The sequence below is a fragment of the Chlamydotis macqueenii genome, chromosome 1 (genome assembly GCF_036417535.1).
Source record: "Chlamydotis macqueenii isolate bChlMac1 chromosome 1, bChlMac1.mat, whole genome shotgun sequence".
Taxonomy (NCBI): Eukaryota; Metazoa; Chordata; class Aves; order Otidiformes; family Otididae; genus Chlamydotis; species Chlamydotis macqueenii.
The window spans coordinates 84,771,845-85,289,781 of NC_141556.1; the positions used below are offsets into that span (position 1 = coordinate 84,771,845).

Consider the following 517,937-nt stretch of genomic DNA (forward strand, 5'->3'; position numbering starts at 1 on the left):
CCACTAGCACAGTTGCAGTCTCCCATGTGTGTCTCTCGGCAGTTACTTTCATTTCACTGTCCCTCTACTTCCTGTCCATAGGGAGAACAGTGTTTCCATTATCCACTTAGCTTGAGGCTTGTGCACTTGTCCCTAACACAGACAGTTTTCCAAGTCTCTATATACTGCCATAATAATAATAATTAATTTTTTACACCATCAAGTCTCCTTTCAGAGGATGTCCTCGAAGTTGAATACTCAAACAGTAAAACCCAGTGCTGTTAGAGTTGCCTCAAAAAGCTTAATTTGGTATGCATATATGTGAGCTTGTTACTAAAAGCACTTACAGAGTCTTGGAAAGGTTCTTTGAGTGGCTATCTATGGGCTTCTGTGAAAACTTTTAATTTTTTTCATATAAAACAAAAACAACAGAAGCAAAGAAATAAGACAACCATCAATACACTTTTTATGTGTGCCTAGCTAGCTGTAGAATCAGAGCAAATCTTGCCTTGCTCAAACATCAAGCCCAGATGTAGTCCTCAGAAGGTAAAGAATCTCCCCATTGGCTGTCCTTGCCTTTGATCTCCTCTCCTTTGAGGACAGGTTTTACTTTTAGAGGCCTCCAACAGATGCTGTGGAAAACTTTCCCATCAGCACTTGCTAGGTGTACTGCAATGTTTCCTATGCTGTTTATTTGTAAATGACTTGCTTTGTATCTTAAATGAACTGAGATTGGTCAAATTCTTCATCAGTCAGCAGTATAACTTGCTGAAGTTAACTATAATCACTTTAACCATGTATATTTGTCAGTATACACAGTCTAAGCCATGTATATTTATGCCTGTAGCATGTTTCTGGTTGCTGCAATGTGGTGCTCTGCAAGCATCTTGACTGGCGTATTGTAGCAGGGCTACAACCTATTGTAGCAGGGCTACTCAGTTGCTCATATTCAATTTTGGGTGGAGTCAGGCACTCTAAAGGGTGTTGCAGCCTACCTATGGCCTCTTGTTCAGGCAGACTTTTATTTAGAAATATAGCCATTCAAGCTTCAGTCCTCACTGGCTAAATCTTTAAAGACATGTTTGTGTTGTGTATGATTCTTCAGAAACGCTGCCTCAATCCTGCTTAGTGAATCAGCAGCTTTTCCACATTGTGTTTTCTCCTTGTTGGTAGGTGCAAGACACTGGGCTCATCCCTTGTATAATAGTCAGACCTAAGCTCTGAAAACAGTGTTTCACATCTCTCATGTTTTCTGTATTACCTAATAATTTTGCCCTGGTCTTAAACCTGAGGACTGTCAAATCTTTGACTATGATGGTCCTTATCCAACTTTATCCTGTTCTTTATTCTCTCAAACAGCCTCAAGTTGCAGGAGGGGAGGTTTAGATTGGACAGTAGGAAACATTTCTTCCCTGAAAGCGTTATGAAGCATTGGAACAGGCTGCCCAGGGAAGTGTTGATGGTTGAGTTACCATCCCTGGAGGTGTTTAAAAGACATGTAGATGTGGCACTTAAGGACATAGTTTAGCAGTGGACTTGGCAGTGTTAGGTTTATGGTTTGACTCAATGATCTTAAAGGTCTTTTCCAACCTAAATGATTCTATGCTTCTATGTCTTCTGAACCCTGTCTCCATTTGGCTCTTTAAGTCACCTTCTTCTGTCAAGTTCTTCCTTCCTATTGATACAGGGAATTTAACAGTCTGCTAAATACTGCTTGATTTAGGAGACTAACTGTCTGCATATTGCTTGATTTAGGAGACTAACTGTCTGCTAGAGAATGCCTAACAATCCTGTTTGCCTTGAAACTCACTTAAGCTTATCAGGGACTGGTATGTGTCAAGAAACTGGTATTTGTCAAGGACTAGTTGGGGATGTCCCTGCTCCTTGCAGGGGGGTTGGACTAGATGACCTTTGAAGGTCCCTTCCAACCCTAACCATTCTATGATTCTATTACTACTATGTCTAGCAAAGGATGGAATGTTAGTTCCACCGCAAATTCGGTCAGAAGTCGGGAAACTGCTGAAATCACCAAGTGAAAGGAGAGCATGGGTGAATGACTAAAGTTCATCTAGAGGAAGATAAGAGCCCTGAAGAAGTAAACGACCACCAGAGACAGATCTGAAATGCTAATGCAAGTGGTTTTTTAATAACCCCGCCTCACTTATGCATATGTATGTCTGTATTGTGCAATCCTATGAATATGTATACCTGTACTGTATACATTTTTTGAAAAATGTGCTGTCGGTGTGTGTGCTTTTGGAGGAGTGATCCCCCACGCACGTGGCGCTGAATAAACATGCCTGCTTTATAACTCTTTCCGAGTTGTAGAGTGTGATCTGCACGTCACTATCATTCACTCCCTGAAGCCCAGTAGAAGTCCCTAGGACACAAGAGAGCTCATGTTCCCATGCTCAGCTGCTAGCAGTTGTGAAGAGCAAGTTCAGAAAGAAATCTCCATATGCTCCAGCAAGTCAGTGTGTGGACCACACCATACTGAACAAATATCTTCTCAGGTTTTAGTTTCCAACTATGTCTCTGCTAAGGATGTGAAATACATATTTTTTTTTTTTTTTAAAGAATGTTTGTAATAGCTGAAACATTCAGCTCATAAAAAGGGATACATCAAAGACAAGAAGGGCACCCTAACAAACTCCCTCCATAGCAGGGAGAGGCCCTAGGTCTTTTCAATGAAAGGTTTGCTATAAAATGTTTTCTTTTTTTTTTTTTTAACCTGAGCAAAATAATATTGTGCTGTTATTTGTAGAAGCAATTGGACTGTTTGAACCGAATTCCCTGTGTTCTCTGCCCCTTCCCTCCCTAACAGAACAAGGATAACTCTATCTGAGACTTATATGCAGTATGGATATTTTCTGCTCAAACAATTCAGGATTTTATGATGGAATCACCAGCACAGTAATACTACTAGTATAGAAGCAGCTTTGTGTACACAATGCACATAGAGTGATAGGAAGACAGAGATGTGCTATGACCCCAAGGATTTGATGGGTAACAATGATGGTTTAACAATGTAGTTTTATTTTAAATCATAAATACTGGGTTGCTTTGGTTTCTTAGCCTTTAGGCTGCGTTCATACATCATATCACCCAGCTGTCCTTTGCATTCTGGATTGCTAGGCCTTGGCATGATTTGAATGACAACTGAGGTCATCTCATTATCTCCTGACTCTAGCAGTCAAGATTTTAATAAAAACAGCAAACAAATCAAAACTATTCAGCTATAGGAAATGACAAACTAACTTTTATCATTGTAGTATGCCAGTCCCAAGGGTATGCATAGCAGAGTGCAGATTGTGGAGCACTAATTAGCTACAGGGTGGAGCTCCTGAGATCAGACCATTCTGTGGCATTGATATAATTATTTGCATATTTGGAAAAGCATATTGAATCTGAAAGAATCTTCAGTGATCCCACAAGGTGCAAGTGATGTACTTTATGGTGTCAGTTCTGCTGCATTCCTGACCTTTCTCCCTCTCCTGTCATTGGATTGGATATATCAAACACAATTGTCCAAAATTTTAAGGCTACATTGTGATTTAAGTTCATAAAGGAATGACAAGGATCCCAAGTGGCCTCTGAAGCAGAAAAAGAGAGTGATTAAGATGTGTAGAAAATTATAGAAGGGGCTGAGAGGGAGTGGCTGAAGGTATACAAAGAGCAAGTGTACATGCACCAAAATTATCCAGTGGCTGGGTAGGGGTTTGGAGGATGGGGATCATCCTGGTCTGCATGTAAGGACTTGGGGTTGTGGAGGGAAATGTTGATATACGTGTTCTCCTGGGAGACTATTTCCAACAGAAACTCTGCGAACATGAAAGCCCTATTCAGAGGCCTGGCAGGACAATTGACAGCCTGACACCATGTTTTTTTCCAGCATCCTAGTTCTAACCTGTAACATGTCCCCTGTCAAGAGAGGGAGAAGTAAAGAAGACAGACACTGCATATGGAGCAAAGATGAAAGAGTGTGGTCCTGGGTAACCTGAGAAAGAGAGAGAACTGAGAGTCTCTAAATGGAGAGACACCAGTAGCATAGATTACATATAGGCACTTCCAGCCTATAAGAAGTAGCCCTAAGAAGATGATGGAGTTCTTGGCAACCAATATTCTTATTAAAGTTTCATGTACTGTTGACTTGACAATGCCCAAAGCAATTCCTCCTCTAGTTACCTTGCTATGTGTAACAATAGCTAAGCAGACAAAACTAACTGCTCCAAACAAAAGCTTTTATAAAGCAAAACTTAAAGTGGAAAATGTGTGTTGATAATCCAGGACAGACTATAATGCAAGAGTCATATAACTACCCCTACCCTGTCATATAACTACACACTACTTGTGTGTTTCAGGGCTTAACAATATAAATGCATTATCCAGAATAGAAATTGCAGTTGGAATTTCATACTGTTCCATGATCAAAAATAACTTTGTGCATAGAAAAAAAATTAATCTCAGAATCCAGAATTAAAAAAAATACAAGTAATCTAAACATGTTAGTCCATGAGAAAAGCATAGAGTTGAGATGGGATGTTCTGGCCTGTTGTGTGATGATAGTATCCAAAACTTTGCCTTTATTAAAATTTACACAAAAATACATAAAATGAGGCAGAAAACAGTACACAAAGAAAAGATACCATATTGGCAGTGAAAAAAAAAAGTATTATATAGAAAATGGCAGCAATATTAAGAGATTCCTCTGATGTCCAGTGAAGATGAGGGGGTTTTTGTCCTGTTGGAAAACTGGTGTATCCATTTTTCAAACAGTCCTTTTTCTAACGAGCCAGGCTCTCGTTTGTAACCACAGGTAAGTGTAACAAAACTTGCCTTCTACAAGTTACATTACCAAATAAACAAAGGCGCTATTGGCAGCCACCTCCTAGCCATCCATGAGAACGTGATAGAGACCAACAGCAGGGAACATAAGCTATCTATGTCTGACTGTAGTTTAATAATCGTTTGTGCTGACTGCTTTGCTTGACTTTCTTAAATAATGTCATTAAATGTTTGTTTTTCTATAGGGTACATCAAAAACAAAGGAAGCAAACATAGAGGATAAATAATTCTGATATATCTTCTATGCAGACAGTTTACCAGTGTCCCATAGATTCTGAGGTATGAAGTAGAATGTGTTTTGCATAATCTTTTGCCTGTATTGGTAAACTGTTTATCAGAGTATTTATCATCTTTATTTTTCCAAGAAAAGTTGTAACTGAAACTCAAGGACAAATGTGTCATTTGAACTGCATCAGTAATTCAAATTCATGGCCTTTATGTTCTAAAACTCTGTTTATATCAAAGCAAGAAACCAATCTGAGATGACTAGTGAAGCAGGACACTTTATTCTTAATCTAAGGCAGCTAATACTTGGTTATACCCTGAATATCTTTTTATCCAGTTGTCGCTCACCTCTGCTGGAAAAAGGGGAGGGAGGAGTGAAGCTATTTCTGTTCAGGGGCAAGCTCACATTTTTCAAGCCTGTTATTTTGCTCTCTGAATCCATAATGTGTTTTAAAGAGGAAGGCAGCTATTTTACTAAAAAAGAAATTTCCACCTTTGTTTAGAGCTAGACTGTCCTCTGGTAGAAATGAAGGCCTGACACTCTCACAAAAAGGTTGCTGGGTTGTAAAACAGGGTCTCTTTCTTCCACGTGGGGAAGGGCTTGAGTTCTTCCTCCACTAGACAACTTGGAAAAGCAGAAAGGTGGCCATTATCTTTACTTGCCTTGTGTCAAAGGGTATCCAGTCCTTTTCAGCTGACAAAATGGAGTAGGAGGAACCCCACTCAACTGGTGAAGAGGAATTACCTTCCACTTTGCATCTGTCACACTTCTTGCCAGGCATAGAGCAGAATTTTCAGAGGAGTGGAGCACCCGCAGCACTTGCTGGCTCCCTGTAAATTTGTGTGTCCCAGATCCTTTGAAAATTGTATCTTAAGTCAGTATTTTCTGTTGCTGGCTAGAAGGTGTTAAACAGCCTGCTCTGTTATCAGAACTCAAGGACAGTCTTGGGATGCTCCTGCATATTACTCAGAGAAGACTTGGGAGAGAACTACCCAAACAGTGTGAAGAACTATGCCTCCCTGCTCTTGAGCTACAATACGTTCATGAGAAGACAAGTATAGCTCTGCTCTTACTGAAGGAGGATGGACAGAGACATCCACCATCTTACAAGATTACACCTCTACACTAGAAACTAAATACTGAACCTGCAAAGGGAGAGGTGATACCTGCCTCTGGCCTCTTTACTCCCTCTGTATAGATCTCCTCTGTTCTGAGCCTACTTCGTTGCTCTGCCTTCAAACATACAACTCTTCAATTCTTTGTCCATTTACAACGCCCTATGCTACACAGACCTCCTGTTTCCTGTGAATTGCCAACTTGACACTGCCCTAACACCCCTATTCCAAATGCCTGAAGTAAGATCTTTATTCACAAAGCCATGTTCCCCATTCTTCCTTAAAAAATACCTATTTTTCCCTCCTGCTATTACTGTCATGTGGCAGCCAAACCTTTTACCTGGTTACAACCATAGATCTCTTTTGAGAGACACTCTTTTTCACAACACTGTCAAACTGCTTCTTTGCTCTCACTTGCTGAGCAAGTGTTGATATGTCCCATCTTATTCCCAAGCCAGACTAAAGCTTCAGGTGAGCATTGCAGATCAGCAGTAAAGATGGAGGTATGTGGTAGAGCTACTGCAGGGAAGAGGAAATGGGAATTTTTTTGGTTCAGGACAGTTGTAAAGTCCTGCACCTCTACTTGCTCACAAGCAGGAAAAGGGAGTAGATGGTCCTGTACAATTTCCAGAGAACCTCTAATTTCAAAATGCACAGTTACTCACTGAAAAGGGTTGTAAAGGGAGACACTGGCAAAGAACATGGCTTTTTCCTTAGGAAATGCTACTGCTGTTTTAGTGTTGCCCAAGAGCTGTGCTGTTTTAAAGCAGAGGCATAACAGGAGCATGTCTTTTCTGGGGGAAGTTACCAACAATCTTTATTCTTGGACAATGCTGCTGTGTTACCTGTTCTGTCTGTGCCAAGAGCTGGGGGGGGGGACTTTCTTTCCCATGATGCAATTACCTATATGTTTCCACCTGTCTGTGTCCTCTCTATACAGTGCCCTAAACTTCCTAAAATTTGGTGTGTGCTCTACTTCTATACAGGGTGCTTTTGCTGCACCTTGTTGCAGTTCCCTGTTGTCTTCTGGTCTGTGTCTGGTGTAGTCTCCTAGTATTTTTTTCACGAGCTCCTGACAGAAGGTGACTGTTCATCCTCAAACTAAGTCTCAATGCTGTCTCCTGATAATGGGCATGAGAACTGGGACAAGACCAGGCCAAGCAGTCCAGTGCAGGTTCAACTGGGTTGAGTTGAACAGAGTAATTGCAGCCTGATTCTTGCTGTTTGGAGGCTGTATCTGTCCAAAGGGAAAGACAGTTCAGAGTGCTCTATTCTCGGACAGATGTAGTTCTCTGTCTTTCTTTGAGTCAGCTAATTCATGCAGAACAGAGGCTGACAGGGATATTCGTGTACAGCTCTGAGCACTGAATGTATGCTTTTGCATAATGGAGAGGATGATGGGCTTGTGCTTAAGAAAATCTCTACTACACATCCAACCTGACTGCAGAAGAATTTCTGTCCTGATCAATCAAGCCACTGCTTTGCCCATGTACCTCAAGTTCAATAATTGGCTCACCATGGTCCAAAATAATGCCTTGGTTTTGTTTCTCACACAATGTTTTCCTTCTGCCTGGCAGCTCCATCATCTTGCTGTTCTAGCCTTTGGTTCATTACAAACATTTTTGAAACTTACTCCTTCTAGCCTGCAGCCCTGCTTCCACTGTTCCCACCACGACCTTGCTGCATATGCCTCTAGCACTTGCTCAAAAGTATAAAGTGCTTAAGTTCCAGCTGTCTTACTTGTCTGTCACTTCACTTCTGAGCAATGGCACCTTTGAACAGTCCAGTTGCTCAAATATAGAATACCTCAGCAATTACCTCCAGCAACAAACTCTGCCAATTTAATCCAACATCCTCCAAACAGCAGCTTCACTGAGCAATTAGAAGCACATCCTCCAAATAGCTGCTTTGCTGAGTGATTAGAAGCACAGCCCTTCCCTTCACTGCCTCATGCCATGCTTATCTGCCTTCCAGCACCTGATCACATTTAGTCTTGCAGATCTTCTGTAGGCTAGGATATTAAGACCAAGTGTCCTTTTCCCTTTGTGACAACAGAGATGTGTAACTTCTTACTGCTAAAGATGCATATATCTGACTTCCACACTTGAACAACTTCTCTTAATAGTCTTCTTACTGCAACAACTAATTCCCATAAAGAGTGACATGTGAATACCAGCAGGGAAAGAACAGAAGGAGAAACCAAGACTTACAGTTTTCAGCAAGCTGGCTGCAGTCACTCAGACACTGGTGTGATGGCTCTATAGCTTTTTGTACAACTTTACAATGGTGAATGCAATAGGATGGAATTAAGGAAAGGAACCAGGCAGAATATCAGGCAAACAGATGGAGAGAAATAAAGTAGTCTTCCTGAGGGTTGTGATAAAATCCTCACCAAATAGGGCTTTGAGTAAGGTTGGGCAAAACACTGGGAAATCTGCTGTGGGAGCAGTAGCTAGAACTCCTTAACAGGATTTTTTTTTTGTGGTTGTTCCCCCCACCTTTTTTGATATAACTGCCCCCCAATTGTTGGTTTTGTTTAGTGAGGGGGGGTAAGAAGCTGTAAGAAGCTGCTAGAAGTTTCTACTTTGTCTACTGGGCTTGGCCAGGCCTAGGGCAGACCCACTGCTGGCCAGGGCCGAGCTAATTGGTAGCGGAATGTTCCATGATAATGCCTCTGCGAAAACATATTTAAGAATGGGAAAAACAGAAGAAAAAATAAGAGAAGAAGTGAAGAAGCTGAGAGGGGACAGAGAGGGGGAGGCGCGAGCCTTGTGGGCCTTGCAGGCCTCACCCTCTAACCTCGGGCAGCTGTCTGGGCCCGACTCAGCCCAGCCCGACTGCAAGAAGTGAAGAGAGGAGATATAAGAGAACTTGAGAGGCGTCTGTCTGAGCCGATTGTGAAGAATTTCTGATGAGAGGAACTGCTGCAGATGCCAAGGTCAGTGAAGAAGGAGGGAGAGGAGTAATGCGGCTCCCGGCAGAGATTCCCCTCCAGCCTGTGGTGCAGCTCATGGTGGAGCAGGTTGTCCCCCTGCAGCCCATGGAGGTCCATGGAGGAGCAGAGATCCACCTGCAGCCCATGGAGGTCCACGGAGGAGCAGAGATCCACCTGCAGCCCATGGGGTCAGGCAGACGCTTGAAGGAGGCTGTGGCCCGTGGAGGGTCCGCGCTGGGGCAGCTGATCCAGAGGGACTGCACCCTGTGGAAAAATGACCCACGTCGGAGCAGTTCACGAAAGACTGTAGACTGTGGGAGCACCCCACGCTGGAAGAGGGGAGGAATGTGAGGAGTTTCTCCCTTGAGGAGGAAGGAACAGTGTAAAGCAACATGTGATGAACTGACCATAACCCCCATTCCCTATTCCCCCCTGTGCTGCTCACCAGGGGGAAGGAGGTAGAGACAATGTTAAGCCTGGGAAGAGGAAGGGGTGGGGGGAAGTTGTTTGGTCTCTTCCACATTATCCTGCTTTGGTTTTTATGATAAATAAATACTTTTCCCCAAGTCAAGCCTGTTTTGCCTGTACCAGTAACTTCAGTGATCTCTCCCTGTCCTTATTTCAAATCTTGAGCCTTTTTTTCTTATATTATCTCTCCCTGTTCCCTCAGAGGGTGGGCAGAGTGGGAGAGAGACTGTGTAGATTGGTCCCAAGTGGGGCTAAACTAAGACAGGGGCTACCACTGAAATACCTAGCAGGAAGGGCAACTAGTCTTTGGCACTGCTATATTCAACATATGATGTGGGTGGCCATCAAAGCACCTCAGCTGACAGGGACAGCAAGGCGTCAGCCACCTGGAATTTACACCATCCCATCATCCCAAGGACAATAGCATTTCATAGTTTGCTGAAGACATTTTCCTTAACTGGCTCTTGGATGGCAGTTGTGTGCACACATCCTTAGGAGCAAGAAGTGATGTGAAAGTGAGATAGGATGTCTTGAGAAACCCAAGTAGAGTGTTGACAGCTGTGTAGCATGTACTAGCAGAACATGTGCTACGAACCACAAAGTGGGCCTCTTCTGCAGCCTCATGACCACAATCTTGCCTTCTGTCTGCATCTCTTCTTCCCTCTAGACCTAGATCTAGGTTTATGGCTTTCCCCTCAGCTCTCCTCCCTGACAGATGTGGTGTGTAGCTTTGATCAGTTTTCACAGCGGTCTGTTACAATTTCTTGATCGGGGAATGATGATTTCAATCCAGGCTGGAGGACATGAGCTCCTTACTAGAGGACATTTACAGAGCAGAAAGAATCAAGATTTGTCCTCACATGCAGCATTGGCAAATCAATCCTAAAGAAAATACACTCAAGAGGCTACTGGCACCCAACAGTTCTTAGTCCTAAAGGTTTCTTAAGTCCTTTCTTATTTCCTGTTTAGAGGCAAGAAAACCCTGAGATTAAATCAGAAGTGATGGAACATCAACTTCTAATCACTCAGCCTCAAGCTGAGCAGTCATTTGTGCTAGGCAGAAATGCAGATAAGGGAGTCCAGTATTCCTCCAGAAAAACTGAAATAATAATCATCAACACAAAGTGCTTGAAACATCTTCTGAGGGCAAATAACCTCTAACAAGCACATGAGAGAACTGCAATTCTTAAAACCAGACACCTAAATCTGATTTTGTGTTTATAGGCAGAAATACAGATTTTTGAATGATACTTGTTTTTCATTTAGAAAATACAGAATCATAGAATCATAGAATGGTTAGGGTTGGAAGGGACCTTCAAAGGTCATCTAGTCCAACCCCCCTGCAAGGAGCAGGGACATCTTCAACTAGATCAGGTTGCTCAGAGCCTCATCCAACCTGGCCTTGAACGTTTCCAGGGATGGGGCTTCCACCACCTTTCTGGGCAACCTGTTCCAGTGTTCTATAACTTGCATCGTAAAAAAATTTTTCCTAATTTCCAATCTAAATCAACCCCCTACTATTTTAAAACCATTACTCCTTGTCCTATTGCAACAGGCCCTGCTAAACAGCCTCTCCCCATCTTTCTTATAGGCCCCCTTGAGGTACTGGAAGACCACTATCAGGTCTCCTCAGAGCCTTCTCTTCTCCAGGCTGAACAGCCCTAATTGTCTCAGCCTGTCCTCATAAGAGAGGTGCTCCAGCCCTTTTATCATCTTTGTGCCCCTCCTCTGGACCTTCTCCAACTGGTCCATGTCCTTCTTATGTTGGGGGCTCCAGAACTGGACACAGTACTCCAGATGTGGTCTCACCAGGGCCGAGTAGAGTGGGAGAATCACCTCCCTTGACCTGCTGGCCACACTTCTCTTGATGCAGCCCAGGATGCGGTTGGCCTTCTGGGCCGCAAGGGCGCATTGCCTGCTCATGTTGAGCTTCTCGTCCACCAGCACTCCCAAGTCCTTCTCCTCAGGGCTGCTCTCAATCCATTCCCCGCCCAGCCTGTATTTGTGCCTGGGATTGCCATGACCCAGGTGCAGGACCTTGCACTTGGCCTGGTTGAACTTCATGAGGTTGGCACAGGCCCACCTCTCCAGCCTGTCAAGGCCCCTCTGGATGGCATCCCTCCCTTCCAGCGTGTCGATGGCACCACACAGCTTGGTGTCATCAGCGAACTTGCTGAGGGTGCACTCTATCCCACTGTCCATGTCGCCGACAAAGATATTGAACGGGGCCGGGCCCAACACGGACCCCTGAGGGACGCCACTCATGACTGGTCTCCACTTGGACATCAAGCCGTTAACCACCACTCTCTGAGTGCGGCCATCCTGCCAACTCCTTATCCACCGAGTGGTCCGTCCATCAAACCCATGTCTCTCTAGTTTAGAGAGAAGGATGTCATGCGGGACAGTGTCAAAAGCTTTGCACAAGTCCAGGTAGATGATGTCTGCTGCTCGTCCCTTGTCCACCGATGCCGTCACCCCGTCATAGAAGGCCACCAAATTGGTCAAGCACGATCTGCCCTTGGTGAAGCCATGTTGGCTGTCACCAACCACCTCCTTGCTCTCCATGTGCCTTAGCATGGTTTCCAGGAGAATCTGCTCCATGACCTTGCCAGGCACAGAGGTGAGGCTGACCGGCCTGTAGTTACCTGGGTCTTCCTTATTCCCCTTTTTAAAAACTGGGGTTATGTTCCCTCTCTTCCAGTCATCGGGGACCTCACCAGACCACCACGACTTCTCAAATATAATAGCCGGTGGCTTGGCAATTTCATCCACCAGTTCCCTCAGGACCCACAGATGGATCTCATCAGGTCCCATGGACTTGTGCACCTTTAAGTTCCTCAGATGATCCCGAACCTGCTCTTCAAGTACAGTGGGCGGTTCTTCATCCTCGAAGTCCCTGCTTGCACCTTGTACAGCTTGGGTGGTGGGACAAGAACTCTTGTCAGTGAAGACTGAGGCAAAAAAGTCATTGAGTACCTCAGCCTTCTCCATGTCCTGGGTAACCAGGACACCAGTTCCCTTCCGGAGTGGGCCTACATTTTCCCTGGACTTTCTTTTGTCCCCTACGTACCTATAAAAGCTCTTCTTGTTGCATTTTATATCCCTGGCCAGATTCAGTTCTGCCAGGGCTTTGGCCTTCCTTACCTTATCCCTGGCCACTTGCACAGACTCTTTGTAGACCTCCCAGGCTACCTGTCCCCACTTCCACTCTCTATAGGCCTCCTTTTTTACTTTCAGTTGGTCCAGGAGCTCCTTGCTCATCCACGCAGGCCTCCTGGCCTTTTTGCCCGACTTCGTCGGGATGCACCTCTGCTGAGCTTGGAGGAGGTGCTCCTTGAATATGGACCAACTTTCCTGGGCCCCTCTTCTCTCCAGGGCCGCTTCCCATGGCACTTGGCCCATCAGGTCCCTGAAGAGGCCAAAGTCTGCCCTCTTGAAATCTAGGGCAGAGAGCTTGCCATGTAGTTTCCTTGCTGCCCCGTGGATCTTGAACTCCACCATGTCATGGTCGCTGCAGCCAAGGCTGTCCTTTAGTTTCACATCCCCCACCAGCCCCTCCCTGTTGGTGAGCACAAGGTCGAGCATGGCACCCCTCCTTGTCGGCTCCTCTATCGCCTGCAGGAGGAAGTTGTCGTCCACGCATTCCAGGAACCTCCTGGACTGCCTGTGCCCTGCTGTGTTGTCTCTCCAACAGATGTCAGGGTGGTTGAAGTCCCCCATGAGGACCAGGGCCTGTGACTGTGAGGCTGCTCCTATCTGCCTATAGAGCGCTTCGTCTGCTCTGTCTTCCTGGCCAGGCAGCCTGTAACAGACCCCCACCGTAACGTCCCCTGTCCGTCCCCATCCTCTAATCTTGACCCATAAGCTCTCTGTCAGCTCCTCCTTGTCGTAGTTCAGCCCCAACGGGGACCAGACTACGCAGTCTCTCTCTCACTCCCCCCACTCTCCGAGAGAATAGGAGGAGGTTTGACAAACAAAAAAAAAACCAAACACGCGGGTTGAGATTAAACAAAAAGTAAATTTAACAGTAATGACAAGAAAACAATAGAGTGATGGAACACAAATACAGTATAATAGCTCACAACAGATCTCTACATCCAGTCTCTTCCAACTAGGAGAGCCTCCCTTCAGCACCCTCCTCACTTATATACTGAGCATGATGTCAGATGGGATGGAATAGCCCTTTGGCTAATTTGGGTAAATTAACCCCAGCTGTTAGCTAATTAGTTAACTATCCCAGCCATAGGGGCTACCAGCTTCAGTTCTCCACCCAGCTCAGGTAAATATTAACTCTATCCTGGCCAGAACCAGGACACTCCTCCATGCCCAGGCGGAGCTCCACACACTCCAGCCGGTTGCTGATGTAGAGAGCAACACCCCCTCCTCGTCCCCCCATCCTGTCCTTTTTAAAAAGCCTATACCCCTCCATGTTGACGCTCCAGTCGTATGTGTCATCCCACCACGTCTCCGTGATGCCAATGAGGTCGTAGCCCTGCTCGTGTGCACGCATCTCCAGCTCTTCCTGTTTATTCCCCATGCTGCGTGCATTGGTATAGAGACACTCCAGCTGGGCCCCCGACAAAGCCGACTTGCTGGTTGCAGCGACAAGGGTACTATTGGACCGCAGTTTAGGTTCATTTGCACTTATCTATGATCCTTCCTCAGCTTCTGGACCCTCGGTGCTGGCACTGGCACCATGCTGACAGCAGTGGGCTGAACTGTGCTCCCCCTCCCCCAGCAACACTAGTTTAAAGCCCTCCGGACGAGCCTGGCAAGTCTTTGTCCAAACACACTCTTCCCCTTCTCGGTTAGGTGCACGCCATCCGCCCCTAGCAGCCCGGGCTTCTCAAAGCACGCACCATGGTCGAGATACCCAAAGCCCTGGCTGTAGCACCACTCCCTGAGCCAAGAGTTAACCTGCCAGATACGTCTGGCCCTTTCAGGTCCCTGCCCTTTGACTGGGAGGATTGACGAGAATACCACCTGCGCCCCAGAGCCTTTGACTGTTGAACCTGGAGCCCTGAAATCCCTTTTGATGTTTCTCAGGATGCTGCTGGCTGTGTTCCTGGCCCCCACATGAAACACCAGTAGTGGATAATAGTCTGTGGGCCGTATGAGGCTAGGTAGTCTCTCGGTGACATCCCTGATACGAGCCCCCGGGAGACAGCATACCTCCTGAGAGAGCACATGGGGATGGCAGATGGGTGCCTCTGTAGCTGTCAGGAGGGAGTCACCCACTACTACCACTCGTCTCTTTTTCTTGGTAGCGGTAGCTATTACATGAGCCGGGCGTGCTACCTCGCACGGCTCCCGTGCCTCCCCCCAGGTGCTGGGTCTTACTTCTTCAGTCTGCAGAGCAGCAAAGCGGTTCTGCAGGGGCACCTCGGGGTTCTGAGGAAGCTGCTTCTTCTTCCTCCTGCGCCTTGCCCTTGCAGCTTTCCATTCAGTGGCATCTTCTGCCTGCTTGCTTATGTCGTGTGTCAGTGCGGGGTTGGGGTGGGGGGGGGGTTGATTGGTTCACTGGGTGCTGTGGTTCCGGTGCAGACTGTGCCTGGAACCAAGCGTCCAGCTCCCTCTCAGCCTCCCTGATGTCCCGCAGCCTCCTGACCGCCTCCTGCAGCTCAGCCGCCTGCCGCAGGAGCTCCTCCACCTGGGCACACCTTCAAAAAGAAGAAACTAGCAAGAAACTAGCCTGCTGGTGGTATTCTGATGTTTTAGACTACATTAGTATGTTTCTGACTTGTAAAGTCAGGATTTACCCATGAACAGCAAGAGAAAGTACATGAAGCAAGGGCTTGAGCAACCAATATGATATGGTATGGCTAGCATGGCCTGAGAAATACTGAAAACGTCCTAATGATCACTTACTTAGTGATGACAGAAAATACGCAGATTAGACAAGCAAAAATCAATTGTTCATGCTATCGCTCAGCCTGAGCACACTGTTAAGAATGCAACCAGTAAAGACAATACTCAGCTGTGTTCCCACAGAAGCTTTATTGAGTATCTAGATAAATAAACCATAATTTGTCTGTAAGCAGAAGGATCAGGTATTTTCCACGGCAATTTCTTCTTTTGATAAGAGTTCTAGAGAATTGGGATGAGTTGTCCTATTGCACTAAGAGAACCATACCTTGTGTTTCCAGAGGTCACTTCTCAGTGGAAATATCAGCATTCCCTTTATAGGTTCTTTTTCACATTTTCAACTGATGATTGGAATGAGGGCAGCTTTAACTATTCAACAGAAGTTAATCTTTCTGCAGCAGTGACTCTACATAGTTGTCTAGGTACAAAATAATAGGACTCTGGAACCAGAAGAGCTATACATCTTGATCCAAGCTCTTCTCTATTCCAGCCTGGGAAAAGGAAGCCAAACAAAGATTTTATGCTGCAAACCAGATAACAACATGTTTCAGTTTGACTGAAACAAATCACATATAGGTGATTTTTCAAATCTTTGCCCCAGCAACCTTCAGAACAGTCTAGACCAATGTGTTTCTGAAGTCAAAGAAGGGGAAAAAAAATTAAAAAAATAAGTATTTTGGGCTCTCATCTACGGTAGAACACAGGAGATGTGGAATATATGGACACACTCTAAGTCAAACTCTTTACCAGCCCAAATATTCTCATAGCCCTAAGAGAATAAAATTATTATTATAATTAAGGGCTAATTTAAGGAATGTACAGTATTTACAGCCAGTAAAACTACACAGAAGATACTAATAGGAGAACAAAGTAAAGGCAAGGAAGGACAGAGCTAGGAGGAGGTTCCGAGGCTCTTTCCTATTATACATAACTGAGGAGTGCAACTATTTCCTCTGACACTTTAAGTAGCAAATGCCATTCAGGGCCTACCTAGATGTTGTCTTGATAACCTCTCCCAGGGACTCTCATCTTCTAGCACAAGGTTAGAGAGGTTCTATCTTGTTCCACATAAATAGTCTATTGCAGCTTATAAAGGGAGCTCATAGCAGCCAATGGGCCTGTTTCCCAGCTTAGCAGGAGTCAATAATGCCCTCTGTTCCCATGGATGTGGGAATTAGTAAAAAGCAGACAGTCATCTTAGACTATGTGAACAGGTCTCAGAAGAGTGCTTTCTGTAACATCAGAACAAGCTAAATTCAGCCCTCAGGCCAGCTTATTTCAGTTCAGGTATGAGCTGAGACCAACTAATGTCTGTTCCCAAGTTTTCATCCTCAAGACCAGGAAAGCTGATGTCTAGAAGGATTTTGCTCAGGCTGTCATTCATGGTGTCCAGGATCAGGCCCTCCATGAGTGACCGGTTTTCAGTAAAACCAGAGGCTGGGAGTTCAACAGATGATTGCTTAGCAGACTCATGAATAAAAGCTGGAGAGCTTGTGAAGGGGCCATGCACCATGTCACTGGATTCTGTATTAAGCAGTTCCCGAGGGGAATCAAAGAGGGGATTTTTAAGGGGTGTGCTGTTAAAACCCAGCAAGTCCTGGTTCTCCTGAAGGGGTGTGAATGGCAGCTGAAGGGTTCTCACTGGACTGAAGTCCAGCTCGTGGCTTCCCTTGGCTAAGGATGCAGACTTCCAGGGGTCAAGACCCCCAAGTGGGGGGGTAGCAGTTGCTGAGACTTTGCTGGGAGTGGAAGAAACTGGCAATGTGCTGAACATCTCTTTAACTGGTGTTTTAAAGGGCCCCTCTTCCCTCTGCGAGCAGCTGAGCTGTGATACATTATCAAGAGGCTGGCTTTCCTGAAGAAAGGGAGGGTCTATACCTAACCGGAAAGGGTCAAAGCTATTGCTTTCTGGCAAAACAAGTACAGGCTCTTCTGAGCAAGGCAGTGCTAGGCGTTGTTTCCGTCTGGATCTGCCCATTTCCTGCCTTTCCCGCCTCTTTATAACTAACGTGTCAGAAACACCCTTAGATGGTGACTTCAGTATGGTGAATTGTTTCTTCGCCTTTGTGGATGAGACTGGGAGGAACAAGCCTGGCTTTTCCTTTACCGTTAGGGTTGAGGCAAATGGGGACAGCCAGTCATCCAGTTGAGAACCGCCTTCCTCCTTTATACAGACGCTCTCAGGGAAAGCAACTGATTCCTCACCAGGCTGGGAGCTGCTCTTCTTTAGGGTTGGGGAAAATAAACCTTCATCACATTGACTCTCCTCCTTGAAAGCAGCCACAGGTAAAGAGGATGACTCCTCTGTAGAGAGTGACATCTACAAAGAAACACAAGTGATGTGCAGTCAGTAAGCAAGGATCTAACCCACTCAAATTCCAGATTATAGTACAAGGAAGAAAAGAAAGACTGGCACTTAAGGACGGCAGAACAGGTAAGAGAAGGATCTTAAGAAAGCAGTAACTGTAACAACAGACAGAGATTGATCTCTTTGTGAAGTTAATACAAAGGAGCCTACAGATCACATGGAAATGATTTTAGATAAGTGACTGGAAGTAATGCCCTTCAGAGCACTTCTGCTATGAGGAACCTCTAGGAGTACAGGCAGAAAGAGAGCTGAATGTTTCTGGAAAAGTGTAATTAACCCCTTTGATTCCTTTTTACACTATCTAAATGTAAAATAACAAAATGAATAAGGACAGCTTTCCCAGAAACCAAGGAAAAAGAAAGAAAAAGAACCTGAGGTTATCAAAATAAAAAGAGCACAGGGGAAAGACAAATCATAGGCAGGAGAGAACATAAAGCAGCAGGCACACAAAGGAAAATAGGGTTAGAGTTAGATAGGATGGAAGAAGTTAAAGCTTTACAATATCTAAGCATCCAAGAGCAGTCACTGATTTGCCAAAAGAAAGACCTGTTTAATAGCTGTTTCGCTTGAGCCCAGAATAACTGGGAATCTACAGCATTAGCAAACAGCAGGCACTGAAAACCTCTGGGAAGGGCCTAAATGCAAATAAATGCTCTTTCAGAGCATTTCAGAAAAAGTTCCCTATGTTATATGTCTCTTCAGAGCTATCAAAAACCGGAATGTTTTAGAGGCAGAACAAAGGTATTTCTCTCATTCTTATTTCTTCACATTCAAGCAGTAGAGACAAATTTTTTGACCAATCCATAGAGCCCTGTTCTGTAGTGAATTATAGTAACATCCTTGTAGCAAGTCAACTAGCAGGTAATAGTCACTCTAGAGACAGAAAAGGACAGCAAGGATTATCACTGGCTAGTTCCTTAATAAGAGCTTAGAGCTTCAGAGCACCTAGTAAAGATGCACAAAGGAACCATATGAAGAACAAGGTCCATAGAAGGCAAGAGCTACAGAAAAGAAAAAAACAACCAACCAAAAAAAACCCAAACTCCCCCTGCCAAAAGCACCAAACAAAAAAAACCCCAAACAAACAAAAAAAAACCCAAAACTCAGAAAACAAGAAACCAACCTTTGGAGCAATGCGCACACGCTTATTGCCCTGGAAAGTCTCTGAGCTGTTGAGGGATGCTCCTGGTGCCATGGGCAGAGGAACCTTCATAGAAGGCTGCAAGACAAGAGGCTGACTCAAAGGAAACTGGATGGGAACGAGGTAAGAGTTGATGCGAGGGAGTAAAGGCTTCATCTTTCGGCCTGGAAGGGAAAAGAGTGGACTCACTAGCCTCTTGCCCTTCCTCTACTACCTCTTGAAACTCAGGCATCTAACAGGAAGTCCTTCTAAATACCCCAAAATAAACATCCAATCAGAGATAGGCCTACCTGCCTCTGTTAATTTTGAGGATACACATTCCAAGCCAGAAGGCCTGATGAACAAGAAAACAGGCCTTCATACGGATCCTCAGGTTGAAGCAAGCTCTGCTCTCGCTCCATCTGAGTACCCAATCCCCTCCATCTCCTCATCACAACCTCTCTCAGACACAGCAATACTGCCTTCAAGTTCCTTGAAGCTCCTTTGGAGTTTCAAGTTCCAGACCTGACAGTGGGAAGCCTAAAAGCTGGCAAACCTGGATAACAATTTCCACTTTTACTCCGAAGGGAATCTGGGAGAGTGCCCCAGATTTATGGGACTAATTCGCTTTGGCTTAGGCCAATATAGATACTCACGTGCATTCTGGGGTTCAGTTTTGCTGCTGCTGTTGCTTCCCATGTTCTTCCGGGGACCAGGAAGATGTTGTTTTTGCTGCTGCAGTCATTGTGAAATAAGAAAGAGGAGAAGAAGAAAAGAAAGATTTAAAGGGAAGAACCCATCTTTATTCTGCTGCCTCATTCAGAACTGCAAATCCAGAAGTCTGTGCTGCGCTAACACAGAGAGCGGCTGTTAGCACCTAGCACTTATGCCAGCTCTATCTCTATGCCACTTGTTGCTTTGCAGCCATGCCATCTCAAAGCCAACTGCCAAATCAAAAGCTATGTAGAAAAAGAGATGGCATGACAGAGCTGCTCCAGCTGCGGAATCTACTGCAGAAGTGACCTGGTTTTGCTGTCCTCAGTGCCTGAGGAAAGCTGAATAGGATAGCTTTATTGTATATTGGATGTCTATACAAAGTATAGACCAGATAGATGTTCAAGTGGAATAGCAGATGCAACACAGGAATTGGAAGTCTATGCAGATGGAAAGAAGGCCAGGGCTGTAGCCGTGACAAAAAAAAAATAAAATTCTTTGATGGGCTACTTGCAAATCTGTCCTTGCTAAAACCACTGAATGCAAGAGAGACAGCAAACAGGTTAGTCTTTCTGAGAGTTATGATGCAGCTGGATTCCAAAATGAACAAGGAGCACAGAGAGAACCTATTCTTTCTGGATCTGAGCCCCAGAACAGATTTGGACTGCTGCCATGGAGATGAGGATTTTACAAGAAATCTGTCTGGGCCTGTTCTCTGAAGCCTGTTGGAGCTCATTGCAGCCTACTTCAGCAGTAGACTTCCAGTTGCTCAAAGCAACCACACCCTAAAACAATTAAAAAATTAGTGAGCTCCTTGCACCTGGAGAGCTGCCAGGTTCAATTACAGATGAGTAATCTCTACCAACTGTAGAGATTGCATATGATTTCAAGGCAATTAACCTTTGGCTTTACTCCTTTCCCAAAAAAGGGAGTGCATGGAGCTATATGACTAGGTGCAGAAGTGACCTAGTCTGTCTACTCAAGCCTCTTGTCCTTTCCTTCAGTCACTGGCAAGAGGAGAACAGAAGCCCAAGCCCTGACCCAGAGGGTAATTCTTACTGATTCAGAGTGCTCAGGCGATGTTGGTGACCCCAAGTCCAGCGGCTGGTGGCAGCAAGGCATTGAAGGAGAAAAATGAGATGAAGTTATCAACCAAAAGAGGAACAAATTGGGTATTTTAATCTTGTATAATCTGAGCAAACAAGAATCAATCTGCCTGCCCCACTGCAGAAAGCACAGAAGAGTCTAAACGCACCTGTTCCAGACTCCCAAGCACTGTTTCTCCCACAAAATGGTACTTCCTAAAATACCTAGCTAGGATAGGGCAATTCCATCCTATGACTGTAATCAAACAGCATAGGAGCTCCTGGTCAACTTCAGTGGAAAGCTTCTCACTAGGAATTTGAATCAAGCCTATGCAAAGAGGTCGAACAAGCTCACTATTACATTTGGCACACCACCCAAAGAATAAATGCATCCCACAGAAGCTCCAGTGTGTATGCACAGCCACAGCACCTTTTCTTTCAAATACAGAGCTTGTCTATTTGTCAAGAGAAGTGATTGAATCCAGCTTCTGTAAAAAGGCTAATATCAAAGCAGCTTAACTTTCCTGTTAAAATAAAGTATATCTGGCTAGGGTGGCATTTAGGAACTGGATAGCCTGTCCCATTTTATATTAATGAGGCACTCACCTTAAATACCTGGTCCAATGTTAGGCAACGGTTTGCATCAGGGTGAATAGTCCAGAATGAGATTTTACCATTAGCAGACATCTCACGGACAAACATATCATGAAGGGATAAATTGTGCCGAATGGAGTTCTAGGAAGAAAGGAGCAAGGGGGAGTTTGAAAAGCAGTAGTTTTGTTATCAGCACAGCAGGGCCTACCTGAGACATGACTGCCCTGGCAGAGGGATTACATTCCAAAGTGTAGACAACATGGACTTTCATATTTACTGCATACCCAGCCAACCCTGTCAACAGTCTCTTATTCTACTTACTCTTGAGATCCCTATTCTTACTCCAGTGATCAAACACCCCATAATCTTGCCTAAGTAGAATCAGAAAAGGGATACAAGAAGTGGAACAGGGAACATCTGGAGTGAAAGGGTATTTGAGGGGGGGTGTTTAAATTAATTTCCATCTTGCTCTGCAGGCTGGGGAACAACTTTTCGTTTTCATCCAGAAGACTTATGATAATATAACCCTGTGGCCCACAGCAACTTGAGGGCCTGCTTGTTACCTTCCAACCAGGCTTAGCCACATGTTTAAAATAAGGGAAGTGATCCTCAATCCAGGTATAGATGTCCTTCAGAGTCATACGCTTCTTCTCAGTGCTGTTGATGGCAAACTGGATCATGGCCATATAGGAGTAAGGAGGTCGTTCTGATACTGAATCCTGCCATGAGGAGGAGGCAGCAGTGGCAGGAATAGCAAGAGCAACAGAGTCTTCTTCAGTCTGAGAGACAGAAGGAATGATACATGAGTGCTGACAAAGTTGACAAGGGCCACGGAACATCCCTAGATCCTCCAGGTTCTGCTATTCAAATCAGTAAATTGCCAAACTCAGGTTACTTAGAGATTGTGATGCTTAGTTCTTGCAAGTCTGATCCGCATGGATTACTTTCCTATCAAAAGTTTGAGCACATGCTCTGTTGTCTTCTACTTACCTTGATTCTTTCCTGCAAAGGAATTTGGTTCTCTTTCTCCATGTCTTGCTTCACAGAACAGGGACTTAGCTCACCAGATCTCATCTTCCCCAGCCACTGGATGTTAGTGAGACTATTGTCCAACACGGAGCTCATTGTCTCGCCACTGCCTGTTGAGATAGCAACCCCATAGCTCTGCTTATTCACAAGTAACCGTCTTCCCCCTTCATCTCAAGTGACAAAAGGAAAGCACTAGTCACACTTCTAAAAGAAGTCTCAAGATAGGGACAAGATGGTATTGCAATACTAACATTTCTTATGGAAGGAATTCAACCTTGAATTCCTGATTTCATGTGAATCTGCCCAATTTCTGAAAAAAAAAAGCTGCAGCTTTAAAAACAAACGTACAAACCAGACTATTGCTCTCAACCAAAACAGGGCAATGTTGATCCAGTACTTCAAGAATTCAAGTATTTTTAGATAAAGAATAAATCTAATAAGCAAAGGCCAAGGAAAGTGGTGACAAACTGCAGCTGAAAGACCTAGTACAAGACCCAAGTCAGAAGCACAGATGTCTCCAGTTTTTGAACTGCAGCAATGAAAACTAACAGTTTTGTTATTTCTGGTGAGGTTGATTGCAGCAATACAGCTGTTGCAGCTGTGTATGGGTTCCGGTCAGATAGTGATACACTGTGGGATAAGATTTACTACAGCCTAAAAGCTACATAGCTATTTTAAGTTGCAAATACAAACTGGATCTAAGCAGTGTTTCCAAGTAAAATCCATCCCACTTCTAACATATATTTAGCAGCTTCATGAGACAGCCAAGAAGGAAACAGACTTAGTTATTAAAGGATGAGAATCATGTATTTTTCAAAGCTCTAGGCCCATGTATTTTGTCCCTTACTAGGGTACTCTTTGCTAGTCTTGAATTCAGCCATAACCCTTTTATTAAATGAAACTTAGTCTTTTGTTTTTCTAGACTTGATTTCCTCAAGCCAGCCCTTCTTTTTTCCCCAGCACTAAAATTTTGCTTTGCTATACACCTTTACATGCCATCAGGTGGTAGTAGCGGGTGACTCTCTTCTGAAAGGTATGGAGGGACCTATTTGCGGACCTGATGCGCTCTCTAGAGAGGTGTGCTATCTGCCAGGGGCTCGTATCAGGAATGTTAGTAAGAGAGTACCAAACCTTGTATGGCCCATGGACTATTATCCACTGCTAGTGTTTCACATGGGCACCAGTGACGCAGCCAGGAGTAGCCTGAGGAGCATCAAGAAGGATTACAGGGCCCTGGGAGAAATGGTTAAGGACTCTGGGGTGCAAGTAGTCTTTTCATCAACCCTCCCGGCCAAAGGGAAGGGGCCTGAAAGGGCCAGTTGAATATGGCAAATCAACAAATGGCTACAGGAATGGTGCCACAGCCAGGGCTTTGGCTACTTAGACCATGGGACTTGCTTTGAGAAGCCTAGTTTACTATGGGCTGATAGGGTACACCTAACTGAGAAGGGGAAGAGCATCTTCAGCCAAAGGCTTGCCAGGCTCGTCAAGAGGGCTTTAAACTAACGTTGCCTGGGGAGAGGGAGCTCAATCCAGCCCACCACTGTCAGTATGGCGTCAGTGCCAGCAACAAGCACCTAGAAGCCAGGGAAGGATTGCAGGTAAGTACGAGAGAACCTAAAATGCAGCCCAAAGGAATTCCTATTGCTGCAGTCAGCAAGTCGGCTTCACCGGGGCCCAGCTTAAGTGCCTCTATGCCAACGCATGTAGCATGGGGAACAAACAAGAAGAGTTAGAAATGTGTGCATGCCTGCAGGGCTATGATCTTGTTGGCATCACGGAGATGTGGTGGGATGACTCCTATGACTGGAGCCTCGGGGTGGAGGGATAGTAGGAAGTACAGGCAGGGGAGAGGAGGAGGGGGTGTCACCCTCTATATCAGCAGCCGGCTGGAGTGCATGGAGCTCTGCCTGGGGATGGATGAGGAGCTGACAGAGAGCTTATGGGTCAAGATTAGAGGACGGGGACAGACAGGGGACATTACAGTGGGGGTTTGTTACAGGCCATCTGGCCAGGAGGACCGAGTGGACTAGGCCCTCTGTAGGCAGTTAGGAGATGCCTTGCTGTCACAAGCCCTGGTCCTCTTGGGGGGCTTCAGCCACCTTAACATATGTTGGAAGGACAATGCAGCAGGGCACAAGGAATCCAGGGGGTTCCTGGAATGTGTAGATGATAACTTCCTCCTGCAAGAGGGGCCAACAAGGAGGGGTGCTATGCTGGACCTTGTTCTCACCAGCAAGGAGGGGCTGGTAGGGGACGTGGAACTCAAGGGCAGCCTTGGCTGCAGTAACCATAAAATGGTGGAGGGGCAGTGAGGAGGCTGCGCGGCAAGCTCTCTGCCCTGGACTTCAGGAGGGCAGACTTTGGCCTCTTCAGGGATCTGATAGTTAAGATGCCATGGGATACAGCCCTGGAGGCAAGAGGGACCCAGGAAAGTTGTTTGATATTCAAGGAGCACCTCGTACAAGCTCAGGAGCAATGCATCCCAGTGAAGAGCGAGTCCAGCAAAAACGCCAGGAGGCCTGCATGTGTTGGATACCTGGAGTACCAGGGGCACTTAGTGAACAATCCAGACCGAATGGAATTGTTATGTTTGTGAGCAGCAGGCCTCAAGGACATCACTGAAGCCGCTTGTGAGAAAGTACTGAAGCTGCCTGTAAGAAAGTACTGAAGCCGCCTGTGAGAAAATAATGAAGTTTCCTGTGAGAAAGTAAACGAAGCAACCTTGAGAAGAAGGAAACCAGCTGGCATACGTGACTGGGGGCTGAACGTGATACAGGGTGCAGGTGGAGAGAGCCGTGCACGTGAACAAAGAGACTTAACGAATCATATTTTAGCTAGGAGCGCGTGCATGATATAGTTAGCCAATTAGTAGAGAGCCTGCGCATGATACGGAATTAGAAGGGCTATATTAACTGGGATGTATCAACAATAAATTGGCATTTGCTTGATCATATTGGTCGTCAGCAGTGTCCGTGACTTCCGCGTCAACATGCATGGATGAACAAGAAGCTCCTGGGCCAACTGAAAATCAAGAAGGAAGCCTACAGAGGATGGAAGCAAGGACAGGTAGCCTGGGAGGAATACAGAGAAATGATCTGAACACACAGGGATCAGGTTATGAAGGCTAAAGTTCTGAGAGAATTAAATCTGGCCAAGGGCAACAAGAAAAGCTATAGGCATGTCAGGGATAAAAGGAAGACCAGGGAGAATATGGGTCCTCTCAGGAAGGAAACAGGAGATCTAGTTATCTGGGACATGGAGAAGGCTGAGGTACTCAATGACTTTTTTTGCCTCAGTCTTCACCGGCGAGGGCTCTAGCCCCATTTCCCAAGTCGCAGAATGCAAAAGCAGGGACTGTGATTATGAAGAGCAGCCCGCTGTAGCAGATCACATTCAAGACCACCTAAAGAACCTGAAGGAACACGAGTCCATAGAACCTGATGAGATGTATCTGCAGATCCTGAGGGAACTGGTGGATGAAGTTGCCAAGCCACCATCCATTGTATTTGAGAAGTCGTGGCAGTCTGGCGAGGTTCACAATGACTGGAAGAGGGGGTAACATAACCTCCACTTTTAAAAAGAAAAACAAGGAAGACCCGGGGAGCTAAAGCTCTATCAGCCTTATCAGATTCTCCTAGAAACCATGCTAAGGCACATGGAATGCACTGGTGACAGCCAACATAGCTTCACTAAGGGTAGATCGTGCCTGACTAATTTAGTGGCCTTCTATGATGGGGTTACAGCATCAGTGGATAAGGAACAAGCAACTGACATCATCTATCTGGACTTCTGCAAGGCATTTGACACTGTCCTGCACGACATCCTTTTCTCTAAACTGGAGAGACATGGGTTTGATGGACGGACCACTCGGTGGATAAGGAGTTGGCTGGATGGCCACACTCAGAGAGTCGTGGTCAACAGCTCAATGTCCAGGTGGAGACTGGTCACGAGTGGCGTCCCTCAGGGGTCTGTGCTGGGCCCGGCCCTGTTCAACATCTTTGTGGGTGACATGGACAGTGGGATAGAGTACACCCTCAGCAAGTTCACCAGTGACACTGACTTGGGGTTGTAGTGGATTAACATGAGCCTACAATGCACACCTGCAGCCCAGAAAGCCAACTGCATCCTGGGCTGCATCAAAAGATGTGTGGCCAGCAGGTAGAGGGAGGGGATTCTGCCCCTCTACTCCGCTCTCGTGAGACCACACGTGGAGTACTGCGTCCAGCTCTGGAGCCCCCAACATAAGAAGGATGTTGACCTGTTGGAGAGAGTCCAGAGGAGGGCCATGAAGATGAACAGAGGGCTGGAGCACCTCTCCTACGAGGGCAGGCTGAAAGCATTGGGGCTGTTCAGCCTGGAGCAGAGAAGGCTCCGAGGAGACCTTATAGTGGTCTTCCAGTACCTCAAGGGGGCCTACCTGAACGACGCGGAAAAACACTTCAGTAGGGCCTGTTGTAATAAGACGAGGAGTAATGGTTTTAAAATAGAGGGAGGTAGATTTAGATTAGATATTAGGAAGAATTTTTTTAACAATCAGGGTGGTAGAACACCGGAACAGGTTGAGAGGTGGTAGATGCCCCATCCCTGGAAACATTCAAGGCCAGGTTGGATGAGGCTCTGAGCAACCTGATCTAGTGGAAGATGTCCCTGCTTCTTGCAGGGGGGGTTGGACTAGATGACCTTTAAAGGTCTCTTCCAAATCTAGCTATTCTACGATCTCTTCCACCAAAAAAGTACCCACTAAGATCCTTCAGATTTTACTATGTATACATCACTATGTAGTGGTTATTAGAATCAAATCCATAGCTATTTTGTAATTAATAAAATACTTTTCATTAATGCATACTGAGATCCAAGCACTACAGTCATTGGCCCACTTCACATATCTTTGTCTATCTGTCAGGATGAAAAAAGGTTAAAGATTACATACTGTTGCTCTCCTGTTCCTGTCCAACCATAGAATTAATTCCTGAATGCCAGGGCATTGTCCCTCCAGCAAGACCAGGTATCTGTGTAACATTCTTGTCTCTTTCTTGAGCATGTGCAGCCTTGGCTGCTGCACTGGGTTTCTTCTCTGATGGGAGATGCTGCAATGGTGTTGGACCTGCTGAATGGGACGTCCCCCCGCTGCTAATGAGAATGAACTTGTTGGGCCCGTTGTTGCCACATTCTTTTCCTTTTGCTGTCAGTGCCTCTATGATGCTCTGGATGTCAGCATTTGTAGGGATGGCCACTACTTGTGTGTTGGGCATGGTAGGATGGTCAATTATCTTTATTCCTGCTGGGAATTTCTGCAGAACACAGTCCTTTTTGTCTTTGGATTGGCTGTTGTGTTGGTCCTCCTGCCTGTGCTCTTGCTTAGGATTCTTTGCATCCTGACCACGACTCTCATCTCTTGCTGAAGCATCCTTCTGTGGGAGGGTCAGTTTCCGTCTTTTGAGAATTAAAGGCCTGCGAGGGCTAGTCCTCATTATTGGTCTATACGGTCAGTCTCCATTGAAAGGGAGAAGAACAAATCCTGCAAAACAAAAGACAACATAAGAGTGCAGTGAGCAGGAACAGCTAGGAAAAGTGCAGCAAATCACCATAGGCCTCCCACAGAGTACACATTCTCAGCAATTGCTACAAAGCCAGAAACAAGGGAGGAAAATAAAAAATTAAAGCATTTAATAAAGTTGACTGGGCTACTAGAAAATAGTACTGTACCCCCTTTATCCACACCTTGTGTAAGCAGGACAAGAGAGATACTTGCAGAGTAGGCAATTTGCATCACAAGTTGGGAGCCACAGAGTAATGAGGCAAGTATGTACATATGCTTTACAGAAAGGGAGACTAAGACTTAGCTGTAAAGGGACTTGACCAACATCAGCCAGCAAGATGGAGGGGAAAGAAGCTAGAATATAGAAATAGCAGTCCTGATTCTTATAGCTCATTGCTGTAACCAACAGAGCATGTGACCTGAGAGAAAAAGGAATTTAATAGACGGTTTAAGATCTGGGAAGCAGAGATTGTCCTGAACACTACAAAGGCACACAATAAATGCAGCAGAAGTTAGGTGTTTTAAAATAATTGTAAAGTCAATGCTTTAGTCATTCCTTCTGTAGATTTGTCAAGAATCAGACAAATTCATCATTGGGCAGCATACAATTTATATGTCAAACTTTTGGACATGGGACAATTTAGATTATAAAACAGATAAGATAAAATTCAGAGATACTGCTTTCAGGGTAAGACACAGTGTGCCCCTTCAGAGAACACCAGTTCTAAAATATCGTGCCATTCAAGAATTAGATGGAAGCTGTCTCTCGCAGCAAATTATACCAGAACTTGTATATTAATCCAATTTGTACTTATTGTTTATCATTAGGGATGGCAGGCAGAATAGAAACAAATAACAAAAAAGAGGCCTTTTGCACTGGTAGATTTGACTGGGTCAGCTGGTAAACAAGAAAATTCTCAGTACAAATCACTTGCATTTACACAAACCAGCAGCAGTCCAGCAGATGAAAAACTGAGTTGATGCATGGAGCAGACAACCTTGTGATCAGGTGCTGCCCAGGAGTTGGAGGCTGCTAACAGAAATGCTCAGCATTAAACTGGGGTTGTAGCACCCAGGCATATATACACGGCCCTTTGCAATCTGCTCCGCTCCCATAAAGAGAGCACCATAAGACAATGGCAAAAGAATAATCTTTAGCCAGCCTCCAAAAGAGTGCATTCCCTACAGGAGCGAATTGCTTCCTAAGAAGGCCTCGAGCTGCTACCACCAATGAAGGCTCAGGAGCAACCCTGGATACGCAGGCCCCGCGGGTGGTAAGGGTGGGAGCGCTAAAGGGCCCCTAAGCTGTTTCTTCACCCAGTCCAACCTCAGCCCTACCGCGCTTGCTGGTGAGTCCGTCTGCTCTCTCAGGACCTCTCCGCCCCAGCCCGGGCCTAGGCGTTTCCTCCTCCCGGCAGCCTCACGCTCTGAGCGCGGCTCTAGCAGGGCTGCGGGCCCCTGCCTCGGGCCCCCGCGAGAAGACACTAGGAAGCAGGAGGCTGCGGGTAAGGGGGAGGGGGAGGAGGAGGAGGAGGAGGGTGCCGGGCACAAGTTGCGACTCACCACCTCCCCGGCTGGGCAGGGGGTACAGCAGGAGGCGGCAGCACCAGCGCTTCCGGGCTCCGCCGCCATTCGCGGCAAAGATCGTTTCCCGGTTTGAATTTGGCGCCCGGCGACTCTTTGACATCACGTGCCGCCACGGACCAATGAGATGCGGCAGAAGGCGGGGCGGATGGGGCCAATCGGCTGCGGCGGCGGGGGATACGGATGTGATGATAGACTCACAGAATCACATGGTTGGATGGGACCTATAAGATCATCTAGTCCAACCGTCTTCCCACTACCATTGCCGCCACAGCTACTAAACCGTATCCTGTAGCTTCTCATCAAGCTGCCTCTTGAACGCTGCCAGGGACGGCGACTCCACCACCTCCCTTGGGCAGGCCGTTCCAGTGCCTGACCACTCTTCGGGAGAAAAAGTTTTTGCTCGCGTCCAATCTAAACCTCATAGCCCGCGAAGGGCTGGGGTTGCTTACGCGCTGGTGAGATTTGTCTTCTTTTCTGTCCCAGGGCGCTTGCGTCATTGGCCCAGGCGAGCCGTCCCCGTCAGGCAGGGGTAGCCCCAGGAGCTTCGCCCAGCTACGCCGCCTCGAGTTAGGAGCCCTGCCCGGGCACCGGCCGTTCGCTGGCCTCGGCTGGTTGCCGTCTAAGGGGCGTTACGGCTGCGGCGGGCTGCGGGAACTCGCGGGGCTCCCTGAGGGGGCTGTGCCTTCGGTAAGCAGTCGGGCTGCTGCGGCCTTAGGCAGCCGGTGAAGAGAATGCATTTCTCAGAAAGTGTTTTCTTCAAAATTCCTCGTCTGTGCTAATCTGTTCATGGTAAGTATTGTAAGTATGTTAAGTATAGTTAGCAACTAGAAATTGAAAGAATTCTTGTTATCTTAGCCCTACAATATATCTCAGCATTACAAACCAGTTCTATGGGTTAAACTGAAAAAAGTAAAGAAGTTTTTCTGTCTTTAAATTCCTAAACCATTCTTTATGACTAGACTAGGTTTTGAACTAATGTGAAGAATTTTTTTTTTTGATTTTTTGATAGTTGACTTGACATAACTGATTCATTAAGTCAGCTACTTCCATTCCAATTTTTTTCTTCTCTTTCACTGGTTTGAATTTCCTTAAAATTTCAGTGACCAAGCCTATTCTAAATATAGTATGTTCTGTATTTCAGTATTTTAGTCAGGCCTTATCATAGATGGATGTCTCTCAAATTTCTTCGAAAATATTTTTATTAAGAAAAATGCTTGTGTGAGTTTGCCTGTCTTGTGTATTTAAAATATGTATTTTCATAAGAAACTAATTTTTCCAGTAATGTTGATTCTTGCCCAAAGGCTAGAACTCCTTTTGCAGCTGGGATGCTCCTGTTTGCATCTCTGTCTCCCTAAATGTATTTGGCTCCTAGCTTTCATGAAGCTTTGGAGCTTTTTTCTATTCTGTGCATTTCTAAATCTACCTGAAACTCGACAGAAGTTTCAAAAACTACTGGTAGAAAAAAAGTCTGCATAAAGATGTGTATGCAGTGTTGTTGCATAAGTTGTTTTACTTTTGTTAAAAACTAGATCTGAGGTTTCCAAACAAGTTTGTTTTCAAGTCCATTTATTTGCCTCCTACAGATTTGAGAGCACTTTAGCATCTCCTTGGGGTGCTTTTCTCTTTCTCCAGCTGTTCCTACCAAGGATCATGAGGTTTCTAAGCTGTTTCACCATATCTTTTGATGCCTCCAAAGAAGAAATGTATCCACAAGACCAGGAAGGCAGAGCTGGTATTCCTTGAGAGGCCACGAGAAGGACCCATCCATTGCTATGAAACTCCACTACCTTCAGCTGAGAATGCAAGATGTATTCCTACAAAATCTGTAGACCAGAACACCTCTGCTGCCTGGGTTGGTATAGATCCTTCTTCCCCCTGCATCTCACAGCAGCAGTTTTCAAGTTTCTTCTGTATGTCTCAACAGAAAGCTATCTGTCCTGGATGCTGAAAATTAGTGGCACAGGCCTGAATTCATTGTAGCTAAGTCCTGTTGAGTTGCTTTACATTCTAACTACAACCACTCAGGTCTTAGTTATTTGAAGGCATAAAGCTGTGTGCAGTGTGTACGGGCTGTCTTCTGAAAAACAAATTCTCATCAGGAAAATGCTGTTTCCTACAGCAACTGAAAACCCTGCACATAATAAACATTAGGGGGATTTTTTTTTCATTGACTTCCTGCTTGAAATAACATGTTACATGTTAAAGTACTAGGTGTTTTGTTTAAATCTGACACAGCTAAATTTAGAGAACATAAGCTTTCACTTCAGGGTTATTTGTTCTAACCTGCTCTCTTCTCCATTCTGTGTGTTTTGAATAGTTTCTCTCCGTATCATTCTGCTGATGGGCTCCTTTTCTGGTCTGCAAAAATATTCCAAGGACTGTTTGCAGTCTCCCAAGATAGTCCTTATATCATGTAATTTAAAGATTTTTATTTTTTTTTTCTTAAGCAAACAGGTGCTGCAAAGACAGACTGCTCCTATGCAAAAACAGTCATCACCTAGGGGAGCTCTCTTTAAGCATTATTGCTGCTTGACTCTCTGCTCTTCACAAAGCTGGCTCATGAAGTGTGGTTTCAAACCTACATGAAACATTCCTTTGTTCTTGGTGACCTGGGGTTATTTTTGTAATGCCTTAACCTTGAAGTAGAACATGTTCAATTTTGTTTCCTCTTTAATTTTTTTCATATGCTTGAGTCAATTAGCTCTATGGCTTCTGAAACACTAAGTAAAATAACTGCTGTGAATAAGCATTCTTTTTGTTTGGAAGGGGTGGAAACATCCACGTTGGTTACTTAGCTCTTTGACTCCAAACCTACAATGATTCTAAAATTTGTTTGAAGCTATCAGCACTGAAACTATTAGATATTTTTCTGTTCAAAAATCCTGGTAGGTTTGTAACTTCTTGATGCATCCTCTGCAGAGTTGCTGTCAACTTGTTCAGGGTCAACTGATTTTCTGCTCCTCTCTTCTTGATGTTATCTCAGTTTTTCATATCCTCTTGACTGCTAGGCTCCTGCACTGGTAAGCCTACCCTACATGTTCTCTGAAGCCAGGAAGCCATATCCTCAGTGGTTCACCTATCTTCTTTTAAGTAGATGCCAGGATACAATTATCAGGGAATCATTTCTCTCTTTTCCTGTACACAGCCTTTGCATTCAAACAGTTCAGCTGTACAGCAGACAATCACTATCCTTAATTAAATTGCACTTAGTTTTTTGAGGGACTATGTAGTAAGTTAGGAATGCTGAAAGTGATCTGTAGTTACCATGGCTAGAACACAATTTGGTGTGCTCTAGGGAAAAGCAAATTGCAAGACCCTGACTCTTCTTGTTGATACTCAGGAAGATAAAGAATACCGTAACAGAAGGATTTCCAGGTTTTGAGTAAGAGACCAGAATCGTTCGAAGAAATATATTGTTGAGCTATCTTCTATAGAAAGACGATTTTAAAAGTGGCTTTTGGGTGATCTGTTACTCCAGAATACAGAAATCAACTGTGTTTTGAAGTCAAGATCTTTTGGGGGAATATTAACATAACTTAAGGTGATGGAGCTAAGTGGGCATCCTTTAAATAATTTTGTATTGCTCTCAGTTCAACCCATTCAGGGAGACAGAGGATGTAGTTCATTGAATCTATTCAGAGTTATGCTAAGACACATAAAAACACCCAGCTCTGAACTGTTTTGAATTTACAGAGGTTACAGGACCAAACACCAGTTAGACTTTTCTTTAAAACCCAAATCTTGAGAGCTTTTTAAGTTGCCAGGGAATAGCTCACCCCAGTAACTTATCAGGTAAGAGCGGCAGAACATGATGTTGAAGTTCAGAGATATCTCCTGCTTAGCAGCTTGGCTAGTGACTGATTTGCTTTGCTGCAGACCAGATTACCCACTTAATGAACACTGAAAAAAGATGGGATAAGAGGGGAGTAGAATCAGGTTGGCATTCCTTTGTCTGGAGAAAGTTGCTGTTTTCCTCTTATTACTATGTCTTTCCCTTCAGGTTTGCCCACAATTTGAAAGAACTAAGTCAATGGTGTTGAAACTGTGCCAGAAGCATTGTGGTCCTCACAAATCCCAGAATCAGGATGCCAACCACAGTTCGCTTCATGCTGGAGGACCTTGTCGAAGAGCTATCGCCTGCAAATTTCCTCCTTTAACTTTTGAGAATCCAGAAGGATATGCAGTCCACTCCTCAGATCATCTGAATCGCTTAAGGAAGAACAGAGAGTGCTCTCGCAGCCAGCACAAGAAAAGGACAGCAGCAAAAGCCAACATCCAGGTGAACAGTTTGGAGAACTGTAGAGAAAAACCTTTGTTACCTGCTCCCCAGGCTGTGGAGCCAGACATCTTTAGTCCACCAAATATAGAGACTCCACTGATGCTTTCCTTAAGGAACTGGAGCTGCAGTAGCTCTCTGCCAGAAACAAGTAGCCATGCCTGGCATCCACAAAAAGAGCTGGCGTTCAGTATTGATCCCTGTGAGAGAGGGGAGTCAGCAGCAGTACTGGTTACAGATACTCCTGAACATGAGTATGGAGTAAAGGTTACTTGGAGACAGAGGCCTCAGCTGATGAAATACCTGCGGCAGAGAGGGCAGCTGAGTGCTGCTGACATACTGGTGAAGACAAACCCTGAGCCCTCGAGGAGACAGGCCAACGTTTGACTTGGTGGGAGCAGTAATTTTGTGATGTGCAAAGACACGTCCAAATAAACGATGTTACTTTCACGGAACAGCCAGCTGTGCTACTCCTGCCTGATACTCCCGAGAAACGCTGCAAAGGCGCGGGAGGTGTTTCCCTGGAGATGGGGGTACGTTGGGCCGGGCTTCCTCGGGGAACGGAGTGGCTCTGAAAAGAGCTTTTTACTCCGTCTAGCTTCTCGCAAGGGCTGTTACTCCCTCCTCGGGGGAGGCGGGGGGGAGGCGGGGGGTAGGGAGCAGCGGGTCGCGGCCCCAGCCGCCCCCGGGAGGCCCAGCGGCGCGAGCGGGAACGGGGCGGTGCTCGCTTCCGGCCTAGAGCACTCGAACCTCGTCCAGCGCATGTGCGGGGCTCGTCCCTCCCCGCGAGTGGTGCCGTGGCCAATGGGCGGGCTGCGTCCTGCCACTTCGGCCAATGGCACTGCACTTCAGTACCGAGTTCTGTTGCTACGGGTAGCAACGGGGCCGGGGCTGGGCGCGACGGCTGGGGCCCCATAGCAACGGCGGGGCTGGGGATGGAGAGCGCCAGGGAACCGGGTGGGCCCGCCGGCGGCAGGTGAGAGGGTCTCAGCGCGGCCCAGCCCGGCGGGCGGCGGGACCGCGGGAGTGCCGCGGAACGCCCGGGGCCGGGTTGAGCGTCTGCAGTGGGGCCTGGGCGGGCGGAGTGGTGGGCGTCTGTGTGCCGTTACTGCGGCTGCTAACGGCTACGCGGGCGTGGGGCGAGTACCTGCGTGGTAGTGTCGCGCTCCTGGACGGGGCTGGGTGTGGTGGAGACGCTGCCCTGATAACAACCCCTTCCAGCAGGCGCGCAACAACTGTGTAAAACCCAAGTGTATTGTGTGTGCTTAACTCTTCAGCGTTATATGTTCTGCATAATCTAAATACTTGTAGATTAAACTGGTTTTGTGGGTCTGGGTCCACCCTGTTTGTTTCTAGGTGCTGCTGTGAAACATTTTTGCAGTGTTACTCTGCTCTTCTGTTGCAAATAGAGCTCTTGAGGTATATGGTAACATTCTCTGTATGCCGTTGCAAGGGAAAGAGAAAAGAACTTGGCTGATGTAATAGGAAAATCAACTGTTAACTTTGGAGAAGGGGTTTTGTAATGATGTTATACCTGTGACACTTGAATAGCTCAAAACCAAAATTAGTTGAAATTAAATGTGAGGATACGAGCAGGCAGTGAAAATGGGTTTGTCAGAATTAGTGTAATGGTAAAAACAGGGAAAAAAAAATCTTTTGTGCCTCTGATGTTTGGATGGGGAAAGGAAGAGCACGTAAAGAGAGAAACCCAAGCTTCTAGTAGGTGAATTATAATGAACAGGGTGTAGAAGAGAAACAGTATTTATTTATGACATACTCTTGGTAATTTTATTTGAGGGTGAAAAGAGGCAAGAGAGTTAGAAGGGATCCTGTAATCTCTTGCATACACCAAATATACTGTGAAACATTAGAAGATTACTTCTTTATGCAGACTTTATAGGCTGATGTTTCTATACCAATTCTAGAAACAATTTTTTTGAAAACTGGGGAGCAGATGCCCATAAATTTCCTTGCATAGACATTAGACATTTACATTTGACAGTGTTGAAGCTGCAGGAATTGATACTGCTTTTCTGATAACAATTGTACTAGTGACGTGCGGAAAACACTCCACAATCTGTAAGATTGTAAAGTAGGTATGTTTATTCGGCGCCAGGCAGCACGGGGGGTAGTCCCGCCAAAACTGTGTGCACCTGACGCGGCAACTCACTTTGAATTTATACAACCAAGTGTTACATATACATGAAATTTCAAAAAACCACGCCTATACATATGCATGAGCTATCCCCACTTTGTATTAAAATTAGTTCCAAGGAGTCATTGGCTATTAAAATTAGTTCCAAGGAGTCATTTGGTTGGTTTTAGCTGATTCTTGAAGGAGGCCCCTTAGTTCTTATCAGGAACTGTTCGTGTGAGGAGGTGCAGGACTTCTCGCTTCAGATAAAGAGTTCAAAGCACAAAGCAAGGCCCCTCAGTTTTTATCAGGAACTGTCCTTGTGAGGAATGCGAGACTTCCCCCCCCCTTGGATAGTTTTTACAATAGCTAGTTAGTAAAGCATAAAGCATCATATGTATTAGCATGCACCGCAATAATCAATAAATGCCATATCTATTGAAGTTTCTTTAACCCCTTCTCTCACTGGTATTATTTCTTTCTGTTAAGAAACTTGTTTTGCATACTTTTATGGGTGCTTCACAGGAATAGCCTAACAATAATGACAGTTCATGTGATAGCTTCTTCCCTCCCACCCCCGGTTTATTAAACAAACAACTAGTTTTCTTAACTTTCTTAGGCTCCACGGTTAAAGTAAGAAAACCAGAGTACAGGAAGCTAAATAAAAGTAGGTAGTTTTAAAATAGATCCTTAAGGCCTATTATTTTTGGGGGTCTGATTCTGAACTTAAAACATTCAGCAGCACTATAATAAACTGCAGGAAGACAAAAGACTGTATTCTTAAGTAGGATCTTCTTTTTTTTCTGAGAAGAGAATAGTAAAATTATCCATAAATCACTAATTTAATCATTCGAACTCTCATTTGGTAAAATAATTGTCAGTTGTCCAAACAGTAGTTTGTGTAGAAAAAGCAATGTGATATTTAATAACTGGCAGTTCATAGCAATGAAGATACTACCTGTAAAGCTTAAAGCTGTACCTGAGAACCAGTTGGCACCTTTCTTTTTTTTTTTTTTCCTTTTTTTTCCCCCTGAGGTGGAATACCTTTACTACAGAGCAATATGTAAAATACACGTTAAGATATAAGAAGTATTTTATTTCTGGTGGGCAGAGGTGAAGGGAACAAGTCAAAAATAAATGTGTATAGTTTTGTAAATGTACTGTGGGATACTTAATGATGGATAGACAGCTGAGATCTTGGCCTTAGGCTATATCTGAAACAGACTGTCCCTTGAAACTATGACATTGTGTTAACCTATTTTCAGTTTGAGGTAGCTGCAACTGAAATTGCTCAACTTCATTTTAAAGTTTGACTTTCAGGTAGACATGGGATGAATTATCTTTTAAGTGATTTGCTGATATGCCTAGAGCTCTTGCCTTAGACTACTGCAAGAACATTTCCCCTTACTCCTAGTGTTGTTTAAAAACATACATTCTGTGGGATGTTAGAACTCTACCTTTGTTATTGTTATAAAGTCTATGGTCACTTCTGCACTCCTTTCCCATTTGCCATTCTTATGTGAAATCTGAGGCAAAAAAAAAGAACAAGAATCTAAATCTAGTAGCGATATTTTTGTGAGTTGCTTAGTTTGGGATGGAAATTAAATTTGACTGTTTCTATCTCTTTAATGGCTTCCCATGTCAATCTTAAAAATAAAAATACTAGACTAGGACTAAAAGTCCACAGTCAGTTCTAGAGTGTCAGTTGAGAAAATTTCATTTATGTTCTTTCCCCCATTCTTAGTTTGTAAGACTGTAAAACAAGTGCAATTTGTGGCACAAAGTGCGATATGCTTATTTTCAGGGAACTTTGAGTTTTGTTATCTAGTCTGGGTTAAGTATACCGTGTGCTATTTAACTGCTGACTTTGTTGCTAGGAGAGAATAGCACCTGCTTTACTTTTCACTGGTTTCATGTTGTAATGGGGTATGATGTCAACAAAAGTGATGGGCAAGGTTTAATAATTCACAAACAGAAGATCATAGGAGTCAGAATTCGAAGTCCCTGTGGATCTTGCTTTGCTCTTTCCTGGGGTAGAACAATTTCTAGAAGTGAAATGACTGAGAATTTGGAGTATGTAGCCGAGAGAATATTAAATAGAAAGCTGGTGTTCTGCTTATGGAATAAATGTCTCTTTCTTTTCCTTAGCAGAAACCTCAGTTTCATTAAGTTCACCTGAATAAACATGATTTTGGAAACATAGCATTCTGCAGTTGTATTGGTGGTTAAGAGCTGAAAAATCCTTAGTCAAGGATCACTGGGGGTCACCAGCTGTTAACTCTCAAAGGTATGCGCCTGGCAGGAGATTCTTTGTCTCCCTTCTCTTACAAATATTGTAATAAAAATCCAGTTTAAACCCCCCTGTTTGGCTACACACTTGAAGATAAGTTTATGTGCATATTCTTATTCTTATGGTTGTCTTTTTCTGTGCCACCCTCCCAGCATCTATGATGGCTTTAATGGTTGATGGCCTGTGTGGATTTCTGGCTTTACTTGGCCTTCCTTCCAGGAAAAGAATACTTTTGGATTAGGTATGCTGTAACGAATAACTTGAGACATTTCTGGCTAGGGAAAACAAGTGTCTACTTTCTGTTCTCCCAGTATAGTAGAGAATGACATAGGCTTTTGTTTGGACTCTTCTTTATAGTCCAGATAGAAGGTCTACTAGCTTCTGTCCAGAAAGTGCTGCTTTATTTTCATTGCTCTGTTCCCTTGTTCCAAGTAGGAGGAGTTAATCTTTGGTACTTGGTGAGTCAGTTTTTGAATGGCATATGAAACACTAAGCAGTACAGTAGCCAAAATAGTTCTCAGTGGAGAATTTAACCTTTTCATGATCCTTGTGTTCCTGTTGCATTTTCTTGTAACAGACAGTATTCTTTATTGTCATAGAATCATAGACTAGTTTGGGTTGGAAGGGACCTTTAAAGGTCATCTAGTCCAACTCCCCTGCAAGAAGCAGGGACATCTCCCACTAGATCAGGTTGCTCAGAGCCTCATCCAACTTGGCCTCGAATGTTTCCAGGGATGGGGCGTCCACCACCTCTCTGGGCAACCTGTTCCAATGTTCTACCACCCTCTGCATAAATTTTTTTTCCCTAATATCTAATTTAAATCTACCTCCCTCTATTTTGAAACCATTACCCCTAGTCCTGTCACAACAGGCCCTACTGAACAGCCTCTCCCCATCTTTCTTGTAGGCCCCCTTGAGGTACTGGAAGACCGCTATCAGGTCTGCCTGGAGCCTCCTTTTCTCCAGGCTGAAAAGCCCCAGCTCTCTCAACCTGTCTTCAAAGGAGAGGTGCTCCAGCCCTCTTATCTTCATGGCCCTCCTCTGGACCCTCTCCAACTGGTCCATGTCCTTCTTGTGTTGGGGGCTTTTGTTCTCTTAGGCTTGGGCTCTAAACTATCTCCATTTATCTTGTGATCTCCAGAACTAAACCAGACAGAATCATGGAGGTTGGAAGTGGCTTCTTGAGATCCTCTGGTCCAACCCCACTGTTCAAGCAGGGTCAGCTGGAGCAGGTTGCACAGGACAACGTCCAGTCAAGTTTTGGATATCTCCAAGGTGGACACTCCACAGCCTTCCTGGGCAACCTGTTCCAGGGTTTGGCCATTCTCTCAATAAAAGTGTTTTCTTGCATTTGGATAGAATTTAATGTGTTTTAGTTTGTCCCCATTGCTTCTTGCCCTGTTAGTAGACGCTACTGGCTTCATCTCCTTTACATCCTCCCATCAGATATTTATAGACATGGATAAGATTCCTCCTGAACCTTCTCTTCTCCAGGCTGAACAATCCCAGATCTCTTGGCCTCACCTCATGTGAAAGATTACTCCAGTCCCTTAATCATCTTTATGGCCCTTTGATGGACTTGCTCCGGTATGTCCATATCTTTCTTGCACCAAGGAGCCCAGAACTGGACATAGCACTTCATGTGTGCCTTCACCAGTGGCAAAGAGGTAGGATCACGTCCCTCAACCTGCTGGCAGTGCTTTTCCAAATGCAGTCCAGGATCCTGTTGGCCACCTTTGCCTTGAGGGTGTATTGCTGGCTTGTGGTCAACTTGTTGTCCACTAAGACAGTATCAATCCATTCCTGAAAAAGGAATCTCATCAGACAGCATATGCTTTATTATTTGTTTCACTGTAATTCAACTTTTCTCCCATACACATTCAGTTCTGAGTGTTCTCTTACTTTACTAGCAGGTTCCTGTTTAGTTCACCATAGAATCTCCTGCCAGGTTAGTTCTTCCTATTTCAAGGTATGTTTTTGTAAGCGTGTAATAGTGCAGAGCATATCCCATTGCATTTGTGAGATGATAATTTTATGCTAGGGTTTTGTGCTTCCACGGATACTATTTTGAAACTGAAGTTAGGCATGATTTTTCTGAGTGGTCATTTCACCTTGCCTACACCATTTCATTTTACCTTACAAAAATCACTGGAATGAGTACTGTAAAGAGAACAGAAGTTTATCTCCTGCACTGATAAATACTCTTCTGTCTTAACTTAGCTGTAGTCAGTATGTACTAGACTGCATCATTATTTACCTAGTCACATTTGGCATGTGAACAGTCACCCCAAAACAGATACAGTTTCAAAGGAACTCCTTTAGGCCAAATGCAGCGTGTTCTTGCTGAGCTGTTTTAACCTGAGCAGCCTACTACTTTCAAGTATACTTCACTTACTATTAGGGCATTGTGTATTTAATGGCATTATTGCATTATGCAAGTATGGAGAACATGGTGCTTGCAAGGATAGGTTTGCTTTCTTGGTTTTACCCCCCAAAAATAATTATTAACAAAAGATTTTTCTGTAGCACATCTATTTCAGATTGGTTTTACCTTTGATTCCTTTCTTCAGCACTATATTCCTATTTCTCTAAGTTGTTGGGGCAGCTGTTTTGCCACAATAAATGCAAAACCTATCTATATATATATTCTTCAGAGCACCAGCCCTTTTGGTTTTTTTTCGGGGAAGTGTTTTGGTTTGGATGTTTTTCTCATGTCCATGTGGCTTTAGAGATAAGTACCTGATAATTCCACAGTGAAGTTCCATTTTTAAACTTGGAGGTAGGTAGAAGCAGAAATTATAAAGGACTAACTTGCCTTTGTTTTTCTTTAGAATCTTCTTTAGTAAGTTGTAAATCACTCAGATAGTTACTGCAAATTATTGCCAGGAACATGCAGTGCCTAGAGGATTCAAGTGGAGATCTAGATGCTTGTCTTTCTGCTTCCCCAGCCCACCCTGGTCTAGCAGTTGACTATTGTTCTCATTAGCGAATTTTATACTTCTTTTCAAATGTTCTTAGATAAGACTTATTCAATCTGTATCATAGTTTGTGTATTAAAGCATATCTAAGACAGTCTTTATTCACAATAATATATTATTTCATTCAGAACTGCTTCCAAAATTAAATGTTCACTGTTGCCATGTCATTTTTCCTATAATATGTTCAGTAGGTGAAAAAATTACCAAACAAATTTTGTGAAACCTTTCTCAAAACAGTATGCTATTGCCATTAGAAATCTGTGCATGTTCCTTCATGGGATGGTAATCAAAGATAAAACTGATTTCACTGGGGAAAGGATTCTTTTTGTAAAAAAGCTGGACAGAGGCTAAAACTTGCCCTTGTTGAAATATCAACTGCTTGAAAATAACTTAGAACTGCAATGTTGATGAAAATGGCTAAGTAATGATAATTACTTAGTAATGTAATGGGTAACTAGCAGCAGATCAAGTTTACCTTGGAAGACTTACTGGAAGTTAATTTAATTATGAAGGAAAGAATATCCCATGTTTACCAAAAACCCTCACTCTTCTGCCTTGGGTAAGGCAGAAAAACTTGATAATCCTCACTCCTATAGATGCGTTTTCCTAGAAATGAGCCTTTACAATTGTGTCAGTTGCAAGGAAAGCAGATGGAACTCCTCCCTGTTGTGGATTAGAAGCTGCATTACAGGAGAATTTTGTTGCTCAACCAGTTTCCAGAGACAGTATTGCAATTTTTGTTTGGAATATATCTTGTAAAAGATAGGAATCCTTCTTCAAATGATCTCTTCTACAGCTTCTGTTTTCCTTCATTAACTGTAGTTCAGATGAAGAGAACAATTCCCAGCAATGTTTTTTGGAGAGTTAAGAGTGAAAACCCTTTCATACCAGCTGACTCCACATTTCTTACTGGAGTTGCTTTTACTTGCACTTCTACAGCTAAAAATAAAATCTAGTGGAGAAAGAGATGTGCTGCAAGCCACATTCTTCTCATTCTCTGATTCTTAAGTTCTGGGAGTATTGCTCAGAGACATAACCGCTGCTACCACATTAATAAACTGTCCTGTGAAGGAAAAATGAGTGTCATAGTTTAGCCTCAGTCAGGGCCAGACTACGCAGTCTCTCTTTCACTCCCCCCACCCTCCAGGAGAATAGGGAGAGATAATATAAGAAAAAAAAAAAAAAAAGAGGTTTGAGATAAGGACAGGGAGAAAATCCTTAATGTTACCCTTAGGCAAAACAGACTTGACTTGGGGAAAACTATTCATTTATTGCTAAAAACAAAGCAGGATAATGAGACAGAGAACAACATAACCTCCCCTCACCCTTCCCTCTTCCTGGGCTTAACATTATCTCTACTCCCTTCTACCCATGCTCCAGGTGGCATGGGGGGGAAGGAGGAGTGGGGGGTATGGTCAGTTCATCACGCGTTGTTTTATGCCGCTGCTTCGTTGTCAGGGGAAGAACCCCTCGCATTCCTCCCCTGCTCCTTTGTGGGGTCCCTCCCACGGGCTGCAGTCCTTTGTGAAATTGTTCTGTCGTGGGTCATTTCTTCCATGGGGTGCAGTCCCTCAAAAACAGCTGCCCCAGCACAGGCCCTCCATGGGCCACATCCTCCTTCAGGCATCCACCTGCCCCGGTGTGGGGTCCTCCACCGGCTGCAGGTGGATCTCTGCTCCTCCATGCACCTCCATGGACTGCAGGGGGACAACCTGCTCCACCATGGTCATCACCACAGGCTGCAGGGGAATCTTGGCCAGGAGTGGCATTACTCCTCCCCCTCCTTCTGAACTGACCTTGGCGTCTGCAGACGTTCCTCTCACCAGAAGTTCTTCACAACAGGCAGGCAGACGCCTCTCAGGTTCTCTTCGCATCTCATCTCCTCTCCGCTTCTTGCAGCCAGGCTGGGCTGAGTCGGCCGCAGTTGGCTGCCCAGCAGGAGGCCAGAGGGTGAGGCCTGCAAGGCCCACAAGGCTCGCACCTCCCCCTCTCTGCCCCAGCTCAGCTGCTTCACATCATCTCTTCTCTTTATTTTTTCTCTGTTTTCCCCTTCTTAAATACGTTATCGCAGAGGTGTTATCAGGGAACATTCTGCTACCAATTGACTTGGCCTTGGCCAGCATCAGGTCCGCCCTAGGCCCGTCCGAGTCCACTGAACAAAGGCGAGCAACTTCTAGCAGTTTCTTACAGAAGTTGCCACCGTAGGCCCCCCTCATTAAATAACACCAGAACAATGAGTTATGTGAGCTTTGATAGACTCCTGATGGAAGCAGTCCTCTGTAGAGTGAAAAATGAGACATAAGATATTGGGAATTTTGGGTCATGTGTGGAGTAAAGTGGTGTTAGTTTATTGTGCCTTGGAATTCCTTTAAAGGAAATAGAGCAATGGAAACAGTTAATTTCAAGATCTTGATTGTCAATACTGAAATATTGTGTTTGTTAAAAGAAGGATTTATGTATCAGACTGATATAAAATATCAAGCTTGTTTGTGACAAGGTGAAGTAAACTCAAAATCTAGTCCACTTTAAAATGAGCTAAAAGTTTCTGCTGGACACTTTCCCTGAATCTCTCTGCCAAACTACAGAGTATCTGAATTTCTAGTATCTTCCCTAGAGCTGTGCACAAACAGGTGACACTTCCTGAATTTCTCTCAGGAACAGTTCGTGCCTATACAGTATTAATGTATGTTCTAAAGAAGCTTAGAACAGTTAAAAAGCAAAACAAGCTATCTTTTCTTCTCTTGGGTCAGATTTTCTTTTCAGGTTGGAGTGGTTTCTGTTTCTATAGAATCATAGAATGGTTAGAGTTGGAAGGGACCTTTCAAAGGTCATCTAGTCCAACCCCCCTACAAGGAGCAGGGACATCCCTGACTAGATCAGGTTGCTCAGAGCCCCATCCAACCTAGCCTATGAGCTAGTCTGAGCTTCTGCTTAAAAGAGGCCAGAGAACCTTACTCATTATTTATCGAACCTGTAACTTCTTGTACTGCAGAATGACTTTAGCTATCTGGGAAACTTTTACGTCTGCAAGGTCTTGCTACATTGCTTGCTTGGGAGGAAAAATAGAGTAGAGTACTTCTTTAGTGGACATATGAGGAATGTACATATTTTGTTGAATGCAGGAAAAACTATTATGAGGTTTTATCCTTTGATTAACGTATTTCAAATCTATCTTTCCAGTGAATTATGGAACATGAAGAACATTTTGTCTCCACAGGCTGCTCTTCCTGTGGCTTTTCTTGCTGCTTCTGCTTGTTGCATCTCGCTCACAGCTGCAACCAGTCAGTTCCTTGCAAAACTAGTCTGTGATAAAGTCAACCTTTTATTTGCCTCTTTACAGCATCAACAGTCAGTATATAAAGGAGACTTAACTGGTCCCTTAATATAGCTTTAAAGAAGAATGCTTAGCTCTCCCTTCTGGGATAACCACACCTGAAATCTTAGGTAGACCGTAACCTTACTCCATTAGAGCAGTTTTTAGCATAATAATATTCAACCTTGATTATAACCTGTTGTTTTCTGTTGAAAATCCACAGTTTCATGATGTATCCCAATGGTTAATTAGTCATAGTGTTAAATAAAAATTGTATTTGCAATCTGAATTTTTTTTAGCTTCCGTTTCAGAATCATAGAGTAGTTTGGGTTGGAAGGGACCTTTAAAGGTCATCTATTACAACCCCCCTGCAAGAAGCAGGGATATCTTCCACTAGATCAGGTTGCTCAGAGCCTCATTCAACCTGGCCTTGAACGTTTCGAAGGATGGAAAAAATTTTTTCCTAATGTCTAGTCTGAATCTACCTCCCTCTATTTTAAAACCATTACCTCTCGTCCTATCGCAACAGGCCTTACTAAAGAGGTTCTCCCCGTCTTTCCTGTAGGCCCCCTTGAGGTACTGGAAGACCGCTATCAGGTCTCCCCGGAGCCTTCTCTTTTCCAGGCTGAAAAGCCCCAACTCTCTCAGCCTGTCCTCATAGGAGAGGTGCTCCAGCCCTCTGATCATCTTCATGGCCCTCCTCTGGGCCTTCTCCAACTGGTCCATGTTCTTCTTGTGTTGGGGGCTCCAGAGCTGGATGCAGTATTCCAGGTGGGGGTCTCACAAGAGTGTAGTAGAGGAGGAGAATCATCTCCCTTGACCTGCTGGCCACATGTCTTTTGATGCAGCCCAGAATGCGTTTAGCTTTCTGGGCTGCAGGTGTGCATAGGTGGTTCATGTTGAGCTTCTCATCCACTAGCACCCCCAAGTCCTTCTCCTCATGGCTGTTCTCAATCCATTCCCCGCCCAGCCTGTATTTGTGCCTGGGATTGCCCTGACCCATGTGCAGGACCTTGCACTTGGCCTGGTTGAACTTCACGCGAGCCGTTGACCACAACTCTTTGAGGGCAGCCATCAAGCCAATTCCTTATCCACCGAGTGGTCTGTCCGTCAAATCTATGTCTCTCCAGTTTAGAGACAATGATGTTGTGCAGGACATGACGATTATGTATAACTGGATTTTGTTATCTTTTTCTTTCTCATCAGTAGTCATTTGTGGTCTCAAATCCATAATGGAGTATATTGACTATATGGAATATATTGATTAATTTTCTCTTGAATATACTGTAGGATGCATTCAAATCTTGTTAAGAGGTACATTTTCCAGTCCTTGGTTGATTTGTTCAGCTTTATGCTGAACTCTCTTCAGCTCTTCAGAATCCTTTCTCTTTTGCGGACCTTAGATGGAATGGGAAGACCATTTTCAGACTAGTGAATTGCTTTCTTGCCCTGTTTCCTATGATCTCCTGCTTTAATATCAGAGTATTTTGTTGTTCTCAGAGTTGCATTATACTGTGAGTTTGTATTTGGCTGATTCAACAGTAACTATTGCCAAATGCTTAGAATGTAACTATTTTGGGTTTTTTAAGTATAATATATTCAGGAACACAGAGAACTTGCAATGAAAACAAGAGTGTTATCTCCCATCTATCCACATGTATACTTCACAACATAGTTTGTAATTCCAAAATTGCAATGTGTTACTGAAAAATAGTACATCCATTCTGAAAGAACTGTCCGTAGATGTAGTGTGCCTTTTTTTGCAGAAATGAAAATAAACTGCCTGAAAATGAAGCCTTAAGTGCATATATGAACATCTGTTAAATAAATTGAGTTGTCTCTTCATTGTAGTTAGTTTGATAATCTGAAAATGATTATGAAAGACCAAATAAATATATCTGTTTAGTGTTTGTTTAGTGAGGGGGGGCCTAAGGTGGTCGCTTCTGTGGGAAACTGCTAGAAGTCTCTCCCCTTTGTTCAGTGGACTTGGCCGGGCCTAGGGCGGACCTGCTGCTGGCCAAGGCCGAGCCAATTGGTAGCAGAATGTTCCGTGATAACGCCTCTGCGATAACGTATTTAAGAAGAGGAAAACAGAAAAAAAAGAGAGAAGAGAAGATGTGAAGAAGCTGAGCGGGGGCAGAGGCGCAGAGGGGGAGGCGCGAGCCTCATGGGCCTTGCAGGCCTCACCCTCTGGCCTCTTGCCAGGCAGCCGACTGGGCCCGACTTGGTTCGGCCTGGCTGTAAGAAGTGGAGAGGAGATGAGAAGTGAGTAAGATGTAAAAAAGATCCTGAGAGACATCTGCCAGCCTGTTGTGAGGAACGGCTGCAGACATCAAGGTCAGTTCAGAAGTGAGGGGGAGGAGTAATGCAGCTCCTGGCCAAGATTCCCCTGCAGCCTGTGGTGACGACCATGGTGGAGCAGGTTGTCCCCCTGCAGCCCATGGAGGTCCACAGAGGAGCAGAAATCCACTTGGAGCCTGTGAAGGACCACACGCTCGGGGAGGTGGATGCCTGAAGGCGGCTGTGGCCCGTGGAGGGCCCGCTGGGACAGCTGTTCTGAAGGGACTGCACTCCGTGGAAGAGATGACCCATGCCGGAGCAGTTTCAGGAAGGACTGTGGCGTAGGGGTGGGACCCCACAACGGAGCAGGGGAGGAATGTGAGGACTTCTTCCCCCAACCATGAAGCAGTGGCATGAAACAACATGCGATGAACTGACTGCGACCCCCATTCCCTCTTCCCCCCTGTGCCGCTCGGGAGGGGAAGGTAGTAGAGATAATGTTAAGCTTGGGAAGAGGGAGGGGTGGAGGGAGGTTATCTTGTTCTCTGTCTCATTATCCTGCTGTTTGTAGTAATAAATGAATAGTTTTCCCCAAGTTGAGTCTGTTTTGCCCGTGATGGTAACTTTAAGGATTTCTCCCTGTCCTTATCTCAAACCTTGAGCCGTTTTTCCTTATATTTTCTCTCCCTGTTCTCTCGGAAGGTGGGGGGAGTGAGAGAGAGACTGCGTAGTCTGGTCCTGATCAGGGCTGAACTATGACAATGTAGTGTGCCCTTTTTTGCAGAAATGAAAATAAACTGCCTGAAAATGAAGCCTTAAGTGCATATATGAACATCTGTTAAATAAATTGTGAGTTGTCTCTTCCTTGTAGTTAGTTTGAATATCTGAAAATGGTTATGAAAGACCAAATAAATATATCTGTAATAAATTTATCATTCATATTCCTATTGCAACACTTTAATTTCTGCTTATGATATGAAAACAACCCTAATTCTGATTTCAGTAGGAATTTGAAGTGCTATAAGTTAAAAATAAACATTTTGCTTCGTGTTGTATTATGTTGAATCTGGAAATGGATCTGTGAGGAGAAATGGATCTATGAACACCTTTATGTCTCGCTGTATTCTCTGACGTTCAGACATGCTGTTGGATCTTCTAAACTGAGAGTTTTTGTTAAATAGTTGCTTTCCCACTCTCATTTTTACTCTGTATCCTGGATAATCATTAGTCTTCACTTCTGTGTTACATTCTGGGTCATTTTTCATTTTTCTATGGTGTCCATCCATTACCTGTCATGCAGCTTTAGTAGGAGAGCTAGCGAAGTCTGGTAAATATAGTAGAGGAGTGGTGGGCAGGGTCGCATGTAGTATTCTCTTCTGCAGCAGTTGTGAAGAGGAAGATAGTGACAGCCTACTTGAGTATTTTCAGTTCTTACATATCAAAGGTAAATGGGTGACTGGTTTGATGGTTGGTGGTTTGGGTGTTTTTTTTTCTATTTTGAACTGAGGTGCTGTAGCTATGGAAATGCTGCTTATTTTTTTCCTGTCCCTGCTGGATACTTAATTCCTCTTATTGCACGTAAACCCTTCAAATAGAAAAGCATAGCAAAGAGCATAGTGGTTTTGCATGAGCATATCCGAAGAACACTTGGTTATACTGATCTGTGTAGTCTGTCCATCTGAAGGATGATTCATGTTTGAAACCTGCAGCTATACTACTTGCATTCCTTAGTAATGAGCTGTGGGAGTGACTCTGGCACAGCCTTTTTCTCTAAGGTCTGTAACAACACCAATCCTGCTGAAGTGGGTAAAAAGTAATTTGAAGTGTGTGTATGTGTGGAAAGCTCTTTTTTGTCTAGTTACTATGTTACACTTACATGATGACCAAGTTCTAGAGGAGGGTTCTAGGAGAAGTAAATAAAAATAGTGTAGTTTGAAGGTGGAGCTAAGCAGTTGGAGGTGAGGCATTATTTAGTCTGCATTATGGTCCTGTTCCAACAGTCTTCAGGCCTGTCTTTGATGTTATGTAACTTTGTTCCAGTGTGTGTAGAAAATAATTTAAAAATATAACGTAAATAATTTTTGTTGAGCATTTCCGCAAGGTGCATATGTGAGTCCTACTATTTCAGCATTTTACCGTCTTCCAGATAAAAAGGAAAACCTGGAAACTATTTTTCAAAAGTAGTAGTGCTTTTATTTCTTTTTATTTTCTGAAGAAGAGACTCAAATTGTTGGGGATGCATTTTCTATTAGGAAAAGCAACAAACCACAGACAGTAGCTTGTATCTACACAGGACACCTTTGTAGTTTTGTTTTTTTTTTTTTTTTTTTTTAAATTATGTAAGAATGTATCCATAAATCTAGTATTGATCAGAGCTATATAGATTGCTTTGTAACAAACTCTTGACTTCAGTTAACAAACGTAATCTATTTCTATAGGCAGTAGACATATGAAAAGGACACCCTTCTTTTTTTTTTTTTTTGGTCATGAATATTTTAACTGGAGCTTTCAAGCATTTTTTGGACTTTACCAAAGAGAGCCTTTTCCATCACCTATGTTTTACATAAAAAAACATGTCACATTTTAACTTTATGTTGAAATCTCATGTGGCAACTAATGTATACCTTGCTGAACTCAGTAGATAGATCTCTGCATGCTTCTTTCTAAATTGTGGATGTTTTGCGGTGGAGATGAATGTATTACTGTAATTGTTGCTGTGGGGACACGCTCTTCGTCCCCCTTCAAGAAAGGCATTAATTTTTCTGGGCCCTCTGTTCCCTTTGAATCCAAGGTGCTATGTATTACTAATCCATGTGAGGACTAACATCAGTTTTTAGAAGCAAAGTGTTTCCAAGGTCCCAGACCTGTTATGTGATGATACTTGAAATATATTTTTAAAAAATTATAGAAATAAGGAAAATTGTTAAGTAAAAAATGGCAGTGGTAACTTACTTTAAAATACCATTAGTTGGGCAGTAAGTATCAATTTTTGAATATATAAACTGTTATATATGATGTGCATATACAAAGCTTACTTTCTGCACATTTCAGCTTTCCAGAACAGGGCCTGTGTTGGCTTGGGTAGTCTTTCTCTACAGACTCTGATCTGTCGTCTGCTTGCCTGGAAGTTGAGTCAAATGTGTATTTACTAGAGGTTAAGGGGACTCTGAGCCCTTTCTCTTCTTGTTAGCTCTATGTGCTGCAATCCAATTTCCATGGCACGTGTTTTGCAGAAACCCCACCCCACCTTTCTCCCTGTCTCTTTCCATCTCTCCAGTTTTCCTTGTTAGGGGTGTATCCAGCACTGTCTGCCAGCTTGTAACTTCATGTCATTGGCCATTTCTGCATACCTAGACCAGACAGAGAATTTCCTATTTAAATTGAAATTTTGGCTAGCCCTGTTTTTCTGCATGCCATCAATAAAATATATAATGTTTATCTGTTTCTTGTATTAAGTGTCGTCTTCCTGGTGCTTTGTCACTTCCAGAGGTCTTTGTCAAAGCTGTGTAGGAGGAAAGTGCACAACTGTAGTAGACGGAATATGTGCTTACTTGTCAATTAACCTTTCCCCTTAACTGCTCTAAATTGCGCTTAATTATCATAAGGAAATGGGAAGTCTGTATGCAAAACAACTTAGAATGAAAAACTAGACTTCTTCTGAAAGTCTATAAAACACATAGTGAAATAATTATTTTTTCATCTCTAGGAATTAATAGCAGATGTTTCAAATACAGATTCTCTCAGGTATTAACAGTAGTTCTGGGAAGTCTGTCAGGAGAAGGAAATTATGTAGGTTTGACTCCAAAACAAGACCTAAAATTCTGAGTTAATTTGGAATTGGATATTTTATGAAGGAGCAAGGACTTTACTGAATTGGTTTGAATTGTGTTAAGCCTTGAGATATAAATTGTCTCATAGCCCATCTCAATAGTGGCTCATAATCTGTCCATCAGTAGTGAAGACTTTTTTGCTTACAAAATGTTTTCAGAACAGTTTTCTAAGGTGATTAAACTACAGTTTGGTCCTGTTTATGATAGAATATGAAGCATGTTTTATTTTTTAATGCCTTGTAACTTGGTCTTCTCATAGGATAGAACTTACGTCTTACAGTTGTTTTAAAGTCTTGACGGTGAAGTTGTAGTGTGTGATTATCCTGTGCTCTTATAATGCAAACTATTTACTAACAAGAATTAATTTGTTTCTTTCTCTTTTCCAGCATCTTTGAGGATGAAAGCATGAAACTACGACAGCTGAAACTAGATAATCAGGTAAATGACAGTGCCGAAGCTGGCAAAAATAAGTATAGGAAAACAAACAGCCATCTAGAGACTTGAGAAATGGGAGGGAAGTGCTAAAAATGCTTGGTCTAAAGAATACAAATAAGAACTCATTGCTAACATTTTTCTTTAGATATTTTCATGGCTTTTGTTAGTTTAAGCTAACCTTGCTATGGCTTGTAGGTTTAATTTCTTTGATACATTTATTTTTCATATGTCCTCTCATTTCATTTGGATTGAGTCACCACAATGCAGGAATGAATCAAAAGAGAGGAAGACTGCAGGGAATTATCCATTTAAATTATCAAAGGAAAAGACAGAGTTTCCACAATCTATAGAAAGATCTCCTTAACACTGCTATTGAAAAAGTATCTTTTGACTTTTTTTTTTGTTTCCTACAAAGAAAACATATGCAGCCAAGCATTTGTCAAATATTAGGTTGTAGTTCTCAGTTTTTAAGGTGCTGTTTGCTGGATGCTTATATAACCATAGTCTTCAAAGCATTCATCCTCCATTCAAAGTATTCATCCTTAATATTCTTCCTCTGTGAAATTTAAAAAGCTTATAAATAGATTAGAAGATGTGAAATTATTGTGATTCTCTAGCTGGCCATTTCACATGGACCACAAATCACTGTCTTGCATTAAATTAATCTGTGTTCAAATTAAAGTGTGTTTTTTAGAAAAGCACTCTCTCAGCTGAGGATCTTTAAATCCAGACATTACAGTCTTCAGGGAACTGTCACAGTGGATAATAACCCTCTTTACCAGAACTTGTTCATTATTTCTAGTCTGAGTTTGTTTAGCTTTGACTTTGAACAGTGGATTTATTACTAAATTTATCTGTGTGTATATAGGTGCTTATCTAAAACACTTCAGAGACAAGGAGTAAAATTTATCTTTGGTCATTTTTGTGGAAGCTAGGGATAACCCTTTTACTTGTAGACTATCCAGTAACACTTGTTAAAAAAAAAAAAAACCACTCAGTATGAACTTCCAAAACTAAGGATGATCTGACTGCCTGGTGGTGTACCTCAGTGTCTGTTTTAGGACTCTTGTCTTGGGCATTAACTGGTAGTAATCACTGGCTCCTAGTACTAGGCACTGTGGTCAGTGTAGGCCTGGTTTCAGACCTTGCCGTGGGGATGCATTGCTGTTTGACCAAAACAAAGTTGCTGGGCTGGGTGTAATTCCCTCAGAACTGCTGTTGAATCATGAAGAGGTGAGTTTAAAGAATTCATACCCTTTGGCAATTTTGTTTCAGGCTTTCTTGCATTTAGACAAGATTGCAATCATCTGCAAAATCAACAGCTGGAAAATTCCACTGAAATATTTTAACACCACCCCCCTCCTGCAAATGAGATTTGTTGAGAAATGCTAGCAGTCTCTAATTTAGGATTTTATATTTAGGTTTGAATATTAATTTTTAAAGTCTACTTTTAACTTTCACATTAATAGTACCATGCCTTCTGAAGAAATAGAATTCAATAGGAGATCACTGTCAGACATTACAAACTCATTGTTGGTTGTAGCTGATGCCTTGCTTGATTAATTTGTTCTAAAATTTAAACGAAATGGGATAAAAAATGCAAAATGCTTTAATCCAGCAGAATCATGTTTAGAACCTTTGGCCATACAGAGAATCTGGAATAAGCATTTACCACAGCAAAGACGTATGCCTGTCATCCATCTTTATTATGGGTTTGGAAACTCTGTAATTGCAGTAAAATATTATTTATAATAATGCATGACATCCAGTTCCATCTGTGGGCCAGCTCTGCCTGCCAAGGTGCTTTTATCTAGACTACTGTCTTTTCCTTGAGGAGAGAGTGTGCAGTGCTTACTTCTCCAGCAGTGGAAGGTGTTTCTGTGTCTTCTGCAGCCCTGTGGGTGGAGAGCATGAAGCTGAAGGCATATTTCTGAATATACTTACTCTTTACACAAAATTTCACTAATGCCATCATCACTAGCATTGTCACTGCTGCTTCAGCATGAACTAAGGAGGAACTGGAAGAATGGAGAGGATGTTTCAGAGCTAGGATCCATCCTGCATGGCCTACTAAGTTAGGACCATGCCAGATAATTAGTGTGGTATTGCACCTTCGAGGGTGGAGTGGCTGGAACCTTCCTGTATACTGTCTTCCTGTTCATCACAGTTATAGAAAGACTACTAAACTAGATGTCTTCTTAGTCTGCTATGATATATTCATCTGACACCATCTGACTTCTTAGCTTGTTGGAAACTCTTTAGAACCGAAGTTGGTTTCTGATCCTTTGTGATCCTTTGATCATGCTGTATTCTGATGTTATGCTTTTCTGTGATGCAAAGAAAATGTTTCTGAAAGTATTTTAATACATGGAGTTCACAAAATCCTGAATAAATCATGATAATCTGTATCTGTTATTTAATGGGTTATGTGTTCTGGTGTCCTGTGCATGAACTATCTACATTTTTTTTGTTGTAATATTATACGAATTTTTACTGTAACACAGAGCTGGAGAAAAAGGCTAGTTAGTAGACAAAATGAGACAAAATGCAGTTTCCTTTTTTTACTTTTAGTGGAGTAAGTCTGAGAATACCTAGTACTGAAGGTAAGGCTGCTCTGCCACCTTATGTAAAGAAAATGAACTGCTACTATCTGCCCTGTCAGTAGACTCTTTTCCATCTCAGTAAGCAAAGTAGCAGAGAGAAGCCTTTTTAAAATAAATTAAAATATTGTCAAGTTTTGTCACTTTGATTATCCTGAAGTTCTTGGAAGAAGACAGTTGTTAACATATACCAGCAGTAAAGTATAAACCAATATGATCCATTTGGATTGGTGAGTCCTAGAAGCTCTTTGATGAAACAGAATGTACTCTAATAAGAAAAAATTTCTAGACCAGTGAGCAGTGAAATGTTTTTAAAAAGCTTATCTAATAGAGTAATCAGTTAAATAGCTCTGAAAGTTATTATATCCTATATTGATCCAAAATTCAATTTCCCATTTTAACAGTAGCTGTATACTTTCTTACTGCCTTTAGGATGTGTCTGTTTTATTTTTTTCCTTTCTGTTTATTTGTCAGGTAGAGAAGCCTTGGCAACAATTTTTCTCAAATCCTTATTTTCAGTATAATGTTTTTATTCTTGTTTTCCCTCTTTCCTTTTATTTAAATTATTAGAGATTTATAAACTATCACAAATGTTTTTACTTTTCCTCAGCATTAATTTAAAAATCAAACAACTGCCGTAAACCAATGTAAACTCTTCTGGAGGATCTGACTACCTTTCTAGAAAACAAATTTTATCTATAATTAGCATTTTCTAAGAATTTGACTTCTATTGCTTATTTTCTCTTCTTTAGACCAATGTGATAATCTCTTTGGAATTCTATGTAATTTTTGCCTTGCAGTACAATCCTTGCAAATAATTCTGCAGTAACAAACATTACCTGTATTGCAGTCCAGTCTTCAAAGTGTAATTATGAGTTTAAACAGAAAAGGTTGTTTTGGTTTGGGTTTTTGTTGTTTTTTTTTCTGGTGGTGGTGAGTTTTTCTTTTTTTGTTGGAATTCCTCAGGGAGAAGTTGCCTGAGAAACTAACCTCACTTGAGATAAAAAGTCTAATAGGAGAGGAAAGAACCAGCAAGAGAGAGAAAAAGCATAACAGGAGAGGAAAGGGTTCCAAAGACATCTATGTCTCAAGTGGATTGAATTGTTGGTACTGTTTATCTGATGGATCCTTGGAGACTGAAAATAATTTGAATGGACAAAGGGTCTCTGTCATGAAGAACAACTTTCAGGGGGTATTCAGGTACCTAAGAAACAGGCATGGGTAAACTGCATCTACAGCAAGGGGTTTGCACATCATTTGCCTAGTGGTGCATTACAGAATATTAGAATATGATTTTTTTTAGTTCTTCATCCATCACCTTAACTTTTAAGGATTAAGCGTGGCTGTCTTTAAAATAGTGCAGTGTCCCCATTTGCCTTGATCTAAGTCTAGAAGTTGTTTCTCTTCTCATTTAGTAGGAAATCATAAGCATCAAATGTGTATGTGTCTTGGAAAAGTAATGTTTTATTTTTTAACATTTGGATTTACCATTCTTTCCTTTCAATCCTGAATTACATGGAAAAATTTTGCAAGGTAGATCAGTTTTTCTTTTACTGGATCAGTCCTATTTCAATGACTGTAATTTTGATTTTTTTTTTTTTCCCCTCTCTAAGTCTTATCTCTCAACGTTGGTTTCTGGGAACTATTTGTTTTGAGTTCTCCCTAAAAGATGACAGCTTTTAAGACAAAAACCTTTTCCTTGGCAAGTCCTGACTTGCTTTTGCTGCATTGTGACAGCATTTATAACTGCAGTGGCAGAGTGAGCCCTGACTAAGGATTTTTTTAGAAATGTTATGCTAATACAGTAAAAGACTTAATTGCCATATAATGCATAGGGCAAAGGCTCTCATTTTTATTCTGGCAGATAGTCAGATATTCTTGGACATAGCTAACTTTGCATTGAGAGAACTTAATTGTACAAAACAGGGAGGAAAAATTATACATTCCCTGTATGCACAGGAAGTTGTTGTCCTGAATGATGGAATGTTTAGTCCAATCATAACTGCAGTGGAACGAGTGGAGGGTCCTTGTGAGCTGTTTTGTCTACTCTACCAGCTTAAGTAAGTAGGATGCATGGAGTAATAATATTGCATGAACATGCTGTATATTATAACATTTACTTTGTGAAATGTTTCATATTGGACTATAAATGACTGCTGAATTTGTCTATATTAAGGATTGCTGCAGTTTAGACTGGATGAAATAAGTTTAAATTATCTGCTGATGGTCTCTGGATAGATCAGAAAATAAGCAAATGTCCACATCACCCATCAATCACCAATGGAGAATCAAAGGCAATGTCTCACTCCAAAGACACAGTGATATCTGTGTCTAGGATTTTTATAAGAGATTACAAGAGTATTTCACATTTATTGGAGATCTTGATCAGTGACATGTCATTGCTAATGGCTGAAGCATGGTTTCTGCCCCTCTGGATGTGGTTACTCATCCTTATTTCTTGTTTTTTCTTTATTTCACAGAGAGCTCTTCTGGAGAAGAAGCAGAGGAAGAAACGTCTTGATCCCTTGATGGTACAGCCAAATCCTGAGGCAAAGCTGCATAGGTCAAAGCCCAAAGGATGCGAGGAGCAGACTCCTTTAGTAGAAACTCCTACCCTTTTCCACAATAATGTTATGTTACATGGTGAGTAACCTGGTGGTAACAATGTTTCCCAAAATGCCAGTGCCTGCATTTTAGATGAGCACCTACATTGCTGTGACAGTGGTCAAGTGATAAACAAGATTGATTACATACCTTTCTATGTACAAAAGTAGAATTGTAGTACAGTATGGTTGAGCAATACTGAACTGTAAAAACCTTACCTTGAATTTTGTGACAGCTGAGAATCTTCGTGTGCCTTTGTGTAATCTCTTCCTTATGTTAGGCTAAGAAGAACTGCAGAAATGGGTTAGGAACTTCTGTTAAGGTAGGGAGATACAAATCCAAAGTAAGACAGCCTTCTGAAGCTCTAGGATAAAGAAAAGGAAATAATCCAGTAGTGACTGCCGGTACTTTTCTTCATGGAGTATACTCCATCTCAAGATTGCATATGACTCAATGATAAAGTAGACAAGAACAAAACAAAAGTCTTCCGAATACTGAATTAGGTTCTTGCTGGTTTTTACTTCATCTGTTGTTTTCTGTGGGCTTCAGAGAGACAACTGAAACGTGACAAAACAAGTATAGTGGTTGAGAAAGTCACAGGCACAAAGTTATAGCAGAACCAAAGGCAATAACTCAGTGGTCTCAAAACATTACAGTAAAATAGTGACCATTCTGTTAGGAGTGAAAAAAAAATATAGTAGTGAGAGCCTTAAGTCACAGTGAGGAAAAAGAGCAGCAATGAAACCCCTACATTCCAGTGGAAGTGTCATGAAGTAGTTTTTTGAGACCCAGGATCCCATCAGCCTACCAAGAAAGTAACAGAAGACATCCTAAGGCTCTGAGATGCATGCTGTTGCAGGATGTTGTAATACCACCATTATATTAGTAGGGAATTAATGTGTAGAGTAGAATTTTAAAAACCCAAACAAATCAGTGTTACCTGGTTTGAAGATCACATTTGGAACTCCATTATCTCCTGTCCTTCTGGTTCTCCAGATGTCTTTCTGGATCATAGGATAGAGAGGAGAGTGATGTAGATCGTAGCATTTACATGTTTAAAATCATAAACATGTAAATGAGGTATGAGAAAGCTTCTGTTAAATTACTTCTAAGTCAAAAAGAGAGTGAGAGAAAAGATTGCTATAACTTCTAAGTTAGGAATCTTCAGTAGTACTGAAACTACAAGAAAGAAAAATGAAAAATAACTGCTTCCTCACTAGCTTCCATAGTTCTGAAGCTTCCTCAGTACAAAAAAAATACTGTTAAGAAGTGATAACAGCAGTAAACATGTCAGAAATCTGATGACTAGGTAAAGCAGTAAAGTTTTAAGAAGGAAAACAGTGGAAAAGCAAGAAATCCAAATCTACACACACATGTACTAAGTATTATGCCAGACCCTGACATCAAGATGTCTCCACCAATTATGAAATGCAGTGTACAGCTGTGTTGCATGTTTAAACATGGAAATTTCATTTCTATCAAAAAGACAGAGGGCATCCATTTACATATTTTTCTTCCTGTGGCTGTAGATATTTTTATCAAATTGATTTTTGTGATGCTCACTGTAAAACACCCACTTATTGCCACAGGAGCAAACAAGGAACCTGAAGGAAAAGAAAATAGAGTAGTTGCTCATAAATAAATAAATTGAAGGATATCAATGTGCATGACAAATACAACTTGTCTTAATTGCTTAAGCCCTTGTAAAAAAGTAGATACAAGCACTGTATTTATAAATGGAGAAACTGATACCTGATATGTTTAAAGTAATAGGTGGTCTATACCAGAGTCAGGCCTGACTCCTCCCAGGTCTTCAAACAAAAGTTGAACCAGTATACATCAGTACTTTAAAAGGATGCTTGAGCAAGGGAAGACGAAAAGAAGCACCATCCTGGGATACAACTTTAGCCGTAAAAAATAGACTTTAGCATTCTGTTTCATTTTGGCCTGCAGGCATTGATGGACCAGCTGCTTTCATGAAATCAGGAGTGCAAGATTTGGGGACCAAGCTCCAAACTCTCTCTGCTGGATCGTCCAAAACAGAAGACAATGCAGATCAGGAAAATGATGGAGAGGCTTTAACAGACATAGCAGGCAAGCCAGATCTGCAAGAAATCTTAGAGAAGCAAGGTAAGAGTTGATAATGGGCAAAGGTCTTTTTCAGGGATCTTCTACTTATAATTTTTTTTTCAGTAGCATTAAAAAAACCTATAAAGTATGATGAATTATGAAACAAGTGTCTGTAGTGTATTTTAAATGCAGAGCTAGTAGATTCTACAGCATGTAGAAATGCAAAACTGCAGTTCCTTCTTCTGATGTTAATTGGAACATAGCAGTTATGTTTTTAAAGGTTTGTCATTGTGTTGTATAATTTCTGGGCTTTCCAAGGAAGTTGGTGATAAAATGCTGTCCTTACATTTTGCTAAACTTCAGAATATTTTTATTCCAGATCTGAATACGGTGGTTGAATATTTCACAACAGCAGAATCCTCTATAGCCAGTAAATGCCATAATTTAACTGTTTAGGAGACTAACATGAAAAGTGTTCTTCCTGAGTCAGAGGCTGTCACAATCAACAATTTTAGAGTTTTATATTCAATAGTTATATCCTATTGAGTAGTTCCCCAGTGGAGTGTCCATCTCTGCAAATTATCTTATGTTGCTGCCAATACCAGAGGAAACCTTTATTGTTGCATGCCTAGAGCACTTTGCAGCAAAATAATGGCTAGTGTTTAATATGGTACACAGCTTGTTTTTATTTTGCAGAGCCTGTCTCTCAGAATATTTCTAGTATGCTTTATGTGTTAAGGTACTACCATATGTAGAAGTACTTCCATTGATTTGTCAGATGCAACAGCTGCTTACCTATGGATAATAACATTACACAAGAGTTAGGGAAGGAAGCAGGAGAATATCCAGAAATTTCAGGGGAAATTAGTGGAGGTAGAATATAAACTGTGATTTTTTTTTTATTTTTTTTTTTTTAAATTGGCTGGAGTACTAGGATTAACAACTTTCCTCTTTCCAGATGTGCTTTGGGAAGTTTACTGACAGGTTGTTAAGACTACATTTTTCTGTTTCATCTGAGACAAAGAACTTCCAGGAGTGCCCCTTCTATGCAGTGCCATGTTGGACCACTGTTACAATATTGACTCTCAGAAACTAATTCAGCTTAGCAGGCTTCATTTTCTGTAGTGCTTTATGTGCTTTTCCATTCTACAGACAAATTAAAGAATGGAATCACAGAACAAAATGATGCCGTTCCAAGTGGATGGAAACACCAAACAGTGTGATGTGTATGGGAGCTCTTTGTCCTGAGTTACTTTAGTTATGTACCTACAGTGATCTCTACATAACTGCACATAGGTTAAGATTAAATAAGTAAGTCCCAGAACTACTCAGTCTGTGCTTACGTTTTACAAAATGAAATCATTACTAGTTATGAGACCCGAGTTATGGCTAAGAATAGGAGGGGCTTTTATTGGAAACTTACCATACTCTATTTCAGTGTGTATAAGACTAAGGCAAAATGGTAAAGGATGTAAACTGTACAGAGTCCAACTTACAGGACAGGTGTCAGCGTATCAATCTGTATTTCCTTTTTTTGTTCTCCAGACATGGAGGGCTTTTTTTTTCATGAAAATAGGCAGAATTAATTTAAAGACAGCATATACTAAGCAATATGTTACATCATGTAATATCATGAAAAGTACGTATTAATAAAAGCCTGACAGATGCTTAATCATCTGCACAGTGACAGCTGCAAAATCTCAGTAGGAGTTTGAATTATAAGGCTCGGGAAGCAATATAGCTCATGAAGAAAATCAGCAGTTGAAACAACAGAAATTAATTAAAGGAGCAAGAGTCATATATGAATTAGTGATGTTATGAACTCATGACATCTTCTTTCAGAGGTTACCTGTTTGATCCTCTGTTCTGACAGGAATTTCAGGCAGTTTGAACTTTGAGGAGGAGGATGCAGTAGAAGAAGCTAGCAAGAAACCAGCACCTCATTCACCATATCCTGAATCCGAGAGGCCTAGTTCTGCAAGCACTGAGAAATCTTTTGCAGTAAGTGTCTTGAAATCCATTTCTGATAAGGGCTTGGCACGTGCTTGATTTTAGTACTAACCTTTTGAGAGTGGGTTAAAATATGGTAGTTGCAACTACAGTAGCTAGAATGTTAATCCCTGAAGGCAGAGGAAGGTCATGATTGTTGCGTTATCTAACTGAAGGGCCATTGAGTTAAACACAAAGACCTAGTAATGATCAAAGGAACAATGCTGGGTGGAGGAATCCAAGTAGCCTAATCAGTGAAGATGGGGAACACAATGAATCAGCTACTCCTGTGACCCTTAAAGGAGATAGATTAGGCCATTGTCTCTGGTGTAAAATCCACCAACATGACTCAGAGAAACTCTGAAATGCCATGCAAACTTAAGAGGGATTACTGCCTGAAGGTTTATAGCATTTATTGTGGGATGCAAGGGGGAACAGAATCTTGGGATGGAACACAGCATTCTGGGATTGGACAAAACTTTTAATGGTGTGTTTAGGGGAAGGAAGTCAAGAGGGAAAAGAAAGGTCAAGGTGGATCAGGGAGTAAGAAGCACAGGAAAACAGGGAGTAAAAGGGGTAGAAGGAACTAGATGCATGTAAACAGCTGCAAGACAGTATGTGAGTCTGGCCAAGCCTTGTGCTTGATTTCTTCAGCATGTCCTACTATCTTCTAAAACTGTTTCTAACTATTTTCAGCCTGAATGTGTTCTCATGTGTGTGTTTTTTTGTATATGAGAGATACATACATACATACATACATACATACACACACACACACACACACACACACACACACACACACACACACACACACACACACACACACACTGACAAACTATATGCAGAGACTTGGAAGAAACCAGCATCAGGAAGACCCAGGGTCTGAGCTAGTGACCAGATAGAGAGCGTAGGGTTTGGGCATAGATGCTGGACAGCCTTAAAAGTCTATGCTACTTTTCAAAAAACCTGTATGAGTGTATTTGTGCGGTGAATGTGTGTATGTTGTATTGCACTAGTGAGTCAGTAGTACAGGAGGTCTGGATGTTAGCTACTTGGGAGACTGGGCTATGAGTGCTAACTGCAGGAGATATGTGGTGGATGCTGGAGGGGAGGAGAGGTGAAAGCCACTAGTGAATTTTGAGTCTGTGTGTGTGTCTCTGTGTGTATTCACTGAAACTTCCTACTGGCTGTACCTTGGAATGAGGATAAACCAGCAATCTCATCTCCAAGGCCCAGTAAGGGAGGAATCTCCTGGGTTCTACAATCCACAGGATTCAGCTACCTCTAAGAAAAAAAATTACTTTAATGACCTATACCAGATGTCCATTACAATTTCAGTTCCTTTGGTGACCATAACTTGCATCCTGACTGTACACATTGTTCAAAATTTCTTCCAGCATTCAGTTGAGATGATTCCACCATCACCTTACTCCATCTCTGCTACTGTTCTGAACCAATGTAATCTCAGTGTTCATTTCAGTCACAAAAATCCAAGCCTGTCTTACTGCAGCATCCATCAGTCCAGCTTATCATGCTGACTTATTTCCCACAGAGTATTTGAAGTTCTAAAAGCAGAGAGGCTCTTCACTTAGAATATTGACAGTGTCTCATCCTATTTTTCCCCTTCCTAGCAATTCACTCGTCTCTGGTTAAGGAGTACTTTTTCTCTCCTCCCCTTGGAGGGCTGGTGTTTCCTCAGAGTAAAAGTCTTCAGACACTTTCTGCAGAGAAACACAGATGGTCTCTTGTTTAACTTCCCTTTCCCAAATATCTTGTTGAGACATGAGATATGTTTCAACAGACTTTTCTTTTCTTGGGGAATAACAGAGCCTCTGATCTGATACTAATTTGCTAATATGATGGTTCTTCCTACAGGAAACAGGTGCTTCCTGTAGTCCATCCCTTCAGGCAGATACACAGCTGGGAGAAGTAGAGAACTTGAAGGATTTTGCATTATGCCCTGCACCCCGTGGTATTACAGTCAAGTGTCGAATCACTAGAGATAAAAAGGGAATGGACCGGGGCCTCTTCCCTACCTACTACATGCATCTGGAAAGGGATGACAACAGAAAGGTATTGGAAGCAGCACACAGTATCTTTGGTGTTGTACTCCTACCACAAAATATTTTCGGTGTAAGGGAGAGCTTCTGGTAAGAAGCCAGAAGCTGAGGAGAGCCAGCATGCAGATGAGGACAGCTTATACTTGGCCAAGGGACTAAGGAGGGAATTGGCAAGTTTAAAAGCCATAATACAATGAAAGATGAAATTCTAAAAGTATAAAAATGTCAAGGATGAAGAAGAGCAGGGAGACTGAGCTGCTCCAGAAGAAAAGGAGGGAGGACTAGAAAGGACAGTTGCATTAAATCTAGACTGCTAAGTGAGCTGATTGGAGGAATAGGATTTCAGAGTGTGCCCTTGTGGAAGAGGTCAAAATTACAGAGACAGTAATAAGATCACAGAACAAAAAGAGGAGTAGATGTGGGAAACTGAGAGATAACAGTTTGGATAGCAATGCCTAGCAATGCCTCTGTATTCTTACAAAGCTCCAGTCTTGATCAAAGTTTTGTATTTCCAGACTTTCCTTCTTGCAGGGAGAAAACGAAAAAAGAGCAAAGCATCCAATTACCTCATATCAGTTGACCCAACTGATTTATCCCGGGAAGGGGAAAGTTTCATTGGAAAACTCAGGTGAGAACCACAGATGAAAAGCCCAGACAGGAGAGGCTGGGTTTTCATTTTAGTTGAGTTGGGTTTTTGAATAGCAATCTGGTATAAATTCAGAGAGAATGAACTCACATTGTCCTGCTTAATGTAATCTGTATTCACCTGGGTTGGCAACCTTTCTTCAGTATTACCATTCACCATGGCAATTAAGAGGAGGAATTCTGGCCTGATGCTTTTCCAGGATAGGTTACAGGCACAGTTCACCACATGCAGTTCATGGAAGCTCCTTACTGAGCTGGCAATAGGAAGATTCAGATGGCAAGACATGTGTTTTCACTATGCTGCACAAATAACCTTCAGAAGATGACAAAACATTCCACTGATGCCTCTCTCTTTCTCTGTCTTTCCATAAACTGACATTAGGTCAAACCTCATGGGAACTAAATTTACAGTCTATGACCATGGAGTTAGCCCAGTCAGGGCACAAAGTCTAGCAGAAAAGGCTCATACGAGACAGGAGCTTGCAGCTATTTGTTATGTAAGTAGTGCCTCTCCGCCTCTTCCCCTTTTCCTTTTTCTTGCCTGGTTGCCGAGGAAACAAGGCTTACAAAATCATGCTGCCTGGCAGCCTCCCCCGCTTAACTTTGTAACCAACTGACCAATTTCAACTAGATACAATAGAGGGCAGATGCCTCACAGGTAAGTTATTACTAATTTAATGAAAAAAAAAAAATCAATGCCAGGGGAGTGAGAGAGACTGAAAATAACACCCTGATGTGATGACCTTCTTACCTGGCCTATCCTTCAGCATGTGGTCAATCAGTATATCCTTCACGTGGAGTCAGCCACAGCATGAACCATGGCCATATTGCCCAGCTGGTATATGGTGGACACTAAGAAGGAGCTGGGAGTACCCTGTGAAGTAGTTATTTGTTGCAGAGCCAAGGGCATTTTGGTGAAATAATACCAGCTCCTCCAGGAAGGAGCTGATATTATTTCAGTAACAGCTTGTTGTTGGTAAGGATATGGTTCCAAGGGAAATCATGATTCGCTAGCTCTGTCATAGAGATGTTTTCTTCTTCTGGTCTTGTGGATCACCTCAGTCTAGGCTTCAGGGTGAGGAGGCACTTGTGGACACTCTAGAATTATGTGAGGGTTCTCACATCACACTGTTTCATATTCCAGTCCTAAAGTTTGAGTAAAATTTGAAGTTTTTTACAAAATGATGGCCAGTCAAGTGGAAGGATTTTTACTTTTATCACAGGTACAACAGCAGAAATTTAAAGGCGCATTAGCCTACTGGAGCATGATCTTCATTTTTTTGCTATTGATCTTAATGGCACTTGGGAAAAAATATTGATGTGGTAATTCCAGTACTAGCCTGTTTACAGAAGTATCACTGGATATTTTCTTTGTATACAGTATTCTTCAGTTCCCCAACTAATTGTACACAGCAAGGTGTTAAAAAGAGTACAGCAGATAATATAAAGTCAGCTTTTCAGATTTCTGAACTTTTATCTACAAGAAGTTCATAAAGTTTATGTATTAATAAAATCAGTACCCTCATTCTCATATGTGCCCCTAGATTTTCTAAAGTGAAATAATAGAGGTTGCAACTCCAAAGACCTTTGTTCTGTGTCTGCAAAATGCACTAGCATGTTAGGAGAAGCTGTATTACTTCTATCAATCAATTCAGTACTTCTAAAAGATTCTGGCTTTTTAACTGGTCTTTAGGAATTTTAAAGGTTATCCCTGACATTGTTACAGAACACTTGAAATGGACCCTTGGATTTTGGTTGACATTATTAAATGGATGGTTTCAGGATGCCAAGACTTTTTTTCCTTTGCTTTTTATACTCAATCCACCTGGAGCAGTCTCCTGCAGTACTCTGGAAAAATCTGCTTGGACAGATGTTGAATACTTTGCCTTCTGGGTCTGTTCTTAATCATTTATAAAAGAGCATGATTTGAGACAAAATTGTAGGTATGCTCTTAGCACCTAAATAGTGGTAAATAGATAACATAGACTAAGGTCAAAGGTATTTGCCTTTTATCATACTTAAAGCTTGTTCAGTAGCAAGATTTTAGCATGTTTTACCCTCAGATGCCAAACTTATGCCTGGAAATTGCACTTGTCGGATTTTCTTATAAATGTTTCATTAAGGTAACAGATGCACTCTAAATTTTGTAATACTATATATGTCTTTTAATGCAGTTCTCAAAATGGGAGAGAAAGCTATTCTCAGTGATTAAACACAGTTGCAGTTAGATAACTGGTACTACACTTGTAGCTAGCAAATCTTTAAAAACCAATATAAATGTGAACTCAAGTTCAGTTTTACTGTCTTTCCTTCTTTGAGATGGGAGTATCTCATTTACTGAAAATAATGTATTTCCTTTTCTTTCAGGAAACCAATGTATTAGGATTCAAGGGTCCCAGAAAAATGTCTGTGATCATTCCAGGAATGAATATGAATCATAAGCGAATTCCAATCCATCCACGAAATGTGAGTTAGGGAGTTTGGTCATGTTTCAGATTGGAGGAAGAGGTTAAAACTTTCTCATAAGAGGTCTGAGTGTTACTGACAATCACCATTTTTAGAGCAAGGTTATTAATACTCAGGGCTTTTAGCAAATCTCATGGAGAGTAAATGCAGTGTAGCCTAAAGGTGTTGATTAATTTGTTCTTGCCTTCTATGTAATTTTTAACCTTCTGAGTAGTGTTTGTTTCCTTACTAGTCCTTCTATCAGCCTAAATGTTATTTACTTAGCTATTGCAATGGCTAGTGTATGTTGTTGCTGTTGCACCTACAACCCCTCCTCATGGGTGGTACCCTTTTATGCTGAGAGTTGGATGAAAGCAGAACAAACTTGCTTCTCTCAGGAGCTTACGTTCTTAGCCAGTAGATGAATTACAACAAATAGATAATAAATAGATAAGGTGGCATTCTGGTGTAGTAGCAAGAGAATAAACACATTTTGGATCAGAATGTTGTCAGTCTCTTTGTAGTAATCACAGAAAAGGGGGATTCTTTAAGGACAAAGTGGAATGAGGAGAAGGATGGAGTTTTGTGGTGACTATTTGGTAAGGATTTCTCATACATATGAGGGATGTTATAGTTAAAGCTTACAGAACTGTATCTGAAGATATATCTAAGGAGTATGATGAAAATTGTTCTGTTCCCTTAATGTGCGTTTTATGTTTGCTGTGATAGAAGACCAAAAGGCAGAAAACACAGGTGCCAACTGAAAGACATGGTCAGTGTTTTAAGCTAGAGAATGGTGTTTGCAGACATGTTGTGAATAGATATGAGTAAGACAAGAGTGTATTTGTTGAGGTTAGAGAAAAAAATATTCGAGTGGAAATTCAGAGTCGTGAGAGCCTCGAAAGGGAGTTTAATTTTGTGAATAGGAAGGAAAATTGTATCTGGATGAAGTAATTTATTCATCATCTTTTAATTGGTATTGCCATCTCCCCGGTCAGTACAGTAATAATTCCATGGGCCTGGTCTTATTTTTCTCCCTTATTTTCCCAACTGTTTTGACAGCAGGCAAGCAAACTGACAGTGGACAAGACTGAAACACAAAGCTGTTCTGAAAAGTTGTCAAAGCTTTCAGTGTAGAGATTTGACTGTTTTTGTCTTCCTTCTCTGTGCTTCAATACCTCAAATCAAGCAATACTGCCCCCACTTCAAAGGAGGAAAAATTGCATCTAAATGCACTTTCATGCCAATTCTCAAAGTTCTTTTTGCATCTTTAAAAAAAATAAATATAAAAATAATGATACAAAGTAACTATTTTAAACTGAACAGTAAGTTTATTTAGGGTATCCTCAAAAATCATTGTATACTGTATATCTGTATACAATACTAAACCAGTTACTATAGCCTTATCAGTCAGACATCTACAACAAGTTCGTTTATGATCATCTTTTACCATTAAATAACTTCAATTTGGATTATTTTTCTTGGGAGTTTTAGCACATACTATTTCAGTTTGGATTTTATTTGTTGCAGAACTTCTAAAATCAAATCATCTAATTTGTTTCCCTCACTACTGTTTGCAGCTCCTTGTAATTAATTTTATTTTCAAATTTAATGTGCTGTTTTACATTCTTTTTGTATCTTTTGTTTGTTTGTTTTATTTATCTCTTTTTCATATTGTGTATCACTTATTAGACCCAATAGGATGACATTTAACCTACTTAAGGCGTATTTACAGCCCGCTGCGGCCTTTGGGCTTTCTATGGAAGCACCCCAGGGCCTAGCACTATGCAGTTAAATGTAGATTATTTTCTTTTGTTTCAAAGTTTAGAATATTAGAAATTGAAGCTGGATCCAACAGGATCAGAGAAAGCTTATGAGGCTCAGAAAGGATTCCTGCCCGCAGGATGGCAGTCATCTGTGGCCTGTGAATTACTCCCTTTCCTGTACGCACACTTCCTTCTCTCTCACTCCTTTTTTCTTTTTTTTGGATGGAAATATGGTAATAGCTTTTTGAGTGGAAAGGAATGCTTGGATTGGAAATCCATGAAAGTTTCTTCGTGGTACTTGCAGGAAATTTTCAGTAGGACTCCGTTTAACTGCTGTTGTTTTGTTTCATTAAACAGCAAATAACCTTCAAGTGGCAGAGTGCACACACATGAGACAGCCAGTACTCAAAAGCAGAGCAATTGCAAATTTGACAAATATATTGCTTTCTTCTGAACAGGAACATGAGAGTCTGCTGTCAAAATGGCAGAACAAAAATTTAGAGAACCTCATTGAGTTGCATAACAAGGCTCCAGTCTGGAACGATGATACTCAGTCCTATGTTTTGAACTTCCATGGGAGAGTTACTCAGGCTTCAGTGAAGAACTTCCAGATTGTCCATGGCAATGACCGTAAGAGTCTACTGGAGAGTGTGGGGGGCATAATCAAACAGGGAGAACCCAATTTACTTAATGAGGTTTTGGAGGAATAGGACAGTTCCTGAAGAAGGGAAACTGGGTGGAGGAATTCAGCTCAGAATTAGTGAGGACTTCTCAGCTGTCAAAAACACTATATAAGGCCTCAATTTTTTTCTGGGGGGTGGGTGCAGAGCTGCTGTCCATAGCTGCAGCAAATGCAAGCTTCCTGAAGGCAAAGAAAAGTATTAGTTTTTATGAAGGTGAATAGCACCTTCAGCCCAGCAGTGGTTTGAGCTTTGGTTCTGAGAAGAACGTTAATCTCTAGAATAACACAGTCACTCTAGAGAACAGATTTTTAAGGCCACTCTGGTGAGAAAGGATGGATATACCAATCACATATATTTGGGACTGCCAGAAGTGTGGGTTTTTGTTTGTGGTTGTTTTTTTTTTCTTTTTTTCCTTTGCTTCACTGTGCAGTTGTTCATCTCTGAATCTTTTATTTTCTCCCCAGCTGACTACATTGTGATGCAGTTTGGTCGCGTAGCAGAAGATGTGTTCACTCTGGACTATAATTATCCTCTCTGTGCTCTTCAAGCCTTTGCTATTGGACTCTCCAGCTTTGATCGTAAATTGGCCTGTGAATGACAGACAACAGACTTGAAACGTGGAACTCACTCCCATCCCTGCATCTTGTAAGAGTTCCAGGTGAAGTAATGAAAAGCACATCGGAGATGGAAGGGAACTGGAGCACAGACTTCTGCAGGCTTATTAGAAAGCAAATACAAAGCCTCAGAGCATTATGGCAGTTGACAGTATACCATCTTAGGAGACTGTCCCAAGACTGAGCAGTCTCTGTATGCACTGTGGAAGAACAAGAAATATGGGTGATGTTTTTGTCATCAGTGTTGATTCTGCTTTCAGAATCCTTGTAACAGATGCTGCATGAGACTGGGCTAAGGAATTTAGCTGACTAACTGGAACTCCTTGCAGCTAGGATCAGAAGAATAATGGTTTAGTGGTCATATACCCTGGAGCTTCCACAGTGACCCTGGAGATGATGCTACTGATCTGAATTAATTCAGATAAATTCAGAAAAAAGGAGGACAGTTATTGACATGTGTGCTCTTCTGCCCTGTGTAGCTTTTTATTGTGTTCTACAACAGTCAGACATGGAATGATTCAGGTTATGGCTCCATGTAACCATAGGTGATGTTCAACAAATATAGAGCTAGAATGAGACACTGTCTCTAACAAAACACCCTTCTCTTACTCTGGGATGATTCTCTTTTAAGGCTGATACTCCAGTTCCCTTTCATTTTTCTAATTGCTCCATATCCCTTGACACTCTCTTTACCAAATAAAGAACAATAAGTTCTCAAATGCTCCCTTCTTATCTGGTGATGTTATATCCATTGCTGTTTCTGTTATTCTTAACCATGTAAAAAATTTGACTGAATATATGATAGAATCTGACTGAATTCAGCAGAAGGTAGTATTGTAACAATATACAGTACTATTTCTGAAAAGCGGCATTCTGATTGATTAAGTCTAGACTGTAAGCTGATCAGAAATACTTTTAAATTTATCCATTGTTTGTAAAATTTGCTACATTTTTAGGAATAAGTTAGTGAGTGATTTAATTTTTTTTAACAAGAGATTATCTCAAGTCATGACATACTAAAGTAGATTTTATATAAATAATTTTAACCTGAATATAATAAGGAGTTACCTCAAAAGGAGATTACAGGTGTTTTCAAAGGCATCAGTAAGTTTAAAAAAATTAATAAATGTATCACGGGGCTTTGCAATGTGTCCTTCCACACACACGTGTTCCATTTTTAATGCTGGATGTACAATGGGGAGACTGTAGGTCACAGCATGGAACACTCCTTGATTCATCAGAGTGAAGTGCTGCACACTGTGACATGTAAGCCTTGTAGTGTGCACGTCTGCTGTGTACTAAAGCAGAGAGCAGTTACTGTCTCACCTGTTTCATGACCATTATGCATATTTATTATGATCCTGGAGAACTCTGTCCCTCTGTAGAGACAATAATAGATGTTCTTTAGCTTTGGATATTGTAATTGTCAGCAGACTAATTTTTCTTTCAAGCTCCAAAGAGCCAGACTTTTTGCTTTTGGTCTCTGGAGTCTTTGCAGTGGTAGACATCACTTACTCTTTGAAAATAATGAAACTTTGTGAAGATATTTTCTGATATTGCCAGGAGAAAAAAAAATTATGGCAATCGTGTAAACTCTGTATTTAACTGTAAATTATTAATTGATGCTGAGAACTCCAGCTCGCGTATGTCTCGGATGCCCATTCTGGATTAGCTGGTGAGCCATTGTCTTGAGATGATCTCATCAGCAAAGCAGACAGTGAAGAGAACTTGAATCATGGATTTCTTTTGTGCCTTCATGTACTTCCTGCTCATCAGGCTGGGGACAAGACCTGGCAGTGTTTTCCAGTTGTGCTCTCCCGAGTTCTTGGCTGATGGCTTTGCATTCCCTCTACCCATCTAAGTTAGTTTGTTACCTGTCTGATTATTTTTCTGACTAGGACTGTGTGAAAGAAACTGCCTTATGTTAGTTTGGAGTGATCTGAAGGTAGAATGCGAATTTCCAATTCAAGATTATTTTCTCTGTGCTTAGAAGGCCACACTTGCATCCCTTTAACCCTTTCAGTTAGGCTTGTCAGAAGTGGCTCTTCAGGCTATTTGTTGATGTCAAATGATCCTAGCAGGGTCAGGGCCTCTAGGTCTCAGTCATATTATGCAGACAGATGAAATGATTCAGTGCTCTTTTATCAGATACTGTTTTACATGAATTGTATTTATAACTTTTATATCTAAATGAAAATAAACTAATTTATATATTGAAAAAATCCTTGATTCTAAATGAGGGGGTTTTTTTGGTAGGATTTTGCTGTCACTTGTGGATGTTCTTTGTTCCTCCTGTATTAGATACTACCTTGGTTTCTTCCTGTCTTCTTGTATCTCATCTCACTGCTTACTCCTCCTTTTCCCTTGTAATTCTCAGTTCTCTTGCTTTGTGGTGGTTTGTTTCATACATCAAAAAGTTTGGGAATAAATATAAGGACAGTCTCTCTAATACTTTTTTTTTTTTTTCCCATCAGCAGGTCTTCTCTGTATAGTTCTTGGTTTCCATTTGATTCTCTCTTTAAGCTAGTTGCACTTCTCTGCCCTGTGTTTTTAATGTTTCTCCCAGCATCCAGTTAGGGCTTTTGAGATAGTTCTTTATGCATTTTCCTACCCTTCATCTGAACCTGTTCTACTGTTGAAAGTACATATATTTTTGAATCAAGAACTGAAGTAATACAAGGCTAGGAGGAATACCAAGTTGAAGTGATTACTTTTTCCTATTTCCACTGGGAGATGTATGAACCTAAGTAAGAGGAGATACAGTGGTTCTGATCATCAGAAACTGACAGAGCTCATAATGTGTAGGCCCTAGTCTTCATGCACTTCCCCCACCTGCCCCCAATATTTCCACCTGAGCCAAATTAGTTTAGTTGGGAGAGAAAACAGCAGGAAAACCTACTGGACATTTGTTCTTGGTACAGTACTATTAGTTGCATACATGCAAATGTAACATTCCTGAAATCCCAAAGAGATATTAAAACAAAGGAAGCATATTAAACTGTTGAATATGAATCCTAAAGGCAGGCCTAGCAGACTAAAAAGCTCCTAGTGCTATAAGCTCCTTGGCTCACAATCGTAAAAGACTGAATAATTTGCTCTTTTAGGAGTCAGTCCTACTTTCATTGAAGTTTTGCTGCTGAATTTGGTAGCAGTAGGAAAGTGAAAGTAATACTATTTTACTGTGAAAAATTATTTCTGTTAAAAAGCTGCATATCAAAATAATTCAGAACGAGTATAGATAGATTTGGGGAAATAAGTCTGATCAGCTTGCCCAACTCCCTGTGCTTTCTGTTCTAAGCAGAATAGTTTGCTTCCACATTACCACCAGTAAAGGAAAAAAAAATCCGAAAACCACCACCAAAAAACCTCTGTGGGTTTCCATCTGCAGTTGTCTGTAATCCTGCAAACAATTTATGTGATGATACACAGGAAGGAATATGTTTCAATTCCTTCTCTTCGAGTTATGTTGATTCTGCAGGGAAATGGGAGCTAAACAATATGTTAGTCACATAATCATGAGACCTGGCGTAGAATTTGCAGTGAACAGATGTGATAAGAGGTGAGCTACCTTTAATATATCTTTGTTTTTTATTAAATTACATGTTTTAAAATATGGTTTAGTAGACCATAATGAGATCATTACATGGCTTTATATAACAAACAAAAAAACCACAATGTCATTGAATTTTGTAACTTCATCTTACTTATATTGTATATACTCTCAATTCCTACAGTTGTATAAGAAAACCTTTTTTAAGTATCCATAAAATATAATTATTGCCGCATTGCCTTCCAAATAAAAGTCATTGTAAGTGTGTTAAAAAGGATTACTGATACCAGTTATCTTCAGCACCAAATTAAAAAAAAAAAAAAAAAAAAAGTGGAGTTGGCCTTCCAAATCCCAAGACTGCTTATGAAGTTGACGGGTTTTGCTGTCTGGTTTCTGAGGCCTTAGAACACATTTAGGACCCATTTTCAGTCTTTTCTCTGGAACTTCAAAAAGTTGTGAACTTTTAAAGCTTTGGATTCTTACCAAAAGCTGAGATTTTTCTTAATCCATTTCTTCAATATATTGAAGTTTTAAACACACTCAACTGTGTCATAACTTCACCATAGGTAGCTATGTGCACACCAGGCATCTGTGACAAAGTCACCTGCTGGAGACATGAAGAAGTTTATTTTGCTGATGTAGCTACACTGCCCAGAGCTGCTAATAGGATTTAATAAACTTAGTGGTTTACTACTGCTTTTGTTTTGGGGATGAGGCTTTCCAACCCCAGTGCAGCTCTCAGTCTTTTATCAGCATGTTGGCATTCCTGTACAAACAGAGAGGAAAAGAGCAGCTTCGTCTTGAGATGCAGAAAAGCCACACAAGACATCCCTCTGCTGTTAGGCGAGCAGTTTACTTTCTGGGGTGCTCTTGGGACAGTTAAAACTGTTACGACCACTTCTGCGGTGTTGGGGTGGTTTGTTGTGCAGCGGCTCAGCTATGCTAGGTGGAAATCATCCCATCACATCTCTAAGAGGCTTTGAAGAGGTTAGGTCCGCCAGCCGCCCCTGGCTCGAAGCGGCTGCCCAGGGGAGCCGTGCCCCTGCGCCGAATTCCCACAGCGCCGGAGTCCCACCCCGCAGAAAGCACCTGGTCAGCGCCGGCGTTCCCAGCACTCTTCCCCCGGTCGAGGCCGTCCCGGCCCACCCACCGCGCCCGCCTTCGCTGATTCCAGGAGGCGGCGGCGCCCCGGCCGCTCCCGCCGCTGCCCTTTTCCCCCGCTCCCCCTTTCCCAGCTGCCCGGAGTTTCCTTCCTCCGCTCCCCGCTACGCTAGGCGGCCACCCCCACCGGCGCCAGGCCCGTCTTCCGGCCACGGCCCGCACTCCCTCCGCCTTGGTCACCCACGACCCCGGCCGGCGAGTGCCCGGCCCCGCCGGGTGTTGTTCCCAACTCCGCCTCGGCCTCCTCTCCCGCCACCCCCCTGCCAATCCCTATCCCAGCCCCAGCGGTAGCCGGCAGTCCCCTCCCTCGGCCGCGTTCATTTCATACCAACTCTCATTCCTCGCATTCCTCACTTCCTCCTTTCGAGCTCCAGGGGAAATAAAAACCTTCCTTTTTCCTCCCAAACTCCTGTCCGGCCGCCGCCCCCTCCCCGCTCCCCTCTGGGCTCGGCGTCCCCCCGGCCGCTGGCTCCGCGCTCCTCAGGTGAGTGCGCCCTTTGTGCCTCCGCTCCCGCCGGCTGCGGCTGCCCCTCCGATCCGATACGGTCCCCTCCCCGGCCCGGCATTGTTCGCACCGTTCCTGCTGCTGCGGCACCTGGGAAGGGGGAGCCCCGAGGGTCCACTCGTTTCCCCGGCAACTTTTTTTTTCTTTCTCTCCGACTTGGTGTGGCGGCGCCGAGCGAGACGAAGACCCGGCCGCTCCCCCTGCCCAAGGCCCCCCCTCCCACCTCCGCGGGCTCGGGGGTGGGGATCGGGCGGGAGCGAGAGGCGGGCGCGCAGCCACAGCCTTGGGGCGCTTTTTTTGGCAGAACGTCCTGGAGCAGAAGGAGGACTGGAAGTCGGTCCCCGCCGCCCCGGCAGAACGGCAGCAGCTCTTGCCCCGCTCAGGTCAGGACGCGCTGTTCCACCATCGCTTTTAGCGCGGGGCGAAGGGCTGCGGGTCCCGGCAGGAGAGGGAGGAGGTGGAAGAGAGGGTTTGGAGTCGGGCGTGTGCGGTAGCGGAGGCAGGAACCTACAAAGGAAGCGGGGGGGGCCATCCCCAGTTGGAGGCTCCGGCGGGAAGGGGGTGCCGGCGCCGGGTCGTCGGGGTACTCGGTGGCTTGTCGCATCGACTGGCACTTTCAATAGGGGAAGAAAAAAAAAAAAGGTTTCTGTACTCTTCGTAGAGATGTTCATGGGGAGGTTGGAGAGGAGGATCAGTACTTTCTGTAATGAGTTTTAGTGTAAATTAAGGAAGACGTTTTGGGGAAAAAAAAAAACAAAACAAAAAAGTCGCGAGTAAACCTATACGTGAGAAGGCATGTCGCTTGTTACAGGGCATTTACCAAAAGACGAGGGAATACTCTTTTCCCGGGTCAGTTATTCTGAAGTTAGATTAGTTTTGGTGGTATGCCTCTGGAAAGGATTTAAATGAAAAAAAAACAACCCCAAACTCAAAACAAACAAACAAACAAAAACAACAAAAACCAAACCAAACACCAAAACCAAACAAAAAGCTTCCCTAAGTAATCTTTTATCTTAATGTAGATAATTCCGTTTAAACAATTCCTTGCAGGAAATGCTAAAGATGGGGCGCTTTTTTTTTTTTGTGGAAGGACTGTAACTCAACGTACTTTAAGGACTTCTGAAAAGTACTTTATGGTGAATGGTCATGTATAAGTAAAAAGTTAAAAAAAAAAATCGAAAAACCCACCAACCAATCACAAGTAATTACCCTTTTTTTGTTTGTTTTATATAACCTAAAGTTACACTCATGTTACTTTCCAACCCTAAGAGTTGAGCTCTGCGAATCCTCTACAAATAAACAACGCTAAATAATTTTCAAATGCAGGGGGCTGGGTGCGAGGGAAGGAGAGTTGTTGGGTTTTTGTGGTTTTTTTTTTGTTTTTTTTTGTTTTGTTTTGTTTTGTTTTCTTGTTTCGTATTACTCAGAACAGATCGGCTTCCCCTAGACTTGATGTCTGTGTGCAAAGTGAGGGGAGCATTCGTTCCATCTGTCTTTTCAGATGTAGAAGGTTTTATTGTTCTTTTCCTACAGAAGCAAGTGGGCAGTATGACAGGGCAGAGAGTGAGGGGAGGAGTTAGAGGAGCAGAACAAGGGGGAAAGCAGTATGTACGGGGTATATAACAAGTGCTAGGGCTGGCTTGAAGCTGCTGTGCTATCACCGGTGCGGTTAAAGCCTTTTGGTCTTGATAGCTTTTTCTCACGGCAGAGAAGAGATTGGATCATGCTGTAATGAGTACAGAGGGACATCTTTACTAGGAGTGTTGGATGCTGAGGGACTCTGTGGTTTCCTTTGGAACTTGAGTTATCAGAGCGAAGGGCAGCCAGACAGTGGGTGCAGCCACTGTATGGGGTTTTCCTAAATCCAGGTCTGGATAGCTCCCTCAAACTCGAGCATGTGACAAAGACTATATATAATCTGTTAACTTCGACTATCAGCTCATTGTTCACCTCCTTTCGGAGGTCAGCTTGGGAGCAGTTAGTGTGTGTGAGGAATTTCTCCACTGTCTTCCTTCCTGCTACATCTTTTGGATTTTTAATTTAATTTTACTGATGGCTTTGAAGTGTTTTAGGTTATTAGTGTGTTAAGTGTTTTAATGTCAGTGTACTACAGAACATCTATGGGAAAATGATATGAAAATAGCACTGCCAAGCTCTGAAGAGAAAAAGGGCTCCATGACACTGGATCTTGCTGTGGTTTAAAATAAAATCAGTTGCTGTTGGTTTTCTTACTCAGATATTTGTTTCACAAGAACTTGAATGCAGTAAGTAGAGTTTTGAGAAGGTTGCTGAATAGTACCGTTTCCAATTGATGCCGCTTGCATCTCTGCTTGGAGTGACAGTATGCTCATTCGCAGCTTTCCTTCCTTAGTATTATGTGTCTTGTTCTGATTGTATCTTTCGACTCTTGGTTCCATCACAACATAACCCAAGGGGTGGATCCACATAGACTTTAGGCTGGTTCTGCTGTAGACAGAACCTGCTCACACAGTGTCAAACTGTCTATTTCTGTACTTGCCACACCTCTTTCCTTTGTCAGTGGTGTGGATATTGGCACTGCTGTTTACAGACCCGGGCCAGGGGACTGATCCAGATGAAAAGTAATGCTCTCTTTTAGAAAGTTAGTTTTCAGCTATATCTGTGCTCCAGTCCAGTTAATCATATGCTTACATAAATGCTGGTGTGTCTGAAGAAAGGGGTGCAATGACTAGGGGATTGGCAGTGAGGAAGAATGAAGATATTTTCTTACAACATTGCTGTCTTTTCCCACCTTAAGTAATTCCTTCGACCATGTCTACAGTTGCTCCTTTGATAGTGAAATGACTTTCTGTTTTGTCTGGCCACGACTGTATCTTAAGAAAGCAAAAGTTAAGTGAAGTGTTACATTTTTTTAAAGAAGTATTATTCTTTCCCTATAGCTCAGATTTATCCTTTAGTCTTCCCCCTCTCCATAAATGCTATGCAATGGATCTTCCACTAATTTTCTTTGGTAATTTTTCTATCACCTAATGTACTTTAACATCAAAAAAGTTTTCTTACTCTACTGCAACAGTTTTTGCCTTGGTGTGTGTTTCTGTGAAATGATTGCTTATTCTCTTTCTCTCTCTGCATTTGCACCTTCTAAGTTCTTACAAGCTGCTAAGGAGACTATATTTTTAATATTTTTCAATGTCTGTTATCCTAGGCCTAGTGATTGTTTTTTATACTCTGCTCTTCACTTTCTTAAATTTATGTGTCTTCTGCAGAATGAAATCTGATATTCCATGTGTTGAAGGTGATTCATCTGTCTATTGCCTGAAGTTATATCTGAGCACAGGAAGACCAAAGTTACATTGGTCATTTTGTAGAACCATTTGTTTTGCAGACAGCTCTCATTTGTTCAGCATTCTCACTTTTGTATGTCTTTAGCTCCTGCTTCTGGCAGGAATTTTTCCTTTATTTATCTCTGGTTTTTTAATTGTTATTTCTTCAGTTTATTTGCATTACTTTTTCCACACAATCGTACTTGTCACCATGGGCATGCCCAGCATGTTCCTTTTTAGAGCCTTGTAAGAAGTCAGGAATTTGCATGCATGGAGCTCATTGCAGGATCCGAGACTAGATGATTAGAAAGAGTTTTTCAGAGTTTGGGGGTGATGGCTTAGGTTCTTAGGGCAGGGTGGGGGATTATTTGGGGTGGTTTTTGGTGTTTTTTTTTGTTGTTGTTGTTGCTGCCCTCTCTTTTTTCTGGAGATGATGCAGTCACTCCCCTTTGTTTTCAGCACCGTATTAATTAGACGTTTTCCTGCTAGGGAGGGGCAGGTTTTCCAGTTCCCGGTGCCACTGGCTGAGTCACTGGCTCTGTTTTTATGTTCCGTTGTAGGTTTATAATTACCTTCTTCTTACCTTCCTTAGAGGATGATTGCCAAAGGCTAGGTGTTTTACTTTACTGTACTTTTGAGACACGAATACCCGTGGCTTTCAGAGCCTGTATACAAGCCTTTGAAGCATCTGCTTTGGCATTGCCAGAGAAAAAATAAATTTACATAGTCCTCAAAGTGCCTCCCTTCAAACAGTATGGTAACCATTAATGATGGATGTCCAGACGAAGTCTAATCTCTAGTAACCAGAACTGCTTTAACTGAAGGAGGAAGTCAAAAGAGCACTGAGCATATGCATACTAAAATGGAAAGGGAGGATTTGCTGATGGGTCTTAAGTTCATCTTACCTGATCATACTTCTTCATAGTAGGTCCTTGAAATAAAGGCCTCTGATACCAGACTAGCAGGATTTAGAGAGGTTCTCTAGGTTTGAAAATCCTGTCAGTTTAGGGGGGAAAAAAAGAGAGAAGTGTAAAAGAGAGGTTTGCATCAGAAGATTGTCTCCAAGTACATTCATTGCTTTTTGATTTATCTTTCTAAAAATAAATAAATACAATCCAATTTATTTCCCTGCCCCCATTTGTTTGTGGAGGATCTATGCAAACAGAGGAAAATAACTGTGCAGAGGAAGCAATGTAAATTGCTATTTCTATCCACCCAGTAAGATAACTGAGAAATAGAGAAGCAGCATCTCTTTCCACTGGTTTTGGTCACAGGTTTTATTTGTAAGAACATGTCTTAAAAACTGGAGTCAAGTCTGTGGTTGGCTGTGTCCCTTTAAGAATCTAGTTTTGCTTGGCTAGCTGCCCTTGTTCTCCTGTAGATTAATCCAGCAGAAGGTATATAACTTCTTGACCTTCCTGGCAAGAAGGGTCTGGAAGGGCAAAGAGATAAATCAGAAGGTTCGTGCTTCCCTGTAATATCTAGGGGCGAGTTTAACCTGTGTTTTTCAGTTTTTGGCATTTCTTTTTCCTCTTTTTTTTTTTTTTTTCTTAGTAATGCCTGTTTGAAAATTTGGGTTGTATTTACAGGTTCTCATGATTGTCACTTGCTTTCTGTGAAATCCCTGTACGTTCAGCAGTTTGGAATCTGGCTAAAATGGCTGCTGTCTGTCTGCTGTGAAATTTCAAACTCTTTTACAGAAAAACAAATCTAGTGGACTTTCCTCAGTGTCAGCCCTCAAGAAGTGATCGTCTTAGCTATAAGCAGTGAATGTTCACCTGCTGCACGTTCCAGGTAGACCATGTACTCCAAAACTGAGCTGGGGTGGTTTCTGAATATCCCAAGAGAGTGCAGTTTGGTTGGTAGCCATGAGTAGGGTTCCTTCAGATGATGCAGATGTTTCGTGGTTGTTCTTTACTTTGCTTAGGCATTGGTTTATCAAAAGTATCAATCACCTTTAAGATCCCGTCTAACTACTACTAAAATTAAGGCACATGTGTAACTGGTTGACTGAATTGAGGTCTGATTTTATATACTTATTCTGCCTGTTTGTGGTTTGCTTTTGTCTTTAGGCTTTAGTAAATGGCTTAGCCCTGGCCGGATAGGTTGTGCCCACGACACAGACTGCCTGCAAGCACTGCAGATGTAGAAATCTGTCTGCATTTGTGGGTTGTGTGGTCAGTGCTTCTGTCTACTCTGTTTTAAGTCTCAGCCCAGGTTCAGCTATTTCTTTTCTTGGAGACTGGCTATGGTTTTGGAGCTAAACATTTTCACTGCTTTGGATGAGATTTGCAAACATCTGTCTCCTGTCTGAGTTAATGTGAAGTTCTGCCATTGGTGTCATGGGAAGCTAAGTTTTGTGGGGTTTGGTTTTTTTGTTTTTTTTGTTTTTTTTTTTTGTGATATCTACTCTTGAGTCCTAGACAAGAAATTGAGAGATGCCATGAACAGGAGGCAGGATTAGGAAATAAGAATTCAATTTGGGTATCATAAAATGGGCTTTATGAGTCTCTCAAATTTTGTGTTACTTGTCAGGAAAGATTCGGGTGATGTCAGATTTCCAGATAGTGTTAGACATGAGCCCCGCTGAAGTTACACCACTTGCAATCGCAAATAACTTTTAAAGTTCACCTTTTCTTGTCTTGAGATTCTTGTCTGGATTTTGCCCCCAGTCTGGTTTTTGGTTTTTTGGTTTTTTTTTTTTTGGTTGTTTTTTTTTTTTTTTTTTTTTTTCCATTAGGTGGTTCACTTAAGTCTTTGTGCTGTTGTTTTTTCCTTAGGTAAAACAGGGGCTTTTGAGTCTAATGGTGAGATTTTCAGGACAACTGACTTTCAGTGGGTTTAGGAGCAAAGCTTTTTTAGGTTGCTATTAAAAGTTCCCTATCCTTTAATAATTAAGTGAATAATACTCTGGGAAAATGCTAAGCATAATTTATTTCTGTGCTAGCTTGATTTGGTTAGATCCAAGTAATTTTAATCAGTCAATACTTGTCTATACTTGAAGGGACAGTTGTGATTTAAATGTGTTAGCTAACACTGCTGCTGATTCTGTGATTGAAAAGGGACATAATTATTTGACCTGGTTCATTGCTTTCTAACTAACTCCATGCTTATTGGGAGAATGACTTATGGTGACCACTGCTGCTAGCACAAGGGTGGCTAACTGTTTTCACCCTGCCACAGTCTTAATCTGTTTGGGAAGCTGTGAAAAAGATGCCGTATGTCTTGGAAAGTCGGCGAGAACAGGAGCTCTGGGAACAGTTCTTGCATGGGAGATAACGGTGACTCCCCAGGAATTACACTGTTCCTTTGAGGGCTGGGCCCAGACCAGTGTGGGGCTTAATCCCAGAGCAACCTGGCAGTGTCAATCTCTACTGCTCTTGCTGGCTCATTTTTCTCTACCAGCTGAGACTAATTTAACACAGTAGTCATTTTATCAATCCAAGGCTGGTGGCCTTCTGTTGTAGTCCGTACATGGGAGCTGTGCATGAGTTTCCTGTGGCTCAGGATCGATCCCCAAGCTGGCCACACCTAGACTAGTGGGAGCAGAACTAGCCTTTGGGTTTTGTTGTTGTTGGGTTGTGTATTTTTTTTTTTTCCCTCCTCTCCTTAGGACAGCAAGGCTTCATGTTCTCTTTCATTTATCACAAATGTAACTACTTGGATGATGTGCAAGGCCACACACAGCCTTATCTCATCACATCCTGTTTGACTCCATTATCCAGGGCTGCACTGATAGAAGTTCTGCTTTCTCTTTGTTTTGATTTATATCGCTGTGCTGGACACTACATCCTCTCTCTGTTTCAGCCAGATCTCAGCTACTGCGATAATTAGAGAGTGTTGTTTTGCTTTGCTCAGGAAGTCAGGTGCCTTTTGAACAGCAGCTGCTACAGGTAGTTTCAGTGTACTAAGCAAACCAAGCTTGATTTTGTGCTAGGCAGTAGGATAAGCATTCAGCTGGGGCCCAAGCTTATGTTGCACATGATGTGAGGCTAGTAGTGCTTGTTTCTTTGTAGAACAGTCTTATTCAGTGGTGAGACAGAGACAAAAATCTCACAATGCAGCCTGTAGATGTAATTATTATATTACCTTACCCAATACACCGAGGAAAATCTCTGTTTTCCATTCTTCCTTGCCTGGTGCTGCTGCCTGTTAAGAGCTTTTGCTTCACCTACAGCGAGTAACGCTCATCTTAACTGGTTTTGTTCATAGAATTAGGCAGCATGACTCTGGTGTCCTGGGTGGATAGGGATATTCACGGGGAATAGCCAGCATTGCTCAGGGATTGCAGGAGGCCTACGGCAAAAGGTGAGATTGTGGCTTGTCTCTCACCACATGGCTAAGTTGTTATGGAATGCTTCAATGGACCCTCCTCAAAAGCCTCAGTGAACTGCACCCACCCATCTCCACTGTTGCTGCATCTTCTGCTGTAACTGAGTGGCTCTGGCTCCAGGCTGATTTAATGACTGCAGTGCAGCTCCTCAGGAGTCTGTGAGCAACTGGTTGCTGGATGGTGCTGCAAAGTGCTGTTACCTTCATAGATATAGTTCAGTGCTAGTTGGTCTTGCTACAGTTGCATCTTTATTTTGCTCTGTAGAAACTGTGCAGACGTGTTCATAATTTGTCTTATTTTGCCTGCAAGCTTTAACCGACCTTAGTTATTGTTGAATAGCTCCTTTCCCACATTTTTCCTTTCCAGTGCTTTTTTTTTTTTTTCTCTGCAGTCTTTGAGTTGCACCCCCTTGGAACTACTCATCTACTGATTGCACTCATTCTTCTCTTTCAGAGGAACTGAGCTATTGTTTTAGTGTCCTGTAGAATTTCCCAACCTTCTAACTCTGGTAAGTTTGAATGCTATCTTCCATAGTACCGTACACAGTAGATTTTGTAGCATTCCAAACTGTTGCTTTCCTGAACTCAAATCTCCTTGTAAGATTGCATTGTGTAAGCTCATTTGTTAGCACATTCTGTATGTAAGTAACTGACTGGTTGTTGCTATTTCCAGGTTTTATCATTGCTATAAATTGCTCTACAGTTATAGTATGAGCAGTAGGACATCTCCTCTTCTGGCTGGACTCATTCTCTTCTGAAATTCTCTGTCTGACTGCTGATCAGATATGAAAATGTTGTGGTTCAGATCCTCTACAGTAGCAATATTTGGCTCATATTACCAAAGTAGTGAATACTGGAATTGTTTGTTTTTATTTGCATTACGGTAACATGAAGGAATACCTGTAATGGAAAGCAGTCCCTGCCCCCACAGCTTGCTGTCCCATTAAATGAGGCCAAGGATGGAGGGATATCCTTGGTAAAATGAAGTGGCTTGCTCAGAGTGCAGCCAGCTCAGAAGCAGGAGTGGAACTGCACTGTCGAACTCCACACGGCTGCGCTGGCAAGTGTTCCTGCCTGGGAGAGGTGAGGGAATACAGATGTCTCCTGTTAATGTGTCATGCTTGTTACTGAGTCCAGCAGGCAAAAGAGGTGGCCATGAAGTGGGGGAAGTCTTTTGAACAGAGCAGTTCTAAGAAGACTGAACAACTGGAGACAGCTGGCTGCAATTTTTCAGATCCACAGGAAAATATGATTTTGTGTTGAGCAGCTGCCACAAACACTTAAGAGGGAGCTGTTACCAACAGTAATGACTGAGGGATTGGTATTAGAAAGCAGATGAGTCAGACTACGGAGTCTGTTAAAGATGTGCTCCCTGTCAATGAGACGTCGCTGAAGGGTTCTTGGCTGCTGTCTAGCCCTGCAGGATCTCTGAACCTCAATGAGATGCCATGTGTGAAAGGAAAGAGAGTTAGTGTTGAAATTACGAGCATCAGAACAATTCAACCAAAGCTGCTGGAACTGAAAGATTTTTGTGCTTTCTCCATGGCTTTGCTTTCCTCTGACCCAAAAGCTTGCGTTTGTGCGTGACTCATTAAGAGACGGGCCATGGCAGAAAGAATAACAGGGACCAAGAGTGAATAAGAAACAATACTTGGAGAGAGGGAAACATAAGAAGGAAGTAAAGATACTGTGGTGAGGAAGTGGAGGTGCTGTGAGGGCCTTGTGTTTTTTGATCCTGGGAGAGAATCCATGACTGGACCCCACCAAGAAAGATGGGGTCGTCTTTTAGTAAAATAAGAGTGAGATCAGAATAAGAACAACTGTAAGGTACAATACGAGAAATACAAGAGCCAAAACGCAGAGCATAAGTTCAAACTGAGGGAATGTGAAGAGAATGAACACTAAACCTGGAATCTCTGGCTAAACGTCCTGTTATGAGAATAGGACAATGTCCTCTGACTCTGGAAACCATGCTAAGGCACATGGAGAGCAAGGAGGTGGTTGGTGACAGCCAACATGGCTTCACCAAGGGCAGGTCATGCCTGACCAATTTGGTGGCCTTCTATGACGAGGTGACAGCATCGGTGGACAAAGGATGAGCATGGATATCATCTACCTGGACTTATGCAAAGCATTTGACACTGTCCCGCATGACATCCTTCTCCCTAAACTGGAGAGGCATGGGTTTGATGGATGGATCACTTGGTGGATAAGGAGTTGGCTGGACGGCCACACTCAGAGAGTAGTTGTCAACGGCTCGATGTCCAAGTGGAGACCAATCACGAGTGGTGTGCCTCAGGGGTCTGTGTTGGGCCCGGCCCTGTTCAGCATCTTTGTCGGCGACATGGACAGTGGGGTAGAGTGCACCCTCAGCAAGTTCGCAGACGACACCAAGCTGTGTGGTGCCGTTGACATGCTGGAGAGGAGGGATGCGATCCAGAGGGACCTTGACAGGCTGGAGAGGTGGGCCCATGCCAACCTCATGAAGTTCAACCAGGCCAAGTGCAAGGTCCTGCATCTGGGTCGTGGCAATCCCAGGCACAAATACAGGCTGGGCAGAGAATGGATTGAGAGCAGCCCTGAGGAGAAGGACTTGGGAGTGCTGGTGGATGAGAAGCTCAACATGAGCCGGCAATGCGCCCTTGCAGCCCAGAAGGCCAACCGCATCCTGGGCCACATCAAAAGGAGTGTGGCCAGCAGGTCGAGGGAGGTGATTCTCCCCCTCTACTCTGCTCTGCTGAGACCCCCACCTGGAGTACTGTGTCCAGTTCCGGAGCCCCCAACACAAGAAGGACATGGACCAGTTGGAGAAGTTCCAGAGGAGGGCCGCGAAGATGATCAGAGGGCTGGAGCACCTCTTATGAGGACAGGCTGAGAGAGTTGGGGCTGTTCAGCCTGGAGAAGAGGAGGCTCTGGGGAGACCTTATAGTGGTCTTCCAGTACCTCAAGGGGGCCTACAGGAAAGGGGGGGAGAGACGGTTCAGCAGGGCCTGTTGTGATAGGACAAGGGGTAATGGTTTCAAAAAAGATTCAATAGATTTCAATATAGATTAGATATTAGGAAATTTTTTTTTACACTGAGGGTAGTAGAACACTGGAACAGGTTTCCCAGAGAGGTGGTGGAGGCCCCATCCCTGGAAACATTCAAGGCCAGGTTGGATGAGGCTCTGAGCAACCTGATGTAGTGGAGGCTGTCCCTGCTACTTGCAGGGGTGTTGGACTAGATGGCCTTTGAAGGTCCCTTCCAACCCTAACCATTCTATGATTCTATGATCCAAAGAACTGTGCCTGGCAAGGGTATTCAGATAGGGAAAGAATTGTCTGACCATGCCTGGGAACTCTGATGTCTGTTTAGTGATTTCAGAATTGAATTTTCTCATATCAGAAGAAAGCTTTGTGATTACAAGCTCTTCCATAGGCAGAACTTTTTTAAAAAATAAACAAAATAATTTACAAGTACTAAAATATTTTGTGATGTTAGAACACTTAGTACTACAAATCACCATTAAGGTTACTAAGCAGTATGTGTATAGTTACTGTTGATTGAAAGGGAAAACAGAAGCATATTGAAAGCTAGCTGCTAACTGAAACATCTCTATTTTGTTAAAGTAGTTACTAATGAATGTTATTCAAACTTTTCTTATAATTAACACATTCAACATCAGCATGTTTCTGAAAAATGCTGGTTTTGACCAGATTGCTTTTTCAATGGGAAATTATTCCACTGATGGTTTTTCAACTTGCCATACTAATAAGGCTGTTCAGCATAGAGTTTAGCTTCCAGCTTCTCTACAGTTTGCTTTGCTTTGTTTAATAAATGTCCACTTTGGCTACCCACTGCCGAGTCAGTTCTGAGTTCAGATCAACAGTGCAGGAAACAGAAGGCCTGCAGTATTCAGCCAAAGAAGAGACCCACAAACCAGGTAGCACCTGTCCAGGACTCTCTGTATTGTTACTGTTTATTGCCTGTGAACACAGAGTATCCCCTGGGATTGCACATGGAGCTTACTATTTAAGCAACATTATTTAAGAAAACTTACAAGCCTTTTAAGCCCATGGCATCTTACTGAACTAGAGACATAGAGTTATAAGGATTTTCATTGTAATTTCAGTCTGTGGAATTTATTCGGAAGTTACCAAAAAGAAAGTCAATTTGTGTTAGTGTCTGGGTGATTACTGAGGTTTCAGCTGGAGATGGCCCAACATCCTTGATTTTATAGTCTGTACAATTCCACTTTTCTCATCATCAATCAGGAATAGCTTTAGTGCCAAGAAGGGAAAGCTGAATCAGGCCCCAAGGTGTAGAAAAGTTGGGATTGGCCATGATTGATAGCATATTTCAGTGCCTGCTGACCTTGCTGTAGCTTGGGATAGGACTAACATTACTGGTCAAGGCACCAAAAGTAAGAAGCGTTAAAAAAAAAAAAAGTATTTAGTCACATCAAGATTTATATAATTTATTCTCTCATTGCTCTTATGTTCCACTTCTCCCTTGATTTAGACCAATGTGAAATAAGGCTCACATATTCTTTCTCTTGCTTTGTGGACTTCCCTGAATATACAAGTGACATCTACTCAAGTTTGCGCAACTTTTCTTTTGTGTTTGGAGAAGAGAGTCTTGAGAGTTGACACTGAACTGAATACAACATGTTTTCTCCTCCACTTATTCTGGAGCTTGGATTAGAAAGGACCCAGAGTTTCCTTTGTCATCAAAGGCATTTGGTGCAGATGTGAAGCCTTGTAAAATGTGAAATGATCAAGCAACAACTTCTAGGGTCTAGATGCAGAGGGGCAGTAAAAAAAAAGTTATGCTTCAGATACATTTGCTTAGTTTCCAACATAAGAGTATGCCATGCTGAAATCATCTGCTAGGTATTCATCTGTGTCTGCATGGACATTAAGGAGTTGAAAATAACTGGATTTAAAGTAGGTGCTTTTTATGGTTGTGATGGCCATATGTTCCTTACGAGATTGCTTTGTCTACTTATATGCATTGCTTGGGGTTTTGGCTTGATAGCAGAGGTTGTAGCTTCAAGTGACCGTGGCTATAGGAGTCATACAGTTGAGCAGTTAAGAGTATGTATTCAGTTGGTGTGGAGCCTGCTGGCTGTTACAAGACTTGCACCTCCAAATGCAGGTAGTACTATGAATACTCTCACACCTTGGGCTCTTTCTGAACCCTTCAATTTCTCAGTCTCTCAGGCTAAGTTAAAACTAGTCTGTGCCTTGTGTTTGTGGACATTTTATTGTGCATTAAATATGATGGGTCTTGACAGCCTCCAGGGATGAGGGGTGCTTGGGGAAATATCAAAAGAAGAACAGCTGGAACAGGCAGCTTCTGTTTCTCTGTCAGAGTCCCCCTGTGGAAAACTTACTCCTCTACGCAGATACAATTCTTAAACACGTCATCTTTTTATTTAAAGAAAAAATCTAGTCATTTTGGTCTTGGAGAAGATTTTGTAAACATTAAATCCAAAGAGGTAAGAAACCAAAGGGAGACTTAAAAAGGAGTGTGTCATGTGATGTTTTTTTAAGTTGATGTCAGAAAAGTTTCTGAAGCCATGAGCCCTGAATTTCTGAACTTCTGAATTTGAGTGGATGGATCTGCTTTTCCTATTCACCAACTAGGGCATGGCATAACTGCACAAAATTTGTTCTAGCTAGTTTTTTACATAACCACGTCCAAATTTCTCCTCTGCCCTGCCTTATATTGTTACTGTGATACTTCTGAGCTCGTCTGACTTGGCATGTTAGAGCTCTCTCCTTACTCTATTGTTCAGTACAGGTGTGATGATTCTTTTTCTCTTGGGGAAAAAAAAAAAGCTTTATTCTGATTTTCTTGCTTTGGGATTAAGGCAGGGGAGTGATCTGTGTCTTTAGAAGCCATTTGTCTTCTGTATGTTGACTGGAAGTGTCTATATGGTTGGAATACTTTCTGAATTAGTATTCTGGCAGCTTCAGTCAATAACTTCAGCCTCTACTGTAGGTGTTTATAAGCAGACTGTAATTTATTGTCGTTTTCAAGAGCTAGCAGCTGCCTGCTTAGGTTCAATGAGAAATAAATTTCTGCTCCTGTCCAGTGTCAAATCTAATAGCCTGAGACTGGTAAAGGATGAGGGGGCAGAGAGGCACAGAGAACTGAAGGAATTTGCCCAGGGTCATTCTGAAGATGGGCAGTAGAAACTGTCTAAGCGCATAGGATTCTTGACCTGCAACCTAGTGCCTTTATCCTTTTACTCATGGTGCCATCTGCTCCTGCCAGGATATAGTGCTGAGATTGGGGAGACATTGCATTAAACTATCTGGCTCCTGGAACTGCTTTTTAGAAGTGCAGCTGATCTTTGAGAAGAAGAAATGTCATTGTTAAAAATGATACCAACTAATAACTCTGATCCAAAGAAACTGTATCTAAGAAAACTTAAACCCCAGTGCTCAGTAATTCATCACTGCTTTATTTTGTATAGTTTTTCACACAGACTGAATCCCTGTATGCGTGCTTCAGAAAGTTAAATAACAGTTACATAGATAATAACAGCAGAGGGAGAAAGAAATTAGGAGACAAAGACACAGGCAAAAAGACATAGCTTCTGAGTAGAATTGGGAAGTGATAGAGAGTTAATGAGCCAAAGAGAGATGGGAGCAGGCTGTTTTATCAGAAGGATTTGTAGAGAAGGTTGTAATCTTAACAGTAACAGAAATCAAGCATGTGTTTCAGGTACCATTTAATGTAAACGTGTGGTAAAAACCCTCCTCACTGAGCTTTTTTTAACTTTTTTTTTTTTTTTTTCCTTTTGTATCTCCTCATTTTCCTAGAGAGGAAGATTTCTTCTAACTGACAGATGGGATGTGTTTGTTATCATAGGTTCTGAGTCCGCTTCTCTGCGTGGCACCTTGGAGTTTCTAGCTGGCACCATTACCTCCAACGAGTGGAGTTCTCCCACCTCCCCTGAGGGGAGCAACGACTCAGGGGGCAGCGAGGCCTTGGACAAACCCATTGACAATGACGCTGAAGGTGTGTGGAGTCCGGATATTGAGCAGAGCTTCCAGGAAGCGCTAGCCATTTACCCACCATGTGGACGGCGGAAGATTATCTTGTCAGACGAAGGCAAGATGTATGGTAAGGAGAAAAAAAAAAAAAGGCACATCACAACACTCCAGGCAGCCTGCCCTGTGCAGGCTACTCGCCTTTTACCAAATGATCACAGAAGCATAGAATAGTTAGGGTTGGAAGGGACCTTTAAAGGTCATCTAGTCCAACCTCCCTGCAAGGAGCAAGGACATCTTCCACTCATCCAACCTGGCCTTGAATGTTTCCAGGGATGGGGTGTTCACCACCTCTCTGGGCAACCTGTTCCAGTGTTCCACCACCCTCAGCGTAAAAATTTTTTTCCTAATATCTAATCTGAATCTACCTCCTTCTGTTTTAAAACCATTACCCTTTGTCCTATCACAACAGGCCCTGCTGAAGAGTTTCTCCCCATCTTTCTTATAAGCTCCTTTTAGGTACAGGAAGAAGGCTATAAGGTCTCCCCGGAGCCTCCTCTTCTCCAGGCTTAACAGCCTCAGCTCTCTCAGCCTGTCCTCATAAGAGAGGTGCTCCAGCCCCCGATCATTTTCATGGCCCTCCTCTGGACTCGCTCCAGCAGGTGCACATCCTTCTTATACTGAGGGCGCCAGAGCTGGACGCAGTACTCCAGGTGGGGTCTCATGGGAGCGGAATGGAGGGGCAGAACCACCTCCCTCTACCTGCTGGCCATGCTTATTTTGATGCAACCCAATGAATTCTTCTCTTTCAGGTGTTTCTAAGTTGATGCAGTTGGTCGCTGCAAGTTGTATTTAGGAAAATCAGTGAAGACTTTAACATTCACAGATCAGAATTATAGATATCTTTTTTTCAGGGGAGTATCAATAAGGTAGATCCGAGAATTGGGCATCCTACTGATTCATTGTTGGGTAGATATCATATAATGGCTTCATGGTGTCACTAAGTCTACCTTTTATGGTATCTCTCACTGCTGTCTCCAACATTCTTGTTATCCTAACAGGTAAAGGTCTGCGTCTCTGGTGCTAAAGGGCAGAAGTTTGGCCCCTAAACGGCTCTGCTGGTGGTGTGCAGACACCTACAGTTTGTTAACTAGCTGCGCTTTTCAGATCTTAAGAAGGGCATAAAACAGACCTCTCTGGCTGCTCCCTTTTATTGTAGTTTGCCTTATAGCCCTGGCGGGAATGTCTTTCACTTGCGGGTTCTTCTCAGCTAGCTAGCTAGATACCCAGCCCTGAATGCAGAGAAGCGCTGGCTTGCAGCTGCAGCAGAAATCAACTTTTTAGGTGGTAGACATGAATTTGAATTGGATTTTTGAGCTATTCCACAGTTAAAATTTCTTTCTTGATTTTGTCCACAAAAAAGCTGGTCTGGGCTGGATTCTCTAGCTCAGTATTTTAAGAAGCCACCTGGTACATTTGTGACTAAAAAGCAAAGCAAAGGCTGGGAGTGCAGAATATTTGGTTAAAAGTCCCAAGGTGTTAAAACAGTTTCTCAATACACTGTCAAGGATCTTATGGAAGGCAGCCCCCTTCCTACCCAGTGAGTGCTTGCTTTTTTTCCTTTGTATTGAAATTTGTGTCTTTGCACCCCATCATGGGAGCACCATGCCCTGAAGCTTCATGTGGAGCACTTCACAAGTCATTCTGCAGTTTTCTGTCCACCCATCGGGCCATTGTTCCCTCAGCTAGGGAATAGATTGCTCTCACTATGGGGGCATGGGTGAGGTCCTGTTTACACAGCCTTATCTACAAAGGATGGTTTTACTGGGTAAGTACATCATTGTCTCTGTACAGAGCAATACGTGTTGAGTAAGGCTGATCACCCTGAGGCTCAGCAAGTGTCAATGTTCTGATGTAGACCTCAATTTCTGTTTTATGCTGACACAAACATTTTTGTGGTTGCGCTGTGGACCCAGTCAGGGATCTGATCCAGCTTAACGTGGCCAGGAAGAGTGAAAATGTGAACTTTGATTTGGGTGTGCCCCCTGATTTGTTTCACTGCCCAGCTGAACAGCTGTTTGTGCTGGTACTTGGAAAAGGATGATGAGATTGGGAATGAGCAGCCATGGTTGAAGTGAGAGTAGGACTGCTTCTTTCAGAAGCAATGTTTGCTTAAAATGTCATTCAAACTAAAGACGTCCCTTCCAACCCAAACTATTTTATGATTCTATGATTCTAAAATATTACTTGAAAATCCACCCCATGGTCAGTAAGCATAGATTAGTGACATGGTCCTTGCTGCTATAAGTTTTTATGACAGGTGACTTTTAAAATTACTGGTGAAAAATTACAGTTTAAAGATTGTCTTCATTTATTAATCATTTTACACAGTCCTTGAAATACTTCAGCTTTGGAGTGAATGTGTCAGAGCAGAGAGTGAAATGGACCAGAAAAGAAATAAGACAGCAAAAGTAAAAGTGATGTAGAATGGACTGCAGAAAGCAATGAGACTTAGCTGGAGCCTGACCTCCCATGGACTGGTGTTTAGTGGAAAGTCTCTAGTTAACTGCACTGGTGAGCTACAGAAGGTCAATAACTCACTTGCAGGGTGAAAAGTTTAGGCTAGGCTCTGGGAGAAGAAATGAACAGCTTTTCTGCAAGCCCTCCCCCACTACTCCAAATGGAACAGTGTCCCTGCTTGCCTTCAGTGCACCTGTTTCCAGTGTGCACGGTTGGTTCAATGTGCTCCTGACAGAACCTGAGGCACAGATTTATGCCCTCCTTTGCTTACTGGTCTGCAGGATCCATGCCAAGGAAGCAGGGCCCTGCCTGGGATCTATAGAAAGGTATGACCGGGCAGGGAGAATAAATATAGTCTCTGATTTCATCTTTACTGCTTACGAGCCAGCTCACGGAACAGGACAAGCTGCATGTGGAGTTGGCCCTGCCTCCGAGAGACAGTTGTTTAGCTGTCCTGTGACTGACTTACACAGAGCTCATTGAACCAAGGGGCGAGGTATTACAAAGAACTGTATATGTCCCTTTCCCTTGACAAAAGTGGAAGCATTTCACTGTTTCCCACTGAAGAGTGGCTTGTGTGGTACTGTTCTTTTGGACATGATGCTCCAGGTCCCATGATCTCTTCTATGTGCAATTTATATACTCACCTGTTGTGAGGCAACTTGGTATCAGTTTAAAGACAGTAGCTTTTACCAGCAAACATGTTAAACAAGCTGAAGTGCACCAAGCCAATGTGAAGAACTTCCACTGTTTTGTTTGAATACATTTACAATTACACATAAAGGTGTGTTTCAGTCTATACACAGGCCTTATGCTCATGTTCCCTAGTCTCTTCAGAACTGGCTTGCTCCTTACAGCTCTTTAGATGACACTCTGCTGATTGCTGAGTGGACATGATTCCTACTTCAGGAAAGTCAGCCAAGCTTTTCTCTGTACATTGACAATCTGTGTTGTGATGCTTTTGTTTCCTCCTTTTCTTTCACTATCTTTTTCCCTCCTGGATGTGTTCCATTATTGGAGGCAGCATCCTGATTGATTAAGCTCATACCACAGCACTGCTCCGGGTACAAGTCTTCACTGTCCTCTCCAGCAGTCTCTGCTTACCACCTGCCTAAGGCATGAAAAGCTGTCTTGTCTGATATGGGAGGCTTTCTTTTCTTCTAATCTTTGTGTGGACATTAGAAGCAACAGGTCCAGGGCACTGTTAACTTACTGATCAGGTGGCTTCTGGTACCACTAAGGTCCTACAGGATAATTTTAAGTGTTACAAAATTACGAATCTGGCTCTTACATTTTCCAACTATATTTTTCCATGGGAGAAATAATCTGTAGCATTTTTATCGGATAAGCAATCACAGAATTTGGTGTTAAGAATCAGTATCACCTGGCATCTTGAGTACTGGCCTAGAGAAAGGAGAGGTAAAAAGCTTAGTACCTTTGCATGATTTGCATGGAGATGCTAAAGAGAGAAGGTCTTCCAATACCACTGATGACAGAGATAAAAAATAGTAACTAGCAAAGTTATGTTTATTTTGACGAAACACTGCTGGGGCCTTAATTTACAAGTGAGGAAGTAAGAGCTTGGAAGAACTGAGCTACTGCCTTAGCTGTCCAGTGTTCCCTTCGCCTGCATAAATATCTGGCTTGGAGCACCTTTTTGTGAGAGGAGCTAGAATTGGTGACTGTTAGATTGCTGTTCTGTAGAAGGCAGTAGTTTAGCGGCTTGTTTACAAACAGCTCAGCCATTTGAGCATGGAGGGGCAGACAGCTGGGAGCAGTCATCTGTCTCCCAGGCTAATGCCATCTGTTTGTGAGTCAAAGCTCTGATACAGCTGGTAGGAAATGTTTAAAATGTACAAAGCTCAGAGGCTGAGCGATAGAAGGAGAGTTAACCGTGTTACTAGTTAAAACCTGGAGCAGGCAGTGAACTGCAAAGACTTGAGCTTCCAACATAAATTAAGTTGGCATAAAAGGTCAGTCTGATGCTGAAAACTACTGTGTCAGGGGTGGCCCCTCTCACACCTGTTCTGAAGTGAGTAGGTGAATTTGCAGGATATTGCCTTCATCTCAAAGGAATACGTGATCAGTTAATGTTTTCCTTGACCTTAAAAAGTCACTAAAAGTAAAACTGAAAAGCAAACAAATAAATGCAAAGAAGCACAAAACATAACACTGCCTGTGCTAGTTCCTAAACAGTACTTCTTAAGAGGCAGGAGGAGCATGGCAGCTATTACAAACATGAAGACCTTCAAGGTGTCAGTCTTCAAGTGCTTTCTTCTGTATCTAGTTCAGCATCTCACCTGATGATGTTTCAGTCAAAGCAATTGGAACATGCTGAGAATGTGCTCAGTTGTCACTGAATTGGCTGGCCCAGGTAATTACAAAATTTGGATTTCAGCTTTGATACACCTCAAAGAGATACTTCTGCAGTTCCTATCCCTTCCATTATTGTGATCTAGCAAACTGCAGAACAGCCCTTTATCCCACAGTTTTGCTAACAAAATTGAATCTCCCATTTTAAACACTAGAAGACAGATGAAACTTAGATTCGTGGCAATCGGTCAGGATGCAGACTTGTCCATTCTCTCCTCTTTTCCTGGTGGTAAGTGTGATGTTTTTGGCATTGCTCAATGACAATATTTTGTCAGCTTTCAACTTTGCTTTTGTGTGGTTCTAGTTCTTTGTTGTTGGCTAGATGAAACCAGATTTCTGGAGACCTTTGCAACAGGTTAAACTTCTGCTGCAGTTTGTCAAGTTTTTCCTTCTGTCTCCTTTGTAAGATGAGTTTAGGGTTCTTCAAGTTAAATTGTATGCCAGTTTAACTGGTGTTTTCTCCATGCTAGCATAAAAGGAAATATTCTTCCATGAGTTCCAAGCATTTCCTGAATACTGAGGAATTGACCACTTTTGAAATGCATGCCAACCTGGAAACTACTTGCTGTTGCAGCAAGTACTGCATGTGACATCTTTCCTTAGCGTCTTTAGTAATGAACAATTTTATTGTGTGTTACATCTTACCAAAATCATTGTGACTACTTTTTGAGGGGCTTTATTCTGATGTTTCAACAAAGGGCGCATACCTTTTCCTGTCCCTTTTGATTTTTAGCAGCTTTGTAGCCCCATTTTTATCTGTCAGGCTTAAACATAATCCTACACAACATGCTTGATTTTATCTCACTGTATGTATCTGCAGCCACAGAGCTTTCATAATCTTTAGGTAACTTCCTTCGTTAGCAACATTGCATTACCCTTTTGGCTCTTTCTCTGACTTTTTCATTACTAAATTTCAAATGTTTTGTGGTTCTCCAAGATACAGTTGATCTGTAGTGGTATATTGTCAGCAAGGCACTTGTTCTGAATTTTTTTGCATTGTAAATAACACAGCCAGTTTAATTGATTTCTAGTTTAGTAAGCCATCTTTATGCTTTGTAGCTGCATCCATTCATCTGCCTTGTACCTGAAAGACTGGTCCAATTTAATTTGTTGGCATTTTGTCTTGTTACAAGTCATTGTTGTGCTTCTGGAGAACTTTTCAGAAAACAACTGGAAATGTCTGAAGTTTAGTAAAAAAGCCTTAGTTGTTTTTTACATTTTTAAAAACACTGCGTTATTTCATAATTTGATCCAAATATTTCCAATTGCTAATCTGCACTTAAATATTAAAAAATGTACATTTATATTTAACATTTCAGATTGAATTAAAAACCTGGGAACAAAATCAGACATGGAAAATGAAAATTGATAATGTCCACTGGCTTTGGTTTCTTTTTTCTTCAGAACAAACACATGTAACGCTCTCTTCTGGACAGGTTTTTGCGAACACATTACCAGAAAGATCTCAAAAACATGGAGTGAGTTCTGAGAAGAGCAACAAACATACCAGACTTAACATTGAGCTCTGGGAGTTGAAGGGACAGATTTAGGAGGAAAGATTAAAGTAGCTAAATATACATAGCTTGGCTAAGAGATGACTGAAAGGTGGAGGGTGGGGGGACACATAATAACAGTCTAAAAATATTTGAAGGGTGTTAACATTTAGAAGGGAGAGGGATTTTTATGTGGAACATGTGAGCATGACAAGGATTAATGGGAGAGAAAGAAGGAATATAGGGTGGATATCAGCAGAAGCTTTGTGACAGCATGGTGCTCAGTGCTGAGGGATCTCCCTTCTGTAAGGAGTTAGAATGGAAATGCTATTGTTGAGGACTTTAAGAATTGTATCAGACAAAACTAGAAGGAATCTATTTGTAAAACTAGTCCCAAGGAATGGTGTGTGTGTGTTTTGTATGAATGAGAGGTGGGTTCTAGATTAGATGTACTATGATTTTACACATGAAAGAGAGAAAAGTGGGCATTAAGTGGTGACTGAATATGTCTTTCTACTGTAAATACCCACCCTTTTTTTTTTTCCCCAAAATTGTTAGTATTATGATTTATATTATTTGTGGTTTTGTGACACGAATAACTTTTAGACTGATGAACGCAGAGGCTCTTTTTCAGGTCTGAAACAGAGAGAGCAAACTTCAAGATAAATATTAGGAGTGCTTTCTCAGAATTTGTCTTCTGTTGATTACTCAGACATTGGGTAGAAAAGGGTGATAGCATTTCTCAAGCAAGGGGGTGCACATACATAAAGGGAGCTGGTAAGTGTCAGTACACAGATTGTGTGGAGACCTGGTATAGGAAAAAAGGAGCTTTATTATTTCTACAGTGCAAGTAAGCAAAACCTATCAAATGAACTCTCTCTTAAAGTCTCTTTCAAAGGCATGCCTTATTGCTGGAGGGCATGTATGAAATATAGCTTAACAAAACTTTATTAAAGTATCCCTGTACATCTGTTAAGCAAAAACAGTGCAAGACAACATAACCTTTCCAGGTTCTAGTGACTTAAGGGGTGCCACAAAGTGAAGGAAAGCTGCTTGAGCAGAAAAAGACAATATTACAGCTAAAAGAAGAGGCAGTATGTAGGATTCAGATAATGAGCACAGGAGAACTACGACTGTCTATTGGTTTAAACAGTTGCTCATTAGCTAATCCATAACAAGCCCTAAATTGTCTGTGTATGGTGAAGATCTGGGCAGCAAAACTGGGAAGGCTGTGTGCAGTTTGTGCCCAGACAGATGGTCTTGTAAGTCTGTTGGTCACTGGCAGAGCTGACTTAAACCTCTGGGGCCTGGGTACACCTGCTGCTGAAGGGTGCATAGCCAGCAGCTGTTCCTCATTGCTGTCACCTTGAACTTATGACCCATCTTCTGGGTACTCCTTCAAATTCTCTGAGGCTCACAGCATGCACATGTACGGGCATGGTCTTGCTCTGTCTCTAGCTTCTTGAATGGGAAATGACACTTTTCATTGAAACTTTTTCATGCAGAATGTCTTTCGAATCACTCTCCTCTCAAGTGTGTTTTGTACAATAGCTGCAAATTCCTTTTTCAGGAGCTTAGATTGGATTCTGTGGACTGGAGTGCCAGGAATATAACCAGTGCTTCATGAGATGATCCAAATTGTTGACTGCAAGTGCTGTAGACATTGGCCTATTTCTAAGCGTGACAGTATTACAGGGAAACACACATGCATGTGTGGTATTTAGCACAACGTTGCCTTCAACCTTGATGGCAGATTATGAGCATTCTTGCATATGAACAAATACATCAGCGTCTTTAGTTGTAGAATCATAGAAAATGGTGCTGGGAGGGACCTTCAAAGGTCATCTCATCTGTTTCTGTGCCTAGAGAGGCAAAGCCAGCTCTACTTAAGCTGTTCATGTCCATGTTCATGAAATGTCCTTCTGTATCCGTATGCATTTTTAGCTATCCCTGCAGCTTAAATAGTTTTGTCATCCTCTTGTTCCTGCCCTCCTGTCACTACCTGAATCATGGTTGCTCAGCTATCTATCAGGCTTATACTGTACTCAGTCAGGGAACAGAATTGCTCCAGCGTTAGTAGCAGAAAGAAAGCAGAGCGGAAATATCACAAGCCACTGTAAGGAAATTCTATGAGCTGTTATTCTATGAGCTATTATCCAAACCAGTTCCTGGGGAGTTCCCCAGTTATGAAGCCTGCATTTCTGCTAGGCTTTTCTGTGCGCATTCTTTTTTCACCCGTAACAGCATATGACATCTTTAACAACTATTTTTGCTAGTGCTGGGATGGTAAAAAACTGTTCTGTGTTGAGATCAAGAGTATATCTCCTTCAGAAACAGTGAGATGACCTAACATAACAGTTCACTGCAGAAGAAAAGAGGGAGTTGCCACTCTCATTTCCTTGCTTCCCTGCTCTGCTCCTGGTTTTGTGCTCACCCTTTAGGCTAACTTCAGTTTCCAGCAGACTCCTTGCTGATCCATTTTAGCTTGCTAAACTGATAGCAAACTACTCTGGCAAAATGAGCCAGGTTTCTGCCAGATTAGAGAGCTAAACTGACCTGTGGAATGATCTAGTGAAAGGGAGTTAAGGGGGGGAAAAGGCACACACTTTTCAGCAGTAGCCAGCCATTTGTTTAAGCTGAAGCTGCAGCCTGACGGTTCAAAGTAATCATGGACAATGACGGCATTCTAAGTTACGATGGCAAAAACTGAAGGTGGGTGAAGTGGCAGCCATTCCACTTAGAAAATCAGGATTGATTTTTTCATATAATGCAAGAACTGACTCTCTGGGTTCTTTTGCTGTCCTTGAAGCTGCTGCATAATTTCCAGTCGGTTGGGACTAGGTCCTGGTGTAGTCTTATTTGAAGACTCAGCTCTTCACAGGACTAAGCCAGACCAGGCCAGATGCCTTGAGAGCTGCATGGTTCTGTGCTGATCATGGATCAAGTGGCTGAATGGATCTCATAGACCCCTTTTATCTAAAATTTCTGTGATAGTTGAAGTACTTGGTCAGCCTGTCATCTGGGCACATGCACAAGCTTAGCACTTGGGGCAGAAATCTGCAAGAAACGGTATATTATCGGTGCCAACAGAAGCAGCTGACTGCAAAATAAGGAGGAGAGGTGTTGAAGGTTTTGCTGTCCTTTGAAGCAATATCACTGAAGCACTGTTGAGAGTTGCTTTCAGATACCCTGCAACTATTGGAAGTTAATGAAGCAAGCAGACAAGACATTTATTGACCTAAGGAAGAATTAGCAAATGTCTGGATCTGTAATGTAGAACTTGGACTCATGGGAGCTGTGGAGGATGCTGTTACAGTTAAGCACTAGTTCCAGCCTCAGTGGTCATGTTTTTCTGAACCTGGGCCTTAGTGAGTAAAGTATCTTTGTCCCAGTATAATAACATTGCCATTCTCAGTGTCGTAAGAGACTGAAAGCTGTTAGTTTGAGGTGCCTTTCCATGTAGAATTGTTATTGGCTGTTTCGGGTGTTACCTGATACACTCACATATTACTATATGCAGCTGCTTTGGTGTGATTGTAGGATTTCCCAGCCAAACTTAATCTAAACAATTTCTATAACATTCTCATCAGTTTTACTCTGGGAAGCACAGTTCCTACTCTGTTCCTGTTGCAACCCTTAATGTGTATATGGAGGAGTAATTATTGGATTATCTTATATTTCTATTGCCTGAGGTGATAATGTGGGAAAACACAGCTGACAGGACATTCAGTTTATGCACCGAAACTGTATTAAAGGCTGAGGGCTGATGAAGAGCTGCATAGCCTGGAGCTTGCAGCATACATTATTGTACCTTAATAAAAGCTCATCTTTATAAGGAATAATTCCACATGTCTTTGGGACACTAATTAGGAAGCACTTTAACTCCGTCTAGCCTTTAGGCAAATTATGCAAACACAGGAAGAGCCTTGCCCATTTTCTTACCAGTCTTTATGTGTTTAAGGGTTAGGTGGAGTACAGTTTCAAGCTACAGTTTCTCTGGTGGCGAAACTGGTTTGAGAAGGTCTACCCTGATTCTTTTTCTGTTCTCTCTGCCGTGCCAACACCATAGTTAATAGTGGCACAAAATGGACTAGTATGTACTGTATCTTCTCTTGCCTTGAAAAAGCTAGGCTGGGAAATTGGAAAGCTAGTAGAATCTTCTCACCACGATTTTGGTAAGAAAAGATGGTTTGTGATAAAGGGAAAGTCTAATAAAGATAGCATTAAAACTAATGTTAAGGATTGTATCAGTAAGAGTTGAGTGTCTGTGCGTGTTGATGTGAAGATGTGATTAGCATAAGAAAGTTTAAAAAAAAAAAAGTGTTTTTTGACACCTGCAGCCCTGTTTCTGGAAAAGATGATGCAGCCCTGTTTCTTCGTGTAGCTGGGAGGAGGAAGCCGTAGAATAAGAGATGGAAACTAAGGCTATGCAGGGAGGTATGGATTGGGACAGACCCCAGTGGGAGGGGTCCCCATATAGTACGTGCACACGTGAACATAACACACACTGCTTTTGCCTTAAGTGTCGTTCTGATAAGACTTGCTTGGCAGTTAGTTTTGCTTCATATGCACAGAGAAACATTGACATTTGGTGGGTAGTTGAGGTGTCCTTAAATTCCTTAAATTCCCTCTTGTGTCTAGATTTATTTGTCATGCTGTCCAATGCACACAGTTCCATGCTACCTGCTCTGGCATGGATCTTCCATGGGCTGCAGTTCCCTCAAAGTGTACTCCTTCTGCCATGGAGCATCTCTTTCCTTGAGTACTTTTCCAGCCATGTTCCCAACAATGTCCCCTACCATTTTGTTTATGTTGATTGTAATCAACGGTTAACTAAATGATTAGCAAGTTCAGGAGACAGCCGTGTCCCAGAGCTATCATTAAGTGTCACAATGAGATTGAAACAATAGTTGGGATGGCTTCCTTGACCTTGCTTTGATTAACGATTCATGGGATACAGCTGAATAGTTGCTTCTGTAGTTCTCTTATGTTTGCTGGACTTCACAGGTAGGTGCATATGTTTGCTTTGGGTACAGAAAATACATCTCTACCAAGAAGCGGATGCTTTCATGCAGTTTTCCACTGGAAGCATTTTACAGAAATAATTGAGTTCTTTGCTGTCACCCTTCACAAAAGAGAGGCTTTTGGTTCTTCTGCTTTCTTGGGCAACAGGTGTGCAAGGAAGCATAAGGCTCAAAGAGATGCTTTATCTACCTCATGTACAAGCAGTAATATACTATTAGTAGCAGAAAGCCAGCATGCAGCTTTGAGGTAGGATTAGGATTGGGAAATGCTTTCTATGGCTTTGGGAATTTCCTTGATTTTTTTCCCCCTTCCTTAGGGGGGGGAAAAATCCTCTTCTTACATTGAAAGGAACACAGGTGTAGAAAGGAGAACCAAAAAGCCCCTTTATTCACTTGCCTTGGCAACACCCTCCTGGATAACTACTGAATGTAAAATTTTGCAAGTTAGCTGAGATAGAGTGGGAGCTAAATTGATGCTCTTTGAAATTTATCTATTAGGAGTGAGACGTAAAGAATATAAGGGTATCTCTTAATTGTTGTTTTTTTTTTTTTCATGCTATACTTTCAAGAGGAAGACTATGGTGGGGGGTAAGAGCTTTTGGGTGCTGCACTGTAGTTGGCATGTTGGCTAGAGCTTCTTGAAACCCAATGCGCAGTTTCGACAGAGGAGGCACAACTGTTTACAGATTCTGGTGACCATGGCAGGCCTCAGCGGGAGTTATTCTAAGAACACAACATATGATAGATCACTGAGGGACATTTTGCATGGCTCTAAAAAATGAACCATCTGACGGTTTATGACAGCTCTGCCTATCCCAGCCAAGTGAGGAGTGTTAGTCTTTGCTGACCCTGCAGCTATGGTTGTGAAATAAAGAAAGCTTTTTCCAGGAGCTGCGAACCTGGAAATTTTGAGGATCCACATTTGAATGCTCTCTCTAGAGAATTTGTCTCTAGAGAATTTCTATACCAGCTTCTAATATGTGTGATTTCTACAATTTCCCCTCCCTCTAGTCTTCTCCAGTGAAGTGTATGGCCTGAGAGCACTTTGCAATTTTTGCTGATACTGTCGAAGACAAACAGTTAAACACACACTTTGGGAAAGTGGGAGATGTTTCCTGTTTTCTAGTATCAGCTTCCCTTGTTTTATTCTCTGTAACACTCAGTCCCTCATAATTCCCTAGAGGTGCTGGGTGGAGCAGGAGTTTGGTGTCACTGTGTGAAGACTTCTTTTTTGCCAGTCCTTGCTTTTTCTTCTTCTTCCCCCCTGCCCCCCCCCCCCCCCCCCCGCCTTGGGTGCTTCTTGCTGCTCCTGTGCTCCTATATATTTTCTCAATAAGCTGCAGTCCTTTCAGGGTTGTACCTGCTCTGGCATGGATCTTCCATGGGCTGCAGTTGCCTCAAAGTGTACTCCTGCCATGGAGCACCTCTTTCCATGAGTACTTTTCCAGCCATGTTCCCAACAATGTCCCCTACCATATGTCTCCCTTTCTCCTTCCTTTTCTCCAAATATGTCTTTTTACATATCTTGCATTTCTCCTTCTGTGCATTCTCATATCTCTTTTTTGTGGTTCCTTTTATGTGTCTCCTCATATGTCTTTTGCTCTTGGTGGCTATTGCCCTTTCCAAAATATGTTTGAGCAAAGGTAGCTTGTGCTTCTCTGACTGGTTGAAGTTTTGATGGTTTGTTGTTTTCATCCATTTTGGATATAGTTGGAATTGACTGTGACCTGCATGGGGCTATTTATGGCATCCTCTCGCACAAATTACCCCTGTAACCCTCTACTGCTGAAGCAGAATATTGCTCTGTCAGACTGCTCGGTCTGTATAATTTCTTGACTTTCATGGAAACACAACAAAGCTAAATTTGCTCCATAACATTTATTGTGTCTGGTTGAGAATCCATTGAAATTAGTTTTGGAAGGATGACCTGTATTTGAGCCAGTGTCTGTAGCATTTCCATGTGTTCATATTGTCAGTATAACCCAATACGCACCCTTTAAAAGTTCACCTGAAATTCTCCATCCACTTCTTCTCAAGGCTAGTTTTTTCTCTCTATTCCATTAGCTCATTCTCCTTGCCCCTCAAAGAGGTCCTTGTGTTTATAGATTTCCCTTCTTGTTTCTTTATAGATAATGAGGTTTGAGGACCTTGTTTTGTTCTGTATATTTCCCACTTATGACATGTGTCAAGCTATCCTTCTGAAATTTTGTAGATGCCAGCATCTGTGCAAGAAGAATCACTTCTGTTGTTTCTTACCTTTCAACTTGGATCCATGTCCAACAGATGGAGGCTTTGAAAAGCCATAAATATTTTCTTGGCACTAGAAAAAGGTGGTGTGGGTATGTGTAACTAGTAATTGATCTTGGCTTTGTAAAAATGGTTACATTGGTTTGAAAAGCAGTCAGGTGGAAGGTAGCATAACAGCATCTGCTCCCATCAAACTCTCCTGGGCATGTCAATGTGCTAATGCTGAAACTGTGGGAACTGAAGAGGTCAGCAGTTATGTGCTAGGCATTTGTGTTTCTCGCACAGAAATAGTTCCTAATTTTTGTATAGAGAAGCTGGAGCTATTTTCTTCTCTCAGCTGCAGACCGGCTTCTTCTCCCAGGCGAATAAGGAGGTCTTCTGTAATGAATATTAGGAAAAGATTAATATCTGTAAATATAAAATGCTTTCTCATCCCTTTGTATGCTTTGGTTATGTTGCATCAACATGGCCTAAAAGCAGTCATGGACATTTACATTCTTCTGTTTCAGAAATAAATGGAATTAGGAGTTTTGCCAGCCCTTCCCTAAGGGGTTGGGTGGTCAGTCTTAAGCACAGAGTCCTTCCTTCCATTTATTTTTTTCAGGGTTGAGTTAAACAAGGGTTTCAGATAAAAATAAGTGACAACTTTTTCATGGAATAGTAAACTGCTGGAATAAATATTACATCTGTTCTCACTGCTTGCTGTTTTGGTGTCTGTGATGTCTTAATGTACAAGTCCTCCATTCAGCCCATGAACTTTCCATAGAAAATACTGGGTTTTAATGATTTTGTTATAAATAAACTTCACAAGAGCTGTGGCTTTGCTTCCCACTTTATTCCTGCTTCATTCCTCAATCTCTTGCAGCCATATAAGATGTCTCACAGCCTTGCACTTCCCACTCCCAACTTTTTGTTGAGGTACTGTATCACTACTAGTGTGGTCACCAAAAATGTATTATTTTGCACAGCCTGCTCTTTCTGTCATGTTTTCTGTGTTCAATTAACCTAGAGTTCAGATGTGTAGCTGCTGCTTTTCCATTTCTGCTCTTTATTCCTCCATCTTCAAGAAGAGAAAAAAATCTCTGTCTGCTTACATCTGATACATGGAAGCCAGTGGATGGAATCTGCATAGTCTGCCTGTGTCTTGGTGTCCACTCTCAAACAGTTCTGTGGTGCTAGCTGTGAATTGGGTCTAAGCTTGCTTCTCCTGTTCGCTGCTGGAGTTGTCTGTGGTCTCTGCTTCTCTTCTTGATTTTTAAATACTGGACCTGAGTCTTCTGCAGTTTCCTGCTCTCATTCCAAACAATTTCAAATTCTGTACCAGTGACCCTGTAGCTTCATGTTTTGTTAGCCATTTCATTCTTGTTGCTGTTAATACTCTTTCCCTCCTCTGTCACCATAACCCTCTTTTCTTGCATCTCTGCACTGGCCTCTCCTCTCACATTGAACATAAAGCTACTTGTCTTCATTTCCTTTGGCCCTGAACGGCATCATCTCACTGTGTCATCTCTTAAAATCAAGTTGTAACTCTTAACTGTCTTCAGTACTTACAGTGTATCCTTATTCTGTAATTGGACAAGGATTCCTTCACCTCTCCCAACCAGTGCCCCACCTTCCTTTTAATGGGAGCTCCACATAACCTTCCACAAAGCTAAGCTTCCTTCTCCATATCTCTTCTGAATAATACTCCTTTTTTTTTTTTTTTTTTTTTTTTTGGCATGCCTTCAGGAGCCTGAAAGCACTTTTAATTCACTGTATCATGTCAGACTGATAAATTCTGTGTAACTGTTTCCATGTTTATTTTCTTGTATTTAGATTCACAGAATGGCAGACCAATTTAGGTTGGAAGGGATCTCTTTGGATTGTCTAGTCTGGCCCTACTGCTCAAGCAGTGTCAGGTACAAAAGATTACCCAGGATTGTGTTCAGTCAGGTTTTGAGTATCCTCCAAGAATGGAAACCTTCTGAGCAGCCTGTGCTGGTGTTTGACCACCCTTAGAGTAAAAGAGTTGGATTTTTTTTAAATTATTTTATTTTATTTTTCTTGTTTCCAGATGTAATTTCATATGTTTTACTTTGTGCCAGTTGTTTCTTGTCCTGTCACTGGGCACTATTGCCTCCCTTTTCTTCATTGCCTCCTGTCAGGGATTTCATATGCAATGATAAAAAGTCCCCCCAAGTCTTTTTGAGGCTGAACAGTCCCAGCTCTCTCAGCCTCTCCTCATATGAAAGATGCTCCAGTGGCTTAATCATTTTTGTTGACCTTTTGCTGGACTCACTCCAGTATGTCCACATCTTTCTTATGTGGAGCAGCTGAGAACTGGACACAGTACTCCAGACGTTGCCTCAGCAGTTCTGAGTAGAGATGAAAGATCACCTTTCTTGCTTGACCTGTTGGCAACAATCCTCCTAATGCAGCTTGGGATGCTGTTGGCTGCCTTTGCTATGAGAGTGCATTGCTGGCTTGATGTCAGCTTGTTGTCAACCAGGACCACATCCATTCAGCCAGTTTTCAATCCACCTTCTTGTCCACTTGTCTAACCCATACTTTGTCAGATTGCCTGTGAGGATGTTACAAGAGACAGAGTCAAAAGCCTTACTAGAGTCACAATATATACAGCTCTGTACTCTTCCACCAAGCTAGTCACTTCACTGTAGAAACAATCAGGTTAGTTACATATGATTTCTCATTTGTAAATCGAAGTGGACTACTTTCAATCACCTTCTTGTCCTTCATGTATCTGGAAATAGTTTCCAGGATTACGTGCTCCATCACTTCCCAGGGATTAAGGTGAGGCTGACTGTCCTATTATTTCCTGGATCTTCCTTCTTGCCTTTCTGAATGTTTTAGGGTGAGAGGCTTTCCTTTTTCTGCTTTATACTGGCAATCTTGATCTATTTTTACAGCTTCTACACACTATAGTAATGTAATTATTAAGCAAAGCATATGATTCTCCTTTTTATTGGTAATTTTAAGCTACACAGATGGAAGCTGGGAAATAGAATTTGCAGCCCAAATTTCTGCTCCTAAACCTCAGACCTTTACCATGTGAACTAATGAGTACCTTTCTAAGACAAAATATAGTGTGATAGAGCATAATCCCACTGCTGATCTCCATAGAAAGATAATTCTGCTGTGCATCTTTTCCCTGGGGTCATAGCTTTCTAAACTTGTATTTGCATTATTTCTCTGTTCAGGCCGAAATGAGCTGATTGCCCGCTATATTAAGCTGAGAACAGGGAAGACACGCACAAGGAAACAGGTAAGTGTAAAGCTTTCCCTATAAACAGTAGCTTCTTTGGACCACTAGACGTGATGAGGTTGTATGAGAACAAATCCCTTGCTGTTAACTTGCTATTAGTTTCTGGCTTTGCTGGAAAGAGGCAATTGTGCTGAGCTGGTTAATAAGAATGGCGGGAAGAGTCAGCTCAGGCATTTTACAGTAGGATTGTAATGCTTGTGTCTCTCAACCATACTGTGACACACACAATTTTTTTACCATCAAATGGTTTGTTATTTTATTTGTTGGTCTACTAATGAACCTTTCAGTGAACGTTAGTGGTCCTCTATATGAAGATTCTTTGTTCAGCCCAGACAGATGGACAGCGATGGTGATTTTCAAAATACCTGGCACACAGGATGGAAAAGGAACCCTTGTGATTTGGGAATGACAGTCCAGGCTATGCTGGTCAAAGCACTGGGCAACCTAGACCTGCTTGGGTAGGGGCTTGGTGGATGACATCCAGAAGTTCCTTCCAGCCTAAATTATTTTATGATGCGTTTCAGCCCACGTTAGATATGGGGAAGTTCTGAGAGTAATTTTATAGCAGCCAGGGATGTGGAACATGGGTTTCCCTTCTCCCAAGAGAAGGCCAAGATGGAGAGCAAAGAAATAAAAACTGTCAGTCCCTAGATTTAAGGATGGGTTCCTTGGTTTTAGAGGAGGTCTCTGGCTTGATAAAGCCATTTGAATTGGAAAAGGCCTTAAATAGCCCATCTTTGCTGGTCCCCCACCTCATTTCATGACACTTAAGTTATGTTCAGAAAAGCATCTCATTGCTACCTCAATCCCCTCTCCCCTCAACTGTTGCACAAGGTGCCTGAAGTATGTTTACTTCTGCAAGCAGCTACCAAGTACTCCTCTGGAATCAAGATGGATTTTGTCTTTCAATGCAGGTATCTAGTCACATCCAGGTCCTGGCAAGGCGGAAAGCTAGAGAGATCCAAGCCAAGCTCAAGGTATGATGGGTATCCTTTAACATATCACGCAAGCCCCCTGAGTCAGCCATTCCCTCATCCATACCCTCTTTGAATAGCTTTAAAAAAGGGCTGAACTGTTGTATGCTGGGGAGGAAGAGGTACTTCCCAGGAAGTGTTGTGCGAACACTTGTATTGTTGTAGCTCTGTGACATCTGGAGCAATTCTATTTAAAGAATAAAGAAACAATGACTTTAAATTTTATGTGTCTGATTTCTGCCTCCGGTTTATGCTGCTGTCATCCAAGTCTGAAAGACCCTTAGACTTCGGAGAGTGTTAACCTGAGAAGAAGCTTATGGTTACAAACACTGACTAGTAATCAGTCCCTGGTGTTGTGGTGGCCTTGGGAAAGGGTAGCCTTACAGTTACTGCAGTGCCAGTTACACCTCTACTAGTGGTAGTGATATGGAGTTGTCAGAGAAAAAAATGTTGTAAGTTGGCATAACCACTGAGAGGAAGCTTTATTGCAATAAAGCCAGCTGGCATCTTCTCCGGTAAAATGGTATCAGCTGAATAGACTTTGCCCCTTCATTAATTCAGAACTGATTTGAAGAGGCCTAGGCTAATGAGAAAGAAAATGGTTGACTACTTGCTTGAGTAAATCTGTGTTTTCCTTTCTATAGGAAGAGCTCTGAGATCACACTAATGAACTGGCATTTCTTGACATTTATTTCCACTCAGATTTGAAGCAGGAAGATGGTTTATATGCTCAGACTGAATTGCCAGAAATGTCAAGAAGGTCAAGTTTATGGATGACAACTGCACAAGAAGGGTGTCCCTTGTTAGAATGTGAGCCATCCAGAAAGGGCTTGCTGCACAGGATGTGAGGTCCAGTCCTTGTTATGTATCACTGAGAGAGCCAGAGAAGCAAGGTGTATGCTAACCTTCCTGATTTGGTATGGCCAAAGTGATCTGGAGGGAAGTGTGTTTGCTTCCCTGTTCTTCTGTGCTTCAGGTGATGAGAATCTTGACAGCCCAGTCCAGGCCTGACTGTTGAGTGGATGGCTGTTAGTATGTGCTTCCTTGTGGCTGTCTGGGCAGCTCCTTGCTGGGCACCAGCAATGGACTGTCTGTGAGTGAATTGTCCGTACTCAGTCTTGACCAGTGCTGGAGAGCGTGCATCTCTACTGCAAGCAGTGATAACCTCTAAGTCATGACTGCACCCTCCACATCCCATCCCCGGCTCCATTTTAGAAAATGGTGTTGTGTTTGTCATTAGCCTGTTGTGTTTCCAGCTGCTCTGATAAAGAGAAGGAGCCACAAATTACAACTGTCTAATTCAGTGCTTCTAGGTAGGGCTGCCTAAGCTGGAAACCTGTGGTGCTGTTAAGTGGTCAATTCAGGTGGAGGCCTGCTTGAGGAGCAAGTTAGAGCAGGTATGAAACAACAACCGCCTGGGGTGTTAAAAGATTTACTGCTGCTTATATCTGTAACCTTAATTTCGTTCCTTGCATGTCACAGCTCTGGGATTTGGCATGATTGAAAAGCCAGTCAGCCAAGCCTGTTTCCACTTAACACACAGGAGCTGGCTGTTTTTGTTCTCAGGGAATGAAGGTGTCTCAAGGAGCTCCATGGAGCCATTGGTTCTTCTCCTTTTACACCATGGCAGGCTATGCTGTGAGCTCTGTCCAGCCGCCTGCAGTGAAACCATTCCTTGGTAACAGACCGTTCCTTTCTGCCTGCAGAGGCAAGTCTGTAGAACTGATTCAACTCATTTACTTCTTTGCTTTCGTTAGTCATTTTCATAGAGCAAGGAAATGAAATCACAAAAACTGCTGTGCTTCTTCCAAGTTCCTGCTGATAGGTATGTGTTCTTCTGTCACTGTTCATTTTCCATAGCAAGTATGTGTTCTCATATTTATATCCTAGAGATCAGAGCAGCTACACGCTGACTTTTCAGAGCAATTGCTATAATATTACTGTCTCCACACAAATTGGGATATCTTCTCTAAGTGTGCACTGTGCCTCTAACAGATGGAGGTAGAAAGTAGGGTAAAGCTTAGAGAAAAATCTGTTCCCAGAAGTCAGTAGTTTTCCATGTCCTAGGTGGCTAATAGATATCGCTTGTACTAAGGAAAAGGAGGGAAATTGTGGTGGTATTATTATTATGCATTTTGAGAATAATAAAAGAAAACACAAACATTGCAAATGTTTGGTAAAAATTTTTGTTGCTTTATTCTATTTTTTTTTTTTGTACTGGAAACATGATACAGATTAGTACAGAACTGTTAGCTGAAAGAGAAAGGAGATATCTTTTACAAAAACATGCTTTTGCCAGCAGTCTGTCAGGCGTTTAAACAAAACAGAAAAACACAACAAGCTTAATAGATAAACTGTTTTTCCTTTTTAATTGTTCATTTTTTTTAAACTTTAATACTTCCCATTAAATACTTCTTGCCCACAAACTAATCTATAAAATCAGATTGACAAATAAGATTTTTCCAGTGAGAAAGTACTGGTCCTTACATATGTCATGAAAAAACTGAAAATAATCCCTACCCTTAAAAAAAACGTTGTAGGTAATCCTTAAAGTATTCCCTAAAGCATAATTTAAACTGGATTCTGAAAAACTTTCCCATAGCCTTGCAGAATCTTGGGAACTTTCTCAGCAATTCAAATATTTCCTTTCCATTCACTTGCATACTTCTAGCAGGTACTAACTACTGTAAAAAAGAAGATATGTAACTTTTGCCCATTCCTGCTGATCGTTTCACTTAAATGTTATCATTCATTCTTGAGCTTTTGTTATGCCTCTTCCATATGTTTTTGTGTTAAACACATTAGAATCCCTGGGCTTTGAACTTTGGAAAACCTTAGAGAAAGTGGAGGAGTTAAGAGAGCATGGAGACCCAACGGTGAGAACTTACTGCAGTTTAATGAATGCAAATAGCAAGTGCAAATTCCTGAAGAAAACAGCAACCTCTTTCAGCAGTTTCTCCAAGCCATAAATTCTTCAATGGCATTGCGATTTCAATTATGTCACAGATAAATGTGGAGTGTTTGAAGGATGAAGATTAATTGTAAGGGATGTAGGAGGAAAGTCAGAATGTGAGGAAGTGCTTCTGTTTGTCTATTATTCCTTGGAAGAAGAAATGAAGAATGTTATTTGTTTTAAACATACATCAGACCTCCCTAGCTTTTGCACTGTCATTGCCCATGTGTGGAATTTCACAGCCATGTTAAAATACAAAAAGGAATATCCTTGCGTATGTGCCCTAGGAGGTTATTAAGATTTCTGGTTTCCCCAGGGATGGTGTCATGGTTTAACCCCAGCTGGCAACTAAGTACCACAAAGCTGCTCGTTTACTCCCACCCTCCAGTGGTATGGGGGAGAGAATCAGAAGGGTAAAAGTAAGAAAACTCATGGGTTGAGATAAAGACACTTTAATAGGTAAAGCAAAAGTTGTGCACACAGGCAAGGCAAAGTAAAAATTTCATTCTCTACTTCCTGTTGGCAGGCAGGTGTTAAGCCATCTTCAGGAAAGCAGGGCTCCATCACATATAATGGTTACTTGGGAAGACAAATGCCATCACTCCGAATGTCCCACCCTTCCTTCTTCTTCTCGCCCCTTTCTATGCTGAGCTTGATGTCATATGGTATGGAATATCCCTCTGGTGAGTTGGGGTCAGCTGTCCTGGCTGTGTCCCCTCCCAGCTTCTTGTGGACTCCCAGCCTACTCACTGGTGGGGTGGTGTGAGAAGCAGAAAAGGCCTTGACTCTCTGTAAACACTGCTCAGCAGTAAGTAAAACATCTCTATACTCTGAACACTGTTTTAAGCACAAATCCAAAACAGCCCCATACTAGCTACTATGAAGAAAATTAATTCTATCGCAGCCAAAAGCAGCACAGATGGGAATAAAATGATCAAGTCTACCTGAGACTAATGCAGTCCCAAATTGAGGTAGTCTTTTTGCAGTGATGATGACAAACTCTTTTTGTGAGCTTGTTTTTAGAGTGTTTTTTGATAAGCAAGGGTCTTTCCCATTGAATGGGGGTAAATTCCCATTCAATTTACTTATGATTAAAACACAAGAGTCAATTAGGATTGTACTTTCCATAACAAACATTTCAGCTGTGCGGCTGAAAGCCTTCAGACAAAGGATAAATGCTTAGCAGTCTCTAAACCAGTGATCCCAGCATTTCAGAAAGAATGATTAATCACATCTGAATCTATAGTAATGGGTGAAAAGACTTGCGTGCTTTGAAGAGTTCTTAGGACAGTTACTGATGAGTCTGCTGTCCGGGTTTTCAGAGATGCTTGCTCCCTACAAAGAAGCTGATGAGAATCCTGGTTATGCAGCATTAGACCAGGCAACTTTTTTATCATTATAATAATTCTGGTTTTTTTTTTCTGTTTCTGCTCTTGCCCACAGGATCAGGCAGCTAAAGATAAAGCCATGCAGAGTATGGCTACAATGTCATCTGCCCAGATTATCTCTGCGACTGCCTTCCATAGTAAAATGACCTTGCCTGGTCTCCCACGACCAGCTTACCCTGCTGTTTCTGGGGTGAGTAAATAAGTGTCTTGGAGGAGCAGGGCTGAAGACAACTGAGTATTTGAAAGGCTGTTGGGACCTGCTCAGGAATGTCCTGAGAACATCAGAAATAATAGGCCAAAAGGGATTGTCTTTGTAGAGTAAATCTGTCATATGGCTTCAATAGTTTGGGTCTGATTCTTTGCTCACACTGATGTAAAACAACAGAGCTTCGCTGTATGCTTTTTTTAAAATGACACAAGTGAGAGAACAATTAGATCCTTTGGATTTTCAGCTACCTGAAATATTTTTAGGTGTCTGTATCACTTTCTTAGTCTGCAATCTTGCTAGATTAAAATAATTTGGACCATGCTGACCCTTTCTCAGGCTTATCATTCCCAAGCTCGTCCTGAGTGCTTAGATCACAAATTGATGGCTGTTACATAAAATCCTTAATAGAGAAGGCCTGTCAGCATCCCCTAACCTTTGAGTTAGGCCTAGTGAGCTTTTGCTGAGCATTGATTTCTGCCAAAATACTCCTGTGGAGCTCTCCTAGGGAAAATGGTCCGTCCAAGAGGATGAGCATCATTAAAGCTTCGGAGATGGAGGCAAAAGGTGTATACATGGTATTTAAAATTAAAAAACACTATTGGGTCAGTTGCTTGCATGTCATTAGTAGTAGTACGTAGAACGAAAACAAAAAGACCAGTCAGCACCTCCACAAGGATAAAACCAGAAAGATAGACAGAAGAGATATAGCTCAGTCACATCTTTAAAAGTCTGTGAGCTTGCAGTTTCTTTCCTCAGAAAGCAGCAAGTCTTGCTTTTCATCTCTGTCCTAAGAGTGATTACTTTTGTCTGTATGTTATTCTCTTGCAGTTTTGGCAAGGAGCTTTGTCAGGCCAAGCTGGATCTTCCCAAGAGTGAGTATTCCTTCATGTGAGCATCCAAAGTAGGTGCTTCTGCTGCTTCCTCTATGCTGCCTGAGGAACACCATTAGCTATTACAAGATTTGTAAAACGCTAAGATAATTTAGTCTTTGCTCTCAGACAGATTCCCTGATCAGGGATATGAGACTTAAGGCCCATGGTTGAAGACAAACTGAGAGTCATGAGACAATCTTAAATAGATAAAACCCTATATCTTCATATGGTACCTTCAACATAGATTGCACCCCTTCAGTGTGTCCCATGACTCAAGCAGTGTAATATGGGCTTTTTTTAGGGAGCTGCTGAATGTAGCAGCCTGATAGAGGCAAGGCTGCTGCAGCTCCTTGCTCTCAGTAGCGAGGCTGAGCATGTGTTCTCAGTAGGCACACAGAAATATGCATATACATTGCACATACGCATATACACACAGCTGGCTGCGCAGACACACAACGCTCAGCACTCACACAAACACAAACAGCACCAACAGCCTTATCCTGTACTCCTCTCTGGCTGATGAGGGTGAAGGTGTGTTGCTGGGAAATACACACCATGCACTGTGGATCCATCCAGTAGCTGCCCTGGGATCCCTTGTCTCCCTGTGTGCTGTGGCACCCAGGCGGGTGAGCCCTCGAGGCCACAGCCCCACTCCAGTTGCTGGTGCCGACCTCTTGCTCACACACACAAACATGCATGCATGTGCACAAACTCACACTGTGAATCTCTCCAGTAATCGGGCTTAGATACGCAGTCCACCTGGATGTTCACCTTCCCCGGTTTGCCTCCACAGGGATAAACACACACACACAGATCTTTCAGTCAACCTCTGGACTCCACAGTCTCTCTGTCATTTGGCCTGAACCTCTTGGTCACTCTGAAAGCCTCCTTATCCCTGGAGACACACACAGCTGGCTCCCAAACCATCTATTTGGTGGCTACTCTGGCTTGATAATCGCTAGTTATCACACCATCACTTGCTACTGACACTCCAGAAACACACACACACACACACAGAACTGAGAGCTCCTCATGCAGGAAAAGAATTAGAAATATAATTTAGTGAGAAGATAGGACAGACTGCACTGACAAAGTGCAGGGCATGGACAGACAACTGTACTGAACTTCTTACATGCAACTGGCACCTTTTACCACCATATTCTCCCTAAACATCATCCTAATCCATCTTGTGCAATCCTCATATACTCTTCCCTTGCATTCCCTAACATATCTGTACCATCTAGGCAGTAACCTCCTCAGTTTGTAAGGTGACTGGATTGTAAGCCTCCCTAGCTGGCTCACTGGGCTGGTTTCATACTTGGACAGTTGAGGCTGATGGCTTTCCTATGACAGCCCTGGCTAACTCTCTGATTGAGTTACTGGGGATCCCCTGCCCCAGTGCAGAGATGAACCTTTGACGGGCTGATTGTTCACCAGTGATGGCCCTAGGTGTAGTTGTGTCAGAATATTATTCAGATTGCTCCACACAGTTCTCTGTGCTCCTTTGTTTGTATGGGGACACACTTTTTATCACAGGAGCTAACAGGAGCAATTTAAGCCAACTTAAGGACAAGCAACTGGAAGGGAGTTATGGTCTTCACACTAGCCATGTGCTCCTGCTCTCTTATGTTCCTATTCCTAGTGTTTGTGGAGCAGATCAGGGAACAGATACTATGAAAATACCTTGTGGGGAAAAAATGGCTAGTAAAACAATAGAAGCCATCCTAGGAGAAATAAAAAAAATACATTTTTTTTTTGCCTTTAGCTTGAAAGTGAACAAGGAAGCATCAATGTGAGAAGTTCTTTTAGAAGATGATGTCTCCAGATCCTGATTTTTTTTTGCAGTGGTGTTAAAATGGAGCTAAGCTGTCTTGAAAGCTAGGTTCAGTTGTGGATGTTGGACATATCTGAATCTGGGCCTAAAAGTCAGAGAGGCATCCAGCCCAGAGGTATGTCCACTTGCATAAATTGAAATCTGTGCGTGGTTGAAGGAGAAGAATAAATTAATGGATACCACCGTATTAACAGGCTGATAAGGATCTCTGAATAACAAGTCTGCAGGGAGAGCCTGCTGAACATCTGCAGGGAAATCTTATTCAGTCCAGTCCTGGCCCCTTATATTTTTTTTTTTTTTTCAGTCTTTCTCCATGACCCTCACTTGCCCACACAAAAAGATAATTTCCCAAGGACACTTCACAAAGACCACTTTCTCCCTCAGGAGAAACACTTGATTTAATCTGCACAAACAGTTGGTCAAGAGTCTTTTTTGTTTTGTTCTGTTTTGTTTTTTGTTAACATCTCTCTTTGTGTGCTTCTGTAGCGTGAAACCTTTTTCTCAACAACCTTATGCTGTACAGCCTCCGCTGCCTTTACCAGGTAGGTAAGGAAATGTAATTCCTTGCTTTGAAATTATTGTCCAACTCCAAAAAGCGCCAGTATTTTAAAAGTTTAAAAATTGTTTTAAAAAAATATTTTTACCTATTGAAATATTTCAGTGAGCTCCAAATTAATTTTTATATAATTTTCCCCTTCTCACCAATTCCCATTTTTTTACTGAGAAAGCGGAAGCTTTTTCAGACTTTGTTTTATTTTAAAAAACATTTTTTCCTGTTTCAGGTTAGTTGTTTTGGGGTTTTTTCTCCTAATTCAGCAGAAAATAAAAGTTCATGTATCTTTACTGTTTTTCTGCCATGCTGTATGTACTAGAACACTGTTTTCCATCATAACATGGTTGCCTTTCCAATAAATATCTCTTTAAGTAGAACAACAAATGCCTTGTCCTTCTCAGTTTCCCCATTTTGAGAGGTTAATGGTCATATTAATGCTGATGCTTCATTCTGATACTAAAGAGTTTATTTCACTGCTCATTTAGGGCTCAATCAAGGTCCTCTTAAAGTTGCTGAACATGTTTTCTCTAGTGTCAAAACCAGGTGGATTGTCTTTTACATCATTACCAACCCTGACAGTGCTGTCTTAGCAGAGGGTGACTGACAAGCCATTTAGAGCACAGCTAGAGTGAGGACCTTGTGAATGATATTTTTGCAAGATGACTGAACTCGTAAGAAAATGTAATTAGTTAGCTTTGGCAACAGGTGCTCTACTGGAAAGCTATTACCAACTTTTCTCTTTCTAAATTTTGTTATACAAATCCTGTGTGCTTAGGGTTTGAGTCTCCTGCTGGCCTCTCGCCTTCCCCGTCAGCATCAGCTTGGCAAGGACGAAGGGTAGCTAGCTCCAAGCTTTGGATGTTAGAATTCTCTGCGTTCTTGGAACAACAACAAGACCAAGACACAGTAAGATACACATCTAACTTCCACCCCTTGTTAATTTTTGGTCTTCGAATAGCTTCTGTTCATGATGGATATGTTATACTACTATATGTGTATTAAAATACTTGCTTCATTGCTCTACTGAGAATAGAAAGCCATCTTTGGGAAACACAAGATATCCTTCTCTTAGAGGACAGAATTGCCTGTAGTGATATAGCCAGCTCTGTGCTATGTGCCTCCCTTTCCAGGGTCAGGGATATTCACATATCAGAGCACAAGCCACTGAGTCATAAGACAGTGGTACAGCCCCTGTTGGGGTATTCTCACTGCCCTGTTCAGCCTTGGAGGATAGACCCAGAATCAGGGAAATACAGGAAGCCATATATTTCTCTGGTGTCCTGGGAACTTAAATCTGGGGGCAAATGGGATGAATTTGCATCAGTGTGTTTCCATGGTGCCACCTATAAAATGGAAGCAGTAAGATTTGCCTGTCTCACTAAACTTTGTTATACTGCATCTTGAGATGTACATTGGTGATGGGCCAGTTACATGTCCTCTGTCTGAGACAGGAAAGTTCAGAAAATATGATAGTATTTGGCTGGTACCTTGCTGTGGGATTTCAGGCAGCTCTTCATAGGACAGGAGTATTGATATTTGACTGAGTGACCTGTGACAGGTAACACTGTATCTCAGGTTATTCAGACTATATAGCAGCAGCATGAGGCAATGGTTTAGCAGTGAGTATAGGGAAAAAACCCAACAATAGCGTTTCAGAAGAAGCAAGAAACATTGATGTATTTATAGGAAAGAAATAATAGCACGAGCTTGTATTAGCAGAGGTTTCTGCTAATACTTCTGCTCTTTTAGAAAGCACTATGAAATCTTCAGTGACTTCCAGTAGTCTTCTGTGAAGAATCATGAATGTTCAGTATGCACTGAACAGTACTGAATGATTTCCTAATTCCATGTTTTTCCTCTTCTTGCAGTATAACAAACACCTGTTTGTGCATATTGGGCAATCAAGCCCCAGCTACAATGACCCTTACCTCGAGGCAGTGGATATCCGGCAGATCTATGACAAGTTCCCTGAGAAAAAAGGGGGCCTGAAGGAGCTCTTTGAAAGGGGGCCAGCTAATGCCTTCTTCCTTGTCAAATTCTGGGTAAGGGAAAGACCCTTTGTAGGGCACCCATTTGCTATGACGTTCTCACTTTAAACGCGGTGGTCTTGCTAGCCGTTAGAAGACTGCCACCTCCTAAAAAATATTGCCTATGCAGGCACCTTAATACAGTCACGACTGTCACTTGAGATCTTTCCTTGACTGCACAAGACCCTCATTCTGACTTGGAGCGAGATGTATCTTTCGCAATATCATCTGTAGAGTTGTTCTTGACTAGTGTCTGGAGATTTTATTTGCTAATAGTGACTTGGGCCCTTTAAAACTTTATGTATAAGAGAAGAATTCAGAGGAAATTATTCTCTGCATACTCTTATATGTTCACTTCTCTCAGTGTTGAGTAACTTCTCAGTCAGAGACAACATTTTCCAATCCCTTCTCTTATCTCATTAGCTGCATTTTGTGTTATCCAAGTACTAATAATTTACAGATGCACATTTACTGCAGGCACAAGGACAGACAAAAGATAAGAGAGACATATAATGAAATAGGATTGTGCTGATAATATATTGCTGAAATGACTTCTGGTAAGTTGGCAGAAATCAGCCTAGCAAAAGCCTACTCACTCAATTTGGATTTTTGTGAGTTAGCTGAAATTTGCAAAAAGTGAGCCATTGTGCTTCAGGGTACAAACAAAATAGTTTTGGTGATTGATATGATAGGTATTACAAGATTAAAAATAATAGCTTGGGGCAGTTGTGTGCTAGATGGCTGAGGGAATGCGTAATGCTATTTGGAGCCTTTCACCTTGAGTTTACCACTTGCAATTCAACCCTAGGTCAGGAGTGAGATGTTGAGAAATGAGCTTTCACATCTCATACACTTCATAAAAACTGGCATTAGAAGGACTCTTAACTGGTGCTTTCAGGAGAAGGAAGAGTCAATTTAAGTGCCTTAAGATGCAAATTCCCAGCTGTCCCAAGACTAGCCTTTGGAGAAATAAGGTGGAGAATATTGGCTAGGAGGCTGCTATTCAAGTGTCTACTGTTTGAAGTGTTAGTTATTGGTGACTCTTGGAGACACATAATTTTACTCCCCACAGACTGTGTGCTACTGGGTTGGGTCCTTCATGAGATTAGCCTCTGTCAGAGTATAACAAAGCCTGCTTGGGAAGGTTGAAACAAAAAGTAAAAGACCAGCCCTGTTCTGGGTGGAAGAGAAATATCTGTGAGAGACAGCAGCACCTTGCTGAGAAGGTTATCCTTTGACAAAATCTGGATAGTGATTGTCTTACTAAGAACTGCCTGGAAAGGAAACAGAAGTCTGATGTGACAAAAGAAAGGAAAAGGAATAAGAGGGGATAACTTCTAAGAGTACTCCTTGGAAAAGTAGGAACTGCAGCAGCTGCTTCCTACTGTGCAGTAGGGATCCCAGGAAAGTCTTCATGTCAAGGTAAACAGCACTGGCTTCTATGTGATACCACTCTGAAGTGCTTTGGAAGTTTCAGGAACCAAAAGGAAGAGCTTAGAGGGAGATGTTATGTAGAGAGAATAAAACACTTTGAATTCCTTGACTTAAAGAGGAGAGAAATCATAATGAAATTGTGATCTAGTGCAACTGTGATTTTATTTATCAAAATGGTTAGCCTGCTTTTGTGTTTGTGGGGTTGAGTTTCAGGATTGTATTTGTTTTTTAATATCAGAAGGATAAATTTGCCTGTGCGTCATGTCAGACAAACCTAAGCTATGCTTTGTAAGGATTTATGTGGTAGGATGCCATTAAGTTGGCTTCTTTCTGGGCCCACGTGACGTGTTTGTTGTTGAGAGGGTATCAACTCACTGAAATTTGGCTTGCATAAAGAGATGTGACATAGGATTTGAAACATCTTTACTCCAGTGTATACATGATGCCCTGGGGCTCTGCAGCTGTACACCTACAATGACAGTGATATTTCTGGGCTTGGTTTAATGTTTTGACTTTCTGATTCTTTTTTTTGGTACCCTGGCATTGTTGAATCCAATCTGGAGTTAACATCAGGTTTTACTGGGGGAAACACTACAGGCTGTCACTTACAAATAAGATAAGTTTACAAGTCAAATAAGTCATTGATTGAATGGAAGCTACTAAGGCTTTTAAAGAAGTAAATCATTTGGTCTTTTAATTGTTTTTCAGTGTAGACAGTGGAGGGAGATGAAAACACCATTCCTGATGCCGTATTCTGGATGAGAAAGGATTGGGGCTCTTTTATGATTTGCACTGTGTTTCACAGGAGTACTTACATTAATCCTATTTCAGCTGGGATCTCTAAGGCAATATAACTAAAGCAGTTAAAGAAACCGTCTGCTTCAGAAAATTTGGACTTTTTTGATAAAAAAACTCCAAATGTTTTTGTTGCAAATCTTTGTATTCAAAATGCCTGAAATATTGTGGTAATGCAGTCTTATACTTAAACAAAGTATGTGAGCCATGCCTGTAATGCACTGTGCTACACATAGAATCATAGAATAGTTTAGGTTGGAAGGGACCTTTAAAGGTCATCTAGTCCAACCTCCCTGCAAGGAGCAAGGACATCATCAGCAGGTTGCTCATACGGGAGCAGGAGTCTTATACAACCTGGCTTTGACTGTTTCCAGGGATGTGGCATCTGCCACCTCTCTGGACAACCTGTTCCAGTGTTCCACCACCCTCAGCATAAGAAATTTTTTCCTGATGTCTAATCTGAATCTACCTTCTTCTATTTTAAAACCATTACCCCTTGTCCTATTGCAGCAGGCCCTACTGAAGAGTTTCTCCCCATCTTTCCTACAAGCTCCCTTTAGGTACAAGAAGGCGGCTATAAGGTCTCCCTGAAGCCTTCTCTTCTCCAGGCTTAACAGCCTCAACTCTCTCAGCTTGTCTTCATAGGAGAGATGCTCCAGCCCTCTGATCATCTTCAAGGTCCTCCTCTGGACTCGCTCCAACAGGTCCACATCCTTCTTACGTGAGGGGGACTTGGGGGACATGTCATGGGACTTCCTGAGTTTGGTGTATTGCAGTAGATGTGTGTAGTGCAACCCTCCTCCACCAATAAACACTTTTTATAGATAAGAAAATGTGATTTAAAAAAACAGTGTTACAGAAGAAAACTAGATTTCCGCCAATATTTTCATATCCCTCTGTATCCCCATTTGTATACCTTTGTAACAGTAAATACTAGAGTGCTTTTTAATTTTGCTGCCTGATTGCTCTGGACAGCTATACAAACATACTGTTGATGTCCAAAGGTATGTTGGATAAAGCAATTACTACACTGTTAAATTTATAACATCATTTTAGAATAAAAGTATTATCCAAAAGCAAATTACCGATAGCCTTTAACTTGGTGAGTAGAGTTAAATACTTGAAGGGGTGTTTTGAGACATGAAGATATGATTGATTTTTCAAAGGTTCTGAATTGAAGTGGTGGTTGCAGGTGTCAACAACTTAAAAAATCAAGGCATTGAATAAGTTGGTTTTTTATATATGTAGTTTCAGGCTTGAAGAACCTGAGGCAGGAACCTGCTGTTACTGCATATGATATACCAGATGGTGTGTTTGTCGTAGTTCAGCCCTGATCAGGACCAGACTACGCAGTCTCTCTCTCACTCCCCCCACCTTCTGAGAGAAAAGGGAGAGAAAATATAAGGAAAAACGGCTCAAGGTTTGAGATAAGGACAGGGAGAAATCCTTAAAGTTACTGTCACAGGCAAAACAGACTCGACAGACAAGTTGTGTGGTGCCGTTGACACGCTGGAGAGGAGGGATGCCATCCAGAGGGACCTTGACAGGCTGGAGAGGTGGGCCCGTGCCAACCTCATGAAGTTCAACCAGGCCAAGTGCAAGGTCCTGCACCTGGGTCATGGCAATCCCAGGCACAAATACAGGCTGGGCGGGGAATGGATTGAGAGCAGCCCTGAGGAGAAGGACTTGGGAGTGCTGGTGGATGAGAAGCTTAACATGAGCAGGCAATGCGCCCTTGCGGCCCAGAAGGCCAACCGCATCCTGGGCTGCATCAAGAGGAGCGTGGCCAGCAGGTCGAGGGAGGTGATTCTGCCCCTCTACTCTGCCCTGGTGAGACCCCACCTGGAGTACTGTGTCCAGTTCTGGAGCCCCCAACACAAGAAGGACATGGACCAGTTGGAGAGGGTCCAGAAGAGGGCCACGAAGATGATAAAAGGGCTGGAGCACCTCTCTTATGAGGACAGGCTGAGAGAGTTGGGGCTGTTCAGCCTGCAGAAGAGGAGGCTCCGGGGAGACCTGATAGCAGTCTTTCAGTACCTCAAGGGGGCCTACAAGAAAGATGGGGAAAGGCTGTTTAGCAGGGCCTGTTGCGATAGGACGAGAGGTAATGGTTTTAAAATAGAGGGGGGTAGATTTAGATTAGAAATTAGGAAAAAAATTTTTACAATGCGAGTTATAGAACACTGGAACAGGTTGCCCAGAAAGGTGGTAGAGGCCCCATCTCTGGAAACGTTCAAGGCCAGGCTGGATGAGGCTCTGAGCAACCTGATCTAGTTGGAGATGTCCCTGCTCCTTGCAGGGGGGTTGGACTAGATGACCTTTGAAGGTCCCTTCCAACCCTAACCATTCTATGATTCTATGATTCTATGACTTGGGGAAAACTATTCATTTATTACTACAAACAGCAGGATAATGAGACAGAGAACAAGATAACCTCCCTCCACCTCCTCTTCCCAAGCTTAACATTATCTCTACTACCTTTCCCCCCCCGAGCGGCACAGGGGGGAAGAGGGAATGGGGGTTGTAGTCAGTTCATCATACGTTGTTTCATGCCGCTGCTTCATGGTTGGGGGAAGAAGTCCTCACATTCCTCCCCTGCTCCTTCATGGGGTCCCTCCCACGGGCCACAGTCCTTCGTGGAACTGCTCCAGCGTGGGTCATCTCTTCTACGGGTGCAGTCCCTCTAGAACAGCTGTCCCAGCGGGCCCGCCCTCCACAGGCCACAGCTGCCTTCAGGCATCCACCTCCCCCGATATGGGGTCCTTCATGGGCTCCAAGTGGATCTCTGCTCCTCCTTGGACCTCCATGGGCTGCATGGGGACAACCTGCTCCACCATGGTCATCACCACAGGCTGCAGGGGAATCTTGGCCGCATTACTCCTCCCCCTCACTTCTGAACTAACCTTGGTGTCTGCAGCTGTCCCTCACAACAGGCTGGTAGATGTCTCTCAGGATCTTTTTTACATCTTATTCACTTCTCATCTCCTTTCCACTTCTTGCAACCAGGCCGGGCCGAGTTGGGCCCAGTCGGCTGCCCGGCGGGAGGCCAGAGGGTGAGGCCTGCAAGGCCCATGAGGCTCGCGCCTCCCCCTCTCTGCCCCCCGCTCAGCTGTTTCACATTTTCTCTTCTCCCTTTTTTTTTCTGTTTTCCTCTTCTTAAATACGTTATCACAGAGGCGTTATCACGGGACATTCTGCTACCAATTGGCTCGGCCTTGGCCAGCAGTGGGTCCGCCCTAGGCCTGGCCAAGTCCCCTGAACAAAGAGGAGCGACTTCTAGCAGTTTCCTACAGAAGCTACCACCTTAGGCCCCCCCTACTAAACAAAACCACGACAGTGTTGTGCACCAGAAGTCTAACTCCAAACATTAGTGTTCGGGTTTCTTGACATGACTGATAGCACTTAGGATCTAGTGTGACTGAGGAAGAGATGTTCATGTTTGTTCAATGGTGCTTTAAATTATTTATACAATAGCTTAAAGTTTATTAGTTTGAAACATAAGTGGTGTTTGTAATTCTTATTTGATTTTGACAGTGGGAGTTTGGTACAATGAGCTAACTCTTGGACTTGGATTGGCAGGTTGTGTGTGACATCTATGTGACATTTATCTGTGCTCCACGTGCATTCTAGCACACGACAATGAATATGAGACATTAGTCTCCCAATACATGGGCAGTGGCGGCTCTGCTCTTTTCCAGTGTAATATTATCTCTACCACCTGTTACTTGGTTTTCCCCATGAACTCCTCCTATATACATCGTTATTAATACTTCGGGGAAGAGGCGTTTTCAGGGCTTTGCACATTAGTAGAATGGTGCACGTGCATCTTAAAAGCTTTCAGAAGTTGTGAGGCTATGGGTGGAAGACAGAAGGAAAATGATAAACCAGGAATTCCAGACAGGCAGTACTTTGTCCAGAGCAGCCACCTGCAGAGGGATGGGTCAGGGGAATTGCTTGGGAGACCTTTCCTGCCAATGATGAATATATATAGTGATTTCTTCTCAGTGACAGGCAAGCTGGACCAGTCAAATCACTGAGTGTTTTCTTTCCAGTAAATGAATTATACTTTTGTGAAAGGGGCTGAAAAGGTGGGCTGGAGACTGCTGTCCTGCACTTTGCTTCTCTCCTATACCAAGTAAATCCAGACAAAACAGTGGCAGTGCAGATTCCCCTCAGCAACCTGCCCTGTCCACTGTATGTCTTCAATCCTGAACTGGCAGAAACTGCCTGGAGAGCAAGGAGATGGTAATTCGGTCTTTGTGTCCATTCAGTCCTTGGCACTTCTTCTGAGGCAGCAAACAAGACAGCAGCTAGCAACAGAATTTTTTATGATCTTTGCACGTTTTTCCTAAGAATGGATGAAAGCTCATTAATTTCACCTGCAGTCACCAGCACCACCTCCTACCAGTTGCTGCCTTATGTAAGGGGACTCTGTCAATGGCACTTCTTTCATCAAAGTTATTCCCCACAGTGTTCAACAGTATAGAGATTGTTTGCAGCAAAAAGCAGATTGAAAGACTGAATTGCTGAGAGAATCTGTGTACTGGGTGTCAAAATATCACAATCCTGAGGGGCTAGCTAAGTCCCAGCTACCCGTACTGTTGGCAAGGCCTTCTGCTGTCTTTAGCTAGCTCAGAAACTCTCCCCTTTCCCCTTTCTTGGAGGCTGAAGCTGGAGTGGCACAGTTTTGGACCTTAAAGAATTATTCAGTATATGCCTTTCCATTCACCATGAGGTTCAATAAGACAAGTGCAAAGTCCTGCCTCTGGGTCGGGGCAGCCCCTAGTATCATTACAGGGTGCGTGATTAAGGGATTGAGAACAGCCTTGCCGAGAAAGACTTGGGGGTACTCGTGGATGAAAAGCTGGACATGAGCTGGCAATGTGTGTTCGCAGCCCAGAAGGCCAATTGTATGCTGGGCTGCATCAAAAGAAGCGTGACCAGCAGGTCGAGGGAGGTGATTCTCCCCCTCTATTCTGTTCTACTGAGACCTCACCCGAGTACTGTGTCCAGCTCTGGAGCCCTTAGTACAGGAAAGATATAGACCAGTTGGAGTGGGTTTAGAGGAGGGCCATGAAGATGATCAGAGGGCTGGAGCATCTTTCCTATGAAGAAGGGCTGAGAGACTTGAGGTTGTTCAGCCTGGAGAAGAGGAGGCTCCAGGGAGGCCTTACTGTGGCCTTTCAGTACTTAAAGGGAGCCTATAAGAAAGATAGGGACAAACTTTTTAGCAGGGCCTGTAGTCATAGGGCAAGGAGTAATGTTTTTAAACTAAAAGAGTGCAGATTTAAACTAGATGTAAGGAAGAAGTTTTTTTTATGATGAGGGTGGTGAAGCACTAGAACAAGTTGCCCAGAGAGGTTGGTGGATGCCCCACCCTTGGAGACGTTCGAGGTCAGGCTGGACAGGGCTCTGAGCCACCTGATCTAGTTGAAGGTGTCCCTGCTCCTTGCAGAATAGTTGGACTTCTCGCAGCCGGGCTGGGCTGAGTTGGGCCCAGTCAGCCACCCAGCGGGAGGCCAGAGGGTGAGGCCTGCAAGGCTCGCGCCTCCCCCTCTCTGCCCCTGTTCAGCTTCTTCACATCTTCTCTATTTTTTTTTCCTGTTTTCCCCTTCTTAAATACATTATCGCAGAGGTGTTATCAGGGAACATTCTGCTACCAATTGGCTTGGCCTTGGCCAGCAGCGGGTCCGCCTTAGGCCCAGTGGACCCGCTGTTGAACAAAGGGGAGCAACTTCTAGCAGCTTCTTACAGAAGCTACCACTGTAGCCCCCCTCACTAAATAAAACCAGAACATCCAGTCATGGCTTTTCAAAGCCTCAGATAAGCTGAAGACTGATTCTCAAAGGTCACATTTCCCTCTGTGGAGACTTTCAGATAAATTTTGATTCACAGCCTCATCCTAGTGGGAATAAGGCCTTTCTCTGTAATCAGTTGTGAAAGTCGCTCCCACCAAAGATCAGATCTGGCTTAGTAGATCTTGGCTTAGTATATGGTTAGGCCAGTGCACAATGCCAGCTTTTCTGTAAATGTTTCTTTCTTTCGGTTGAGTGATACACTCAAGCTCATTAGAGCTGTTTTCAGCTGAGCTCCTAAGAGCTCAAATCAAAACAAAGTAATACTAGCTTACTGAGGGTTACTGTCCCTGAACAAAACTCTTCCATCTAGAAATCTTGTCTTGTAGGTATTTAAAAAATCTGCTTACTGCTCTGGAAAGGAGGAAATCTCAGATGTTTCCCCCAAAACAGGCAGATCAGCTCTCTTGCATGCAATATGTAGATCTCTGAGATGCGGTAGATCACACAGATAGCTCAGTGACTGTCGTTTCAGTAGGTCTGGGGAATCATCAGGCAAGCTATGGACAAGTACATCATCTGTGCTGAACTTGCACAGTAAGTTGAATGCATCCCAGAGACATCAAATGGCTGTTATGCTTGAGTGTGCACAGCTTTTTGCATCTAGAACTTCTTGTACAGAAAGCCAGAACTCTGATTGATTTTGTCAGATAAAGTAGTATGGTCTAGTTGGTAGCTCATGACTTAGATTTAGCTTGTAATATGCCTCATCTATTTGATCATCTACCTTTGCCCATAAGAGATGGAGAAGAGCTGTTTGAGTGCTGGACACCAGCTGAATGCTGCTGCTGCCCCTCCTGCAGTCCCACCCTGTTGCTAGCAGTGGCTGGTAGGAGCCTGGGGTGCAAGGCAACTTAGCCCATTGGCTATGGACTTTCCTAAATACGGACTGTGTCTCCTTTGGCTGCTAGGGTGGAGTAAGGAACGAATTCAAAAGTAATCTCACTTGTTGGGCCTACTAGTGCATTTGCCAGTGAGGAGTTGAGGTGTCGAGGTCCTGGTCTCCAGGTCTGAATCACATTCAATTATATATTCAACAAGTCCATGCATTCCCAGAATATAAAGTGAAGATAAGCCTTCCTATTAGATTAAGTGCTGTGAAGATGAGTTTCCTTTAAGTCATTGTCACTATTATTCCCTTGCATCTTTGAGGGATGAAATGTACTGGACTGAGTGAAGCAGACCTTTCTCTGCTCATCTTGGGTGCTCACCCTAGGATTTGGTGTGCTTTAACACAAGGTTTTCTTTAGAGAAAGAAACTCTGAAAGCAAAGAAAAAGGAAGAGTCCTTTTCCCAAAGTAGCAATATGGTTTCTAGTCCTGATGGCCTAGGTGTTGTGAGGAGCTTATAGGAATCTAGGCATGGAGGCCTTAGCATTTTTAGATGTTCTTTTGGCCATTGGTCAAAATCTCTTTTGGCCATTAGAGACCTCATGATATGCAGTATGATTTTGTCCTGGTGCAATCCTGGGAAGTTTAACTGCATCCATTAGTGATTTACCTCAGTGTCCAATTGACATTTAGAAGTTAATTTGACTATTCCAGTTAACAGTGTTTTTCCTCAATTTTCTGCCTTGTCTCCTTTCAGGAGGTAATAATCTCCATAGCAGAGAAAGCTAACAGATTGGTGTTCCACTCTTGAGTGGTTCTTTGGTCTCATATTCATATACTTCATTGCCATTTTCAGTTTACATGAATAAACCAAGTTGCAAATAATTGAAGAGCAGATATATGTGTGTGCTAAACAATATCTGGTACGGATGCAGTAACTTCCACGAGAGGGTGGAAATCAGCAGCTGTAAGTAAGTAAATAAGCTTTAACTGTAAGGCCAGCAGTATGTGAGGTGCTGCAGCTCCATTCTCCGGCAAATGCAAACTGGAGCCCTCAGCTAGTTGCTACCGTCATTTTCTCGTGCTGCTGAAATTCCATGTATGTATGTTTATGGGCTGCGATTTTCAGAAGTGACAGAATGAGGTGGGAGCATAGATCTTGTTTACTGATCACCCTAAGACATGTCTGACATTCCTAGCCCATAATATGGGATGTGCTTTAGAATAAAAGGTGCAGTGTAAACATCAGGGAATTACAACATGACACCATTGCTTCACTGCAACAGGGCTTCCAGGAACCTGATTGTACATAGTGTTAGTGAATGGCAACGACTGCTTAATTCAAACAGTGTTACCATAATTTTGCCTACTGCCAAATAGTTTAATGTTGATTAATTAGATGTTAACTAGCTGTGCAGTTCTACAGTCTGATCTTTTGGTGGGAGACTTGCCAGATTGTGGAGGCTCCTACAGTGGCTTCTTAGGGGTAGTGAAGGTTTTCTCATGAAGTGGAACTAGCACCTTTTTCCTTTGCCTTATATTGACTGGACTTATTTTTTTGATTTGCCATTAAGAGGTTAGGGGAATGTAACCTTGACTTTACTAGTGAGACCCTGAAAACGTTTGTCTGGTTCTGCAGTGAGGGATGTTTATGTAGCAGTGGTCTGACCAAGCTTCTGTAGCCTTGACTCTGTTCTTTTTACTCTGGGGCAATTTATTTGGAAAAGGAGAACTGGGTCCACACATTCGATGTTTATCACCCCCAGGGGAAATAGCTGAACAGTATTGTGAAGGACTCCTAGTCTAGTTCCAGTTTGGAGAAGGGAAGGAATTAATCTTTATTCAGACAACTGGAGTATGGGTCAAATAAACAATACAGTGAGTTGCATTGATGTGTAAATGAGTATTACAGTAACTCAATAAAAACCTAAACCAGAATAGAGTAGCATTGCTACTCTCTAATACATGCACATTTGTGGTGCAAACAAAACTATAGCGGGGAAAAATTGATAGCAAGGACTTTAGCATGACCCTAATAATTCACTTGGCAACCTGAATTATGATTAAGTCTTTAATGCCTGTGTGTTGTTCATATGTGCTACCAAATTAAAGATAGCCTGAATTTGCCCACATAAGCTACTCCAGTATAGACAAACCATCAGAGCATAAGACTGCATTACAGTCATTTAAGTGGTCATGACAATGTAAATGCTTCCAGTCTTCCTCCAAGTCATGTGCAGAAGTTATCACTACCTCAGTGGTGCAAATGTGAATGATGTAAAATGATTTTTTAAAAGTTTGAAATTCAAATTGTTTTACTGATACATTTTAACAAGAGCGCCAAAATCTGTTTTCAGCTCAGTGAGGAGGCAGAAAATTATGGGGACAAAAACTTGTTAAGAGAAGTCAGGAACCTATTCAGCTGGATAAAATGTTTTGTGAATCTATCTTCGGAGGAGAAGCAAACATGAGAATAAAATAATTGCCAGTTTTGTATGACTATCTCCTGATACATCAGAGGATGCTCTTGAGTATACAGTATGTAGTAGATGACAAATTTAGGAAGACATAAAGGGATGAGTGCACAGATGTGTAAACTGGTATGAATGTATTACGCATGTAGGACCAAGCAAATTCATAAGGGTTGAAGATCTGTCACTACTTCAGAAGGAGAGAGTCTACTTAAAAGGAAGAGTCAAGAGCGAAGACAAGCTCATTCTGACAAATAGACTTTCATCCATAATCTGTAGTGAAAATGGTACAGCTGTTAAGGATTTTTATGGAAACTATGGGAAACAACACAGTCATTTTGAAGAGTAATTTGTAATCATGTATTTAAATACTGTGCTATTATGCTCTCCATTAAGAGCAGAGTGAAAGCTATATGTCCATCTCTAATGCTGCCAGTGTTGATGTGAACATTGGAGCATTCTGTCATCTTGCCTGGACTGAATCTTTCTCCCACTAGAATTATCTGAATGCTACAGCTGCTAGTCTAGGCGATATCACAGGAGATGCATTGCCCACTGTGCTTCATGAAAAACTTATCCTAAATCTGTCTTTCACTTGCTTCTGAGTTTGTGCTTTAAAAAAAATGATGGTAATCAGATTTTATTGGTTTGTTTGCTTGAATCTCCTGTGGCATCACTTATCTAATGCAGATGATTAGTTTTTGTTAAGGTGGAAATATGAGTGTGCAACAGTGCAGTGGCAGCAATGCCCCAGTGTTGTGCTAAGTGGAAAATGGAACTGGATTTTCTGAAATACATGGGGAGATGGTTTATTTTATTTCCTTTACCACCTTCTCCTTCACACACCTGAAGTGTTAACAGCCATAGGAATTGGATTGAATGCAAATACTGCACCTTATTACATTGCTGCTTTTCCTGCTAGTGCTTTTGGCATCACTATTGGCAAAGTGGTGAATTCTTCTGGGACAATAACTGTGTAATGAATGCTGCTTCTAAGTGTTGTGGTAGAGAGACGGGCCAGCCTGACTGTCTAGGAGCAAAACTTTTTATCTGAAAGGAATGACAACACAATGTGGCTTTTAGCAGGTTACTAGTTACTGCTGTAGTTACTCAAACCCAGCATACACTAGAAGAAGCAGTCCTGCCTTCTACTTTCCCTGTTGCTGCCCATCCTCCCAACACACAGAAGTGCTTCTGAATCAGGTCAAGGAACTGATTCCACTGAGAACTAGCTCAGTAATTCCTCAGTGAGTCTTGTAATACAGCTACAGAAACATCTGTGTCAGTACAGGGGGATGGGGGAGCCACAAACTGCTCTTGGACAGTGAGACTGCTGTCTCTTTGTGTCAAACTACAGCTTTGAGATGCAGTTTCACAAGAAGCTAAAGCCAACCTGAGTATATGTTGCTATACAAACAGGCAGTCTTTGTACCCTCAAATTTTGTGTATTCTCACCTCTTTCAGCCCCTTCAGCTTTGTGGGGATCCACGTGAGCTTTCTTGTCTGACTGAAAACTAACTGACCAAAAACACAATAGAATTTGTTTTGGCTGGGATCAGCTCTCTCATCTGGCTACCCACAGACTCATACAATTGCTAATGGTGGCACAAAGGCATCAGCAAGCTTGTGTGGCTACAGATGAGGACAAGACTGGACTGTCGCTTTCTAGACTCACTGAAACCTCTTGTGAGATTGCTACTTAAGCTAGCTGTAATATCTCGTGGCAGAGAAGAGGCAGGTATTTTGTAGGGCAAAGAAAAGGATGATAGCATTGCATGTTCTAAGAGCTGCTCTAGTTCTTGAGTAAAAACCCTTCACTAACATTGGCTAAGAAAACCATGCTAGAATGGCATCTAATGCGGTCCTATTCATCCTATCCACTGTAGCAGGAACACACTTTCTTCAGTTTCCTGTTTCCCTCAGATCAGCAGGAAGAATAGAATAGTCTGAAGTAGGTTATGGGAACTAATCATTGCTTTTCTTCTGATGTAAGCTAGCACCTGGGCTTGTGGAGTATAGAGAAGCTCTACCCTTTTAGTTTTGAAAAGGAGGAAGCTGAAAAGGGCATTCCCGCACAGCCTTTGTGTTACCAGAACTCAAGGGAACTGCCTCTTTTTTTTGTAAGTGTGGTTTGAATGACCCCTGGTGGAAGCTTCAGACAACTGGGATTTTTAAGAGTTGGATCCCGTTTTAGTTGGCACATGTTAGGCACTCACATTTGAAAACTGTAGCGGGTAATGGAGATGAGTTTCTAGTCAGGTGGAACTGGGCTGGATCCATCAGCAACCTACATTCCCTACGTTGCATCCAGGATATTCTACCAGATTTCCCCAATGTATATGCAAAGGAGGCTCCGGGGAGACCTGGTAGCGGTCTTCCAGTACCTCAAGGGGGCCTACAAGAAAGATGGGGAAAGGCTGTTTAGTAGGGCCTGTTGCGATAGGACGAGAGGTAATGGTTTTAAAATAGAGAGGGGTAGATTTAGATTAGAAATTAGGAAAAAATTTTTTACGATGCGAGTTATAGAACACTGGAACAGGTTGCCCAGAAAGGTGGTAGAGGCCCCATCTCTGGAAACGTTCAAGGCCAGGCTGGATGAGGCTCTGAGCAACCTGACCTAGTCAGGGATGTCCCTGCTCCTTGCAGGGGGGTTGGACTAGATGACCTTTGAAGGTCCCTTCCAACCCTAACCATTCTATGATTCTATGGTTTTCTGAAGCGGGAACTGCATTTTAGTGCACTCTTTTCAGATCTCCCCTGCTTGCTTGATGCACATTGGTGTCCTTAAGGAGCTTTGGACACTTCAGTACCTTTCAGTCTTGGCTATACAAGATCCCTTTAGGTAATGGTGAAGAAACACCACAACAATCTGTTGATAACCATGTATTTTTCTTGCCTTTTTTTTTTTTTTTTTTTGGCAGGCTGATTTGAACACCAATGTTGAAGATGAATCCAGAGCTTTCTATGGTGTTTCCAGCCAATATGAGAGCCCAGAAAACATGGTCATTACCTGTTCCACCAAAGTGTGTTCCTTTGGAAAGCAGGTGGTGGAGAAAGTGGAGGTAGGGTGCAGACACCTGGGTGCAAGGTTCTCTCTGGATGCTGTTTTGTTGCTTCAAGTATTTGCATCATGCATATATCTCAAGGCAAAATATATCCCATGCTTGTCAGGGACATGAATGCCATAGATGTGTAAGATTTCTCCAGCCTGCAACATGGCCTTGTCTCAGGACTTCATTGAAGGTCTGGTAGTGTTTGCTATTTTTTCCTTAAGTCTCAGTTTCTGAAGACATGTGAATATGTAAAGCTCTCAGCTCTAGTGATTTCCTGGGTTTTTTGGCGGAGCAAAGAAAAGGTAGGAAACCTAGTCCAGAAAGGTCAAAACAAATAGGCAACACCTCGTTCTCATCAGTGTTTTTAAACAGATCATTTACAGATTATAGCCATTAATTAATAGACTGTAATAATTTACAGACTATAGTCTTACTATTTTATGAGGGTTATCTCAGTGTTTCTACACTTACAGCTTCAGCAACAGTGGAGCTGCATAATTACGCATATATCTGGCATTGAAGGAACTTTCTGATGCCACATTCAGCTGCTAAGAAAGCTGCTCTGACCTGCTTCCTGCTGCTGTCTTTCTCAAGGAGCCTTTACATGCAGGAGGAGTGGCTGTGTGCAGAACACCAGGTGTTCTTGTGTCAGTAGTCAGTTCAAGCTACATCCTTCTCCAAGATCCTTCTCCAGTCATATGACAAACATGCCTGAAGTCTGGTTATGTATTTGCATTATGGGATAGATAGACCAAAGAAAGGTGTCACGGTGCACAGGAAAGGAAACCAAGTTTTTGAGGTGACATGCAATAACGAGCATTTAAGGGTCTACTGTGAAATGACAGAATCCAGCCTCAGATTCTGTTCAAAGGAAGATGAAATATACAGGAGCTAATACATGAATGTGAACAAAAAAACCCTCTGTGTAACATTGCCAGACCCTCTCCTAAGGAGGAGCAGTGATGCTATGTTTTCTCTCACAGGTAACAGAAGGTTTTAGTCCTTTCCAGCTGTGAAGCATCCTGAGCGTACGATTACCATCATTACTTGGAGCTTCCTGGTCTTGCTAAAGCAGTAGTTTTTAACTTTTTCAGTTTATCCACACCTAGTATTTTTCCAGTAGAGATGCAGATCATAATGATATAGCTGACAATTGGTCTGCTCCTCTTAATTACCTTTCACAGCTCCCTGGCAGTTTGCTGGTCTTAAACTGGAACCCACTGTTCTAAAGAAGAAAGAAATCAATCTGAAGAAACTAGAGGGTTCAAGGAGACTGACTTTCGTGCAAAGTCCTGTAGAGGAATGATTAATCACCTCATTACTGTTAGTAAAATTACTTGGAAATGTCTTTGTAATTTTTCTGTTCTGAGTCCCTTTATGTGATAAATGCTACTAATGTGACAACATTAGTCCCATATTCCTCTTTTGTGTTTTACATTGCAGACAGAGTATGCACGCTATGAAAATGGACACTATTCCTATCGCATTCATCGTTCCCCTCTCTGCGAATACATGATAAACTTCATTCATAAACTCAAGCACCTACCTGAGAAGTATATGATGAACAGTGTGCTGGAGAACTTTACTATCCTGCAGGTGGGACTTTCAGCTGTTTTTATTGGAGCTTGGAAACATGTGAGCCCAATGCAGGAGTTCACTGTTGTTAGTCAAAGCAGATTTCCTTTTACAGCTCAGCATCTAATTGAACTTAGTATCTCTCACGTGTATTGCGTCTCAAGACCATTTATGGAGCTCTAGAGATAGTAACTCATGCAGAGAAGCAGCAGAATAATTTTGAGACACTTGAGTAAGAGAGGAAAAAAAAAGAAAGATAAAGGGAGAATTCATGAGGCAGAGAGATAAAGAAGGGAGAAAGATGCAAAAGTCAGTGAAGGAAATGCTCATTCCACTGTTGGATGAACTTTGAGGTCCTTTCTGTGCCCTGGCTCTTTTTGCAAGGTAAAAAACCAACAGCACTGTTAAGTGGCTATATAATTTTGTCATGGGAAGACTTCTTCACTGACCAGGTAGAGAGGGGAAAGAAAAAAGTTGTTTCCTGAGGACCATCCTGAACCTGGAAAGAATATGGAGGCGTGTAAAAGAAGGGGCATATTGGGGAAAGCTCTGTGACACCTTCATGAATCACTGCAACCTCTAGGTAGATCAGTACTACAAGGCTACAGCAACTAGATTTGCATTGGTGTCTATGTTATACCAAGAGCCTTTCCAGGCTTGGATACAGCCTAAATATGAAAAGAGGGCAAAGACAGCTGAAAAGGTAGATTTTCCTAATAGACTGAGGTCTGTGCTCGCCTCTACAAGATATGTCACAGATCTTCGCCAAGACAACCTGAGGCTGGGCAAGTAGAAGAGATGCTAGAGGTTGTATGAAAGAACAGAAATCAAGTGGTCTTCATTCCATCCTCTGGAGATCTTGTGGGACTTCAGGCAACTCATTTTACTGCTCTGTGGCATAGGTACCTCAGCTATAAACCAAGGTTAATAATGTCCTCACGTTAGTAACCTCACACAAGGTTAGTAATAGATCTCACAGGGCTTTAGTAGGCTTTATTCTTTCATGTTCATACTAAGATCTTTAGCATCTGGAAGAAAAGAGGAATATAAATGCTAAAAGTTTTTAAGATGAGCAAAAACATGAAGGGGGCAGGGAGAGAGAGATGGAAGTCCTGTGTGCTGTAATCCATGCTGAGGAACACTGTCACTGCTTTCTGCATGTTTCATTCTTCACTCAGGCCAGTGCTTGCTATAAACTTTATGAACAAAGTTGTCATATAGTTATACTTCCTCTGGGGCTTTATGTTTTGAGTAATCTCATGTTTTTCCCATACCTCCTGTCACAGAGAGGCATGTCTCATGTGGGTGCTGGCAGAGCCTTTTATATATTGCCTTGCAGTCCTGCTCCCTGAGCATTCCTGTGCTTCTCTGTTCTTTGTCTGTTACTGACTTTTTGCTCCATGTTAAATGTGTTGCAATATGTAAGCAGAGAAACAGCAGTTATTATCTCAGCTTTTTCTCCTTTTCTGTCTAGGTTGTGACAAACAGGGACACACAGGAGACGTTGCTGTGCATAGCATATGTTTTTGAGGTGTCAACTAGTGACCACGGTGCCCAGCATCACATCTACCGGCTGGTGAAGGACTAGAGACTCTGTGCCCTGAGTTGTCCATGGGATGCGTGTCTAAGAAAAAAACCCTTGCTTGAACAACCCCTGCCCCCCCATACCAAACTGAAAAATAAACTGCAGATATTGTGTATTTTCAGAAAAGCACCTCTGAGCTGTTTTGTGATTGACAGGGTCAAATAAGTTTGTATCTCCAGGTTTGTGCAAATGGGCAAAAGACTTGGAGCCAAAGAAACAGGCAAATAACTGCTTAACGGTTTCACCACAAACAGCATCGTCTGGAATGTATTTCCCACAGAGCACACACAGAGTGTGATCATACACATAAAAGGAGTCATGTGCACCTAAGCATACAGGTAGGGCAACAGCAGCAGCTTCCACAAGTTTCACCACGTATCAACAGGTTGAAAATGTTCATGTTACATGTGGTCTGAGTATATACATTCATTTATAGGTCAATGCATGCACAGACGTGCTTACCATACATTTATATAGATGTCAGTTAGACGTGTGTGGGCACATGCATGTATCCAGAGATTGCACATATAGCCTACCTATCTGCTTGTCTAGCTCTCCACCTTAACAAGTTTGCAGTCACAGGCTCCCTCAACTTCCCTCCTGTTAGAGGCTAGATACTGTTTCCCTCTGTTTCATGCATGATAGTGAGAGACTAACCTTTATTTTGCCTTTTAAATTAAGTTATACTTAGAAAATTTGTTATGTTAAATCATGTTTTCTTGCCCAGCAGATTTACTCCATGTGTCAGGTCTGCTGACTTGCCAAACTAAAATAATTCCAGCTGCTTTTGCTTCTGTTCTCCCTGTGCAGTTAGCACTACTTAGGGAGCTAGGCTCTGCTCTTCTGTTGCGCACCAGAAGAATAATTGTTTACTGAGATCAGATTGTTCCACCTGTTAGTTGCAGACAGTGAAGCGCACAAGTACTGTGAAGAATGCCATTTGGCCAGCACATAGCAGGAAAAGGAGGAGAGAGAATAGTGAAGAGGTTAGCTTTCCATGTTTCCAAGGTAATCAAATGCAGTCTCTCTGCTTTACTTGTAAATGAAGGTTGTTTACTCAAGAGTCACTGAGAGGCGATAATCTTGGTTCCCACAGTGCTGCTGATGTGGGAGAAGATCCATCCACTCATGTTACTCTAAGGGAAAAGGTGGGTTGCATGATGCTCTCTGGCAGCCACTGAATATGCATTTTATTGAGTGGCCAGGCACAGTCCTGTGGCACAAATTTGGTTATATGATGTTACATCTCCCCTTTCCACAATGCATCACAACACCTTAGGAAACATCTCTCGCACTTACTTCAGACATTTTCATCCTTGCATTTTTGGCATAGAGAAAAGTGCTCACAGATACCTGAAGAATGTGAGATACCGTCAGAAATTAAGTGTTTATTAGAATGCCAGAAGGTAAGGGCTTCAGCCACACATAGATGAAATCTGACTTCTTTCAAGAAGTTGGTACTCCCTTCTACAGCTTTCAGTCTGCTGGTTAAAGGGCTCCATGGATTCCATGAAGATACTATACAACTCTTCCCACAGCTTGAAAAGTTACATACCTCTTTCACCTTCCTAACTATCTTCCTGTCCTCCAAAAGCTTTTGTTTCTGTATTTGAAGTTGTAAGTTGCCTTCATTGACAGGAATCTTCTCACAGACTGATGATTTTGGTTCCTGCACATTTAAATCTCCCTTCAAAGTTTAAATCTTCCACTCCTAGAGAATGTTCTTCCCATGTTTAATGACTTAGATTAATCCTTTTGGTACTTGAAGGTCTAAGTCTTCACTGGGCTTTTTCATAAGTATTGTTGAATATTCCCCATCCTTGTTGGATACCTGGAGTACCAGGGGCACTTAGTGAACAATCCAGACCGAATGGAATTGTTATGTTTGTGAGCAGCAGGCCTCAAGGACATCACTGAAGCCGCTTGTGAGAAAGTACTGAAGCTGCCTGTAAGAAAGTACTGAAGCCACCTGTGAGAAAATAGTGAGGCCGCCTGTGAGAAAGTAATGAAGCTTCCTGTGAGAAAGTAAACAAAGCAACCTTGAGAGGAAGGAAAACAGCTGGCATACGTGACTGGGGGCTGAACGTGAAGCAGGGTGCAGGTGGAGAGAGCCGTGCGCGTGAACATAGAGACTTAACGAATCATATTTTAGCTAAGAGCGTGTGCATGATATAGTTAACCAATTAGTAGAGAGCTTGCGCATGATACGGAATTAGAAGGGCTATATTAACCGGGATGTATCAACAGTAAATCGGCATTTGCTTGATCATATTGGTCGTCAGCAGTGTCCGTGACTTCCGCGTCAGCAGGTGGCACCCGAACAGGGACCCTCAGATCCGGTGTTGGACATTCCGACGAAGCCGAAGAAGGAAAAAGAGAGGGCGGAAGCCGGTCGAAGTCGAGTGCTGCCCTGGCACTCAGGAAGTCACTATAGTGCAAAAAGGTACAAAAAGTATGGAGGGAATCTCGTCTTGGCCAGGCGAGCCGCCGGGGAGGAGATGAGGTCCGCACTGACCAAAGAGGAGTCAGCAGTGGTTAAGCTCCTCCAACATATGCTCTCTGTGAGACGACTGAATTATGACTCGTCCGTCCTAGAAGCTTTGCTGCAGTGAGCAAAGAAAAGGGAATTAATCCTCACAGTTGATGCTGCTTTTGAAGCCCCAATATGGGAAAATATAGGAAAAGAACTGTGGGATGAAATAAGTAAGGGATCAAAGGAGGCGAGCAAACTCTCCACCGTGTGGAGGCTAGTTAATGAAACCTTGAAAAGTATGAAAGCCGAACGTTCAGTCGTCGCGTCTGCTTTCGCGGCTTTAACTCCAGCCGGCGGGTCCACCTCTGCTACTAGCATGCTGTTCTCGGGTTTAACGAGCCCTGCCGCCGCCCCGGCTCATGCTGAGGGTGGGGGGTTCGAGCCCGAGCAAGGACTGCAGGAACTGCAGCCACAGCCCCTATAACTATAGATATGCGGGCACCAGAGGGAAAAACTGCCAAAAGCCTTTCACCACCACCAGATGTACCGCTGCCAGGCACCCCGCCACGCTGTGCCAGCGCAGGCTCAGAGTCATGAGCCTTTTCGCCGGCGCCAACAGCTCCAGTTTATCCCCCGTTACCACCTTCTTCCCTGCCACCACGGCATGAGGAAGAGGGGGATGAACATTCATCCGTCTTGAAGGACGCACAGCTGCAAGAGACGCTAAAAAGGCTGGAAGCCCTAGAGGTTCACCTAGAAGCATCGCTGGGAAACTTGTCAACTCCTTCGCCTGTGCCACATCGAGACCTGCCAGCGTCCAACCTATTCGTTCCGAACGGAGCATCGGGTGAGATCAGTCTTTTTGCACCTTTGCAAGGGACGCCGGCGGGAGGGGCCAGGGATTTGAATCCGATAGTGCAGTGGAAAGAGGTGATTCAAGATGCTTTGATAGAAGGAGAGCCTTTTCCCATGGCATTTCCAGTTGTGACCAATAATACTGGGAGAAGCGTGTGGGAAGCATTAGACTGGAAAATATTGAAGGAAGCTAAAAGTGCAGTTACTCAGTATGGGCTAAAATCATTATATACTCAGTCTGTGTTGCAGCATATTTTTTTGTCACAGTTGTTAACTCCTTATGATATTATAATGATTGTCCAGATGCTTTTGCTATCGTCACAGCAGCTGCAGTTCTTTCAGCACTGGCAGACTGCTTGTGATGGGGCACCTGCATCCCTCAACAACAGGGTGATCCATTATTCGGGGTGCAAACTCAAATGCTGATGGGAGCGGGACCCTACACATGATCTGATTGGCAAGCGCAATTTGCTACTGAAGTGTTACAACTGGGCTAAGATTTGGCTTATAGAGCGCTTGCTAGGGTGCACGATGAAAAGTCCGGACCTGCCTTTGTGTCAGTAAGGCAGGGTCCCACAGAACCATATGGGAAATGTATTGATCGGTTGCACACTGCAATTATGGCTCACCCTGATCTGGATGATGACATGAAAGCAAAGTTCTTAGATATGCTTGCCTTTAATAATGCTAAAAAAACCAAACCAAAACAAACCAAACCAAAACAAAACAAAAAAAATGAGAGACCCCTTAGTGTGCTGCCAAAGGATCTAGTACAGAGCAACTGCTGGAAGCTGCCGAGCGAATGTTAGAACAAGAAAAGGCTACAGTCATGGCTGCTGCTGTAGGTGCAGCAGTTAAACCGTTGATATCAATAAAGCAGTGCGTGATTAACTGACTGTAACCCCCATTCCCTCTTCCCCCCCCCCCGCCCCATCCCTGTCCCGCTCAGGGGGCAGGGGAGGGAGGTGGAGATGGTGTTAAGCCTGGGAAGAGGGAGGGGTGGGGTCTTGTTCCCTTTTTCATTATTCTGCTTTGATTTTAGTGATGGTCTGTTTTGCTTGTAGCGGCGGCTTTAAGAATCCCTCCCTATTCTTGTCTTAAACCTCGGGTTTTAGTTTTCTTTCCTCTTATATGCCCGGGGCCACGACCACCACCAGGCGGCCTCACCCTCCCGCCCCTGACATGGTTAACAGATACTCCTGTCTGAGTCGAGCTTTGTATAAGTGGAAGGACCGTTCCCTCTTATAACATGGGGGAAGGGATACGCTCATGTCTTTACAGGAGCAGTAAACAAGTGGATCCCTGTCTGTATCATCTGCGGGTAAGCCTTTCAGAACATGTTTGGTTGACCTGCCAGATACCGGTAGGACGGCAACTCTGTGTAAAACAGCAGCAGCCACGAGTGCTGAGTGCTAAAACTACAAAAGATGGAACTTTTTGGGATCAGTAAAGATGGACTTCTGTCTATTTTTTTAACTATTCAAGAGCTAATGTTTCTAGAGGGGTAATGATTGTAAATGCTTTAAGATCTATACATTGCAACGACACAGCATGACGTAATCACGCGAGCACATATCAAAATCCAGACAGCATAAAAGACTTAAACGAAGCATACATAGCATTGAATCTGATTGCCAAGATAATACAGAGTTTTGGAAACTAAGTAAAATTATTGCTGCTTCATTCTTTACACCTGGTGTGGCAAGTGCCTAGGCATTAACTATGCTAAATAAATTGGGCTGTTGGCTTGCTAAGCAAATAAATACAACTGCATCGGCACTATCAACGCTGTTAACTGATGTAGATTCTATATACTATGCTACTGTTACAAAACAGAACTGCTGTAGCCTGCAGAGCACATATTTGACAGGCCTTGTTGCATGCGCTGGCCACGCATGCAGCAACACCTGGTCAGTACTCTTTCACTGAATCTGCTGAGGGTATAAACAGAGGTGGCTCAGAGCGGAGGGGAGAGGACAGACCCAGAGCACACTTTATTTACAACAGGGGACGCCCTGAAGGTGCTGCGCCTGCCTCCCTTCTCTGCTCTGACCCGGCTGATAATCACCCTCTTGCTCAGTGGTGTTTTTGGCATAGTTGGGTTAGTAACAGAATAGATCAGCAAGAAATTTTTTTATTATTAGCACAAAATCATGATTGTCAGGATTTTGATGGGCTTTGCTGCATGAATCTGTCTGATCATTCGGAATCTATTCACAAAAGTATTCAAAACTTGCAAAAAGGAGTACAAAACCTGCAACAAAGTGATGGTTTTGATATATTCAGAAATCTTTTTGGTGGATTGATAGAAAAGCTTATTACAAATAGCTGTAGGATGCTTATTCATTCCTTTTATATATGTATTTTGATCTGTATTCTGTGTCTTAAAATGTGTGCAGACTTTAATAGATAAAGCGTTGAAACAAGCCTCTTCTCATAAACAAAGAAGGGGGAGATGTGGTATTTCGCTGAGTCAGTATGGTATCAGTGAAAGCACACCAACCTTGGGGGAGGAATGCAATCATGCTCTCAGGAAGAAAGCCATGGAATGAGAAGGGAAGCTTTAAGATACAAGACATTGTTAGCAGAATTTATGGCTTGTTTCAACAGAGGCCTGCAGAAAACTAGTCATTGCTCTTGTAGATAAGAACGTTACTGGAGTTGTTATATCTATAATAGTAGAAAAATGTTATAGTAGAAAATTACTAGAAGGTAGTGAAACTTAGCTTTGCTTCATAATCATGAATATGTATAACGTGTGATCAGTAATTTTATTAACTAAGCTTGTGTGTGGCATAACTGGGTGGTTGGTGTCCTTGGTTAAAATCAGAATTGTGATTCTAGGCATCATACTAGGCATAATCATTAACATACCATGCTTGCAAAAAACGATTAACAACTCCAGACAGACAATCTGGCTCAAAAAAAAAAAAAAAAAAAGATAGGGAGATTCAGTAGAGGCCTACATGAACCTAGTTGATATTGTAGTAAAATAAGGTCAGGAGTACCAAAAAGGGCCATAGGAGGACCATGTTATTTTGGAAAATTGATAATGTTTGCTCCATCTATGAGAACATTACGGAATCATACTCGAGCAAGAAGATCACTAAAAGTATTGACTCCCCATTGTGACAGCAATTTAACCCTGTTGGGGACAGCTGAGCGGATAGCATTATCTTTATTTGTTCCTTGGGCAGCAACTGCAAAAACTTTAGCTAACTTAAATAAATTAGCTTGTTGGGCACAAAAGCAAATGAATTTAACCTCTAGCATGTTATCAGGATTATTAGAAGACATGGATAGTATGCGTCATGATCTTTTTGCAGAATCTAGCAGCCATTGATTTTTTGTTATTGAAGGTATGTGTTGCATGAATGTTTCTGATCACTCTAAGTCGATACGCTATCAGTTGGCAGAGTTACGATGCAACATGCATGCAATACAGGTGGAAAGCAGGTTAACAGACTGGTTGAAATCCTTGGGGGTCACAGGCTGTCTAAAAGATTTGATAGTATATGGGTTGGTATTATTGATGCGTTTGCTGTTGACACTGATGATTTTGGGGTGTATTTTAAAATGCTTTGTAAAAGCTATGGAACATATGATGAAAGTGGGTCTGGATTGTTCAAAACAAAAAGGGGGATTTGTTGGATACCTGGAGTATCAGGGGCACTTAGTGAACAATCCAGACCGAATGGAATTGTTATGTTTGTGAGCAGCAGGCCTCAAGGACATCACTGAAGCTGCTTGTGAGAAAGTACTGAAGCTGCTTGTGAGAAATTACTGAAGCCACCTGTGAGAAAATAATGAGGCCGCCTGTGAGAAAGTAAACGAAGCAACCTTGAGAAGAAGGAAAACAGCTGGCATATGTGATGGGGGGCTGAACATGAAGCAGGGTGCAGGTGGAGAGAACTGTGTGCATGAACAAAGAGACTTAACTGTGGGGTAACGTTAGCAGGGCTGCATGTATGCAGGAGGGGCGGTCCGTGGCGATTCACGCACTGGGCATGGATAAGTCCATGAGTGCAGGGGTAGGTGCGTGGCGGGCATAGATGGGTTCATGGGCACAGGGGGGCGGGTGCGTTCGCATGCGTAGTGGGTGTACGGGTATTTAACCCTGTATTGCACAGCATTAAATTGAAGGCTTAGCTTGACGGTATTCCTGTGATGCCCTACTTTTGCTGGGGCAGGGCTCCGGTGCGTCCTGGGTTGGTTTGCTGACAAGAGAGCTGGCATTAACAAATCATATTTTAGCTAAGAGCACGTGCATGATATAGTTAGCCAATTAGTAGAGAGCTTGCGCATGATACGGAATTAGAAGGGCTATATTAACCGGGATGTATCAACAATAAATCGGCATTTGCTTGATCATATTGGTCGTCAGCAGTGTCCGTGACTTCCGCGTCAGCACATCCTCTCACTGAAATTCGTGAAAAATACTCAGCTAGCCACCTTCCGGTGTACCATCAGCATCACTTCTGCTTGGTTTATTAGACTGGGGATGGGGAGGGAGAGAGAGGGAGGAAAGGAGGAAAGATTCCCTTGTTGGAACACATTATTTTAAAAACATAATCTGGTATTGTACTCAGTTGTCTCCTCCAAACTCTTCATTATGCTCAGAGAAAGTATCAGTATCTTTCACATCAACTCTCAGCTCTTTCACTTCCCAGGGGTTCTCGGGGTCCTCAACTTTTCCCCACAAGATGCTTTGGGCAATCTGCTGCTTTAGATGCTTGTTTCAACAATCTAATTTTTCCCTAGCTTTTCTTCCTGATGGTGTTCACAGGTTTCCTTGTGCATTTCACTAGCTTTGCTTTCTCTTACCCAGCTTTAAAGAAGTTCTGGTAAACACTGAACTTAGCTAGATAACGGTAGCTTCAACCACTCTGTGCAGTATTTCTGAGGAGGAATCTGCTGATGCCTTGGAATCATCACGGTTTTATTTTGAAGCTGGTATTGAGAGCAATTGTTCTTTGCTAGCTTATAAGTGTAGAGAAACATGCAGTGTTTTCCTCAGTTACTTAAATCTTTAGTATTCCTCCGGCTTGTTACTGGCTGATAGTATGGAGTTTCTCTGAACTGTTTTCCAAAGCCTGTATAAAACAACTTATTCAGGCCTATAATGTTGCCTCTAGGTTTGTAACAGTTTATGACCTTGGGATTCAATACAGTCTTTTCTCACTCTGTGTTGCAATTGAGTGAGTTGATTCCTTACAAGGAATTAATATTCAGGAAACAGTAAAGAATAAGCTATTAATATTTGACTTATTTATAAATCAAGTGAGTTAGACACATTTATTATGGTAAAATTTTGATATGGGACTCCCTAAATTTTGTCTGAAGCATGAGTTCACACTGCTGTGAACTCATGCCAATGTGAGTTGGAGAGAAGAGGAAGAATATCAGAGTGTCTTACAAGTGTAATTTCTGTTGGGGCAGAAATACTAGAAATATTAACCTTAGCCTATAAGAACTTGCTGTAAAATCAAAGGACAAAACAGCAAAAGCTGATTCCTTTGATCACTTTACAGTCACAACACTGAGGCACTAGAAGATAAAGTGACAAACCAGGAATCTAAATATCCGTGCTTTCTTTAGAACAAAGCAGCTCAGAAGCTTCTATTCAACTGTCTCCTTTCTTTTCTAACCTTCAGTTTATCAGCCCTCAATTGTGCAGCTCTGTCTGCTTGTGGAATCATGTAAAATTCAATTACTGAAATTATTCTACTGAAAGATAGTCTTCTGTGATAAGACAGAACAGACCATGGGTCTGAGCAATGCAGAACTAGGTAATACAGGAGCGCTCCCTTCATCTTCACTTCAAAGCCAAAAGGAATACTTCAGGTAAGACAAGTTCATTTGAATTCATTCATTTAACTGTAATCAAGGGGTGGGAACTTATTAAGCTGACATTGCCAACAAAGAAAACATGTAGGTAGGCCTAGAAGCAGAAGTAGGGATTGAATTTAAATCTCTTTTTATTTCAGTATCTAAATCCAAGGATCAGTATGTCCTTGAGTGCTACATACATGCTTTAGCCTTTGGTGCAATTGTTTCCCAGTGACTTTTTCTTCTCCGTTATCCAGTGTGTGGGAACGTAGTCACGGACCCCGACTGCATACTAAGCGAAAGTAATTTATTGTTACAGCTTATGTGCTTATATACCCTCTGATCGCCCAACCACCACCAGATGTCCTTTATCTTGTTTTCCTTCTCTTGGAAAGTTCCTTGTTTCTCATTCCCATGGCTTCTGATACTCATCGTCCCCAACAATTCCCCCTTCTTGTTTTAACAGCACAGCATATGCGCTTTTATCAAAAGTTCTTGTGAGGGCTTCTTGTAGACATTGTAAAATACAAGGGAGACACATGCCATGGTCAACAACAACATAATACATCCTTATTCCTTCTTGTCCAATCAACAGTTATGCCACACACAAGCTTAGCCAATAAAATTACTGATCACACATTATACATATTCATGATGGCTAAGCAAAACTAAGTTTCACTCCTTTCTAGTAATTTTCTACTACAGCATTCTTCTACTATTACAGGCATAACAACTCCAGCAACCTTCTTATCTACAAAGCCAGTGACTAGTTTTTTGTAAGCCTCTGCTGAAACAAGCCATAAATTCTGCTAACAATGTCTTGTATCTTAAAGCTTCCCTTCTCATTCCATGGCTTTTTTCCAACAAGCATGATTGTATCCCTCTCCCAAGGTCGGTGTGCTTTCACTGACACCGTACTGGCTCAGTGAAATACCACATCTCCCCCTTCTTTGTTTATGAGAAGAGGCTTGTTTCAACGCTTTATCTATTAAAGTTGCACACATTTCAACACACACACAGAATACAGATCAAAATACATATATTAAAGAATGAATAAGCATCCTACAGCTATTTGTAATAAGCTTTTCTATCAATCCACCAAAAAGATTTCTGAATATATCAAAACCATCACTTTGTTACAGTTTCTGTACTCCTTTTTGCAAGTTTTGAATACTTTTGTGAATAGATTCCGAATAATCAGATAGATTCATGCAGCAAAGCCCATAAAATCCTGGCAACCATGATTTTGTGCTAATAATAAAAATCTATTCCTGTTCTATTCTGTTACCAACCCGACTACGTCAGAGACACTGCTGAGCAGGAGGATGATTATCAGCCGGGTCAGAGCAGAGAAAGGAAGCAGGCGCAGCACCTTCAGGGCATCCCCTGTTGTTCATAGAGTGTGCTCTGGGTCCCTTCTCTCTGCTCCGAGCCACCTCTGTTTATTCCCTCAGCAGATTCAGTAGAAGAGTACTGACCAGACGTTGCTGCACGCATGGCCAGGGCATGCAACAAGGTCTGTCAAATGCGCTCTGCAGGCTAACAGCAGTTCTGTTTTGTAAAGTAGCGTAGCATATCGTATCTACATCAGTTAGCAGCATTGAAACAGTGCCAATGCAGTTGCGTTTGTTTGCTTAGCAAGCCAACAGCCCAATTTATTTAGCATAGTTAACGCCTGGGCACTTGCCACACCAGGTGCAAAGATTGAAGTGGCAATAATTTCACTTAGGTTCCAAGACTCTGTATTGTCTTGGCAGTCAGATTCAAAGCTATGTCTACTTCATTTAGGTCTTTTATGCTGTAAAATCACTGTATTATTGAGTATAAACATCTCCAAGGTTCCCATGGTGCAGGGGCCCCCTTTTATATGGGAGGGTATCCCTGCCCACATATGGTCTCCTCCTCCTCAGGGAGGCCCACTGGAGTAGTGCTGGATTTTGATGTTAGCGCTCGCATGATTACACCATGCTGTATCATTGCGATGTATAGAATCATAGAATCATAGAATGGTTAGGGTTGGAAGGGACCTTCAAAGATCATGTAGTCCAACCCCCCTGCAAGGAGCAGGGACATCCCTGACTAGGTCAGGTTGCTCAGAGCCTCATCCAGCCTGGCCTTGAACGTTTCCAGAGATGGGGCCTCTACCACCTTTCTGGGCAACCTGTTCCAGTGTTCTATAACTCGCATTGTAAAAATTTTTTTCCTAATTTCTAATCTAAATCTACCCCCCTCTATTTTAAAACCATTACCTCTCGTCCTATCGCAACAGGCCCTAGTAAACAGCCTTTCCCCATCTTTCTTGTAGGCCCCCTTGAGGTACTGAAAGACCACTATCAGGTCTCCCCGAAGCCTCCTCTTCTCCAGGCTGAACAGCCCCAACTCTCTCAGCCTGTCCTCATAAGAGGTGCTCCAGCCCTTTTATCATCTTCGTGGCCCTCCTCTGGACCTTCTCCAACTGGTCCATGTCCTTCTTGTGTTGGGGGCTCCAGAACTGGACACAGTACTCCAGGTGGGGTCTCACCAGGGCAGAGTAGAGGGGGAGAATCACCTCCCTCGACCTGCTGGCCACGCTTCTCTTGATGCAGCCCAGGATGCGGTTGGCCTGGGCCGCAAGGGCGCATTGCCTGCTCATGTTAAGCTTCTCATCCACCAGCACTCCCAAGTCCTTCTCCTCAGGGCTGCTCTCAATCCATTCCCCGCACAGCCTGTATTTGTGCCTGGGATTGCCGTGACCCAGGTGCAGGACCTTGCACTTGGCCTGGTTGAACTTCATGAGGTTGGCACGGGCCCACATCTCCAGCCTGTCAAGGTCCCTCTGGATGGCATCCCTCCCTGCCAGCATGTTGACGGCACCACACAACTTGGTGTCGTCGGCGAACTTGCTGAGGGTGCACTCTATCCCACTGTCCATATCGCCGACAAAGATGTAGAACAGGGCCAGGCCCAACATGGACCCCTGAGGGACGCCACACGTGACTGGTCTCCACATGGACACTGAGCCGTTGACCACCACTCTCTGAGTGCGGCCATCCTGCCAACTCCTTATCCACCGAGTGGTCCGTCCATCAAACCCATGTCTCTCTAGTTTAGAGAGAAGGATGTTGTGCGGGACAGTGTCAAAAGCTTTGCACAAGTCCAGGTAGATGATGTCAGTTGCTCGTCCCTTGTCCACCGATGCCGTCACCCCGTCATACAAGGCCACCAAATTGGTCAAGCACGATCTGCCCTTAGTGAAGCCATGTTGGCTGTCACCAACCACCTCCTTGCTCTCCATGTGCCTTAGCATGGTTTCCAGGAGAATCTGCTCCATGACCTTGCCAGGCACAGAGGTGAGGCTGACCGGCCTGTAGTTACCTGGGTCTTCCTTATTCCCCTTTTTAAAAATGGGGGTTATGTTCCCCCTCTTCCAGTCATCGGGGACCTCACCAGACCGCCACGACTTCTCAAATATGATGGCCAGTGGCTTGGCAACTTCATCTGCCAGTTCCCTCAGGACCCGAGGATGGATCTCATCAGGACCCATGGACTTGTGCACCTTCAGGTTCCTCAGATGATCCCGAACCTGCTCTTCGAGTACAATGGGCAGTTCTTCATTCTTGCAGTCCCTGCTTGCACCTTCTACAGCTTGGGCGGTGGGACAGGAACTCTTGTCGGTGAAGACTGAGGCAAAAAAGTAATTGACAACCTCAGCCTTCTCCATGTCCTGGGTAACCAGGACAGGTCTTAAAGCATTTACAATCATTACTCATCTAGTAACATTAGCTCCTGAATAGTTAAAAAGTAGACAGAAGTCCATCTTTACTGATCCCAAATGTTCTGTCTCTTGTGGTTCAGCACTCAGCGTTTGTGGCTGCTGTTGTTTTACACAGAGTTGCTGCCCTACCATTATCTGGCAGGTCGACCAAGCGTGTTCTGAAAGGGTTATCTGCAGATGATACAGACAGACAAGTGGTATCCTGTCCTGTGGCATTAGCCAGTTACCCACACATTTCTTCTTTCCATGACTGATGTCCGTGGAGCTACCATACAGCTTGTTAACAGTCCGATGAACGCAAGGCAGCTTGGAGCGCTGGTCGTACCCATTGTGCAAGGATCCACTTGTTTACTGCTCCTGTAGAGACACAAGCATATCCTTTTCCCTATGTTGTAAGAGGGAATAGTCCTTCCCAATTACCTGTTTCCAGATTCTTAACCATCACTGGAGCTTGCCCTGGGATGGCCTCATGTACAGTAGATGATCCAAAATGTTTCTGTATTGCTGAAGAATTGTCACTCCAACGATTTAGAAAATTGAGCACATACATACATTGCTTTCGCTAACTTTTCATTTGCAGATTTCCCTTCCATTTCCCCTTCTTGTTTTAACAACATATTTTTAAGTGTACCATGGGCACGTTCAATGATGGCCTGTCCAGTGGGGTTATGTGGGATACTAGTAACATGCTCGATGCCCCAAAGAGCAAGGAAGGTTTGGACTGTGCGAGAAGCATACGCTGACCCCATTATCAGTTTTTATACACGTGGGAACCCCCATGAAAGCAAATGCTGACGTCCAATATCGGCAAACATCTTTAGCACGTTCTCCTGGATGAGCAGAGGCAAACAATAAGCTAGAACGGGTATCAATAGTTACATGTACATATTTGTATCGGCCAAATGATGAGACATGAGATTGCCATAATTCTTGAGAGCACAAACTGCACAGATTAACCCCATATAAAGATAGCATAATTGTGTTTTGGCAACTGCTACAGGAACACACAATTGCCCAAGCTTGTTCCCGTGTCAGCTTAAATTGTTGTTGAAGGGCTATAGTGTTTTGATGACAAAATTCATGGGACAGCTTAGCTTGCATGAGTGTGTTTGGAATGAGGGCTGCATTAGCGAGAACATCTCCTTTCGCATTACCTTCAAACATTATATGCCACATCAGTAATAACCTTTGAGCAGCAGGGTCACCTCGCGTTGCATAGTCCCATAGTTCAACACTTATACTGTACCAGGTGCCCACCGTATATATATTAGAGGTGTTAGCATCTGATATGTGAGCGGACACCTAAACCAGGTGTGTTATTAATAGCACAGTTCCATTCCTCTAACATTTTTGTTAGAATCGTTAAAATTGATTTATGTTCCTTTGAAGCAGTGCTTCTCGTCATTCCTGGACACGTTACCTCCCTTAGTTGAGGTAACGGATACTGTGCAGACTTCCCCAGTTCAGCTAGGTTTCTCTTTGGAGCCATGCTCCCACTCGTTCCCGCCCGCTTACCTCCGTTCCTCGAGGTAACGAATTCGCTGCGCAGGCTTCCTGCCAATTGGCCGGACGTTACCACCGGAATCACAATCTTTTAATCTTCACTACTTCTAACAAGTCCCTGTTTGGGCACCATTTGTGTGGGAACATAGTCACAGACCCCCGCTGCATGCTAAGCTTATGTGCTTATACACCCTCCGATCACCCAGCCACCACCAGATGTCCTTTATCTTGTTTTCCTTCTCTTGGAAAGTCCCTTGTTTCTCATTCCCATGGCTTCTGATACTCGTCATCCCCAACAATCCAGCTCATTTTTCCTTGGTTCTTTGACATCTTAGACCAGGTGAAGGTGTTGAAGAACCTTAGTGAGAGAATAACAACTGATTCAGACAGGTGAGAAAACTTGCTCTAAAGCTCTAGCAGAGGCAGAGAGAACATGTACTGAGCCTCCAAGAAGCTGCCAGGGAGTGATGCTGCTTCATCAATCGTACAAGCACAGTCGACATCACAACGAAGTAGCAAAGCAGCAGACAACTGGCATGCTTGTAATGGAACACCAAGAGCAGGGCTACTCTACAAGGGAAAGCTAGCCAGAAGCTTAGGTCGACCACAGCTCTGTCAGTAACCTCCCAGACTGGGATATAGTCCCATAGCATCTAAGCAAGTGACTAGAGCAAGGGTTGCAAAAGGTTTCACTGACAGTCCTGTTGCTGTCAGACAAAGGCCATGTAATGGTTCAGGGCTGAAGTCAATCCAGGACTAGACACAGACCCACAACATAGTTCAGGCAATGACTGGAGTGCCCAGATCTGAGCTGGATAAAGCTCCTGGGCTAATGAGCAGTGGGTGCACAGATGGAAACCCCAGGTAAAGCTAGTCAGGGCACCTGACGCCTATTAGTGCATTAAAGGCCACAAGAGCAGCTTCCCCTCTCATAATGGTGTATCCCACACCTTGCAAAGGTCTGCTTCTTGGACAATCCTCTTGGATTCCAGATCTATTACACTGCTAGCATTGCTTTGCCTGTTTTTTCAGTAATTTAACATGTTGATTCAGGAGCTAGTCAAGACTCCAGATCTGTGATCCACACCATTTTTGCCCTCTTAAATGAGTGTGGTGGTTTAGCCCTAACTACCACACAGTTTCCTGCTCATACTCCCCCTCCTCAGTGGGATGGGGCAAGAGAATTGGGAAGAAAGGAAAACTCATAGGTTGAGATGAAGACAGTTTATTAGAATAGCAAAGGAAAACTACAATAATAACAGAATATAAAGATATTAAAATATACAAAATGAACAATGCACAATTTCTCACCACCCAATGACTGATACAGCCTATCCTGAGCAGCGATCACGAAAATGAAACCAAGCAGCAAGCAAAGCAGTGAAAGCGAGCTAGCAAGGTAGAGGGAATGATGCCAGCAAGCAAGAGAGAGAGACAAGATGGAAAAATGGAGAAAATAGAGGCTCCCCCCAAGGGAAACCCCCACGGGCAACCCCCACTTATACACTGAGCATGACATTTATGGCATGGAATACTCTCTTTGGCCACTTTGTGTCAATTATTTTGTCTGTCTTTCTCCCAGCTTCCTGCATCTGCACATTAGCAAGACTTGGAAAGCTGGACAGTGTTCTTAATCTCATTAACAACAACTCATATCATCAGAGTGTTTATCAACCTTCTTCACACATGAAATCCAAAACATACTGGCTACTGAGAGGAAAATTAACTCCATCCCTGCCAAAACCAGGACAATGAGCCACAAAGTACTGGTGCTCATTCTGAGGAAAATAAGCAGTGCATCACTAAAGAAAAGCACCCCCTCACCTCCTTCAAATGGGCAATATAGCAATAACGATGGGAGGAACCTGAATATAGCAAACCTAGAGAGTCTAGATGCATGATCTCTTTCTACCAAAAAGAGAAGCACTGACTTTCATTTTCAGCCTCTCCAATTTCCCCACAGGACTCAGTACTGCTAACATGCTATTATTTCACGTGAAATGGGTGGCTGGGACCCAAAGCAGTCTGTCTGTTACAGCAGAGGGGGTATACCCAGTGAACTACACTGGAAAGCTGTGTGTCCATTTCTACATGCCTCAAACACAGGTACTCAAAGCTGTTTGCTGCAGATTCAAGTATACTGCCGATGAGGTGCAACTCTTTCTGTTCCTCATTGTATGGGCAACATCAGGGTGCCCTCATGTTAGACTTGGTCACATGTGGAAGGTAACTGGTTGAAGCTGAAACAAAAGTCTAATGAGGTTACTTTCCTAAGCTCACTAGTATATGGAGAAGAGATCTGCAGCCTAGTGCACTCTCCTTGGTAGAAAGTGCATCTGCAGAGTCAGCCACTGCAGTCCCCAGTTTCAGACTGAACCTCAAGTTCTTCCCTAAGTGATTGTCAAGTTCACACAAAGCTCCCATAAATTTTAACGTTCTTTCCAACCATTTTTTACTTTCTTTCCAAGGTAGACTCCACACGATGACTTGGTTTCATCTATTCATCTTTCCTTTTGACTTGAACTACAGAAATCCCGTATACACGTGTATAATGCTGCTTCTGCTTCTGCCAACAAGTAAAGAACACAACATCATGCTGTCTCTGTTAAAAAAAACCAACCAACCAACAATAACACCACCACCAAAACTGTCAGACTTGTCCTCATTGTCTAGTGGCTTCCTGCACTGCTCACCTTTGAGGAAGTGGTTCTTTATCTCCAAAGCATGAGCCTGAGTTATTTAAAGATTGACAACAATTCTGGAATGAAGATCCTTCAGTCCTCAGGTACAATGGGAGTTAGTGCATTCGAGCTAGAGCATCCAGGAGCTGGACATTTTTTGGAGCCTTGAAACAAAGAACCAAATGAAATTCTCTCCACAGATCTCTTTATCTCTTGCTGCATTGCAAGACAGATTTCCTTCATTGCTTGCTTTATGGTAAACACATAGCAACATTTGTGTACTTTTGTGCATAAATAAATGAAGAACAGAATGCTGCTGCACATGCTTTTCTGCAAGGGGAAAGAGGAACAAACACGCAGCAGGTGACTGTTGTGTTGTTGGCAGCACTATCACCAGGATGCTTAGAGTCTGTTGAACTGAGCAGTTTATAAAAATCCACATAGCACAGAATGGGAGGTATGAGAAAATAATATTTGATGTGAACATGCCCTTGAATTGAGAAGTGCGACAACAACAGCAGCGCGAGAGAAGGAAATGAGAATACACAAGGGACCCAGGAATGTGAAACAGATCTTCCTTCTGCAGAAATATTTACAGAAGAACCTTGAGTTGCTCTTCACACACTGTAAAATACAGATCCCCCCAGCTGGCCCATGTCCATAACTGCACTGGTCTATCTCTGTAACTATCTCTGCCTCAATTCTAGCCCACTTCCCCCTCACACAACACTTGCCTTAGCAGTTGCACCAGAACCTCACTCAGCTGTGTTAAGACTCCATAGAGTCTTAAGAGTCTTAAGTCTCCAGAGTCCAGCTCTGCTGGAGACAGTGTTTGAAGTTGGCTCCATTAACTTTTTGTTGTGCTTCCACTGACACCCAAGGGAAGGCAGGTGGAGCATCTCAGAGGATCTCCCTCGCGGCCTTCTCCCACACAGCATCACAGAAAACGAGCTGTGCAGACTGCAGTCTCCTGCTGCCAGAGCAGAGAACTCTGAGGAGTGCTCAGACAAGCCTACCCTCTGTGCTAGGAGCCACAGTAATACATTGGCAGCCATGGGCTTGGGCCCAACGAACTGCTTAGCCACGGGTTTACCATTTGCAGCAGTGGCCCAGGCGCCAGCGGGTTACGTTTGTCCCGGCCTGTCGCCTCACAGCTTGACGTGGTCACTGCCCCTGCCTTCGTGAAGCCAGAGGAGACGTTCGACTACAGGCCCCGCGGGGCAGAGGAGGCAGCCGAGAGGGGCAGGGGGTAACTGCCCCCAGCCCGGGCGCAGGCCTCTCCAGCACCGGGAAGCTGCAGGCGCTGGATGGCCCCGGGGACTACCCGCGGGTGTTCCGGGGGGCTGCTGTGGCGTGCGTGGGCGGCGCCGGGAGTGGGGCGGGCCCCGGACAAGCAGGCTCCAGGCAGAGCTCTCAGAAAGGGGATCTGGTGCGGTTTAGCGGCGGCTTCCTCCTCCGGGCTCAGCCGGGCCGACTCCTGGCGGCCTGAGGCGCACTGGGGAACTGGGCCGGCAGAGCTCCGGCCCTCCTTTGTGGGGCCAGAGCCTCCCCTGGGCAACACTCTCAGCTCCTTCCCGCTCGGTAGCGCCAGTCCGAGCCCCTCCTCCCGTTTCCGCTGGCAGTAGCTGGAGCCGTGTCCTGTCGTGCCTTCGTAGCTCCCCTACCACTCGGCCCCATCCGGCCCGGCGAACGGACGCGCGGGTGAGACCCGGCCCCACGGGGGCTGGTGGGGGCGGTGGAAACTTGGGGGTGCTTCCTGGCCATGGGAGATGGCGGGGAGGGGGGGAGGGGCCAGGGGGCCGCCAGCCGGCGGCGCTGGGGAACGGCGGCGTCCTGGTGGGCGGGCTGGGGGAGCGGGAGGCTGGGGGGGCTAAGGGCTATGTGGTGATAACAGTAGTGTCCCCCCCCCCGGCCCGTCTGTATAATTTTTGCGGAAACAGGAAAGTTGGTTCGGAGAGGTGTGACGAGCTCGGCGGCATCTGCGTACGCGGTCCTGCTCTCCACCGGAGAGCTGGCGTTGCCCATCCGTCAGGGGAGCAGATGGCTGCGGCCAGGGGTTTCTCCCAGCCGCCTGGGAAAACACGCCTGCAACGGCGCAGCTTGCGGGCGGGGGGCTTCCTTTCTCCTTTCCTTGTACCCTCCCCCGAGGCTGCAGCCGGGCGTGAGGGCACCGAGCCTTGGATGGGTGGGAAGCGGAGAAGCCCCCTCAGCGGGCACAGCACGCGTGGGACTCCGGGAGGGAAGCCCGAGTGGCAAGGCTGCGGGCCAGGAGGCAGTGGAGGAGCCAGCCAATGGGCTGACAGCCGCCCTCAGAGCTGGTGCCGGCGGTTCCTGCCTTTTTGTGTAAAACTTGACTCCAACTTTGCCTTTTCCTGTTCGAGCTTTTGGAAGCTTTTATTGAATCTTGGATATCGGCCTGTCACCGTGCTCCTGACGGGAGGTGGGAGCTCTGTGAGCTCTACCTCTCTCAAAAAGGCTTTCAGCTCTGGAGATTTCAGATGGGCAGCAAGGAGGACCTGTGGTATGGGTATGCAATGTTAGAGGAGAAAGTAGATTACAAGGGTCGATGAAGCTGCATTTCTTTGCTTAGTCCTTTTATCAACTCCTTTTTTTTTTTTTTTTTTTTTTTTTTTTTTCCCTGTGGTTTTACTCTGCATGGTTTTGTGGTTTGAAGGACAGGGCTAAGAATGGGGAAACCTGAATTTCCTTCCTATCTGCACTGAATGTGTTTTAAGACTTTAGGGTAAGTCATCTGGGATATGACTGGGAAAAAGTTGGATATTGTCTGGAACAAGCATGAAAGTCAAATTACACAGCTTGTTTGTGCTATTGCACCTAGGTGGACCTAAACTTTACCTATGGATGCCAAAAGTTAATATACTACTATAGCAAAGTTCTTAGTAACAGATGCCACAGGTAGTTTTAATGGTTTGTTTGTTAAGTTGATAGATGAAGTTCGTTCTAGCCAGGGCATAGCAAAGGATAATAGCCATTGAAGAAATGAATTCATATGAGTTATATCAGCATAGACTATGAGGCCATAGTTAGCACTCAGTAATTTAAAAAATATCAAAAGATAGATTATTAATGTGATGTGCACGAGGTTGATAACACCAAGGAAAAAAACCAGTCCTTGTAGTTCTATGCCGTTGGCTTCCATTTTGCATTTTTTCTGAGCTCCAGGAATGAAAACTGATGGAGCGAATGTAGTGTTTAACTCTGCATCCTTCCTTTTCATATTTTCAGACCTGTGCTGTTCAAATTGCAGATCTTACAGACAAGGTATTTTCTGTAACGGTGCTGTAGAACTCAGGGCAGATCTGGTTTCAGGCACCTACACTTTCTTTAAAACTAATTCTCATGAATAAAGCTGCATGAGAAGATCTTGAGGTTGGGATATAACTAATGCAGCATCATTTACATTATTCCAACAAAGCTCTGAAGTTAGAATGATCCTGTTCATCTCCCTTGAGGAGGGTAGAGGGTTAACTGGGAATGTCAGTGTTATCTTTGTTATTGTGGTTATATTAACAGAGAATAGCCGTCAGAGATACATATCCCACAGTCTTTGCTTTCCTTGCTATTTTAAGTTATTTTCTTTCTAAGCATGCCAAACCTCAGCCTGTCCATGAGGATATTTCCAACACAACTGTGTATTTTTAATGTTTAACCCCTACCTCCTCAATACACAAACTAAAACATTGCAATAAGAAAGTGAAACATGGGAACAGTGCAAAATAAAATAGCAAAACAACACTGGTTGGCAGATTTACTTTCACATTTGTGGCACATATGAAACTAGAATGTTTGCACTAGAGAATCCAAGACTTTGTCTTAGTGTTACCCTGTGAGAGCTGATATGGACCTTGGTCAGAAGGCTTGTTTTAGAAGCAGTATGTTAACATTCCTGTTACCCCTGGGTTTAACAATTGAAAACCCATCTCAGTTTTTCACTTTTGTCGTGTATTGTGTTATTTGCAAGTGACTGATGCCCCGTTAGTCTTCTACATTGCAAGAATGTCACTAAATTTATTGGTGCATAAAAAGAGACGAGAATGTTTTAAAGAAGCTGGGCTTGAGCCAGCAGTGCCCTGGAAGCAAAGGTGGCCAGCAATATGCAGGCCTATATTAATAAGACTGCAGCCAGTATACCAAGGGAAGTGATTATCTCCTGTATTTAGCATTTTTTTTTTTTAGACAGAGTCTAGAATACTGCATCTGGTGTTCTGCCCTCAGAGACAAGAAAGGTGTGGATAAACTGGAGCTAGTCCAGTGGAGGGCCAGTAAGACTATTGGAGGCCAAAGCATGTGTCATGAAACAGCTGGCCCTCGGTAAAGGGTAGGGAGCTGAGTGTGGTAACCCAGCTGGCAAGGCAGATGTCCCACTGGCTAGTGCCCCATCCCGTGGTACTAAGTCAGGCAGGCAGTGCCAAGCAAGGGTCTAGATAGCCAGGCAGGTTTGTGGTGATAAGGAAGGTCCAAGATCAAATTGAGACATGAATCAGATCAGGATCAGACCTAGTGATGGTAATTAATCTCAGACACAACCCAGTTATCACTGAGCAGTTCCATACTGATGTGGCATGTCGGAGATCAAGTGAGGAATCCCATGGGTCAGGGTGTGGATCAACACAGTCATGACCATACACAGACATGACTGGAGACAGGCACACCTACAATATAGCTTGTACAGGGACCAAAGACCAAAGGCAGAGCTAAAGTGGAGCCCCTGGGCCCATGGGCAGAGAGCGGAGGGGGAGGTACCAGGTGAGGCTAATCAAGGCCCTTAAAGGCCTTTCAGTGCACTTGGGACTTTGGTACACTATGAGGATCATAATACTGAGGGAACTGGGCTTTTTCAGCCTGGAGAAGACTTTGATAGGACCTATAGTAACCTTCCAGTACTTAAGAGAAGGCTATCAAGAAGACAGAGCTAGGCTGTTCACCTTGGTACATGGTGATTGGACTGAGAAAACAAATATAAGTTGAAACAAGAAGTTCACACCAGATATGATGAAAACCTTTTCTGCTATGAGGACAGTCAGATATTGGAACAGGGTGCCCATATGTGTTGTGCAATGTCTGTCCTCATAGGTTTTTCAAGACCAAAGTGGATAAAGTCCTGTTGTGATGTCATAGCTGACTCTATATAAAGTAGAGCAGGAGTGGAACTATATCATCTCCTCAGGCCTGCTCCAACACAAATTCTTTGGTCCTAAGATCAAGCAGCCATTTGACTTGAGAAGGAAGGAGGTGTGTAAAACTATGGCAGTACTTATAAGCACCAGAGATGAAGAAATGGAGAAAGATTTTTAGGATGGTGATGTGTTGCTAAGATACTTCGTAAAGGAATTTTTAAAAATGAAATTTAAAATTTTCTTCACTGTGCTAAGGGCTTATGCTGGAAAGATGTATGTAGGAAGGAGGGGGACTGAAGATACTTTGTATCTGAAAACTTGCTGTCATTTAGTGATTCTCAATGTACAAAGTGCCTTTTTAGTGGAACATCCCTTAAAGATGCTTTCTGGAATAGGTCAAGCTGTGTTCTTTCAAAATCCATGTAGGAAGTGTGATGACAATACAACATGGTGCTGAGCTTGGGAAAAGTCAGTGTATGATTGGGGAGGAGTTCTTTCCTTAGGGTCACCTTCTTTGACTCTGTAGAAAATAGAATAAACATGTTAGGATCAGCAGAACAGTTCCTCGTTTGTGGCATGGTTTTTAATGGACCTTCAGGTTGAGTCAATCCTGGTAGGACAAGCTTAGCAATACCCAGAGAATGTGAGTGGATCAAAAATAGGTCTTTGTCTTTTCCTCTGTACATGGTGGTGAAATTGTGGTAAAGTATGGATGTGTTGAGGAACTACCTTCTCTTCACTCAACACAATGCATGTATAATTTAATTTTGAGGAGAAGTGCTTACTGGGAAGATACAAATTTTTGTATATTTTGCTCAGAGACTTTCTGCTGCTTATTGTAGCCTCTCTCAGATGAAACTTGCTTTGCTGAATGTCAGTGCTATGTTTCCTGGGAAAAAAAACCCATGAAATCAGTCTCGTGGATCACTTCCTGTGGTTCAGTGGCATACTTTCTGTGGTGTATTTGTAATGAGGCAGAATGTTGTTCTCCAGTGAAAGATGTTGGATGCCTTCCTCATTGCACAGGTATTTCTGAGGAAGTCATGCATCTCTGTGAGTTGTCTATTGCCACAGTTAGACAGCATTGTGCTTCAGTTGTCTTTCAGCCCAAACCTCACCTTTCTTTCTCAGCCTGCTTTTGAAAGCACTTCCTCTTCAGGCTCTGTTAAACTGTTTCTTCAGGTATTCCAAGCACTTGCATTCATTGCTGTCAAAGATAAATCTTGAGGGCTAGAGTTTATAGAATTAGGCATGATCCTTGGGTAGAGCCCTGCTGCTTTTGCCTTGACTGCAAGCACAGTAAAACAGGAGACATCTGACCTCCGTGCTTCACACAGAAGAAAGAACAGATAGGAAATGTGGGAACCCCAGTAGGTAATGAACTGCACTTTGATGACAGTGAGATGTATTGCGCTGTCAAACTGCCTGTTGAGAAGGGGTGGAAAAAATCCTATTGTTGAAAAGCTTTTAAAATAATGGATATAAAACAGATAGGCATGTTCTGAGGGTAGCTCCAGGGAGATGAGGCAGACTAAATCATAAACACATGCTCCAATAAGCCTTTAAATGGACAAAGATATTAATTAAGCTTAGCATTTCTTTGCAGTGATGTGAATATGATGTTGTGATAATATGATAACACTAAAGTAATAACATCAGTTTAAAAGATTTGAAGTTTGTATTAATCTTTGTTTAAGAAGGCATAACAGGAAATTTTTTCTTATTTAAGTTCTTTTGAAAGCACTTTTTCCTTTTACTGTCAGAGTTCTCCTTTCTAATGCAAGCTCTGTCATGCTGTTCTAATGCCTGGTATTTCTGAAGGTGGAAGTGACTAATAGCTAGGGTGTTTATTTCCATGATCCCTGTTACAAATGCAAAAAAAAGGGAACAAACTGCATTAACTAGTGAGTAGCCGATTGTATTTCTGAGGCTGTCATTGCATATCTCTAGAATCAGCTGAACTGTGTGAACTGAGCTTTAGTTTCTACACTGATATTGTTAAAGTAGAGCTGCCCTTCCTGTGGACTGTTTTCACTGATTTGCAATTACTTGAACTGGGCTGTGTATACCCATAATAAGAATATGATGGAGTATATCAACTTCATGCAGGCATAGGACCACAAGAGCTGTATTATCCTTATGTGACATGTCTAGGGAGGAGGCAGGGCTGGACTGGAGAAGGAGCTCAGGTGGGAGTAAGTGAAAATGCAGGAGTCTTGAGAAGGCAGTAGGCTAAAAGAGAGGAAGTCTGTGCCCCTCCCCTGGGAGGAAGGTCTGAAAAGGAAGGATGAGGTGATACACTGAACAGAAAGCTGAAATGTCACACCTAAGAGATTTTAAGTAGACTGTCGTAGTTTATCCCTGCTCGGGACCAAGCTACAGAGTCTCTCACTCACTCCCCTCACCCTCTGAGGGAGTGGGGAAGAGATAATATAACAGAAGATTCCAGGTTTGAGATAAGGACAGGGAGAGATCATTCAAGTTACTAGTACAGGCAAAACAGACTTGACTTGGGAAAAAGTATTTATTATTAAAACCAAAGCAGGATAATGAGAAAGAGAATAAAAACAACTTGGCCTACCCTTCCCTTTTCCCAGGCTTAATTTAATTTCAATTATCTCTACATCCTTCCCCCTGCCCCGAGCGGCACGGGGGGGAAATAGGGGATGGGGTTATGGTCAGTTCATCACTTGTTGCTTTACGCTGCTCCTTCCTCATCTAGGGAAGAACTCCTCACATTCCTCCCACAGGCTACAGTCCTTTGTGAACTGCTCCGGCATGCATGATTTTTCCACGGGGTGCAGTCCTTCAGGAGTTGGCTGCCCCAGCATGGGCCCTCCACACGCCACAGCCTCCTTTGGGCGTCCCACACCTGTCCTGGTGTGGGGTCCTCCACGGGCTGCAGGTGGATCTCTGCTTCTCCGTGGACCTCCATGAGCTGCAGGGGGACAGCATGCTTCACCATGGGCTGCATCACAGGCTGCAGGGGAATTCTGGGCAGGAGCTGCATTACTCCTCCCCCTCCTTCTTCACTGACCTTGGCGTCTGCAGCTGTTCCTCTCACAAAAAAATTCTTCACAACCAGCTCAGGCAGACATCTCTCAGGTTTTCCTCACATCTCCTCTCTTCACTTCTTCTGGCCAGGCTGGGCCAAGTTGGGCCCAGACAGCAGCCTGGTGGGAGGCTGGAGGGTGAGGGCTGCAAGGCCCACAGGGCTCATGCTTCCCCCTCACTGCCCCTTTAGCTTCATCACTTCTTCTTTCTTGCCCTCCCGTCCTCCTGTTTTTTCCCTTCTAAAATACATTGTCGCAGAGGTGTTATCAGGGAACATTCCATCACCAATTGGCTCGGCCCTGGCCGAGCCCTAGACTTGGCCAAGTTCACTGGACAAAGGGGAAACTTCTACCAGCTTCTTACAGAAGCTGCCACTGTAGCTCCCCCTACTACATAAAACCAACACAGAGACTTAGGTCAATCTTGTGAGTCTGTCCTGGGGAACAGGGATCAGCTGGCATCCTAGAGAGCAGAGGGCTCTCTGAACTCTCCTGTATTTGGTGTCCTTCAAGTTCACTCCTAACTAAAGTAATTTGACCTGAAGCATTGAGGGAGGCCGAGCTTGAAGTTGAAGGAATCCTGGGTTTATGACAGTAATGGGAAGGACTCGTAGGAGAGAAAATGTTGTTGCAAACCCAGAGAAGTAGTACTTTCTGATATGAGTCCGATTTTTTTTTTTTTTTTTTAATCTATGTTCAGAGGTTGCACTGTTCTTTATAACCTCTAAGTAATTGTTACTAATTTCCAAATGAATATTACTATAGAGGGTCAAGGCCTGAGAATACAGCATTGCAATATTCTAGTGTCTGACCAAAGTTCCTGCAATGGTAGTGAATGCTGTCTCCTCAAGTGCTTTATGGTGTTATGTTGACAAACTTTTTATGGTGATTGCAGCCATACTTGAAACTCATGTTGAGCATAGGCAAGGAGAATTTCTGCTTGGATTTGCTCATTTCTAAAGGCTGAATAATACAATAATGCCTTTGAAAGTATATTTTCCTTTTTCTGTGTCTATTGCTGTTTTTTACCCATAACTCTACATACGGTTCAGTGTAATGTGGTTCTACCCAGGATATTCAGCTAGCTTTATTTTGAACAATTCTTTGCTTTCTCAGATATGTACTTATCCCAAAAAGAGGTTTGCATTGCATTTTATGTTAAGACTGTAACCGTATGTGAATGAAGGTTATTACTTTGCCCTGTTTGAAGAAAGTGCAGCTGAAGTTATGAAGGATCGAAAGCAACGTTCTAAGAATGTCTAGCATGTTGTTTCCACTTGACAGTGTGCAGGGTATTGTTTATATGTATTTGTATACATATGGACAAACTACCATCAGGGGAATGGGATAATGGCTCTGACAATAGAAGAGGTGTGTACTAACAAACAGATAGGAGCACATCTCCTTGTAAAATAAAAAACTAAATGGCTGGCTTAAAAGCCTGTAAAGGAAACCTTCCAAATATAAATATTTCAAAGTGATTCTCTTTCATACAGCAGAGCTTTTGGATCTCTCCTCTGCTGCTGTGCTGTCTCACAAAGTTTTGCCAAGTAACAGTGGCTCTGAGTATTAAAAAGGCCCTGGCTGATCTATTTCCCAGCAATGGAGAAAGTGGCAGGACAGGAAAGACTTTTCCATTTCATAGCACCTGGGACACTTACTAATAGCAGCAGAGGTAGCTATGCGGAGCTTATAAATTGTGCAGATACCTGTTGCTGAGCTATTTAGTGCCATGTAAGATGAAGAGCAAGGGGGAAAAACTGCAACTCTAGAAAAATTTCCAACTTATTCCCCTCACAATCACTCAGGATGGAAGAGGAGCTGGATCCTGCACTATGAAGCTTCTCCTGTTTCAAGTGGGTAACAGGGAAGACCCAGGACAGTATTTCAGGTGAATGTGATTGTTGATTAGGATAAGAAAGCCATGGTAAATGTAATTGCTGGGACCAGTGATCCATAGGGGGATATGAAAGAGGGGAAGAGACTTCATTGTGAACAGGAGCTTTTTGGAAGTGTTCTCTATTTTAAATATAGAAGGCAAAGTGAAAAGGACTGTGAAGCAGAGAAGGGATCTTCTAGGGAGAACCAGGAGGACAACATGAGAACAGAAAGAGAGTCTTAAGTTCTCACATTGATGTGAATTCGTTTGTGTTGCTTTTCAGTTTTCCAAGTTCCATGTTGTTCCACCATTTCTTTGTGGGCTGGTTAACACAAAATATCTCGCAAGATTTATACAATTAGCTGTCCTCTTTTCATTCTATTTTTCTGTAAATAATGTCTCAAGACATCTTTTTTCAAAACAATTTTACCTGAAAAATTCACCTTCATTAGGTTCTTTCTCTTTTTAACTCTTAGGGTTTTCTTTTCTTACTCCACCAGTTTCCCTACTTTCCAGGGACCCCCAGCCAATCTCTATTATGTCTTGCTTTCCTTTATGAAAGCAAAAAGTCCTGCTTGTATCTCATCATAGCTTGGTTTCCCCAGCTATGTGTTCTCCATCTTCAGCTCTTCCTTCTCATTCTGTTCTGCATTGTTTCGTCTTTGAAGAGCTGAGGAAGTTCATTCTATGTTAAGAGAACCACACATTCTGTTTTGCTGTCTGTAGTCCATTTCTTTCTCGCTGTTTTTATATTAAACCACAACAGGGGAAACAAAGCTAGTCATTTACATATGCAACTGTTTTTTCTAAACTGCTTTTTAAAGAGATTTAAAGAGAAATGTTGCTTTGTGCAGGAATCTCCACCTTTCTTCCTGCTTTAGCAAATTGTATTTAATTGCTCTTTTTTTTTAAAAAAGAAAACTTAAACTTGAAAGTCACTTCTCAAAATCTTCTTACGGCATTTGTCTTTTTTTTTTGGAGCTGCTAAGGCATCCCTCTCCTTTACTCTTAAGAGGCACTGAGAGTTACGTTCTTTGCTCTATGTTCCTCTCAAGTCAGTAGAAGAAGATAGCTATCAATCTGTTTCTGCTTGGATCACTAGACAGCCCTGTTACTCTTTCAAAGATCTGAAAGATGTTAGAGATGTAGGTTTTAATTTTATTAATAAAATACGCTCATCCCATGCTTCAGGTACGGCAAACTCAAAACCGTCAGTGACAGCCAAAGTAGGTATTTACGTGGTACTGATGACATTAGTCCAAAGCATCCATTTACAAAAGCAAACAGGCTTTGCTTGCTCTTGGGATATGATTTGAGGAGCTGAAAGACAAGTGTGCTTTATTTTAGAGGACCAAGTGTAGTGATGAACCCAACATTTATCGTGAGATAAATGCCTACCAATCACTGAGCTTTCTAGAAGAGAAAAGATCTACTTTTTTTTTCCTAGATTTTGCTAGCCGTCATGTTATTGGACTACTGGTTTGGAAGGCAGCCCTGTTTCCTGACCTACTTCTGCTGTGGGCAGTGGATTGGACAGATTGCCTGGCTGTTGAGTACATATCCCCACTCATACAGACAGCAAGGTGAAGGATACAAGTTTTTGGAGGATTCACAGGATGTCTATTCCTTGCATCATCATTTGTTGCAACAACCTTGTACCTACCTGAGCCCTGCAGTGAATCTTGAGGACCATGACCTGAGCTCTGCAGTTGCATCTGTCTATGAATTTTTGTCTCACCGGTTGTTGTCTGATTCTTCTTTCTTTGAGTTTGTGATCAACATTTACCTTGGTCCTCTTTCCTCTAACAGTTTTCTTGCAAGCCTTTGATTTTCCTTAATTTTACGGTTATAGACCAGGCTTATGTCAAGGGAAGCAGTGTACCTGTGATGATGCTGCTACCTGGCACTGGATTACATGACTATAAGGACTTCTTTCAGACCATTTCTGCCTTTGCCTACAGATCATGCTGTGTTCAAAACAGGCTTAGACCAGTGGTGAATGAAGTCAGTCTTTAAATGTAGTTGACGGCATACTGTGTATGGCATCAGTTTGACTAACTAGCCAACATCTGTGCAGTGGGACTTTGAGAAACTTTTAATAAAATTTAATAATTAATTTTTTTTTTTTTTTTTTTTGCTAAGCCACGTTTTACTTCAATATGGTTAATTCAGTTGCTGAAATAAAGTTGTCTCTTGTGTCTCTGGGAGCTGGGTTGGTTGATTGCCTGCATGTGCTTGACGTAGAGCCTGACATTAATGATGAGCCTAGTGTTCATGTAGTATTAGTTCACTTTATGGAAGATGTCTAGAACTGATGTGTATGATATGTTGAAGTGTCCATGTGGTCCAGCAGGTATAGTAAATAAACTGTGTGAACTCCGAAATCAGCAAGACTTTCTCTTGGCAACAAAGACAGTGGTTAATTTGAGGTAAATTAATTCTTTAAACTGAATGTGAAAAGACTGAAGATGAAGGCAACTAATTAGCTCCGTGTTTACTGTTCTGAAATGGACAGTAGTTTTGAAAACACTGTTCTTGAAATCGAGTTTTTGCATCCACCTTTGAAAATGCTGTAAATGGGAAATCTGAAAACATCTAGAAATTAATTATTATCTCGTAAATATACTTGAGTACTTTTTGTGACTTCCAGAGTCTGGAAACAGTGTTTTAGAATCTTGCGTGATACAGTGAGGCAGGCTAGGGGAAAGCATTAATTTAAAAACCACCACCAACAATGTAATAATGGAAACATTTCTTTTGACCACGTTCAGTGAATAATCACATGTTTTTCATAATCAGCCTGTACTTTTTGTATGCAGCTGCAGTAATTTTTATGGGGTTTTAAACATTGGAGATGATACTGTTCTGTGTCTCTCCTCCATATGGTTGGAGGAAGTCCTGGTCTCTCTTCTTAATTTGCTATTTTTGCAGCACCCTTCCAACACTGGAGTGGTGCTTTTACAGCCCTGAAAGTACCAGTGTTAATTGGAGAGTGATGTGATTTATGTTGTTTGGTTTTGTGTGATTTTCGCTCCAGCAGTGGTTTATTGTTCTAGAAACAAAGATAAGACCAGTCAGAAAGTGGGACTAGTGCACGAGAGTTAAGCAGGAAAGATCTTGCTTAATTACTGTTCTTGCTGCTGTAAATAGATCATCGGGTGTCTTGGTGATGATAGGGGACCTAAATGCAAAGGGGAAGAAGCATTGGATTTTTCTGACTAGTATTTCTGACTTGACACACGAGTTTTACTTTTCCCCTTAATATGTTTTCCCTTCAGCTTCTATGAGTCTGTTTTAATATTTTGCTTATTGTAATTATTTAAATTTGAGTGCATGTGAGATCAATATATTACACTCTAGAGTCTAGTGTTTAGACTTACTACTTTTGTTCAGAAGCAGATGGGTTTTCACATAACTTTCCATGTCTCTGTTTCCCGCCCCATGCCCCCATCTCTCCTTTCTGTCCTCTTGAGGTAATTATGTCTGTGATGGGAGGTGGGTCTAAAAGGCAACAAAGTTCGCTTTGGTCTTCTTGGGCTCTCTAGGTTTGATCTGCTACTTTTCCAGTGGTGTACATCCGATTGCCTCAAGTGAAAAAGATCTCTGTGAAGGATACTTAGATTCTATCGATCTGATCTTTAACACTGTTTGCATTGACATTAAGGGGAGATGAGTTGGACCAACAGTGAGCCCTTATGAAACCTGCTTGTGATCTGTTATTTTCTTGCCACAAATGCAGAGAGAGTCCAGAGTAACATGGTTGTTGTTGGAGTTGTCTCTGAGTGCTGTTGTAAGTACCCAAGAAAATGTAACAGAGGAGGACAGCAATCCTCTTCATTATATCTAAATATTATTCTTCGTCTGTTTTCTTAGCTGTCTCTGACATTTGAAGGGAAGGTAAGCAGGGAAGAACCAAACAGGGTTCCTACTGATAGTACTTTGATTATTCCGTATGAGTTTTGTCCTTTTGTGCAAGTGTAATTTTATAATCAGACTTGGAAGAATAGACTCGTCTTGAAGGGACCCATTGTTACCCTTGCATTTGGTGTCCTAATACAGGCTGTGGGCCTATTGCTTTGTGTTTTTATGGACCCTACGTTCTTCAGGGATCTAGCCTTGACTAAGAAGCAAGTGGGAAATGTGGTACTGCTTACCTTTCATTGTTTTTCTGACGTAGTAGAGAAAGCAACTTTTGGCCCTTCAGGGAAAGGAAAGGTTAGACCCACCTTTCTGCTGAACACCACATGTTCTGGCAAAGGCTGCAAGGAGTGCAGCTTGGTAGGTCCTAGCAGTGCGAGCAGCAGAGATATAATAGTCCACTCGTGCACTTGGCTTGTCAAGGATTGTTGCATTCTTCTGTGCTGCTTGTATAAAACTTTTAAAGACAACTGCAAACAAAGAACATCTACTATTGTACACTTTGGGATGAGTAATGAGAAATTATGGTCTGTGAAGGAAAAAAATCTTCCTGCAATTAGAAAAGGCAAATAACATATTAGGTGAGGCTAAGAAAAAGAAATGCTGAAACTTTCATTTGCTCTTGTGTAAATCATCATTACAAGTGATGCCACACAATCACTCAGTCTTGGGAATATGGCAAAGATAAATTGAACATGGGATACTGTTTATATAAGGGAGAATTGAGAGATATACTGAGAGGGATTTTTCAGTGTCAAGGCAGTACCTCTGTTGTCATACTGCTGTGGAAAATTTCACTTGTAGGACTTGCATGTTTCTGAGAGCAAAAATTAGTAATAATGTATTAATGTATTAAAAGGAGGTGTACAACTAGCTTAAAATTGATACATTTGCATTATACATTTTAAAATCTATACATTGAACATGAACAGCTTCTGCATATTTCTGTTGCAAGAGAAAGAATGAAGAGATAGTTGTGGAATGTTAGACATTGATACAGGTAACATCTGTGTGGTAGGTGAGACAGTGTTACAGTATGTAAGATAAAGAACCTATAAAATTTAATACTGTAGAAAAGCCTCAGCTTAGGCATAAAATGTCTCTCCTGCTGCTGTGTGTTTACATCTTGCAATGATTTTTTTGATTACTTTTTGCATGTGTGTGATGATCTGAATCATACCAAATAGTGCTCTGCTGATTCCTGTATTCTAGGAAAGCTGTGTGCTACTCTTGGGTTATGGAATACACCAGGGAAAGGATAGTTTGGGAAACTTGAAATGGTTGTTATTTGTTCCAGGACTTTTCTTTCTGTTCATCCTTGTGCCACTTGAAATGATTGCTCTTTCGTCTTGTTTCCACCCCTTTAATTTCTGCAGTATTAGATTTTAATGTAACATTAACTATAATGTTTAAACTACCTTATGTTATGAAATTGACAATTCCCACAGCAGCCTTAACTCTGCCCCTAGGAGAGAAAGCATGTCAAGTGAGTATCTTAAGTTACACCATTATGTAGCACTGGGCACTAGTTTGTACTTGTTTGGCAAATATTTACATTTCAGACCTGGTCCAAGTCCATGGCGGTGTTGAAATATCATATGCTAATTATGCTAAATGATCAAATTACGCTGTTAAATGGGCATAGGCTTGATTCCTAGAATGCTCATCTGTGAATCACATCATCAAGGAGTACAAAAGCATCCACATCCCTCAGAGAGAGAAGATAGAGTATTTCAAACATTTTTCTTGCATGCGTGGTAATATGCAATTTTCTCCCCTTTCCATTATGTTACTGAAATTGCTTTCAGAGAAGATTGAAAAATTAGTATTTTGTCTCTAATGGAGGTCTAGAAACTACCTCACTTTCTTTACCTTACTGATCAGTGTTAGCTATGGGATTTTAGATACCCTGTAATTCAAGGATTTTCTTTTCAAAAGTGCCAATTTCTGCTAAGATAGGACTTTGTCGTGCTGAGTAGAATAGGAAGTGTGCTTTTTGATTTCTGTGAAACATACTTATGCATATTAATAAGCTTGCCAGACTTGAATTTCTGGTATCTGAACAATACATTTGTTGTTAAAATAAAATGATTGAATGCCTTGCTAACATGTGGTGTTGAAGTTGAGTGCAATACTCCTACTTATCACTCAAAATTAAATACAGTGTATTGCAAAAGCTCTTGTAGGAAACTACTCAGCAGAGAAGTCAACGCTAGATGATTAGTGGAGATGGTCTTCAGTTATGTCTTAAAACCACCACTTACTGTGGTTTTTGGTTGTTTTTTTTTTTTTTTTTAAATGTCTGTAAAGCCCTAATTGGGGCTGTTGGCATTGGCCTTCAGCCAGGCCAGAGTAATTTTGTTTACAGGGGTCTCTGTTTTAAACTGAATTCTGAGACGTCGAGGCAGAACTGTAAATTATTCGGTCCAGTAAGTTACTAATATGATATAGCTAAGCTTTAATGTGCCATAAACTTAAATCTCCATGTATGAGAGCACCTCGCTGGCAAAAGATAAAGTGGTTACGGGGAAAATAAAATTATTTGTCCCAGGCATATTTTTAAGACTTAATTGCTGGCTCTTCTCAGGTTGCTTGAACCTGCAATATTTGCCCCCATAATTGATTAACTTAAGAGGTTCTCTTTGGTACTGCCACTATCGCCTAGAAAACATGCTTTCTTACTACTTCTGCTCCCTTGGAATATCGGATTTATGACTGTCTCCCACAGGTAGATTTTTATGTAAATTTTTTAATATGGAGAAAAATCTGCACTTGAGTCTTCAGTGACATGTATAACCAAAAATCTCTTTATGAATGATGAGGAGGGACTGTCTCTTAATCACTTGTCATGTGAGAGAAGGCATGGAGGAATGTGATCATTGATGGAGCATCATTTTCTGCTCTTCCTTAGCTTGTTGTCCCTGTTGCTTGTCACCAAGCTCCCGCAGAGCTGCAGTCCCCAGCTGCCTTCTGTACAGCAGTTCGTGAGCATGACTGCTCTGAAAGCAATTAGTGGATGCTTCTCTCCTGTCTGAGCTCGTCCATGGTACATGTTTTGTTGCATGCAGCATATTGTCTGCATCTCTGTGAAATGGAGAGGCCTCATTTTTATTAGTGAGATGTATATGTTCATATGCTAGCCTACTGGACAGCTGTGAACTAAATTCAGTTTCTTAAAGCAGTAGTTTTCAGTCTTTCTATTATCAAACCTGGAGGCTACACTAATACAAACTTACTTTGAACTTTGATTTTTCAGCTACTGTATTTAAATTCATGACCCAGCTGTTCACGTCTGCTCTGCACATCATGCTCGTGCTGCTCAGCTCCAGAGAGGCTATGTATGGTTAGGTGTATTTGTCTTAAGGAACCGAGAAAATGAACTTATAAGAGCACCAAAACTTTCATTATCAATGGATGTCGTAGTTGAGCCTCAGTCCGGGCCAAGACTATGCAGTGTCTCTCTCTCTCTCTCCCCCCACCCTCCGAGGAAATAGGAAGAGATAATATAAGGGAAAAAAAAGGCTTGAGGTTTGAGATAAGGACAGGGAGAAATCCTTGAAGTTACCGTTACAGGCAAAACAGACTCAACCTGGGGGAAACTATTCATTTATTGCTAAAAACCAGCAGGACAGTGAGAAAGAGAACAAGATAACCTCCCCCCACCCCTCCCTTTCCCGGGCTTAACATTATCTGTACTACCTTCTCCCCACTGAGCAGCACAGGGGGAAAGAGGGAGTGGGGGTTGTGGTCAGTTCATCACACGTTGTTCTATGCCGCTGCTTCGTCATCGGGGGAAGAACTCTTTTCATTCCTCCCCTGCTCCATCGTGGGATCCCACCCACGGGCCACAGTCCTTTGTGAAACTGCTCCAGCGTGGGTCATCTGTTCCACAGGGTGCAGTACCTCCAAAACAGCTGCCCCAGTGCAGGCCCTCCACAGGCCACAGCCTCCTTCAGGCATCCACCTGCCCCAGTGTGGGGTCCTCCACGGGCAGCAGGTGGATCTCTGTTCCTCCGTGGGCCTCCATGGGCTGCAGGGGAACAGCCTGCTCCACCATGGTCATCACCACCGGCTGCAGGGGAATTCTGGGCAGGAGCTGCATTACTCCTCCCCCTCCTTCACTGACCTTGGCGTCTGCAGTCGTTCCTCTCACAAGAAAAATTCTTCACAACAGGCAGGCAGACGCCTCTCAGGTTCTCTTCCCATCTCATCTCCTCTCCACTTCTTACAGCCGGGCTGGGCTGAGTCGGCCCCAGTTGGCTGCCCAGCAGGAGGCCAGAGGGTGAGGCCTGCAAGGCTAGCGCTTCCCCCTCTCTGCCCCCGCTCAGCTTCTTCACATCATCTCTCTTTTTTTTTTTTTTTCCTGTTTTCCACTTCTTAAACACATTATTGCAGAGGCGTTATCAGGGATTATTCTGCTACCAATCGGCTTGGCCCTGGCCAGCAGCAGGTCCGCCCTAGGCCTGGCTGAGTCCACTGAGCAAAGGGGAGCAACTTCTAGCAGCTTCTTCCAGAAGCTCCCACTGCAGCCCCCCTTCACTAAACAAAACCAGAACAGTGGATTATTTATTTCTTTTTATTCTTTTGCGTAAAGCTGTTGCCTTTACAATCCCTGAAAAAATTCCTTCAGTGTAGGGGTGACCTATCTGTAGCTCCTTGTAGATGTAGGTGGGAATTGCACTACTTTCCTTGCTAGTAGCCCTGATCTCCTCCATCGTTTTCAAATGGATACCTATGTCACTCAGGAGAAGCATTTGTAGTATCACCGAGGTTAGAGATGGCGATGAGGGGAGAACATTAAACTTTCCAGCTCTGTGTAGAGCCAATATCAAATTGCTTCCTATTAATGTGTTTCCTGGCACTTGGCTTCTGTTGCTGCAGATTTTCAGGCACCTGGGTGCCCCTCAGGCAGCTAAGTTTCCCCCCAAGTGGAAGTATGGAAGTCTTTTCTTGATATACTCCATACTTTTTTAATAGTGTATCATTATGGACTGTAGAAGTCATTGCCAGGCTTTTGCCAAACTCATTTCTTGGACTGATGGTTCAGTGCTGTTGAAAAAAAGTTGACGATATATGTAGTTAATAAGAATAGCCATTAATCCTAGTTCTTTCTCTTCTATAGAGTTAATTAATCACTTTTCCCCTTAGTGTTCCTACCATTGCAGTACTGGGAGGCTGTTAGCTTGTACTCAGCCCTGTGCTATTCTTGACTAAACTATGCTACTCAGCTGTTTTATCTTTTCCATTATGCCAGTTCCTTCACTGCCTGCCTATATATTGCCCTCAGACTGACATGGAGATTAATTGACCTAGTATTGTAGAATTTTTCCTGTTTTGAAGTCCTCACTCCAGGAATGTTTAAGAAGGAAAATAGTGGAATTGGGAAACAAATAGTTAGCTAGGATTTGGTGTACAACATCTGAGGACAGAGAACACAAAGCAGTGCCATTAATGGGAAAAGTATAACATAAATGAACTATTGCTATATAGAGCTCAGGATGGGAGAGATGGAAAGTATTTCCTCTAGTTTACCATCAGTAGTGGATTTCAGAGGCTCATAGAGAGATTCCCCAAAGTAACTCATCAGGAAACTTCTTTTTCTAAGTGGACTGCAAATCCCTGACCCTTATCTGATTCAATTATTTGATTGAATTGACAGTTGATAAACCTATTTGAATTTTGATAAGGTATTCAGTACAAAGCCAGGCAATAAAGTCAATGGAAACTCAAAGACATACCAACGGACAAAAGCTTGTCACATGGGCAAGGAGGAGGATAAGCAGCAAACATTTTGAGCATGCCTATTCGATGCTATGCAAGATTGCTAAAATTTTAACTCAAGGTTGCTAGCATTTAGTTTGCATTTGTATATTTATTTTTACCTTCTGTTCTAGGGACAAGCATTAAGTCAGGCTTGACTGTACATTGCTGGCAGTGGTAAAAATGATGGAAGATGCTGTGGGCATGGAGAGAGTGAAGCGTGCATGGCTGAGAACAGAAACGTAATTTGGTGCCTGTGACTCTGAGCAGGACAGATAACACAGACTTGTGAGAAGCAGTTGCAAAAGCACTAACTCATCCTTACAGAAAAGTTAGTTTGAATTTGAGTAGAATGTAAGCTTAAAGCACAATGAGACTTTGTGGGGTCTCTCACTCTGACATGACCAATCACGCATAGAGTGTTGACACTGTAGTTACTTTGGATTGTTCTCAGCCTAAGCAAGCTGAAGGATGATGGACTTGTCACACAACGCTGCTGAAAATAAGTAGGATGTTAATACTAGTTGTTGGACAAAACTCCTATCGTGGCATGTCCTATGATGTGCTATGTAATGAAGACTTAAACTGGCAAAGAGCTAGTGTCAAGGCATGTACTTTTTAAACGCTTCCTGCTTTTGTATTTTCATGTAAGTGCTTCCTTTGATAGCAGCACAGAACAATACACAGATTAAACTCTGTTTTTTTGTGGGTGGTTTGTTTTTTTTTTTTAAACAATTGTTACTTGTTCAGGAACAGTGGCTTACAGTTGGCTAGTACCAGTCATCTACAACTAGTGAATGAGGGTGCAGTTGAGGGAATCCAGCCAAGCTCAGACAAATACCTTTTTGTTAAAGCATCCATAGCTACCCAATTTGAAATGTATTAAATGAGGTTGATGAACCTTAGATAAATAAGAAAATAGTACCAGTATGTGGAAAGAAATGGAAAGGCATGGAATTTTTTCTTTTTTAAGGGGAGGATGTGTAAAGAGAGAGAAGAAGACTAATCTTCAACATTTTTATAGGTTAAAATACTAAAACTGTTTAGTGACTTAGTCCACTTTTTGTTCTCTTTGCTTAGTTTACAGAAAGCTGGCTATATGTTTGTGTACCTTTGTTTCGAATTAACATCTGCTAATTCACCTTATACACTTTTATTTGCATTATCTAGTTCCATGGATACCCACTCAGAACAAACATATTAAATAAGTTCTTAAAATTGAAAATATATAGTATTATTATACATACTCTCCTATCCTTTAATATAGTAGTTTTCCAAGTTTCTTTGAAAGAAAGCTTTTGCTTGCTTTCTGTCAAAGAAGAGGTTCACTGAAACTCAAAGATGGGAAAAACAATGAAAGAAAATGGTGTTCTTTTCATACAGCATGTCATTATTATAGATTGTAAGTCATCATTAAAGCTGATGGTGGGGCTGTGAGTTTAGTACATTTAAAACAGTTTTGGGGTACATTTAGGTAATGAGTACCTAGATATAATACTCAAGAAATCCTACATGGAGAGGGATATTAAATGTTTGGTTTCAGCTGTTATGTCTATGCTTCACCTATTAAGTTAGGGATTTTCAAGTGGGAACAATTTCTCTCTTCACTGACTGCTGTGAGATTCTTGTCCCTTCCTGTGAGAGTATAGCACTCAGCATTTCAAGACTGCACATGATCTAATATTTTCTTAAGTGAAGCACCAGCAAGCTCTGTATCGTGATGTGTCTGCTCTGATCTGACCACAGTGCCTACAAATTTCCTGTCAAGGGACCAGTGAACTTCTGGTACTATAAGAATATGGCACATTAGTGTGTCACCATGTGACGGGAAGGTTGTTGCATGAGATTAGATGCATGTTTATTATTCAGCAAAAATTGAGGCATTTTCCTCCCACTTCAGTAACTTCTGTCATGCAATGGGAGTGCATTATGGGAGTGTCAGGAAAAAGAGTGAAAGGAAACAGGCTGCAGGCCCCTGGAGAATTAGTCTGCTCACAGCTGTGGGGCAGTCAAAAAAAAATGATGGGAAATGTCCTTTGGGTTAGATGAGTTGTTTTGTAAAAGTGAATGAGTGCCAGACTAGATGCTGCACTAACTCAGAGATTCCCAAAGGATGTTACATGTGCTAGTTGTGGTATCTGAGTATGCCCATGCAGTAGAATTTCATTATTATGCTGAGAATGTGCATAAAGCAGTAGCGCTGCTGTGAAAGTATGTAGCTGAGCAAAATGATTTTGAAACTTCTGTACTTGATGAAGTCTGTCTCCTCTACTTTAGAGACTTTGATGTTCCTATAAACATAGTTCTGTGTTTTAAAACTGTATTTATCTTTTGTCCTCCTAAATATTCAGCTGTGCTTCAGAGATCCAGGGTGCTTACTGTGATGTAATGCCTACTGCTGATACTGGTGTGAACAGCATAGAATTCTTTGACGTATTTCACAAAACTTGAACAAAAGTAGCTGTGTAATGTGGGTGCCTGTTTCTGAATGTGTAACTGAGAGTCATGGGAGCAACTCAAAGCCAAGTATTACTTCAGCCTCTGCATACCAGGCACTGATTTGGTTTGGCCCTGCTGTGTTATTGCTGCTCTTGGAGCTTGTGTCAGCAAGTTACTCAGGATTGACCTGAAGTTTTAATCTAGATTAATGGCATTAAATGTGGGTCCCATCATTGACTATGTGGTCAGATACTTGACACTATTCTACAACTGGCAGCCTTCATGCTGATAATGGTTCTTATGGAGCAGATACAGTAAGGATAATGGCACTGTAGAGTTGATACACAGGCCAAGGGTGACCGTCTGTGTCATGGAAACTTTCCAAGACTTTCTTCTAGCCTAATTAACAGCCTAGTGTCTATATGACCTTATGCATCTTGGTATCCATATCAGTATGTTTGTACTGAAGGAAGCATATGGTGGGAGTGGAGACCCTGATTTAAATTTTCCTGAAACAAATGCTGCTAACTGAGGACGTTAGCTATGGGTGAGGAGCCTAAACATTCCTCAGTGCTACAAACATATGCCAGCACTCCTTGTGAATGCAGAACAGGAAACCGTGGTACAGGTATTAGCTAGATGTTAATGCAATTTCAAATGCTACTTTAAAAGTATTCATAAATGTAGTTGCTTCAGAGTAAATAAATATTGATGTTTGTGATGTTACTATCAGAAAGGGTATTGATTCCATTATACCCTTAACCCTCTTGTGGTTAGAGTTATAAGGTGAGGTCACTTGCAGAATCATTCAATTTGGAAGGAAACTTCAGGGATCATCTAGTCCAGCTCCTTCTTCAAAGCAGGATAAATGCTGACTTCAGACCAGATTGCTCGGACTTTGTCCAGGTAGGTAATGAAAATCCACATGGATATAGATTCCACAACCTCTCAAACACCTGTTCCAGTACTTCGTAGCAGTGATTTTTTTAATGTCCCGTGGTAACTTCAATTTATTGTCTGTTTTTCTCCAGCCATATACCTTGGTAAAGAGCCTGGCTCTGTATTCTTGGTAACCTTCTCTTAGGAATTAAAAGTCTGCTATTCCATTCCTCCAAAGCCTTCACAGGCTAAAGAAGCCCAGTTTCCTCAGTCTTTCCTCACAGGTCCAGTGCTCTAGCTCTCTAAGCATCTTGGTGGCCTTTGGCAGGACTCACTTAACTTTATCAACACCTTTCTTGTACTGGAGGGCCCCAAACTAGATTTAGTACAGTGTTGAATACAGGAGAGTTGTCATTTCCATTATCTACTGTGTATGCTCCTATGGATACAGTCCAGTAAGCTTTTAGCCTTTATTGTTGTCACAGTGTAATTCTGACTCCTGTGTCCACCATGGCCCACAAAACATTTTCAGCAGAAATTCTTTCCTGATGGCCTGTTCCTCTGGCCTGTTTAGGTACTTCAAAAAGGTAGCTCTGCCCTGGAGCGTATTTGACTGAGTCTCCTAGTTTGCTGTCATCTACAAACTTGATGAGAGGGTACTGTGTCACCTTCTGCAGGTCGTTGATAAAGATGTTAAACAAGACAAGCCATAGATAGACCCATACATTACTCTATTGGTACTGGCCTCCAGTGTAGAATATGACACTTCAACCACTATTGTTTGAGCCCAGCCTTCCGACTAGTTTAGGTAGGTATCTATTTGTCCACTCATTCAGAATGTAATGTCATAGCTTGGATAACAAGAGTACTGTGAGAGACTGTTAAAATACTTGCTGAGGTAAATGACGTGTAGTGCTCTCCCATTGTCCACAAATCCGGTTGTTTTATCGTATAAGGCAATCAAGTTGCTCAGGCATGATTTATCCTTGCTAAATCTGTGTTGACTTTTCCCACTCACCAACAGCATCTTCATATGCCCAGAAATGTGTTCCAAGAACACCTGCTTCATGCACCAGTACATACTGGGGGATGACTGGAAAGGTCTGCAGAGAAGGACCTTGAGGTGCTAGTTGATGACAAGCTGACCACAAGCCAGAATGCACCCTGGTGCAAAGGCAACCAACGGCATTCAGGACTGCATTAGGAAGAGCATTTCCAGCAGGTCGAGCAAGGTGCTCCTTCATCTTTACTCAGCCATATCTGGAGTACTGTGTCCAGTTGTGGGCTCCTCAGCAAAGCTATGGACATGTTGGAGCTAGTCCAGCAGAAGTCCACAAAAATGATTAAGAGACTGGAGCATCTTTCATGTGGGGAGAAGCTGTGAGAGCTGGGACTATTCAGCCTGGAGAAGAGAAGGGTCAAGGGGGAAAAATCTTATCAATGTGTATAAATACCTGATGAGGAGCAAAAGAAGAAGAGGGAGCCAGACTTTTCTCATTACTGCTCACTGACAGGAGAAGAGGCAATGGATGCAGATTAAAACATGAGATTCCATCTGAACACAAGGAAAAAAAAAGTTTTTTTTAAACTGTGAGCATGGTCAAACACTGGAAAGGGTTGGCCAGAGAGATTGCAGGGTCTCAATCTTGGGAGATACTCAAAACTCAACTGGATACAATACTGGGCCAACCTGCTGTAGCTGACCCTGCATGAGCAAGGGTTGGACTAGATGGTCTCAAGAGCCCCCTTCCAACCTCTGTAATTCTGTGATTTTCACAGGTGCCAAAATGAGATTGACCAGCCTGTAGTTGCCTGGATTGTCTTTTTGTACTTTTTGAGGACAGGTTAAATGTTTGCCTTCCTCTACTTGCAGGAATAGAATCATAGAATCATAGAATGGTTAGGGTTGGAAGGGACCTTCAAAGATCATCTAGTCCAACCCCCCTGCAAGGAGCAGGGACATCCCCAACTAGATCAGGTTGCTCAGAGCCTCATCCAGCCTGGCCTTGAACGTTTCCAGGGATGGGGCCTCCACCACCTTTCTGGGCAACCTGTTCCAGTGTTCTACAACCCTCATTGTAAAAAATTATTTCCTAATATCTAATCTAAATCTACCCCCCTCTATTTTAAAACCATTACCTCTCGTCCTATCGCAATAGGCCCTACTAAACAGCCTTTCCCCATCTTTCTTGTAGGCCCCCTTGAGGTACTGGAAGACCGCTATCAGGTCTCCCCGAAGCCTCCTCTTCTCCAGGCTGAACAGCCCCAACTCTCTCAGCCTGTCCTCATAAGAGAGGTGCTCCCGCCCTTTTATCATCTTCGTGGCCCTCCTCTGGACCTTCTCCAACTGGTCCATGTCCTTCTTGTGTTGGGGGCTCCAGAACTGGACACAGTACTCCAGGTGTGGTCTCACCAGGGCAGAGTAGAGGGGGAGAATCACCTCCCTTGACCTGCTGGCCACGCTTCTCCTGATGCAGCCCAGGATGCGGTTGGCCTTCTGGGCCGCAAGGGCGCATTGCCTGCTCATGTTGAGCTTCTCATCCACCAGCACTCCCAAGTCCTTCTCCTCAGGGCTGCTCTCAATCCATTCCCCGCCCAGCCTGTATTTGTGCCTGGGATTGCCATGACCCAGGTGCAGGACCTTGCACTTGGCCTGGTTGAACTTCATGAGGTTGGCACGGGCCCACCTCTCCAGCCTGTCAAGGTGCCTCTGGATGGCATCCCTCCCTTCCAGCGTGTCGACGGCACCACACAGCTTGGTGTCATTGGCAAACTTGCTGAGGGTGCACTCTATCCCACTGTCCATGTCACCGACAAAGATGTTGAACAGGGCCGGGCCCAACACGGACCCCTGAGGGACGCCACTCATGACCAGTCTCCATATGGACATTGAGCCGTTGACCACCACTCTCTGAGTGCAGCCATCCAGCCAACTCCTTATCCACCGAGTGGTCCGTCCATCAAACCCATGTCTCTCTAGTTTAGAGAGAAGGATGTCATGCGGGACAGTGTCAAAAGCTTTGCACAAGTCCAGGTAGATGATGTCAGTTGCTCGTCCCTTGTCCACCGATGCCATCACCCTGTCATAGAAGGCCACCAAATTGGTCAGGCACGATCTGTCCTTGGTGAAGCCATGTTGGTGTCACCAACCACCTCCTTGCTCTCCATGTGCCTTAGCATGGTTTCCAGGAGAATCTGCTCCATGACCTTGCCAGGCACAGAGGTGAGGCTGACTGGCCTGTAGTTGCCTGGGTCTTCCTTATTCCCCTTTTTCAAAATTGGGGTTATGTTCCCTCTCTTCCAGTCATCGGGGACCTCACCAGACCGCCACGACTTCTCAAATACGATAGCCAGTGGCTTGGCAACTTCATCCGCCAGTTCCCTCAGGACCCGTGGATGGATCTCATCAGGTCCCATGGACTTGTGCACCTTTAAGTTCCTCAGATGATCCCGAACCTGCTCTTCGAGTACAATGGGCGGTTCTTCATCCTCGCAGTCCCTGCTGCGAAACCTACCATGGTCTCTTCAAGCTTTCAAACATGATAGTGAGCAGTCTCGCTATTATATTAATTGATTCTTTCAGCACCCTGGAATGCATCCTGTCTCGTCTCCGGCGCCTCTGTGAGTTGAGATTTTTTAAGAGATCCTTGACTTGACTCTCTTCTGCTGCTGATAGTTCTTATCCTCCTTGAACCCTGTTGGTAGACATAGGGAACTGAGACCTTTCTCATGAAGGCTGAGGCAAAGACGACATTAAGAACCTCAGCCTTACCTGTATCTGCTGACACTATAATCTGCCTCCCACAGCAGGCCTGTGTTGTCCTCATCTACTCTTTTGTTGCTAATGTAGCTTTTCTTGTTGCCTTTGATGTCCTTTGCCAGGTTCAAATTTAGGTGAGGTTTGGCTTTCCTACCAGCACTCTGCACAGGCAGGGCTTCTGTATTCCTCCTCTGTAACATGCCCTCGTTTCTATCTCTTATGTCCTGTTCTAGCTCTGATGTCCTATTTGCATTGGAGCTCAGTCCTATGTTCCTTGTTCAGCCAAGCCAGTTTCCTGTATGTACACTTATTTTCTTGAGTAGTAGAACAGACTGTTGTGCTCTGAAGAGGTTGTAATCGAAGACCTGCCAATCTCTTCCCTGTTTTAAGAGCTAGAAGGTCACTTGTTCCAAACCAGTCTACTGACTTTCCTGAGACTGCAGGTCTGGACTAGGTGTAACATAGGTTTTAGTGATGTGACAAGCCTGCTAGTAGGCTATTGTAAATAAAATCCCTAATCTTGCAAAGACAGTGGTACACGTCAGACATTGTGTTCAGAAAATCCTCAGCTATTGCTAACTGAAATGATACCTATGGTGTCACGTGGACGTGTTATCCAAGTCCAGAAAGCAGAGTAGATTTGTTATTACAGTGTTACAACTGAGGTAATCACCCTTATCTCTTAGCAGGATTAAGTAGATCAGGAACAGCACTATCCAGGTGCGATTACAGTGTTACTTGTTCTGCAGCAAATTCAGTTAGTACCGGCTGAGTAAAAGTACTGTGTTCCATACAACAAACCCACTCATGAATAATGGATCTGACAATTTCCATTGAACTGTGTGCATTATATCCAGCTTTAGACTGGGCCCTGACTCCTTTGATAGTAGCCTTGGCTGAATTTGATGTGGCAATCCGGATGTGGTGGTGATTTTTTTTTTTCCTAGTCATTAAATCCTTGATCTGTATTTTCCTTTTTTTTTTAGCCCATTAGATAGCTTATCTTGAGAGCTCATCTGTTAGAACATTTTTCTTTCTTCTGTCAGTACCTAATGTTCTTATGAAAGTTTCACTTTTTGGCATATTTACTTTATTTTATTATTGGTGCTCAGGGTTTCATTTAAGTTCCTGGTAAAGGACTTTATGCGTTCAGAGAAGGTTTCTCTCTGAGCTTTCCTTGTTCTGTATGCTCTTTAAACTCAAGTTAGAATTTGTATGTGGGGCCTGGGGAGGAAAAGGAAACTTATTTAGCTGTGTTTGTATATAAAATATCTTATTTTAAATAAAGTGAATTATGAAAGCCAATTCTCCTTTAGTTTTAATGTTTGCTTGTCTTACAGCTTGGGTTATGGAAATAGATGATTGATTTTTTTCCTTTTTAAAAATTCTAATAATTGCCTTCTTTAGCATAAAGCAGAACTTTTCCTCAGGCACTTTTTTCAGTTTTCATAGAAACAGAGAGCTGAAACTGAGTAAAAAAACCTCCTATAATTTTATGTAGCCAGCTGCTGTGGACAGAATCGCACCTTAAAAAGGTGTTTGAAAACCTTCATTTTAAAGAGAAAATTGGCCCACTACTCTTTTAAAAAAATCTGCTTTTTAACCTTTAGCTTTACAGTGGCTAATGACACCATAACTAATTTCTTAGCTCAGGTAGCTTCAGTTTTCCTCTTGGCTAGGCTTTACATTAATTTTAACGCTAGAGGGCGATTGAAACACTTCAGTTCTTTCAGAAAACCAAATTTGGGAGAACAACTTTAATTTTTCGTTACTAGAAGAAAGGAGTGTTTTTAACCACCTATTATATGATGTTTATTTTTAGCAATTAATTAACTTTATTTCTTTCAGGTCTTTTAAACACTAGAAATCTAACTTTTAACTTTCTAGCTTTTGATGTGCTTTTGTAGCTCTATCATGCTACTGATCAGCAGTCAAGGAGGGAGAATAGTTTTACACTTTAGTAGCCACGAAGACATACAGCTTGTACTTTCTGTATGATTAGATAGGTGTTTTGAACCACCTTGTTCCAGAAACAAGGAGAGAGATGCCAGAGATGGGAAGATGGGATTGTATTAAAGGTCTCTGCAGTTAATTTTTACTCAAGAAAGTGAAAGTTTATTTTGTAGCACTTGTGATTCATTTTGTAGTTTTTATTGGTACATAATTTTAAATTAAATTCCAAAATACTTTAGTCAATCTTTGTTTATTCTATGCTTTACTTCAGAGTCATATTTTTTCCTTAGCAGAGCTTCAAAATGGCATCTCCTGTCCTTCCAGAGGTTATTCTACCCTCTCAGGGATCAGAAAACATAATCCAATATGAAGACTTTAGAAAGGAAAGGTCAAAACTGTTAAAACTAATTATTTTCAGAAGTTATGTGAAAACTGCCGCAGGAGTTCTTGGCTTAAACCTAAAATTGGACACATTTCATTTTTATTAAGTAAGTTTGGTGAAATACAGAGTGAAACATGGTACTCTTTGTAAGTTGCTTCAAGGATGTGTTGTCAGAGATTGTAATACTTATCTGTTCTGGCTGTTAAGTAAGAATCTATTCTGTCTTGTCAGTTGGTTGCTTATATATGTCTTTGTTGGTTTTTAATCCATTACAGTTACAGGAAGTGTTGAACAGCAGCTAAGTGATCAAATGTTTATTTGCACTTAAACTTTGAATAGTGTATGGAACAGTAACAAAATAGTATCAGTAGGCCTTTAAGAAATGAACTCTTTGTCCCTTGTGATTAGTGTAACAAATTAATCTGATTTTTTCCTTGACTTGGTGCCAGATGATTTCTTTCCCTCTCTGCAAAGTATGTGATCTGAAAGGTAACCCATGCCTTTCTTAGGGATGTATTGCACCCTAGCAATTTTGTAATGACAGTAAGGACATAGTGTTTTCTCTTTCAAGCTAAGGTTCTGGAATTGTGTAGTTACAAGAAAATCTTGTCTATTTTTTATCAAAAGCTTTTCTTTAGCTTTCAGAGGTGAAGAGAAGAATTAAAATACCTAAGCTTTATGCAAAAGCAATAAGAGATAGTGTATAATTTATTATTTTGAAAAAAAAAAACCACCAACAACAAAAAAAGACTGGTTTCAAACACTGGACTGCATGGTTTGGCTTGTGACACTGACACTGGTGCAAAACTATGAATTGCAGATTTTTCAAGTTTGTGGAGAGAAAGGCCTTGAGCTGGAGTTACTGAGAATAGAATAACCTTATCTCTTTTTGTTGTGATGTGCTGAAAGTGCCACAGTTTTTATGCCTTTGCTTGGTTTCTCCCATCACTTCCTTTTTCTGTTGCAGAGAATACTCATTATCTCTGACACTTCCTTGGCAGTTTTGGACATAACAGTCAAGGGTAAACTTCTGCCTACTCTCTCTGAACTGCATTGCCTTCATAGGACAAAAAGGAGCAATAAACCTTCATTGGCTATTTTTGTCGTTATAGGTAACAGGTGAAACTGCAGCTCTATGTAGGGAATAGGCCCAGTGGAAAGACACTGCTATTCTGATAACATTTCAGAGTAATTGCGTTGAGCTTGACTGCTTGTTGCTTGGCCAATAATTCTTATGCTGAAGCAGTCTGATTGGTAATCAGCTCTACCACGGCTTGTAATCTTATTATTCGATTTAGCATATAGATGGGGGTTCTGTACCCCCAGCTACCATCCTGGGCCCAAGTAGCCATTCGTCATCTTGCCAAGTTTGGGCACCACCAATGCTAAGGGATCTTTTTTTCCCATTTTAAATCTTCAAAGACTGGAACACCCAATTTATCTCCAGCATGAGAAGGTAATAGAAAGAACCCTGGTTGGATAAGCCCTGTTGTACAGGTTCCCCCCCAAGTTGGAGGTAACTTAAAGTAGGCCCCTTTCCCACAAATCCAATGTAGTCCATCTGGTGCTTTCCAATTTCTTGAAATTTTTCTTGGATTTTTCCAAAATTTTGATAGTCTTGATATTCCCTGAAATGGGTTCTTCCCCAAGCAATTAAACAACTCTGCTTCATTGGAGTTGGTAGGGATCCCTGGATTTTTACGAGACCAGTATTCACTGAGTTCTCCAGGCCACCACATCTTTGTAGACTTACTAACTTCTAGAATTCTTTTACAGGGCGTTTCCCCTGCCCATTTGCCAAATTTAGCCCCGTTTCATCTTATGCACTCCTCACCAATGGTTTCTGAAGCTAACACCCATCTGAGAGGTCATTTATCTTCCACTGAAGTAATGGTGTGATTCCATCTAAGAATTTGGAGGGGACTTAGACTGATTCCTTTCCATGGCCATTCTTCACTCGTTAGAAGACCCTCACAAATCCGACAGTTGGTAATATTCAATTCTTCTGCTATCGTTTCAGCAAGATCCACAAACAGGTTCTTCCCTATAGAGGAAAGTCTTAACAGCTTCTGCAGGTCCTTTCTAATTTTCTCATATATTTGGTTTTGGGTCTTTCTCCAAGTTCTCGTTATTGTTGCATTCTTTAGGGCCATGATAACGTTCTGAACTAACATTTCTTTGGCTTGATCCTGGTATCTCCCTCCATCTGACATGCCCCATTGTCCCATTTTACTAAAACAAACCCATGGCTCTTCTTTAGGGCATGTTTGTCTGCCATGACTCCCATAAGTAGTTCCTTTATTTTTAACTTTCCAATAGGTCTGTCCTGACTCACTATACTCTTGAGGCGAGCCATCATAACATTTTGAGTGAATGTGGGTGTGGTATGTAAAGCCATAAGCAGATCCTCTTCCCCAGCGGACTGTTCGGTAACATTCTGTACAGGAGGGCAAGGCTGTTGAGAGGTTCAGACATATGCAGAGGACCCAAATTACGTTAGACCAAGGTCTGGTATAGCATATATTTCCACTTTCCATACCTATTGGGTTGCAGCCAACAGTAGGGTATAGGGTATCTTCTTAGTGGCAAATATAGAGGCTAATCCAGTCTTGCCCTTGATGTGTCCTCTTTTATGTCTGTGGAATTTTCTGCCCTGTGTACAGGAGGTAATGGAAGTCTGTATCTAAATCTTCCACTGTCTTGCACTGCTAACACTCCCAACAATACCAAGAATGTCCTTCCTGTGTGTCTAGTCTCCTGGTTTTCTACAGTCCTTACAACTGGGCACGATGATAGGATTATATTGATCGCATTGACTGCATAAAGACACTGTACCCCAAAATCTTCCTTGTATCTTCAATATCCTTTTCTTGTTTAAATTACCTATTACTGAATTTTGGGTTTTGTACTTTTTTTTTCTGCAGAGGATCCGAACAACCCCTACTTGTTGTTACATTTCACAATAAAATTGGCTCACGGTCGTTCTCCGGGTGAAATGTGCAATTTTGTGGTTTTTACCTTTTAAAAGTTAACTTAAAAGGATCACTTCCCTGCATCACAGACCAGTTGTTGGGATGTGTTTCCACTGGTCCTTTGACTCTGGCTATGTGTGTCCACCCCTTTCTTTGGTTCTGACAGCCGTTTCTGTATTCAGGAGTACCTGAAAAGGACCTTCCCACATTGGGGTCAAGGCATCACCTCTGCAGGACTTCACCAGAACTTAATCTCCTTGGTGTATGGACAAGTTCAGGGGTGCTGTTTGAGACAATAGCCCTTTTTCTTTAGGTCTATAAGAGAAAGAGTTACTGCACACAGATAGTTTTTAAGATACAGATCATTTATCTTAGGGATTGGTAACCCTTCTTCTCTCCCTGAATAAGGTAAGCCAAACAACATTTCATAAGGAGATACTCCCAAGTCTTTTCTGGGGGTGGTTCTAATTCTTAACAGTGCCAGAGGTAAACATTTGGTCCACTCTCATTACCTTTTTGTTTACCTTTTGACAAATTAGACACCACTCAGTTACTTGTTTAGCCATAGTGTGTATACCTACACAGCCATAAGTCCTTAAAAACTGATCCTACGGGGCCTGGGTTCCCTAGTGTGTCTCTTGATGTAACCTGATTAATATTTCTCTAGCAATAGCTGTATTTAGCATTTGTCTCCCATCAGTTAGGAGCCATTTTCCTTCCTGAATCTTTTCACATCTGTCACGGCCCACTCGGGACTCGTGATGGTTCTTTTAATGCGATCTCGAAGTGCAAAATTACGGCGAACACGCCAAAGGGGTTGGTTTCAATCAAACAGCACAAACTTTATTATTTTGCCCGTAAAGCGGCGTGCAATAGGTGAAAGGGAGTGAAAAGGAAAAGTAAAGATAGGGAAGGGAAAAAAGAAGATAATAGCTACCACCGCGGGTCCAAGGCGTCCCTATGGTCCCAGGTCCAGGCAGCGTCCCGCCGGTCCTCACGATCGATGTCGATCCTTGGTGGGGAGAGCTCTTCGGGGGCCTCGTTGTTAGGAGTCGACCTTTTATGCCAAGTGGCAAACCTTGCTCCTCCTTACTTCGGGGATCTCCGCCTGCTCTCGGCCCTTAGGATAGAAGTGTGTTTTTTGTACATTATAATTAGCAAAGTTCCATTAAAGGGCACTTTCTCACCGTTGTTTTTGAGACAGCAGTTGTGATTCATCCTCCTCGATAGCAGCTGCACGGTTATCTCTGCCAGTTTTGACAACAGGGATGAGCCGTGGCACCTCTGCGCCACTCTGTCTGCCTTTTCAAGGATGTTGTACATTTTGTTGTTAGGTAAGAGTCGGCCTTGTCCATAACAGTTCCGTTCTGTTCCCAGGAGGAAAAAAAAAACTGCATCTCAGGCAGGCTGCTCACAGCAACTCATGTCAAGTTGTGAGCCTAACTTTTATGCCAGATCAAGTCCATAGTCCACCTGGAAGTCCTCGATGACAAGGTTGAGACAATACTGGTTTTCTGACCGACCCTTACAACATCCCACCCTTTGTAGGAGTTCTTCCTCTTCTTTGGTAAATACTGGGACCTTTAATGGAGTTTCCTTACTTGCAGGCACTAAGTCAAGCATTTGAGTTCCCCTATCCAAGGCTGCTTTCTTGACTTGTTCATCAGCCAGTCTGTTCCCTCTTGCCTCCAGAGTCCCATCCTTCTGGTGTCCTGCTATATGGACTGTGGCAACCTCTTCTGGTAGGCCCAGGGCCTCTAATACTTCTAATACTAATTGCTCATGTACTAACTCCTTTCCTCGAGAGAAAATAAGTTTCCGTTCTCTCCAAATCTTTCCAAAGGTATGTACCACCCCGAAGTATATTTGGAATCAGTGTAAACAGTCCCTTTTTCTCTTTTGAGCAACTCCAGAGCTCGCTTTAAGTCATATAGTTCACATGTTTGGGCCGACCAGTTACTAGGTAGCCTTCCCCTTTCTACGGTGCTGTTTTGTTCACTGTCCACTACTCCATAACTGCTATAACGTTTTCCATTAATGTATTCCGAGGAAAAAGTCTTTTCCCCTCAAACAGTGGGGTTTCGTGTGCGTCTTCTCGGACTTTGGTCTGATATTCAGTAATATCCAAACAACTATGTTCTGGAGCTCCTTCCTCAGTTTCCCCATTGTCGTAGTTCAACACCAACAGTGAATATACCATGCAATTTACACACAATTCACCACTTATCCCTTCACCACAATCAGAACATAAATTTCCCCTAATCATTTTGCTCTTTTGTCAAGTTCAATCCCTGTTTTGCCCATTACCGCTCCCAATTAAACTCAATCCTTATCTCAAATTCCTCGAGCCCCACATTGGGCGCCAAAATAACTGTCGTAGTTCAGCCCCGATCGGACCAGACTATGCAGTCTCTCTCTCACTCCCCCCACCTTCCAAGAGAACAGGGAGAGAAAATATAAGGAAAAACGGCTCGAGGTTTGAGATAAGGACAGGGAGAAATCCTTAAAGTTACCGTCACGGGCAAAACAGACTCGACTTGGGGAAAACTATTCATTTATTACTACAAACAGCAGGATAATGAGACAGAGAACAAGATAACCTCCATCCACCCCTCCCTCTTCCCAAGCTTAACATTATCTCTACTACCTTCCCCCTCCCCGAGCAGCACAGGGGGAAAGAGGGAATGGGGGTTGTGGTCAGTTCATCACATGTTGTTTCACGCCGCTGCTTCATGGTTGGGGGAAGAACTCCTCACATTCCTCCCCTGCTCCATCGTGGGGTCCCACCCCTACGCCACGGTCCTTCGTGAAACTGCTCCGGCGTAGGTCATCTCTTCCACGGAGTTCAGTCCCTCCAGAACAGCTGTCCCAGCGGGCCCTCCACGGGCCACAGCCGCCTTCAGGCATCCATCTCCCCCGGTGTGGGGTCCTTCACGGGCTCCAAGTGGATCTCTGCTCCTCTGTGGACCTCCATGGGCTGCAGGGGGACAACCTGCTCCACCATGGTCGTCGCTACAGGCTGCAGGGGAATCTTGGCCAGGAGCCGCATTACTCCTCCCCCTCCTTCTGAACTGACCTTGGCGTCTGCAGCCGTTCCTCACAACAGGCTGGTAGATGTCTCTCAGGATCTTTTTCTACATCTTATTCACTTCTCATCTCCTTTCCACTTCTTGCAGCCGGGCTGGACCGAGTCGGGCCCAGTCGGCTGCCTGGCGAGAGGCCAGAGGGTGAGGCTTGCAAGGCCCATGAGGCCTGCGCCTCCCCCTCTGCACCTCTGCCCCTGCTCAGCTTCTTCACATCTTCTCTTCTTCCTTTTTTTTTTTCTGTTTTCCCCTACTTAAATACGTTATCGCAGAGGCGTTATCACGGAACATTCTGCTACCAATCAGCTTGGCCTTGGCCAGCAGTGGGTCTGCCCTAGGCCCAGCCGAGTCCACTGAACAAAGGGGAGCGACTTCTAGCAGTTTCCTACAGAAGCTGCCACCTTAGGCCCCCCCTCACTAACAAAACCACGACACCCATACAGGAACTTGGAGGGGTTCAAACTTTTATCAACTGTTAATACTAAATCATCTTTTTCCATCAGGATTGCTTTGTATTTTAATATCCTGGAATCAGTCAACCACCTCCCTGATTTTTGACTCAAAATAATTCTAACTGCATGTGGGGTAAATACAATCAATGCTCCCCCAAACACCAGTTTTGTGCTTTCCTCCACCAAAAGAGCTGTGGCTGTTACTGCCTGTACGCATGTAGGCCATCCTCGAGAAACTGGATCTAATATTTGAGATGTATGCCACAGGCTGTCTTTGTCCTCCCCATGTTTGAGTCAACACCCCATAGGCCACTCCGTCTTCCACATTTGAGGTGAAAAGGTTTTTTTTCCAAGACGGGAGCGCCAACACTGGTGCCTGTCTTAATAATTTTCTTAGGTTCTTAAACTGTTCCCGCTCCCCCTCAGTCCATTCAGGTTTCTCACTTTCCCCTTGAAGTTTCTTATATAAAAACTTTACATTCTGGCTAAAATTTTCAATCCACAATCAGCAGTACCCAAGGAGGCCTAAAAACTTCCTAATCTCTCCTTTTGTTCTGGGAAGTGATACTGCAATAATTCCAGAAATTCATTCTGGATTTATTTTCCTTTTTCCCCTCACTAATTAAATGTCCCAAATATTTTGTCTCCTTCTCCACAAACTGTAATTTAGTCTGGTGTCGTGGTTTTGTTAGTGAGGGGGGGCCTAAGGTGGTAGCTTCTGTAGGAAACTGCTAGAAGTCGCTCCCCTTTGTTCAGTGGACTCGGCCGGGCCTAGGTCGGACCTGCTGCTGGCCAAGGCCGAGCCGATTGGTAGCAGAATGTCCCATGATAACGCCTCTGCGATAACGTATTTAAGAATGGGAAAACAGAAAAAAAAAAGAGAGAAGAGAAGATGTGAAGAAGCTGAGCAGGGGCAGAGGTGCAGAGGGGGAGGCGCAGGCCTCATGGGCCTTGCAGGCCTCACCCTCTGGCCTCTCGCCAGGCAGCCGACTGGGCCCGACTCGGTCCAGCCCGGCTGCAAGAAGTGGAGAGGAGATGAGAAGTGAATAAGATGTAAAAAAAGATCCTGAGAGACATCTACCAGCCTGTTGTGAGGAACGGCTGCAGACGCCAAGGTCAGTTCAGAAGGAGGGGGAGGAGTAATGCGGCTCCTGGCCAAGATTCCCCTGCAGCCTGTAGCGACGACCATGGTGGAGCAGGTTGTCCCCCTGCAGCCCATGGAGGTCCACAGAGGAGCAGAGATCCACTTGGAGCCCGTGAAGGACCCCACACCGGGGGAGGTGGATGCCTGAAGGCGGCTGTGGCCCGTGGAGGGCCCGCTGGGACAGCTGTTCTGAAGGGCCTGCACCCGTGGAAGAGATGACCCACGCCGGAGCAGTTCCACGAAGGACCGTGGCCCGTGGGAGGGACCCCACGAAGGAGCAGGGGAGAAATGTGAGGAGTTCTTCCCCCAACCATGAAGCAGCGGCGTGAAACAACATGTGATGAACTGACCACAACCCCCATTCCCTCTTTCCCCCTGTGCTGCTCGGGGAGGGGGAAGGTAGTAGAGATAATGTTAAGCTTGGGAAGAGGGAGGGGTGGATGGAGGTTATCTTGTTCTCTGTCTCATTATCCTGCTATTTGTAGTAATAAATGAATAGTTTTCCCCAAGTCGAGTCTGTTTTGCCCGTGACGATAACTTTAAGGATTTCTCCCTGTCCTTATCTCAAACCTCGAGCCGTTTTTCTTATATTTTCTCTCCCTGTTCTCTCGGAGTGTGGGGGGAGTGAGAGAGAGACTGCGTAGTCTGGTCCTGATCGGGGCTGAACTACGACATCTGGGATACTTGCAGTCCTTTTTCTCTTAAAAAGTTTAACAAGACTGACGGATGTCCTTTTCTCTTACCCCTGAGATAAACAAATCATCTATGTACTGGAGTAATTGTGTCTGTGGGGCTAAACCAAATCCTTCTAAACTGATTCAGGGATTCTATAAACCCTTGGGACAGTACTGTCCAAGTGAGCCGAGTTTTATGTCCTGCATCAGGGTTTTCTCATTCAAAGGCAAATAGATTGCGGCTCTCAGGGGCCAAGGTGAGGTAAAAGAATGCATCTTTTAAATCCAGTACTGTGAACCATTCATACATTTCCTTCAGGCTGGTTAATAAGGTGTATGGGTTTGCTACTACCAGCACAATTCTGTTTACTGCCCTTAAGTCTTGTATTATTCTGTATTTCCCATCTGGCTTTTTTACCGGTAAAATTGGGTTATCATATTCTGATTCAAATTCAATCAGTAACCCAAGCTCCACGTTTGTTTGTTTGTTTTTTTAAAATTATTTCTTTTATATCCCTTTGGCCTTCCAATCTTAAAGGTTACTGTTTTATTTTAACTGTACTAGAACCAGGTTTTAATTTCACCTTTACCAGTACAACATTGTTTTTGCTTTACCAGGAATTCCAGACGCCTGGATACACTTGATCTAAGATTTCTTGAGTTTTCGGGGTATCCTCATTTGTTTTTCAATTTGAATCATAGTCCAACTTAAGATTTCGATTAATTGATCATCTTTTACTTTGAATTCTGCTTTACCCTTTTAAAAAATTATTTGTGCTCCAATTGCTCTAATAAATCCCATCCAAGTAAAGGTTTCAGAGATACTGGTAAATAAAGTAATTTGTGAATCCCCATTTGTTTTCCAGTCCTGAAGGCTTACAAAATCATGGGTATTAGTTTTTTATTTACTACAGAATATGAGGCACCTGTATTTATTAAAAATTCTATCTTCTCATTCTGGTTCCCTAGCTTTAATTTAACCAGTGGCTCTGCTAGGGTAGATTCCCCAGGTCCCTGTCATTTGACTTCAGCAATCAATAAGCACACTGGACTGATTGCAGTGTTGCTCGGAAACCCCCTCAAGCTCTCACAAGAGGCCCTCCTCTACCTCTGCCTCCAGAGGGTCTCTGGGGTCCCACACTTTGTCCTAGTGCTGTGATTGTTGCCGTGGCTATTGTTCTACTTAATTTTCTCCTACCATTATTTTCCCTGTTCCTATACACCTTCCAGGCTTTTTCAATTAACTCCTCCAAATCCTGCACTTCAGGCTTTTTTTTTTTTGTCTTTGGAGTTTTCTTCTAATATCTTCTGATGACTGGCCTAAAACCAACATCAGTTGTTGCTGCCCTACATCAAATGAGGGGTCTAAGGTGGTATATTTAAGCATTGCCAATCGCAATCTAGGAATTTTGTGGGGGTTTCAGTTTTCCCTTACTTAGCATAAAGTGCTGACCAATTTACAGCTTTCACGGTTGCATTCTCTAATCCAAATTTTATCCAATCTTGATATCGCTTTAATATGCGATAGTCTGTCTATATCTTTCCAGTCTGGGTCTTGATTTTTAGTTATTAATTCAAATATTTTGGCAATTCCCAGTGGATTCTAATACCGAAACAAGGGGAACACTGAGAGGCCAAATTTATACTACATTTTTTTTGCCATTCAGGATGATTTCTTAAAGTGAAAAACATATCAGCATATGCCACCTCATCTTATTCATAATTTCTTCTAAGAAACAGCATCCATTTGTAATAAAGTATTATAATTCAAAGTTCCATTATTCAGCCATTTTTTCTTTATCATCCAATTTATGTAACAGCCATCACTGATCAAAGTATTTGATTAAAATTTTCTTATTTACATTTCCTCCCAGTGGACTCTCAATATCTTTCCAATGTGCCAGGATATATCCTAACGGGCTCTTTTCAAAATTTCCCCTCTCTGTTGACTACCCATTATATTATGCAACCAGGAGTTACTTTACAACAATACTCCACAAACACAAAAAAATATAAATTTTATATAAAAGGTTATATAAAATAACCTTTCACTCTTATCCTCTTGCTTTATCCTTCTCCAGCTCTTTTCCTCATGGAATAACAGAATCACAGATCCAGACTCTGCACTTGCTTCATGCGTAATTGCACATCTCACTCACTTACACATACATACAGATCTTCAACAGTGTTTCATTATCATGTTATTGAAATTGCGAAATCCAAGAGTACAATTTCCAATGTCAGAACTGAAGAGTGCTCAAATGAACATTGAAATGTTACCAAATGAATACTGAAGAATTCCCAAACCACACACCAAAATGTACCCAAAAGTATACCGATGAGGTGCTAGCAACACGGTATACACAGTTCTACGTAAGATCTCATCTCATGATTCATGAGCAGCTTTCTAACCATTGTCCCCGGGGGCAGGACATTCCCTCCTGCCCCCAATGTCTGAGCACTATCCCCAGAGGACTGTCAGAAGGTATGCTCGGAGAGGATTCCTTGGTCCTCTCCCCCTTTCTCATCCGGACTTATTCCCCGTATTCCCGTGGGGCACCATTCAAACAAAAATTCTTCTGTTTCGTCCCTTCACTGGCCGATCTCCTCCTGGAGGGACAGAAACGCGATTAGAAGGACTCCACGCTCGCTTTGCAGACAATTGTACGTCTCAGTCACACACTCTTAGCCCCGCTTTCCTAGCTGCCCGAGTATTACTCAACAGTCAATTTTCTTACCCGGGTCTCGTGCACAGAAATTGTCGGCTGCCGCACGTTCAGTTCCTGTACTCCCCTTTTTGCTCTGGGAGTCCTCCGACCAGGTATCACCTGCCGTTCCCACAAAACGAGGCAAAAGGCCGGAGACTGCTGAAATCAGCAGGGCGCGCCCCTCCGTTCCCGTTGCCCCGCTCCGCAGAGGCGGAAGCGAAGTTATCCCAGACGAGCCCCCAAATTGTGAGAAACAACTGCTGACTGAGTAATTTGCAGGGGACAAAGTCACCGGAGCAAAGTATTTTTTATTTGTGAGTCAGCTGAGTCGGGTGCATCTTAGAGCAGAAGCACACTTCTTAGTTCAGAGTTAGAATATTTATACCCTTCCCCTGATCACCCAATTTGTCTGTCTCCTTTTTCTTCTTTTCCTTTCTTTGCTGGAGCTCACAACCTATGTGACTGCATCCCTGTTTCCCACACTCCCTCCCACCCGCCCCCCGCTTCCCGCTTTTCTATATGGCCCAAAATAAGATCTAGTTATTTACATGGTGCAAGGTAAGGTCTGGTTCTCAAGATAAGGTTCCAAAAATGGCTTCAGCAAAACCTTATGCCCTTTTCTCACAGTTTTATGTTTAAAGATCCTAGTAGATAAATAAGTTTTGCTTCAGTGTTTTTCCCCTTGCTTCTTTCCTATTTAAAATATGAGCATTGGGAGACCAGGGCAGTCCAGAGGAGTGAAACAAATCAAGCTGGTGAAAAAGTCCTGTGATAGGCCGTAAGTCTTGTTCTTTCCACCTCAAAACTCTTTGTGCAGTGTCAGGAAGACATTGGATATCTTCTTGTACTCCACTGCAGTCTGTCTGAGTGGGATGAGGATAGTGGACCAATAGCCATTTTTCCTCCGTTGTACTGTGTGTCATGGTTGTGTACAAGGAATTAATAGGACTGTAATATATGAACTTTCCTCTATAATCCCACTATCTCTGAAAGATCAGGATTTGAGAAACATTCTCCAAGTGGAAGCAACTAGGTACTGCTTGTTTGCCCCTATGCTTCTTTCAGTATAATATGAATTGGACTGCTCTTTCTAACAGCTCTACTGCTTTGGTCTGACTGGTGATCCGAATAGCTCAAATTCCCCTTATAAGTTAATTAAGTCTGTGAGGAACAAATTTAATGGTCTCTTCCTCCCCAAGGGTGTCAGGCTCCTGAGAACAAACATGGGAGCATTAGCAATAACAAAAGCCTCCTCTGTCTTGCTCCAGTTTCTCTTAGTTTTCTGGTAAAGAAGCATCTGGTATAGCCTTTAGCTGACCTTTTACAGGCAATAAATCCAGATATGTAGCCAAGTGGCATAATATTACATTTCATTTTTATAGAGGATTTTTTGAGGAAAAGGAAGCAGTGCACAGTAAGTTTATCTGTTGCACAATAAGGTAATTCTCTAAGAATGAGGCAAAACTACAAGCATTTTGTTTTCTATTAGCTTTGACTTGTGATTAGTTACAGGTTCCCACAACCAACCCTGTTACAGTGTTGTTTATTCTGCATCATAGACAATGATAGTAAACCATATTAAAAAAAAATCCAAACCAAAAAACCCCCAAAAGAAATCTGTTTGCAAGACGACTTCTTTTTGACACAAGTGGTACAGTACATGAACTTCTCAAAGATAAGAACTTCTCTTATGGTTACTTAGTGTATTTCCCATATGCAACAATGTGGGAAATCAGTAGTAGCAATGCTGGTATATAAACCACTCAGATATTACCTGCTTCTCAGTGAGGTAGGATGATGTGGATCAGCACATCTGTACTATATGACTCAGTTCCTAAAGTAATCCTATAGCTACTTCCTTCCATACAAAGCTAAATCTACTTGTAATTGATCTATTCAACTGCTTAAAATCTGACCTGCATGTCATCTTACTTGTAGGAAATACCTTAGACTTTAAGAAATACCTGGGATGTTTTTTAACTGCAGGTTACAAAGATTAAGGGAAATAGTGGGAAGTGTTTTGAATTAGAAGAAAATAATTCAATTTTTCAATAATGAGAGAATAGTAAGTTGTTTTTTTAATAATGAAAACTGTTTTCAGTGGTTTCGAAATAGATGGTATTAGACGCTTTGAGTGCAGAAGGATTTGAAGATATTTCAAGAGGTACGTTATTGCATTTTGATAATACACTTGAATTACATGTTTTTAGAGGAACAGAACAGGATTGGCAGTGGCACTTCTCTGTTTCAATTGGAGATGTAACATATCTTTTGTGTTGAAAAAGACCATCATGTTCTTATGTATAAACCAACAGATAAGGACGACAGTTATCTCTTATAGCAGTGGATAGTATGTGATTTATGTGCTAATTATTCATTCAGTGATTTAATGAACTTCTGGTGATTGTATTGGTTCAAAATGGATTTGAACATCCTTAACTGGAAGTAACTAAAGGAAAATTGGCAAGTCTTTCCAAAACACTTTTCCAAAAAACTGAGCTAGAAGTGATGATTGTCAGAGAGGAACTAGTAAGTGAAATCCTGTGCTTTCAGTTGCTTCAGTGGTCAGGTGGGATAGTCAGAATATCTGCCTGGGTAAAGGAGTTTTGTTAAAAAGATTTTGTTTGTTCATTTGTTTATTTTAAGTCTGTAAGACCGTATTTTGTGGTGTAGGCCCTTTATTGACAAATGAAATGCAGATAAAATGACTATTTTTAAGTCCCTAATCTCCAACCCATCCTTTTGCTGGAGTTTCGGAAAGGTTGAGAGGAGTGAGAAAGAATGTCCTTGTGTTTCCAAATGAATTTAAACTGTGATGAACTCTCAGTGGACATGAACAAACCGAAGCAAGAACCTGTATTTGAGAACCCCCTTTTGGTAGTTTCTTTTCATTTATCTCAAAGGCCAAGTTGTTACATCAGCAGTGGGCCTTAGTCTCTTGGATAATTCTCTCTCAAGCAGTTTGATTGTAATGATTAAAATCAGAACCTTAAATTTTTAAACTTACAAGGATAGATCCTTGTAACGTGAGCCCCGTGTGCTCAAGGGACACCATGCCACCTCATATATGAGCCTTAGCAGACCTTGCCAGCTCCAGGGCCTAGACGATATCATGCCATGTAGGTCACAGCAGTCTAATTTTGAGGTGATAAGTTCATGCATCACTGTGGCAAGATGTAACTGGGGTCAGCAATGCAGCACAATGAGATGCAAGTGAAAAATAATTCTGTTGGCTATAGCCTTTAGTTGACACCTGTTCCTGGCAGATTCCTTCTTTGGTTTTGCTTAAGTACCCAATATATTGTTTTAATAACACTCTTACAGGACGAGTTGATCTGAAAATTACTCTGTAGCTAACAGTTTATAAGGAGTTCTAGTCAATGATGTGGTAAGGGTCTGAAAAGGAGGATAGTACAACTTTGTGTTGCATAAATTATAACTGAGCAGGGGCTTGGGATTTCAGAAGTTTTGGAAGAAACTTAGCAGACAAAAGTTAAAAAAGAAACATAGAACAGAATAAAATAGAATATTTTCAGTTGGAAAGAACCTACGATGATCATTTAGTCCAACTGCTCGACCACTTTGGGGCTCACTAAAAGTGAGAGCATGTTGTTAAGGGCATTGTCCAATGCCCCAAAGTACTGACAGGCATGGGACATTGACCATCTTTCTAGGAAGCCTGTTCCAGTGTTTGACTGCCATTTTGGTAAAGAAATGCTTCCAAATGTCAAGTCTAAATCTCGCCTCATGCATGTTTGAGCCATTCCCACATATCCTATCACTGGATACTAGGGAGAAGAGATCAGCACCTCCCTCTCTACTTCCTCTCCTCAGGAAGCTGCAGAGAGCAATGAGGTCACCCCTCAGCCTCCTTTTCTCCAAACTAGACAAACCCAGTGTCCTTGGCTGCTCTTCATAGGGACATGCCTTCCAGCCCTTCCACCAGCTTTGCCCTCCTCTGGATGCATTCAAGGACCTTAACATCCTTCGTAAGTTGTGGGGCCCAGAACTGCACACAGTGCTCGAGGTGAGGTCGCACCAATGCTGTATACAGTGAGATGATCACCTCTTTTGATTGCCTGGTTAGGCTATGTTTGATGCACCCCAGGATATGGTTTGCCCTCTTGGCTACTGACTCACACTGAGCCTGCTGTCAACCAGCACCCCCAGATCCCTTTCTGCAGGATCGCTCTCCAGCCGCTCCTCTCCCAGTATATACTTGTATCTTGTGGTACTCCATCTCAGGTGCAGAATCTGGTATTTATTCTTGTAAACTTTAATGCCAGGGATGATTGCCCAATGCTTCAATCAATGCAGATCGCTTTGCAAGGCCTCTTGTCCCTCCAGAGAGTCAACAGCACCTCCCGGTTTGGTATTGTCAGCAAACTTGCTAATGGTGCATTCAGCTCCTGCATCCAGATCATTGATAAAAATATTGAACAGAACTGGCCCTAGACCCAAGCCCTGAGGAATGCTACTGGTGACTGGTTGCCTGCTAGATGTAACCCCATTCACTGCAGCCCTTTGAGCCCTGCCGTTCAGCCACCTTCTTCACCTAGCACACCATGAACCTGCTCGTCTCACAGTTGGTGAGCTTGTCCAGAAGGATTCTGTGAGGGACAGCAGCAAAAGCTTTACTAAAATCCAGAAAAACTTAACATATGAAAGATTAAATTAACACCCTGCAGCATTCCTGTAGAAACTATTGAAACTGAACTGTGCTCAGGTCTAGGCAGAGTCTTTTACAAGCTGTACATGCTTTTTTTTCCTTTCTGTCTTTGCATACGGATTGTAGGTTCTCTGAGCCTCTTGGCAAAGTATCTGGAAAGGAGAAATGGCGTGTGGGGGAATAACAAAGAGAGAACAAAAGAGAAAATGTCCATTAACTTTTAAAAGTACAACAGATGCTGTTTTGTGGGAGTTTTTCCCCTCCCCGCCCCCACCCCCCGCTTCCTGTAGAACTGACTACTGGCTTTAGAATTAAGATGTGGAACATCTAAAATTAATGGGCATTTCAGCAAATCGGTGTAATCTATTGTTAGTCTATATGTCTGAGGATATCAAAAAGAAATCAAAACTGTTTCATTTCCACAATTTTAAAAATTTCTGATTTGTTTATTTATTTTAACTAAGAATTAGACTGAATAATGATTGACCCAGGAGTCACTAGATAGTTCAAAGTAGTTGAAACTATTTTCAGCCAAAATTTAGCTAGGAAAACTCACTGTATTTGTAAAATTTTAAGTCCAGTCCTTTTCTTCTCTTATTTAAATTGTTTAGTCCCATTAATTTGAGCTTGCAGCACCCTGTAATTGGTGTCTTTCTGTAAATGTCCATACATCAGAATTATTCAAGTTGGCTCAAACAACATTCTCATGGGCTGTTTGCCAGGAACCTGAAGGCTTCACCTAAATTACATACTGCTGGGAATAATCTCACTCTCAGCTGTTCTTATCTTTTGTTTGTATTTTGCTTAGTCCTCTATCTGGCTTTTTATTGGGGCAAGATAAGTAGCAGTAAGTGGTGGTATGTATAATTTGTGTAGGTTGCAGCTTTACAGCATATTTGCAGGGAGGTACAGATCAGAGGTACTGAAGGTTGTAGAAGAATTTTCCACCAAGTTCCAACATTTTTGAAAGAGAGTACTGGTTGTCAGAGCATAATAAAGTATCCATGGCTTCAGCTCTAATTCTTTAACAGTCTGGTTTCAGCTCATTAAGAATTCAGTGCAGCTTCTAGCCACAGTAATTCTAATGACCTGGAACATACAGTTTCATCAGTCTGTCCTCTGATCGCAGTATGAGGCTGCATGTATTTGAGATACAGGTTGGAAGGATTGATCAGGAAATAGATTTTGTCTGCACAATAGTTTACGCATGCTTTATGTTACTTTTCAACCTATCTTGTAGAGAATAGATTTTCTCATGTAAAATGTGGCTTTGCTTTAAAGATGGAAAGGTTTTTTAATACTCTGCTACTTATTTTTTTTAAAGTGTAAATCAACTCTCTGTGATGTAGTGGGACAGCTTAAAATTAGCGATTCTTTTTGTTTCCATGGTGAGATCAATGGGGATTATTTTCTATTGGTGTTTGTGCTCACAGAGAGGTCTTCGAAATGATTTCTGGAATCAGAAATAGAAGTACACTTGAAAAAACATATCTGAACCTATGCCGTTGCAAGACAGCATAAGCTGAGCCTTGAGGAGAAATTATGAGATTTCAATGCAGTCATGAGACTGACAATATAGAAATTCCTCAAATCCCAAATAGTTACTTTCTGTTGATTAATAGATTTATTGAAAACAAAACTTCTATCTTAAGAAAAAAAAAGGCATATTCTTGGCAGCATGATGATTTGGACTTTTGATGAGGAAGAAACTCGTTATCTAAATCCTACATGAGATTTTAAAAATTTTTGGATGCCTGGTTAATGAGAATGTAGAGCATGTAGAGGAATAACTGATTCAGTGTAGACACTTTGTCTTTCCAGTGATCTATAAATTATTTACCTGGAGCAGATGTAAACTGAACCCAAAGCATACCTTGCCCTGTCCCTGTTCTTGCCTCTCCCCTGCCTGCTGAGCATCTCTTTCTTTGATTGTGCAGAACTGTGGCACCCTGATTTGTACACATAGAAACCCTCTATCGCCCCAATGTTAGGAGAGAGTCCAGAAGTTTTGTGATTCAAATCAGATAGCTAGGTCATTTAGCAATCTCTTATCCAGCTAGGCAAGCCCTTATGAGCTTGAGAACAACTACAGTTAGGAGGTAGACTTTAAGGGTAGAGGAAAACAGCTTTGTGTAAGTCTTGACTTTCTGCTTATTGTGGATCAAAAGCTAGAGAAAACAGATTAGGGAAAATTCTGTTATTTTTGTTCCTTTATTAGAGATTTAAGATGGATGTATTACCTATTTTAAAATCCTGCATTTAGTGGCTGCTGCTAATATGCTGTTTAGGACCAGCAGTAACGTAGACATTTGCATGAGAAATGTTAAACCTGCAGCCATTGTTTTCTAAGCTTCCCAAGCAGCGAGACAATGCCCACCTTTACTACTTGTATTTGATCAGTGTCTGGAGTCAACCCATTAATTAATTCTCATTTTTTTATTTCCTATCTGTTTATCTATCAGGACCCTTTCTAATTGCAATACTTTCAGGAAGGAGCACCTTGGAGATGGAGGTTTTATCTGCTCACAGTTAGCATAGCATAAGGTGCTAAAACAAGGTCTGTGTACTTTCCTTTAGAATTTATTCCAAAGGTAAATGCAGAATTTCCTAGGAAGTAGCTTTTACTTTGCGTCATAATACAGTATGCAAGAAAAGGGATTTCTTGTCTATAGTTAGGGCTGTAGTAGCTTAGCTTGTCTAAGTAAGACAGGAAGGCTGTGAACGTTTGCAGGCTTTTTCACTTCAAGTGTAACAAAAAAAGTAAGAGAATGCAAAGCGGGTTAACAACCTGCCACTTCTGAGTCTCAGAATACAAACTCAGTTGGATTACAGAGCAGATACAGGGGCCAGAACCAGTTTGTGGGAAGAAGTGACTCAGGACAAGTTAATTAAATAAGCCCTTTATAAAATCAATTAAATTATTTTACTGACTCTGTATGCCCAGTATCTTGAAACTTTCCTTGAAATTTGTTTAAAAAAAATAAAATAAAATCTTAATAATTGCTACAAAATCACCAGCAATATTTAATCAGGCATATTGCACAATCAATCCTTCTAAAAAATATTTAGAATGTTTACATTACATTTACGTAACAGGGGTATCTTCAGTACATTTTTGTAAAAACTCACAATGTGGCTGTGAGGTGAGTTTTTTTTCTTCTAAGTAACTGCATAGAAATACCCCCATAATGAGAATGTTTTCCCCACTTTATATATATTGTATCAAGCCTAGATACTTGAGAATAAGTCTTAGCTTGGGAAGCAAGTTTTTCTTGCTTGATAATGCTTTTCCATTGTGAAGAACACTTATCAGTTTGACCTTATTTATAATTTAAGATGGATTTAGAGTTCTGTCTATCAGAACATAGTTTTGCATTTATATGATTTTTATATGTCTAGATATGATTATGATTTATGTGATTAATTCCAGTTTCAAGTTGCTCTTCTTTTTTTTTTTTCAATTGTGCACATCCATGAGAGTATGCTCTTCTGCTAGTTAATAGCAAGACAGTACTATCAGACTTTCAAAAACTCCATTATTTGACAAGTTTTGAATTTGGATAATTTGCTGCAATAGTTCATAAACAAGAAACTTCTACAGAATATGAGATTGTGGAAGTTGCTACCTCACTTCTGCCTATACAGTATTAATGGCAATTACCTTTAGTAACTTAAACCAAATAGTAACTAAAGTGATCCCTCGAAGAACCAGATGGGTTTGAAGATTGACCAGTGAGCTGCAGCTGGTAGTTCTAAGCTCCATCAGATATCTGAGGAAAGCAGAATGTCCAGGGATGCATTTAACCCTTTTAACAGTGGCATGAAAAGGCCTCACTTTTGGTGGAAAGGTGCATTTTTTACTCACTGGGTCTACTGATTGCCCAGCAGTGGGTTTTTTGTTTGTTTGATTTGTTTTTTGTTTTGTTTGTGGGTTTTTGTTTGTTTGTTTGTTTTTTAATTATTGCCAGTGATTTTATTTAGAGTGGTTCTACACTGACTGGGCACCAACTTTCTTATTAACAAATTGTAAATCATTAAATAAGCTTCTCCCCAATACTGTCATGTCTGAGTTGGGGAAAGAAGTGGCTGAGTGTTAGCAAGATTTTCTGTGAATGACCCAGATCATATAATAGATGCTACGTGTCACTCATAGTACTTTCTTTGGACTTTCTTCACAATTAGATTACAGTCTTGCCATTCTTAATAATTTTGCTTTCTTGAATGTTTACAGTTCACATTTTTAAAGTTCATAAGGTAGATAAAGTAACTCTAAAACAGATAAGTAACACTGAAGGTTATGTGGGTGATAAAAGAAGCTGGAGGTGCTAATTATTCAACTGTATAAGGCAGCCTGAGAGAAAATTCAAAACTGGAACTTCTCAGAAGATATGAGATTGGAAAGAAAGGAATCTCTTTGTAGTAGAAGAACTTGAGGTTTCTGAAGTTAAACAGGAAAAAACAGGAGGTTTGTGCAGACTGGAAAATATGTAATTTTGTGGATGTCTGAAAGTGACTTCAGTGTAACTGTGCCAACCAAGTGAATTATGTTTCAGAAAATGATGTGTAAGAAGTGAGCTTTCAAATTCAGGAACGGTAGCCATTCAGTGTCATGGAAAACAAATTGAAATGCTAAAACTTGGAAGAAAAAAAAAAGCATAATGCTTTAAATGAACTGTAGATATGCAGTAATAGCCATACAGGAGCTCAGTATTGCAGCTTATTTATTAAGTCTTTTTCTTTGTAGATGTGTATCAGTAAGCTTCTTGTTGGAGTTGTGGTTTAAGTGGAAAGACACTCAGTGGGAAGTTGAATTTTGCTGATGGGATGACACAGTATAAATTTCCAATCTCTGTCAGTTTAAGGATGGGATTGAAGGAGACCGCATGTCTATACTGGCAGAACTGAAGTGTAGACAAAGGACCCCAAGCCACCCTATCGGTGGCAGTGCTTGCTAAAGTAGTGCTTTGTGGTCAATGTTGTACTCTGCCCATTCAGTCAGAGTGCTCCTTAAAGCTCTAGCCTTGCTTTCGTCTTCTTGCATTTCCTTGTTTCTGCAAGCATTTTTGCTTGCATTTTTGTGGGCAAAGGCTGTGGCTTGAAGACTGTTGGTACGTGGGAGACTGGATCTGCTCTGCAAAATACAGCTCTAAGTGGAGATCCTTGAGGTAATAATAGAGACTGTAACTGTTCAGACTGTGTGACGTGATGTGGCTTGGTGCAGTCATAGTTGCTTTGATGTGCGTCAGCTACGGTCCACTTCTCAATCCTGTGTGTCAGCTACAGTCCAGCATCTCAATCCTATGTTAAAATGCGCAGAGCTTCAGGAGGTACCCTTGCACAAACAGTGTGAGACTTTCCACATTAGAAAAAAAAAGAAGAATAATTAAATTGTTGACACCAAAGGGACCAAGATGTGCTTTGTAAATGAATTTTCTATTGAACTGAAATCAGAACTGAACTCAGACTCGGTGGGGGGAGCTGCAGAAGTGGAGAAAGTCTGTAGTGAAAATAGTCTCCCACAATCAACTGGAGATACTGTTGAGCTCTTAATTTAAACGGTAGTGTTTCTCTTTGCTATGAAAATTCTTCCCTGTAGCCTCTAGGCTCATTTCCATAATTGCTATGTGGCTGGTTCTCCAACATACAGTGTACATGTACATTGCTGGTTTTATTGGCTCAAAACTTCCAACTGTTTGTCAGCAACAAAGATGCTGCATCTCAGCTATTTGCTTGCTACATTATTGAAAGAAAAAAAAAGAAAAGGCAAGGTAAATGTGGTGGTCAAACAGCTAAGAGAGAAAAAGCACTTAAACCTTTCTTTTTTTTGCCCCCGTTTTCTCTTCTTGTTCCCTTACTCTTCCCTGTAGACTAACTAGGCTTTAATTCCTAGACAGAGGAAGGACAGAAGGTTTGCTGGTGTGTAGAACTGAAGATCCCAAAGTGTGTTATGAAGAAGGGTGTTTGTTGATGCGGAAGTAACCGACACTGCTGACGACAAATATGATCAAGCAAATGCCAATTTATTGTTGATACATCCCGATTAATATAGCCCTTCTAATTCCGTATCATGCGCAAGCTCTCTACTAATTGGTTAACTATATCACGTGCTCCTAGCTAAAATATGATTTGTTAAGTCTCTATGTTCATGCGCATGGCTCTCTCCACCTGCACCCTGCTTCACGTTCAGCCCCACCCCGTCACGTATGCCAGCTGTTTTCCTTCTTCTCAAGGTTGCTTCGTTTACTTTCTCACAGGAAGCTTCATTACTTTCTCACAGGCGGCCTCATTATTTTCTCACAGGTGGCTTCAGTACTTTCTTACAGGCAGCTTCAGTACTTTCTCACAAGCGGCTTCAGTGATGTCCTTGTGGCCTGCTGCTCACAAACATAACGATTCCGTTCGGTCTGGATTGTTCACTAAGTGCCCCTGGTACTCCAGGTATCCAACAGGTGTTTATTACCATTCCCCGTTTGGGTGTGGGATCCCAAAGGATTAGTAACACTAAGTGATCTGACGTAGCTACCAGTGAAGTCCCTGTTGCAGCTGAGGGGAGAAGGTGAAAATCTCCTGCAGCCAGTATACTGTGTTTTCTTCCTTGAACCACATGCCTTCATTTGAAGGTGTAACTTCTGAAGAAATGCTATTCGTCTTGTTTTTAATAATAAAATATGTGCAAGTCATAGGCTACTGCAGCTTCTCTCAAGAATTTTGCTAACACATAAGTGATAAGTAACACCTCCTTGATTTGAAAGATGAGGCAGAAAGGAATTATTGTTTAGGGGTATTTATTTTTAGTGAGCATGTGGCACTACGTTTATTTGTGTGTTGTGGAGTGTCATCCCATATTCCGTAAGTCAGAATCAGTAATCGGAGGGATGTGGTGCAGGCTGGGATGTGTTTTATCTGTTGGCTATGTCTCTGTAAGACTACAGACTATTGCTCTGTCTCCATTTGAGGTAGGAGGGCAGTGGGACCAAGATGAAGTGTTGCAGCAGTCCTCATACTTAATCCAGTTCCAAGAAATGACAAAAAGCAATATGCCATCTGATATGTTTTATGCACAGTGGTCCCAACAACCAAGGGCCTGGCCAATTGCCAATGAGGACCTAAGTAGGGCAGAGTTTCAGAATGTGCTTGTGGTGGTCATGAATGTCAAGGTTTTGATGCCTCCCTGAAATGAGATGTAGTAACAGCTGTGCATTGCTATCCTGCTGCAGAGCAGAAGTGGGATTCATGGTCTGATTTGTATTCATCTACTAGAGGGAGCTGCTGATTGCCTTCCAAATGGTGGTCAACTGACTCTCACTTAAGTTTCTTGAAAGCACCTGTTACATCAGAAAACTATAGGAACTAGGAGTGAAGGAAGAGGGAGAAGAGTGGTCAGCAGTCTTGAAAGAGCATTTTACTAGGAGCCTGGACTGATGAAGAGTGCATTGCCTGTAAAAGGCACCCGTGACCCAGTACAAAAAGATGTAATCAGGGGGAGTGGGGGAATTCTGTTCCTGGTTCTTTAAACCACTTGGTACAGTAGTTCTATCATCCTCTGTTTCAGTATTTACATCTGCTAGGTGGGATACTGCTTGTAAGATGCAGTAAACTTGACAAAATGAAATTTACGCAGCCAGTTACTAGGGATTGTATTTTTCTATTACAACTTTATGTAGCCAGTGTGCAGAAAAAGGATGTCCACATGAAACAAAGGAGTAAGATAGTAACTTCAACATTTTCTGCTTTTGTTTCATGTAATGCATCATCACCACCACTACTTGCTTAACAGCTTTTGAACAGGCTTTTGTATCTACAAACAAGATGCTGACATTCTTGAGAGAATTGCTCTGCATTATTTCCCCTGCCTCTAAAACTTGCAATAACCTGCTGATTCCGAAAGGACTCTGTCTTCCTTTGCCTTGTGTTCTTTCACTGGTTTATTGTTTGCCTTCCTCAGGTCCTCAGCCCAGTCTAATTACTGTCAGTGCAACAGCTGCTACCTCTGCACTGTTGAAATCTGTGTCTGTCCATTTGAGTGAACTCGCCTCTCATCCAGGCTCAGCTGAGATGTACCCTCTGCCTGTGCCTCTTGCTTTTGTCTCTGATTATCTAATGATACAAAGTATTTTGGTGTACAGTTTGCATTAATAATAAGAAAGCAAAAATTGTCCCACAGAAAAACGAAACACCAAACAAAACTGTATTGTGTGAAACAGTGGCTCATTTTGAGCCTTATTTTGACAACCTTAGACTGGAAAAAAAATGCCACTGTACATCTTCATGTCTCACTGAACTCTTTATTCAATGAGTTAAGATCAGCTCCCTTTCCTGCCAGCTCATTGTTTGGTCAGGAACATGCAAGTGTCCAAGATGCAGAGCAACACAAAGGGATGTTGTGTCTGTTCATGTAGCATAAGTATATATATAGGACAGGAACAGTGTAGTCTGAAAATATAATTAAATGTAATTAAAAAAAAAGTGTGGTGATGAAAACCATGCATGCATTACTCTAATCCTTGTCCTTTCAGAACAAAGATCAAATGTGGCTACACATTTGCAGCCTGCTTGTAGTCTGAAAATATAATTAAATGTAATTAAAAAAAAAGAGTGGTGATGAAAACCATGCATGCATTACTCTAATCCTGGTCCTTTCAGAACAAAGATCAAATGTGGCTACTCCAGTTGCAGCCTGCTTTTTTTAGTCTATAAGCATGCATGAGAAGAATCAGTTTGATAGAAAGTAAATGTAAAATCACAAAATAATTACTACTAGTGTGTTTAAGGATGGCCTCTTGTAAGCCTACTTTCTTTGCTGTTTCTTGGTCCACTCTAAAGCTCATGTAAGTATAATGTGAAAATAAAGGATAGAGGAAAAAGCCCAAACTAGTATCTTTTCTGCTTTTGTGCTATGTGAAGAATGCCTTTAAAATAGTTAGCTTATTTTATATATTTTGTTTACTTAAGTTATTTGTCCCTCTACACTAGAAATTCAGAGTAGCAGTATGATGGAAGCAAGATTCGTGTTAGTACAAAGTGAGGGAAACAGAGATGGGAAATAAGGAGGTAGGGGGCATATTAAAGCTTTGTCTCTTCTCTCTGACACTCATCCTTTTTTTTATTTTAAAACTATTTTGCATCTGGTTTATTTGCCATTAAAGTTCATTCTTTCAAGCTTATTTTTCACAGCCCTGGAAACCAAAACCAGAATCTCTTCTCCCTTCACATCCTCCCTACCTTTGCCAGTATAAACTAGAATTTAAATAAATATCTGCAATTTCAGAACATACAGTACAACTGTAAAGTTGCCAATGGAGGGTGACACTGCACACATGTACCAGTGCATGTAAGCAATTATAATCATTCACTGACGCTACCTCGTATTGCACACTTGATCTTATGGAAGTAGCCATGCAATTAACTCTGTCATCTTCTACCCATTCTCACCCTTCCACCAGTAGACTATGATTTTCTCTGTTCCTACTTAAATATGTTGTCAAATTGGCATACTAGAAACACACTGGAATTTGCAGGTGACACGAGCATTTGAATTGCCTCTTTGTCAAGGTAAGAGCTGGGTTTTGGCTTTTGTTTTGCGAAGGCAGAAAAACAAAAACTTGCCATTTGGCTCTGATTTATTGATGACCTTGTCAGAACTTCAGGAAGTGTGTGAACCCATAATGGTCACTGCTTGCTGTGCAGTTCAAGTATTTGGACTTCCTTCTGTATGGAAATCTAGGAAGCCAGGTGGTTATTAGGGGACTGACAGATCTGATGGCGATGCGGCTGATGTAGCTCTGCATGTCCAGGTAGCCTTGGACATACAGTCCATCCAGTAGCAGGCCTTCCAGTTGACCTCCAGACCTACATCTCTCTGGAAGTTGGCAAGGACCACCCTGATCCCTCCAGAAGCCAATTCCACCAGTTGCCTCATTCCTAGAGACACACATGTGCCTGTCTGCAAAGCTGCTTACCTTAACTACTTGCTTAGCCAGCCTCTCTTTCTCTCTCTCTCTCGCTCTCACTCTCGCTCTCACTCTCGCTCTCTCTCCCCCCACCCCCCTCCACCCGCCGATCTGCTGCAGCTGTTAGAATTTCATCATTTTCTCTGAATACCATATTTCCCATTAGCACCAGAGCCCCCTCTGTGCTAATAGGAATACCATTTGTGTGCTTTGCATGTGTATTACTGTTAGGTGATCTGCAGCCAAAGCAGTACTTGGACCTTTCACTGCCAGAAGGCTGAATTGCTTGGTAAGAGGCACATATAAGATGCAGAAAAATCAAAGGTGGAGATTTGCAGACTTGGTGGCAGAAAATGGTTAAGCCTTTTTGTTCCCATGCTCTGCTTTTCAAATACCTTTGCACTGTAGTTAGGCTTATCAGCATTTGATTTAACAGTAGATGCCAGCATATTTATCGCTTTTGGCAATTTTGGTGCCATGTCACTCATTGACTGTTACAGTTGTGTCATATATTAGATGGCTTATCCTAAAAACCAATTTGCAGGTATGAAACCACTGCTCATTTTAATGTTCTTTATCTGTCTATCTAGTGGGATTTTTTTTGGCTGATTTTTAAGTTTGTGTAAATGTGTGTTTTGAATCAACTGCTTTTGTGAAGTTCTTTCTGCCCACTGTCTTGATTTCTGCCTTGTACCCATTTTGTGCTTATCTTGGCTTCCCAACAAAACGCTTGCAGTGCCCTTGCTCTTTCCTTACAGTCTCCTGCAATTACAGAGTCTCTGCTGGACTCCTTCTGCAAGCCTGGCAGTGCATCTTAATTTGGACCCAAGGGTCAACTTGAAGTTATATCTTATTTGTACCTTGGTTCTGTTTTGCTGCCTTGTTCTTCTTATCTACACAATTCTTACTGGATCATTTTTAGGTAAGAGAGACCATGAGCAAGCCATTAGGTTTTTCACACATGCAGTAGGAATTGTAGGTCTCATAAAATAGCCTAAAATAAATGTTAATTATAGTGTTCCTTTGCCACATTTTGATCCACGTGGCTAGTTCCCTCTGGTTCTCTTTAACACAAGTCTTACTTCCTCAGACATGGTGTTTAGATTTTTTGGAACTGTATAATACCTAGGTGGAGAGACTATCTGGAACATAAATTGAAAGTCCTAGGACAATGCCTGTAGATTTAGCTAACTAGACCACTGAGGAGGAGAACCTCATTCTGGGGGACAGAATAGGCCTTTTGGTCATAACTGGTAGGAGAAACATTGGTGCATACCTGCAGGTGTAGTCTACGTGTGTGTATCTATGTGTCAAAAGAAACTGTGTGACCTTGGATATATAAAATGAAGTAATGGGAGATCTGTGATCACTGATACACTCTTTGCACGCCTGAGCATTGAAAGCATCTGTGTTCAGTGTTACATGCCATTGTATATTGGCTCATTTCTACACTGGATGTATATAGGGAGTTCTGTTGTGCAAATATGACTTTACTTTGTGTAATCCAAGGCAGTTTAAAGCAAAACACTTCTGACTGGACTTATCTTCTATTCTTTCCTCTTAAAAAGTGGCAAGAGTATTTGCACAACACTTTGACAATTCCAGGTATTTTTTTCTCTTCTGATACGTTGGCTTCATTAAACCTTTTGCAAGTATATAAAGGATGCAGCTCCTTTTGCTTAATTAATTCTCTGTATAGTACATGGGCTTAAGATGCTTTCCTGAGGGCAGGAGTTGCAAAGCTGAAGGTTTGCCAGAGTGCAGTGTTGGACACTGATATTAGTCTGGGGTTCATCACAGAATCATTAAGGTGGGAAAGGACCTCTGGAGATCCTTTAGTCCAATCCGTTGCTTAAAGCAGAGTCAGCTAGAGCTGGTTGCCCAGGTCTGTATCCAGTCTGGTTTTTAATATCTCTCAGGATGGACATTCTACAAGCTTTTTAGGCAATTTCTGCCAGTGTTTGATCGCCCTTAGAATAAAAAAAAAAGTTTTTTTTCTTGCATTTAATCAGAATCTCTCAGCATCTCCTCATATGGAAGATGTTCCAGTCCCTTAATCATCTTTGTGACTTTTCACTGGAGTCACTTCAGTATGTCCATGTCTGTCTTGTACTGGGGAGCCCAGCACATGATGTAGTACTCCAGATGTGACCTCACCAGTGCTGAGTAGAGAGGAATGGTCATCCTCCTTGTCCTGCTAGTAATGTTGCTCTTAATACAGCCCTGGATGCTGTTGGCATTCTTTGTCTCAAGGGTACATCGCACGTTCAACCTATTGTCCACCAGGACCCTCAAGTTTGTTTCTGCAAAACTACTTTCCAGTTAGTCTGCCCTCAGCATATACTGGTGCATGGCGTTATTCCTCTTCAGGTGCAAGACTTAGCATTTCCCTTTGTCAATTTTCATGAGTTTCCTATCAGCTCATTTCTCCAACTTGTCAAGGTCCCTGTTAATGGTGGCACAACCCTGTGGTATATCAGCCACTCTTCTTGATTTTGTATCATCTGCAAACTTGTCAAGGAGAGAAAGTGGTAGTGGCAAATACAGTTTCGTGAAATTCTTATGTATTTCAGTAGCTCAGCATGAAAGCAGGATCTTGCCAGGTGACCTAGGGAGAAAGGGTGTTTGTTGGATGCAGTATGGCTCCATTATGTAAAGCTTAAGAGAGTATTCCTCCACTTTAGGGCTCTTGGAATTCCCCACTGATGAGGATTGTGTGTGTCCTTTCTGTGTTTTAATTATGAGGGAAGGATGTCCTATACTACAGAGTGTTTGCTGATATGAAGTCTGAAATGAACTTCAAATGACTACTTTTGATGCTTACCTTTCAGTCCTGTAACTCAAAGAGATCCTAGATGGAAATTGTTATGAAACTCTAGGAGGCCCTGAGGGCTGCAGGTGTTGTCTCCCAGTACATGAGTAACGCTCAGCACATTTTGAGTTAAGAGAAATGTGTTTTTTTTGTAAATAAGTATGGCTTTGTGACTATCTTGGATGGACCTTTCTCTTTCTTACTTTTATTAGTCAGGAGGGACCTGCTTTCTTCAGCGGTCTGCAACTTGTTGGCCACTTGATTTTGATATGCTCCATTCAGGATAGAATGCTCATCCCACCTCTACCTGGTGTTGAACACTGTCAGTTGAAAATTGCATGTGGTATGACTAATATTTGCAGTAAACAATCCTGAAGGTGCATTTTTACCTTGTGTTTCTTGACCTAGAGGTTGTGAGGAGATCACTTTAAACAATGCATTTAAACTCTGCGAGCACTGGTCTGAAAACAGGTGTTGAAAACTGATTGCCAACTTGCTTTGGGGATGTGGACTTAACTGGTTTATTCTATTAACAATGTTTTTTATGGACTTATCTCTTACAAGTCTCATCAAGTCCTGTCTGCTTTCTCCTGCCAAATAAATATTCTCTAATAATCCCCAAATCTGTTCCTTCATTTTCATAATTTATTTACTAGTTTAATAAATAAACAATTGTTTGGTTTGTTTTGTTTTTTTTTCTCCAAGTAGTCTAAACTGACTTACACATGAGCTGCTCCTTGGCTGAACCACATAGCAACTTCTGTATAGCATGGTGTATTTGTCAATGTTCTTTGAAGAACCACTGGTACTCTGGACCATCAGTAGTTAATAGTTCCTGAGGGATTTGGAGGTGTCTTGGGAGAATAATATGAAATAGGTCTTGCATGTCTCTGCTGTGCTAAAGCAACAGCGAAGTAGTTATTTCTGGGCTTCCTGCATTGTATTGAACTTCTCATTTCTAAAGCTAACAATTAAACTGTTGGCTATTTGCAGGATATGAACTGAATCTCCTGTAGGACCCTACCGCATGTGCTTTCCTACTTGACAGTAAAACATTAGTAACTAGTAACCAGTTCTTTTAAACTGTTGCCTGAGCATTCTGAATAATTGCTTCATAAACAATCTGAATAATCATTTTGAATAATCTTCTTTTAAAATTCCCAAGGAAAGAAAAGGAAGAAAATCTAGATTTTGTCCATGTTAGTCGCTTATGAATAGGTCCCTGGAGAATAATAAAGAGCTTCAGTGTCATTGGCTTTTTTTTTGTTTTTTTGTTTGTTTGTTTGTTTTTTTTGTTTTTTTTTTTTAGCTAAATAGTCATAGACTTCACATACACAAGATAAGATCCTTCTAGCTGGATACCTTTTTAGGAGAGTTCTTTATTATATTACATTTGTAGCTGCTGGTTCAAATTTCTTAAGTAGGATTTTTCTGATGACAAGCTAAAGTTTGAATTTCTAGCCCCACTGAATCCCCCTCCAAACCTGCTGACTATACCAGGCAGGCCGATATCCTAGTGGATTTATTAATGTTCAAGCTACATTCTTACCATTCTTTTCTCACAGGAAAATATCTGTAAATAACTCTAAAATTTCTTGCTCTGCTGGGTTTCCTGTCACCCTTAGGAAGTTTAGTGCTGTCTTTATTTTGAATGTTAGTATACCTCTAAGAATAACCAGCTGAGGGTATGATGATGGATCAGTGCCATTTGGGTAAAGGAGCATATGTTAAAATATGTGCTTCCTACCTTGTTTTAAAGGTACCTAGTGTCACTTTATTCTTGCATGTGTTAATAGAAATTTTTATTTCTAGGTTTTTATCTTAAAACAGGATATTGTAGCACTAGTTTCTAGTTTCTTTCTTTGTTTCTTGCAAGAGTCATTGGTTCTATTAAGTTTTATTGAAAGCTTTTTTTTTTTTTTTTTTTTTTTTTTACAATTCTAAAGTTTTCATCCATGGAATTTGGTGTCAAAAATTCTGTTAAATTTAGTGTATCAAGTAAAGAAGAGTCCTGTTTAACTAGACAAAATATGCAAAATTGTTACTGATTATGTAAGCTGGTTGTAATCTTAAGATTAAATTGAAAACTTTCTTCCCCGTCAAGATAATTGGACAAATATATTCTCACTTCCATTTTTTTGTCTCATTCCTGAAGTTACTCCTCATAGTTTCTTTTGATTCAAAATAGATTAGATAATGAACTCTGACAATCAAACTATATTTAGGCCAACATTTTCAAACTTTTGCACTTTAAAAATACAGACTTGAATATATTTCAATTTTTTTTTGGATTAAAATATTTTTTAAAAATATTACAGATAATTGACAGTTTTGCAAATTGACCTTAACTATGAATTTCAGAATTTTTAAGCAAACAAATTTCAAAAGTTGGTCAGTATTCTTAGTTTGGACCACTACCAATCCTCATTATGCTTGGGATATGACATTTCTGTGTTTATCTGAAGAGTTTCTGTTCGACCTTTTTGCTGGTTAATTTCTCTCAAAACCCTCAACTCATCTATTTGTTATACAGTTTTAAAAACTTGATAGAACGTCTGAGAAGTGCTAGGTAGCTCATATTCATAATGGATATCATATTGAATCTCTGATGTGTTTTTGTGATTTTTCAATCCTCTTAAGTATTGCTGTATGAGTCACTCGGCAAGTTAGTCAGCACCTTCTATGGCACTGTGCTGGGTCAAGATTGGGTTATGGCTTCCTTTGAGAGAGTTCTGTTGATGCACCAGCTTTTAGCTGCAGTGTAGCAGCATTGTCTCAGGAGTATAGGTGGAGCACGAGTGTAGAAAGTTGTGCATTATTTGTACTCTGAGCATATGAGGATTCTTCTCATTCTTTGTAGATGAGTGCCTGCGTTGGATGAAAGCCTTATCACATGCCTCAGCTGTTGGGAGTGGAATTGTCTTCATTGAAAGTGTGGATAGCTATAGCTGATGGAGGTCTTCAGCATGGGAAGTCATGGTCTTCTTACATCACCTTGGGTATTTCAGGGTTTTTAGGTTTTCTAGTCTCAATACTAAACATTGAGAGTTAGACACCTATGTGTAAAGAGGAATATGTTGTATAATTTCTGGAAGTGAGACTACAACAGGTAGGCAGTTATATGAAAGAAATATGACACAATAATAAGCTAGCTGTTTTAAGGTAAGATCTTTCTGCTCTGGTTCGCTGGTTATTTGGAGTTAATTGGATTTTTTTTTTAAATTATGATAATTTAGATTGAATTTAATTGCATAGTACTGTCTGATAGGAATATAATAAATGTAACAAATCTGCTGGGTAGTTCATAATACAAGGCATTTTCAAGAGCTGTCAGGTTTTGTATAGGCTGAACTATCATGCAAAATATCTGGGAGTGTATGATTTATGCCAAAGGTGCTGTAACATGGCATAAATTCAATACTTTTATGCTGAACTATCACGTTTGTACACTAAAATAAATATAAGGTGCTGACAATGGAGCACCATTTAACAAAATGAATGACTGAATATAACTTAAGTCTATTCTTTAAAGTAAAACTATGCTACTGTATTAAAAAAAAAAGAAAAGAAAAGCCCTGCACAAAAAGATGAAATGCTGTCAAGTCAGAGATCATAACACTGGAATTGAGAGTCACTCTCTGTGGAGAAATCATATTGGTTTTACTTCCTTTTTTTAAAAGCATCTTTGCATGATGGAGTGCTCCATACAGATGTTGAAATTTGGTGAGATCTCTGTTGCTGTTAAATTTTCATATTAACTATCATAGAATCATAGAATTATTTAGGTTGGAAGGGACCTTTAAAGGTCAACTAGCCCAACCCCCTTGCAGGGAGCAGGGATATCTTCCACTAGATCAGGATGCTTAGACCCCCATCCAACCTGGCCTTAAATGTTTCCAGGGATGGGGCATCCACCACCTCTCTGGGCAACCTCTTCCAGTGTTTCACCATCATCAGTGTAAGGACTTTCTTCCTTCTGTCTAATCTATATCTACCTCCTGTGTGGTGCAGTCAACATGCTGGAGGGAAGGGATGCCATCCAGAGGGACAGGCTGTCAGTTGTCAGAAAAGAGAAATGGAAAAAAGTGCGATGGGAGAAAAGAAATAGATAAATAACTGACGTTATTTACTAGCAGCTCTTTCCAGATCAGAATGACACTGGCAAACCAAGTCCCAGTCATCCTAGAAATTTTTTATAAGAGCTCAGACATTTGATATTTGAGGTGACCTTTCTAGTTTAACTTGTGATAGGTGTATCTTAACAATTTTTTTTTCTTCACAAAGCACAAAGACTTCCAGTTTTATTTCTTATAGTTCTAATTCTGAGCATTCTAAGCTTTTTTTTTTTAAATAAACCTAAACTATTTATCTCTCTAGCAGCTGCCGGAACAGAGAGTTGCTGTTATAAACAGGTGTACTCACACTCTGTTATCCCAGCCTTCTAGAAGAATGCTAGTCAGCAATAGCTACAGGGAAAGACATGAATTTACTTGTCTTCAGGAGATTTAAGTGAGGTGTGTGAACTTAAAGGCTTTTGTGCAACTGTGTAGGATTCTTCTAAGATAAATTTTATTCCAATTTTGTTAAAACAAGTGAAAGAACTGTAAAAAACTTGACAATTACGATAGTGACCTATAGTAGAGTGATCTATAAAGAAGGAAAAATGAGCTGCTTTGGTTTTGGGTTTTTTTTTTTTTTCCTCATCTGTACTGCTTAAAGAAAGCTTGGAATATTATTTCTATGTTTTCCCCACCTATAACAATACGAACTCAGATCTGGCTAAACCTCAAAAGACCTTTTCAGTAATTGGAGAGTAGTGGCATCACATCTTTCAAATTACTTTAGTTTGGAAATAATTTATTACTTAAAGATCCCTATCTTTTTTTAAAATATAATTCCAACACTTTCTGAATTCTGTGAGAAATTTAAGGATGGAAGAACCACAGGTGCATAGCTGAATTGTCCATTTTCAGAAAACTTTATCATTCTGCTTTATTAAAGAGTTATGTTAAGCAAATTTTTTTTTTTATAGTGCAGTTTTAAATTGCCAATTTTATGATAATATGAAAAAAATTGAAATGACCTGGTTTAATCTTGTTTTGCATTATTAATTTAGTTGTTATCCTCTGAGGAAAAATAGATTTGGTGTTAACTTTGGTATTAGTTTTGGCTGGGAAGGGGGGGAAATAGAAAAATAGATTTTACTACTACTCATCATGTAATGAATGGTCCATTGATTGAGAATTTTAATTTCCATGTTAAAAACTCAAATTACTTGCTGGTGTAATATTTAATTTAGGATTATACAAAATTGGATGTAGCTTGAAATCTGGAAATGAGTTAAAACTGTTAAAAAATTGTTATATGGTTACATAAGGCTACATTAATTGTGCTGCAGCCTTAAAGAAAACTGTCTTTAAAAACATGTTTGTTTTTCTTTTTTTTTGCTGTTGTTGCTGCTTTTGTTTCCTTGCAACTTCATGTGATGTGGTGATGAAACAGAACTAGTTGATTAGGCTGGAATGAGAACAGTAGCTTCTCAGAAAATATTGCTGCTGTCAAAGGTGGCATTCCCCAGTTCTACTCTACACTTTATTTAACAGCAAACCTGGAATACTTGGACATGTTTATCTGATTAAAAATATTTTAATAGCTTGGCAAATTTTCAATCTTAGAAGTTGTCATAACTTGGAATTTTTAGTAGTTTCATTTTAGATGAAAATACACCTTATACATGCAGGTATATTTGATTTACTTAAAGCATTGAGAGACAATGCAGTCATTGGTCGTAGCCACCACGAGTTCACAAGTGGAAAGTCCTGCTTAACTAACTTAATTTCCTTTTATGACAAGGCACCCATCTAGTTGACCAAGGGAAGCCAACTTTTTTTTTTTCATTTTAGCAAAGCTTTTGATACTGTCTCTCACAGTATCCTTCTGGACAAAATGTCCAGCACACAGCTAGAAAAGTCCAAAATATGTTGGGTTAGCAATTGGCTAATGGATTGGGTTCAAAGGGTTATAGTAAATGGGGTTACATCAGGCTGGGGACCAGTCACCAGTGGGGTTCCTCAGGGCTCAGTTTTAGGGCTAGTGCTCCTTTAATGTTTTTTTTTTAATTATCTGCATGCAGGAATTGAATGTATACTAAGTAATTTTGTTGACGCTACTAAACTAAACTAGGAGGAGCTGTGGACTCCTTGGAGGATAGAGAGGCCTTCCAGATAGATCTGGACAGACTTGAGAGCTGGGCAATCACCAGGCATATGAAATTTAACAAGAGCAAGTGCTAGATTCTCCACCTGGAACAGGGTAATCCTGGTTATAGATACAAACTGGGGGATGAGAGACTGGAGAGCAGTCCTTTGGGAAAAGGTCTGGGGGTCTGAGTTGATGGCAAGTTGAAAATGAGTCAACAGTGTACCTTGGCAGCCAAAAGGGCCAACTGTCTCCTGGGGTGCATTAAGCACAGTATAGCTAGCTGGTTCAGGGAGGTGATTGTCCCACTCTACACTGCAGTGGTGTGGCCCCACCTCTAGGACTGTGTGCAGTTTTCGGTGCCTTAATATAAGAAGGACGTCAAACTATTAGAGTATGTCCAGAGGATGGTGACCACGATGATGAAAGGCCTTGAAAGCAAGACTTAAAAGGAGTGGCTTGAGGTCACTTGGTTTGTTCGACTTGGAGAAGAGAAGGCTGAGGGAGGACTTCACTGCAGTTTACAACTTCCTCAAGGTGGGCAGTGGAGGGGGTGGTACTGGTCTCCTCTCTGGTGACGAGTGGTAGGACATGAGGAAGTGGAATGAAGCTGCATGAGGGGAAGTTCAGATTGGACGTTAGGAAAAGGTTCTTCACTGAGAGAGTGGTCGCTCACTGGCACAGGCTCCTCAGGGAAGTGGTCATGGCACCAAGCCTGTCAGAGTTCAAGGAGCATCTGGATAACACTGTTAGTCATATGGTTTAGTTTTAGGTAGTCCTGTGAAGGGCAGGGACTGGGACTCGATCCTTTCGAGTCCCTTCCAACTCGAGATATTCTATGATTCTGTGATTCATTCTTTTACATTCTGTGTTTAGTATGTGGAAAATGACATGGTTCACATCTAAAATACAGGAACCACCCTCCAGGTTGTTCATAGTATTTTAAAGAATTAATTTTATTTCAGATACTCTGCATACCTTACCTTTTTTAGTTTTTGATTTAAAACCATGGCTGTCTGAAGTCAGTTACGATATTGATGTAGATTTTTGCATTTTAAAGATTAACAAAGATCTGGGATAGTGTTAATTCCTGCAAGGTGTAGTGTAAAAGTGCTGAAATGTATTTTTTAGCTGCTTTGTGAGACTGTTGGAGAGGCTAGTTTCCCATCAGGGTTTTAATTTCAGAATGAAAAAGACACATGTAGCAAGCAGTCTCTGCATTGCCATGTTGCAACAGAATCCCATAAAGTAAGGTATCTGTCTGTAATTCAAAACTTCAAGAGGGATCCAGCTGAAGCAATGAAGGTCCCTCTTTTGGCATTCATACAGCAGCTGCCTGGGCATTGTGCCATTCATCAGAGGCAATGCACATTCCCTCTCAATCCTACTGTGATTCCCTTCCTCCCTCCTGTTTCAAATGCTTTCATAAAGCTGAGCAGCGTGAACTTTCATCAGAGGAGGTGAAAGTGATGTTGCTCATTCTGAACATGCCAGGATTATTTTCCCAAGTTCAATTCCCACTGAAGGTTTGTTCCTTTTTTTCCTCCTTGCAGTTGCTCCCTTGTAGCTTTGAAGTTGGCTTGCACTTTGGTGTAATTACAAGAAAAAAACTAAAAGCCTTTTCCAGGCAAAGAAAATTAATGTGCTTTTATTCTGAGCTGTACTGTATTACTGATAATCCAGTCAGTCCTTGAATGAAGACCATAAAAGACAGGCAGCTTTGATCAATCTCAGTTGCAGTTGCCATGATATCCCATCCTTGGAGTCAATGTGGAGTTTTTTCAGAAACTGTTGCTACAGTTTTTGAATGTGGAACTTAAATGTCATTGTTACATGCTATAAATTATGGTTGAGGAGATTTTTATTTCCTCATTTTGTGAGAAACTGTAGCTAAAAATCATCTATCTGTCTTTTGGAAAAAATGGAAATAAAACCAAAAACTTTGTCATAATGAAATAAACTTTAGGGACCTCTGCACAAGAGCAGCTGTGAGAGGGGATACCTGATGGGTGGTCTCTCCACCAGGGAATCTTTCTCTCTCTCTCTCTCTCTCTCTCTCTCTAATAAAAGCCTTGCTGACGTGAGGAGGCTGGTGAGCATTTAGATGAGGTCTTAAGGGATAAGACAACATTTCAATATAATTTGTGGTAAAATCGTTGTGTTTTAAAGCTTGCTTCAGCTGTTTCTCATGTGATCTTGGTGGCCATGTACTGAAGTGAGAAACTTGTGGTAAAAAAGATGTGCAAGTAATGCTGGTTATGAGTAATCATAAATCCTGATGGTTGAAAGAGAGCCTCTCTGGATCACCCCTACCCAAGATGAGATTCTACACACAGAAACTTGAAGATAGTTCTGTGAATTGCTCTTTAACCCTTCAAGTTGTAGAGCATTGCAGCTTGCCTTTTCTTGCTAGCCATCCTCCTTTTGACCTTCCCCTTAAACCTATCCTTCCATTGTGTTTAAGTGAAAAAATTCCAGGAGGACAGATGATAGGTATGTGATGATCTATAATAGTCTCCCAATATCCGTATCACTGGTTTGCATCCAGCCTGAGTGGTCTGAAAGCTGTTGCCAACTGATAGCTTTCCGATGGGCTGTGAAAAATCAGCTGCCATCCAGGTCTTAGTGAGTACAGGCTTCTGATAGAGAAAAGCAATTTTGCTGCTTAGTCCCTATTTGCAGTGTCAGCAGAGCTGCTGAGGCAGAAAGAGACCCAGGAGACTGAGTTTCTGTGGACTTGCATGGTCAAAAAATAACTGTGTGTGTTTCAGAGCAGACTGTAAGGGAGGGCTAGGCTACAAATAGACAGTACAAACAAAAATATTGTTTTCAAATAACAGCATGTTAAAAGCAAATGTAGTAAAACTAGTAATAGGAATAAACTATACTAGTTTTAAATACTAAGGAGGAAACTGAAAGAACATTACTGAGGCTGCAGAAGTTAAGCACTGACAAGTAGTAAAAAGCAAAGGGAAGTCACGGTGGCTGTTTAACACTAGAGAAAAGGCAGTCTTGACACAGATTGACTGAAGAAGGTACAGACCCTTCAGCCTTGGAGTCTTTTAGGAATGTATTGTGTATTGTGCAAGCTACTTGGAGAGTACTGCCCTGGACAGTGAGTAGATTTTTCTGCAATTTTTGTGAGTTTGGGCAGACATTAAATGTTTCCCACAGACCTGTGAGAAGTATTGTTTTTCTTCCTCTGCTGGTCTCTTGAGGAGCAGTTACAGAACATCTCTACTGTTTCCCAGCTTGAATGTGGCATGCAGCATCTGGCAGAGCTGGAACTGGGACACAGCTTCTTGCTAAGCAGATGTCTATATCTATTGATACTGCTTTTGGAAAGAAGGCTATAATAAATAAATTGCTGAGCTCCACTTGGCTGTGAGTCTGATTCTGTGAAAGTCAGGGGAACAGTGGGGTTAATGTACATGACTTCTGTTGAGTTGCCTTTTGTGGATTCAGTTTGATGTCACTTTTCAGTTCCCTGATTTGCCATCTCATTGGATGTCTTCAAGGAGAATATGTTGCACCATACAGCTAAGGAGTACCTGTTTTGCCTTTTACTCATTGTTCGGTTTTAATTAGTGTGTGCTGTTTAAACTCTGCTCTGAACATAGCCTGCGATGACCTTAGTGTGATGATACTGGAGTGCTTCATAAAATTTTAGAACTCAATTTTTCAGACTACTTTTTTGAGGGAAAGTGGAGGATTGCCTTTTCTCCATTGTAATGCATGGGAGCTGGGACAATGAGGTTCAGAAAGTTATTCTTTTCTGACTGCCCAGTTTTAGACCCTGTATTTTTTCAGGACACTTGGTGTTAAATAACAGCCCATGTTCACAGTGCCGGTCCCACTGTAATTAAATTACAAGTGCTTGGCCATTCTGCCTGCAGAGCAAACTTGGTCTCCAGTAATACAACTAAGAAACAAGGAACGTGATTAGTAGGAACATGACTATGTGAGGAATTTTGCTATGCATTAAAAAAAAACTCTGGTGTAAATGCAAGGATAATGTTGAATTTCAGGGACAGGAGTTGACTTCCTTCACTGTCAGACCATTGTTCCTGTTTGTACAGTCCTGGCCTTCTCCATCATAGGACCTATGTCCTCATGTGATACATGATTAGGTTGTACACAATACTGCTTTTTCTGTAGAGGAAGCTGCTCATGCTCATGGAGTGTGGAAGCCACTTTATTTCCATAGAGAAAATAGAATCATAGAACAGTTAGAAATAGAAATAGAAAATAGAATCATAGAACTAGCCCAAGCCCCCTGCAAAGAGCAGGGACATCTTCCAATAGATCAGGTTGCTCAGAGCCCCATCCAACCTGGCCTTGAATGTCTCCAGGGTTGGGGCATCCACCACCTCTCTGGGCAACCTCTTCCAGTGTTTCACCACCTTCAGCGTAAGGACTTTCTTCCTCCTATCTAATCTATATCTACCTCCTTCTAATTTAAAACAATTACCCCTTGTCCTATCACAGCAGGCCCTGCTAAAGAGTTTCTCCCTGGAGCCTCCTCCTCTCCAGGCTGAACAGCCCCAACTCTCTCAGCCTGTCTCCATAGGAGAGGTGCTCCAGCCCTCTGATCATCTTTGTGGCCCTCCTCTAGACCTGCTCCAACAAGTCCATGTCTTTCTTCTGTTGATGGCTCCAGAACAGGATGCAGTACTGGGGTGGTTTAGCCCTCGTCACCATACAGTTTCTCACTCACCCTCCCCCTACCCAGTGGAATGGGGGAGAGAAACTGGGAAGAAAGGAAAACTCATGGGTTGAGATAAAAACAGTTTACTAAAATAGCAAAGGAAAACTACAAAAATAACTGAATATAAGGATATTAATATATACAAAATATACAAAATGAACAATGTACGATTTCTTACCACCCGATATCCGAATGACCAACACAGCCCATCCTGAGCAGTGATCATGGAAACGACACCAAGCAGCAAGCGAAGGGGGGAGAATGAGCCAGCAAGGTAAAGGGAACAATGACAGCAAGCAAGAGAGATGAGAAGGTGGAATACGGATGCCAAGGATGCCCAAATGGATGCCAGGAATGGAAAGGATGCCCCCTCCCATGGGCAGCACCCACTTATATACTGAGCATGACGTTTATGGCATGGAATACTCTCTTTGGCCAGTTTGGGTCAATTATTCTGTCTGTCTTTTGCCCAGCTTCCTGCATCTGCACGTTAATGAGACTTTAACGAGACTTGGAAAGCCAGGCAGTGTCTGTGGTCTCATTAACAACAACTCATCATCAGAGTGTTTTTATCAACTTTCTTCACATACGAAATCCAAAACACACCGGATACTGAGAGAAGAATTAAATCCATCCCTGCCAAATCTAGGACAAGTACTCCAGGTGGGGTCTCATGAGAGTGGAGTAGAGGGGCAGAATCACCTCCCTCGACCTGCTGGCCATGCTCCTCTTGATGCAGCCCAGGATGCAGTTGGCTTTCTGGGCTACAAACACATGTAGCCAGCTCATGTTGAGCATCTCATCCACCAGTACCCCCAAGCCCTTCTCCGCAGGGCTGCTCTCAATCCATTCCTGCCCAGTCTGTATTTGTGCTTGGGATTGCCCCGACCCATGTACGGGACCTTGCATGCAGTGGCCTTGTGAAACTTCATGAGGTTTGCCCGGGCCCACCTCTCCAGCCTGTCAACTTAAGCCTGTCCCTCTGGATGGCATCACAAGTTAAACTAGAAAGGTCACCTCAAATATCAAATGTCTGAGCTCTTATAAAAAAATTTCTAGAATGACTGGGACTTGGTTTGCCAGTGTCATTCTGATCTGGAAAGAGCTGCTAGTAAATAACATCAGCTATTTATCTATTTCTCTTCCCCCATCGCACTTTTTTCCATTTCTCTTTTCTGACAACTGACAGCCTGTCCCTCTGGGTGGTATCCCGTCCCTCCAGCATGTTGACTGCACCACACAGCTTGGTGTCATCGGTGAACTTGTTGAGGCTGCACTCTATTTCACTGTCTGTGTCACCCACAAGGATGTTGAACAGGGCCTGGCCCAATACGGACCCCTGAGGAACGCCACTCATCACCGGTCTCCACTTGGACATTGAGCCATTGACTGCCACTCTCTGAGTGCAGCCATCCATCCAATTCCTTATCCACAGAGTGGTCCATCTGTCAAATCCACGTCAGTGTTTGCCAAGTGGTTGTCCTCTGTGTTAGTTGCTTTGCCTTTGGGCTGTGCAGTGGGATTTTTAAAAAGGCAACTGAGTCTCACCCTGCACTCTGGTAAGGAGTGAGTTCTTTCTTGGAGGAAGTTCCCCTTCCCTCAAAGACAAATTTGTCTCTACTATCAAGTTTCAGTGGTGACTTGTGTATCTGTGGTTTTATTTTAGTCACTTCCTTCTCTTCTAGCCTTTTCATGTCTGTATGCTTCACAGATCTTTCATATTTGTTATCTTGTTTGTTGCTGATCTATGCCACTCATATTTCTGAGGGCTTTCAGTATAAGTAGCTGGGTTTTCCACACCATTCTGGTGAGCTTTAGAAGTTAGGGTTGGAAGGGACCTTCAAAGGTCATCTAGTCCAACCCCCGCCCCTGCAAGGAGCAGGGACATCCCTGACTAGATTTCCCTCAGACATAACAGTGTTTGTACCCTACACCTTTGCTTTTTCTTCTGTTACATATATTCAAATTTCAGCAAATTGTCAGTGTGAATGCCCATCTATCTTCTCTTACCTGGCCTGTTTATTGCAGCTGTTCTCTCTGTCACTGTGCTTGGCATCTGTTGATGCCTTTGAGACTTGGATGTCAGCTTTTCCTCACTGCCTGCTGATGGTCCTGTCAGCAACTTCCCCATTTTCCATTTCTCTAACACTAGGGTACAAATAGACAACTTGGGTCAAATGTCTCCTCCTCCATAAAGTACTTTTCACTCTGCTCAGTTGTTACTTGATTGACTGAGGAAAACTGTTTGAAAGCATACAGAGGCTAATATAGATCAAGTGCAAATTTTATAATTTGGTTTATTAAACACTAGCTTTCACTGAATGTATCAGTTCAAAGATTTATTTTTCAGTGTGATTAGAAATCATTTGTATAGGGTATAAGGACAGTCAATATTAAAATTTACCACTATGAGAAAACCCAGAGAAGTGAGATTGAGAAACTACAGTCTTGTAACAGAAATGGAGAAATTATTATTACTGTTTCCTGTTGCTCAGTACTTGTGAGGCCACATTGGGAATGCTGTGTCCAGTGCTGGGCCTCCCAGTCCAAGAGGGATGCTGACAAGCCAATCTAGCGAAGGGCCACAAGGAGATTTTTAAGGCTCTGTCTGGAGCACGTGCTGTTCACAAGCCCCAGGTAGCTGGATTCATTTAGCATGAAGAACAGCCTGATTTATATGGTCTTACTCTACCTAGGGGAGGTGGTCAAGAAGATGTAGTCAGGTTCTTCTCGGAGACGCAGAGGAAGGACAAGAGGCATTGGTCCGAGTTGGTGGCTGAGTAAGTCCCAAATGGAGGTGAGGAAAAAATTCCTCCCTGGGAGCGCTGCTGTAGGAAGAGGTTACTCTAAGAAGCTGTGGAATCACCAACATTAGAAATTTTCCAAATTCAGCTGAACAAGGTCTTAAGTAATATGATAATAGCTTTGAAGTTAGTCCTACTTTGAGCATAGGGCTGGACTAGGTGTTCTCAAGAGGTCTTTTCCAACCTGGATTGTTCCATGAGTTCGAACAGTATTACTGAGTGGTTTCTTGCAGCAGAAGGCTGGCTTCTAAAATGTCTGCTAGTATGAAAGAGTGATTAAGGGACTCTGAAAAAGAAGTTGATTTTTTTTTTTCTCTTCCTCACCCTTGAATTTAAATAGTTTGTGTTTAGGAAGCCTTTTTTTTGCGGTGCCGCTATTGAGTGATTGTTGTTTTGTGAGATGGTAGCTAAAATAAAGCGTTGGTGTGGATGAAATGTAGCAACTATAGTGTTGACCTTCAAAAGAAAGGCAAGGTTTTCTTAGCAATTACTGTCCTGAAAGTGTAACTACTGGTAAAATAATGGGCCTGATATTAAAAGAGGATGCAAAACTAAGAGTCTGCAGGGTGACAGAACTGGAAGCAATAACAACATGAATTCATAAAAATAAATCTTGCCAGAAAATGTAATTGCTTTTTTGATAGAATTGCAAATTTAATGATTTTAGGGAATGAAGAGGGAAGTGGGAAGTAGGTTTACTTTTTAACATGAAGATTAATTGAAATTGGTTTGAGTAGAAAGAGTATCAGGTAGATTGAAAGTCAGGTGAAAGGTAGTAAACAAAAGCAGATTATCAACAGTAGTGCAATGGTTATATAGGTTGCGAGTTAGATCGGTGTTGTGTAACATTTCTGTTAATGATGGATGAAAGGACAGAGAAAATACTCTTAATGGACTTTGAAAAGAAACTGGGGACTGTGAGCCTCACAGCAGAAAAATAAGGGGCAGTAGGTTTAGATACATAAAGAGAAAATAAAATGAGCTTTAGCATAGAGAACTGTTAAATCAGGAGCATATATGCTATCTGGAGCATATATCCTAAACACAAGTGGGGAGAGAGGGGTTCAAAAGACACATGCCAATTTGTGGTGCTGAAAACGGCAGCTAGAGTCTTGGAACCCCTTCTGAGCAGAGGACTTGGTCTTGCCCTTGCCACTAGGCAGGGCCACCTTAAACCCCCTGCCCATGCCATTGGTCTTGAACAATAGATTACACTGTTTGCAGAAATCACTTAGGATAAACTTTGTCTTGTCTACATTAGTCAGTAAGAGCAGTTTGGAAGTACTGGGATGACCTGTTGGTAAAATTTGTTGCCTGGAAGCACCTGTTTTGATAGAATGAGATTGGATTGAAAATGACTGATAGAAAATGATTGCATCCAGAGCTGTTCAGAGAATGAACTGAATGAACTTCTCCACGCAATTATGGGAATATGAGACTTAATGTCACAGCTTATGATGGAAGGTGTGTGGGGAGAAGGCTACACAGATGAAAGTGCATTTTGGTGGTACGTTTTCTGAATTCTGCTTCTTAAGTAGTGTTCTTGGCACGTGTCTTTTATATAATACTCTGCATACCATTTTCAGAAAGCACTGTACAACCACAGAGTTGGTTTACTATACGAGAGTGAACCTTGCCGCCCTAACCTAGCCAGGGTTTTTTTTGTTGTTTTTTTTTTGTTTTTTTCCACTTCTCTGCCTACTGAGAGGAGCGTTAGCACAGCTAACATTTAGGCAAGGTAGTTTTTACACTTGGAGGAGGAATTTTGGGGCTAATGTGCTGGTTAAAGTAGGAGTCACAGGGCTTTTGGGGAGCTAAGTTTCAATTAGAACTTAAGCCCATGGAGAGATGCTTATTGAATGAAGACTGGATCCCAGTCTGTGCTACACTCTTGAAGACTTGTTAGCTGGTCTTACATATGCTTAGAGAAATAAGCATACGTGCCTGGATGTTAGTATTTCTGTCTTCAGTTTCATCTTACTATTTATCTTATGTTCTGAATCACTCAGTACTGTTAGAGTGGACTATATTGCTTTGTTTTCTTTCCTGGTTTTGTGTGTGTTGTAGAAAACAACAGTTGTGGTAAAAAAAAAAAAATTACTCTGTTGTGGAAGTCGTCTATTTGAGCATTGCCTGAGAACTGCAAGAGCTGTGTGTGGAGTGACTAAAATATTTGAGTATTTGGGGATCGTTTTTTCAATGATTATATGAAGGTAGTCTTTAAAGTGAGCTTCTGCCTCATCTCCTCGAAGCCATGCTGCTTTGATTATTGCATTCACATTGACTGCTGCTCTGCTGACTTCAGTCAAACTTCCTCTAATGTCTTTAGTGAAACACTGTCTCAGCTTCAGAGTTCTGAAGGCGTGTAATTTATTTTAGCTCCTGCTTGCTGTCATGATTCCAGGGACACCTGTGCCTGGTCAAAAGAACCAGGTTCAGTTGTTTCCAAAAAAAAAAAGTATTTACTTAATCCTGATAGGCATAGAAATAAAAATGATGCTCAGGTTAATATGTGAAGGTTCTGGCATACAGTAGAGTCATGGCCCCTTTATGGTGGGAGTCCATAGATTTCCTTGCAGAATGCCCTGTGCTGGAAGAGAGAGCCTGGACTGTTTTGCATATACGTAAGGTTCATGAGTACAGCTGTCAAACTGCCATGACCTGACTTGTGAATATTAACTTACTGCTCCTGTTGTAATGTGTACTTGAGATTACTCTGCATGCTGTTAGAGGTGAAAGTGTGACCACTCAGCTCCAGTTCTATCTTTTACCACTTAAAATTCTGCCAAAAACAGAATTAATGAGTTCTGATTTTCTTTTGGACTTTCATGTTTGACCTCATTACAGACTTCTCCCTTCCTTCCCCACCTTCCACCCCCTGCCATCCCAGACTCCAAGATTTCCCCTATGTTGCTCTGATAGGGCTGTGCAGGGTAAGAGCATGGCACACAGAGTGGGAGCCTGGAGTCATGTGCGTGCCCATTTCTCACGGAGGCTTTGGGTCAGCTTTGCAGACTGATCCGCCTTGCTGCTATTGATACCGCAAACACGTTTGCTGCTGTGTGCTGCGTTGAGTTTCCAGGACTGTGCCTGCTCCCTTCCCTCAGGTTTGACTGAAGGTGATAGACAGTCTGGTTGCATAAATCTTATTTCTTTAGAAATCCAGAGTGAAAATAAGTCATGTGATTTGGGGAAGGAAGAGTGGCTAGAATCTGTTGCTGTTGTCATGTTACAACTTTGTTTATAGCAAAGAGGTAGATTTTATTTGGTTTTTGTTTAGGAAGTGTGGATTAACCACTGAATGACTTAGGTTTATCGCTGGCTGTATTTCTTTTAGAGCTTAAAAAGGAAGTTCAGGTAATTTTCTGTGTGTTCATTCCCTTCTTGGACTCTTGTAGCTCAGCCCCGATCGGGACCAGACTACGCAGTCTCTCTCTCGCTCCCCCCACCCTCCGAGAGAATAGGAGGAGATGATATAAGAAAAACGGCTCAAGGTTTGAGATAAGGACAGGGAGAAATCCTTAAAGTTACCGTTACAGGCAAAACAGACTCGACTTGAGGAAAAACACTCATTTATTTCTAAAACTAGCAGGAGAATGAGACAGGGAACAATATAACCTACCCCCACCCCTCCCTCTCTTCCCCGGCTTAACATTATCTCTACTACCTCCCCTCCCGAGCAGCACGGGGTGGGGGGAAAAAGGGAATGGGGGTCACGGTCAGTTCATCACACGTTGTTAAATGCCGCTGTGTCATCGTTGGGGGAAGAACTCCTCGCATTCCTCCTCTGCTCCAGCGTGGGGTCCCTCACACGGGCCACAGTCCTTCGTGAAACTGCTCCAGCGTGGGTCATCTATTCCATGGGGTGCAGTCCCTTTAGAACAGCTGTCCCAGCGGGCCCTCCACGGGCCACAGCCTCCTTCAGGCCTCCACCTGCTCTGGCGTGGGGTCCTCCACGGGCTGCAGGTGGATCTCTGCTCCTCCATGGACCTCCATGGACTACAGGGGGACAACCTGCTCCACCATGGTCGTCACCACAGGCTGCAGGGGAATCTTGGCCAGGAGCCGCGTTACTCCTCCCCCTCCTTCTTCACTGAGCTTGGTGTCTCAGCCGTTCCTCACAACAGGCTGGCAGACGCCTCTCAGGATCCTTTTTACATCTTATTCACTTCTCATCTCCTCTCCACTTCTTGCAGCCAGGCCGGGCCAAGTTGGGCCCAGTCGGCTGCCCGGCGGGAGGCCAGAGGGTGAGGCCTGCAAGGCCCACGAGGCTCGCGCCTCCCCCTCTCTGCCCCCACTCAGCTGCTTCACATCGTCTTTCTCTTTTTCTGTTTTCCCCTTCTTAAATACGTTATCGCAGAGGTGTTATCACGGGACATTCTGCTACCAATTGGCTTGGCCTTGGCCAGCAGCGGGTCCGCCCTAGGCCTGGCGGAGTCCCCTGAACAAAGGGGAGCAACTTCTAGCAGTTTCCTACAGAAGCTACCACCTTAGGCCCCCCTTTACTAAACAAAACCAGAACAACTCTTCTGACAGCTTTAACAGTGTACTGCTCTGCAGTGATATGCTGAAACAAGACTTTTAGAACTCTCAGGGAGACCTGACCCTGTTAGGAACAGAAGAATTGCTTACTATTTTTTAAATCTATAGGAAGTATGCCATGGGTTTTTTTTTGTTTGTTTTTTTTTTTATTTTGGACTGTAGCAAGTTGTTTTTCCTCTGAGTTACAGGAGGCAATGCTAGTTTAACATAGAATATGGTCGCTTGCTGTGGGAAGAAACTCTGTTGTCAACATGCATGGCTACCCAGATTAGCCTTGAAAGAGTAAATCATGTCAGGGTATGAAAATCCATTTGATTCTGTAAGAATGAAAGGGATGTACAGCACTTTGAAGGTATGTGCATAGGATTCTTTAACTTGATCATCAAAATCAATTGTATTTTATATGCATATGAGTACTGGAAGTTAGGAAGTTAAAAACATTTAAATTCTTTTAGCCGTTCCCTCAAAATAGCTTTTTAGTATTATAAGCACCCAAGGAACAAACTAATTTTTGTTTGTTTTCTTCATATTTTATGCTCCTCGTAATAGTACAGTAAAGACACAGCAAAACACTGCAGAGGAGGTGTTTCCATATGCTAATACTTGCCATTAGAAGAGCTCATGACAAAGAGGTTGGAGACAATGTAACTAATAATCCTTCAAAATCCCAACATGCCATGTGTGTCTGCTGCAGAATGAAACCTCTAGGTGGGCTTAGCCCAGTGACAAGACTGTCTGTAACTGTTAAAGGCTCTAACAATAATGCAATTATTTGAGGATGTGGCCGGATGTAGCCCCATTTCGCTTGGTAAATTGCCTTTTTCATTTGAAAGACTAGTCCTTCACTCAGTATTTTGATTAAGAGCTTTAGTAATCAGACCAATATACATCATTCGTATACTCAATCTGATATCTCTTTTAGCACTTAAAGGAAAAACAGCTGTTAGAGTCAGTCTCCTGTCCAAAAAGTTTTATTCACTCTTATTACAGTAGCATCTGAGATGCCCGGAACTAAGGTGTTTGAAGGAGCGAAAGGATTTTTCTCCCTTCTTCTTCTTCTCCCACTCCTTTCCTTATTTTCCCTCTCCTTTTCTCCACAGATTGTTTTTGTGCAGAGTTTCACAAACCCTTCTTTCTTCCTCACTGCTGTAAGAAGGTAACAGTATGATAGGAGTGCTATAGGAAAAGACTTGCAACAGAAGATGTATCTGAAGCAACTTTCTAGACTGTTTGTAAAAACTGACATTATTTTATGTTGATAATGCTCAGTTAAGGAGATGAGTGCTTCTAAAACTATATCAGCTTGTCAGATCAAAGTCCTTAAATAGCTTTCCACTGTCATGAAATAGTGGCAACACCAAAAGAAATTTAAGCATCTCTGTGCTCAAGGATTGAGGTTTCTTTTCCCATATAAATAACTTTAATTTGGGATCTTTCAGAAATTTACTCTTCAGGAGATTAAAACAGCTCTTCATCTGTGCAGCCAGTCATGTCTACAGGCAGATGGATTGTCTTTAAATAATTACTAATCCCTGGTTTTGTGAATAATTTACATTCCTTTCCTTTGGGAAGGTCCTGCATTCTGACAAATACACCCTGTATGGGATTCACATTCCAGTACAGGGAGAAAAAAAAAAAAGAAAAAAGCAGAACATGGTGGTGGGAAAGACTGGAATTCATTGTGTCATTTCTTCTGTTAAATGTGTTTTTCAGGAAGAGAGTAGTTAAGAGATTAGAAAGGGTAGCTACCAGATTAATTCACACAGATCAGACAGGCTTTATGATCTGTAGATACTCAGCTGATAGGATGAGGATGTTCCTGATTTGTCAAATCTAGCTACTGATAAGAAACACATCTCCTTTTTTTCCCTCCTTATCAGAGGGATAGCAATTTCAATTTGCCAGTTTTTCAGTGCCTGCAATTGTGCTTATATTGTAAGCAAGTCACTACTACTCTGTCCTTAGAGAGCTCTGAACCATGGAGTTCAGTGTCAGTCTTTCACACTCCAGTGAGGAGTTATGCTGTGATAGGAATCACACAGTTGGGATCACTGACTGACTCAAGTTTTGGATATTAGGACAAGATGTTAGAATCACAGCAAAGTCTAGGTTGGAAGGAGACGCTGGAAACAATGTGGTCCAACCTTCTGTTGAAAGGAGGGCCCCAGTTTAGGTTATCCAGGCCTGTGTCAAGCTGAGTCTTGAGTATTTCCAGTGAGGGAGATTCTACCGTCTCTCTAAGCAATCTATTCCAATGTTTAATTGTTCTTCCACTGAAGGCTTTTCCCCTCCTATATTCAAACCAAATTTTCCTCTGAACAACTTATTTCTTGTCCTGCCAACATGCATCCTTGTGAACAAAGTACCACCATCTTCTGTAACTGCCTTTTAGTTATTGAAAGACATTGATTAGCCTTCTGGAAAGTGAGAGTGGTTTGGGTGCTAGGCAGCATGTCTATCCTGATATTAGTGTCTGCCTAAAGCCGTAATAGTAACATTTTCTAAACTGAAAGTTTTATTTCAAAATAGCATGTAGCATCTCTTGAGGGTCTCTTCATTTGGAATTCTGTCCTTAAGCATGTATCTTTTTATCTTCTGAAATAGGATTCAATGCTTTAAGATTCCCAGTGTTGAGAAATATGCGTCAATAATGTATATCTGGCTTTTGATTTTGAAGGGTCCTTGGTTGCTTTAAAAATGTGGTTTACAGGTTGTGCATAAAAGCTACTTGATACTAGCCTGTGAAATCTGAGAGAGAATCTGGTTAACAGAACTTTGCTGCAATAATGTAGCACAGTGCCATGCCGGGTCTTAAGTGGTCTGCATTTTCTTCTCACTGCTTGAAAATGCAGGACACTGTAGAAAACTGCTTTGAGTTTTTTGGCTTTTAAGTATTTGTTCTTTATATTAAAATAAAAATAACTAGATCTTAAATATGTAGAATGTTTAAAATGTGTGAAGATAGTTCTGTGATAGACATTGAAAGCACTGGTGCCTGGGAACAATTAATAGGGAAGAATTCATTACTCCCCCATCCCCCCTCCCCACCTACAGCTTGGTATTGATGTGATCTTTTGGTCTCACTTAGAGATCATAGATAATTGAGAGAGACTATATAAACATAGCAGATGTGTTAGGTAGGGACATAACTGAGACATCTCTATAACTGTAGTTAAAAGTGCTGCAGAATAGCAATAGGCACTCTTTGGGAAGCAGTGAACTGGAATAAGGTTTCTTTGAAATGATCAAGACACTTTCTTAGTCTTTTTTGCAGCTTAATACATAAACCTGACATTGAATTACAGGACAGGTGTAAAGCATCGTTCTGTTTGAAAAAATATTCTGTGTAGAAAGAGAAACTGTACCTTCCAGTTCATCAGCTCTGTTCCCTTCTTATGTTCAGAGATCCATAACTTGTGATTCTACTGATTGAACTTTTATTGCTTTTTGTTTTCTTTAAACCTACAGAGTTCCAGTGGTACAGGTGTCAGGGAGTGAGAATTTTTTTTCTTCTTTATTTTCTGTCTCAGGCCAAATTACTTATCATACTTAAAATTTCTGAACCTTTGTCTTCAGGGTATGAGGCAGAAAGCATTCAAGTTGATTTAAAACAAAAAATCCTGGGGAACTGAGCTGACTTGATTTAACAGTCTTTGGAATACAAGAAACAGCATTTCAGAGTTCAGTTTATGCAATCAGGTTTTGTTTGGAATCATGTTTAAAGCTGTGTATTAGAGTTTAGTATTTCTTCAAAAAGAGACAAACATACAGAATTTTCTTATGATTGTATCTGCCAATTTATCTTGCTTCAGCTTGCAGTACAAGGGAGTAACCCCATTACTGATAAATATTTAATATAACAGTTTCCATGCTATTATAATAGAAACAGTAAGTACTATACAAGAGTGTCCTGCAATAAAACCCGTGGCACAGAAGGAGGTGGGGGAGGAGAAGACTGAGATATACTGAATTTTAAAAAGCTGGGTTTCAGATATGGGATAGGGTGATGAGTTCATAAAACTCTTCTGAAAAGTGTCTGGATGGCCTGAGAGAATTTTTTGTTTCTTCTGGCTAGATGCTTAGCAGGAAAGGGAGTAGTGCGACATAAGAAATGAGTATATGAGAAAAATAACACAGGAGGAGAACCCATAGGCTGGATAAATTCCAGGGAGCAAAGTATCTTTCATGTTAGGGACATTGATGTCCAAACCTGTATAGAACTGTTTTATAAACACTGAGATTATTGGGTTAAAATAAAAACAAAAGCAAACAAAATATTACCACATAGATTATATTATTGCAGATTTACTGTTAATTTGTTCTTCTGAAGGGAAGAAGTCTGGAAAGCCTTTTCAGTAGATTAGGTTATGTTTGAAGTCAGTCTAGATTTGGACATTTAGGAGAGAAGAGAGAAAGATCATATACATATTGCTATGGGCATCAAATTTTACTCCTACAAGGCATATTTGGACTAAAACTAGTGCTATCTACCCTTATGTGGTATTGTATTTTGCAAGCCTTTAGTTTAGTTCATGTTGTTTAAAAACCTGTCTAGATACACACCATTTATGAAGTATTTACAGCCACATATTAGATAGATTCCTCTGAATCTGTCTGCAGAGCATAGCATGAAGCATTGTGTTGCTTGCTTCTGAAACAAAATGCCAGAATTGTAATTAGTTTGTAAATGGAAAATATCTGCCTGTAATGAATTAACAGAGTGCTGCTTCTAAAGGCCAATTGATATTTCAGACTGAAACTATTGCATATTCGTTACATGCTTAAGTAGATCAGAGCAGATTGAATGACACAAATAGTTTTCCCCTCCAAAACACACTTTTTTGTCTTTCAGGTGCTAATGTGAGGAGTTTTTGCAATGTTATTAGTTTCTGGCTGCTGATCAAGGGTATCTTGCATTTCTCATCTCTGAGAGACACTGATGGTACAAATAAACTTTTTTAAAACTCAAGTGAGTATGGGCTTGGCTTTTGGGAAGGAGTCAAACATGCTTGCATCCATTCACATCCCATATTAGGCTCTGAATGCCTGGTATTGCAGCTAGCACACATCATTCTCACCAAATGTTAAGTAGTCCTCCTCAATAAGAAAAAGGTCATAAAACTATGTTTTGCTGTTATACTTCTGCTTTTACAAAAGCTCATTAATTAATATACTGTAAAAAGTTAAGTAGCTCCTACTGTAAATCAAGTAATTGAACTGCTGCATAGTTTTTTTATGGCTTGACAGACAAGGTCACATCAAACAGTACTCTAATTTTTTTTCTCTTTCCTTTCCTCCTTTGTCATTTAAAATCCTCACACCCTTGTAATAAGAGCTGACACTGATCGCAAAGCTCATGAATAGCAGCACCATTAGATAAACCTGCTGGATTATAGGAAGAGGTTTACCTTGGTTTCATTTTTACACCCTTTCTTGTATCTCATGCAGAATAGATGAGAATCACTTAGCCTTATTCTTGTGAGATGACTAAGGTGGCTAAAGTATCTGCGTCGTCTTGTGATTTAAATCTGACTTTGTTGTTGTCAAAGCAAAAAGCTGTTACGTTACAGGCACATCCTGTTTTTAATGTTGAAGTTCACCATATCCCACACAGTTAGCACACAACATGCAGGAAGCTTTTTTGTGAGGGTAGATAAGCTTTATTGCAAGGGCAGATGCAGATGCTCAGGTAGGATTGTTTTTATAAATCCAAAGAGCTTCAAGATATTGTTGTAGTTTAACCTCAGTCAGGGCCAGACTACGCAGTCTCTCTCGCACTCCCCCCACCCTCTGAAAGAATAGGGAGAGAAAATATAAGGAAAAAGGCTCGAGTTTAAAGATAAGGACAGGGAGAAAATCCTTAATGTTGTTAAGTTACGGGCCAAACAGACTCGACTTGGGGAAAACTATTCATTTATTGCTAAAAACAAAGCAGGATAATGAGACAGAGAACAAGAGAACCGTCCCCCACCCCTCCCTCTTCCCGACCTTAACATTATCTCTACCTCCTTCCGCGCCCCGAGCGGCACAGGGGGGAAGGAGGAATGGGGGTGACGGTCAGTTCATCACACGTTGTTTTACGATGCTGCTGTGTCATCGGGGGAAGAACTCTTTTCATTCCTCCCCTGCTCCTTCGTGGGGTCCCTCCCAAGGGCCACAGTCCTTCGTGAAACTGCTCCGGTGTGGGTCATCTCTTCCATAGGATGCAGTCCCTCCAGAACAGCTGCCCCAGTGCAGGCCCTCCACAGGCCACAGCCTCCTTCAGCCATCCACCTGCCCCGATGTGGGGTTCTCCACGGGCTGCAGGTGGATCTCTGCTCCTCCGTGGACCTCCATGGGCTGCAGGGGCACAACCTGCTCCACCATGGTCATCACCACAACCTGCAGGGGAATCTTGGCCAGGAGCCACATTACTCCTCCCCCTCCTTCTTCACTGACCTTGTTGTCTGCAGCCATTCCTCTCACATTAAAAAGTCTTCACAACAGGCTGGCAGATGCCTCTCAGGATCTCCTTACATCTTGTTCACATCTCATCTCTCCACTTCTTGCAGCTGGGCTGGGCTGAGTTGGGCCCAGTCAGCTGCCCGGCGGGAGGCCAGAGGGTGAGGCCTGCAAGGCCCACAAGGCTCGTGCCTCCCCCTCTCTGCCCCTGCTCAGTGTCTCCAAATCTTCTCTACTTTTTTTTTTTTTTTTTCTGTTTTCCCCTTCTTAAGTACATTATTGCAGAGGCGTTATCAGGGAACATTCTGCTATCAATTGGGTCGGCCCTGGCCAGCAGTGGGTCCGCCCTAGGCCTGGCAGAGTCCACTGAACAAAGGGAAGCAACTTCTAGCAGTTTCCTACAGAAGCTACCACTGCAGCCCCGCTTTACTAAACAAAACCAGAACAGACAGGAAGGAGTTTGTGGACTTTACTTTGGCCTGATGTTGCGGAAGTTTGTTGGAAAGCCACAGAAAATATTCCAGCCCAAACCAGCAGGATGAAATGTGGCTGTTATGCAGTGATTTGATCAGAACTTGAGAACTGCTGTTAGTGGCACTTCAGGTGCCATTAAACTCATGCTTATGTTATCTTGAATTATTCAAAAACTGTTTCTCATTAATTCAGGAATGTCTCCCTTGAAAGACAAAAGGAGGTATATACTGGGAAAATTTTAGGCAATGTGGCTTGTCACCGCAGTTGGTAGACCTCATGGAGAGCTGGGAGTAGGCTGGGGACTGAATGACTGTAGAGACTAGATCCACCCTTCTTTCCAGATATTTCTGCCCTGGGTCACGTTGGGGGCCCAGCAGCAGGGAACCTTGTGACTTGAGCTCAGCCTACTCTGCTGACAACTTTCAGCTGTGAGGCTACTGGTTCTTGGCAGGTACTTAATTCATTTGGCAGTTTGACTGCTTTATGAAAGATGTATCTTTTTGACCTGAAGGTGGAACCTGGGATCAGGTTTATACTTGGAAATGCTGCTGGTAAATAGCTTTTTGATAACTCCCACATCTCTGAGATGATGGCTCTTCAGTGAATCAATCTGTCACTTTCAGTGATGTCTTAAATTGGAGGCTGGGGCTGATGATGAGTTAATGAGGAAGGGAGATAAAATAATGGTGTAAGGTTGCTACCCATTATAGACATCTGGGTTTCTGCCAGCCCTGACACAGTGACTTTAAATGTCCTTGTTTGTGGAATCACATCTGTTTATGCTTAAGTGCCAAAAAAATGAATATTTTAGCAATGAAGGAATTCTTTCAGTTGTGAAAGGAATGTGCCTAGGAATCTTCCTTCGTGGCGTAATTGAGCAGGTTTCAGAGATGTGTGCTGCCTTTTGAAAATGAATGCTCACATCATTCTCATTCTTTCTTCAGGTGGAGCCATAGTTATGTGGCCTTTTTAAAAAATTTGTTCCTTTTCAAGTTTAATAGTTCTGCTAATACACAGACACCAACTGTCAGTTAATTCAGAACAGCAGTCTGACAGTGAAAGAAAGCCTCTTTAAAACAGATATTCTGCTATTTGCTAGCTTTCTTTAATCTGTAGTCAAGTGAGAAGAAATAAAATCTAAACTGTAATTTAAAGTGGGAGTGGAAGTGAAGCACTCGGATCATAGAATCATAGAATAGTTTGGGTAGGAAGGGACCTTTAAAGATCATCTAGTCCAACCCCCCTGCAAGGACCAGGGACATCTTCCATTAGGTCAGGTTGCTCAGAGCCCCATCCAACCTGGCCTTGAATGTTTACAGGGATGGGGCATCCACCACCTCTCTGGGCAACCTGTTCCAGTGTTCCACCACCCTCAGCATAAGGAATTTCTTTGTCCCGTCTAATCTAAATCTACCTCCTTCTTATTTAAAACCATTACCCCTTTGTCATAGTTGAGGCCCAATTGGGACCAGACTACACAGTCTCTCTCACACTCCCCCCACCCTCCAAAAGAATAGGGAGAGATAATATAATTAAAGAGGCTCGAGGTTAAAGATAAGGACAGGGAGAGATCCTTAAAGTTACTGTTACAGGCAAAACAGACTCAACTTGGGGAAAACTATTCATTTATTGCTAAAAGCAAAGCAGGATAATGAGACAGAGAACAAGAGAACCGTCCCCCCACCCCTCCCTCTTCCTGGGCTTAACATTATCTCTACCTCCTTCCCCCTGCCGAGTGGCACAGGGGGGAAGGGAGAATGGAGGTTACGGTCAGTTCATCACACGTTGTTTCACGCCACTGCTTCGTCATTGGGGGAAGAACTCTTTTCATTCCTCCCCTGCTCCTTCGTGGGGTCCCTCCCACAGGCCACAGTCCTTTGTGAAACTGCTCCGGTGTGGGTCATCTCTTCCATAGGATGCAGTCCCTCCAGAACAGCTGCCCCAGTGCAGGGTCTCCACAGGACACAGCCTCCTTCAGGCATCTGCCTAGGCTGCAGGTGGATCTCTGCCCCTCCGTGGACCTCCATGGGCTGCAGGGGCACAACCTGCTCCATCATAGTCATCACCACAGGCTGCAGGGGAATCTTAGCCAGGAGCCACATTACTCCTCCCCCTCCTTCTTCACTGACCTTGTTGTCTGCAGCCATTCCTCTCACATGAAAAAGTCTTCACAACAGGCTGGCAGATGCCTCTCAGGATCTCTTTACATCTTATTCACATCTCATCTCCTCTCCACTTCTTGCAGCTGGGCTGGGCTGAGTTGGGCCCAGTCAGCTGCCCAGCAGGAGGCCAGAGGGTGAGGCCTGCAAGGCCCACAAGGCTCGTGCCTCCCCCTCTCTGCCCCTGCTAGATGTCTTCACATTTTCTCTTCCTTTTTCTTTTTTTTCTGTTTTCCCCTTCTTAAATACATTATTGCAGAGGCGTTATCAGGGAACATGCTGCTACCAATTGGGTCGGCCCTGGCCAGCATCAGGTCCGCCCTAGGCCTGGCAGAGTCCACTGAACAAAGGGGAGCAAGCTCTAGCAGCTTCTTACACAAGCTGCCACCATAGCCCCCTCACTAAATAGAACCAGGACACCCTTGTAACCAGCACTCTCATTGTAAAAAATGTTTTCCTTGTCTTCAATCTGAATCTATCTCCCTGTATTTTAAAACCATTACACCTTGTCCTATCATATGTCGTAGTTCAGCCCCAATGGGGATCAGACTACGCAGTCTCACTCTCCCCACTCTCCGAGAGAATAGGAGGAGATTTGGCAAACAAAAGAAAACCAGAAGAAAAAAAAAACAAACACGTGGGTTGAGATTGAACAAAAAGTAAATTTAACAGTAATGACAGAAGAAAACAAAACAGTCACGGAACACAAATACAGTACAATAGCTCACAACAGATCTTCACACCCAGTCTCTTCCAAGCAGCAGGGAGACTCCCTTCAGCACCCTCCTCACTTATATACTGAGCATGATGTCAGATGGGATGGAATAGCCCTTTGGCTAATTTGGGTAAATTAACCCCAGCTGTTAGCTAATTAGTTAACTATCCCAGCCATAGGGGCTACCAGCTTCAGTTCTCCACCCAGCTCAGGTAAATATTAACTCTATCCCAGCCAGAACCAGGACACATAACAGACCCTGGTAAAGAGTTTTTCCCTATCTTTCCTATAAGCCCCCATTAGGTATTGGAACAACCGTGTACCTTACGTTGGCAAAAAATAAGCGGTAAATAAGAACCCTTCTCACTTCCTCACCCCTGCTTTCTTTTTTTAGTCTTTAATTTTTAGAGTATGGTTTTGGAGATCTAGTTTGTCATGTTTCATCCCATGGGGATATCAGGGATATGATGTTGCTGCCTTCTGTCGTGGTTTTGTTAGTGAGGGGGGGCCTAAGGTGGTAGCTTCTGTAGGAAACTGCTAGAAGTCGCTCCCCTTTGTTCAGTGGACTCGGCCGGGCCTAGGGCGGACCCGCTGCTGGCCAAGGCCGAGCCAATTGGTAGCAGAATGTCTCGTGATAACGCCTCTGCGATAACGTATTTAAGTAGGGGAAAACAGAAAAAAAAGAGAGGAGAGAAGATGTGAAGGAGCTGAGCAGGGGCAGAGGCGCAGAGGGGGAGGCGCAGGCGCAGGCGCAGGCCTCATGGGCCTTGCAGGCCTCACCCTCTGGCCTCTCACCAGGCAACCGATTGGGCCCGACTCAGTCCGGCCCAGCTGCAAGAAGTGGAAAGGAGATGAGAAGTGAATAAGATGTAAAAAAAAGATGCTGAGAGACATCTACCAGCCTGTTGTGAGGAACGGCTGCAGATGCCAAGGTCAGTTCAGAAGGAGGGGGAGGAGTAATGCGGCTCCTGGCCAAGATTCCCCTGCAGCCTGCGGTGACGACCATGGTGGAGCAGGTTGTCCCCCTGCAGCCCATGGAGGTCCACGGAGGAGCAGAGATCCACTTGGAGCCCATGAAGGACCCCATACTGGGGGAGGTGGATGCCTGAAGGCAGCTGTGGCCCGTGGAGGGCCCGCTGGGACAGCTGTTCTGGAGAGACTGCACCCGTGGAAGAGATGACCCACGCCGGAGCAGTTCCACAAAGGACTGTGGCCCGTGGGAGGGACCCCACAATGGAGCAGGGGAGGAATGTGAGGAGTTCTTCCCCCGACCATGAAGCAGCGGCATAAAACAACATATGATGAACTGACTGCAACCCCCATTCCCTCTTCCCCCCTGTGCCGCTCGGGGAGGGAAGGTAGTAGAGATAATGTTAAGCCTGGGAAGAGGGAGGGGTGGATGGAGGTTATCTTGTTCTCTGTCTCATTATCCTGCTGTTTGTAGTAATAAATGAATAGTTTTCCCCAAGTCGAGTCTGTTTTGCCCGTGACGGTAACTTTAAGGATTTTTCCCTGTCCTTATCTCAAACCTTGAGCCGTTTTTCCTTATATTTTCTCCCCCTGTTCTCTCGGAGTGTGGGGGGAGTGAGAGAGAGACTGCGTAGTCTGGTCCGATTGGGGCTGAACTACGACACCTTCCTGCCCGTGGTTGACAGCTTTCTACTCCCCAGTCTTGTTTTCTCTGTCTGCAGTAAAAAGCACTTCTCTGCGTATGCTTTTTTTTGTGTGTACTGTGAAGGGACAGCAGTTGGTACTGCAAGTTTATTTGCATTGTTGATGACCAAGGCTTGATTCAGCTTATGTTAGCTTCTTTACAGGGAATTTCTGACTTGAAGGTGGGTTTATTGGTGATTTTACAAGCACCTGGCATTAAACTAATGCTGTTGTAGTAAGAAAAGCCCAATTCCTCCTACAGATAAGATACAGAATTTAAACTGCAAGGATTTTCTTGTTAGGCTTTGAAATGTTGAGCTTTTCAGAGATCAAATTTTTAATCTGAAAGGCAGAACAGGAATGATGAAAAGAATGAAAAAAGATCTGTTGAATCTGAATTATTTCACTTTCGTAAAGGTAAGATGTTGATAGAAACAATTTATTACATTAATTTTGAATTTGAACATTAACTCTTTTCCTTTAAAAAGATCTTTTCATCAGCAGATTGGAAAAGATTATGGTATGAACATAGCTCAGTTAGAAAGAAGCCTTTAGATTATTAACTGATATGATTAGAGAGTTGGAGAGTTTTCAGTAACAGGAGACACTGAAAAGATAAGTGCTTAGATCACTGAAGGACAAATTACATGGGATGTTATAGAGGATTACAAAATAATGAATTATGGGATGAGTATGAATTCCAGAACAGAGGATGGAGCTGGAGGGCTTAATACTGAAAGTGAATAAGAGGAAGATGATGTATTTTTTAGTATAATGCATACCTATGGAACTCACTGCTGTAAGATATTGAGGCTTAGTTCTCAGCAGAATTTAAGAAGGATTAGCTGTTGATGGAGATGGAGCAATGTATTAATTGCTATAGAAGATAGCATAAATGCCCTGTAATTAAAAGTCTTATGCTAAAAGCCATAAACACTGTTCTAAAGCATCTAGTACTCTCTGCTGCCCATTAGGATAGGTCTTTCTGCTTGGGCCCATGCTATTCTCTTGTCCCTCATATTTTCTATTTTCTTCCACTTACTAGTGGGAGAATTGGTAAGGTAGTTTTGAGACTTTAAAAAAAAGTCCATTGTAGTTATTATATTCAGAGCCTGCCATTAATGTCTTGTTTTCTGCCTGGATTATAGACTGTCTGTTGTATGGATTGACGACTTCTCCATATGTACACTGCCAAGCCCAAGAAGACTCAGACTTCCAGGGCTTCTCAGGAACAAACAATAAATAGACTTTCTAGATTTGAGTTCTTAGTTTTGGGACTGCATATTGCACTTTAATCCTCATCTTGGATGTCTGCTGTGCATTAGCATTTCAAGTCATCATCTGCATCTGATCACAGTGGATTAAGGTCCCTGACATGGTTTACAGCTGATTCTTTTGTACAATTTTGAGACAGAATCTCATTCTATCTCTGAGGTGAAATCCTGAATGAGAAACCTCAGCCACATATGCACTGTTGGCAGTAAATTATTTTTAGTGGAAATCCCAGGGACCAGGTGACATAGAATGTTTGCCATAGTGGAAAGTCTTGTAACGGGGTCTTATTTTCTTGATCATCCATCCAGTGAGGGCCTCATGTCAGGAGGATAAACTGTTCTTATTGGTATATGTAAGTATAAACTAAAAAGTATTGATTTAGGCCATTCAAAGAAATTTTACCTCTTTGCCTTGGGGAGGCAAGGAATGTAGCTGTGTTGCTAATGACGCAACCATGAGCTGTTACGCTGGTGCCCTTGTGTCAGAGGAAACAGGTTTATTCATTTCCTCTTCATAACAGTGTCAAGAAGGATAGTTTCTCTGAGTGAAGTCAGGACTGATCAAGGTGGATGTTGGATTGAGGTGGCCAGATACTCTATTCCTATGTCTGTAAGAACAGATCCTTTCCCCACAGATATCAAACTCAGTGTCTTCTTTGGGGTGCTCAGAGTTCCTGCCTCCTGAAGGAGGGCCTCCTGTCCCACTCCTCTATCTCTGCCAAGCCTCCTTCCAGTCCTGGAATGTGGAGCTCAGCTTCTAACAACCCATCTAAGTGTCTGTGTTTTCCTTCCAACTTATGCTGTATGCACCTTTACCTTTCCTAGGGCCTTTTACCTGGCTTGTGGAGATGACTTTCTTCTGCAGGTGGAACTGAGGGCAGATGATGCCTGTTGGATGTTCTAGGTCCTGCTAGAGGGTGAAGAGAGAAGGGCATTAGCTTGTCTGTTGTCTCTCACAAAAGATTAGAAGAGAATAATTTACTGGTCAGATCACAGGCACCAGCGTGAGTAAGTCTGTTTCTTAATGAATCCAATCTCCCCCTCTGTTGTCTGTCTGTCTGTCAAGCGCCCACAGAAGTGGTGGTTTTCTGAAGATATTAGAAATGACTGCGATTCACGCTAGTAGGGAAATTAAGTATGCATTTCACTCTTCACTAAACACTTGGTAGTGATTCTTTTTAGCATTTATAACAAACAAGCTGTTCATATATATAACATGGGAAGCTGTGATCAGTGATTGGAGATTCCAAAACTGAAGTTACAGTAGTTCTGTCTGTTTCTGATGGAAGACTTTTCCTGTTGGAAAATGAAAGCGTGTCAAAGATAAAATACGGTTTGAGGTATTTGGTTCTGAAAAACGTAGGCAGGTTTCAAACCTTGTCTACCATGCAGAGTTGTCCCTGAAACCTACCTTGTTTGTGTCCAGTGTCACAATGGGCAGAATGCAGCATGCAAGCTGGGAGCTTGGAAGGTACCAGATGTGAGATACAACTGTCAGAGCATCCAGGTTTTTAGTTATAAATATTGAAGCCTTGGGAGCCCTGGGAACTCCAGGTGTTTTGACTTGCTGGAATCTGTAAGCTCTTGAGTATGGAAGTCCTGAGAACTCCATATTTTTGTCTCTCATGTGATACTAATTTCAGTTAAATTTTTTTTGGACATTCTTTTCCCTTTAAGCTTATTCCAAAACAAATTATATGTGGTTTTTTTTTTTTTTTTTTAATCTGAGCTTTCATCTGTATACAACTGTATGCCGGAGTCATTAGCTATTCTTTCCAACTCTTGTTCCATATCTCCTTCTCCTGGCCTTCCAGGATTCGGAGCAGTGACTGGGAACATGACTGGGAAGTCACTGAGTTTGTACTCAGCAATCTCAGTTCTTTACCTGAGGAAGGCTTGTATAATTGAGCTCTTGGTCAGTATAATTAAAAAAAAAAGAAATTATGAACTATATCCCCTGAACACTTGGTACTGTATGCATTTGTGTGTCTCTCAGCAGGGCTTAGTATTGTGCTGAAGTTATGTGGCAGGGTTACTAAAACTCGTGTGTTGTTTGGACCTTATTACTAATACCCTTCCTTTCTGGTTTTCTGCTACACCCATTGTGACATTCATTTTTATTCCTGATATCGGAAAGTGGCCTAAATTCTTACCCTTAATACTTGGCTGAGCCATTTAGATGTGATGGACTGATGTTCGTTGCCATGTCGCAGGCATTTGTAGTAGGACTGAATTATTTTCTTGATGTGGAGACATCTCTCAGCAACAAAATTCTGTGATTCAGTAATCAAAGATTAATGAAGTACAGAGTGAGCTTTTGAATGTTTATTATGCCCTGGTTGCTTAACAGAGGTGAGATCTCTAGTGAAGCAAAATGTGTTTGTTCCTGCGCTGAGATTACACTGTCAAGTGGGACCACTATAAGGTGCTGTTGAATGGCCTTGCAGCAACATCTGCCAGAGAAGTCTCAGTCAGAGGCAGAGTTAAGTGCAATGGCTAGTCAAAACACAGCTGGATGAACTCTTACAGCTTCTGCACTGCTTATTTTTTTAGCAAATAAGCAGTTCTGTGTGATTTATTAGCTGAGCTACATAAATACTGAGTTAGAGCTCCAGCAGGAGGAAGTGGCATCTAATCCATAAAGCTGCTCTGTGGCCGCAAATTCAAGTGATGGAGGGTTACTGAAGCTTGTAAAGTCTTCCTAGTGACAACAACATAACCATAAGAGTGTCATATGTTTTCTTTGTACACAGCAGGAGGGGAGGCCGATTTGGAACTGTGTTTATCCTAGTGCTCATTGCTCAGGCTTGGATTTTGAAGCTGGCTATTAGCTATCCATGTATCTTTGGTTGTTTGTTCTGAAGTATAAACTGTGATATTGACCAATCATGGAAAACTCCTGATGGAAGATACATTGCAGGTAATGGTAAAGAAAACTAATCTTTTGTAGCATTTAAAGGCAAAAGTAGAGAACTGGAAAACTTCAATAAAGACTAATAATGAAAACTTGAAAAAATAAGCTTAGAGGGAGAGTTGCATTGCCTTTTTTTTTTTGTTTTTAAACCACCAATAGAATTGTTTCTGCTGTTTACAAGCTCTGAGTGGATTGTGGAGATTTTTTGTATGTCACAAAGTATTCTTTCAGTTTTTTAACCTTGAGGAGGGCAGATTAGTTATTATTGTAGTGTATTGTAATATAACTTCATGTGGGAATTTATATTGTGTTTGTTTTCACAGTTGCACAGCATTTTTTTTTTTGCTGAAGCTAGTCTACATCAGTGTAAATTTTATGGCAATGAGTGCAACAGAAAAAAATGCTTTAAAAGACTTGTACATTCTCATAATTGTTTGGCTGAGAGCTCCATTTTTTTGTGACAAATGAAAAGCACTGGAAGTATCTAACCGCAGCACAGGATTGCAATGGCACAACTTTACACTGCCAGGAAGTGAATTTTCAAACAGAAGAGTTTTTTCAGACTTCTAAAACCATGCTCAGACATTTGCCTTGTGTTTGAATGCAACTTATCCTGCAGGCTCCAATGTCTGAGGCAGGTACCTGGCTGTGGCCTACAAGTCTCTTCTGTGTGTTTTTTTTTTTTTGAGAAAGCTGGTTCTTGGTGATTGCTCACGTTGAAGTTTGCGTGTGCAGCATAGATGTGTACAGAAATGCCCAACTCTACTTTGGTCACTGCTAATTTATATTTTTTTGCTTGGTTGTGTCCTGGTTTTGGCTAGGATGGAGTTAATTTTTCTCTGAGTAGCTTATATGTTTTGGATTTTGTATGTGAAGAATGCTGATATACACACTGATGTTGTTAGTTGTTGCTAAAGAGAGGAAAGTTATTGTCTGTTTTCCCAGGTTTCACTAATGTGCAGGTGCAGGAAGCTGGGAGGGATATAGCCAGAACTGTTGAGCCAAACTGGCCAAAGAGAGTATTCCATGCCATAAATGCCACGCTCAGTACTTAAGTCAGGGGTAAGCCAGTGAGCTCTCTCTTTTTTTCTCTCTTGCTGTTCGGAATTGTTCCGGGATCATTTACAGGATTTTTTTTGTTCTATGATTGCTGCTCAGGACAGGCTGTATCAGTCATTGGGTCGTCGGGTGGTGAGAAATTGTGCATCATTCATTGGTTTTGCTTGTTTGTTTTGGTTTATTATTATTATTATTATTATTCTAAATTTTTCTATTAGCATTATTATCATTATTTTATATATATATTCTTTTCCATTGCTGTCCTAGTAAACTGCCTTTATCTCAACTCATGAGTTTTCTCTTCTTCCCAATTCTCTCTCACGTCCCCTGGAAGGGGGAGAGTGATTTAGCAGTTATGTGCTGCTTGATTGCTGACTGTATCTAAACCACGACAGGACATTTTGTTTGTAGCCTTTTCTCCTATCATATGCTCTGCTGATTGGTCATCTTGCAGTCGCCTTTCTGATGGACACATTTGATGCAGGTAGTTTTGAACTGACTTTTGAAAAGTGAATAAACACTGTTGATAGAGGCTTGGGCCTGCCTGTTGTTAAAACGTTAGTCTAGAACAGAAGCGGTGAGAGAAAGATATTACACGTACAAATACCGGGTATTTCATGGCATGAAGTACTCTGTGGTGGAGGGATCTTTTATCAGAAAAAGCCTGTCAAGAAATGCACAGCAGTGCTTTAGGGTGTTGATTCTGATGTTGTTACATAAAAAATAAAGAATTTTAAGAGGCTTTTGGGCACAAATGTCTAAGATTGAATAAATGTTATATTACCTTTTATCAAAGATAGCTGATTAAAAAATTAACAGTGCATTATAATGTGCACGTGAAAGGGTTGGTTCAAAATTGTGTATCATTTTTGCTTTTCATGGTAGCTATATTTCTTTCATAATGGCCTTGTAATATGGTTTATTTCTTTACAAGAAGAAAGAATAGCCTACAATTTAAATCTGCTGTTTCACTTTGCACCATCAGTGTGCTGCTTTTGCACTTATGACAAAATTATGGATTTGGAAGCACAGGACATGACCTGAAGTATTTATATTCCTCCCCTCCAGGCACTTACACAGTGTCCTGGTTCTGGCTGGGATAGAGTTAATATTTACCTGAGCTGGGTGGAGAACTGAAGCTGATAGCCCCTATGGCTGGGATAGTTAACTAATTAGCTAACAGCTGGGGTTCATTTACCTAAATTAGCCAAAGGGCTATTCCATCCCATCTGACATCATGCTCAGTATATAAGTGAGGAGGGTGCTGAAGGGAGTCTCCCTGCTGCTTGGAAGAGACTGGGTGTGAAGATCTGTTGTGAGCTATTGTACTGTATTTGTGTTCCGTGACTGTTTTGTTTTCTTCTGTCATTACTGTTAAATTTACTTTTTGTTCAATCTCAATCCATGTGTTTGTTTTTTTTTCTTCTGGTTTTCTTTTGTTTACCCAATCTCCTCCTATTCTCTCGGAGAGTGGGGAGAGTGAGAGAGAGACTGCGTAGTCTGGTCCCCATCGGGGCTGAACTACGACAGCTATTTTGGTGCCCAATGTGGGGCACGAAGGTTGAGATAATAACAGATCTGACTTTTTTTTTTTTGCTTGAAACAAATTTGTTTATACATGCTCGTTGTATTGGTTGTCGGTTATTGGTCATGATGTTGCAGTGGTTGGTTATGTTGTTGTATTGTCTATGCTCCTATATGTACTATGTGTTCCCAGTGGTGGTGTTTATCACCTCAGGGAAAATGATGAGAATTATCCTTCTGTTATACTATGCCATATACATCTATGACATGGTGACATCGCTGGCCTTAGAGATAAATTGGTATTCCTGTGTGTACAACTTCCCGAATTCTTTCACTCCCAGGGTAGTTAAACCCCTTTTTGAGAACTTTGAAGATCAGGGGGATATTCAAGCCACTCTGATGTTGTTGTTATGTATCTTGAATGTGTGCCAAGTCTTGTCTAGGGCTGCAAACCCACTTTTTGGGAATCTCCTCCTGAGATTTACCCTAAGGCAAGATACTAATACGTGGCATGGTACGAGGGAGAACAAACTGACCTGCAGTGTAGGTACTCAAACTCCAGCAACAGGCATTGCAGCTGAATCAGAGGGTGAACCGGTGCTAGTAGCAGTTGCCCCTGTATACAAGAAGACTTGGAGGCAGAAGTCAGCTCGTTTAGTGAGGGATGAAGAAGCCCCTTCTAGAAGGGAGCAGGAGGCAGAAGAGGAAGGTTATTTTCTTCATGCCAAGGAAGAACTTGGCAGGCAGGCTCTTCCTCAGAGGAAGAACTTCTAAAGGAGACAGGGAACACCCGATTTCTATCCCTGAGCGAGCTGCGAGACATGCAAAAAGATTTTAGCCGTTACCCTGGGGAGCACGTTATCAGCTGGCTGCTGCAGTGCTGGGATAATGGGGCCAATAGCTTGGGATTAGAGGGCAGAGAAGCTAGGCAACTGGGATCCATTTCTAGAGAAGCAAGCATTGACAAAGTGGTTGGAAAAGGGACACAAGCCCTCAGCCTCTGGAGGCGACTCCTGTCAGGTGTGAAGGAGAGGTATCCTTTCAAGGAGGATGTAATGTGTCACCCAGGCAAGTGGGCTACCATGGAGAAGGGTATCCAGTACCTGAGGGAATTAGCTGTGCTGGAGATTATTTGTGATGACCTGGACAATGATCAGTTACCTAAGGATCCAGATGAAGTCAGGTGCACACGACAAATGTGGTGGAAGTTTGTTTAAAGTGCACCGTCATCAGATGCCAACTCATTGGCAGTTATGACCTGGAAAGATGGAGAGGAAGAAACAGTGGATGAACTGGCTGGCCGACTCCAGCAGTACGAGGAAAGCCTGTCTTCCTCCCTAGGGGCCTGTGTCTCAGCTGTGGAGAAACTATCCCAGGAGTTCCAGCAATTCCAAGCAGATATGTCCCATTCCCCACCGGTGCGGGCCAATATTTCAGCTATTAGGAGCAAACGTTTCCCTGCTCACGAGAGATGGTTTACGTGGCGAGGTGCCCTGTGGTTTACCTTGCGTGACCAAGGAGAGGACATGAGGGAGTGGGATGGGAAGCCTACCTCTGCCCTAGAGGCACGTGTATGTGAGTTGCATGGAAAAACCATTGCAAATAGAAGTTCTCCCTGGAAAATTGCTGCACCAGTCTCCAATAGGCAGAGTAAAAGGAATAGCTTTAGTTCTGACCCTCTTGAAGGGACCTCTTGTGCATAAAAGAAATGAACAATGAATACTGTGGCCAGGATTAGAGAGGCCCTGCCTCCAGCCAGGTGGAGGAGAGGGATAACAGAGATTATTGGGAACTGTGGAGATTAATTCCCTTTTCTTTGCCCACTGCAGCAAAGCTTCTAGGATGGCCTAGTCATAAATCAGTCCTCTCATAGAGAGCATATGTTGGAGGAGCTTAACCACTGCTGACTCCTCTTTGGTCAGTGTGGACCCCATCTCCTCCCCGGCCGCTCGCCTGGCCAAGACGAGATTCCCTCCGTACCTTTTGTACCTTTTTGCGCTATAGCGACTTCCCGAGTGCCGGGGCAGCACTCGCCTTCAACCGGCTTCCGCCCCCTCTTCTTTTCCTATTTCGGTTCCGTTGGGATGTCCAACGCCGATCTGAGGGTCCCTGTTCGGGCGCCACCTGTTGACGCGGAAGTAACGGACACTGCTGATGACCAATATGATCAAGCAAATGCCAATTTATTGTTGATACATCCCGGTTAATATAGCCCTTCTAATTCCGTATCATGCGCAAGCTCTCTACTAATTGGTTAACTATATCATGCATGCGCTCCTAGCTAAAATATGATTCGTTAAGTCTCTATGTTCATGCGCACGGCTCTCTCCACCTGCACCCTGCTTCACGTTCAGCCCCCAGTCACGTATGCCAGCTGTTTTCCTTCTTCTCAAGGTTGCTTTGTTTACTTTCTCACAGGCGGCCTCATTATTTTCTCACAGGCGGCCTCATTATTTTCTCACAGGCGGCTTCAGTACTTTCTTACAGGCAGCTTCAGTACTTTCTCACAAGCGGCTTCAGTGATGTCCTTGAGGCCTGCTGCTCACAAACATAACAATTCCATTCGGTCTGGATTGTTCACTAAGTGCCCCTGGTACTCCAGGTATCCAACAATTGGGTTGTGTGGATCCGATGGCCTGGCACGTCAGACCCACAAGAGTACAAAGCTCTAGTGGATACTGGTGCACAATGTACCTCGATGCCATCAAGATATAATGGGGCAGAACCCATTTGTATTTCTGGAGTGACAGGAGGATCCCAACAGCTGTCTGTATTGGAGGCTGAAGTGAGCCTGACAGGGAATGAGTGGCAAAAGCACCCCATAGTGACTGGCCTAGATGCTCCATGTATTCTTGTATAGATTACCTCAGAAGGGGATATTTCAAGGACCCAAAAGGGTATCGGTGGGCTTTTGGTGTAGGTGCTTTAGAGATGGAGGAAATTACACAGTTGTCCACCTTGCCTGGTCTGTCAGAGGATCCTTCTGTTGTGGGGTTGCTGAAGGTTGAAGAACAACAGGTGCCAATTGCTACCACAACTGTGCACCGGCGGCAGTATCGCAGCAACCGAGACTCCCTGATCCCCATCCATAAGCTGATTCATCAGCTGGAGAGCCAGGGAGTGATCAGCAAGTCCCGCTCACCTTTTAACAGTCCTATATGGCCAGTGAGAAAATCAAGTGGAGAGTGGAGGTTAACAGTGGACTATCGTGGCCTGAATGAGGTAACACCACCACTGAGTGCTGCTGTGCCAGACTTGTTAGAACTTTAGTATGAACTGGAATCCCAGGCAGCCAAGTGGTATGCCACCATTGATATTGCCAACGCGTTTTTTTCAATCCCATTGGCACCAGAATGCAGGCCAGTTTGCTTTCACTTGGAGGGGGGTCCAGTACACTTGGAATCGACTGCCCCAGGGGTGGAAACACAGCCCCACCATCTGCCATGGGCTGATCCAGACTGCACTGGAAAAGGGTGGCGCTCCAGAGCACCTGCAGTACATTGATGACATCATCATATGGGGCAACACAGCAGCAGAAGCTTTTCAAAAAGGGGAGAAAATAATTAAAATCCTCCTGAAAGCTGGGTTTGCCATAAAACGAAGTAAGGTGAAAGGACCTGCAAGAGAGATACATTTTTTGGGGATAAAATGGCAAGATGGGCGTGGTCAGATTCCAATAGATATAGTCAACAAAATAACAGCTATGGCTGCACCGACTGACAAAAAGGAAACGCAAGCTTTCCTGGGCGTTGTGGGTTTCTGGAGGATGCATATTCCAAATTATAGTATGATTGTAAGCCCTCTGTATAAAGTCACCTGAAAGAAGAATGATTTTAAATGGGGCCCTGAACAACAGCAGGCTTTTGAACAAATTAAACAAGAAATTGTTCATGCGGTGGCTCTTGGGCCAGTCCGGACAGGGCAAGAAGTAAGAAATGTGCTCTACACTGCAGCCGGGGGGAATGGCCCTACCTGGAGTCTCTGGCAGAAAGCAGCAGGGGAAACCCGTGGTCGCCCCCTTGGGTTTTGGAGCTGGGGATATAAAGTATCTGAGGCCTGCTGTACTCCAACCGAAAAAGAAATCCTGTCAGCATACGAAGGAGTTTGAGCTGCTTCAGAAGTGATTGGTACTGAAGCACAGCTCCTCCTGGCACCCCGACTGCCAGTGCTGGGCTGGATGTTCAAAGGAAGGGTCCCCTCTGCGCATCATGCAACGGATGCTACATGGAGCAAGTGGGTTGCACTACTTACACAGCGGGCCCGAATAGGAAACCCCAATCGCCCAGGCATATTACAAGTAATTACAGACTGGCCAGAAGGCAAAGATTTTGGAAAGCCACCAGAGGAAGAGGTAACGCGTGCTGAAGAGGCCTCACCATATAACAACCTCCCAGAAAATGAGAAGCAGTATGCCCTATTTACTGATGGGTCCTGTCATATTGTAGGAAAACATGGGAAGTGGAAAGCTGCTGTGTGGAGTCCTACACGACGAGTTGCAGAAGCTGCTGAAGGCCAAGGTGAATTGAGCCAGTTTGCGGAGGTGAAGGCCATCCAGCTGGTTTTAAACATTGCTGAACGGGAAAAATGGCCTGTGCTCTATCTCTACACCGACTCATGGATGGTGGCAAACACTCTGTGGGGATGGTTAAAGCAATGGAAGCAGAGCAACTGGCAGCGTAGAGGCAAACCTATCTGGGCTGCCACTTTGTGGCAAGATATTGCTGCCCGGTTAGAGCATCTGGTTGTAAAAGTACGTCACGTAGATGCCCACGTACCCAAGAGTCGGGCCACTGAAGAACATCAAAACAACCAGCGAGTGGATCAAGCTGCTAAAATTGAAGTGGCTCAGGTGGATCTGGACTGGCAGCATAAGGTTGAACTATTTTTAGCTCGGTGGGCCCATGATACCTCAGGCCATCAGGGAAGAGATGCAACATACAAATGGGCTCGTGATAGAGGGGTGGATTTAACCATGGACACTATTGCACAGGTTATCCTTGAATGTGAAATATGTGCTGCAATCAAACAAGCCAAGCGGTTAAAGCCTCTGTGGTATGGAGGATGATGGCTGAAGTATAAATATGGAGAGGCCTGGCAAATTGATTACATTACGCTCCCACAAACTCGCCAAGGCATGTGCTGTGTACTCACAACGGTGGAAGCAACCACTGGATGGCTGGAAACATATCCTGTACCCCATGCCACTGCCCGAAACACCATCCTGGGCCTTGAGAAACAAGTCTTATGGGTCATGGCACTCCAGAAAGAATTGAATCAGACAATGGTACCCACTTCCGAAACAACCTCACAGATACCTGGGCCAAAGAGCATGGCATCGAGTGGGTATACCACATCCCCTATCACGCACCAGCCTCTGGAAAAATTGAAAGGTATAATGGGCTGCTGAAAACAACTCTGAAAGCAGTGGGTGGTGGAACCTTCAAAATTGGGATAAACATTTAGCAAAAGCCACTTGGCTAGTCAACACTTGGGGGTTCACCAATCGAGCTGGCCCTGCCCAATCTGAACTTCTACATACTGTAGAAGGGGATAAAGTCCCTGTGGTGCACGTAAGGAATATACTGGGGGAGACAGTCTGGGTCATTTCTCCCTTGAGCAAAGGCAAACCCATGCATGGGATTGCTTTTGCTCAAGGACCTGGGTGTACTTGGTGGGTAATGCAGGAGGACGGGAAAGTCCGATGTGTACCTCAAGGAGATCTAATTTTAGGTGAAAAGAGCCAATAATTTGAAGTGCTTGACGTCGGTTGCTATACAGTACTGTATGTCATGATCTAGCTATTATATGTCCCTCCTTGCTTCTTCCTGCTCCACGCCCTGAGAGACTTATGTTGTATCAAAAGTATTATAGTAGAATCATCTATACCAACAAAGAATGAACTTTAATAAAACAGGAAAAATTGCAGCAGGGATGCAACCAGAACTGGCTCTTGCTACTAGCACCTACCAACAGATCTTCAGCCTGCAGACTATCAACTTGCTAAGTCACTCACACCAGATAGACTACCTGAGGAAACACTGCTTTGTCTGTCCTACGCTGAGAGACTGTTATGACAGATGGAGCCCAAAGTTATGGACTGGATAAACTCAACAGACCTTTTGAAGGGATGGACCATGGACTAAGAGAGTTACATCTGTGTGTCTGCATACAAGTAGATAAAAGGAAGAAAAAGTTGATGATTAATCGGAAAGTGTAGGATCTGGGCATGATGTAGATGGTATGGAATAAGGGGTGGATAATGTCCTGGTTCTGGCTAGGATAGAGTTAATATTCACCTGAGCTGAGTGGAGAACTGAAGCTGGCAGCCCCTATGGCTGGGATAGTTAACTAATTAGCTAACAGCTGGGGTTCATTTACCCAAATTAGCCAAAGGGCTATTCCATCCCATCTGACATCATGCTCAGTATATAAGTGAGGAGGGTGGTGAAGGGAACCTCCTGCTACTTGGGAGAAACTAGGTGTGGAGATCTGTTGTAAGCTATTGTACTGTATTTGTGTTCCATGACTGTTTTGTTTTCTTCTGTCATTACTGTTAAATTTACTTTTTGTTCAATCTCAACCCACGTGTTTGTTTTTTTTTCTTCTGGTTTTCTTTTGTTTACCAAATCTCCTCCTATTCTCTCGGAGAGTGGGGAGAGTGAGAGAGAGACTGCGTAGTCTGGTCCCCATTGGGGCTGAACTACGACACACACATATGCACAGACCCATGAGCTTGATCGTGCCCTCTCTGTTTCAGTCCTACCAGGCGTATCGTGCTACTATGTGGAAAAAAATGTGCCATTTGGATCAGTGTTTCCAGTTCACAGACTACTTGTGATGTAAGATGACTTACTGCCATACACAAGAACAATCTCTGACATAAGAGTTAAATAGAGTGTAAATAGCTGCAGGTTCAGATATCCTTGCATTTCAAGAGTTTTAAGAATTGATTGATGGTCCCATAAGAGACAGCAGCTCTGCTTTTCTGGTTATGGTTAATTATATCACAAGTGATGGCGTCACATTATGTACATGTGTAACTGAGACATGTGCCTATTCAGTGTATGCTGGGTGCTAGTCTATTCCAGTTCCTTGTCCCTTTCTTTAAGCCAGGAAAAAAAAATGTAAGTCACTTAATTTAATGAGCAGGGAGAGGTTAGCACCTGTCTATCCAATCCACACTTTTTCAGTATTTTATTGCATTAAAGGAGTATTGCTGCCTCACAGTTCTAGCTCATAAACATCTAAACAATACTTGACATTTAAAGAGATTTTCTGTTGTGCACTTGTATAGTCAAGAGTAATTCTAATCCTATTAAAGATATTATGTCATGGAGGCGTGCCTTGCTGGAGAAGACTTCTAACTGGCCCAATGGAAAGCAGAGGGGAGGAGCGAGCAGGAGGGTGGATTTATTACTCGATAGTTAGGTCAGAGATTTCTGTGGGAAATGCCCAGTAGTTGCAGTTGCTGATGATTTCACGGCAACAGCAGTGAAACACAGAGCACTCTCCGATAGCTGGTTACTGAATGAGATACTGCAAATGGGTGGAAAGAAAAAAGACAGCATGTGAGAGAGAGTCAAAGAGACAGAGAGAGGGAAGCTGAGAGCAAGGAAAGTGCTCTGGCTCAAGGGGAGTCTCCCAAGTGTACTGCAGAAGCTTTTTGGAAATGGATGCAAGGACCATCTGCTGCTTATAGATTAGAGGGCTGTAAACTATGAGCAGAGAGAAAGAGCTTATGGCTCTTTTGAATAAAAATTGAAGTTCTGCATAACTAATTCATCAAGATAAATCATGAGTATGCTCTTGCGTTGGATATTACTGTATAAATCCATGCTACAGATAGACAGAGTACAGCCTGCATTGCTGTGAAAAATAAAACCAGCAACTATGCAGTGAATAAATTCTGCAGTGATTATCTGATTTATGTACGACGAAAAGGAGAGGCACAACACGGCTCTTATTGCACTGTGGCATTTGCAAGGCACTACATTTAATGCTGAAGAGATGCTATACATTAAATCTGACAAATATGAAAAGAGAGATCATGGAGAAGTCAAGTAGTGAGGATTCTTCAATTCACCGGAGTCCATCTTTGGATAGCAAAGACTCAGATTTTGCTAAACCTTCTACCTCAGAGAGGCAATTTGGTCGAGGTTTTACTGCTGGAGCTTTCTACGGTACAACTGGATCACGCACACAGAGCCATACTGGGGTCGGAACCGGGACCGGCGTTGGGACTGGGACTGGCATAAAAAGTGACAAATACAGTGCACCCAAAGGCAGCAAATATGTGGTCTTTTACCTGGATCTATCCTTTGTTTTCCTTTTAGAATTTAAGAAGTGCAACATGGCAAGAGGCTGCCTGTGTTGTTTGAAATACATGATGTTCCTTTTCAATTTAATATTTTGGGTGAGTACTGCTTTTTCAGTTGCCTTCATTTGTTAGTATATCTTGTACTGCTGCATTATGTGTATAGTGCATCTTTGAAGCAGTATAGTAAGTTCCCCCCCCCCCCCCCCCACCTCTTAAACCTGCTTGGAATATTTTCAGTGTTAAACTTGTGTCTATTGGGAAAATGTACATGCTTTCTGTATCTTTATTACCGCCTGGTTACTGTAGTTTGGCTACTAATCCCTCAAATTTGCTGTTCTTATATGTGTTTTGAACTGGGTTATCTAAGAAAGGGCAGAATTGTTGCCCTTTAAGGAAGAGCAGAATTATTGTAGCATTAAAATCCTGCAGCAGCAGGATTTTTGCATTCTGTTGTAATAGCTTGTGTTGCATTAAGCAGCATGTTAATTTAAATTTGAAGTACATTCTGATTGTCACCATGAACCTCATTTGCTTTTTGTAAACTTCATTTGACAAGCTGCTTTTTCATTTGAAGGAAGTTCTGTCTCATTTCTCCAATTGAAAACAATAAATCATATATGTTCTAACCTCTTAAGGTATCAGCATAAATGTGAAATGACTGGAATGATGAATTAATCTGGATTCAGTTTCAGCTGCAGTTGTCCACATTGGTGTGTGAAGTTGGATACTTGCACTTGCTTCTGAGAGATCAAAATTTATTTTCCTCCATCAGCCAAGAGGCATGAGGGGTTGTAACAATGCCTCAGCAAGCAAATTAAAAGCATAATGGCTATTTTGAACAAAGTATTGTCACTTCATCTGGCAGTTAGGCTTCCTTGAGTGAACAGTGTTGTTGAGGAAATTACAGGCTGGTTGAAATACTGAGTGTACATGAATATGACCCAATGTGAAGTGGTTTGCTTAGTTTGAAATTAAAGATCACTCCCTTCCTGATGGCTGCAAAGCTTGGGCATATGAACAAAATCATTCATGGTTGTGATGCAGAAATTTACAGTATGCCTCATAAGTAAATGAAAACACCATGCCTGGATTTATTTTGGCAAAAGATGCGTTAACAGACTAGTTCAGATAGCTACCTCTGGTGTAGAGATATCATTGTTCAAATTAGGAGTCTTACTGGCAGCTTCTCGGTTTATCTTGACCTACTTACTGAAATAACCTTTAAAAGCAAGAGTTAATGGGAGATTTGGTACAATGTTGAACCACTCATGCATCAATGAGCTTTTATCACTAATAGACTGAAATGCTACAATCACTGAACTTATGGGAATCTTACTTAAATAGAAAGGTGAAACTGGTCACAGAAGAACATCTGATCAAAGTTCACTTCTGATCTTTTATATTTTTCTTTTCTGTACACAAAGCTACCAGAAAGTTGCCTGAACTATTTCTGGAATTAATCACTTTGAACACACCAGATTTTTGTCTAACTGGCTATTTGATCCAATGCTGCATTCCTCTGACACCTCGGAAGTGTTTTTTTTTCATATGCTATATGTTGTGGTTAGTTTCAGAACAGCTTTTTTTTTCTGATATCATTACTCCTGTCCTCTGTGATCAGTCATTAGGTATCTCTTACCCCTCGTTCCCTCAGGTGCAATATCTTTCTTTGTTTTTATCTCCTTCCCAAGCAGCAGTTTTCTTGACTCTGCATCAGACCTTCAGAGTCCATTTTTCCATTCCTTGAACTCACAAAAGTATTTCAGACCTTATCTGTGTGCTCATCTCTGTCTGCCTCAGCTCCTACTAGGCTTTTATACAAAAACATATCACTTCTTAGGTTAAAACCAGTCTACCAACTGAAACAGTTCTCTCATACCCTGTGCTTCTTCAACTCTTACTCTTACCTCTTAATCCCCTTTACACCCTCCCCACAGTGTCTTTTGTTGTGAGGCTTATAACTCTTTTCTTTCTGTTAGTATCACATCTCTGTCTAATATTCTGAAAATGCTTTTTGTATGAACCAGGCCGTGCGGAATGAAAATGATACTCTGGAACGGTGAATCTGAGAGATTACAGAAAAATGCTAAATGCAAGATGTCAGGTACTTTTCAAAGTACTTTACAACAGAAATTTGATCCACCAGCCTGGTTTAAATTGTTCAGATGTACCCCTTTCTTCAGTTCAGCTGGTTTATACTCAGTTTAGCAAGCCAGTCTTGATGTTCCCATGCATCCTTCCAGAGGACTGCAGTCTTGCTAGATTCTTTTTTTTTTTTTTTTAACCAGGCTATTTTATTGTCTTGTGACATTCAAATGAATAAGATTATAATCTCTTTTTACTCATGGAAATGAAATGCAAGCTAGAATGAAGCATACTACAGGCAGGTATTCTGTAGTTTGCTATTTCTGGCTTCATACCTGGCATCTACATAAGTTCTGCTATGGCTCTCTGACAAGGTTTGGCTGTTCAGCTCTATATGTGCTCCTTGCTGACACTGTGCACTTGCAGTGTCTCTGACTCCTGCCCTGAACTCTCCTGCTAGCCCAGCCCTGGGCTCCCCACACAGCTCTGCCAGTGCTCTCTGCTCCTGCTCTGTCCTGAAGCACTCCCTGCCATTTCAGTCCTGTCTTCCTTCTTAATCCTTTTTTTTTTTTTCATTCCTAAGTTTGCCTGTTCTCATTGCTTCCTTCTGAATTTCTGTTAAGAAAGATGAAGTTGAGAGCTGCTCTTGAGCAATGACTATCATCTTTTGTAATGCAAGGTGCTTTATTTTTAAAAAGAGAAGACTCATTTTTAAATTTTCTGAACCTGTAATCAAAGCAGAATGACACTCCTGGTCTTCAGAGGCAAGGAGACCACTTCCACACAAAGACAAGAAACATTGTTTTGTGTTTTTTTTCATACAAGAACTGGTTTAGGCAACTGGAAACTGAGGTGGAAAACGTGTGTTTCAGGGACTATTTAAACAGGTGCCAGCATAGTAGCAGTATAGCTTCAGTGGGCAATCCAGCTGACCAACTTGCTTACCACAAAACTACATTGTCCTGAGCTTGTGGTAGCAGAAATCCTGTTTCATGGGAAGTGTTGTTGTGCCATAGTAAAATGGTGGTTTTGAGATGCTACCTCTAAAAATGGAGACTGGTGGTATCCATTAACATCCCAGAATGCTGGTCATTATTGTCTTGAATGGTTCTCAGTGTTGGCCTAAAGCAGGGTGTTCTGTACAAAAAGGAGAATCTTTTTCCCTTTTTTGCTTCTTGACACAGAGAAAAAGGCGAGACTTAATCTGTCTCTCATGTGCAGTGAGCTGTACAACTCTTTCAGCCTGGCAGCCAGCTCATATATGACTGGAGCCTTGGGATTGAGGGATATAGGCTCTTTAGGAAGTACAGGCAGGGGAGAGGAGGAGGGGGTGTCACCCTCTATAGCAACAAACAGCTAGAACGCATGGAGCTCTGCCTGGAGATGGAGGAGGAGTTGAGAGAGAGCTTATGGGTGAGGATTAGAGGGAGGGCAGGGACAAGGGGGCCACCTGACCAGGAGGACCAATCGGACGAGGCCCTCTACAGGCAGCCTCACTGTCACAAGCCCTGGTCCTCATGGGGGACTTCAGCCACCCTGCTATCTGTTGTAAGGACAACACGGCAGGGCACAGGCAATCCAGGAGGTTCCTGGAATGCGTGGATGAAAACTTCCTTCTGCAAGTGACAGAGTAGCCAGTGAGGAGGGGTGCCATGCTGGACCTTGCTCTCACCAACAAGGAGAGGCTGGTGGGGGATGTGGAGCTCAAGGGCAGCCTTGGCTGCAGTGACCATGAGATGGTGGAGTTCAAGATCCTCAGGGCAGCGAGGAGGCTGTGCAGCAAGCTCTCTTCCTAGGTCTTCAGGAGAGCAGATTTTGGCCTCTTCAGGGATCTGATGGGTAAAGTGCCATGGGATACAGCCCTGGAGGGAAGAGGGGCCCAGGAAAGTTGGTTGATATTCAAGGAGCACCTCCTCCAAGCTCAGGAGCGATGCATCCCAATGAAGAGCAAGCCAGGCAAAAATGCCAGGAGGCCAGTATGGGTGAACAAGGAGGTCCTGGGCCAACTGAAAATCAAGAAGAAAGCCTACAGAGGGTGGAAGCAAGGACAGGTAGCCTGGGAGGATTACAGAGAGGTTATCCAAGCAGCCAGCGATCAGGTTAGGAAGCCTAAAGCCCTGACAGTGTTGAATCTAGCCAGGGACATCAAGAGCAGCAAGAAAAGCTTCTATGGGCATGTCAGGGACAAAAGGAGGTCCAGGGAGAACGTAGGCCGTCTCTGGATGGAAATGGGTGGCCTGATTACCCAGGACATGGAGAAGGCTGAGGTACTCAATGACTTTTTTGCCTCAGTCTTCACCGATAAGGACTCTAGTCATGCCACCCAAGTTGCAGAAGACAAAAGCAGGGACTGTGAGAATGAAGAACCATCCACTGCAGCAGAAGAGCAGGTTTGGGAACATCTAAGGAAGGCGAAGATGCACAAATCCATGGGGCCCGATGAGATGCACCCATGGGTCCTGAGGGAATTGGCGGATGAAGTTGCCAAGCCACTGGCTATCGTATTTGAGAAGTCATGGCAGTCTGGTGAGGTCCCCAATGACCAGAAAAAGGGTAACATAATCCCCATTTTTAAAAAGGGGAAAAAGAAAGACCCAGGTAACTACAGGCTGGTCCGTCTCACCTCTGTGCCTGGCAAGGTCATGGAGCAGATACTCCTGGAAACCATGCTAAGGCACATGGAGAACAAGGAGGTGATTGGTGACAGCCAACATGGCTTCACTAAGGGCAGATCGTGCCTGACTAATTTGGTGGCCTTCTATGATGGGGTGACAGCATTGTTGGACAAGGGATGAGCAACTGACATCATCTACCTGGACTTGTGCAAGGCATTTCACACTGTCCCACACGACTTCCTTTTCTCTAAACTGGAGAGACATGGGTTTGATGGACGGACCACTCGGTGGATAAGGAGTTGGCAGGATGGCCGCACTCAGAGAGTGGTGGTCAATGGCTCAATGTCCAGGTGGAGACCGGTGATGAGGAGTGTCCCCCAGGGGTCCGTGTTGGGCCCGGCCCTGTTCTACATCTTTGTCAGCGACATGGACAGTGGGATAGAGTGCACCCCCAGCAAGTTCGCCAACGACACCAAGCTGTATGGTGCCGTTGACACACTAGAGGGAAAGGATGCCATCCAGAGGGACCTTAACAGGCTGGAGAGGTGGGCCCGTGCCAACCTCATGAAGTTCAACCAGACCAAGTGCAAGGTCCTGCACCTGGGTCATGGCAATCCCAGGCACAAATACAGGCTGGGTGGAGAATGGATTGAGAGCAGCCCTGAGGAGAAGGACTTGAGAGTGCTGGTGGACGAGAAGCTTAACATGAGCCGGCAATGCGCCTTTGCGGCCCAGAAAGCCAGCCACATTCTGGGCTGCCTCAAGAGAAGAGTGGCCAGCAGGTCGAGGGAGGTGATTCTGCCCTCCTGCTCTACTCTGGTGACACCTCACCTGGAGTACTGTGTCCAGTTCTGGAGCCCCCAACATAAGAAGGACATGGACCAGTTGGAAAAGGTCCAGAGGAGGGCCACAAAAATGATCAGAGGGCTGGAGCACCTCTCCTATGAGGACAGGCTGAGAGAGTTGGGGCTGTTCAGCCTGGAGAAGAGGAGGCTCCGGGGAGACCTGATAGTGGTCTTCCAGTACCTCGAGGCGGCCTACAGGAAACACGGGGAAAATCTTCAGTAGGGCCTGTTGTGATAGGACTAGGGGTAGTGGTTTCAAAATAGAGGGAGGTAGATTTAGATTAGATATTAGGAAAATTTTTTTTTACAATGAGGGTGGTAGAACACTGGAACAGATTGCCCAGAGAGGTGGTGGAGGCCCCATCCCTGGAAACATTCAAGGCCAGGTTGGATGAGGCTCTGAGCAACCTGATCTCGTTGGGGATGTCCCTGTTCCTTGCAGGGGGGTTGGACTAGATGACCTTTAAAGGTCCCTGATTCTGTATTTGAAGACCAATTATATATGTGTATTATATATTATACACATATATATATATATACACATACATATGTATACACATGTATATGTTTGAAGGTGATGGAGAAGTGCAGTGGTTAATGGAATCTCTCTGGCATTATGCAGCAAACATACTGTCACTGTGGTAAGTATGAAGAGGTGGTGCATTGTTTCTGCCCAGGAATAATTCAGTGTTTTTGAATTAGATTAATGACAAAAAATATGGTTTTTGAAAATTAATAATATGTGTATTAGTTCAAGTGGAAGGATCCCATGTGAGTTCTGCAAAGCAAATTGATCTAAGTGGGGCCCAGCAGTAAGTTGAAACAGAAGGTGTTTCGCTACCATATCACTAAGAGCTTCAGGAGTTCCTGTGCGGCCCTCTGATTCTTAGCAGTTGTTCTTGGCCATCTGGCATTGCTTTCTGCTAAAGATTAGGCAAGTCTGAGCTGAGGGTTAAGGAAGCTTATAGTATTTAATTGCGTGGCTAGGATGATGATTTACACTGAATTCATCCGAAGTGCATAGTATGTTTTGCAGAGGGACTGGGCAACTACAAATGTTTGTTGATTTAGTTTGCCTTCAAGACTATTTATGTGCAAACATGAGCATTGCAAAGTAGCCAATATAGCTTTGCAGAGGAAATAAAATCTTGAGTTTTGCTTCTACAGATAGCAGCTTAATTGTCGAGAAAGATAATCACCAAATATAAACTTTAGGGTTTATGTCTTTCTAGGGTAGATTTCATTCATTTTTTTATTAGAGAAAAGAATTACAATAATTATTTTCACAAAATGTACCAGAGAATCTTACTGGCTATAAAATGAAAATTCTATAAAACATAAATTTTAGAAGAAATTTCACTAATGAAATGAGAATTTCATAAGGTCCTAAAAGGGAAATTTTGAAGTGACAGGAATAAGTTATTGAAACTTCGCTAGAGAACTTTTCAAGTAGATGATGATCATGTTTAAATTTGGGTTATTTTGTTCATTTAACTAAGGTTAATGAGTCCACATACAGTGAAGCATTAATAATATACATCTTGTTAGATTTTAGCATTGCTTAATTTTAACATAAAATGCATTTTATTGTGGGGAACATATGGCAAGATTGTGAAATCTCTAATCTTCTGGGTTTCAGAAAGATCTAAGGAAAAGCTAAGTATAGTCAAGAAGATCCTTAATGTGGTTTATTTGATAAATTGTTTCTATTTAAACTACTACCAAAGAAATCTGATAGAAATAACACCTATTTGTTAATGGTATAATTATAAGCAGAAGTTACCATTTAACTAAGTTAAATGGAATCATATTTATAAATTGAGATATTTAATATTCCGTTTTGAAGCAAATTTTAAAATACATTGAGAGCATTTTCTTTTGCTAAAACATAAGATTAGAAAAGAAAAAGATGGACTGGAAACTTGCTGGTCTAGAAGTAGCAGAAAAAAAGTCAAATATGGCAAATTTTTCACTGATACTCTGTTATTAAAATAATGGATAGACTACTGCTCTTAAGAGTATTTTTGTGCTTTAAATATTTGTCTAAATTAATCTTATAGTAGGAGTAATTAATAATTTCCTGTAGATTAAAAAAGATATTGTATGTTTATCAGTGAACATAAAGAAAGTAGTACAGCAGCCATGGAGGTCGCTTTTACTAAAGTCTCAGATCAGACTAAAAGAAAGGGAGCTTGTCCGTTCTCTGAGTCTGGCTACTGTCAGAGCTGTTGGTACTATAAAGCAGCTAAGAATTTTAGAATTGTTTACATAAGCTAATCCATACGAAATTGGAACACGTACTACAGTGCGCTGTTTAGTTTGTACAAAGTATATAGCTTTATTGCTTAACTGAACCTGTTGGACAGACAATTAAATCCTGTGAGGAGAATTTGTCCCTATGCATAACTGAAAGTTAATCTCTGAGGTTGAAGAGGGGTGGACAGTGTGTCCCTGAAATGAGAACTAAATTGCTATCTTCAGACATCTTAGAAGACAAAGCACATTCAAATTCTCTCTGTTTTTGTTGTCCGCCCCCTGGCTACATTATCTGATATTCCCCATTTTCTGACACAGAGAGTAATAACAGGGAGAGACAGTGAGTGACCCTGGGATGCTTCTCTCTTGACATAATAGCGATATTTACTTCTGTTGTATTTTGACTCTAATGACGGAAGTCAGCAATGCAGTGACAGTTGTGGTACAATCCCATGAAAGTAAGACTACTCAAAACCAAACAAACAACTAAAAACAAAAACCCAAACCAAACCGAAACAAAAAACCAACCTCGCTCCCAACAAACCAAAAAAAAACCCAAACCAACAAAAAAACCCCAAACAAAACAAGCAAGACAGTGAAATCTAGAAAAAAGCTAATGTTTTCGGTTACAGTAGCAGGAAGAATTCAGTTTTTAGTAAGGAGTTGATAAGCTGTTAAAAGATTACAGCGCTTAGTTTTCGTTTCACCTCCAAATGGTATAGCACTGTTGATATGCCTACAGCAAACGTGCACCTCAGCGGAGGAGAACAATTACATAAGTTTTAGCATGTTAGCATTTTGGCTGGGCAGAGAAGGAAAGGTGATACTTAGTTGAAATGGTGTAGTGTCCTGATGAATATGATTAAAATAAAGTCCATTTAAAAACCTGTACAATTGCATTACTTAGACATTAATTAGAATAATATTAAAACATTAATTGAGATCTGATATTAGTTTTAATTTAAAATAGCGAGGTTTGCTTTAGAGCTGAATTAGACTGGTTAATCCAGGTAGTGAGGGCCCTGCAACTGGTTTTAGGGTCTAAGCTTTTTCAACTTCATAGGGAAGACATCCGATATGGCATTTTTCACAGTGTTCCTCTCACTAACTGCTCTTTGCTAACACCATATTCTATCCAGGTTCTTTTTTTTTTTTTTTTTTTTAAATTATTTTTGTTTTCCTTGAGTGTGGAAGTGATTTTATTCTAACTGTAGGTAGGTGTGAGAGCCATCAAAGATTATATGGTATACTCAGTATCTGCTGTGTGTTTATCCTGTATAATTCATAAAGTTACACAGGCTTTCAGCAGCTCATGGAAACTTTGAATCAAAGGAGGAGTTCTGCTGGATATCTTGCAGAAATAAATAAATCACACCTTCCAAAAGTAAAGGAATCTAATATGGCTGAAGATGTGTTTTTAAACAGTGAATGTTTGCTGAACTTGTTGGGGTGGTCACATAAAACTTAGTGATTTTAGTTTCACTTTACAGAAATCATTGCAGGCACTGAACTCAAAGTAGTTTTACAACTTTCTGAAACAAATTAGCTTTACATCAACTCAAATCTCAATCCAGTTCAGTCTCTTGCTGCCTAGAAGCCACTTAAATTGCTGAATTTATTCAGCAGAGATAATGGAATATCCAAGTATTTGGAAATTTGACTGGGATGATCATCCTTCTTTTCCTCTTGCTTTTCTTGAGCTGGGCCAAAGTTCACATGACTGTCCAAACCTTTGTAATTTAATTACTACATCCAGTGTAGCAGGGATTGCGAATATTCTTGAACTTGCTGCCAGTTTGAATTTTAAAAGTGATATGCAGCTCATCTTCAATAATGTCTCTCAAAACTTGGCACCAGGGCCAATAGCTTTATCGCTGCTCAGGTAATGCAGGTAGGGCTAGGTTTTCCACATTACATCCAGCCAATGTTGTCCTTAATCAAGGCATAGCCAAGTCTCTACAGTCTTAGTAACCAATCTGAACCTATCTTTAAGTGTTTAGTGTCACAGTTAACATGCTAGCTCTCTTTCTCTCTCACCCAGAGCCTCTGTATTGTCTGGAAACACAGAGCTGTTGGTTACCCCTTGCATGCCTGGGAAGGGGATGCAAGCTGAAGTACAGAATGACTAGCTTGCCATTTCTTTTATTTCTCTCTTTGCTCCCTTGTGTTTGTTGTGTTTTTGTTGTTAAATGCAGTAAATGGGAATTAACTTTTCAGAGTCAAAAGAATTGTGTTTGCAAATATTGCTTCTGTTTTATTGGGGAAGGAATTCTGTACCCATGGATTCTAGTTGAATCTACTTGGTCCTCATTGCAAGCTGTATTTGGTATTGCTGTCTTCTTGCTTGTCTTCTGACTCTCCTGAATGAAAATCTCTTGTGCTGTTCCTAGTCAGTGCACTAGGGATACATAGTTTTGAAAACACATTGAGCTAGTGGCTCTGTGTTTTTCTTCCCATATAACACTGGCAAGCCACAAGGCATCAGGGATTGAATTTGTATCTTTTTTTTCTTTTGTGGATTTCCCCATACTCCTGTTCTATGTGCATTCTGGTACAATTTCTATTACTGTAAATACAAATTGTAGCTCTGGAGTAGAAAATGATCACATTAGTGTTGATTTTTAAAAATATATTACATGTATTGAGAGTTGCTGCAAGGAATTAAAACCAGCAGAAACTGGTATGCTAGCACTGTAAGGAGTTGTGACTGATAAGTTTTTTTTTAAAACTAAAATAAGTGGATTTTAATGTGGTTTATTTTTTTAATGGTGAAGAAGACTGAAGCAAAAGAGCTGTGGATGAAGATAAGATTATGAACAGATGACTATAAGCTGTAGGGGCTCATCAGCTTAACGAATTTCTAGTCATTAGCATTAGTTGCTTGTGTGCACATTTCTACTATTCTGCACATGTGACATAAAGCATGTTAACTTAAACCAAGCAGTTTACTCTCCAAATAATGTGTGTAACGGTTAACAGTGGAAGCAGTTAACTTGGAGTAATTCTGTCATATGTAATAATCTCTGTATACCTCAACATACAATCACTGAGTCTGAAATTATGCAAAAATTAAACAGAGGGAAAAGAATTAACACTTTACTATTCAATCAAATTTTCGGACTTAATTTACTATCTTAGAGAACTGAAAATTACTACAAGGGCTACTTCTGAATCAGAGATTTGTTCTTTTAGGCTTCTTGATAGATGTATCAAGCACACTTTTCTTTAAATGATACTGCTGAATACCTACATTTTTTTAGTAGCTGTGTCACTGCTGAGTAGCGTGAGTTCTTCACAAGACTAATTTCTTCCTCTTTGTTGTCTTGTATTGTTTCCAACCAGTTATGATCTTAAGCAAGTAAGAGAGCTATCTGTCAATAGATTGTAATTCAGAAATGCAAACACCTTATTTGGTCTCATTTCATAATAGTTTTAAACTAAATTGGTGGTTAAGAATCTTATTATCCTCTTTTGCGCCCACCTCTCCTCCTTTTTCCACTTCATCTAGCTGTTGCTGTGTCCCAAAGAGTGCTTTTTCTTTTGCGGTGTCCTCTGGATGCAGAGACACAGTTAAATTAGAAAAGAAGCAAACTTTATGTTCTGAGTTGGTCTTCCCTTAGAGCTTTGATTGCTCTGTCATCTCTGTTTTAACTGCTTTAAGGAATTGACATTACATCTGTTGCCATAATCCCAGAGTGCCTTAGGACCACTTAATATATTTATCCTCTTGACACATTCTAAGTATGGGCTGTGCTTTTATCCTCCTAATACAGACGGAAAGCTGAGCCACCAAAACAGAGAGAATATCTGCAGTGGAGCACAGGGTAGAGGGCTGAGAAGCTATTGGAGACCAGAACTGGCAAGTCCACATGCAGTGCAGTTCAGCATGGCTAGGCTTGTGTTGAGTTCTGCTCAGCTGTGTGTGCGTGGCATTACCCATGAGCTCAGAAATTCTGCCGATCCCCTATCTCGAGCTTGGGTGGTCTTCCCTGTACTTTTATTTCCAGATTAGCTCAGACAGAAACAACTTAAGGCTGTCTCTATCCATGGTGTAGATATGTCCTACTAAGAGACTGGTACAAAGTTAAACTGAAATTAAATCGGATCTCTAAAGTCTTGGTAAGTGTCTTAAGCAACAGGCCATCTGTTATGTGCCGTACCTTGTGAGAGACTTGATGCAGGCAACCCACCTCTGAATTCCACATGCTTGTGCAGCATGATCCACAGGCACAATCCCCCTTTCAGATTTGGGACCCATAGACCATCCTTTTATTTGACTGTGTAGTCCAGAGGTCTAGTATGTCACTTCCAGAAGTGCCTAGAAGAGTGGAAGTTTTCTCATGACACATAACATAAATCCTAAACCTCCCCACCACCTGCAAAGTGTAGCTTAGAAAGCCGAAGTTCTCTTCTTGAGATTGTCATCCCTTAGATCACAGTCAAAGTGAAGACTTTGCTATGAGATGTCTCTCTCTATCGTGTCCATTGTAATATTTCTATTTCTTTTATTATTACTCTGAACCAAATAATAAAATAAGTCTATAAATGATAAATAAATAAACCAGCATTGTATTTATACTTACAGAAAGCAGAGGTAAGAAGGTGAAAAAGTTTCCTGTTGCATGTCTGGAAGTAACAATTCTTCCTACTTCCTGTAGCCTCTCAAGTCATATGTTTGTCTTTTGCTATCAGAGCAGCGTTTTCTCTAATGTTTTTTTTCAGCGTGTGGAATGTAAAAAGAACTCTGGTGAGATTTTTTTTCCACTGTCAGCATCTAGGAGGGTGTTAGGTTTATGTCTTTTAGTGCAATACTGGTTTTGTGTCTTATGTGATGTACTTCAAGATGCAGATAGCTAGTGTTATTTTTAATCCTTTTTTGTTACTTTTGTGTTTGTTTAGGCTTTTTAAAAATGTTACATCCTCTGTTCATAGAAGTGACCTGTGGACGTGGCTATGATGTATGACTTTGGTGTGCTAGAGCCATCTCTTACTTTGGCAGGTTGGAATCCCATTTTCTTGGGAATTTTAACTCTTTCTTTCTGCCTTGGGGTAGAAATGAAAGCTGGTACTATTGTTGGATTTTCTCCTTTTTTTTTTTTTTGTTTCTTAGCCTGTTCTTCCATCTACAGCGTGATTTGAATCAATCATTCATGTGCTTTATGTTTTATTAGATGTTAGTGGTAAGCTTTCTGTCATTCTGCTGTAAGCATTTAAATTGATGATCCAAATAAACTATAGTAGGGTTATAAGTTAAGACTATTATGTTTGACTTCTAGTGGTTTGAGTTATCTCCCATTCATTAGGCTCAAATGTAAAACTCTCTCTATTAGATCAGACCAAAAGTTTGCATGTCTTGTCTTTGAAAGCAGATGGTGAAGAATGCTTAATAGATGGTAAAGGAATTGAACAAATTCATGGAATTCCTTTGAGTAATTTATTCCATGGCCTTCCTGAATTCTCTGGCAGTAAGTTCACTTGTCTAATTATGTATTCTGTGAAGGAGCACTCACTTCCTTTTAAGGCTACTGCTTGATAATTTTGATAGATGCTGACAGATATTCTGAAAAACAGTGAATTGTCCTCCTTTCTGCTTGTCGTTATTGTTTTTATTTTATTTTATTTTATTTTATTTTATTTTATTTTATTTTATTTTATTTTATTTTATTTTATTTTATTTTATTTTATTTTATTATTACTGGAATGGGAAGAAAAATAAAATAAATTCTAATTTAAAATGCATTTACTGCAGAAGTGGTATTTAGTGGTGCTTAGCATAGCATATGTTTAGATGATAGACTCATAGAAAAATTCTAGGTTGGTAGGAACCTCTAGAGAACATCTAGATCCAACCTTCTGTTGAAAGCAAGGCCTTAGATTATTTTACCCACAACGTTGTCAAGCTCAGCCTTGAGTACTTATAGCAAGAGAGACTCCACCATTTCTCTTGGTAGTCTATTCCAATGTTTAATTGTTCTCAATTCATTCAATTTGTCCTTAGTTTTCCTTACAGCCACACCAAAATTTTCCCTGGAGCAACTTGTGCCCATTTTTTGCCTTGGTGGCACTCTGCTGGATGGTCTGCAATTTCTTGAGTGGGGACGACCAAACCTGGACATAGTAGTGTGGTCTAACAAGTGCTGAGTAGAGTGGAATAATCGCATCTCTTTATCAGCTGCAGACAGTCTTGCCAGTGCAGCCTGGGGCAGGATTTCAATGCTTGTATTTATGCTGTCCTTCTGTACTGTCGTGTAGCTTTGATGTCAAGTTTAGAGCAACAGCATGCACAGCACTCCATATAGAGTTCAGTGAGATGAAGGAGCTTTATTGTGAGGACATAAATGTTTTCTTCCTCACTTTTGAGCATTTGCACTCATAATGCATTGCTGCAATTAAACACTTTCATCCTTTTATTGTTTTTCCCTCCAAGAGTGGATCTGACTGTCTTCCCTTGTAGCGTCTCCCGAAGTACACTTCAGCTAAAACTTCTGCTTCTTCGAGCCATTCAGCAGTTTTTCTAGCCCATCCTACAGTGGTGTCACTGTGATGACAAGAACAAAAACATTGATCTTATCAGTCTCCCATCCAAGCAGCCACAACGTATGATTGTGTTCTCTAGTACAGTGTATTGATTTTATGCATTGCTATATGTGTTACACTGCTTGACAGTATTTGTCAGAATTGCTGCTTTTTTCTTCCACTGTATTTTATTTCTGGTATTTCCAGGGCTCCTGCAGTCCAGCTAGTGCTTGTTTTCTCTGTTATATTTAGTCTTATTAACAGAGTGTATATCTCAGAATCATCAGATTTTAGGAGCTCATGATTTTTACTAGGGCTAGGAGTGGGGTGGGTTAATGGTTGTGGGTTTTTATTTTGGTTTTAAATAAAAGTCTAATTTTTTGTCTGTGTTCTCATGTGTGGCATTTTTAAAAATGATATTTTATATTTTAGACTTACGTTGGGGGAGGTCAGGGAACAGATAAACCTTGAAAACAATGTGTCTGTATGAAAAATAGTCTGTAGAAATAGAGGTTGTGTTTTTTTAAAACGTTTCGTTGAAGTGCAGACTGCAGGACAAGTCTGTGTGTATTCCAACAGTGTATCTCTTTTGACACGTGTTCTAGTTATAGTCCTTTTTCAAGTTCTTGAATGTGTTTCTTCAGAGGACTATGTTAGAGCCGAATACTATTTCTTTCAGGATACTTTATCTTGCTTGTCTTCACTGAAATAGCTGGAATCAAGCATGTTTCCACAACACAGTTCTGGAATGTCCAAGAATGCAGGTTTCTCGCTTAAAAGCTTCTGCAGCTGTGTGTGATCCATAATAAATGTTTGACACAAGCCTCTGGGAACAATGTTAAATGGGTGAACTGTTCTCTATTTCAGTAGTATTGGGGACTTTTTTCCCCCACTGGTTGGATGCTATGTTACAAGCCTGACCCAATCCTTAGTGACAGCTTGTCGGGCTGATTAGTGTAGACTCCAGAGAATAGCTCTTTGCTGTCTGATTGATTCATTTTGCCAATAGATTCACATTCCTGTAGTGTGAATAATAAACAAGTGATTTAATGAGTTCCCCCCCCAACCTATTCCAAGTGGCACATCCTGATTTGAGCAGGGCATGCTTTTGGAAAGCTTAAATACTTCCTGGATGTTACATGCTGAATTATATACTTCTCCCATAAATCCAAATTAGAAGGTTAAGGATTAATTTTCCTCTGTGTCATACAATTAAACACATTATCAGACATTTCAATGATATTTAAATTGTTACTTCTAATTTTTCTGGTTCTTATCCACTTTTTTCTCCCTGTCCTTCCCACCCTGGAATGTGTTTCTGATGAAACTATTATTTCTTTGCAGAATTCCCTATTTCTTATCTCAGAAGGTAGGATGAGGCTCTGAGCAACCTGATGTAGTCGGGGATGTCCCTGCTCCTTGCAGGGGGGTTGGACTAGATGACCTTTGAAGGTCCCTTCCAACTCTAACCATTCTATGATGCTATGATTCTAAGAGATTTGTTCTTCCGCAAGGCTGTCCTTGTGTCCTGTATCCCTGATGTTGGGTTTTTTTTTGGTGGTGTCTCACTTTCTTTTGTGGTTCTGTGTATAACTGTTCCGTAGGTAATTGGCTGTCTCAATTCCCATCTTGGGAGACTCTCAGGAGTGTGGAAGAACAGGTAGCATTATGGCACAGCAGCGAGATAAGAGAGTAAATCCAGAGCAATGGAAAGGAGAAAGAATTTCTTGTTTGGATCGGGATGGTTTCTAGTTCCTTATTATTCAAGAACTGTTACAACCCCAGTTAGGAGATCCCGATTCTGGATCCACAAAGAGTTCTCCAACAAACATATTCACGCAGAATGTGCATAAAATTAATATAAAAGGAGAAAAACAACACCTGTGATTCTGTATGTTCTCTTACTTATGGGAACATATACATGGAAGTAATTTTGTCTTTTAAAGCTTTACTGTGTTTACATAAAGAACTGTGTGAACATACATAAAGAATACACATAGTTCTTAAAGAACTATGTAAGAAAATGAGGAGGATAAAAGCGTCCTTCATGTCTTCCCCTCTGTGCCCCCTAGTCTCTTCCTGATCCTTTCTTTTGTCAGAAATCTGCAGCACACAATTCATTGCTGCCCCAAGTTTAGCTGTACACCTGCCTGTCTGTTCACCACACTCAGCCTTGCTGGTAATAATGTTGTACCTGCCCTTTTGTCATTCAAAATTTGAGTAACTGAGTGGGGGAAGCAAAGATCCTGATGAGGTTATGATCAGGTTTCTGAGGAATAACAGCTGCTGGCTTATTTGCTTTCTTTCCCAGCCTCCATCAGAGAAAGCTGAGAGGGTTCATTTGCACTTGTGTGAGGCACCACTTTTATAAACCTGATAGCACTGTGCCTGCATGCACAGTTCTCTGACATGACTTCAGGTTTTTGAGTGGATAAGTGGTAATTTTTTTTCTGTTTTCTGTTGAAAGAAGCTCAACACCTTGTAAAGAGCCTTGTTTCTGTCCTCAGCTTATTGGTAAAAGTTTCTAGAAGCTGTATGTACAATACCACTTTAATTACAGTCTCTGACGTAATTTTTTGCTTCATTGCAGCTTGGGGGAGAGAGGGAGGGTTTTTCCCTGGTTGTTCCTGCCCTGTAGTGTTTCCTACTTCTATCTGTTCTTCAAAGACTGCAACATGATGTGACATTCATTTCAGCAGTGGCCTTTTTTGCTGCAGTATCAGTGCAGATTTATATCTGGTCATTGTTGTAATGTGTTTTCTGGGTAGTCAGCTCAAGGTTATCTGTGTTATAGGATGTCTTGTGGGCAGGTTTAGCAAAGAAAACATTTAAACCCAATAGCATGAAGAGGAAAAACAGGCTTATTGAATTATGGCTGCTTAGGATTATATAGACTATATAGACTTAAGATCTGTCTTAGGACTGGAATGAGTACAGCAGTACTGAAACAAAAGGCAGTGTACAGAATCAGGAACATATGCTTGAAAGAAAAAACCTTGGGAATGCAGAGCTTGCCATGGAGACATGGGAGTGTCATCACTGTGCTGGGTGGACCCTGAATTATTTTTCCTCTGAAAGATTAGGTAGTATTTGTGGTGCTTGTTTTGCTTAAGCTAGGTGTCCCATTAATTTAATCTAAAAGTAGTTAAAAAACACAGAGAGCATGGCATTACACATGACTGAGTTTGAGATTATTCTAATGATAAAGAGCAGCTCAACTCTTTGAGACTGAGCAGAGGCATCTTTTTGCCTAGCACTCCAGGAAGAAGACGATGTAAATAGTTTTGGTTCTTCAGGGTGAAGCAGTGGGCATTGGAGAAAGACTGAGTACTGCTGGTCATGAATAGGCCTAACTTAAATTATTTTTGAGTACTTGACAAAAGTTGAGCCCATTGAAGTAGACCTTTTTAATAGACTGTATTGTTTTCAGTAAAGTTGTTACTTTATAACACTTGTGCAAGTACTTGGAAAATCAAGTCTTGTACTCTCGTCCTGTCTGAAATTCATTTTTAGGAAATCATAGAATCATAGAATCATAGAATCACATGGTTGGATGGGACCTATAAGATCATCTAGTCCAACCGTCTTCCCACTACCATTGCTGCCACAGCTACTAAACCATATCCTGTAGCTTCTCATCAAGCCGCCTCTTGAACACTGCCAGGGACGGAGACTCCACCACCTCCCTGGGCAGGCCGTTCCAGTGCCTTACCACTCTTTGAGAGAAAAAGTTTTTCCTCAAGTCCAATCTAAACCTCCTCTGGTACAACTTGTGGCCATTTCCTCAGGTCCTGCTTGTTGCCTGGAAGAAGAGGCCAAACCCCTGTTCATCACAACCTGCCTTCAGGAAGCTATAGAGTGCAATGAGGTCTCCCCTGAGCCTCTTCTTCTTCAGACTAAACAATCCCAACTCTCTCAGCCGCTCCTCATAAGACTTGTGCTCCAGACCCCTCACCAGCTTTGTTGCCCTTCTCTGGACACGTTCCAGGGCTTCAATGTCTTTCTTGTAGTGAGGGGCCCAAAACTGAACACAATACTCAAGGTGCGGCCTCACCAGTGCCGAATACAGGGGGATGATTACCTCCCTGCTCCTGCTGGCCACACTATTTCTAATGCAGGCCAGGATGCCGTTGGCCCTCTTGGCCACCTGGGCACACTGTCGGCTCATGTTCAGCTGAGCATCAACCAACACCCCCAGGTCCCTTTCCTCTTCACAGTCCTCCAGCCACTCAGCTCCGAGCCTATAGCGCTGCATGGGGTTATTGTGGCCAAAGATAGCTAAGCCATCAATTGCAAATAAACCCAATGAAATGAACAACCGAAAAAAAACCCACCAAACCAACAACTTCAAGAGAAGTCCTGAACTCGATCATCCATAATCATAAGCAGGATTTTTTAAAGCTTTCACCACTGACTGAGCTTTGCTGCTGCTGAAGTCAGCACTCTGAAAAAAAGAATGGATTGATGGTCAATTTTCAATCTCCTGAATGCCTGGTACCTTGTTCACTGACTGGTCAGATGCTAGTACCTGAGAATTTGTTAAGCTTGCTGTCAGCAGCTTGTGACAGAGTGACAGAGTTCTTTTATGTCTTGAAAACTCCATTGTCTTTCCAGCTCCGTGGTCAGGAGTCATCTTGCCTTAATTATCTTTATATGATAAGAGATGTCTGCTATGGAGATCTGTACTGTGGACACTGTATCTGAGACATTGCCCAAAAGCTCCCTTAACAGTTGACAGAGAGACTATAGTTAAACTTGTTCTAATGTAGATGCTTAAGATCAGACAGGTAAACATGATTACAAGAGCCTCCAAATTGTAGTTTGTAGATGGCTAAAGAAAAGTGAGATGGATCTTAGCTTGAATATTCAGTTTAGCTGAATCTCTGTGTGTGAATGGTTAGTGACAAGGATATTTCCATTTGCAGACTCCCAGGGCACATGGACTTGCTCTAGCTTTTTTTACTGGTTGTTGTTATTGTTGTTGTTGTTTGTCTTTTCTATGAATAGTGTTGTCTGTCATTTAGTGGGAGATTTAATTTAAAATGTCTTTGGCATTAAGTGAACACTCACCTTGATTTAGTTGCTGTTAAGTCACATGACTCCAAGTTATTTTTAAAGTATTAATTAGGAAGAAAGAGACTTTTAAAAGTCGTTTTCAGAGCCTAGTCATTCAGATGTAGCAATACGGATAGAAAATACATTTTAGCTGACAAATGACATGAGCTTTTATTTAACAGTTCTTATTCAAAAGTACTGAATTGAGAAGACTTGCTTAAATGAATCCATTCTTCTATCTTTAGAATAGTGTGGTTTTGTAAAATAGATTCCTACTCATTCTGAACTATATGAACTCATGTGATCTCATGGCAAAAGCATAGAGCTCCATTTATTCATGACTTCACAGGGACTTTCCACAGTAAGCACAAACCAACAACACAGGAGCACTGCCATAGCTACCACTGAACTGTAGCTTTGAGGCAATTTCTTCACAGAGGTTTCATCTAATAGATTTGCTCACAAAAAGAGGCCTGATGATGATGCCTTCCAAATAGGTTTGGAATACACTGGGAGAGGGAAGCATGAGAGCGTCTTATATTGTGGTTATCTGTGCTGTAGATCATAGAATCATTGAATGGTTAGAGTTGGAAGGGACCTTCAAAGGTCAGCTAGTCCAACACCCCTGCAAGGAGCAGGGACGTCCCCGACTAGATCAGGTTGCTCAGAGCCTCATCCAGCCTGGCCTTGAATGTTTCCAGGGATGGGGCCTCCACCACCTCTCTGGGAAACATGTTCCAGTGTTCTACAACCCGCATTGTAAAAAATTTTTTCCTAATTTCCAACCTAAATCTACCCCCCACTATTTTAAAACCATTACTCCTTGTCCTATCGCAACAGGCCCTACTGAACAGCCTCTCCCCATCTTTCTTGTAGGCCCCCTTGAGGTACTGGAAGACTGCTATCAGGTCTCCCCAGAGCCTCCTCTTCTCCAGGCTGAACAGCCCCAACTCTCTCAGCCTGTCCTCATAAGAGAGGTGCTCCAACCCTTTTATCATCTTTGTGGCCCTCCTCTGGACCTTCTCCAACTGGTCCATGTCCTTCTTGTGCTGGGGGCTCCAGAACTGGACACAGTACTCCAGGTGGGGTCTCACCAGGGCAGAGTAGAGGGGGAGAATCACCTCCCTCGACCTGCTGGCCACGCTTCTCTTGATGCAACCCAGGATGCGGTTGGCCTTCTGGGCCGCAAGGGCGCATTGCCTGCTCATGTTGAGCTTCTCATCCACCAGCACTCCCAAGTCCTCCTCCTCAGGGCTGCTCTCAATCCATTCTCCACCCAGCCTGTATTTGTGCCTGGGATTGCCATGACCCAGGTGCAGGACCTTGCACTTGGCCTGGTTGAACTTCATGAGGTTGGCACGGGCCCACCTCTCCAGCCTGTCCAGGTCCCTCTGGATGGCATCCCTCCCTTCCAGCGTGTCGACGGCACCACACAGCTTGGTGTCATTGGCGAACTTGCTGAGGGTGCACTCTATCCCACTGTCCATATCGCCGACAAAGATGTAGAACAGGGCCGGGCCCAACACGGACCCCTGAGGGACGCCACTCGTGACTGGTCTCCACATGGACATTGAGCCGTTAACCACCACTCTCTGAGTGCGGCCATGCAGCCAACTCCTTACCCACCGAGTGGTCCGTCCATCAATCCCATGTCTCTCTAGTTTTGAGAGAAGATGACCTTGTAGTTTTTTCATTTCCTAAGCAAAAACTGGGCATCAAAAGTGGGAAGAGCACAAGAACCTGGCAGATAACAGGTTTACTTTGTGGTTAAGTGTACTGCTGCCTTCCATAAGCATAAGTCAAGTAAATAAATAAAGTCAAGACTCAGGAGAAGCCTAATACTTTTCCTGTGCTAACTCTCCTGAAAGGAAAACTAATGAAAAATCCAAGCTGAATCCAATCCTTGTCCACAGAGACAAGGAGTGTAAAGACACCTTTCTTCTTCAAATTTCAAAGCCCTTTATTAAGTTTGACAAGGTAGCCACCTGAGATACAGAGGGTTTGACTGTCTTAACGAGGGCCATGCAAGAAGGACATGGCAGACCTGAGACACTGTGTACTTCCCTTCTAGTCAGATCCCCTGTCTGCTGGAGATCATCTCTGCTTTTTTTCCCCTTTTATTTTTTGCTGTAGTTGTAACAACCTCTGGCGTAGCCAGCAGATGAGATGACATTTTATCAGCTGTATTGCTTGTGGTCTGAGAGCTATATAAAAGTGATGCTTAATGGAGCCATTTGTATCTTATTAGTGTCCAGCTCTTCCAACCCTATGAGACTTGAATTAATCCTCTCAGCAGTGGAATGCCACAGGGTACATACCTCACACTTAGGAGAGCTCTAGGGAAGGGGGTTTCTATAAGTAATTTGGGAGTGTGAGGTGACAACAGCTTCTTATAGGTCCCTTTGCTTTGTTGCTGCGTGAGACTAACCTGCTTATGCAGTCAGGTAGGACTGACTCATGAGTGTTATCTGCACTCAAAGCATTTAATCCGTACATGGCTCAAATGCTGTAAGTTGACCACCTGTAATATATGTAGTCATGTCTGTTGACTTTGGTGACTGAGATAGATACCTTGGAGAGCTTTTCACTTCTCCATTTAGTGCTTATCTAGCCCAGGAGCAGATCTGCATGTTTCACAGAAATAGTTACTTTGTTGAGTCAATGAGACCCTGCACCAGCTTCTCAAAGAACAGATGTTGCCTGTGAAAGCATTGCTAATAGTGAAAGTGTGACAGAAGAGGAAAGCTCAGCTTGTCTCTAAAATCCAAGGCTGGTATTTCAGGGTTCAGAGTCAGCAGAAGAAAAACCCCACAAAATTGTATTTGCTAACTGCAAACCAAACATAACTGATGCAAAAAAAATTAGATGTAATGTAACACTAGATCTCCCTACTACTTTTTGACATTGCCTCTTGGAAGAGAACCAATGCAAAACACTGGGGAATATAAGTGGTTTAAATTTTTGATGCTCAGGACAGAAGATCTATTTGCTTGAAATGGAAAATAGAGCTCCCTGTGAGAGGGATTGTGTATCATCACTGCCATATAAAATAATCTTGTCTTGGTAATTAAAATTTTCTGTCTAGGAGTCAGATCTGGCAGTAGAAAATAGCTGCTTTTTACTGACTTGCTTGTGGGTCACAAGTACTCAGTTTCAGAGTGATCTGAGACAGGTTGTTGCAGTTAGGTTTTTGCTAGACTCATGGGAAGTTTGAAGTAAGTGAAAAATTGATAGGTGAGCTGCAAAGAGAAGCCTAAAATTAACTTAAGCTGTGGTACATATTATGTATCTGCCAGCCAAGAAGTTTGTCCTGGGAGGAAGCTTTAACTTCTATTATTCTATCTGTCTATGTGAGTCTACTACTTCTCTTGAGACCCTGCAGGTAACCTAGAGGGGAGCACAGTAGGACTCCGCCTGTGTTGCCATATGTAGAAAGTACCATCTCAGGATACCACTCAGCAGCTGAAGTTCTGCTTGTTGGGATTCTGAATTAAAGGTGCTCCTAGCAGCTGAGAATTTGTGATCTGAAATGGGTAATACTTCTTCATATATACTTAGAGATGGTGAGCTGAAATATAAAGTTAGAGAATAATTTATGAAAGAGCTGAGAATTGAACTCATGTCTCCAGAGGTCTGATTAAAGATCTTGATTGCAATACTGTTCTTCCTCCCTTTACGACTGCTAGATGATGATGGTCTTTCTAGGGTGAGATTTTTTAAGTCAGTAATTCTGCAGACACTTCCAATAGTCCACAATGTCTCCATCCTGAAGTGACACTGAATCCAGTGACACTGAATCCAGAATGGTCTGTAGACTCTGTGGAAGGTAAATGACTCTTGAAAAAGATGATTTATCTCTGTTGTCCCTCTGACTTTTCCAGCTGGAGAGGAGGGGAGGAATCACAGGAAGGGAGAAGTAGTAAATCTGTGCCTTTATAAAGCCAGGGTCCTGCTGATGTCTCTCCAGTTTGTGATTGTTGTGTTCCAAAAATAATTGTTGGTTGTAAATGTGGTGAGAGCTTCTCTTGAAATGAGAAAAGTAATTGAAAAGTGAAGAAAATACGCATTATACTCTGTGAACCCTTCCAGAAGACAGATGAACTTAATATACTGATTACTACAGTCTGTCTTGAACCCCAAGGTTCCCAACCTTGGTGAACGGTCTCTCTGACTGTCCCCTGGCGATCTGCAATCCAGCCCCTCCACACAACGCCAGTGTAGAAATTAACTACATTTTTTGCTTTCCTGGCTACTGTTTACCATGAAATGAAGCACATACTCATGAGAAAAAGTGAGCCAGAGCTGTCATATTCTTGGAGGATGGCTAATGAGAATGGAGTTTTTACTTGCACTGGGTCTTTACCTCATGTAAACTGACATCTGTTAGATGACAGTACTTGTGAAGGAGAGAGAAAGGATATAGTGTGTACGTTTCAGTGACGATGCTGTTTCATCCTGTTGCTCTTAGTGGATGTGTTGTGCTTTTGAAAGTAAGTTTCCATTTGCTTGCTTTTTAATAATGGGGGTTTTCCAAACTGACCACAGTCTTCATTTTGTTTAGCACATGCAGCCTTGCCACCTCAAAAAAAAAAAAATTGTTTGAAGTTCTTACGCCAGGGTGGAGGACTTACCTTGCTGCTTTTACATTCCGTGGGAGCGTATGCCATTGATGTCATTGGAAAGAAATCCTGGGAAGTCACGAGTAGTACTTTTCAAAGAAAGCACACCAAATTTTGTGCAATGATATTCACAGATACTGTAAGATGAGGCTGTCATGCACACATGTGGCCTTCTAAACAGATGAAGATTGCAAAAGTGAAGAGTGAATGCTGAGCAAACATTCTGACTAGAAAGCAACCCAAAAAGGTAGATAGCCATCATTTTAATGAAGTATTTGTTAGCATTATTGTTAGTGCTTTTACGCAGGTGGTCTTCTGGTCAATCCTCCCGGTCGAAGAGCAGGGACCTGAAAGGGCCAGACGTATCTGGCAGGTTAACTCATCATCTGGATCATCTGAGGAACCTGAAGGTGCACAAGTCCATGGGACCTGATGAGATCCATCTGCGGGTCCTCAGGGAACTGGCGGATGAAGTTGCCAAGCCACTGGCTATCGTATTTGAGAAGTCGTGGCGGTCTGGTGAGGTCCCCGATGACTGGAAGAGAGGGAACATAACCCCAATTTTTAAAAAGGGGAATAAGGAAGACCCGGGTAACTACAGGCCGGTCAGCCTCACCTCTGTGCCTGGCAAGGTCATGGAGCAGATTCTCCTGGAAACCATGCTAAGGCACATGGAGAGCAAGCAGGTGGTTGGTGACAGCCAACATAGCTTCACCAAGGGCGGATCGTGCCTGACCAATTTGGTGGCCTTCTATGACGGGGTGACGGCATCGGTGGACAAGGGACGAGCAACTGACATCATCTACCTGGACTTGTGCAAAGCTTTTGACACTGTCCCGCATGACATCCTTCTCTCTAAACTAGAGAGACATGGGTTTGATGGACGGACCACTCGGTGGATAAGGAGTTGGCAGGATGGCCGCACTCAGAGAGTGGTGGTCAACGGCTCAATGTCCATATGGAGACTGGTCACGAATGGCGTCCCTCAGGGGTCCGTGCTGGGCCTGGCCCTGTTCAACATCTTTGTCGGCGATATGGACAGTGGGATAGAGTGCACCCTCAGCAAGTTCGCTGACGACACCAAGTTGTGTGGTGCTGTCGACACTCTGGAAGGGAGGGATGCCATCCAGAGGGACCTTGACAGGCTGGAGAGGTGGGCCTGTGCCAACCTCATGAAGTTCAACCAGGCCAAGTGCAAGGTCCTGCACCTGGGTCATGGCAATCCCAGGCACAAATACAGGCTGGGCGGGGAATGGATTGAGAGCAGCCCTGAGGAGAAGGACTTGGGTGTGCTGGTGGACGAGAAGCTCAACATGAGCAGGCAATGCGCCCTTGAGGCCCAGAAGGCCAACCACATCCTGGGCTGCATCAAGAGAAGCGTGGCCAGCAGGTCGAGGGAGGTGATTCTCCCCCTCTACTCTGCCCTGGTGAGACCCCACCTGGAGTACTGTATCCAGTTCTGGAGCCCCCAACACAAGAAGGACATGGACCAGTTGGAGAGGGTCCAGAGGAGGGCCACAAAGATGATAAAAGGGCTGGAGCACCTTTGCTATGAAGACAGGCTGAGAGAGTTGGGGCTGTTCAGCCTGGAGAAGAGGAGGCTCCGGGGAGACCTTATAGCTGTCTTCCAGTACCTCAAGGGGGCCTACAGGAAAGATGGGGAGAGGCTGTTCAGTAGGGCCTGTTGCGATAGGACAAGGAGTAATGGTTTTAAAATAGTGGGGGGTAGATTTAGGTTGGATATTAGGAAAAAATTTTTTTACAATGCGGGTTGTAGAGCTTTGCAACATGTTTCCCAGAGTGGTGGTGGAAGCCCCATCCCTGGAAACGTTCAAGGCCAGGCTGGATGAGGCTCTGAGCAACCTGATCTAGTTGGTGATGTCCCTGCTCCTTGCAGGGGTGTTGGACTAGCTGACCTTTGAAGGTCCCTTCCAACTCTAAGCATTCTATGATTCTATGAAATACTTCCTAATTCTTATTAGTTGTTCTGTGATTTGAAATTGCAGGGCTGGTTTCACGTGGAGGTTTTGGGGGCAACAGTTCTGCCTCCTTGTGCACTAGAGCAGTGCTTTGCCTATCATGGGTGCCTACTGCACGGCTAACAAACAGTAATGTTGGTAAAGTAGAACTTGTTTTCTCCTTGTCCCCACACAACAAAATTTCTTACAGAAACATAGCCTAGGCTGGCTTTGATTTTTAAACAAGCCATCATCTGTGCTGTGTTACATTTGAAATCTTTTTCACAAAAAGAGCAAATACTGAGTCAGCACCTTCCATGCATCCTAATAGAATACCAGAGAACAGAGATATATCGAATAGAGAATACTAGAGATGTATAGAACAGATAATGTATAAAGATAGATATATAGAGAATAGGTATAGATGTTTAGAGAATAGAGATGTATAGAATAGAGAATACCTGTCATACACATTAGCAGCATCCTGAAATGAAAATCTGTAAACAGAGATTAGATTTGGAATACATTTCTGAATATTTTCATGGGGTTTTATGTTCAGCTATATCATAAGCTGCTTTAACTGCTGTCTCCAATTATACGCCCCTTTGAATATACCTGAATTAACAGGGAGATAAAATTTGTTGCAAGCTACAATTTCTCACTGTATACTTTACTATATAAGATGTGTCTGTTGCAGCTCTCTCTGGAAGACTTTCTATTATTAGGAAAGAACTCAATTACTCAGTATCTAAAGCATATATTTCAGGGATATCTACTTTGTAGCTCTGAAATACTTCAAGATCAGCCACTGCGTGGGATGTAATCGTGCGACCAGACGCAGGCTGCTGGGCAGTCCAGTCTCAAGCTGCAGCAAGGAGAAAACTAGCAGATTTGAGGGGCTGCTGAATCTGACATTTGGAAATTGTGGGGTACATCTACATGCAAAGCCAAGCCAAGTGTAGAGTAGTGGGCTCTGGAAAGCTGCTGTTGTTTCATGCTCTCTTACCTCCTACCTGACTCCCAGTCTCTACCTGTTTCCCCTCCTCCTCTGCCCTCTCAGCCACCCAATTCTATGCTGTGTGTCTGTAGTGCTCTGATAACGTTAGAAGCTGCAATTTTGCCACTTGTAGGGTTGTGAAACTTGGTCACTGGCTATTCTGCAGCGCGGAGTATTTAAAAACTGGTAGTGAAGCAGAGAAGGAATTAACTTTTCCTCGAGTGTTGCAGGAATGGATTCTTACGGAATTTTCTCTCATTCATACTAATTTATGAATGCTGTGACATATCCCCAGAGAAGGGGTTTTTCATCAGATGGGTTTTTAAGAACCATTGTGTAATCCCTCCTGTATACAATATATGCACAGAGAGGAGTCAAAGCCACATATGTGCCAGAATTCTGTTGTGTAATGATCCTTCAGCCAACATTTCACAGGGCTAAAATAATGTTTCCTGGTATTTAAACAACTTTAGAGGAGAATGAGCTTTTAGATAATTTCAGAAAGAGTTGAAATAAGAACTGACTTGAATCAGCCTTTCATCTATCTCAAGTGCTGTGTGCTAGAGTTTGGGAAACATTTGAGTAAGATGGTGTTGCCAGGGGAAGGGGCTGAGATATTTTTTCTGCCTTCTTGTAATGGCAATTCTCTTTTGTTCTTCTGTGTTGAAGCCTTCAGTGTTGGTCAAAAGCTAACTGTTGCTAGCCTTAGTGTAAGTAGGTTTTTGGCTGCAGAACAGAGGAGTTTGGGTTCTTGCAAGCAAGCCCATACATCTCACCCTGACGATGTTCCAGAGAGAACTGGTTGAGGTTATCTCAGTGTTTGTTCATCCCCTGGTATCGCTGATTAGATGTTAGAAAAGCTGTCAGTTGTTCTGAGCATCATGGGGACTGGGATGGGCCGGCAGATTCTGTCCTCTCAGCTGGTAATTTTTTCAATCTGTTCCAAACTGTTGACCTAGATAAGGTGAAAGATGGAATATCCCTTGACCAGCCTGTCATCCCTAGAGCCATCTGACTCTTCCTCATCCCTGTACATTTGCATTTATAGTTCAAATACTGAAAGACTAGACAGTGCCTTGGTTTCATGCCTGTGTGCACTAACGGGTAAAGTAAAAAACATTTATTAAGTGACTTTTTAAATAACCTAATTTAAACTTATGTTAAACTTGTCTCCCTCTGTTATGACATACCATTTCTGGTATCCTGTTAATAAATTTTTCTTTTAAAGGAAGATTAGGAGTAATATATAAGCAAGGTAGTGGGATTTTAGAATCCAAACTGAAATATTCCAAACTGAAGTATTGTACAGCACATTGGCAATGTTCTGTAATAGCTGCATGGCTCAAGTGAAGGATTTGTGAGTATTTTTGTTTGTAACTCACTTTTTGCCAGTGAGTTTGAAACCTTCCAGCAAGCATTTTAAAATAAAACTAGTAAAAGTTTCCTACCCAGAGCTAGTTATTTAGATAGATTGAAAAAAAAAAAGCTAGCATTACAGAAAGTCTTACAACAATTCTTGATGGTGCTTGCTAACTCTGTGTATGTGTGTGAACATCTGTGTGTGTGTGTTTACAGACCAAAAAAGACAGGAAAGAATTGCTCTGCATTATGTAAACTTCCCAAGTAATGACTGCTTTGGCTTTCCTGTAACCCTCTCTGCCAGGTTTATTATGTCAGTAAGGTTTTGTAGAATGCAGTAAGACCCCCATTGTAGTGGTCACTACCAATGAAGGCAAAGGAGACAGCCTTTGCCCCTTAAGGACTAGTTAATTAATTTGACTGAGTGCAAAGGCTGATGCCCAGCCAAAAAGTGAAACTAATGGCAAGTAGCAAATTCACTCGTATATGTTGGGTTCTAGTGCTTTAAGTCTTGGTTTGTTACAGTCAGTCTAACTGAGGGCAATTGGCTGTTATTTTTGTGAGAGCTTTTAAAAGAAGACCAAGCATCTGTCTTTACAATTTTAAGTGTAACATTGATCCCATGCAGTGTGTTTGGTAAAGAAAGCAAATAGTGTTTGGAAGATAAAGGTGTCAGTGAACGCTTAGGTGAACAATACATATTCAAAACTTGATAAAGGAGGTTTTACAGCCAAAGTAGAGAGGTGGTGGGTTTTGTAGGGATATGTTACCAATAAAAGTGCGGAATGGTGCGAAGATACCTTATATAATAAATAGGACACTGCATGGCTGCTGAGGTGCAAAAAAAATAGAATCCATCATCCAGTACTGAGTGGTAGAAGCAGTTTGCTTTTATGTTGAGAGTTGCCTCTGTTGACACATCAATTACTTCTACATTTAGAGTCAGGACATAATTAACTGGAAAATTAAGTGCCTTGCAGTCATTGCCTGGTTAGAGTGCACTAACAACAGCTTCTTATTCTGGTACTAAAATGACAGTCAGAGGACATGTGCCTTTTCTTTCTTTCCTTTCTTTTTTTTTTTTTTTTTTTTCCAGTGATATCTTGTCTTCTGAGTTTCTGGAGGACAGCTTTCTCTGTCTATCTGCTAGAACCATTGAAGAAGATCCTCCCTCCCTCTGCAGTTTAGCTGATACACTTCAAGACTCCCCTTTTGGGAATCAGAAGGCAGCTCTGTGTATTCTTCGTCTGGCTGAGCGGATGCATCTGCCTCCAGCCATGGCTGTGCATTAGCCACAGCCCTTGCTGTCCAGAGCACCTCTGCAACCTTTCAGTGCAGTGTCCAGGCAGATCCCGTGCGGTGCTGCAGTCATGTTCAGCTGTGTATCACATGGGCAAGGGAATTGTTAACATGTCTGTTATGGATAAGGAAAAAATCAGGAAGCCTAGCACATGTCTTAGAACCATGGTGTCATTTTGGAAGCTGGCAGGATTAAAAATAAGCCTTTCATTTGTCTGCTGGACACACTTGCTCGGGTATGGATGGAAACATATCAAAGCCTAATTTTAGGGGAGTCTTTTTTTTTACTTTGTTGCCTGTTTCTTAGATGCATGCTAAGTATCACAAGTTTAACCATAAAATATCTTGAGCTAGAAACTACTAAATATAATGTATTTGGCTAGTTTTGTTGGCCTGACAGTGCACTTGGAGACTAGATCTGTGCTGCTGTAAAGAGCTTTGTTACATTATACAGAGAGATTAATCTAATAAAATCTTATATCAAGTAATTATCACTTGCTCATTCGACGTCCTGCTCTTCTGTCATACTTCCATGGCACAGTGATTAGAGATTTTAATACCATTTCCACTGTAAGGCTGTATGTGAAAGGCTTGTAATATCAAGCAAATTACTTTCCTGTGTGTGCACTTACCTAGCCTTGCAGAAGGAAGAACCCACAAGTCATGTTCAGTTCTGTGTATATTGACTAACAGTGAGGAACATGGCAATAAAGCTACCATCATTCAGCAGTTCTCTTCCTATGCCATGTGAATTACATAAAGCACAATGTAATGGGTGCTAAAGTCCACAGTTTTAATATATAGAAATCTAAAGATTTCTCCATTCTTGTTCTCTGTTAATTTGCTCGTGTTTGGCTAAAATAGCGACTTTAACAGTTTGATTTATAGTTCTGCTGTTTTGCTTACAAATTGGAGACATTATTGTGATAAATCTGCATTTAAAATCAATACAGAGTAATTGCAGTGTGCTCATCGTTTAAAGACATTAAAAAGAGAAATGTGCTATAGCAGCAATACTTGGCACAAACACAAGCAATTCCAGTTAAATTCCATGTCCATTTCCAGGCTAATTTGAACAAATTTTTACAGTATAGGTTCTTAAACTTTTAAAATTGGTTACTGTGGAAAGAGGGATGAAAAACATCAGGCTGAGCTATCTTGAATAACCATCTTGCAACAGCATTCTGTTAGAATGTGTATGCTGCTTATCTGTCCTCCAGATGCAGTTTTTCAGATGCCTGTCTCCACATGTGTGCTCTCTCATTTGTTTTAAAGTATAAAATCTTTGGTCGTGTTTAGACTTCGTAGGATGTTATGTATTGTATTCTGTGAAACTTTACAGTTTTACCCTGTCTTCCTCCTGTTTGCCATTTTTGCAACCCTATTGTGGACAAATATGATCAGCTGTATTTGGTGTATCTATATTAACATATTCCCAAGCTCTCCTGGCAGTTGGCACATTGGCTACTAACAAAGCAAGTTGCTCAGTCTAATGGAAAATGTCCACTCCTGTAATAAACAAAGAAAGTAAGTGCACTTGCTTGATTTCTGTGGCTGTCAGCAGTGATTTGGTAAATTAATTTGATATATGTATGTGAAGTATTTTCCACTAAAGGGTTTTGGTTGGTTTTTTTTTTCAGTTGCCTAATTATTAGGAGAAAGCTCTTAGCATGAGAATGTGCTGTTATATCTCACTTTCTCTGAAGGTGTTTGTGGACCTTCCATGGGTAGAGAAGAATAATAATGGAATAATGGTGATTGTAAATCCACAGAGGTAGTGGAAGGCCTCTGGAGTAGGTGTGGAGTGATTGGAGATTGCTTCTGAATTGAACTGTTGCATTTTACCTGGCAAGGATTAAAGTTGAATAAGTCCATACGGGTATTTATACTGATAGGAAAGAAGCAGTAGAATTTCACTTGTAATCTCCTGCCAGATATCAATTAAAGGTATAAGAAATGTGCATAAGAGTTGTCATGAAAGCACTGAACTAGACAGTAGCTTAGACAAAAGGATGATGTCACATCATCATTCTTCAGCTAGTGTCACAGTATGGCCTGACATTCTCTGATGTGTGACAGAAATAGTGACAGCTGTCACAAAGCATTTAATGTTAGGTTTGGCCTTACTCCAAAATCAATTGTATCTACACACCTCCACTTTGCGAAAATGTTAAAAATTGAAGTTGCTTTCTTATGAGTTAATAATAACTCATAATAATAACTCTATTAGTTAATTGCTCAGTTTGGCTGTACAGAAGTGTGTGCATGTATGTGTATTATGACTTTAATGTTAGATTGCAGTTATGCTTGCTGCACAGCTACTAAACTTACTGTGTTATAAAGATAAAGGAATATTTTCTGTAGATGGACAGGAAGTTAAGAATATGAATGTCAAATGTATAAACTTAGAGCTAAGTCAGGATGTCAGCATTTTACTACTTTTTTCACTACTACAATTTCTTTCTTTCTTCAGTTTCATTCAGTTGGAGGAGAAACATCTTGCTTGTTAGTCCTAGTGTTGATTCACGCCAGGAACTGTAAAAATGTCATTAATGTTGTGTGTTAACACTTGAGAAAAAAATAAAAGGTTTCCATCTTGATCTGAGAAAAAAATTTCCATTATTGCTATTATACCCTTCATATAATTGCTAGTTTTCTTGGTTCTGATGTCCTCTTCAGGGGTAAAAAGCTCCTTGAATGTTCAGGTGACAATATCTTCATACACATATTAATAACAACATTTTACTATCACCTTAGACTTCTATAGAGCCTTTCATCATGGGATTTCAACATGCTTACTTTAAGAATATTTGGCATTTGGAATGAGTGGCTTCCCCTGTCTGATAATTACAAGCTCTTTACAAGTAAGAAAGATGGGAAGCATAATTGAAATGATGTGGCCAGGGTCACACAGCAAGTTGCTGGCCAGTGAATATCAACACCAGCACTGGGTGCACGTGTTAACACTTGGTGGTAGACTTAAAAACTAAAGCTAGAAGCTGAGAAGAGAAGTACTGACCTGAAGCTGACTTGCTGTAAGTCTTATATGAGCCTGCTAAAGTTACCATATGTTTAATATATTTTACACTTGAGAAAACTGAAGGGCTTTAATAAAGAAACGCAATGACACTGTTGGTGTGAGAGGGAAAGATGAAGGATATAAACAAGTTCATGTGAGTATGCAGTGCCTGCAGGCAGCAACCTTTGTGAAGGAAGGAACTGTAACACTCTATTTACATAAAAATTATGGCATTGTTCTGTTTTGCAGTCTTTTAAGGTTTGCTGAGTAGTGTTCGTAAAATGGTAGTAGTGATCTACTAGTGCATCAAAAGGATGTGTGGAGTACCATGAGAAATTAAAGGATGACGCCCATTCTTTAATTAGAAGAGGCACATAGGGGAAAGAAAGCAAGTTTGTGTTTTACATGAGTTCACGTATGTGAAAGGAGGCAAAAAAGGGATGAAAAGACAGGATCTCTCTCTGGTGCCATTGCTTTTGTTGTGCCCAAATGTAGTAAATTAATGGACATTTTAAAAATCTGAAATATCTATTGCTCACAAATGTTTCTTCACAGCTGATGATGGAAAGAAAGGAATGGATCCAGGATATTCAGTTCTTCTGAGGAGTGCAGTAAGTGATTTTATCTGTTGCAGGGGCACAGGCTGAAGGTGACATTGGATTGATAAATACTGGTGAAAGATCTCATCTTATCCTAATTGTGCAGAAAAGTGTCAGAGGAAGATAAAAGAAGATCCTTTATGGCTGGTGTCTGTTCTAGATACTTAACAAAGGGGATGATGAGGGTGAAGAATTACTAGGGGAACTAGAGGGTTGGAATGAGTGATTCGGGGACCCTTGGGATGCTTAAACAATCCAGAGACCTTTTGTGGGAAAATATATACTGAAGCAAATAAAGTCAGGAAATTTCTAAATTTTTAATGAAAAACAATTCTGTGTGACACCAGATGGTGGAATATGATAGTCCATACCATGGTGGGCAGAGCTGATCTTGCAATCTATGCTGGAGTTGGTCATAGTGAAGACTAGACTGGGTGATCCTAAAGGGAGGCTGTTTGCTGCAGGGTTTGATGTTGGGAATCAGCAGATGGTACTCTGTGTTCCCATTCAGAAACAATTAAATATGCTGTACTGCACTAAGACACAAGCTTCTGATGAGAAGTTTGCAGGTATGATATATTGGTTTTGCTTACAGCTGCCATATTTTCAAGCTAAAGTTTTATTGTAATCTCTGTGATTTTTGGTCTTTTTTTGACCTGTAAAGTTTTCATTCAGGGAGTTTATGTATGATCCTGGCCTTTAAGCCTTCTCTGACACAGGAAAGATCCAGAGAATAGTACCAGGTTCTAATCTCAGCACTACCATTTGTTACATGTGCTGTCTCAACAATAAGTGTTTGAATTGTGATGTTGATTTATGATGTATTAGGAAGGATTGGCTGGTTGACTTGATGACTGCTTACATTACTGTCAAGGATGTGAAATGATCTGTACTATGAAGCAGCTCCTGCATAAGCTGATTTCTCTTTGGTGTGAAATGGATATCTTGATGGTTTTCTGCCATTATGAATTAGCATTTTTTTGCAAGATGATCTGTCTGATGGGGAAAGGAGGAGACATTCAGTTACTGGTTGAATCTGTGTCTTCCTTGGGATAGCCTGAGCTACATACCGTTTCAAACTCATTAAGTGTGCCTCTTATCATTAATAAGCTCCTTTAAGAGAAGCAATGCACCTGAGAAGTATTGTTTGCAACTAGCTTTTGTGTATGATGCTGAAAGCTCATGGATTTTTAAATCACATGCCAATTTCTTCATCCTCCAAGTTATATTAGACATTTGTTTGATGCTGTTTCTGCAGTCATTCTGATGACAAATTTAGTATGGACAGCGTGAGCCCACTTCAGGCACTTTCTTGGATTTCCTGATAGGGTAAGAACTCAGGACAGAAAAAGTCATCAGACTTGTTAAGGTAGGCAACATGTGATATTGTGCATGGTGCAGAAAGACTTGTTGAACACCCATCTGGAGACCTGCTCTCCAAATGTGTAAGTCATAAAACCTCTGTTAGATTGTGTCCTGCTTTCAACAGGAATGGAGTTAGTTTTCCTCTCGGTAGCCAGTGTGTTTTGGATTTCATGTGTGAAGAAGGTTGATAAAACAGTCTGATGATATAAGTTGTTGTTAATGAGACCAAGGACTGGCTTTCCAAATCTTGCTAAAGTGCAGATGCAGGAAGCTGGGAGAAAGACAGACAGAATAATTGACCCAAAGTGGCCAAAGAGAGTATTCCATGCCATAAATGTCATGCTCAGTATATAAGTGGGGGTTGGCCAGGGTGGACGTCTGCCTTCCTGACATCCATCCCTCTCTCTCATTTGCTGACATCGTTCTCTCTGCCTTGCTGGCACCCTTTTCATTCCTTTGCTTGCTGCTCAGTTTTGTTTCTGTGATCGCTGCTCAGGACAGGCTCTATTGGTCATCGGGACATCGGGTGGTGAGAAAATGTACATTGTTAATTTTGTATATTTTAATATTCTTATATTCTGTTACCATTGTAGTTTTCCTTTGCTATTTTAGTAAACTGTCTTCATCTCAACCCACAAGTTTTCCTTTCTTCCCAATTTCTCTCCTCCATTCCACTGGGGAGGGGAAGGGTAAGCAGGAAACTGTATGGTAACTTGGGCTAAACCATCACAGATTAGACAAATGTCTTCTTGTACAAAAGATGAAAAAATATAAAAACACTATCACAAGCTGCAGGAAAGTACTAGATTTCTAGGTCTGTGCAGTAGTGTGGACATTGTTAGAAATGACCATGTGATCCTTGCAAGTGGACAGTATTACAGAGTAATAATAAAATTCACCCATGGATCTTAGAATCCTTGCTTCAGGGAAACTCCTTTCGGAGCCTAAATCTGTGTTTCTGTTTATTTCGCTTTTATAGTCAAGTCACACCAGTAAGCTTCCTGGTAGTTTCTCACTGCTAGGAGCACTTCAAAGCCGTGAAGTCTGTGTTTTATATTCCCTAAGAAACAGCATGCCCATCAAAATCAATCTATAAATACTCTTGCTTACCAGTGTCATTCCTAGTGTTACCAGGCTGTCTGCGGTGGAGGATTTCTAATATGAATATTGAGTTTTTTCATAGTGATCTAGGATGAAAATCAAGAAAGATTAGCATTTTTGTGCTATGAAGGTCAGAGGCTACAAGCAAGTAAAACTTTGTAGGAAAACATATTTCTTTTATTATACCAATTAATACCCGCCTCAAAAAAGGGATTATTTCAGGCATACATCTTGTTTGTTAGATCTGAATCCCTCTCATACCTACATTTTTTCAAATCACTTCCATAGATTTTACTAGGAAGCCACTGGGTTTAACATACACCCATCTTCAATTTAAAGTTAATGAAAATTGATGGTTCAGGACAAGGACTCTAAAATCTCCTGAATGGTAGACTAATGTAATCTTTGCTCCTAAAAGCTATAAACTCAATATGAACTGCTGCAGAATTATTTCTGCATTATGAAAATAGCCACTGTTACTCAGTTCTGACACAGCTACCATTAGCAGCAGTAGTGACTGGTGGGACAATTATGATAAGCATTGTTAAGAATATTAGAGATAAATGCATATGAAGGTATTTGCAGTAGCATGATACAGAAAATCTTAGTGTTCTTACTATTTTAAGATTATTTCAGTCACAGGTAATAATTTTGTCTCAAACTTGAGAAGCAAAAGGTCATGATACTGCTGCTTTTTTCACTTTCTGTTCCAGCGAGACAGCATGGGAGGAAGGACAGCATGGAAGGAGTCACAGCCAGCCTATGATTTTGGGAGACTTCTGGTCTGATTATGTTTTTTTCATAGACTTTCAATGTGACCTTCAGCAGTGCACTCCATTCCTGTGTATATCTGTTTTTCACCTCTCAATTGGAGGTAATCATGCTTATTTTGCAAGGCTATTTCCCGAATAAATTCATTACTGCCTGTGAAATGCCTTAGTAATAAAGTGAGGGAGCCATATAAGTACCTAGATACATACTACCTACAGATGAGGTTACTTGAGTGCTCACAACAGATGTTGCATTGTAACATCCTTTTAAAGTCTCAGCATGCACAGGTGTTGATGGTAAGTGAGCTATAAGGTACGATGTGTGTTATGTGCATTTGTAATATTATTACAAGGATTGAGTATTTTACTTTCTGTGATGTCAGGGATTCATGCCATCAGATGTGAAAGTAAAGGGTTTGGACAACAGTCGCAATTTTCACATAGGGATTATTACTGTAGACTCCAGCTGCACATTCACCCGTGGGGGCTGGGGGAGGAAGTGAAAGAAGGTGGTGAGACTTTCTCTGTCTTATTGGCTCTTGGACAATAAATAGAGTTGCATAATGGAGAATTCAATTTACTTGATTTCTGTCTACTTTGGATATGTATAGGGTCAAAATGGCCCACCCTTGCCTGAGGTTAATAGACTACTCCTAACATTATTTAAAAATAAACAAAATAGAGCCAGTCCAAAAATTGTCCTGAAAGCCTCTGAAAGTAAGTGAAGACTTTGCATAACTTTAATGCTCCATAAAGCGGAACTAGTGACCTGAATTCTGTTTCAGTAGCTGTAAAATTTGTTAGAAGACCCAGTGCTTATTTTCAGGGTATTTTGGGTGCTTATTGACAACCTCTTAGAAATAACAGAGGAACAAATAATCCAAATCCAAAGTGCCAGTCAATAATGATTGCTTTTCCTTTCAAAGATATAATCCCCATTTTGTGCTCCTGTGTTAGTTCAAAGAAGTGAAAGGAAAGTAAGGAGAGAGAGTTTACTGATAATTCTAATAGAGTTAGCGTGTCTAGAAATGTCATTGACAGTTTTCATAGCTATGTGTTCTGGTTTTGTTAGTGAGGGGGGCCTAAGGTGGTAGCTTCTGTACGAAACTGCTAGAAGTTGCTCCCTTTTGTTCAGTGGACTCGAACGGGACTAGGGTGGACCCACTGCTGGCCAAGGCCGAGCCAATTGGTAGCAGAATGTCCCGTGATAATGCCTCTGCGATAACGTATTTAAGTAGGGGAAAACAGAAAAAAAAAAAAGGGAGAGATGTGAAGCAGCTGAGCAGGGGGCAGAGAGGGGGAGGCGCGAGCCTCGTGGGCCTTGCAGGCCTCACCCTCTGGCCTCCCGCCAGGCAGCCGACTGGGCCCAACTCAGCCTGGCCTGGCTGCAAGAAGTGGAGAGGAGATGAGAAGTTGAAGTGAATAAGATGTAAAAAGGATCCTGAGAGGCGTCTGCCAGCCTGTTGTGAGGAAGGTCAAGGTCAGTGAAGAAGGAGGGGGAGGAGTAACGTGGCTCCTGGCCAAGATTCCTCTGCAGCTTGTGGTGAAGACCATGGTGGAGCAGGTTGTCCCTCTGCAGCCCATGGAGATCCACGGAGGGGCAGAGATCCACCTGCAGCCCGTGGAGGACCCCACACCAGAGCAGTTGGAGGCCTGAAGGAGGCTGTGGCCCGTGGAGGGCCCACTGGGACAGCTGTTCTAGAGGGACTGCACCCTGTGGAAGAGATGACCCACGCTGGAGCAGTTTCACGAAGGGCTGTGGCCCGTGGGAGGGACCCCACGATGGAGCAGGGGAGGAATGCGAGGAGTTCTTCCACCGATGATGATGCAGCGGTGTAAAACAACGCATGATGAACTGACCGTGACCCCCATTCCCTTTACCCCGCCCTGTGCCGCTCGGGAGGGGAAGGTAGTAGAGATAATGTTAAGCTCAGGAAGAGGGAGGGGTGGGGGGAGGAAAACAAAACTTCTGAACTCAGCAAAACTTGTGAACTGAGGATAAGAAGTGAGAAACAGCAAACATACTTTAAAATGGCAAGTTGTACAGGGGCACTAAAAAAACCCTGAAAGCAAGATAAAAATTGTGTGAAAACATGGTCTGTGAATGCAGGTGTTTTGAATAGAACATGACTTCATTTCTTCCTGCTATACTTCAAGCAGTTGTGGGGAAATGATTGAAAGACCAGTGAATCAGCAAAAAGATTCCTGTTTTTTTTAATTATAGTTTTTATTATTTAAAAAAAAAAAGTGAAAGAAGTCTAAATAGGAAACTCATCAGGAACTTTTTGTTTTACTCTATTGGAAAGATGACATCACAGGCTTCTTTGATGTTCTTGGGTACTTCCGTCTGTCACCTATGAGTGGGGACTTGAAAACCCATCTGTTCCTCAGATATGTCTTTTGCCAGTGATGACACCATCTCTATGCTTAAAAGTCCATCATCTATTCTTCATTTCTTCTGTCTTCCTGCCCTGTTTTTTATACTCAACTAGCCTGAGACCTTAAGCACTGCAGAGGATGAGAAAGAAATTACTGAGTTAGTTTAACATTGAATTTAATGAGGAATGGAGGATCAGTTGAGTGCACCAGACTTGCAACGCACAGATTAGGTTAGTTAATGTTAGGGTAGTTAATCAGGGTAATTTTATTGTGTGGAGTTGCATGCAGTAAAATTGAAAAAAAAAACAGACTTAGGTTGTGCATCTTCTTGGGAGAGCAGACTGCCCAGAAATGTGCACAGTGCTATATCTTCCCTCTTTTTTTATTTTTTATGTTTATGGTCTTACTTTTGTCTCTTTTTGAAAAATGGTAATTACTTAACAAGTGATATGTTGGAAAAGTTCATTGTGACCTGCTAGTTTAACCACCCAGTTTTAATAAAGCTTGCTGCCTCAGGTCCTACGAGATGAGCTCAGCAGCCTACTCCCCTTATAGAATCATAGAATCACAGAATGGTTAGGGTTGAAAGGGACCTTCAAAGGTCAGCTAGTCCAACCCCCGTGCAAGGAGCAGGGACATCCTCAACTAGATCAGGTTGCTCAGAGCCTCATCCAGCCTGGCCTTGAACATTTCCAGGGATGGGGCTTCCACCACCTTTCTGGGCAACCTGTTCCAGTGTTCTATAACTTGCATTGTAAAATTTTTTTTCCTAATTTCCAATCTAAATCTACTCCCCACTATTTTAAAACCATTACTCCTTGTCCTATCGCAACAGGCCCTACTAAACAGCCTCTCCCCATCTTTCTTGTAGGCCCCCTTGAGGTACTGGAAGACCGCTATCAGGTCTCCCCGGAGCCTCCTCTTCTGCAGGCTGAACAGCCCCAACTCTCTCAGCCTGTCCTCATAAGAGAGGTGCTCCAGCCCTTTTATCATCTTTGTGGCCCTCCTCTGGACCTTCTCCAACTGGTCCATGTCCTTCTTGTGCTGGGGGCTCCAGAACTGGACACAGTACTCCAGGTGGGGTCTCACCAGGGCAGAGTAGAGGGGGAGAATCACCTCCCTCGACCTGCTGGCCACGCTTCTCTTGATGCAACCCAGGATGCGGTTGGCCTTCTGGGCCGCAAGGGCGCATTGGCTGCTCATGTTGAGCTTCTCATCCACCAGCACTCCCAAGTCCTTCTCCTCAGGGCTGCTCTCAATCCATTCTCCGCCCAGCCTGTATTTGTGCCTGGGATTGCCATGACCCAGGTGCAGGACCTTGCACTTGGCCTGGTTGAACTTCATGAGGTTGGCACGGGCCCACCTCTCCAGCCTGTCCAGGTCCCTCTGGATGGCATCCCTCCCTTCCAGCTTGTCGACGGCACCACACAGCTTGGTGTCATTGGCGAACTTGCTGAGGGTGCACTCTATCCCACTGTCCATGTTGCTGACAAAGATGTTGAACAGGGCCAGGCCCAACACAGACCACTGAGGGACGCCACTCGTGACCGGTCTCCACAATGACATAGCAAACATGCACTCACTTTGCTGCTCCTGTGCCAGCTATGTGCCTACTCTGATGCAGAACTCTGCTTGAAATTGCCTGCTGGCTGCCTCTGCACCTGGAATGAGCATCCTGCCATTTCTGTATTTGATAAAATTAGTTAATGGTTAGTTTATATCGTATCTGTTATCCAGTAAGGTTTTCACTGAGGTCCTGACAATTAGCAGCTTCATTTCACTTCCTTAACAAAATTTCTCTCAGCTTTAAGTGCTTTTTGCAAGTGTTGTTTTGTCTGAGGTTCATTAAGGTTCTTGGGGGATTTGAAAAGACCTAAGCAAGATCTGCCTTCCCTCTGCTGCCCGTACCAGTTCTAGCTGCCTTTCAGTGGAAGTCACATGCCTTGCTCATTTTTGTGCCTTTGAAAACAATTTTTAAAATAACTGGCATTACATTCATTCTTTACTGGCCAGGACAGAGAACCAAGAAGTGAGTTACAAGACCTCTGTTTCAGGGGCTGCTGTTGACTTACTGTGTCATTTTAGCTGGACTATATACTCTGTTCTGATTTCCTTTTCTTTGTGAGAAGGTGCAGTGGTACTCATGTCATGGAGGTACTGAGGCGTAATTGTTTAAACACGACTGCTGCTGCAGGACTGTCAAAGTTGAAATACTAAAATGATTTCTGTTTGAATTCCTGGTGCAGGAATTTTAAATTAAAAGCCTTACCAATGCTAAATGGTTAATAGTTGAGAAGTTGAAGCAAGGAAACTATATCCAGTCATTATTGACTTCTCCCCAAGCTGGGATCATCCCTATGGTTTCTTATTATCACTGTATCTGTTCATCACTTAGTTTTACAACATGCAACCTTGTTAAAAAGGAAATACTTTCTGTGATGGGAAAGAAAAAGGATCTTGGGCAAAGTCAGGTGAAGTTTACAGGTGTATTTATTTCTGGATTTTGGAAATATTGACTGTATTTCAGTTTATGATTAAATTAGGTACCATCTGAAATTGATTGTTGTTGTCAATCTGTTCCTTTGTTTTCGGAGTCTGTTTAGTCTCCAACATTTTTCTGTTTTCTGTTTGTCAGATCTGTAAAATGCCATGTATGAATAATCAACTTTTTCAACTCAGGCCCACAAAATTAAGTAATCTAAATTGCTTTCTTCTGCAGCAATAGTCTTCCTAAAATACAGTGAATGTCATGATACACAAATATTCCTTGGGTATTTTACTAATGCCTTTTAGAGTTCTATAAGAAGTAGTGCTAATTTTTACTTGGTATGTGCATTTCAAGTCCTGCTTAATTGCTACTGCTGGCAGGTTTCCCAGAGAGGTGGTGGATGCTCCATCCCTGGAAACGTTCAAGGCCAAGTAGGATGAGGCTCTGAGCAACCTGATCTAGTGGAAGATGTCCCTACTCCTTGCAGAGGAGTTGGACTAGATGATCTTTGAAGGTCCCTTCCAACCCTAACCATTCTATGATTCTACTGCACATAAAATAAATTTCAGTATTCCTGTTCATCAGACCTGATCGTGATTTAGTACCTTTGTGTGTCACATTCACTGAGGTATAGATATGTCTTTACTTAAAAGTAGTCCTTTTATACGTGTATCAATCTCCTCCGAGTTTCTTGCTTTTCCTTATATGTAAGGAGGACCTTCTCCAAGCTCAGGAGCGATGCATCCTGATGAAGAGCAAGTCAGGCAAAAAGGCGAGGAGGCCTGTGTGGATGAGCAAGGAGCTCCTGGACCAATTGAAAATAAAGAAGGAAACCTATAGAGAGTGGAAGTGGAGACAGGCAACCTGGGAGGAATACAGAGAGGCTGTGCGAGTGGCCAGGGATCAGGTGAGGCAGGCCTAAAGCCCTGACAGAATTGAATCTGGCCAGGGATGTCAAAAACAACAAGAAAGGCTTCTATAGGTATGTCGGGCACAAAAGGAGGTCCAGGGAGAATGTAGGCCCCCTCCAGAAGGGAACAGGGTGTCCTGTTTACCCAGGACATGGAGAAGGTGCTCAGTGACTTTTTTGCCTCAGTCTTCACCTATAAGGGCTCTTGTCACGCCACCCAAGTTGCGGAAGGCACAAGCAGGGACTTGGAGAATGAAGAACCGCCCACTGTACTTGAAGAGCAGGTTCAGGAACATCTGAGGAGCCTGAAGGTGCACAAGTTCATGGGACCCAATGAGGTGCATCCATGGGTCCTGAGGGAATTGGCGGATGAAGTTGCCAAGCCACTGTCCATCATATGTCCATCATATTGTATTTGAGAAGTCGTGGCAGTCTGGTGAGGTCCCCAATGACCAGAAAACGGGTAACATAATCCCCATTTTTAAAAAGGGGAAAAAGAAAGACCCAGGTAACTACAGGCTGGTCCGTCTCACCTCTGTGCCTGGCAAGGTCATGGAGCAGATTCTCCTGGAAACCATGCTAAGGCACATGGGATGCAAGCAGGTGGTTGGTGACAGCCAACATGGCTTCACTAAGGGCAGATCGTGCCTGACTAATTTGGTGGCCTTCTATGACGGGGTGACAGCATTGTTGGACAAGGGATGAGCAACTGACATCATCTACCTAGACTTGTGCAAAGCATTTCACACTGGCCCACACGACATCCTTCTCTCTAAACTAGAGACGGCCCACTCAGTGGATAAGGAATTGACTGGATGGCCACACTCAGAGAGTGGTGGTCAATGGCTCAATATCCAAGTGGAGACCAGTGGATTGAGTGGCCCAGCCCAATACAGGGGTCTGTATTGGGCTGGGCCCTGTTCAACATCTTTGTTGGCAACATGGAGAGTGGGGAGTGCACCCTCAGCAAGTTCGCTGATGACACCAAGCTGTGTGGTGCCATCGACACCATGGAGGGGAGTGATGCCATCCAGAGGGATGACAGGCTGGGGAGATGGGCCCCTGCAAACCTCACAAAGTTCAATCAGGCCAAGTGCAAGGTTCTGCATGTGGGTCATGGCAATCCCAGGCACAAATACAGGCTCGGCGGACTGAGACCAGCCCTGAGGAGAGCAGGCCCAGAAGGCCAACCGCATCCTGGGCTGCATCAGGAGGAGTGTCGCCAGCATGTCAAGGGAGGCAATTCTGCCCCTCTCTGGTGAGACCCCACCTGGAGTACTGCATCCAGCTTTGGAGTCCCTAACATAAGAAGGACATGGACCGGTTGGAGAAGGTCCAGAGGAGGGCCACAAAGATGATCAGAGGGCTGGAGCACCTCTCCTATGAGGACAGGCTGAGAGAGTTGGGGCTGTTCAGCCTGGAGAAGAGGAGGCTCCGGGGAGACCTGATAGTGGTCTTCCAGTACCTCAAGGGGGCCTACAGGAGAGATGGGGAGAGGCTGTTCAGTAGGGCCTGTTATGATAGGATGAGGGGTAATGGTTTTAAAATAGTGGGGAGTAGATTTAGATTGGATATTAGGAAAAAAATTTTTACAATGCGAGTTGTAGAACAGTGGAACAGGTTGCCCAGAGAGGTGGTGGATGCCTCATCCCTGGAAACATTCAAGGCCAGGTTGGATGAGGCTCTGAGCAACCTGATCCTAGTGGAAGATGTCCCTGCTCCTTGCAGGGAGGGTTTCAGCACTCTCATTGTAAAAAATGTTTTCCTTATGTCTAATTTGAATCTAACTCCCTCTATTTTAAAACCATTACCCCTTGTCCTATCATAACAGGCCCTGCTAAAGAGTTTCCCCCTGTCTTTCTTATATGCCCCCTTTAGGTAGGTACTGGCAAACCTAGGTCTCCAGTAGGGAGCCTAGGTCTCCCTGGAGCCTCCTCTTCTCCAGGCTGAACAGCCCCAGTGCTCTCAGTCTGTCTTCATAGGAGAGGTGCTCCAGCCCTCTGATCACCTTCATGACCCTTTAAGTGCTTTTCTGTATTTGGAGACTTCCCATGTTTCAGGTTATTGCATACCTCAGGTGCACTCAGGAAACATGGAGCTGTCTGGACCTGAGGCATAGTAACCTGGTAAAATGGGCAGCAGACCTATTAGTAGCCATTCGGAGGTGCAGTGCATCTTCCATTATACTTCTTTCAGATGTGTTATTGTTTCGGCTTGTGAGCGGTACCTTCAAAATGAGAAATGGGACACAACTGATTGGTACAAATGGGAAAAGACAGAGGCTTAGGACTCCAGTCTGTGCATCAACTACGATTGTATTTGTCCTGATTTTGGAACAGATAGTTTCTGTCATCTGACGGCATACCTGTATAAGGTGCAGGGCTAAGGCAGCTGTTAATGTTGGTGCATAAGTCAGTGACCCCAAGGTAATAGTAATGGTAGAAATACAGACTGATATTATCATTTGTATCTTTGAAATTCTGCAAAGGTGTGATTGCTGTGATTAGAGTGCCTCCATTAGCACTTCCCTGCACCTTGCATGTTCTCCTGGATGCATAAAGCACAGATCTTCCCTTCCTGTTTCTCACCAGGCAGCCATGTCGCAGATAGTTCCACCTGTGATGCTGTGGATTAAAATGATCTTCATGTTTTTGGGTGCTGGGCACAAGGATCATACATTTCACTTAATGTGCTATTCCTTTGTCTCCAAAGGACAGTTACTTAATTGGTTTGATTTGGAACCAAATCATCCTTCTAAAATGGTGGGGCCCAGAACTGCACCCAGTCCTCAAGGTGAGGCTACACCAACGCTGAATATAGCGGAATGATCATCTCTTTTGACCAGCTGGTTAGGCTGTGTTTGATGCACCCCAGATGTGGTTTGCTCTCTTGGCTGCCAGGGCATGTGGCTGACTCATAGTCTGCTGTCAACCAGCTCCCCCAGGTCCCTTTCTGCAGGGCTGCTCTCCAGTCACTCCTCTTCTGCCTTGTGCCCAGCATTACTCCCTCCCAGGTGCAGAATCTGGTATTGTTCTTGTTAAATTTCATGCCATGGATGATTGCCCATTGCTTCAGTCTATCCAGACCCCTCTGCAAGGCCTCTTGTCTCTTCAGAGAGTCAACAGCACCTCCTAGTTTGGTATTATCAGCAAACTTACTAATGGTGCATTCAACTCCCGCATCCAGATCATTGATAAAAATATTGAACAGAACTGGCCCTAGAACTGAGCCCTGAGGAGCATCACTGGTGGCTGGTCACCAGCCAGATGTAGCCTCATTCACTGCAGCCCTTTGAGCCCTGCCGTTCAGCCAGTTCCTTTGCCCAGCATACCGTGAACCTGCTTGTCCTACAGTTGGTGAGCTTGTCCAGAAGGATGCTGTGAGGGGCAGTATCAAAAGCCTTACTAAAATACAGAAAAATTACATCCACTGCCTTCCCTTCACCTACTAGGCAGGTGACCTTATCATAGAAGACAGGACTTTTCCTTTGTGAACCCATGTTGATTGTGCCTGATTGCTTTGTTCTTTAAATGACTTTCAATAGCACCTGGAATGGAAAGCCACTGTTCCCACAGTTGCGGTCCTCCAAATCAGAGGACTGGGCAGCCGGAGGTCTATCGGTATTACTAGAGACTGAGGGGAAAAAAAGCATTGAATGGCTCCACTTTTTCTTCATCCCTGTTAGTCAGGTGACCATCTTCAACAAGTATTATCCTTAGACCTCCTCTTGCTATTAATGTACTTTAAAAAAACTTTTAGAAAATAGAAGACCTTTTTTTTCTTACCTGTAGAGTTGGCTGGCTGATGAGTTGACAGAGTGTGAAATCTGTCTTTTTTAAGTCTTCCCATTTATTTCAACTACAGGTTAGAGAAAACCCACAATTGCTCCAACAGACATAACTTTTCAATTGAAGCTAAATAAAATCTTAATATTTTACGGAAGCTTTCAAATAAGTGGTATTTTTTAATGTTCTCATCATTTATTCTATCACCAGAATAGAAGGGGCTCAACCCCTTGTACTATGTGTGTTTTACTCTTTTCTTCTCCTTGTACCATGTGTGTTTTACAGTTTACTTCTCCCTTTAAATATCTCTTGTCATTGTCATATAGGAAGTGTCAAGCATTTTTAGATACAATGCAGTCTATCCTGTTGTGATTGAAGATGTGGAGATAGACTGGTACGCTATAAATCCCTTTTTAGACAGAGGATTCTTGGGTCTAACAATTGTGAAAGCAATCTGTATTGCAAAGGAGACAAATAAACTACCATCTCTTTTTAATACAGGAAGTAGGCATTCACTTTACAGTTGATATTGCAGTGATGTTGTCCAGAATTAACAACTGGTGTGTCCCTGGCCTTCTGAAAATCTGCCTGTCTGGAGAGATTTGTGACCTTCTTGTGAAGTTCACTCATATAAGGATGTAAGAAAACACATGAGTTCTGAGAGCGGAGTTTATTCCTGCATTTGTATGAGAAGTCTTTATTTGTAGATGTAGTCCCACTGAAATCAAAGGCTTTGTTATCATGAGTAAAGATATACACAATAAGATTTCTTCTTTTCGGCTCAGACATCTTTCTTTGACAACAGGAATCTTCCTCTAAAATTCGATAATGAACATCCTTTGAATATCTTTTCAGTCTTCTTGTTAAATGTGTATTTTCTAACTACTCTGTTTTCAGCTGGAGGTATTTTTGCATAGTAAGAGATTTACTCATACTCAACTAGGTACGGTTGGCCATTGCCAGAGAAAATTCAATTTGATGGCTAAATAATCATCTGATAACTTAGAACAAATCCTACTTCTAATGGAAGCAGTGGAGTATGAGAAATGCATGCACACTTATTCCAGTGCACAAATGCCAGGTACATTGCATTTTCAGTGGGCATTTATTTATTTATTTATTTAAATTCTGTGTTCAGGAAACAATGAAGAAGGTACTTGATGAATTTCACTTTAGCTCTCTTCTCATCTTGTAATTGCAGTATTTAACCTACATAGGATGTGGTCATATGAGATTGATTTTTTAATAACCTGGTGACCATGTTTCTGTTGTGTGGTGTAATGAGTTACTATCTTTAATGACTAAAGGATTACTAGTACTTAAGTTGAACTGATGTTAGAACTAATGTTATTTTCAAATACATTAAAATAATATAATTGATTATAGCAAATATACTTCTTAAAACAAGATGAAATCTTGTAGAGGTCTATAACGCTTGCTGAGTGTGATGGACCAAGATACAGTTTATTCTGACTGATATTCCTCCCAAATACATAGCTGAATGCACTAGTGCTTTATGTCCACACAATTGTTTTTCTTTCTTCTCTGTAAATACTATTTCATGGTATATTTTTGAGATGATAGATCGAAGTTCTTCAGAAGGTAGATGTTGAGTTAGTTCAGTTTTGTTTTGTTCTAATTTATGTTGTCCTCCACATTCTTTTTGATTCCCACATATGAAAGTAGTAGAGGTTAGTGTGGTTGTCTGTAGTTTTTACTGTTTGCCTTGAATGGGGATTCCATCCAGCTGGTTGTAGTTCACACAGCCAGCTGTTGCAGTTGTGCTGAAAGGTATAACCATTACCATCTGCAACAGCAATGAAATCTTTTTAATCATGTTTCTGAACATGTTCTTTGAAGATTGGAATTCCAAACCTGAGAAAATAACTAGCTATAAAAGTTGCAGGTTCCATAGCTCTCACTAGGTTGTCATCTTGGGCTTTTTTTCCAGCTTCATTGTTTTTGGTTTTTTTTTTGCAGCATTTAGTCCCATAGAATGGTGATAGAAAAGACAGGAAAGAGAAGCATGTGTATTTATATATCATCATAAAAAAAAATTTTTAAAAAAAAAAATATTTGTGGCAGATATCTTTTGAGTGGCTTATGATGGTATGCAATAGTTTTCTACGTGTTTTACTCCTTTCTGCCTACCAGTAAGGCAAGTTCTTGTTCAACATCATCTGTGTGTAAAACACTATTCATAGAGATGAGGTTTCAGACTATGTCTTTGTGGGTGTGGGGGTTATTTTGCTACCTAATGTATCATTTCCAATGAAATTTCAATATAAAAAAGGAACCTAAAAAGTGGCTTCTACTATGGATTTAAATGTTGAAAATACTTAATAATTCAGTAGATTATAATTCAGTAAGATATGAGGAAATTAGATAAGACTTTCCATTCCAGAAATTTGTGTGATTACAGTTACATAATAAGCTTGTCATAGCACAAAGAATTTATGTAGGAATTCACTAGTGTAACTCTAGTTGATTTCCAGAGAATCTGAAGTTGCTAAAGTGGGTACTCCAAATGGGCACAACTGCACTGGGGCTGCTACTCCTTTTCTTTTCAGTAGCATTGTCGAGTGCTGGTTGCAGAAGTAGGTAATATAGAAATAATTTAGTGAAGCTTGCTTTCTGTATTAGTAGTTAGCTTTTTATGACAAAATGAAATTAAAGTGATGAGGTAGAAAAAAATTCCATCTTGTATGTCTAAAAAAAAAATCTTAATGATACCTTTAAAATGGTATTATTTATGGATTTGTGCAGGGAAATTAAACATTTTTAATTCTTCCTCTAGTAATTACAGGGAGTATCACAGTGCTTTTCCTTAGGGTGGTTATTTCTTGACCTCGTTGTTGCAGTATGTTTCAACTTCAGTATCTCAGAATATTTCCATGAAAGATAATGTGAAAAATTACCTAGTTCCTTCCAGAATAAGCATAGGATTCTGATTAGAGGAAAGATAATGGATGGAGGAGGGCGGAAAACTGTTTTGTTCACAAGTTGGTATACTTACTGCCATGAAGTGGCCAGGCTTGGTTATTCTTTTCTTGTGTCAAGCCCACTGCAGCCCGAGAGAAGAGCTTTGTCTATTCCCAGTCTTTCCTTTAGCTGCTCTCTCTCTCCTTCCTTCTTCAATTTTGAACTCTCTGCACATGCTGTTTCCTTTTACAGTCCTATCAGCCAGTGTTCACTGGTAAGGTTTGGTATGAATTATGTAGTATTGTAATTGCTGAACACCGTTGTTTATACTTGCTCTGCTGATGCTGTTGATGTATGTATAGAGGAAGACAGCGTTTCTGCCTTAGTCCAAGTCAGAGGCACAAACAGAAAGACAGTATACCTAACATTTATTTCTCTTTCAAAGTGGCATATCAATTTATTGCTTTTCACATCTTTAGTACTATGTTCTTATTCACAATTAATGGAAAAAGGACCAGGTAGGAAGTAAAATTTAGAACTCAGGTTTTTTTTAAGAAAGCAAAGTTGTTAGCATAAAAGAAAGGGCATTGTATACAGAGAGCATGTGTTCATCTGTCTAGAGTGATTTTAAGTGTAGAATTATGAATACAAGCTTGTGTATAAGTTCTGGTTTATGCACAAACTGTATTCTATATTGCAGGCAAACTCCAAACAAGTGAACACGTCAGGAGGGGAGACCAGTAGTTACCTTGCTCTACATTTTCTTCTGCGCTAGATTTTGCTGTAATTCCAGTTCCCTGCAGGAGTGATTCTCCATTTCTTGCTGATAAGCCACGTGTGTAATCTAATCGTTGGACATGTACCTAAACACTGGGGAGAAGCATTAATAATTCATAGAAATTTAACTGGGAAAGCTCTCTTTATTAAAGCGTGACCCTTTTACTTACTTCGTGGAAGAAAAAGGGTCTGCAAGGGACTTGTGTGCTTTCTTAGTGTCATTACTGCTCATTGTGAATAATTCCTATTTAAGTTAAACTCTAGTTAAGCACATAGAGCATCTATGCTGAAAGGCAGTTCTTTGGTGGTGTGAAAAGAAATAAATTGGACTGAATTTTTACAAAGTGGGTGATAGTGTTATGGCCTATAGAGCTGTTAAAAAGGTTTAACTACAGTTATTGGTGTATATACCTACGCTGCTTGGGGGTAAACAAACAAGTAGAGCCCTGGAAAAACATGGAGTGAGGTCTTTGGTTACTGGGTGACATTATATACCCCAGAAAGACAGGAAACTTCAGGTGAAGGAGTGCTTCAGCAAAGCCTTTTCACTGTGCCTGTTAAATGGGGCAGCCGTGCAGGTGGCTTTGTTCCAAAAGTGGAGACAGAGGAGAAGCTGAAATGTCAGAGTCAGCTGATAGATTTTCACATGTGACAGCACAGCCACAAATCCAGTAAAACATCAGCACTAATCTCAAGACCGTTAGAAATGGGCTTTGGGAAATGAAAGACAATCATGTGACAAAGTTGAAAGGAATGGCTTGTACAGGCTGTTTACAGAAAGGTTGAAAGCTACTTTTTTTCTCTCGCCCCCCTCACTTTTTTGAATTAACAGTGCCTACCCTAGCATGCTGACATAAGGGTGAGACACCCATGGGGTAAGGAGATAGGAGACGATCTGGTACAGAGTCCTCTGCCATTGTATCTTTATCCCTCTTTCTCCTCCCTGGTGAACAAAGGCTGTGATGGGATTAGTGAAGAGTTTGGCTGCTTGCTTGAGAAGATGTTTTGGGTGAGCACTTAAATTTTAGCTAGAAAAGCTGTGAAGCACAGGATATACAAGGAAGATATAGTATGACCAAAAGACCACACACTCCCAATCCTTTTCCTAATACTTTTGGGTTTTTTGCATCCTGGATTCTTAGCTTAGGGTTTATTTGGTTGGGGTTTTTTTGTCTGTCGTCTATGAAAAAATACCACTATCATTCTAAGAAAAAACAAATGTCTCAAAATGTACCCAGCATTCAAGCTCAATTATTAATTGATGATCCTCAGTTCCTCACCTCATTTTGCACAATGACAGAATTCCTTCACCCTCAGGTCACCAAGGTCATCATGGCTCTGCAGTTTTACAGCACTCAGTCTATCCCTTATTTGATATAAATTGCTGTTATTTCCATTTTCTTCACCCCCACAGGACAAAATCCATCTTAAATGTAACCTCTCTGCAACAGCCTGATCATCTGGACTCCTAGTTCTGTTTTTGTTGACTAATGGGTAAATGATATTTTCCTTTCTCTTTTTTAGTAAGCCTTCCATGTTCTGAGTAGACTTCTCAGCTGTGCATATATCATGTCTCTCTAAATTTCTTGTGTTGTTATAACCACATTCATGTGGCATTACTCATCACAAAGCCTAGAGTTAGCTGAATTTTAAGAAAGAGAGACTTGCTTAAGGAAAAGAAATAAAAAATATTAATTTCTTAATGTAGGGCTTTTGCCACATTTCACTGAGAAAGGTGAAACATGAAGACTAGAAAGTAAATAATACATAATTTTTTTAGGAAAGGTCAGGGGAAAAGCAATATAAAGAGAATTGTGCAATAAATAAGTAAGTTTAGTTGCACTGTTGAATTGGTTTTCATGTCTAGGAATTTTTGAAGTAAACTATTGACTGAGATTTACAGGCATGGGTGCCTAGCGAAGCACCTCAGCTCCAGGATTTGTGAATCCAAGCTGCCAACCTGCAACCTTAGCTTATGTTAGTTAGCAAGCTGTATGTCAGAACAAGAAGCCCTCTACCTTTTGGTGGCTAAAAAGAGAATGAAAAACAATTAGCCACGCATTTGCCCTAAGCTTTAAAAAAACAGTCCAGCCTGATACACTGATTTATGTTTAAATAAATAAACTCTCTCTCCATATGTCATCAGCTGAGATTGCTGTGCCATGCTGCCATTTTCCATTTTGGGAAGATTATTGTCTTGGCATTCAGATTCAGTATTCAATTTACTGCTCAGTCTGTCCAACAAGATCTGTCTGCGTGGAACAGCTGCCAAGCTAGTTATCCTCTGTTCTGGCTTTGTGCATTAGAAAGGAATAATCACTGTGAGTTGCTTCCAGTTTGTCTTTGTTGTAGTTCACTTTAATTCATTTCTGTCCTCTCCTTCAATCTGTTAGATTGAATATTAAGCCTAAGCTTCTTGGCAGTATCCCAATTTTAAAGCTACATTTTAATGAGGTGACTGTAATTTTTTAAATAAATGATGAGAAAAATAAAAAACTCTTTTATTTGAAAAAAAAAAATTCTACTCTGATATTTAGTGAGTGTACACTGGTACACTGCTCCTGGCAGAGAGCTTTGTCTTATTCTTTGTGCAGCATAATTTTTCTGATTTTTTTTTCCACTGACTTGTGTCAGTTTAAAATTGAGAAAGAAATTTTATTCAATCTTTTTAAAAGTTTGTAGCTCAGATAGATAGAATTCTTAATCAGTACCATACTATATGTTAGCACAGAGTAGTATTTTTGAGTATGGCATTTTGAAATATGTATTGACAGAGAATGATTTCTCACTTTGGTCACCTTAACCTCTCCATAGTTTCCATACCGTAATTTATGCATAATTTTAATTATAAATGAAGCTGAGTCCAGCCTTTCCTTATTGGAGTAAAGGACCAAGTAAGGCAGGGAGAATGCTTGTTCAGCATATGCTTCCCTAGCATGGGGCAGGTTTCATTTTGCAGGCATTTCACCTCTGAGTGCAGTGCAGGGGACAGAGATGGACACTCAGCTTCCAGGGTTCATTGCTGTGGTTTATGTCACTCGCTGAATATAGAACAGAATTCTGCCAAGCGACACAGTAATTCCTATGTGAAAATAGATGCTGTACTCCACTCTCAGGCTAGCAGCTGCCTGCTTTGATATATGGGCTTCAGCGGGGAGGCAGTCACATGCCTTGATATAAAACTGTCCAATTCCTTGTAAAAGTTCACTGTATTTTCAGTGAGTGTCAGCAAATGAAACCAAGCAGCTTTACTTCATGAAAAGAGCAGGAAGCACTCTGTGATACCACTTTGGTATGGATCAACACTTAATTGGCTTTCTGGTTTGTTTTTTAAGTTGCTGGCCTTTAAAAACTGAGTGATCACTCATCTATGCTCAAAACAAGTGTATTGTCTTTGAGTCTTTTGGAGTGGTGGATTGCAGAGGTTATTTGCATTGCAGTTTTAACTGCTCATGGTAGACTGAGAAAGTGTCATAGGGAGATGATTTGCTGGACCTTGTGCTGTGCCATTTGATGCTTGAGATTTATCTGTACTGGGAACAGGATAGATAAAAGACTCACTTCCTAGATGAAGGGAGGATTCTGCTTCTTTTGAAAGATACTTTTGGCATTGAAAGAGAAAGATTGTTCTGTTCTTCGCTTCAAAGAGATGCAACAAGTATGAAGAGCCTTAGAAGACTACTACTGTTTGTCTTAGAAATGAGTTGAATAATGGACCTGTTGTGGTAGGACAAGGGGTAATGGTTTTAAAATAGAGGGGGGTAGATTCAGACTGGATATAAGGAAAAAAATTTTTACAGTGAGGGTGGTGAAACACTGGAACAGGTTGCCCAGAGAGGTGGTGGATGCCCCATCCCTGGCGACATTCAAGGCCATTTTGGATAGGGCTCTGAGCAACCTGATCTAGTGGAAGTTGTCCCTGCTTCTTGCAGTGGTGTTGGAGTAGATGACCTTTAAAGGTCCCTTCCAACCCAAACTACCCTATGATTCTATGAAATAACATGAGCTGAATAAGTAAGACTGTAACAGAATGCAAAATAATGTAACTTGATAGAGAAGGGAATCTGTAGTTTCTCTTCATATTGTTCCAGAGCATGTGGCAAATCAATATGCAAAACACTTGAAACCCCAAAAGTTCCTAAATGCTGTTCTCATAGTGCATACTTTGTCTGTGAAACTCATTGCTATAAGATGATACCAACACCAAAGGATTCAAAGACAATTTGGGCTTCTCTATGATAAGATTACCCACTGGTTAAATATCAGAGGAAAAGAAAATCTCACTTGCTTTGTGACTTAATCTGACCTTTGTCTCTAGGGAGTCAGTTGACATTCTTAAACTTTCATGGATGCATTTTCCTTATTGCGCTTCCTTTGCATGTATCTGGTTTTCACACATTGTTAAAGGCAAGCTACTGGAGTGGTGGGGACTCAACATTTGATCTAGTATGGCAGCTTTTCTGTAGTAGAATCCTAGAAATTATGGTACTGAACTTGGAATAAGAAATATGATTGACAATTTACCCCATGCTTTCACATTGCCGTATGGCATCACTTCATGTCCTGGTAGCTGCTGATCCTACTTGGAGTTGCCCAGCGTCTGTGGGGTACTGGCAAAGTACTTCAGTCATTGATCATGCCTAACTCCTGTGTGTTGATGTTAATAGGGGAAAGGCTCTTGTTTTCTTAGGCACCAGCAATTGCTGTTAGCGGCAATCTAGACTAAGCCTGTTTCCATTAACCTTCTTATAAGTAGTGATAGTGGAGCTTCAATGGCATAGAATTATCTAACACAGGAAGAATGCCATGGCTGACTAAGGTACTGTCATGCATCACTGTTCTTTAACCTGGGAGAAACGAAGGTGACATTTGGAGCAGAATTCTCCTACCAGCTAAGAAACAATGCTTTCACGGTATCATGCACTCGCTTCATGATGTCCTCTTGCATTTATAAAATGGTCCTGTGTGTGTATTTTAAAATAACACAAATTAAGAGGGATCTTAATAGAACATGAGGGAATAAATATAATTTGAATACCTTTGTGAGATAGCATGACCCAGAGGTTTTACTGAAGTGCAGTGGAAAAGAATACTGAATAGTCATTTTGAGACTTCTTATTGCTCTTTCTCTTCTCCACATTGAAATGCAGAGAGTGATCTTTTTCTTGATCTTCATTTCTTTTGACATTTTTAATATGCTACCTTTTCTTTATTAAATAGGGAAAAAAGTAATTACTTCTATGTTTATGGTTCGTCATCTGTAGCTTAGTTAGGTTCTTATGTAGTCACTTTGCTCTGACCTGAATGTTACTAGCTGCACAGCACCCTAAGAAAGTTGTAAATGATAGTTACAGTCTTCAAAAGTATCTTTCTTCATATTTGCAAGAGTGGTTAGTTACAGAACTTGGGCTTCCAAGTCTCACTGTAAGTAATTTGGAGCCTTTTTCTCTCTTATGGGACTCTCATGTACTTACGCATGTCAAAGAGCAGTAAGAATGCATTGCTTTTTAAGGGGAGGTGGGCTAGGAGGTTTTGTCTTGGTGGCAGAACTAGTGCAAACTAAACATTTGAAAAACAGAACTAACAACATACTAGCAGATATCAAGTGAGCTGTAGATGCAGACACTGAAGCCATTGTGAACACACTTGGGATTGTAAGGCTTGTAACTTCACAGAAGAGCCAGAAATTATCATTTCATAAAAGGAGGAATGACATTAAGGTGGTTAGGAAAAAAAAAAAATTGCATTCTTGCATTGGAGCCTTCTGTTTTGTAGGCTCTTAAAAGCTAGTGGACATCACTTCCATGGTATAACTTGCTTTTAATCACTAAATATACCTATAGAATATAGTAAAAGCAGCTTTCGCTGCAAGAATTCAGAGAGGCTGACAAAAAAAAATTGGTTTTGCTTTTGTCTTCTGTTCTTTATTTTATAGGCAGAAAGTGAAAAATTTGGAACATTTTTTGTCTTGACATTAACTTTTGGCAAACTAAGACTCTGATGACTTTGGTGTTGCTTCCTGTTGTTGATTGTCTTTGAAGATGCTGGAGTTTTCTGACTTTATCCTTGTCTGAGGATTAAATGTGGAGCTATTAGAAAAGGGAACTTTTCCTCAGCCCATTTACAATGAATTAGTTAAGGAGATGTTAGCAAAAGGAAATAATGGTTAGACATGGAAATGTTCTTAGCTCTGTCCCTAAGAATTTCATTGATCTTTGTAATGGCAATCTCCTGTCATCTGTGTGAATCTACTGCAATAGAAAGTGTAATCTCACTTTTTAATTATATGCACACACATTACTTGCGCACACTAAAAACAGATGCAGGGATAGATTAGTTTTTTGTTGTTGTTTTTGACAAAGCATGTGACTTATTCATTATGTATGCATACACCTGTGTGGATAAAGCGGTGAAAGAGGAGATGGAAAAAGGACTCTGGTTGTTTTTTCTTGACCTATGTTTGGACTGTCCTGTTGCAATAGTGTTTCTGTTCTAACCTACAGACATTTCTGCACTTTCCTGAATTTTACAGAGAAGATAGCAGGTGTACACTTCAATCATCTGTCATTGCAAGAAGGCTGAAAAAATACTTTGCTTATAATTGTACAGGAACGAAATAAGGTATCTTAAAAGAAAGGCTAAATATCAGCTTAATTGAGATGCAGTATTTGACTAGGTTTAGAATGGGAAATTTAGTCATTACATTATTGAACCTGGGCCATGTGTTATTTAATCTAAGTCTATACTGAAGAATCTCCCTTACTCTGGCTGTGTACAACATTTTCCAGAAGGTGTATATAACACTAAACTTCATTGAAAATTGAGCAGATTTTGTCCTGAATTTTTACTTTTAATTTCCCCAAATTATCCAGAACCTCCTTCTTGCATTTCCTAGGAGATAACCCAAGTTGTCCTGAGGGAATCTGTGTTCTGCTGTGTGGAGGTAGTGACTTGCTGACTGTTTTTTTAGTCTGTAGTTTCCGAAGGGTTAAGGATTAATTTATAGTTGTATGTTGATTGTTATATAGCATGCAAGAATTTATGGGGGCCTTCTACTCTAAAAAAGTAATCTATAGGACTGCAGGGATTCTTGAGATAACTGCTGTTATATAGAGTGCAAGAGGTATACTGGATTAATCTGGGAGTGCAACATCTGCCTTAGCACGTTCTAAAGGCTTTTCACCCAGTAACACAAAATGAAAACCAGTAATAAGCCAACAGGGCAGTTTATTATTCCTCTACTAGTATTTAGAGACCTAAAAATATCCACATAGTACTTAGTTGTGGGGGTTTTTTTTCCTTTAATATGATCTGATCATGCACATACAAATTGTCCATTATCAATATGTGTCTTGGCTAGATGCAGTCTCCAGAGCATTTTTATAGAGACAGCCATCAGGCTAAGGGTATGGTAGTAATGGGCAATATATGTCAAAAAAAGTATTATAATATTTTCTTCTACATTTGAAACAAAGGAAGGAGGGAACTGCTCATCTGACTGAGATATTATACAGCAGGCTGCAGTTTCAAATCCAGCCCAGGTTGTTAGCAACAGATCTGCTGCCATCTAATTTATATCTGCCTTATGTATGAAGAGTCAGCCCAACTCCCATTGAAAACCAGATATTGACAAGTTCATTTTTATTGTATGAAGCAACTTAGCAGGGTTGGACATGATGGCTGTGTAGATGACATCCCACCTAGAAGAACTTTGCTACTATAAGAAGGGGATGGATTGATTTTGTAAAGAGCATGTTTCATTTTTAGTGCTGTAATATAAGGTAAACCTACACAGAGACTCCATTTGAGATGGTTGGGGTTTGCTTTTATGACAAGCAAGTAGCAATGACTGTTTTGATTAAATCTCTTTCTGCTGATTATTGCCATCATATTTACTTTGTTTTTAATTGGTGTAGAACCCTTGGGTCCTACTTAGGTTCTTATTGTACAAATATAGAATCAGGAAATGAGCACGACTGATTTTTGTAATGTGATCCTTAAAGGCACTGTTACGGGCAAAACAGACTCGACCTGGGAAAAACTATTTATTATTAAAACCAAAGCAGGATAATGAGACAGAAAACAAGATAACCTCCCCCCACTCCTCCCTCTTCCCAGACTTAACATTCTCTCTACCTCCTTCCACGCCCCAAGCGGCACAGAGCGGCGAACAGAGAATGGGAGTTACAGTCAGTTCATCACTTGTCACTTTACGCTGCTCCTTCCTCCTTGGAGAAAAAAACTCCTCACATTTCTCCTCTGCTCTGCATGGGTCCCTCCCATAGGCTGCAGTCTTTCATGAACTTCTCTGGCATGGGTCTTTTTTCCACAGGATGCAGTCCCTCCAGAACAGCTGCTCCAGCACAGGCCTTCCACAGGCCACAGCCTCCTTCAGACATCTGCCTGCCCCAGTGTGGGATCCTTCACAGGCTGCATGCGGATCTCTGCTCCTCCATGGACCTCAGTCAGCTGCAGGGGAATCTCAATCAGGAGCAGCATTACTCCTCCCCCTCCTTCTTCACTGACCTTGGCGTCCACAGCCATTCCTCTCACAAAAAAAAATTCTGCACCACAGGCAGGCAGACGCCTCTCAGGTTCTCTTCACATCTCACCTCTTCTTCTTGCAGATGGACTGGGCCGAATCAGGCCAAGATGGCCACCTGATGGGAGACCAGAGGGTGAGGGCTGCAAGGCCCACAAGGCTGATGCCTTCCCCTCTCTGCCCCTGCTTCAGCTTCTTCACATCTTCTTCACTTCCCCCTCACCCCCCCGTTTTTTTCCCTTCTTAATTACGCTATGGCAGAGGCGTTATCACAGAACACCACAGAACATGTTACCAATTGGCTAAGCCCTGGCCAGCAGCGGGTCCGTCCTAGACCCGTCTGAGTCCACTGGACAAAGGGGAAACAACTTCTAGCATCTTCTTACAGAAGCTGCCATCGTAGCCTCCCCTCACTGAATAAAACCAGGACAGTCATAAACTCTCGTTTTCAGACAAAGCTCTCTGTTCAGCCAGGCCGGTCACCTTCTCTGACAGCTCATCTTTTGGCACCTAGGGATGGACTGCTCCTGAATCTTTAAGATTTCCTTCCTGAAGAATGTCCTTCCTGGACTCCTTTGTCTTCCAGGACTGCCTACCAAGGGACTCTCTCAATCAGTTTTCCAAACAGGCCAAAGTCTGCCCTCCAGAAGACCAAGGTAGCAGTTCTGCTGACCCCACCTTCCTTACTTCTCTAAGAATCAAAAACTTGTCATTTCGTGATCAGCATGCCCAAGACAGCCTCCAGCCATCACGTCACCCACAAGTCCTTCTCTGTTTGCAAGCAATAGGTTCAGTGGGGCGCCTTCTCTAGTTGACTTGCTCACCAGCTGTGTCAGGAAGTTATATTTCACATACTCCAGGAACTTTCTAGACTGTTCTGCTGTGTGGTATTTCCAGCAGACGTCTGGTAAGTGGAAGTCCCCCATGAGAACAAGAGCTAGCGATAGTGAGACTTCTGCCAGCTGCTTATAGAATATTTTGTCTGCCTCTTCATTCTGTTTAGATGGTATATAACAGACTCCCACAATGATACCTACCTTGTTGGCCTTCCCCCTGATTCTTACCCATAAACATGCAACCCTATCATCACCATCATTAAGCTCTGGACAATCAAAACGCTCTCTAACATACATGGCTACCCCATCACCTCTCCTTACTTGCCTATCTCTTCTGAAAAGTTTGTAGTCATTCATTGCAGCATTCCAGTTGTGCAAGTCATCCCACTATGTTTCCATGATGGCAACTATATCATAGTTTTCCTGCTGCACAATGGCTTCCAGCTCCTCCTGTTTATTGTCTATACTCTGTGCATTGGTGCAGATACTCTTCAGTTGGGCTATTGATCCTGGATTGATTTTGTAAAGAGCATGTTTCATTTTTAGTGCTGTAATATAAGGTAAACCTACACAGAGACTCCTAGATTTGAGATGGTTGGGGTTTGCTTTTATGACAAGCAAGTAGCAATGACTGTTTTGATTAAATCTCCTCCTGCTGATTATTGCCATCATATTTACTTTGTTTTTAATTGGTGTAGAACCCTTGGGTCCTACTTAGGTTCTTATTGTACAAATATAGAATCAGGAAATGCGCACGACTGATTTTTGTAATGGTTTTCATCAGCACATCAAAAAGCACTTTTCAAAAGAGCTAAATACCTTTAGGCCAATTTTATTAAGGGAGAAAGCAAGTCACAGTCAATGAAATCATACCTTGCAGGCCTTCCAGCAGGCCAGCATCATGTTGAGGGTAGAATCTATGTCTTAAGAATCACACTGTTCTCTGTTCATGCATCCACTAACCTGTCAGGCCTGATAACGAAGGAGCTGAGTACCTTCAGTTTCTTTTGGCATTCATAACTTCAGTTGAAATCAAGTATTTAAAAAAATTAAGCCCCACTTAGCAAAAATGCACATAGCAGCCTGTATTTTGACATGGGAGACAGTGTTCTCTTTATGAAGTTATTGTGTTTTTCCTGTAAATGGTTGCATATTGAAAGTATTCACACCAGACATGGATGGAATTTATATGTTTGTGCTGTAATTCCTATTGTGAAGAGTAGGAAGGCATTACGAGGATTGGCAGTAGAAAGTTATGGTGAAGATTCTGGACCCTTTTTCTAGAAATGAGGTGATCTAGTCCTCATCAAATCCATGTTGTGAATTTGAATATTATAATAGATATGGTATTAGCATTATGTATGAGTTATGATTTATGGGTGTTGATAACACGGAAATGTCAGGTGATATACTCCCTCTGTTTTCTTGTTGTATATGTAAGTCATTCCTTAAGTGAAAAAAAAAGTTAATTTGTCTGAAAGCAATCTGCAGTGCTTCCTAAGTGAACAAGACACTGTTGTTCTTTCTGATTTCCCTTCATTGATTGATTCTTCTTGTCGATATTGGATTGTTATTAAAAATTCATTTGGGACTAGAAACAATTTGGGAAGTTTTGGTGAATAGCTATGTAGATAATCTTAATTCTCCTAACTAGCTGGCAGAAAAAAGATAATTTGCTTTTAAGGTCTTTATGGGGCTGCTTTGCACAACTTTACCTACATGAAAGAGCCATAGGTTTGGGTCACTTGGAAATTCAGCCCACATAGGGCATGGCGAAAAACAGGGTACCTCTCTCTTGGCTGCTTGTATAGTTCACGGGGAAGATCTAAAATTAGGAAACTGTAAAATAAGGTCCTCTCAAATCTTGTACTAATCTCAACACCTCTAGGCAGGGGCTAGCATTTAGGGCCAGAAAATCCAAATTATTGGTGTGAGTATCTATTTTAATTTGATTCCCTGCATATTCCAAACAGCTGCCTTGAGAAGCAGAAGTTACATGAGTAAAAATGCTGCTTTTTTTTTTTTTTTTTTGAGGGAGGAGGGGGTGAAGGGGCTAGGGTGAAGAAATAAACTAAGATATGTGCACAGCAGTTAGAGAATGAGTTGAAACTCTGTCCTTTTTGCTCTTTGATCTTGATTAGTCTCAAACAGCCGTGTAACTCGGGCCAGTTAATTTTTTTCTGGCCGAATTCTGCTATTGTAAACACTCTTGACCCCAGTGGAGTATTGTTCTGGTTTTGTTTAGTGAAGGGGGAGCTACAGTGGCAGCTTCTGCAGGAAACTGCTGGAAGTCGCTCCCCTTTGTTCAGTGGACTCCGCCAGGCCTAGGGCGGACCCGCTGCTGGCCAAGGCCGAGCCAATTGGTAGCAGAATGTTCCCTGATAACGCATTTAAGAAGGGGAAAACAGAAAAAAAGAAAAGGAAGAGAAGATGTGAAGTAGCTGAGCGAGGGCAGAGAGGGGGAGGCGCGAGGCTCGTGGGCCTTGCAAGCCTCACCCTCTGGCCTCCCGCTGGGCAGCCAACTGGGCCCAAATCGGCCCAGCCCGGCTGCAAGAGGTGGAGAGGAGATGAGAAGTAAATGAGATGTAAAAAGATCCTGAGAGGCATCTGCCAGCCTGTTGCGAAGACTTTTTCTTGCGAGAGGAACGACTGCAGATGCCAAGGTCAGTGAAGGAGGGGGAGGAGTAATGTGGCTACTGGCCAAGATTCCCCTGCAGGTTGTGGTGATGACTATGGTGGAGCAGGTTGTCCCCCTGCAGCCCATGGAGGTCCACGGAGGAGCAGAGATCCACCTGCAGCCCATGGAGGACCCCACATCGGGGCAGGTGGATACCTGAAGGAGGCTGTGGCCTGTGGAGGGCCTGCACTGGGGCAGCTGTTCTGGAGGGACTGCACCCCGTAGAAGAGATGACCCACACTGGAGCAGTTTCACGAAGGACTGTAGCCCGTGGGAGGGACCCCACGAAGGAGCAGGGGAGGAATGTAGGGGCAAAAGAAAGTCCAAGGAAAATGTAGGCCCCCTCCAGAAGGGAACTGTTGTCCTGGTTACCCAGGACATGGAGAAGGCTGAGGTACTCAATGACTTTTTTGCCTCAGTCTTCACCGAAAAGAGCTCTTGTCCCACCACCTAAGCTGTAGAAGGCGCAAGCAGGGATGCGAGGATGAAGAACCGCGCACTGTACTCGTAGAGCAGGTTTGGGATCATCTGAGGAACTTAAAGGTGCACAAGTCCATGGGACCTGATGAGATCCATCCGCAGGTCCTGAGGGACTGGCGGATGAAGTTGCCAAGTCACTGGCCATCATATTTGAGAAGTCGTGGCGGTCTGGTGAGGTCCCCGATGACTGGAAGAGAGGGAACATAACCCCAATTTTTAAAAAGGGGAATAAGGAAGACCTGGGTAACTACAGGCCGGTCAGCCTCACCTCTATGCCTGGCGAGGTCATGGAGCAGATTCTCCTGGAAACCATGCTAAGGCACATGGAGAGCAAGCAGGTGGTTGGTGACAGCCAACATAGCTTCACCAAGGGCAGATCGTGCTTGACCAATTTGGTGGCCTTGTATGACGGGGTGACAGCATCGGTGGACAAGGGACAAGCAACGGATATCATCTACCTGGACTTGTGCAAAGCTTTTGACACTGTCCCGCACGACATCCTTCTCACTAAACTAGAGAGAAATGGCTTTGATGGACGGACCACTCGGTGGGTAAGGAGTTGGTTGGATGGCCGCACTCAGAGAGTGGTGGTTAACGGCTCAATGTTCATGTGGAGACCGGTCACGAGTGGCATCCCTCAAGGGTCGTGTTGGGCCCGGCCCTGTTCTACATCTTTGTCGGCGACATGGACAGTGGGATAGAGTGCACCCTCAGCAAGTTCGCCAATGACGCCAAGCTGTGTGGTGCCGTCAACACTCTGGAAGGGAGGGATGCCGTCCAGAGGGACCTTGACAGGCTGGAGAGGTGGGCCCGTGCCAACCTCATGAAGTTCAACCAGGCCAAGTGCAAGGTCCTGCACCTGGGTCATGGCAATCCCAGGCACAAATACAGGCTGAGCGGGGAATGGATTGAGAGCAGCCCCGAGGAGAAGGACTTGGGAGTGCTGGTGGACGAGAAGCTCAACATGAGCAGGCAATGTGCACTTGCGGCCCAGAAGGCCAGCCGCATCCTGGGCTGCATCAAGAGAAGCGTGGCCAGCAGGTCGAGGGAGGTGATTCTCCCCCTCTACTCTGCCCTGGTGAGACCCCACCTGGAGTACTGTGTCCAGTTCTGGAGCCCCCAACACAAGAAGGACATGGACCAGTTGGAGAAGGTCCAGAGGAGGGCCACGAAGATGATAAAAGGGCTGGAGCACCTCTCTTATGAGGACAGGCTGAGAGAGTTGGGGCTGTTCAGCCTGCAGAAGAGAAGGCTCTGGGGAGACCTGATAGCGGTCTTCCAGTACCTCAAGGGGGCCTACAAGAAAGATGGGGAGAGGCTGTTTAGTAGGGCCTGTTGCGATAGGACAAGGAATAATGGTTTTAAAATAGTAGGGGGTTGATTTAGATTGGATATTAGGAAAAAATTTTTTACAATGCGAGTTGTAGAACACTGGAACAGATTGCCCAGAGAGGTGGTGGAAGCCCCATCTCTGGAAGCGTTCAAGGCCAGGCTGGATGAGGCTCTGAGCAACCTGACCTAGTCAGGGATGTCCCTGCTCCTTGCAGGGGGGTTGGACTAGCTGACCTTTGAAGGTCCCTTCCAACCCTAACCATTCTATGATTCTATGAGTTCTTCCCCCAATGACGAAGCAGCAGCGTGAAACAACGCGTGATGGACTGACTGTAACCTCCATTCCCTCTTCCTTCTCTGTGCCGCTCGGGGCGTGGGGAGAAGATAGTAGAGATAATGTTAAGCCCGGGAAGAGGGAGGAGTAGGGGGAAGTTATCTCATTCTCTGTCTCATTATCCTGCTATTTTTAGTAATAAATGAGTAGTTTTCCCCAAGTTGAGTCTGTTTTGCCCGTAATGGTAACTTTAAGGATTTTCTCCCCGTCCTTATCTCAAACCTCGAGCCTTTTCTTATATTATCTCCCCCTATTCTCTTGGAGGATGGGGGGAGTCAGAGAGAGACTACGTAGTCTGGTCCTGATCGGGGCTGAACTACGACAAGTATATGAAATGTACATCAAGGTACCTGAAGATTGTGTGTGGAAAAACGAGGTAGATGACTAAAAGCTATTGATTCTTGGGGATGTCTTTGTTCCTGTAATAGGGAAACGATCTCTTTTTCTTCTGCTTAATAGGCTCACTGGCAGTTTTTCCCGCCTTCATACTTAGAAATCAGCAGATGACTAGCTGGTGTGCGTAAGGCTCTGCTAACTCAGGCTAAAGTCAGACTGCTCCTTCATAAAGTTGTATATAAGAATTTCCAGTTTTCTTTCATTTTAACGAGCTGGATTTGAATATTTATTTATGGGATGGTAGCATGCTGAAATGAGAAAGCTGTCATGTGTATGGTTCCCAGGTTTGCTGCCACATACAGGAATGAGTCTCTTCCCAGGAAGGTATATCTGTGATCTGCTTGAATTTGATTGTTGTGTTGTTCTTTTTCTTAATCTGCACATGTGAGTAACTTCCAAGGTCTGTAATGTTCTGAGCAATAACACTTCTGTAGCAGCCTTGACATATTTTCTTTCTTAGCAAGAAAGCAAGCACATGGTCTTGACTCTTTTATTGGGGATATTTAGGTCCATTCCCATTAGAACTTTACAGATGATTACCTAAGTAAAATCTTCCTGAGTTATTTTCTTTGCCAGCACTAAGCCTGCCAAAACAACCCCAGGAAAGGAAGAATGCTGCACCTGCAAAACTATCTAGCATACATACCCACCAACAAAATACTATTAGAGCTATCACTGGGGAACCCAGTGTCATTGGTAAAAACTGAGCCCTCTTTTATTATCCTTTATTATAGTATTACTATCCTTGATTATAGTAGAATAGGTTTCTGCATTGCTTACAGTTACTTTTAATTCTACTGCAAGGCCTAAAGGGAACAAATTTATATCAGATATGTGGTTTTGTGCTTTCAGTTACACTGCCTAAGTGGAACAGTTGGTGCCCTCTTCTGTCAGATGAGTAGCATAAAGTTCATTTTTTCTACATTCTTGTTGCAAAGCTACATGCTGTAGGAATACATGGTCATTTTCTATTGTATATAACCAGGGTACAGCCACCTGACAATGTATTTAACACATCTAAGCTAATATTTGGCAATGCTTCATACTTCAAAAGTGCTTGAAATTCTCTGAGTGCTGCTAAGCACCCATATTACAGCAAACCCATGTTATGTAGATCAGTAATTCTGGACTGTTTTGGCTGTGTGTCTACTATATTTGAAATGTTTAGGTTTAGCTGCTTTTGTTTTTGTCCAGCTGTTAATTGTTGCACTAAAAAGATAATGTGTAACTTTTCCCTTTTGGTAGGTGGCAGGAAAAGTGCTAAGTAGAGATTAGACCAAGATCTTGGAACACGTTATTCCATTTCCAGTTTGGTCTTTCTTGCCAAAAAAAATCCTCCAAGGAGCAAGGACCTTCAGCTCCCTAGTCTCTAAAATGTGAAGAAAACAGATAACCACATTTTTGAAGCTGAGTGCAAAAGAGTGATTTTCTATGTTTTTTTTAAAGGCTCCCCCAAAGTGGTAAGCAGCAGTTAATCTATTTCTTGAAAAACAGTAGTTCAACTACTGTGGTGAGAACTGGAATTCACACCTAACTGTGTGTTCAGAAATGGGGCCAGGGCATTGCTTGCATCCTGCTGCCAGTGGTAAGCTAGGATCCTTGACCCTCTTATCATCTTCTTCTGCTCTGATTTCTTTGAGTTTTGTGTTACATATCTTTGCATTATGAAAAATTTAGTAAGAGGAGGATCAGGAAGGCTGTCCTCCTTCCCTCCTTTCTATGACCCTGTTGAAGTCAGACAAAGCTATGTTATTGATTTCACTGCAGCCAGAATTTTATCCTTTCTATTTAAGAAAAGAGTTTATGCTCAGATTCTCTTATCGCTTAATTTTCCTGTGATAGTCACAGCTAAATGTTCTACCTGTATGTTGTTATTCAGGAACAATGGGTCAGTTTGTTTTTCTTTATGAGGAAATTAAGATAGATATGAATGCAATATTTTGAAGTCTTTATCATCTGTGTAGCTTGTTTTACATTTCAGATACATATGACACATTTTCACACACATGCATATATGACAATGAGAGCAAAAAGACAGGTTCAGAAATAAGTTTAGAATACTGGATTTGAGTGTAGTACCTTCCTAAAATGAATTTCTGGCAGCTTCTCCCTGCATAAAACGCATCTGATGTCTGGATTAGGTGAGCCAAGCCTCAGTTTGATCTGAAAGTTTAACCTAAAACCTCTTTGGAAAGTGATTTACAATATGTATTTATAAAGGTCACTAGTCTTTTCCTAATAAAAGGCTTAAAATAAGGCTTTTTGCCATTCTCAAAATCAGTGAAATCAGACTGCATTGATGTTAACTGGAAGCCACTGCCACCTTTTTAAAAAAAAAATTTAATTTCTTCAAACATTTCACCTTCTTACAAGGACTTTTAGAAAATGAACTAAGAAACCATTCTGCCCTGGAAACTCTTCTGGAATTTATGGAGGAAATAGCCTTTGAAAATTTTTGCTGCAGCACAGGAATCACTACATACTGCTTGTCACCAATAAAGGATTCATTTAGCCAGAAATTAATCCTGAGCTACCTCGTCATAAGTGTACTTGGACAGATCTAATTCTTGTCAGGCACAAAGCAAGCGATGCATAGACGAAGAATCCTGGCACATTTCACTTATGCTCAGTAGCCTTACTTCATTTCTGACCTTCATGTTCCTTCAATGTTTTATGTAGTGTCAGCTGTTAAATTTGAGTTCTTAGTGGCCATTTTTAGTTTCTGTCTTTTTTTTTCTTGCAGAGATTATATCAAAAATGGGAGAGCTGTCTCTGGTGGTTCAGTTTAAACTTGGCTGTACGTCTGCATTTACATCTTTAAAATTACTTTGGAAAACAGCATAGAAAATGTTTGATTCAGAGTGGCAAGGCAGAAAAAAACCATTATTACTACACAAAAAAGTGACTCTGTGCTTAGCAAGTTGTCCTTCTTAACATTTTTTCAACAGCAGGCTGGCTACATCAGGAGAACCAAAAGACCTCTGAGTTGGTGTTGGTCTGAGCCACTAAATGCACTTTTAACACAGGACAGCTCTCCTGGCTCACCTGTAGAGTCAGTCTAGGTTTTCAGCTGCCTCTTCTTGGTCTAGGACATTGGTGCCCCACGCGCCCACTTTCAGAGTTAGCTTGCCTAGACTGTGCTCTCGTTGTATAACCAGTGTGCTGAAAAGTATCTTAAATTTTCTTCTTGTATAGGGTGAGAGGAGGGGAATGAGCAATAAACTGAAGGTGATTGTACTTGACTGAATGGTCTGACACATATGGGCAGACATACATTTACATCTGTATTTTGGTTTTGTACAACTTTGGGGCAATAGATCACATTTGAGATGTTAACATGCTTATAGAGTAATAACGAAGATGTTTTGCTAGTTCAAATATCTAGTTTTACAGGTCAAAGAAGGCAATACATCTAGCTCAGATTGTCAACTGACTAGACTGAGGTCATATGACATGTCAGGAGACAAATTACAAGTAGAGTCTAAGAATACCGTGTGCCTGACATAATTGCTACATAGCCTCTACCATGACATTTGGGTTGCATTTCTTTGCAGCAATTACGTTGTTCTTTTTGTGTTGCTTAAAAGTGGTCAGAACAAGAATGACAACATGACTAAGAAAGACCTCAGGTGACAAGTTGATGGCAAGTTGAATAGGAGTCAACAATGTGCCCTGGCAGCCAAAAGGGCTAACTGTGTCCTGGGGTGCATCAAGCACAGCATAGCTAGCTGATCAAGGGAGGTGATTGTCCCACTCTGCACTCAGTGGTGTGGCCCCACCTTGAGTAGTGTGTGCAGTTTTGGGTGCCTTAATATAAAAACGACATCAAACTATTGGAGTGTGTCCAGAGGAGGGCAAGAAAGGTGATGAAAGGCCTTTGAGGGCAAGACTTACAAGGAGTGGCTGAGGTCACTTGGTTTGTTCAGCTTGGAGAAGAGAAGGCTGAGGTGGGACCTCATTGCAGTCTACAACTTCCTCAAGGTGGGTAGCGGAGCGTGGGAGGTGCTGATCTCCTCTCTGATGACCAGTGGTAGGACATGAGGAAATGGAATGAAGCTGCACGAGGGGAAGTTCAGATTGGACGTTAGGAAAAGGTTCTTCACTGAGAGAGTGGTCGTTCACTGGCACAGGCTCCCCAGAGAAGTAGTTATGGCACCAAGCCTGTCAGAGTTCAAGGAGCATCTGGATGACACTGTTAGTCATATGGTTTAGTTTTCGGTAGTCCTGTGAGTAGCAGGGAGTTGTACTTGATGATCCTTTTGGGTCCCTTCCAGTTTTAGGTGCTCTGTGTTTCTAACAGGATGCAAAGAGGGCTAAAAACTCTGCTCAAGACAGCATGAGACTCTCTGGAGTTGTGCAGCAATGGACTCAATAGGACACATTCCAAGGCACTGCCTGGAGCAACCACCCTGGCATACTGGAGCCTTCAGAACAGACAGAGCCCCTGAAAGTGGATATAATGCAGGCCATGGACAACAGAGTGTCTGGGTGAAATGTGGTATTGCATGTCATGGTTGCGGTCATGGTTGAATCACTAAGTCACCATGGACAGTCATCAAAAGGAGATGTGAGGGATATGCCAAGAATGCCATACAGGAAGACAAACAGGAGACTGACAGGATCTTTGCAGAGCTCCTACAGAGGCAAGAGCCTACGACCTGCAGTGCAAGAAAGGAGGGACAGCTCTGAGCCTGCATTTGAATGACCAGCGCATGTATACTCCCATGCAAGCTGAAGCCAGGTGAATCTGAACCACACCTGAACCAGCACACCAGTGGTGTGTAACACTGGTTGGAGGCTTCCTTCTACAGGCTACAGAGGCATCCGTCTACTCACCCTACTTGCTACCTCATGTGATCTGTTGCTTACAGGGAGGTTGGACTGAGGCTGTTGCAGAGAGCACTAAGCCGTGTCTGGACTTCATTTTGCTACGCCTGGCCTGCTTATCCACGTGTGCACCAATGAGGCTGTCAAGGCAGACCTTAACAAACCAAGAGTGGCTACAGGGCACTGGAGCCCAGGTACTGTTCTCCGTGGTCCTGCAAGTGGAGAGGGAAGGCTTGGGTAGGCAAGCACCCACCCTATGGGTTAACATCTCACTGCACAGCCAGTGTTGCACGCAGAGCTTTGGCTTTTATGACCGTGGGTCCCCTCTTTGAGGATTGGGGAGTGCTGGGGAGACACAGAATGCCACACAGGGGAGGGGCAAGTGCATGTTTTTCAACAGACTTACCAGCCTGGCTAGGAGGCCTGGAGCCTAGGTTCATCAGGGAATGGTGATGAAAACCTAAAGAGAAGGGGAGGCACAGGGAGCAGGAAGGAAGTGCCTGGTGAAACGGGTGCATACACTTTTGTTGGAGAGCTGCAAGGGGGGCAAACCAGGAGCAGAGGTTGGCCACAGCACAGGGTGCACTCTTACTGAATAGAGAGGGCAGAGCAGGTGTGCTGACAACAGGGTCCACTGATATTTCCAGGCAAGGCAAGGCAAGGTAATGAATTCGGATCATGGTCCATCCAGAGAGGCCAGTCAGGAAAAGAAGGAGATGGGGCCAGCATGTCACGACCTTGAGTGCATCCCTCTTCTAGGAGTTTAGTTGCCTAGGAGAGAGTTTAGGTGGCTGAGTCCAAGTCCAGCTCCTTTGCTGATAAGAGCTGTTGAGGAAAAAAGCTAGGAGCAAGGGCCTGTCCCTCCTTCCCCTTGGGAACTGTTTTTAAGTGGAGGCTTGCCACTAGCTTCTGCCAGTGCTACATCGCAGCTGTGTAGCAGCTCTGTCTACGGCTGATCTTGTAGCTGCACCGTCTGGACCTTGACCCAGCCCCACTGGTTCAGCTCGCTGGCTGACCTTGGATATGCCTTGTCACTATGTCCTTGCTGGGTGATCGCTGGGCTGCATGTGACTGTGTCTCTGGCCCTCATCCTGACCTGGACTTGTCATTCTGCATCCTGGCTCTTCCTTGGTGAGCCCATAGCTTGCACCTGCCTTGTTATTGTGTTTCACTCCTGACTAGCCTTCCGTGGTGGAGTAGCCAGCCCTCACTGCTCTCTGAAACAGAGGCAGGACTGCTGACAAGCCTGCAATGTAGGTTCAGGGTCCACCCAGCCATGAGACAGACATGTAGCAAGATTACAGCCCTGGGTTTGAGGAAAGCAGGCTTTGGCCTGCTGAGGAAATCTGGTAGGCAGTATCCAGTGGGAGTTGCCTTGGAGGGCAAAGAGGTCCAGGAGAGCTGGTCAGTCTTCAGATACAACCTCCTCAAAGCACAAGAAGGGTCCACCTGATGTGTCGGAAGTCAACAAGACCTGGCAGAAGGCCAGCATGGATGAACAGAGAATGCCTGACTGAGGTTGACAGCGCAAAGGAGTGTACAGAAGGAAGAAATTAGGCCGGGCTGCTCTGGAGGAATAGAGCTGTTGTATGAGTGTGGTGGAATCAGGAAAGCCCAAAGCTCAACTGGAGTTGAAACTAGTGAGGAATGTGGAAGGCAATGTAAAGGAGTTCTATGACTACGCTGGCAGTAGAAGGGAGACTAAGAAAAAGTGGACCCTCTGCCAAATGGGGCACGGGATCTGGTGACAAAGGTCACACATGGTGCCTTCTTTGCTTTGGCATTTAGTTGTGTAAGGTCTACTCTTAGGCCTTAGGTCCCTGAGCTTAGTGGCAAAATCTGGCAATCTGGCATTATGCACAGTAGAGTAAGACTATGTTGGGGACCAAAAGGCAAGCTGGACATACAGAAGTCCCTGGGTCCTCCTGAAATGCAGCCAAAGGTGCTGAGGGAGCTGACCAGAGTCAGCTGGACCAAAGAGCTACTCTTGTCTTTGAGAGGTCATCATGAGCAGGGGAGGTTCCTGATGATTTGAAGATGCATATAGCACACCCTGCCTCTGACCATCTCCCCCAAAAGGCAAGAAAGAGCCCCCAGAAAACTGTAGCCCTGTCAGCCTCATCTCCACCCCTGGGAAGATCACGGATCAAATCCTCACAGAAACTACTTCCAGTTGTATGAAGGACAAGAAACTGGTTGGGAAAAAGCAGTATAGATTTACCAAGGGCAAATTATGCCCAACCAATCCGATGGCTTTGTACAGTAAGACAACTATTCACTTGAATGAGAAGAGAGCAGTGAGTGTTGTTCACCTGGACTTAAGCAAGCTCTTTGCCACAGTTTCGCATAGTAACCTTGAATGCCTGAGGTGTGGTTTGGATAAGTGGAAGATAAGGTGAATGAATAACTGGCTGGGCTGCTGGGCTTAAAGGGTTGTGATCAGCTGTTCAAACTAGCTGGCAGCCAGTTTACTTTTTGTGTTTCCTGGGGATTGACACTGGAGCCAATACTGTTTAATGTCTTTTTTTTTAAAAAGACGCCAGGTCAAGAGACATGCTCATGCCCTGCCATAGGCCCCTTCTGCCCTTTTCTCAATCCATCTCATACTCCTCTCCATTAGTCTCTCACTCAGAGAGCTACTCTGTATGCTTTCAGAGGCTGTTTGAGGCTTTCTGCTTGTTTCTTCACTGCCCTAAGTGTACTCCACATGCAGTGGGGTTCTTCTAGTCTCTCTCCTACTTTTGTGGCCCTCCAGTGGTACCGTGCTTACTCCTTGGACTCTTTTTTAACATTTCTACTTCTTTTTTTTTGTCTCTGTGAGGCTACTCTGCTCTCTCAGCATTCTTTCAGTCTTTCTGCTATAATTTTTCACTTCTCCAAGGCTCTCTGAGGTTCTTTCTTGCCTACTTTTTTCCATCTTTCTGAGGCTAGTCTTTGTTATCCTTCACATTTACAGGCTTTATGCTATTTTCTTAACTTCTCTGAGACTACTCTGTCTTCTCTGAGGTTCTTTCAGGCTCTCTTCTAGACTTGTAGGCTCTGCAAGGATTCTCTCTTCTGAGATTCTGTCAACTTCTCTGCCTCTTCCCTAGCCTCTCCAAAGCCGCTATGGCTGCCTTTCAGGCTTTTGATCTGTTCTTTCCCCTCACTGCGTGACTCTGGAGCACTTTCAGCCCTCCTGCTGTTTTTCCCCCCCACCCCCACTTTTCTGAAGTAAAACTGAGTTTTCTAGGGCTGTTTCAGCCTCTCTTCAAGGTTTGTGGCATTTCAGCAGCTAATCTTCTTTCTCCTGGGACCTTTTCAGCCTCCCTGCTTGTTTCTTCGCTTCTCCAAGGCTATTCTCTGTTTCTCTTTAGCCTCTCTCCTCTTTTAGCAGCTGCAGGCATATTCTCATAGTGCTCTTTCAGAATCTCTGCTACTTTCTTATTATCATCAAGGTCTGTGGTGTATTCACCATGGTTCTTTCAGGTTTTCTACTAGCTTCTTTGCCTCTTTAAGGCTACTCTCTGTCCTCTGAGTCTTTTACTGATTTTGGTTCATTTTTCCCCTCTTTGATGCTACTCTTTGGGGCACTTGCTGCCTTTTTTTTTTTTTTTCATCTTCTCTCAGGCCACCCTTGGTACTACTGGGTACTCTGGTGCTCCTTTAATATCTCTAATACTTTCTTGTTATTGCTGAGCCTCTTCCATATTCTCTGAGGGGTCCTTTGCTTTGTCTATGTCTTTCTTGGCCTCTCTGACACTGCTACATTTTGTTTCCTTGAGGCTACTTTATGTTCTCTGAATCTCTTTCAGACTCTCAGTTGCTTTGTTGCCTTCTGCTTGGCCCCACTGTTTCATCCAGGGATTTTTCAGACCATCTTCTACTTTCCCGGCATTTGGAGGGCTATTCTGTGACCTTTCTCTATCTCAGTGTTTAATTAATGTTCATGGTTTCTCTGAGACTTCTCAGTGTCCTCTGGATTGTCTTTGAAGCTCTCTACTACTTTGTCCTCTCTTTGACTATTCTGTATTCTCTGGGACACTTGCAAACTATTTCCTATATTACCAGGCTCTCAAAAACAATTTACTGTTCTTTGAGGATCTTTCAGATCTATTTCCTTTTAATTAGAGTATTGTTTTGAAGGAGGATGAGAGAGGATTGGGGCAGGGGGCGGATCTTTTCAGAGATGCAACAGGTTCAAGAGCTCTGGACTTCAACTACAGTGCAGTTGGAATAGATCTCCACAAATCACCTTTTGGAATTTTTTTTTGTTCCCTTTTGGTTCTGGAGATAGTTTGGGTTAGGAGAGAAATGAACTCAAAGAGGCACCTTTTAAAAAAATCCTTTATTTTTATACCATTCTAGTAAAAATCTTTTATATAAAGGCGAAAGTAGGTATTGCATAGAAGAAATACTGGTGCAAACATCACCTAGTGGGAATAGCATGTTGTTTCTTAATGTCTACTATCTGCTGCAGAATAGATGGCTAGCCCGTAGGCAAACATCTCCAGGTTTCCCCATGCCAGCTACAGGATGAAGCTGCTCAACTCTATGGAAAGAAGTTACATCAGAATTATGTGTGCCCTATTCCATGCGGCTCCCAAGAACCATCTGCTGGGAAAACACTTTCCCTCCTTGCCTTTTCTATGCCTGACCAATACATTGTCCAAGAAAGACCATGAGGATCAGTTTGGTTGCTGTCTGCTTGCACCTTTCCTGTGCATGAGTCTGTATTTCATGCATACAAAAAAGGTGGTGGGCACAGGACAGGAGAATTGGCCTGACATGACTATAGTTCAGGAACTCAATGCATGATGTATACAAGGCATCTTCTGTCATCTTGGAGACATTTATGCCATTGTTTTAATCATCTCACATCTCACTTAGTTATAAACACTTCCTTTGAGTGCCCTTCACCTGAGCTTCCTGTAACTAAGAGCCACAGGTACTTCCTGTACCACGAGGAGGAAACAGAATTCACTGCTATCACTTCAACAGCTTTCAAGTAGAAGTTCTTCAAGCAGTTCTCCCATTATGTCTCTGCTTAAGTTCTGCTGCAGCTTCCAAGCATGAAGCACAGTGAGACAGCAGGTATGCTACAGTCTGAAGGAACACTCAGAGAAACAGCACTTTCACACACTTAAACTGTGCTTTCATGAAGTGGAGATGTAGAGAGGTATGCATTTATACAAATCAATATTTGTGTATATTAAAGATACTTTTACTCAGTATCAGTTTTTATTTAAAAACATGCTAAAAACTTATAGTTAAATAATCAGTGTGATATTTGGGAAAAACACACAGACAGCCACCCACCAGCATAAGCAAAAAAAAGTGCATACATACATGAGCCAAAGCTCCCTCTGACCAGTTTACAGGACAGTTAGTGCCTTCTCTGACAAACTGACTGATGCAGCCTCACACTTTCCAGGGCTGTTTTTTTTTGTGGCCTGGAAATGACATTACTTTTCTGCTCCTTTCAGGACGTCTGTCATCACCTTCCACATCAGAGAGTCACCTAGAGACATGCTTTGGCATTTAGTTGTGTAAGGTCTACTCTTAGGCCTTAGGTCCCTGAGCTTAGTGGCAAAATCTGGCAATCATGTGGAGCATTATGCACAGTAGAGTAAGACTATGTTGGGGACCAAAAGGCAAGCTTGACATGCACAAGTCTCTTGTGATAGGATGAGGGGTAATGGTTTTAAAATAGAGGGAGGTAAATTCAGACTGGACATAAGGAAAAAAAAAAATTACAATGAGAATGGTGGAACACTGGAACAGGTTGTCCAGAGAGGTGGTAGATGCCCCATCCCTGGCAACATTCAAGGCGAGTTTGGATGGTTCTCTGAGCAACCTGATCTAGTGGAAGATGTCTGTGCTCCTTACAGGGGAATTGGACTAGATGACCTTTAAAGGTCCCTTCCAACCCAAACTATTCTATAATTCTGTGATTCTAAGTCCTGCATCCTCCTGAAATGCTGCCAAAGGTGCTGAGGGAGCTGACCAAAGTCACTGGAAAGCTGTTTTTGTCTTTGAGAGATCATAGAATCATAGAATCTTAAGGTTGGAAGAGCTCTCCAAGATAATCAAGTCCAACCGTCAACCTAACACCACCATGCCTACTAAACCGTGTCCTGAAGACCATCTACATGGTCTTTGAACACCTCCCCTTGCCACAACTTGAGGCCATTTCCTCTTGTCCTATTACAAGTTATTTGGGAGAAGAGACCAACACCTACCTCTCTACAGACAGCTTTCAGGTAGCTGTAGAGAGCAATGAGGTCTTCCCTCAGCCTCCTCTTCTCTAGACTAAACAATCCCAGTTCCCTCAGCCACTCCTACTAAGACTTATTCTTCAGATCCCTCACCAGCTTCGTTGCTCTTCTCTGGACACAATCCAGCAGCTCAATGTCCTTCTTGTACTGATGGGCCCAAAACTGAACACAGTATTCGAGGCGTGGCCTCACCAGTGCCGAGTACAGAGGCACGATCCCTTCCCTACTCCTGCTGGCCACACTGTTCCTGATGCAAGCCAGGATGCTGTTGGTCTTATTGGCCACCTGGGCACACTGCTGGCTCATGTTCAGTTGGCTGTCAACTGGCAACCCCAGGTCTCTTTCCACCGGGCAACCTTCCAGCCACTCTTTGCTAAGCCTGTAGCGTTGCATGGGGTTGCTGTAACTGAAGTGCAGGACCTGGCACTTGGCTTTGTTGAACCTCATACAGTTCACCTCAGCCCATTGATATAGCCTGTCCAGCTCGCTCTGCAGAGCCTTCTATGAGTTAATTTTACACACTGCAAATCTGAGCTCAGTTAATATATGTTTGGAGGCTCTTCTGGTTTTGTTAGTGAGGGGGGGGGGGCCTAAGGTGGTAGCTTCTGCAGGAAACTGCTAGAAGTTCCTCCCCTTTGTTCAGTGGACTCGGCCGGGCCTAGGGCGGACCTGCTGCTGGCCAAGGCCAAGCCGATTGGTAGCAGAATGTCTCGTGATAATGCCTCTGCGATAACGTATTTAAGAAGGGGAAAACAGAAAAAGAGGAGGAGAGATGTGAAGCAGCTGAGTGGGGGGCAGAGAGGGGGAGGCGCGAGCCTCGTGGGCCTTGCAGGCCTCACCCTCTGGACTCCCGCCGGGCAGCCGACTGGGCCCAACTTGGCCTGGCCTGGCTGCAAGAAGTGGAGAGGAGATGAGAAGTTGAAGTGAATAAGATGTAAAAAGGATCCTGAGAGGTGTCTGCCAGCCTGATGTGAGGAACGGCCACAGACGCCAAGGTCAGTGAAGAAGGAGGGGGAGGAGTAACGTGGCTCCTGGCCAAGATTCCTCTGCAGCTTGTGGTGAAGACCATGGTGGAGCAGGTTGTCCCCCTGCAGCCCATGGAGGTCCACGGAGGGGCAGAGATCCACCTGCAGCCCGTGGAGGACCCCATGCCAGAGCAGGTGGAGGCCTGAAGGAGGCTGTGGCCCGTGGAGGGCCCGCTGGGACAGCTGTTCTAGAGGGACTGCACCCCATGGAAGAAATGACCCACGCCGGAGCAGTTTCACGAAGGGCTGTGGCCTGTGGGAGGGACCCCACGAAGGAGCAGAGGAGGAATGCGAGGAGTTCTTCCCCCGACGATGATACAGTGGTGTAAAACAATGTGTGATGAACTGACCGTGACCCCCATTCCCTTTTCCCTCCCATGCCGCTCGTGGGGGGAATGTGGTAGAGATTATCTTAAGCCCGGGAAGAGGGAGGGGTGGGGGGAGGTTATCTTGTTCCCTGTCTCATTCTTCTGCTAATTTTAGAAATAAATGAGTGTTTTTCCCCAAGTCGAGTCTGTTTTGCCTGTAACGGTAACTTTAAGGATTTCTCCCTGTCCTTATCTCAAACCTTGAGCCGTTTTTCTTATATCATCTCATTCTATTCTCTTGGAGGGTAGGGGGAGCGAGAGAGAGACTGCGTAGTCTGGTCCCTATCGGGCAGGCATACATGGAATTTGAGATGCTTCTGCTGATGCCAATTTAAAAAAAATCCTTAAACAGAAAATGTCCAAAATGAAGACTGCAGGCGAGATTTATGCAAATTAGTCAGTAGGCATGAATGTCTGTCTTGCATTGTTGGTGGTCTTGGCAAGCCAGGAATTATGTTGAGAATGACTGTTGTCCCGTGTCTGATGAGATGGATAGAACATACCCCCTTCTTGTTACTGCACTGCCTTTGGTCCATATATACTAGCTCCTGCAGTCAGCTGGTAATTTGGCTGAATCAAACTGATGTTTTTAGTAGGCATAGGTCAGGACAGCTACATTACTTACTGTATGATCAGTTTAGCTGACATGCTAAACATGAACTGCTTAGTGAAAGAATATTGCAAAGATTCAGATACTGTACTTGTTTGGCTAGCTGCCAACTGTTACACGATGTAGATTTAGAAATATTTCATCCATCTGCCAATGCTTTCAAATCATTCTAGCGAGGTTTGTATTTCTGTTTTAAACTGTGTAAAGGGAAATTGCTCTCATTCTCTCAGTGCTAAGGATGGTATAAGCCTTACCCTATCTACTTTTAGAAAAAGAGACAAGGGGAAGAAAAGTATTCGAGGTCATCACAGAGGTTTAATTTAGTGTCTAAAATGTACCGGACATATGCCAGAGTGATTCTAAAGGTCTTTTTTGGGGGTAAAGGAGTGGTGCATCTCAGTATCAAATAATGTGTGCCTCCAGGAAACATTTCACAAAAATTTGTGAAGTGAAATTATCACTTCACATTGATAAACCATAGGAATTGTCATTTTACACCTTCCATTAATGCTGTGAAACAAATGAGTGTAATTTTACATTATGTACTGCTGCTTTGCTGAGCTAGGTATTAGATATTTATTTATGCAACTTTGATGATTTTTTTTTAATTTGAAAAAATCCATGAGGTCTTTCATTTATGTGCCCCTTTTTTCTTCTCATACGTGCTGAGCCAGTGCAAGCTACAGTGTTCTTTTCATTCTTTTATATTGCTTCCTATGGCCAGGACCAATTATTTAATATCAGACATATAAATTAAGCAAGTGAGATACTTTAACTAGTAAAATGATATGTATAATAATGACACAAATGCAATAATTCTACAAAAGCAAAAAAAAATTATTTATTTCATTATTTTTGTTCACACTGTGACATACAAGCTTAGTAGTCCCTTATGAAATCTCACCCAAGTAGTTCATACTACTAGGTTTTTCAGGTCAGAGGTTGTGTGGTCAAAATGAGTCATGTTTTCACATGTAAAATACAGTGTTTCATCCTCTTTTTTGTTTGCATAGGGGGAGCAACTCTCTCTGGTTAGTGCAGAATCTGGAATGGATATATTAAAAAACAAAATGAAAAAATGGAAATAGCAAGAATGTTTGCAATATGGGGAAGAAAGAAGGACTTTCACTTGATTGGTGAATGAATGGAATGCTAACTTGTGGAAGCGCTATGTTGTTTCTAGAGCATTTGAATTGGCTACATTTTTAAGGGACAGACAGTATCTAGTGAGGGAGGATTGCAAAGTCATCACAGTTATATCTGAGACAAAAACATATGAGCAAACTGAAACAGTGCTGTTCTAACAGCAGTGAGTGAGAGCCTAGTAGACCAAGATGTCTAGAGAACTGGCACAGAATAAGAATAATGTCTTTATTTTTATTCCCAGCTTGCTGCTTTTTATGGAAATATTTTTCCTTGTTTTTTATAGCTGAGTGAATTTGCATGTGATATTAATTTCATGCTGTTATTTTGACCATGGTATGAAAAGATATTGTTCCATTCCTACTGTAGTGTGAATCCTTATAGCATCTAATCTGTTATCTTTGTGCCTGTCCAGTCCAACTACTACTGGAGATGGGCTTTTTTAAAATAAAGAGGTAACTGAAAATAATTTTTATTCTTTGAAAAGGAGAAGACCGTGAAAGAATAAGGATAACATAAAGAATTACTGGAATTCTTTCATGTTTTGGCAAGAGAGTTCTCTCCAGTTTTTGCTAGTTGTTAACAGTCTGCATTCTAAGCTGGAGGGAAAAAAAAAGACCTTTAAATTTAACTCAATTTAACTCCTTTTGAAAAACTAAATCTGTTTGAAATCTTGACAACTTATTTTATGACTCTAATCTCTGAAAATGCAAGTTAAATAAAAATATTCAAGAAGTGGATACTTCCTGTCAATTTCTGCGAGAAGGCAAGCAAAAAAACCTGGTAGAAGTCTTAGTTGCTGAACGCAAAGCTGACTGAAAGCCTAAACCAGGTTTTGCTAGCAGTAGCTTTCATTTCAGATTATTCATTTAGTTCTCAACATCTAGTTCATTCAGTACTGAAAAACTGGTATCTGAAAAAGCAGACAAACTTGCTTTCTGATTTTGAACACATAAAGAGAATTGGGTATTAGCATATAAGAGCTACAGTTTCTATGTCTTTGAAGAGTTTAGTCATTGGAAGTGTTCAGTTCATTAACTACAAGTAATAATTCCACTGTTAAATAAATCAATTTAAAATTAAAACTATGGTTTGGCAGTTCTCCTGGTTTCTTAGCTATACAGCACACTAGGCATAGTACTGTGTAAATAATAGCACATATTTTTGAAATGTTGTATTGTGGCTTTTTTGATTGAATTACAATTTCTACCAAAAATCAGTTACCATTAATTAAAAAAAAATCATATAGGAAATAAAAACTGATCATTCACTGCTTTCTAACATAGTAACAAGAACAACAACAACAACAAATGACTAAGTATATAAATATAATTCTCTTCTAGCCTGACAAAAAAATGCATTAAATATCTATGGAAGGAAGCTGAGTGAAAGATACAAAAGCAATGCTGTTAAAATCCATGACTTGTGAAGGGTTTCTTGCTTTTGATTTAAATTATGACTGAAGTTGGTGGTTTATAGCTGTGTCTTAAATCAATCTGCATTGACCCTGACCATTAGAAAAGCATTTTTGAGAATAAAGGTCACTTCAAAGGGTTCCTAGTAGAAATAGCTGTGTTTCTTTTTCACATTTGGGGAGAATGGTGAGATTGCTCTCCAGCTGTCATTGCTGCAATCCACGTGCCATTCATAAACTTATATTCAGAGTAAGCAAAGCTATACTTTGTGTCTAGAGTGCAGATATGTGAGTCTTTTTAACATATATTGTTCTATGCTCTTGTTTTTATTGGATAATCAGTTTACAGACTCTTTCAAACTCTTAAGCTCTCTGGTCCCCGTTCACCTCTCTCCTGAAGCAGATGTACAGACAAGAATTGTTCCTCTTGCAGGTGGCTGAACTACCTTTTAAATGCAAGGTAGATTTGAAGCCATGGAAGAATCCCAGCTGCTAATCTGTGGGAGGTGATGATGTTAGTTGCTGTTGCAAAGTTTACTTGATTTTCCTCAGATCAGGCCTGCTGCAAATGCAAACAATAAACTTAAGTATTTAACAGGTGGTTTGAGCTAAATGCTGTGACTCTACAAGGGAGTAGAGGACTATTCACAACCCAGCACCAATTTTATTTTTTTATTGCCTTCCATTTTATAGCTGAGAGGTGTGTTCAGTTGTATTCTAATAAAAGCATGAGCTAGGAGTTCATGAGGGCAAGGCACAGAGCTCAAGCCCCAGTCAGACATGCATTGTGAGTAGCAAAGCAATCACTGCTTAGGTTTCTGTATTTCCGTAAGGTGTATGAGATCAAAGAATAATTGGAGAAACATATCAGCACATATAAAGTCAAATTGGGAATTAGATAAGTCTTTCCCTACTTTAAGGTCTCGGTGGATGGTTTTCAGACTTGACAACAATAACTGAAGGCCACTGTGGCTTATCTGATGTATGTGGCAAAAGAGATGGAAGCATATAGGAAGGTAGGTGAGCAAGGGCTGTGGTTTTGGGTGTTCCAGCCGAAGCAAAAACTATTTTAACTTGTGGAACGGGAAGAATTTTTTGAAATCCTTCTGGATAGAGACTGGAAAGGACAAAAGCCCATGGCTGCTTCTCTGCTGGAAGATTATTTTAGTCAATGTGTTCATGTAATCTATGTTTGTATTAAAATCTATAGCACAGCTTGCAGTTCAGGATTAGCTATTAGCTATTTTCCAGTCAGATATCTTGTGTGATGCAAGTCGGTACTGAGGTGTCATTTAAGACAATGTCCCCAGCATTATTTTATCATAACAAGCAGTCTAATGCAGGCAGATTACACTGCACAGATTTAAAGTCAGGAACTGGAGCTTCATTATGAATTCTACAGAACCAATAAAGGAAACTCTGAGATTTATATGCGATAACAGGATATCCTGACTGTATAAGAAGGTAACCAATCCGAGCATATGGGTTGAATGACACATTCCTCTGATATAGGTAGAATTGTTTTTCTTGGTTTGTTTAAACACTGCTATTCTTACAGATTTGGAGATTTTGCTTATGTGTTGCTTAAGCTTTCAGATGTGGCTCCTGGTAGCTCTTCTTTCTGTCTTCTGCCTTCTCATGCTTGCCAGATTATGAATGACTCTTGATAGCTATTGTTGAACATTAGTTTAAGCCATGGAAACAATGGGCCAAAATACAGAAACACAAAATGGCACTGAGAAGAGAAGCATCAAGAAAATCCAGAGAGTAGAAGATTGCCACTTAGAACTTGTTCTCAGTGAGGAGTGGTCCTTTGAGATGATTCTCAGTGTAAAGCTCATGAAGGTAAGTAGCATAATTGAAAATAGACATCTGGCTTACCTCTTGAGGGATTCTGTACTCAAAGTTTGTAAACATTACAAAAGTAAAAAACACTACAAGTAGAAAAAATCACAAAAAATGCCCATAAAAAGTGTCATGTGTAGGGTGATAAGATGGAGGGGTTTTTCTTATTTCATACTCTGTGTATTCTATTTTTGTTTCTAAACTTTTCCCTGATTTATTCTAGTGCTTTGTTTGGATTTCCTCAAAAGCATATTGTAATTAGAGAAGCGTTATGATCTAATCTTCCAGATGAGGAATCTTGTATTTGAGAAATAATAGAAGGCTTGTGACTTCTTTAAGTCACAGTACTTAAGTACAATAATGACTTTACCCCCAGTAATGGCTAATTCATATATAGTATCCAGATTGGTGGGAAAAATTATAAGATGGATGGGAGAGTCCAAAGGCAATTCCTACCAGTTTGTTTTACACAGAGTCTCATCCCATTAGAACTGTAATATGTTGTTTTGTATCTCTATCTGCATGAGTCATGTTACTTGAGGAAGTGGAACACAGATTACCTTCAGCGGTCTAGATTAGCATGCATTCTTAAGTTGGGTGTGTTCCACTTCTAGTCCCACCTGATAGATGTTTTGCAGTATAGCTTTGCAGTTTTATGCCACAACTGTAATTTAAAGACAACAAAACTTGTATATGTGATTCATTCTTGTCTCTGCTTGTGGGCTATGTAGGATACTGTTATCCACTTTCTGCATGTCCAGAATGAACACTGCATAAATCAGTGGCATAAATCTGTTTCTGAAGGTGCGCATGTTTCTCTATACAGGCAGCCTAGGATGATGAGACTTTTAACTAGAGTGCCTTAGGAAATACATAAAATTATAGGACAGAGAAATTCTAACTGTTTTGCCAACAGCAAGGATTTGAATAGATGTCTCCTGTGTAAGCTGCTGAAGCTCTCTATGCAGTAGAGTGAGACTTCTGCTAGAGATTTGTTCATTTCTTTGGTTTTGGTTCTTGAGTCAGCTCCCTCTTGAAGGCAATACTGCCCTAAATTTAGAAGTTTAGCTTCAGGGCAGTGAGGCTTTTTGCTGAGCAATAACTTGAAAATATGTGTATTTCTCTTAATCATGCATATCATTTTTGTATCCAAGTAGTTCCATTTGAGTCTCATTGGTAGAGTATGAAAATATGAAGTCACATTTGCCATTAGTCTAGTCAATTCTGTAGCTACAGAATATATTCACAGCTTGACAACTGAGGCAGTTGACTTCAGTAAAAACTGAAGTAATGTAACATTGCAGTTGTGCTTGTAGATGTAAAGAGTATCTACTGGGTAGTCTCGTGTTAGGTTCTTATGACTTAACTTTTTTTCATAACAAAGTTGGATGAGATACCAAGAAGGGCGATGAATCCTTTACTTGAAATAAATATATTTAGAATAGGGGTTCATAAGCCATTGTCTAGGACCATAATTTGTTTTCTTCTCAGTGGTCAACCATTAACTATTTCTGACACCAAGATAAGTTCATCAGCAACTTGATCTTAGTAACAGACAAGCCAGAGAGATTACTGGAGAGTATGGTCTGGACTTACTATAAGAGCAGCCTACTCAGTACCTAAGATGTTTGGTTTCTTGATAAAATGCTCACAGGTGACCTGCAGAAATGGGAGGAAAAAACTGCTCAAGGGACAGTTAACTTGTGAGTAAAGAATTAGAGGTAGGGAAATGGGAGATATTTTTAGGCCACACTTGAAGGATTTAATTACTTCTATGTTAAGTTTTTGGGTCAAGCATGTGTACATAAGCCAAAGAAATAACACTTGAGATAAGAAAAAAATCAAACCTATTACTTTTCAAGGTAAACTTGAGGCTAACTTTCACTGTATTTCATGACTAGCTCAAAGTGATTGTTTGAAGATCTGCATAGTGCAATGAATTAAGTTCCATTAACAGCCTTGTATTTTTTTTCAGTAGAACATAATTTACATTTTAATTAATTCTGCAGGGACAGAAATAAAACTGAAGATGTGACTAGGTAGTGGACACAGACCCTGCTTCCCTTAGAGGAAGCCTGCAGAATGAGCTCCAACTTTATTAGATGCCAGAGAATCCATGCATGAGTGTTGTTCTGCGTGCCCTGTAAGATGGCAAGCATTAACAGACATTAGTTCACAATGGATCAGAAAGCTGAGAATCCAAATAATGAATCACAAATCTATAGGAATCCAGGTTTCATTACATCTTCTGTGGCAGAGTGATTTGCTTTTTTTAGGTCACAGTCAAGTGAGTATGAGGTGTTGATGATATATTTCCCTCCTGTAAGCTGAAATAAATACATCAGTCTGAAGAATTGCTGGGGTTTTTTGCACATGGAAATAATCACACATAGGAAATATTACATTTGATTCAGTGTTGGCATGGAACACTTGAGCCCTTAAGAGTAGTCTCACTGCATCGTACTCAGGTGAATCCTTTGGGCACAGATTTTTGTTCCCTACAGAATTTGAATAGTGCTTTTCTTTTGCTGTGTGTATATGATGTAGGTAGGTAGTGATTTTCTCAAACTGTGATACTGCTGCTAGTATCAGTATGTTGTTACCAGTAGTTGAGCCTTTTAAGCATAAAATATGCCTGTGAGATAGGGCTTTGCATTTTACCTTTACCTTGAGAAATGTCCTACATGATAATGTGGCCAAAAGCTTTTTTTATCTTATTCTGTAACATTTAATAATAAAGTGTTATCTTCATTGATTGTTGAAAGGACTTTTTAAACTGCAGTCACATTATGAAACTGTTTTTAGGTAAAAGCACAAAAGAAACGAAAATAATTTTGAGGGCTATAGTCAAGTGAGTATGAGTTGTTGAGGATATATTTCCCTTAACATACTTACCACTAGTTAATTTATTTCTTGCTCTTTCTAGTAACAAGAAAGCATTCAGAACACTTTGTAACTCTTGTCAACAAAAGAGTTATGGGAAATTGCTTTATGCTACTGTCACTTATTCAGCAATCACCTTCTCTGTTGATTGTTGAATTTTATTTGAGTCACAAAATAAAACAGACTTACTCCTCACAGTCTGGCTGGTGTAAAAGCTCTGTAACTGTTCTGATCTGTGCAGAAGTGGATACAGAGAAATCTATCAGAGAGTGTACAGTGGGATGGAACTATCTTCTGTAGTCCCAGTACTTCCCAGCTGTGACCACTGCAGTCCTGTCAGCATGTTCAAATGTAATGCTATCAAAGCAACAGCTTTTGTCTTTATTGAGCTTGTGTGGTGAACAGAGAGGCTCACTGAAAGAGAGGGAAGGACGAGCCAACACCGGTCTCACTTAGTCTTCCTTACTTCTGGTAATATTTTCTGTGAAGCTAATCCAGTCCCAAAAATGAGAATATATGGGAAGTCTGTGGAGAACTTACAGAAACCCAATGGTTCTTTGTGTTAGAGTGGGAGTCAGGAGCTATAACTTTACCTTGTATATTGTATGGCAAATTATTTTTATTTAAAATATTTTTGAGAATGTATATTTCTGAGTCTAGTGTTTTCCAGTACATTTATATCCATTGCATTTGTCTTTGGGAAGACTAAAGTGCAATTGGACTCCAATGGGAAGCACTTTTCTCTCCTTCACACTAGATTCAGTTAGACTCTTAAAGGCACAGAAAACACAGAATGCCTGCCACCTGATATATTTCATCCATTGGTCATGTTAGCAGACTGAACATGTAGTAGGGAAAGGACAATCTAAAACACAGATAAGCCAGCCACTGCTTGCACTTTTCCCTAGGTATCAGGGACATTAGGTGCCATTGTCATACATACTGCTTGTCCCTTTATGTTAGTGTATTAAGTTCTCTTACCAGTTGTCAATCCTTAAGGCTTTGGATTGTTCTTTGCTGACCCTATTCCTCCTCAATCTGACTTGTGGAAAAAGGAGATACATGAGCTTATCTTCCACTCATGGCCGTGTTTATACTCGTGTTCTAGTAGCTTTCTGTCACCTTTTCTAGGGGTGCCCTTTTTAAGTTTACCTCCTTCTATTCTTCCAAAAGCACTGCATCACAAACTCTGCTATTTTATTAGCAGTGCCTATCTGAAGACTAAATGTATACACATCATGAATATTCACTTGTTTGTTACAGTAATTGCAAAAGCTGTTAATCATTGCTGAGATTTAGAGTTGGTTGCTAGACATTCTTTTGTCCCAGTTTCTTTCTTCCCAGCATTTCACAGAACAAGGTAACATCATAGCTTTTATATGGCAACAGTGGCTTCTTGCCTAGCTTCTCTGATAGGAAGATTGTTTTGTCATGGTATATGGTGATGAAAATGGTGATGAAGCAGCCCCATGTGTTTCCCATCATTTTTGCAATATTCTGTTCTTTTCTTCAGTTCTGCCTATTTTAATGTGGCAGAATTGGAATCTGAAGAAGTCCCATGACAGTTCTCTTTTATGAGCTAATTCCTCGGTGTTTTAAAGTTAGTCTTTGCTGATCCTTCCTTCCATATGAATGCTCTGTGAATGAGAGCTCCAGGAATAGTACGGAGTATCTTTAAATATACAGGCAGATAGAATGGGAAGCTGGATTTACTCTCATGGTAGCTGGACCATGGAAGTTAATCAACACTGAGCAGGACCAGACTTGATCTCAGTAGTCCCTTAACTAAACTATTCCGGCATCTGTTTCTCTGCAGGTTCCTTCTTCTTATAGTGAGTTTGTCAGGAACATATTGTTAAAGCATTCTAGATAAGAATTGAAGCGTTTCCTTTTTTCTTGCTTCCACAATTAGCAGTCCTTAGTCTCCTTTCAGACAAGTCAATGAAAGCTTTTAAAATGTTTTTTTTTCTTGGAAGCAATGTAGGACTCAAAGACAGTTTGCAGCATGCATCTGTATTTGCTAAGTAGTCCAATGCTACGGTCCTGTGTTTGCTTTGGGATAGCAAAGGTATTTTTCCACCTGTAACTGTCTGAATTTTCTTACTGAATTTTCATGTTTCTTCCTGAGCTTGTTTTTTATTTCCTGAACACAGATCTCTGGACAGAAGGGAAAAGTGAGATTCAGTTAACTGATGAGTTATCTGCCTACTCTCTGATGCTTATAACTCTCCTCACTGTAGCACATGGCTGCTTTCCTACCTGTTTTTATTTATCTGGCCCCTTATAATGTCAGTCTTTGTTCGAAGTGTCTCTGAAGAGAATCGAGTTGAGCCTTGTAGTACTTCCAGCAAGCTGGACGTGGAAGATTTCACTTACCTCAGCTTTAAGTCTTTGAAAGTAAGAAGATACAGATAATCCAGGCAATGGATGGATAACACATAACATCTTTTTAATTGAAGACCTCTTGCCAGAGTATTTAAGAATATGTAGGAGGTGTTCCCAGTCCACTGGGAGATGCTATTTGCCAGATAGTAACTTCAAAATAGAACCCACTAATGAAAAGAGTTAGGATAGCTTTGAATACTACCAAAGAAAAATTAAATCTGCACTGAACTAGTCAGTTGTAATAATTATTTTTTTCTCTGGCAAATCTAATATAGTTACTGATTTTTTTTTAATGAATGCTGAGCAAAATCAATCATCCTTTTATTATCATCGCTATTTTTTATCATAAAATTCTACTTCAATACCAAGAACAGCAGATAGCACTGAGGGCAAACAACTTATTTTCCAGCCTTCATTCCTTTTGTCTGTTGTATTTTAGTATTGGTATACTAGTTCTACTGAAAAGTTAAACAATATAGAGTCCTTGGGAACTGAAAGCCATGCTACTATCTGATGTAAAATAAGTAAAACTGGAAGTAAATTTTACTCTTTAGTCAGATATCAGTGGCGCCAGAAGATGTCATGAATTAGAGAGGAGAGTGAATCCCCTAGAGTTTTGTGCTGTTTTAACATACAAACTGACCAAGACAGTAACGCTCATGGGGGTCCAACTTACTCAGCACAAGACTTACTTCACACATATACAGTGATTGTTTTCTTCACAGGTAGTTTCTTCACACTGATTCCTTGCATCTTTTTCTCAGAAGTGCCTCCAACAGCTGAAAGAAAAGGAGACAAGTGGATTTGCAGAATGTAGTCTAAGCCTCTGTTAGCATCTTTCAAGCTGATGGAGAACACTAAGTGTTTGAGATGCTGTGTTCTTGCTTGTGCCCTGTAGTACATCTTCAAGAGAGTATCTTAAGCCATGTTAACTTCTTTGGGGCTGCAAAGATCCTCAGTCCTTTTAGACAAATGGGATGAGGGTTGCTGACTGCCGTCCCTCCAAGTCCTTTAAATATCTGATTTTTTTTTGTTACTACTACTTTTATTTGGTATTAAGAGATATAGAGCAGAATTAAGAAGCTGTAATTAAAATAAACAAAGAGGATAAAGAGGCTTCAGGAGAATTGGCTCAGGAAAAAAGAGGCAGATTAATAACGCATGACCAACAGAGGTGCCTAGATTTCATGAAGTTATGCCAATGAATGCTAAACATTATAAATGTGCTGTCCACCATTGATAGTGGACTCACCACAATCTGACTGTGCTTCTTGTGGGAGCAGAAACTGTCCATGAATAAATAGGTGGGTACATACATCTCAGAAGAAAGTACTGCAGATACATGCCCCTGCATTTGTGCAAATATATAACACAGGAATTTGGCATATAGTTTTAAACAGCCATACTGTTCTGTTTTCAAAAGGCTTTAATGCAGCTGCTCTAAAATTAGAGCACTGGGGAAGCTCAACAGATCATGACTCCATTTGTTTTTCTCCCTACTATCAATGGAATAAAATAGGATTGGCTGGAGAGGGCTGGAGCACCTCTCCTGTGAGCACAGGCTGAGAGAGTTGGGGCTGTTCAGCCTGGAGAAGAGAAGGCTGTGGGAAGACCTTATAGCGGTCTTCCAGTACCTAAAGGGAGCTTATAAGAAAGATGGGGAGAAACTCTTTAGCAGAGCCTATTGTGACAGGACAAGGAGTAATGGCTTTAAATTAGAAGGAGCTAGATTTAGATTAGACAGGAGGAAGAAACTCCTTACACTGAAGGTGGTGAAACACTGGAACAGATTGCCTAGAGAAGTGGTAGAATCCGCATCCCTGGAACCATTCAAGGCCAGGTTGGATGGGGCTGTGAGCAACCTTATCTAGTGGAAGATGTCCCTTCTTCTTGCAGGGGTATTGGACTAGATGACCTTTGAAGGTCCCTTCCAACGCTAACTATTCTATGACTCCATGATTCTATATTTGCCCATGTCTGTCTTTTACTGGGGAGCCCATAACTGGACACAGCATTCCAGTTGTGACCTCACCAGTGCTGAGCAGGGGGAAAGGATCACATTCCTCAAACCTGCCAGAAACACTCTTCCTAATGCAGCTCTGGATGCTGTTGGCCTTCTTTACCATGAGGCTGTATTGCTGGCTTGTGGTCAGCTTTTTGTCCACCAGGACTCCAGACCCTCCAATGAAGAGCTGCTTTCCAGCCTGTCAGCCCCCAGCACGTCCTGGTGCATAAGGTTATTCCTCTCCAGGTGCAGGACTTTCCATTCCACTTTGTTGAACTTCATGAGATTCCTCTCTGCCCTGTTCTTCACCCAGCCCAAGCCTCTATAAATGGCAGCTCTTCCATCTGGTGTATGGGCCACTCCTAGTTTATCTGCAAACTTGCTGATGGTACACTCTGTCCCATTGTCCAGGCTGTTAATGAAGAGGTTAAGCAGCACTGGCCATAGTATTGGCCCCTAAAGTACATCACTAATGATTAGTCTTCAGCTGGACTTTGCGCCACTGATCACAACCCTCAGGGCCCAGCTGTTCAGCCAGTTTTCAATCTACCTCACTGTTCACTTTGCCACCCATACTTTGCCACCTTGTCAAGGAGGATATTATGTGAGACAGTGTCAAAAGCCTCACTGAAGGTTGAGTTAAACAGCATCAGCTCTCCCCTCACCCACGAAGCTAATCACCTCATTGTAGAAGGCTATCATGTTCCTTAGGTATGATTTCCTCTTTGTAAATCTGTGGAGACTACTTCAAATCACCTTCTTGTCCTTCATGTATTTGGAAATGGTTTCCAGGGTTAGTTGCTCCATCACTTTACAGGGATTGCAGTGAGGCTGACTGGCATGTGGTTCTCTACATCTTCCTTCTTGAAGACAGGAGTGACATTTGTTTTCTTTCAGTCTTTTCAGTAACTTCTCCCAATTGTCATGACATTTCAAAAGTAATCAAAAGTGGCCTTGCAATGACATCAGCTGTCTTACTGAGCACTCCTGGATGCATCCTGGCAGGCCCTATGGACTTAGGAATGTCCAGTTTGTTTAAGTGCTCCATAGCCTGATCCTTCCTCAAGACTTTCTCTCTGGCCTCTGGGGCCTGGTCTTACCAGTAAAGATTGAGACAGAGAAGGCATTCCTGCATGACTATATCCTTTCCGACTCCCTGCTTCTACCTCTTGTACATTTCCATTTTATGTTTTAGTTTGTCAGGAGTTCCTTGTTCATCCATGCAGACCTCCTGCTGCATTTGCTCAATTCCCTGCTTGTCAGAGTGGACATTTCTTTAGTATGGAGATGGTGGTTCTCGAATATCAACAGCTTTCTTGGCCTCCTCTTCTCTCCAGGGCTTTATCCCATGGAAGTCTTCCAAGCAGATCAGTAGTACAGGTACCACTGACACACAGCACAAGAGGTGACATGTGCCCCACCCCCAGCTTCTGGTAGAAGTCCTGCCCCCTGCCCAGAAGCCTTAGGGGGCATTAGCCCCAGAAGTCACTCCCCTCTTTTGGTCACATGGTCTGTTGTGATTGACTGGAAGGACAGGTCCCCCCCCTACCAGTTTACCTGGAAATATATCTGACTCAGAAGGCCCTTCCCCATACATACACAGGGGCCACCATTTTGTTTTGGCCACCTTTTTATGACAGAGTGATGCTATTTTATGGCAGGGATCTGCCACTTTGTTAAACATCATACTGCTCTGTGATTGACTGACAGCCATTCTGGATGGGCCTAGCAACTGTGGGAAAAGTTATCTTGTAAAAGTCCTTTGAAGAATGCCAAACACTTGCTGTCTGCTATTACTGAGAATATTCCGTGGTATTATAGTTGTTGGCAACTGTTGTATTAGGAACTGTTCTGTAACTATCCTTTTGTCAAATTTGTGGAAGACTGACCTGAAAGTCTTAGTGATAACCATTTATTTCCCCCTAATGGAGTAAATATTATTATGATTGATGATTTGATGAACTCTGCTTGTGAGAGCAAAAAATCTGAGAAAGGTTCCACTAAGATGTGCATCACAGGGACATTAGCATCCTGTACATTGTCCACAGTGCTTTTTGCCAGAGTAGGAAAAGCCACACCATCACTCTCAAAAGAAAATAAATTGTATTATTTAAGAGTCCCTGAGTTAAGCTCAAGGTTGCGTCCCTAGCCAAGCAGATGTATCCTGACAAGGCTCTGTTCTTTTTAGAGGTGTCAAGATGCTACAAAGGACACATGGGCACCATATGGGTTCCTAGTTTTTTATTTAAATGCTTCTACCTCAGAGGCTTTTAGGCTAAGAACTGGTATTTTCCCACCAGAGCAGCCTGCCATTTACAGATTAGGGGTGGGAAGTAGAGGAAGACTGGTGTTGGCAATAGAGAAGAGTCAGACCGACACTGTGTGTTGCTACTGGTCCAGGCTTGAGAATGATATTTCAGTATCTGAAGAGTAATCTGTCTCTCCTGGAACTGTTGATCCATCCGCTTCTCCCCCAGCAGAGAAGAGCAATACTCTGTGCAGCTTCTGATGGCCTGATAAAAGCCGTTTCTGAAACTGCCCTGAATACCCTGAAGTGTATTCCATTAACATTCCATTAACACCCCACCAATGTGTGGTCACCAATGAAGCCAATAGCAAGAGTAACAAGCTTGAGAAAGCTGGCTCAGAAACAAATTTTCCTCATTGCTGATATGATTGCTGGTCAGTATGCTGAACACTTTCACATCCATCCATTAAGAAATGCCTCAGTGTGCACCAAATGTTCTCCGGGTACCACCTGCACCTTCTTCAAAAATAGTGAGGCACACGTAATAACCAGTTTACAGGATCCTGCTCCCAGGGAGCTCATCAAACAAAAGCTGTCTTTGCTGCACATCAGCTTAATTTTTATATCCACAACATTAATCAAAAATTTGTCTTGAAAAAACAGATCACTGCCCTGTAGAGAAATGCTTGGACAGCAAATCACCTGTAATTGAGAAGCAACTCAATGAAAGCACAGTAGGGATAGCAGTGGTTGATGCTCTGCTTTATCGGTTGATCCCCAGTGTAATGTCCAGCTGGCTGAAAACAGAGGCCACTGGGTTATTCATAAGAACCATGGCCTCATCAGCTCTGAGGCTGGATGTATCAGATTTTATGATCTTGCAGCAAAGATACAGTAGGGTGTTGTTCAGACCTTCTCCATTTGCAGCTATGAAAACGTCCAGTGCAGACTCCTGTTGTAGTTTAGCCCTGATCGGAACCAGACTACGCAGTCTCTCTCTCACTCCCCTCACCCTCCAAGGAAATAGGGAGAGATAATATAAGAAAAAGGCTCGAGGTTTGAGATAAGGACAGGGAGAAAATCCGTGAAGTTACCGTTATGGGCAAAACAGACTCAACTTGGGGAAAACTATTCATTTATTACCAAAACCAAAGCAGGATAATGAGACAGAGAACAAGGTAACTTCCCCTCACCCCTCCCTCTTCCTGGGCTTAACATTCTCTCTACCTCCTTCCCCCCTAAGCAACACAGAGGGGAATGGGGCTTATGGTCAGTTCATCACTTGTCGCTTTATGCCGCTCCTTCCTCCTTGGAAGAAGAATTCCTCACATTCCTCCTTTGCTCCGCGTGGAGTCCCTCCCATGGGCTACAGTCTTTTGTGAACTGCTCTGGCATGGGTCATTTTTCAATGAGGTGCAGTCCCTGCAGAACAGCTGCCCCAGCACAGGCCTTCCACAGGCCACAGCCTCCTTTGGGCATCCACCTGTCCCAGCGTGGGGTACTCCATGGGCTCCTCCGTGGACCTCCATGGGCTTCTTAAATATGTTATCACAGAGGCGTTATCAGGGAACATTCTGCTACCAATTGGCTCAGCCCTGGCCAGCAGTGGGTCTGCCCAGGCCTGGCCAAGTCCACTGGACAAAGGAGAAACAATTTCTAGCAGTTTCTTACAGAAGCTGCCACCGTAGCCTCTCCTCACTAAATAAAACCAAGACAACTCCACAGTAGTGGAAAGTGGAGGCACCTCAATAAACAGACTTTTTGCGAGCGACGGAGGAACGTACGACAAAGACTCAATATAAGTAATAAGCGTAGTTCGATTTATTAGTCCCAGGTGCGCATATTTATATTGTTAAGATAAAATATGCCTACTAGTCATTGCGTGATTGGCTTAAGCTCTAATGGTTACATTTGCATATCCCTCCTACTTGCAGTTAGCTAACCTGGAAAGTCCCGTACTTTTCATGTTTTCACTTTCTCAAAGTTGTTTGCGATCTTCTTCAAGGTTGCTTCATTTACTTTCTCACAGGAAGCTTCATTACTTTCTCACAGGTGTAGAGGTAGAGCGAGTTAAACACTCCCATGATGTTGGCCATAAAAGGAAATTTCTTAGCAGCAACATATGGAGAAGCCACCAAAATATGTGTGAGATTCCAGTTGTAGAAGTTCAAGGCTTTTAGTCCATTTTGAGCTTTGTTTTCCTTATGACAGGGTCACAGACCAGGCTTACTGCTAACTAGTCGATAGCTGAAGCTTTGTTGTGGGGATTAATGAAATGGCTCATACATTCCATCAACATGGAAAAGGACAGATAATAGCTTTTCTGCAAATTATACTGCCATACTTTACCCTGCAGTGCTATTTCAAAGATGGTGTCTTCATGGATGTTTTTCCAACTGTGTGATTCCTATTTTTCCATTAGCCCCGGCTCGCACTTCCCAGAGAGCTCTGGGAGCCTCCCCAGCTGTAAAGTTCAAGCTGATGTTCTGTGGGAAGATGCAGGGGCCTCTCCGCTCCCACTCAAAGGACTGAGCTGTTTGCATGTGATAGGTTTTGCACTGGGAGCCCCTTGGTGGCCTCCTAGGAGGGGTCTGTAACACTTGGGCATGTCACAACTTGTCTATGCCCATTATCCTTTTGGCACCCCTCTTCCTTCTTGAAGTCTCCTCCTACTTCAGACATGGCAGGGCTTGTTCTGCAGTACGCTAAGTGCCCCACAACCCAGCCTTTTACTTCTGTTTATATTTAAACTTTAATTATTAATTCCATTAGCTCTTATTAAAGAATGTTCTATCCATTTTATACTTAGTTTTATGGCTATATATATATCTTTTCTATTACTTTTTATATTTTTATACATAAAATATGTATGTATATATACTGTCATAGTTCAGCCCCGATCGGGACCAGACTACACAGTCTCTCTCTCACTCCCCCCACCCTCCAAGAGAATAGGGGAGATGATATATGAAAAAAAAAGACGGCTTGAGGTTTGAGATAAGGAGGGGGAGAAATCCTTAAAGTTACAGACAGTTACAGACTCAACTTGGAGAAAAATACTCATTTATTTCTAAAACTAGCAGGAGAATGAGACAGGGAATAAGATAATCTCCTCCCACCCTGCCCCCCCCCCCCCCCCGCCCCGCTTCCCAGGCTTAACATTATCTCTACTACCTTCCCCCCTCGAGCGGCGTAGTGGGGAAGAGGGAATGGGGGTGGGGTCGCGGTCAGTTCATCACACATTGTTTTACACCGCTGCGTCATCATCGGGGGAAGAACTCCTCGCCTGCTCCATCGTGGTGACGTGCGGAAAACGGACTCCACAATCTGTAAGATTGTAAAGTAGGTATGTTTATTCAGCGCTGGGCAGCACAGGGGGGTAGTCCCACCAAAACCGTGCGCGCCTTACGTGGCAATTCACTTTAAATTTATACAACCAAGTGTTACATATACATAAAGTTTCACAATACGCCTATACATATGCATGACCTATCCCCGCTTCGTATTAAAATTAGTCCCAAGGGGTCATTTTCATAAACTCCTCCTGTCTGGGCTTGCGCAGTGCCTCCTGGTGGTGGTCGTCGGGGCTCGTGGGGAAGAAGGCAGGTGACTCCTCTTCGTCACCGCTACTAACCTTTTGTTCTTGCGCAAACTCAGTTATCCCTTGGCTTTCATTCAAGCTGCAGGGTCGGTTTTAGCTGGTTCTTGAAGCGACCCCCCTAGTCCTTACCGGGAACTGTCTTTCGTGAAGAATTGCAAGACTTTCTGCTTCAAATAGTTTGCACAATGGTTAGCAAATTATTAAGCAAGTAGTTAACAAAACATTAAGCACTATTTATCAACTTGATTCCTTAGGATGCACAGCAATAATTAATCAATGCCATATCTATTAAGATTTCTTTAACTCCTTCTCTCAGTGGGGTCCCTCCCATGGGCTACAGTCCTTTATGAAACTGCTCCGGCGTGGGTCATCTCTTCCACAGGGTGCAGTCCCTCCAGAACAGATGCCCCAGCAGGCCCTCCACAGGCCACAGCCTCCTTCAGGCCTCCACCTGCTCCAGCATGGGGTCCTCCACAGGCTGCAGGTGGATATCTGCCCCTCCGTGGACCTCCATGGGCTGCAGGGGGACAACCTGCTCCACCATGGTTATCTCCACAGGCTTCAGGGGAATCTTGGCCAGGAGCCACATTACTCCTCCCCCTCCTTCTTCACTGACCTTGGCGTCTGTGGCCGTTCCTCACAACAGGCTGGCAGACGCCTCTCAGGATCCTTTTTACATCTTATTCACTTCTCATCTCCTCTCCACTTCTTGCAGCCAGGTCGGGCTGAGTTGGGCCCAGTTGGCTCCCCGCCGGGCGGCCAGAGGGTGAGGCCTGCAAGGCCCACAAGGCTCGCGCCTCCCCCTCTCTGCCCCCACTCAGCTGCTTCACATCTCTCCTCCTCTTTTTCTGTTTTCCCCTTCTTAAATACATTATCACAGAGGCGTTATCACAGGACATTCTGCTACCAATTGGCTCGGCCTTGGCCAGCAGCGGGTCTGGCTGAGTCCACTGAACAAAGAGGAGCGACTTCTAGCAGTTTCCTGCAGAAGCTGCCACTGTAGCTCCCCCTTCACTAAACAAAACCAGAACATATACATATATAGAAGTATTATCACTATTATGTATTATGTCACTCTATATAAATAACATACATATTTATACATATTTGCACACTCCTTTAGATATTTTAATGTGTATATATGTTGTGTATATATTGCATATATACATATTACTGTTATATGTTATATATAGATAATCTATTTATATGTATTTATATATGTTGCAAGTCATACCTAAGTGGTACTGTTGCTAATGTTAGGTCAGGTCAGCCATTATTGTCTCTAGCAAACCATTGAAAACCTCTAAGACTGGAGATTTTGACAACTTCTTGGTATCTTCTTCCAGTGCTGTACTAATTTATCGATGAAAGTTTTTCCCAATGTGCAACATAAGCTACCCAAGCTGCCCTTCAACTAAGTAAAGAGATTAAGCTGGCCTTGACAAATCATATCTTTATTGAATATTCCAATGCGTCCACGTAAGAGCATCCAAGCCAAAACTTAAGTCTCTGATACCTGATTTCAGTTTTTCAGGACCATCCTAGCATTACTGCTGGGAGATGACTCTAGGAAGAGGATAACTGCTTTATCTGGCAGATGAATTAAGGAGGTTCAGCATTTGCACATTCCAGTTCTGTACTGTCTGCTACACACAGGCTGTCATTACAGCTGTTACAGCACTAGACTCAAAGGAGACATCAGAATAATTTATTTCTCTTGCATCAATGCCCAGTTCATAGGAATGTTGTAGAGGAGTTTAAATCTTTGCCAAATGGCAGTAGCACTAACTAGGTGTTCTTAATTATATTCACCCACTTCCATACTCCATTCTTATTTTCTACTTTATAGCTGAAGAACTCACATTTTGGGGTCCTTGCTATATTTTGGATCATATTTAGAAGGCGATCTGGCTTTGCAAGAGACTTTCTCTGAGATTTTCAGCTGTTAAGCCCCAGTTGTGATTAACCCTGTGGATTATCAAGATAGACCAGGAAAATTTATCTGGACTTATTTGAAAATCTCCTTTAAGCATCAGCCCTTTACAGAGATGGATGAACAACCCAAATGCAGAGATGGCAAGTGGCATCCAAAGACTTAATTTGCAGAAAGCATATCTCTGTTTTGAAATGGTAGAAACCATTTAATTCCCATCCCTCCTTCCAGAACAATAATTCTGATCTATAAATCAGGGAAGAATACTGTAAAAGCAGAAGATGAGCACCTCTGTCTGACAGTAAATTAATGGAATAGCTCTACCGCTGAGCTTTGAGTCCACTTTCTCCTTTAAGTTACCCCCCACTTTGATTAATCATGTGCTTTGAACAGAACAGTTAATGCATTGTGATAGTTTGAAAAATCCTGTTATTTGAAGTGATAATCTTTCTGGACAATCAAGTTAGTATCTTCCAAAACTTCGGTTAATGTGCATTAAAACAAGAGGGGGACTGCGGTGTCTGTTGAGACAGGAAGACAGAGTGTCGGTTTTTTGAACAGTATCTCGTACTATTTTGAATCTCCACACCGGATTACTTCCAAATGAAGCACCACATCCAAAATGCACAGATGATGTGAACTCTTCTGCTGATCTGAATAGTCTTTGAATCAGTTTTCCAGCTGCTAAAGAAGATTATATCCATCTTTCTGTCTCATAGAAGTTTTCTTTAAAAATTCCCATATAGTGGGAAAGAACAGCCTTTCAAACTGTTTTCCAAGATGTGTTGCTTCTTCATTTGATAGGAAACCTGTGAGCTCATTAAGATACCATAAATGAAGGAGATGGGGAAAAAAAAAACCAACAACCAAAAAAACCTAGGACACAGTGAGCAAACTGTGCTGCTTCATAAAGACCATTCTTTTCCTCATCTCCTCTGCACACTGACTGGTCTGAGAGTCAGTTGGAGAAGTGGAAGTTGGAAATCTCTATCTTGAAAAGAAGAGCTACAACAGGTAAACTTTACTTTGTAGGACTTACCAAACAGAGGGAAAACATTACTGGCAGCTTTTCCAAAATGTTGCTGACCCCTGCAGAAAGGAGGGTTTTAAGAGACACTTGGACACTAGAAAACCTTTCTGTGCTAGGCTTTGGTGATGCATTCTGCTTGTCCACATGGCTTCTTCATGCTTGTCTTTTTGGTGAAGGTCCTCTCCCTGTTGACTTCTTGTTTAAATTTCCTTCTCAATTATGTGAAGCAAAATATACTACATAATGTTTGCTAATATTCCCCTTGTTCCTATTGTTGGAAAAGATTAAAGAGACAGACGCTTTGGTTTTCATACTGACCTCTAGAGTGGTGAATATTTCATTTACATCCTGTCTAATAATTCCTCCTAGGCTAGATAATCCTGTGCACAATCTCATCTTTACAATATGTCAATATTGGCATACCTCTGACCATCTATGTTGTCCTTCCCTAGATCTTGTAAACTCTTACTATTTCTTCTTTAGGTTAAGGCAACTAAGTCTGGATATGATGCTCTATTGTCAAAGTTTGTATTGTTGTATTAGTTCACACAATGCTCAGAAACCCAAAATAAAATAAAAGAGCCCCTTTCTCGCTCTGATGATAGCACTTGTCAGGGAGAGACTTGCTTTGGGATTTCTCTCTCTCTGGGTTTATTTGGAGTTCTAATTTCTCTTGAAGCATTTGAGACTCTTATTAGTGTTCCTTAGAATGCTTTATGTTTTCTGAACACAGTGATGATGACAGATAGATGTTGAGGTACTGAAGAGAATTCAGGCTTTGATAATGAAATACTAAAGTGAGGGAGAAACTGTGAGGACAGTTGGTGCTCCTTTTGTTTGCTTTCAAGCTCAAAATATGTGTGCCATAGCTTGACTAAATTTCCTTAGTGTGTATGTGTGCATCCATGTGTGTGACTGACTTTATGATAGTGTTCTGTAGTTACCTTCATGACATAAACACCAGGGGAAGGAAAGATTTGATGGTTGCCTGGAGGATGATAATTTCTAATCATAAGAAGGAAATAAGATAACATTTTTTTTTTAGAATTCTTTTAGCATAGATCTGCCTTAATCTTTAATAGCCTCTCCATCACCTGATTTTTTATGTAATATGAACTTTCAGTGTAATTTAGGGATGGAGAAATCTTACTTTGGAGATAAAAAGTCTGTGAAAATAAGAACTTTCCTTAGTTTGCCCAGTGGCTCTGGAATCAGCCATGGTGAAAGCGTAATCAGTGCAGATACTGTGGTGTAACTGTAGTACTGCACTAATGTGTGTTGTCAGAAAGCTCTGAAGGGAACTGTAATCACATTGTCCACTTTGGCATGTTAACCTAATCACTACAGCAGCTGGAAAGGAGTTACTCCATTATTGTCTTCAGCGGGACATTAGGATTGCGGGAAGAAGGAGCAAATGTGGACATGTCTGCTGCCTCAGCTGACATACCACTTCATTTCACATTGTAGAGGACTCTTCTCCAAATGTGTGCAGATGTCTAACGTTCAAGTCGTATCTCCATGGTATTCTGCCTAGGGTGTGTTGCTAACCCACAAGACAACTTTGTTGCAAACGTTTCACATCAAGTGAAGCATCGAATACTTCTTCCCTGCTAAAGGCATTGTGGAAAGGTGAAGGTGCAGTAGGTGACCAGTCTTCTGCCAAAAAGCAAAGTGTTTTGCTCCTGAGTTTACCAAAATACTAGGGTGGCTACCACAAGCAAGTGAAGAAATTCTCTCTCCTGTCTATATAGAGGGTGTCCCGAACCAAGACCCTGTCAGAGGGACAGAGGCTGCTCTCCAGCTTTGATTCTCCTTCTCCTCTTGGTCCTTTTCTCTCTCCATGTCCACCCCATGGGGCACTAGTGTTGCTTTCCTGCTTTACTACACTTGAAGGTAGCTCTCCCTTCCCTAATCTAAGCAATTAGCTGCTTCTAACTTTGTCTAAATAAACATAAACTTGAGCCTTCTGGAGTGAATTCCTAGCCACCTTTCTCTTCTGGACCAATCTCTGTCAAGGATTGTGTTGTTGTTTTTCAAATGGTAAAGACATACTGGTAATGGCTTCTTTCCTCTGCCTCTTTTGCTACTATCCTTATAATTGGAGTTGGATACTGAGGTGCAGCTCTTCGTGGGCTGATCATTGATTACAAGTGCTCCTTTTTGTACTTTACTTGCCATTCCTCTGTAAGCCTTTTGTCCTGCTCTTTCTCTTATATCCACCTTGTTTATATGTAATAATCTATTGCTTTTGGCCTGACAATTCCAGAATTCACTGCCCTCTTTCAAAACACTGGAGCTAGGGCTGTGATTTCTGAGCCTGATAGAATATGAAAGTCCAAGGAACATGTTTGTGAATAACCTTCAAAGTCTGAATTCAGGTTCTGAAGGAAAACTGTACTGAACAATTTCAGTCTTTGGCAGGGGTAGTTCTACTTCTTTGGAAACATTTACAGTCTCATCCGTGGAGTGTCATGAAGTCATTGATTGAAGTGCCATCATCTATTGGCAATGTACAGCCCTTGCAGCTTAGAAATGCCGTTTAAAACCCTAAATGAATGTTGTGTGGTGAGAATCATAGAATCATAAAATCATAGAATGGTTAGGATTGGAAGGGACCTTCAAAGGTCATCTAGTCCAATTCCCTTGCAAGAATGCTGAAAATTTCCTCTGTGTTACCCAATGCATGGAAACTATCATAGTACTGTTCAGTAGCTCACCAATTTAATGAAAGCATAACTCCTACTTCTGATTTCACTGCACAGTGATCACAGATCAGATGGCAAGTTGTAAAACAGCCATTTTAAGCAAGTAGTGAAAGATGGACAGCTTTTTAGGCCCCGTGTAGTGCAACTCACTACACTTGTTCTGAAGACCTGCTCCATAACTTAGTGGAGAAACCTTATTTCCTTAACCAGACATGGTATTGTTAAGAATGAGAAGCAAAGTGAGGTTAATTTTATGTTTTGGTAGCAGTTTCACATTTCCTTCAGGTTCTCTCACTGACAGAGTAGCAGAAGTTGAGCATCCTGTAGATAATAAAACAGAAATCTGATTTTTGTGACATTGAACACCAGCAAATAACAGTAAAGCTACAAGAACTCACACTAAAACCCAACCTGGGTACTGGGACTGGATGTTTTATAACAAATACTTATTTAAATGATACTATTGATTGTAATTATCTCCAGGACTTCCTTGCCTGCCCTAAGAGGAGGAAATATGAGGCTGGATACTCTGAGATGCTGTAGATGACTGCAGAAATAAATGCAATGGAGCATTCATTCAAATAATGTTATTTATCTTCCTACAGAAAAAAAAAATATATTGGGTTGTGCTGCTGGTTTAATGTGCTGAGTCTTTAAAAAGAGAATTCTGCCACCCAGTGGCTTTTGAATAGATTTATAAGTATAGGTGACATGATCAAGTCTAGGTAAGAACATTTAATTTCACTTTGTTTCAGCACCAAGCCAGTGAGAGCATTACTGCAGAACAGTTACCTGAGAATTTGCTTGAGAAATTCTTTCCTTTCTGAGTAGAGAAGAAGGAGCCAGTGCCATTTATTTATAATGGTGAAACCTTTCTTTTGTTTATTTTGTTGCAGTTATGTGGCTGTGGACTGCTAGGTGTGGGCATCTGGTTGTCAGTGTCACAAGGAAACTTCGCCACGTTTTCTCCTAGCTTTCCGTCGCTTTCAGCTGCCAACCTAGTCATTGCCATTGGAACAGTCATCATGGTGACCGGCTTTCTGGGCTGCCTAGGGGCTATCAAGGAAAACAAGTGCCTCCTGTTGAGTGTAAGACATCAATATTTCTTTTCATTAAGACCAGTGACTGTTGCTTTGCTATCACTTTATTTAAATGACCAGTGCAAAATAGTCTTGTGGATCACTGTTACATTGCCCTTGGTTTTCAGTCTTCTGTATGCTTGCAGTATGACATCCCTTAGCTTTGGTCACAGTGATATCATTGGTGTATTAGCAAATGTATCCTTGTACTGTATGCCCTGATGTATTAGATAGCAAAGCAAATTACTATCAGTTACCTCTGAATGGTTAAACATGAACTGTAGAGTCAACCTGGATAACCCTTCTGGAAATATCCATTAAAAGGATTGAATGGAAAATCTTAAGCACAGCTGGTTTTGGATGCCACTCAAAGCCTGTCATGGCTATTTTCTGCTTTGCCCTTATCTAAGGCCTTTGTTAGAGGTTGGTTGAAACCATTTGACCCAAAGTTAAGAAGTCAGGGTCTCTGCCAGGCCTTACTGATAAAAGAAGATAATAATGTGATCCTTGGCAGTCTTTGTCCACCATTGAAGCACAGAGGTTGGGAACCCCTCTCAGAAAACACAGTGTGGGTCACTTATCTCCATGAGGCTTCATCATGCTTCTCCCACCCCAAGGAGAGAGGTATTGTGGCAGAAGGTGAGAGGAGAGCTTTCAAAGCAGGTAGCTTCCAGTTTAGTCACAGCTTATGAATCACAGGTGCTGTGACATGAAGGAGCACATGAATTTTCCTTGTGTAAAAGTCTCCCTTACATGGTGTTGAGGAACAGCTAGGCAGCATTCCTTAGACCACCTCAGAGAATTAAACTGGAGGACAAATGTGCACCTGTCTGCTGTCAGCTACTTGGTTTTGTATATTGTACAGCTAGGAAAGCCAAGAGGGAATAGTAGTGAGGTCTATGTTGTTAATCCATGAAATCAGCAACACCAGCTGATTCTTTGGGTTTTTTTTTTTAAAGTGTTTATGTTCTCACAAGGTTCTGCAGAAGTTTTTATATTATCGTGACTCTCATGAGTTTCTGATTAGAGAGCTCGCTGCACTGCATACTGCATCTCCCTCAGCATCTATGTGGGGGATGACGTGCCTATGTAGCAGTCCACTACTATATAAAGGCAATTAGTAGACATGAAAAGTAGTGAGAAACTACTGGAGCTCATACTTGGGGTGCCCCTGCAGAAAGAGATCTCAGCTACAGTGAGCTGGGAATAGAATTGCTGAGTAATATAATGACTGTTCCAACAGGCAGTCAGATGTGGTTAAAGCCCACCTGCTAGGGAATCACTCCTGAGGCACATCAGATTGATCTTTTTGGTAATGGATTTAGCATCCGTTCTATAGTTTGTATGAAGGAAAGAGATTACCAGGGCTGTGTACTCTGACAGAAGTCAAAAAAAAGCAAGACAAAAGTATTGCTGAAACCTGCAAACTGGTAGTAGAGCAAAACCTAAGATCTATAGAATGCTAGACAATGAGCTTCCTCCTTGATGGTGAGACCTACAGGAACTTTAGTGGCAATATGTTTCAATATGCCTGAACAGTTTGAAATAAAACTTGCATGGTTTTGATAGTAGAGGAAGGGTTTAGAAGACAAAGCCTGTAGTCTTCAGAGTTTCTAGCAGCCTCAGGTTTGCTCTGTAGTTGGCAAGTGTTTATACACTGTTTGTTTTTCCTTTGTTCCAGTTTTTCATCGTTTTGCTGATAATTCTCCTGGCAGAGCTGATATTACTCATTTTGTTCTTTGTTTATATGGACAAGGTAAGCAAATATGCCATATAGATTAATTAGCTGTACTAGTATGTAAACCAGGTTCAGTTTCCTTTTGTTTGATGGAGGTATGTGGGTTCTCCTTGCTCTTCACTTTGGTGAAGGAGATCTTGAGATCTTGGCTATTTTCTGTAAACTGCTTCTTCAGGGGGGAGGAGGAAGTGATGAAGAGGGCAAACAGGAGAGAAGAAGACACTGAGCTTTACAATTTCCTCCCTGAAATAAAACCATGGTCCGGGGCCTCCCTTCCATTCTTATCCTAAAAGCTGAGATAGCCTTCAACGTAGCTGTTTGATGTCTGTGCAAGAAGTGGATCATCTCGTGAACCTGGGTTTTGGGAGGTCCTCTTAAGACCTGGTTAGCTTCTCAGGGCCAACCCTTGAACACAACTGGGCAAGCGAGGCCTGGGATATTCATGTTATTCCAGATGCCACCACCTGTCCCACTTGATAGGGCAGTCCCAGAGAATTTGACAAGTGTGCAGAGTGGATCAAGAGGCAGCTTCTCATAAGCCAATCTGTAGGAATCTGCTGTCTAGTAGAGATGAAGTGTAGAAGGCACAACTGGCTGGCCTGTCAGATAGTTAAAACTGGAAAAATCCTCAGGGAACTGGAGAACTCTGCCAAACAGAGGACAGAGCCTTACAGTATGAACATTTCCAGACTGATTTTAAAACTGAGGTCCTACCAGATTTGTATCGCTTCCCAGGTTGTCTTTATGATGCCTGCCACTTTCAGAGAGCTATGGTGAACTTCCGATTTTGAATGGGATGTTAAAGAGGGATGAAACATCTTACAATATAGTTGACCTTTATGACCTGGGTCAATCCTTTCCCTGCTGCCAGCTCACTGCTGTCAGAGCCAAGGTGCATTCCTACTTGCATCCAGGCCTCCAGCCTCAGACTGAAATTTATACAAGAAGTGGGACATTTCAGGTCTCCCATTAGGCATTACAGCTTTCTCCTCTAAAGAAAGAAGAGCACATTTGAAAATCATGAATCCTACAAGCCTGTCCCCACAAGGAGCACAATAATAATGCCCTTTTTAGTTTGATTTTGTACTGGCCATTTATTATAGCCTGCCTGAACCTGTGCAAGGGATAACTATGTTAAGGTTGGGAGGCTGGGACTCTGGTTTTATGATATTAACAAATTAAAGTAGGCCATAGGTTATAGGCAGGAGAGATTGCTGTGGGGTATTGCCAACAGCTGTCTCTGGCAAAGTTAAAGTAAGCTCAGCAGATTTCTGCTGATCACTCTTCAGTTAGTTTGGATCAGATGATGGACTCTTAGTAGAAGTTAAGCTGTTTGGTCTCCTATCTCGTGAGAATTGATCCAGTATTTTGCAATCTGAGGGAGAGACTAGGCCTTGGCAGGTGCTGAAAGGTCCCACTGACTTGTGAGAGCCATGAAGCTGTGATGGAGCTTTTCTACCCATGCTGAGACAGAGAGATAAATCCTATATGCAAGTCTGTGCTGTTTGGCCCTTTCCTCTAAACAGCACTGCATTGACTTTCTGTATTTTTTATGTGATGCAGGTCAGTGAGAGTGCAAAGAAGGATTTGAAGGAAGGTATGAAGTTATACAATTCAGAAAATAATGTTGGACTGAAAAATGCATGGAATATCATTCAAGCAGAGGTAACATATTTTCTCGGTAGAAAAAAACCATAACAAATTGGCCATAAAAGTTGCTGCAGTCTGTTAAATGTGGCATCCATGCCAAGTCTAAAAGATGGCTAACGCAGGCTTTGGTTTCTGATTTTGCACTCTTGAACAGCCAGGGAGTACTGTGAAACCCAAGATCAAAAGTGTACTCTGTAAGGTGAAAGATACTTACCTCTCTCTGAGATTCTCTGTGCCTATCACAGGGCATGGAGATGATCTGAAACAGAGGAGAAGCAGCAAAATCTGCATTGGTAGAACTGCAGATTTGACAGGCTTTTGCTGTTCAGTAATTGTGGGCAGATCACCTTATGTTTTGGTGTTTGGGCTCAGGTCTCTCTGATAAGAATACTAACATACCTTTCTTTGGTGATTTTTTATGTTGTTAAGTATTTTCTTTTAGTGATCAGTGAGCACAAAGCACTTTAAAAATACAAAAGTGTTGTGGCAGCCCTTTTGAAAACATACAGTGGTTTAGTGGAAGTAAAAGCTTTTGGAGCATGACTCACAAATTGTGCTTGTTAAGATAATTTATTAATCCTTTACTTTTGCCATAGATGAAATGCTGTGGTGTGAATGACTTTACGGATTGGTACCCAGTGCTGGGAGAAAACACTGTCCCAGACCGATGTTGTACAGAAAACTCCCAAGACTGTGGACGGAACTCCACTGAATTAGTGTGGAAAACAGTAAGGCTCACTTTGCCCAGGTCAAGACTTAGGGAGGTGTGGGAAGGAAGGAAAGAGAGGGGAATGCATGTGAAAGAAAATGTGACCTTGGGATTTCAATTTTTATCTTTCGTCATTTCAGGGATGTTATGAGAGGGTTATGACCTGGTTTGATGAGAATAAGCATGTCCTTGGTTCGATTGGGATGTGCATCCTCATAATGCAGGTAATACTGGTATGATGTTTGTCAACACACCTTTGATTTTCTGTCAGCATTCTTGCTTCTGCTGTGTGAAAAGTGCTCAACTGCTTTGCGTTTGATCAGGACTTCAAAAATGTCAGCTTTGTTTTATTTGTTCATTTAAGGCCATCTGCTCAGAAAGGAAGCAGGTCAGTAGTCAGTTCTGCAAAGAAGACATGCTACAGTGGGGTTTTGCTTACCTGTGTTTTGACTTCAGAGCACCACTTTGGAGTTCCCATGCTTAGACATTTGTTATGCTGTCCCTTAGGGAACTATTTTTTTACATTTTGGGAGCAAGTTCTAGAAGTTGCCAAAATGAGTCAAATCACAGCCACTGAACTGAGATTAAGGTGTTTTTAAAAAGAAATGCAGAAATATCATTATAATCTGTTAAGGTTTTCAGGTTCCTATATCACTGATGTACTTTTAGGGGAGAATACCTGAATCTGATGTTTTCAGTCACAATTATCTGGCTAAACAAGCACAAGTTGTTGGGTAAAAAGGAAGAGTGACTTTTATGTATTGATTCTGAAAAATTGTTGCACATATGACAAAGAGCCCTGAGAGCTTTTTGCCTCCACCTGTGCTCTGATAGATACATCTCCAGGCATCACTGTGTGCCTGAAAAACATACATCCAAGTTTACTAATCAGTGTTGAAGCTTTAGAAATACAGTTAGTGTAGAATGACTTTTAGAACTACAGCTTGACCATGAGCACAGATCTGCAGTGCAATTTTGGCAGCCTCCCTGTACTGAAGCCCTTTATTGTTTGTTTTCCTTCAGATTCTTGGCATGGCCTTCTCCATGACACTCTTCCAGCAGATTCACAGGACTGGCAAAAAATATGATGCCTAAAGCCTCTGAAACATTATCACGTCAACCCTTCTGACTCATCATGAAAATGAACAAAAGGAATGACCGCAAAGAGTATCAAAACTAGCCCTGCTGAATGAATCCATCCCATTGACCTGTCTACTTTGTTATTACTTGACCAGTTATTACCACAACTTGTTATTTGACTCATTTTTTTTGTCTGTTTCACATTTGCCATTTATTTGCCAAAGAGGAGGGAAACCCCCCAAACAAATGGATTTTCTACACAAAATCATAGATCTGCTCTAAGAATGTTTGTTAACTTAAGAAAATGTTTTGCTCTACTAATCCATGCTATATGTGCAAAAATTATGTGTGTTTAACTTCAATTGAGAATTCTTCAAAGTCTTCCATAAGTTTTCAACTCTCATGTCCAATTTACTGGAAGACTCAGAAAAGCTACTCTGAGAGCTGCTTTACTTTGCAGCTTCTTGTACCTTATGCTGTATACTTTATTATTATTATTATTATTATTATTATTATTATTATTATTATTATTATTATTGATATAGCTTAGAATTTAGTTGCCTGACTTATAACTTCTTACTAGTTTTGGTTTTACACATTACTTTAGGAACCACTGTGCGATCTCCAGAGGACATGTTTTTCAAAGTTGATGGTTTAGGCAAATAATGACATAACTTTTTTTGAGTCCATGGGAGGTATCATCTACCTTTATCACGGCCTTGATGCCCTTACTGTAACCAAGGCAGTTCCTTTCAGATCCTTTCCAGTCTTCAGATGGAATGCAATGTCTTCCTCTTGGACTAGATGGTGAGCTTCCTACTCCTGTGAGGCTAAGTTCCAATGCCTTTACTCACCCAAAGCAGTGTCTGGCTGCTTTGATGTTGTGCTACTTTGAAAGCTGAAAGTACTGACTAAGCAAGTTACTGCTCCTTAGCATGAAGAAGAGAGATTGCAGTCTGACCTACTGGCCAGTTGGCAGCAGACTTTACAGGTTGTGTTGTCTGTTTCAAAGTTTGCCCAAGGCATGACATGCTGCTGAATATGAGGGAAGGGGATGGCAATTTGATGGCACTATTGTCATGCCATGCCCTTCATTGAAGGGGTTTCCTCAGGCAGATGGCAGTTGTGTCCCTGAGCTGGAAAGGGTGGTTTAATCAAACGTGTCCAGATGATGCAGGAAAGGGGCAATTTCCGAAACAGCACTCAGAGACCGTATGTGTTGTCACACCTTCAGTACAGAATTGGTTCTTGCTGACAGATTGCCACGTACATCCAGTGGGGTAGTTCAGAGTTCACTGCAATGCATATTTTTACTAACATTCCTGTTAGAAAACTTGAACATATATTTCTCTAGTTTGAATGCTGCTTCATTGCAAGGAGCTCTCATTTTCCTTTTGTTCCAGGTTTTTGCTGTTTTTTGAAGGAAGAAGGAAAGGCTCAGACATTGGAGGATGTTCTGATATAACTCCAGTCAGGGGTCAACTCAACTCTGAAAGAAAAACTGCTTTTTGTGCTAGCAGCAGTCAGAAGTGACCTTCAGAGGTTACCTCATCCAATGTCACTCTCCAAGGGATACGATCATCTATGTGAAATGGAGTTTACTGTGATATTATTGGGCTGAGTCTCAGAAACTGTTGAGGGATGGAGATTTTGTGCCTTTCAGAGCCATGCCATGTCAAACTACTTCTCTGGTAAACAAGTTTCTCTTAATGTCCCGTCAGAATATTTATACTTTAAATTCTTAAAAGACAATAATTTTCATTGTATCATTCAGCCTATCTTTCCCTTGTGGGCTGAAATAGCTGTTGAGCCACTTCATATCTGGGAGTTTTATCTTCCTAGTAGGTCCTGCATGCATCTGTACATCTGGCAGCAATAGTGTTTTGTGTGGCCTTTGTGTCACTTTTTTGAGTTCCTGTTAAATCAGTGTGATAGGAAGGAGTGTGAATCTGTGGGAGATAGAGATGAATTTGGGTGTTGCAGTGAAGAGGGAAGTTACTATTCTTAGAGCATGGCCTTTACCCTCATGAGCGCAATGCCCAAAGTTTCACAGGGCTCTCCTTTCCCACTGAAGCAGACAATGCCATATGGGTTCAGCTGTTTCACTTGGATTGCCTTTGAAAGAGTCAGGGAAGAAGCAGAGGAAAAGCATAGAAACGGAATCCAGTTTTACTGCCATTTCTAACAAAAATTGGGACCAGGAGCATCTGAGCCCCACTGGAGATGGATGTTCCATTTTGAAGAAGGGGCTCTGATGCCCAGTGTACTTGCTGCTACATGTAAGACTGTATCCAAATTTGCTAAGATGCATTCCCATTTTTGCAAGAAAAGACAGGACAATTTTCATCTGATGGCTCGACTGCATTCTCCCTTTGGACAGAGATGCTTAGGTTTCTTTAACTTTCTCTGGCGTTCAAAAAGAGCAGAGTGCAAGGCTGAGAAGGAGCATCATGTCTGTCCTTTTGCGTCGCACAGTGGTACCTGCCACATCTTAAATTTTAATCTGCAGTCAGTTTTTGTACAAAAAATGGTAAAATATATTAGTGAAAGTAATAAGGAAATAAAAAATGTTTATGAGTGACTCAGAGATTAAATGTGTAGTTGCAAATTCAGCTACTTTGCCTTCTATCCAAACTTATTTTTCTAGAATGCTCCATTCCATTTCACCGTCTAGCAGCATAGATCCTGAAATCTTTTTTTTTTTTTAATTACTATTTTTGGCATTTTAAGCACAGTATTAAGTGAGTTACACGAGCTTCATGTATTCATCTCTATGAAGCCACCACAGCCTTCCACAGAAAGGGAGTCAAACGCAGGGCTGATTTGTGTCTCTAGGTGACTCTCTGATGTGGAAGGTGATGACAGACGTCCTGAAAGGAGCAGAAAAGTAATGTCATTTCCAGGCCACAAAAAAAAACAGCCCTGGAAAGTGTGAGGCTGCATCAGTCAGTTTGTCAGAGAAGGCACTAACTGTCCTGTAAACTGGTCAGAGGGAGCTTTGGCTCATGTATGTATGCACTTTTTTTTGCTTATGCTGGTGGGTGGCTGTCTGTGTGTTTTTCCCAAATATCACACTGATTATTTAACTATAAGTTTTTAGCATGTTTTTAAATAAAAACTGATACTGAGTAAAAGTATCTTTAATATACACAAATATTGATTTGTATAAATGCATACCTCTCTACATCTCCACTTCATGAAAGCACAGTTTAAGTGTGTGAAAGTGCTGTTTCTCTGAGTGTTCCTTCAGACTGTAGCATACCTGCTGTCTCACTGTGCTTCATGCTTGGAAGCTGCTGCAGAACTTAAGCAGAGACATAATGGGAGAACTGCTTGAAGAACTTCTACTTGAAAGCTGTTGAAGTGATAGCAGTGAATTCTGTTTCCTCCTCGTGGTACAGGAAGAACCTGTGGCTCTTAGTTACAGGAAGCTCAGGTGAAGGGCACTCAAAGGAAGTGTTTATAACTAAGTGAGATGTGAGATGATTAAAACAATGGCATAAATGTCTCCAAGATGACAGAAGATGCCTTGTATACATCATGCATTGAGTTCCTGAACTATAGTCATGTCAGGCCAATTCTCCTGTCCTGTGCCCACCACCTTTTTTGTATGCATGAAATACAGACTCATGCACAGGAAAGGTGCAAGCAGACAGCAACCAAACTGATCCTCATGGTCTTTCTTGGACAATGTATTGGTCAGGCATAGAAAAGGCAAGGAGGGAAAGTGTTTTCCCAGCAGATGGTTCTTGGGAGCCGCATGGAATAGGGCACACATAATTCTGATGTAACTTCTTTCCATAGAGTTGAGCAGCTTCATCCTGTAGCTGGCATGGGGAAACCTGGAGATGTTTGCCTACGGGCTAGCCATCTATTCTGCAGCAGATAGTAGACATTAAGAAACAACATGCTATTCCCACTAGGTGATGTTTGCACCAGTATTTCTTCTATGCAATACCTACTTTCGCCTTTATATAAAAGATTTTTACTAGAATGGTATAAAAATAAAGGATTTTTTTAAAAGGTGCCTCTTTGAGTTCATTTCTCTCCTAACCCAAACTATCTCCAGAACCAAAAGGGAACAAAAAAAAATTCCAAAAGGTGATTTGTGGAGATCTATTCCAACTCCACTGTAGTTGAAGTCCAGAGCTCTTGAACCTGTTGCATCTCTGAAAAGATCCGCCCCCTGCCCCAATCCTCTCTCATCCTCCTTCAAAACAATACTCTAATTAAAAGGAAATAGATCTGAAAGATCCTCAAAGAACAGTAAATTGTTTTTGAGAGCCTGGTAATATAGGAAATAGTTTGCAAGTGTCCCAGAGAATACAGAATAGTCAAAGAGAGGACAAAGTAGTAGAGAGCTTCAAAGACAATCCAGAGGACACTGAGAAGTCTCAGAGAAACCATGAACATTAATTAAACACTGAGATAGAGAAAGGTCACAGAATAGCCCTCCAAATGCCGGGAAAGTAGAAGATGGTCTGAAAAATCCCTGGATGAAACAGTGGGGCCAAGCAGAAGGCAACAAAGCAACTGAGAGTCTGAAAGAGATTCAGAGAACATAAAGTAGCCTCAAGGAAACAAAATGTAGCAGTGTCAGAGAGGCCAAGAAAGACATAGACAAAGCAAAGGACCCCTCAGAGAATATGGAAGAGGCTCAGCAATAACAAGAAAGTATTAGAGATATTAAAGGAGCACCAGAGTACCCAGTAGTACCAAGGGTGGCCTGAGAGAAGATGAAAAAAAAAAAAAAAGGCAGAAAGTGCCCCAAAGAGTAGCATCAAAGAGGGGAAAAATGAACCAAAATCAGTAAAAGACTCAGAGGACAGAGAGTAGCCTTAAAGAGGCAAAGAAGCTAGTAGAAAACCTGAAAGAACCATGGTGAATACACCACAGACCTTGATGATAATAAGAAAGTAGCAGAGATTCTGAAAGAGCACTATGAGAATATGCCTGCAGCTGCTAAAAGAGGAGAGAGGCTAAAGAGAAACAGAGAATAGCCTTGGAGAAGCGAAGAAACAAGCAGGGAGGCTGAAAAGGTCCCAGGAGAAAGAAGATTAGCTGCTGAAATGCCACAAACCTTGAAGAGAGGCTGAAACAGCCCTAGAAAACTCAGTTTTACTTCAGAAAAGTGGGGGTGGGGGGGAAAAACAGCAGAAGGGCTGAAAGTGCTCCAGAGTCACGCAGTGAGGGGAAAGAACAGATCAAAAGCCTGAAAGGCAGCCATAGCGGCTTTGGAGAGGCTAGGGAAGAGGCAGAGAAGTTGACAGAATCTCAGAAGAGAGAATCCTTGCAGAGCCTACAAGTCTAGAAGAGAGCCTGAAAGAACCTCAGAGAAGACAGAGTAGTCTCAGAGAAGTTAAGAAAATAGCATAAAGCCTGTAAATGTGAAGGATAACAAAGACTAGCCTCAGAAAGATGGAAAAAAGTAGGCAAGAAAGAACCTCAGAGAGCCTTGGAGAAGTGAAAAATTATAGCAGAAAGACTGAAAGAATGCTGAGAGAGCAGAGTAGCCTCACAGAGACAAAAAAAAAAGAAGTAGAAATGTTAAAAAAGAGTCCAAGGAGTAAGCACGGTACCACTGGAGGGCCACAAAAGTAGGAGAGAGACTAGAAGAACCCCACTGCATGTGGAGTACACTTAGGGCAGTGAAGAAACAAGCAGAAAGCCTCAAACAGCCTCTGAAAGCATACAGAGTAGCTCTCTGAGTGAGAGACTAATGGAGAGGAGTATGAGATGGATTGAGAAAAGGGCAGAAGGGGCCTATGGCAGGGCATGAGCATGTCTCTTGACCTGGCGTCTTTTTAAAAAAAAAGACATTAAACAGTATTGGCTCCAGTGTCAATCCCCAGGAAACACAAACAGTAAACTGGCTGCCAGCTAGTTTGAACAGCTGATCACAACCCTTTAAGCCCAGCAGCCCAGCCAGTTATTCATTCACCTTATCTTCCACTTATCCAAACCACACCTCAGGCATTCAAGGTTACGATGCGAAACTGTGGCAAAGAGCTTGCTTAAGTCCAGGTGAACAACACTCACTGCTCTCTTCTCATTCAAGTGAATAGTTGTCTTACTGTACAAAGCCATCGGATTGGTTGGGCATAATTTGCCCTTGGTAAATCTATACTGCTTTTTCCCAACCAGTTTCTTGTCCTTCATACAACTGGAAGTAGTTTCTGTGAGGATTTGATCTGTGATCTTCCCAGGGGTGGAGATGAGGCTGACAGGGCTACAGTTTTCTGGGGGCTCTTTCTTGCCTTTTGGGGGAGATGGTCAGAGGCAGGGTGTGCTATATGCATCTTCAAATCATCAGGAACCTCCCCTGCTCATGATGACCTCTCAAAGACAAGAGTAGCTCTTTGGTCCAGCTGACTCTGGTCAGCTCCCTCAGCACCTTTGGCTGCATTTCAGGAGGACCCAGGGACTTCTGTATGTCCAGCTTGCCTTTTGGTCCCCAACATAGTCTTACTCTACTGTGCATAATGCCAGATTGCCAGATTTTGCCACTAAGCTCAGGGACCTAAGGCCTAAGAGTAGACCTTACACAACTAAATGCCAAAGCAAAGAAGGCACCATGTGTGACCTTTGTCACCAGATCCCGTGCCCCATTTGGCAGAGGGTCCACTTTTTCTTAGTCTCCCTTCTACTGCCAGCGTAGTCATAGAACTCCTTTACATTGCCTTCCACATTCCTCACTAGTTTCAACTCCAGTTGAGCTTTGGGCTTTCCTGATTCCACCACACTCATACAACAGCTCTATTCCTCCAGAGCAGCCCGGCCTAATTTCTTCCTTCTGTACACTCCTTTGTGCTGTCAACCTCAGTCAGGCATTCTCTGTTCATCCATGCTGGCCTTCTGCCAGGTCTTGTTGACTTCCGACACATCAGGTGGACCCTTCTTGTGCTTTGAGGAGGTTGTATCTGAAGACTGACCAGCTCTCCTGGACCTCTTTGCCCTCCAAGGCAACTCCCACTGGATACTGCCTACCAGATTTCCTCAGCAGGCCAAAGCCTGCTTTCCTCAAACCCAGGGCTGTAATTTTGCTACATGTCTGTCTCATGGCTGGGTGGACCCTGAACCTACATTGCAGGCTTGTCAGCAGTCCTGCCTCTGTTTCAGAGAGCAGTGAGGGCTGGCTACTCCACCACGGAAGGCTAGTCAGGAGTGAAACACAATAACAAGGCAGGTGCAAGCTATGGGCTCACCAAGGAAGAGCCAGGATGCAGAATGACAAGTCCAGGTCAGGATGAGGGCCAGAGACACGGTCACATGCAGCCCAGCGATCACCCAGCAAGGACATAGTGACAAGGCATATCCAAGGTCAGCCAGCGAGCTGAACCAGTGGGGCTGGGTCAAGGTCCAGACGGTGCAGCTACAAGATCAGCCGTAGACAGAGCTGCTACACAGCTGCGATGTAGCACTGGCAGAAGCTAGTGGCAAGCCTCCACTTAAAAACAGTTCCCAAGGGGAAGGAGGGACAGGCCCTTGCTCCTAGCTTTTTTCCTCAACAGCTCTTATCAGCAAAGGAGCTGGACTTGGACTCAGCCACCTAAACTCTCTCCTAGGCAACTAAACTCCTAGAAGAGGGATGCACTCAAGGTCGTGACATGCTGGCCCCATCTCCTTCTTTTCCTGACTGGCCTCTCTGGATGGACCATGATCCGAATTCATTACCTTGCCTTGCCTTGCCTGGAAATATCAGTGGACCCTGTTGTCAGCACACCTGCTCTGCCCTCTCTATTCAGTAAGAGTGCACCCTGTGCTGTGGCCAACCTCTGCTCCTGGTTTGCCCCCCTTGCAGCTCTCCAACAAAAGTGTATGCACCCGTTTCACCAGGCACTTCCTTCCTGCTCCCTGTGCCTCCCCTTCTCTTTAGGTTTTCATCACCATTCCCTGATGAACCTAGGCTCCAGGCCTCCTAGCCAGGCTGGTAAGTCTGTTGAAAAACATGCACTTGCCCCTCCCCTGTGTGGCATTCTGTGTCTCCCCAGCACTCCCCAATCCTCAAAGAGGGGACCCACGGTCATAAAAGCCAAAGCTCTGCGTGCAACACTGGCTGTGCAGTGAGATGTTAACCCATAGGGTGGGTGCTTGCCTACCCAAGCCTTCCCTCTCCACTTGCAGGACCACGGAGAACAGTACCTGGGCTCCAGTGCCCTGTAGCCACTCTTGGTTTGTTAAGGTCTGCCTTGACAGCCTCATTGGTGCACACGTGGATAAGCAGGCCAGGCGTAGCAAAATGAAGTCCAGACACGGCTTAGTGCTCTCTGCAACAGCCTCAGTCCAACCTCCCTGTAAGCAACAGATCACATGAGGTAGCAAGTAGGGTGAGTAGACGGATGCCTCTGTAGCCTGTAGAAGGAAGCCTCCAACCAGTGTTACACACCACTGGTGTGCTGGTTCAGGTGTGGTTCAGATTCACCTGGCTTCAGCTTGCATGGGAGTATACATGCGCTGGTCATTCAAATGCAGGCTCAGAGCTGTCCCTCCTTTCTTGCACTGCAGATCGTAGGCTCTTGCCTCTGTAGGAGCTCTGCAAAGATCCTGTCAGTCTCCTGTTTGTCTTCCTGTATGGCATTCTTGGCATATCCCTCACATCTCCTTTTGATGACTGTCCATGGTGACTTAGTGATTCAACCATGACCGCAACCATGACATGCAATACCACATTTCACCCAGACACTCTGTTGTCCATGGCCTGCATTATATCCACTTTCAGGGGCTCTGTCTGTTCTGAAGGCTCCAGTATGCCAGGGTGGTTGCTCCAGGCAGTGCCTTGGAATGTGTCCTATTGAGTCCATTGCTGCACAACTCCAGAGAGTCTCATGCTGTCTTGAGCAGAGTTTTTAGCCCTCTTTGCATCCTGTTAGAAACACAGAGCATCTAAAACTGGAAGGGACCCAAAAGGATCATCAAGTACAACTCCCTGCTACTCACAGGACTACCTAAAACTAAACCATATGACTAACAGTGTCATCCAGATGCTCCTTGAACTCTGACAGGCTTGGTGCCATAACTACTTCTCTGGGGAGCCTGTGCCAGTGAACGACCACTCTCTCAGTGAAGAACCTTTTCCTAACGTCCAATCTGAACTTCCCCTCGTGCAGCTTCATTCCATTTCCTCATGTCCTACCACTGGTCATCAGAGAGGAGATCAGCACCTCCCACGCTCCGCTACCCACCTTGAGGAAGTTGTAGACTGCAATGAGGTCCCACCTCAGCCTTCTCTTCTCCAAGCTGAACAAACCAAGTGACCTCAGCCACTCCTTGTAAGTCTTGCCCTCAAAGGCCTTTCATCACCTTTCTTGCCCTCCTCTGGACACACTCCAATAGTTTGATGTCGTTTTTATATTAAGGCACCCAAAACTGCACACACTACTCAAGGTGGGGCCACACCACTGAGTGCAGAGTGGGACAATCACCTCCCTTGATCAGCTAGCTATGCTGTGCTTGATGCACCCCAGGACACAGTTAGCCCTTTTGGCTGCCAGGGCACATTGTTGACTCCTATTCAACTTGCCATCAACTTGTCACCTGAGGTCTTTCTTAGTCATGTTGTCATTCTTGTTCTGACCACTTTTAAGCAACACAAAAAGAACAACGTAATTGCTGCAAAGAAATGCAACCCAAATGTCATGGTAGAGGCTATGTAGCAATTATGTCAGGCACACGGTATTCTTAGACTCTACTTGTAATTTGTCTCCTGACATGTCATATGACCTCAGTCTAGTCAGTTGACAATCTGAGCTAGATGTATTGCCTTCTTTGACCTGTAAAACTAGATATTTGAACTAGCAAAACATCTTCGTTATTACTCTATAAGCATGTTAACATCTCAAATGTGATCTATTGCCCCAAAGTTGTACAAAACCAAAATACAGATGTAAATGTATGTCTGCCCATATGTGTCAGACCATTCAGTCAAGTACAATCACCTTCAGTTTATTGCTCATTCCCCTCCTCTCACCCTATACAAGAAGAAAATTTAAGATACTTTTCAGTACACTGGTTATACAACGAGAGCACAGTCTAGGCAAGCTAACTCTGAAAGTGGGCGCGTGGGGCACCAATGTCCTAGACCAAGAAGAGGCAGCTGAAAACCTAGACTGACTCTACAGGTGAGCCAGGAGAGCTGTCCTGTGTTAAAAGTGCATTTAGTGGCTCAGACCAACACCAACTCAGAGGTCTTTTGGTTCTCCTGATGTAGCCAGCCTGCTGTTGAAAAAATGTTAAGAAGGACAACTTGCTAAACACAGAGTCACATTTTTGTGTAGTAATAATGGTTTTTTTCTGCCTTGCCACTCTGAATCAAACATTTTCTATGCTGTTTTCCAAAGTAATTTTAAAGATGTAAATGCAGACGTACAGCCAAGTTTAAACTGAACCACCAGAGACAGCTCTCCCATTTTTGATATAATCTCTGCAAGAAAAAAAAAGACAGAAACTAAAAATGGCCACTAAGAACTCAAATTTAACAGCTGACACTACATAAAACATTGAAGGAACATGAAGGTCAGAAATGAAGTAAGGCTACTGAGCATAAGTGAAATGTGCCAGGATTCTTCGTCTATGCATCGCTTGCTTTGTGCCTGACAAGAATTAGATCTGTCCAAGTACACTTATGACGAGGTAGCTCAGGATTAATTTCTGGCTAAATGAATCCTTTATTGGTGACAAGCAGTATGTAGTGATTCCTGTGCTGCAGCAAAAATTTTCAAAGGCTATTTCCTCCATAAATTCCAGAAGAGTTTCCAGGGCAGAATGGTTTCTTAGTTCATTTTCTAAAAGTCCTTGTAAGAAGGTGAAATGTTTGAAGAAATTAAACTTTTTTTTTAAAAAGGTGGCAGTGGCTTCCAGTTAACATTAATGCAGTCTGATTTCACTGATTTTGAGAATGGCAAAAAGCCTTATTTTAAGCCTTTTATTAGGAAAAGACTAGTGACCTTTATAAATACATATTGTAAATCACTTTCCAAAGAGGTTTTAGGTTAAACTTTCAGATCAAACTGAGGCTTGGCTCACCTAATCCAGACATCAGATGCGTTTTATGCAGGGAGAAGCTGCCAGAAATTCATTTTAGGAAGGTACTACACTCAAATCCAGTATTCTAAACTTATTTCTGAACCTGTCTTTTTGCTCTCATTGTCATATATGCATGTGTGTGAAAATGTGTCATATGTATCTGAAATGTAAAACAAGCTACACAGATGATAAAGACTTCAAAATATTGCATTCATATCTATCTTAATTTCCTCATAAAGAAAAACAAACTGACCCATTGTTCCTGAATAACAACATACAGGTAGAACATTTAGCTGTGACTGTCACAGGAAAATTAAGCGATAAGAGAATCTGAGCATAAACTCTTTTCTTAAATAGAAAGGATAAAATTCTGGCTGCAGTGAAATCAATAACATAGCTTTGTCTGACTTCAACAGGGTCATAGAAAGGAGGGAAGGAGGACAGCCTTCCTGATCCTCCTCTTACTAAATTTTTCATAATGCAAAGATATGTAACACAAAACTCAAAGAAATCAGAGCAGAAGAAGAAGATGATAAGAGGGTCAAGGATCCTAGCTTACCACTGGCAGCAGGATGCAAGCAATGCCCTGGCCCCATTTCTGAACACACAGTTAGGTGTGAATTCCAGTTCTCACCACAGTAGTTGAACTACTGTTTTTCAAGAAATAGATTAACTGCTGCTTACCACTTTGGGGGAGCCTTTAAAAAAACATAGAAAATCACTCTTTTGCACTCAGCTTCAAAAATGTGGTTATCTGTTTTCTTCACATTTTAGAGACTAGGGAGCTGAAGGTCCTTGCTCCTTGGAGGATTTTTTTTGGCAAGAAAGACCAAACTGGAAATGGAATAACGTGTTCCAAGATCTTGGTCTAATCTCTACTTAGCACTTTTCCTGCCACCTACCAAAAGGGAAAAGTTACACATTATCTTTTTAGTGCAACAATTAACAGCTGGACAAAAACAAAAGCAGCTAAACCTAAACATTTCAAATATAGTAGACACACAGCCAAAACAGTACAGAATTACTGATCTACATAACATGGGTTTGCTGTAATATGGGTGCTTAGCAGCACTCAGAGAATTTCAAGCACTTTTGAAGTATGAAGCATTGCCAAATATTAGCTTAGATGTGTTAAATACATTGTCAGGTGGCTGTACCCTGGTTATACACAATAGAAAATGACCATGTATTCCTACAGCATGTAGCTTTGCAACAAGAATGTAGAAAAAATGAACTTTATGCTACTCATCTGACAGAAGAGGGCACCAACTGTTCCACTTAGGCAGTGTAACTGAAAGCACAAAACCACATATCTGATATAAATTTGTTCCCTTTAGGCCTTGCAGTAGAATTAAAAGTAACTGTAAGCAATGCAGAAACCTATTCTACTATAATCAAGGATAGTAATACTATAATAAAGGATAATAAAAGAGGGCTCAGTTTTTACCAATGACACTGGGTTCCCCAGTGATAGCTCTAATAGTATTTTGTTGGTGGGTATGTATGCTAGATAGTTTTGCAGGTGCAGCATTCTTCCTTTCCTGGGGTTGTTTTGGCAGGCTTAGTGCTGGCAAAGAAAATAACTCAGGAAGATTTTACTTAGGTAATCATCTGTAAAGTTCTAATGGGAATGGACCTAAATATCCCCAATAAAAGAGTCAAGACCATGTGCTTGCTTTCTTGCTAAGAAAGAAAATATGTCAAGGCTGCTACAGAAGTGTTATTGCTCAGAACATTCAAGACCTTGGAAGTTACTCACATGTGCAGATTAAGAAAAAGAACAACACAACAATCAAATTCAAGCAGATCACAGATATACCTTCCTGGGAAGAGACTCATTCCTGTATGTGGCAGCAAACCTGGGAACCATACACATGACAGCTTTCTCATTTCAGCATGCTACCATCCCATAAATAAATATTCAAATCCAGCTCGTTAAAATGAAAGAAAACCGGAAATTCTTATATACAACTTTATGAAGGAGCAGTCTGACTTTAGCCTGAGTTAGCAGAGCCTTACGCACACCAGCTAGTCATCTGCTGATTTCTAAGTATGAAGGCGGGAAAAACTGCCAGTGAGCCTATTAAGCAGAAGAAAAAGAGATCATTTCCCTATTACAGGAACAAAGACATCCCCAAGAATCAATAGCTTTTAGTCATCTACCTCGTTTTTCCACACACAATCTTCAGGTACCTTGATGTACATTTCATATACTTGTCGTAGTTCAGCCCCGATCAGGACCAGACTACGTAGTCTCTCTCTCACTCCCCCCATCCTCCAAGAGAATAGGGGGAGATAATATAAGAAAAGGCTCGAGGTTTGAGATAAGGACGGGAGAAAATCCTTAAAGTTACCATTATGGGCAAAACAGACTCAACTTGGGGAAAACTACTCATTTATTACTAAAAATAGCAGGATAATGAGACAGAGAATGAGATAACTTCCCCCTACTCCTCCCTCTTCCCGGGCTTAACATTATCTCTACTATCTTCTCCCCACGCCCCGAGCGGCACAGAGAAGGAAGAGGGAATGGAGGTTACAGTCAGTCCATCACGCGTTGTTTCACGCTGCTGCTTCGTCATTGGGGGAAGAACTCATAGAATCATAGAATGGTTAGGGTTGGAAGGGACCTTCAAAGGTCATGTAGTCCAACCCCCCTGCAAGAAGCAGGGACATCCCTGACTAGGTCAGGTTGCTCAGAGCCTCATCCAGCCTGGCCTTGAACGCTTCCAGAGATGGGGCTTCCACCACCTCTCTGGGCAATCTGTTCCAGTGTTCTACAACTCGCATTGTAAAAAATTTTTTCCTAATATCCAATCTAAATCAACCCCCTACTATTTTAAAACCATTACTCCTTGTCCTATCGCAACAGGCCCTACTAAACAGCCTCTCCCCATCTTTCTTGTAGGCCCCCTTGAGGTACTGGAAGACCGCTATCAGGTCTCCCCGGAGCCTTCTCTTCTGCAGGCTGAACAGCCCCAACTCTCTCAGCCTGTCCTCATCAGAGAGGTGCTCCAGCCCTTTTATCATCTTCGTGGCCCTCCTCTGGACCTTCTCCAACTGGTCCATGTCCTTCTTGTGTTGGGGGCTCCAGAACTGGACACAGTACTCCAGGTGGGGTCTCACCAGGGCAGAGTAGAGGGGCAGAATCACCTCCCTCGACCTGCTGGCCACGCTTCTCTTGATGCAGCCCAGGATGCGGCTGGCCTTCTGGGCCGCAAGTGCACATTGGCTGCTCATGTTGAGCTTCTCGTCCACCAGCACTCCCAAGTCCTTCTCCTCAGGGCTGCTCTCAATCCATTCCCCGCTCAGCCTGTATTTGTGCCTGGGATTGCCATGACCCAGGTGCAGGACCTTGCACTTGGCCTGGTTGAACTTCATGAGGTTGGCACGGGCCCACCTCTCCAGCCTGTCAAGGTCCCTCTGGACGGCATCCCTCCCTTCCAGAGTGTTGACGGCACCACACAGCTTGGCGTCATTGGCAAACTTGCTGAGGGTGCACTCTATCCCACTGTCCATGTCGCCGACAAAGATGTAGAACAGGGCCGGGCCCAACACGACCCTTGAGGGATGCCACTCGTGACCGGTCTCCACATGAACATTGAGCCGTTAACCACCACTCTCTGAGTGCGGCCATCCTGCCAACTCCTTATCCACCGAGTGGTCCGTCCATCAAAGCCATTTCTCTCTAGTTTAGTGAGAAGGATGTCGTGCGGGACAGTGTCAAAAGCTTTGCACAAGTCCAGGTAGATGATATCCGTTGCTTGTCCCTTGTCCACCGATGCTGTCACCCCGTCATACAAGGCCACCAAATTGGTCAAGCACGATCTGCCCTTGGTGAAGCTATGTTGGCTGTCACCAACCACCTGCTTGCTCTCCATGTGCCTTAGCATGGTTTCCAGGAGAATCTGCTCCATGACCTTGTGTCGTAGTTCAGCCCTGATCAGGACCAGACTACGCAGTCTCTCTCCCGCTCGCCCCACCCTCCGAGAGAACAGGGGGAGATGATATAAGAAAAACGGCTCAAGGTTTGAGATAAGGACGGGGAGAAATCCTTAAAGTTACCGTCACGGGCAAAACAGACTCGACTTGGGGAAAACTATTCATTTATTTTCTAAAATTAGCAGGAGAATGAGACAGAGAACAAGATAACCTCCCCCCACCCCTCCCTCTTCCCGGGCTTAACATTATCTCTACTACCTTCCCCTCCCGAGCGGCACGGGGGGGGAAAAGGGAATGGGGGTCGCGGTCAGTTCATCACGCGTTGTTTTACGCCGCTGTATCATCGTGAGGGGAAGAACTCCTCGCATTCCTCCTCTGCTCCAGCGTGGGGTCCCTCCCATGGGCCACAGTCCTCCGTGAAACTGCTCCGGCGTGGGTCATCTCTTCCACGGGGTGCAGTCCCTCTAGAACAGCTGCCCCAGCGGGCCCTCCATGGGCCACAGCCTCCTTCAGGCCTCCACCTGCTCTGGCGTGGGGTCCTCCACGAGCTGCAGGTGGATCTCTGCCCCTCCATGGACCTCCATGGGCTGCAGGGGGACAACCTGCTCCACCATGGTCTTCACCACGAGTTGCAGAGGAATCTTGGCCAGGAGCCGCATTACTCCTCCCCCTCCTTCTGAACTGACCTTGGCGTCTGCAGCCGTTCCTCACAACAGGCTGGCAGACGCCTCTCAGGATCCTTTTTACATCTTATTCACTTCTCATCTCCTCTCCACTTCTTGCAGCCGGGCCGGGCCGAGTTGGGCCCAGTCGGCTGCCCGGCGGGAGGCCAGAGGGTGAGGCCTGCAAGGCCCATGAGGCTCGCGCCTCCCCCTCTCTGCCCCCCGCTCAGCTGCTTCACATCTTCTCCCCCTCTTTTTCCTGTTTTCCCCTACTTAAATACGTTATCGCAGAGGCGTTATCACGGGACATTCTGCTACCAATTCGCTCGGCCTTGGCCAGCAGCGGGTCCGCCCTAGGCCCGGTCGAGTCCACTGAACAAAGGGGAGCAACTTCTAGCAGTTTCCTACAGAAGATACCACCTTAGGCCCCCCCTCACTAACAAAACCAGAACACCTTGCCAGGCACAGAGGTGAGGCTGACCGGCCTGTAGTTACCCAGGTCTTCCTTATTCCCCTTTTTAAAAATTGGGGTTATGTTCCCTCTCTTCCAGTCATCGGGGACCTCACCAGACCGCCACGACTTCTCAAATATGATGGCCAGTGACTTGGCAACTTCATCCGCCAGTTCCCTCAGGACCTGCGGATGGATCTCATCAGGTCCCATGGACTTGTGCACCTTTAAGTTCCTCAGATGATCCCAAACCTGCTCTACGAGTACAGTGGGCGGTTCTTCATCCTCGCATCCCTGCTTGCGCCTTCTACAGCTTAGGTGGTGGGACAAGAGCTCTTTTCGGTGAAGACTGAGGCAAAAAAGTCATTGAGTACCTCAGCCTTCTCCATGTCCTGGGTAACCAGGACAACAGTTCCCTTCTGGAGGGGGCCTACATTTTCCTTGGACTTTCTTTTGCCCCTACATTCCTCCCCTGCTCCTTCGTGGGGTCCCTCCCACGGGCTACAGTCCTTCGTGAAACTGCTCCAGTGTGGGTCATCTCTTCTACGTGGTGCAGTCCCTCCAGAACAGCTGCCCCAGTGCAGGCCCTCCACAGGCCACAGCCTCCTTCAGCCATCCACCTGCCCCGATGTGGGGTCCTCCATGGGCTGCAGGTGGATCTCTGCTCCTCCGTGGACCTCCATGGGCTGCAGTGGGACAACCTGCTCCACCATAGTCATCACCACAACCTGCAGGGGAATCTTGGCCAGTAGCCACATTACTCCTCCCCCTCCTTCACTGACCTTGGCATCTGCAGTCGTTCCTCTCGCAAGAAAAAGTCTTTGCAACAGGCTGGCAGATGCCTCTCAGGATCTTTTTACATCTCATTTACTTCTCATCTCCTCTCCACCTCTTGCAGCCGGGCTGGGCCGATTTGGGCCCAGTTGGCTGCCCAGCGGGAGGCCAGAGGGTGAGGCTTGCAAGGCCCACGAGCCTCGCGCCTCCCCCTCTCTGCCCTCGCTCAGCTACTTCACATCTTCTCTTCCTTTTCTTTTTTTCTGTTTTCCCCTTCTTAAATGCGTTATCAGGGAACATTCTGCTACCAATTGGCTCGGCCTTGGCCAGCAGCGGGTCCGCCCTAGGCCTGGCGGAGTCCACTGAACAAAGGGGAGCGACTTCCAGCAGTTTCCTGCAGAAGCTGCCACTGTAGCTCCCCCTTCACTAAACAAAACCAGAACAATACTCCACTGGGGTCAAGAGTGTTTACAATAGCAGAATTCGGCCAGAAAAAAATTAACTGGCCCGAGTTACACAGCTGTTTGAGACTAATCAAGATCAAAGAGCAAAAAGGACAGAGTTTCAACTCATTCTCTAACTGCTGTGCACATATCTTAGTTTATTTCTTCACCCTAGCCCCTTCACCCCCTCCTCCCTCAAAAAAAAAAAAAAAAAAAAGCAGCATTTTTACTCATGTAACTTCTGCTTCTCAAGGCAGCTGTTTGGAATATGCAGGGAATCAAATTAAAATAGATACTCACACCAATAATTTGGATTTTCTGGCCCTAAATGCTAGCCCCTGCCTAGAGGTGTTGAGATTAGTACAAGATTTGAGAGGACCTTATTTTACAGTTTCCTAATTTTAGATCTTCCCCGTGAACTATACAAGCAGCCAAGAGAGAGGTACCCTGTTTTTCGCCATGCCCTATGTGGGCTGAATTTCCAAGTGACCCAAACCTATGGCTCTTTCATGTAGGTAAAGTTGTGCAAAGCAGCCCCATAAAGACCTTAAAAGCAAATTATCTTTTTTCTGCCAGCTAGTTAGAAGAATTAAGATTATCTACATAGCTATTCACCAAAACTTCCCAAATTGTTTCTAGTCCCAAATGAATTTTTAATAACAATCCAATATCGACAAGAAGAATCAATCAATGAAGGGAAATCAGAAAGAACAACAGTGTCTTGTTCACTTAGGAAGCACTGCAGATTGCTTTCAGACAAATTAACTTTTTTTTTCACTTAAGGAATGACTTACATATACAACAAGAAAACAGAGGGAGTATATCACCTGACATTTCCGTGTTATCAACACCCATAAATCATAACTCATACATAATGCTAATACCATATCTATTATAATATTCAAATTCACAACATGGATTTGATGAGGACTAGATCACCTCATTTCTAGAAAAAGGGTCCAGAATCTTCACCATAACTTTCTACTGCCAATCCTCGTAATGCCTTCCTACTCTTCACAATAGGAATTACAGCACAAACATATAAATTCCATCCATGTCTGGTGTGAATACTTTCAATATGCAACCATTTACAGGAAAAACACAATAACTTCATAAAGAGAACACTGTCTCCCATGTCAAAATACAGGCTGCTATGTGCATTTTTGCTAAGTGGGGCTTAATTTTTTTAAATACTTGATTTCAACTGAAGTTATGAATGCCAAAAGAAACTGAAGGTACTCAGCTCCTTCGTTATCAGGCCTGACGGGTTAGTGGATGCATGAACAGAGAACAGTGTGATTCTTAAGACATAGATTCTACCCTCAACATGATGCTGGCCTGCTGGAAGGCCTGCAAGGTATGATTTCATTGACTGTGACTTGCTTTCTCCCTTAATAAAATTGGCCTAAAGGTATTTAGCTCTTTTGAAAAGTGCTTTTTGATCTGCTGATGAAAACCATTACAAAAATCAGTCGTGCGCATTTCCTGATTCTATATTTGTACAATAAGAACCTAAGTAGGACCCAAGGGTTCTACACCAATTAAAAACAAAGTAAATATGATGGCAATAATCAGCAGGAGGAGATTTAATCAAAACAGTCATTGCTACTTGCTTGTCATAAAAGCAAACCCCAACCATCTCAAATCTAGGAGTCTCTGTGTAGGTTTACCTTATATTACAGCACTAAAAATGAAACATGCTCTTTACAAAATCAATCCAGGATCAATAGCCCAACTGAAGAGTATCTGCACCAATGCACAGAGTATAGACAATAAACAGGAGGAGCTGGAAGCCATTGTGCAGCAGGAAAACTATGATATAGTTGCCATCATGGAAACATAGTGGGATGACTTGCACAACTGGAATGCTGCAATGAATGACTACAAACTTTTCAGAAGAGATAGGCAAGTAAGGAGAGGTGATGGGGTAGCCATGTATGTTAGAGAGCGTTTTGATTGTCCAGAGCTTAATGATGGTGATGATAGGGTTGCATGTTTATGGGTAAGAATCAGGGGGAAGGCCAACAAGGTAGGTATCATTGTGGGAGTCTGTTATATACCATCTAAACAGAATGAAGAGGCAGACAAAATATTCTATAAGCAGCTGGCAGAAGTCTCACTATCGCTAGCTCTTGTTCTCATGGGGGACTTCCACTTACCAGACGTCTGCTGGAAATACCACACAGCAGAACAGTCTAGAAAGTTCCTGGAGTATGTGAAATATAACTTCGTGACACAGCTGGTGAGCAAGTCAACTAGAGAAGGCGCCCCACTGAACCTATTGCTTGCAAACAGAGAAGGACTTGTGGGTGACGTGATGGCTGGAGGCTGTCTTGGGCATGCTGATCACGAAATGACAAGTTTTTGATTCTTAGAGAAGTAAGGAAGGTGGGGTCAGCAGAACTGCTACCTTGGTCTTCTGGAGGGCAGACTTTGGCCTGTTTGGAAAACTGATTGAGAGAGTCCCTTGGTAGGCAGTCCTGGAAGACAAAGGAGTCCAGGAAGGACATTCTTCAGGAAGGAAATCTTAAAGATTCAGGAGCAGTCCATCCCTAGGTGCCAAAAGATGAGCTGTCAGAGAAGGTGACCGGCCTGGCTGAACAGAGAGCTTTGTCTGAAAACGAGAGTTTATGACTGTCCTGGTTTTATTCAGTGAGGGGAGGCTACGATGGCAGCTTCTGTAAGAAGATGCTAGAAGTTGTTTCCCCTTTGTCCAGTGGACTCAGACGGGTCTAGGACGGACCCGCTGCTGGCCAGGGCTTAGCCAATTGGTAACATGTTCTGTGGTGTTCTGTGATAACGCCTCTGCCATAGCGTAATTAAGAAGGGAAAAAAACGGGGGGGTGAGGGGGAAGTGAAGAAGATGTGAAGAAGCTGAAGCAGGGGCAGAGAGGGGAAGGCATCAGCCTTGTGGGCCTTGCAGCCCTCACCCTCTGGTCTCCCATCAGGTGGCCATCTTGGCCTGATTCGGCCCAGTCCATCTGCAAGAAGAAGAGGTGAGATGTGAAGAGAACCTGAGAGGCGTCTGCCTGCCTGTGGTGAAGAATTTTTTTTTGTGAGAGGAATGGCTGTGGACGCCAAGGTCAGTGAAGAAGGAGGGGGAGGAGTAATGCTGCTCCTGATTGAGATTCCCCTGCAGCTGACTGAGGTCCATGGAGGAGCAGAGATCCGCATGCAGCCTGTGAAGGATCCCACACTGGGGCAGGCAGATGTCTGAAGGAGGCTGTGGCCTGTGGAAGGCCTGTGCTGGAGCAGCTGTTCTGGAGGGACTGCATCCTGTGGAAAAAAGACCCATGCCAGAGCAGTTCATGAAAGACTGCAGCCTATGGGAGGGACCCATGCAGAGCAGAGGAGAAATGTGAGGAGTTTTTTTCTCCAAGGAGGAAGGAGCAGCGTAAAGTGACAAGTGATGAACTGACTGTAACTCCCATTCTCTGTTCGCCGCTCTGTGCCGCTTGGGGCGTGGAAGGAGGTAGAGAGAATGTTAAGTCTGGGAAGAGGGAGGAGTGGGGGGAGGTTATCTTGTTTTCTGTCTCATTATCCTGCTTTGGTTTTAATAATAAATAGTTTTTCCCAGGTCGAGTCTGTTTTGCCCGTAACAGTGCCTTTAAGGATCACTTATCTCAAACCTCTAGCCTTTTTCTTACATTATTTCTCTGTATTCCCTTGGAGGGTGAGGGGAGTGAGAGAGAAACTGTGTAGTCTGGTCCCGAGCAGGTCTAAACTATGATAATGACCTTTGGAAGAAGAGGCGGGCAACTCAGGAGGACTACACAGATGTCATCAGGTTGTGCAGGGAGAAAATCAGAAGAGCCAAAGCCCAGCTAGAACTTAATATGGCTGCTGCCATAAAAAGCTTTTAAAGTATTTCTATAAATACATTAGCAACAAAAGAAGGGCTAAGGAGAATCTCCATCCTTTATTGGATGAGCGCGGGGAACATAGTGACAAAAGATGAGGAAACAGCTGAGTTATTTAACACCTTCTTTACCTCAGTCTTTAATAGTGAGACTAGTTGTTCTCTGGGTAACTGGCCCTCTGAGCTGGAAGGCCCCTGTGGAAAGCAGAAGGACGCCCTCATAATCCAACGTGAAATAGTTAGCAACCTATTACACCACTTAGACATGCACAAGTCTATGGGACTGGATGGGATCCATCGAAGGGTACTGATGGAACTGGTAGGAGTCCTCACCAAGCCATTTTCCATCATCTACCAGCAGTCCTGGCTAACCATGGAGGTCCCAGTTGACTGCAGGTTAGCAAATGTGACACCCATCTTCAAGAAGGGCCATGAGTATCTGGGGAACTACAGGACTGTCAGTCTGACCTTGATGCCGTGGAAGGTTATGGAGCAGTTCATCCTGAGTGCCATTACACAGCATGTACAGCTCAGCAAGGTGATCAGGCCTAGTCAGCATGGGTTTATGAAAGGCAAGTCCTGCTTGACTAGCTTGATCTCCTTCTGTGACAAGGTGACCCACTTAATGGATGAGGGAAAGGCTGTGGATGTTGTCTATCTAGACTTCAGTAAAGCCTTTGACACAATTTCCTGCAGCATTGTCCTAGATAAACTGGTTGCTCGTGGTTTGGACAGTCATACTCTTTGCTGAGTAAAACCTGGCTGGATGGCCAGGCCCAAAGAATGGTGGTGAATGGAGTTAAATCCAGTTGGTGGCTGGTCACAAGTGGTGTTCCCTAGGGCTCAGTACTGGGGCCAGTTCTGTTTAGTATCTTTATCAATTATCTGGATGAGGGAATTGAGTGCTCCCCTCAGTAAGTTTGCAGACGACACCAAGTTGGGTGGGAGTGTCAATTTGCTTGAGGGTAAGGCGGCTCTACAAAGGGATCTGGACAGGCTGAATTGATGGGCTGAGGTCAATTGTATGAGGTTGTACAATGTATGTAACAAGGCTAAGTGCTGGGTCCTGCAGTGGGGTCGGTCACAACAATCCCATGCTTGGGGAAGAGTGACTAAAAACCTGCCTGGCGGAAAAGGACCTGAGGGTGCTGGTCAACAGCTGGATGAATATGAGCTGGCAGTGTGCCCAGGTGGCCAAGAACACCAACAGCATCTTGGCTTGTATCAGAAATAGTGTGGCCAGTAGGATTAGGGATGTGATCATGCCCTTGTACTTGGCACTGGTGAGGCCATACCTCCAATACTGTGTTCAGTTTTGGGCCCCTCACTACAAGAAAGACATTGAGGTGCTGGAGCGTGTCCAAAGAAGAGCAACAAAGATGCTGAAGGGTCTAGAGCACAAGTCCTATGAGGAGCAGTGAAGGGAACTGACGTTATTTAGTCTGAAAAAAAGGAGGCTGAGGAGAGACCTTACTGCTCTATACAACTACCTGAAAGGAGGTCGTAGTGAGGTGGATGTTGGTCTCTTTTCCCAAGTAACAGGTGATAGGACAAGAGAAAACAGCCTCAAGTTGCGGCAGGGGAAGTTCAGACTGGATATTAGGGAAAATTTCTTCACCAGAAGGGTTGTCAGGCATTGGAACAGGCTGCTTAGGGAGGTAGTGGAGTCACCACCCCTGGAGGTATTTAAAAGACATAGAGACATGGCACTTAGGGACATGGTTTAGTGGTGGACTTGGCAGTGCTAGGTTAACAATTGGACTTGATGATTTTGAAGGTCTTTTGCAACACAAATGATTCTGATTCTATGATTCAAGCATCAAACCCTGGAAGAGGTTGGCAAGAGAGGCTGTGCAGTCTATGTCCATTGTAGATTTCAAGACCTGACTGGATAGAGCCCTGAACAAAATGACCTGATCCCATAGCTGACCCTGTTTTAGGCAGGAAGTTGGGCTAGATGACCAGGGTGCATTCCAACTTGAATCCTCTTTTAATCCCCTGATCCAATTAAAGAGGCATTATGTTAGGGTACTTACTACAATTTCCCTCTACTTCAGTTGATTTTTTTAGCAGTGTGGAAATGCTGTGCCTGTTATTTCCCTGTCCAGGTGAAGGCATCAGAAGGAAGACTGAGGGAGCTCACCTCACAGGGTTATGGTGAAAGGACAAGAGGCAATGTGCACAAGCTGGAACATGGGAAATTCTCGTTGGACAAAAGGGAAAAAAAAACTTCTTGCCCCTGAAAACAGTTCAGTAGACATGCCTGTGGCAAAAAAAAAAAATGACTGGATGAGGAACAGAGCAACTTAATCTAGATTTGAAGTTAGGCCTGCTTTGGTAAGGAGACTAGATTAAGGAACTTCATGAGTCCTTTCAAACCTAGACCCTTCTGTGATCCTACAATTTATATACAAAGCATTACCAGGGAGTTCTCTTTTTCACTTCCATTTGACCATTCCCTGCAAAAATGTGTTTGTAACTCCAGTCATGTGGACAAATATCTCCAGCCTTTTTGCTGCTTGAAGTAGAGGCTCACGAGAGTCAATTAGTATAACTATGTCTTCTCCAGAACAGTTGTTAGTCTGCACACAGTACATAAGATATCCACAGAAATCTTTGGATTTTAAAGGTTTTTAAGTTGTTGCTATGAAGAGTCTGGCATTAGCATGTAGCTTCCTGAGAACACAGTCATTCTAATAAGCTATGTTTTCATTGTAACTAAGATGTTTGTATCTCAAAAGAGAGGCTTATGCTCTATTTTTAATTATTAGTCTAAATGTATGTCGTAGTTTAGCCCAGATCAGGACCACACTACACAGTCTCTCTCTCACTCCTCCCACTCTCCAAGAGAATAGGGGGAGATGATGTAAGAAAAAAAGGCTCGAGGTTTGAGATAAGGACGGGGAGAAATTCTTAAAGTTACCGTTATGGGCAAAACAGACTCAACCTGGGGAAAACTATTCATTTATTACTAAAAACATCAGGATAATGAGACAGAGAATGAGATTACCTCCCCCCACCCCTCCCTCTTCCCAGGCTTAACATTATCTCTATCACCTTCCCCTCCACAAGTGGCACAGGGGGGAAGAGGGAATGGGGGTCACGGTCAGTTCGCTTTATGCCTCTACTTCCTTGTCCTCCTTGGAGGAAGAACTCCTCACATTCCTCCCCTGCTCCAGCATGGGGTCCCTCCCACGGGCCACAGTCCTTCATGAACTGCTCCGGCGTGGATCATCTCTTCCACGGGATGCAGTCCCTCCAGAATGGATGCCCCAGCGGGGCCTCCACGGGCCACACCCTCCTTCAGGCCTCCACCTGCCCCAGTGTGGGGTCCTCCATGGGCTGCAGGTGGATCTCTGCTCCTCTGTGGGCCTCCATGGGCTGCAGGCGGACAACCTGCTTCACCTTGGTCTTCACCACAGGCTGCAGGGGAATCTCTGCCGGGAGCAGCATTACTCCTTCCCCTCCTTCTGAACTGACCTTGGCGTCTGCAGCCGTTCCTCTCACAGGAAATTCTTCACAACAGGCAGGCAGATGCCTCTCAGGATCTCTTCACATCTCATCTCCTCTCCACTTCTTGCAGCCCGGCCGGGCCGAGTTGGGCCCAGTCGGCTGCCTGGCAGGAGCAGAGGGTGAGGCCTGCAAGGCCCACAAGGCTCGCGCCTCCCCCTCTCTGCCCCCACTCAGTTTCTTCACATCTTCTCTTCTCTCTTTTTTCTTCTGTTTTCCCCTTCTTAAATACGTTATCACAGAGGCATTATCAGGGAACATTCTGCTACCAATTGGCTCGGCCTTGGCCAGCAGCAGGTCTGGCCAAGTCCACTGAACAAAGGGGAGCAACTTCTAGCAGTTTCCTACAGAAAGCTACCACTATAGCCCCCTCTCACTAAATAAAACCAAAGCAACGTACAAAGAAATGGAAGAAACACACACAAAAAATCTCAACACTAACCCACTCTTCAAGGCACAGCAGCAGAAACCTCTTTAAAACTTTGGCTGCTAGAGAGCTGTGTGTTGTGCTGTTGTAACTTCAGATATGCTTACACAAATTCTGCAAAAAGCCTGACCATTACTTTAAAAATACACAACTGGCAGTAATAACAATAGGAACAGATGACTCAAATAGGTCCATGTTAGACATAGAGCACTGCTAGTATCTCCTCAAGCAAAAAGAGGTGTTCAACAGACATTCTGCAACAGCTAAGGTTTTAACAGAACCCTCTCTTACTCCTATGCTGTGTATAGATTCTTTAAGCAAGACAGTACAAGCAAGATATGTCCCCGCAATCTTCATGTGCTTTCCAGCAATGCCAATACAAATATCATGGCTGGAGAAAGATGTCCCTGCTTCCAGAAAACCCCTTTGTTCCAGAAGCATCATGCTCATGCCAGTGAAACACCCTCAGTGATTCACCGTAGGCTGCATAACTTTTTAATGCAGAAAAATAAACTTTTCTAACTCTGTATTCAGAGGCAAGGTCAGCACAGCCAGAATCTGGATATACATCCTGCCTGACATTTCCTCATAGTTTGAGAAATTCATCATTTTCAATTCACCTCTTGTTTTTGGCATGCTGCTCCATGAAAGTCCTTCACAGCGGGATGCACTGGCTTTACACACCTTTATGAAGGCTGCCTGTTTTTTCAAGTTACCAGCCCACTGGGTGACTGTAGACTGCTTTAGCAGGCATCACCACCTGCTTTTCCACTCTGCAGCTCTCATCCTATAGTCTCTGCAACTGAAAGGCTGAGGTGAGCTACATTCATGACTATGGCCTCTCTTGTTAATCAGTCCTAGAGCTGCTGTGGCTTCTAGATCTCAGCTGTACCGTAAAGCTGCCCAAGAGCTCCAAACGCTCAGTTGATGAATGTCTGCAATGGGCTGCAGTTCTTATTCCCTTGGTCCTCATACCTCATGGATAGTATGCATGGTCACATCTGCTGCCTTGCCTGGCACTAACATGGTATCAGTTCTTTAAAATGCTATATGTACAGAATTAAATGCATATATATGCTTATGTATATGCATATTTCACAGGAAAATTATGGGTTGTGATAATTCCTTGGTAAAGCAGAGGCCCGTTGCTATCCAGAAGAACAGCCAATGATCAAAATAACTAAAAAACAAAGTTGTGCTGTGCAGAGCAGCAAGGGGTGCTGCAGAGGAGCACCTCACTGCCAAAATGCTACCCATACTGTGTGGCACCGAAAAGACTGCCAGAGCCGGCCCGACTGATAGGTGACGGTGAAGGTGATGGGGATGTTGACGGTCACAGGGCCGCTGGGCAGGCCGCCAGAGGACTGCGGAAGGAGGGAGGCTAGCGAGCAGGCGTGCAGGCCGCTGACAGCTCTACGGGGAGCAGGGGCAGGGGCTGAAGCAGGGGCTGGGGCTGCGGCTGGGGCTGTGGCTGCGGCTGGGGCTGGGGCTGGGTATGGGACTCCGCCCCTTTCCCTAGCCCCGCCTACCCCGCCTCACATTCGTAACCGGGCCTCGCCCCGCTGCGTGATGAGCCTATCGGGAGCGACGTACAGCAGCTGCTGCCCCGCCTCCTTCTTCTGTCACCGATAACGGAAGAGCCCGGAGGCCGAGTCGCGACGCGGTCCGCGCGGGGATTGCGTGCTGTCCCCACCCCCGCACTCTTCCCCCACCCTTCCCCCACCCCGGGCACCATGTGGGGAGCAAGCCCGGGGTGGACAGCCGATGCGGTGAGTGTGGGCGGGAGGGGGACGGGCAAAACGGCCGCTCCTTTCGTCTTTTTTCTCCTCAGGTCGTCACCGTACTACGCGCGCCCGCAGGCCGCTTCACCTCCGGCCCCGCCCCCGCCGGCGAGTGTGCGGCCAGGTTGGGGAAGGGAATTGGGAGTGTAGGCCACTGTCTTTGGGGAAGCCTGCGGTCCAGACGGAGAGGGAGTGGTGCCGTGCTTAGACCGACCGCCCCTGCCGTGCTCTTGAGCTCTAATGGGGTCAGCTCTGGAAAGGGTCGGGAAAGGGGTCCCCAGAAGCACAAAGTGAGTAAGTGGCGACACCACTGCGGAGGAGGTTGTCATTTCACGTGCCCCATACTAGGACTAATGCTGTCCTTCCCTCTCGCATCCCCTACCTGGCGTTGCACTCTTATCTCAGCCAAGTCTCCTGCTCAGGTCCCTTGTTCTCTAAGGAAGAGCCAGAGAGTCCCTTAGCACTGCTGGTGTTCTCAGCAGGGAACTATACAAAGTTGATGTTTGTAGGCAAAAGAGTCTTTGGCAGTAAAGCACAATTTGCCAAGTAGAAGCAGATAGCACAAGAAAACAGACAGAATAGCCCATCAGGATGCTTTTGTATTTTTTACTATGAGGGTTTTGAGACACTGGAACAGGTTGCCCAGAGAAGTTGTGAATGCCCAATCGTTTGAAGTGTTCAAAGTCAGGCTGGAGCAACCTAATCTAGTGAAAGATGTTCCTGCCCATGGTAGAGGGGATCGGACTAAATGATCTTCAGAGCTCCATTGCAGCCCAAACCATTCTGTGATTCTACACTCTGTAAAGTGTGTTTATCATTCAAACTTGAAAGTACTTCTGGAAAAATGAGGCAATGCATTACCCATAGTAGTAAAGCTATTCAGTTACAGCACAACACACGACAAGTGTTCATTCTGTTTAGGAGGGTGTTTTTGCTGTCAGAGTCACTGTGTTTAATGGGAGCTGTTCTGGTAACTCCTGGACCAGTAGAAACAGTGCTAGTAATGGGAGTTGAGAGCCCTTCTGTTAGCAACAGCATTGCTGCATCTTCGATAGCTGACATCCTGTCATCCAGATAAACCCACTGAGATTTTTCAGCTCAATGCACATGTGTTCAGGGTTTTTGGACAAAAAGCTACCTACTCCGTATAAACGGTGTGGGTTTGATTTTAAGTTCATCAGTAAGTTTAGCAATTTCCTTCAAGTATTTTGGATTTATATCACCTTTTAGAACAGCTCTTTTGGTTTTTATGGCTTTACATGTTCATGTCATTCTTCCAGACTTAGAATCATGGAATAGTTGGAAAGGACCTTTAAAGGTCATCTAGTCCAACCCCCCTGCAAGGAGCAGGAACATCTTCCACTAGATCAGGTTGCTCAGAGCCCAGTCCAGCCTGCCTTCAAACGTCTCCACGGGTGGGGCATTCACTACCTCTCTGGGCAACTTGTTCCAGTGCTTCACCACCCTCATCATAAAAAATTTCTTTACATCTAGTCTAAATCTACTCTCTTTTAGTTTAAAACCATTACTCCTTGTCCTATCGCTACAGGCCCTACTAAAGAGGTTCTCCTTGTCTTTCTTATAAGGTCCGGTTAGGTACTGGAAGGCTGCTATAAGGTCCCCTGGAGCCTTCCCTTCTCCACGCTGATCAGCCCCAACTTTCTCAGTCTGTCTCCATAGGAGAGGTGCACCAGCCCTCTGATCATCTTTGTGGCCCTCCTCTGGACCCTCTCCAACTGATCCATGTCCTTCTTATGTTGGGGGCTCCAGAGCTGGACACAGTACTCCAGCTTGGGGTTTCGTGAGAGCAGAGCAGAGGGGCAGAATCACCTCCCTTGACCCGCTGATCATGCTTCTTTTGATGCAGCCCAGGATGCAGTTGGCTTTCTGGGCTGCAAGTGTGTATTGCTGGCTCATGTCCAGCTTCTCATCCACTAGCACTCCAAGTCCTTCCCCTTGGGACTGCTCTTGATCCATTCTCTAATGGATGCGTTCTCCATACTTCTAAGTATCCTGGAATCCAGCTGTTTACCCTAGACTTACTTGTGACAAGGGCAATGCATGTGGATTGAATGGAACATTTTTGAAAGCTATGGGAATAACCGTCCCCTTAGTAAATTCTGGAGGGTGTGTTGCCCCCAGAGGAGTGTAAGTGTGTTGATGGGGCACAGATGAACATGCCTTCTCTGTTTGTAACTTGTTCAAAAGGTATTACTGATTTGATTGAACAGATTCAAGGCCCTGAACTAATGTTGGGATGGAGCTGAGATCTGTCCATTTTAGTGGGAACATGAGGAAACTAAAGGTTACCAGAAAAGCCTGAATTGCTTTCCTCTTAGCTTTAAAAAAGTGTAGTCTACCTCTGCCTTCTCTCTGTAGGAGAGAACATAGCCAAATACTCATCTGAGAGGAAGAATCAGGTTGAAGGTGAAAGATTATAACCAAAAGATGTTGGCCAGTTGTGCTTTAACACCAAGTTAATGTAGGCTCTGTGACTTTGTACTGCTGTGAGGAATAGAAGAGAAGTTGGCGGATGCCCTGTGAAATAGAGAACAGTTTTCTTATCTCTTTCAAAATATTTTTCCATGCAGCTGATGTACCTTTAGTGTAGTTCTGCTTGAACTTGATGCAGCTGTGCATGTATGTAGACTTGAGTAGGCTTCCATTTGTACTGAAATAGATTTGCCCCCAGATTCTGCAATTTAGAGATGTTGTGGAGGTCCACTTCTGATTCCCCTGTTTTCTAAGCATCTAGATTTTTGTAGCCCTTTGCAACTTTTGACAATGAGAATACAGTCTCTAGCTGTTACCACAAAGAGGTTCCTGGGATTGTTTTTTAAACAACCACAGAGAGCTAGCTTGGGAAAAATAAGGGGAAAGGGTAGGGCTAGAAGAAGTGCCTTCTGTTGTCAGCTCCTGCCCCAGTAGCACTGGCCAGCTGGTGCATACTTCTAGTCTCCATTTTTTTGCCTTCTTCAGGTCTCTACTTTTTTCTGGGTTGAAGTCTCCAGGAAACAACCGAAGCATCCAGGATATTAACTGGATATTGCTTGACTTACCTTTACTGGAGGCTGCTGTTCCACTTCTTGGAAGCAAAAGTTAAGTTGAGGACATTGTCGGAAAGAATGTTGCTCTTGGATAAGCAGTTAGAGTGAATGAATTCAGATACACCCCCCCCAAACTACTTAGAATTTTTGCTTCGGGTGGGACATGGCAGACAAAGTTGACATGTTAGGAGATCTATGCAAGTATAGTAAGTACTTTCAGACTTTTCAGTATTTCATTGATGAATGAAGAAGGAGCTGAAATCTGACAGGGACTGTTCTTCTAAAGTTATTTTGACATAGCTCTTGGTAGGATTGAACTTATCTAAATGCTTTTTGAACTTCCATAAATTTGCAGCATCCACAGCATACCATGAAAAGGAATTTCATAGATTGCCATCTGTTTTATGAAGAAGTTTCTTTCACTTGTTTTGAACTTAACATGTTGTTGTGGTTTTGTTTAGTGAGGGGGGGGCCTAATGTGGCCTTCTGTAGGAAACTGCTAGAAGTTGCTCCCCTTTGTTCAGTGGACTCGGCCAGGCCTAGGGCAGACCTGCTGCTGGCCAAGGCCGAGCCAATTGGTAGCAGAATGATCCCTGATAACACCTCTGCGATAATGTATTTAAGAAGGGGAAAACAGAAAAAAAAAGAGAGAAGAGAAGATGTGAAGAAGCTGAGTGGGGGCAGAGAGGGGGAGGAGCCAGCCTTGTGGGCCTTGCAGGCCTCACCCTCTGCTCCTGCCAGGCAGCCGACTGGGCCCGACTCGGCCCGGCCGGGCTGCAAGAAGTGGAGAGGAGATGAGATGTGAAGAGATCCTGAGAGGCATCTGCCTGCCTGTTGTGAAGAACTTTTCTTGTGAGAGGAACGGCTGCAGACGCCAAGGTCAGTTCAGAAGGACGGGGAGGAGTAATGCGGCCCCTGGCCCCTGGCCGCCTGTGGTCTGCGGCCCCTGGCCACCCTGCAGCCTGTGGTGATGACCATGGTGGAGCAGGTTGTCCGCCTGCAGCCCATGGAGGTCCACGGAGGAGCAGAGATCCTCTTGGAGCCCATGAAGGACCCCACATTGGGGGAGGTGGATGCCTGAAGGAGGCTGTGGCCTGTGGAGGGCCCGCTGGGACAGCTGTTCTGGAGGGACTGAACTCCATGGAAGAGATGACCTACGCCGGAGCAGTTTCACGAAGGACTGTGGCGTATGGGTGGGACCCCACGAAGGAGCAGGGAAGGAATGTGAGGAGTTCTTCCCCCGACGATGACACAGCGGCGTAAAACAACGGTTGATGAACTGACCGCAACCCCCATTCCCTGTGCTGCTCGGGGAGGGGGAAGGTAGTAGAGATAATGTTAAGCTTGGGAAGAGGGAGGGGTGAGGGGAGTTTATCTTGTTCTCTGTCTCATTATCCGGCTATTTTTAGTAATAAATGAATAGTTTTCCCCAGGTCGAGTCTGTTTTGCCCGTAACGGTAACTTTAAGGATTTTCTCCCTCTCCTTATCTCAAACCTCAAGCCTTTTTTTTTTCTTATATTATCTCCCTCTATTCTCTCGGAGTGTGGGGGGAGTGAGAGAGAGACTGTGTAGTCTAGTCCCGATCAGGGCTGAACTATGACACACCTGCAGCCTTTGATAGGTGTCTCCTTCTTATGTTGGAAGAAAATGTGATTTGTTATTCCCTCTTCAGTTTTGTCATAATTTTGTAGACCTCTGCTATATCCTTTCCTCAGTCCTTTTTCTTCCATCCTGCAGAACCCCAACTATGGTAGTCATTACTTGTGTGGAAGCCACTCTGGCTTTTTATGTGAATGTTCTCTGTAATTGTAAGTACAGAACACCAGTAATTTTAGTGTATCATTTTTAAGTGAGTGCGTTAGAGGGGAAACAAACCTTCATGCAGTGTTGAGGAATAATGCACTGTGGACTTGCGCAGTTAAACAATTCTATTATTTGTCTTAGTTTTTAATTTTTTTTCTAACAACTTCTGATATCCAGTTCATTTGTTCACTATTGGTGAGTAGCTAGTAGGTGTTTTCATCAAGCTATCAGATGTAACCCCAACACCTAATTCCCGAGTGGTATGTAACTCGGAGCCTGTTGTATATATGAATGGCCTTGCTCGTATGACCATCAGTATGAAATTTAGCACCTCTCTTTGATATGATAAAGCCTATAGCTCTTGCCTTTACTGGGACACTTACAGAAATTTGAGAAAGTTTTGAAAATTTTTAACTAATTTGAAGGATAATACTGGATAAGTAGCAAACTGAGAATTTTTCTCTGAAAAAGAGAAAACAAATCTGCCCCCTGCCTGCCAGAGTTTTTTTTAAGTATTGCAAATTCGCTTTATTTTACTTTTGCAGATTCACTTTATTTTACTTTTTTATGAATTTCTCAAATAATGCAGTTTTGCAAATAGTAGCAAAACTTTTTTGTTTATATGTGTGTGAATGTTTCAGGAAATGCTTCAAAGAACATCAGAAGACTTTTTTCCAAAGATGGAAACTTCAGTTGAAGAGATGGATACCTCTGATACCCAGTGGGGCTGGTTTTATTTGGCTGAGTGTGGTAAATGGCATATGTTTCAGGTAAATACCTATGAAGTTATATTAGCTGTGATGGATTCCCTACATCAAACTACCTATTGCTGAATTAGTCTAAATGTACTTTTTCATTTATTTTCAAGACTGAATCAAACAGTCATTGCTCTGTTAGCAGCGAGGATATTGAAAGGAGCTTCCAAACAAACCCACATGGCTCTGTTTCTTTTACTACTGCAAAATTTAACTACACTCTAGACTTTTCAGGTATGTATCTTTTCATAGAGTAAATTTAAATAATAGAAGGTGCCAGGTACACCAGTTCATTTGTTCATTCAGCAGGTCATTCTCCTCTTATCTAGTGCAAAAACTTGTGATTGGAAATGTCTTCTTTACTGCAAAGTACATAGGAGTTTTTCGAAGCAGCTGCCCTGATACATTTTCTAGGGTAGTTTATTAATAAAATAGCATGTCTTGTTTAGTAACACTCCATCATGTTACTGCTGCTTACCTCAGCTGTAGGTGGTATGTAGCAGAAATCTACGGGACTGGGAATTTTGAACCTTTTTTCTTTAACGTGCAGCTGCTTGTAAGCTTGAAAAACCTCTTCCGTTCAGAGTCAGTATAAGAAGCATAGATATGAAGGAAGCTTTCTGCAAAATACTGGTGTCAATGTGATTCAGTAATTCAGCACGTAGTTGAAGCCAATTCTGTTGTCAGAATAATGAGGAAATAGGCCAAAGGATTTTCTAGTAGATTGTAAAGATCTCGCTTACGCCGTGCTTGTAAATTACAGAATATTATAGGATTTTAATGTATGTAGCTAATTATAAATTAATCTGTCCTTTGTTCAAAGGTGTGTTCTAATGACTTCCTTTTTTATTTTTTTGCACTTTTTTGTCCGTGAATTGTTTATTTTATGATTAAATTATGGAACAGCTATATGCTTAAATAGAAGCCTCTTCCAAATCAGAGGAGATAATAGTATTTCAAATACAGAAAGTGGGGACTAGGTTAAACAGCGATGTACTGGGCATAAAGTAGGATGTAACAATACAATGAGTTTTATGTTTACTTGTGTTGAAATGTCTATTTAGAAAAAAAAAAAAACAACCTTTGTTTTGCATCTGGAATAAAAACACTAAATGCAAATGCTAAAGAACGATTTTTTTATGTTACTGTTTGTAAGTCATGATGTCTTGCATTAAAGATAGTAGTAATATGCTTTGTCGTCCTAGTTGTATTAAAGCCAGTGGAAATTTTACCAGTGATTTAGTGGGGCTGAATGTTAGATGGGTATTGTAACAATAAACTTTTTGTTTGTGTGATGTTTGCGCATTTTACCAACTCATATAAATGACAATCATTCTGATGCCTGTATTTAGAAACATTTATTGAAAATGCTGATTTGATAATTGTTGAAATAGAAATACTTGTCAAGCAACTTTGGGTGTAGTAATGTTATTTTTAAAAAGGGCACTTAAATGTTTCATATGCTATAGATGAATTCCAGAAACGTTTCATCCTAACTCTTGTTTTATGCTCAGTGATGAAACAAACCAACCTAACTACCCTTAAGCAACGTCCCATAAAGCGAGCTCCCTTTTCTATCAGTGCTTTCAGGTAAGGAAATAAAAGGAAAGCTACTTATTTTTATTTTATTCCTGATTCTTCTAAGTAAAATGAAACAAAAATATGTTTTATATTTATTTACTTTTTGCATCAAACAGTTTGAGAGGTGAACCAAGGTGAGAGAGCTAGTCAAGTGAAGAAGGAGGTGAAGACTGACAAAAGAATTTTTAGTTTGTTTTTTATCTTTTTTTCTGAGAAAGTAAGGAACTTTTAGGGGGAGAGGTAAGGCATGCTGAAGACTAATATCCTTTGGCAATGTTCTTAAAGCTATGCCTGACTTTAGCCATTGGAGTCCCTTGCTGTAAATGCCTCTTGAATCGGAATTGCTGTGGAGACAGCAAAAAATGGAGTAGTTTGCTCCATTGTAGTAATGGCTTCATAAATTATTTAGAAGTATTGTTGTAACAGCAGAAAAGATAGAGTTATGTTTTCTTGCCTGTATGTATGTCACAAGAAATTGTATCATAACAACCAGATTGTTTTATGAGTCTAATTGCTTTAGACTGTAAGTTTCTTACTATTTGATCGAGTATTAGATCTATAGCTGTGCTGATGTAAATATGATACTCACTAAACAATCAACTGAGCTATTCAGTGATAATACCACAGGTAAAATTGACTGTATGGAATATGTGCATTTTTTTTCCCCAAATAGTTCATTAGAAATAATTTTCGTTCTCCATTGTAGTCTGCTTATACTTTCAAAAACAAATTTGGGATTTGCAATAAGAAATGTAGTAGCAGTCTCTTTACACTCATTCAAGAAGGCCTGTTTTTTTTTTAAGTGTCAGCAGTTTTTTTTATGGGTATTTGCTGAAAAGTGAATGCAATAATGTGGCAATTTACTTTTGTTTTTTGAATAATTGCATTCAGTGCTCTCTTTCTATGTGATGACACCATTATTTAGTTTCAGGAGATTGCTTCTTTTAGTCTCAATTTTAAGGCTTAAAAGCTGCTATGTATGTAGTGTATATGCTTAAAATACACTTTCTTGAGGGTTTGGTTTTGTTTTTCTAAAAACAAATTCAGCTATAATTTTCAAGTGTGTATTTCTAACCTGATGCTTTTAAGTAGTTCAAATAAGGGCTCAGTTTCCAGACGCTTAGGCTAGTTGTAATTCTTGATAGTTTTGAATGGTCAGGCTATATCTACACTGTCACACTTCTAAATTTATGTTACTGTCCTTCTGACCGTCTCTTCTGATTTCTCTTCCTATATTTTATTGGGTAGATGATGTATTAAAATGGTTCATTTCTGTGGTTTATTTATAATAAGCTAAGCCAGAATTTGAATACAAGATAAGACCTTAACTGCTGACAACAGCCTTTGTTTGAATTAAAACCATAAGTAGTTTTGTATTGTGTAAGGGTTTGTTTTGGTTTTTTTTTTTGCGTATTGTATTGTTTGGGGCAGGAGTTTGACAGGAAGAAAATGCCTCATGTCTTTGATGTGATGTTTTTTTACCTTTTTTTGTTTAAAGTTTTATCTGTGAAAATGAGGCTATCCCTATGCCTTCACACTGGGAGAATGTAAAGACTGAGGAGCCATATCAGGTAAGAGCTGATATGCAAGTTGCTCAAAAACATGTGATAATGAAATAATGCATCAAATTGAAATCGTACTAACCTCTCTTTTTCCAGCTTATTCCATTGCAAAAGAAAACAAATGAATATAATGAAGTTTCTAGTCTCTTTGGAAAAACAATGGATAGCCACCGAATTAAAAGAATTAAGAGAATACAAAATCTAGACTTGTGGGAGTTTTTTTGCAGGTGAGATTATTTCTGAAACCAACAGTCTTAGGATTGTTAATGGGGCAAATCTTGAAGCCATGCAGCAGAAATTTGTTTAATTGCTTTTGTTATTAATGAAAATGTATTACTTTTTATATTTTCAAAATTTTCTTCTTTGCCATTCCTCTTTATTTAAAATTCCAATTTCAAGAGTTTGTAGCTTTTACAGGTGCAGAAATGTAATACTTGTAGAAATGCATTAAGTGTAGGGATAGTGCAGATAAGACTGATGCATTAAAGATGTTCAGGATGTCCATGTGGTAGATGCCCATGACACAGTGAAGTAAAGGAGAATAAAAACAACCTTTTGTAAAATAATCCCTTGACAGGCTTGTATTTTTTAATTTTTAGTGAACAAAGCAAATGAATATTTGTGGCTTTTTTAATTTCTCAACTTTATGAAACCTAGGACAGAATTAAGTGTCAAATTAGCACATATTCCTGTAATTTATTTAAGTTTAATGTGCTACAACAGCTTTTCCTGATTTTCCCTCTTCATATTGTGCTGGCCTGGAAGAAGTAGGAAGTGCAGAGTTCTGTTACCACTTATTTCGTAGTACCAATTTTAAGCAGTTGTATTTGACAAAAGTCATTTGTGTAGCCTCTAAGAAGGAGTACATATCAGAATAAGTTTTAAATATGTATTACACTATTAAAACCAACTGAGCTAATAATGGTTGGCCAGAAGGCCAACCGCATCCTGGGCTGCATCAAGAGGAGCGTGGCCAGCAGGTCGAGGGAGGTGATTCTGCCCCTCTACTCTGCCCTGGTGAGACCCCACCTGGAGTACTGTGTCCAGTTCTGGAGTCCCCAACACAAGAAGGACATGGACCAGTTGGAAAGGGTCCAGAGGAGGGCCACAAAGATGATCAGAGGGCTGGAGCACCTCTCCTATGAGGACAGGCTGAGAGAGTTGGGGCTGTTCAGCCTGGAGAAGAGGAGGCTCCGGGGAGACCTGATAGCGGTCTTCCAATACCTCAAGGGGGCCTACAGGAAAGATGGGGAGAAGCTGTTCAGTAGGGCCTGTTGTGATAGAACAAGGGGTAATGGGTGTAAATTAGAAGGAGGTAGGTTTAGATTAGATATTAGAAAAAAATTTTTTACAATGAGAGTTGTAGAGCACTGGAACAGGTTGGCCAGAGAGGTGGTGGAGGCCCCATCTCTGGAAACGTTCAAGGCCAGGCTGGATGAGGCTCTGAGCAACCTGATCTAGTCAGGGATGTCCCTGCTTCTTGCAGGGGGGTTGGACTAGATGACCGTTGAAGGTCCCTTCCAACTCTAACTATTCTATGATTCTATGAGGAAATAACTAAGCAAATGTATATTAAAATTTGCATAAGTTATATGATTTTTGAAAGATATGTGATATATTGTTCATTTAAAGCTATATAATGAATTTGAATAAGAAAGTTAATTTAAGTTCCTGGTTAAGAGAGTTAGCCTCCTCTTAATTACAAATTTGTTTGGTTATATTTACCTGTTTAAGTATTAAGGCTTGTTTGCTTGACCTTGTTTTTCAACATCTACCTTTCTTCAAATAAGTTTCTGTAGAGGTGTATTTATACCATCTTAATGTAAATCTTAATTTTTGAGAATAGGAATAGCAAGCAGACTTCAAAGTAAATATCCTTTGAGTCTCCAGTGTAGATGGCAGATGGGGGCAGGGGAAGACCTTTTTTGCTTAGTTTAGGAACTGATGTCATTTGGACAGTACGCTAGTTTTCCTGACTGGTCAGTAAGTAGATTTCATGGTTTAAGAACTCTCAGCCTATGGATGCTGTGCTAGAATACTCCCAAGGTACAAAACTGAGAATGGGACTTAGAATTTCATATGTCAGGAGTATTACAGTATTGCCGTATAACTACAAAACAAGGTAGTTGTTAGTACCTGTGCAGTATAAAAGCATACGGAGAAAAGTAATTTCAGTTTTAAAACTTTTTTTCCTGTGTCAAAAATATACAAGTAACAATGAAAATTGCTAGAATAAGTGTATGCAATTGAGGCTTAGCTGCTTTTATGCTGAGGGTAAAATACAGTCTTGGAGTAGGTAGGCTTACACACACCAGTGAAGAAATTATTGCGTGGTACTATCTTACAAAGAAGCAGGTATTCCAGCACCTCAAATTCACTTTTAGTCTCCCATGTGAGAAAGTGGAAGTAACAGAAGGTCAATCTTAGTTGACCATATTTTGGTTTATGCACCTGGAGCACCTCTACTATGAGGACAGGCTGAGACAGTTGGGGCTGTTCAGCCTGGAGAAGAGGAGGCTCCAGGGAGACCTTTGTCCTGGTTTTGGCAGGGATGGAGTTAATTTTTCCTCTCAGTATCTCCTATGTTTTGGATTTCATGTGTGAAGAATGTTGATAAACACCCTGATGATACCAGTTGTTGTGAATGAGACCAAGGACACTGTCCTGCTTTCCAAGTCTCGCTAATTTGCAGATGCAGGAAGCTGGGAGAAAGACAGACAGAATAATTGATCCAAACTGGCCAAACAGAGTATTCCATGCCATAAACGTCATGCTCAGTATATAAGTGGGGGCAGGCGAGGGTGGGTATCTGCCTTCCTGGCATCCATCTTTCCTGCTTGTTTTGCTGGCATCGTTCCCTCTACCTTGCTGGCTCCCTTTTGCTCCGTTGCTTGCTGCTCGGTTTTGTTTCCGTGATCGCTGCTTGGGACGGGCTGTATCGGTCATTGGGACATCGGGTGGTGAGAAAACACATATTGTTCACTTTGTATATTTTTAATATTCTTATATTCTGTTATTATTGTAGTTTTCCCTTTTTATTTTAGGAGTTCTCCTTCCTTCCCAATTCTCTCCCCCATCCCCCTGAGGAGGGGGAGGGTGAGCGAGAAAATGTGTGGTAATTTGGGCTAAACTATCACAACCTTATAGTGGCCTTCCAGTACCTAAAGGGAGCCTATAAGAAAGACAAGACAAAACTCTTTAGTAGGGCCTGTTTCAATAGGACAAGGGGTAATAGTTTTAAAATAGAGGGAGGTAGATTCAGATTACACATTAAGAAAAAAATTTTTACCATGAGGGTGATGAAACACTGGAACAGATTGCCCAGAGAGGCGGTGGATGCCCCGTCCTTGGAAACATTCAAGGCCATTTTGGATGGGGCTCTGAGCAACCTGATCTAGTGGAGGCTGTCCCTGCTTCTTGCAGGGGAGTTGGACTAGATGACCTTTAAAGGTCCTTTCCAACCCTAACCATTCTATGATTCTGTCTGTTTGGAGTTGTAGAGGAAGTAGAAAGCAAGCAAGTTGTAGAGCAAGTAGAAAACAGGTTTTGGTCAGTGAGATAGCTGACCATCTTTAGAAACAGCTTGTGTGCTTGCATATATACGAAGAGCATGTCTCTGGGTATTTAGTTTTGCTGTAGGTTTCTCCCTTATTGAGAGCTGCCTGTATGAGAGCCTTCTGAGTGGTGGATCAACTTAATTCTATTTTACCGGATTAGCTTGTCACTGCTGGTGAAACGTGATAAGATGATGTTTCTTAGAACAGTTGGACTCAATTTCTGTTCCAAATAAACAAAAAGTCCAGCTGTGACATTTGTGCATGCTGCAGAACCACCTTCCCAGTGTGCTTAGTATATTCCACTAGTTAGGAGGAACAATTGCTGCTGAACTTTTGTGGTTTTGTGAAAGTGTTTTGTTTCATCAATAAGGTCAGTGATTAAATTTGAGCATTGCTTGAATTATTATTTGCATTATTGTAGTGGTTGAAACATGTTTGCTTGTTATAATAGTTCCCATATTAATGACTACTTTAAATTAACTGATTTTATGAAATAAACTGGTTGAATATAGTGAAGGGCAGAACATTTTTTGACAATTGATTATTCATCTTTTCTATAAATTTGTTCTGTTGCCCTGTTTCAAGAGAAGTTACTCTAGGCTACCTTTAAAGATTGTTAGAGATCAGCAGACAACAATAGAGGGCTGCTGATTGAAAAATTTCAAATGTTCAGCATTACTAGCCCTTAGCTCAGACATGTTGTCTCACACAGGTAGTTTTCTCAAGATGCAGGGAACATTTACTCCTGGGTTTTGTTGAATTGCTGGTAAAGTGGAACTTGAGTGCCCAGAACCTCTCTACCTCTGACACAAAATGTCACAAATGAGATTATTAGTAAAACCTCCGCCCTTGAGATTCTACTAACATTCTTCTGGTTTGGAAAGCAGCTGTAGGGGGGAAAAAAAGACACACATAAAAATTTAAGTTGCTAAGACACAGGTATTTTAGTTTGCACTAAATAGAGGAGAAAAAACCCTGTATCTTTCAAGCTAAGTACTGCAAGATTTTAACTTTTATGAAATGTAGTTATTTATAAATAATACATAATTGCAATGTAATGCCATTAATATGATAATGAATCTTTGCTGCTTGTCTTTTTCCCTGGACCTGGTTGATAAGTCTTCCCCAGATTATATCTAAACTGTAGGCCCTGAAAATGTTTCCCCAATTCAGGTGTGCACTCCAGTTACAAGCAGATTGCTTAATTTGATAAACCTAAGTATGTGCCTGATAAACTTAAGTATGTAGCACAGTGTCCCATGCACTACGGCTTTTATAGGAAGAAAATTTGTGTACACAGACAAGAACAAAGCTATGATGCACTCTGACTTGTTTTTGTGTGGACAGTCAAAGGATCATAACTATGAACAGCTCAATGATTTAGAAGCAGCTCCAGAGTCAAGTTCTTAATGGATCTTAGGAAAAGCCAGCTGACAGAAAGTCACTTTAAAAAGATTGATGGAAAACATATGTATTCTTTAACTGAAGGTGTGCTATGGACTTCTGCCCATGAGACTGTAATATAGGTTCACCTATAGTACAAAGGTTATTTTTTTTCAAAATTGTAGACCAATGTAACCCTGACAATGCATAATTTATCTCTTTTAGAAAGTATGTGAACCATAAATTCATAATAATTCATTATGAAATTATCATGTTGAAGTAATTTTACCTAAATTGACCAGTGACAAGTGGCGTTCCTCAGGGGCATTCCTCAGGGGCCTGTACTGGGACCAGTGCTGTTTAACATGTTTGTCAGCGACATGGACAGTGGAACTGAGTGCACCTTCAGCAAGTTTGCTGATGACACCAAGCTGTGTGGTGCCATCAACATGCTGCAGGGAAGGGATGCCACCCAGAGGTAACAGGCTGGAGAGGTGGGACCATGCAAACCTCATGAAGTTCAACAAGGCCAAGTGCAAGGTGCCGCATATGGGTTGTGGCAGTCCCAGGCACAAACACAGGCTGGGCGGAAAATAGATTGATAGCAGCCCTGAGGAGAAGGACTTCGGGGTGCTGGTGGACAAGAAGCTCAACATGAGCCAGCAATGCACGCTTGCAATCCAGAAAGCCAACTGCATCCTGGGCTGCATCAAGAGGAGCGTGAGCAGCAGGTTGAGGGAGGTGATTCTCCTCCTCTGCTCTGCCCTGGTGAGACCCCACCTGGAGTACTGTGTCCAGTTCTGGAGGCCCCAACATAAGAAGGACATGGACCAGTTGGAGCAAGTCCAGAGGAGGGCTGTGAAGATGATCAGAGGGCTGGAGCACCTCTCCTATGAAGAGAGGCTGAAAGAGTTGGGGCTGTTCAGCCTGGAGAAGAGAAGCCTCCAGGGAGACTTTATTGCAACCGTTCAGTACTTAAAGGGGGCCTACAAGAAAAGTGGAGAGGGACTTTTGACAGGGATGTGTTGTGACAGGACAAGGGGTAATGGATCTGATATAGAAGGAGGTAGATTCAGACTAGATAGAAGGAAAAATTGTTTTACAGTGAGGGTAGTGGAACACTGGAACAGGTTGCCCAGAGAGATGGTGGACACCTCATCCCTGGCAACATTCAAGGCCAGGTTGGATGGGGCTCTGAGCAACCTGATCTAGTGGAAGATGTCCCTGCTCATTGCAAGGGGGGTTGGGACTAGATGACCTTTAAAGGTACCTTCCAACCCAAACTATTCTATGATTCTAAAAATTTAAGTAATTGCATTTTTAATATTTTTGCTGGTTTACCTTGGTAATTATACTTTGTAATCCACTAACTTTGTTATCCATCCTGCTATGCTATTTAAATAGGTGGAGGGAACAAAATGAGAGAAAAATGCCTTTCTTTTAAAAATGTATCTGCAGAAAATGACCACAATGAAACTAATGCCAACTGCACGATGTTGATAAAATTGGTATAAAAGACCTTTTTTCCATATCTTGGATTACTTCTGAAAATAGTCCACAGCATCCAGAAGTGTGTGATTTCTAAACATGTAGCTTAAGAATTCTGATCTGTTTAAAAACTAGAATCATCTAGACCCTTGTGCAAGTTGAATGTATGGAGTGGTTTAGGTCAGTCCTGTCTGCAGTGTTTTCAGAGTAGTAACTTAATTTGATTGTGCATATGTTTGTAATGCTGTATTGTGTGTTCTTGGTAGGAAAAAAGCTCAGCTAAAGAAGAAAAGAGGTATCCCAGTTATTAATGAGCAGATGTTATTTCATGGCACCAGTAATGAATTTGTAGAAGCAATATGTATTCATAACTTTGACTGGAGAATAAATGGGATGCATGCTGCTGTATATGGAAAAGGTAAGTATTTTTGTCACATACAGCAATTTGGTAATTTTAACAGTTCAACATTAAGTGTTGGGGATGTCCCTGCTCATTGCAGGGGTGTTGGACTAGATGACCTTTGAAGGTCCCTTCCAACCCTAACCATTCTATGATTCTATGATTCTGTAAGTGTTTCCTATAGTGTGTTCTTTGTGATATACTCCCTGTGTTTATCCAAGAACTGTTTAATATAGCTCTACTTTTATATCAAGTGCAATTAAGGAAGCTAGGATGCAGTAAGGAATGTAATTGTCACAACTGGCTGGTTGTGAGTGTGGGGAAGGGATGCTCAACAAAGCAGTGTTGATCACAAGACAATCTCCCTTCTAAAATGTTCCCGCTAAAAATATTTGGTCATATTGCTATAATCTAATGATTTAGGAAAAAAAATGGCTTGCTAATGAACATAAAAGAGCATACATCTTGCATCATCCTGATAGCTGTCCGTACTCTAGTAGTTAAAGCTGTCATGATAAGAATGTAATCAGATTTTTTTTTATTTGAAAGGGACGTATTTCGCAAGAGATGCATCATATTCCAGTCGTTTCTGCAAAGAGGACATGAAGCATGGAGATACTTTTCAAATTCATGGTGTGAATCTGCAGCCTCATCTGCATAGACCAGATAAAGTCATGTTTCTTGCTCGTGTATTAACTGGTGACTATATCAATGGTGATTCAAAATACATGAGGCCTCCTTCAAAAGATGGAAGTTTTGTGAACTTGTATGACAGTTGTGTGGATAACACCTGGAACCCAAAGATCTTTGTTATCTTTGATGCCAACCAGATCTACCCTGAATACTTAATAGAATTTTGTTAAGTTTGAAAGGAGCTGAACTGGTTTATGTCTTTTTTGATACTTTTTTTTCCTTTTGTAAAGACAACAGTGTAGAAACAGGAAGCATGAAAGCAGAGAGGTGAAAGAAAAGCTAGCATACTTTTATGGAGGAGGGAGCCTAGTAAACATTTAAGAGAGATTGTTGAACTGTTTTTAAAAATCTGTAAGCATCACTAATGCATTTTTCAAATGTAGAGACTATTACAAATTTGAAATTGCTAAGTGAGCCTTAAATACATTGGGCATTGGTAAATTTTCAAAAGCAAGATTTATGTTCTGATTTTTTAAATATATTACAAGTATTTATTCATGTGGTAGAAATATGCTGTAATATAGTATGCATATGATGAAACTAATCTTTTATAAAGATTGTCTGAGGAATGTAAAAATAACAAAACAAGAACAACAAAAAAAACCCTAGGGGTCTTAGCCACATATGTGTGTGTGTGTGTGTCTGTGTTCTGTGGTACACATTGCTTTGTGTTTGGAGGTCTCTTAATTTGGATTCTAAACCTACAAAAAAAAAGTTAATCTGGAGAAAATTGATGAAGGAGCTATAAAGTTCACAAAAGCTGTTATGTTTACCTTTAGGTAAGTTTTACTGTAAGCATCAATTATATACTTGCAAAACTTTAATCATATACTTGCAAGATTACAAAACCCTTGCACTAGGATTTGAACTTTGGTTTTGATGGAAATGATGCCCATAAGCTCCTGTGGTTCTAATTGCTTGGCATGTACCTGTTGAGCTTAGCTTTGGGATATCAGCAGTGCCAAACACCTTTCTGAGTTCTTATTCTATAGAAATTTTGCCCTCTGGTTATAGTCTGCATGCGTATGCACTTGCATTCATGTAGCTGCGCTGCTGTAATTCTTGCCTGGTCAGGTTTTAAGAAGCACTCAGTGCTTGGATAGTTGCTGTAACTGAAGATAATGTTCAGATTAACTTTACTGGATATAAGACAGTTAAACTAACAATGAAAGTTTCAAAAGATGCCATTATTTAATTTTTAAAAACTTTAATAGAAAGCTTTCAATAACACTTGGGTAGGTCAGGTTTTCATAACTGGTATAGTTGTAAAGTCAAAGAGCATTTTTCACAGTAGAAAGAGAAAAGAGACAATATTTGGGTAAGGAACAAGCTTAGGTACCTAAATACAGGAAGAGCCTGAAGAATCATAGAATCATACAATAGTTAGGGTTGGAAGGGACCTTTAAAGGTCATCTAGTCCAACCCCCCTGCAAGAAGCAGGGACATCTTCCACTAGATCAGGTTGTTCAGAACCCCATCCAACCTGGCCTTGAATGGTTCCAGGGATGGGGCATCCACCACCTCTCTGGGCAACCTGTTCCAGTGTTCCATCACCCTCAGTGTAAGGAATTTCTTCCTCCTGTCTCATCTGAATCTACCTCCCTCTATTTTAAAACCATTACCCCTTGTCCTATTGAAACAGGCCCTGCTGAAGAGTTTTTCCCGTCTTTCCTGTAGATCCCTTTAGGTATTGGAAGACCACTATAAGGTCTCCCTGGAGCCTCCTCTTCTCCAGGCTGAACAGCCCCAACTGTCTCAGCTTGTCTCCATAGGAGAGGTACTCCAGCCCTCTGATCGTCTTTGTGGCCCTCCTGTGGGCCCTCTCCAACCAGGCCATGTCCTGCTTATATTGGGGGCTCCAGAACTGGACACAGTACTCCAGGGGTTCTCACGAGAGTGGAGTAGAGGAGGAGAATCACCTCCCTTGACCTGCTGGCCACGTTCCTCTTGATGCAGCCCAGGATGTGATTGGCTTTCTGGGCTGCAAGCTCCATTGTCAGTTCGTGTTGAGCTTCTCATCCACCAGCGCACCTAGGTCCTTTTCCTCCGGGCTCTCTCGATCCATTCTCTGCCTGGCCTGTATATGTGCTTGGGACTGCCCTGACCCATGTGCAGGACCTTGCACTTGGCCTGGTTGAACTTCATGAGGTTTGCATGGGCTCACTTCTCCAGCCTGTCAAGGTCCCTCTGGATGGCATCTCTCCCCTCCAGTGTGCCGACAGCACCACACAGCTTGGTGTCATCAGCAAACTTACTGAGGGTGCACTCATGGACACTGTCCATGTCACTGACAAAGATGTTAAACAGGGCCGGGCCCAATATGGACCCCTGGGGAACGCCATTCATCACCGGTCTCCACTTGGACATTGAGTTGTTGACCACCACTCTGAGCGTGGCCATCCGTCCAATTCCCTGTCCACCAAGTAATAATCCATCCATCAAACCCACGTCTCTCCAGTTTAGAGAGAAGGAAGTCGTGTAGGACAGTGTCAAATGCCTTGCACAAGTCCAGGTAGATGATGTCCATTGCTCGTCCCTTGTCCACTGATACTGTAACCCAGTTATAGAAGGCCACCAAATTAGTCAGGCATGATCTTCTCTTAGTGAAGCCAGCTGGGAACTCTAGGTTCTACTGTTGCAGGCATGATTTGTGTTTGATTCACTTCTATGCTAGCTTTGCAAAAGGCACATTGTTCCTCACATTGTATAAAATATTCAATAGCAAATCATGCAGGGAATTCGTGTATTACTGACTCCTCTTTCTTCTTACACAGTATTCTATGAAGCTAACAAAAATATGTGCTGTGTTCCTTTGATTTGGTCTTTTATTTCTTCTGAGGTCTGAACTGACCTTTTCAGTTAAGAAAATGGAGGTTTCTTTTTTAGTGTCTCATGGACGCAAAATAGCGTAATCTATACTGATCTTAGTGACTTTTCCAATTGTTTGCATGGTGGTGTCTTGTTTACTACTTAACTCACTGAAATTGAATGGCAGATTCTTAATCTTACCAAATCACTGCACAATTGTAGTTTCAGGTCTTTTAATGTACTGTTCTGCTTTCTGGTGTCCATTTTTGTGCTGATGGCTCTTGATACTGAAGGTAGCTGTAAAGTAGCCATCCTTTGGCTGGCAAGGGGAGAGCGATTATTATTGCAAGCAAAGTCCAGAACTCTACAAGCAGCCAATATAAGAAATAATTGGACTTTAAAAAAGGAACAGTGAGAGAGGAAGGGAGGAAAATAATTTCTTGGACTACAGAGCATTAAAGAAATGGAAAGGGATTTAGTCTGATTCTGGGGAAGGAAACTTGCTATTTTGCGTTACTATTTCATGTAGTGAAACTTTATGCTCCATTTTGCTTTTTGCACTTGTGCAAGAGAGCATGTCATTCTCTTATGTGTCTTGAACTGAGGTAAAGCTTTCTTTCTCAATTATTCTTCTGGCAGAATGTTTTCATATTGCCACAGTGAGCATGCACAAAGTGATGCTTAAGATTTAATAAGAAGTTATAAGAAGCTAGGCCAGACTGTGATCAGGCACAGAGATCAGCCAGGTGAGCATACTGACCAAACCCATTTTACAGCCGACCAGCCCAACTTCTTTCCACCTACCCCTGCTTTGCTCCCCGCTACTTCTCCTTCCCCTGCACATCCCACACCCCATGGGTCTGTACAGCTCTGTCGATTCCCACACCCCTCAGAGTCTGGGCTCCCCCTGGTATGCAAAATAATCAGTTGCTGATTATCCAGGCTGATCTTCCTGGAAAGTGACACCTATGGTTTCTTGATAGCCCATCAGTCAGTGTGCGTGGTGAGGTTTGTTTCTTGCCATTGTCTCCATGTTTGTTTTATCAGGTCTGTGTCTCAGTGTATTTTGTTTCTGGTTTCCCTCTTTTCCCCTTAGTTTCCCAACTGACAGTCAGATAACCTTGCTGGAACAAACTTTTTCACACTTTCATATGCCCTTAGCAATTAATGTGACTGACCAGGTTTGGTTCTCATCACTGCCTGCCTTATCATGTCAGTCAGATTTGTGTCCCCATATGTTCTTCGAGGGAGGTAGATTTAGATGAGATATTAGGAGAAAAATTTTTGCAATGAGGGTTGTAGAACACTGGAACAGATTGCCCAGAGAGGTGGTGGATGCCCCATCCCTGGAAGTGTTCAAGGCCAGGTTGGATGAGGCTCTGAGCAACCTGATCTAGTGGAAAATGTCCCTGCTTCTTGCAGGGAGGTTGGACTAGATGACCTTTAAAGGTGCCTTCCAGCCTTAACCATTCTATGATTCTATGAGTCTATGGCTTCCTCCTTTTTTTGTTGTCCCTGTTGCACTGGAAAAGGTCGTTGACCAGATACCCTTAAAGGAGCGACACTCTCCTTCCACATACCTATATAAGATAATTGTGCCACATAACCTGTCCCGCAGTTCTGGTCCCACATTTACCCTGACTTGGGGATTTAGTTGGAGAGGTCACATTTCTTTCCTATTGTAATGAATAGTAGGATTGTTTGCACTGAGTTTTCATCCCCATGCCTATGCAAGAGACAGCCAAGGTGAACACAAAGACTGGAAGCTTGCAAGTTCTTTTGAGTGGATCTTTCGATTTAAAAGGGCCCGCTTGAATGTACAGAAGTAGGAGAGTATTTGGCGGATAGTGGAAAAAGCAAGAAAAAAATTGCAGTGTAATGAAGAGAGGGAGTACAGTATGGGAAAAGGATAAAGAAAATAAACTCTATCTATTCCAACATTAATCAGTTCCATGGAATACCATAAAATGAGTTTCTCTTCCTTGTATGCTTTGAGCTGTTATGACTTTGATACTGCTGTCAAGGATGGCAAACCAGCTGATCCTGATAAAACCAGACAGACTAGCTGTTTGCAAACTTATTTGCAGACATTTGAAGATTAAGTTACAACTACTACTTTTTGAGTCTTTTGCAAAAGAGATTGTGACTCCACTGCTAGAAAAAATAGTCTTCAGCTATGCTCTTCTTAGCTATTGACTTTGTTAACTAGAAATGTAATTAGCTTCTATATTTATATTTTGCCTGCCTATTGCCTTAGAGGGTGTTTGAGGTTTTTTTGTTTCAGTATTTTCCTTTTTAGAAAAACATATTTTGCAATTAGAGAGGGATGAAAGAAGAATAAGAAAGGGTAAATCTGTCAGCATTTGGGGAAGCTGCTTGGTCCACATGCTGTGAGTGTGCCTATCAGGACGGCAGATAATGGAAATTACGTTATGTTTCCTGTCTGAAACCAAGAACAGTTAGATCAATTTCCTGTTTCAGTCTGCTAGCCAATAAATGCCAAATTTTACTGAAAGGGAATGAAATCATATTGACACCAAAAGGAATAGCCTTAAATGTTTCTTCTCTTTACTCAGGTTCTCCACTGATATGGTGTCGTAGTTCAGCCCTGATCAGGACCAGACTACGCAGTCTCTCTCTCACTCCCCCCACCCTCCGAGAGAATAGGGGGAGATGATATAAGAAAAAAGGCTCGAGGTTTGAGATAAGGACGGGGAGAAATTCTTAAAGTTACTGTTACAGGCAAAACAGACTCGACTTGGGGAAAACTATTCATTTATTTCTAAAACTAGCAGGAGAATGAGACAGGGAATAAGATAACCTCCCCCCATCCCTCCCTCTTCCTGGGCTTAACATTATCTCTATTACCTTCCTCCCTCCCCCGAGCGGCACAGTGGGGGAAGAGGGAATGGGGGTCGCGGTCAGTTCGTCATATGTTGTTTTATGCCGCTACTTCATCATCAGTGGAAGAACTCCTCGCATTCTTCCCCTGCTCCATCGTGGGGTCCCTCCCATGGGCCACAGTCCTTCATGAAACTGCTCCGGTGTGGGTCGTTTTTCCACGGGGTGCAGTCCCTTCAGAACAGCTGTCCCAGCGGGCCCTCCACAGGCCACAGCCTCCTTCAGGCATCCACCTGCCCCAGTGTGGGGTCCTCCACGGGCAGCAGGTGGATCTCTGTTCCTCCGTGGGCCTCCATGGGCTGCAGGGGGACAACCTGCTCCACCATGGTCATCACCACAGGCTGCAGGGGAATCTTGGCCAGGGGCTGCATTACTCCTCCCCCTCCTTCTTCACTGACCTTGGTGTCTGCAGCCGTTCCTCACAAGAAAAATTCTTCACAACAGGCTGGCAGACACCTCGCAGGATCTTTTTACATCTCATTCACATCTCATCTCCTCTCCACTTCTTGCAGCTGGGCTGGGCTGAGTTGGGCCCAGTTGGCTGCCCAGCAGGAGGCCAGAGGGTGAGGCCTGCAAGGCCCACAAGGCTCACACCTCCCCCTCTCTGGCCCCGCTCAACTCCTTCACATATTCTCCACTTTATTTTCTGTTTTCCCCTTCTTAAATACATTATCGCAGAGGCGTTATCAGGGAACATTCTTCTACCAATTGGCTCAGCCTGGCCAGCAGCGGGTCCACCCTAGACCTGACGGAGTCCACTGAACAAAGGGGAGCAACTTCTAGCAGCTTCTTACAGAAGCTACCACCTTAGGCTCGCCCTCACTAAACAAAACCAGAACATATGGTTTTCTTCCTTTTGACTAATAAAGCAATGTCATATGTACGCCAATAACAGATGGTGAGTATCAGATGACTCGTGTCAGATTACCTAGTTACCTAAAACATATATAGAGAAAGACCATATTAGCTGCAGTAGCCTTGTACAGGGCTTAAGGCATAGGAATTGGTGCAGTAGTTATAAAATGCACTTGTCCTTCAACCTGCTTATTCACCTTTATAATAACTATTCATTTAAACTAAAAAGCCCTGGGTGGAGGAGATGTGACTAACAGAGCTTTTAGCTATCAGTGTACTTTTAGTGTTTCTTGGCTGGAATCTGTGTAATGCTTCATCACAGATTGCCAGGTTGTGGACAGTTTACTTCCCAGCATGACTGTGGGGGGAATTGGTAAGGCAGTATATAATTCATGCTGGATTTCCCTTAGGAAAGCAGATCAAGATTTTTAATGGCAGTATGTTTTTAAGACTGGTTTATGGTTCAGCAAACTGCAGAATATTGAGTAAAATTAAAATTGTATCATGGCACAGACTGAGAGAGGAGAACTCTATCAGTTGAGAGCTGGGCAATCACCAGTACAGCTGGTTCCCCATTCTTGCAGTGAAACTTTCCAAAATGGTGTTTCTCTTTTAAAATAAAAATTAATGCTAATACTTTTCAGTTTGAGAAATATGAAGAGTGTGGCTGTTAGATGTGATAGGAAAAAAAATCAACATGAAGAACTGGCTTGAATGTTCCCCTGGGAAGGTTGTGGTTTTTAGTATTTCAGAAATGGGTTTGCTTAGCCCTGAGGGAAAGGGATTGGAAGAACATGATAGATGTGCATGCACAAAGACTGTACTTTCAGTATTAAGGGGGAAGAAATAGGTCACTGTAGATTAGATAGCTAATTCTGTTTCCTTTAAAGCCACAAGAGGTAGAAAGTGCTGAGCTGCAATCAGGAAGAATGGATACTGTCTCCTGAGGGACAGGGCAAATAAGCTATGTAGATCTTAAATCTTTTGCTTTGTAATCTCTTGATTTACACAAATACACCTATTAATTCATGCGTTATTACTGAGCTGATGTTGCCTTATTGGAAAAAGTGCCAGTTTATGCAACAGCTCTAATTAATCATGTGCCAATGCTGAGCTACCCATTTTGGCTGCCAAGGCACACTGTTGACTCATTTTCAACTTGCTATCAAACCCAAACCCAAAAAACCCAAACTAAAACCAAATGTTTTCTTAAACAAGAAGAACATTTCTAATGCACTTACATGGAAGGAAATACTTTTCTTGTTAGTTTTTTTTTTTGTGTATTATACATTGTGCCCAGAAATGGTCCATCCCAGCATCCTGAAAGTCAAGCAAAAGTGGCAAGATGGCTGCATGGATGAACAAGGAGCTCCTGACTGAACTCAGACATCAAAAGGAAGCATACAAGAGGTAACAGCACAGAGAGGTGACCTGGGAGGAATACAGCAATGTTGTCTTGAGCATGCAAACACAAAGTTAGGAAAGCCAAAACTAACTTGGAGTTGAATGTGGTGAGGGATTTGAAGGGCAACAAAATGGGCTTCTATAGGTATATAACTAACAAAACAAAACAAAACCCTCCAAAACAAAATGAAAACAATTAGGGAAGCGATAGGCCTGTTGCTGAATGGGACAGGGGATCTGGTGACAAAGGACAGGGAAAAGGCTGAGATACTCAGTGCCTCAATGATAAGATTTGCCATCAGGATTCCCAGGGCCCTGAGACAAGTGGTGAAGTCGGTCACAGTGAAGACTTTTCCTCAGTATCAGGGATCAGGTGGCTGGTGTAGGATCCTGTGGTGGGGTGCTATGATGGACAGTTATCAGCTCTGCAGGAGGTTTAGGCAGGGCAGGTGAAGTGGAGGGGTGGTGCTGTATGTAAGGGAGGGGTTGGATTGTATGGTGCTAGCAGCTGGCGATGACACAGTTGAGAGCCTCTGGGTAAGGGAACCAAGGGAAGCCAGTAGATGTGGTGGTTTTGGATTTCAGCAAAGCTTTTGATACTGTCTCTTATAGTATCCTTCTGGATAAACTGTCTAGCACACAGTCCATAATATGTTGGGTAAGCAACTGAATGACAGGTCGGGCTCAAAGGGTTGTAGCAAATGGAGTTACATCAGACTGGTGACCAGTCACCAGTGGGGTTCCTCAGGGTTCAATTTGTAGGGGCCAGCTTTCTTTAATGTTTTTATAAATGATGTGGATGCAGGAATGGAATGTACATTAAGTAAGTTTGCCAATGATACTAAACTAGGAGTAGCTGTGGACTCCCTCAAGGGTATAGAGGCCTTACAGAGAGATCTGGACAGCCTTGAGAGCTAGGCAATCACCAGGCATATGAAATTTAACAAGAGCAAGAGCTGAATTCTCCACTTGGGACAGGGTAATCCTGGTTATAGATACAAACTGGGGGATGAGAGACTGGAGGGCAGTCCCGTGGAAAAAGGTCTGGGGGTTTGAGTTGATGGCAAGTTGAAAATGAGTCAACAGTGTGCCTTGGCAGCCAAAAGGGCCAACTGTCTCCTGGGGTACATCAAGCACAGTATAGCTAGCTGGTTCAGGGAGGTGATTGTCCCACTCTACACTGCAGTGGTGTGGCCCCACCTCTAGGACTGTGTGCAGTTTTAGGTGCTTTAATATAAGAAGGACATCAAACTACTAGAGTGTGTCCAGAGGATGGTGACCAAGATGTGCAAGGGTGACCAAGCTGTGCGAGTGGCCAGGGATCAGGTGAGCCAGGCTAAAGCCCTGACAGAATTGAAGCTGGCCAGGGATGTCAAAAACAACAAGAAAGGCTTCTATAGGTATGTAGGGGACAAAAGGAGGTCCAGGAAGAATGTAGGCCCGCTCCAGAAGGAAACAGATAACCTAGTCACCCGGGACAGGGAGAAGGCTGAGGTGCTCAATGACTTTTCTGCCTCAGTCTTCACCGATCAGGGCTCTTGTCGCGCCACCCAGGCTGTGGAAGGCACAAGCAGGACTGGGAGGATGAAGAACTGTCCACTGTACTGGAAGAGCAGGTTTGGGAACATCTAAGGAACCTGAAGGTGCACAAGTCCATGGGACCTGATGAGATGCATTCACTGGTCCTGAGGAAACTGGTGGATGAAGTTGCAAAGCCACTGGCCATTGTATTTGAGAAGTTGTAGCAGTGTGGTGAGGCCTCCGATGACTGGAAAAGGGGAAACATAACCCCAATTTTTAAAAAGGGAAACGAGGACCCAGGCAACTATAGGCTCATCAGCCTCACCTCTGTGCCTGGCAAGGTCATGGAGCAGATCCTCCTGGAAACCATGCTAAGGAGCATGGAGAGCAAGGAGATGGTTGGTGACAGCCAACTTCAGGAAGGGCAGATCGGGCCTGAACAATCTGGTGGCCTTCTATGACAGGGTGACAGCATTGTTGGACAAGGGATGAGCAACGGACGTCATTTGCCTGGACTTGTGCAAAGCGTTTGACACTATCCCGCACGACATCCTTCTCTCTAAACTAGAGAGACATGGGTTGGATGGACGGACCACTCGGTGGATAATGAATTGGCTGGATGGCTGCAGTCAGAGAGTGGTGGTCAACAGCTCAATGTCCAAGTGGAGACCAGTGATGAGTGGCGTACCTCAGGGGTCCGTGTTGGGCCTGGCCCTGTTCAATATCTTTGTCGGCGACATGGACAGTGGGATAGAGTGCACCCTCAGTAAGTTCACCGATGACACCAAGCTGTGTGGTGCTGTCGACACTCTGGAGGGGAGGGATGCCATCCAGAGGGACCTTGACAGGCTGGAGAGGTGGGCCCATGTAAACCTCATGAAGTTCAACCAGGCCAAGTGCAAGGTCCTGCACCTGGGTCATGGCAATTCCATGCACAAATACCGGCTGGGTGGAGAATGGATTGAGAGCAGCCCTGAGGAGAAGGACCTGGGGGTGGTGGTGGATGAGAAGTTTAACATGAGCAGGCAATGTGCCCTTGCAGCTCAGAAGGCCAACCGCATCCTGGGCTGCATCAAGAGGAGTGTGGCCAGCAGGTCGAGGGAGGTGATTCTGCCCCTCTACTCTGCTCTGGTGAGACCCCACCTGGAGTACTGTGTGCAGTTCTGGAGCCCCCAACACAAGAAGGACATGGACCAGTTGGAGAAGGTCCAGAGGAGGGCCATGAAGATGATCAGAAGGCTGGAGCAACTTTCCTATGAGGACAGGCTGAGAGAGTTGGGGCTGTTCAGGCTGGAGAAGAGAAGGCTCTGGGGAGACGTTCTAGCAGCCTTCCAGTACCTCAAGGGGGCCTACAAGAAAGATGGGGAGAGGCTGTTTAGTAGGGCCTATTGTGACAGCACTAGGGGTAATGGTTTTAAAACAGAGGGAGGTACATTTAGATTGGACATTAGAAAATTTTTTTTTACATTGAGGGTTGTAGAGCACTGGAACAGGTTTCCCAGAGAGGTGGTGGGTGCCCCATCCCTGGAAACATTCAAGGCCAGGCTGGATGAGGCTCTGAGCAACCTGATCTAGTGGAAGATATCCCTGTTCCTTGCGGGGTGGGGGGGGTGGGGTGGACTAGTTGACCTTTGAGGGTCCCTTCCAACCCTAACCATTCTATGATTCTATGATTCGAAGATGATGAAAAGCCTCGAAAGCAAGACTTACAAGGAGTGGCTGAGGTCACTTGGTTTGTACAGCTTGGAGAAGAGATGGCTGAGGGGGGATTTCATTGCAGTCTACAACTTCCTCAAGGTGGGCAGCGGAGCGCGGGAGGTGTTGATCTCCTCTCTGATGACCAGTGGTAGGACATGAGGAAATGGAATGAAGCTGCATGAGGGGACGTTCAGATTGGACGTCAGGAAAAGGTTCTTCACTGAGAGGGTGGTCGCTCACTGCCACAGGCTCCCCAGAGAAGTAGTTATGGCACCAAGCCTGTCAGAGTTCAAGGAGCATCTGGATAACACTGTTAGTCATATGGTTTAGTTTTAGGCAGTCCTGTGAGTAGCAGGGAGTCAGACTTAATGATCCTTTTGAGTCCCTTCCAACTCGAGATATTCTATGATTCCAAGACTATAGAACCTCAGTCGCCGAGGCAACAGCTTCGGAGTCGGCACGATTCGCAGCGGCGCAGCGCAGCGCAGCACAGCGCAGCCAGGGGATTCCTGAAGCAGGGAAGCTCAGGCGAGGGAGGAGCGAGGCGCCAGGAGCCCGCAGCTCGCGCGAGAGCGGCTGACGAGACGTGGGCGGAGCCGGGGGCACCGGCGGTCCAGCCCCTAGAATCATAGAATCATAGAATCACATGGTTGGATGGGACCTATAAGATCATCTAGTCCAACCGTCTTCCCACTACCATTGCTGCCACAGCTACTAAACCATATCCTGTAGCTTCTCATCAAGCCGCCTCTTGAACACTGCCAGGGACGGAGACTCCACCACCTCCCTGGGCAGGCCGTTCCAGTGCCTTACCACTCTTTGAGAGAAAAAGTTTTTCCTCAAGTCCAATCTAAACCTCCTCTGGTACAACTTGTGGCCATTTCCTCGGGTCCTGCTTGTTGCCTGGAAGAAGAGGCCAAACCCCTGTTCATCACAACCTGCCTTCAGGAAGCTATAGAGTGCAATGAGGTCTCCCCTGAGCCTCCTCTTCTTCAGACTAAACAATCCCAACTCTCTCAGCCGCTCCTCATAAGACTTGTGCTCCAGACCCCTCACCAGCTTTGTTGCCCTTCTCTGGACACGTTCCAGGGCTTCAATGTCTTGTAGTGAGGGGCCCAAAACTGAACACAATACTCGAGGTGCGGCCTCACCAGTGCCGAATACAGGGGGATGATTACCTCCCTGCTCCTGCTGGCCACACTATTTCTAATGCAGGCCAGGATGCCGTTGGCCCTCTTGGCCACCTGGGCACACTGTCGGCTCATGTTCAGCTGAGCATCAACCAACACCCCCAGGTCCCTTTCCTCTACACAGTCCTCCAGCCACTCAGCTCCGAGCCTATAGCGCTGCTTGGGGTTATTGTGGCCAAAGTGCAGGACCCGACACTTGGCCTTGTTGAACCTCATGCCATTCAGCTCAGCCCAGTGATCCAGCCTATCCAGATCCCTCTGAAGGGCCTCCCTACCCTCAGGCAGATCAACACCGCCACCCAACTTGGTGTCATCTGCAAACTTACTGAGGGTACACTCAATCCCCTCGTCTAGGTCATCAATAAAGATATTGAACAAGATGGGCCCAATTACCGACCCCAGGGGGACACCACTTGTAACAGGCTGCCAGCTGGACTTGACTCCATTAACCACCACCCGCTGGGCACGGCCCCCTAGCCAATTCTTCATCCAAAGAAGGGTATACCTACCCAGTCCACAGGCAGCCAGTTTCCCTAGGAGAATACTGTGAGAGACCATGTCAAAGGCCTTGCTGAAGTCCAGGTAGACCACATCAACAGCCTTTCCTTCATCCACCAGTCTGGTCACCCAGTCGTAAAAAGGAAATGAGGTTGGTCAAGCACGACCTGCCTTTCATGAACCCGTGCTGGCTGGGCCTGATCCCCTGGATGCCACTCATATGCCGAGTGATCTCACCCAAGATGATTTGCTCCATAACTTTCCCAGGTACTGAGGTCAGGCTGACAGGCCTGTAGTTCCCCGGATCCTCCTTACGGCCCTTCTTGTAGATGGGAGTCACATCGGCAAGCCTCCAGTCCTCCGGGACCTCCCCAGATAACCAGGACCGCTGGTAGATGGCCGAGAGCGGCTCGGCAATCACCCCCGCCAACTCCCTTAGCACCCTAGGATGGAGCCCGTCCGGTCCCAGGGGGGAGGCACGGGAGCCGTGCGAGGTAGCACGCCCGGCTCATGTAATAGCTACCGCTACCAAGAAAAAGAGATGAGTGGTAGTAGTGGGTGACTCCCTCCTGACAGCTACAGAGCTGCCATCTGCCATCCCCATGTGCTCTCTCAGGAGGTATGCTGTCTCCCGGGGGCTCGTATCAGGGATGTCACCGAGAGACTACCTAGCCTCATACGGCCCACAGACTATTATCCACTACTGGTGTTTCATGTGGGGGCCAGGAACACAGCCAGCAGCATCCTGAGAAACATCAAAAGGGATTTCAGGGCTCCAGGTTCAACAGTCAAAGACTCTGGGGCGCAGGTGGTATTCTCGTCAATCCTCCCGGTCGAAGGGCAGGGACCTGAAAGGGCCAGACGTATCTGGCAGGTTAACTCTTGGCTCAGGGAGTGGTGCTACAGCCAGGGCTTTGGGTATCTCGACCACGGGGCGTGCTTTGAGAAGCCCGGGCTGCTAGGGGCGGATGGCGTGCACCTAACCGAGAAGGGGAAGAACGTGTTTGGACAAAGACTTGCCAGGCTCGTCCGGAGGGCTTTAAACTAGTGTTGCTGGGGGAGGAGGAGCACAGTTCAGCCCACTGCTGTCAGCATGGCGCCAGTGCCAGCACCGAGGGTCCAGAAGCTGAGGAAGGATCTCAGGTAAGTGCAAATGAACCTAAACTGCGGTCCAATAGCACCCCTGTTGCTCCAGCCAGCAAGTCGGCTTTGTCGGGGGCCCAGCTGGAGTGTCTCTATACCAATGCACGCAGCATGGGGAATAAACAGGAAGAGCTGGAGATGCGTGCACACGAGCAGGGCTACGACCTCATTGGCATCAGAGAGACGTGGTGGGATGACACATACGACTGGAGCGTCAACATGGAGGGGTATAGGCTTTTTAGAAAGGACAGGAAGGGGAGACAAGGAGGGCGTGTCGCTCTCTACGTCAGCAACCGGCTGGAGTGTGTGGAGCTCCGCCTGGGCATGGAGGAGGAGCTGACAGAGAGCTTATGGGTCAAGATTAGAGGATGGGGACGGACAGGGGACGTTACGGTGGGGGTCTGTTACAGGCCGCCTGGCCAGGAAGACAGAGCAGACGAAGCGCTCTATAGGCAGATAGGAGCAGCCTCACGGTCACAGGCCCTGGTCCTCACGGGGGACTTCAACCACCCTGACATCTGTTGGAGAGACAACACGGCAGGGCACAGGCAGTCCAGGAGGTTCCTGGAATGCGTGGATGACAACTTCCTCCTGCAGGCGATAGAGGAGCTGACAAGGAGGGGTGCCATGCTCGACCTTGTGCTCACCAGCAGGGAGGGACTGGTGGGGGATGTGAAACTAAAGGACAGCCTTGGCTGCAGCAACCATGACACGGTGGAGTTCAAGATCCGCAGGGCAGTGAGGAAACTACATGGCAAGCTCTCTGCCCTAGACTTCAGGAGGGTGGACTTTTGCCATTGGAGGCGGCCCTGGAGGGAAGAGGGGCCCAGGAAAGTTGGTCCATATTCAAGGAGCACCTCCTCCAAGGTCAGCAGAGGTGCATCCCGATGAAGAACAAGTCGGGCAAAAAGGCCAGGAGGCCTGCGTGGATGAGCAAGGAGCTCCTGGACCAACTGAAAGTAAAAAAGGAGGCCTATAGAGGGTGGAAACAGAGACAGGTAGCCTGGGAGGTCTACAAAGAGGCTGCGTGAGTGGCCAGGGATTAGGTAAGGAAGGCCAAAGCCCTGGCAGAACTGAATCTGGCCAGGGATATAAAATGCAACAAGAACAGCTTTTATAGGTACGTAGGGGACAAAAGAAAGTCCAGGGAAAATGTAGGCCCACTCTGGAAGGGAACTGGTGTCCTGGTTACCCAGGACATGGAGAAGGCTGAGGTACTCAATGATTTTTTTGCCTCAGTCTTCACTGACAAGAGTTCTTGTCCCACCACTCAAGCTGTACAAGGTGCAAGCAGGGACTGTGAGGATGAAGAACTGCCCACTGTACTTGAAGAGCAGGTTCGGGATCATCTGAGGAACTTAAAGGTACACAAGTACATGGGACCTGACGAGATTCATCCGTGGGTCCTGAGGGAACTGGCGGATGAAGTTGCCAAGCCACTGGCTATTGTATTTGAGAAGTCATGGCAGTCTGGTGAGGTCCCCGATGACTGGAAGAGAGGGAACATAACCCCAATTTGTAAAAAGGGAATAAGGAGTACCCGGGTAACTACAGGCCGGTCAGCCTCACCTCTGTGCCTGGCAAGGTCATGGAGCAGATTCTCCTGGAAACCATGCTAAGGCACATGGAGAGCAAGCAGGTGGTTGGTGACATCAACATGGCTTCACCAAGGGCAGATCGTGCTTGACCAATTTGGTGGCCTTCTATGACGGGGTTACGGCATCGGTGGACAAGGGATGAGCAACAGACATCATCTACCTGGACCTGTGCAAAGCTTTTAACAGTGTCCTGCACGACATCCTTCTCTCTAAACTAGAGAAACATGGGTTTGATGGACGGGCCACTCGGTGGATACGGAGTTGACTGGATGGCCGCACTCAGAGAGTGGTGGTTAACGGCTCAATGTCCAAGTGGAGAGCAGTCATGAGTGGCGTCCCTCAGGGGTCCGTCTTGGGCCCGGCCCTGTTCTACATCTTTGTCGGTGACATGGGCAGTGGGATAGAGTGCACCCTCAGCAAGTTCGCCAATGACACCAAGCTGTGTGGTGCCGTCGACACGCTGGAAGGGAGGGATGCCATCCAGAGGGACCTTGACAGGCTGGAGAGGTGGGCCCGTGCCAACCTCATGAAGTTCAACCAGGCCAAGTGCAAGGTCCTGCACCTGGGTCATGGCAGTCCCAAGCACACATACAGGCTGGGCGGAGAATGGATTGAGAGCAGCCCTGAGGAGAAGGACTTGGGAGTGCTGGTGGACGAGAAGCTTAACATGAGCAGGCAATGCGCCCTTGCGGCCCAGAAGGCCAACCGCATCCTGGGTTGCATCAAGAGGAGTGTGGCCAGCAGGTCGAGGAAGGTGATTCTCCCCCTCTACTCTGCCCTGGTGAGACCTCACCTGGAGTACTGTGTGCAGTTCTGGAGCCCCCAACACAAGAAGGACATGGACCAGTTGGAGAAGGCCCAGAGGCGGGCCACAAAGATGATAAAAGGACTGGAGCACCTCTCTTATGAGGACAGGCTGAGAGAGTTGGGGCTGTTCAGCCTGGAGAAGAGAAGGCTCCGGGGAGACCTTCTAGCAGCCTTCCAGTACCTCAAGGGGGCCTGTAAGAAAGATGGGGAGAGGCTGTTTAGTAGGGCCTGTTGCAATAGGACAAGGAGTAATGGTTTTAATATAGTGGGGAGTAGATTTAGATTGGATGTTAGGAAAAAAATTTTTACAATGCAAGTTATAGAACACTGGAACAGTTTGCCCAGAAAGGTGGTGGAAGCCCCATCCCTGGAAATGTTCAAGGCCAGGCTGGATGAGGCTCTGAGCAACCTGATCTAGTTGGGGATGTCCCTGCTCCTTGCAGGGGGATTGGACTAGATGACCTTTGAAGGTCCCTTCCAACCCTAACCATTCTATTATTCTATGATTCTAACCTGATGTGATGCATCCCTGAGAAGTGAGGGAATTGCCAGTGTCATTGCAAGGTGACTCACAATCAGGAGTGTTTCTGGCAGGCTAGAGGAAGGTGACCCTTTCCCTCTACTTGGCATTTAGACCATATCTGGAGTGTTGTGTGCAGTTCTGGGCTTCCCAATATGAGACATGGATGTACAAGCACGAACCCGGCAAACAACCACTAAAATGATTAAGGTATTGAAACACCTGAGGAGACACTGAGAGAGCTGGGACTGTTTAGCCTCCAGAAGAGAAGGCTCGGGGAGTAATTTTGTCAATGTATATCAATACTTGGTTGGGGGGAGTAAAGAGAACAAAGCTAGACTCTCCTCAGTATGGCAAAGTGAAAGGACAAGAGCACACAAATTGAAATACAGGAAATTCCACCTAAATATAAGAAAAAAAAATGTTTCTACTGTATGCATGGTCAAACACTAGAACAGGTTGCCTACAGAGACTGTGGAGTCTCCATCTTTGGAGATTTTCAAAATCCAATTGGACGAGGCCCTGGGCAACCTGCTCTAGCTGACTCTGCTAGGGGAAGGGCAAAGGGTTGTAATAGATGACAGCCAGTTTAATTCCATGATTAAAGCTTAATTTTTAGAAAAGTCTTATATATTTTTTTTTGCAGTGTAGTATGATCAAGCTTATACTGCTGTAGGTGACATAAGCATGGTCAAACATGTATTTCCTTTACTCTGGCAAGTGAGATGACTGTATAGCCAATGAAGCTAGAAGACTTCCAGTTTCCTAGCTGTCAGTTGATACAATTTCCATTTTATAGCCAATCTGTAGATTTCTTGCACTGTGTTTATGACTCCAGTTTCTGTAACTTTTCCTCTGATCCCCGAGCATAAAAAAGGAAAACATAATTTTGAATGTTACTGTGAAGTTCCCTCAGGGTGATGCAATTTCATAGGCAATTAAAAGCTGCATTCATGTGGAAAGCCAAAACAGGCCTGTTACTAAGAGCCTACATGTAGAAGAAAATGATCCCTTGCATCCCAACAGTATGATCGCTCTCCAGACCAAAATAAACACACATCATCATAAATAAATTATGAAATACAGCCAGTTTTATTTAAAGGTTGGGGGTTTTATTTTTATATTGCAGCTGGCATTTCCAGACTTAAGAGCTGCAAGCTGTCTTCTGCCTGCCTAACAGAACCACCTGTTTCTGTTAGTAGTTCTGGTGTTAGAGACTGTCATCCTGTTTCTAAATCATTTTACATTAAACATAGCAGTCAGAAGGATCCTAGCTCTGGACAATATGTTTTGCACCCCAGTGTTTTTCAGAATCTCTTGGTTTTAGACCTTGAAAAATCAAGTGAGTTTTTACCTAGACTTCACAGAGGACAATTTTGGACCCATATACAAGGGTAGCATTCTTTAAAGTATTCAGTTTACCACTGTAATTTAAACCTGTACTAAGAAGTAGATTCATGCATATGCACCTTTATTCTTGGGCTCTTTCTTCTCTCTGCAGTTAGCGTTATAATCTCTGACATCACAGTGTATGAGTTTACTGCTTTTCACTCCACTTACTCCAGGAGGGAGATAAGGAAATGCATTTAATTCTGGCTTTTCATGAAGAACAAACTTGTGGCTGCTGAACCTGTCAGGGTCTTTTTCTGCCCTCATCACCTAGGGAACCGAGCACATACGAAGATATATGATGAGAAACTGCTGAAAGAAATTACAGCTGTACTTGAGTGCAATTTAAAAAGCATAATTTTATTCTGAAACAGATTTCTTCAAGGTGTTGGGAAGCTGAATTTCCATGGTATTATATAGGAATCTGATGTTCCAGTCCCACCAAATTTCAACGTGATAAATTTACCCTTTAGCTATATGCAAAGTAGTCTCTTCCTTGTGTGGGTCTTCTGGGGTTTGATGATTACAGCGAGTGGTTGATAGTCCTCTGAAAGACATAAGTAGTTCCTCCTTATTGTTGCTACTCCTCCAGTCTGCAAATACTTTGATCCAAGTCCAATATTCTTCCCAATTTTGCTAAAAATAAAAGAAAAAAAGATTCATTTTAAAGCAGAGGACATAAAATGGATAGGTCTTATGGTGCAGATTTCACCTGTCAGGTGACACTCACTTAGTCAGGTCACTCAGTGAGTTGGAAATAATAAATACTCAGTTTCTTCTTTTGACTAATGTGATCAAATCCAGCAGCTCCCACGACTACTATTCACAAGAACTAGAAGTGAAGCTTGCTTTGTTTGCGAGACCTAGACAAGACAGTTCAATTCATACTGCAGATTTGACCCAAATTTTCAAACAATACTAGGATGAATAATTTAAATTGTGAATTACAATAGTTACTGCTAAGCCTTATCTTCTAGTTGACATGTATCTACATAGGTACTGTGATATAGTAGTGGTCCTATACTTTTAAGCATTGTATGTCTTGCTTCTCAATCCACTGTTTGTTCTTCCTAATGAAGAACTGGAATCCATAACTTTTTGCTATGAGAGAGAAGGAAAAGAGAGAGCAAGAGCCCATTTCTAGCTGACTCTGTAAGGCTCTACTCCAATGTATTCACAGATATATGTAAAGATGTCATTAGCTGACTAGACAAGACCTGGACAACCTCAGTGACCTTTTATTACTCCTTAGTAGGCTCCAAAACTTTCTTACAGAAATTGGAAAGTCTGAACTGCATCATAGCAAACGATAAGGAAGAATATGGAGTAATTTGTTGCAACAAGATGCCTAAGCAGTCTCTGGTTTTAAGTTTATTCTCTGGGGACTTAATACATTAATGTTATTAATGTAAGTCTGCAGATGCTACTCCAGCAAGCTTTTTTCCCCCATGCATGTGACAAATTCTCTTTGCTGTTCTAGAATTTTCCTTAGTCCTAGCTAACTTTGAATTCAGGATGTTTCTTGGAAATATTTCTGTGTTGTTTCTCACCCCATCTTCCTTGATTTTAGTATGGAATGCTGTGGAACCCTTCAGAATAATTTTCAACATGGTAAGAAGTTAACTTTCTATATGCTGTCTTCAGTTTCTCCGCAAGATTCTGAATTGTGTCTAGTACCTTGTGGCTGACAGTGTGCCTTCATTTCTCTGAAAGAATGTTGTAAGAAACATTGTCCACACCTTTAAAAGAAACGTAATTCCATCCTTCACCCTGCTATTTTACTAACACAGCAAAAAGTTAAATGGTAAAGTTAGCTTGAGTCAAGTCAGCATGTGCAGAGTATTATAGCTATTCAAGATGCTGATGATTTCACTATAACTACCTGTGTGCCTATTTTAGCCCACAGTACCTATAAGGCAGCTGCCATGGTAAGCAAGTTTCAAATATTTATTACTGAGCACACAGGTAACTGTCAAGTAGCACTTTAATGTACTCTAAATACACATTCAAGCTTGCCTTGTGGAAACTTGTACAAGCCTATAGTCAAAGAATTGTAATAATTACTCAAGTAAAATTTCCTGTTGTAGAAGCCATCTTAATTAAACTTGGTTACATAATCGCAACTCGGCGTTTAACAACTGTTTTAAACTATTACTTGTAGTGGTTTGTAAGTAGATATATCAGTAGATATATATACCTGTGTTCTGTGAACTACCTGCAGGTCCTCCTTACATTCCTGTTTATAGATGCAAGATTTGCTACTTACCAGCGCTCTGGTACTACAGCTGACTTTAAGGAGATAAGCTTGAAGGGTCACAGGCTGTTCAGGAAAGATGGTGGGGGAAGGCAAGTAGCAGGGCTTGTACGCTGTGAAAAGGAGTGCCTTAGGTGTATGGAGCTTTACCTTGAGACAGCTAATGAACCCATGGAGAGTGGACCAGAGAGCAGACCAGCGCAGTTGATGTCATAGCAGGTGACATAGTCAGACCACCTGACTAAGAAAAGGCAGATGAAGCCTTTTTCAGGCACCACACCCCAAGAGCTCTTCTGCAGTTGGGAGATCTCACAGTGATGAGAACTATGTTGAGGTTTTTTCTGTCCTTGGGGGACTACTCAGGGAATCTGATCCCAGATGCTGATCTTTACACGTTTTTTGAAATACACTGTGAGCTAAAGTGTCAAATGAATGTGAAATCAATTCCTGTCTCCCGTTGCCATCTTCTGTACACGTATAACTAGACTTGGGACAGTTTGAGATCGCAAGGCGTGGAAGATCCTCGTTGGTCCGTTTTGATCGGTCGCCACCCTTAGATCTTGCCGAGGGCGAGTCGGTCTTGCCAAAGGTGAGCTGCGACCGGGACCCCGCCCCTCGGCGACAGCCCGAGCTCCGACTGCACGGCCCCGCCGGGAGGGAGGGAGGAGGCTGGGCTGGCCGGGCCGGGCCGGGCTCCCCGTCCCGCCCCCGGGGCGCAGCCCGCCTCGCCCGATTATGCCACCCGTGCTCGAAACAAAAGTTTAGAAAGTTGTTTCAACATTCCTGCGGCCTCACTTTCACCCTGGGGCGCGGGCAGGTGGAGGGAGCCGCGCCGCACTGCGTGCAGGGCTCCCCGGGCGCCCGCAGGCAGCGGCGGGAGGTGAGTGGGGGGCCGAAAGGGTCGAGGGGAGGAAAGAGAAGAGGACTGTGCACCTTCACCTAGGGAAGCAGCCGGCGGAAAGGCACCCGCGGCCGCTGCTTTGTGCTTCTCTGCAGAGCCTCGATGTCTCAACAGTGCCCCGGTCTTCCGCTGCGCTCCGCCTGTTGCAAGCTTTGCTTCCTGCCAGGGGCTGCCTGCAGCCCAGCACCGCCTTTGCCTGTTCTGCGTGGCCGCGCAAGGGCTCAGGGCAGCCGGCAAGGGAGAGCGGTTACCACAACCTCTCCGGCTCCCTCCCCAGGGGGCTGCGCCGGCAGGGGTCGGTGCCTGCCGGAAGAAAGTGGGGAAGTGGGTGGGGGTCAGGTGGCCCTGCTGGCAGCGGCGCGGCGGCGGTCGGGGTGGCTCGTGTCGGGCCGTGGGCAAGGTCGTAGGCTGCACTGGCAGCCCCGGGCCGTCTCGTTAGCCCTCAGCTAGCGTGAGGCTGGAAGGCGGCGGGGTTAGAGCCACAGGGGCTGCCGAACGGGCTGCTCCTGCCTCCAGGAGGTGTGGTGGCACGTCCTACCGCAGAGAGTATTTCATCAAGGTGGTGCCTGAAAAGTTCTGTTGACGGATTGTGTTTGCACTTCTGCATTCCCCAGCTTCATGCTGAGGCCGATAGACAGCGTCACAGAGAAATCACTTTATGCCTAGGTTACTCCAGGAGCTACCCGGTCAGTTTGCAGTGTGAGCTTCCCTGTAGAGATGAGTGATAAATTGGGTTTGTGTCTGGTGACCGCGTGCAGGCTGGGACCAGGCCCACCAAGTACTGAGTGAAGATGATAGCAGTGCTGCTACTGATGGTTGTAAAAATGATTCTTGGTTTCCCCTATGATAGTTTTGTGTCAGTCTTACACTGGTGTGGTACCCAATAGTGTTTTCTGTCTTTCTTGATACTGAATGCTTATGATGACTGTAAATGACAGTCAGTTTTTTTTCTTTTGGCTAATGTGATTAAATCCAGCAGCTTCCACGACTACTATTCACAAGAAGGAAAAGCGAAGCTTTCTTTGCTTGAGAGACCTAGGCCAGACAGTTATAAAAGAAACTTACCACTACCAGGAAAATAGATTTCTTAATATATACCCATAGAACAGATTATGACTGCATGTAATGAAACTTGGGTAGTGTCACAGTTGGGAGAATGGTGAAATTCCTCTGGAACACTTTGAACATACTTTCCTGTTCTCTCAGTTGCAACTTCGTGGTTTTCAACAGTAGTTTCCAGGTCAATTTCACTTTTCTTTTTAGATGGTATATATTAATTATTCTGATGGAATGGTAAAAGTTTATTGGTTATCTGTGGGATGTCCTAAGAACTCATATATCTGATCTCCAAATTTATCATTAGGGACTTCAGTATTGTACGACTCAAAAGGTAACAGTTACACCCAAAAGAGTGAAAATTAAATGTCAATCTTCTCCATACTAAATTCTCATCTTTCTTGACATTAAGGAAAAAAATAAAAAGTCAGTGTTTCAAGTACAAAGGGCAGATGAATTTCTGTGAATAGATTATGTAGCAAACAAGATTTAAGGCAAAAATAGTTCACAGTCTCCTGGTCTGCCAGCTCTTGGAGACTTAAGTTCACTGCAGCCAAAACTAAGGAGGTATATTTGGTTCTGTGTCCCACCTGTCCCCCTTTTTCCTCCTGTCTTGTAGTGGAATATTAAAGAAAGCAGCAGAAGTTAATGCACTGAAGAGCATTACTCTGCAAGCTTTTATTGTGGTTTCTTCAGCACACAGGATGCATGTGCTGCTTCTAACAGCTCTCTTTCTTTTCCTCCTCCTGCTTCTGTTCGCTAACAAATGATATGATTTTGCATATGGGTAAACAGCCATATGGAGGGGTAAAGAATATAGTGGTCTGCCCAGATTCCCTCTCCATCATTTACTAATTTGCATAAGTATATATGGGTTGGGGCAGTCCCAAGCACAAATACAGGCTGGGTGGAGAATGGATTGATAGCAGCCCTGAGGAGAATGACTTGGGGATGTTAGTGGATGAGAAGCTCAACATGAGCCAGCAATACGCACTTGCAGTCCAGAAAGCCAACTGCATCCTGGGCTGCATCAAGAGGAGCATGGCCAGCAGGTTGAGGGAGGTGATTCTCCTCCTCTACTCTGCCCTGGTGAGACCACACCTGGAGTACTGTGTCCAGTTCTGGAGGCCCCAACTAAGAAGAAGGACATGGACCTGTTGGAGCGAGTCCAGAGAAGGGCCATGAAGATGATCAGAGGGCTGGAGCACCTCTCCTATGAAGACAGGCTGAGAGAGTTGGGGCTGTTCAGCCTGGAGAAGAGAAGGCTCCAGGGAGACCTTATTGCAACCTTTCAATATTTAAAGGGGGCCTACAAGAAAAGTGGAGAGGGACTTTTGACAAGGATGGGTTGTGATTGGACAAGGGGTAATAGTTTTGATATAGAAGGAGGTAGATTAATACTAGATAGAAGGAAAAATTGTTTTACAGTGAGGGTAGTGAAACACTGGAACAGGTTGCCCAGAGAGATGGTGGACACCTCATCCCTGGCAACATTCAAGGCCAGGTTGGATGGGGCTCTGAGCAACCTGATCTAGTGGAAGATGTCCTTGCTCCTTGCAGGGATGTTGGACTAGGTGACCTTTGAAGGTCCCCTCCAACCCAAACTATTCTAGAATTCCATGATTCTATATGAATGTACAGTTCTACATATAAGGAGTGATTAATACATTTTTAGGATTTTAGTTCTTATGTTAGAAATGCAAGCTTAATTATTTTAAGTTAAACCTGATATAAAGACATATTTGATTCCACTGCCCTTGACTTAAGTGTGCAGAAGCGCCAGGATGCCTGTGTCAAGAAACTGACTGAAACTAATTTGAAGACTCTGGAGCTCTCTCCAGATAAAGATCTAACCAAGTCAGGCCTAGAGTTTTCAGTCTAAATCTGATTTATTTTTTATCCTAAGAGAAAACAACAAAAAAAGGATGATAAATATTTACTTGCATTTCTAGACACCAATGCCCTTTTTCTGGGGTAGTTCTTCCCCACATTTAGTAAGTTCATTCACCACAGGATCAGATAAGCAAGGTATAGAGTTAGTTACTGGGAATCTTGTTCAATCTGCCTCAAAAGTCACTATCAGATTTATTGTGTGTCATGTCTCAATCTAATTTGACTTCCTTCTCATGCTCTGCTTCTGCTGGCCTTCTAAAACGTGTGTTTGTTCTTCTATGTCCCAGACTACCCCTTGCTCTGATACTTTATTTTTGCCAGACAGAAATGATGAAGTAGCCATACCTGTTGCATGGTGGCAAGTCATCACATTGCTGAGCTGTGGTTGGGATATGTGCCACTTTGACAAGCCTGTGACCTCCAGAGAGCCACAGCAGAAGATATTCTCCCTATCTGGAGTCCCGTTTTCCTCACATGACTGATCCCTTAGTTTCACAGAGGGGGTGTCAAGAAAGGTGAAGGGTCTTGCTGGGGAACTTCCATTCGTTAGAGAGCAGTATAAGTGGATGCAGGGATCCTGCACAATTGCAAAAATAACTTTTTGATTAATTGACTCACAGCAAGTGTGGAAGTTGTATTTCCACTTGAAAGCAGTGGTGAATTAAAATCGGATTAAGAATCTGTAATAATGCATTTTTAATTGTTTTTTGTAGAACTAAGCAGGATGAGGTACACCAAGCCTACTAGTCAAATATAGATAAGTGGATTTGTTTGTATCTGTTTCCCAGACCTTGGAAGTGAGCCATGCAGAAGAGATAGCATGAACGTTATCTTGTACTGCATATACTAAAATATGACACTTCTTGTATTATATTTTACCATTACTTCTTGCAATGGAAAAACAGTAGACTAGCGAATTAAATATTTTTGTGCCTCACTTACATGGTCTTGTCCCATACAAACTGTACCACTGACTCAGGTGAAGGTGGTTCCCAAGAACAAGTTTATATTTTTAGAAATTCTGAAAATTTTGCAAACAATAATTCTTGCAAATCCAACTGCAAACCAAATGCCAAATAACTAAGGAGACACTTGGAACATTCCTCTCAGGTCTTCTAGTGCAATCTACATTAGCTTGGGTCCACTGAGGTCAGCGACAGAGTAGACTGAAATTTTCCACTAACATTTTTTCCATTAAAAATGGATTTTTATTTGAAGAGAATATATAATTTGCATCTCAAAAGCCTTTAATTTAGGTTAAAGATATAACACTTCTTGACAAACTAGAAATAGAGAGTATGCTTTAGATTTCAAGCAAAATTTTTGTTAGTTTTCAGGCAGATAGAAGGTTTTGATTCTTTTTTTTTCAGAAGTTATATTTTTAGCAAGGACTTTTGGAGGAGGCAGACTATTTCAAAATTTTTTTTTTTTGTGAGAATGATGTACTTTAAAGATGTTCTTGTCAACCAGATTTCACCAGCTGAAAGTAGCTCCATTTAGCAGTGAGTCATTAGGAAACCCTGAAAGATTAGACAATTAAAAGGAACATATACTGTTCTACTTAAACTGTTCCAAGCTTTTACTTCAGAGCGGTGTGTGTCTGTTTCCAATGCAAATAATTTGTTAACAAATGGAACAGCTCATGTGAATTGCTAATACCTCCTGCCAGAACATTGTGCAAAAGGTTACACCATTTACTAATGTAATGCTGTTATTAGTATAGTTATTTGCATTAAAGTTCAGTGCTTGGAACAATGCAACACAAGAAATCATGCAGTTAAGTGGACTCAGTTAAATTTTGACTTCACTGTGCTTGGAATGTGTTGCATATGTTGTAAGGTGCTCCTTCTTAACAATGGGTTGTACTTCTCTGAAGTAATATTTTCTGGTTTGGAGAGAAGTCAAAATAATGGTAAAAAAGTTCTGTATAGTTCTGTAGTAGTTCTAATACAAGTTCTATAATTGCTAATGTCACTACTGTTTACATGTAAACGTTTATAAAAACTAATGCAGCTGCGACAAATGTTAGCCAGAGTTGTTGCCCGAAATACATAACTGGCCAAATTGCATTTGTATGCAGTAAAGATTTATTGGTAAGTTAGAGAGAGAGAGACAGAATTTGTGGGGAAAACACATACTCAGATACACATGCACACTTACACCACCATCCTGCTCGTTTGTTAGGTAGGTCAACAGTTTCTTGAAGACTCACGGTTCTTGCAGCCAGCAGGCAGACAAGGAACAAGACAGAATGAGAACAGGCCTTCTTTGATATGGTGTCCTTGAATAAGGCAGGAAGAGCAAGTGGAAGGAGAGAAGGAGAGGGTGGCTCCTTGAAGCATGCAGAGACTACAGGCAGGGTGCTGTCACAGCTCTGATGATCCTGTGATTATTCTGCAACCGTGATTTCCATGGTGATCGTTGTCCCTAAATTCAGTGTCCTTTTACAATAAGCTTGCATTTCCAGACAGTTCTTAGCTTTTAATTTCCTAAATACATTAAAAAGGAAGCATTCAAAGCAATGAAGCAAGAGGAAAAGATGCATTCCCACTAAAATCCTAATTGCTTAGGGTAGCTTTACTTCTCAGGGAGCCTAGCAGCACTAAACTGGTCTATTTAACTTCACCTTGCCTTTGGATCCCTGAGAAGTGCTAATATTTAGGCAATAAAAATTAGAGAAGATAGTGCTGGAAGGAAAGTGAGAGGTTCTGTAATTGTTGTTGCCTGCACATTAGTTGTTTTTCCATATTGAAGGAGCAGGATGGGGAATAAATTAATCTGCCTACTTCCTTCTGTTACCTCTCTTACCGTTAGACATGTGAATTTTAATACATGGATAGTTTTGTTTACTGCTTCCGTAGAGGCCAGTAAGAAGCCAGGCAGGTGACTTTCTTCTTCATCTATGTGAGAAGCTAGCCTTTGGGAGAGGCAAATTTTCTTACAAACCCAGTGAAAACTAGTTGCTTGGATGGAGATGTTAAAAATAAATAACGTTAATGAGGACATAATCACTAGTCAGAGAGCTGGGATTCTGCATCATTGCACACAGAAGTGATATAGTTTGGCTTTTTTTTCCAACATTTGGGACTGTGGATTCGTTGTGGACAAATGCCAAGTGGGGAGTGAGTGGTCTCTCTCCAAAGTCTTCAGTAGCTTCTTTTGGAATTGTTAATGCTATCACTTTAAGCAACTTGCCTGTTTTACTCCTATTTGCCAGCTATATTGTGTAGATTGTGCTTCTGATATATGACCTGGATTTTCTTGTTTCTTTAGTTTTAGGTATGTATTTTTCCTTAACCAATCGTCTTCTGAAAATGAGGAATTTAATTTGTGTGATTATGATGTATTTATAACCCACAACATCTTTTCCCAGGTCTTTCCCCTCCTTGATTTCTGCTCACCTGTCTTACCTTGAAATAAATTGGAAGTAGTTTTATGGAAATCTAAAAACTTGTAGTATAAAGGAAGCTTTCATCTTGTATTATGCAGAATATCAAAGTAGGTGATCCTAATGGTTCCCTTAATCTTTAAAAGCTACAGTCAGAGCTGGTTGGAGAGTTTCTATTAAGTTTTTCCTTTTTTTAGGCCAGTGAATGCAGGATTCCTTTGTTTTCTGCCTTTTCTGCTACCCTGAAGTTATCTTCATGGCATATTTCTTTCAGACTATCCTATTGTGGTTCCTCATAGGAACTCCAAACTGCCTCAGATCTCTCTCTCCCCACAGTTAAACTCCCCACACCCAGTCCATGATGCATTGTCTCCTAAGAAAGATGAAGAATCATAAGAGATTTTGTGCATCATGAGAAAAGTTACCTAGCCAACGAATTCAGGCTGTGTGGATGAAAAGAGGCTTTTATGATACATTTCAGTGCCTTTCTGAAGCAAAAGCACAAGACTTGCATGTTTTTACTTGAAAAGTCAAAATTGGAGGAATGAAATTTTTAATCTTGCTCAATCTAGGTGTTCATATGTTTAGGTCAGGGTTTATAATGCTTTCATGAGAGCTTAAAAGGGTGATTGTCTTTGTCATAGTAGAGGAAAAAAAAATACAAGGTTTTTTGAGTGCACATCTTTGTATCTCTATTAGTTGTTTTAAGTGTGGGACTTGAATTTTTACCTTGAACTGTCATAAAATATTTTAAAAGTGGCTAAAAGTAACATTGAGATCCACTGATCTATTCTGCTTTCTCAAGGAATGACCACCTATGCCATTATTTGCAGATTTGTGTTTGATCTGTTCTTCCATGATGACAGTTGCACTACCTTTACAGTCAGTGGTTCAGTGCTCTACTTTCTTTATCATTGGATGGTTTTGCATGTCTAGCTTGTCTGCCACTTACAGCACCAGAGTGTTACTTCTTGTCTGTTGCATTATGTGTATAGGGAGTATTTTGCTCCAATCGTGTATCTAGAAAACTTCTATGTACTTGGGAACGGTTATTGTGCTCTCTGTGTTCTTTGCAGTCCCATTCCTCTGTCATTCTCTATAGATCCTGCTTTTTTTGGTTCTTGATTTTTCTTTGATGTGTTTTTTAAGTGTTTCCTTGATGGACCACTTGGCCTTAATTGAGCTAAATAAACTATAAATTTTCAGATTAAATTGAAAGGGTTCTACAACAGAATTCACTGTCTAACTGGATGAACACTTGTCTTAGGGCAGGGCACAGCAATAGGGAACAGAATGACTTCTTTCAGCAGGCTTGTGCCAACTTAAAATGATTGTGGTGGTACATTTTAGCACCTTTAGAAGATTTTCAGCGTAATGCTAAAAGACAACTGACACTAAGTTAGTTCTGAAGAGGTCCCTGTTCACGTGTCAGGCATACCACAGAACAGCTGCAGGTTATTTTAACAGTGATAGTTTGATTGTAGGAAAATATATTTCTTGTAGCAAAGGTATGCAATCTGATTTTTATTTTCCAGTGTTTGTAAAACGTGTTATCTCTCATAAGAGTTTTTTTTTTTTTTATAAATCCATAGACACCTCAGTATTAAGTAAGCTTTTTACGTTTTTCTGATGATGATTTGTGTTTTGAAGTGTGCTGCAGAATCGTTGTACCTATAGACATGCTAAAAAATATTTTACTGAAACTTAGAGACATGGATGCAGGTAAAACAGATCTGTAAGTTTTTAACTATCACAATTAGTGAGAATGGGGTTGTCACAAGTAATGACTTATGAAATCTGTGGATCAGCAGTGCTCTGCTCCTCTAGAGTTCGGTGATTTACAGTACACCTGACTGGAAAATCATGATGAAAATTTCATTTGAAGTACTGACAGTGACCTGCCTTTTGCAGACCAGTCCAAAAATACCTCATGATCAATCATCTGTAAAAACCTCATAAAGCCCACATTCTTGTTTAGAATTATGTAGACCTATGCTTGTTTGCTTCAAGTCAGGATACGACCTATTTTACATAGTGAGGTGTGCTTGTAGCTAAAAGAATGGAAATTAAAAGTCTTAACAGAATAGAATAATCTTTTGAATTTATAAGCTGTTTGATTTCTAAAGGAGGTGGATGAGTGAATGGAACTACCTATGTTATTTAAAACTGTCCCTGGAATAATTACATTGCTAATCCAGTAACACGGGGCAAATTGGAGTTTTAATCTTTCATGTTATTACCAGCATTTTCAAAGTATCAGGACACTCTAGGAATTAAGATTAACTGTACCAGTTTTGGAATCTACCATGAAGATTAAGAATTTTAGTGTGTGCTATAATTTAATTTTTGCCTGTATTTAAGACGCTGTGTAGCAAGTTTTTATGATGTGCATGAAAGGTGTGGCAACTTGTAAGAAGGTGAGGCTCCTGCGATGCACATAATTTCATTTTGTCATATGAGAGTATTTAGAAAGCATGGTGACATTTTCTGAATCGTATCTGTACTGTTTGCTAAATGTAAACAACTTTATCAAACTGTATATAGTGCCCTTTTGCTCCACCTTTTTAAACCTGTTTTCGTATTTCTATTCTTTCACATGCAATTGACTATTACTTGCAGTTTTTCGTTTTTATTTTTCTTAAGGAAGCATAACACACTGTGCAGAAACCACAGGGACTAGCAGCACTTACTGTCATGATTAGCTTGGCCTGTTCCTGCAGTTGTGGCCTTTTGAGAAATTGTTGAGATATGAAAAAGAAAAAAATATATTACATGCAGTACACTTGGAGTCTGGGTCACTTCTTGTCAGGACCACCTTTAGGCTGCACTTGTCCCACTGATTTCTGGTATTCTTAAACCTATTTTTAAGTTAGTGTCACTACAAAGTTGAAACTGATGGCCTGTATTGAAGTAAGTGAAGGTTAGGCGTGTAAAAGCAGTAGGAAAGGAGAATCTCATCCAGACTATTATACCACTGTAGTCTGAATGTGGCTTGCAGTGGCATTTCCATCTGATCCTCTTGTGGGTGGCTATTTCGAGTCAGAGCAAATATAGCTCTGACTCTATATAGCCACTATCTAGCTTATATACCGTTTTTGAGACTGTCTAATATTGGAGATGTCAGGGATTAAGAAACAGGGCAGTTATGGAGTGATCTTTTCCTTCATGTATCTTCCTGGCTACTGATGGTTGGTAAGACTTTGTGACCAACAGTTGTTCAGGCAACTGTAGTAGCCAAATGCCCCTTGCTATGTCTCACCTATATTTCCTGTGACAGCGTTTCCTAGCATGATAATGATAGTTAATAATTCCTTTTCAGAACTAGTTTTGTCTTCTCCTTCCCTCAGACTCCCCCCTCCTCATTCGTCATCCCATTTGTAGCGTCTTTAGTGCAGCCCATCAAGACTAGACATTTTCAAAAAGCTTTTTCTTCTTCTAAGCTTTAGTGCCTAATTAAAGAGATGGTTGCTAAGAGACTGTGGAAAGTAACATTATGAGGTTCTGATTTGCTCTTTTCCTTACATTCCATGCACAGATTTCAGATCAGAATTTGTGAGTATATGGGACAGCAGCACCCCCAAATATTCCTGTGCTGAGATTGTGACAATGGACAGAATACAAGGAGACTGTGGCAGACCTGTGACACCAGGAGATGCAGAGAGGAGCAGGACTGGAGAACAAGACCCAGGACTAACTGTGTTGGGAAAAGCACGTGAATTCTTTCAGATTTGTGATCTGGAAGGCAAAGGCTTTATCACTCGTCAAGACATGAAGGTAAAACAAAAATGTGAAATGCACAATGAGAGAAGTTCCTAATGGCCTTAATGAGTTGAGACTGATTAATTTCAAGTTAAAAATTGGAACACTCTCCTGAAAACTTTAAAGAGATATGTAGGATTTAAAATAATCTTTTTGAAGTCTTACATAATGCTTGCATTTATTTCCACAGACAAAGCAACAAAAAAAGTGGAAAATCAAAGTAAGTGTAGTTTAAAAAAATACCCCACGGCTTTAATTCCAATCTCACTGAGAGAGCTGAAACTCCAATAAATCCGTTACTTTGCCATTTGCCACAACATTGAATGTGGTCAGTCCACCAATTTTATCCTATTTTTTTTTTTCAGCACAATCGTGTAAATAAAGTCTTTCACTTTTGTTTCACCTGTCAGACAATGGTGAACTCACACTGGATCATATATATATGTAGGAATTATAGAGGAACAGTGTTTTAGCATTATTTAGTGTTCACAATAGTCTTACTAAATTGTTTTTAAATTGTTTGAGGGGCCAAAATCAGATTTGCTGAAAAAGTTGATGAAAAAAAGCAACTATATAACAAAGTCTTTTGAAAATGGGATTGGATGCATGTTGCAGAAATGATAAGATGATTTGAACCAGTATGTGGCAGAAAGCAAGAATGTACTCATGCTTGACATGTAAAGCATAATTTCTTTGAGTTAATCCATTTCCACTTAATTACTTATGGACAAAATAGAAATGGGGAGTGGCAGCAAAATAAATTCAGCGCAAACTACTACCAATGGAAGCATCCGATGTAAAATTTAGAAACCTTCCGTATTCTCAAAAACAAAGGTGTGTCTGCCTATAGGAAAATGCAAGTGGAACAGTTTTAGCTACCTATTTAGGAAAGCAAAAGCCTTTTAGTAAATTGCTCAGATTACTAGCTCTCAAGAGCTTTCTGTGCAGTTATGTGTTGCTGAGTTTTGTGATGACCTGTGCTAATTCTGCAAAGCTGAAAAAAGATAGAGGTGCAGATGCTTGTTGTGCTGTAGGCTTTACCAGTATACATGATCTCATTGAAGTAACTGAATGCAAAAAAACCCAAATACTTTGTAGTATTTTTGGTAAATCCAGGCCTATAGAGAATTTAATGGATTATAATTTTATTGTCTTTCCAAAAACTGCATGGCATGTATTTTCACCTTGTGGAAGACCCATATGTATGTGTATGTGGATATGTGTATGTATGTGTATGTATGTGTATATAAAAAGTTTTAATATCTGTTTTTGCAAGGAACATGTGAACATTTTGATTCTAGGTTTTTTGCTTAGAGTGATGCTAAATTTGTACTTCAGGTTCTAAAACAGATGTTGCAAAAGATGCAGTAGGAAAGGAATTGTCTGGATGGCTGCACTCAAAGAGTAGTGGTCAATGACTCAATGTCCAAGTGGAGATCGATGATGAGTGGTGTTCCTCAGGGGCTGGTATTGGGACTGGCCCTTTTTAACATCTTTGTCAGTGACATGGACAATGGGACAGAGTGCACCCTCAGTGAGTTTGCCAACAACACCAAGCTGTGTGATGTCATCAACATGCTGAAGGGAAGGGATGCCATCCTTGACATCCCTGACAGAATTAAATCTGGCTGGGGACATCAAGGATAACTAGAAAAGCTTCTACAGGTACCAAAAGGAAGTCCAGGGAGAATGTAGACCCTCTCCAAAATGAAACAGGAGACCTCGCTACCTGGGATATGGAAGAAGGCTGAGGTGCTTAATGACTTTTTTGCCTCAGTCTTCACCAATAAGGACTCTAGCCACATCATCCAAGTTGAGGAAGGCAAAAGCAGGGACTGGGAGAAAGAGGAACTGTCCACTGTAGCAGAAGAGTAGGTTCAAGACCATGTAAGGAACCTGGAGGTGCACAAGTCCATGGGACCTGATGAGATACATCTGAGGGTCCTGAGGGAACTGGTGGATGTAGTTGCCAAGCTGCTGTCCATCACATTTGAGAAGTCATGGCAGTCTGGTGAGGTTCCCAATGACTGGAAAAGGGGAAACATAACCCCTGTTTTTAAAAAGGGTAACAAGGAAGACCTGGGGAACTACAGGCCGGTCAGCCTCACCTCTGTGCCCGGGCTGCTAGGGGCGGATGGCGTGCACCTAACCGAGAAGGGGAAGAATGTGTTTGGACAAAGACTTGCCAGGCTCATCCGGAGGGCTTTAAACTAGTGTTGCTGGGGGAGCGGGAGCACAGTTCAGCCCACTGCTGTCAGCATGGCGCCAGTGCCAGCACCGAGGGTCCAGAAGCTGAGGAAGGATCTCAGGTAAGTGCAAATAAACCTAAACTGCGGTCCAATAGTACCCCTGTTGCTCCAGCCAGCAAGCCGGCTTTGTCAGGGGCCCAGCTGAAGTGTCTCTATACCAATGCACGCAGCATGGGGAATAAACAGGAAGAGCTGGAGATGCGTGCACACGAGCAGGGCTACGACCTCATTGGCATCACAGAGACGTGGTGGGATGACACATACGACTGGAGCGTCAACATGGAGGGGTATAGGCTTTTTAGAAAGGACAGGAAGGGGAGACGAGGAGGGGGTGTCGCTCTCTACGTCAGCAACCGGCTGGAGTGTGTGGAGCTCCGCCTGGGCATGGAGGAGGAGCTGACAGAGAGCTTATGGGTCAAGATTAGAGGATGGGGACGGACAGGGGACATTACGGTGGGGGTCTGTTACAGGCCGCCTGGCCAGGAAGACAGAGCAGACGAAGCGCTCTATAGGCAGATAGGAGCAGCCTCACGGTCACAGGCCCTGGTCCTCACGGGGGACTTCAGCCACCCTGACATCTGTTGGAGAGACAACACGGCAGGGCACAGGCAGTCCAGGAGGTTCCTGGAATGGGTGGATGACAACTTCCTCCTGCAGGCGATAGAGGAGCCGACAAGGAGGGGTGCCATGCTCGACCTTGTGCTCACCAACAGGGAGGGGCTGGTGGGGGATGTGAAACTGAAGGACAGCCTTGGCTGCAGCAACCATGACATGGTGGAGTTCAAGATCCGCAGGGCAGTGAGGAAACTACATGGCAAGCTCTCTGCCCTAGACTTCAGGAGGGTGGACTTTTGCCATTGGAGGCGGCCCTGGAGGGAAGAGGGGCCCAGGAAAGTTGGTCCATATTCAAGGAGCACCTCCTCCAAGGTCAGCAGAGGTGCATCCCGATGAAGAACAAGTCGGGCAAAAAGGCCAGGAGGCCTGCGTGGATGAGCAAGGAGCTCCTGGACCAACTGAAAGTAAAAAAGGAGGCCTATAGAGGGTGGAAACAGAGACAGGTAGCCTGGGAGGTCAACAAAGAGGCTGCGTGAGTGGCCAGGGATTAGGTAAGGAAGGCCAAAGCCCTGGCAGAACTGAATCTGGCCAGGGATATAAAATGCAACAAGAACAGCTTTTATAGGTACGTAGGGGACAAAAGAAAGTCCAGGGAAAATGTAGGCCCACTCCGGAAGGGAACTGGTGTCCTGGTTACCCAGGACATGGAGAAGGCTGAGGTACTCAATGATTTTTTTGCCTCAGTCTTCACTGACAAGAGTTCTTGTCCCACCACCCAAGCTGTACAAGGTGCAAGCAGGGACTGTGAGGATGAAGAACCGCCTACTGTACTTGAAGAGCAGGTTCGGGATCATCTGAGGAACTTAAAGGTACACAAGTACATGGGACCCGACGAGATCCATCCGTGGGTCCTGAGGAAGTCTAAAGCCCTGATGGAATTGAATGTGGGCAGGGATATAAAAAACAACAAGAAAGGCTTCTATAGGTATGTAGGGGACAAAAGGATGTCCAAGAAGAATGTAGGCCCTCTCTGGAAGGAAGCGGGTGTCTTGGTTACCTGGGACATGGAGAAGGTTGAGGTACTCAATGACTTTTTTGCCTCAGTCTTCACCAATAAGGGCTCTTGTCTTGCCACCCAAGCTGTGGAAGGCACAAGCAGGGACTGGGAGGATGAAGAACCGCCCACTGTACTCGCAGAGCAGGTTCGAAAACAACTTGAAGGTGAACAAGTTCATGGGACCTGACGAGATCCATCCGTGGGTCCTGAGGGAACTGGTGGATGAAGTTGCAAAGCCACTGGCTATCGTATTTGAGAAGTCATGGCAGTCTGGTGAGGCCCCGATGACTGGAAGAGAGGGAACATAACCCCAATTTTTAAAAAGGGTAACAAGGAAGACACGGGCAACTACAGGCTGATCAGCCTCACCTCTGTGCCTGGCAAGGTCATGGAGCAGATTGTACTGGAAACCATGCTAAGGCACATGGAGAGCAAGGAGGTGGTTGGTGACAGCCAACATGGCTTCACCCAGGGCAGATTGTGCCTGACCAATTTGGTGGCCTTCTCTGACGCGGTAACAGCATCGGTGGAAAAGGGACGAGCAATGGATATCATCTACCTGGACCTGTGCAAAGCTTTTAACAGTGTCCTGCACGACATCCTTCTCTCTAAACTAGAGAAACATGGCTTTGATGGACAGACCACTCGGTGGGTAAGGAGTTGACTGGATGGCCGCACTCAGAGAGTGGTGGTCAACGGCTCAATGTCCAAGTGGAGAGCAGTCATGAGTGGCATCCCTCAGAGATCTGTGTTGGGTCCGACCCTGTTCAACATCTTTGTCGGCTAGATAGAGTGGGATAGAGTGGGATAGAGTGCACCCCCAGCAAGTACACTGATGACACCAAGCTGTGTGGTGCTGTCAACATGCTGGAGGGGAGGGATGCCATCCAGAGGGACCTTGACAGGCTGGAGAGGTGGGCCCATGTAAACCTCATGAAATTCAACCAGGCCAAGTGCAAGGTCCTGCGCTTGGGTCATGGCAATCCCAGGCACAAATACAGGCTGGGTGGAGAATGAATTGAGAGCAGCCCCGAGGAGACGGACTTGGGAGTGCTGGTGGACGAGAAGCTCAACATGAACAGGCAATGCGCCCTTGCAGCCCAGAATGCCAACGACATCCTGGGCTGCATCAAGAGGAGCATGGCCAGCAGGTCGAGGGAGGTGATTCTGCCCCTCTACTCTACGCTGGTGAGACCCCACCTAGAGTATGTATCCAGTTCTGGAGTCCCCAACATAAGAAGGACATGGATCAGTTGGAGAGGGCCCAGAGGAGGGGCACAAAGATGATCAGAGGGCTGGAGCACCTCTCTTATGAGGACAGGCTGAGAGAGTTGGGGCTGTTCAGCCTGCAGAAGAGGAGGCTCCGGGGAGACCTTATAGTGGTCTTCCAGTACCTCGAGGGGGCCTACAAGAAAGATGGAGAAAGGCTGTTGAGTAGGGGCTGTTGTGATAGGACGAGGGGTGACAGTTTTAAAATAGAGGGAGGTAGATTCAGATTAGATATTAGGAAAAAAATTTTACAATGAGAGTTGTAGAGCACTGGAACAGGTTTCCCAGAGAGGTGGTGGATGCCCCATCCCTGGAAATGTTCAAGGCCAGGCTGGATGAGGGTCTGAGCAACCTGGTCTAGTCAGGGATGTCCCTGCTCCTTGCAGGGGGCTTGGACTAGATTGCCTTTGAAGGTCCCTTCCAACCCTAACCATTCTATGATTCTGTGATTCTGTGATTCTATAAGTTAATGGGTTATTATTCTTCTTCCACTCAACACTTTAGTAAATCAAGACTAACTCAGCTGAAATCAATGCCGTTGACAAAAAACTGAGATGAGACAAATCTCCATTTGTATTGGTTTTGTTTAGTGAGGTGGGGCTATGCTAGCAGCTTCTGGAAAAAGATGCTACAAGTTGTTTCCCCTTTGTTCAGGGGACTTGGCCAGGCCTAGGCTGGACCCGCTGCTGGCCAGTGCCGAGCCAATTGGTAGCAGAATGTTCCCTGATAATGCCTCTGCGATAACGTATTTAAGAAGGGGAAAACAGAAAACAAAGTGGAGAATATGTGAAGGAGTTGAGCGGGGCCAGAAAGGGGGAGGTGCGAGCCTTGTGGGCCTTGCAGGCCTCACCCTCTGGCCTCCTGCTGGGCAGCCGAGTGGGCCCAACTCGGCCCGGCCCGGCTGCAAGAAGTGGAGAGGAGATGAGATGTGAAGAGATCCTGAGAGGCATCTGCCTGCCTGTTGTGAAGAATTTCTTGTGAGAGGAACGGCTGCAGACACCAAGGTCAGTGAAGAAAGAGTGGGAGGAGTAATGCTGCTCCTGTCAGAGATTCCCCTGCAGCCTGTGGTGCAGCCCATGGTGGAGCAGGTTGTACCCCTGCAGCCCATGAAGGCCCATGGAGGAACAGAGATCCACCTGCAGCCTAGGGAGAACCCCATGTCGGGGCAGGTGGATGCCTGAAGGAGGCTGTGGCCTGTGAAGAGCCCGCTGGGGCAGCCAGTTCCGGGGAGACTGCATCCTGTGAGTGCTGGAGCAGTTCATGAAGGACTGTGGCCCGTGGGTGGGACCCCACGATGGAGCAGGTGAGGAATATGAGGAGTTCTTCCTCCAAGAAGGAAGCAGCGACATAAAGTGACAAGTGATGAACTGACCATAACTCCCATTCCCTATTCCCCCTGTGCCACTTGGTGGGAGGAAGGCTGCAGAGATAATTGAAATGAAGTTAAGCCCAAGAAGAGGGAGGAGTGGGGGAAAGTTGTTGTTCTTTTCCACATTATCTGGCTTTGGTTTAATAATAAAGAAATAGTTTTCCCCAAGTCCAGTCCGTTTTGCTCCGAACTTTAAGGATCTCTCCCTGTCCTTATCTCAAACCTTGAACCTTTTTCTCTCCCCTATTCCCTCGGAGGATGGGGGGAGTAAGAGAGAGACTGCATAGCTTGGTCCCGATCAGGGCTAAACTATGACACCATTTTACTTGAAAATAATTTGATGACAGTGAAAAAAAATTATAAACCAAAGTTTTTTACATTAGTTCCAGCAATTCAGGAGCCCTTATGCTTTGAAGCCAGTGATAGCTTTCTCATTGACCATCTTCCTTGTAATACAGTAGTGGATTACTAGAGATTTATTTGGACTCCAGTGACAGTAATCTACAATGTTTTCTAATAGATTTGATACCCATTATTTTATTAATATACAAAGTATACAAAATAATGATGTTTTATACTGAACAACTGTACCTTGGACTTACACTGTTGCAGTAATTCATTATTCAGAATAACTAGTTAACTAGAATCCCTGTATTGCAAACATGAGTTTGAAATCAGTATAGTTGATTTTGATTTTTATTGCACTTTTAAGGATGTTCACTCCCCATAGCAAGACATAAATCAATGAAGTAAATAAGTTTTAATAAAGTTAATAAGTTTTTTTCCTTAAAAGGTACCAAGTGTTGATCTCTTTTGCATCCTGCTGTTTGTTAGTTCAGTGCTAATTACCATTAATGAAGTATTGCTTCAAATACAAGATGCTAACATCAAGCTTTTTAATGTTTAGTCATATGATATGAGGCGCGATTTTCAGAAGAGAGTGCTGAGTATCTAAAAAGTGCTGAGTATCCAAAATCCAATTAGCTTCAGTGAAACAGATCTTGCAAACAAAGTTTTCTGATGTGTTCATGATATAGTAATTGTATTAAAGATTTACATATCCCTGATTATATTATGCTGTTTATTTCAAGATTAAGTTAATACTGGTTGCTTGGAATTCTTCATTCCATTTCAAAATATTGAATGTGCTCAACTTTCAAACAAACAAGGTTTTCTGAAATTGGAAGAAAGCAAATCCTGCCTGAAACTTGAAACCACACCTTTGCACTTTGGGCCTTAAGGTTATAATGAATAATAAGAATGAGTGTAGCAAAATGGTTCAGTTTATTGCATATAGCCAAATTGGGCTCAGATCCTGCTCTTACCTGTTTGATCTTTGTCTTTTTATTTAGAAGAGTAAAAGCTTAATTTTTTTCACATAAGTAAGCAAAGATGTCATGAAAGCATGGAGTACATGGAGTTACAATGCAGATAATTTCTCTTTAAGCTCCAGTGGTATCTTTGGATATGTTTTCTTTATTCCTTTTTTTTTTTTTTAATTTTTAAGAGCCTTATATTGAAAGGATCTATGTATTTTGCCCCAAATGAGCAAATAAACAAAACCACATCTATGAAACCAACAAAAAACATTTTGTTTTCCTAACAAAAAAAAAAACAAGCTTAAATTTTATTTTAAACAATAAAAACAAGAGGTTGGGAAAACATTGACTTAATTCTAGTAACAATGGACCAGGTAACAATGGCTTTAGTAACAATGTGTCCCAAGCTCATTAAAGTCAGTAAATTATCCTCAGGGAATTTAATGGAGTGAATTGTTGGTACATTCTTCAAAATCTCCTATTTTCATATTTTTTTTTCAACAAAATGCAAGTAATTGTGGTGTTTTCTACTGCAAAATTAGTATAATTTGGTTCAGAATTTGAACCCTACAGTAAGGCTGTTTTTGAAGAAGCATAAATTTATCAGTTAGATTTGCAGCAAGACAAACAAGCAATTGTACAGAATAGGAGATGGGTCTATGTTTATGACATGGTCAGAAGAGGACAGCCACGTCTCAAGAAGTACTCCTTCAGCAGATCCCAAAGATCTGGCAGTAGGAGTACAGTTTCTGTTTCTCTAAGTGTGAAAAGAAAAACTTGTCTAAAGCACCTCCTACACCTCATCAGTGCTCTGTAGGCTGTAAGAATTTTACAAGAGAAGGTAATTTTTAAAAGTTTCCCTTTAGATGTAAGAGATTAAAATCTAAAGCTTTGGAAAGATGGGTGTGTTTAAGTGAGAAACTGATAGTCAGGTGTATTATTCAGACTGAATGTACATCAAGTTTTCTTAGTTTTTTGGAAGCAGGCAGCAATGCACAATTAATCCTGCTCAGAAATCCATTCAGGACTATTCCAGATAGTTCTGTGCTTTAAAAGCTCTGTTGCTTTCCTTTCTCCAGATTGCCTTGGAATTCCTTTTACTGCTATTCCCTTCAACTCATATAGGTTTATAGTGTATAAGCCTAAACCCTTTGTTGCAGCCAGGGAGGTTCTGGTTAATGCACTCACTCCGTTCCTACCTTGGCTATATGGTCTGATATATTGAATGGTAGTTTCTATTAGTTTTGGATTGCAAGAGAGACTTTCTTTGTCCCTAAATACCTTCCCTACAGTGGAGCAGATTAGCACTTTTGTTCTGATGAATTTTATCAGCCTATTAGCTTGCAATTTTAATATGTTGTATATATAATAGGAAGGATTAAATTATTAACTAATAAAGCAGAGGACTTCACTGGTGTATATTTATATTGCTTCCTAAGCTGAGGAAAGGTTTTACTCTTCCTAGTACTGTCTCTCAGTAGAAATCCTTGCTATTGTAGTTGTTTGCCACTCCAGTTTCCTCCTATTTCTGGGAATCTGTCTATACTGTTAAAAGAATTAAAGTAAAACCTTTAAGGCCAGATTTAAAGAACAGTTTTTATTCTTTTATGCCTATCTCTAGATTCTTAGGTGAAAATAAGGGATTTTGTGGAGCTGGTTTCATAAAGTGTTGTCTTTTTTTAGTGTGAGCATGCTGCACTTCAGAATTAGACAGTCATGTACTATGTTTAGCAGCAGATTTGCTCCTTGGACCATGCAGCTTTCTTAATTTTATTAATTATTTAGTTACACACACATTTTAAAGCAGCTTTAATTAGGACAGTATACCCTCTATAATGTTCTTCTTTAGAGAGTCTCTTGCTTAACTTCATGATGTGGAAGGAACTAGGCGTACAGTTCTTCTGGCAGTTTTGCCCAGTTGCATGATGATCGAGACATTTCACAAGGATGATGAGACTACACCTCAAATTCTACCTCTTCCTTGTGTGTCACAAGGAGATTGTTCTCACTGCTTTATCATAAAGGATTCATAAAGGCAAATGGTGAAGTTATAAAAGCAAATCTCCCTCAGCTGATGTTGTTTTGCTCTGTAATGTATTTGAATTTTCACTCTGGGAAACAAAAGGACCTGTCCTTCTGTGTTATGAATGTTCTGTATAATCTAGTCTTCCTCTCATCCTGGAGTACTGGGTAAAGTTGCTGTATGTTTTGTCATTCCAGAGACTGCATCCTGAGTTACCTCTTAGCCTGGAAGAGCTTGAAAAAGTTTTTGTTATGTTGGATACTGATGGCAATGGCTCACTTACCCCAAAGGAGTTCATGACAGGATTCAGTGAGTTTGGAAAGCATGTCTCCTGTATAGAGCTTTATTCGTATTCTGTACTCTCCACATCAATAAAGAAGCATTTTGTCTTAACAGTACACTTAATGGTGCTCACAGGGAGCCAGACTATTCCCTAGATATAACAGATACATGTAACAGATGGAGAAGTGGTCAAATTATGACTATAAATAGTCAAAAGACTGGGCTCCAGGATCTTTCTGTCCTGTGTAAGATGCCAAACCGTAGTGCAATATGAGACATATGATGTAACCATCTGAATTACACCTGTTTTAAGCTGTGGAGTAGATCTATGAACAAATTTTGGAAAGTTTCCCTTGGGGGAAAAAAATCTTATGTTTTCTTTCATATCAGGTCATAAGACCTGAGAGATAATTAAGATTATCTCTAACATTAATTTAAGACAATGTTGAAAATGTGTTAATACCATTGTCCTTACAGCTATGGAAATGCTTTCTAAAACAAATTAATTCTTCAAGTGATGTTACTTCAATGAGAAACAAAACAGGATGAGGCTATTATTACTGCATGATGGGAGCTGATAAGTTCTTTGTGAATTGAACAACTGCACTCTTTTTGTCATATTCTCTGTATTTGTGAAAGTATTGTTTTCTCCCCAACGGTGAGGTTCCAGACAAGGTGACAATGTTAGTGAGACTGTATTTGGTTGTTTACTCAGAATCAATTTTGTACTTAAATGTTAACTCTGCTGACTATAAGCATCAGGTTTAAGTATTTTCTCTAGAAAACGGAATCTCTTCTATATGTGAATTGTAACATATTTAATACTATGAATAGGCCCAGCAAATAGGACCTTCATTTTTGTTTACAAATTACCAATAATTTTAAATTTTAATTCTCTCTTAAATAAATTCTCTTTAATTCTCTCTTAAATTTTAATTCTCTCATGTTCCACCTCTCCCACTTTAGATCTAGATCAAATATCTTAATAAAGAGTATGCTTTAATCTGCAAGTTGCCATAATTTAAAAATGAAATCATGTACTACTGCTTTACTTTTCGTAAATTATATATATTTCTTAGTTAAATGAAGATTATTTTCATAAGTAGTCCCTGCAAACCCAAAATTTTCTGTTAAGGGAGGTTGTAAGTGGCTGCCATCTCCAGCAGCCTGAGAGCTTGTGGATTCCTCCTGCCCAGCTGCTGGAGCTCAGTCTAGAGACCCAGATGAATGTGGCCACTGCTTTCCTATTTGCAAGTTCAACTGGTAGTGAAGTTAAATATGTATCCCAGAGACACCCACACATGTGCATACACAGACACACAAAGGACGTACGCACAGCGAGCTGTACAATCTGCCACAGACAAGGTGCTGCCTTCAACAGCATCTATGTATAGGATTCACATAAAACATAAGGATAGACAATGCAAAGCATGCTGCATTTTAACCTGCTACACAGTACTGAGGTATTTTCTAGGGATCCAGGCTAAGTAGTCATACATTTGGCTAGGTGATCTACTAGGTGTTCCTAGTAGAAGCAGAAGCTGTATTAGATAAAGGGTCCTTTAGAAAACTAGAGAATGGAGAAAGCAGAGTAATGTCTGGATAAAACTTGTATTAATATGAGATTAGTATGAGAGAATCCTGTTCATATTTCTAAATGGTGGCAAATCTGAAATTTACTGTAACCTCTCTTTGCAATGTATTCTGTTGTCTCTGTTGTCAGCATGCTCCGTTGGGTAAAAAATTGTTGAGAAATTCTCATGACTTTCATGAAAGTCTCTCATGACTATGGTGTGGTGTCAATAGCCAGGAATATCTGAATAACAGAATCACAAAATTGTTGAGGTTTGAAGGGTTCTCTGGAGGTCATCTGGTCCAACTCCTCTGCTCAAGCAGGGCTACCTCAAATTAGTTGCCTAGGGGTATGTCCAGATGGCTTTTGAATATCTCCAAGGAGGGATACACCACAATGTCCCTGGGCAGCCTATGCCAGTGCTTGGCTACCCTCGCAGTGAAAAAAAAAAAGTGTTTCCTGATATTCAGATGGAACCTCTATTGTTTCAGTTTGTGGCCATTGCCTCTTGTCCTGTCATGAGGCACCACTGAAAAAAGCCTGGCTCTGTCCTTTTTGCATTCTCCCTTCACATTTTGTATAGATTGATTATATCCCTTAGTCTTCTCTTCTCTAGACTAAATCATAGAATCATAGAATCTTTAAGGTTGGAAAAGACCTCTAACATCATCAAGTCCAACCTTCAACCTAACGCCACCATGACTACTAAACTATGTCCTGAAGTGCCACATCTACACATTCTTTGAACAGCTCCAGGGATGGCGACTCCACCACTTCCTTGGGCAGCCTGTTCCAGTGCCTGATCACTCTTTCAGTAAAGAAGTGTTTCCTAATATCTAATCTAAACCTCCCCTGCCACAACTTGAGGCCATTTCCTCTAGTCCTATTACAACTTACTGGGAGAGGAGACCAACACCCACCTCACTACAACCTCCTTTCAGGTAGCTGTAGAGAGCAACAAGGTCTCCTCTCAGCCTCCTCCTCTCTAGACTAAACAATCGCTCAGTTCCCTTAGCCGCTTCTCATAAGACTTGTTCTCCAGACCCCTCACCAGCTTTGTTGCCCTTCTCTAGACACACTCCAGCATCTCAATGTCCTTCTTGTACCGATGGGCCCAAAACTGAACACAGTATTCGAGGCGTGGCCTCACCAGTGCCGAGTACAGAGGCACAATCCCTTCCCTACTCCTGCTGGCCACACTGTTCCTGATGCAAGCCAGGATGCTGTTGGTCTTATTGGCCACCTGGGCACACTGCTGGCTCATGTTCAGCTGACTATCAACCAGCAACCCCAGGTCCCTTTCCACCGGGCAGCTTTCCAGCCACTCTTCGCTAAGCCTGTAGCATTGCATGGGGTTGTTGTAACTGAAGTGCAGAACCCGGCGCTTGGCCTTGTTGAACCTCGTACAGTTCACCTCGGCTCATTGATCCAGCCTGTCCAGATCGCTCTGTAGACCCTTGAGCAGATCGACACTCCCACCCAGTTTGGTGTCATCTGCAAACTTACTGAGGGAACACTCAATCCCCTCATCCAGATCATTGCTAAAGATATTAAACAGAACTGACCCCAGCACTGAGCCTTAGGGAACACTGCCTGTGACCAGCTGCCAACTGGATTTAACTCAATTCACCACAACTCTCTGGGCTCGACCATCCAGCCAGTTTTTAACCCACTGCAGGATACACCTGTACAAGCCATGAGCCATCAGCTTCTCTAGGAGAATGCTGTGGGAGACGGTATCAAAAGCTTTGCTAAAGCCCAGGTAGATAACATCCACAGCCTTCCCATCATCCACTAGGTGGGTCACCTGGTCATAGAAGGAGATCGGGTTGGTCAAGCGGGTCCTGCCCTTCATGAACCCATGCTGGCTGGGCCTGATCCCCTAGTTGTCCTGCATATGGCTGGTGAGTGCACTCAAGATAAACCACTCCATAAACTTCCTTGTTATGGAGGTCAGGCTGACAGGCCTGTAGTTCTCTGGATCCTCCTTCCCGCTGTTCTTGTAGAGGGGCATCACATTGGCAAGACTCCAGTCATCTGGGACCTCCCCCGTTAACCAGGACTGCTGATAAATGATGGAGAGTGTCTTAACAAGCTTCTCCGCCAGCTCCCTCAGTACTCTTGGGGGGATCCCATCCAACCCAATAGACTTGTGAGTGTCCAGGTGGCATAGCATGTCGATAACTGCTTCCTGCTGGATTATGGCAGGTTCATTCCACTCTCTGTCCCCATCTTCCAGCTCAGGGGGCTGAATACTCTGGGGATAACTGGTCTTACTGTTAAGGACTGAGGCAAAGAAGGCATTAAGTACCTCAGCCTTTCCCTCGTCCTTGGTGGCAATGTTCTCCCCTGCACCCAACAAAGGGTGGAGATTCTCCTTGACTCGCATTTTGTTGTTAATGTATTTGTAAAAACATTTCTTATTATCCCTTACAACAGGTGTCAGACTGAGTTCTAGCTGGACTCCTGCTTTTCTGATTTTCTCTCTGCATGACCTAACGACATCCCTGTATGCTTCTTGAGTTGCCTGCCCCTTCTTCCAAGAGTGGTAGACTCTCCTTTTTTCCCCTGAGTCCTAGCAATAGCTCCCTATTCAGCCAGGCTGGTTGTCTCCCCCACCAGTTCGTCCTACGGCACATGGGGATAACCTGCTCCTGTGCCTTTAAGACTTCCTTCTTGAACAATGCCCAGCCTTCCTGGACCCCTTTGCTTTTCAGGTCTATCTCCCAAGGGACTCTCTCAACTAGTGTCCTGAACAGGCCAAAGTCTGCCCTTTGGAAGTCCATGGTAGTGGTTTTGCTGACCCGTCTTCTTACCTCTCCAATAACTGAAAACTCTATCATTTCATGATTGCCAAGCCCAAGACAGTCTCCGACCACCACATCTCCCACCAGCCCTTCTCTGTAAACAGCAGATTGAGCAAGGCAGCTTTCCTGGTAGGCTCACTCACCAACTGCGTCGGGAAGTTTTCTTCCACACACTCCAGGAACCTCCTAGACTGTTTCCTCTCTGCTATGTTATATTTCCAGCAGACGTCTGGTAAGTTGAAATCCCCCAAGAGGATAAGGGCTAGTAATCATGAGACTTCTGCCAGCCGCTTGTGGAATGCCTCATCTGCCTCTTCATCCTGATCGGGTGGTCTGTAACAGACTCCCAGCAGTATATCTGCCTTGTTGGCCTTCCCCCTCATCCTTACCCATAAGCATTCAACCTTATAATCACCGTCATTGAGCTCTATGCAGTCAAAACACTCCCTGACATACAGAGCCACCCCACTGCCTCTCCTTCCTTGCCTATCCCTTCTGAAGAGCCTGTAATCATTCATTGCAGCACTCCAGCCACGGAAGTCGTCCCACCATGTTTCTGTGATGGTGACTAAGTCGTAATGATTCTGCTGCACAATGGCTTCCAGCTCGTGCTTGTTGCCCATGCTGCATGCATTGGTGTAAATACACTTGAGCTGGGCTATCAATTTCACTCCCAATCTTGACACGTCACCCCTAGGCTCATCTCTAGTGAGCCTGGTTGTATCCCATTCTGCCTTCGAGCTTTGTTTAAAGCCCTCTCAATTAACCCCGCCAGCTCATGGACGAGAATCCTCCCTGTTGGAGATAGCCGAACTCCATCTGCTGCCAGCAGGCCTGGTGCCGCATAAACCTCCCTATGATCAAAAATCCCAAAATTCCAACCATGACAGCAGCCCCTGAGCCACGCATTAGTCAGCTGAGTTTTCCTGTTCCTCTCAGTATACTTTCCTGCCACAGACAGGATTAAGGAAAACACAACCTGCGCTCCCAATCCTTCAACCAGTCACCCCAGTGCCCTGAAGTTCCTTTTGATCATTCTTGGACTTCTCTCCACAACCTCATCACTGCCAACCTGCATAACCAATAGCGGGTAATAATCAGCGGGGCAAACCATACCAGGAAGTTTCCAAGTAATGTCTCTGACCCGGGCCCCTGGGAGGCAGCAGACTTCCCTGTGGGGTGGGTCTGGTCAGCATATGGGGCCCTCTGTTCCCTTCAGAAGGGAATTGCCTACAACAATTACTCTCCTTTTTTTTTCTTAACAGCAGCAGTCACAATGCATGGGGCTGACTGGCTCTCCCTAGGTAACTCCCTGGATGGACCTTCACCTACATGCTCATTTACCTGGCCCTGAAGTTGTGTAAGGGCAACTGAGGAGGTGAGGGAGGCCAGGAGGGGATTCGCCTGTCACCTTGAGCAGGGACCTGTTTCCATTCCCCTCTGTCTCTTAGGTCCTGTTGTGGTTTAGCCTGAGTCACCGCATAGTTTCTCGCTTACCCTCCCCCTCCCCAGTGGAATGGGGGAGAGAACTGGGAAGAAAAGAAGACTCATGGGTTGAGATGAAGACAGTTTACTAGAATAGCAAAGGGAAGCTACAATAATGACAAAATATAAGTATGCTAAAATATACAAAATTAACAATGCACAATTTCTCGCCACCTGATGTCCCAGTGACTGATACAGCCCATCCTAAGCAGCGATCACAGAAACGAAACTGAGCAGCAAGCAAAGGAACTAAAGGGAGCCAGCAATGTGGAGGGAATGATGCCAGTGATCAAGACAAAAAGACGAGATCGAAAAATGGATGCGCCCTCCATGGGCAATCTCCACTTATATACTGAGCATGATGTTTATGGCATGGAATGCTCTCTTTGGCCAGATGGGTCAATTATTCTGTCTGTCTTTCTCCCAGCTTCCTGCATCTGCACCTTAGGGAGACTTGGAAAGCCAGACAGTGTCCTTGGTCTCATTAACAACAACTGGTATCATCAGGGTGTTTTATCAACGTTTGTCACATCTGAAATCCAAAACACACCGGCTACTGAGGGGAAAATTAACTCCATCCCTGCCAAAACCAGGACAGGTGCCATCCTTCTGCATGTTGGAAAGAGGACAGGGGATCCTCTGCTTGTCGTGGAGCCTCCATCTGCTGCTTTGGCCTCAGGGATGGTAGGGTGTGGCTCCATCAATATGTCTCCCTCTCACACTCCCTGGTACTCCTCAACCTTTCCACTTCCTCTTTCAGCTCTGCCACCAGACTGAGCAGACCATCCACGTGATCGCACCAAAACCAGCTGTTGTCTCCGCTGCCCTCTGATACGGGTAACAGGCTCAGGCACTCCCTGCAGCTGGGAGTCCCAGCCCTCTCAGCCTTTCGTCACATGAAAGATGCTCCAGTCCCTGAATCATCTTAGTGTCCCTTTGTTGGACTCTCGAGTATGTCCATGTCTCTCTTGTAGTGAGGACCTAGAATTGGACACAGAACTCCAGATGTGGCCTCACTAGTGCTGAACGAAGGGGAAGGATCACTTTCCTCAACCTGCTGGCAATACTCTGTCAAATGCAGCCGAGGATACCATTAGCCTTCTTGTCAGCAAAGGCACATTGCTACATCCTGTTCAAGCTGGTATCCATCAGGATGCTCAGGTCCTTTTCTGCCAAGCTGCTTTCCAGTTGGGTGCCCTCCAGCGTATATTGCTGCATGGGGTTGTTTCTTCCCAGATGCAGGACTTTGCACTTCCCCATGCTGAACTTCATGAGGTTCCTGTCAGCCTGTTTCTCCAGACTGTCGGGGTCCCTCCAGATGCCTGCATAGCCCTGTAGTGTACCAGCCACTCCTCCCAGTTTGGTGTTGTCTGCAAACTTGCTGAGGGTGCACTCTACACTGTTATCCAGGTCATTAATTAAGATGTTAAACCAGACTGGACCCAGTATTGGTCCCTGGGGTGCATGCTAACCACTGGCTTACAACTAGACTTTGCACTGCTTATCACCACCCTCTGGGCCCAGCCATTCATCCACTTTTCAGTCCACATCACTGAATGTTCATCCAGCCTGTACATCAACAGCTTCTCTTCAAGGATCTTGTTGGAGGCCTTATTGAAGACCAGGTAGACAATATCCAATGCTCTCCCCTCATCTTCCAGGCCAGTCACTACATCCTAGAATTTTAACAAGATGGTCAAGCTTGACTTATCCTTGGTGAATCCATGTTGACTACTCCTGATGATTTTCTCGTCCTTAATGTATTTGGAAGTGATTTCCAGGATTAGGTGCTCCATGTTCTTCCCAGGGATCAAGATTAGGCTGACTAGTCTGTGGTTCCCTGGGTCCACTTTCTTGCCCTTCTTGAAGATCAGGATGACATTTGTTTTCCCCGAGTCTCTGGCACTTCTTGCAGTTACCGTGATCGATCTAAGATTATCAAGAATATCCTCACCGTGACATTTGCCAGCTCCCTCAGCACTCCTGGGTACATCCCATCAGGGCCCACGGACTTATATATATCCACTTTACTTAAGTATTCCCTGATCTGATTGATCCTCTTCCACTAAGTGTACATCTTCCTTGCTCCAACCTTTCTCTATGATCTCTGGGACTTGGAATTCCTGAAGGCCAGTCTTGCCAATAAAGACTGAGGCAAAGAAGGCAATCAGTACTTCTGCCTTTTCCATATTCTGTGTAAGCAAGTCCCTCATCCCGTTGAGAAAAATGTTTTCCCTAGTCTTCCTTTTGTCTCCTATGTACTTATAAAAGCCTTTATTTATTTTTTCTTTTTTTACATACCTTCCAAATGCAATTCCATTTGATCTTTAGCTTTCCTCACTTCATCCCTACATGCCCAGACAATGTTTCTGTATTCCTCCGAGGTTACCCATCCTCTGTGTTCTTTCTTTTTTGGGTTTAAGTGTGGCCAGGAGCTCCTTGTTCATCCATGCAGGCCTCCTGCTTTCTTGGGCTCCTCTTCCTTCTAGGACCTTATCCCAAAGGACTCTTCCAAGTAGGTATTTGAAGCGGCCAAAGTCTGCTCTCCTGAAGTCCAGGATTATGAGCTTGTTTTTCACCCTCCTCTGTGACCTTTGGATCCTGAACTCCACCATCTCATGGTCACTGCAACCAAAGCTTTCTTTTGACTTTCATATCTCCAACAAGACTCTCCTTGTTAGGTATGAGGTCCAGAAGAGCACCTCTCCTCGTTAGCTCCTCTGTCACTTGGAGGAGGAAGTTATCATCAATGCACTCCAGGAACCTCCTGATTTACTTATGTCCTGCTGCATTGTCCCTCCAACAGATATCACGGTGGTTGAAATCCCCCATGAGATCCAGGGCCTGTGAACGTGAGGCTATTCCTATCTGTCTGTAGAAGGCTTCATCCACTTATTCTTCCTGGTTGGATGGCCTACAGCAGACATCCACTATACTTTCCCCTTTGTCTGTCCTCTCCTTAATCCTAACCCATAAGCTCTCCGTCAGCTCCTCTTCTATCTCCACATAGAGCTCCATGCATTCCAGCCTCTGTGTCGTGTAAAGGGCAACTCCCTCTCCTCACCTTCCCTTCCTGTCCTTCCTGAAGAGCCTATATACCTCCAATGCAACACTCCAGTAATAGGAGCCATCCCACCATGTCTCCATGATCCAATCTTTCTATTATTAATAGAAATATACCAAATAGATGGAAGAAACTGCTGTAGGCATCAAGTTTAGAGAGATTAAAATGCATGTGAGTCAAATGAAGGGAAATAAGTGTTAATAAAACACAGCTTTCTATATGCAGTTTATACAAGGATTTGAGGTGTGCATTTGGTCATGCACTAAAAAAGAATGTTAAAAGAGGAGGTACATTTTGTCAATGGTAATGCTGTAATTTTAGATTCCTAACTTCTACTTAGGAAGAAGAAGAAGAAATATATATAAAGAAATAAGGCCACGACATTTATAAAGTGTTTGTCACTGCAATTTATGTCTTTTGTTTATGGAGGTCTGAATTTTTTCAGTGTGTTTGTCAGCTTTGAGGTGAGTGATTTACTGAAGGTTAGATATTAAACTGAGGACAAATTCAGGCATAGAATTCAGGGATCCTCTTGACATGCCTCATAATTTGTTGTTTCATTATACTTCCTTTTCTTCTAAACAAGTGTAGTAGGTGTTTCCCTCACAAATTATATTTACTGTAAAATTTGACATTTAGTATGTTGCTCTTCAATGATATTGCATCTTAAAGTAAGTTTTGAAAATGCTAACGTGTATAATTTCTGATTCTTAGGCCAGTTTCTTTTGGGGCAGATTGCTTTGAATAATGACATAATGCAGCAATCAGAAAGTGAATCAGCCTGCCCAGTTGAATGCGAAGAGATTGTGAGTGATGAGGATGAAGAATTCCAGTTCTCAAATCTGATGGAACGACTTGGAGCTAAAAAGGTTTTGGATGAGTGAGTCTTCATAGCAGTAGTAATAGATTGTATCATCTTTTATGATTCAGCTCTGAGTTTTATTTTAATGGAATGATGAGAACCAAGGCTGCTCAGTAACACAGTGATTCTTTAAAATTAATTTTCTTGGTTGTCAGAGATGATAAAATGCCATTCAGCCAAAATTTCAACCACAATTTCCAATTGTACTCCATACATATGAAATGTGTGTTTGTGCCATATGAAAGGTATACCGTTATCCCACTGACATACCATGGGTTTTGAACACAGATAATTACTAGCATGTAGTCCACAGATGCCACTGATTTTCAATTAAACAATGCATAATGACTGCTTTTTTTTTGGCAAAGGCTGTGTTTAAAGTGCACCAGTTAAACAGAATAAGGAGTATTTGCACTCCTTTTTCTGCTTTTTCTGCCCTCCATGCATAATTGCATGTTGTGATTTTTCTGATAACGCTACCTCTTCCAGGACCAAGATGACTTACTCTGAAACACAGAACGCAAAAATTGCTCTAGGAGCTTGTCGTGTGTTGGCCTGACATTCATTGGTCAATCACTGTGAATGTTCTATGTTCACTGGGAAAAATAGATTAATTCTATTTTTAGACTCTTTTAATCTATTCATTTTTCTAGATTTTGCTAGTTAATCTAGAATGTTGTTGTTCTAGATTCACTTGCAAAAAAAGCACAGGGCAAAAATGGGAGAGAATCTGTACAGATAGAATGAATATTTAAGAAATGCATCAGTGGTCCTTACTGTGAAATAAAAGTGCTCATCAGTGCTTCTCTTTACCTGACTGCCTGTTACAGGAAAGAGTTGATTGTCAGTAATCTTGAAAGGCTTTCATTATGATGATATTTTTATCACTCACTTTTTTTATTCTTATTCTCCTCAATCCTTTAAATGTAGCACACTCCACTGGCTAGGCTCAGGCTTACAATGTGTGTGGAAGAGAATGAGTCAGGAAAAAACAAACAAAAGAAGGTGTTCAGGAGAATTTTGGTAAAGTGTTAAAAAAAAAATATCATTCACAGTAGAACATCTTTTTCTCCAGTGTCTGCTGAACAGATTTGGAAATAAAATATTCTCTTAGTAAATCTTTAAATCAAATCGTTCAAGATGTTTTGTTCTAATTTTTTGTAGCAGTCCCACTGTGAAATTAAAATGGGTTGAAAATGAAATAAGACAGTACAAATGAAATTTGTTAACTTATCTAAGTAACTTAGGAAACCAAATCTCATTCATTTCTCATGAGAACGTGTTTTTTATTAGCTTTCCCACTGCCCCCTCCCCACTAGATTAATGGGAACTTCTTTACTTCCAATAGAAGTGATGGGATGGTAGAGTGTATCTCATCTATCTCCTTTCTTATCCATTCCTGTTTAGAGGAAGTGTCTGGCAAGGCACCCACTAAACAAGCAGTTCTTGCGGTTCTCTGCAGTTATGCGTGGCCAAAGTTTATGATGCATTTTTTTTGAATAAATGCAATTTCTATAATTTCCAACCCACCTCATCCTTTTCAAATCTGGCACTGCTTAACTAGCCCTTGTTTTTAATAAGCCTTGTGTTCTGACTATTGGTGCCCAGAGGCCTTCATCCACTAGGATACTGTGAACATTTATTGCAGCCTGAGAAATGTTCTCTCTTAATGAATCCTTTATGACCTCTTATTTCAGTGAGAGTGATGTGAAGCAACTTTGGTTGCAGCTGAGAAAAGATGAACCTCATTTACTTTCCAATTTTGAAGAGTTCCTGGTCAGAATTTTTTCCCAGCTTCAAGAAGCAGATAATGAAAAGAATGAGTTGGAATGCGCTCTGAAAAAGTTAGTACTTCTCTTAGTTGGATTCTACTGTTTGAACCTTTGAAATCAACAAGACATTTCAGTGAAGAACTGTAATCACAAGAGTTCTTGTAATGTAAAATTTTATTACTCATGAAGAGCACTGGTAAAATCATTTATAATGCAGAATTGGCTGAAATGATCTTTTATCTTTCAGTTCACAGATTTTGTTGACTTAAATCCTTTTGCTGATGTCTATTATTGTGTTGCAATTTTAAGACGATATTAAGGAATCCACTTCTAGTTAATCAGTTTGATTCCAGAGGACAGTCAGATTTACCAGTAAATGTGGTAAATTGTCTATGTGTTTTGCAAACATTGTATGCAGAAAAACTATAAATCTGGATTAACTGGCCAGATAAATGAGAAATTTAAGATGTTAAAGCAGCACAAAGCACTGATACCAGTGAAAATGTAAGTTAACAAATATATATATAAAACAAACATATGAAATACAGTCAACAATATATGTTGGGTTTATATACAGACAAATATATAAAACATAAAAACAAATATATAAGAACTAAAAGTTAATAGATCATTCTTTAATATGTAGCTATCTAGAAGTAAAAAAAATTGTGATGCTAAATCTTAAAAGAATGCTAAATGGTACTTATATTTGAAGTTCTTCTGTATTTTTATTATAAAGTGTCACTTCTGAATTTCAAATTCTTACAGATTGAGTAACAAAGGCAAATATATTGTTGAACATTTACTTCATTTGTTCAGCATTCTCCTGGCTTTTCTGAGAATGTGACAAGGCTTCTGAAGAAAGCAAAAAACTAAAAATGTATGGTCATTAAAAACAATTGGTTTATATTAATAGCAGCTTTTTCATCTAAGTCTACAAGTGTGGTTTTAGCCTTCAGACAGCTAGTCAGTTATAAAGAGCATAGGGATAGTTGTGCTGTCTGTTTTATACTAGACATTATTAACAACCATGTGTGATGAGAGGTTTGTTTTATGGGTGGTCTGTTGGACAGACTCTTGTCAGTGTTTTTTTGGGAACTGAATGAATACATTTGTCATTTAATAGCCGTGATCGGCACAGAGGTGCATAGACAATACATTAGCATTACCTGACTTTTCTGGCTGATGTGAAATCTCTATTTTAAAAATGCATTGGATTTTTATGCCTTTTTAGTAAAAACAGGTTTTAGCTGATTTCTTCTTTCTGCTGCTCCTGATAACACCACTAATTTCAGCACATAGATAGTTGGCATTTTTTTTTAATCAATAAGCTGGAAGGAGTTAGAACTATCAGAGGAAAAATATTGGCTTTGGTAACAGTGAGGATGAATAAACTTTTTTATTTTAAACTATATACAAATAACAGCAAAGCTCAAGTCAAGACTTGATTGGAAAAATGATTTTTTTTTTGTACTCACATACTTTTTAGCACTGAGATGTATGTATCCACTTAGACTGGCCTGGATTTACTGTGGTGTCACAGAAGATAAGGGGTGCTGGTTATTGAAGTCATAGAACCATAGAATAGTTTGAGTTGGAAGGGACCTTTAAAGGTCATCTAGTCCAACTCCTCTGCAAGGAGCAGGGACATCTTCCACTAGATCAGGTTGCTCAGAGCCCCATCCAACCTGGCCTTGAATGTTTCCAGGGAACGGGCATCCACCACCTCTCTGGGAAACCTGTTCCAGTGTTCCACCACTCTCATTGTAAAATATTTCTTTATTATATCCAGTCTGAATCTACCTCGTTCTCCTTTAAAACCTTTACTCCTTGTCCTATCGCAACAGACCCTGCTAAAGAGTTTCTCCACATCTTTCTTATAAGCCTCCTTTAGGTACTGGAAGACCACTAGAAGGTCTCCCTGGAGCCTTCTCTTCTCCAGGCTGAACAGCCCCAGCTCTCTCAGCCTGTCCTCACAGGAGAGTTGCTTCAGCCTTCTGATCATCTTCATGGCCCTCCTCTGGACCCTCTCCAACAGGTCCATGTCCTTCTTATGTTGGGGGCTCCAGAGCTGCACACAGTACTCCAGGTGAGGTCTCATGAGAGCGGAGTAGAGGGGCAGAATCACCTCCCTTGACATGCTGGCCATGCTTCTTTTGATGCAGCCCAGGATGCAGTTGGCTTTCTGGGCTGCAAGTGCACATTGCCGGCTCATGTCCAGCTTCTCATCCGCCAGCACCCACTAGTCCTTCTCCTCAGGGCTGCTGTCAATCCATTCTCCACCCAGCCTGTATTTGTGCCTGTGATTGCCCCAACCCATGTGCAGGACATTGCACTTGGCCTTGTTAAACTTCATGAGGTTTGCACGGCCCCACCTCTCCAGCCTGTCAACGTCCCTCTGTGTGGCATCCCTCCCCTCCAGAGTGTAGACAGCACCACACAGCTTGGTGTCATCAGTGAACTTGCTGAGTGGCACTGTGCACGCTTGATGTGTGACTATTTTTATTACTTAGTAACAGGCCATAACTTTTTCCAGTATTAAAGGTCTGCTTTAGTATTTCAGGTAAACTGACTCACTCTAATTTTGTCAGATATTAACCTCACCTCAGTTTTATATTTTATATTAAGCAGTTAAAACGACTGTTGGAGAAGAGACTTAAAACCTACCACTGTAATACCTTAGTTAAAGAGTTTCAACAAAGAGTCCTAATGAGATGCCAGATATATTCCTAATACACTCACAGAAGAGGTCTATCAATGCATCAGACATCTTCTGTGTCAATATAATAGTGGACATATTTCTCCTTTTAGTTTATCTGTAATTCTGGTTCAGCAGAATAACAGCCAAAATACTGCTGATGAATTTTTACATAGAAATTAATACACTTTAAGGAAAATAAAGCAAATGGCCACATTTTTATCTGAGAACCAGTGTTCTTCTCCTCACTGATCTTTATCATCATAAAGGAATTGATGATGAGCTGTTGCCTATATTTGTATGTTTTAAGGCAAGATGAAAATATGAGGTTTAAATCATAAGCAGTCGCTTATTTTATTTAAATAAAAGTGAGAGACTTTTACCATAGTAATGTATGAAACCAAATACTGTACATATATGTGGTCTGCTGCTGGAATCAGCAGCAGCTAAGCTGTGCACTGAAAGTGTGGACTAGTAGCTCCATATATTTGTCCATTTTGCTTTTGGCATCTACTCAGTGGATGCAATTTTTGTTTGCCAGGGTAAGTTAGTTCTACTTGATTTTCTGGTATTTGTATTTAATTTTAGGTGCTAATTTAAGAATAGATGGCTTCTTAAATTTAGCAATGGCGTTTTTTAAGTAATAGTACATCACTGTATTGAGTGGGAAAAAAAGCAGTAACTTCATTAAGGATAAACTTCATTGTAGATAAATGTAAGGAAGATAAAATAATTTAAGTCATGATTACATGATGCTGAGATTGGAATGGGCAGTTACAACTCCAGAGAAAGCCCTTGGGGTAATTGCACAGAGCTTCCTGAAATCATCAGTTCAGGGTGCAATGGCAGTCAAAACTCCCCAGGAAAATACTATGCATGATCAGGAAGGGTACTGAGAAGATGACAAAGCATGTTTTTGCCGCTACATAGAATCTTGGTGCACCCACATCTTGAGTATTGAGGCAAGTTCTGGTCTCTACAACACAAGAAGAATTTAGTGGAATGAAGAAAGGTACAGAAATGACAACTCAGTGGTTAAAGGAATGGAACAACTATTCTGAGAGAGCTATTTTTAAAAGGTAGGATCTTTTGAGTGAGGAATTGAAGGCTGGAGTGGGATATGATAAACCCTTTCAAAACCATGAGACCACTGACTAGGCTGAATGAGGAAATGTTATTCTTCAGATCCCTAGCAGTAAAAACAAGGGGAATTAATAAGACTAGTAGGAAGCAAGCCTAAAACAAATGAGAAAGAGACCTTTTGCTAATAGCAGATAAAATATTCAGCTGCCATTAGCTCTGTCTGACATTGTGCTTTGCATTTGAAGGACAAACCTAGTTAAAAGGTGTACTATGTTTCAACAACAGAGTTCTAAACAGAAGATAAACATAAGCGTTACTGGGAAGGGAAGGATGAACTCACTTCTCATTGAGCTTAGCATGGGACAGGGTCAGAGTCTACCTTTAGTGGAAGAAGAGGAGAATCAGCATCTCACAAGATTAGTGCACAAAGTGCACAAATCTGTGTATTTTTTTAAGGGGAAGGAAGAACCATTACAACAAACTGCATGAACAGCAATTGAGAAACCAAAACAATTTACATTGCAGCTACATAAATGAGCAGAAATTAAACCCTTGTGAGCCTGTGAATCCTGAACTCATTGTCTGAACTTAGTGAACTCATGTTACGTTCCATTTTGGTTAATGTGCTCAACAACAACACTGTCTCTCTTTCGTCTCCATCTCTGTTTATTCCACAGCATTACTGGAAAGAGAAAGAACACATTATCAAATATCACTGTAATTATAGAATTATTCATTAAGTAAAACTGGATTATGTGATCTCAGGGAATAGAGATTTTAATCAAAACATCTTGCATTTTTCACATAACAATTATATACCCTTATGGCTTTAATTATTTTCCCCTGAATGCGTGGGGGGAATATTTGCCAGCTAATGTATTGGATTATTTTTTCTGCTGCTTGTTAGTTAATGTAACTTATAAGTGTGTTATACTTTTGATTATAACAGGATATTATTTTATCTTTCTGTTTAATATGATCAGAATTAAGAATGATAAGCCATCAACAAAATACTTGGGGAGTATTCAGTCTGCAGAAGTGGCATGTGTTTATGTGCCAGACCAACTAAAAAGATTCCTTACATCCAGAGATACCTCCTGGATGTAGTCTTGATGGTGCTGCCATATCCTTTGCTTCCATACATGTAAGAGGAAAGAAATATCTAAATCAGCAGCTTAATAATACAGAACTAAAGTTATTCTCCCTTTCACATAAAAGCAAAGAAAATCTTTATGATTCCATGGAAGCATTGACTACTGTGCAATGTGTTCTGCCTGTACAGGCTTTTACAGCACATAGTCAATCTAATCCTGATCAAAGTGGCATTATACTACATGAATACAGTATTTTAAATATGATCTTAGCATCTCTGCCATACTTTTCTAAATAATTGTTAATTCTTTATGAATTTGTGTAATTTTATTCCATTGATGAATGCTAATTTTTTATGAAACATTTTCTTAGTTTTAAGAAAATTAAATCAGATATTAGAATATGACCTGACTTTACACTATAAGGGGAGTAAGGTAGCAAAAAGGACTTTTGGACTTTCTGGCACTCTTTATTTGAAGCATTACAGTCACATGAAGAGGCTCTTATCTGGGCTGCTTTTCTCACCTAATCAGTGTTTACAAAAATCTAAGTGACAGCAATCATTTTCCTCAAATAGGTGTAGCTTGATCTTTGTTTATTGCTGCTGTAAGTCCTGAGAAAATGCCTTCCCCTCTTATTTTTTACATGTAACTGAAAATGCAAGCTGACCATGTCAAGTGTTCTGATGTTTGAAAGGGGGAAAGAAAGACTTGTTTCTGGTGCTTCTCACTCCTCTTAGCTTAGGTAAATTTTTTGAAGTTTCTTTCTGATTTGCTTGGCTTTAACTGAGACGAGAGTCAGGTCTTACAATAAGTGAAAACATAGAATATGTAGAGCATTAAGTACAAAAAATACATAGTAGATACCCAGATTACAAAATTAATGCCTTTTTTTCCCCTACAGTATATTCTTTGTCTTGCTCTTATTGATGTGAATGCCCTAGGAGATTATGTCTCTCATCTACTACTTTATTTGTAGCAGATGCATTCTGCAGATTGCTCAAGGAACAACTCTAGCAAGAGGAATGTGGGGGAATACACAGTAGTGTCATATAAAGGTTCTATTAATCTCTATTTAAAATCTTTCTAGGATGTTCTCTGAGTTTGATGCAAAATGATTTTTGGATTAATTAAAATAGAATAGAATAGAATAGAATAGAATAGAATAGAATAGAATAGAATAGAATAGAATAGAATAGAATAGAATAGAAGCAGAACAAAGCAACTGTCTTGTTCCCTTTCAACAGTTAAATTTTTTTCTGCCCAAACTAGCAGCTGCTCAATGTAATCCTTCATGTATCAAACTGCAGTTATATTAATTGCAATATTATATTGGAAAAATGAGCTTCGTAACTCCTTTTTTTCCTACAGTCAGATGCACTTGTGCACAGCATATTTATTTCTGTTTCTTAGCTGAGCTTTTTAAATTTGTTTCAGAAAAGCTGTTAGAGAGACAGTGAGGCAGCTTTCAAGAAGGACTTTCAAGAAGTCCATTCTACCTAAAACATCTTAAGTATGATAAAAGTACCTAATTCAATGCTCTTGAATGGTGAACAATGCAGTTCTAGAGTGAAACAATGAAGTTGCAGTGAAAATGCTTTTAACTGTTAAACTTAGGCTCTGATATTCTTAGTATTGTCACTAGGAAGCTCTGTTCCTTAAACCTAAGATTTAGTAGTCATTAAAACTGCATAATGAACAGCTGCTTTATATGAAAACATCAGATATGTAGCTTTATTAGCCTTTGAGCTGTTGAAGCTTTCCTTCCATGGGGAAAAAAAAAAAAACAAATAAATTGTGACCTTTCCTGCACAAAATTTCCTATTTTCCTAACCCTGGAACATTCTCTGGAGTCTTGTGTTAAGGTAGAAATGTGAGATTTAGCTTGTAATGTGAGTCATGACTTGAAGTAATGCTGCAAAGACTCGCTCAGTATACTTTTATCTGTTATTAGGAAAACTGCTGCTTATGATGAAGAAATTCAACATCTCTATGAGGAAATGGAACAGCAAATCAAAATGGAGAAAGAGCAGTTTCTCTTGAAAGTGAGTGTCTCTTTGAATTGTGGGCATGGATTCTATTTCCGCTTCCAGTGGTTTTATACTCATTCTGGGTGTGAAATGAAAGCCCACAAAATGTATTTTACAGCAGAATAAAAAAAACCCATAATTTGCCTCACTGCTGCTTTTGTACTGATCCAGACTCTGTAGCTTCAAACTAAGTGATCTGTTGGATGAGAGAAGCATTGATGCCCTGTGCTTAGTGATTGACGTACAGTAGCAGCTGGCATTCTTTTGAAAGTCAACAGAACTACAGCCTCATTGTATAATCGATGCTGCTATAAGTCCAATTTCTGGTCACAATTAAGAAAAATGCTCTTTGAGGTTGATCAGGGCAGCACTAATCCTGTTCAGTTCTGCAGTCTCTGCTTTTGGGGAGAGCAACAGCAGATAAATAAAGTGATGGTAATTTCTGAAACCACCACAGCTATTGGCAAAATAAATGTAGTTCAGATTCTTTTATCACTGCCATCGTGCTTCCAGAACACCTGACAATAAGTTCCCTTTTCATACAAAGTCTCCTTTAAATCTGCTCTCCTGCTTTTATAGTCAGTTCGTTGGATTTTTCTGTCCTGTTTTTTTTTTCTCCTAAAACAAGGAAACTAACAAGAACTCCCAGTATGCTCCAGGAAAGAGTCATCTTAGAATCATTTAGGTGGGAAGGCACTTATGGTGCTCGTAACTTTCAAACTAGATTAGGTTGCTCAGGGACTTGTCCACTTGAGTTTTGAGTATGCAGATAGTGGAGATTCCACAGCTTCTCTGAGTGGCCTCGGACAGCCAATCATGAGCTGCTGGCTCAGACCTTTTTTTTTTCCTTGAAAGCAGTCATATAAATGAAACCAATATATGGTTTCAAACAACATATGATACACAAAATATTCCCAAAACTAGTTGATATCCATCAATTATTGCCTCCATTCTCAATCAAATATGATATCTAAAAAAAAATGTTTTGTGATCCAAATATATAAACTATTTTTTTTTTTGTTTCCTGACATAAAGTGCATTAGAGCAAAAAAAAGAGCCTTAATCAGCTGTCTAAGGAATCAATGTTTTCACTTGCCCCACAGGGTAGTGAACCTCATAAATTTCTAGTTTTTTTCCATTCCAAGCTGAGTGCAGGTTTTAGTAGTGGATGAGATTAACCCTTTATAGAAAGTTTGTATAGCAACTGAAGGATAAAAGCTATTTGTAACTTAGCCTGACAGCAGTTGTTGTGAAAGAAATGGTTTATGTGCTCTTAATAGTTGTCAGACACTCGAGAAGTATTGTTTCTTGGCATGACTAATTTGGGATTTGGGGAGATCTGACTGTTAAATTCTTTCTCTAATGTAAAGTCTCACTAAGACTAAAAGGGGAATTATTACGGCTTGAATGAAGAGCAGCTCTTGAAGAATACATTTAAAGAAATTGGTAAGATGCAAATAAGTACAAATTGTAGCTATTTACAATATTTGATATCCTGCTGACTGAAAGTTGTACAAAAGGGGCAGTTAGTCTGTCTTTTTTACTTGGCTATATATTCTTCCATGTAAGAAGCCAGTTAACTTGCATTTGATTACTCCATTACATGTGCTGCTGAACGGGAAAAGCATGAAGGAACCTCTGCTGTCTTGAGGAAATTTTTGTTTTTGTTTAGAGGCATTTTCCTGGGTACCTTAGAGAGTATAAGTCTGTTGTGGAGGAATAGGACAGATACTCAGCTGGTATGAACTGCTGGAACCTGATTTTACTTAGGGGAGGTCTGACAATTTGTCTCAGCTGAGGAGTGTCTGAAGGAGTAATAACAATATTAGACTGGGAGTTGCCAGTGACTGCAGGATACTTAGATAGTGGGCAGACTGATATAATTCCTAAGTGAATTCCAGAGCCTGAAGCTGAGATCACTTGCTTATACCAGTGGAAAATCTGTGACAAATAGTTGTTAGTGGTGGATTTTAAAGGTAGCAGGTATTGTTTCTTTTACTTCAACCTGAGTTGCTGTGCTGTTTGTCAGTAGCCTGTATCTCCCATATAAATCCTGATGTCTTGCATCTGAGTTACAGTATGACTCAATAATAATTTCAATTTGTCCACATCCGTCAGTGCATTCTCATCACTTCTCTGTGTCAGCTGTTTTCTGGTTCAGGAAACCAAATGTGCAGAAAGCTATTCACTTTTTTTCTCTTTTTTTTTTTTTTTTTTCCTGCTTGTTTAGCAGTCTGGAAATGGGAGGATTCATTTAAGTTGGGTGAGCTTCTAAGACTTGTGCCTAAGAACACTTCTGCCTCCACTTTGTAGACTTGATGCCTATTCATATGCAATCTGCACATTCTGTAGCAACTGCAGTCACTGAAGTTGCTGGTGTAGTCCAGCTCAGAAGTCTAGATTCATGAGTGGTACCATCCCTAAACTGAGTTCTGTTAGTAGCTTGTTATGTTCACTGTGAAAAGCTTGCCTATTATTTTCATGCCTGATTCTTTATAGCTCCTTCAGCTGATGAAATTGTGCTGTTCTGTTAATACATTTCCTCTTTGAATTTTGCAGGACACAGAGAGGTTTCAGTCCTACAGTCAAGAACTGCAGTGTAAGCTGCTGTCAAAAGAACAAGAACTGGAACAATTGGTTCAAAAACAGAAAAGGGTATTAACCAATATCCTTCACAGTTAAAACATAGGTCATTTTTATTTGTTCATATGATTTTCTTTAGGTACTATTCTAGGTCCTAAAAATGCAAGTTGGTGTGATGTGGTTCAGCCAAATTGTGACTGCAATTGTGTTGCTTTTGTGTCATGAGTGTTAGATATCTGAATGCATTTAAAGTGGAGTTATGACTGCTAAAGTTCTACGCATATGCATAGGAAAAATGTTAACCTCTATTTTTAAAGCAATTTTCCTTTTATATGATAAAATGAAAAAAAATGCTCCAGGTATTCTCCCCAGGTACTACGTTAATTTTATGAAAAGGTAGCAGAATTCCACTGCCTTCAATGTGCTGGGAAATGGCTTATTGCCCGACAGCCCAAGAGCAGAGAACAATGATTTGAATCTTAGAGTGTACGCTTTTGCTCTAAGCTTGTACCAGCTGCTCGTTTACTTGTTTTGGACTATTCAGCACTATGAACTTGAAATGCTTCCTCCTGAACAACCTGCTCCTGATACATCTCTCTGTGATAACAGTTTTATAGCAGTGTATGGTTCTCTTGCATAGTAACAACTTATCAAGTTCCTATATAAAAGCCTGATGTGTTTTACTTCTTAAAATGCATGGCCTGCTTGGGGAAGCAGAGTATTTCTGCATATGTAAACTTCCTGTGAAGAGTCTTCAAGGTCAGTGCATGGAAGACTAGAGACAGGGAAAGGGGGTAGCAATGGAATTTAAAGGGCTGAAATGGAATGCTGTGAAACCAACTCCCTCTGTAGAATATGTATATAAAATGAATGTAAAATTTATTTTCCTAGTAGCAGTGCTTGGGAGTGCCAATCCTGGGAAGTAGGAGGGAAGTAAGAGTGGAACAGAAGGAAGAGGAAAAATAAATATGAGGGCAGTTTTGTAGTTTTGTATAGTTTTTAGATCCTCTTCTGAGGAATGAATCCAGGTGCTGCTGAATCTGATGAGAATTGTAGGACTGTACTTGAGTAAGAGGGGAGACAAACCTCTAGTTTACTGTAACTGTGCAAGTTGAGCTGATGAGGATATAGGACTGAACTAAAAGGCCATTACATAGTTTAAATGAACTGCCTGATGTTAATTACCTTTGCTCAGTACCACTGTGAATCAGAATAGAAGTGGTTTTATGCAGGCTGTTTACCACATTGTAGCACTATAGTGAAATAATCTATACTTCAAAGATATCTGTGGGAGCACATAAATCAGACATTTTTTAGTCTGAAGCTAACTGCAAAAATATAATAAATTTATCATAATTTTGTAATGGTTATATTTTAATATTCTATCTTTTTTTAATTGGGTTTTTTGATGCTTTAAAGCTATGTTTAAAACTTAGTTATCAGCCACTAGTTCTGTAAAACCCTTTTCCTGTAGTTCTCTAAAATATATGTGTTCTAAATTTGGTATATAAGCGGAATAGCTTCTGTGGGTTTTTTTATACCAAATTTAGAACACATATTTTTTTAGAGAACTACAGGGAAAAAAAAGGTTACATGCAACTTTTAGCCTGGTCTAATCAGGTAGTATGGACAGCAGTATCAGGAAGTTTTGTCTTATGATTGTTGTCGACATTGCCTATTGTCTACTATTGCCAATAGAATTAATAACTTCTAATGATGTCATAAGTGAGATCATTTTGTTCAGATGATTGATGGTATTTTAAACTTTTGTGATTCAACCAGCTGATTAGTACCCATTGTCAATCTTATATGTGTGTGTGTTTGGTTTTTTTTTTTCCTGGTATAGCAGCCTAGCCTGTTTATTTGAATGCTTAACTGAGTATAGTTAGAGACAGGGTTTTGTACATATATTTTTCTAATTCTTAATGATAATCTCTGAGAGTTATTCTCATCTTTCCTCAGATGTGTTTTTGTAATACTATAACCTCACTCATTTTCTGGTATTACTCTTCATTCACCTAGATATCAAAGTGTGCTAGGTTAGCTTCCACCTGTCTAATGTTTGACTTATCCGGAGTGCTCTGTCACTTTCACCTCCTTGTCTTGCATGGAAATATTCTTTGATAATTAAATCTATTCTTGCAGAGAGTAATGGTAGCTTTGCTTAATTACAACTTCAATGCTTGATTATATAAGAGAACCTCTTGGGAGTAATACTTTTTTTTTTCTGAACTTCACTGATAAGTATTTTTATTTTCTTTAAAAAAGAAAAAAAATAAATACAAGGTAATTATTCCTGTGTTGAAAATTATTATAAAAAAACTATGAAAGAGAATTTTCAGACAAGACAAGTTCAATGTTGTTTCTGCTGACTTAGCCAGAGGGAGTCTCCCTTATGAGGATATTCTGCCTGGCATGACTGACATACTAATCTGATTCCATATTGACTGGCCTTCTGTAGGCCAAGATTCCTTTGGCTAGGCCTTTTTGCTGGCTACCATGATCTTGAATTGTCAGCTTGCTCTACATGGCTTAGATAAAGCACAAGACATTCTCAATAGTGTTCCTCAAGGGATATGGGATGGCATGTCTCAGAAGGAGGCACTGGGGACAGAGGATGTCCAGCAAAACATCTAGGGCACAGAACCTTGTATTAGGGGAAGACAGTAGATGTGGGCCAGGTAAAAAGCAGGAAAGTTACTGGGCTTCTCACATAAAATTGTGAGTTCTGTGCTGATTACAACCAGTGATCTTGTGATTCTGAGTGAGAGATCCATGAGAATATGGATCAGTAGCACTCAAAGAATGCAAATCAAGTTATGGGATTATTAATAAAGGCATAAAGAATGAAATAATCCCCAGCCTTATAACACTGTAGAAATGTTTCCTCTTTCAGGTTCACCTGAAATAAATAGGAAAAAAAAAAAAGAGATAAAAAATACAGAAAGGCTACTTAGATAAGAACAGAGGATGCACGGAGAGTGCCTAATGCCTCTGAGGGACAACAATAGCTGTCCTCAGCAATAGTTTTTTTGTATTGGACAATCCCAGTTCTTTACTTAATTTTAAAGTTGTGAGTTTTTCCTCCCATTTTACCTGTGATAATCCGTTAATTCTCTCTGCTCCCTAGATTTTCTTAAATGTGACTGTGTGCCATGGGTCTTTCCCAATCAATTTTCATCTACTTGATGACCATGGGAGCCAATTTGCAGCTCCCATAAGCAGCTAGAGCCTATAGGGTCTATGCCATTCTATACCATTCATCCACCTAATGAGTTATTCCACTGTATTGGGAGTTCTTTAAATGAATGCTTTAAAAGAAATGTTTGGCTTCAGTTAAAGGATTGAAGAGATACAGTGAAAGGAAGGAAGAAGCTCTGTGTTGCTATGAAATAACCCTTTCTCCTCTTGTTGTGTCCTGGGCTTTCAATATTATGAGCATCTACTCTTGAGCATAGTTTCAACATAGTTGTTTTTCTCACAAGTGTAAGCACCAAGACTTATAGCAAGTATTTCTAGCATCACTACCTATGATTCTGGGAGCTGATGATGGCTACCATTACAGTTACGTTTCCAGGCCAGTCTTTGTGTAAGTTTTTGGATTCTGTAAGTGAGATTTCTGCCTGCAGTTTCTTGCTCTTAAGCTTTCTGAAAGTTCATCTTTGTGTGGTAATTTTTTGCTTCTCCCAAATCTACTCCTCTGGATAAGAAAGTTTTGTCTTCCAGTACCTGAAGGATTTGGTCTTTTACTCAGAATAGTCAGCTTGAATTGTCATCTTGCTTAATTCTTCTTAATTCCAGCTTAATTCTGTCAAGAAATGGAAGCAATACTCAGGAACTGAAGTGATCTATTAATGTAAACCAACATTGCTCAGCAGTAATTTGATGCCCAGCTAGTCAGTGTTCCATATGAACTGTGAGACTGCTGAGGCTACAGTTCAGCAAATATGTTAGGCAGGTGCTGCTGCTGCTGAGGTAAGTGCTTCCACTCTACTCTTCTTCCTGACCTTTCTCAATCCCAGATAGAAAGTATTTTCTGCTTTTGTTTTGAACCTGAGCCTTAAGGTTGCATTCAAACCCAACACTAGAACAGCAGCAGTGTGGTGGAGCATGAACAGATTGGCAGAGCTGGGTAAGGACGGATTTTGGGTTGGGTGAGCTCTGCTTGTTGGAAAGTGCAAAATGAGAGTTCTAACAAAATCCTCCATTTGAACTGGTATTATTGTAATACTCCTAGAACATTTTACATCCCTTAAAATGCAAAATGCGTACTGGTAAAATAAAAAAGCTTTTCTATTTTCAGGTCAGCAGTGCCTTCCCTAATATGAAGTGGACTAATTTTAGTCTACTTAACTTTTTCTCTGTCATCTTAATTTGCTCAGTTAGCCAGGGAGAAGCAGCTGGAACTTCTTTGTGTACTAGAAACCACTGTCATCTGCTGTTATCTGTTTCCCAGGGAAGGTGTATCTTTCCTTTGTATATGCTTTGGAGAGTGAATATAAAAGTGAATTAAAAAGCTCTAATTCACACTTCTTGGTAGATTTAGCTGAGATGGCAGAAAAGTTACTGCTTATTGATACTACTGGGGATGGGAAGGTTTATCAGCCTCCTCCTACTAGTGATACAGTAGCCTACGAGGACAGGTGCTATGCTGGACTTTGTTCTCACCAACAAGGAGAGGCTGGTGAGGAATGTGGAGCTCAAGGTCAGCCTTGGCTGCAGTGACCATGACATGGTGGAGTTCAAGATCCTTAGGGCAGTGAAGAGGGCATGTAGCAAGCTCTCTACCCTGGACTTCAGGAGGCATACTTTGGCCTCTTCAGGGATCTGCTGGGCAAAGTACCATGGGATAAAGCCCTGGAGGGAAGAGAGGCTCAAGCAAATTAGTTGATATTCAAGGAGCATCTCCTCCAATCTCAGAAGTTATGCATCCCGACAAGGAGGAAGTCAAGCAAAAACATCAGGAGGCCTGCATGGATGAACAAGGAGCTCCTGGACCAACTGAAAAACAAAAAGGAAGCCTACAGAGGGTGGAGGCAAGGACAAGTGGCATGAGAAGATTACAGAGAGATTGTCTGAGTGGCTAGGGATCAGGTAAGGAAGACTAAAGCCCTGACAGAATTAAATCTGGCCAGGGATGTCAAGGGCCTTTTGCCAGGCAGTCGACTGGGCCCGACTCAGTCCAGCCCGGCTGCAAGAAGTGGAAAGGAGATGAGAAGTGAATAAGATGTAAAAAAGATCCTGAGAGACATCTACCAGCCTGTTGTGAGGAACGGCTGCAGACGCCAAGGTCAGTTCAGAAGTGAGGGGGAGGAGTAATGCAGCTCCTGGCCAAGATTCCCCTGCAGCCTGCGGTGACGACCATGGTGGAGCAGGTTGTCCCCCTGCAGCCCATGGAGGTCCACGGAGGAGCAGAGATCCACTTGGAGCCCGTGAAGGACCCTGTACCGGGGGAGGTGGATGCCTGAAGGCGGCTGTGGCCCGTGGAGGGCCCGCTGGGACAGCTGTTCTGAAGGGACTGAACTCCGTGGAAGAGATGATCCACGCCGGAGCAGTTCCACAAAGGACTGTGGAGTAGGGGTGGGACCCCACAACGGAGCAGGGGAGGAATGCGAGGAGTTCTTCCCCCAACCATGAAGCAGCGGCGTGAAACAACATGTGATGAACTGACCGCAACCCCCATTCCCTGTTCCCCGCTGTGCCGCTCGGGAGGGGAAGGTAGTAGAGATAATGTTAAGCTTGGGAAGAGGGAGGGGTGGATGGAGGTTATCTTGTTCTCTGTCTCATTATCCTGCTGTTTGTAGTAATAAATGAATAGTTTTCCCCAAGTCGAGTCTGTTTTGCCCGTGATCGTAACTTTAAGGATTTTCTCCCTGTCCTTATCTCAAACCTCGAGCCGTTTTTCCTTATATTTTCTCTCCCTGTTCTCTCAGAAGGTGGGGGGAGTGAGAGAGAGACTGCGTAGTCTGGTCCGATTGGGGCTGAACTACGACAGGAGGATGTGGACCTGTTGGAGTGAGTCCAGAGGAGGGCCACAAAGCTGATCAGAGGGCTGGAGCACCTCTCCTATGGAGACAAGCTGACACAGTTGGGGTTGTTCAGCCTGGAGAAGGCTCCAGGGAGACGTTATAGCAATCTTCCAATACCTAAGGGTCCCTATAAAAAAGATGGGGAGAAACCCTTTAGCAGGATCTATTCTGATAGGACAAGGGTTAATGGTTTTAAAGTAGAAGGAGGTAGATTCAGATTCAACATTAGGAAGAAATTTCTTACAATGAGGGTGGTAGAACACTGGAACAGGTTGTTCAGAGAGGTGGTAGATGCCTCATCCCTGGAAACACTCAAGGCCAGGTTGGATGAGGCCCTGAGCAACCTGATCTAGTGGAAGATGTCCCTGCTTCTTGCAGGGGGATTGGACTAGATGGCCTTTAAAGGTCCCTTCCAACCCTAACTGTTCAATGATTCTACCAGATTTATGTCTAACAGTTTTTAGGGAGAACTCTGAATTGCTCTGTGTAGACCTTCTCGTTGTGGGAAATTGTCTGAAATAGCCATTGTGAATACCAACGAAGTATGCTGATCTGTTCTCTTAACACCTTTTTTGTTTTTTCCTGGTGCATTTTTGAACTGGATGACATTAATTCATAGAGTGCAATGGCTTTGATTTTGTGTAACATAATTATGTCTGTACACAGAGCAGTGGAAGAGCACCATATGTATTTTATTCATATGTTAGCTTTGATCGAAATAGGTTCCCTATTCAACTAACCTCTAAGACTTGAATTGAAAGCCTCAAAACTAAGATGCCTCAGTTAGTTATAGTACTTTCAGTTCTCTTTTCTTCCATCCCAGTTAGAGCAGCAATGTACAGAACTTCTCAGTGGCAAAGAAGAAACCAAAGTAGAGAACATCAAGCTCAAGCTGACTAACCAGGAGCTGCTGAGCGACCTGGAGAGAATATCTCATGAACTGAGCCTGGCTCAACAACAGTTACAGGTGCTTCAGGAGGAAGCATCAAGACTACATGAGGAGAAGGAAGTGTAAGTCTCCAGCTGCAGTGGTTCTAGTGCATTTGCTTAGTGTGCCAGTGAGCCTCCTTCTCAGGGTATTCAGTGCTGTGATTTAAATTTTTGTCACAAGCGGAAACCACCAGCCAATCCAAGTGCAGTTCTAGTCATTTTTCCCCAGGTAATTCAGCACGTTTTCTGTAGCGTATCTGGCTTCTACAGAATCTTTTGCTATTGCAGAATATTAGATCAAATGTCATATTCTTTTTCTGTTGAACTTTCTCCCAAATTCTACTTAGTTATTACCAATTTAATTTTTTTGAGGGAATAAATAATGAACTTTGTTGATAAGTGATTTTTGAAGAACAGTCACTGTGTTTAGAACGCTATTTTTAAGTTTGTACGTTTGATGTGTGTTTTGGAAGTAGATAGTAGAAATATTCCTCCTCAAGGTGGTTTGTTTCCTCTTTGAGGCCTCTCTTTTCAGATCCAAAGCAAAGACTGTGGAATGATCTAGTTTTAAAGCTACAGAGGAAATCTGCCCAGTGGTCAGTACTGCTGCATTTACATGTAAATGCAGTACTGCTGCATTTACAAAGCACTTTGGATTCAATAGTGTTTTATGGAATTAGAGCTCAGCCCTTCTCAACTGCACCTGCAGTGTTGCTTTAAACATCTGAATCAGTCTGGTAAGACCTGAGATGTTGAAGCAGGTGTAATGTTCAGACTGTGCATGGGAAGAACTTGAGACTTCGCTGCAAGGCAAAAAACATTTAAGGCCAGACACCAAGTTGCATTAAGTCAAAGGAAACGGTGTAAATCTGATGTGAAAATCTGAGACACCGTGTCCAATGTTTAAGGCTGCAAAACTGTTAAAGTCAAGAACTGAAAAGGAATTGTAGGGAATGTAGATGTATGAGCCTAACATGGTTCCAGCAGCAAGATAAACTCTAATTTTGGCTAAAATGTTACATAGTCTTCAGTGGGCATAAGTGAGAAGGATTTCAGCAGTATATTTCCTCTGAATGATGCAAGTGTCAATATCAGTGTATATTAAGCTCTCTGGGTGAAGAAATTATGAAGCTCAATTTTTTTTAAAAAGAATCTCTACTCCTTCCTCTGCTAACTCAAACTGTTGTGGTGCTGCGGTACTCTGGGCCTTATAGTGAATAAACTCTTTTAAAATTAGTAACCATTCATGCAAAATAAAGTCTACAGGTTTAGAGAAGCTGAAATTTCAAATGTGGATATTCCTAGGGGGAAGCATTTTAGCATTATTGTTACCATGGTTAGAACAATTTTATTTATTTCTTTTCACTACAGGGAGGTGTACCGAGTGACAGAAACCTTACAAAGAGAGAAGTTGGGACTTCTGAAGCAGATGGATTTTTTAAGGTAATGTAGACCTTACATTCGAGAACTTCTTGCATCATTCTAAAGAGGTACATTAAAGGATGAAATTATACTGGGATATGTACTGGGTGTAGATGTCTAAGTGTTGGTAGTGGGGCACTGGAAGTGTGACATCTGTGCCAGACAGGAGAGGCCAGGGCTGCCCCATGCCAGCTCCAATGGACCCATCACAGAGCACAGTTGAGCCCCTCAGCCAAGATGGTGGTGCCTCTGGGGAAGTGTGTGTAAGAAAGGGTAGAAAACACTGTGCAGTAGTTGAGAGAAAGGAGTGAGGAAAAAGCATGTGAGACACCAAGGTCAGTGAGGATGTGATGGGGAGGAGGTGCTCCAGGCACTGGAGGAGAGATCCCTGCAGCCTGTGCAGAGCCCATGCAGGAGCAGGCTCCTGGTAGGAGCTATGGCCCATGGAAAGGATCTGTGCTGGAGCAGTTTGTGAAGGACTAAGCTGTGGGAGGGAACCCGCACTGGACTAAGGGAAAAGTGCAAGGAGGAAGAAGCAGCAGAGAGGAGCTGTTGTGGACTGACCACAATTCCCCCATTCCCCATCCTCCTGTGCCACTTGGGGTTGAGAAGGAGGTATGAGTCGCAAGTGCGGGAGTGAAGTTAAATCTGGGAAAAAGGAGGGGTGGGGAGAAGGCAATTTTAGTTTTGTCTTTGTTTCTCATCATCCTGCAGTTGAGTCTGTTTTGTCTGTGATAGTAGCTGGTAAGCAATCTTCCTGGCTTTATCTTGACCCACAGGCTTTTCCACCTTATTTTCTTGTTGAGGAGGGGGAGTCAGAGAATGGCTGGGTGCACATCTGGCAGCCAGCCAAGGTCAACCCACCACAGGATAATGATAGAAAAGACAGTAAAAATGGTTACTGTGTGCAAGCCCCATTCTTGCACACAGTAGAAGGCAGTACACATAAGATTTGCTTTGTATGGCAATTTGGTGTTATAGGACAATCTCTGTTCCAAAAGTCAAATGTGAAATAAAACAGTGGGGAAGTGTTCTAAGCTGGTTCTCTGGTGGAAGCCTGGCCACAGGAGACTTGAAGCTTACTAAAAAGCTCTGCTGTTTCTAAAGTGACGGGAGTACAGCCAAAACAAAAATTCTTTCCCCAAAATGTTTATTTGTAAATTTACATAAAAATATAGTTAGCTAATTTTCTCTGTAACATTTCTGTATTGATAGACTTCAAAGTCTGGTGTTGTGTTCAGACAACTGTAACCCTCTTCTTAATGTGCAGCAATGTTAGTTTCTGTTTGCTTAGTGGTGAGTTTGCTTGCCTGTACTTGCCTATAGGCCTTAATTCACTGAATTTTCCTTGAGGAGGCCTCATTTTAAGTTACCTAAAAAGCTCCCATGCTTGAGGAAAGGCTCTTTGCAGTGTGTTTACCATGGGCCACTCCATCTGGTATGATCTTGCCTGCTGCTGGTAATGCGGCTATAGACAGAAACATCTGACAGCAGAGGTTGTTTCTGTTCACCAAGACTGTAATGGCTGCTTGGTCTCTTTTGTGGCCAGGCCAGCAATAGATGGAGAGAATGAACGATGCAGTAAGAAGTTGTGTTGTCAGATCTGACCAGAGGTGGCTGATTGCCTGGAGTCTCCATTTCTTGATGAATGGAAGATGGGTGTTTTCCTAGGGAGACTTTTCCATGACAGCCACAACTGTAGCTCTCAGAGAGACATAATGGGCCTGCACAACTGTCACCAGATTAATAGAGATAGTGTTCATTACACCCTCTCCACATTAAGAAGTTACCTTTACTGTGAAAAGCTTTAAATGTTCGAATTTAGAGTAAGTGAAGGCATATTGACCAGAACTGATTTCTATGTGTTAAGGCATTTGTTGTGATAAACTACAGAATGAGAGTCAGATGCCAGGTGGCTTTAATCAGCATAGCCCTACTGGAGATTCAATGGCCCAAACAGTGAACTGGCTGTGGTGAGAATATAAATAAAGCACGATCAATGGTGGAGATATGCCAAATTAGAGTGCATTTGTCTTGCCTTTTACACTGCCAATTGTCCAGTCTGTCTGATAATGTTGAGTAGAAATGTCAGCAGTTCTATATACTTGGCCTCAGCATTTCTTTTATTTGTATTCTCTTTGTAGGGAGAGGAACAAACATCTCAAAGATGAACGTGACATATTTTTACAGGTGAACAACTATTACTTTCAAACCCAATGTTGAGGGGTATCAAACAGTCTCAAAAGAAGGGGATCAGAAGTCTGTGCAGGGGACAGACTCTTGTGTTACTTAAATCTTGCCCCATTCTTAATTTATATTGTCTTTTTTTCTCACTTGAGAATATGATTTTTAAATTTGTTGAGCAATTTTAAGAGCTACATTTTTAGAGTTATAAAGTTGGAGCTATCTTGATGGAGATAAATGTATTTTGGAAGAAGCTAAGCATGCAATCATGAGAGAACAAAATAACCTAAAAATTGAACAATTAAATTGTGTTAATCTGTTCAGTCAAGAGTAGCTAATATCCTGAAACATTTATACAATAGTACAATAATCTGAGGACTTGAATCAGTACCTGAATACCTGTCAGTACTGGGTAAGGACAGATCACATCACATTAACTAAAACGCCCCAGAAGTACCCTGGCTTAAGGATACTGAGGCCACTTACTTTACACTTGTTTGTGTTCTTATTCCTACAAGAAGCTGCTAGTGCAAACCAGCATATATTTAGTGACTTCTTTTTGTGACACTATGCTGTTTTATTGTGCTCCACTTAGTTTACAAAGAAGATGAATTCTTGCAGGATCTGGAGTGTCTGTGCTCTGATTTTTTATCAATCAGTATTTTGAAGCATTTATACCTCTAAGATTTTTTCTGCAATTTTTTTTCTTTCATATTCGATGCATTATTTAAGCATTAGAAATGAAGGCAGTTAACCACAGTGAATGACAAGAGTAAATTAGTAAGACATATTCTGTATTTCTGCAGAAATGCAAAACAAGTGTTCCAAAAGCCATCTGGAAGCAGAGATCAGGGTCTGTCATTGGGAAATACATAGAGGGCAAGATGCTGCCTAGTAGGTAAGAACTTTTTTTCATATGTTCTCTGTTTGAGCGCGATGAGGATTATAGAAAGATGTGAAATGTTTTCTTTCTGATACTTTTGGACTTTTCAAAGCATATATTTCTAAAGTGTCTATCACTGTAAGATTATTGTGCAGTTTAAGAAATTTGGAAATAAAGAGACGAATGGAGACACAAAAGCTGGCTCATTACCCTATGCTGATGTGGTACAATATCCTTGGTAACTTGCTGAAAGAATATACCTCCTCCCCTCTCATTGTGGAGGAGAGCAGTCCTGTTGTAAAGTATAAGATGTGGAACTAGTAAAACATAGAGACTTTAATTCTCAACCATGTGGTTGTAAACTTGAAATCAACAGGAACAAGATAGTGATCTCAGTGAAACCCTAACTTGTTTCCTTTGAGAGAAGAGGAGCTGGAAAGAAGACTAGTATTTCACTTTGAAATAGCAGCTAAGACAATCTCACTGCAGGCACAAAGTTAAGAAGTGTAAGGAGGGAAAGCTTTCAGAGACATGGTTTAGTATGTTTCAGTATTGAGAAGTGGAGCACAATTGACAAAAGCAATTGTCGTGCAAAAGTAATAGAAAAATTTAGGTGGGAAGAACCTCTGATGTCTCTAGTCCAATCTCCTGCTCAAACAGGGATAACTCCAAAACTAGAAAAGGTTGCTCAGGGACTTATTCTGTTGAGTTTCTGAACATCTGGATGGAGGTCCCACAGTCTCTTTGGGCACCCATTCCCTTGCTGCCCCCGTCTCATGAAGAAATTTTGTTCCCTGTATCAAGTCATCATTTCTCTTATTGCGACTTGCATCTGTGGTCCCTGTGCACATCTGAGAAGACTCAATCTGTTTTATCTACACTCACTCTCCTGTTGAATCCCCACTTAGCCTTTTTTTTATCCATTTAAACAAACCCATCTCCCTCCTACCTGCTAAAGAGAGAATTAGATCACACATAGAAAGGGTCTGGGTTGGGGTGTTGTTTCATTCTTCCACAACAGAGAGGAGAAGGGAGTAGGAAATCACAGTAGAGCAATTTACTTTAGCTATTCCATGAGGTTAGAAATGAAGCTAATCTTATGTTTTGTATTCTGGTTCAGGTTTTCCCCGTAAGTTATTAGCTTTCCCCATGATGCTTATAATTATCAAGCACACTATATATATACATACACACACATTGTATGATGACTTTTCAGTAGACATTAGACTGAATCTACTGCTGTGAGCAGTAAAAAACACAAAAGATTAAATTCAGTTGCACTAGAATAAAACAAAAGGAATCCAGGTCTAGTATATTTTTGTGATGTACTTACTTTTTTCTCTGTCTAGCCAATCATTTGAAGAAGATGATGCTTTCAGTAACTCAAAGAGAAGGAATTCTGCTGGATTAAATGGAGTTCTCTCTGTAGACCCTGATGCTGGAGCCACTGAAGGAATATCTAAAGCATTGCATCTCCAAAGAATAATATCAATTGAGGAAGATCACCTACCCCAGCTTCTTGACAGGCTGGTTGAAACGCAGCAGAACAGATGGACTGGAGAAGATGAGAATACTTCTTCTGATATGGAAATGGATAAGAAAAACATAGAACAATCAGTGGAACATTTACCGTCATCTTCTAGAGAGCAGCCTGTACGGAAGGAAACACTGTCAAATGTAAGGAGGCACAGGGGACTTCATCTTGAGTACTGTGTGCAGTTTCAGGCCCCACCATTTAAGAAGGTTGTTAAGATCCTTGAATGCGTCTGGAAGAGGACAACAAAGCTGTTGGGAGGGCTGGAAGTAATGTCCTCTGAGAAGTGTCTAAGGATTCTGGGTTTGTCCAGTTTGGAGAAAAGGAGGCTGAAGGGTGACCTTATTGCTCTCTGCAGCTTCCTGAGGAGGGGAAGTGGAGAGGGAGGTGCTGATCTCTTCTCCCTGGTATCCAGTGATAGGATGCATGGGAATGGCTCAAAGCTGCGGTAGGGAAGGTTTAGACTTGACATTAGGAAGCATTTATTTACCAAGAGGGTGGTCAAACACTGGAACAGGCTTCCTAGAGAGGTGGCCGATGCCACATGCCTGTCAGTGTTTAAGGAACATTTGGACAATGCCCTTAATAACATGCTTTAACTTTTGGTGAGCCCTGAAGTGGTCAGACAGTTGGACTACGGGATTGTTGTACCTTCCTTCCAGCTGGAACTATTCTGTTCTATTGTATTCTATTCTAAAGGACCTTGGAAAACATGAAATGGAGTTGAAGCGTAGTGCATTATTCTTAGAACCTAAAATTATTTCATTTTTTAAGTTAAAGCATGACAAATTAAGCCCTTACATGAATATGGACATAGAAATGTACTGCAGATAAATGTTGAAGGTGCAAAGAAGGGAACTCAGCCTAAAGGAGTGGTAACTGCAGGCAATGTGTGCATAGACTTATAAGAAGGACTGTTTAGGAAGAGTGAAGTTAAGCCTTGCAATGGATGAAGATCCACTGAAAGGCAGCAATTGTCTAAAAAAAAGGAAGCAAGTCTTTGTTTTTAAAGTTGGGGTTTTTTTTGCCAAAAAGTGACATTTCTCATATTCTGATACTTTTGAGTCAACTTTGGTAGTTGTTATGCTGTCTAAGAAAAAATGAGAGCAAATATCTTTACTTTTTAAATATTTTTTGAGAAGGCTTTTAATTAGCAAATTGAAATCCAGGGTTTTTTTCGGCTCTAGCTTGTATGTTAACAGTGAATTTACCATGCAGTAATAATCGTTAAAACAATATGGTGGAAGGTATATTTCTTTGGAGTCTAAAGTCCTTCTTGCACTGCCATTGCTTCAGAGCTAGGCTTGTTTTCTAATTTTAGTATAATTGTTAAGCATTACTCATTTTTAGATTCTTGAAGCATATATTTAAAAGATTAAAGTATAGGAAAAATGGGTATGCTTGCTCATAATTATATAGTTCTTTCAGAAGAAGCAAACATCTTAAAAATTATGATAGAATTGTGTCATGGTTACATAATAACTTCTAAATGGTACATTTTAATAGAAAGTCTAGGGCACAGAACAGAGCTTCATCCTTTGAAATGATTTAATACAATGCATACTTTTTGCTTGCTATATGACTTACTTTGTATCACATTTTCAAAGTATGGCATCATTGGACTTTAGGACAGCAAAAGCCAGGTAAGCCGTCAGATCCAGCTAGGACAAATCTGTCCTGCCTGCTCTGTTTTGGCAGTCATGCCCCTTGAAAGCACATCCTGTCAGCTGAGTAGGAAATGGGCATTCCTTCAGATCTTGTTTCTTATAATTCTTTTTTCCCCAAAACCAGCTGAGAGCAAGCAGGGAGGGGAGAGAAGAGATTATAAAATATCTCCTACCTGGTTGTTGAAAACATTTTGTTTCAGTTTCTAAAGAAACGTTGTGAAGGTAAACAAGAAGTTCATTTCCAAGGGTCACTTAGAACTGAGAATTCCATTCTCTCTTTTCTATGAAATGTCAGTGCCTTTGCCCAGCTCTTAGTTTGGGTTGTTTTTTTGCTTGTTTTTTAAAATTTAGTTTAAAAAAACCACATCAGAATACTCCTTTCTCATGAACTCTCTGTCTATGTGGCACTGAAATATGTGCGTGGTCCTGCATGGTCCTCTTGGCTTTCAGACTATGCCTGCTAAGGACTATTCAATTGATGGCATTCCATTGCTTAGGACAGTCTCTAGGCTGTGTAAGTGCCACTTTGTGTGAGTAGTGCTTCATCTCCTTCCATACACCAGCTGTAGTCTGATTAATTTCTCATACAACTTTGCATTTCCTAAGTGATGCCTCTTGGGATCATCACTTTTTGACTATAAGATTTAGACATCAGAAGTGATTGCATACTGATTCCCTCTCTTGGCAGTATGCTCCTCCTGAGCTAGGAGGAGTGGTATTCAATTAGTAAGTGTTTTCAGGGCAGCTCTACGTATAATCCTCAACAGGAGCTGAATAAAACTTCAGCAGGGAAAAGATAACTCCCTGCTTGCTGCATCATGAGTTATGAGATGTGAGTCTCAGGGCCATATGTCAACTAGACTTTCTTCTGCAGCCAGTCTTTGTCTCCCCGCGTCTTGCTGCTCAAAGGATCTGCAGTATAAAGCAGTGTAGGATCTAGAAATACTTGTGCAAAGGAGGCAGAATCGTTCTGTGCGATTGTTACCTATGTAGCTCACTCAGATATGAACTCTTGTCATTCTGTTTTGCACTAGGAAGGCAAAGGATCTGAGACAACTGATATTTTTAAATTCATTGCAATTTGTGTTCCTGTAGACTACATGGCTTTGTATTACTGCATTCCATGATCTCCTTGCTTACTATACTGAACTCAGGCTCTGTGTGAGGGATTTCAGATGATGGTCCGTGTAGGTCCACTGTAGGAGATTACACGCTGCACACATCTGTGAGAACGCGACCTTGGAGAGGGGAGCTAGGAGGGTTTTTATCTCGGCGAGGGGAGCTAGAGGGTTGTTATTGAGCAGTATGTTGTTGCTATCTGGGAACCGCTGTTAGCCAGCAGAGCACGTACTTGACAGGCCTTGTTGCATGCACTGGTCATGCGTGCATCAACTAGTTAGTACTCTTTCACTGAATCTGCTGAGGGTATTAACAGAGGCGGCTCAGGGCAGAGAAGAGGAGAAAGGATTCAGAGCACGCTCTACAAACAGGGGATGCCCTGAAGGTGCTGCGCCTACCTCCCTTCTCTGCTGTGACCTCGCTGATAATCCTCCTGCTCAGCGGTGTCTCTGGCTTAGTCAGGTTGGTAAGACTCTCATAAAGGGAAAACAATGTGCTAGTAACTGCTTATGCTAGGAACTGCCTATGCTAGTAACTGCTTATGCAAGGCTATAACAGAGCAATAAATTCTGTTGTGTTTTTGAAATATCATATGGTGGGTGATCTTTGTGCATAGGAATCCTATGAACACGGTTACAGGCTCCTAGCAGCTGGCATTAAGCCTTCATACTCACCATACATTCACTGTCATTTAGCTGCTAATCCTTTATGACCTCCTGCATCTTACAGGCAAGTAGAACCAATGTAAATTTTTTCTCCTTTTAGAAATGAACAAGTCCATTTCCATGAAAGGTGACTTCTGAAAGTGTCTAAGAATTTTCAGCAGTACATGAAGCCAGCAACTGCTCTTTTATCTGAGAGTTAACAGTCAGGTAGAACATTTTTCTAAGTGGCTATGAAGCTGGAGTTAGCATAAGCAGAAATGTGATTGGGAAAACATCTGAGGGAGCCATAATGGAAATTAAAGCAAGATTTTCTGTCTAGAAAATGCAATTCCTGAGATGCAATTCCTCTCCCCTCTGTTCGTTCAATATGGAATATGAAACACTATATTTATACCTGCCTTCCTCCACATTTGTGTTAAATTGTACAAAAGCTAGGTATATTACTTGATGTGGCTACTGTTTCTATGAAGGCCACTTAAAAGACACAACAAGGGAAGACTTTTTCAGACTGCATTGTAAATGAAAGTAAATTTACATCCCACTGCTATTCCGTTTTCCCATCAGCACTTTGTTGAAGCAGACTATGAAGTAGCTTATCCCTTAATATAGTGTTCAGATACAGTTTTAGAATAAAGTTTTATTATTAAGGTTATTTTCATGATTGGACTTGATGCTACTTGACTGCCTATTATGTTAGGAGTTGAGCTGAAGGCCTTCGGTGTTTTTGAGTCTTAGTGCTACTGAGGTGTGTATGACCACCAGGGAAAAGGTATTTCAGGTCATGTAGTCCGTGTATTTAGTTACTGTTCTCAGAAGCACCTTGAAAATGTTGCCAGGCTGATGATTGTATGTTAACTTGTTTTATTTCCAAGAGCATGCAGACTAATAAGATGGGAATATACTGAAAATGTGCTTTATATAGATGTATACGTATTACTAGCGGCCTATAGTTGCAGTGGAGTTTAAGATTTTAAGAGAAAAGGAGAAGTCAACAATGAGATAAGAAACCTCTGTATAGTTGTAATGGGCTATTAGCCCAGCTCATGAAAGAGACATATTTTTGTCCCCAAAATTTACATCAGCGAATTAATTTTTTTCATACTAAGGAAGACAGCAGCTCGAGCTTTTGTTTACGTTTTTTTTTTTTTTCCCATCAAGTGCAGCTCTGTGTTGTTTCTGCTTCTTTCTGTCAGGCTTCAGTATATTTGTAGAAAACATTTGCAAGGCCAGACTTCAATGTCTCATTCAAAGTCAGTCAGTTCAGTTCTGATATCTTGAAGTCAACAGTTTCAGGAATTATGTACCTCAAATGGCTGGCAGAGGGCCTTTCCCTCCCTCCCCTTCCCTCCTCTCCTCTCCCTCCTCACAACCCCCGCCCCAACAAACTAATGCCAGAAGCATTCATGATCTTGCTCTCCTTCTGAAGCATGAAGAGCAAACTCACTATCTCCCTCTTCCTCCCCCACCTTTGCACAAAACAGGACAAGAGGCCAGCTAAGGCACCTCCTGCAAACCAGTTGATGCTACCGTGTTCTTCCTGAAGCAACTCCAATCTACATACAAAGGTCTTGACAACAATGACCTACTTGACAGAGGATTTAAATATTCTCTCTAGCATGCACTTAGCCTGCAGTAGACAGGATGTGGATAGGCAGAACAAATTGTGCTTCCTTCTGCTTAAAAACTAAATGACAGAAACATAGCTGAAGTAAAGCTTTATGGGTTTTGATTTGGAGGGATGAACATGAACAGTTTTCTTTTGGAATTTTTATGCATTTTTCAATGCAGTCAAGGTTCTTATTCAGTATACTTACAGAGCTCAGTCCAAATCACTGCACTTCAGATGATCTGGAATGATGCATGGTAAACATCTGAAATGCTGAGTTATTTTAAGAAATAGACTATTGCTTTATGAGTAATGGAAAACATGATAGGATAAATTCTCTTCTTTTTCCTATCTCAGTTAGCCTTCAAGACAAGGCAAATTTTAGAGGCAACAGGATTTATAGAACAGATGGAGACTAATGTTTGCTCTTACTTGAAGGAGGAGAGAATAAGCTCTGTCCCAGACTGCTTATTCAAGATTATATTTGTCGGCAATTCGAGTGTTGGAAAGACTTCATTCTTAAGGCGATTTTGTGAAGATCGTTTTTTCCCAGACACGGCTGCTACTGTAGGTAAGTTTAAGAAACACTATTATTATTATTTTTGTTCCAACCGTACTTAGCAGCTTCTTCTGAGATAAGACTCTGTGTTATAAAACAGAAACATGCAGATGTTGTAAAAGCCATTAACCAAAAGGAGAGTGTAACATGCAAACTGGGTTCTCCTAAACTGGGAAGCAGATAATTGGTGGAGAGGTTTCAGGGTGGATTCTGTACTGAAATCCTGACAACACTGAAATAAATCAGAAAAATCCTCTTGATTTCAGTGAAGCTAGAATTTCTTTGTAGATCTCACTGTTCTGAAACTGATATCCTGTACTCTGGACTGCACTGTACTAACCATCCCACCTCCGTACTCCACTCTGTCCCTCTGAGTAATCTGATTTTGTTTTAAAGAGGAATCATAGTAGAATATATGAATTATGTTTGACCATTTACCGTTACACCAAGCACCAAATAAATATGTTGGACCAGTGTTTTCAAAGCCAAACATTTCAAAGCCTACATTGTACTTACATTACCTGAAGTTGTAAACCAAACTTTCAGAAGTCAGACACGTAATCAAGATAGAAACCCTTAAGTATAGGTTATTACAATGCAACTGAGTTACTGTAAGTGACCAGATTCATCGTACTTGATCTGTATTTAGGCCTTACTTATTCTGGAGCATATATGAAATAAAGCTTGTTCACATTAAATATTTTTAAATTAATGGATTTGTCTTCATTTGTGACAATCTAAGAACATTCAGGTGGACAGTAGATAAAGACGCCTGAAGTTAAATTTCTACTGGTATGTTGAGTGTCTAAGTTTACATTGGAGTCAAGGAAGATCTAAGATCTTAGCATAGGAATTTAAATTAATTGTGGCACTATAAGATGTTTCACCTGGCCTTTGCTGCTGCTTTGGAAGAGAGCAGGTCTCCTGCATATCCTGCCAGACTGAAACAAACATTTTGAATACCAAATGGCATCTCAGATAGCACTGAGTGCCTGTGAGCAAACAGCTGAATTCTGCCCCGCCTCTCCAAATCAATTCAGTCAGAGGAGCCCAGGGAGCAATTAATCTGACCCTTAATGCCTACTTCAGAGTGAGCTTAGTCATTTCCTAGACACCTATTTCTTCATTGATTAGATTTTTGTTAACTGTAATGGAAGCTTAGACATCTATATGCAATTGTCTACATTTAAGAGTCTGGTGGTATGTCTTGTCCATGTTGTCATGTAAAAGGCTGATACGCTTCTCTGGACTTTGAGGTCTAAAACAATGTGGGCAATTGCCAGGAGCTTCCAGGGGAAAAGCACAGGAATGCATCTGACCTTTTCATATTTTGTCTGGTCATCCAGTGTTCTTGCAAATGCAACAGCAAGAAAGTATTTGTCATAGCTTTAGTTTTCACACAAATGAGTTTTGCAGGTATGGGCTATGGCTGGCAAAATAAACAGTTGAAAAGTCAAGTGAACAACCTGGAGAAGAGTGTTCTCATTGAATTCCTGCAGAATAGTTAATTTTTTTTTCCTTGAGATGTAAGCAATGCATATATCTTCCATCCAGATTTCTTAATTACCTGTTGAAAGAATGTGAACTTGGATGCTTCTTCATTAATGTCAGTGGTAAAAACCCCATTGATGTGGAAAATAGCCCCAAATAAATTGTTGATGACCTACTGAGGTCCCTTCCAACCTGAATTATTCTGTGGTTCTATGATACAGTACAGTGTGATACTGAAAATGAAGGTTGTCATTAGGAGGAGACAGTGACTGATTAATATTTAAGACTCTATATATTATTATAAATATCCAGAAGATACTTATATCTTCACAGGTTAGGAGAATTGGGAGAGGATTCATTTAAAATTTTAGATAAATTAATTTTTGTCTCATTTCAGTTTAGCCACATAAGAATTAGGGGAGTAACCTAATTGTGGTCAGCTTATCTCCTATATTCTGAAGAGGCAGGGAAGTTCTCCACATATTCAGTCCATCTATCTTCAGCATTTACCTTAGGTTCCACTATCCCCTTAGTGTGGTGCCTTCTGTTTTTCCACTAACTGTAGAAGGTGCCTATGTGGCGCTATCAGACTAAACACTGAAATTTCAGACAACTGAAGTTATACAGCATAAATTCCAGGCTTAATGGCTTAGACTGCTTTGAACTGTCAAACAGACCCTTGATTCATGTACCTTCTTTTGGAAAGTTACTTATAGAATCATAAAATCATAGAATGGTTAGGGTTGGAAGGGACCTTCAAAGGTCATCTAGTCCAACCCCTCTGCAAGGAGCAGGGGCATCCCCAACTAGATCAGGTTGCTCAGAGCCTCATCCAGCCTGGCCTTGAACATTTCAAGGGATGGGGCTTCCACCACCTCTCTGGGCAACCTGTTCCAGTGCTCTACAACCCTCACTGTAAAATTTTTTTTCCTAATATCTAATCTGAATCTACCTCCCTCTATTTTAAAACCATTACCCCTTGTCCTATCACAACAGGCCCTACTGAACAGCCTCTCCCCATCTTTCTTGTAGGCCCCCTTGAGGTACTGGAAGACAGCTATAAGGTCTCCCTGGAGCCTCCTCTTCTCCAGGCTGGACAGCCCCAACTCTCTCAGCCTGTCCTCACAGGAGAGGTGCTCCAGCCCTCTGATCATCTTCATGGCCCTCCTCTGGACCCTTTCCAACTGGTCCATGTCCTTCTTATGTTGTTATGTTCTTATGTCCTTATCTAACAGCTTTTACAAAATTCAACTACTCTGTTAACATTCAGTATTTTATTACTGAAGAACTTCTGGCAAATAAAAGCTCTTGTTGTTTTCCAATAGTTAGAGACTATGGACATAAGTTTTAACATATCTTGTTATCTTTCTGGAATTGTTGTTTTTTGCTGGATCAGGCTTTCAAAGATCGAACTGAACATATAAAAAGACAACCTACCCTGTATTTCTGTTTTAGGTGTGGATTACACTGTGAAAACCATCACAGTAGATAATACCCAGGTAGCCCTGCAGCTCTGGGACACTGCCGGCCAGGAACGGTGAGAAACATTCTGTTGTGATTTAACCGTGGTAGTGGGCTAAGCACCACACAGCTGCTTCCTCACTCCCCCATCCCACTAGATGGGGGAAGAGATTCAGAAGAGTGAAAGTGAGAAAACTCATTGGTTGAAATAAAGACAGTTTAATAATTTAAAAAAAAAAAACAAACCCACCACCACCAAAAAAACAATAAAGAGGAAAAGAAACAAAACCAAGAAAAAAAAGTCATGCAAAAAATCCCAGTTGCTCACCACCAACCAATGCCCAGACAGTCCCTGGGCAGCTGCAGCCTCAGCCAACCTCTCTCCCCTCCTGTCTACACTTTTATTGCTGAGCACAAAGGTATGGACTATCCATTTGGTCAGTTGGGGTCAGCTGTCCCAGATGTGTTCCCCTACCAACTTCTTGTGCACCTCAGCCTACTCACTGGTAGGCAGTCTGAGAAGCAGAATAGGCCTTGATGCTGTGTAAACACCGTTAAGCAGTAACTAAAATGGTGTGTTACCAACACTGTTTTCATCACAAATCCAAAACATAGCCCCGTACAAGCTAGTATGATGAAATTTAACTCTAGCCCAGTCAAAACCAGTACACACTCTAAAGTTTTGCTTCCTGGAATCATCTGGTTGAAGATCAGTAAGCATAGACTGCTTCTTGGGAGAGAAACAAATACAGGGCTATTCCTAATACAGCCAGTGAATTTGCAATTTAGATCTTTCCCTAGGAGCAATAACATGCTGATTTGGTGCTAAGTGTGTATTGAAAAACTGCTAATCTGTAAAAGAAATTCTTATTAAAGATCTAAAAAGTTTCTAAAGTTTAATACCACACAATTTCTTTACCAGGAAGGCTGATTTTAAAATGTATCTAGAATTATTTCTATAGCAGAAAATGCCTTTATAGTTAAAAAAGGAGGGGTTTTATTTTCGTGAAAACAATCCCATTGTAGTTGAAGATCTCCAAGTTTTTGTAAGTTCTCAGTGGTAATTTCCTTCCCTATCTCCTCACCTGTTGTGTAGTTTTCTATTACTAAAAGCAAGGATGATAATGACTATCTATGTTTTCTAAAGGAAGCTTGGGAAAAAAAAAAGCCCCAAATAGAAATCTAGCTAGCTTTAGGCAGAGCACTTTCTTGAGGGAGTGTCTTGGTTTCAGCTGGGATGGAGCTAATTTTCTTCCCAGTAGCTGCTCTGTTTTGGATTTAGTATGGGATTTGGTATGTGAAGATTGTTGATAATACACTGATGTTATTAGTTGCTTCTAAAGAGACCAAGGACTTTTTCAAATTCCCAGGTTTTGCTAATGTGCAATTGCAAGAAACTGGGAGGGGTATAGCCAGTACAGTTGACAAAACTGGACAAAGAAAATATTCCATACCATGAACGTCATGCTCAGTATGTAAGTGTGGGATGGCTGGTGGCAGCTCACTCTCTCTCGCTTGGGATCCTTCTGAGATCGCTTTCAGTTTTGTTCTGTGATCACTACTCGGGACGGGCTGTATTGGTCTTTGAGTGGCTGAGTGGTAAGAAATTGTGCATTGTTTGTTTTGTACATTTTAATATCCCTGTATTTTATTATTTTTATATATATATGTGTGTGTGTGTGTACATATATATATATAATCGCTTCCTTTGCTATCCTGGCAAATGGTTTTTATCTCAACCCATGAGTTTTCTTTTCTTCCCGGTTGTCTCCTCCATCCCACCACGGAGGGAGAAGGTGAGCAAGCAGCTGTGTGGTACTAGGTTGCCAACTGGGGTTAAGCTATGATGAGGGAAATTTCTCCTTTAAGCTTAAAATGAAAGAGGATGAGAGAAGATAAGATATGCAGCTAATTATCCAGACTAACCCAGAATCCACTAAAGAATACAGAGGGAACTTTTCCAAGCACTTTATTTAAAAAAAATATTTTTTGCAAAGGATTTATTTATTGTTGCAGTAATTTGTGGTAGTAGTGTTCTCCCTGAGTCTTCTGCTAAATATAAAAAGGGGTCTGATGATTCAGGAAGAATGGGATTGCCTCACATAAGCCTCACATTTCAAACAGGATCTGCAGTGAAGATTGGTATGACAGCTGCTCCCTTGTCTAGTTTATGGGATTTTAGAATATATATTAAACCAAATTAACAGAGGTTTAACCCCTACTAAGACTAGATGATTAGAAGAAACTGTGTGGCAACATCTTCCTTTTGGAGGGGTGGGGAGAATTACTGTAAAATTTTGCTTATATTGTCAGATTGCTACTTCTTTTGAAGAGAGCTGTAAACAGGTTCTTACTTGTAGGTACCAAAGTATTACCAAGCAGTTTTTCAGAAAAGCTGATGGTGTCATTGTGATGTACGATATAACAGCAAAAGACACATTCACAGCTGTCAAGCAGTGGCTGATAAGCATTGAGGTAACATGACATGACTTTAAATCTAAACTCTGGTGTCACTATTCTCTACCTTCTTCTGGACAGGGAGTGTTAGCAGGCCAAAGCACAGAGAGCTGTGTTTCTTGTGTTGTCACAATTACATTTTTGTTAGTGATTTTGTTCTGCACAGTTACCAGTAAAGCTGTTTTTAGAATATCTCTATCTATGAAAATAATTACAGTTCCAGGATTTTAAGGACTTAAAATGAGTGGTGGGCAAAGCCCAGCATGGAATCCTCTGATTTCTCATGAAGGTTATCTAGCTGATGACTCCCGTTGGAGCACCACTAGCACCAGGAGGTGCTTTGGATCAATGATAATAGTCTGATGGTCACTGATCATCACTGGCAGTTTGACGACCAAGTATCTCATGGGTAATTGACTGTTATGAACATAAGCTGTAAACTTAAAGCTATAGTACACATTAGTGCTATAAAACTGTCTCGTGACAGTTCAGTTTCCTGTGGATCATCCTTTCAACCACATGGAAACAAACTCATTGTCTGTGCCACTGAGTTAATTAAAAATTGTCTTTTTTTCTCTTGATATATCTCTGTAGCTCATAGACAACATACTGAGAGTGCAGGCAGCTGAATTTGCTTGTGGTTAAAATGAAAATAAAACTGAGGCTGCTTCCATAAAGGACTGAGTCGCTAGAGAGAACAAAGTGTGACTTCCTATTTGCTCGCTGTTGCAGGGTATTGCTACTGAAAAAGTAGGGGACAAATTGGCATGCGAAGATCATTTAGTCTGATTTTATTAGGCATGAGTTGCAGTATAATACACTCTTTTCCATAATGGCCAATAGATGGCTTTGCAAGTTGAAATTAGGACTCATTCATTCAAATGTTTGCAAACAGCCATAGGTATTCCTCATCAGAGTAGCTCTACTGAAGTAATAGTAGCATGCATTTTGTAAGAACAGGCCCTTATTAAATATATGATCTTAACAAATCAGTGATTGTTATAATTCTGTATGGTAAAAGGTAGAGGAGAATTCCAGGTTTTGATCCAGAAAAATAAAATATTGTGGTCAAAATCTTTTTCCAAGCTGTAATAGTTCACTCATCTTTATTGACTAATTTTGTTTGCTACAAACTATTGCTAAGATGAAAACATATAGCCAAATCCATTTACTGCTACAGCATTCAGCACACTTTATGAATGCACTCATTGTGATATTTCCAACCATTTTCAAAATGAATTTTAATCTGTGCCTATTCTATGTATTTTGGGGGCCTATTCTGTGTATCTGTCCACTACTTTATGTAATTTATTTGGCATAATTGTACCCAGATGTTGTCATTATTTTCCTGTCCATGTAGTTAGAAAAGCAGTGGCTATAAACATGCTGTGTCAGAGCCTGCATAACATGGTAGTTTTCTCTCACTAATTTTATTATAGACTCTAAGGGGTTTCTGTGCTGTTATTAAAAAATGCCAAGTTAGTGCAATCTATAGCATTCTGTCTTTTTCATGCCTTTTATCCAGCTTTTTTGTTCTTGTATTTTTTAAATACAATGCCCTAGTTGATATTTATTCTTTATTCTGCAGGAGACAACTGAGGAGAATGTACCTGTGCTTTTGTTGGGTAATAAAACTGATAACGAAAAGGAACGTGAGGTCCCTATGAGAATGGGAGAGCATCTTGCTAAGGTACTATACTTAAAGGGCAACCGCTTACAGAACTTGAAGGTGGAGGTTTGAAAATGGAGTCTGAATGTGTTTAAATTCATAGAAATACAGATTAATTTTATTCAGACAGGTATTTTTAAGGATTAGGAACCCCATCACAGTCATCAATTCAGTTCTCAGTGATGTAAGTGCTGATAGTTATAGCAGTTATAAAACTATTAGATGAAAAAAACACAGATTTGTGCAAAAAAAAATTTAAGAATTCACTTTCATTTTCTCTCCCCCCTCTCTCTCCTTCTTTGTTCTCTCTTTCTTTCTGGAGAAGAGAAGGCTCCAGGGAGACCTGATAGCAGTCTTCCAGTACCTCAAGGGGGCCTACAAAAAAGATGGGGAGAGGCTGTTCCGTAGGGCCTGTTGTGATAGGACAAGGAGTAATGGTTTTAAAATAGAGGGGGGTAGATTTAGATTAGATATTAGGAAAAAAATTTTTACAGTGAGGCTTGTAGAACACTGGAACAGGTTGCCCAGAGAGGTGGTGGAAGCCCCATCCCTGGAAACGTTCATGGCCAGGCTGGATGAGGCTCTGAGCAACCTGATCTAGTTAGGGATGTCCCTGCTCCTTGCAGGGGTGTTGGACTAGATGACCTTTGAAGGTCCCTTCCAACCCCAACCATTCTATGATTCTATGATTCTATTTTTTCCTCCCTTCTCTTTTTCCCTCTCTTTTTCCTTTCTTTTCTCTGTGGAAGGATTCTTAACAAAGAGATAATTTGGAGATGTTTTCTCCCTCCTACTTCCTGTAAAACCACTGAAGACCATCTGTTACTTCTATGGTAGGAGTAGAAAACATGTTTACTTTTAGTAACTTTCCATCGTGGAGATAAAATAATTAGAGTTAACAGTCTGCATCTACCAGAGCACTGGTGATCCATAAGCCATAACTTAAGGATTAAGGGACTGCAAATAGCAGATACTTGTTTATATATTCCTATATACCATACCCATCAATTTTCCTTTTGCATATAGTTTGAACACCAATGCTTGGAAATGCAGGCAGTTTTGAGACCCTGGAGGCTAGGAGGGACTCCAGGGTGTAGTATTGAATCCTCCTGTGAAAAAAACAAATGATACATAAACGCTAAATGGACAGAGTAGGTGTCTTATGTGTAATTTAGCTCCCTTAAGAAAAAAGGTACTAGTAAACCAAAGATGAATCATTCTAATATATAGAACTCAGGGCCCACCAGACCATTAATTTTAACACATCATGCAAGAAAATAAAATGTTATGCATAAGTAAAACAAAGAAAGTTGTCAGATTAAAGATCGTTGTAATCAAATGAATGGATTTGAATGACTCGTTTGAATGTCTGAATGTGCTGACTGAGGTAGCTGAGGGGAGGAATGATTAATGACAATGGATTAGCTGAAAAGCAATGTAGATTAAATTATAACAATTTGCTTGCTAAGCTAATAATAACCATGAATTTTAATGAAATATTTATTCTTGCTAAATAGCCATGTAATTCCTATGAAACCACATACCATTGTCTATTAGTGAATGCGATTGAGTTACTTATTTTGTGAGTAATCCTATGATTTACTCACAAATGACCCAAAATACATGGGACTAGATGCTGAACTGATAAAAATATATATACAATATATTGTATAAGTATAAAATGATACAATATGTATAGCCATATTTGGTGAAAACAACCCTGAACCTGTTCTCATGCAAAGAACCAGATTAGCCTGTTGACCATGAAGTCCAACAGTTTTTATGGACTGTTTCAAGGTCTCACAGGATGGGATAGATTTTATCTGTTTTTTTTTTCTATAGTTGGAGAGGAATCATAGAATCATAGAATCATAGAATAGTTAGAGTTGGAAGGGACCTTCAACGGTCATCTAGTCCAACCCCCCTGCAAGAAGCAGGGACATCCCTGACTAGATCAGGTTGCTCAGAGCCCCATCCAGCCTGGCCTTGAACGATTCCAGGGATGGGGCATCCACCACCTCTCTGGCCAACCTGTTCCAGTGCTCTACAACTCTCATTGTAAAAAAATTTTTTCTAATATCTAATCTAAACCTACCTCCTTCTAATTTAAACCCATTACCCCTTGTTCTATCACAACAGGCCCTACTGAACAGCTTCTCTCCATCTTTCCTGTAGGCCCCCTTGAGGTATTGGAAGACCGCTATCAGGTCTCCCCGGAGCCTCCTCTTCTCCAGGCTGAACAGCCCCAACTCTCTCAGCCTGTCCTCATAGGAGAGGTGCTCCAGCCCTCTGATCATCTTTGTGGCCCTCCTCTGGACCCTTTCCAACTGGTCCATGTCCTTCTTGTGTTGGGGACTCCAGAACTGGACGCAGTACTCCAGGTGTGGTCTCACCAGGGCAGAGTAGAGGGGCAGAATCACCTCCCTCGACCTGCTGGCCACGCTCCTCTTGATGCAGCCCAGGATGCGGTTGGCCTTCTGGGCCACAAGGGCGCATTGCCCACTCATGTTGAACCTCTCGTCTACCAACACTCCCAGGTCTTTCTCCTCAGGGCTGCTCTGAATCCATTCCCCGCCCAGCCTGTATTTGTGCTTGGGATTGCCATGACCCAGATGCAGGACCTTGCACTTGGCGTGGTTGAACTTCATGAGGTTGGCACAGGCCCACCTCTCCAGCCTGTCCAGGTCCCTCTGGATGGCATCCCTCCCTTCCAGAGTGTTGACGGCACCACACAGCTTGGCGTCATCGGCGAACTTGCTGAGGGTGCACTCTATCCCGCTGTGTACTTTGAGAGGGCATTGCAGCCCAGATGTATTAACTTGTGCTTTGCTTCAGTCCCACACCTTACAAGTCAGTGTACTACAAATTTGGTCAGAAACCCAAGTGCTCTTGTTATAATGCATGTGCAAATAATTTCATTCCAAGGCAGGCAGCTCTGTTCATTATTAAAAGGAAGTATGACAGCCTGAAGGAGGCCCGTGTGGGTGAGCAAGGAGCTCCTGGACCAACTGAAAGTAAAGAAGGAAACCTACAGAGGGTGGAAGTGGGGACAGGTAGCCTGGGAGGATTACAGAGAGGCTGTGCGAGTGGCCAGGGATCAGGTGAGGAAGGCTAAAGCCCTGACAGAATTGAAACTGGCCAGGGATGTAAAAAACAACAAGAAAGGCTTCTGTGGGTATGCAGGGGACAAAAGGAGGTCCATGGAGAATGTAGGCCCCCTCCGGAAGGAAACTGGTGTCCTAGTTACCCAGGATGTGGAGAAGGCTGAGGTGCTCAATGACTTTTTTGCCTCAGTCTTCACCTATAAGGGCTCTTGTCGCACCACCCAGGCTGTGGAAGGCACAAGCAGGGACTGGGAGGATGAAGAACTGACCACTGTACTTGAAGAGCAGGTTTGGGAACATCTGAGGAGCCTGAAGGTGCACAAGTCCATAGAACCTGATGAGATCCATCCGTGAGTCCTGAGGGAACTGGCGGATGAAGTTGCCAAGCCACTGGCCATTGTATTTGAGAAGTCGTGGTGGTCTGGTGAGGTCCCCGATGACTGGAAGAGAGGGAACATAACCCCCATTTTTAAAAAGGGGAACAAGGAAGACCTGGAGAACTACATGCCAGTCAGCCTCACCTCTGTGCCTGGCAAGGTCATGGAGCAGATTGTACTGGAAACCATGCTAGGGCACATGGAGAGCAAGGAGGTGGTTGGTGACAGCCAACATGGCTTCACCAAGGGCAGATCGTGCCTGACCAATTTGGTGGCCTTCTATGACGGGGTTATAGCATTAGTGGACAAGGGACGAGCAACAGATATGATCTACCTGGACTTGTGCGAGGCATTTGACACTGTCCCGCATGACATCCTTTTCTCTAAACTAGAGAGACATGGGTTTGATGGACGGACCACTTGGTGGGTAAGGAGTTGACTGGATGGCTGCACTCAGAGAGTCGTGGTCAATGGCTCAATGTCCATGTGGAGACCGGTCACGAGTGGCATCTCTCAAGGGTTGTGTTGGGTCCGGCCCTGTTCAACATCTTTGTCGGTGACATGGAGAGTGGGATAGAGTGCACCCTCAGCAAGTTCGCCAATGACACCAAGCTGTGTGGTGCCGTCGACACGCTGGAAGGGAGGGATGCCATCCAGAGGGACCTTGACAGGCCGGAGAGGTGGGCCTATGCAAATCTCATGAAGTTCAACCAGGAAAAGTGCAAGGTCCTGCATATGGGTCATGGCAATCCCAGGCAAAAATATAGGCTGGCCAGAGAATGGATTGAGAGCAGCCCTGAGGAGAAGGACCTGGGGGTATTGGTGGACGAGAAGGTCAACATGAACAGGCAGTGCGCCCTTGCAGCCCAGAAGACCAACCACATCCTGGGCTGCATCAAGAGAAGAGTGGCCAGCAGGTCGAGGGAGGTGATTCTGCCCCTCTACTCTGCTCTCGTGAGACCCCACCTGGAGTACTGTGTCCAGTTCTGGAGCGCCCAACATAAGAAGGACATGGACCAGTTGGAGAGGGCCCACAGGAGGGGCACAAAGATGATCAGAGGGCTGGAGCACCTCTCTGATGAGGACAGGCTGAGAGAGTTGGGGCTGTTCAGCCTGGAGAAGAGGAGGCTCTGGGGAGACCTTATAGCTGTCTTCCGGTACCTCGAGAGGGCCTAGAAGAAAGATGGGGAGAGACTGTTCAGTAGGGCCTGTTGTGATAGAACAAGGACTAATGGTTTTAAAACAGAGGGAGGTAGATTTAGATTAGATATTAGGAATTTTTTTTTACATTGAGGGTTGTAGAGCACTGGAACAGGTTGCCCATCCCTGGAAACATTCAAGGCCAGGTAGGATGAGGCTCTGAGCAATCTGATCTAGTCGGAGATTTCCCTGGTCCTTGCAGGTGGGTTGGACTAGATGACCTTTGAAGGTCTCTTCCAACCCTAACCATTCTATGATTTGTTCTATGAAGGGTGTCCTTTCAATTCCTTGTCATTTGAGAAGACAGGTAGTTGCAGTGTGTGTATGATACTCTGGGAAAGTGGACATAGGATATGGATAGGGATTCTGTAAGGTATCATAGGAAACAACAAGGCTGTGATGAAGCTGATCTATTCATGGATGAATTAAAGAGTAAACATCATGATGGCAAGGAGAATTTTGCAGTATTGACTTTGTAGGGAGAAACAGCAGACACAAATCAAAATGTTCACATGCAGTACAAGAATGACCTGACAGAAAACATTGAAAACTCTCTTGATAGAGCTAGGGGAAGTATAAACAAAAAGAGAGTGAAAGAAAAAAAAAGAAAAAAAAACCAAACAAGTCCATTTGACTTTTTTAGTAGAAGATCCAGAAGCAAAACTCCGTTTAACAAATTTCTGTTTAGCTTAGCTTGATCCACTGATCAAAAGTTCATATGAGCACATACAGAGAGTATTCAGATCATGTTGTAAGCATCCAGGAACAGCCAATGTTCTAGTTGAGAGGATTAGTGTAACCACAGCCAATTATTTGAATAAAATGGCTTATGATAAAGATGTGCTGCTCAGGTATTCAGGCAGCATGACTTTATTTTGGCCCTGCACAGACTTCCTGGATGGTCTTAAATGGATCAATAAAATCTTCTCTATCTCTGTTCCTCAGCTATAAAATACAACAATAATGCCTTTGTCTGCCTTGACTTTGCAGACTATATATTCTTCTTGGGATAAGGACTGTTACTGTGTGTTCATGCAATGTCTCCTTTGTCAACCTGTCAGTGCCATTGTTACACAAATACTGCTAATGAGGGAGCTATTCTTCTCAGAGTGATACTACTTTGTAGGACAGAAATTGCCAAGCTCCCTCTGGTAATCATTCATTGTCCTTCCTGTTCTTTACATGTAGATATCAGAGTGATAACTCTGACCGATGTAGAGTAGATACTGACCAGACTAGATTTGCTGTTACAGTTCTGATCAGCTGAGCAGAAAAAAAGAACTGTAAATTTTATTTCAAGCTTCTGTTTGTCTAGCTAGCATGAAATTTGAGCTGGTCAAATTTTATCTTAAAACTTTTTTAAGGAAAGAAAGAGAATCATAGGGTTACATCACTGTAAATATTTAGCAGCATACTGTTTAAAAAAAAAATCAATAAAATATCCATCCAACACTAACATTGCATTATTTCTTCCCTCCTCTCTTCTTCTATGCTTATCTAGCCACTCAGGAATTACAAGTGGTTCAATTCTGATGTTCACCAGAACAAGCCATATAACAATGTATTCAAAATTGACATTTGATAACATTGAAGTATTTTTTAGAGCTGCTAGAATAAACTACTGTAGTTCTGAAACTTCTTTTCCCCACTTTTTTTCTTTGAAATTTCATGAAGATGGTAAAAAAATTTAAAAGCTGTGTGATTTTGGAAGCATGGTATATTTAAAAAACAACAAACAAAAAAACAAAACAACAGAAAGCAAAACTGAAATACCTGTTCATTTTAGCAGGAACTTTTGAAAACTGAATTGTAAGTGTCTTATGAAGGGTGGTTAAATAAGTACGAATGCAGTAATTACAGTTAATAGGAAACAAATGAAAATATGCAGACTTGACTGTAATTTCCTAAGCTACTGACTGACTTGCTTGAATTTAAAGCTACTGTCATAAATAGTGATAAGACACACAGAAAAGTGGAAAGTGAATATTAAGTTGAAATCTGGATGGGTAAAAGGGATGTTGCAATACCATAGAGAGGCAGTGTAGGTGAGCTTCAATGCAATATCCCATGAAAGCCGTCAGATGTCTATTTTGGAGAGGATAATCTGTCATTCCCTCTCAAACTTCTCTTGCCATCATAGCAGCCAGGTCAGACTTTTCTGCGGGTGATCTCTTACACTAATTATGATAAGGCTTCAGCTGAAGTGCTAAGAATGTCTCCAGGACTTGATAATTTATCCATTGTTCCTAATTGCAAATCTCCCAGGGGCTACAAAACCAACAGTGCAAGTGACTGTGAAAGAAGGTGCAGAAAAATTTCACAAGTACAAACAAGAAATAGAATTAGTTTATTGTTATTTTTAGCTGAGGTTTATAACTGGTCATTTGCTGGAAAACACTGCTGCTGAAGATTTTCAAGGATTAACAAAAAAAAAGTAACTGGAATTATTTTCACCTGCTTTGTCAAGCACTCAGTGATGTATTTATTGCCTCATCATCACAAAGAAAGCTCACAAGACTTCAGTACCTTAGAAGGCATGTTTGCATTTGAGCCTTCAAGAGATCAAGCTCTTACAGCAAAAGCCACTGTATGGAAAGAATCATAGAATCATTGAACAGGTAGGGTTGGAAAGGACCTTTAAAGGTCATCCAGTCCAACCCCCCTGCAAGGAGCAGGGACATCTTCAACCAGATTACATTGCTCAGAGCCTCATCCAACCTGGCCTTGAACATTTCTGATGATGGGGCTTCTACCACCTCTCTGGGCAACATGTTCCAGTGTTACGTCATGCTCATTGTAAAAAATTTCTTCCTAATATCTAATCTGAATCTATCTCCCTCTATTTTAAAACCATTACCCCTCGTCTTATTACAACACACCCTACTGAAGAGTTTCTCCCTGTCTTTCCTGTAGGCCCCCTTTAGGTACTGGAAGGCTGCTATAAGGTGTCCTCAGAGCCTTCTTTTCTGCAGGCTGAACAGCCCCAACTCTCTCAGCCTGGACTTATAGGAGAGGTGCTCTAGCTCTCTGATCATCTTCATCTTCCCTCCTCTGGACCCTCTCCAACCAGTCCATGTCTTTCTTATTTTGGGGGCTCCAGAACTGGACACAGTACTCCAGGTGAGGTCTCATGAGAGCAGAGTAGAAGGGCAGAATCACCTCCCCTGACCTGCTGGCCATGCACCTCTTGATGCAGCCCAGGATGTGGTTGGTCTTCTGGGCTGCAAGAGTGCATTACTGGCTCATGTTGACCTTCTCGTCCACCAATACCCCTAGGTTCTACTCCTCAGGGCTGCTCCCAATCTATTCTCTGGCCAGCCTTTATTTGTGCCTGGGATTGCCATGACCCATATGCAGGACCTTGCAGTTTTCCTGGTTGAACTTCATGAGGTTTGCATGGGCCCACCTCATCCCTCTGGATGGCATCCCTCATCCCTCCGGCTTGTTGACAGCACCACAGGGCTTGGTGTTGTTGGCGAACTTGCTGACGGTGCACTCTATCCCACTGCCCATGTCGCCAACAAAGATGTTGAACAGGGTGAGGCCCAACATGGACCCCTGAGGGACACCACTCATCACCAGTTTCCACTTGGACATTGAGCCGTTGACCACGATTCTCTGAGTGCCATCATCCAGCCAATTTCTTTTCCACCAAGTGGTCCGTCCATCAAACCCATGTCTCTCCAGTTTAGAGAAAATGATGTCATGCGGGACAGTGTCAAATGCTTTGCACAAGTCCAGGTAGATGACATCAGTTGTTTGTCCCTTGTCCGTCAATACTGTAACCCTGTCACAGAAGGCCACCAAATTGGTCAGGGATGATTTGCCCTTAATGAAGGAGTCTTGGCTGTCACCAATCACCTCCTTACATCCCATGTGCCTTAGCATGGTTTCCAGGAGAATCTGCTCCATGACCTTGCCAGGCACAGAGGTGAGGCTGACTGGCCTGTAGTTCTCCAGGTCTTCCTTGTTCCCCTTTTTAAAAATGGGGTTTATGTTTCCCATTTTCCAGTCATCAGGTACCGCACCAGACTGCCACCACTTCTCAAATACAATGGATAGCAGCTTGGCAACTTCATCTGCCAGCTCCCTCAGGACTCACGGATGCATCTCATCAGGTCCCATGGACTTCAGGTTCCTTAGATGGTCCCGAACCTGCTCTTCTGCTACAGAAGGCTGCTCTTCACTCTCCCAGTCCCTGCTTTTGCCTTCCACAACTTGGGTGATGTGGCTAGAGCCCTCACCAGCGAAGACTGAGGCAAAAATTCATTGAGTACCTCAGCCTTCTCCATATCCCAGATAACCAGGTAACCAGTTTGCTTTTGGAGAGGACCTACATTCTCCCTGGTCTTCCTTTTGTCCCTGACGTGCCTATAGAAGCTTTTCTTGTTGCCCTAGATGTCCCTGGCCAGATTCCATTCCATCAGGGCTTTAGACTGCCTTACCTGATCCCTGACCACTTAGACAGCCTCTCTGTAATCCCCCCAGACTACCTGTCCTTGCTTCCACCCTCTGTAGGGTTCCTTCTTGATTTTCAGTTGGCCCAGGAGCAAACTGTTCACCCACACATGGCTCCTGGCATTTTTGCCTGACACGCTCTTCATTGGGATGCATCGCTCCTGAGCTTGGAGGAGCTGCTCCTTGAATATCAACTAATTTTCTTGGGCGCCTCTTCCCTCCAGGGCTGTATCCCATGGCACTTTACCCATCAGATCCCTGAAGAGGCCAAAGTCTGCCCTCCTGAAGTCCAGGGAAGAGAGCTTGCTGCACACCCTCCTCACTGCCCCTCCACCATCTCATGGTCACTGCAGCCAAGGCTACCCTTGAGCTCCACATCCCCCACCAGCCCCTCCTTGTTGCTGAGAAAGAGGTTGAGCATGGCACCCCTCCTTGTTGGCTCCTTTGTCACTTGCAGAAGGAAGTTTTCATCCACGCATTCCAGGAATCTCCTCAATTGCCTGTGCCTTGCTGTGTCTCCAACAGATGTTGGGGTGGTTGAAGTCCCCTATGAAAACCAGGGTTCATGACCGTGAGGCTGCTCCTATCTGCCTGTATAGGCCTCGTCTGTTCAGTCCTCCTGGCAGGGTGGCTTGTACGAAACCCCTACTCTCATGTCCCCTGCCCCTGCCCTCCCTCTAATCCTCACCCATAAGCTCTCTGTCAGCTCCTCATCCATCCCCAGGTGGAGCTCCATGCACTCCAGCTGGCTGCTGACATAAAGGATGACACCCCCTCCTCCTCTCCCCTACCTGTCCTTCCTAAAGAGCCTATATCCCTCCATCACAATGCTCCAGTCATAGGAGTCATCCCACCATGTCTCTGTGATGCCAACAAGATCATAGCCCTACAGGCATGCACACATCTCTAACTATTCTTGTTTGTTCCCTGTGCTACATGCGTTGGCATAGAGGCACTTAAGCTGGGCCCCTGATGAAGCTGATATTTCCTAAGAAATGCATATAGTTATTTGGGAGGCACATTTGGACTTCTTTTCTTTTGTAACTCTTTACTGTTAGTTCTAGAATTAAATTCTAATTTTTCCTTAGCTGATCTGTTTCTGTTTCTTTGTTTGCATATTGCTGTATAACTGTGTTGCTTTTTTAAATCTTTGCCCATTTCAGTGTAACTTTTTAAAATCTGGAGTGAGATATTGTGCAGAGTTTATTGAAATGTTCTTTCTGTTTGATTCTAGGATTACAATTTAATTTTCTACGAATGCAGTGCATATTCTGGGTACAATACCAAGAAGTCTGTGCTTCACTTAGCTAGGTAAGAAAAAAACCAAAATTTATGAGTTCCTTATGTGCCTGACTTCCCTGCCACTCATGACAGAGTGAATCCTGTTTGTTAAATTCGCGCGACAGGAACTTATGGTGATGAGTATTTGTTTCTTTTAAATTCGTCTGTAGCCTGACCCTAGTGCTCCAACGGAGCAGTTGCTCAGGTTCGTAAAGAGTCCTGTGTAAGCTAGTGAAGCTCTGTATAGACCCAGAAACACCTGAACTGCTGCTAGCAAAGCTGAGGGCCTGGGATCCTGTGATAGTTCTTGCAGGAAGCTGTTGGAGGTTTTGAGAAATGAATGCTGCTAAGTCCTTGCAGCAGAACATTGAATGTGCTTCTTTCTTCCTTCTGCTCATTACAGCTCAATATCTGCTGTCTGCCTGGGCCTGGGAGAGAGGGAAAGGAGAGTTTTTTAACTTATATAAAGGTGAGGGGTAAAAATACAGGTACATCTGTCCCCTCTGAACTATTTACAGAAGTTAAAACACTGGTAATGAATTGGCAGATCTTTAATGTTGTTGCTGAAGTTAGTGAAATTTTGTGAATGTGTCAGGTAACTGATAAATGTCTAGGTAGCCAGATGTGTTCTTGTTTTGCTCCACCCTCAAAAATAACAAATGAAAGTAGGTGTTTTGATTCTGTGTAATATGCAAAATGCTAACAATCAGCACCAACTACATTATTCTAACTAGATGAACAAAGATTATTTTGTGATGGAGCCACCATAATTGTACCTTTTTGTTTGTTTGTTAGGTCACAAAATTCTATCATTTTGTGTTAACCTCTGGACAATTTTATAGACTTGGGGGAAATATGTTTTTGTTTTTATCTCTTATGAGTGTTATTGACTTTTTTTTTCCTCAAAAAATATTGTTTCTTTCCCCCAGGATTTTAAAGGAACACGAAGATAAAGTGAAAGAGAAAACCATTGAACTTCAATCTGATATGAATAAAAAGTCTTGCTGTATCAGGCCATAAAATGCTGGGGCATGTTTAAACAAAAGTCGTACCTTTATACAACACTACATGGCACCATCAGATTTGTTTTATCTTCTACATTATTTCCTCTGCAGTGTTCTGAGTGTGGTTGTAAGTGAACCTTAAAATCCTTGTGTGCTCTGATCTTCACTTTTACAAATATTGTCTTTAGTTAATTGACAATGTATTTGAGGCAGTAACAGTCTTTTATTCTGTTTTGACACCTAACACCACTGAATCCTGCTTTGTGATCGGGCTTGTAGAAGCTTCCACACTGTTAATAATAAGAAATAATTTTACAGGAAGAAAACTACTTTGAATGTGAAGTAAATTCTTACTGGTGTGGATGATCTATCATCTGAATACTTACGTTTATTTCGGTGCTCTTTAGATCTTGATTTTGTTCTGACCTTTGTTACTGTTTTTTAAAAATTTAAATAGATATCTGGTTGGTTGTTTAAAAGCACCGCACCAGCAATTGCAAAATATAAGGTGGTATTTTAAAGCTTAGTGTGAAATATACACGAACAAAGGATTGAAGAACTATGAAGATTGTTATAAGTAGCATTAACTCATTTATACTACATTTATAGACCTGTGATAAGAGATGCTTCCTCCCACTTAGTTGTGAAGAATTAGGTCTGTTTATACAGGTCACAGAGATACTATACAGGCTTGCCTGAACTGTTGCAGAATAAGCTGGCATGTTTCCATGGTGAGATGGTGCTATGCAAATATCTAGCTTAGTTTCTAGAAACAGTAAAGGCATGGTAGTGCAGTGCTTTACTCTGGCTAGCTAGCACTGCACTCAGAGCAAGTCAGCCTGTGCTCTTCACCATATTTGACATGGCTGTGTTGCTTTATCTTGCAGAGCTTCCTCTGAACCTCTGTTTGGCTATGTTTTCCTACAGAAGTACCAAAGCAATCTGTGGCTGACTTGAACATTCAAATCAATTAACTGTCATTAGTGCTGGTCGGAAATGCATAACTACATAGGAAGTTCATTTCACTAGTGTAATTGGTTATAGTGTAAAGCATATTATGGCCAACTGAACAGCTCTTTGTCTCCAGAAGTCTGTCATAGAAGGTTTCATGCCAGATGTTGGAGACAGAATTTTCAAAAATAGTAGATCTTCTTTTGAAGAAGATTTGGTGAAACTTTCCAGCATTTAAGGAGTGAAAAATCTCACCAAAATCCAGTGAGATATTGCTCTCTTAGCAATGTTAAGAAAAAATTCCTCCTCATGTACTTAAATCATAGAATCATAGAATGGTTAGGGTTGGAAGGGACCTTCAAAGGTCATCTAGTCCAACCCCTCTGCAAGGAGCAGGGACATCTCCAAACAGATCAGGTTGCTCAGAGCCTCATCCAACCTGGTCTTGAATGTTTCCAGGGATGGGGCATCCACCACCTCTCTGGGCAATCTGTTCCAGTGTTCTACAACCCTCATGGTAAAAATGTTTTTCCTAATATCCAATCTAAATCTACCTCCCTCTATTTTAAAACCATTACTCCTTGTCCTATCACAACAGGCCCTACTGAACAGCCTCTCCCCATCTTTCTTGTAGGCCCCCTTGAGGTACTGGAAGACCGCTATAAGGTCTCATCTGCCATACAGCATTTCCCTTTGGTTTAACCAGGGCCTGATAGCACTGAGATGTACTGTTTGAGAAATCAGACTCATAAGGACATGTTTTAGAAAATCATGGCCCACTCTGGATCATAAGAAACTCAAATATCATTTTTACTTTTGGAAGCCTTTGTAGAATAGAAATGAAAATATGAAACTTGAGAGTGGGTCACCCAGCCAGCACATGATCAACAATTATTCCTGTTGGTATTTGTCTTCACTGCATCCAACTACTGTGGTAAGCATTCAAGAATGATTATTCATGATGGTGAGCTTATTGGGAAAGTGGAACTTTATTTATTTCACTAAAATAGCAAGCATATCTGTAGATTTTATTATATGAGACTTATAGGCATTATGTTTTCAATAAATTTTCTAAATGTTTCCAAAAAGGTATTTTTCATTTGAATAATGAACCAATTTGAAACTAAAGATGAAAGTTAAGCACTGGCTCAATAAGTAACTCTATTTTGGGATAAAATCTTCGTCAGCAATTAATTGTGTTCTTGCAATTTTAATCTGATCAAAGGTATTTATCTAGTGCCAAGATCTATATGATAATTTGTGTATCGTATATGCATATCAGCACTCAAATGCCCTTTCCTATGAGTTGGTATCCAGAGATGACCCATTTCCATATCAAGTAGAATAACCAAGATTTTCCTTTTGTCAGGAATGATAGATGGACCAAGTAGCCCAGGATGAGCTGATGCTTAGGAGTTTTTCCCTTGTGGATTCCTGAGAGTCTGCTCATCCAAAAGAAGAAAACTCCCCTTGCTTCCAGTGAGGTGCTTAAGAACCCCTAAAACCCAAAAGGAGCAAAATGAGCATCCGTTAATGAAAATCAGTAGGCTTCCTGTTCACTTCCCACGGTTGTTTCTGGAAGTTCATTAATGATTGTGATGGAATGAGTCACCTTATCAACTGTTACATGTCATCCATCATGGAAATCTTCTCTGAATTGAATCACCTGTGTTCAGTACTGGCTGGAGTTGAACTAATGCAAACCCATAATTTAAACCTCAACAAAACCAACTGTTTATCCCATTTTCAACTAGGGAAGAAGTGTCATCAGTTTAAATATTGGCTTTGCTAATTGACTTTGAATTATCTGTTCCCTTGCAGTAAGGTGTTTCCTACCCCATCTGTATCAGAACTGGCAATATTTCTTTCAACCTCTGTCAGCCTCAGGAAGACAGTTTGAGGGCTTAGTTTCAGCTTTACTACCACTAACTCTAACCACACAGAACTCCAAATTCAGGTCCTTGATTTTTTATTCCCTGAAGTTGATCTTGATTTTTGAGGAAACTGACACATCAGGTGGGTCTTCTTTATGTGACTTCTACAGGATCATTTTTGTTTGGACTTTTTTTAGTGTACACTGAGACCCTGCTAGCAGGGTATACATAACTTGAGGGTAGACAATACTAAGGAGCAGTTGATTCCTGGGACAAACAGGATTTACTTTTCTTCATCTACTGGAGCCAAATCTGGTGTAGTCTAAGAACCAGGAGGTGTCTCAGACTGATAGCTGTGGCTGCTACTGTTCCTTTTTGCAAGTCCAGTCAAACCCCAAGCTGAGTACTTATTGCAAAAATGCAGATACACACACAACAGTAATGTTATCAGCCACACAGACAGCACAGAGAGCAGTGTCTTCACTGCTTGTCACCCACGTACACAAAACAGCATTCCTATAAATATGAACACAGATAGCCCAATCTCTCTCTTCCTTTCCAGCAGATCAAGATTGAAGTTTGCTGATGAAAACATACAGGTACACATCTCCTATGGCTTGCAGTGCTCTGTCTTCCCAGGATCATGCAGAAGTTTGGTACAATAGGATTTAATAAAAAGACTGGGTAGCCTGCAGTTGTGGGGTGCAGGACACAGTCAGATAAAGTCTGACAAGCAGCTTGCTTGCATACAATTGGCTCCTTTTATTCTACCTTCTCTTTATTTTTTCCCATGTTTGTTCTTCCTCCATCCACCTTGATCCACTCTCTTTGTCTGCCCTTCATACCCCAAAGAAACAATTTGCTCCTAGTTGCTTTTTCCCATTAGTCCCAATTTTGCTACATCTGTACCCACTGACATTATATTTCTTCTACCATTACATAGGTCGCCTTGGCTTTATGTGATACAGTTGCTATAGTTACTTAGGTGCTGCTGGCCTTGCAAGTTCCCACTCCCCAAAAAGTCCCTACTCCCCTATTCCCTTTGAGAATCTGTGAAGTTAGTCATGGAGTTACTGTGTAACTCCCCCTTAACCACCTGTGAAGTCCAGCTCACAGTGTTATCTGTAACTATTATCAACTTCTGACTCCGTTATTTGTCATGTTCAGAGTTTCTCTTGAAACGTTGAGAGTTTCTCATGGTCTGTTTGGTTAGCTAAACTTCAGGCCAGGTCCTAGTCATTTGGCTGCACACCTTAACAAACAGTAGTTATTTGTTGACTAGTGCTCACAGAAGAAAGGTATAACTAACATGCTACAAGGCTCTACTTCTGGAAAGATTCTACTGGCCGCGTGGTCATCAAATTGGTGTGGGAATTGTCACCTTCCAGTGTTCCTTGATGCTAACCTATCCTTTGTGTTGCTGGGTTGCTGTCTTCTGACTCTCCACCAGTGTTTTATACCTCCTGTCAGTATTTTTCTCAGATCCATCAGAAAGGTAATACTGGCTTAATAGCAATAAAGCATTCTCTCTTAATCTCTCTCTCTCTCTTTCTAGTTTTGATTTAGCTTTAGCTTACTTACAGGCTCCCCCCCGCCCCCCCCAACCCCCTCAAGGTTTTTATAAAGGTAAGCCAAGATCATGGTACAGCTGGGCATCATGACACTGGACTCTGGGTCACGAAATCTTCTCTTGTCAGTTATCTAGATGATGTCTTTGTACTGAAAGAGAAATTAATCAAAAGGTAGTACGCAAGGGAATACCGAGCAGAAGTGTATTTCACCTATTCCTATTATGCTCTGAGAGCACAGAAATATCCTCATTTAGAAGTGACTGAAATGCTGATACAGAAATCTTTGAATACAAGTATCTGCAATTCAACAGAACATTTTAGCTGCAGAATGTTGTTTTCTTTCTTCTATCAGACTCCTCCTAATAGTCTTTGGACAAAGTTCACAGCTGCTGTAAGTTCGGTGACTGTAGTATCCCCTTTTAGAGATGTATATTACTCTTGAAAATTTCCTGTACTAGAATGAAAAGTACCAACAATAATGAATGATAAATTCTGCTGAAAAAAAATACTTCTTACCCTCAGCAGGCTTCATCCTTCTCTCAAGTTCACTGATGTAACACCTTGACTCAGTAATGTTTCTTCTGATGCCACCGTATATACAGTAAATCAGCTCACAAGCAGTGCTCACCCATGTAAACTCTTTGAGAGGGTGATCAGTTGGTAGGAGAAAGTGGGATAAATTAATCTTCTGAGCCCGGTCAGGTACCCAATACTGGAAGATCTTTGGGTATCACACATACTACAAGCATATTTGCACGGATATAACACAATGCTCCTAGTTGTTTGGAATGGGCATATGTTACAGGCTGTAAGTAGCAGTGGGCTGCAGTTGTGACCTGCATGGGGGAGATCATGAAGTACTGTGTGCCAGTCAAAACTGGTTCCAGCCTGGCCAGATGCAAGTGAAGCAACAGTAGAAAAAAAACATTACACACTGTAACCTTACTCAGGGAAGAGTACAGCAACTCCCCGTATAACATGCCTCTGTTAAGAAAAAAAAGGAGGGTAATTGGTGTAGGCAATTCCCTTCTGAGAGGAACAGAGGGCCCAATATGCTGACCAGACCCATCCCATAGGGAAGTCTGCTGCCTCCCTGAGGTCCAGATTAGAGACATTACCAGGAAACTCCCTGGTATGGTAACTACCATTACTAGGAAACTCCCTCTGATTATTACCCGCTATTCATTGTGCATGTTGTCAGTGATGAGATTGGAGAGAAGTCCAAGAGCAATCAAAAGAGACTTCAGGGCACTGGGGCGATTGGTGGAAGGATCAGGAGCGCAGGTTGTGTTTTCCTCAATCCCATCTGTGGCAGGGAAGAATACTGAAAGGAACAGGAAAACTCACCTGATTAACATGTGACTCAGGGGCTGGTGCCATGGTTGGAATTTTGGGTTTTTTGATCATGGGAAGGTTTACATAGCACCAGGCCTGCTGGTGACAGATGGAGTTTGGCTATCTCAAAGAGGGAAAAAAGGTTCTTGCTCATGAGTTGGTGGGGCTCATTGAGAGGGCTTTAAACTAGGTTTGAAGGGGGAAGGGGATGTAGCCAGGCTCACTAGAGATGAGCCTAGGGGTGACATGCCAGTGTTGAAGGTGAAATCGATAGCCCCACTCAAGTGCATCTACACCAATGCATGCAATATGGGCAACAAACAGGAGGAGCTGGAAGCCATTGTGCAGCATCTGTGGCTGATGATGTTAGTCACCATTACAGAAACATTGTGGGATGACTCTCATGACTGTAGTGCTGCAACAGAGAGCTATAAGCTCTTCAGAAGGAATAGGCAAGGAAGGAGAGGAGATGGGGTGGATCTGTGTGTTAGGGAGTGTTTTGATTGTATAGAGCTCAACAACTGTGATGATAAGGTCGAGTGCTTATGGGTAAGGATGAGGCGGAAGGCCAACAAGGCAGATATCCTGTTGGGAGTCTGTTATAGACCATGCAACCAGGATGAAGAGGCAGATGAAACATTCTACAAGTGACTGGAGGAAGTCTCACAATCGCTAGCCCTTATTCTCTTGGGGAACTTCAACTTACTGGATGTCATAGAATCATAGAATCATAGAATCATAGAATGGTTGGGGTTGGAAGGGACCTTCAAAGGTCATCTAGTCCAACCCCCCTGCAAGGAGCAGGGACATCCCCAACTAGATCAGGTTGCTCAGAGCCTCATCCAGCCTGGCCTTGAACGTTTCCAGAGATGGGGCCTCCACCACCTTTCTGGGCAACCTGTTCCAGTGTTCTATAACTCGCATCGTAAAAATTTTTTTCCTAATTTCTAATCTAAATCTACCCCCCTCTATTTTAAAACCATTACCCCTCGTCCTATCACAACAGGCCCTACTAAACAGCCTCTCCCCATCTTTCTTGTAGGCCCCCTTGAGGTACTGGAAGACCGCTATCAGGTCTCCCCGGAGCCTCCTCTTCTCCAGGCTGAACAGCCCCAACTCTCTCAGCCTGTCCTCATAAGAGAGGTGCTCCAGCCCTTTTATCATCTTTGTGGCCCTCCTCTGGACCTTCTCCAACTGGTCCATGTCCTTCTTGTGTTGGGGACTCCAGAACTGGACGCAGTACTCCAGGTGTGGTCTCACCAGGGCAGAGTAGAGGGGAAGAATCACCTCCCTCGACCTGCTGGCCACTCTTCTCTTGATGCAGCCCAGGATGCGGTTGGCCTTCTGGGCCGCAAGGGCGCATTGCCTGCTCATGTTGAGCTTCTCATCCACCAGCACTCCCAAGTCCTTCTCCTCGGGGCTGCTCTCAATCCATTCCCCGCTCAGCCTGTATTTGTGCCTGGGATTGCCATGACCCATGTGCAGGACCTTGCACTTGGCCTGGTTGAACTTCATGAGGTTGGCACGGGCCCACCTCTCCAGCCTGTTAAGGTCCCTCTGGACGGCATCCCTCCCTTCCAGAGTGTCGACGGCACCACACAGCTTGGTGTCATTGGCAAACTTGCTGAGGGTGCACTCTATCCCGCTGTCCATGTCACCGACAAAGATGTTGAACAGGGCCGGGCCCAGCACGGACCCCTGAGGGACGCCACTCGTGACCAGTCTCCACATGGACATTGAGCCGTTAACCACCACTCTCTGAGTGCGGCCATCCAGCCAACTCCTTATCCACCGAGTGGTCCGTTCATCAAACCCATGTCTCTCTAGTTTAGAGAGAAGGATGTCATGCGGGACAGTGTCAAAAGCTTTGCACAAGTCCAGGTAGATGATGTCAGTTGCTTGTCCCTTGTCCACCGATGCCGTCACCCCGTCATAGAAGGCCACCAAATTGGTCAGGCACGATCTGCCCTTGGTGAAGCCATGTTGGCTGTCACCAACCACCTCCTTGCTCTCCATGTGCCTTAGCATGGTTTCCAGGAGAATCTGCTCCATGACCTTGCCAGGCACAGAGGTGAGGCTGACCGGCCTGTAGTTACCTGGGTCTTCCTTATTCCCCTTTTTAAAAATTGGGGTTATGTTCCCTCTCTTCCAGTCATCGGGGACCTCACCAGACCGCCACGACTTCTCAAATACGATAGCCAGTGGCTTGGCAACTTCATCCGCCAGTTCCCTCAGGACCCGCGGACAGATCTCATCAGGACCCATGGACTTGTGCACCTTCAGGTTCCTCAGATGATCCCGAACCTGCTCTTCGAGTACAATGGGGAGTTCTTCATTCTCGCAGTCCCTGCTTGCACCTTCTACAGCTTGGGTGGTGGGACAGGAACTCTTGTCGGTGAAGACTGAGGCAAAAAAGTCATTGAGGACCTCAGCCTTCTCCATGTCCTGGGTAACCAGGACACCAGTTCCCTTCCGAAGGGGGCCTACATTTACCCTGGACTTTCTTTTGTCCCCTACGTACCTATAAAAGCTCTTCTTGTTGTATTTTATATCCCTGGCCAGATTCAGTTCTGCCAGGGCTTTGGCCTTCCTTACCTAATCCCTGGCCACTCACGCAGCCTCTTTGTAGTCCTCACAGGCTACCTGTCCCCACTTCCACCCTCTATAGGCTTCCTTTTTCACTTTCAGTTGTTCCAGGAGCTCCTTGCTCATCCACGCCGGCCTCCTGGCCTTTTTGCCCGACTTGTTTTTCATCGGGATGCACCTCTGCTGAGCTTGGAGGAGGTGCTCCTTGAATATGGACCAACTTTCCTGGGCCCCTCTTCCCTCCAGGGCCGCCTCCCATGGCACTTGGCCCATCAGGTCCCTGAAGAGGCCGAAGTCCTCCTTCCTTAAGTCTAGGGCAGAGAGCTTGCCATGTATTTTCCTTGCTGCCCCGTGGATCTTGAACTCCACCATGGCATGGTCGCTGCAGCCGAGGCTCTCCTTTAGTTTCACATCCCCCACCAGCCCCTCCCTGTTGGTGAGCACAAGGTCGAGCATGGCACCCCTCCTTGTCGGCTCCTCTATTGCCTGCAGGAGGAAGTTGTCATCCACGCATTCCAGGAACCTCCTGGACTGCCTGTGCCCTGCCGTGTTGTCTCTCCAACAGATGTCAGGGTGGTTGAAGTCCCCCGTGAGGACCAGGGCCTGTGACCGTGAGGCTGCTCCTATCTGCCTATAGAGCACTTCATCTGCTCCGTCCTCCTGGCCAGGCGGCCTGTAACAGACCCCCACTGTAACGTCCCCTGTCCGTCCCCATCCTCTAATCTTGACCCATAAGCTCTCTGTCAGCTCCTCCTCCATGCCCAGGCGGAGCTCCACACACTCCAGCCGGTTGCTGACGTAGAGAGCGACACCCCCTCCTTGTCTCCCCTTCCTGTCCTTTCTAAAAAGCCTATACCCCTCCATGTTGACGCTCCAGTCGTATGTGTCATCCCACCACGTCTCCGTGATGCCAATGAGGTCGTAGCCCTGCTCGTGTGCACGCATCTCCAGCTCTTCCTGTTTATTCCCCATGATGCGTGCATTGGTATAGAGACACTTCAGCTGGGCCCCCGACAAAGCCGACTTGCTGGCTGGAGCGACAGGGGTACTATTGGACCGCAGTTTAGGTTTATTTGCACTTATCTATGATCCTTCCTCAGCTTCTGGACCCTCGGTGCTGGCACTGGCGCCATGCTGACAGCAGTGGGCTGAACTGTGCTCCCCCTCCCCCAGCAACACTAGTTTAAAGCCCTCCGGACGAGCCTGGCAAGTCTTTGTCCAAACACGTTCTTCCCCTTCTCGGTTAGGTGCACGCCATCCGCCCCTAGCAGCCCGGGCTTCTCAAAGCACGCCCCGTGGTCGAGATACCCAAAGCCCTGGCTGTAGCACCACTCCCTGAGCCAAGAGTTAACCTGCCAGATACGTCTGGCCCTTTCAGGTCCCTGCCCTTCGACCGGGAGGATTGACGAGAAGACCACCTGCGCCCCAGAGTCTTTGACTGTTGAACCTGGAGCCCTGAAATCCCTTTTGATGTTTCTCAGGATGCTGCCGGCTGTGTCGCTGGCACCCACATGAAACACCAGCAGTGGATAATAGTCTGTGGGCCGTATGAGGCTAGGTAGTCTCTCGGTGACATCCCTGATACGAGCCCCCGGGAGACAGCATACCTCCCGAGAGACCGCATCGGGGCGGCAGATGGGTGCCTCCGTATGTCTGCTGTAAATACAACACAGCAGAGAGGAAAAAGTCTAGGAGGTTCCTAGACTGTGTGGAAGATAACTTCCTGACATAGCTGGTAACTGAGCCTACAAGAGGAGGTGCCTCACTTGACCTGCTATTTACAAACAGAGAGGGACTGGTGGGAGATGTGGTGGTCAGAAGCTGTCTTGGGTTTAGCAACCATGAAATGAGAGAGTTCTCTATTCTTGGTGAAGTAACGAGGGAGTGGTCAGCAAAACCTCTACCATGGACTTTGTTGTAGTTCAGCCCCGACCAGGACCAGACTACGCAGTCTCTCTCTCATTCCCCCCACCCTCCGAGAGAACAGGGGGAGATAATATAAGGAAAAACGGCTCAAGGTTTGAGATAAGGACAGGGAGAAAATCCTTAAAGTTACCGTTAGGGGAAAAACAGACTTGACTTAGGGAAAACTATTAATTTATTACTACAAACAGCAGGATAATGAGACAGAGAACAAGATAACCTCCCTCCACCCTTCGCTCTTCCCAAGCTTAACATTATCTCTACTACCTTCCCCCTCCCCGAGCGGCACAGGGGGGAAGAGGGAATGGGGGTTGCGCTCAGTTCATCACACGTTGTTTCACGCCGCTGCTTCATGGTCGGGGGAACAACTCCTCACATTCCTCCCCTGCTCCATTGTGGGGTCCCACTCCTACGCCACATTTCTTCCTGAAACTGCTCCGGCGTGGATCATCTCTTCCACGGGGTGCAGTCCCTCCAGAACAGCTGTCCCAGCGGGCCCTCCACGGGCCACAGCCACCTTCAGGCATCCACCTCCCCCGGTGTGGGGTCCTTCACGGGCTGCAGGTGGATCTCTGCTCCTCTGTGGACCTCCATGGGCTGCAGGGGGACAACCTGCTCCACCATGGTCTTCACCACAGGCTGCAAGGGAATCTTGGCCAGGAGCTGCATTACTCCTCCCCCTCCTTCTTCACTGACCTTGGCGTCTGCAGCCGTTCCTCACAACAGGCCGGCAGATGTCTCTCAGGATCTTTTTTACATCTTATTCACTTCTCATCTCCTCTCCACTTCTTGCAGCTGGGCCGGGCCAAGTTGGGCCCAGTCGCCTGCCTGCCCCCGCTCAGCTTCTTCACATTTTCTCTTCTCTTTTTTTTTTCTGTTTTCCCCTTCTTAAATATGTTATTGCAGAGGCCTTATCACGGAACATTCTGCTACCAATTGGCTCGGCCTTGGCCAGCAGCAGGTCCGCCCTAGGCCTGGCCGAGTCCACTGAACAAAGGGGAGCAACTTCTAGCAGTTTCCTACAGCAGCTGCCACCTTAGGCCCCCCCCTCACTAAACAAAACCACAACAGACTTCCAAAGGGCAGACTTTGGCCTGTTCAGGACACTAGTTGAGAGAGTCCCTTGGGAGACAGACCTGAAAAGCAAAGGGGTCCAGGAAGGCTGGGCATTGTTCAAGAAGGAAGTCTTAAAGGCACAGGACCAGGTTATCCCCATGTGCCGTAGGACGAACTGGTGGGGGAGACAACCAGCCTGGCTGAATAGGGAGCTATTGCTAGGACTCAGGGGAAAAAAGGAGAGTCTACCACTCTTGGAAGAAGGGGCAGGCAACTCAAGAAGCATACAGGGATGTCGTTAGGTCATGCAGAGAGAAAATCAGAAAAGCAGGAGTCCAGCTAGAACTCAGTCTGACACCTGTTGTAAGGGATAATAAGAAATGTTTTTACAAATACATTAACAACAAAATGCGAGTCAAGGAGAATCTCCACCCTTTGTTGGGTGCAGGGGAGAACATTGCCACCAAGGACGAGGGAAAGGCTGAGGTACTTAATGCCTTCTTTGCCTCAGTCCTTAACAGTAAGACCAGTTATCCCCAGAGTATTCAGCCCCCTGAGCTGGAAGATGGGGACAGAGAGTGGAATGAACCTGCCATAATCCAGCAGGAAGCAGTTATCGACATGCTATGCCACCTGGACACTCACAAGTCTATTGGGTTGGATGGGATCCCCCCAAGAGTACTGAGGGAGCTGGCGGAGAAGCTTGTTAAGACACTCTCCATCATTTATCAGCAGTCCTGGTTAACGGGGGAGGTCCCAGATGACTGGAGTCTTGCCAATGTGACGCCCCTCTACAAGAACAGCGGGAAGGAGGATCCAGAGAACTACAGGCCTGTCAGCCTGACCTCCATAACAAGGAAGTTTATGGAGTGGTTTATCTTGAGTGCACTCACCAGCCATATGCAGGACAACTAGGGGATCAGGCCCAGCCAGCATGGGTTCATGAAGGGCAGGACCCGCTTGACCAACCCAATCTCCTTCTATGACCAGGTGACCCACCTAGTGGATGATGGGAAGGCTGTGGATGTTATCTACCTGGGCTTTAGCAAAGCTTTTGATACCGTCTCCCACAGCATTCTCCTAGAGAAGCTGATGGCTCATGGCTTGTACAGGTGTATCCTGCAGTGGGTTAAAAACTGGCTGGATGGTCGAGCCCAGAGAGTTGTGGTGAATTGAGTTAAATCCAGTTGGCAGCTGGTCACAGGCAGTGTTCCCTAAGGCTCAGTGCTGGGGTCAGTTCTGTTTAATATCTTTAGCAATGATCTGGATGAGGGGATTGAGTGTTCCCTCAGTAAGTTTGCAGATGACACCAAACTGGGTGGGAGTGTCGATCTGCTCAAGGGTCTACAGAGCGATCTGGACAGGCTGGATCAATGAGCCGAGGTGAACTGTACGAGGTTCAACAAGGCCAAGCGCCGGGTTCTGCACTTCAGTTACAACAACCCCATGCAATGCTACAGGCTTAGCGAAGAGTGGCTGGAAAGCTGCCCGGTGGAAAGGGACCTGGGGTTGCTGGTTGATAGTCAGCTGAACATGAGCCAGCAGTGTGCCCGCGTGTCCAGGGCGACCAACAGCATCCTGGCTTGCATCAGGAACAGTGTGGCCAGCAGGAGTAGGGAAGGGATCGTGCCTCTGTACTCGGCACTGGTGAGGCCACGCCTCGAATACTGTGTTCAGTTTTGGGCCCATCAGTACAAGAAGGACATTGAGATGCTGGAGTGTGTCTAGAGAAGGGCAACAAAGCTGGTGAGGGGGTCTTGTCTTATGATAGGCGGCTAAGGAACTGGGATTGTTTAGTCTTGAGGAAGCTGAGAGGAGACCTTGTTGCTCTCTACAGCTACCTGAAAGGAGGTTGTAGTGAGGTGGGTGTTGGTCTCCTCTCCCAAGTAACAAGTGATAGGACAAGTGGAAATGGCCTCAAGTTGTGGCAGGGGAGGTTTAGATTGGATATTAGGAAAAATTTCTTTACTGAAAGACTGGTCAAGCATTGGAACAAGCTGCCCAGGGAAGTGGTGGAGTGTCCATCCCTGGAGCTGTTCAAAAATTGTGTAGATATGGCACTTCAGGACATGGTTTAGTAGGCATGGTAGTATTGCACTGACAGTTAGACTTGATGATGTTAGAGGTCTTTTCCAACCTTAATTATTCTATTCTATTCTATTCTATTCTATTCTATTCTATTCTATTCTATTCTATTCTATTCTATTCTATTCTATTCTATTCAACATTTTTGAGGAGTAATAATCGGCTGTTATGGTAGACACACTCCACACAGAAGGAATGTGTGAGGAACAGACCACATCATTGAAAAAGTTTGCTTATGAAAGAACTGCTGCCAGTGGTCATTCCCCGTGCTGGAGCAGTGACACTAAGGAACAGGACAGCTAGAATCCCTATGGCTAGGACAACTGGAAGTGTTGGCCACTGACTGGCAGAAACGGTTAATACTTGGGATGGCAGAAAGCACTATGCACACTGTTTCAACTTCCTGTGCTGCTTGTTGGCTCACTGGATGAATTCTGACAGACAGAGTGTACCTTACAAATGAAAATAAAGGACGCTGAGACTTGGTGGCAGAGAAGAAAGAAAAAGTACATTGATATGTTTGTCTAATTGTTTGCATTCTTTTTCTTTCCCCAGTACCTGAATCAGTGATAAAAGATTCATGTTGGCCGGCAGTAAATTAACTCAGGTAAAACTCCCCAGTTTCAGACTGTTTTTGTTTGCAACATCTGTATATTGACAGAATTTTCTATCATGTGAGATCATTATCGAATATATCTATTTCATCATTTGCACAAGTGGAAGCTTGTTTTAGAAAGCAGAAACATGCCCATAAAGCTAATCAGTAGCAACTTCCTGAATTCATCCACAGCTGTTAAAATAATGGATCTTTTTGGTTATTGAAATTACAGGAATTGCAATACCAATGACACATACTCCTGAAAAAGCACTACAATCTGTTTATACCTCAAGCAACTAAAGTTCTTTTAATATGAAATTGATAAAAGACATCTGATTTTTGTAAGGTGAAAACAGACATCTCAGGAAAAAAAAAATCTGTAGGTTAAGTTTACAGGGCAGGAATTAATTCTGAGTTAATATGAGGATGTACATATCAACTAACCTGAAATATTGTATCTAGTGACACTGGCTCCTTCCAAATGTACTAGAGGTTAAAGGTTATCTGATTAGTCAGATAAGCATTGCTTCTTTCCTTACAAATACTGAAGAGAAAAGTTTCTCAAACAAGTTCAGCTATACTGAAAAACTGTGTTTAGCTTCTGCAGTCGTGAGTCTCCGTCTGGTGCCTTTTCTGCAACGTGCTTCTCCTGAGCACAACAATCATGGCAAGTCTTTTCCCATTTCCAGAACAACCCAGATTCAGAGGGGCTTTCTCACTGGAAATGACTGATTTTCATAGACTGAACAGGAAGGGAGTAGGAAGGCCAGTGGAATTCAGCCATCCAAATAGAATATTATGTGGCTCTGTGTATTACTCAATTACTCCTATTACTTGAGCTGCTTGAGTTTGTGTGTATGCGGGTGATGAGCAGTGAAGACATTGCTCTGTATGTTGTCTGTGGCTGATGATGTTAGTGTTGTGTGTGTACTGTATCTTTGCAATATGCACTCAGCTTGGGTTTTG

The 517,937-nt window shown here is 42.6% G+C and overlaps 7 protein-coding genes across 20 annotated transcripts; 6 read left to right on the plus strand and 1 right to left on the minus strand.

The window, feature by feature from the left end:
• Positions 1-16,706: 16,706 nt before the first annotated feature.
• FOXM1 (forkhead box M1) lies at positions 16,707-27,817 on the minus strand. 2 transcript variants are annotated; one of them, XM_086758958.1, is made up of 8 exons: positions 27,343-27,817; positions 22,305-22,456; positions 21,878-22,093; positions 21,327-21,455; positions 20,695-20,739; positions 19,578-19,656; positions 18,925-19,106; positions 16,707-17,753 (listed from the first exon to the last, which is right to left on the minus strand). In XM_086758958.1, the coding sequence occupies exons 1-8, from the start codon at positions 27,815-27,817 to the stop codon at positions 16,707-16,709; spliced, it is 2,325 nt and encodes a 774-aa protein (XP_086615084.1). The 2 variants fall into 2 exon arrangements, with proteins under 2 accessions (XP_086615084.1, XP_086615077.1); XM_086758951.1 differs by having other exon boundaries at positions 22,305-22,453; positions 27,277-27,817.
• A 2,260-nt stretch (positions 27,818-30,077) lies between these two features.
• RHNO1 (RAD9-HUS1-RAD1 interacting nuclear orphan 1) lies at positions 30,078-34,483 on the plus strand. Of its 2 annotated transcripts, none has more exons than XM_086765922.1 (3): positions 30,078-30,261; positions 31,056-31,324; positions 33,473-34,483. In XM_086765922.1, the coding sequence occupies exons 2-3, from the start codon at positions 31,157-31,159 to the stop codon at positions 34,133-34,135; spliced, it is 831 nt and encodes a 276-aa protein (XP_086622048.1). In that variant the 5' UTR covers positions 30,078-30,261; positions 31,056-31,156; the 3' UTR covers positions 34,136-34,483. The 2 variants fall into 2 exon arrangements, with proteins under 2 accessions (XP_086622048.1, XP_010114423.1); XM_010116121.2 differs by having other exon boundaries at positions 31,105-31,324.
• A 192-nt stretch (positions 34,484-34,675) lies between these two features.
• TULP3 (TUB like protein 3) lies at positions 34,676-70,893 on the plus strand. The gene is made up of 11 exons (XM_086759213.1): positions 34,676-34,724; positions 50,960-51,011; positions 56,089-56,251; positions 58,166-58,342; positions 60,156-60,283; positions 62,147-62,344; positions 62,847-62,959; positions 63,359-63,473; positions 65,344-65,442; positions 67,646-67,817; positions 68,335-70,893. The coding sequence occupies exons 1-11, from the start codon at positions 34,684-34,686 to the stop codon at positions 68,466-68,468; spliced, it is 1,392 nt and encodes a 463-aa protein (XP_086615339.1). The 5' UTR covers positions 34,676-34,683; the 3' UTR covers positions 68,469-70,893.
• A 2,640-nt stretch (positions 70,894-73,533) lies between these two features.
• Positions 73,534-133,773, plus strand: TEAD4 (TEA domain transcription factor 4). Of its 3 annotated transcripts, none has more exons than XM_086759226.1 (12): positions 73,534-73,679; positions 88,197-88,451; positions 105,173-105,237; positions 106,152-106,214; positions 110,608-110,742; positions 111,589-111,632; positions 113,953-114,008; positions 114,795-114,925; positions 115,888-116,061; positions 130,353-130,493; positions 131,928-132,080; positions 133,534-133,773. In XM_086759226.1, the coding sequence occupies exons 2-12, from the start codon at positions 88,445-88,447 to the stop codon at positions 133,645-133,647; spliced, it is 1,083 nt and encodes a 360-aa protein (XP_086615352.1). In that variant the 5' UTR covers positions 73,534-73,679; positions 88,197-88,444; the 3' UTR covers positions 133,648-133,773. The 3 variants fall into 3 exon arrangements, with proteins under 3 accessions (XP_086615352.1, XP_086615346.1, XP_086615348.1); XM_086759220.1 differs by lacking the exon at positions 73,534-73,679 and adding an exon at positions 74,005-74,083; XM_086759222.1 differs by lacking the exons at positions 73,534-73,679; positions 106,152-106,214 and adding an exon at positions 74,005-74,083.
• An 18,372-nt stretch (positions 133,774-152,145) lies between these two features.
• TSPAN9 (tetraspanin 9) lies at positions 152,146-361,659 on the plus strand. 2 transcript variants are annotated; one of them, XM_086759279.1, is made up of 8 exons: positions 152,146-152,440; positions 253,163-253,242; positions 354,638-354,829; positions 356,502-356,576; positions 358,122-358,223; positions 358,805-358,936; positions 359,058-359,141; positions 359,941-361,659. In XM_086759279.1, exons 2-8 carry the CDS (start codon positions 253,180-253,182, stop codon positions 360,010-360,012), a joined length of 720 nt encoding a protein of 239 aa, XP_086615405.1. In that variant the 5' UTR covers positions 152,146-152,440; positions 253,163-253,179; the 3' UTR covers positions 360,013-361,659. The 2 variants fall into 2 exon arrangements, with proteins under 2 accessions (XP_086615405.1, XP_086615395.1); XM_086759269.1 differs by lacking the exon at positions 152,146-152,440 and having other exon boundaries at positions 252,349-253,242.
• Positions 361,660-386,725: 25,066 nt separating this feature from the next.
• On the plus strand, positions 386,726-403,763 carry PARP11 (poly(ADP-ribose) polymerase family member 11). Of its 6 annotated transcripts, none has more exons than XM_086759310.1 (9): positions 386,726-386,856; positions 391,632-391,724; positions 392,361-392,489; positions 392,588-392,708; positions 393,989-394,064; positions 395,554-395,626; positions 395,714-395,844; positions 402,312-402,463; positions 402,995-403,763. In XM_086759310.1, the coding sequence occupies exons 2-9, from the start codon at positions 391,710-391,712 to the stop codon at positions 403,306-403,308; spliced, it is 1,011 nt and encodes a 336-aa protein (XP_086615436.1). In that variant the 5' UTR covers positions 386,726-386,856; positions 391,632-391,709; the 3' UTR covers positions 403,309-403,763. The 6 variants fall into 6 exon arrangements, with proteins under 6 accessions (XP_086615436.1, XP_086615426.1, XP_086615419.1 ...); XM_086759300.1 differs by having other exon boundaries at positions 391,654-391,724; XM_086759320.1 differs by lacking the exon at positions 386,726-386,856 and adding an exon at positions 390,730-390,794 and having other exon boundaries at positions 391,654-391,724.
• A 20,713-nt stretch (positions 403,764-424,476) lies between these two features.
• CRACR2A (calcium release activated channel regulator 2A) lies at positions 424,477-503,308 on the plus strand. Of its 4 annotated transcripts, XM_086759197.1 has the most exons (19): positions 424,477-424,604; positions 434,498-434,736; positions 444,760-444,871; positions 454,488-454,653; positions 456,333-456,479; positions 463,234-463,324; positions 465,869-465,964; positions 472,745-472,932; positions 474,223-474,294; positions 476,418-476,463; positions 477,264-477,355; positions 478,690-479,017; positions 484,370-484,502; positions 487,437-487,518; positions 489,803-489,917; positions 491,488-491,589; positions 501,942-502,018; positions 502,392-502,457; positions 502,918-503,308. In XM_086759197.1, the coding sequence occupies exons 2-18, from the start codon at positions 434,569-434,571 to the stop codon at positions 502,444-502,446; spliced, it is 2,070 nt and encodes a 689-aa protein (XP_086615323.1). In that variant the 5' UTR covers positions 424,477-424,604; positions 434,498-434,568; the 3' UTR covers positions 502,447-502,457; positions 502,918-503,308. The 4 variants fall into 4 exon arrangements, 3 of the variants coding, with proteins under 3 accessions (XP_086615323.1, XP_086615310.1, XP_086615315.1); XM_086759184.1 differs by lacking the exon at positions 502,392-502,457 and having other exon boundaries at positions 484,289-484,502; XM_086759189.1 differs by lacking the exon at positions 502,392-502,457.
• The last annotated feature ends 14,629 nt before the right edge of the window (positions 503,309-517,937 follow it).

Excerpts from the sequence above, each read along its gene's own strand:
- FOXM1 (XM_086758951.1), bottom strand. The coding sequence starts at position 27,817 with ATGAGGACTAGCCCTCGCAGGCCTTTAATTCTCAAAAGACGGAAACTG. Across the intron at positions 22,094-22,304 it reads CTTTGCAGGAAAGAATCAAG|ACTGAAGAAGACTCTGTTGC; the intron begins GTAAGTAGAAGA and ends TCTGTCTCTCAG. Across the intron at positions 19,107-19,577 it reads AACTGAACCCCAGAATGCAC|GCCGAAAGATGAAGCCTTTA; the intron begins GTGAGTATCTAT and ends TTTCCCTTCCAG.
- RHNO1 (XM_086765922.1), top strand. The coding sequence starts at position 31,157 with ATGCCTCCAAAGAAGAAATGTATCCACAAGACCAGGAAGGCAGAGCTG. Across the intron at positions 31,325-33,472 it reads AGAACACCTCTGCTGCCTGG|GTTTGCCCACAATTTGAAAG; the intron begins GTTGGTATAGAT and ends CTTTCCCTTCAG.
- CRACR2A (XM_086759184.1), top strand. The coding sequence starts at position 434,569 with ATGGACAGAATACAAGGAGACTGTGGCAGACCTGTGACACCAGGAGAT. Across the intron at positions 454,654-456,332 it reads GCTAAAAAGGTTTTGGATGA|TGAGAGTGATGTGAAGCAAC; the intron begins GTGAGTCTTCAT and ends CTCTTATTTCAG. Across the intron at positions 463,325-465,868 it reads AAGAGCAGTTTCTCTTGAAA|GACACAGAGAGGTTTCAGTC; the intron begins GTGAGTGTCTCT and ends TGAATTTTGCAG.
- TSPAN9 (XM_086759269.1), top strand. The coding sequence starts at position 252,826 with ATGCTGAAGAGATGCTATACATTAAATCTGACAAATATGAAAAGAGAG. Across the intron at positions 356,577-358,121 it reads TCTTTGTTTATATGGACAAG|GTCAGTGAGAGTGCAAAGAA; the intron begins GTAAGCAAATAT and ends TATGTGATGCAG. Across the intron at positions 359,142-359,940 it reads TGTGCATCCTCATAATGCAG|ATTCTTGGCATGGCCTTCTC; the intron begins GTAATACTGGTA and ends GTTTTCCTTCAG.
- TEAD4 (XM_086759226.1), top strand. Across the intron at positions 106,215-110,607 it reads AGATCCAAGCCAAGCTCAAG|GATCAGGCAGCTAAAGATAA; the intron begins GTATGATGGGTA and ends TCTTGCCCACAG. Across the intron at positions 132,081-133,533 it reads AGAACTTTACTATCCTGCAG|GTTGTGACAAACAGGGACAC; the intron begins GTGGGACTTTCA and ends TTTTCTGTCTAG.
- TULP3 (XM_086759213.1), top strand. The coding sequence starts at position 34,684 with ATGGAGAGCGCCAGGGAACCGGGTGGGCCCGCCGGCGGCAG. Across the intron at positions 62,345-62,846 it reads AAAGGGATGACAACAGAAAG|ACTTTCCTTCTTGCAGGGAG; the intron begins GTATTGGAAGCA and ends TTGTATTTCCAG. Across the intron at positions 63,474-65,343 it reads AGCTTGCAGCTATTTGTTAT|GAAACCAATGTATTAGGATT; the intron begins GTAAGTAGTGCC and ends CTTTTCTTTCAG.
- PARP11 (XM_086759293.1), top strand. The coding sequence starts at position 386,821 with ATGTGGGGAGCAAGCCCGGGGTGGACAGCCGATGCG. Across the intron at positions 395,627-395,713 it reads AGACTGAGGAGCCATATCAG|CTTATTCCATTGCAAAAGAA; the intron begins GTAAGAGCTGAT and ends CTCTTTTTCCAG. Across the intron at positions 395,845-402,311 it reads TTGTGGGAGTTTTTTTGCAG|GAAAAAAGCTCAGCTAAAGA; the intron begins GTGAGATTATTT and ends TGTTCTTGGTAG.